General features: G+C 41.4%; 2 protein-coding genes and 1 pseudogene across 7 annotated transcripts; 1 reads left to right on the forward strand and 2 right to left on the reverse strand.

Annotated features, from left to right (window-relative positions):
• The first annotated feature begins 19,672 nt into the window (after positions 1-19,672).
• CREB5 (cAMP responsive element binding protein 5) lies at positions 19,673-435,817 on the forward strand. 5 transcript variants are annotated; one of them, XM_082633031.1, is made up of 12 exons: positions 19,673-19,719; positions 95,571-95,642; positions 101,089-101,182; positions 114,104-114,225; positions 181,082-181,254; positions 323,261-323,387; positions 329,959-330,069; positions 415,389-415,712; positions 420,023-420,253; positions 428,727-428,835; positions 429,377-429,405; positions 429,708-429,798. In XM_082633031.1, exons 2-11 carry the CDS (start codon positions 95,589-95,591, stop codon positions 429,379-429,381), a joined length of 1,350 nt encoding a protein of 449 aa, XP_082489157.1. In that variant the 5' UTR covers positions 19,673-19,719; positions 95,571-95,588; the 3' UTR covers positions 429,382-429,405; positions 429,708-429,798. The 5 variants fall into 5 exon arrangements, with proteins under 5 accessions (XP_082489157.1, XP_082489154.1, XP_082489155.1 ...); XM_082633028.1 differs by lacking the exon at positions 429,377-429,405 and having other exon boundaries at positions 429,708-435,817; XM_082633029.1 differs by lacking the exon at positions 429,377-429,405 and having other exon boundaries at positions 420,026-420,253; positions 429,708-435,817.
• On the reverse strand, positions 394,772-414,748 carry LOC309810757 (large ribosomal subunit protein uL16-like; annotated as a pseudogene). Its single transcript has 3 exons — positions 414,680-414,748; positions 405,882-405,951; positions 394,772-395,530 (listed from the first exon to the last, which is right to left on the reverse strand). The product of its transcript is annotated as a large ribosomal subunit protein uL16-like (transcript).
• Positions 435,818-540,599: 104,782 nt separating the features above from the next.
• On the reverse strand, positions 540,600-543,032 carry TRIL (TLR4 interactor with leucine rich repeats; the record flags this gene model as incomplete). The annotated part of the gene is made up of 1 exon (XM_082632783.1): positions 540,600-543,032. One exon carries the CDS (start codon positions 543,030-543,032, stop codon positions 540,600-540,602), a length of 2,433 nt encoding a protein of 810 aa, XP_082488909.1.
• Between the last annotated feature and the right edge of the window lie 21,015 nt (positions 543,033-564,047).

The following is a 564,047-nucleotide window of genomic DNA, read 5'->3' on the forward strand; positions in this document are numbered from 1 at the left end:
GAGGGTGAGTCCCTCAGAGGGAATCTGTGTTTATCTCTGCCAGGCCCTGCACGTCACTACTCATCTGGGTCCACACTGGGTTAACTTTTTTTTTTTTTTTTTGCGGTAGGCGGGCCTCTCATTGTTGTGGCCTCTTCCGTTGCGGAGCACAGGCTCCGGATGCGCAGGCTCAGCGGCCATGGCTCACGGGCCCAGCCGCTCCGCGGCATGTGGGATCTTCCCGGACTGGGGCACGAACCCGTGTCCCCTGCATCGGCAGGCGGACTCTCAACCACTGCGCCACCAGGGAAGCCCCTGGGTTAACTTCTTGACCTGAGGTTTCCTGGACTGCACAGGTAGTATCAATTTAACCCCTTCAACAGGCTTGTGGTTATAAATTTTCAGGGAAGATGTAATATTCCAACCCAGAGCCTAGGCTGAGACAGAAGACTTCCTTGTTGTTTCCCTTCACGTGGTTTAATTTGGAAGGTGCATCATTTCATTATTCTGGCTTTATATGAGGGCTCAGTTCCAATTCCCCATCTTGCTTTGGCCCCGGTGTGGCCATTAAAATCTAAGCCTCTTGGTTATAAAGATTGGCAGGATAGGCTCAGATTCAGCTAACACCTGTTTTGCAGCTCTCTTCAGTTCAACTATTTGTTTACCCTTCCTTACTTAATAGCTCAACTATTAAAAAGATGTTTATGATATTTCATCCAGCATTGCTAGGTACCCAGTTCTAAATATTTCTCCAAACAGGAGTTTCTCATTTTTTCTGATGAAGAAACTAAGGCCCAGAAAAGTTAATTGACGTTAAAAAGGCACAGCCAAGTGGAAACTAAAACTGAGCCTCTGAACTCCTTGTTCATGTCTTCATGGATCACACAAAATAATAATGCTTCCACTCTTAGAGCTGGCGTTTGTTGTGTCACTCCTAGTAACTCCTGAGATAACTCTGAAATCAGAAGTCAATTTCCCCTAAATTGTGATAACTTGCTAAAATAAGGTGAGATTAAATCACTGTCACAAGGTCATTCGATGTATTACAGCTGTGAGATAAGAAGCCTGTGTTTCTGACTTCCAAGGCTGTAGTGACATGAGTAGAAAATTTAGTTGTAATGATTTCTTAAAGCAGGTCCTGGCATCTGAATCTGGATTTGAAACCACTGATCATGGAAAGGAACAATCCATAGTTATGAAACAGACACATTTTTAGGATTCATAGAGGCATATCTTATCAGCATCAGGACTTTCTCACATGCAAAAGCTCCAAGTTAAGCATCTTTACTACATATTAGGAAAATATGCATAATTTGAAATACATGTGTATTAATTATTCATTCTAAAAAAGTAAACACTATTAAAAGGAATCAGTAATACTGTACAATACTGCAACTAGCAAATCTTAGAATAGGGAAAGCAAATATGTTTTTGAGGTTTCAATATAAAGAAAAAAAAGACATTTGGAATTTCAGTGATCCTGTCTCAAATGACTGCATGTTAACAAACCACCACCACCACCACCACCAAAAAAAGAAAAAAATATATATATACACACACACACCAATATAAAATGACCTAGGGCTATCAGTTGTGGTTTTGTTTTGCTTCATTCCAAATTCCTAAATCTCCATTTGTCATCCGAATTTCACATTTTTTTCAATTTTATCAATTTTATTCAATTTTCATCTTGTTCTCAGACGGTGTTCACCTTACTTATTAGCATTTTTTCAAAAAAAATTTTAAGAAAACCGAAGTTGTGGGTTTGAAACTTCCTGTAGAGGGCGCTATTGATATTGTCAACTATACTAAACATTAAAAAAAATACATGGTTCATAAACTATAGTCTCTGCTTAGAAGTCATTAGGTTGATATTTGGGAGAGTTGCATGAAACCAAAACTCTAAGCAGACTAATAACTCTTAAGCTGTTTAAAACTTGTGAAACCAGCGTTCCTCTCCTGCAGGCTTTTTAACGCTAGAGTCTGAACGTTCTCTCCCCTCCCCCTTTATTATTTAATGGACAATTCCTCTTCTGGTCTGTATTAACAATGGTGCTTGGAACTCGGCATCGATAACACACTGTATGCCCTGTTGTGCTCCATGTTGAATGATTTGTGTGTCTTTGAGAAAGTCCAGCTTCTCTTCTTAATCTGGTATCCTGGAGGCTCTGTAATTTACTCCCACGGTTCCCTGCCATAACGTATTTCACGTCAAGTGGAAGGTTCTCTTTTTTTTTTTTAACTCTTAATAGAGATATTTTGAAACAAAGAGGGCAAAGAGGATCTTCTTAGGATATTCAATGAGAACATAACCATAGCTTATTTTTCTTTTGTATTATGAGGCAATTGATGATTGCCTGGGGCTTTGTGGATGAATCAGACTTTTAATAAGTTTCAGTGAGAACAGTGTTCACGAAGATAAGTTAATTAATTGCTCTGCTGTGTGAAAGCTCATGTAGATAGTGTTTTATTCTACTGTGTAGACTGTTCATAAAAAGGCACACAATTCTTTACTACACGAATGCTTATTGGCCTACCTTCACAGAAAATATTACTTTGCTTTTTTTTAAAAAAAGAAATTGTTAATAACCTTATTAAACCAGAAATGAAATACGTTACTGATCATTCTCCAAAAGTGGCACTGAAAAGAAATCTTTTCTTTCGGAGGATCTGATGTCTTGCATCTATTGTTTACAAAACTCTTCTGGATGCTGACAGACACCTCTCTCCTTATTACTTTTAACCTTGGAATTTTGGCAAAGTCCTTCTTTTTCCTCTACATTACTTGGGTGATTTCAAACCAGAAAAATTCTGTCCAATCTTTACCCTGTCTCTGTGGCAGCGTTGTAAGGGACTGTAAGAAAATGACTTCGAAAGCGTCACTTGTTAATACAGAGGGTTTTTCTCCTGATGGCTACAATTTACATGCCAGGGGCCCTATAAGCCCTCCAGCATTTTCTTGATGCTATGAAGGGAAAGAAAAAAAAAAATCAAAGTTTCTTAGAGTCTGGAATGCTTTCCCTGGCAATTCACAACAGAGTTCAAGTCAAGTTTATGATTTGGACTCAAACTTAAACTTTCTTTATGCATTTTTAACTCTTTGAAAGAGGGGTTGAAGATAATATAGTATGCGTTACATGTCTCGTGCTATATTTGTTTTATTATTGATTGAATTTTTTAAAGTCTTTGCTGATAACTTTGTTTTTTAGATTTTTTTAAAATAGAGAAAACAATCCACTTAGAGTCTCATCCGTCACATTAATGTGTCTGCTGTTAATTTTTTTCAGTTAAAAATTATTTACAGGATAAAACTATATTTGTATCATCACTTGGTTTTCTGTTCTAATTTGGTGTTCTGTTCAAATTTAGTATTATATCATAATTTTATCAAAACTTTTTTTATATGTGTCACCGTGGTCTTCAGACTTCTTATAGATTTCCGTAAGTGCAATTTACTTGTGGCCTCAGGAATAATGCATTGTTCTCACGTGTAAGAAGAGAGTAATCACGTCTCTCTCAAAGGGCAATGTGAGGATTAAATGACCTCATCTGAATAGCCTAGCACAGTGCCTGGCACATAAGCACTCAGTAATGTTTCTCCTTTTTCTCCCTCTTCTTTCCCTGATCTTCATTGGCTTTCATTTGTCACCACTAATATGCCATTACATGTTGCAGAATGAATCTTTTGGAACATAATTACATGAGCAAATAAAACTGATTTAAACTATTTTCATGCTTTCCAATATAATTATAACATGAAATGAATAAAATCAGATCAACTGGCCTAGAGAAAACCCTGTGCCACGAGGAGTTTTGCTGTGCTGTAAGGTCTACTCCAATTCCAGTTGGCAATCAGTTGGTGGCCTGCAGTGCCCCCTTTGGTGACAGCTGCCTATCAGACACTCTTAATTCACCAAGTATTTCTGTGGCTTCAGGAGTGATTGGATGTGGTTCTTCTCATTAAATATCAGAACAACAAATGACTCTCCCATCTCTTTCTCCTTTTTTTCACTTATGTTTTTCTACTCTAGGGTTGTTAGCTCTTCACCTTTCCTTTTCTAAGGAGAAATTTTATTTTCTGTGTTTTGGGGTGTGTTTCTCAGTAACCTTTGCATTTCTAGCCAGGGTCCATCCAGAAATCATCCTTCCTCTCCTAAAGAGGCTGTTTTAGGAATATCCAAAGAACCCTCTGATTCTCCCCATTCTCCATCAGAGGGGCTGCACTCAGCTTCAGAAGATTCTGGTTTCTGGGACTCCATGCCATGGTTGCCTCTTCTTTGATTCTTGAGTAGAGGGTTTATTCTACACACCATGCCCTTGCTTTTGGGCAGCCCAGTATTATATGTGACTATTTTGTGGGTTATACAATATTTCTCTTGTAGGGTTTCACCCTTGGGTCTTTTTTAATTCACTCTTGCCCTTTACCAATGATAGATCAATTTTTCCATTGTGCATCTAACCCTTCATAGAATCTTAGAATTTCAGTACAGAGCAAGCTTACAGTTTATCTAGTCACATCCTCATTTTCATAGGTGCAGGAAAGGAGGCTGGCAGTGCCGAAGGGATTTTCTAGGTACAGGTGACACCTTAGTCCCGTAACTCAGACTTTGTCTGTCTCATGACACTGTTTCAGCTTTAGTGAGTTCACACTTAATGCTGTTTTTTTGTTTACTCATTTGTTCTTTTTAAGTATAGCAATCTTCCCCAACCCACAAAGTAGTGATGCCTTTTAGCCAAAGAAACATCAAACATTTCTATTGGATCTGACTCTCTTCTCAGAAACCTTGTTTCCTCAGACTCTGCATTTCATAAAGAAAGCAACAAACTTAAAGTTTTAGATTTTCAAACATCTCTCCTCCTATCCCTTCTCTCTGCTACATTTCTGCCCATCTCCCCACTTGTTTCAACTTTTCTTGGTTACTTTGATATTCTGATGATTGATTATGGATTCTGGTCTCATTACTATTTCTGTTAGATCTTAATTACCCTTTCTCTGCTTTCTCCTAGTCTTGTAAATGTGATGTAAATTAACGTCAACTTCTGGCTTCCAGTCCAGTATGTAAAGAGCTTGGAAGTCATCAATCCCATCCTCACAATTGAAAATTAACAACCATCTAACAGAAAATGGTTTGTTCAATATAATAATAGCAACAATATATTGGGTAATTATAGTTTATGGATAAGAGAAAGGAAGGCAAATTTGTAAGGAGGAATTGGGAATTCTCTGTTATAATGTGCCTGGGCTACTCATGAGGTGGTATAGTGTTAACATGGACTTGAATTAAGATGTAAACAAATGTATATTGCAAATTCTAGGGAAACCACTAAAATTTTGTTTTAAAAGTATAATTGATACATTAAAGAAAAAAGAGAAAATGGAATCATATAAAATGCTCAATTAAAAGCAGAGAAAGCAGGAAAAGAGTGGCAGACCAAAAAAGGAAAAAAGAACAAGCAACAAATATAAAGCAGTTGCAAATATGGTAGATATAATTCCAGCTACATCAATAATCACTTTAAATGTGAATAGTCTAAACACATTAATTAAAAGAGAGCGACTGTGAGAGTAGATAAAAGAGACAAGACCTAACTATATGTTGTCTGGGAGAAATGCACTTTAAATATAAAGACATATATAGATTAAAAGTAAAGGGATGGGGAAAGATATATCATGCTAACACTAGCCAAAAAAAAAAGAGCTGGAATAGCTATATTAATTTCAGATTAATTACTCCTTAACATAAGTAATGTAGTCTTATGGAGAGTAAGATATGATTTAGAAGTCTTTGCTTTCTTCTCATAAATTCCATATGAAGAGAGAGTCCCCCATCTTTCAACATTCGGCACAGGCGTCACCTGCACTTGACTATGCCCCCGGTAATTCAGTGATATGCCGTGTCTGTTGAGTGTTCAGGTCTGATTTGGTTTCACCATGGATCAAGCATTATTGCTCAAAATTTGGTCAGGAATAGAAGCCTGTTTGGATGTTCATCTTCTAACCCTTGCATTTTTATTTGTTTACATAGAGGAAGTACAAAAGAATTATCATACATTCCTGTTTTGTTTTGTTGGTTTTACACCTTTTTTTACTTGGAGTGACTTTTATGTATTTGGAAATGTTCACCAAAGTTATCTTCCTTCCTACTTTGAAAGGATAGGGCTTCTCTCTCTTCTCTGAAAGAGTAAAAGGACTGAAATTACTTCCCTGGGGGCATTTAAGAGGAAACTATTTGGAGGCTTTTAGGTGAAATTCACCATGTACCTGGGAACATTGTCTAAATTTTCCTTGGCAAAGGGCCTATATCAGGCTCTTCTCCTGGAAGATAAACACAAACCCTTTTAAATGATGTCTGCTGATCTCATCATAATCTCAGATTCCAAGACTCAACTAGCTTGGGGTACTCACCTACTCTCCAGGGGAACAAGCCCACTCTGAAGCAGGATACAGCCATTTCCATTAGCGGTCAAGGGCAGTTTCTCTCCGCACTGGCTTTGCAGTATGAACTTCCCTTTTATATAGTCTTCATTGAAGTGACATGATTTAGAGTGGGTGAAGATGAACATTTGTTAGGAACAAAGTAAAGGAAGAAGGAGAGGCCCTGCCTTCTTACTGACCTTCCTGGTGTTTCTGTTTTCAATTTTCCTTCATGCTACAGCCTTGGTACATGTCAGGACAAGGTTGGTGTTAACCAAGGTTCCCCGGACTCTTTTCTTTTTCCACTGGCTCTGTAGGGTAGCAGATATCTGACTTGCACTCCAGGTTGCAACAGGTTGGTCTGCATTGTGTACTACATGCAGTAGGATGTGCTCCAATTACAAAGAACATCCTAAACAGCCCTTAATTTCAATAAAGACATAAAACCCTTTTTCCTTACTGGGGCCAAGAGTGTCAGACCAAAGGAGGTATTCTATGAAATGGTCTGTAACATAGGGCAAGGAGTTCCTTTTCCATTTTTTCTTTTTTCCTGTAACAACTCTAGGCAAATTCCTCAGAAATCAGATTGGCAAAGGCAAACAAGGGGTGGGCTGGAACTCTGGAATTTGGGCTTGCTGAATGCATGCCATTCCCTTGCCACGCAGCACAAATTGATGCCAACTGCAGAAAATAAAGATCTAAGTCAGAAGAGCAATGCAGGCACAAGGTAATCATCAGCTCAATTAAACTGGTTATTCCACAAATAACCTGGAAACAGCAGGATTGCCAAACAATCTCCAGCCCCTGAAACATTTGCAAATGAGCATGACAACTGAGATTTTTCTTTCTTTGTAGCCATACACTGTCACATGTTAATGATGGATTATAGACATGGGCTTTTGGCAGCAGACTGTAGCAAACATGATTCTACACTTATTTTCTTCTAATCAGAAGATACAAAGGCTTATACATATATATGGCACTGTGCCCCAGAAACAGTTAGATAAAGCTCTAGAAAGAGAAATGTGGGATGATGGGAATGTACATACACTTTCCCTTCTTTTTGAATGCAGGGCAGATATGCTTTTATTGTCATAAGATACCTTATCTTTTATTTTACATGGTATTTTTGCACCTGTTGGGGATGTTTATAATAAAATATAAAACTAACTGGTATAGCATATGTATCTAATTCTATAATATATGCTAATCTATATCTGTCATTTAAAAATGGCAAATTAAACATATTTTTCATAAACTAGTAGTATAATCTCTCAATGTCATAAATATGAAAGTAACATGTTATTTCAATAGTCATGATGTCAGGAAGATATTATTTAGGAACTTAATGGGATCAGAGACTTACTGCACAGAAAAAATATATTTTTTTCTATATGTTTGCTGTGTCTGTTCTACTTAGTTCAATCATTTTAATTGCGATTTCTTTTTATTTTTAAAACAGGACCATAACTCTTGGATGCTATTATTTCTTTCTATTTTTGGCAAGTTGAAGAATAGCAGGTAAGACTGTAAGAATGAAGCCACAACTTCTGTATTCTTCTGTTTTGTCCCTGTCTTGATCTATCTTTGTCTCCTTTTCCCTTCTCCTCCTCTCTATATTCTGGATTTACCTTTATTCATTTCACTGGGCTGTGAGTATAAAAAGAGGAAAAAATCTGGGTCTCTTTTTATGAAGACAGATTACCTTATGATACATTTTAAATGCCACGAGGATATACATTTTCTTGAAGTGTTTTCTTGTTCAGGACGCTACCTTGGACTGGAGGGATAAATAATGTATGGAAAATGATTTCCCAAAAAGAACTTATTCTTAAACAGCAATGTAATAAGTCAAAAATACAGATAAAAAATGTGGATCGGAAAAAAAGTCCATAGCTTTGGTTTAGGTCCCATATGTGTGGATGTGTGACATCCATCAGTGGGATAAACAGTGCCTGGTGGCTGATTTACAGAGTGGGATTCCTCTCCAAAAAGGCAGCCATTTACCCCTTGACAATGCAATGAGTGATGGCTGCTGTATTCCAGAAGGATCTATTAGGGAAGCAAAATTTAGGATAGGGTAGGACCAACACAAAGAGATGGGGAGACGTAAGGACCCCATCTGCCTGGATCTCTTGGGTTGGAGCCAGCCTCTTGAGGATACAGTGGCTCCCTCTCCTTCCAGTTTGTGGGATATTGAGGATTTACACTAAGGAGACCCATACCTGCCATAGCTGCCCCTTGGTCAGTTTATTTGGATTAGTGAATCAGGATAGAAATGGTTCCTCTTTTTTTTTTTTTAACTGATTCATCAGCCTAACATAAGACCTTGGTCTTCATGTTTAGCAATTAGAATGACCACGGATGAGTTCAGTAATGGTAAGTCGGCAATGCTGAGGCTTGATTTGTGCCCTCACAATCCTACCTTTGCCACAAAGCCTCCCATTATTCTGGAAATATTCCATGGCTGCTATTCCTTTACCACACAAGAACCTACTCACAAAAAGAAAACACTAAAATCTGAGTTTAATTCAAGTGCACAATGAAGGAGAAAATGGTAGAACCAGTCAAAGCAGTTAGACTCTGGTATTTAAGCCTTGGGCTTTAACCTCAGGTTTCACGTGTTCAAATCCCAGTTCCAGGGGGAGAGGAAGTGAGGAATTACTGTCTAGTATGTACAGAGTTTCCATTTGGAATGATGAAAAAATTCTGGAAATAGATAAACAGTGGTGATAATTACACAACAGTGTGGATGTAGTTAATGCCACCAAATTGCATACTTAAAAAGGTAAGTAATTTTATGTTCTTTCTATTTACCACAAATAAATGTTGGTGAGGATGTGGAGAAAAGGGAACCCTCCTACATTGTTAGTAGGAATGTAAATAGTGCAGCCACTACGGAAAACAGTATGGAGACTTCCCAAAAAACTGAACACAGAACTACCATATGATCCAGCAATTCCACTCCTAGGTGTTTATCCAGAAAAAAACAAAACAAAACAAACACTAATTCAAAAAGATACATGACCCCAACATTCATAGCAGCAAATTATTTACAATTGTCAAGATATGGAAGCAATCTAAGTGTCCATCAACAGATGAAAGGATAAAGAAGATGTGATACACACACACACACACACACACACACATATATACACACAATGGAATACTACTCAGCCATAAAAAAGAATGAAATTTTGCCATTTGCAATGATATGGATGGACTTGGAGGGTATTATGCTAAGTGAAATATGTCAGACAGAGAAAGACAAACACTGTAGGCTATCACTTATATGTGGAATCAAAAAAATAAACTAGTGAATATAACAAAACAGAAACAGGCTCACAGATACAGAGAACAAACTAGTGGTTACCAGTGGGGAGAGGGGAGCAGGAAGGGGCAAGACAGGGTAGGGGATTAAAACGTATGAACTACTAGGTATAAAATAAATAAGTTACAAGGATATATAGTATAATACACGGAATATAGCCAATATTTTATAACTATAAATGGAACATAACCTTCAAAAATTGTGAATCCGTGTTTTGTACACCTGAAACTTATATAATATTATACATTGACTATATCTTAATTTAAAAAATGCAGGAAAAAAATCCCAGTTTCACCTCTTGTCAGCCATTTAGGCAAGTTGCTGTACCTCTCTATAATTCAGTTTCCTCAAGAATGGAAGAGGATGATAATAATAGTGATATTAGCTTCACAAGGTTATCCTAATTGAATGAGATGTGTGGGACAGACTTATACTGATTCCTAGCAATCAGAGTTAGCTGTTGTTTGATGATTTATGAGTGTGAATTCTGTCATTAAAATCTCTTGCATTTGCAGTAGGATTCTTTGTGGAAACCATCAGTTTCAGTTCTGCTTATAAGGCAGACCTACATCTGTTTGAGATCTCATGTAAGACTTTAATTACTCTTAAAAGATGCCCCTATTGATAAGAGTGTGGGGGCAGGGGGCCCTCTTGCTCCTTGTAGGCTGGACAGTAATTGATGCTACCATTCTGAAAGGCTATCAAGCAATATGGCAATATGGAACAACATTCAAAACATGCATAGCCGGTGAACCTGCAACACCATTTCTATGAAAAGTAGTCACATATGGGTGTTCAAGTAACAGGTATCCACTGTAGCACTGATTATAATAGCAACAAACTGGAAACTATACGATTATCTATTCATAGTGAATTGATTAACTAAACCCAAACAATGGAATCCTATATAACCATGAAAAAGGATGATGCCATATTATAATATTCCTATAGATAGATGTCACAATAAATTGTAAAATTTAATACCAATTTATGGGAAAAGGCAGTTTGAGAACAGAGTATGTAGTCTGACCACATTCATGGAATTTATGCTTACATGTATGATACGATTTCTGAAAGGACAGTCATCAAGCTTTTATAGTGGTTATCTCCAGATGGATTATAGGGAGAAATTTACTTTGTTTTAAACACTTCTGTATTACTTGAGGTTTTTACAAGCATGTATTACTTTCATAATGTGCAGAAATAATAAAAATATTTCCATTAAAAAAAGGGGCTTCCCTGGTGGCGCAGTGGTTGAGAGTCCGCCTGCCGATGCAGGGGACACGGGTTCGTGCCCCGGTCCGGGAAGATCCCACGTGCCGCGGAGCGGCTGGGCCCGTGAGCCATGGCCGCTGAGCCTGTGCGTCCAGAGCCTGTGCTCTGCAACGGGAGAGGCCACAGCAGTGACAGGCCCGCGTACCGCACAAAAAAAATAAAAAATAAATAAAAATAAAAAATAAAAAATAATAAAAGAGAGACCATAAGGGACCTCTTCGGCTATGGAGAGAAAGAACAAGCCCTTGTATTTCTCAAGGTGTTATTCTAATTTAGACCTTTTATTTTTATGTAGCATCCCCCAGATCTGAGTCCATAAAAGGAAATGGATGAACAACTCAGTGACAGCAATAAATAGGGTCCCAGCAATCTTAATTATCTTTGCATCTGTCTTCCTCTGGCAAATTCAGTCAGTGTTTTGAGTATCCTTCCAGTATCCACACCAGTGACCTCCACCTTCTTTGCCTTTGCTGATTTGTCTCCTTAGTGGAGCTAAGGTCAAAGCCTTATTCAGCAGCCCACTCTCATAATAAATGCTCAAGGCAGCCATTGGCTCTCTTGCCTACAGTCCCCCCAGGACATATGGGACTTGGATATGCCTGGATCACCCATAATGGCCAGGGTCTTACTATGCAGGGCCCTCTGTTCTTCATCAAACAGGTCTATTGCTCCCCCACAAACACAGGATTCAGCCTATGAAAGGATATGACTCCCACACAATGATCAGTGAGAGGCACAGCGGCTTTCAACCTGTGTATATATGTGTGGGTGGGTTGCTCAACAAAACAAAATAATGTTATGCAGGAGAGTGAAAGGAGAGACAAAGCATCTGGAAATAAAGGCCATTGCAGCAGGATGTGATGGACAATGGGGATTCTGGAATCAGACTAGGTTCAAAACCCAGCTGCCTCACTTATTAGCTGTGTGACCTTGGTCAAATTACTTAGCCTCTCTGAGTTTTAATACGCCCATCAATAAAATAGGAGTAATAACATCTTTCATCCAGAGTTGTCAGGATTCACTGAGATAAAATATATCATGGGCTTGAACCACAGTTAGTGCTCACAAATAATAGTGTTCTTTCCTTCCCCTCAGACTTTGGCATAGCATTAAATAGCCATAGCAGTCTTGAAAATAGATGATTTTTCTAAAGAGCACCATGTTCCAGTGTACTGTTTGTACATGTTCTCTTTAAGTGTCAAGTAAGGGCAGTGTTGTGAAAGCTATAGACAGAATATTTTAAAACCAGGGTGGGGGATTGGGGAGAAATGGGGAAGCCTTATACTTTCTAACTCCTTTAGTGGGCAATTTTCATGATTCAGATGAGGTTGAGAATAACTTTGCAGGTTTTAAATATTCTGTATCATGTAAGAATGAGGAGGAATCACAGATCAATTAGGTTTAAAAGCTACTGAAATTTTTGAGAATCATTTAAATAAAGTACTTATAAATGACCCTAAAGAGATGAGAGTAACCTTCCACGTCAGCAGTACATGAGTTAGACATGTGGGTAACGATGATATAAAAAGAGGTGGTATGTGAAATATCAGTTCATATGAGGTGACACTCAGTATTAATTTATGTGATATCAATACTGTTTTAGTCTAAATGAACCTTCCCTATATATAAAACACTCCTCTAATTATTGTAAAACCGTTACTTTCCGCTTACCATTGATCTTTCAGGAAATTACTAAAAGTTTTGGAGTGTGCTGACACAGCACTATTATTTCGGGTCATTATTCAGAGCAGGTGTCAATCTCTTTTACTTAATACTAAGGCAGGGAAAAAAAAAGAAGAGTAGTTTTTCATTTAATCAAGTCTCTCTTTTAAAAAATAAAAGAGGAACACATTAAGATAAGTGTAACTTTTATAGGGATGTTAACACTCTAATACTCTTTGGGATAGGTGAAGCTTTTGATTTTCAGACCAGTTCAAGAGAAAACATTACATTTTATAATGTGGGGAATACGATAATTCCTTAAAGGAATAGGTCAAGCCATCAGCAACTGATGGCCTTCCAGACAAGGTCTCCCAAGCTTGAGCCAAGTGACCAGGTTGTCCCTTGTTAAACAACATTTCAGAGTTGACATGCACCCCGACCTCCAGTGCAAGAGTATAGCATTTTAGAGCTCTACCTGTTAGGATTTTAAGAAGTAACTGCAGTAAATCTAAACCACACAAGAGTTAATAATTACACAACTGCTGGTGTAAAAAGGCATTTGTATGTCAAGACTGGAAGGGAAAATTGTGATGGTTTCAATTAGAACATCAGCCTGTGTAAAACTGCTGTTGCCCACAAACTCAGGGCAGATTTGTTAATCTAACTGTGCTTCAAATACAAGTGGCTTATATGAAGGCTCTTAATTTGAGGACAAATGGGATTGATTCCTTTATTCTAATCCACAGAACTGCAATATTACAGCTTACATGCAATTTTATATAATGAACATTTGCTGAACACATTCTAAACGACATGCCTGGTGCTAAGCAGTTGACATGGATTATTTTATGAAATTCTCTCCAAAACCTTATTAAGGCATAACAGTATCTAACATTTCTTCCAGTAATTATTATGTGCCAGGCATTGTTTTATGTACTTTACATATATTAACTTATTGAATCCTTGCAATATCCTGGGAGGTAGATGCTAACATTAGCTCCATTTTACAGACGAAGAATCTGAAGTTCAGAGAGGTTAAGAACTGGCCAGGGTCACACACTTAGTAAGTGACAAAGCTGAGGCTGTTAGACCTCCTGCTCTGCTTGCCGTTACTCTGAGTATGGTGAGCGTGGATCTGGGGACGTGGCGGATCTCATCAATCATGTGGCTGTACTTAGGGCTGGCTGCATAATTCCTGGACCCAGCGCTAACTAAAAATGCAGGGCACCTTGTTCAAAAGTCTGGGGAAAAGTGCCATTAAAGATATTAAGTAGAAAGGTTTTCCTCTCTCTCACAGTCAATCTCTCAACTTGTCACAGTGTTTTAAATTTACTATTTATTTTTTTGGCTGCGTCTGGTCTTAGTTGCGGCACTCATGATCTTAGTTGCGGTATGTGGGATTTTTCCTTACGTTGCCAGGCTTCTCTCTAGTTGTGGCGTGTGGGTTTTCTCTTCTCTACTTGCGCTTCTGGGCTCCAGAGTGCGTAGGCTCTGTAGTTTGCAGTTCATGGGCTATCTAGTTGAGGCGTACGAGCTCAGCAGTTGTGGCGCGTGGGCTTACGCCACATGTGGGAATCTTAGGATCCCTGACCAGGGATAGAACCCACGTCCCCTGCATTGGAAAACAGATTCTTTAACACTGGACCACCAGGGTAGTCCCTAAATTTACTATTTAATGTTGTTCAAAGTAACAAAACATTAAAATATTAAATTATTAGCACTCATTTTACCATTCGTCTTTATATTGTGCAATGACAGTTTTGAATGTAAATACGTTAACTTCTATATGGAATCACTGAATTCACACAATTTGTATTTCACTGCTCCTATGTGCATATGTATTCTGTTCTTACCTGCACAGTGCAAATGCTGCGCAAAATGAACTCAGCTGTATTTCACTTCTTGAAGTGCACACATTCCACCAACATTCTGCCTTCTGTTTACTTCTAAGGAAAGACTGAGAGGAAAAGCAGTAAGGGCAGCTCTATCCTTCCTTTTCCACCTGTGTCATCTTGTTCAGTTTAAGTGGTTAGTTGCCCAACACAGGGACTAACAAGAGTAAGATAGGATTCCTAAGTCTTTTGGGTATCTTAGAGCACCTCTGCCTTTTTTCTGAGTTCCAGGAAGGTTCTGGTTTGCAAGGTAAGCATGGTCTGTCAGGGCTTTCCGCATCCGCCTCACCGCCATCCCACTCACCACAGAGGAAAAAGGCTTACCTTTTAGCTGCTTCGCGTCTCACAGACTCCAGTGCATCACCGGTCCAATAGAATTTTGTGCGTCAGGAAGCGCCTGGAGCGCTACATGCAAATTAGGTGGGAGGGAACAGTGGACGTGCTTACTGCACGAAGCGCGCCTGTGCTCCCGCGCGCGCATGCTCTGTGTTCCATAGGACATGGCGCCGGTACTGGCTCTAGTGGTTTGGTACTTTCTCCTCCCTCCGCCTTGGCCCAGCTGTGCGATCTTGGGCAAGCTGCTCACTGCTCTAAGACTTGATCTCCTCACTGCAAATGAGAATGGGTCCAACCACCTCATAGGATTATTGTGAGTAACTGAAAGAACACACATAAAGGTCTTAGTACAAGCCTTGGCACAGAGTCAATGCTTGGGAAGTGTTAGCCAGCCGTGCTGTGGTTGTTGCTGTCTTTGGATGAGTTTTGCGGTTCCATTTATTTGAAAATATTTATCCCTTCAAATAAGACAATGAAGAAAGCAGGGTAAGATTTATCTTAGAAGAGATGGAAACTTCCCAGTGGTCCCATAGCAATGGGTTTAATCACAAACCCAGTGACATTCTTCCTATTACCACTGTTAACTCGGTTAAGAAAAGTCTTGAGTGAAAAATAAATGGGAAAGGTCCCTCTAAGTCGTGTATGTATAAGGGACGAGGGAAAGACTTCTCTAGGGGTATATGTGTCTTTATGGGAAGCAGCTAGAGGATTGATCTTAAGCATATGAGCCTGGGGTCATTTTTTCTTTCTTTCTTTCTTTAAAATTTTTTTTCTTAGTGTTGCAGGCAGCAGACTCTTCCTGTTCCCTCCCCGGCATCCCAGGTCACTGCCCATCTATGAATTCACTAGACCAGAGTTACTCGAAGTGGGGTCCCCAGACACTTGCCTCAGAATCACAAATGCAGAATCCTGGGCCCAATGCCAGATCCTTGAACAGAAATCCCTGGGGAAGTCAGGGATTTAACAGGTTACCTAAGTGCTTCTTATGCCACTAAGTTTGAGAACTTCTGCAGGAGCCTAGGAGCTGGGAAGGAGACCCTTTTTTTTTTATCCCTCCCCAGTACTGGGCAGACCTGTCAACCTTTGTTGAATGTTGGAGAAATTACTCAATCCAAAGCATGAGGCAAAAGGATTTCTCCCCATCTGAGGACGCTTGGGTTGGTTCTCCTCAGGCCTCATATTTAGTGGGTAAGCACTGGTAAGGCTGTAAACTTGTTAAAATATTAAAATTCTTCCTTAGGGTTAGTATATACCCACTGCTCTGACCTCTTGGCTACCCCACTGGCCCAGCTGCCCCGGCCTCTTCCTTGGACTGCCCCATGATCCAGCAACTAAAGGGTTAACCTCTGGTCTAACAGGGGTCTCACCTATTCTCATTGGTCAGTGTAGGTACAAGCCAGCTCTTCATAGGTCCAATGAATGTGGTACCTTATGGGCAGGCTTGTGCCCTGCCTGTGCCCCTACCCTGTGGAGGTAGGTAGGGTGGGGGTGGGGAGGACCCTGGATGGTGGTACCCCAGCTAGTTTACCTTGACTCTAGTGTAAGGGTCTCTGTCTCCACATATCCCCCAGGCCATAATGGGTGGAATCCCAGTGGGTGAGGTGGCATTCTTGGAGGTGGTGCTGGCACCCCAGCAGGCAAATGCCCTAGGTTATGGCTGCCACCAGCTGAGGTACCCCTAGAGATGCTGCTGCATGGCTGCTTCTGGAAACTGCAGCCTCCATGGGACTTTGGCTCTGACAGATCGTGAAAGAGATGGGGTGAGCACGAGGCATGCAAAAATTCAAGTCCACAAATACGAGGGCTCTGTTGGCGTGGTTTGACAGGCAAGAGCCTGCTTGGTACAGATGATGCATGCGGGGATTAGTGTGGGGCTGGGAGAAGTATAGGGAAACAGGTTGTCTTTTCATCTATTTGGTCAAGTTTGCTAAAATCACTGAATATCCTCCTGTCATGGTATTAGCCACATTATTTTCATTGATAAAATGAGGGCAAGTGCTTATGTAGTATTTGTCCTGTGCCAAGCACAATTCTTAACTTTGAATTAGTATAATTATCACCACCAGTCCCATTACAAAGATGAGGAAACTAAGACTGAGAGTTTATTTAAAACTGAAGTAGTAGAGCCATGATTTGAACTCTGCCAGCCTGACATTGGAGTCCACACTTATAAACACCACCTCTCTCCTTCAGTTTACATTCACAAAAATTGTGTGTGTGGGGGGGACTTAGCTGGTAACAGAGATCTGGAATATATAGAAAACTGTAATACAATGGCTTAGAAACATTGTGAATGAAATTGCTGTCAGTTCTGCAGAAGCTGACAGATGAGTCAGCACCATGAACAATATTGCTGATGTGGAGAGATTATCTGCTCATTGAGACTCCAAGTAACCTAATGATTATCAAGTTATTGAGGAGATCACTGGAAAAGTTCCATGTGTGTTCCTTTGTCAACCATGGCTCGGACAGGGGCACTGTTTACCTGGTGACAGCATGTCAAACAAATGATCAGCAACAGTTGTTAAAGACCAACAACTGATGTGGATAGTATTAGAAACTGGTGAACTACTTGCATTAAAACTCATATATATGTGCTTCTGTTTAGAGAATACTGGGAATTAAATATTTTCAATTTATATGGTGATTAATTACATACAGGTTTTTAAATATTTTGATTACCACCTCAGCTTTGCTTATTCAATTCTCCATTCTATTGCTTTGGTCCACACCTATTAGCTGGGAAAAAAGATAAGCTCTCAGACTTAGCACTACTACATCAAGCTGCATTCCTTTTCTGCCTCAAGCTTGCTCCTGGTCTGGCTCACACTTTTTCTTTGAGGGAGAAGGAGGTAGATTCCTGCTTTACTGGAAAAGGATGTCCTGATAATTGAGTGGGAATGTGGGCAAGGAGGCTGTTGCTTCCTTCCGTCAACCCAAGTAATTGAGCTGTCATATTTAACGTTTTATTGGTTAAGATTCAAGTTAGGACTGGAGCCCTTCTTCTGCAATTCCTTCAGGGCCACATGTGGAAGACAGCAAATAACAAACTCAGTGATGAGTTCTGAATAAGGCTGTGTGAAATGAACAGTCGGCAGTCCCTCTGGTATCAAGAAACACTAAAGGGAAGAGAGTTGTTTAAACACTTAGGAAGGAAACACAAAGCTCTTCCATTTAGTATGTCAAAACCAGCTCAGAAGTATGTGACAATCCAGGCAAAGCATTACAATTTCTAGCCAGTCCAGTCATGATTCTCTGGCAAACTGCACAGTCATGGTTGTGATGCATTGGGATGAGAGGTGCTATATAAATGTCAGATGTTACATAAATGTCAGGAATGATTATTGTTTGTTAATGGGAGCTAAACTGTTCCTAAGCAAAGCCCCGACATCCTTAGCAAAGGTTCTAACCCATGAGAAGGTGAAGCTCAGCCCTGGTTCTAGAAAAGAGCCCAGTTGGTATTTGAGGTTTGAAAACAGGGGTTGGGGTGGTGCCGGTGCCACCACTTGATCAAGTGGCTTCAGGCCAGCCTCTTAACCTGGGGTTTGCCTTAGCTCACCTGTAAAATGAGGATAATTATAACACCTGCCCTATTTCTCCTCCTTGTGCTAGGCTGTTGTGAGAATCAAGGGAGTTAGTTCCACGTGGGTGCGAGTGCTTTGTAAAGTGTGAGCTGCCGCGAGGATGACAGTGGTCGTCTGGGATGTCTGGGATATGCTGGAATTTAGCCTATGCCTTCCCTTTGAGTCCGACTCACAGAGAGAACATCTGAATGGAAGTTAAGCTGAGGATGGTGATGGTGACTTGGCTGATGATGAAATCGCCAGACTCCTTCTCTCACGGAATTGTAGGGAAGATACTGCAGACCAGGGGCCCGGATCCTGCATTCTGGCTCTGGCTCTGCCACTTGCCAGCCTGTGAGCTTGGGCGAGTTACAGACGAGGCTCTGGAAGTGATCGCCAAGGGCCCTTCCGGCTCTGACGCTGAGTCTAAATCAGTCTCATCACTTGGCTCTAGCTGTGATTCACCTCCCCCCCCCACCCCCCAGGAGCAACTCTCCTTCCAGCTTCTCAGACGCGAGAAGCAGGGGTCTTGGAAAGGGTGGGGGCAGTGTATTCCAAGTGAGTGTGCACAATAAAGAAGTTATTCCTTTGGAAGTGAGGTGGAGGGGGCGGGTGCGGGGCGGGCGGTGAATAGGGGTGTCGAATGAGTGCTCTGAGAAGCCAGGATGCAGGGAACACTGTAATGAGGTCACGACTGTCGCAGGCAAAAAGGAGCTGGACATCTGCTGGTGGGGGAAGGGGGAGCGTCCTGCATTTCTGTTTGGAGAAAGTCTCTTCCGGCATTCTTCAGCACCCCCTCCCCACCTCTCCCCATCCCCACACCTTTCAAACGCTACCAGGCCCCCGTCACGGGACAGCCCGTGTCCCTGCCTCTCCTCCGTGGTCCTGTCTGAAACCATGAGGATTGTTTCCAAGCTGACTCACACCACTAATGTCAGGGAGCCGTGTCACACGGCGCTGGGCTCTGCAAGCTGTTGCTTGCGCGGTCGCCACTGCCGCCGCCACCGCTCCCCCGCGGGTGCACCAGGGTCCGCTCTTGGGGCGGGGGAGGGGCGGGGCCGGGGCGGGGCCCGCCCCCTCGGCGCGCCGGCCCCGCCCCTCCCTCCCTCCCCCACGGACCGCAATGATTTAGAAGTTCAGGAATCCCACGTGACGTCACCGGGGGGGTGATGTAATGCACTCTAAATAGAATGTATTGTAATCTTTGCTCAGTCCAACGTGGTCCCTTCACCCGGGCTCCGCTCTTGCCTTCTCCACACTTGTTTGGTAAGTTCCTAAAAATACGGCTCGGCCACATCTGGGGCTTTTGCATTTAGACACTTTTGTTGCACTTGCCGCGGGAGCCATCTCGGGAGCGTACTTGTTTGCAGGGGTTGGTTCTCGGCAGCAGCCGCGAGGTTACTTGGTCCAGTGGGCAGGTCGCAGGGCAAGGAGTAGGGAAGATGCGATGCATTTTTTTTGGAGGGTGATCTGTGTTTGTAAACACTTTGGCGGACCAGAGGGAAGTCCGGCCTCAAATGCTGGTGGACTGTGGAATCGGCTGTGTCCTGAGGCTATCCCAGAGACCCCACGCCGTGTCCGTCCCGGAGCGCGTCTTGGTGGCCGCCGCGCCGTGCGACTGGAGGGATGCTAACGTGGAACGAGCGCTGTGTCCGCCCCGGCGTGCGTGCGTGTGTGGGAGCGCGCGTGCGTTTCCCTGACACGGGGAACAGTTATGAATCGGGGGTGTGTGTTTGCCTCCAGAGACCTGGCAAGGTGCGGAACCCTCCAGAAGTGCGGTCAAGCGGCGGCAGCGGCGGCGGCAGCGGAGACGGCGAGCCAGGAACCTTCCCCCGCGTCCCCAACTTCCCGGTGATGCGGCGGAACCCCCGGAGAAAGTTTGCAAACTTCCAGCGGGCGCGGCGAGGACGCCGGGTCACCTAGGGGGCGGACGGGCGGGCGGGCGCACGGGGGGCTAGCTCCCTCCCGGGTGCCGAGCCTGCTGCTGCCACCTCTTCCGCAGAGCTGCCCACCGCAGGTGGTGGGCGCGCGCGCCGGGGGAGGGGACATCGTCCTTGGAGGGCACTTGGCTTTCACTCCAGGCGCGGAAGGCTCGAGCGTGGCGAGGCTCTCCTCGCCGGCACTCCTCCAGCCGCCTCTTGCCTCTGTCCGGTTCTCGCTGGCATCATTACCTCTTCCCCGCCGCTGCCCCAAATGACAGCTCCCGCTTTTGCCGCGGCGGCGCGGTGGCAGTTCTCAGGACCCGGCGGCAGAGTCTTCCTCTCCAGCAGATTCTCCACGGAATCGCTTAAAACTTTTCAAGACGTTCTTAGAGGGGCAAGACGCACAAAGGAACCAAGGAGATGTTTCCTTCCGGCGGCTGCATCCCGCTTTTCCTTTGCCATAGATTTATTTCGAGGAGGTAGTGGGGAGGTATCTGGTAGATAAAGCCTCTGATCTAGTCCACCCCAACTTTCCCTGAACGAGTGCAGCCTCCACTTGAGGCTTGTTCAAGGCCAGGAACTGAAGTGGGCTGCTTGTAGATTTCGTTGTCAGAGTCCGCTGAGTGTTTGATTTTTATTTTTCCCTCCCTCTCTGACATGTGTCAAGGAATAAAGGCTGAATACAGGTCCATTACGTCATTCTGCAGGCCAGTAAGTGTTTGATTAACAGCTTCAGATACTCAAGGGTTGGGGGGCTTAGAAGTGCTGACAAAGCAACAATGCTTTCCGCCCCCAGCCCCCAACGTACTAGTACAATCGCCGGTTCCCTGGGCATCTTTATTGCCCTCTCCTCCCGGACCCCTCCTTCTCCACCCCCTCTCCCGCCCACACTGTTATCACTCTGGCCCTGCCTCCGCCTTTTACTGCTTTCCCTGGGGAGATCACAGTCCCCGGAGTGAGGGTAAGAGCTTCTGGTGGCTGAGGGGAGCGCAGTGCCTGCTCAGCTCACACACAATCTGCCCTTTTCTATTATTTAAGAAAGGCACCAGCGATCTCGCTTCTCCAGGGCAAAAATGCTCAACTCTGATAGAAAAGGCATCTCAGGAAATGTTTAGAGACATTATGATAATACTGTGTCCCTGTGGTGACTTAGGAAAACAACACACTCGCTGCAAGCAAAGTACTTAATTTTACATAGCGCCTTCCTCAGACCGGTTATCCGAAGAGGGATGACTGAGGATGCTGACTAAACCAAATTTAGCCAAAGGCTCAAGACTAAACGTTTCATTTCCAAAGTGAGGGAATGTGAGTCGTCGAACCCAAAGTACCATACAATAAATTGGTGTGTGTTTTAACCTTACGTTTCTATATTTAAAGAGGAAGTTAAATACCTAAGTCATTGAATGGAGTCAGAATCCACGTATCTGGCAGTTGAAATAAAAATACTGTGTGTGACATGTTTAAGGGATAAAAGTAAAAAGAACTCGGGGATGGGGGCGCTGCAGTGTGCAGCAGAAATCAAACAAGAGATTTCCTAACAGGCTTTTGGATGGGGGGTGGTGGGTGCAGAAGATTTGAGTGCTCTCTGATTTGGAGTTGGTGAAAGCTAAATAAAGGAAAATTTATATTCTGAGTATGTGGGAATTTCTTGAAGAACACATGTTTTGTTATAATCAGATCTACTTTCTTCAGTGTGAAAGCCATGCTGTAGAGTAGGCATTTGTAAAACTCCTGTCTGGGTTCTAATTGACATCCTTCCCCAAGTTTGTGGCAGTATTTATTATTTATTCACATCTAGAGATGAAATAGTATAACCTCCACACAATACATGTGCATCTAAAATGTTAAACTTCTTGTTTGTGATGCATACATAGACCTAAAGGGGAAAATGGCCCGGGTCACCAGCACTGGAGAGTGTGATTAATGATCAGTGATTTAGTGATCAGTGATTAGTGGTTTTATTCAAACTGTTACCTCTGACCAGAAGCACACATCAGAGGATTAACAGGCTCTTTAGATAAATGCTCATTAGTGGAAGGGGAAAAGCAAAGATAATAGGCATGCACCCAGGGACAACTTTCGAAGAAAATCATTCCCCGTCTTCAGAATAATAAGCTCTATTAACAGAAAGCCCTTTTAATTTAAAACTTGCTTTTATCTTGTAAATCAAAGTTAGATGTAAAAGTTTGTAGTGCCATTATAACCTAAATTTTCCCATATCCACTAGATGTGGATTATCTCAGTAGCGATATTTTTTTTATTTAAATAAACAATTGGACCTTTAGAGCAGCTGAACTCTGACAAGTCCTTAAGTCCCAGGGTTTGAAGGTGTCCCCCCTTCTAGAATGGAGAGTGCAGCTTGCTAACTAGATGGCGCAGTGTTATTTGGTGTTCTGTGCTGTGTCGTGCAGGAGTCTAAAGGAGCAAGTAGCTGCTTGCGAGGTGTTCTTCAACACTTACAACAAAGTTGATTCTGTGTAAGGTTGGAGGCTAGACAGTTCTACAAGTTTTTAGTCACATTTTCCATGTCAGTTAAATCTGGGGAGTTCAAGGCTACTGGAAAAATTAGTCTCATTACTAAAAGAAATTTAGAGCCAGGAAGGAGAGGAGGTACGGGAGTCCAGGAGGTACCTCTGGGCTGCAGAAGTGATTGTAAAATACCAGACCTGTTCTTTTTTTTTTTTTTTTTTTTTTTTTTTTTTTACTGAGAGCTGGTTTCACAGTCTTGAGGTCTGAACTACTGAGGCAATACTCAAAGCTTTATTTTCTTCCTAATCTTGCTGGGGAAAAAGAAGTTACTAGAAAGAAAGGAAGAAAAATTTTGATTTGGTGTCTGCAGGAAGCAACACGTTGCTGATTTTATTCTACAGATAATGGTAAGGTGATGTTTATTACTCTTATTAAGCAGAAAGGGAACTTTGTAGTTGGTTCCAGGAGAATGATCTTGTAGTTTCATAGGTGAGATTCACAAATGGAATTCTTACTTTACACTAACTTTTAATGTTGCTTTTGTAGTTTCCTGGGACTTGATAGCATTTTGTTGGAAGGTTTTGTGTGTGCTTGTGTGTGTGTGTGTGTGTGAATAAGACCATTATTTCCTGGATAAAATAATGTTCATGAGCATGAGAAGTACAGTGGGGAAGCTACAAAGCATGTGAAATAATGTGCCAGGTAAGAATTCTCTTTTCCACAAGCTTTCCTGAGATTTTTATTTTTCAACTTTACTCAGACTAAACTTGTTTACTCAGCTGATATCTTCCAGCCAACTGGTTTTGAATGTAAATTGCTGATATCCATAAATTGCTTGTCAATCAGAAGTCAGTTGTGACCTTATATAGTTTATATACGAGCAGAGAGCTAATTAGAACATTCCCACAAAAAAGTGGAAACAGTGCCTTTATTTTTATATCTTTGTGATGTCGCAGCTTTTGTTTGAATAAGGGGTTAAGTGAATAGTAGTTTGTTAGAGAGGTTTTCCCTGTATAGCTTTTCAATTACAGTAAGTTGAAGATTTTTGTTACGATTATTTGTCGTTATTATTTCCCACACCTGTGGATTCAAAAACCAATCAGTTGTAGACTTTCCGTGGCTGTTCATACTAATGTCAGGTTCCTGCTCTCCTGATTTCTTACTATAATTTGCTGTTTAGCAATGATGCACCACAATCTTATAGTGTTTCCTTAGCATTTCTTTGCTTCTGATTAAGGTGAAAATTATTTTGTGGGGGGGTGTGATGTTCACTGGATCACCAAGATGCGAATTTTGTGTCACATTTTGTAGTTGGTTTTCTTCTGGTTATGTTGTTAGATTAAAATTGGGGATTTGAGTGGACTTATTATTTTAGTCATCTTTTTTTCTTCTTCTTCACTTCAAAGCAGTGCTGTTAGCCACAAAATTAATGTGGTCATGGCTGGTGTTTCCCATCTATATGCTTCTTTTGCTTCTTCCAAATTGGATTTCTACAGCAATTTAAGATCTTTTTTTAGAGACAGCTTTCTTGGATGAAGATGGAACAATGATCTCAGTCAATTCATTATCTTGTCCAGTTTGACTACCAGCTGTATTATGGGAATCAACCAATGCTTTTATAAATTAGTGTTTAAAAATGTAAATCTAGGACTATTTCTCTGAATCCTATTTAAGAAAATTATACAGTTGAGATAAGGTAATAAACTGGGGTGGGGTGGGGACCGGCTCCAAATATTTAAATGTGAGAAAGAAGCACTTTTAGATATGCTAAACAGACTTAAAGAACCTTTTTGTGTTGCTATTTGTAAACTAAATAAGCTATCTACTTTATGGCATTGTTTTACATAGAAACTCTGGCACTTTAAAAATGACATCATGTTTAATGTTTTCACTAAAGAGTTCTTACATTTTGTAATTAGGGAAAAAAATGGACAATTAGTGTTTTTTGAGGATCCATTAGTATTCCATTGTTGGGAATCACAAATCATGGATTTAATGTAAGAAAAGAGAAGAGAGAGAGAAGGCTTTTACAAGTTTCCAGGTAATACTGGTAGAAACAAAAGTAAAATTTTGTTTCTGTTGCAGAAACAAAAGTAAAATTTTTTCAAGCTCTTACTGAGACTCTGGTACCTTCAAAATAAAACGTTAAAAGTTTAGGGTAAATTCCTGAATGTATAAGATGTTACAGTGACCTTTCCATATTTCTTTCCTCCAAGCTCACTCTGTTGCCCATTTATCTTTTCCGAGAAATAGATCAGAATCAACTTAACACTTTAAAAGCACATATTTTAGCCGCTTCCTTCTACTTCCTCAAGGTTCATATTTGTAATCTGTACCCTAAGATTAACAAGGATTGAAAACTACCAGGTTGGCATTTGGCTTGAACTAATCTTAGTAAGAGTTCCTCTTGGCTTAGGGGTTCTGATGTGAAGTAGGCTTGTGTGATAGCATTAAACAGAGCTGGAACTGGAGGGAGTCTTCTTATTGACAGACCAACCTCGTCACTTTGCAGAGGAGGACCTCGGGCCTGGTGGTTCTCCTGGCTCATCTAAGGCCGAGAGCTGGAGAGTGCCAAACGGAGCCTAGAAGCTGGGTCCCTGCCTCCAGGTTGGGTGGTCTTTCCATGTGTCGGGCCGTAAATGCCCTTGTCCTGAAGGAAGCATAACCATGGCTTTGGATGCTTTGCTCTTTTCAAGCCTTTTGATCACTACCTTTCAATGACAAATTTTTATCAGATCTTTTGAATGAATACGCTGATCATATAAACTATAGTTTCTTTTTTTTATATAAATTTATTTTTATTTACTTATTTTTGGCTGTCTGGGGTCTTTGTTGCTGCGCGCGGGCTTTCTCTAGTTGTAGCGAGCAGGGGCTACTCTTCATTGCGGTGCGTGGGCTTCTCATTGCCGTGGCTTCTCTTGTTGCAGAGCACGGGCTCTAGGCGCGTGGGCTTCAGTAGTTGTGGCACATGAGCTCTAGAGCGCAGGCTCAGTAGCTGTGGCGCACGGGGCATGTGGGATCTTCCCAGACCAGGGCTTGAGCCTGTGTCGCCTATGTTGGCAGGCGGATTCTTAACCACTGCGCCACCAGGGAAGCCCAAACTATAGTTTCTATTCTGGTTATTTTTATATATCTGCAATGTTAATTTTTCTAATATTGGCCTCCTTATTTGAAGGCCACTCTTCTTCTTTACCAGTATGATTAGACATGCCCTGTAAAACTACACCATTCAGATTTCATTTGAGACTAAAAGCCAGGCAAAACAAAAAATGGTCTATAGGACTGTCTCAGAATAAGGCAGTAACTTCCTTTACTTCCTGTCTTTTCTTTTTCATCTCTGAGGAAGGGATCCAAAAACTTCTTAAAGTTAAAATAAATAATCTTTCTTTTTGTTGAATAGAGTAACAAGTGCTGTTTTCACTCTGGCAGATGCGCTTTTGCCTAGGATCCGTCTGTAATACATTATCTTTCCAGGCTGGTGTATATGAGAGTGTTTAGAGGTGAGTAAGGAATGAGTTGAGTCTGGAAGTATGCTGTTCGAGGTTTGACTGGCAAAACTTGACTAATCATAACTAATAGAATTCATGCATGCCACATAGGGGGCTCCAGAGCACCAAACATTTGATTTAAGATGATGTTTAGGTTTTGCTGTATTTAGGATGGAGCACAAGAATATCTCAACAGAAATCTTGAATGCATCTACTGTATGTGTTGTTTGGCCTGACCCACAGTTTTCCTTTCCAGCTCTTTGCATGAACACTTTAATATCAGAATTTAGGTCTCTTTTATTCTTTGATTACACTGAGGAGCCCCTGTGTTGCATGATTTCTCAAATATAACACATTACAGCCAGTTTTATGCAGTTCTCTCTCTGCTGGCTTCCCAAGGGGGGAAAACCACACGAAACAAAAAACATCTTTGTTTTTGTTTGAATTAGCTGATTATTAGAAGAAATACATTTTATCTCTGTTTGCCAGATCTGGTGGGACCATTTTACTTTGTCAAAACAAGATTTTCTTCTTTAAGTCAACTATAATGCTGTTTGGCTTCTGAATGACCAGGTACTAATCCATGCACCAGAGGTAGAAGGCTTGGAGGGTAAAGACCACTTCTAGCAGGGTACCTAGGTATGACGAGGTGTGCCATTATGAAGAGCTGATTTGCCTCACTGCAATGACAGCATTGTCAAGAAAAACATTGCCTTCTGGAAGGAAAGAAATATTATAGGCTCAGACTTCTGAATTTTGAGCAGGGGCTGATGCTGTGCTGAAGATGACCCTCAGAATGTTGAGGGTCTCCATGGTGACTTATTAAACTGCAGCAGGATAAAATATTCACAGGCTAGAACTTGACCATCTACATCTTAAAAACCTTAATAGTCCTCTTCACTTATTCTCTGCATTTTCCTTATGCTAATGTTTTTCTAGATTTATTTTTTAACATCCATTCTAGTTACTGTGCTTCCATGAGTAACCCTGCAATAACAAATCACAAGTGTGTGCACAGCAGAGAGGGGATATTTTGCCATAAGCAAAATAGATTTCAATATCAAACTTTAGAAGAAACAATTAGCAAGACAAAAGAAAGAAAGGTTTGAAATCCGATTGGTGGCATGCCAGGCTCTGCCATTCCTAGCTCTGCAACAGTGTGGTTTAAGGCAACAGGAAGAGCCTGAGAGGCCAGAAGAGGGTATCCCCAAAGTGCTGCCTTGAACTCATTATGCTTCCCTGCCTCAGTTTCTTCATTTGTGATAAAGGAGTGTTGGTCTTGACCATCACTTTCCAACAGTGGGAACCACAAATGCAAACCGCATATGTAATTTTAAATGTTCCAGTAGCCACATTAAAAATAGTTTTAAAAAATCAAACAGGTGATGTTAATTTTAATAATTTTATTTAACCTAATATATCTGAAATATTATCATTTCAACATATAATCAATATAAAAATGTTGATGAGATACTTTATGATTTGGAGCAGGAGGAACTAAGTCTTTGAAGTCTGGTGTGTGTTTATAATTACCCCACATTTCAGTTCGGACTAGTCACATTTCAAGTGCTCAATAGCCACATGTACCAGTGACTATGGTGTCAGGCAATGTAAATCTATAGGCTGTATCAATGGTTCTAATCCAGGCAGCCCAATAGAACCACCTGTGGAGTTTATTAAAAAAATACTAATACCTTCCCTGTCCTGTCCATTTTGACTTACTTGGTTTGGGGTGGGGGCTTGGGCCTCTATATTTTTTAAAAGCTCCAGAAATGCTTCTAAAGTTTAGCCAGGGTTGAGAATTGCAATTCTAACTGATCACTAAGGAATCTTCTACTCTAATATTCCATGATTCTATTTAAGGAAAGGGATTGCAGTAAAGCATTCAGAGTTCAAAGGGCAGCAAGCAGTTATTATTAGTGTGCTGCACTCCACAAAACATGTTTAAGAAAATGTAATTAATACAAATTAAAACGTGCAGATTAAACATTTTAGAAGATAATTCTTTGTACCACAGAGGAGCTCGGTTTTGTGTAAGTTTCAGATATGGATTGTTTGCTTCCTGAGAAATCTTAACTTAGGATTTGGTTTGCACGCAGACTCTTAGAAACCCTCCGTTTTGGAAAAGGTCAAGATCACCACATTTCAGTTATTTTGCTAGCTTACTTCTTTGCCCCAGATACTACTTGCCTTTAGCTGGTTTTGGAGGGATGCTTTTACTCTATTTGAGACATCTGGATCCCCTTGTGTTTCTTCCCTCTAAGCTTTTAAAAAGCTTCGTGTCAGACCAAACTTGCTCTCTGCTCATGTCAAGATGTTAGTTGTAACCCCCCAGACTTAAAGTGTTCCTTCTATTTGTCATCCTTTAAATACTAGAGAATCAATATTTCTCAGTACACACCAGAATGTTTTCCTTTAATAATTTTTTGAACAATATACCAGCTTGCGCATTCAGTAAATGATGCGAAGAACCCCAAAATAAAAAATAATAATTTCCGAACTCCTCACCCATCTTCTTTTGAAGTCAACAAACAGCATTGTTTGTGGAGGAGAGGAGAGACCTCGGGGACGGTCCCTTGTGACTTCATGCTGCCGAGAGCCTCTGCATTCCCACATTCATGAGTCATTTCACCCTGAACCTCTCTCCTTATCCCCTGCATAGCAGTCTGGTTCCAAGTACATGTCTCTCTAACCATGTGCTTTTTAAACGTGACTTGAAACCTTTTTTAGGTACAAAGCTACACGTTTCTCTACATTTTGTGGTTGTAATATTTGTGTTTTCTGTAATACCATTCATCGGGAGAATTTTAACCCCCATTCATTAACACACAGCTTTTTTTTTAATAAGTATTTTTTTTAATTTAATTAATTAATTTATTTATTTATTTATTTTTGGCTGTGTCGGGTCTTCGTTTCTGTGCAAGGGCTTTCTCTAGTTGCGGCAAGCGGGGGCCACTCTTCATCATGGTGCGCGGGCCTCTCATTGTCGTGTCCTCTCTTGTTGTGGAGCACAGGCTCCAGACGCGCAGGCTCAGTAGTTGTGGCTCACGGGCCTAGTTGCTCCGCGGGCATGTGGGATCTTCTGGGACCAGGGCTCGAACCCGTGTCCACGGCATTGGCAGGCAGATTCTCAACCACTGTGCCACCAGGGAAGCCCAACACACAGCTTTAATTCCCATTTTATAGATGGAGAAACTGAGAGACTGACACTGTGTTTGTTAATTAGAAGGGTGGTCAGTGTGAGCTAAAAGCTCGTGTTTATTAGTGCTGAAATATAAGCACTGCTCTGGATGGCTTCCAGGTGGGGAGTTCCCAACTGTGTATATTATTGCATTTGTCTTTGAATTTATAAATAATGTTCTTTCTGATACTTTTCCATGCATTATTTTTACATCAATGATTTCTCTGCTAACTCTTACTTCCCAGTTTCAGGCTACATGTACAGACCTGGACTGATTAACAAATACATATGGGTATATCAACCTCTTAACATGGGATCTGTTTTAAAAGTTGCTGGAGACATCTGTTACAAACCTGTGTTTTTGGTGGTATCTAGGGAAACTTTCTTCAGGCTAGTTTGTGATTGACTGTTAGAGGACTTTGTGGAGAGACTATGAGATTAAAGATGTAAACTGTTAAACCCTTTTGGGTATTGAAAGGAAAGGGTTTTAGGTATTCATTTAGTGAGCAAAATAGACTTTAGCCCTGGCTCTTGAATTGTCTTTAATAAAACATTTTAACTCTCGTTTTACCAGTGTCCTGTCTTCATACTTGACCTCGAGCCATGTGCTTTGGAGTATTTGGTTTTTGTTTTCTCCTAATAATGACTAGGGTTGGACTTAGTCATTTGCAGTCTCTGTCTACACCTCTGTATTGTCAGTGGATGAGATACAAGCTGGGATTAATAGTGTGATCTGTGACCAGTGCCAGGGAGGGGCCACTTTGGGTCCCTTTCTAAGCATTATACTTAATTTATACTAAAGTTAAAGTAATTTTAATGTCCACACATATATGTGGTTATTGTGGTTAAACTTGTATATAAACAAAACCTTAGCCAGTGAAGACCAGAATGTTACTGGTATATATACTTGTAAATGTGATTATCATCTTTTTTAGGATGCCCATGGATAAATTTTTCCTCCTTTTGAGCAATTGATTTAGATACACATATTGGTGATTAAAAGATATTGCTAGATTAAAAAAATTGAAGCCATCTTTTAAGACACTCTTCTTTTCTAATAAGGCCTGTCTAAGCTCACATTGTTTACAATTTCATCTTCCAGCTTTGTGAAGCCAGATGACTAACAACCACCATTCTTGTGCTGTGTTGGTGGATGTCATCAAAGATGATGGTGCACAGTGTTTTGGCACCACGAAGCAGCGTGTAATTTGAAATTGTACTTTTTGCTAAATACCCATGCTAATCTTCAAACCATTCAAAACATTAAAAAACAAAACAAAACAAAACAGTGATCTCTTCCCATTGGATGGAGGTAGTTCTGGCAGAGAAGCACAATTATTTTTTTCATGTGCCTCAGAAGCACTCAGAAAAATCAGGGAAGAAAGAAATTACACATAATTGCTTGATATGCCCTTTTGGGAGGGACATTCTTAAGACAGGCAGGTTAACCCTTTAACTCAAGATTCATTTTTACCCTTTCCAGGAAGTATGCTTTTTTTTTTCTTTTAAACCTGAAGCAAAATAACTGTAGTATCTTTAAAAGGAAGGCTGTAAATGGATGCTTAATCTTTACTTAACATTTAGCAGATATTTTAGGAGGTATATTTAGGAACTCTTATATTCCTTTACATAGTTCTTGTTATTTAACGTTTGTTTAAAAAATAGAGGATTCTGGAGATTGGTTCCACAACAATGTGAATATACTGAACACTACTGAACTGTGTACTTGAAAATTGTTAACACAGTAAATTTTGCTATGTGTATTTTACCATGATTTAAACAAAAAGGGGGGATAAGATTTGCTTGTACCCGTTCCCAGGATAGAGAAATAGAAGGCATAGACCACTTGTTCAAAGTTAGGTATAGCAGCTTTAGTGTCTTAATGGGAGGAACAAAAATCTAAAGAGGACTTTTGTACTTCAGGCCAATGCAGAGAGGTGACAGATGTGTGATATGATTCTGACATATTGGATAATCCAGAGAGGACAACAATTGGGCACATGGCTCAGATTGTCTCTTTTCTGGAGACTGGCTCAGATCTGGATGCATCCTGTATATAGAAAGCTGTATCATTTAGTTTGAAAATCACACACCATTTGGCATTATTTAAATATCTCCATTTGTATTGACTTGATTGCTTTCTCAGTGCAAGGATATGTTCAACTAAGAGCTATGAAAAAACAGAGCCTTTGGTTTCTGTAAGGGAATATAAACCCACACCTCTCCTCCCCTTCCCCCCTTTCCTTCCTTCCTGCCTTTATCAGCTATTTACTGAGCATTTGTTATGTGCCAGGTACTAGGGATACATGATCAAAACCCAACACAGTCCCTCTCCTCCCAGATCTTACCAGTACGAGAGACACCAAATAGGTCCTTGCAACAGAATGTTGTGAGAGGGTGAGGGGGTGCAGGTCTGGAGGCAGAAAGCCCAGTGAGGGTGCTAGTGTGGTTGTCCAGACAAGAGGTGATAGTGGCTTGGGCTGGGATGGTGCCAGATTCAAAAGCCATTTAAGAAATAGGATCAATATGACTGGAGAATTGATTAACTACTCGATAAGGGAAAGGAGAGGGGTTTATTCATTCTAAGGGAAGAGGGAACCAGGCAGGAGAAGCCTGACCCAGTAATGAAGTCTGGATTGTCCTTTGTGGTGGTAGAGGAGGGGAGGGTTTCTGGCCCAGTGCCCCATGGGCTTGTGTCAGAGTCCTTGGAAGAGAACAAAAAATAACTGTGAACAAAAACTCAAAGAGCCACTATAACTAAAAGCTGTAGTGCAGGTGTTGGGTTGCAAGGCAGTGCAGCTTTGGCGTTTTGTGTCAGAGAGAGGGGCCTTACCCCTCAAGAGAGCCACAGTTCTGGCACTCGGGGGGTCCAGTGCATGGCCAGGTATATTAGTTTGCTAGGCCTGCTGTAACAAAGTACCATAAACTGGGTGGCTTAAACGATAGAAATGTATTCTCTCACAGTTCTGGAGGCTAGAAGTCCAAAATCAAGATGTCAGCAGGATTGGTTCCTTCGGAGGGCTGTGTGAGAAAATTGTTCCAAGTCTCTCTCTTCGGCTTGTAGATGGCTGTCTTCGTGTCCAAATTTCCCCTTTTCATAAAGATGCCTATCATATTGGAGTAGGGCCCACCCTGAAGACCTCACTTTACTTTGACTACCTCTGTAAAGACTTTATCTCCTATTAAAGTCACATTCTAGGGTACTGGAGATTTGGGGGACACAATTCAGCCCATAACAGTAAGTATGCCCATCAAGAAGGCAGCACCCAGGGCAAGTAGTACTGGGACCCTAAGGGAGCTGGCAGGTTGGGAGTTGTGGGAATCATAAGCAGACATTTTTTTAGCACATGTTTAAAATAGATTTCTGATGGACCCCCAGAAAAACTTAGAACAAGTCTTCAGAGATGGGGGTCTATACATTACCAGGAATGGACAAAGCCAACAAAACAAGTCCATACTTTAAAATAGATGCATATATATTACACTGATGAATGAATTTGCTGATGTGGTCATTGTCCTTGGTTTGGCCTTGAATTTGTCTTCAGAGTTTGTGAAAGAGCAATGCCAAAAGGGCAGCACCAACTTTTAACCTTGAGAACAAAGAATGAAATACAACTGTAGTTTGTCACCCTGCCAGACTTAACAACCGTTGTTTTGATGTGTTAATATTTACTGACAAGGACAAAAGCCACCAGTTCCCATAAGCAACAGACACATCAAGTTGAACATAGGTGTTTCAATGCAGGAAGAGAAGTAATTCTGCTTTTCTAATTGTTGATGGACAATTTATGCCTATGCGCTACCTCTGTTTTACACAATGAAAGCACAGAAGACAAAATTTCGTGTTTTAAAAACATATCATCATAAAAAGACAAATAACCAATTTAAAAATGGGCAAAGGATCTGAATAGACAGTTCTACAAAGAAGATATACAAGTGGCCAGTAAGCACATGAAAAGATGTTCAACATCACTAGCTATCAGGGAAATGCAAACCAAAACCACAGTGAGGGCTTCCCTGGTGGCACAGTGGTTGAGAGTCCGCCTGCCGATGCAGGGGACACGGGTTCGTGCCCCGGTCCGGGAAGATCTCACATGCCGCGGAGCGGCTGGGCCCGTGAGCCATGGCCGCTGAGCCTGCGTGTCCGGAGCCTGTGCTCCACAACGGGAGAGGCCACAACAGTGAGAGGCCCGAGTACCGCAAAAAACAAACAAACAAACAAACAAACAAAAAAAACCACAGTGAGATTACCACTTCACACCTACTAGGATGACTATAATAAAAAAGACAGACAATAGCAAGTGTTGATGAGGATGTGGAGAACTGGGAGCCCTCATACGTTGCTGGTGGGATTGTCAGATGGTACAGTCACTTTGAAAAACAGTCTGGCAATTCCTCAAAAAATTAAACATAAACCTTATGATCTACCAATTCCACTCCTTGGTATACACCCAAGAGAAATGAAAACATATGTCCACACCAAAACTGGTACATAAATGTTCAGAGCAGTGTTATTCATAATAGCCAAAACATGGAAATAACCCAAAGTCCATCAACTGATGAGTAGATAAACAAAATGTGGTATATCTATGTGTTGGAAAATTATTTGGTCATAAAAAGAAATGAAGTAATGCTATGTACTACAACATGAATGAATCTTGAAAACATTGTGCTGAGAAACAGAAGCCAGACACAAAGGACTCCATATTGTATGACTCATTTATATGAAAGGTCCAGAATAGCCAAATCTATGGAGACAGAAGGTAGATTAGTGGTTGCCCCGGGCTGAGGGTGGGGCTGGGTACTTGGGGGTGACTACTGAGGGAAGTGTGTTTTCTTCTTTTTCTTTTTTATACATTTATTTATTTTGTTTATTTATTTTTGGCTGCGTTGGGCCTTCGTTGCTGCGGGCAGGCTTTCTCTAGTTGCAGTGAACAGGGGCTACTCTTCGTTGAGGTGCGTGGGCTTCTCACTGTGGTGGCTTCTCGTTGTAGAACACGGGCTCTAAGTGTGTGGGCTTCAGTAGTTGTGGTGCGTGTGCTCAGTAGTTGTGGCTCACGGGCTCAGTAGTTATGGCTCACAGACTCTAGAGTGCAGGCTCAGTAGTTGTGGCGCATGGGCTTAGTGGCTCTGCGGCATGTGGGATCTTCCCGGACCAAGGCTCAAACCCGTGTCCCCTGCGTTGGCAGGTGGATTCTTAACCACTGTGCCACCAGGGAAGCCCTGTTTTCTTCTTAAGATGATGAAAATGTTCTAAAATTGATTGTGGTGATGGTTGCACAAACCTTTGAATATTCCAAGGCCATTGAATTGTAAACTTTAAGTGGATGAATTGTATGATAATGTGAATTATGTATCTCTAGAAGCTGTTAAAAAGAGATAACACATCATGGAGAAAAATACAGGATGCTAAAGTTAGTTAGACTATATGCCAACTAGGGTATTTTGATCCAACAATTTCTCTGCATATTTGGGATATATAAAGATGAGCTGTGGAGAAAGGTAGGTAAGAGCATTACAGACCTTGGTAATAGGAACAGTCAACTACTAAAAATCTTACAGCATATGCCATGTGTCTCCAGCCCATGCCTCTCTCCCGGGCCATGAATCCTGACTTCTAGCTTCACCTTGGCCATTTTTTCCTAGATGGGCTGCTGCTGTTCCTTAATTTTCAAATTGTTCAAACATGATCTAATCCTCATACCATTTCTCCTTCTGACATACCCCTTTCAGTGGGGGCCAAAATCATCCCCTGAGCTCCCAGCTTGAACCTCATGACAGTTGCTGACTTTGCCTTTTCCCTTGGCCATCATGAACATGTCACTGCCCATTCTTCTAGATCCCACATGCACCGTGTCCTGTGATCTTTACCCTTCTGCCCTGTCTTTCTTCTCCACCAGTTCCTTCTCTGAACTGAGAATTAAGGGGAACAGAATGATTTATTGAGTCTTTACTGAACCTACTCTTTTGATCTACCATGTCATCCTTCCTAACAAACCTACCTAGGAGCTGGAGTTATCCTTTTTATAGATAAGGAAAGCGAGGCCCAGAGGTTAACTGACAAACCAGTTAATGTGACAAAACCAGTAAATGGAGGAGTTGGAGTTTGGAACCATTTTGTTTGGTCCCTGAGCTCAGACTCTTTCCATTCTGGCTACTAAATGAATTTTTCTACTTTATGGCTCTGAACTTCTCATTTCCCTGCTCAAGAGCCTTTACAAGCATTTGCTTTAAGACCTCTAGGCTAACGCCAGCCACCATCCCGGTAGGTATATGCCATATTCAAGCCAGACCCATAATTAACTCTTATTTGTGTTGAGTGCGTTTCTGCCATGTTCAGACTCTCATCTTCCCTGGAACACCTGTTCTTGTCCCCTAACCCCTCACTTGTGGAAACACTCATCTCCAGATCTCTCAAACCAAAAACTGAATGCAAAATTAATTAATTCCTTAGTGCTTTGTTAATATTTTTCTTGGGACTAAAAAAAGTCTTATATTGTGGTTATTTTGGGGTTTGTCATAAATTCCTTCTCCTGGATCGTCAGCTCCATCACAGCAGGAATTGCCTTTTGCTCAGTTTTGATTTCCCTCACAGAACCTAACATATAGTCCCTTACACAGAGTCGCTGTTTAATTAACCCTGAGTGAATTGATTATCGGGATACTCAAACATTGTTCTTTGTCATGAATTTCCTGTTACCAGCATGACATGTTTGATGTCTGGCTGAGTGTTCCTGGGAGGACCAGCCTAGGGAGATTCTTTAAGTGTATTGATGGATGTTCCCGTAGCTTAAAAACTATTGTAATAGCATTTTAGAACTCCAAAAATGGGGCGAGATGAGTAAATCACATTGGTTTTCACAACCCTAGGGAATAACTGATTTTTTCATTTGTCCAGAGATGAACGTAATTTTTAAACAGTTTCAATCAGAACATAGACACATTTTAAAATTCTGCTTCCTTCACTTAAAATTATACCACAGACATTTTTTTTCATGTTGCTTCATAGTTTTCAAAACTATGATTATGCATCATATTCCATTGAGTTGCTATATCATAATTTCCTAACCATCCCCTATTGTTTGACATTTAAGTTTGCTGTGGAATTTTTTTTTTATCATTATAAAAAACACATGACCAATCTTTTGGCAAGAGAAATATGTACTCTGAAGAAGACCTTACTCTCCTTCCCCTTATGCTGGTTGAAAAATCTTCCTTTAGAGTTGAGCCTAGGCAAGATTATGACTGAGTCAAGGTTTGTCTTGGGCACCCTCACATTCTTTTTATTCCTTTTATTTCTGCCCCCCTTCCTCTCAGCACATTCTGTTCCACCACAGTGCCTGTCACAGAACCTCAGGGCTATCTTCCTCCCCCAGACCCTGACCTGTCTACCATAAACCCTACCCTTCTTCTCCCTCCTCCTGACCAGTCTTCTCTCTCCTTCTCTTGTTTCTCCAGAACCTCGATCTTAGTAGATATTAGACATAATCAGTTTCCTAGGAGTTTGTAATTTTATGTGATCTGGAGATGGCCATGTGGTAGCCCAAAAAAGTACATCATTAAATGTGTACCTTTGCCCTCTTTTGCTAGAACTCTCCCAGGTTCTATGGGTATGGCAGGGCATCAACAGACAACATCTCTATACAAATAGAGAGGCATCATACAGTAGTTAAGTGCCAAAAAGAAAGATGAAGCCAGGTAAGTGGATACAGTGTGCTCTTTCATCTTTCCAGATGGAGTAGTCAGGGGATGCCTTTCTGAGAAGGTGACTTATAAGTAGAGAGCTTTCGAAATGTGGGAGCAATTCCTGTGGAGATCTGGAGAAAGAGCTTTCAGGCAAAGGGAGCTGCTCATACTAAGGCCCTGGCGTGAAAGCAGGGATGGAGACAGTAGGAGCTGGGTGGCCAGATCATGTAGGGGCTTTCAGACCATGCTATGAACATTGGATATTAATCTCAGCAATAAAGGAAGCCATTGGAGAGTTTTGAGAAGAGAATTCATCGCTTCTAAAGACCTCCATTGTTATGGTTGAAGAACAGACTGTATAGGGGGTAGAGGGGCAACGGGGAGACCTGTTAGGAGGAAGAGACCATGGCGGCTTGGAGTAGATGATTTTGAGAAGGAGTTTGGCTAATTTTGAAGGTAAAGGCTGAAATGATTTGCTGACAGATTGGGTGTGGGGATAAGCAAGAAGTCAGGGAGGGTGCTAAGGTTTTCGACCTGAGACACTGGGAGGATAGAGTTGCCATCAACTGAGATGGGATGTGGAAGGTTTGGTGGGAAAGACAAAGAACTTGATTTTGGGTATGTTATATGTGAGGAGGTTTCCAGTAGACAGTGAGATGCTGCCACTCAGGGAAGGGTTTTGGGCTACAGAGGCAAGATCACAGTCTTTGGCATCATCTGGGCCAGCCTCATCTCACAACACACAGCCCCAGTCAGAGTGGAATTTCAGGTGCTTGAAAGCACCAAGCCTTTGTCAGCTGCAGGGTCTTTGCATATGCTGTGCCCTCTGCCTAGACCATTACAGCCTGGATAACTGCTACTTTCCCCTGGTTCCCTACTCTAAATTCGGTCCCCCTACTAAATTCTCAAGCTACCCTGAACTTTTCCTTCTTTCATTTACTGTTTTCAAATGTATATTCCTTTAAGCGATTTTTAATTTTTAAAACTTTAAAATCCATATGTCCCAGTAGAATCTAAATTCTGAAATGTCAGGGGTCATGCATGATTGGTTCATCACCATTTTTCCAACATCTAGTGCTGGTACATTGCAGATACTTCTTCAATATTTGCTAAATGAGTGTATGACTGTTATTAATTTATTACCTTATATGTGATATGTTGCAGTTCCTCAGTTTTGTAATCATATAGTATAGTTCCAAGGGTAATCGTACCTAATGATTTGCTTATCTTCTTAAAACATAGACTAATTTATTATTTCATGGCTCCATGTGTTTCTTGTGAACAAACACTTTTTTATTAGGTAACAGTGAGTAGAGGCTGGACTGTGGTTGAAGACTGAATGGATCACTTGACTGTGAAACTTTGAAAAGAAAAGGAATTTAAGGCTTATATAAACCTCCCAATCAAAATCCCCCCACCTCCTGTTTCCTTGTCAGCAGTTTTGTTGCATTTCTATGGAATCCTCTATCTGGCATCGCCTGAGATTATTTTATCATGACCTTTGACAAGACCTATTACTTCCTACTCACCATGTTTATCGGGGGACAGAGGCCAGGCATGGCGGGGGAGGGGTGGGAGTGTTGTCGGGGGGTGACGGGGGTCTGGGTCGGCTGATGACCTCCTTTGGTGGCTCTTGGAAAGGTCCGTTGTCTCCAGCCTCATCCTGGAAGATTATAGGAAATGATATAATCATTTGTGAGGGAAGAGGTCTGATTTACCGAGAAAGGGTTGTTTGCTTTGAGTCTCTGTTTTTGGTGGTGTCGAACTGTATGAAAAACAGGATTAAATTAGAGATTTCTCTCTTTACTGTCTTTAAAGCTAGAGTGAGCTTTCAGAGGAGGCTGTGTTGTTTGGGAAACACAGATACTGGTTCCATGAATCGATACTGGTGTGTGACACAGGTATATGTAGAAACTGATTGGTAGATTGATTGATTGATATATGTCAATTGGAGAACTTCATGAAAAAAGTCACCATCTTTATAGAGAACATTGTTGTGGGAGAGACCCACTCAACAAATATATGTTGAGTGCTAGACAATGGGGAAAAGTGGTGAACAAGGTAGAGAAGGTCCTTGCTTTCGTGGAAGTCATGAAATCTACTGAGTCTCAGTCTCCTTATCTGTAAGATAGAGATCATAACTATACCTACTTCATAAACTTTTCAAGAGTAGTAAATGCCCCTGAATTTGAAAACACCAGCTGGATATTAAAATGCTATATACGTTATGAGTGGCTATTATGATTGATGTACCAAATATAGTTATTATTCCCTTTGAGAATAAATCCTGATTAATTATTTCTAGTTCTGAATATCCTCTATCCCCATGCGACCTGATTTTATCCTTATAATTTGGGGAGCTAAACTTCCTTTCATTACAATGCTAATGGTAAGAAAAGAAAATGCCAAGTATATAGTTTGGGTTGTAAACAGTTGTATTAGTTAGCTATTGCTGTGTATCAAGTTAGCCCTCCCCCAACATATATTTATTAAGTCAGAGCTTCTGTGGGTCAGGAATCTGGCTGTGGCTTAGCTGGGTCCTCTGGCTCAGGGTCTCACAAGGCTGTAATCAAAATGTTGGCCAGGTCTGCAGTCATCCTGAGCCTCAACTAAGGGAGGATCTACTTCTAAACTCACATGGCTGTTGCAGGCCTCAGGTTCCACGTGCAAGCTTTTTTGTATGGCTGTTGGCAGTGTAAGAGTAAGCAAGGTTCTAAGAGGGAGAAAGCGAGAGATGGAAGTCACAGTCCTTTTGGTAATTTAACTTCAGAGACACAGTATCCCATTAAATTTGCCATATTCTTTTTTTAAATGTTTATTTATTTATTTATTTTTGGCTGTGCCATGCAGCTTGCGGGATCTTAGTTCCCCGAGCAGGGATTGAACCCAGGCTCCTGGCAGTGAAAGCACTGAGTCCTAACCATTGGACCTCCAGGGAATTCCCACATTTGCCATATTCTGTTTGTTAGAAACAAGTCAGTAGGCCCAGCCGGTATTCAGGGGAGGAGATTACACACATGTATACCATAAGATTGGGATAATTAGGAGGCATCTCCAAGACTGTCCGATATAGCAGTACTTGTAAATAATACTATGAGTTGATGCTGTAGTTATGGCATTAATAATGTTACACTTTTTGAAATGAAAGAAATAAGGGAAATAAGCACCATCACTTCCTTAAGTCACAATGATTAGGACAGACAAGGGAGGTTGATGTTGGAAACTTCTAGATTTTGAATTGTGACCAATAAAGAATCCTGGTTCATTCTTTTGTTTCTGCCTTTGGCTCACGCTTGGACATTTATAACCTCTGTATTTTTCAGGAAAGCATTTGAAAGGTACCTTCTAAATATTGGAGGTAAACAAAGGTCAGTCTTTTCTAAGCAAGAATACCAAATTAAAAATATGTTAATTTTAATTTGCCATTTCACAGGATTGTTAAGTCACGTGTTCACTTGATTACTTTTTAAAAAAATTAATTTTATTGAAATACAGTTGATTTACAATGTTGTGTTAATTTCTGCTATACAGCAAAGTGATTCAGTTACACATATATACATTCTTTTTCATATTTTTTTCATTATGGTTTATCACAGGATATTGAATATTGCTCCCTGTACTGTACAGTAGGACCTTGCTGTTTATCCATGCTATAAAAATAGTTTGTATCTGCTAGTCCCAGACTCCCAATCCATCCCTCCCCCACTCTCCCTCTCACTTGGCAACCACAAGTCTGTTCTCTATGTCGGTGAGTCTGTTTCCGTTTTGTAGTTAAGTTCATTTGTGTCATACTTTAGAGTCCACATATAAGTGATATCATATAATATTTGTCTTTCTCAGTCTGACTTCCTTCACTTAGTATGATAGTCTCTAGGTCCATCCATGTACCTGCAAATGGCACTATTTCATTCATTTTTTTATGGCTGAATAGTAGTTCATTGTATATATATACCACATCTTCTTTATCCATTCATCTGTTGATGGACATTTAGGTTGTTTCCATTGTTTACTTGATTACTTTTAACCCCGACCTGAAAACAAGCTGGTCTAATCATTTGGAGGTTATAGGAAAGAATATTCTCTTAAGATACAGAGGAGACCTAGTGCTATGGGAATGAGTTTGCCAGGGTTGAGAAAAAGCAAAAAAGACCAGTATATCCAGAGTGTAGTGGGCAAGGGATTAAATGCTACAAGATGACACTGGAGATGAGGTGTATTAAGCCAGGTTAGGAGTTTAGATTTCAATCTAAATGCAGTGGAGAGCCATTGCAGGTTTTGGGGTGACTGCAAGCAGCAATAATTTTTTCTGTGTATGTGATTCTAATTGCATTCGTTATTGCATTGAGCTGTTTTTCAAAGAAAGATTCTGAAATCTATTAACTAAAGCCATGCTTGGGCAAAGATAAAACAAGCACTGAAACTTTATAATAGGATGTTTGAATTAGGCAATTCATTTAACACAGAGGTGAAGTGTTGTGTATTTCGACCAGCCAATGGCAAAAGCAATGTGGTAGATGCATTTGGAATGAGGTCCTCGTATCATAGGGATTCCTAGTATTACATTAGTTTCACGTGACAGGACTTACAAGAAATTCATTCAGAAAAACATCCAGTGTAGGAGTCTTTTTGGCATGTTCTGTGCATATTTTCTCAAACAGGCCACAATCATTTTTCGGTTGTGTCATTTATGGCTGGTGCCTGTATGTAGTCTTGGAGCTCTTTTCTAAGCCGGCAGGCACTGAGGCAGCTTGGCAGTGTCATCTGGGCTTGTAAAATTAGAGCACACCATTTAAAATAGTGGTCTTGGTAAATTCTCTTTCCTCCAAATTCCCTCTGAAGCTGACCTTGTGAGAAAAATACCCCGAAGAGGAACAATAGGGCATCTCTTTTTCCTGCAAGGGTAACTAGGAAAGGAAAGTTCCAAAGTTTTAACACTGGAAATCGGCCAATCCTAATGCTAAAATCTACTTGCTGGTGTATTCCTTTCTGAGTCAAGATGAATTTTAACTGGCTTGAACAAAAATGTGAAAAGATGCCAGCTAAATCTGAAGTTCAAGGATTCTCTTGGCTTTTTTTTTTTTTTTTGAATTTTAGAGATAAATGCACTGTTTTCTGATTTAAGAAAAAAACTCATAGAAAATACAGAAACATGCAAAGAAGAAAATTCTAACCAAAGATAATCACTGTTGGTGATTTTGATGTATATCCTTCACATAATCTATGTCTATCCATCCATATCGTGTAGCTATAATTCCTAGAGTATTTACAGTTTTGTGTTTGGATTTGTTTTCTGTTTAACATTATTTTGTGATCATTTCCACAAGTTCATGATGTATTTTTTGAAAATATGACTTTAATGACTGTATAATCTTCTATTTGTCATAATTTACTTAAGCCATTCTGCTTATTATTAGATGCTTAGTCCATTTTGAATTTTTTTTTGGTAATGAATAATTTTTGATGACCCTTCTTTCACATAACTCTTCATCTACATCTCTCATTTTTTCCAAAGGAATTAATCCAACAAATGGATTTTGATACATTTTATTAAATTGCTTTCAAACAGCCTGTACCAATTGCCTCATCATCATCAAGGCTATGCCCAGTGCCTATCAAACTTGACCTCTAACCAGGATTTAGGTAGTCATTAAAAGAGAGATATTTGCCAATTTGTTAGATCAAAATTGTTTTAATTTGCTTTTATTTGATTAAAAGGAACGTTATATCCATTTATTTACTGGCAGTTTGTCAATTGTCTGTTCATGTCTGTCTATGCCATTTGGCCGTTTTATAAAGTTTTTTTTTCTTTTTTTTGATGTGGACCATTTTTAACGTCTTTATTGAATTTGTTACAATATTGGTTCTGTTTTATGTTTTGATTTTTGGGCTGCGAGGCATGTGGGATCTTAGCTCCCCGACCAGGGATCGAACCCTCACCCCCTGCATTGGAAGGCGAAGTCCTAATGACTGGGCCGTCGGGAAAGTCCCCATTTTTCTTTTAGAGTATTAATGTTTCGCTTATTGAAATTTACATTTTTTAATATGGCAAGGGTATGTACTCTTTATCTTAAAAAATTAGAGGCATAAATATAGCCATAGACTTCTATCATATAAAAAGGTTTAAATTTATTTTTTGTGGTTCTTAGTTCCTGATATAGTGGTTTATATCTGAGCCTGTAAATATATAAACACAGTTTACTTTTAGAATAATGTCACTTCTTGTTATTGGTTCAGTTACATGAATCTTCCTTATATTTTTCTGCCTGTTTCCCTTTTCCTTCTCCTGTAATAAAATTTTTTTCAAGATCCAGACTTATACTTATCTCACTTGATTCAACTACACTTTTAGGTGGCAGCTTGCCAAGGAAACCAAATCTGAAAAGAATCACATGGGAGAACTGAAGGGGGTCAGTAGCTCTAGAGAGAGGAATGGTCAACGAAAGAAAAAAGATAGCTACTTGTTTATGTCATGTAAAGAATGAACTTCCTGATGCCAGCTCAGAGTGGGCAGGCTTAGCTAGGAGGCCGTGGGGCTCAGGAATTTCAGGTATCCGACTGCCCGCTCGCTGCTTTTTCTGCCTGTGGCCAGAGGCAACTGGTTCATCCCGGCTCCATCTCCGTTCCTCGTTTTACAATGGAGATAATAGTACCTCAAAGGTATGCTCTAATTACTTCTTCTTAGAGCCTCTGAAAATATAATTACTAATTATTACAACTCTTAGATCATTAATTCTTCATTCCTTTTATGGAATTTCAATCAAATGCCCCAAATTCAACACCCAGATTCAGTTGTTTGTGGAGACTTGGTTGCCTAGTATTAATAGTTTCTTGGCTTCCTTATGTTTATTTTACCCCATGCTAAGTGAATTCTTTAAAATGTAGAAATTTGAAAGTCTGTTGAAAATATTTAGAAATTTTGAAGTTCCAAGAAGAGGGAATGCCAAAAAAAATATAAAGTTAAAAAAAATTAAATTATAAAGTTTTTTTTTTTTTTTTTTTTTTTTTCTTTTTGCGGTATGCGGGCCTCTCACTGTTGTGGCCTCTCCCGTTGCAGAGCACAGGCTCCGGACGCGCAGGCCCAGCGGCCATGGCTCACGGGCCCAGCCGCTCCGCGGCATATGGGATCCTCCCAGACCGGGGCACGAACCCGTATCCCCTGCATCGGCAGGCGGACTCTCAACCACTGCGCCACCAGGGAGGCCCAAATTATAAAGTTTTATATCTCCACAGATCATTGTAACTCACTAATAAAAATAGCTAAATATTTGAGACTGTTGGTTTTTAAACCACGTTAACTTCTTTTTCCTTCAAGGTGAACCATAAAATCTGGTCATTGGTAAATAATTATACCTAAGACTATTATAGTTTACCTAGATATTCAATAGGAGAGTCATGTGGGCGTAAATAATTTAACAAATGGGACATGTTCTGACCAGTGGCCCTGACTTTTACTGTGCGGTTTTAGGTTGGAAAATGTGTGTTGACTGATTAAGAATCTTTTTGTTAATTCCATAAATTCAGAAAATTAATATGGCTCTGAGTTGAAAAGAGTGAAAAGGGTTTATGCATAGCGTTGGTGATTTTTCTTCAATGGCATTGTTTGATTTAGTGTGTGAGCGTCTTATTTTTCTAATTAGGTCATGTGCACCCTAAGAGTAGAGACCATGTGTTGTAATTCCTCTAAAAGCAGAGGGACTGAATGAATGCTGGAATTATCACTTGGGCCACCTGGCTTTTCTCACCCTGACTCAACCTATAACCAGCTGTGAGTTTTTGGACACTTAGGTAACTGCATGCCGCCTCAGTTTCCCAGTCTCTAAATGGGAAAATGATACCTTCTCTAATTTATGAGGCTGTTGTGAAGTTCAAGTGAAAGGAACTCTATGGTTAAGAGCTTTGTGTGGGCTAGTAAAAATTCAGTGTCATTTTGTAAGGTTGTTTTTTTTTCCAGATGTATGATTGTCAGTGGAGATGTGTGTTTTGACCTCTTCCCCTCCATTTTTGCCTGGGAGATTTTGCATGCTGATAAGAGCTAAGAGTTGATTTAGCATAGTTATTATCAGATGTTTCCGGCTCTCGTGGCCTCTAGCTTCTCCTGGTCTGGCCTTCATATGAACAAGGGCCATACAACCAGCCTCTTAAATATAAGTGTCAGGGGCATCATCTTCATCAGCAGAAACATCTCAAACATTTATTTTCTTTGTGGAAGGCAAGTTTTAGTTGTGGAGTCAGTTTATTTCTGAAACGATCTCATTTACCTGAATGAGGGGCGCATATTTATTTTCAGGGTAAGTGGCGAGGGTATGTAATTCTTGTGTGACAGATGAACTAGACACTCTGCTGTAAATTACATTTGGCTGGAAGAAGATGCTCTGGTATGAAACCACATTTCTGCCTTGCTTACTTTCTCTTCCTGGGTTGGGGCTGAGAGCTGGAAGATTGGTGAGTCTTTGATTTACCTAGGAAATGAAAACTATTCTTTAGAGAAAGCAGAAAGGGGTGAGTAATCCCATCTATACTTATTTATATAAAAAAGAGGATTTGCGGATGTGACCTGGGTCCAGCCTTTCTCTTGCCAGGAGACTAAAAGTGTCGCAGAACATGTCTGAGTGGCTTGTGGCATTACAGTTTATTTTCAAAGGCCTTTTGATAACACAATTAAGCCTTTCCCTTTGTTTTATTTTAAAGTTGCCCTTACTGGCTACATTAGTGTGTCGCAAAGTGGGAATTTTTTTGTTGTTTCTGTGAGCCTTCAGTCTCATAAAAATTAAATGTGTGCATTCCTGTAACCCGATATGCCCTCTCCAGTGAAAATCAATGCTTCGTGCCCTTGCTTCTCAAGCTGCAGAGGTCTTATTTTGTAGCCTGTGTCCGTTGTGTGTGCATTTGCGCATATGGCCTTTCATCACCCATGTTTTCTGATGTTTCTGAAACATATCTGAGACCTCAGCCCCACTACAAACAATCTGTCGGCTTGTGTTTAGCTTCCCTGTGTGTTTGCTAGAGAACAGCAGAGGGTGGTTTTTCGTTTTGTTTTTGTTCTTTCTGTGGCCTGGGGAGTGGGCACAGAACAGCACCAGTTTATTACTCATCTATGTATTATTCCCTTGGTTGTGGGTAGCAAGAACATCTGAAGAAGATGGCTTTCTGGAGGGGCAGCAAAATTGAAAACCATTCAGTTCCCCTTCAGACTTGAATTATATTATCTTAAATATGCCAAGTACAAAGAGTCTGAGACTCCTGATAGCCAATTATTTGCCAGTGCTTAGATGCAATTATCATTTTCCCAACCCAGTGGAGTTTCCATTGCAGGTTTCTTCTAGGAAATAATCAAATGTTGAATTTTAGGATTAGGTTCCAAAGTAGAAGAAAGACTCTGGGATTCTCTCAGATTCTCCTTGAACTAATCATTGCCTCTGATAAATGGGACCAGCCTAGCCTTTTGCAGCATTTGACTGTGAGATTTAAGGATATGTTACCAAGCTGATGGAATCTGGGAGAACGAGCTGCATTTATTCTGCTATATGAAAGTCCCGGAGTGTAATTTCATACTATGCTGGTGAACTGCAAATGATGAACTGTCCCTAATTGTCCTTTCCCCACTTCTAGAAGGACAGCAAGCATCAGAAGGTCTTTGGTTTGGTGCAATTCGGTCATGATTTTGTCTGATGTCACTGATTCAGTGACAGCATCCCTCAGAGGTCTCAGCTCTTATTCACAAGGTGCCACTTGCGTGATCAGTTGAAAGGATCCTTAGGGGCATGGCTAAAGACTGCTTACTACTGTTTGTGATTAATCAATTAATTTGATTAATACCTACTATATGCTAGGCACTGTGCTAAATACTTCACTTACATTGTTTTATTTAGTAGGTATTATTATCTCTCTTCTGATGAGGAAACTGAAGTTCAGAGAGACTGAAAATTTTACCCAAGATCATGTAGCTAATAAGTGGCAGAGCCAGCATTCACTCTCTGTCGTGGGTGCTTCCTTTCCTCATACTGTATACAGTGTTGGGAGCACAAGGAAAGGTCTGTAAAGCTTGCCGAGAGAGACCACCATTCCATCTTATTCAGATAAAGCTTTCTGTATGACGAAAACACCACTGAAGTCTTGAATCCATAGGTCTTCCTTCCACCACCTTCCACCAATGCAAAATGCTTTCTAGTTCTGTCACCAGATATTCTACTGAGTCCCTACAGAATCCTAATTTTAAGTGGTCATTGATTTCAAGAAGTACAATAAAAGCACAGCTTACTTCATGTAACAACGTGAAACTTAAGTTGGTGCTATAATCTAACTAAATGGAATTGCAAGTGCTGTTATTAGTAGTCATAATATCAACAGTTGTGTTTAAAGGTACAATCCTGTTAACTGTAAGCAGTGTAATATCATCCCACTTCTTAAATGCAGTCACTCGATGATTAACATGCGCAGTATTCTTTGTATGATTGTTTTTGGAATTATAGTCCTAAATCTGCTCTGGAACAGAAAAGAGAATATAGACATTTGTGAGATTAGAATCTGGTAACTTTCAGGCTCAGAGTGCATTTACAAACACTGGCATTCATCCCTGTGTGATATTTCCCAGTTATCCAAAAAGGCTTTTATTCAGGAGCCATTTGTGGTTGGGATGCATGGTGATGCATCATTTATACAGTGCCTTAAGTGTTTACTGGGTAAAGTGTGCAAGAGACAAAGCACAAGAATCCTGCCTAAAGCCCTTACTATCTAGAGACACATTTACTGTTATATAATAGAATTTCATCCAAGAGTAGATATTGCTTAACTCATTCATTTCCTGAGAGCTGAAGTTCAGGGTTTCCTTTAACGTTTCGATAGCCCCCAACATGTTGATTTGTATTTTCACCTCCAAAAGACAGTCACACTAAAGAGTATGTTTTGCACTCCAAAAGTGGGAGGGAGGTGGGATGGGAAAGAGGGTGTGGACTCAACCAGCAAGTTATTGTTTAAGGGGGTGTTGGGACAGGGCAGCTGAGGGTAGACTAGAGATCACTGATTCCCAGCTTTACACCATAAAGGCCCTCTTTGTTTTTGCTTACTTTTATATTTGAAAGATTTTTTTCTACTTGGTTAAGTATTAATTAATTCGTTTTCTTTAAAACTGAAGGCATTCATAATTGTAAATCAGAAACTGTGATAATCATGAGCTGACTGATGTTACCACACTGAATCAAAAGGTTTCCAGCCAGAAGTAAAGCTGACATTTTATTTGGCTTGTGAGAGCTTTTTTTGTGAATCATTAAATGTTTAAATATATGTTAAGCTTTTGGAAATACTGAAAAGTGAACTGAACTCTGTTATTACTTTCACAGACTGCTTAGGAATCCAGAGACCCCCAAGTGGGGAGCAATTGGATTTAGCAATTGCCATAAATTCCCTTCTACTTCTAACACTCTGTGATTTGTGAACACCATTAAAACTAATAAAACTGACGTGTTGCCAGTGTACTCCCAACAGCAAGTTTTGAAATCCAGGTCTGACATTTTGTGGGGTGAGGGAAGAAGCAAATTTAGATACCCCCAAAATTTGGAGAGCAGGGTAAGTATGTGGGAATAGCTGTGCTTTGGGTGTGTCCCACAGTTTTCCTTGGTAAGCAGCCAAAGAGAGCAATGTCTCCTTTGTCACCCTTGACCACGGACAGTTCTACTTGTGATAAAAACAAACAAACAAACAAACAAACAAAACCAGACCCTTTATATGATGCTTTGTCTCCACATCACATGTGGACCATATGCACACAACCCTTTAGCCCAGGCCCCACATTGCAGGCAGAATGATCTGCAACACCAAAGCCAACTCTAGGGCTTCCCTGGTGGCACAGTGGTTGAGAGTCCGCCTGCCGATGCAGGGGACGCGGGTTCGTGCCCCGGTCTGGGAAGATCCCACATGCCGCGGAGCGGCTGGGCCCGTGAGCCATGGCCGCTGGGCCTGCGCATCCGGAGCCTGTGCTCCGCAACGGGAGAGGCCACAGCAGTGGGAGGCCCGCGTACCGCAAAAAAAAAAAAAAAAAAAAAAGCCAACTCTATCAAACCCCTGTTGGGTCTCAACTGCCCATGGGAATAAAATCTAACCTCTTTGGCTTTGTGTATAAAGTCATGGACAATATGACCCTAATCTATACCTGATTCATCCCACACATACATTAGGAACCTGCTACACTGAATTTTTCATCATACTTGCAACTACCCGACCTTTCCTTAACCATTGCCTTTACACATGTTATTCTGCTAACTGTAATATTTTTTCTGCTCAATCTTCGTTGAATAAGTTCCTATAATAATCTGGCTAAGATAACAGCACTTATTATGTACCAGGCACTCATTTAAGCTTTACAGTGAGGTGGTTGCCATTATGAGGATCATTTTGCAGAGGAGGAACCTGGCCCAGAGAGGTTAAGTAAACTTCCCAAAGTCACATAGCCAATAAGTGGTGGAGCCAGGATTTGAACCTGTACAGCCCATCATTTCTGGACCTATACTCTCAACCCCCGTGCCATACTGCCCCTCCTCTAAGATGCACATACATAGTTGAAGGTGTTCTTACACTTAACTCAAATGGAGTAACCTCTTTCATTCTTAGGATTCGCAGAGTGCTTTCTAAAGCAGACTAGTAATAGAATTTAGCAAGTTGCATTATTATTTTGGTCTTCCTGAGCCTTTGTGATTTGTGAGTAATTTGAGTATCATTCAGTTTTGTGGGCCCATGGCCTGGCAACTTGCCTGCCATCAGGTAAACACGTAGTAGATTTATTTCTTCAATGAGAGAATGAATGAGTGAAGGAACAAACACGGAAGCACTTGTCTGTACTCAGATGGGTCAGATCCTCTTTCCTTCTATGACATATTTCTGGGATATCAGTTGAAAAACACTTCCTTCCAGTAGACTTTACCTGTCTCAGGGGTGTAGAACATTCCAGCAGGAAAACTTAGAGCTTTCAGCTGTCATCTTCACGTGACAGTAAATCATTTCCAAATCCTGCAAAGATGCCCATGAATTCTGCTGAGTAGCCCTGTAGCACTAGAGTCTGACAACATTGATTTATTTAAGTATAGGTTTGGTGCTCTGTGAGAGCTCACCATCTGCTTAAGTTGTGTTTACTTTAAGTACCAGTCAGCGTTTTCCTGACGAGTTATAGAAAAATGGTAGTTCGACTTAATTTTTAAGCGAAGTCTGTTTAAGAATAATTTGTTAATTACTAGTTGGTTGATCTCATTTCCTTAAATTAAGGGCTTCAGTTAATATCACATGCTTATTGCCAGCTTGCTAGAAGCCGCTGCAGTGGTGCCCATAGTTGCATGATACACTGTAGTCCTATTCCTCTGTGCCAGCCTCTGCCCTGGCTTTTAAATTCATCTTTAGCTAATTTTACGAGCCTGGAGAGTAACCTGATGGTTTACTAACTTTAGGATTGCAGGTTGGAAGCTTAATTTAATAGCCACTTATAAAACCGTTTATGCGGAAATTGGTATAATAAGGCCTTCAATACGATGGGCGCACAGAGCCATTTCATCAGGGCTGATAATTCAAAATACAGGAGAATTAGAATTCACACCGTTTGGGCTGAAGGTGTTTCATCAACCGCACACAAGACGGGATCCAAACCTTGCTGTGGGGTGGTTTGGAGTCCAGTGCTTTTTGGCAAGAAAGGAAATATTTGGCAGCCTGTTATTGGGGAGGTCTAAGGAGGCTGGCCTGGGCCATTAAAAAGAACACAGTGAGGTTGGGTGAATCTGGATGTGTAATGGTTTTGTAAATGTTTTGGTTTCAATAAAATCCCAAACATATTTTATCAATGCATTTTCCCTCGTAATTTTCAGACCTTTGTGTATTTCAAGGGAAATTTCGTCCATATGTTTTTGATTCATTTATACTTAACTCATCAAAATGTTGTATTCTACGAGTTTATTTGATGTTCAAGAAGACTTTAGAGCTTGATTTAAATACCTTCTAGTGTTCTTTCCCTTTCCTTTTTAAAAATAGAAAGCCATCTACTCTTGGCAAAACCTAAACGCACACACACCAAAAGTTTGCATTTGGTTGAAAGCTCTAAGCCCATAAAGCTGTTAAGCTGGGCCAAATGCATTCTTCAACTCCTGGTAAAGTGTGAGCTCTGTTCCTCAACAGTATAGAGAGATCTTTACCTTTTGATAATCTCTGGTGGCTGTGCACATTGAAAGAAACTCTAAAAAATGAAAATGCCTGCCATCTGCTAGATCTTTGATCTTGGGAAAGGCACTTTACCTCCCTTCGCTTCAGTTTTCCCATCTATAAAGTCAGGCCATCTTTGTCTTGTCTACCTCCCAGAATTACTGAGAGGATTAAAAGAGCTCATATGAAAATACTTTGGAAAACACAAATAGCTCCACAAATAGAATCACATCTCTTTTCTTGATGTTATTATTCTTTGAATAAAATAATAGATACTCAGCCTTTAGCCAATGTTTATCATGTGCCACGTGCTATGTTAGACATCTTACAAATTACTATCTTGTTTAATCCTCATATTATTTGGTAAAGAGTAGATACTTTAAATTTCTACATTTTGGAATGTAAAACTCCTCTACGTTATTTACCCAAGGTCTTCTAGTTTGCGGGAGAGCTAGAATGTAAATCTAGCCCTTTATGAGTTTTAACCATTAAGTTGTATAGTATATGGTTGAAGCCATATTAATCACTGTCATGTTGACTCAATATCAAAGTTTATCTTGAGTTATAACTAAGTCTCTCCATGTGGTTAAGATCACTTACATTTTCTATCACATTCTCTTATTGAATAGAGTGAATGCATATATAATATTATGCTGTTTGATTATGTACATATTAAAAGATCATTCATTACATTGATAGCAGAGAAGCTAATTTTAATTGAATACCTACTTTGGACCAGACACTACAGAGCTCATTAACTGCTCATTGCCTTTAATCCTCACAACAACTCTATGAGGTAGAGACTGTTATTGTCAAGCGCTGTGAAGTTCTGGGATTTTACCCTACTTGCAAGCTAGCAAACTAGCCTGCCAGTTTCATGGATGCTGGAAAAAGTTATGAAACTCCTGGGCCAGAAATAAAGTTATTATTGACAGCCAGCAAGCAGCATCACTTTCATCTTTGCATCAGTTTCCCTTGGCCCCCAGGTCCTACCAGGGTGATGTGCACTGGCCTATGTGGGTTTATGTCATGGCTGAGGAGCTAACCCCAAGCTTAGAGATCCATCTCTTTTAATACTGTGGTAAGAAACCTTGCCTGACCTTTGCTCCAGAAACAGACATTATCTTTATTATACTGGACGGTAAGCAAACCTGCCCTGTGCTCCAGATGGACACACTACATCTATCTTACTGTTCGCTATACAAACATATTGGAAAAGTACCAGCCATGAGTGCCTCTCCTTCTAAGACATACATAATGGCAAGAGACTTACGGAGAGTTGTCTCCCAACAATTATCTCCATTTTACAGACAAGGAATCTGGGCTTAGAGAGGTTTAGTCATTCATTCATTCATACCAGAAGTATTTATTGAGCACCTGTATGTGTTAAGGTCACACCGCCAAACAGTAGAGGAGGGGGCAGCCAACATAGGCTCTAAGCCATTAGCTTGTTCCCTCACCCATTTACCCCTCACCTCCTCAGTCATTATCCATCGTGCCTCCCTACCTAATGACCAATGATATAAAACAGTAATTAACTTAAGATGATAATGACCCTTTGGGACACATGCTTCTCCTGCCATCAGGTTCTCCCTCTGCAGCTTGACCCAGCCCTAGATACCCAGATGCAGCAGGGTTGCCTGAGACGGGGGCATGGTATTGGCAGCGCCTGAGAGAAGTCAGAGATCATATTTAACAGCACATGGAAGACAGCGGTGCTAGGTGATTAGAAAGTTAAATGTGAATAATTTTGTTATGGAAAATTTAGTTTTGGAACTTGGAATAATTTGGTCTCTGTACAAAATTCAGAAGGTTCTTTTCCCCCTGTTGCTCCCTCCCCCGGTTAATCAGCGTTATTTTATATTTGTATAATGATGCCATGAAATGAAGTCAAGGTTTTGGTAGTGCCCGTGCTAGCTTGTGGGATTCCTCTTGTCATGTGCCTGAATCAATCTATGGGGAAATATTAAGTGATTATGAAGTTGGAATCTGGGGAGAAGAAAAAAGTCTTGGCAATGATCTGACCAGAAGCATCCTTTGCAAACAAAGATGTCTCCTCCACCCCATGGGAAGGTGTCCCAGGCTGTAATTTCTCTCCTCTGTCAGCACAGGCTCCCCTGAGAGAGCGAGTTTGCCAGTTTTCCTAGGAAAAGAATAACGGTGGACACAGATTAATGAAGAGGGCTGGTATCTAGCTTTGCACTGTGGTGAAGAAACAAAGCGAAACTGAACTGGTCAACCTTTGCCCCTTTCAACCAAGAGACTTCACGGGAGACATTCTTCCCCTGGCATCTCTCCATCAGAGGGGAAACTGTACCTTAAGAAAAAATGAGAGAAAGAAGCCTGCCTTGATGCTCATTTAGGCCCGCCACTGTGTTCATGGATTAGCATAACACAGTGAGGAATCCTCTCCTGCTGGTCTGCTTCTCAGCACCTGAAGCTATTGGCCCTGTTTCCTGAGCTTGTTTCACTCCCTTTGATGCCAGAGAAAATCTAATTAGTGAAGAATTTGAAGGAAGGAATTTTGGAGAGACCTCTGCCACCCCAAAATCTCAGCAGAATGGGGCCATGACTCTTCCTTGTGAGGCCCTCACTGTCAAGGGTTGCTTCCTAATCTTAAAAGTTAAGAAAGAAAATTTATACACAAACTCTCTGTGATGGAGCCAGGCCTCCTTCAGAGCAGATGATTCTAGAGCCACTTATCTTGCAAATGGATTCTCTCTTCGGACAGCCTCTGTATATCTGTAGACTAGGCTTGCAGAAAGAGGAAATTACTTTGTGCACCTCAGCAGCAAAGTCAAGTGGAAGAAGAAAATAAGAGTCTTTGGAACCAAGTTTTACTTAAGAATGAAAGTGGGCCTCAGGAGCTAAATTTTTCTGAATATACTTGGTGGGGTGAGGAGGAAATGTTTGCTGCTTTGCTCCGAATCCGAGGTCTGTTCATGGCAGTTGCAAAACAACCTCAACAAACAAAACCAGACAAAAACCCAACAATGTGTGATGTGTTACTTTCCTAATTACTTGGTTCTGCTCCTTCCCCACCCCTCCCCCCAGGAAGCCCTTAGAGCAGCCAGAGTGCCTTTCCTTGAGGGAACCATGCAAGATGCCCCTGAACACATGTGGCTCCAAAGGAACCTTCAGTGCAGACCCTCTCCCCCTCCCCCTTTGTTCCCTTTTGATGGTTCCACCCCCAGTTTCCTTGTTGTTGTTTTTGGTTGATCTGTTTGTTTTGGGTCCCCTACCCCACCCCCCAGCTCCAGGAAGCTGTACACACACTGGAGCATTTGGGGCTGACTTGGCAGGATAATGTGACTGCTGGCAGCTTCCAAAATATGACACCAGTGAAAATATGAACCAAATGTTCCTTGTATGCTAGGGTGTGAAGTCTTCATCACGCCTCTCTCTGAGAGCAGAGAGCACGAAAGCACTAGACAGTTTTGGGTCTTGGTCCCGGCTCTGTCTCTTAATTGCTGGGTGATATCTCTGAACACAGTTCTTTATTATAAAATAGCAGTCGTCTTACCCACTTCATAAAGGCGCCATTGGGTTCAAACAGAGTCATTTACTGAGTGCCTACTACGTGCCAGAGAGTGTGCTGAAGTAGCTCCTCTGCTGAAGCATGAGCTCCTCAAAGGCAAGGTCATTTCATACTCCCACTGGGCTGGACAAGTAGAGTCTGACGGACTGGGCTTGAGTCTTGTCTCTGTCCCTTGTTAGCTCTGTGACTTAGGGCAAGTTACTAACCTCTCACCTGGAAGGTGGCGCTCATGACAGCACCTGCATCAGAGAGCTCTTGTGAGAACTAAATAGGCTGTCACACGTAGCCCAGGGCTTGGAAGGTGCCCCGTGAATGTCAACAATCGTTACTTATAAGCCCAGTGCCAGGCACGTAGGCACTTATCTGTCTTTTGAAATATAGTAAATAGTAAGTGCTCAACAAATGCTAGTTCCTTTTTCCATAATCCTCCTTCAACAAGTCTTCCCTTTCATATCTGACAGGTTACCGTGGTGTGGTTTCACTGGGGACAATCCCAAGAAAGGAAGATAAGGTTTTTCCAGAGGGAGTTTAACTCTGAAGGTTCTCTTCATATGTGTTTGTTCTTTCAGTCACTACAAATCTACAAAGGGAGAAATGTGGACCAACCAACTCCTTGTCTTAGGGTGTTTGTCCCTTCATGTAGTCATTTGCTTCAGTTGAGTACAAGCTCAGTGATCCTTAGCCATGTTGGTGGTGGTGAGAAAGTAGTACCAGAGATTGTTCCCTCAGCATGTCACTGGGACGTGGACCCCACACATACACCTGCTGGGGGAAGGGAGTGGGTGGTTGTGCATGTCTGTAGCAGAGGTGGAGGTGGTCAGTGGCTTCACAGCTGGGAGAGCTAGATAGAGAAGTCGATGACTCAAGGGTCTTTTAGTTTCCCCAGCATTTCCAAAGGGTGGCTTCTGATTACATAACTGTCCCAGATTTCTTGCCAACCTCAGGTACACCTCAGGCCTTCTCTTCTTCCCATTGGCTTCTTCTTTTGACTTGGAGCAATGTTTATGAAGATCAGAATCTACTAAAGAAAGAGACAAGAGGCAGGAAGAAACCACTTCAGTGACTGAATGTTTTGGGGCGGGTAGGGGATGTGTATGTGTGGTTTCATTTATATTGCTTCCATTTTTTTTTTTAGATCTTAATTTACTGTTGGACACGTCAGAGTTCATTTGGCTCTGACAAAGTCCCTGACCCCAAGGACCTTCATTCTCTAAACTCCACTTCCCTCTGGACTCAGGAACCCTCAGTGTTAGTGATATGGAGCTGGTGGGTTTAGCTGTGGGATTTTGCCACCATCTTCGTGTGTCCCCTGGGGGACTTTTCAGATATTGAAGTGGGCCTTTAACCTGCTAAATTCTTTGGATGGCTTGACTGGTCTCTGACTGTGACTTCCAGAACATGCAAGCCCTGAATCCTTTAGGGCCTGAGGGGTTGACAGATCTGAAGTGGGGTTTGTGGGGGGGAGGGGCAGGATTGGTAAACTGGTAGGGCTTATCACTGCATTTATACTCAAATCGAAAACAAAAACCAAACAAAACCCAACTACCAACATGTGAAGTGCTACTTTCATAATTATTTGGTTCTATTTTCAGGATTTGAATGCAAACCCAGTTACATGGGCCCTGTGAGCAGGCAGCATTCGGGATGATTCAGTCTAACCTTTCCATTTTACAGACGTGGGAAACTGAGGCCCGGGACGGTGGGGGGCTCAAATAACTTGCTTCTGGTCACAGTGCTAGGAGCAGAGCCATGGCTGGGACTCAGGCCTTGTGATTCCTTCTTCAGGGTTCCTTCTGTTCTCCGCTCACACACCTATCCTTGACTGAGGTAGAAGCGAAACTCTGGCTTCTTAACCAATTCTTAAGCATTTGGCAAACACTCTTACCTTTTTAAAAATGGAGTTTTCCTGCTGTTCCTCTTGGCTAAGTTCCTGCTCCTTCTCTCGCTTGTCATATGTGCATACGGAAGCAAAGTAAGTCACCTGCAAAAAAACTCAAGTTGAAAAACCATCCTTTCCCCTGGCCACTCACCAGAGATGACTTTTTCTACCTGGTTCTGTTTTTGTTTTTTCTGGAAGTGACTGCCAAACTCTAAATAATACACTTACATCTATGTTTCTTTCTTTATCATATTTTTACAGCATCTTTTGTTTGAAAATGGGGATTTAGCTCCGTTGCCCTGCTTCTCTACCCGCTGCCTTCTGTCAGTGTTCCATTACTACTTCTACTCCTCTTGGTCAACTGTACCTTTAAATTGTAACTTGCACCTTCACTTTGTGTTCTGTCAACTTTCAGCCAGTTTCCTACAATGGAGCTCTGAGCCCTTTGAGGACTCATTCCTTACCCCACTCCCTTCCACACTCCACCTTTTGTCAGCTCCAAGTTATTTTCACCTTGCTCAGGTGATTTTCCATTCCATTCTGTCTTGCAACAACAGTCGTGGCTTCTGTGCTTTGGTTAACTCTAAAAGTTGAAAACCAACAGAGAGCATTTACATATTGAGACTATGCAATTTCTGTTTGTTGCTTGACCAAATAATGTATTACGATTTCCTCTAGGGAACTTAATGTCGTAACTTGAGGGCCTGTCAAAGAGGAATATTCCTGACATCAAGGTCATGATTGGCTTTTTTTTAATGTTTCATTGGTTGTTGAAAATCATTTGACCAGGGTTGATAACAGTCAGTTTCTCCTGAGAAGCTCCCTGTCAGGCTTTCCTCCAGTTTTTTCCCTACTTCTTTCTTCTAGCTCCATCCCACACTTCACTTCACAGTGAAATAGAGTCAAATACTGTTGAGTTTTCTTAGACTTAGAAACTCAGAATTTGAAGATGTGCTCTATGAGGTGTGCTCAGTCAATGATCAGATTGATTCTTTGGCCTTCTTTTGGACAACTAGAATGAAATCATACATGCCCTATAATAATAAGAGAAGTTATTTTGGAGAATCAATTGATATTGTTGATGAGTTTAATTTTCTTTGTCTGTTTATTTATTTTTGGCCTTTTCTTCCCAAAGGAGGATGTCAGTATAATAAATGCTGTTTGTTTGATGGATCCTGTTGTGATTGATAATAATGATTCTGATGCTTTCTGTTGGACCAAGATAATAGAAAGCCCAAGGGTATTTATAATATGCCTAAACTGGGTTTTAAATCAATTAGTGGGTATTTGAGGGCTTTATACAATACATCACTAGAAGCAGCTACTTAAGGAAGAGCCTGGAAAATCTCAAAAATTTTCCCAGTTTGAAAGTGTGATACCTGCTGTTCTAAATTACCATTCTGATACTTGATTTGTATATTATGTGGAATATTGAAATAGATAATTTACCAGGCATGCAATTTCTCATGCTGAAGAAAATATACAATTAGGAAACAGTCAACATAGATTTAGAAAAAAGTATTTGCAGCAACTCAAATGGTTGATGTTAAACCATAATTTTCCCCAGATAATGGATTGCCACAGGAGCTGAATCTGCTTGGCCAGATGCTTCACCTCATCCTGGCTTTGTATCCCGTTCTCTCTCTCTATGGATCTTGAATGGGAGAAGACAATGTGGGGTAGCAGGAGATGAAAACTGGCTCTCTAGATTTGTCTCAAGTCTTGGCAAAATGTTGAAGATGGGTTATAAATATGTTCTCTGCAGTTCATAAGTCCTTTTTCCCCCACTCTAAATAGTTCTTTTAAAATGATTTTTAATTTTTTATTGAAGTATAGTTGATTTATAATGCATTAGTTTCAGGTGTACAGCAAAGAGATTCAGCTTTATATATATATATATATATATATATATATATATATATATATATATATATATTCTTTTTTCAGATTCTTTTCCATTGTAGATTATTGCAAGATATTAAATATAGTTCCCTGTGCTATACAGTAAGTCCTATATATAGTAGTGTGTATCTATTAATCCCAAACTTCTAATTTATCCCTCCCCCCCTTTTCCCTTTGGTAATCATAAGTGTGTTTTCTATGTCTGTGAGTCTGTTTCTGTTTTGTAAATAAGTTCATTTGTTCATTTTTTTAGATTCCACGTATAAGTGATAGCGTATATTTGTCTTTCTCTGTCTGACTTACTTCACTTGGTATGATAATCTGTAGGTCCATCCATGTTGCTGCATATGGCATTATTTCATTCTTTTTTACAGCTGAGTAATATTCCATTGTATATATACACCACATCTCCTTTATCCATTCATCTGTCAATGGGCGTATAGGTTGCTTCCTTGTAAGTCCTTTTGAAACAGTAATTTTCTTTTTGATGTGATGGGGTGTTAGAAGTTGCTGATGATGAAGTAGTGATTTGGGCCAAAAAAAACTTCTAATATGCTTCACAAGTACCCTAGCACTAGTTATAATCTAGAAAACTGTAGGGGTCTGTGGTGTGTGTGTGTGGAGTGGGTGTGGGAGAGCAGAAATAAGAGTATGATTGGGAGGGTCCCTGATAGGGAATCCCTATCCCAAGGGAAATATCATTATTGGAAAGAAGCTAATCTATATTGTTGCTGACATCTAACATTCCTCAGAACTAAAGTTAACACCATCTGTATTTGGCTTTCTGTAAGCCTTTCTGTGGTTTGGGCATAACAAGCAGGGCCCAGGCTGTTCTGGTCTTTTACAGTTGATCTAGATTCCAGCCACTTTCCTGGGATGCCATTCTGTCCTTTTGCCGTCTGTGTGTGTGTGTGCGTGTGTGTGTGTGTATCCCCCCCTCCCGCCCCCCCGGAAAATTAGTCTTAGGTGAAGCTGGTTGTGAGGCTATAGCTTACAAGAAGTGTATCTGAATCTACCTAAAGGTGGCATGATGTCTATGTGTATGTGTGTGTGCTGTGGATATACAGTGAGGTGGGACAAGGAAGATGAAGGTTGTGTGTGCACAGAAGTATGGCATTCCTACAGGAGCATCCCTATTCGGGTACCACTTTCTGGAGAGTGTTGCTAACCTGGTCTTTCTATCCTGGGTCCTGGGAACTTGAATGTAAATATGGGTTGGGTTTATATACAGTACAGTTGGCTTACTTTTAAAAACGCTGATGGGTTTTGTGAGGATCCCTGAGCTCACATTCTTGACTAACTTCCATAGGGTTTCCCAAACAGATCATGTGTTTTAAAGTGTATACATATAGAACAGATATACATTTATAGCAACTGCAAGTTGTGTGCAGGTGTCACTGCTGCATGTTCTGGCATTAGCTGCCAGCTCCTCTTGGCAAGGAAAGAGGTCCCTACTCTTCCCCTCTGCTTTTCCTGCCTCATCTGTCAGTCCATCTCTGAGCCACTCCAGCCCATCATGGACTGGTGATTTCTTTCTATCATGGATGTTAACATCACTCCACAACCTCAGCTCTTTGCCTGCAGTTACTCAAAGTTATGTTTCCCCATTTCCATGTCCTCATCATCTCTAGCCTCATCAGATAAAATGATCCCTCTTTATGACAGATATTTTATAATAAACTGTTATAATCTTGCAGTGAATCTTACAGTTAAAAAACCTACCCAGACACATGATTACCCACAATGCCCTAAATATAATATAATAGAGAAATAAAAGAAAGGTAATTTTAATAAAATAGTATGTATTTATATCAATCAAGATCCTGACAGGAAAGAACACAATTAAACAAGAGCTTTTTTTAAACTGAAAAGACTTGAATGAATGTGAGGTTTGGGGTTAAGGGAACCAACTGAAGAGAGTAAGGGACCCAGAGACCAGGGACAGCTGGAAGCTCTTTCCACCCCTAGGCCTGCAGGAGCCCCACTAGAGCTGGAGCTGGAAGGTGGGAGGCAGCCATACCCTCACCCTTAGGGTTAGGAAGGAGGGAGGTGGGGAGTGAATACCCCAGTCTCTTCCACCTCTCACCCTGGGATCTCCTGCCGCTGCCTCTCATTGGCTGAATGAGAGAAGCCAGAGGGTCAGGGAGCCTGGGGGATGCAGTCCCCAGGGCTCATCCTCCTGATGCAGAAAGGACAGAGAAAGGCAGAGAATGGATCAAGGTGGGGTGGGGCAAATGGAGAAATCAGCACAGTATTTCAGTAGGCACCTGCCAGGTGCCATGCCACTGGAGGGCTTAATGAAGGGTCAAGTCCTCGCACCTTGTTGTAGGATTTCCCTGGGAATACGGGAACGCAACTAATGTATTGCCTTGTGTTGGCAACTCTGATGTTCTCAAATGGCAAACAACTTTCATTAAAGTTCCGAATTAAACCGAATACAATTTTCTCTTTCCAGGTTGCCTTTCTAAAAAAAAAACTTCAGCATATATTAAAATCAAGTAAAAATACGTTTTGTTTATACATAGAAAATTGAGTGAGTTTCTCAGATAATTTTAAGTATATTTTTCTTCTACATGAATGGCATTTGTGCTCTGGGGGAGGGGGGTGCAGGGCAAGTATCTGTTCAGCAGGAGTGTCTTGTCTATTACAGGATGATTGGTATCCCTGACCCCTACCCACTAAATAAATGCTCATAGCACCCTTCCAGTCACAGTAAAAAACAAAATGAAGCACCCAACAATTTCCAGAATAACCTCAGGCTAGGGCCTGTCCTGCTACCAGCCACTGCTCTAGCTATTCCTGGTGCCATTTAGTAGGTCATCACCCACGAAATTGCTAGAAGTACAAGTTCCCTCCAGTGCAGTTGGCGTAAAACAAAAGAAAATCTCTGTAAATTAAAATGCTGCCTGCTTCACCTTGCAGGGACGAGGGAGGTTTTGTAAAGCTTTTTGTTGGGAGAAGATGCAGTCCAGGCTAGTTGTTATCCAATTCTTACTCCTGTGAAGGTTCCCTCATCACTTTTCTCCTAAGCTGTGTATTTGTAGCTAAAGTGGCCCAGCCACTGCTTTCTGGGACATCAGATCAGCCTGAATGTAGGCTCCTGAGGCACCTGTGATGACAGGTGCCAGCATCTGAGTCCCCGCCTCTCTGCCATCTATCAGCAGTTCTCAGTCTTCTCCCAGGACTTCTGTCTTCCAGTTTCCCTCCTCATCTGTGTTGGCTGTGCTACCTCCCACTGCCACCTCACAACATCTGTGCATACCACACCACCACCTGAGCTTAGTAAGCTGGGCCACTTTATGTCATGGTCCGTCTGATTGGTCTACCTGTGGCTCCACCCTCCCCTTATTACTATGACGCTTGCTTCTCTGTGTCTGTGTCTCAGGCCCCCGAATCCCACTGGAGTGAACATTATTCCTGTGGTATGCTATTAAGCACCTAAAATTCCTTTCTAAAGGACTGAGATGCCAGTATGCCAGTGTTGTTTTGCAATGTAAAGGAGCTGGTATGCTATCTCAACTGTATCTTCATCATGTGGAAGGTTTGGCTAATTGTAATGGAATGTGTTTTAACATAGGGCTGGTCAGCCATGGAGGGTTGTGTATACTGGTACCCACCTCCACATCCCTTTCTGTAGTGGATGCTGAAGGGATGACCTTATAGTGGCTTCTGCATACCACCTCACTTGTCCTCAAATGGGGCTGCCTTATAATTGTGCAGTGTCATCTGATCACCACCACCCCCAATGTATTGGGATGGCCAGAAAGTTCGTTCGGGTTTTTCTGTAACATGGAAAAAACCTGAACGAACTTTTTGGCCAACCCAATACATTAAGACAGTACTTCTTTCACCTTCAGTTCTCTTAATCAGATGATGAACAGAAGCTTTAAACATAGCCTTTGGCAGAAGAAGTGGGGGGAGGTAAAGTTGCATATGAAGCCTGTTCAAGTCACCAGTTACATGTGTTGAGGCATTAAAATTGTGCACTTATTAGTAGGCATATGTCAATGCCCAGGCATATTTTGCAATGCATACGATGTGGAACACTCTAGGCTGAACTCCACGGAGCTACAGAGATGGACAAGATTGAGGGTGCTTACTGTCTGGGGGGTATTAGGCAAGCAGACAGACCAGTTCAGTATGATTTGGGAGTAAACCAAGGGGACGAAGGGAGTAGAAATTTTTTTATGGGGACATTTGAACCAAGTACAAGAAGGTAGTACAAATTTTAATAAACAAAGAAGGGAGAAAGGGTGCAGCTGACTTAGCATGAGAAAAATGCTATTTGTAAATTAGTTGCTAAAATTCTGTGGTTGGCCTGGGTAGTGGCAAGAGATTCAAGATGGCAGATATGTAGGATTTATGCAGCTCTGAACCTGGCAGGGGATAAAAGTTGGAGATGGACGGTAAAGCGCCTTGATCAACCGACTAAGGAGCATAGATTGCACTTTGGGGCTTTGATGCTTCAGATGGGCATTGAGGAGGGGCCAATCACAGTAAAACCAGGATTCTAAGAATATCGCTCTGGGGGCAGTGTGAAGGAGGGATTAGAGAGTTAAGAAAGCAGGAAAGAGATGGTGAATGGGCTACTTAATAGCTCTGGCCAAGAAGATGTGGGCAAAAGGTCTGCATGTGCTTGTGGCAGATACAGGTGGAGAACTGCACTCATTTTACGTCTCAGTAATGTTGGAGGAATGACTGATACCTTTATTTCTTTTCTTACTATGTGAGAAGTGTTACTGACCTGGTCGGCTTTTAACCTCTCAGTCTCACCGAGGCGGAGATCGGAGATCACATTTTTTTTCTGTGCTTTCACTGGTGCTGGGAAGAGAATGTGATATAATCTGTTAGTGTGAAATCATAAATGGAACTCAGATTATTCTTAGGCAGGCTGCTGACTTAATGTTTCTAAGCAATAGCTAGAGTTTACATCCTCCTCTTGAGAGGAAAAAAAAGTTCCCTCTGAAGCATGCACTAAAGAGAAAGGCTGAGAGGATTGATTTTTTTTTTCCCCAAAGAATCCATAAATATTTACATAAGTGCAAGTTACAAATCTGTGGCTTGGAGATTATTGAATTTCACTGCTTTTACACTCACAGCATATAAATTTCCAGCAGGCATTTGCTGGTTGTGAATGTTCAGTCTTTGGAGAATTGTCTCCTAGTTTGTTTCCTTTGCTCTTGGAAAACAAATCTCTCATGTGCTGTTTTTAATGCTCTCACTTATGGGTATGGATTGGGCCCTGGCAGCCATGTGACAACGGTCCTTAGCTGAGGGGGCTTCACTGTGATGGACTGCCTGCTGATGGGGGCACTGCACCCCGAGCCAGATGCGGCTTTTAAAGACCCTTTTGGTAACACAATCATTCTCTCCAGAAGAGAGCCCTAGATAGTGGTGTAGTTCCAAAGTCTCTGTGGACTTCTTAAGTAAATGAAAAAACCTCTAAAGATCGTGTCCCTTTAGCAGAGAGATATGTCAGCAGGTCTTTCCTAAATATGGGTGTTGCATCTGCCATCTTGCCCGTGGGCAGACCTCAGCTATTTTATTCTTGGCCTCTCTTTATAGAACTGGGCCAGGGGCGCACTCTCTTCTCGTTTGGCCGGTCAGAACAGTTGCTGCCCAGTAAAGCTTTTCACTAAGACTCTGAATTTTATGATTGCTAGATTTTGGACTAGCCTACTAATCTCAGGGATCTAAATCTGTATATGCTGAAGAGTACATTTCTTCAGTATGCAAGGGACAAAGTCCTCCCCTGTGTCTTGCCTGTGACAGGCAGTTAATACACATTTGTGGAAATGGAGAGTAGTTGACCTGAAAGTAGTTCCCATCTGTCTTCTTTCAAAATAATTTTAACGTTTGTTTTTAAATTTGAGAAGGTGCTACACAAAAAGTCAACAAAATGAATTTAAAATTCCTGCCAGTGGACCGTGCCAGAGTGCCAGAAAAACTTAAGTTTGAAGAAGATGGGCTTTCAAACAGAGAAACAGAGGGGCCATTTCTGTCTTGTGTTGGGACTCAGCTGGGTACACCCTGGTCACTTGCAAAAGTGAGATTGGTGGTAGGTGGGCTTAGAACTGGGTTTACCCCCAGCCTCAGAACAGAATCTCAGGCCAGCCTTCCTGAGCGAAGGTTTAGCCTAGTGTCCATGGCTGTAACTGGTGCGGTCCTGATGAGAGATTTGTGATGGGAACCCAACCTGGGGGCGGGTGAGGTTTCTCACCAAGCAGACAGACTGAGACCATAGAATGAATGGTGATTTTCCATCAGATTCTGTACCATTGGACAGGACTCCAGGTCTGGAAGGGGGACTTGGAAGAGCCTGGCAGGACCCTTGCCTCTAGTTACCTGACTGGAACAGGGAGCCAATATGGAACCCTTGAGAAGAAACCTAGAGTTGGGAGTCTTGCTCTCTGGGCATGTAGAAGCCCAGGTTTTTTAACTGGAATAGAAGATTAGGACACACTAGCCATGAGGCAAATGATTCAGGCCTCAGATTCAGGCAATAGCTCCTTTAAGAACCCCTACCTGAGGTCAGGCTTAGTTTTGGGTCTTGGGGGAAGGCCTGAGACTGTGTCTTATTTATTGTATATCTTCTTGTGTCAAGCAAGATGCCTGACAGTGTAGTACTCATTAAGTAATGGATTGCAATGTGAGTGGCATGGGTGGTGTTTCAAGAATGTAAAAAAGCAATGAAAGCCTGTGTAAGGTTGCATTTAAGTTTACAGCAACATTTAAAGAAAGACTTTTACTAATATTGAGGTTATATAATCCCCAAAATAGGCAGGCAAGAAAGGGCTGTGTCAAGAGAGGAATCATGAACTTACTCTGGAAGCTGTGTATTCTGGTGAAAAAAGAAAAAACAAAACAGAACAAAACATGGGCTGTGGTTTCAGGCAGATCTGGGTTTGAATCTCAACTTTGCTAAATACTAATTATGTGATCATGGCTAATAACTTCACCTCTCTGAGCCCAACTTAGTCACCAGTAAAATATGGATATTTTTGCATTCCTGGAAGGGGTGTTGCAGGAATAAAATGTTTTAACATAAGTTAAATACTTAGGAGGTGCCTGAGACCTAGTGGGCCTTGGGAATGCAATTCCCATAAAGAGTCCTGAAAGAACGGACTGTGAAGGAGAGAGGCAAGAGGCTTTTAATGCCTTGCTGTGGGATTTGATGACCCCAATGGGCCTCGTCCTCACACTCCCTGAGAGATGCAATTCTTGCTGATGTAATGGGCTGAGTCGACATCGTGCAGATCTGATGACAGGACACCTACACCCTGTCACCCTCCCTGCCAAGGCGGACCGTACTCATTGGCGCTGACCCCTCCCCATGCACTGGGCTTTATTCACATCCTCCTGGAAAATTCAGCCTGGTTGCTTTGCAGTGGGTATGTTCTTAGTGAGGGACTGCCTCTCAGTTACCTCTGCAAACCCCAGCCTTCTCATCCTTCATGCAGCCATCCAGGTTTCCTGTTTTATCAGGCAGAATTTGAGTTTGCATCTTGACTGTCCTTTCTTCTGATTTGGAGGAGTGGGAGAGCACAGAAAATAAGAATCAGGAAAAAAGGCTTTTTTTTTTTTTCTTTCCTTCTGCCAGGACCCTCAGAAAAGTGAGACTAGCTGTTAGATCTGAGTCATGTAGCTCTGATGTTTTTCATTAGGTCACCCATAAAGGCAAGGCCCATGGGGCAGTTTTAGGTTCTGGAATCATGTCATCATGGGATGCATTAAATCCCCTCTTCTACACCTCTGCCCCCACCCCATCCCCCTCTTTTTCTTCTAGGTGAAGCAGAGGGCAGGCAGGATACACATTTATGGACCTATTCGTTCTACTGAAAACATGACCAGGCTCTGTGCATGTGGAAGGGTGGGCTGACACGGTAGAAAGTGTGTAGTCCAACTTGGGTTTGTGCCGCCCTTGCCTTTGACTGGCAGTGACCTTGCCCTTGTCAAGTACGGTTGTCACTGTCTAATATTTACTAAGTGTTTACTATGTTCCTAGCACTGAACAGGTGCTTCATATATGTTACCTTGTTTAACCCTCACTTATACAAATAATTATACAAGTAATATAAGATTATACAAATCTTATAAGGTATGTGTCATTATCCTCATCTTATACATGAATAAATAAGGCTTAGAGAAGTAGATGAGGAGAATAGAACTTTGAAACTAATGATTTTTCTCCAGCTGCAGTTCCTGCCACTGCTGATGTGTCTTCTATTGCTCACGCTCTTACCAAACCTCACTATCTGCCCCTTACAACTGCCCCACTGCTTTCGTGTGATGAAGACATTTGATGTCTCTATAAAATAATTTGTCCTGCCTACTTCACAGAATTGCTTTGAGGAAAAAGAATTTTGCAAAGGACTAAATCTTTTACAACTGTAAGGAAACTTACTAATATGCAGTTTTATATAAAGGAAATGAAAGTTGGCAGGAATAGCAGAGATAAATAAAAATTGGTAAAAGAGAGAAGGTAAAAAGGAAAACGTGCTTACCATATCTAATTGCTTCACATGTGTTATTTTATTTAAACTTCATAACAAGTCAATGAGGTCCATACTAGTACAATTATTACCCCTAATTTACAGATGAGCAAACTGAGGCACCAAGACATTAAGTACATTGCACAAGATCACATACCTGGTAAGCAGCAGACCTGGTCAGCAAGAGTCTGACTCAGGAGCCTGGAGTTTTAACTCTGATGATTTGATGTTCCGCCATCCAATGGCTTTCCCAAGGGTAAGGGCAAGGGGCTAGGAAACCCATGAAAGGGTCTCCTAACTAATTTTTTAGAAACTTTTTTTTAAATTTTTTATTTATTTGTTTATTTATTATTTATGGCTGTGTTGGGTCTTCGTTTCTGTGCGAGGGCTTTCTCTAGTTGTGGCAAGCGGGGGCCACTCTTCATCGCAGTGCACGGGCCTCTCACTATCGCGGCCTCTCTTGTTGCGGAGCACAGGCTCCAGACACGCAGGCTCAGTAATTGTGGCTCACGGGCCCAGTTGCTCGGGGGCATGTGGGATCCTCCCAGACCAGGGCTCGAACCCGTGTCCCCTGCATTGGCAGGCAGACTCTCAACCACTGCGCCACCAGGGAAGCCCCCTAACTAATTTTTTAGATATGGTGTCTGTCATGGAGGTGGTGACAGCTAAGGTGATTTCTAAAGGACTCTTGGGAATTGACAGTAAGTAAGGCAGGAGGGTTAAGGAAGAACAGCATCAGGCAGAACCTTATGAAGGAGTCTACACTTTACCCTAGAGGACAGTGAAGGGTTGTATGCAGGGGAGGACGATGCTTAGCTTTGAGTTTTAGAAATATCACCCAGACAGCCACATTGACCATACGGCAGGGCTGGGGGAAGGGTGGTATGATGGGTGAGAATGAAAGCCATGGAGTGCAACAGACTCAACTGTTAATACCTGTCTGAGTCTTGATTTTCTCATTTTAAAAACAAAGAGTAATGACAACACTTACTTAGGAAGGTTACCCTGAGGATGAAATGAGAGCTGTTTTGCACAGTAAGTGCTTCATAAAGGCCAGCTGTTCATACTGTGAGTTGTTACAAGAAAGCAGTTAAGGATGAAGATGGTTTTATCTGGGATGGTGGCAGTGGGAATGGAAAGTGGACAGGTTTAAGAGATGTAGAATTGAGAGCATTTGACCGTTAATCAGATGTGGGTGGTAAGAGAGGAGAGAAAGAGAGAGCTGTGAGTGGTAGAAAAAGGAGAAGAAAGCACAGAAAGGGAAGGAGAGGAGGAAGGGGTATCAAAGAAATGTAGAGCCTATAAAAATACCCAGTGTTAGCAAAGACATAATCATGGGAGGAGATAGACAGAGGAAATACACCAAAGAGAAAGAACACTTGTGGTTTGATGAGGGAAAAATCTACGTATTCATTAAACCATTGTTTATGGAGCACCTATTATATTAGACATCAATCAGCAACGCAAGATGTTCTGGTTACTGCATATTTTGGATGTATATTTGTTTTAGCGTTTGTGCTCATTAAATGTTCGTACTCTGAGTTTAGAGTAGAAAATGAGTGATACTTTCCTGCATAAATGCCTTTTGGTAGTCACAATTTTCCATGAACTCATCATGATTAGAGTCTAGAAATTAGTTGGTGTTTTTTGAGTAGTGAAGTATGTGTATTTCATGTGGACTGATGGCTGACATATGAGGCCATACTAGGATTTTCTGTGACAGCTCCATTTCCGTGTCATTGTAACACTTTCCCCACGGATGATTTGTAAAATGGCTCTTCTTTTTTCTTTAAGCATTTTAAAAATTTTAATTGAAATATAGTTAATTTACAATATTGTGTTAGTTTCAGGTATACAGCAAAGTGATTCAGTTTTACATATATATATCCTTTTTCAGATTCTTTTCCATTATAGGTTATTACAAGATATTGAATATAGTTCCCTGTGCTGTGCAGTAGGTCCTTGTTGTTTATCTATTTTTTTTTTTTTTTTTCTTTTTGCGGTATGCGGGCCTCTCACTGTTGTGGCCTCTCCCGTTGCGGAGCACAGGCTCCGCGGATGCGCAGGCCCAGCGGCCATGGCTCACGGGCCCAGCCGCTCCGCGGCATATGGGATCCTCCCAGACCGGGGCACGAACCCGTATCCCCTGCATCGGCAGGCGGACTCTCAACCACTGCGCCACCAGGGAGGCCCTGTTTATCTATTTTATATTTAGTAGTGTGTATGTTAATCCCACACTCCTAATTTATCCTCCCCCACCCCCTATCCTCCTTGATGACCTTAAGTTTGTTTTCTATGTCTGTGAATCTATTTCTATTTTGTAAATAAGTTCAGTGTGATTGAATGTGTAGACCTTTTCATTTAAATAAATTAAAAAGCAGAAATCTCTTGCGTCAGAATGTGTCCTGATTTTGTTTCAGAAGATATTGGCCTTGTAGCCTTAGGGAGCTTAACTTGTAAATACATTGCCATTTTTCAAACTGAAAAACTGGGGTAAAATGTAGTGAACCCACTTGTTGACTTTAAAGTATATGTGAAACAAGCTTTATTGAGATATAATTCACATACTTTAAAACTCCCCCTTTAAAGAATACAGTTTAGTGTTTTTAAAAATATACTCACAGAATTGTATAACCATCACACTATCTAATTTTAGAACATTTTCATCACTCCTAAAAGAAAACCTGTATCCACTGGCAGTCACTGCATGTTTTTCCTTCCCCCCCAGTCTCTGGCAATCATGAATCTACTTTCTGTCAGTATGGATTTGCCTATTCAGGATATTTCATGTAAATGGAATCATACAACATGTGGCCTTTTGTGGGTTCTTTCACGTAGTATAATGTTTTTAAGGTTCATCCATGTTGTAGCATGTATCAGTACTTTCTTCCTTTTTCTGGCCCAATACTATTTAAACATGAGGATAGACTACGTTTTGTTTATCCAATCATTAGCTGATGGAAATTTGGATAGTTTCCACTTTTTGACTATTACAAATAATGCTGCTATGAACATTCAAGTACAAGTGTACAAGTTTTTGTGTGGACTTATGTTTTCATTTCTCTTAGGTGTAGACCCAGGAGTGGAATTGCTAGATCACGTGGGAACTCTATGTTAAACATTTTGAAGAACTACCAAACTGTTTTCCAAAGTAGCTGCCTCATTTCACAGTCCCACCAGCAATATATGAGGGAATGTGATTTCTCCACCTTACCAATACGTATTATGTGTCTTTTTTATTTTAGCTGTACTAGTGGGTATGTCATGCTTTTGATTTGCATTTCCCTAGTGACAAATAATGTTGAACATTTTTTCATGTGTTTCTGGGCCAGTTGGATATCTTCTTTAGAGAAATGTGTATTCAAATCATTTGTCCTCTTTCTAATTGGTCTATTTGTCTTTTTATTGTTGAGTTGTAAGAGTTTTTTATGTATTCTGGATACTAGATCCTTATTGAGGCTATGACTTGCAAATGTTTTCTCCCACTGTATGGGTTGTCTTCATTTTCTTTATTGTGTCCATTGAAGCACAAAAGTTTTACATTTTGATGAAGTCCAATTTACTCATTTTCTCTTTTGTTGCTTGTACTTTTGGTGTCATATTTAAAAATCTATTGCCAAATCCAAGGTCATGAAGATTTATGCCCATGTTTTCTTTGAGTTTTATAGTTCTGGTTCTTACATTTAGTTTTATAGTCCATTTTGAGATAATTTTTGTATATGGTGTGAAGCTAGGGTTCCAGCCTTATTCTTTTGCACCTGAATATCCAGTTGTCCCTGTACCATTTGTTGAAAAGACTGTTTTTTCTCCATTGAATGGTTTTGGTATCCTTCTTGAAAATCAACTGACCATAAATGTAAGGGTTTATTTCTAGACTCTTAACTCTATTCCATTGATCTGTGTGTCTTGGTTACTACTGCTTTGTAGTAAGTTTTGAAATTAGGATGTGTGAATCCTTCAACTTCTTCTTTTTCCAGATTGTTTTGGCTATTCTGGGTCTCTTGCATTTCCATATGGATTTTAGGGTCAGCTTGTCAATATCTGCAAAAAAGGCATCTGGGATCATGACTGGGACTGCATTGACTCTGAAGATGAACTTGCCATTTAACAAAATTAATGCTTGCAATTCACAAACTTGAAATGTCTTTCCATATATTTAGTTATCCTTTAATTTCTTTCAATGATATTTTGATGTTTTCAGTATACTAGTCTTGTACCTCTTTTGTTAAATTTATTACTAAGTATTTTATTATTTTGATGCTATTGTAAGTGAAATTGTTTTCTTAATTTTATTTTCTGATCATAGTATAGAAATACAGATGAGTTTTGTATATTGACTTGTATCCAACAACCTTGTTTAACATGTTTATTAGTTCTAATTGTTTTTTTTTTAATTGCTAGGTTCCTTAGTATTTTCTACATACAAGATTATGTCGGGCCTCCCTGGTGGCGCAGTGGTTGAGAGTCCGCCTGCCGATGCAGGGGATATGGGTTCGTGCCCCGGTCTGGGAGGATCCCATATGCCGCGGAGTGGCTGGGCCCGTGAGCCATGGCCGCTGGGCCTGCGCGTCCGGAGCCTGTGCTCCGCAACGGGAGAGGCCACAACAGTGAGAGGCCCGCATATCGCAAAAAGAAAAAAAAAAAAAAAAAAAAAAAGATTATGTCATCTGTGGTTAGAGATCATTTTATTTATTTATTTCTAATCTGGATGACTTTTATTTTGCTTTCTTGCCTAAATGTCTTGTCTAGACCTCTAGTGAAATAGAAGTGATAAGATCTGATATCCTTCTCTTGTTCCTTATCCTAGGGGTAAAGCATTCAGTCTTTCACCATCACATATGATATTAGCTATGGGGTTTTTTGGGTAAATTTCCTTTATCAGGTTTAGGAAGTTCACCTCTTTTCCTAGGTTTTTGAGTGTTTTATCATGGAAGGGTGTTGAATTTTGTCAAATGCCTTTTCTGTGTCTACGGAGATAATCGTGGTTTTGTTTTCCATTTATTCTATTAACTTAGTGTGTTATTGTGATTGATTTTCAGAAGATAAACCAACCTTGCATTCCTTGGATAAATTCCACTTGGTCATGGTGTATAATCCCTTTTATATGTTGTTAGATTTGGTTGGCTTGTATTTTGTTGAGGATTTTTGCATCTATGTAAGAATTATGGGTGCATATTATTTTTTCCTTCTTGTGATGTCCTTGTCTGGTTTTGGTATCAGGGTAATGATAGCTTCATAGAATAAGTTGGAGAATGCCCCCTTTTCTTTATTTTTTGGAAGATTTTGGGAAGGGTTGGTGTTAGTTCTTTAAGCATTTGTAGAATTCACCACTGAATCCATTCAGGCCTGAGCTTTTCTTTGTGGGAATTTTTTTTTTTAATTACTAATTTAGTCTCTTCATTTGTTATAGGTTTAATCAGATTTTCTATTGATATTTTCTCTTGAGTCATTTTTGGTAGTTTGCATCTTTCTAGGAATTTGTCCATTTCATCTAGATTATCAAACTTGTTTACATAGAGTTTTTCATAACACATGTACTTTTGTTTCAAGTTATTACAAAAAAACATTCTTTTTGAAAATAAAATCTTCTGCAAGACATAGCTATGTAGCCTTAGAGTACAGGCCTGTGATTATAACTATTACAGAGTGCTTACTATGTGCTGGATATTTTGCTAACTACCTTACATGTGTAGTTTCATGTGCTACAATAACAGTTTGAGGTAGGTACTATGTTATCTGGAAACAGGGGTTCACAATGGTTATGCAATTGGTATGTGGTGGGACTAGTAACTGCACCCAGATAACCTGGACACTTACAGTAGAATCCTTTGGGAATAGGTACTGAGTTCCATCCTGTCCAAGTCTTGGGAGAGGAGGAATTCCAAAGTCACCTCCTTATATAGAATGTCAGGGGGTCCCGAGGACAGGATGTTGAGTGGAGAGATGTCAGGACTCCCACAGCTTCAGGAGAGTTCCAGGAACCATGAGACTGTAGTACGTACTGCAGAGGTAGAGAGTAGGACAGGAGTATATTTTGAATTTACCCAAATTATTCTCTGGAGGATGCCTTAAGCTTAGGTCTAGGGGGGTATGCTAGGGGCTTGGAGTGGGGATACAGCACAGAAGGTTTTTCAGCTTGATCCAGGGCAGAGGGTGCTAGAAATGTGCTCAATGTAGTTTCTCCAGCTTCCAAGGTAAGAGGACAACTTGTACTCCATCTTTGGAAACACCCCCTAGGGCCTAGAGCTTTCTAGAGCAGTACTTGTGTATTTGTATCATAAATGTATTTTCAGGACTCACTGGCACGTAGATTGATCCCCCCCAGGGGCAGAAACACTGGCAAATTGGTTGTTCTGCTCTGTTCTAAGAATATCCTAGTATTCAGGTTCAGAGGACCCAAATTCAAGTCCTAGCTTTGCTTTTTACTTGTGGTGTGACCTCAGTCATATTACTTTCCCTGTCTAAATCTCAGATTCACCATCTGCAAAATGAGAAAAAAAAACACCCCTCTCATTAATCATTCTAAGTTCCAAATTAAATTAATGTATGGAAAATGGCTTTGTAAACTGTTAAACCCTACAAAGCTTAATGAATGGCTCTTTTTTTCCCACATATGGAAAAAGCCACTGAATGAACGATCTCTTGCTTGAGTGTCCATTTATGTCAGCCCGCTGAAGTCATATGGTGTGGCTTTGAAGTGGAGAAAGTGTGACTGTCAGGTTTTAAAAAGGAAGCAGAGAGACTATTTCTCTTGCCTCTCTGCAAGGTAGCAAGCACAGCTGTAAAGGCAATGACTTCACAGAACCTGCAGCACCTTCCTTGGGCAGAAACAGTCAAAATAAGGACAACTGAGAACCCAGACTTGGGCAAGTTGGAGAAATGAAATAAAAACAGACCTGGAGGGCATAAACGTCATTTTCATTTATAAAAAGCGTTATTAAAATAAATAGGTTCTTATGTTTCTTTTGTGGTCTTTCTAGAAATTTCCATCTAGTTATTACCTGATCACTTTTATCCTAAGTATATGACTGAAAAACAAAAGCTCTGAAGTTTTTAGCTTGGTACTTCATGAAAATTGAGAATGATAATATTTCTCCAGATAATGTCATATCTATTATTGGGTATAGTTACTAGGGTTCACTGATGATTTGGGGAAAGGTTCAATCAGGCTTGAAAGAAAAAAGCGGTTAGGGTGGGGGAAAGACAGCAGGCATCGGGGTTGGCAGATATGTATGTGTTTGGTTCCTGGCTCCCCTTTTTTCTAGGTGGGTCCTTGGGGAAGTTATTTACCTCAGAAATTCTCATCTGTAAATTAGAAGAAAATACCTTTTCTGTAAGGTTGTGGTGAAGACTACATAAACAGCAATAAATCTTTATAGCCTTCCCTGCCTTCCTTTTTTTTTTTTTTTTTTTTTTTTTTTCTTTTTGCGGTATGCGGGCCTCTCACTGTTGTGGCCTCTCCCGTTGCGGAGCACAGGCTCCGGACGCGCAGGCCCAGCGGCCATGGCTCACGGGCCCAGCCGCTCCGCGGCATATGGGATCCTCCCAGACCGGGGCACGAACCCGTATCCCCTGCATCGGCAGGCGGACTCTCAACCACTGCGCCACCAGGGAGGCCCCCTGCCTTCCTTTTGATTTAGCTTTTCATATTGTAAGACCAACATCACTTAATCAGAAAACATTTCCAAACAAGTTTTTCTCCCTCATTCCAAATACGCCCTTAATGGTCTGACTTTTCTTTGTCCAGGATTCTGAGAGCTACCCTAACAGGATGGTTGGATGACGTGTATCTGGTCCATTGACTCCTCCAGAGAATTCTGAAATCGTCTGAGTCCCTAGGTCAAGGCCTTGTAAATCTGGGCTGTGATCTAGGAGAATTAGTGGTCACGGTGGTTCTAGGCATATGAACATGATTAAACATTCCTTGGACATAGACCACTGTATCTGTTACGGTCCCCACAGGAATAGATGGCACTCTCCCAGGGATAATGAAAGGAAGTGTAGTGAAGGGACTACTTCAGAACTGTGGGCAGGCTAACAGGAGACCTGGAAGGGCGAGGGGGCCAAGGGAAGAACCCACTGGGGAGGGCTTGGCTGTGGGAAAGGGGCTGCCTACCATATGTGGAGACACAATCACTGCCACCCGAACCCCAGCAGAGAGGCAGTACCAGGAGTGGACCCTTGACCTCTCTCCCTTTCCTCCCTCCAGTTAAGGAGATTTGGGGGCAGTTGGTAAGGGGCAGCCTACTAGGACATGGGATGGGGGTACAGACAATGGATCTGGAGGGGCAGAGGAAAACCACCCAGAAGAGCTGTCTTCTCAGTGAGGGAGGGTCCTTAGGACTGTCTCTGGCATTATGCAGACTGACTCCAGTCCTGGAACCACAGGGCAAGGGCAGCAACACACAAATACAACCTTTTATTCCCCCCTTTTGTTTTTTTCTGTCCTTTCACACATCTGGAAAGGAAAAGATTTAATACTACCCAGGTTTGGTTCTGAGAAGTCCTGTCTACTGCTTGCTTGCTTGTATTCTTGGCCACAACTCTGGCAATACGTACTTCAGATATAGCGCCTGTTTGCAAGATCTCTTTGAGGATTTATGAAAATGGGTTACTGCTCCTGGTGATGCTTGCAATTCTTTATTTTCCTTCTGTAGACAGATGAGGAATTGCTCTTGTGGGGTGGTATGAAGTGTATAGAAGTCACCTTAGATCACATCAACAGCCTACCCATTAGCCAGAATTTTCCAACATGCTGATTTCTTGGGGCTACTGTCTTGAAGCTACTGCAAATGTTCCCTAGGATCAATGGCAGAGAAAAGCCATCATCAGCTTAATGCCCATGTCAAGTTGGCCAGGGCTGCATCCTAGGAAAGAGGTTGGATTAATGAAAGGACATCTCAAGGGCAGCAGCAGAAGCAACTTGGAGATATCTGGTCCCTTCAAGAAAAGTAGGGAGTGCCAGGCAATTTTGATTGGCCTGAGGATACTTGAAATTCTGCCACATTAAAAAAAGATTATACTTCTGGATGGCCCCTAGGATCAGATGAGCCCAATGACTGCAAGTTACAGGGCGATGGGGTTTAGTTCCCTATGAGGAGGAATTTCTTAAACAATGAGAGCACATGAAGATGGGCAGGTGGCCTTACAAAGTCATGACATGCTTCTGCATGGAGCCGTTGAATTCAAAGGTCAGAGCTCAAGAAGCTGTGGCAGAGAGTAGATCTGGGCACACAGCCTGGGAACAGAGTGAGGCAGTGCTCAGTGCCCTGGACAGAAGTCATGAGTTTCTGAGCAGCACAGCTTACCTGCAGAACAGACACGGAGTCCCGAATTGCTGTGGCAGACAAGCCATGGCCATGCCGTGCTGAGCTCATTTCTGGGATGGAGTTTATCTGTCTCAGGCTGCTTCAAAGGCCTGAGCCGAGACCTAGCTGCTGATGCTGCCCAACATCTTAAAGATGGTGTCTAGTCTCTCACGGGGACAAGGTCACCATCACTGCAGGTCCTGCAGCTGCATCTGGTTGGTGAGTTCTTTGGGATGTTGAACAGACCCAAGCATCACATGTGTAGTTGGACAAGATAACCTTGACCTTCCAATTGGATGAGGATGAGAGTAAGCTTTGATTGGGTCTGGGGCTAGAGACAAGGAGAATGGGATCTTATCTGTCTTAGACAAGGGCAGATATGCCCAACCAAGGATCATGGTCAATGTGTTGGGAAAGCACTAGAAGGGGGAATAGAAGGTGCTAAGAATAATAGTTTAATTCCATTTTCCTGAGTCCTGACTCCTATGGGTAGATTGTCACTCCTGCTTCTGTGCTCTCAGAGTCTTCCTTGAAACTCGATCTAACTTTTCACATAGACATGTAGTTATCAGCTGCTGTCTGCTTCCCTTGAAGACCACATAACAATAGTTAACATTTATTGAGAGCTTACCATGTGCTAAATGAATTACAGGCAGCTTTTCTTTCAGGCTTCGCAACAAGCCAATGAGGTAGTAGCAGTAGTTGTCGTTTTTATTATTATTCCTATTTTGTAGATGAGGATACTCCTATTTTGAGCAGAGGGATAGGGAGAGGATGAAACTCATTTCTGTGTTCTTCTGAATCTTGACCGCTATGTTATCTCTTGGGGACTTTGTTTTTTTTCCTCTAGAACTCCCCAATACCTAGGGTTCCAGGCAAGTTAGGCTTCCAGTAAAAATTGTTTGTGATAAATAAGTGGACAACCCGACTCCCCTCTGTGCTTGCCACACTGTGTGATTACATACTCTAACAAATATGCATGCAGATTTACTGAATTTCTGTTCTATGCTGGTGGAAAAACGTAAAGACAGAATAATGCAGAGAAAATGCTCATTGGAGAAATTAGCTCAGGCAATTAAGTTTTCTGGGTAGTCCTCAAATTATAGCTTGTGTTTAATACATGGAATCAAATAAAAAATTAGGACCTTGATTTTTTTCCTTGTCGTATAAACATAACAAGTTTATACATGAATAAAAATTAATGTCTCTGCCAATGAATGATACTAAAATGCCATACTATCCTTGCTTGTTATTTTTGTCACCATAAAATAAACCATATTTACATGATTATGTAACCATATGCTTTTCAGAAGTTTTAGATTTAGATTTCATAATAGTAATAAGAACTGGCAGTTACATAGCATTTACCATGTGCTGGGCACTGTTCCAAATTGTTTACATATGTTAACTCCTTTAATCCTCATATACTCTTATATCCATGTGAGGTAAGTGCCATTTTAATAAAATATGAGGAAACTGAGGCACAGAGAGGTTAAGTGACTTGTCTAAGGTCACACAGGTAATTAAGGAAAGAAAGAAGATTTGAACCCAGGTGCTCTTAAAGACTACAGAGTACTGTGGAGCTGTGATTTATTGAGTAGTCACTGTATGCCTCATTCAATCTTTACCACAACGCTGTGTGGAAAAGAATTATTTTGTCCATTTAACAAATAAAGACACACTAAAATTTAGGGAGGCTTAGAAATTTGCCGAAGATGGAACAGATAGCTGCAAAGGTCAAGGCAGGTTCACAGACACTTACAGCATCCTTGCCATCATCACACGCTTTTGGATGTATTCCTTTTATCTTACCCTGAGTCTTTGATTTATTTTGTACACAATCAATGTTCATGGTAGAAAGAAAAAGAATATATAGATATGCAAAAAATGCATCATCTCATTGCCTAGCTGCAACCACTGTAAACCTGTTAATGTTTTGGTATATATCCCTCAAAATTTCCTATGTGTATAAAATCACAACTTTAGATAAAAGCATGATTTGTCGATTACCAAAGTTTCTTCACTAACTTTCAATGGAAAAACTGTCTTTACATTTAAAATAATTACTCAGCTCTGTAAAAACCAAAGCAAAACAAATCTAGTCTATTGAGAAATAAAAACTGTATTTGATGCACTTTCTCCACCCAAATAAAATGTTCTTTTTTTAAAAAAATATTTTTTATTGAGGTAATATTTGTTTATAACACTACATAAATTTCATGTGTACAGTATTATATTTTTACTTTTATATACACTATAGCGTGCTCACCATTAAATTTTTGGTTTCCATCTGTCACCGCAGAGTTGACCCTCTTTACCCATTTTGCCCTCCCCCTGCCCCTTCCCCTCTGGTAACCACTACTCCATTCTCAGTATCTGTGTGTTTGTTTTTGTTGGTTTGGTTTGTTCACTTATTTATTTATTTATTTATTTATTTATTTATTTTTATTTATTTATTTTTTTGCGGGACGTGGGCCTCTCACCGTTGCGGCCTCTCCCGTTGCGGAGCACAGGCTCCGGACGCGCAGGCTCAGCGGCCATAGCTCACGGGCCCAGCCGCTCCGCGGCATGTGGGATCTTCCCGGACCGGGGCGTGAACTCGTGTCCCCTGCATCGGCAGGCGGACTCTTAACCACTGTGCCACCAGGGAAGCCTATTTATTTATTTTTAATATTCCACATACAAGTGAAATCATATGGTATTTGTCTTTCCACACCTGACTTATTCCGCTTAGCATTAATACCCTCAAGGTCCATCCATGTTGTTGCAAATGGCAAGATTTCATCTTTTTTACGACTGAGTAGTATTTACGACTGTGTGTGTTTATGTATGGATGTATGTATCTATGTGTGTATATATATATATATATATATGTTTGCATATGTATATATCAGTGTGTATGTGTATGTATACATCTATATATCTATATCTATCGACCTGTCTGTATCTATCTATATATATCTCACATCTTTATCCATATATCCATTGACACTTAGCTTGTTTCCATATGTTAGCTATTGTAAGTAATGCTGCAATGAGCATAGGCGTGCATATATATTTTTGAATTAGTGTTTTCATATTCTTTGGGTAAATACCCAGAAGTGGAGCTTTTGGATCATATGGTAGTTCTATTCTTAAGTTTTTGTTTTCCATGGTGGCTGCACCAATTTATGTTCCCACCAACAGTGTCTAAGGGTTCCCTTTTCTCCACATACTTGCCAACACTTGTATTTCTTGCCTTTTCGATAATAGTCATTCTAACAGGTATGAGGCGGTATCTCATTGTGGTTTTGATTTGCATTTCCCTAATAATTAGTGGTGTTAAACATCTTTTCATGTGCCTGTTGGCCATTTGTATGTCTTCTTTGGAAAAATATCTATTCAACACTGACAGTTTTTTAATTGGGTTGTTTTTTTGTTGTTGAGTTGTATGATGTTGTAATATGTTTTGAATATTAACCCCGTATCAGATATATGATTTTCAAATATCTTCTCCCATTCAGTAGGTTCTCTTTTCATTTTGTTGATAGTGTCCTTTGCTGTGCAGATGCTTTTTAGTTTGATGTAGCCCCATTTGTTTATTTTTGCTTCAAAAATATTCTTTTAACTACTAAATCCAAAATATGGTATTTAACAGTCAAAGCAAAAAAAAAAAAAATAGTACTTGATATTGTCCTAAATTTGGTTATATGAGATTGAAAAGGCTTCAGTGTCTTGTTTGAAAGGCAAATCAGTGTCTCTTCTGATAGAAAGAAGTATTATTACTATATCTAATAAGTATTGTATATTCACTATACACCAGAAATTGTTCTCTCTCTATTCTGTATACAGGTTCTCTCCATATATAATAAAAATATTATATATTTATATTATATATATAAATAAATCTTCAAAATAAGCCTAGGAAGTAGTTTTATCTCCATTTATAGATGAGAAAACATGCCCAGAGAAGTTGAGTTACCTCCCAAGGTCACACAGCCATGGTTTGAAACCAGGCAGTGTGACTTTAAGCTAGAGCTAAAGTGGTGACTGAGGGAATTAATCCCAAGGTCAGTGTTTAGACTCTCATACTGTCGGCCTGTGTTAGTTATGTCACAGGGATTGTTTCTTACTTTGGGGGAAGTCTAAATACTTATTTATGCATGAGATAGGCTGTGTTGTTTAATTCATGAGAAGTTGAGCATCTGCCTTGTGTTCCAGCCTCTGTCCTAATCCTGGAATGTCTTTAACCCTCACAACAACCCCAAAGTAAAGTTATTATGATCCTCGTGTTTTATATGAGGACCGAGGAACAGAAAAGTTAACTGCTCCAAGTCCCTTTCTCTCCAGCCTGGAGTTCTTTAGTGCTTTTCTTTACTCAGAATAAATCCTCCTCTTGGATGATTTGAGGCCTGCCTGCTTCTCAGTGACCCTTGACCCCTTTCTCTCTTGCCCACCACACTGCAGTCTCACCAGTCCCCTTTTAGTCCCTCAGACACCCCAGCTCTTTGCTTCTGGGGTCCTCTGTGCCTGGAACACCCTCTCTTGTTCATTTGCATAGTTCAGCTCATTTGCACATTTCAAACAGCTCATTTGCCTAGTTCAGGCCTCAGCCAACCTCTCCCTTAAATACATTCCCTTGTCCACCTTTTTCTCTATCACATTGCCCTATTTATATCTTGCAATGGACTTTCCAAAATGTGCAGTTGTTTTTCTTGGTCACTTACTTGATTTGTGTGCCGGTGGTTTTTGCTTACTTTCTTTTTTGTTCTCCGTGAGAACAGGGACCTTATCTGTCTCCTTCCCTGCTCTCACCTAACGAGGTCCTCCAGAGACATTTGCTGGAAGACTGACAAGTCTTCTGGAGGCAGACAGGGGAAATGAGGGAAGAGAGTGACTCTTCAACCACCTTAAAACCTGAACCCTGCACTGGGCTTGGGTGAGTGAAGATCTGTGCTGGAAGCAGCCAGCCCTGGGACAGGAATCTGGGGTCATCCGATGAGTGAAGACAGAGGCCACTGTCCACCATCTGGGAAGGCCCTGTGCCCGGCTTATTTGTCCAGATGTTCTTGGGAGTGTCTCATTGTCACCTTTGGGTCCATGACCCTGGCCTGTGGCAGGGGAGCCTCACTCGTACTTTGAAGATTTCTGATGAGTGCTGTGGGGTGTGCCTTGAAGTGGCTTGTGTGCACTGTGGAATTTGGCTCCCGACAGCCTCATTTTTTAAGGGACTATCTGAAGCCTGGTTTTGTTGTTTGTTTTGCTTTCCTTTTCTTACCTTAGCTCACTGAATCGCCTGGTTCAGGGGACACGTAGACACCAGGTTGACTCACTGTCCAGCGCTGACACTGAGCAATTTCTCTCATTCTGAGAAGTCCGCAGGACGTTGGGCGGCTGGGGGATGAGGCTCCGTGGAGAGAAGCTCTCTCTTATGCTACTCCTTTTTGAGCTTTCTTAGAGTGTTATTAGCAGGAGAAGTCTTGCGGTGATGGTTTGGATGTGAGTACGGGTCTATGTAGGAAAGCTTGAGAATCCATGAGCTTGGACTTCAGGGTGCATATTGGCGAATCCTGACCTCAGTTTCCACGGGCGTTGACGGGTAACTGTTGGTTTCCAGTGAGAGAGGGGAGCCGTAATCTCACCATGTGTGGGATGTGCCCCGTGGGGCTGTGTTTTGTAGGCAGTGAAGTTAAGGCTTGCCCAGAAAAATAACATGTTTTCCTTGCCTGGTGCTTGAGCTGTTTGCCCAGTGACTGGCTGATTAGCGGTTTGGGAAGAAAGGAGACATTGGTTAACTTGGGTGTCCGGAGGATTTTTGCGTGTGTGTGTTTGTGTAAGTGGTTGTTTCTGTTTCTTTGGAAATAGTAGAGGACAGATGAAGAAATAACAATGATATTACTACTTTCAACTTGTGTTCAATTCCTTGAAGCATCTTACAAACATTAGCTTGATGTCATTATTTAAATAATCCCATCACGTCAAGAGTACCAGAAATCCTTTAATGTGGGTATCACAAAGATGGATAGGAAAACTGAAGGTTTTGGAAATTACTGAGAATTTTGCCATCCTAACTCATATTTGAATGGCTTTATCGGGCTGTGTTCCCTACCGAGGCACTTAGTGGAGAAGATAAATCAAAGCTGTATCTAATCAAGGCTTTCTTTCAGCCTTGACGGAAAATGCTTTTCTGAGATTAAAAATGGCTGACACATAGGATGTGGTGGTACATGGAAGAGATAGTTTCACCAAATAAAATTTTCACTACTCCCAAGCATTAAAAAAACCCTCAAAATTTGCCAGGCTTTCCATACATACAGACCTTTCTGCATTGGGAGGGTGATCTGCTTTGAGGCACAGAGGTCTTTGGCTAATCATCTTGAATAACCCAGTGTCCTGGGTTAGGAAATGTTGCTGTTATTGAGATGTGAGCTCCCCATTTGCCCAAGTGGTCTTATTGACCAGATCTTTGATTTGTGCTGTGACTTCCTTTTTTCACAGCTAACTCTTACTGCCTTATTCAAAGTATTTTTATTAAATACCACATGTGATACTTTGGGAATGAAAAGGAGAGGGAAGAAAAGAAAAAAATAGGGAAGAGCAAGAACAAGAATAAGCAGTAAGATGATAAAGGATAATATAACTTGCTAAAGAAAATTTAATAACAAAAGGAAGATTCAGTTTCTTTTTTGGTAGCCCAAGTGGAGAGTGGATGTAAACAAATGTCATAATCTGTATTAGTCTTATTTCTTTTTTTCAGACTTTATTTTATCACATATATAAACATATATATTGATATATTGATATATACATAAAATATTTTAAATATGATCAAAATTTCTCTGTTTTACATCAACTGCATTTTTTTAACCTTTTGACCCCCCTTTACCTGTTAGTCTTATATTAGTCTTATTAATCTGTATTAGTCTTATTTCTAATGACTCCAGGTGAGCCCAGAAGTACCCACTAATAAGAAGGCACTGAGTTTCTCAATTTATCCCAGGTGCCTCCCAAACTCCACTTTTTTCCTACCATCAGTGCGACTGGAGTCTGGATGGTAAGGACAGCGTGGCCAAGCTGTCAGGGTGGACTTGCCTAGCAAAGAGCTTTCCCTTCATTTCTGTGGTTGGAAGCAGTGTTCCAGGAAGGTAAACAAATTCATGTGCCTTTCCAGCTCTGGCTCCTCCAAGCCCAGGGCGAGGTGTCTGATGCTCCCTGGCTTGCTCAGCCAGCAACAGCCAAATTTATCCCAGGGTCAAGTGACCCATTACCCAAGCTTATATGTCAGCTGGTATGTCACAGAGCTAGGGTTTGAACACAGACCAGACTCCAAAGCATTTCTTGACATCACATCTCAATTAGAAGACAAAAAAAAAAATAATTCTACTTAGGATCCTATGAGTAAAAAGCTGGTAAATAAGGTTTGGCTTGGTAATTGCTAGATTATCAGAGAAGCCTAGAAGATCAGGATCTCTTTAAAGATCATCCTCTCCAACATCTTTCAGAATCTTTAATCTCTCTGCACATGCTGTGAAATGTAGACATAACTCTTTGCACTATCCAGTACTTCAGCAATTCTATGTGCTTACTACAAGGTGACTGATAAAAACAGTAACCAACATTTCACAGCACTTTACAGTTTATGTAGTGCTTTTTAAAGCACATTTGTTCACCCAGTACGCCCAGAGGCAGATGATGCCAATATTGTCTGTGGTCTCTTTTTATAGTGAGAAAAGTAATGTTCAAAGAAGTTAAGTAATTTGCCCAAGATCACACACTAGTAAGCAAGGGAGCTGAGATGCAATTATTGATTTTCTAACATAAAATCTGGTCCCCTGGCCACAGCGTTAAGCTTGTTGCAAATAATGTAGTCTTATTTATCAGAATTAAAAGTAAAATAAAGCCTAAATTAAAACAAACATTAAAACTCTACTTCTAGTACAATTAAAAGATCGCTTCAAGGTGTGTGTGTGTTTGTTCCTTGAATTGATAGCTGATTGTGAGAAATGTTTAGCTGTGAAAGGAGATTATGTGGTATTTGATGTAGTTAATAAAACAGGCTTGCTTTCTCATGGCCCCTGATCTCTCATAGCACTTTGCTAAAACTATTTTATGGCCTTTACAATTCTACCTTCCACCATAGACATCTGTACATGCCTCACCTCCCTACTGGATGGTCACTGCTCACAGGGCAGGGGCTATTTTTTTTGAGCCTTCCTGTTCCTAGCATGGAGCTTAATGCTTGGTAGGTGCCCGGTGACTGTGTGAGGAAGGAATGAATAAATGAAACCAGTGTCCTTGGTTTCTGATCCTGTCCCAGTGCATGCCGAGGTTGAATCGCTTTGGAACAAGTTCTGGGTGACAGGTAATCAATCACTGTCCACAGGTCACTCTCCCTGAAGCTGCCCCTGAACAGTGCCCTATGAAGATCCTAGAATTGGCTCGTTGAACAGCTGTAATTCACCCACGTGGGCTTGGGGGCTCTTCGCTTCCCCTTTACCCAGCCTTTCAATGGAAATGTCTGACCGGCCTCCTTCCAAATCCACTCTGGGTGCTTCGTGCCCCTGCCTGCTTTCACTTTTCCTCTCGGAAGAGTTCAGGTTCAGGGTATTTCCTAGGGCCTGACCTCCACCTCCTGAGTAGAGAGACCACAGTCAAGCTGAGGGAAAGGTCCTAGGTTTGGGGGAGCAGGGGCATTCAAAATAGTCCCTTTCCCTTTCTGTGCTGATTGGGAGTGTTGACTGAAAAATGGAGCTGTTGTCTGGGGGCCGAGCCCTGGGGAGAGAAGGAGCTGGCCCCTCGTTTGTTTGTTAATAGCTAGGACCTTTTGATGAATTGGAGTCTGGTACAGTGTAACCTCTCGTGGGTGGTGGTTCAAGGAAAAGGCCTTTTCTTTCTGTGTCCTTTTTTCCAGTATGTTTCAGTGGGTTTATAGGCTTTAGTGAGTGTCTCTTTTGTTTAATAGGAAGTTGAGAAAAACATGAAGGACTTTTCTAGTCTGTGGAAACGACTTAGTGATTCTCAGAAATACATCTGATTTCTGCACTTTTAAAATACAAGCTTAATGATCCTTAACTGTGGTGAACTTGGGCTGCGAGGCAGACCCGGGTTTTCCTCTTATACCTCCTTGGAGCTCAGTAGCCTCCTCTGGGTTACGTTTAGGACTAGGCATCAGTTTTGAGGCTTGAGCTAGTTTATGGAGATGAAATAATCTCTGTAATGTGTGTTAATGTGTGTCACACATACACACCACAACCTATCAATAAGAAAACTTAGGCCGAAAGGGAAAAAAAATTAAATGTGTATATATATATATATATATATATATGTGTGTGTGTGTGTATGTATGTGTATTTATATATGTATGTATTTGTGTGTGTGTGTGTGTGTGTATATGTATGCCTATTAGTAAGTTTTTGCCCTGTTAATAAGTTTTGAAGTTGGTTAGGGTTAGGGGGCCAGTGTTCCCCTAATAAGTATTCTATGAGCTGATGACTGATGATACCAGGAACATAAAAACAATTTGGGGCTTCCCTGGTGGCGCAGTGGTTGAGAGTCCGCCTGCCGATGCAGGGGACACGGGTTCGTGCCCCGGTCCGGGAGGATCCCACATGCCGCGGAGTGGCTGGGCCTGTGAACCATGGCTGCTGAGCCTGCGCGTCCGGAGCCTGTGCTCCGCAGTGGGAGAGGCCACAGCAGTGAGAGGCCTGCGTACCGCAAAAAACAAACAAACAAACAAAAAAACAACTTGAAATCTTGTGACATTCTCCGCTTAAATTTTAAAAGGAAAAGAAAACCAAAATCAAACAAAGCATGGTCCTTTTGGTGGCGCTGTCCTCAGCAAGAATATAAAATTAACAAGGCAATTATCAAGAGTGAAAGGGCATCTGAACAAGAGCCGTTTCCACCTTGGGCCAAGGCTTTCTTTCGCTACCGTTGCGTCAACACCGCTTAGAATGTTGTGGTAAGTGAACTGGAGAGTGGGGCTGTAGGTAGCCAAACGAGGTAATTCACTTAAAAAAGTCTACTCTAGTTTACTCATCTGTCTCCGCTATGGATTGAAGGCGTATGCTTATGCTTAGTTAAATTTTGGCAACAGTCCCCAGCCCTCCTTCACATTGAAAGGGAATGATAATTTCACATACTTTTTTGAATATTCATAAAGTTTTTATTGGCATTGAATCTAGCCTCATCCTAGGCTTAACTTTGCCTGCATTTTCCAGAGCTGTGTGCAAAGTATAAAGAGGTGGGTATGTGTTTAGTCTCTTATTTTCATTTCCTCTGCTGTATGCTGACTTTGTTTTCATTGTCTCACTCTTACTATTTTCTTACCCTTATCTGCTTTTTACCTCTAAACCAGTGGGCAGTGGGACTAATACTATGATTATTCTTGCAAAATCTGCACTATTAGCTGTTGGGTCGGGAAACTTTGGTGTTGCACAGGGCTGCCCATTCTGCACGTCACAGAATATTTCGTACCCCTGACCCCACCTATTAAATGACAGTGGTGACTCCCAGAAACAGTGGCAACTAAAAACTGGTTTCACATATTTCCAAATCCTCTTGCTGGGCCATGCAAGGAAATTGTGCCTTCTCTAGGAAAGCCGATAAAAATGTGCCTTTTGCTAGTATTTAAGATATATATACATATATATATTTTTTGGGGGGGGTGCTGCGTTGGGGCTTTGTTGCTGCGTGCGGGCTTTCTCTAGTTGTGGCGAGAGGGGTCTACTCTTCATTGCGGTGCATGGGCTTCTCTTGCGGTGGCTTCTCTTGCTGCGGAGCATGGCCTCTAGGTGCGCGGGCTTCAGTAGTTGTGGCGCGTGGGCTCTAGAGCGCAGGCTCAGTAGTTGTGGCTCGCAGATTCTAGAGCACAGGCTCAGTAGTTGTGGTGCATGGGCTTAGTTGCTCCGTGGCATGTGGGATCATCCCGGACCAGGGCTCAAACCTGTGTCCCCTGCATTGGCAGGCGGATTCTTAACCACTGTGCCACCAGGGGAGTCCCTGCTAGTATTTAGAGGGAACTTTATTAGAATGATGACAGACTCTTCAGATGACTTAAGATTTTTACCTTAACATGGCCTTTAAGTGCCTGCTAGTACTGTCAAATGTTCACATGCTTGACATTTGACGCGTAGTGCGGCAGGAACCTGAATCAAGTCTTTGAATGTATTTTTACCCTTGTATTCAACTGACACGGTGAGATGGGGCAAGTTCTGAACACAACTGCTGGCTACTTTAGATAGGACTTGAGAATGCCTAGCTTTCTTCTGGAGTAAAAGATAAAAAACACTCAGTTTGATACCATCATTCTCAAAAGTCTTTTACTAGTAAGTCAGTAATGGTAATCATAAGATTTAATACTAAGATGAAATAGCCTCTTACCAGGCCTTGCAGAGAGCAGAGAGGTCTGGCATGATCACCACTGTGTTTCATACACAGTGTCACATTTTGTAGCTCTGATTCACGCACAAGAAGGAAACGTCTCAGATGTTTTGTTAAAGATTACTTCAGCCCATACATCAAATGGACCAAACATATATTGTTGCTGGAGATGCAAGGATACTTACATAGATTAAAGATACCAAGAAAACAGTTCTAGCCAATAAAAATCATTTGAATGTGTGAAAAGCAAACCAAGACTAGAAAGTTGTAATTTTTCAGAATATTCAAAAATATTCTTTTTACATGAAAACAGTTTAAAAACCAAATGCACTCAAAATGTCTTAAAAAGTATCCAGAGGCAAAGTAGTTCCATTTGGGAGTGCGTTACAATTTTAAAGTCAAATTTTACTATAGTAGAGCAAAGAAGCAAAAGAAAGAACTTTTTCTTTCTTCTGCTAAGTTATTCTTCAATTTCTAAAGGCAAGCTGCTTTTGACCAGAATGAAGAATATACCTGGTTTTGCATTTAATTTCTTTGCTATCATAGTTTTTCCTCTCAGGGTTTCACGGGGCAATTATTTTAAATTGCAGTGGAAGACTTTCTGGAAAGGTACAGATGACAAGGTCAACTGAACCCCTGGTCACCTCTTATTCCAATTTTATTTTTTCTTTTCTCATCAGTTTGTTCGTATTGGGAGTAGGTAAAAGGAAGAGTTTGCTTTTCAGCCTGTCTTCTGAGGTTGGGTTCAGTCTCATTAGAAACAAGCCAAGTAATTTTGTTACATTCAATATTTCCTTCAAAACCTGAGAATCTCTAAGCTAGTGTTTTGTTAACCACATGCATGTCAAATAAACTTTTCATTGAAATGAGGTGTGTCCTGCCAAAAACGTATTGTGCAAGGTGGGAACAGGAAGAGGAACACAGACTTAGACATATGGCCTTGGGCACAGACACACACCCTGCAGAGACTAATAGGCTGCACCTCTAAGGTCCAGCACTGTTGCTTAACACGTATGTTCTGAACTTCTGAACCCATAGGTAGGAAAGCTGTGAGACAGTATTGCGTGAAACATAAGTAGAAATTAGCCAGTAACTTTGAAAAGAGGGCTCATATCCAAAGAAACATATGGAAAACTTAATACAAAAACAAAAACAAAAAAAAGAGAGAAGACAGAGGAATCTAACTTATGAAAACCCAATCCCACTGGAATGTTTTTTCATACACACTATGAACGCCACATAAATATAACCACAAACCTCTGCTAAAGTACACGAGAGGACGTGAGCCCCCAGCACTCTCTCCTGTGAGGGCCGGGAAGTAAGGCCCCGTGAGTTTCCAGAGACAAAAGCTCTTTGGAAATCCTTCCTCCTGGGAACCATGGGCCTGGTTCGAAGGGACATTTGGACAGTCCCTTAAGCGTGATGCAGCCTGTGAAACAACCCTAAAGAGGTCTGTGATTCAGGCTGTGGGACTCTGAACTTTGGGGATACCAGTGAATGGTGGACATCTTTTAAGGACAATGATATTCTGGTTTGAACGGGATGGCAATGTTTAGCTGCAAGTGGTCTGGGTAAAGCTGAGGACTCCCGGGAAAGAGTTCTGGCTGTAAACTGCCCAGCAAGACACCCCCATTTTCGCCAAGTTCTGTTGAAATTTTCGCTGAGAAGGTAGAGTCCCACTCTTGGTCTTGTTCCCTGTATAAATCTCTAGTTTGAAAACTTTGCAGCATTCAAGGCGTTTCAAGCTTGAGGGCTGAAATGTCACTTTAAAAGCAGGGTTAAAAAGGTCACACAGCTGCAAATAATAATAGCCCAATGAAATTCAGATTCTAGCTGCAGCCCACTTCAAGAATAACACTGAAACAGGAAACAAGCCTACTAGATCTTTTTACCAGTAAAGCTAGTAAGAGCACATCTGATAAAATGAGTGTGTGTATGTGTGTGTGCGTGTGTGAGAGAGAGACAGACAGACAAAGAGAGACAAAGACATACATAACAAGACAAAGACACAGAGAAACAGACATATAAAAAGAGAGACATAGAGTTTTCAAGAGAGAAGATACACACAGAAAAACAAAGCACAGAGAGACACAGATGCAGAGATGGACACTAAGACCCACTCACAAAATAATTGATTTTCTTGGACTGAGATTCAAGGGTGTTTATTTTTCTGTTTGAAGTTACGATATTAAAATAATATTAAAGAATTTTAAAATAATTTAAAAATTATTTTTAAAATAATGCCTCTGTAAATGGTCCTATTTACAATATTTTACTAAAATGGTTCTGTATCACACATGAGCAAATAAAATAGTGAAAGGTACCATATCCTTCAGATTAAATATATAATTCCTTTCCAATAGCTAGCCACGTGTTGGGAGAATGACCCTGCACCCTGGCTTTTAAAGTAGAATCAGGCATCTTAGAATAAAATACTTTAATGTGTGCTTTTGCTGAATTTGTGTTGGGTTATTACTGAGTGTGGCTCTTTGCCTTTTTGACCAAGACATTGAGAGAAATATTTGTTTTTTTTTTTTTGTTTTTTTTTTAGAAACATGAAGTACAAATTGGCTATACCCTTAACTAATTTACTAATAAACAACCTTTGCTTCCAGAAACAAAGTAAGACTGATCTGGAATCTCACACAGTGTGATGAACTCAAGATGTTTGTCGGCTAACCTTGGCATTTTAGGAAGGACCTGTTTCCTCTTCTAGAACCCTTTCTGCAGTCTAGTAAGCTCAAAAGGGTAGCGAAGATCTGCTTCACAGGAGTCCTGCCAAGAAGACTCATTCCACGCTCATTGTAGGGCGGTAAAGGCAGACAGAGGTTGTTAACATCGCTATTAAAATGCAAGCCCCCTTTCAGATCTCTAATGCATTCATGTCCAGATTAACAATACCAGAGCTGATGAGGATATCAATATTATTATTTGTGCTCATTTATATATACAGTTGTGGCTTTGAAGTTCCCAGAACTTTTGGTGTTGATAAAAGTGCACGCCAGATTTTCAGATTAAAACAACATTTTTAGTGTCTTACTATTCCAAATCCCATATCACTGTATGAATGTATTTGCTGTTGTGGGGGAAATTTGGGCCATTACACTGAGATTGGAGTTCGCTGTTAACTAAGAATCGGTAATGGCTTACTATGATTTAGATGGGGAAGCATCACTCTTGGCTGATTCTAGCAAAGCAGATGATGTAGGTTTTTTTTTTCCCTTTGGGCTTAGTTGTTGCTCTTAAGTTTAAAATACATATTTACAGTATTTTGTGTAGACTATCCAAGTTTTTTGTAGCATTTGTTTTTTGCAGTGTTTGCCCTTCACGAAGTAGTAATTCCAAGTATATCCCTAAATGCCTGGCAAAACATTTGAATGGATTGCATCAGCCATTGTGGAAGATTTCCCATTTTAGACCAGGAGGAATTTGTAGGGTCAAACGCTAAACAATGAAAGAGATTCTTGCTCATTGAGAGGCCAGCTGAATCCAGTGGCAGTTTAGTTTGAATTGTAAATCAAACCTGTCATCTCCTTGTCGACTACGAAAAACCTCTACTCGCTTTATACACCATTAGGGTTTGTTATTAGGGTTTTGTATTGTTTTCCAAAAATCTGAAGGGAAATTAGACTCTTGAGGCATTTGTTCTAAGTGAACATTGAAGCTAAACTTTGGAAAAGGAGGAACAAAAAATGATACTATTTGTAAAGAAACTCTTAAATGATTAGACAGCTGCCTCCACAATTATTACTGTATCTAACCAAAGATATGGGGTCACTGGGTGTTACTCAAAGGGCCCTCTCTGGGTGCCATAAACTGGGTGCCATAAACAGTCCACACGTGGTTAATAGACTGGACTCCAGTGGTTTCAGCATCTATGACAATATTAACAGACTGAATTCGTAATGAATTAATACATTTACATGTGAAATTTAATGAAAACTAGACTGTTGTTTTCACCAAAAGCAACTTTGACTTTTTTCCATTAAACCTGGTGAGATTTCTTCTCTGGTCATAACTGGGAACAGGTGAATTATTGGCCTGCACAACCTCTTGCCTTGCTGAAAACTTGGCTGTGGGCCAAAAAGTTTGAGGACCAGTACCTTAGGAGTAGGAAAAAAGCAAGCTGTCTGAGATGGTTTATTGTGGTGATTCAGGATTCATTATCCATCCCACAAATATTTATTGAACGCCTACTATGGCAGCTCTGTGCAGTGCAGCCTGGGGTATGGCGGTTGCCAAGCAAAACCTGGTTCATTAAAACATCCCAGCTAGTAAAACAACTGAATGGGAAATGAGAAGATGAGGCCTGACCTCTGAGGACCAAATGTAGAACAGCCTGGCTAAAATCATGTCTGAGTAATTTGCCCCCCATGTGATGGATGATAAAAGAATATACACAGGGCTTTAGTAGAAGTCTGTTGGAGGGAATAATTATTACAATATGTGCTAGAAAAGAACCATAATAATAGACCATAAAAAGAGATCATGGCTCTTGACTAATACATCAGACCAGATCATACTGGTTGATAAAAGGAATGAAGCCTGCGTGGTAGAGTGGTACTATTTAGTAAAACTATCTCCAACACCCACACAGGAGGAATGAGCAAGGGTGTGCTGTTTATAGAGGGCTAAATGTGGGAACGCGAGCATCAAAATAAAGCAGTTGAGGTTCACACATATATATACACCCACTCAGACCTTACTAATCACTTAAAACGTATTTTATTTTAGCAACTGCCATTTTACCTTAGGACACTTATTCCAATAGTATGTTGCCAAAACATTTGGTCCATGGGATTCATAGCATGCAATAAATTGATACAGATTCATATATGTTTTAATAATAAAATAATACAGTGACTGGTAACTCAGTTGAACATAGTGAACTGAACTCTAAATTATTTGAAGGCAGACTCAGTAGTTGTCTAATTGATCCTATTCCTCTAAGTGTGGCATCCAGACTATGAAGGCTTAATAAGACAGTGTAAATCTATATGACTGAAATTTTTTTTCTGACTGAAGGTTGTTCAGTCTCCTATCACTAGCATCGTATAATTCCATGATATTTGCTGCAGTTCATATGCAAATTATAACCAGTAATTAAGATAAGGTAGCTCATGTTGATATTAAGCAGAATTGATAAACTATTACCATTAAGGGCCTGAATTTATGGGAAAAGTCAGCATTTTGGTGGACTCAGGTTTGGGATAGAGTTGTGACTATGGTAGAAAGATACTTCCTCCTCATACTGATGTGGCAAGGCTTGGTCAGTCTCTTTCTTCACTTTGGCTTATTAATGAATCCCCTTTAACCTGCAGCAGTAGCACTTCCAATCTTGACCACCTCTATTGGTTGGACATTAATTATCATCACAAATTACTTCTTTCAGATGTAGACCATACGTGTATTTACATGGAATTTTCTTGGAACTTTCTCATTTTACCATCATGTAATCTTAATATTGGTTAATAATATGACTAATATTGGCATTCTTTGGTTACTTTAGCAACCAAAATTGTTAAATGATGTCCAAGAAAGATTTACTTTATAGCAACTTCTCTATTATACATGAGGAATAGTTAATATTAGAGTGAGGTTCCAGTAACACTTGTCCACAAAACCTCCCCCCACCTCCAAACACACACACTTAAATACCTTTAAGACCTTCCTCCATAATTTGGAAATGGCTCCCTAACTGATTGGTGTCATACAGGAATGAAGGAGTTGAAGATTGATATTCATACCCCCATTTAAAGGAGGGGAAATTGAGGCATGAAGCAGTTTAGTGACCTGGTAATGGTCAGGCAGATCATGGACACAGAGACAGAAAAGTTCCAGGAAAGTGTTTTAAAAAGTTTACTAGAAAAACAAGGCATATTTAATATTAATGAATAACCCAGTTACGGTGCTGTTTGTTCTATCTTGGATCAAAATCATTTTCTCAGCTTTAAAGTCACCCTTTATTTGGAGGCTTAGAAGTAAGTCGTCCGCATTCACAGCGGGGAGGAGGGATGCTCTCTGATAAGTGATGGCAAAATCACATGAATAACGAGATGTGAGAAGTCATTTTAGTTGCTCATGACTTTCCTCAGACAAGGGCAAGTGGAAAGCTTCTGAAGATATTTGTATTTTTTTCCTTCTTCTTCTAAATATAATAGAGTAAAAAAGTTTAACCAATATGCCTAATACAGGAAAACTGTAAAATTATTCTACATTACTGCCTTGATAGGTGACTAGTCATTCCAAATGGAGAGTGAAAAGGGCATTACTTAGTGAAAATTGAGGAATAGTGATGTGAAGAGAGTTTACATTTTAAAATTTGTTTTTAATATCTGACTAGGAGTGTTATCTAAGGCAAGTGTTTTCATTTTGTGTTTCAGAAAAGTGAAAGTATGCCTCTATTTCCCAAAGAATATATGTGGATATCTTAGTGTTTGGGGGGAGGCTGTAATGACGTACAAATTAGAATTGGTTTGTTTTTTTGTTTTTTTGTTTTTGCAAGATGATAAAGTTTTCTTGGATGAAGGGTAACTATTCCATGAGTGAAGCAGAGTTTCCTCTTTCAAGGGTGAAGGTGACTTAAGACTCCTTTGGAATAACCTACACGTAGAATTTTAAGGAAGCACAGCACTTCCTTTCTTCAGAGACAAAACAGTAGGTTTTAGTTCTATAATGAAGCCGTGTCCCACCAGCAGCAAGCACATGGAGCTTATTTAAACTCAGTTCCAAAACTGGCAAAAAGAAAAGTATGATTTAGAAGACTATTTAAATTGTGGAACTTCAATTGTATAGTACTTCTTATGATATTAAAAAAAATTTTATGTTACTGTATAGATTGGTAACTACACAATTATATATATTGTACTTTTATCGGTTTGGGGGAAGATTTGCAAAGATATTTGATTACGCTCAATTTTTGCCTCATGAACTTACCTTAGAACCTAACCCCTGCATAAGAAAAGACCATACTATAGTTTAACATATGTCTGAGATCACAACATAAGGTTTCTCCCTGCAAAGCTACCTTATTCCAGACAATTTATCTAGATCAGAGGGGCAGTCGCCTTAATCTGATTTTAATTTCAAATCAGCCTGTAAAACCAAATTAATGAAATATTTAAGGTAATGCTTTTTGCATTTGCTGATTTCTCGTCACCTCTGCACAACTTGGATAGCTTTTGTTGAGGCATCATCAAATGCCTGAGATGAAAGAGAATTTAAGACCGTGGCTCACTGCCAGTGTCATTTGCTAAGCTGGCTGTAGGGCTACCTTGCGTCCCTTGCTCATACTGAAGCTCAGTGGGGTGATCATGGGAGAATCATTTGACCTGATGCTCAGGGTTGGTCCTCACACTGATGATTGCCCAGTAACTACCCTTCTCTTGCTCTTTGCCTTGCACAGGTGGGGTTTTACCTGATAATAACACCCACCAGGCAGAATTTCTGCTGCAATAGACATTGTTTTTGGTTGCATTTTGTTGGCATTTTTTCTTCAAAGTGCAGTAAATATGCACTCAAGAAAACACAGTGGGAACTTGGACCGCAGGGAGCCTAATAAACTTCAGCAAGGCAGGACCTGTTGTTCATGTTTATGTTTTTCTCATCTAATTTGGGAATTGGCATAGGAGGGGGCTCCGAGCCATTGCCTTTCTCAGGTAGAAGCAGGAGATATTCATGAATCTCTGTTTTCCTTCCTCTCTCCCCCTGACCCTTCAGATTTATGAGGAATCCAAGATGAATTTGGAGCAGGAGAGGCCGTTTGTCTGCAGTGCCCCAGGCTGCTCCCAGGTGAGTGTAGGGGGGTCCTCCACTCTGGCCTGCAGGGGATGCAGTACCTTCCCACAGTGAGGCAACTCTCACTTGGCAGTCATGCCTGCTGTTGGCTTTTCTTCTTCACCAAGATATTCTCAAAGTCCCCCTCACCATCATCATCACCATCATCACCATCATCATCATCATCACCATCATCATCATCATCATTTTCCACTTTGACTAGTTTGAACTACTTCCCTCACAGCCTCTGAAATACATCAGTGTTGGCCATTTCCATCCATAACTTTCCCCTGGAAGTAAGCCAGCCGCATCCTGCCCACCAGATGTTCAGGATTGTTGTTTCAGACAGGGGGAAAGAGGGTGCTCTCTTTGACAATAGCCACTTGAATTCTGGGCCTTTGGATTACTGGTGAAATAGCTCACCATCAGAGACTGAATTCGATTTTGTTTTGTTTTCCCGTTTGAGTAAAATAAACCCCCTGTGACTCTTCTAGAACCCACAGTTTTTCCATTTATCTAAACTTTGAGAGAGGAAGTTGGCCTGCTATGCTGGGTTAACCCTCTTTTAGCTTCTGATGGCTGCCATCAAGTGGATTAGATGTGAGGCTTACATGAGGTACTGTGTGCGGAGTGTTTAGTAAAGGACCTGCACATTGTGCTCAATTGACGCCCACTGTTGCTATGGTGACTGCTGCTACTATTGTACTAGAACCCATCTCTTTGAAAGAAACTGGAAACATCCATCATCTAAAATCAGAATTTGACATTTTTCCTTTGGAACAGGGTGGTGACTTTTTCTACACTTGACCCTTTGGATATCTCCAAGTTCCGGTCACTGGAAAATGACCACACATGGTGCTCTCATGCCAAGATCTTCATTTTATGGGATAAAGGACAAGCTTAGAACTCAGAGCACAGGCATGTGGGTAGTTATGCTCTCTTTCTCTGAAGTGCCCAGTAGTTTCAGGTGGAATCAAGCCCCACTCTCTTGCCTGTTTATGTTGTGGGGTTGGCAGCACAGCGTAGAGCCATGTCTGGGAGTCAGTGAGAGGTGATGTCCATTAAGGACCCTTTTCACTGTTTCTCCCCAGAGAGTTTGAGGAGGGTTCTGGAAGCTTGCTGGAGGGAATACGCCATGGAAGCATGAAATGTTATTGCCTCGCGATGCCGCTGTTGACATCAGCCACCAGCTGAGAAACCAGCCTCCTTTGCTTGCGTTCTGGCAGATTCTGCAGGGGCTTTTATTTGAATGTTGGTTTTTACCTAATAAATAAGGAAAGCAGTAGAGAAAATTATTTTGAATTTCAACTATATTTTGGCAAGCTTGTCTTGGAGGTCCTTTTGAAATAGGAAACACTGGGAAGACACAGATAGGTTGAAGTACTGGGAAAAGTTCTGCTAGACCAGGACTCTCCATTGTGAATGCAGAAAATTGCCTTATCTAAGTTAAAACTGATTTCCACTTAGTTTCCTTAAGGAGGAGTCTCAATAGCTAGAAAGAATCCAATAACTTGAGCAGTTTGCTTTGCTGTGGCTGTAAAAATGTGACATTAAGTTTTATTCAATTTGAGTCACTCAGCACATTTTTGAGGGTCCTGCTCTGTGCATAAAACACATGTATCCCTGCCTTCATGGAACTTCTAGCCTAGGCATTACATTTGGAACCACATAAGCAATTCATCAATTAATTAATGAATTGCAATTTTCCATGAAGGAAGAGCACAGGCCACCCTGAAGACTATCATAGGGGGATTTACTTTACTTGGGGAAGATAATGGGGGTGTCTCTGTGGAAGGGGCATTTAAGGGAAAGGGATCCTCAAGAGACTTAGCAAAGGCCAGAGAGGGTTCATGGCAAGTTAGGGTTCCAGGTGAGTCCAGGATTGTGAATGATGGTAGAGGAGAGCCTTTAAGAAAGAGGTATTTAGCCACATCCAGCATTTGGATAAGTCAGAGAGAAAAGAAGTGTACAGAGGACATTGGACTATGTGGCAGAATTTCCCAAGCTTGGCACTACCAATATTTGGGGCTGAATAATTCTTTGTTGTGTATGTGTGGGGGGCTTCCCTGTGCATTATAGGATGCTTAGCAGCATCCCTGACCTCTATCTGTCAGATCCCAGTAGCGCTCCCCAGTTGTGAAAACCAGAAATGTTTCCAGGCATTACTAAATGTCCCCTTGGGGGCCAAATTGCCTCCGGTTGAGAGTGACTGCCCAGTGACTTGCATTTTGGCTTTAGCCTTGTTTCTTTTTGGATCCCTTCCCTTTTGGGAATTGCCTACTTCTAAGTGATGCTCCCCCATTCTATTTTCGGTATTGCTATAAGCCATCTTTTCTCCTTTTTGGAATCAGGCAGGGTATAAATAAATAAATGCTACAGACGTGTGGTCACTGGTGTCAGACACTGCTAGAGCTGGCACAGCAAGAGGCCTGAGCAGGGGCTGTTGGGTTAGGCAGTTGGCTGTTTGCCGGCGACCTATGAGAGAGGAGTTGGGGTGGGGGCCAGATTGAGTGAGTGGGTGGTGAGGAAGTGGAGGTGGCCAGCATAGAGGAGCCTTTCAAGAGTGCTAGGGAGTGACGGGAAGCAGAGTGATATAATGGTAGCCTGAGAAGGAAGCAGCTTGAGAAAAGGTTTTTTTTTTTTTTTTTTTTTTAACATCTTTATTGGAGTATCATTGCTTTACAGTGGTGTGTTAGTTTCTGCTTTATAACAAAGTGAATCAGCTATACGTATACATATATCAAGTCAAGGCTCGCCAGGCTGGATTTAGTCAAGGGCAAGGAGGAGTGAGCATACTGGCTTGAAGGACCACAGCTGGAGTGCCCTTCCCCAGACTGTAGGGGTGTAGAGGATCCTGTGGAGGTGGGGGGGGGGGGGCGATGCTCATTCCTCAGAGACAGGAGGGAATGGAAATAGGACCTATGAAATTAATGTAAATTCTGAGATGGAGGTGATAATAAATGTTGAAGGGGTGCATTTCAAATGACCTTGAACTTCAGTGAAGGAGCAGGTCATTTCCTTGAGAAGGCTGGGTGAACTGAGGAAAGGTTTGGAGAAACATGAAACTTGAGAATTTACATAGTTTCTTGGTTTTAAGGTAAAATTCCAAGCCTCTTCCTTCAACCCCCACTAAATTTAAATGTAAAGATATATCTAAAACTTGATGTCTCTATTTAATGTGGAAGTGTTCCTTTTTCTTGATAAGCTATTATAAAAATATGAGCATCTTTCAATTGAAGAGATATTAGAATTGAGAAAATATGGTGGTTGGCCAGTGATTCCAAGGGTCTGCTGGTGGGGTGTTAGGGAATCAGTCCATCATGGCATTTACTTGAGCGATGTTCCATAGCCTGGGACCTGCATGGAGAAGAAAGGATGTCTGGGAATTGGAAAGGGGAGTAAATATGAATTATGAGTGCTTGCAGTGTGTTGGAGGTGATGGATGGATTCCCCTCCCACCCCCTTTTCCCCTCATTGGAAAGAACCTTGGCTCTATTAGGAATGGCCTATAATACCTGGGAGGGGTGTGTGTGTGTGTGTGTGTGTGTGTGTGTGTGTGTGTGTGTGTGTGTGTGTGTGTGTGTGTGTGTGTGTGTGTGTGTGTGTGTGTGTGTGTGTGTGTGTGTGTGTGTGTGTGTGTGTGTGTGTGTGTGTTACGGCTCCTTATAAGTTAGCTTTGTCCCAAAAGTGAGGAGAAACAAGCTTCTCTTGCTCTTTCTGATCTCACAAAGTCCAATGTTAATTTCACTGTTCCTTTGTCCTCTGCATTTACCTTGTTTTAAGTTCCAGTGGTCTCTCTCAGCTCTGTATCTATTGCAGACTGTACATTTTGGTTATTTACAATTTTCTATTTTCCTACCAAATTAAAAAAAAATCACAGATATCCTATATTGTCTTATTTGGAAGGTAATTATAATTAATATGAGATATCATGGAGATTATTAGTAGTATATAATAAGTATTCTTCTTTATATTCTATTTTAGGTCATTATTTTATGGAGCCAAAAATGGTTAACAAAATGGCTGCAAATGAAGGATATTCCCATGTTGTTTTTTGGTATATATTACAGAAAAGAATTATAATAAGGCTTTTGACAGAAAGACTAAGAAATTTAACCTATGTGTCTAAGCCACACATGGTAGTGTCACTTATTTGATGCAGTCATTCTACTATAGTGTTATAGAGGACCAGATGATCCTGCAGGAAAAACCTACATGTCATGAAGACTTCTGTGTATTCAGAAATCTGGCATTATCACCATGTGTTGCAACTTCTGTACTCTCCAATTTATGTTATACAAATGACAAAGAAATAAGTGATATTTATTTGAAGAACTACTTTTAGAATATTCCAAAGGATTTAGCCCAGTGAATCCCCTCATTCTCGTGAATACAAATTATACTGTTTGCAGAAAAGATTTCTACCTTAATATACAATGGTAATTGAAATTTATAATGGCTATCCTGAGGAGCTGGGACGCTCTGAGAGATTTTCTAGATTGTCAAAGATTCGGAAATATTCAGCAGTCTTCATTGTCTTTTGTTGAATTTTCATTTGACTTTGATAAAGCAGATACCCTGTTAAGTTCAGTTATTAAAACATACCAGTCTGAGTCAGGATAGGCTAGGATCTGCTACAATAACAAATTAGTTCAAAGCTTCAATGACTTAACACAACAAAGGCTTATTTCAGTTTCCCAAGCATACATTTCAGTTATAGATTGGCAGGATATTTTTCATAATCCTTCAGAATTCAGAGATGCTCTTCATAATTCTTCAGAGATTTAGGATGATTGAGGGGCCACTATTTCTTGTATTGTGAACCTCTTTGCTAAAAGGGAGAGGGTCTTGCCCCAAGAAATAGATGCTCACATCTGGGTGACATGTCACTTCCATTCATGACTCAATGGGTAGAACTACTCACATGGCCCCACCCAATCACAAGAGAGGCAGGAAATCCAATTCCACCATATGACCAGAAGCCAGACAGCTGAAAATATTTGGCCGCAGCATTTTTGACAACCATAATATCATTCCCTGAAAATTAAAAATAAAGTGGTGGTTTACTACACTACATGGAGTATAGAACACTAAAAATAATTTGCTGTGTTACTATAAATCATATGTATAATTATAATTAATAAGATAATCAGTGTGCAAGGTCTTCATAAACAGAAACATACTATGCAAATGTCATGGGGTACATCTTTAGATATATATGGCAAATAATTAAGCGTGACATGTAGTTCTTTTCCAAAGTTTGACATGAATGCATATGTGCTTGCATCAAATAATTTGTCATTTTACTTACCATGATTTCACACTTTTTCAGAATGAATTTTTTGTTTTCCTTGTCACATTTGCAGTGCTGAATGAATCTTTTTCTCTATGATGGTAAAATACATATTACAAAACTGAATGGCTCCTCTCCCCTCTCCCTTTTTTTCTATTTGTCTGACAGCGCTTCCCAACAGAGGACCATCTGATGATTCATAGGCACAAGCATGAAATGACTTTGAAGTTTCCCTCAATAAAAACAGACAATATGTTATCAGGTAAGGAGCCATCAGGCAAAGACGCTTTGGGTGATCAGATCAGCCTCATGTGAGATACTTGTTCTACAGAATAGGATGATTTCCACTGGCAAATTCTACACCTTGAAAATTTATATTTCTAAAGTATAGCTGAGGCTTAAAATAATGGTAAGCAGGAATGTAATCCACTAATGTAGTGTTCACTCAAATAATTGGAGAGCTATGACTTCTTGTTTTCTGGAATGTGAAATATTTATTACTATGAAACTTGGCTCCATATAAGGATTTTTTAACATCACATACCTGTAATTACTCAAGCAACAGATATTAATTGAGCATCTGTAATGCACACTGCACTGTTCTGAGTGCCGTGGAGGTGTGAAGATTGATATGATTACTGTTTTCGAGGACATCACAATGTGTGTGTGAAAACTTAGCTAAAATAGAAGACTGTCCATGATATATATCAACTGAGCATTGTAAGGAAAAATGCTGTGTGACTTTAGCAGAAGGAGCTCTCTTTCTGGACTGAGCTGGTCAGTGAAGGTTTCCTTAAGAAACAGTACCGGCTTCATAATTGGGAAATTAAATAAGATAATGTGTGGAAATACAAGTGCTCAGCGAATGTGATCATAAATAAATAATAATGATAATCCATCCATTAATTTCCATTCTGTCCCATCTTGAGAGGTAGTGTGGTCAATTAGAAAGAGTGCAAGGAGTGAGGAAACTTGAACTCTAGCCTGGCCAGATGACCTTGAGCAAGTTGGTAAACACTTCTGGGCTTCAGTTTCTTTTTCCATTAAATGGGAATGATTTTATCTGCCCAGTCTATTTCACAGGCTTATTGTGATCCAATGAAAGCATGTAAGTGCAAGAGTTTCATAAACCCTAGCAGGGCAATTGAAGCATTTCCTGTTGCCCTTCTCAGGCTAGAAATATTTCACTCAAGCCACTGTCTCCCTGGCATCGTGAAAGAAATAATACGCCCATGAACATGTTTTAAATGACATCACAAGAGAAACTGACTGCACAGGCAAAACTGACTCGTATAATTGAGGATTTCTATGGCACTTAAATTTTACAAGTATTTTATTATCACTCTTATTAGTAAATACCCTAAGAGTTTTTTCAGACAGGTTATTATTACAACCCACATTTTACAGATAGAGATGGAGGGGCATGGGAGAGGGAGCAGCTTTCCTAAACTCACCAACAGGGCAAAAAAATAGGGCCCTTGATCCTGCAGTCCTAACCCTCTGACTTGCACCAGCTACTGCTTTGTCAGGCTTCATCAGTTTATATATATGATCAAATACTCCCAGTGACGGGACTGTCCACACGTCTTCACTGTCTGGCCTGTGACTTGTTAATGGTGCAGATGGGCTGTGATTTGCAAGACTCTCGTGTTCAAAGGCAGCTTCTTCCCTTCCTTCCTCTACCACCTCTCTCTCAGCCTGTTTGTTTTTATTGAACTAGATGGCTCTTCAGAAATAACTTTATCTTTCCTTAAGTCTAGAAACAGAGATGCAGAAACTCAAATTTCTAAGAATTATGAAAGCCTAGAAGGGTTAGGAAGGGTGTTCTGTTCTTTTGTTTTTATCATTTATTATGTTCTATAGAGTCACATGTGGTGTAACCTTATAGTTTAACAATGAACATGTATAGGAAAGTAGCAAGACTCTAGACTTTGGAATTCCCAATATTTCAAGTAATAAGTTCACCCTTTATTTCTCCCAAACAGGATCCCTAAAATAAGGTGCCTGGGGGTAGGGGAGTGGGAGGTGAGTGTGAAGGAGTGGTGATTATGTGACGATATTATCACTATAGAGGTAAGTACCAGCGTAGTATCTCTCAGGTAGACTGCTGGGATGGCCCTACAGGGAGCCCCATCCAAAGGTCTGAAGAAAAGTAGCTAAAGATGTGGGAACATTTCTATAGATTTCCTATAGGTTTTTGATGAAACTCTTGAAACTTTTCAGTAGTTCTTACCAGATTCTTATTAATTTGTTATGTCAAACTCAGAATAAGAAAATGAAGGGAGAAATAAATGAGGAAAAACAGCATGAATAATATAAGGGCATATTTTCTTTTGCTTTCTCAGGTTTTATATTGAAGCTGGTATGAGGCCATTTCATACTCCCAATGAAACTAAGTGCTAAATTTTTTAAACCATTTTTTAATTGAAGGATAGTTGATTAACAGTGTTGTGCTAATTTCTGCTGTGCAGCAGAGGGACCCAGTTATACACAGATATACATTCTTTTTTAAAAAATATTCTTTTCCATTATGGTTTATCCCAGGAGATTGGATATAGTTCCCTGTGCTAAATTTTTAAACTTGCTACGCACTCTGCATGTTTGTAGTCTCGTAGAAATTTCTTGCTGGAACAGAATACAGAGCTATGCAGTCCAGCTCCAGGGGCTGAGGTGTCAACTACATGTCATATGCCAATGTTGTCTACACTGAATTGTAATATGCTATTTACTGAGTATTTGTGCTTTGCATTTTTTTTCCAGGAAAGTCTTTAGAATATATTTATCTCAAACATCATTTCAGTTTTAGCATATTAGATTGTGATTGTCAATATGACTGAAGTTTTATTTGTCTGTATTTTTTTTGTATTTTTTGTTTGTCTGTATTTGTCTGTATAATTTACTCAGATTTGAACTTACCAAAAGCTTCAGAATCTGCTTTTATTAAAAATATGTTCATTAGAATTTTATTTCTTAATGTACCTCAAACCTATTTTGTGGCCTCTCATGAAGATGAATAATTTTGTACAGCTCGAAATATAGTAACAATAAAAATAAAAATAGTATAAATCAAATCTTAAATCAGCAAGCCTCATCAGGGCAAAAATGTTCAAGGCTATTTCTTTTTCAAGCAATATTTTTTTTAAGCAATATTCAATTACCCAAAATTTCATTTCAGATGAATTGGAGTTCAACATATATTAAGGAGATAAAGTATAGTAGGTATGTTTATTACTAATTTCAGGGTATCTAGCTAACCTTAATTTTGGAAAATCACTTCATCCTTCTTTAATTGCAAATATTATAGTTAGGGAAGTTATTAATATATCACACATATACATTTGAAGGGTAAATGTCTAAAGAGTTGTAAGATCTGAAATAATTTTATAGCTTTGCCATAAAGTCCATTTTATTTAAGCCAGGTAGAATTTATTATTCAAAATGACTGTAAATAATCTTTGACGTGCCACAAAGCAGGATAATAAAAGTGACGGTCATGGTGTTTTATTAACATGAGTCTGCTCTTACTGATAGACAGTAAACATAAAACCTCTCCTTCTAAAGGGACAGTACATGTCCCTAGTAAGGACATGAATAGGGGTGGTGGTGTTGGATTCTGAGGGCAAAGACTTCCATTCCCTCCCACCTTGGTCCTTCCATCCTTATTTGGGCTATGTGGTACATTTCCAGTGTCCTGATGTGACGAGGGGCATGAACCTTTCCCTTCAACTGTTCTCCATCTGATAGAAAATAATTTCATGGTGAGGGAAGTTGTGATAGCAAAGGTTTTTAGGTGCCAGGTTTGAAATGAGAATCCATTGAAGACAGTATACTTCCACATACAGGTTGCAAAATTACCAGCTACCACATGACACCAGATCTGTTTGGCTTGCAAATTATGATCAAATTTCAGTATTAGAGACAAAGAGGATGGTGTTTGGGTCTATTTTAATGGTATTATGTCTAGGTATCCAGAACTTCCTAAATCTTACCCTATCAAATATCCCCACCCCCACTTCTTTACAGGGTTCCCAGGGTCTGTACAGGGAAAAAAAAAAAAAAAACAGAATAGGAATCAAAGTACAACTTTGTAGTTGAACAAATAATAAGCAAATAATATGCTAAATGAGAACTCTGTGAGTGTATGTTGTGTGTTGGGGGAATATGGTAGAAATATTGACCTAGAAGATGACTGATTTTGCTTCATGAAAGGGAAGATGAAGTTCAATAGTACTGCAAACCTTTCCCAAAAGATAAAACCTGATCCACACTCAGGTGGGAAACCTGAGAAAGAGACAGGGGACCGTGCCTTTAAATGCCTAGTCAGTTCCCTCACCAGACATCACAGCCCGATTAATGCTGCAGGCAACTGGGCTGTGCTTGGAGAGAAGTTAGGACAGGCACCAGCTGAGGTGTGGGAAGAGGGTCTGAAGTTGCCCCTTCATCACCATTCATTTAGTCAACAAACATTTAATGAGTGCCTGCAGGGATCCTATTGTGCTGAGTGCTGGGGATGTGGCATTGAACCAGACAGATGAGGTCCCTCTTCTATGGAACTGATTATATGTTGTTGGGGGTAGGGAGGAAGAGAGATAATAGACAAAAAACCAAAAACCAAACAAAACCAAAAATCCCCAGATAAATAAACAAGAAAGTATCAGTTAGGGAGAAGTGTTCTGATGAAGATAAAACATGATAATGTGACATCAGCGGCCAGCAGGCTGCCCAAGGGAGGTCAGGAAAGGCCTCTTCTAGATGAATGGCATTTCAGAGACCTGATGTTCAGCACTCCAGGCTCAGGGGTTCTTTCTCCCTGACCTCTGAATATGGTGGGGCTGGAAGTGGTAAAACCCCAAGACCAGATGCGGTGCAGCTGACGGCATCTTGCGCTGACACAAGGAAGAGAGGCAAGAGAGACTGGCTTCCTCATCCCATCTTCCTTATCACCGTCTGATACAGACCATCTAATATACATGACAATACAGTCCTTCAGAGCCCAACTGAGACCTGGATTAGGTCTAGAAGTAGGGCCTATCTCTAGTTCCACACTCTAAACCTAATACTTACTGTGGAGAAAGCAAAATGTTTTCAATGAAGTAGAACTTTTGTCTCCAAGAGATTGTTGGTGATCAACCAGAGAATCTCAGAACCCGAATCCATTGCTCATGGCTCTTTGCTATAAACCCTACTTAATAATCCAAGAGCATTTTTTTTTTTTTTTTTTTTTTTTTTTGCGGTGCGCGGGCCTCTCACTGTTGTGGCCTCTCCCATTGCGGAGCACAGGCTCCGGATGCGCAGTTTCAGCGGCCATGGTTCACGGGCCCAGCCGCTCCGCGGCATGTGGGATCCTCCCAGACCAGGACACGAACCCGTGTCCCCTGCATCGGCAGGCGGACTCTCAACCACTGCGCCACCAGGGAAGCCCCTCCAAGAGCATTTTAAGGGAGGAGCCAGAGGAAAGGTGACATATCTCACTCCAGATTCTTTTTGGAATGAACTGGGATATAAAAAGTAAATAAATCTCTGTCTCTGTCTCTCTGTCTCTCTCTTGCACACACACACACACACATACACATGTGCGTCCCATACTTAGCTTCTTTCTCTTCCATTGATGGTAAAGTTACATAGTGACTTCTCACTTTGGAAATTAATTAGATCTTTATGGAACAGAGGGTGGTGGAGATGGTTTGCACCAGAGGGCAGCATGATAATAGCAATAGCTACCATTTATTGCCTTATCTTATGCCTGTAATGTGCCCCCTGCTTTATATATATTGTCATTTAATCCTGGCTACTTTTTTTTCATATGAGTAAACAAGATCAAGAGGGTAAGCAATTTGTCCAAAGTCCCTATCTGTCTATAATTTTCTCACTGTACACATAGATTTGGTGAGGTACACATATTAGTAGTTTTGGCCTTAGATTTATGTTTGGATATAAATCTATGAACTGCTTCTTCTTATATTATTGACTTATCCCTTCAATAGTCATCAACTGGAGAGACTAGTCAAACATTTTTAGGAGATTGTAGCAACACATACGAACCTTCAAGTTGCGAACTTTCAAAGATGCAAACGTTCGTTAGCGTGTCCAGTCACATAAGTTAGTTCACGTTGTCATGTGAGTGCATGTGGTTGTGCTTTTGTGTAGTTTACTGTACTGTGTTTGTTTGTTTTTATGTATTATTTGTATGAAAAGTATTATAAACCTATTACGGTACAGTACGATATATCTGACTGTGTTAGTTGGGTACCTAGGCTAATTCTGTTGGACTTATACGAACGCACTTTTGGCACAGAACTCTTTTGTATGTAGGGACTTACTGCATTGGCATTTGGACATGTCAGCTTCTCATTCATGTTTTTAGTTGGTCAAGCAAAATAGAATTTTGAAAATTCACCTGAATACGTCAAAGGCCTTGATCTACAGTCTTCCTTTATATATGAAAAACTGGCTTCCAGTCTGTTTAATCTGGAAACCAATCCCTTTTGACAAAGAGTATAGTAGAACTCAGGCAATGAGTGACTAAGTGGAAACATTAAGCTTTAGCTTCCACTATTCAGGGCCAATTTTGATCCCTTTGTTCACGTGGCCAGCAGAGACATGGTTTCACAGTGTTAATAACCCTTTTTACCAGCTCAGCTCCTCTAAAGTGAAATAAAGTTGTGGCTTAATTGCTGTTGGAACACTTAGGGGTAAGCCATGGCTGATAGTGAGTATGTAGGTGTGGAAAGTATACTTGAATTATTTAAATCTATATCTATGTCTTCTGGAGCCATGTGTTGTAAGAGATGCCTTTATCGGAGCATTTTCTAGTTGACTCACAGCCTCTCTAAGGGTATCTAGTCTACCAGCTCTCCACCTTGAAATAAGTGGATTCCAGCATGTGATTCAAGAGTGTGAGAGTGTGTCTCACTGACCTGGATCACCCCAGTCCGGGTCAATTTTTAAGCATCCCACAGCTATTGTTTAAAAACCAGAGTTACCTTGGTTTGTCCCATGGTAGCACTGCCTCTTGGGACAGATGTAGGGAAATAGTTATGTCAGTGTTACTGAAAGGACCCTAGTGCTCCTATTGTATATTCACACTCAATAAAAGGCACATTTATTGCAAAGAAGCCTGTCTAGAATTCCTCGGAATTCTGTCAGTTGTTACTGATTATTACTCTTATAAAGGATTATGCATTTTAAAATTCATTTAATGTAAACTCAATTAGGACTTTATTAAAATTCAGATAAGGTATAAGAATATTTTAAAGAAAGCATTTGCTGAAAAATTCATGGGATAAATATGACTATAAAAAGAATATTAAAAGTCTCGAAGAGGGGCTTCCATGGTGGCGCAGTGGTTGAGAGTCTGCCTGCCGATGCAGGGGACACGGGTTCGTGCCCCGGTCCGGGAAGATCCCACATGCCGCGGGGCGGCTGGGCCCGTGAGCCATGGCCGCTGAGCCTGCGCATCCGGAGCCTGTGCTCCGCAACGGGAGAGGCCACAACAGTGAGAGGCCCGCGTACAGGAAAAAAAAAAAAAAAAAAAAAAGACTCGAAGAGAAATGCCTTTTTTGAGAACCCCAACTCTTACTAAAATAGATAGGCTAATTCCAATACTTTTCTCTACTGATTTGAAAAGCGTTCTTGAGGAATTCCATTAAGCTACATTTTGTTGGCTGAAATTGAGTCATGTAAACAATAAAAATGCATTGACTTTTAAAAAATACCCTATAGGGCTTCCCTGGTGGCGTCGTGGTTGAGAGTCCGCCTGCCGATGCAGGGGACACGGAAGATCCCACATGCCGCGGAGCGGCTGGGCCCGTGAGCCATGGCTGCTGAGCCTGCGCGTCCAGAGCCTGTGCTCCGCAACAGCAGAGGCCACAACAGTGAGAGGCCTGCGTACCGCCAAAAAAAAAAAAAAAATACCCTATAGTTAGAATGGTCACTAATTCAAACTGATCTTTCTTATAACTGGTCTGAATTAGTGAGGCTTTTATAGTATCAATTTAATACAAAATGATGTAAAATTACTTGATAGAGTCTTTTAGTAATACTGTAGCTGAGACTATCAGACCAATAGGAAAAAAATTTTGCTTAGGGGACTCATATTTTTCTCCTCTGGTATAAGATGGGAAGTCTGCTTTTCCTTTTTTTTTTTTTAATTGATGGCTTGTCACCTTGCCTTTTTTTTTTTCCCCATTGAGGAAAATGAAATATAGACAAACATATAACTCAAACACAGCTCTGAAACCGAATAAGGTAGCAACCTATTATTAAATGTAGAACAGACTAAACACTTTTTAACAGAAGAATCAGGTTTCATGCTTTAGCTTTGTGCTTGTCATTTAGGCTTTGGAATAATCATACTTGCTGGGACTGAAGCACTTGATGGTAGACAGACTATGAACTGATTGGAAAACTTAGTGAGATGCTTTTTTTCCTAGTAGTCCTAACCATATACTTGTGGTCCTTCCCAGATGTAATGTGATACAGGATTTCCTATCATAGAAATGATGGGTGAATTCCTAACTCATAATGCCAAGTTTGTGCCACTCTTCTGGGCAGATATGCAAGTAGAGCCTCTGCATGGCACATGTCCTCTACCTAGCTATTTACAGAGGCAGTGATTTTATGAAAAGATGCTCCTGTTTTCAAGAAACAGGCTCATCATTTCAGGAAGGGAACAAGATGTTGAAATATGACCAACTTTTCAAAATATGACCAACTTTTCAAAAGGTATTTTATCCCTTTTGGTGCAAATCTTTCATGTCCGATTGGTAAAGAAATCCCCAACAACGCTTGAGAGGAGTACAGGCGGGTAAGATTTATCACTTGCACTGGCCCTGGGTGTCTAGGTCTCCTGAGAACCTGGTGTGCTCTTTGCAGACTGTGAGAAGGTAGCATGCAGGCATTTCTGCAGCGCCAGTGCAGATTTACAAAGGTAACAAAAAAATACTTTCAACTCGGGTAAAGTTCAGACTCAAAAGCTATTAACTTTTTGTTTAGTTTGAGATTTGGGGTTATCTTCTCTCATTCAGATGGACCTCACTGGAGTGGAAGCACTAAAAGAAAGGGGAGCAGAAGTCCTTAAACAGTCATCTCAGCTCTGAGTTCCCACTGGAACCAGTTCCTGTAAGGCCTTGGAGTGTGGCCTGTCACTACGGAACACACCTTAGATATTATCCCCTCGTAGAGCATCGGCCACTGTTATTCAGGACATAGAAATTGCTGCTGCTGTAGCTAACTGGTGCATGCTCTTGGTTCTAAATAAGGTGTAGATTACAAGAATTTTAACTTATGACCATGGATATTACCCACTTACTTCTGGTCTAATTTCAGCTGGAATAGTTATTTGACAAGGCATTCATGTGGCTGAGAAACTCTGCCTCTTTTATTTAAGCAGCTGATAGATTTAGCTGTCCCCCTTTTGAAGATTTGCACATTTCCTGGCTTACTTGGAACTTGTACCATGTGGGATCAAAGATGACTAGAGACCCTGTATTAATTCTAATAAATGTTAAAACAAAAGTTAAGCTCCATTTTCTGGTTCCTGTTGTAACTGGAAAGAATAGCTCATTCACAAGAAGAAAATGAATTAAATATTAGGACAGTGTGCTTTATCTATTCCAAATGTGGATACAGATTACAGTTTTGCTTTTCCCTCACTCTTTTTTTTTTTTTTTTTTTCTTTTTTTGCGGTACGCGGGCCTCTCACTGTTGTGGCCTCTCCCGTTGCAGAGCACAGGCTCTGGATGCACAGGCTCAGCGGCCATGGCTCACAGGCCCAGCCGCTCTGCGGCATGTGGGATCCTCCCGGACCGGGGCACGAACCCGTGTCCCCTGCGTCGGCAGGCGGACTCTCAACCACTGCACCACCAGGGAAGCCCCTTCCCTCACTCTTATACAGCAAAGAAAGTCACGTTTGGTAACAACTCTGGGGCCTTCCTCTGAGTCTTTGTCTCTGGGGATAGGAGGGAACCAGCTGTCTTTACTGCCCATAGCTCCCCTTGTTCCATAGCTTTGTTTCCCTATTGCTGCAGAGAGGCTCAGCATGATGGATGGTGCCATTACTGTCCTGTGCCATGCTCCTTCAGCCTCCCTTTGCTGATGTATGTAGGTGCATGCTGGTATCTGGGAATAATTTTGCGTTAGAGGAGACAGAAAACAGCTCTCAACTTTGCTTGGGGCTTGGGCCCCCAAATGCCAACCTGAATTCAATTTCATGGGGCATCTCATGAACATGTCTCAGAGTTCAGGAGTCTTATGGAGCCTCTAGGATTGCTATTCTCTCTACCTGGAATCATGGTCCTCAACTTGTAAATCTCCAACAAAGAAGCACAGAGGAATAAAAGGAAAATTAAAACCTGGCAAACTAAATTCCCATTGATGACAAGTGGTCTAATATTTCAGTTCTGTTATGTGATACTTTCTCAGGTTTTTTAGGCACAGAAATGTTCCTCTCAGATAGTGAAGAGTCTGTAGGCTTGTAATGCAGTTCTATTGTGTGAGGGATATAAATGATTCCAAGATATTTCAGAAGAACCAAGGATTGTTAGGAATGTCAATTACTTATACAATTAAGCAACTCCATTACTAAATGGGGCCAAAGGCGAGTTTCAGTTTCCTCATAAGTAAAATGGAGGAAATAATTTTTACCTAATGTGGTTGGTGTGAAAATTAATGAGATGATGCATACAAAGCACTTAGCACTATGCCTGGCATGGACTAAGCATCCAATAAACGTATACACACGCACGCACACACACACACACACCCTTAACACACACACACACACACACACCACACCCTTATATTTCCACTCTCATGTTTTGTCTATTTATACCTTCTGTTCATAAATCTCCTTTATCTATATATCTAGCCGTTACCTCTGGCCTAATTTCCAGTGTCTAACCAGTTGTTACTGATGTTCCTGTTCAACTGTCCTTTACGTGGTCATATTTTCTTTGATCTACTAACAGTGACTTTTGAAGCAAACCTAGTTGTGGTGGTGATTTTAGGATTCACAGAATCATGTAACTTTAGAACTTTATTTGAAAGATGATGAACTTGAAGTCCAGAGAATGTAGGTAATTTCCCCGAAACCACATGATTTTCTAATCTGGATTTCTGGGTTGTCAGTGTTGTCTTTTACACATGCACCAAAGACCTTTGGACCTGGGAGGAGAGTCTAGGCAAAGCATGGGATTTCGACTGAGAAGCGATTATGTCTGAAAGTAAGAGAGGACTTAATAGTGATAAGATGGTTACAAATTGTGTGACCCTGTGCAAGGTACTTATTTCTCCTGTCCTAAAATAATATGCACCCTGCTTACCACATAGGATCTTGTGAGATCTATTAATAGATTCTAGACGATGTGGGAAAAAATGTAAACTGCAAAATGCTGCATAAATACTAATTTTATATTTTATAAGCCACAACACGTAACTACTATAGGTATATATTGGATACGTAGGCATATATGTGTATCTTAATAAATTAATTAATTTTCTAATAAAACTATTTTCGGTGAAACCCAATCCTTCGCATATCTTTTATCTGTAATGTCCAATTTATGATCGTCTGTTGTAGGCTCTCTATGTACTGCAAAGAGAGCTCAGAATCTTGGGAGATTGGGCTAAGAATGGGAAAGAATGCAGATGGTATTTTGTTGACTGGAATCCAAATCAACCATTTGGGTACTTCTCAGGCAGTAAAGCTCTGTGCCCATAGGGTATCGGGAGACATTGCCTTGGAAGGGCTGATTAAATGGAGATATCAAACCATTTCAGCTTCATGGGCATTAAGATATTCTTTGAATCTCAGTAGATAATTTACTGGAATTAATTACTCTTTTTATGACTTAGAAAAGTAAATAGGATTCTAGTTTCTTGCCATATAGGAATTTATAAAGAGAGTGCAGAAATTGCAAATTCATATCAACTTGAGGGCATTCTTCATTTGACTGGTGGTGATGGCTTAGAGGACTGTGCAGAAAGAGATTTGAGACTGAGTGTAGGTCAAGCTGGACAAGGGCCATAATCAATCTAGCAGTGTCTGCCACAGGCTCAGGTGGGAATAATGCATGTATATATATAATGGAAATAGCACCAAGCCCTTGGTTATAATCCTAATGTTGCCACACCTACCTGGGAGACCTTGGACAAGACCCTTAATCACTCAGGCCTTCCATTTTCTTCGCTTGTAAAATGATTGGTGTGGCCAGACTTCCCCACTGGGAAGTGGTTTTCTCTGGTTCTTTTATCTTCTGTTTCTGTGAAAAAGGCAGTTTACACAGTTTTATTCATGTCCACTCGAGAGCACCTTTACAAGGAAGATGACTGTCCTTAATAATTACAAAGGTGTGATTCTACTCTGCTTACCTTATAGGATCTTGTGAGATCTAGATTCTAGAGAATGTGTGTGAAAATATTTCATAAACTGCAAATGCTGCATAAATATTAAGCCACAAATAGTGGTTTCAGATCCTCCAGTTTTTAAGTAGTAAGCTCTCCAGACCATCAAGAATATGAAAGAAATTCTATTCCTTTTAGAGAGTCTTCTCAAAACATTCTTCTGGCTACAGCAAAAGGAAAATAAAGTTAATAATTATATTTTTAAGGGATGGAAGCTGAATGTGTTTGACTTGGAACCTTTCATCATCCTCTGTGACTCTGAAAATGAGAGAAAGAATTGCTAATTTTTATTCTCCATTAAGAAAAAGGAATTGAATGCTTGTTTCTCTCTTTGTGTTTGATACAAACATTTATAATTTTTTTGTCCTCCCAGCCCCCTAAAATCAGGCTTAACATGGACTCTGTAGATATTTTTGGCCTTATTTTAGCTAAATCATTTTTTCCAGTTAAAAGAGAGTTATTCCACACCTTGCAATGTGTATTCAAACGATATGAACTCCAGAAAGTCAACTGTGGGATCTCCTCGCCTGAAGTTGTCCAGAGGGAGGCTTGGGAAGCCCTCCCATGCCACAGCCTTCTACACATCGTATTGCTCCTCTGGGCTTTATGGTTTTATTTTCTTCCATATTCTCATTTTATTTAAAGGGCTGGAAGATTATGGGTGGCCACTCGGCATCGTCATTAAGGCGAGGGGAGGGGATTAGTGAATTTATTAGCTCGTACTTGCCACTGACTTTTGAGGAAAAGGTCCCATTTATGATCACTCGGTCTCTGTTTTCAGATCAGACTCCAACACCAACGAGATTCCTGAAGAACTGCGAGGAGGTGGGGCTCTTCAATGAGCTGGACTGTTCCCTCGAGCATGAGTTCAGGAAGGCTCAGGAGGAAGAGAGCAGCAAGCGGGTAGGTTTGCTTGGACGGACACCTGGGCAGGTGTCTCCTCTGGCACCTGCTAGAAACATGTGCATGGGAACCAGGTGGCACCGCAGATTGTGCTGATGATGCTCTAAAACAGCACTTATCCATTTGCAAGTGTTTGATGGTTTTTTTTTTGAAAATGGATGAATCCCTGGTTGTGGTAGAATCCAAGGCTAGAAAAATCATGGGAAAAGCAGATTATCTGAAATATGAAATTGAAGCCAAAATAAAGTTACCTGATTCTTGACCTGAGTCAGAAAAACTCACATAATTGTTCTATTCAAAAGTTGTTGTTTTACTGTGCTAAATAATAGCAAGCTTTACATGGGTGGTGAGTGCAAAAGACAAGGGTCAAGGGGTAAGATGACAAGCGAAGGATTGTAGCAGTAGGAAAGTGGATTTCATCTGATTTTGGCCCAGGTTGTAACTGTCTGATTTCCATAATCTTCCTGGTATCTCTCCACCACGTTCATAATTCCTCCCTGGTCATATTATTGAACATCTGTTGTTGTTGGAACAAATAGGTTCACTGTAAGTGTGGATTATTTGTCCTTACAAATGTAGAAAAGTCACTTTACGAATCCCTCCAGAATATAGTCAGTTTTTATTGTAATGGTGTGTAAAGTGATTTAAAAATCACTTTACCAGATTAAGGAAAAGAAATAGAGTCACAACTAAATATGATAATGAAGCTTTTTGGTGTTTTTAAACTTTTTTGATAGACCATTGTTGAATGCCCACAATGTACTAAACAAAAAATTAGATACATCTCATGAACAGAGACTTAGACTGTGAAAGTTGGTTGAAAGGAAGCGCCGGCTACATCGTAATGGATTCTGAACTTCCAGCTGTTCCATCTGGAGAAGAAATTTTAAAAGGTTCTGATATTTCTCTAAGTGTTTCAAAACCTTTGAATCCTCCTCTATGTGAAATTATAATAATCCCCCTCCACCAGATTTTTCATGTCACATTCTCATATCAAAATAGCCATTCAGTCTGTACTGCTTTAGGAAAAATCCTGAAAATAGGTTACAAGAGGGGTTTAAAATCTCAGTCAACTCATTTGATTTATAATTAGTCATTCATACTTGACACGCCCCTACACCCACCCAGTGAAGCGTCTTTTTTCTTTTTCAAAACAAACACTTATTTAGCACTTATTTGCCAGACACTGTTCTGAGCACTTGAAATTTTTAACTAAATAAAAAAGAAGGCATGCATTCTATATTTCATTGCAATAGAAATAGATTTTTTTAAAAACATAAAAATAGCAAGGGACAGAGGAACCACAAAGTCTAGTAAATTTCCTCCAGTTGAGTAATAAATTTAGCTTTGCTGATGGACGTGGCATATGTAGATGACTGAGGGATTAAGTTCATTCATTCCTTGAGATAGTCAAGGTTGGCTTCTTCCAAACTATAAGAAAGGTGTGTACTTGGTCTGTATCGTCTTCATTTCTGATAGAAGGGTTTTAATCGAAGTGTATACCCTTAATTTTCCCAAAGACATTTTCCGAGATTTAATAGCTTTCGGAAGCCCATGGTAGGGGGGCGGATTTAGATCTTCTCCTTTGCATAGTACTCATGATCTCCTATATGAAGCCCCATGGGAGGAAATTCTTGCAGATCTGAATTCCAGGAAATAGTTTGCTTCCCCTGAGGAACTGAAATATTTTCTCCTGGTGGACATGAGAATCCTGTAACCAGTTCTGTTTCTCTTTTTGCTTTGACTGCTTGTTAACGTGAAGCCAAGTTGACTGCTTAACTTTGAGAACTTTTTAGAACACGGTAATGAGCATTTTACTTCCCCCACGGACTTGATTTTCAGTTCCAGTTTATATTTCCTCTGGTCCCGATTTTTAATTTAAAAAAGCATTTTCATGCTACACATTTTCTGTGTGTGTGAGTTGCTTTTGATTCTTTGTGGGTTGAGTACAAATAATTAAATGTTAAAAATTAAAATAATTAGGCAAGCAAAGTTGAGGAGGACTATTGTCATTGTAGAAATAGTCTTTTTCTCTTTCACATGTTGCTCTTAGCAACACTAGTCATGTGATGACTTTGAGATGGGTATGTGGGTGGGGGACCCTGCAGCGAGCTTCTCCCCATGGTTTTGGGGTGGGCCCCTCAGGAAACCAGTGTCTCACACCCCAAGTTCACTTGCACACACTAGAAGTTGGACAGCATTCAGACTGTTGAGGTATCCTCTTCCATTGCCTCATTCAAACCAGAGGACCATATCCAGCCTAGGTGACCATGACTACACAAGAGGACACCTTCTTGAGGCCTAATTCAGGATGACTCATCCAGTGGCCAAATAGGCTGTGTTGGTGGCTTCTGCCCTAGCATTTCCTTGGAAGCCACAGGATGGGGAAATGAGGAGTAGGAGATGCTCTCCAATCTGCCAACATACTTTTATACATCCCTTTGACCACATTACTCCAGCTCCAAACATCCCTGGCACACTACTACCCCCAGCTCCTACTTCATTTGTTTGTTCCTGCTTGAAATGTAGGAATACAGGTTCTTTTTTCAATGCATACCTTGTCATCATTAAGTTTTGTCTTCTTCTTCCCTTTTGCTCCACATTCAGATAACTATTCCTTTTTAATTCTAAGCTCCAACTCTCTTCTAATTTATTTTTCTCTGAGATTTTTAACAGAAGACTTGCATGAGTTCCCTCAGCAAGTTTTAGTAAAGTGGGAGATGGATTCGTTTATCGGGAGAATTTGGTTAAAAAAGGTTTTTGCTTGAACTTTCTAAGTACTTTATACAGAAATGTTAGAAAGACTGGACTGGTCCTTCCCTCCACCTTTAAAATTCTAGCTGAAGTTTGGTCTAGAAAATTCTATCAAAGAGCAAATAGAGAATTGATCCTTGTTTAGCCCGTGTGGCTGTCTGTTGGGGAAAATTCTGTTCTACAGACTATATTTAATCCTGACACCCTTTTTCAAAAGCATCCCAATGTGTGTATAGAATGAGGACAGGCTAGAGGCAGGTAATGACCAATAGAAAAAGCCCCAATGTCTGTATCCATAGCATATATTTTATAGCAGATGACACATTCCGTAATTGCCTCAGTCTTCCACCTTAGTATAAACCCATAGCTTCAAAACTCTCTAATGAGAGATATTTTTTTTTCCCTTGGAAAAGCATCCTTCACTAGCAGTATCACAAATCTCAACTTGCCTGTGGCTTAGAAGTCAGGCTAGTCCTGAAACAGATGAGAAACTTTTGTTCATCATTTATTCACGCAGTAAATATTTTTGAGGGCCCACCATGTGCCAGGCACTGTCCGAGGCATTGGTGACTATACCATGGACTAAAGCTGATTTTGAAACAAACAAACAAACAAAAAATCCCACCCTTCAGGTAGCTTACTTCTCATGGGCAAGACAAACAGTAAGCAAGTAAAAACAATAAAATGTATAATATGTCCAAAGGTGATAAGTACTATAGAGAAAAATATATAGCAGGGAAGAGGCACAGGGAGTGCTGGGGGTGGTCTGGGTGGGCATCACTGGTAAGCGGACATGCAGCCAAGACCTGAAGGAGGAGAAGGCTGACCCAGGTGCATACTGGGGAGGAGAGTGGGGAGAGCAGCGGGTGCAAAGCCCTGAGGCTGGAGGGCACTCTGTGGGCTGGAGGAACTGCAGAGAGCAAGGTACGTAGTGATGGAGAGAGTGGGCTGAGGGGGCCCGTCCAGGAAGGCTGTGTAGGCTTCGGCTTTTATTCTGAGTGAGATGGAGAACTGTAGGACAGCTGTAAGCAGAGGTGTGATAGGATCTGACTTATATAGTAGAAAGTTTACTTGGCTGCCTAGTTGGAAGTAAACTGTTGGAGGGGAGTGGCAAAGTGAGACCAGGTAGGACGGTATTCAAACAATCTAGATTAAAAATGATGGCAGGTTGGTCCAAGGTACAGATGGAGGGGGTGGTTAGTTTCTGGATCTAATTTGAAGACAGAGCCAACAGGAATTGCTGATGGATTACATCTGGGGAGTAAGAGGTGAACTTCAGGATGAACCCAGGTTTTTGACCTCTGCAACTGAAAGGATGGAGCTGTCTGTGGGAGGAACAGGTTTGAGGGGAAAATTGAGGAGATTTTTGCAGACTTGTTAAGTGGAAACATCTAATGGGCAAATGATATATAGGTATGTAATACAGGACCTGTCTGAAGATGTAAACTGGGGGGTCATTGGCATGTAGGTGGTGTTTAAATACATGAGACTCAATGAAATGACCTGGGCCAGGAGTGAATGGAAATGAGGTAGAGAAGAGGTCTGAGCAGGGAACGTGACAGAGTCCTCCAGCCTAAGACAGAGGCTTCAAGTCTCCTCAGTGGGCAGAGGTGATACAGAAGACCACGAGGCATAAAGAGTCAAGTCAAGTATGGGAACCCTAGCAGTAATACTGAATGGACTCCAGTAACTGGCAATCGACATGCCGATTTTGTGTTCCACGTTAGAGGAAGAAACAAAAACAAAAGATTTTTTTTAAAAAGGGTGAATTGACCTCTCACATTTGATTTCTTTTTTAGAAAAGAGATCCAACAGGACATATCTAGGAGGTGGGAGATAGCTTCATCATATGAGAGCAGTTGTGTGGGAGGGTGTGTGTCTGTATGTACAAGAAAGGAAGGGCAGTTGAAAGGACTAGAAATGAACTCCTTTGTCTTGCTGAGAGAACTATAACATTACAGCCTAACGTGGTGAAGGACCCTGAAGATGAAAAGCGCGGTGTATAAGTGTTAAGTGTTGTTATTCTCCCCTAGGACCTAAATCTGACTCATTATGCTGATGCAGCAATAGCAAATTAGGGCATTTCCATGCTCTAGAATTCCTACCCAAATGATGAAAAGTGCAGTCTATTCCCAGAGGGTGTTGACTGTTTAACACATGGGAACAGGGGACAAGCTACAATCTTAAGATCTTGGATCCCAGCTCAACAGGAGTCATGGAACAGGGCATGGCCAGGTCAGCCTCAGCTCAGAAAAGTCGGCTGCTCAATCTGATTAAATTCTGTACCTGGAAATCATGTCACCGGACACCACCAGTTACTTGAGGAGAGAGGGCGCAGAAAGGGAGGCGCTTTGCGTTCGTTACAGTCTTGCTCTATCAGCTACTATCAGGCATGGCTGCTCTCTGGGGAAGATGTGAGTGGCATTGTGTGAGTGGCTGCTGGGTGGAAAATAAAAGATACCAAGTTGAGCGAAATTGCAACAGCTGATGTTTCCGGTTACGTTAACATGTTGCTTCTATGATATTTGTGTAATACGATCCCCGGCCCCAGAAGTCTGGAGAAAAAGAAACATTCTGAAACCTAAACTTGGTTTTACTGAGGTTTTGAAAATGTCACCGTGTTTGCTAAATCCTAGTAGATGAGACTGTTTTTTATCTTTTTGGCTTTTTTTTTTTTTTTTTCAATCAGCATGACTGAAAGGAAACACCCATTGGCAACGTTATTGAGAGATGACAACCTGTTTCTTCCCCTACCCCAATAACTGGAAAATCTAACCCTTATATCATAAGGATTCTCTTGTCCTCCCCCTCCATTTCAGCACACTACAAATGTAAAGCACTTTCAGCTCTCTCCTTATAGGTTTAAGTTGTGCTCTCAACCTAGATGGAATTTGATGCTGGAAGAGAAGCTGGCTTGGTCTTTGCATCCCACTCAGTGGAATGACTAAACCAGTGGATAAACTGGAAGCTATTTCATGAGTTTTAGTTCCCTGGGATTTAGGATTAATGAGTACAATCTTAACAGAGATTATTAAGAGTTGGTATCCACTTCCACATATGTCAGTGAATCATGATGTGATCTCAGGCGTGGGTTCAATTTTAAAATGGAATGGGAAAGAAAAACAACTCATAGAGTTGGTTTCTTTTATTTGTTTTTTGGTGGAAAGTCAGGGTATCCTCAGAGTTGCAAAATGCATCGTCTGTTGCCCTGCAAAGAGTGAGCACATAAAATCAAGTATCTTTGACGTGGATGATGAGGGAGGGAAGGCCCACGGCTCTGAGGAAAACTGACCCAGATGGGTACTGGGTATTTGCTCATATCCTCCCTTGGACAGTTTGTATATTTGGCTAATTTGGACCTTAATGGATGAGTCTTCACAATCTAACTTTCACATTAAAGAGAAAATCTCTCTTGAGGCCGAGGGTTTACTTTCTAATGCTAAATCATCTGGCAGTTCATGACCCTGCCCTCAGCCAGTGTTAGGAGCCAAATTAAAAGGGGGTGGTCACTGGTAATGGCAGGTGAATGGCAGATGAATGGCCTGTGAGTGGCAGGTTTTATTGTTGTTCAGTGTTTTTTTTGGTGTAGGTTTTATTTATATTTGCTGTCACATGACATTTGTTCTGACAAGACTGAGGTCTCTGCCTGAGGTCTTTTTGAGAACCGATTATAAGGTTTTCAGAGGCTGAAGTGTGAATTAGAAAGTTTTGCATTCATCCCATGCAGTGGTGGGTGTTCTCCTGTGAGATACTGATGTTTCCATTGGAAGCTGTGGAGTAGAAGAGATTTGGAGGACCGGATCCTAAGATACAACATGAAGATTGCTAGAGGAAGCTTGGCATTGATTCTGGGGACGTCTATTTGTGTTGGAAATACTGCAGAATAAAATAGTATTTTCTTGCACCAGTATTTCCTATTCGGTTGTGACTGGGTATGGTAATAATCAAAGTATTTCTATAGTCAGGAAGCATATCTGACACATGGGACATTTTGAACATGTTATTAATGATAATTTGATTTTGGTCCCTCTAGTTAACAAGGAATAATTATAGGTGGTTATGGCAGTACTATGTTCCCCATTTTAAATACAGAAGAATAAACTATCGAGAGAGACAAAAAGAGTTGATAGGTGTCCACTAAGGGGGACCAGTGACGGGGGCGCATATTCTGGCTTTTCTCCTACCTCTCTGACTGCGCTCCCTCTGCCTCCTTGTCTTTTGCTGTATCCACTTTCGGGTGGTTTCTGTTTACACCTTCTCTTCAGAAAACTTGTACATTCTCATAACCTAGCAATCAACTCCACCCAACAATTCCTTTATCTGTGCATCTAGTCCTCACCGTGAATATTCATCTCTACTCTCCAGCTGTTACCAGCATTCCCACTTGAAGATGCCGCTGCTGTTTGTAATGCACTGTGCCCAGAACTGTGCTCAAGGCTTTCCTGCACAAACTCATTGCCATGTCTAACCACCCCCCCCACACCTGCCTCTGAGTCTGTCAGAGACATAGTTCATCCACCTCAGGAGGCACCTTTGCCTTCCCTCCCTCCTTTGCCCCCCATCAGCTTCCTTAGGCCAGAATCCCATCTCTTCTCTTTATTTTCCATTTCTATCACCTCAAGTCTAGACCATCATCACTTATCGCTGCACATTCCAAGAAAATGTTTTGACCTCTAACCCAACTTTAAAGAAATACCTAGAATTAAGTATTATCGCAAAATTGAATGTATTTTTTAATAAGTGAAAACAAACCGAAATATTTAGATGTAAAAAAAAAATTGTTCTTGAAAGCGTTTACCTCTCACTTGTGGTTAAGTTGAAAGTTCCTCCAAGTACTGTCATTGTTAAAAGGTAAAGGGGTTGGTGTGGGATGTCATCAGTATAAAAGTGAGTGCTCTGGGAGCTGTTAAACTGCAGTCTTGATTCTAGGAGATTCTATGCATGGAATTCATCTAAAAGGACCAAAGCAGGGATGGGGGTGGGAGGGGGAGGGGCACTTAAAAACTGAGTCATGGGCTTCCCTGGTGGCGCAGTTGTTGAGAGTCCCCCTGCCGATGCAGGGGACGTGGGTTCGTGCCCCGGTCCGGGAAGATCCCACATGCCGCGGAGCAGCTGGGCCCGTGAGCCATGGCCTCTGAGCCTGCGTGTCCGGAGCCGGTGCTCCGCAACGGGAGAGGCCACAACAGTGAGAGGCCCGCGTACTGCAAAACAAACAAACAAACAAAAAAAACTGAGTCACTCTGCTGTACAGCAGAGGTTGGCACAGCATTGTAAATCAACTAGATTTCAATAAAAAAAAATTGTTTTAAAGACGAAGAAAAGGAACTAAAAATGGCCCAAAACACAATGGAGCCCTGAAGCTCTTCAGGCACCATCATCAACCCAGACTCAGGTTGTGAAGATCGCTTGTTTGGCCTGCCTTCCCGTCAGGCGGGCTTGACTGTAGCTGAAAATTAGTCCAATTGAATTATTTGGCTGGGAGGCTCCTCACTAAAATAATTACGAAGCTCAGCTTTAAGAGCCGAAAAAAGGGCAGCTTTTCCCAACTGGAGACTTTCTCATCAGGGTGCTTTCTCTGGGGTTGGGTTGGGATCTCAGCTGGTTAAAATCACTCTTTACCTGTCCTGAGGCAGGCAAGCCAGGCTGGGATTTCAAGGTATTAACCCAAATGGAATCACAATGGCGAATGGACGTTGTCCTCCGAAGGAATCCATTTCCAGCTGTGAGTAATTCAGGACTTGCAACCCACCAGACTCCGGGCAGCAGTGGGTGTGTACCTAGGGCCAGGAGGCTTTTGCATCTGCCCAGGGAGCATGTCCTGTCCTCCGCGAGGCCCTGCATTCATGCTCCCGAAAGCAAGCAGGAAAACAGATCGGTTTTCTGGGCCGGATTAAAACAAAATGACTAAAAGATGAAGCTTCCGTTCGGGGCAAAAAAAACAACACTCACATTTAGAAAATTGGACCACATGTTAGCCGCACTGAGCATCTGCAGCTAAGAATCACTTACCTGGGCCCCTCACAGAGACGTGAGAAAAAAATTGACACCAGGAAAAGAGGAAAGGAAAAGAATATAATAGTTGCAAGAGTCTCTGCTTCCATCATCTCATAAATCCAGGTGAACATTAAGTATGATTAAGAGCAGGTATGGGAGTGATTTACTCTGGGAACCCTGCTTTAGCATTTGCGTGCTGTTAAGTTATTTCCATATTGATAAGGCTGAGGCCAGGAACTAGGATTCCACACATTCCTCCTGTCCATGTTTCCAGCATGTTGGCTGTCGACTCAAACCTGGGGTGCAGTGTCTGATTCTAGTACCAGAACCCTGGAGGGACAGTTTCCTTGTCCTTAACCCAACTTCCACCAAAACCTAAAAGCCTAGGTAAGTTGATAAAACGGTGGATTTCCCCCCCGTACCACATTCCTACACTTTGGGGAACTGGCCCTTCTGCTGACCCACAGAAGCTGGTTGGATTGGAGAGGAGGTCAGGCCATTCCCTGGGGTGGCCAGGCACAGTCACCTGCTGGCTCCTCCCTCTTGAGCTGGGATGCTCCTCATATGCTAGGAATATTGGCTGCAGACTTCTCCAGAGCATAGCTGGGCTTCCCTTTGTTCCTTGCTTTCTGGGATATGAAAGCCTATTTTTAGCCTATTCGAACCTGGGGCTCTTCTGTATGATGGGGCCAGTTTCTCCTTTGGCTCTAGAGGGAAATGGAATGCCAAAAGGGCTTTACGCTCAGCATCTCCTCTAAGTGCATATTTTCTAATAAAACTCACGAGCGTTGGCAGAATCAGGCTGTTGTGTATGTAGATGATATTTTGACTTTTTGACCTGACGGCGAATGTGAGCTGTTTTACTGGACAGCTTTGGAGCTAGAAGGACGGATTGCCCCACCTGCAAGCTCTCCCTTCATTGTCCTGCATGCTGGGGGCTTCCCCAGTCTTCTCCGTGAAGTGGGGCAAACCCCGCATTTTGGGTTCAGCGTGGCTGCAGTCCAGGCATCCCTGGGATCTGAGTTACAGGCAGAGCACACCATCTGTTATATGAAAACTTTGAAAGTTGATCACAGTGCTGACCGATCCTGCCTGAGTCGGTGCCGGGCGCCGCCTTTCTCTGTGGCTTTATGTTTGGGTGGGGGCTTGTTTGGGCTCTGCAAACAGTCATGTCCCCAAAGAAGAAAAGCAGTCGTGTTTTGTGTGCCTGTCGGGTTGATTGACTACAGATGATGCAGTGCCAAGCATTCTGAATCACAGCCGCTCTCAAAGAAGTCGTCCCCTTTCTGGCTTCTCCCGGTATGGTTTATTATGCACAGAGCTTAGGAACTTTCCCAGAGGATTTACAAACGTGAAGCTATTGCTGGATTCACGGGCACAGTTGGTCCAGGCATTCCTGTGCTTTCCAGGGCAATGTAGAGCACATGTGAGCGCCACCCTTCCAGCCCCATTTGGTTGGTCCCCAAGTGACCAGAAGGGAACAAGATGGTCCAGAATTCTGGCAGCCCCTTTTGTGGTGTGGCGTGCCAAAGTGCGACATACACCGTGATACCTCTGTGCCGCTAATCACAACAGCTCCGGTGTGGATTGTGAAGTAAGGCGGAGTGTTGTCGGAATTCAGGACGAGAGCAAGAAAACCAGACTCCATCCCTCATTCTCTAAAAGTCATGCATGACTTCATTTTCTCACCGGTAAACCGGGCCTTTTAACTACCTTGGAGTTAAAAACATACATAGTTCAAATATATTGAGAACTGGAGCATAGAAAATAAAGCCGATTCCTAGGTACATGGTGTTAGATTCACATATTACTGCAACATCTCACCTCGTACATTCTCTCAGGTGACTGAAAGAAGTGTCCTAAAAGGGGTCCTGGGAACAGAATTCCAAATCCACTTTCACAGAGACAGTAAGGCAGTTGTGACATTGCTGCCTGAAAGAACGTCTCTCCCCTGCATAGCAGGAGGAGGGTAAGAGTTCCTTGTTCCAGATTTCTGCTAGATGTCTTTCTTTATTTGTATCATAATAATGCACACATACACAAGTACATGTCTTGGGCAAAGTGGGCCATCAGGCTTTGTGAATAATTCCTCGCTTTTCTGACCATTACCTAGTATTGCCTACCATGTGCAGTTCAACCCCAGCTTTAATGACATTTGATGTACAAGTACAGCTGCCTGCTGCCCTCTGATTGTGAAGGTGGCATGCCTGATTTGCCCATCAGCTGGGTGTGAACTTAGGAGTGATTTCCCATTAGTGGTGATGGATTTGAACGGATCCAAACACACACGCCCGCCCATGGACCCCCTTTTGTGACCAGAAGCACATATTGCCAGACAGCTGGCCAGGGCCAGGGGTGCAGTCTGTGATCACAGGAGGGAGGAGCTGCTTTGACCTCATTGGTGCCGTTCTTCTAATTGAGGGTCTAACATTCACAGACTACAACTACCCGTGCCTCACTCCTAATACAACGGACTGGTGTATTTTACAGAAAACAATCTGTTAACAATACTGATGGAGTAGTCCAAGCACTGTTTTCTCTTATGAGATTTTTAAATTTGCCCTTCCTAACGTCTACTGCCTTTTAACAAAATCTCACAATACCTCAGCAAACTTGCCTAAATCGTGAAACAGTGGTTGGTTGCTGTGAAAGAACTCTGAGATCGCACACTTCTGTTTCAGTCAAACTGAAAGTGTAGAGAAAAGCTTGAGAAGCTCCTGTAGAACGGGGGACATCCTATATGTCTCTGATCTTAGCGTTCGGGTGGGTGTTAGAAGGTAGAATGTGAATGGGGCTTTGTGTGTATGTTAGGAATGGCTTGAAAGTTAAGTTCGCCACTAAAATACTTTCCTTGGATGCTTTGTGGGATTTATTCAGCTCATCCTCCTGGACTCACTGGCTTTTAATCAAAGAGTAAATAACCACTCCAACAGAGCCATGCCCTGTACACATGAAATGTTTGACTCGGTACAGTTTTCAAACATCCGTTTACGGCTTACTGTGCTCATAACTCTTTCACCCAGTTCCTCCTCCTTCATTTGGAAGTCCTAGCCCTGACTTCCTCATCCCCTGCCCGGGATATTTGTGAAGCCCCTTTAATCTGTGCCGCTGAGACCATCTGACATATTAGCCAGCCAGAGAATGAGGTCCCGACCAAGATGACTAATATTTGCATTCATCTTTCCGTTCTGTAGAAAAGAAGAAAGATACCAATTCTGATTCTTAAAGTGGTCCTCATTTTCCATAACCCCTGGCAGAGGTAACCTGTCCTCGTGCCAGATGCCTTTCCCAACAGCTGTTTGGTGATTCTGTGTCACCGGGCTCACTGTAAAATCAGGCATATCCTTTTAATTACCTGTTCATATTTCAGCCATGCCGAACTCCATGGCACAGAGAGAGGGGAGAAACCTTCATTGTAATGGATTTTTAGTAAGACTATCTCGGAGATAAGAGTCCTAAATCTTGGCAGGCTCTTTAGAGCACACACTTTGTGATTGCACACAAATTCTTGGCTCCCTAGAGCTGTGTTGTAAGTGAAGTGCACTGCACGGGGCTGGGTAATAAGATACTGCAGATACATTTGAGAGCAAGGTACACTTTTGCTTTATTTATGAAGATAGACATGCTGGTTGAGGGCTTAATCACAGCTGATAAATCATTTTAAGAAAGCCTATTAGAACCATATGCTGATTTTTTTGCATTAATATAGTGTGTCTGTTTCCAGTCTAATAAGACAGGGTTTTCTCTCATGCTCTCTGTGTTTCTCCAGTGTGGACTATTTATCTGTTTAAGTGGTATCACTCGTGTGGGAGCATTTATCTCTTTAAGAGGTACCATTAATGAAAGAAGGTGAAAGGAAAGGGGGAAGGAAACATGAGTGAAAGGGCCCATTGCACAATGCCTCTGTGTGTGTGTGTGCGTGTGTGTGTGTGCGTGTGTGTGTGTGTGTTTATGGTATTACAAAGGAAAGAGTCAAAAAGCTGAGAACAGGAAACATCTCAATTAGAGTTTCGGAAAACCGTGGATTGGTCTTCACTCGGCATGAGGTAGTCATTTCAGCCCAGGTGGTTATAATACTATAGTAAAAGATTATCTGAATATGGGTGGGGGGGTGGAGTGTGCACTGACATTTTGGTTACCTCACTTCTCCCCAAGCTAGCAGAGGTCTGCCCCAGGAACAGGTCCCAAGGCTCTTTAATGAGAGCCATATTGGGGCTCCAACTCGGAGCCAAGTTCTGTTTTTCGCTAATTGCAGGGGTGCCTTGCAGATCTTTTCTATTATTTCCTGATTATACCCCTGCTCTTTTTATTATCTTGCCAAAATTCAAACAGTAATAATTGCATGATTTATTGTTTATTTATAACCCCTTCTACTGTGTCAATCACTGTATTAAATAGATTTTTAAAACAGCAACGGCTTTTACCAAATGACTGGATTTCTTTTACCTTCCACAGAGAAGCCATGTATTGGTGAATCTCACTTGGTATTCTTCAGAGGGCTTCCAAGGCCCTCCCTCTCCAGAATCCTGTCTTTCTGACCGTATAAATAAGGGCTGGTTCTGGTGCACAGAGAGAGCTTGTGTGCCAGGAAGATGTTTAGGAAAGGATATTAATTTATCGTTTAGTAGTATATCCAGGTTGGGTTATATGACTCCTAAGTTTCTTTCCAACTCACAGTTTCCACGATTCTCTGAAAACCGAGTTTAGAGATAAGGATACGTGAAAAGTGCATTTTATACAAATTTAGACATAGTGGGGAAACCTGACACCAAATTATTAGAAGTTGAGATTATGAACTAGTAATCATAAAATTCACTACCATTCACTTAGGGGTCCCTACTGTTTGTCAGGCATGGTGTAGAAGTTTTGTTTACATTATTCCCTGATTGTTGCAACAATCTTATGAGATAGTTGTTTTTACCTTCATTTAACGTAATAAGAAGTTAAAGCTTAAGAGTTTAAATAATTTGCTGAAAGCCACAAAGCTCGGAAGTTACAGATCCAGTATTTGTACGTAGGACTGTCTGCTGGAAAATTCCTGTGCTTCCCACTACTTCAGCCTCTTCCTATCTTTATTTCCTTATGGTACCTGGATATTTTAATATACATGCTAACTTACTTTAAAAAAATGTTCAGTGGAAGCTTTGCAAAACATCAAGCTCTGCTTGATCTCCACAAACACATGAAAAAACCTTGACTGCACCCACTCTATCCTGGTCTTTAAAAATTCTTCTGTAGGCCTCCAGTCTCAGCCCCAAATTCTTCCGTGTTCTGTAGCTGCGGCTGCAGCAGCACAGCTGGCCCTGAAACCTCAGGAAAAAGGCAACTTCTCTTCATAATGCATTTTTCAATGTCACGGAGGGCATGCAGTCCACCACCACCTCCCTACTCACCAAAATACATAATTCCCGGTCCAAACCAGACCTGGGCCCATCTCTAGTGTTGTGCAACATCCTCCTATGAGATATTTCCTTCCTTGCTTGCTCCTAGTGACCACTGCTTTCCTGGAGTAACATGAACATTTGCCGAGTGGAGCTGTATTTGGAGCTTACATTAAATTCTAATAGAGTAATTCCTGCTTGAATGCCCCCGAGAAGAGCACACTTAGGAGAATGCTGCTATGGTATCTTAGGACATTGCCTTGAATTGGAGGGGACAGTGGTTGCTACACCATTATTTCTGGGTGTCATAGGAATTTGGGCAGTAGGATAGAGTAATTTCTAATACGTTATATATTTAAACGTTTGATTTTAAAGGACAGCTTTGCCGTGCACCTTCCCTCCACCCCCAACTTCACCCCTGGAAATGTTTCTATTATGTCCTCCCAATTCAAGCCAACAAACTTTTATTGAGGGCTTAAGATGTCCCAGGTGCTGTGCTAGGGCGACCAGCTGCCAAGGCTACGTTCTGTAGGGGAGCTGCTAGTCTGAGGGTACAGGGGGACGTTTGGCTTTCTTGATGGGTCCTAAGCTCCTCTGGAATCACAGGTACAATAGAAATGGCAATGACTGTGGCTACTCAGTTTAGCTGCATATTCCTCATGACCTGACCCTGACTTAATTTGCCAGTTTTCTCTTTTGTGTTATTTTCTCTCTTGTGTCTTTTCTGTTCCAGGAAAATGGAATAAGACTCCCTTCCCTAAACCTATTTGTGTCTTCCGCACCTCACTGTGCTCTTGCCCACAACAGTTATCTCTACCTGGAAGGTGTTCCCCTCCCCTTATCTTTGACCAAATCGAACCCATTTGTGAAAGCCTAGGTCAGATGCTACCCCCATGAAGCCTTCTCTGATTCCCCCTCACCTGATGTAACCTGGGCCTCCCCAAATTCCCACATTGCTCTTCAAGCACTTCTTGTGGCATGTCTACCTGCCTATGTCATGTTCTCGTATTCGCTGCATTCTCTTCTCTCCCCTCGACTGTAAGCCGTGTTGTTGCGAGGCACTGCCTAGCCCCTTCTGTCACTCCCAGCACCATTGCCTCACACGTGGAAGAAGCTCCATGAAGAATTATTGGAATGGGTGAATGAATGAACATAAATGCATGAATGAATGTCCTTACACAGCAAGATTACTTTACCTGGTTTATCCGAGGCAAGGAGAACTGAAGTGCCTTCTTTGGCACTTTGCGAGGTCTCTTAAAGCGTTTCAGTATCTATTTTCTTTTCAAGAAATTTGCTAATTCATGAAGGAGCTAGGATGACTGAGGATGAAAAATACCCAGCAACATAGTTATTGGTTAATAGTATACTGTGTAGAGAATCTTGAATTGAAAGCAAGAAGGCTTGGAATGAGAAATTCATCTTTTCATTCAGCAGTGTTTTATATGTGTCAGTCATTGGGATACAATAAGATATCACTTAAAATGCCAGCACTTATAATAAAGTGTGACAAGTGTTTCATGCCATAATAGTAAAATAGGGCTAAACTGAGGATTTCCTAACGCAGTAGTTGTGTGTGTGTGTGTGTGTGTGTGTGTGTGTGTGTGTGAGATGGGGGGAGAGTGGTAAGTTAGGTAGGTTAAGTAATGTAACATTATGAGCCTTGGTCTTCTTATCTGTAAAATGGTGATAATAATTATTTATCTCATAAGGTGTTGCTGATGGCAAACGAAGCCCCCTATGTAAAGCACTGTAGTGTATATGCAGTGGTGCTCAATAATTCTTGTTTTCTTCCCCTTCACTATATGTATACCCAAGGCTGCTGAGACTTTAGTGCCAAATCTGTGGTGGGAAACTAAGCAAATACTCTATGCCCATAATTTTTCCTGGATTTTAGGTGGTAGTTGTGACTCAGAAGTCCCTTTCATCACTGCAATGGGCCAAGAGACTAAAACCTTCCAAAGCCTTTAGTCAAAACTCAGAGGTGGGTTTGGTGTCTATGATCCATACCCAGCAGGAGACAGTCTTCTGTTGTTACAGGTGATTCTTATATAAATCCAAAGTCTTAGGACTTCCCCAACATTTTCTTTCACAACCCAGGTAGTGAGTGTACCCACTATTTATTTTTAGGAAGGTTTGGCAGATGTTGGCTAGGCTGATTTCCAGGTCAGAAAAAATGTTCAAGGATGCTTTCTTCTGAGCAATGTAGTAGAAGTTCCCATGGGACAGATTGAAATGAAACCGTAACATCTTTAGAACACACTCACCTATTCCTCAGTTACTTATCTGCAAAATTGCTGATCCTGCGGATACCATCTCATTTTGTCTTTTTTGGCATTTGAATAGCTTCCTGGAATGATGTGCTTCTTCCAGTGTCTGGGTGTTGAGGACCACCAGAGTTTTGGTTACTACAGAACATTGTTGGTAAAGAAAAATAAAAATAAACCCTCTTTGGGGCAGGTTGAGTTCATGGTTTAGGCAAGTTTGGCCTGATTGGAGAAAACAGTCTGCATGGCCAAGTGGACTGGCCATGCTGGCCATTTCAGGGCCAGCTATACACAGAAGAGGTGCTGCTTGCCTGCCACTCCTGGTCCTTCTGGGGTGGGTAGGAGAGAACATGGGTATGTGCCTGGGTCCACACCAGCTTGGAGCAAAGGCCCTGAATCATACAGTTCACTCCTTCTTGCTTTCTTTTTTGTCACAAATATTACAGATGCAGTGAGGCCCTCAATTCTCTACTGAGGTATCTGATTTATCCATACCTTATTACACCCCTTACCAAGAATGGGAAAACTGGGAAATATTAAATCCATGGTGGGGGCAGAATGTTGACTCTTTCACCTTGTATCAAAGGAGGGCAACCCATCAGGGAGTTAGAGCTGAGACATGACACATACCCTGGCCAGTTGCAGTGAGAAATGCCAAAATGGGCTTTTCCAGTTTCCAAGAACTAGTTTGGGACCATCACAACCACAATTACTATTATCCCTTCCTAAGTAAGAGCTGAAAGACCAACTCTCTGCCCCAGTAAAAGCCTGTCCTCCTGTCTTTCCTCTTGCTACCAGAACCAAATAGCCAAAGGTCAGTGCCACACAAGTACTTCTATTTCAGGGTTTACCAAAATGCCTTCCCTGGAAAACTACTCCTGAGAAATATGCTGCATCGGAATCCCAGCATCAGCAGCATCGCCTGGGAACTTGCTAAAAAGACAGATTCCGGGACCCCACTCCAGACCGCTTTGCTAAGTCTGGGTGCGGCAAGTCCCAAAGCAATGCTGATGCTGCTGGTCTGGTACTTTGAAAATCACTGTTCTAAGGAAATGCTGCTCTAAGGATTCCTTTGTCAAGAGGTTCACTGTTCATTTAATCATACTCTTCTCTTGGGGATTCACAACGTACATTGGCATTTTAAAGGCTTGAAGAGCTCCTGCGTGAAAGAAACCTTGCTCAACCCGCCATTTTTCTAACTTACTATTTGACCACAGAACCCTTGTCTTTCTGTGGAATAGCCCTTAACATTCCATGGAGCCATAATCCTTTGGAACCAACTTTGCATGACTGCAATGGAAAAAGCTTGAGACAGCTTGACTTATTGGTTTTGTGGCCTTACCAAGTCACCTAACATTTCTGAGCCTTCATTTCTGTCTGCCTTGTAAAGTTATGGTGGGGTTTAGGCATAATTATATGTAAAGGGCCTAGCAAGTTGCCTTGCTTGCATGTAGAATATACTTAATAAATGGAAAGTATGTTTTGTCTAGTTTATGTCAGAGCTATGTTGACATTTGTTCAACCCCTACTCTCTTTGAATGTACTGTCACTTCAGGACATTTTGAACGTGTCCAAAGATTTCTTGAAACTTGGGCCCATAGTTTCTGTCTTCAAGTGAGTAGATCTTCTTGATATGGGCTCTAATTGAGTCAGCACCAACTGTTCTGTAATTGTCAAGGAGAATATTTTCATGATGAAGAAAAATAGCCAGCAGGATAGTTTTTGAGGATGCTTTGACATCAAGAGCACATAGAATTTTGATTCTAAATTATGTGAAAGTAGTGTATATGCTTTAATGTGCTATAAAAATGAGTGATTGTGGGCCTCCCTGGTGGCGCAGTGGTTGAGAGTCCGCCTGCCGATGCAGGGGATACGGGTTCGTGCCCCGGTCTGGGAGGATCCCATATGCCGCGGAGCGGCTGGGCCCGCGAGCCATGGCCGCTGAGCCTGTGCGTCCGGAGCCTGTGCTCCGCAACGGGAGAGGCCACAACAGTGAGAGGCCCGCGTACAGCAAAAAAAAAAAAAAAAAAAAAAAGAGTGATTGTGATTATAATTATTATTACCTTAGCAAACATTTTAGGTTAAAAAAAAAAAAAAAGCTTGCCATTGCAGAATTGGTGTGTTTCTCTGGAAAGGAAAAATATGATATTTCTTCCCCTTCTTTGACCATCCTCTGACCATTATCCATCTCTTTGGGCGGACCTCTACAACTGTATGGGTTATATATGGGCCTGTCACTTCAAGGCTGGAACTCAGAGAGGCAATGAGAGGGTAGAACATCGAGTGACTTTTCAATAAGTCCTCACAACCCAAGGACACGCCCCAGTACTTCTGACGCAACAAACTTGGAGACAGGGGAATATGATTTATGAGGAAAGGCAGCAGATTTTTGGTTCTTCTGTGGGAGCAACTGGAAAGCTCTGGTCTGGAGCATGCAACTGGTTTCCATAACTTAATTGTGTGACCAGCTGGCCCCCTGGAAAGAGATGGGCTCCAGTATTCCCAGAATACAGGGAAGAGGTTGATGGACTGTGAGGCCCAGCAAAGCCTGAGGCCCAGGGAGTAGATGCTGAGGCTGGGAAGGGAGCCTTCTCAGCATGGCTCCCTGCAGGGAGGCCTGTTGGCAGGCAGAAGAGGGTGTATCAGGAAAGTAGGAAAGGAGTGAGGCAAGGGGAAAAAAAAATCACGGATGTCCCAAGTTTCCACAATTTTATCAAAAAATTTTCCATGACTCATCTTGTGACTTTCCCCCAAATTTAATATGATAAAACCACTGCCCCAAGTACAATTAAACTGCAGTTACCCAAGACCAAGAGGGTGGTGCATTTTAATCAACCTCTTCATTCCCTCCACCACCCAATCCAAGGTGGGAAAAATAAAGAACACAAATTGTCTCTCTTCCTTCTTCCATCCTGATTCCCTTGCTCTATGGCCTTCTCAAAGGGGGAGCAAAACAGAAGGCATTCCAGAATAATTTCCTCCCACTCAAAAGTAGTGAAATAAAGTAAAAGCCATATAGAGGGTGCTGGAGGACTATGGCTTTTGCTTGTTTGTTAACTCAGCCCAATTTCAGGATATTTTCGGCTCCAACGCACTTTGCATTACATTTCCATATGGTAATCTGCCTTGAAGGAGGGGGTGTTTGGGACACTTGATCATAGCACAAGCTACTTCTTGCTTAGCACCTACTATCTGCCAGGTGTCTTACAAACATTGTCTCTTATCCCGATAAGAAGTCCATAAGGCAGGTTTTATCACTTACAATTTTACGGATGAGAAAGGAAGCTCAGAAATTCAGTTACTTGTTCTTAGTCACCCAGTGGCAGAGCAGGGATTTAAAAAGTCCCAAGACAGTCCAATTCCAAAAGTCCCGTCTGATCCTGGGAAGGAGCAGTGATGAACGGAACAGGAACAAAAGCAATTCAGAGCTGCTGTTCTTGCTTTTGAATGCCTCCAGACTGTTTGTCACAGGCTCCAATCCACCCGACCCTTGTTTTTCTCACTATGACCGGATAAGAAGGGTCATGCTTGACCTGGAAGGTGTTGAAAGGCCTGCCGCTGAGTGCAGCTCATCGAAGGGGACCATGTTCGCCATTGCTGTGATCTGGGAAGGTGCTGTGGTCCAGCTGGACCCCTCTCCAGCTGCTCTGAGGTGGCTTGGGCTGCTGTCCAGAGTGCACTAAGCCACAGCCAATGTCAAGGACTCCTAACGTCCAAGCAGGAAACTGTGACTGAAAAGCTGAAAAAACATATGATCCCATAAAAAGCTGCCTCTGGGGAAAGAAGCCATTAGTCAGCCTTATTTATTTATTTTTTCTTCTTGCTGCAAAGTTCAATACAGACGAAGGGACTGTGATTATCATATAAAAGGCTATGCAAAATTGCCCTCCCTGTACAATGCTGGAGAAAACCTCATCCTGGCCCTTCCTTTATCCTGGCCCTTTGCCACAGTTAGCTTTGTTTATGTTCTTCAGATTCCTAATGCTTTGACCACAATTGTGATGGCCCACGTCGGAGCACAAGTGTGTCTCAAAATAAACAAGCAGAGTTGGAACTCTCCAGAGCCCCCTCTCATCTCCACTTCAGCCTTTTATCCTGCCTGATGACGGAGGCTGGAAGAATGGGGTGTCGGGGGCCTTATTAAGACAAGATCTTGTACAGGAAAAATGTGCTTAATGAGCTTAGGAAATACCTTGTGGTCATGAAAGAGTAATAAAATATCCGTTTTCTTGGGTGAGATCAGGAAACCTTGACTGTCCACTCTGAGTTTTTGCCAGTTTTACTTGGGAATGTGCTTTTGGAAGGGCAAATGGGTTTTTTTTTTTTTAATGGATGGCAGGAAAAAGACACAATATAATCTTTTGAGGAAAGCCCCATGGTCAACCCATGGATGCAAGTGAACCTCACTTCTTGTCCTTTAGCGATCTTTTGGTACTAGAGATGTGAAGTTTTGTTTTGTTTTTTCCTTACCATCTGTATTAGTTTCCTAGGGCTTCTGTAACAAAGTACCATAAACTAGGTGGCTTAGAACAACAGAAATATATTGTCTCACAGTTCTGAAGACTGAAAGTCCAAGATTAAGATGTCAACAGGGTTGATTCCATCTGAGAGCTGTGAAGGAGACTTGGTTCCATGCCCTTCTCCTAGGTTCTGGTGGTTTGTTCCAATCTTGGGGTGTTCCTTGGCCTGTAGATGCATCACCCTGATGTCCACCTTCATATTCATCTGGTGTACTCCATGTGGGTGTGTCTCTGTCCAAATTTCCCCTTTTTATAAGGACACTAATCATATTGGATCAGGGGCCCACCCTACTCTATCTTAACTAATTACATCTGCAACAACCCTATTTCTGAATAAAGTCACATACTGAGATACTAGGGCTTAGAACTTCAACAAATGAATCTGGGTACAATTCAACACAATAACACCATCTGACAGACTTATCCAAGTTCTGTTTTACATAGGAATTCTGAAAATCAGCCAATACAGAGGGGTATGGAGACCCCAACTAAAAACCAAGGTTGAAATTTTATCAATGGAAAATTATTCATTACATTTGAGACTTTAAAGTTTGGTCTTGAAGCAGGATTTTGTAGGGCTTGAGGGAAGCCAGTGCCATGTCATGAGGACACTCCAAAAACCCTATAGAGAGGTCCATGTGGCGAGGAAATAAGACCTCCTGTCAAGACAGCGGTATAAGTGACCCATCTTGGAAACAGACCTTCCAGCCCCAGTCAAACCTTTAGATGAACATAGCGCCAGTTAATGTCTTAACTGTAATCTCATGAGAAAACCTGAACCAGAACCACTCAGCTAAACTGCTACTGAATTCCTGACCTAGAGAAACTGTGAGATTCTAAATGTTTATTGTTTTCAGAAACTGAGTTTGGGGTAATTTGTTATGTAGCAATAGAGATCTTATATGGCACTCCTGCTGCCCCAACCTTGGGAAAGCAAATCTGTATCTATTATACTTTGTGAACAGTATTATCCTGACAACATCAAGGGGGAAAGAGTCCCAGACCAACAGTGACACAGGCCTTAGGGGTAGGAAATATTTCTGGTTTTATTTGTTTGCTTTTGTTTTTTAAAGAAATGGAGGAAATGAACTTCCAAAGCAATTGAAAATAGATATATTTTATCAACTACAAGCAATTTTGGCCAAATTGGCAATTTTGTTCACTTGAGCAGCAGGATAGTATAATGGGAAGAGCACAGAGTTTTGAGCCAAGCTGTCTGTGCTCAGATACCAGCTTTTACCAGCTGTGCGATCCTGGGGAAATTGCTTTACCTCTCAGCCTTAGTTTTCTCATCTGTAAAATGGAATAATAATAATAGTACCCACCTTATACAAAACAGTTAATAAAGGCAATAACTTAGGAGCGTGTTTGGCACACAGTAAGATTAAGTTCCTACTTTTGAGAATACAGGGGTGGGAAGATAACATGAAGTGTCCCATAGTTGAACTACGACACATGTTGAAAGATGCAGCCTCTCAGGAAATGGGAACTCAGAACTTGTATGACAAAAGTAAGACTGCACTTTCATAACCTACCTTCCTGAACCTTTAGACATACATGAACATAATAAACTTCAGGAGGAAAGGTAACTGTTGCTAGCTACAGAAGGGACACTAAGAGCAGATGACTTGTTCAGGGCCACATGACTCATGGAAACTATGATCGCCACATCACTTCCAGCAGCGCTGCTGTCCTCTTTCCTTTCATTTACACCTACATTTTACATGGAGACGGTGACCTAAGTCATATTGTCAAGAAATCGTATCAGAAAGTGCCACAAGGATTTCCTGAAGTACACAGTGTTTTCAACTCTATTTGATAAATACATAAAGTCTAAAAGACTAAAGGACATGTTAATAGGATTTTGGGCTCTGCATTTTACATGACATTTTCTAAGAAGCCTTCAATGGACTTAGTCCTGTATTAGGCAGAGATGGCCTCCTCTTCTGTTCTAAAGGAGCTTGAAATTCCTGTGCCTATTTTTACTTCCTGGTACAATAACCAAACATGAGCATATTGTGGGGCACCCATCCTGAGCCAAAGCCCTGAGAGGTTGGTCCTTGTCCTCCTCCTCCCCTTCCTCCCCTCCCTCTCCTCTTTCTCCCCCCTTGTTTCCCTATCCACGCTCTTTCTCCTAAATGATGCTACATAGGCTGAGTCAATCTCTTTTTAAAATAAAAAACAAGTGCCAACATTTATGAATCACAGTGACAGGTCAAATTTGAGACTCCAACATTTGCTTTTGTCACGGGGTTTTTCAGTTACATTCTGGGGACCCAGATCCTGTCACTCGACCCTGGAAAAGCAAATCTGTATTATCCTGACAACTTCTGGTGAAAAGAATCCCAGACCAGCAGTGCCTCGGGCCTCGGGGATAGGAATTTCTAGAAGGAAAAAAAAAAAAAAAAAAAAGCATTTTTTTTTCTAACATCTTTATTGGAGTATAATTGCTTTACAATGTTGTGTTAGTTTCTGCTGTATAACAAAGTGAATCAGCTTTGATCCAGTTGCCCTTCGTATTGTTGTCTCCCTGTCCAATTTGCTAGAAAATTTCCCACTGGCTCTTGGCTCACTCTCAAATTGGAGTGCAGTCTTTCAGAGATTACTCTGTATGCTTAGAGACAAGGAACTCTTTATTACACAGAATGGGGAGGCCCTGGCTTCTAGGAAGGGCAGATGGAGGCTCTGGACACTGTGTCTTAGGCCCGCCCCTCCCTCCAGGGCACTCTCGGGCTCCTCCCTCTCCCAGTGGAGGGGGAAGGACCATGGGGACCCCTTTACTTAGGCTGGAGGGAGAATGTGATTTAAACTAAGTAACAATTAAGGCAACCCTTCCCCTGACTGGGGGGCCCCCCTCACACAGCTATCCCTGCAGCAAGATAACACTTCTAGAGGGGAATTCCAGTGGGAGGTGGGGATCCTCCTTCTTTACCCACTTCTCTCAAAATATGAGAATTTTCAAACAAGGGAAGAAGTCTCAGATAATATTTTCTTCTCTTCCTGTCCGCTTCATCTTTCATTTATCTTGCTTCCCTGCACTTACGCTCGCTGAAAAGACCTAGATTTGCAGACACCACCTTCAATGTTATCACAACAAACATTTATGTAGTGCTTCCATATTAATCCATTTAGACCTCACGACGATGCTATGAGGCAGGTACTACTGTGTTCCCCATCTTAGAGATCTGAAAACTGAGGCACAGAGAGATGAAGTGACTTTCCCAGGGTCACAAAGCCCAGAGTTGACCCCAATGGGTCAGACTGCAGAACCTGAGTTCTCAAACCCCTGGTGACCCACATCACTTCCCTCTTGTTATTTATTTCTCTTTAGAAATACATTCTTCCCTAAAATTTGTTTTTGACAGGTGGGCTTATGTGCTGCAGCTCCCATTTCAGTTTCCTCCTAGTCCTGGGTGAATTATTCAGTGAAATAAGGCGAAGCCCTTGCCAACAGCCTGATCCCTCCAATCTATACCTTCTCCTTAGATAAGGCCCAACCCAGTCACGCAGGGGCAGTCCTGCTAAGAATGCTAGATCAAGCCTGATTTGATCGCAGATTCACAATTTCTGCAGGAATACAGCCCTTCCTCAGTATCTGCAGGGGACTGGTTCCAGAACCCCCGAGGATACCCAAATCTAAGGATGCTCAAGTCCCTTGTATAGATTGTATTTGCCTATAACCTAAGCACATCCTCCATATTCTTTAAATCATCTTGAGATTAATACTTAATTAACACTTAATACGATGTAAATGTGGTATAAATTGTTGTAAGTACAGTGTAAAATAGTTAGCAGTATGTGGCAAATCCAAGGTCCAAGGTTTTGCTTTTTGGAACTTTTTGGTATCCGCCCCCCCCTCAGTTTCTATCTACAGTTGATTGAATCCACGGATGTGAACCTCAGATATGGAAGTGGAGGCTTTGTCTCCTGCTGGCTGCAAATAGTAAAGTCTTCCAGGGTTAAGCTATTTTCTTTAGGAAAAGTGGGCGGAGGGAGGGAGAGAGGAAAGAAGGATGGAAGGGAGGGAGGGAGGGAGGGAGGGAGGAAGGATGGAAGGGACGGAGGGGGAAAGGAAGGAGAAAAGAAGGGAAGAATGATGGAAGGAAGGAAGAATAGAAGGAAAGAAAGGAGGAAGAGACAAGAGAGAGGAAGGGAAAAAGGAAGGAAGGGAGGGAGGGAGAGAGAGAGAAGAGAGAGAGGAAGAAAAAAGGGAGGGAACTAATGGAAAGGAGGGAAGATAGCAGAAAAGCATATTCACTGGCATGGTGACCATGAATTTCTCAGGGAAGATATTCTTTCAGGCCTCCTAAACCTGACCATTTCTGCAGCAGGCTTCTTTTTCCCCTTGATTGGGTCATGCTAACTTTCGTCGCACTGAGACTTTACGTTTGGAAGCCTGGTTATGTTCTTTGGGTTTCCTCTCTAAAAAGAAGGAATGGGGAAAACATGTAGCAATTTAATTAAAACACATCAGATCAAATCAAGGTTCTGAGCCCAGAGCTGTAAAGGGGTCCCTCAGAGGCCCTGAGACTTTCTTGGGGCTGCCAAAGTGTTTAGCGTCAGAAGTCACTCCTCACGGAGTGTCTGATTTCCCCATCGGGTAACACGCAGCCTGCCTGAGACACAGCAGGACAGTGCTCGAAAAGCACCTGGACCTGGAGGGCACACAAGGGGGCCTCTTTCTAGCTTCCTCTATTGCAAAGACAGAATCATTTCAAGAGAACAGTGGGGAACACGCGCCTTTCGAGTTTGCAGAGGTCCTACGACATGGCGTCTGTCTTTCTCCATCCTCTCTTGGGGTCCGTTTCTCCTTTTTGCTTCTTCTCTTCTCCATCGCAAGGTGCATCTCCCTGGAATGTTGTCTTTGCTGCCTGCCTGCCAGGTAGTGAATTCCCTTCCAGCCCTGAAACTCAGTGATTCTCCCAGTGATGGGAACTCTGTCTCTGCTGTTTCCAGGCTCTGATCCAGCTCAGATCTCGAGTCCCTTGCTGTACGATTTGACACCTTCAGGAGGTAGCAGGGGATGGCCTGACCAGACTAGGGTTTGTGGAATCACTTACTGAATAAGGCTCAGTTCCAGCATTCCAGTCCGGAGACAGTCATCAGTCTTAAATTATTCACATTATTTATAGCTTCAGTACCATTACAAATAATATGTACCACTGGTTACTGAATATTCATCAGATGCTGAGTACATACTAATTGCTTGTGAGTATTCCTTGTTGCCCATTCAATAGTATTTATGCATACAATCTTATTTAGTTTCACTTAATCCTCATACAACCCTAAAAAGTAGCTATTTAATGCCCATTTTACAGATGAGGAGACTGAAGCCCAGGGCGGTTAAGTAACTTGCTTAAGATCACTCTACCAATATGTGGAGGTATCTGAAGTCTAACTAACCCTGGTTTGTTTTCATCTGTAATCATACCTCCAACAGAACTAGCTACCAAGCATTACACACATCCTATAACTGTGCTGGAAGTTTAAGGTGTGTAGTTTGATTTAGTCCTCATAATCATCTTGCAAGATGGGAGGGTTGACTCCATTTTTCAGGTAAGGAAACTGAGGGTTAGAGAGGTTGAAAATGACCACTCTGGTATATCCGCTGAAGTCCAATAAATGTTTAGAACAGCCCTGAACTTCATCGCCAAAACACAAAAGAAGTTTCTATAACATGCATTTAAAGACTTTTTGTTTTTCAACATAGCAGAGCATCTGCATTTATTTTGAGCACATGGTTGTTTAAAATTACCCCCTGAGACAGCGCACCTGATGTGGATGCCTGGGAATGGACTTGGAGAAGGTGCAGACCAGACTGCTGGGATTATTGGAGAGAGTGGAAACCGTCTATTTTGATGAATACAGGAGGAGCTAACTGAGGCATAAATGGGGGGCTGCTTTTGACGTTCCTGTGAGTGAAAAAGAGGGGAAGATTCTCAAGAAGAACATGAACTCCCAACAAGACTTCAAGACTTGTTTTCAAATCTTGCAAATTTACAGCTGATTTTTTGGAGGACCAAAATAAGGTCAGTAGTCTGTCATGAGAAAGGAGAACTGAATCTCAGTTTCAAGCCCTCCGCCTCATACTTGATATATGCACATCCTTCTTTTTCTCATTCAATCTTGGTTTTATATTAAGCAGTTTTGGGTGCAGTTTGGGTTTCTAACCACGCATCTATTGGTCATTCCCTACCTTGAAGTACCCTTCACTAATAAATCTCTGTAAATGGATATGACCAAGTTCAAGTGAAATATTTTAAAATGTCACTCACAAAAATAGTGGGGGGAAAATCTGTATGTTGCCTCCATGGTTTCTTAACTCATTTCAACTAGGCACATGGACCCAGTCCTGCAATGAAGTCTCCCACATTGCCATTTCCTGAAAGTGTTTGTAGTAGAGCTAACATGATTTGCTCAGCTGTAAATCCTCTATTCTGGGCACTATGTAAGTATTCAGAGGGACATTTTGGTTCAAATGCCAATGTTTTGCTTTAAAGAACAGTGAGCAAAAATAGACTTTGGTTTTTAAAATTTAAAGCCAAGGTAAAGTTAGACGTGATGATGGGCTGGAAGAAGAAAGGTATATCTTGTTTTATTGAGAACTTAACCGTGTGCCAGTTATTGTTTTAAGTGCTTTTGTGTTTCTTCTCATTCAGAAAAAAAAGACCAAAAACAAACAGCAGAGAACACCTATAAGACAGGTGCTATTGTCATTCCCATTTTACAGATAAGAAAACTGAGAAAGAGAAAGATTACGCAGCATGCTCAAATTCATATAACTGGCTAATGATAGAACTGGGATTTGAACCCAGGTGACCCTAATTCCAGACTAGACACTGTCTTTATGTTATACTGCGCTATGAAGGAATAAGACCCCTGTATCATTCTGGGGCACCGCTCACTGAAGAAAATTTTAGTTTGTAGAAACCCATAGAAAAAACCAGTCCTGAGGGCCAGCTTCCCACAGCCCCAGCTGACAGATGGCTATGCTTGCACCAACACTCTAAGAGACTTTGTGCCTACTATGAATAGGTTGAAAATTCATAGAATAACCTGGCTGCATTTTGGCTCCTCTAGCAATGTGTCAGAGAATTGGAAAGAGCACTGAATCTGGGGTCTGAAGGTTTGTGTTCCAGTTCTAGCTCCATCCATCAATGGCCACTGGAACCCCAGATAAATCACTTACACTGTTAAGTATCAGTAAAATAGGCGACAGTAACACTTCTGTCTACTTAAACAAACTCTAAAAACTCTTCTATGATCTACAGAGATTGAGAGAAAAGAGTAAAGTCCAACATCATCATAATTTTGAGACCTTATAAACTTTAGATTAAAGGGATGTAGATGCCATGTCTTTCCCGGACATCTGAGGAGTGAAATTAAAATGATTTTAGACTTACTGGAACTAAGGAGAAAACTTGGCTTTGGATTTTAATTTCTTTTTAAGTAAAATCCTAGTATTCAAAGCTAGGTGATTTTGCCATAGGCAGTGGCATTGGAAGTGTTCTTACCTGCCTGAAAATGCTTGCAGCTACTTCAAATACGACTCTATAATAATATTTTAACAGTGGTCAAGATATATTACAGCCTTCCTTTGCAGAACAGCATCTTAAAACACTGGGGAAGAATATATCTTCTGTTTACATCTATCAAGATCTTCTATTTCTTTTGGTGTCATTTTTATAAATTGAGCTTGTCTAGAAACTTATCCTTTTAAGTAAAATTCCAAATTTATTGGCATAAAGTTTAGAAAATATCCTCTATCTTTTTGTTTTCCATGGCATATATAGCAGTAGGCCTTTTTCATTCCTGATGTAATGTATGCCTCCTTTCTTTTTTTTTCCTTGATTAGTCTTGGTGGGGGTCGATCAATTTTATCAGTGTTTCCAAAGAATCAAGCTTTGGCTTTGTCAGTCTTCTTGATTGTATGTGTGTTTCTTACTTCCTTGATTTCTACTTTTATTTTTCATAATTTTCTTCTACTTTCTTTGGGTACCCTTCTTTTTGTAACTTCTTGAGGTGGATACTTAGATCAATTGAGATTTCAGCCATTCTTCCTTTCTAACATACACAGTTAAAGCTATACATTTACTTCTTTTTTAAAAAAAATGGATTTATTTATTTTATTTTTGGCTGCGTTGGGTCTTCGTTGCTGCATGTGTGGGTTGTCTCTAGTTGTGGTGAGTGGGGGCTACTCTTCGTTGCAGTGCGTGGGCTTCTCATTGTGGTGACATCTCTTGTTGCAGAGCACAGGCTCTAGGCACACGGGCTTCACTAGTTGTGGCTTGTGGGCTTAGTTGCTCCACTGCATGTGGGATCTTCGCAGACCAGGGCTCGAACCCATGTTCCCTGCTTTGGCAGGTGGATTTTTAACCACTGTGCCACCAGGGAAGTCCCTGTACATTTACTTCTAAACACAGCTTTAACTATATTCCACAAGTTTGTGTATATTAAATTTTTATTATCATTCAATGAAAAATATTTTCCAATTTTCACTGTGATTTCACCTTTAACCCATGAGTTATTTGGAAGCATATTGTTTCAATTCCAAACATTTGGGAATTTTCTAGTCATCCTTCTGTTGCTGATTCTAGCTTAATTTCATTGTGCACAGAGAACATATTCAGTATGATTTGAATTCTTTGAAACTTGCTGAGACTTGATTGTGTGCAACACTGGCAAGTTGCTTAACCTCTCTGTGCCTCAATTTCCTTGTCTATAAAATGGAGATAATAATAATGTCTTCATCAAAGAAGTCTTGTGAGCATTAAGTTTGGTAATATATTAAAAAACAGTACCTGCCACATAGTAAGTACTCAGCACCATCAGTAAATGTTAGCTATTATTAATTATTAATTAATTTTGTTACTGGTTATTGTGTTGGATCTAATATAAGCATCCATTACCTGTCGCTAGCCCACCTTGCCTGTCTGCTCTCATTTGCTGTTAAACTGTAAGGCATGTGTCTTAAATATCACATAAGTCTCACGGCATTCCCGAGAGATAGGCACTATTAATATCTGTGTCCTACCAACATGGGGATTAAGGTACAAACTAGGTAAGAAACTTGAATGGAAGACTCTGTTTCTCAAGATATTAGCAACTGTCCTCAGTTCATATTTATATTCCTAGCTCATATTTCATTCCATACAAATAAAGTAAGTAATAATTTTGGAATCAAGTGGTTTTGTGGTTGACATTTTTGTTGGGTGCTCCCTGTGGATATCTACATCTTTCAGACCAACCTGTTCCCCAATCGGTAGGTTAGCCTCACCTCAGCCACTCAGTTTCAGTCTGAAAAAAGGCAGAGTCCTGGAGAGCTGAAAATATGTCCAGGTTCCCAGCCCTTAACACCCTCCAAAGACAAAATCCATCGTCGTCACCTTGTGGGAACTCAACAAATAGTGGCTGATAGACTGTCATGGTATCAGTTCTGAAAATAAGCACAGACATTTTTGGTTACCAGCCCACCGTCACCCAAGTCGTAAAGTGAGTGAAATCAACATTCTTTTCCATTCATTGGGCATAAATTGTTATGACTGTTTCCAAGGATGCATGGTACACGTGTAACGTGGGGGTCTTTCAGGAAAATTTGACATCAAGCCTAGAGTCTTGAGAGACCAGTTTGTATTTTCAAAGAACATTGAAGACTTTACCATATTTCATAAATGGCATTTCCAAAACCATATTGGCACTAGTTTCTCAACCTATTTTACAACATGCAACACCTGGTCTCTTGCTTAGTGTGATTTCAAAGGGGCTGGTATGATTCTTCTGAGTATCCTAAATCTCCCTGGATGTCCTGTAATTGCACAGTTTTATTCCCTTATTCCTTTAACATGTCACCTCCTACTTTGTTTATTGGTTCTAGTATACAATCCCTTGGGAAAGATAACATTAAATTTCATTAATTGTTCGTACTGTGGATGAGTGAGTTTATTAGATAGGCTCCGAAGAGCTTGTTTAGGTTCAGACTGAGGAGGGGCAGGGGAGAGTAAGGAGGATATAGGTAAAATGGGCATCTGGCTTTGGGCGTGCTGGGTGAAAGAGCCCTGTCTTCTGAGGCTTGGCGTGTGATAGCCAAGGAAGCCTCATGTTTTGCCTGAGGCTGCCTCTGCCCACATCCTCCAACTGCACGCACATCCATATGCCAGTCAATTAGATAATTGTTGTAAACCTTTAGCAGTAACACTGTTACTGTTATGTCAAAATGTTCTATGTTTATATTAAAAATTGCTCTTTTTCTGGTTCTTTGGTGCACAATTTGTATTCGTCCCTGGTCTTAGAGAGCTTTTGGGGTTGTATCTAGTGTTGATGACAAAGAAGAGTTGAGAACAGGGAAGTGAGGGGATTTTAAGAATGTCAGAACTGTCACTGTGGGAGACACCTAGGGCTCATTCAGCTCCATTGCCTCTTTCTGCCATGATACTCGGGAACACGTGGCAGAACTTCTTTTCATGGACCTGCCCTGCACCCACCTGGCAGATTACCTGATGCTCTTCATTCTGTCGGTAAAACAAAGCTGCTGATGCCCTTGACACCTTGAATGCTCTTAACTGCCAGTTCTTTAGTGGTTACCAATTGGCAGTTGTATTTATTTCTAAACTGTCAATGCTGGTTATACCTATTGTTGTAATTCCATAACTTAATTAAATAATGTGTACATGAATGAAATATGAGCATGAAAGGCAAGACCTAATTTGAATGCTGGCAAAGACTTACTAGGAGAATCTCTTAGAAATGCTATCAAATTAAGTATGGGCAAGAATTATCAAAGATTGGGAAGGTATTAATATTTGTGGAAATACAGACAAGGTCTGCCCTCAGATTGCTTTTCTGTGATCTTTTAAGTTCTTGCTCTGCTGTTAAAGATCTAAAGCTAGAAGCCATTGACTATACATTTAGGGTGTGGCCAGAAAGAACATGCAGAGCTCAGTCAGCAGACCCACACTCAGAAAAGGCATTGGTCCTCCATCAGAAGATCTGCAGTGCACTTACTTTTATATATTTTAAGTTAACAAGATGCTTAAAGTATATACCTATGATGTTTATGCTCCTCCCTTTATTCAGCTTTTTAGTTAATCAACTAACTACTTTGTCTCAATGGCTTCTACTGTAGTTAAAAAGGTGTCTGTTGGGCTTCCCTGGTGGCGCAGTGGTTGAGAATCCACCTGCCGATGCACGGGACACGGGTTCGTGCCCCGGTCCGGGAAGATCCCACATGCCGTGGAGCGGCTGGGCCCATGAGCCATGGACGCTGAGCCTGCACGTCCGGAGCCTGTGCTCCGCAACGGGAGAGGCCACAACAGTGAGAGGCCCGCACACTGCAAAAAAAAAAAAAAAAAAAAAAAAAGGTGTCTGTTCTTCTTCTTTATGTGGAACTCAAAGGGCTTACTTTGTATCTAGACTCTGTCTAATTAACCAGTATTATCTCACTCAATCCTCACAACAACCAAAGGAGTAGGCTTCATTACTATCTTCATTTTATAGGCAGTAGAGACAGAGAAAGGGAAAGTATGTTGCCCAAAGTAACACAGTAGATGGTAGAGCCAGATTCTAAAGATTGACCCAGTGCTCATAACCATTGTGCTATTTATTTTTAAATATCTTAAGTCATTTTTATGGCTTATTATGTGTATGGCTTCTTTTGGAGGACAGAGATGCTGGGGAGCAAAATTGACTGCCTGCCAATATTCCTTTATGTCCAGAAGGTGATAAAACACTAGTCGTTTCAGACACCTTGCTGAGGACAATTCTGTTAAATCTTGTGAAAGAGACAGTGTGGAATATGCCGGACTTTGCACCTCAGACCAATAATCATTAATGTAGATAAACACAGACATGAGTGTACATGTATGTGTGTGCGTGTGTGTGTGTATATGCATGGGCGCACATGTGTCCTCGTTCCCTGTGGCTCACTGATGAGGAACTGGTATTTTAGTGCCCTTTTGTGCCACTGTGCTTTTAACTGCTGTTAAGATAAGGAGTAATGTCCCTCCAGCTGTACATAATAGTGTTGTAATTCCATCAAGGGGCTTTGATAACTTCATAAACCCTGACAGAAAAGCTTTAGTGGATTTTCATGTCACCATAACACCAAGATGGAATTACAGCCTTAATTTACTGGGTATACATTTTGGGGGGTACATGACTTAATGTTAAATCCTGTTAAAAACAGATCAGCTGATGCCATCTGGCTCTATTTTGTAGTGGCATCCTAGCCTCCCCACAATTTTTGATCTTTGATTATTATTTTCTTCAGTGTCCTAATTACCCTGTTCATCATCATGGTGAATATCTTGTATCCATCATACCTTCCTTTTTTTAGTTTACAGAGTGCTTTCTCTTCCCATTCATGATCCTGTTAGCCTCATAAGAACCTCAATACTTGCTTTTTTCTCTCCCCTGGAACATCTGAAATTTAGTTATTTGTGTTATGTGGAACATATGTACATCGGTCATTTTTTAAGAATAAAAGCAATGTGTGCCCTCTGAAAATTTTCAGACAGGGCAGGAAGGCATAAGATGAAAAGTAAAGTTTCCTTTCCTTCTGCCTTCCCATAGTGCCTCTCCCCACGGGTGATCCCTGTTAACAGTTTCTTTTATATCATTCCAAAAAAATTATTCATATACCATAATTTATAGCATCCCAGAAAAAGTAGTATACATTTCTTTGCCTGTCTGTTCATTTATCTGTCCATCTCTCCTTTTCTGTTTATCCAAATGAGAAATGATCTGCCCCACGTCATTTTAAAATACTTAATTATATATCCTTGGCATCTTTCCATGTCATTATAAGTAGTTTTCCATCATTTTTGTAGCCACCACATAACAATGTCAGTCATTTAAAAGTCTGTTTTCCAGATATTATTTTAGATTTTTAAATGTGTGAGTCAAGGGTACCTCAGGTTGAAGAGATAGGCTTATAGTAGCCAGATCTTGTCAGGACATATCTCAATCCAATCCACCAGAGAAAAAAGGAAATTGCTTTTTTATTTTGTAAATGATTTCCTATATTCTGTGTTTAATATAAAAATAGAACCTCCTGAAAATGTCATGCAATGCCACATTCCTGCGTGACTGGGAGTAGTTGAGACAGGGAGTAGGCAAGATGTTCAGGGAGGCGTTCTGGACCAGGTGCCTGGAGACCAGCCATATAACCTTGAGCCTTTCTGGGCCTCTGTTTCATTTTTTGGGGGTGTGGGAGGGTACATTTATCTAGACCTCAGTTTCTCCATCTGCAAAAGAGGGCAATTCAATAGATCTAACAGAGGCTGAATGAAGGTTAGAAGCATGGGCTCATTTTGAATTCCAGCTCCAGCGCTGATTCACCATGTTGGGCAAGTTACTTAACCCCTCTGAGCTCAGTTTTCTCACCTGTAAAATGGGTTTAATCATATCTGCCTCATATGAATGCTGTGGTCATTAAAAGAGATGCTTATTTTTGCCTTGATAAATGGCTTAATGAGTATTCTAAGGCTGCTTCACAGTTTATAGTTGATGAAGTAGCTTTCCTTAGAGGAAACTGAATTTTTCAGCTTTCAGGAAAGCTGTTGTCTTTCCATAACTTAGCATCTCTTATTGTCCCATAGATGACAAACTTCTAATGCAATGAAATTGATTTTGAAATGGACTTACAAGAGTTGGTCTCATTGCCTTATAGTTACATTATTGTTATTTTCTTTCTCACAGCCTGGCACATGGTGGTTGCTTTGTAATCCTGGTTGATCCAGAGATTTGTGAACTTTGGATGTTGCACTGGGACGCTAGCTATAGAGGCTTTTCATGGATTCCTGACTTTGGGAGAAAAGTCTGCCCTCTTAGATGTGTGTTCCAGCCCACTTTCCGAAACTCTAATCCCTTCTCTTTTTAACAGAGAAGAACAACAGTCTAATTTGGATTTCCTAGTGTGCATGACTTTTTAATTTAACTTTTGCTCTGATAGACTTCCTGCGAGCTGATGTGTAATCCATAAAACACGGAATTAGCAGGCTGACACACTTGCCTGGTACTTTGCATTATGTGAAAAAAAAGGCGGCAATATATTTTCTTAGGAAAACAAGTTTCTCTGGAGGACAGGTCTCCTAAGATAAACAGTGAGTTCTGGAGAGACATAGGGGATAATGCCTAGGCTCACCCCTGCACAGCCCTGACCCTGCAGAGCTGTCATTTGGAAAGTACACTGTTGTCTCCTAAAGATATTGCTGTGCATCCCAAGCTGGAAGCAGAGAAGGGAGTGTGGGGCAGGGCGGAGAGATCCATTAACCCTGTTGGTGAGCAGAGGCAGCCAGAGACAATATAAATCTGGGAACTGCTCTGCGCGGTGAACGCCCCTGCAGAAGTTAGAGTAACAGACAAATTAGCATAATGTAATTGGCTGGCGGGGTCAGCCCCTGTCTGTGAGCACAAGCCAGTTGGGAAGGTCGGGAGAGGCAGATAAAGGATTGTGGGGGGCAGCATTTTGTCTGTCACTGTGAAGAAGTTTTCATCTCACCACTGCATAGATCAGTATTACAGCCCTGGAGACAGCCCTCTCCAAGTTAGTAAAGTTTCCATTTTTGAAAAATTCTTTCCTTGAAAACAAAATCTCAAAAATCCACTTCACTTCCCCTGGCCCCCAAACCCAAAGCAAACAAAATAAAACAATATAAGTAAAAAAGAATAGAAGGAGGTTTTCTTTTTTCTCTACTCAGCTACTTAACTCTCTCCACCGACTTTTGGAAGCTCCTTCTGGAACTTTGAAAACTGCGCATTATCTTTTGACTAGTGAGTCTGTGGGTGATTAATTTGTCTAAATGACTTCACTCATCGCCTACTTGTTGTGCAAGCACTACCTAATCCTTTCTGTGGGCAAGCTTAGATATATGTCTTTTCTTCTGGCCTAGGAGCTACACTTGCCTGTACAGAAAAGGATGCAGAGACACTCCCCTGCTGGGACAGAGGTGTTTTCCCTGCGCTGTTTTGTTGCTCACGTTATTTTCAGAAACTTAGGAGAGGACCATCCACTGCGGCTGCTGTATATTTTTTAAAGTTTCATTTGCTTTCTTTACCTTCCCTAAATTTTCTTTCAAACTTCAGGAGCTGAGTTGAGCTAATCAACATTGTTAACTAACTTCTCTGGTCAAGTTGATTGTCATCATTGTCTGGGACAATCCCCACTCTCGCTGTATCTATATTCTCCGCTCTGTCTTCAGGTCCCATTCCCCTTTCCTTCCATAGTCACCCACTGCAGTGTACTCATTATATTCTTAAGTCTCCACGTATCCTTATAAAAATACAGTTGTGTGTATCTGTGTGTGTTGAGTGGCAATGTGTTATAAATCTTCTGCTGTTACTTTTTTCATGCAACAGTTTTAAAGATTCATCCTTGTTGCATACTTCTTCATTGTTTCTAACTGCTATATAGCATTTTATGGTATGAATCCACCCATTTTATTTATCTATTACCACAAACAATTTTACAACATTTTCATCACCCCAGAAAGAAACCTCATACCTATTAGGCATCACTTCCCATCCTCCATCCCTCCAGTCCTAGGCAACCATAATCTACTTTCTGTCTCTATGGATTTGTCTATTCTGGATATTTCATATAAATGGAGTCATATAATACATGGACTTTTGTGACTGACTTCTTTTATTTACCATAATGTTTTCAAGGTTCATCTATTTTGTATCATGTATCAGTACTTTTATGGCCACATACTTGTCCATTGTATGGATATACCATGTTTTGTTTATCAGTTCATCAGATGATGGACATTTGTGGTGTTTCCACTTTTCAGCTATTATGAATAATGCTGGTATGAACATTTGGGCACACATTTTTTTGTGGACATAAGTTTTTTGTATGGCTTGGGAATATACCTAACAGTGGAATTGCTGGGTCCTATGGTAGCTCTATGTTTAACTTTTTGATGAACTGCCAGACTGTTCTCCAAAGTGGCTGCACCATTTTACAATCCTAACAGTTTGAGGATTCCAATTAGGGTTCTTTCTTGCAAGGACAGACTGCCCTGGCCTGACAGGTGGTCAAGACCTTATTGAGGGGAATGGGAGGATGTGCATGGAGCTTATATGTTATATGTAGGCTGCAGTCTCTTTATCTCCAATAGGAGATATTTATCTATCTATCTCTATAGAGAGAGAGGAGAGAAGAGAGAGAGAGAGAGAGAGAGAGGACTAGGAAATCTGAAGCTTATAGAGCAGATCAGCAGCCTGGAAATTTGGGTAAGAGTCGATGAGTCCAAAATCTGTAGGCTGGAAAGTCAGGCAGAGTTTCCATACCACAGTCTTGAGGCAGAATTGCTTCCTTTTTGGGAAACCTCAGTCTTTGTTCTTAAGGCCTTCAACTGATTGCATGAGGCCCACCTGCATTATGGAGGGTAATCTGCTTTACTCAGTCTACTAATATTAATGTTAATCACATTTAAAAAGTACATTCAGGGCTTCCCTGGTGGCGCAGTGGTTGAGAGTCCGCCTGCCAATGCAGGGGACACGGGTTCGTGCCCCCGTCCAGGAAAATCCCACATGCCACGAAGCGGCTGGGCCCGTGAGCCATGGCCGCTGAGCCTGTGCATCCGGAGCCTGTGCTCTGCAGCGGGAGAGGCCACAACAGTGAGAGGCCCACGTATGGCAAAAAAAAAAAAAAAAAGTACATTCACAGCAACATCTAGACTGGTGTTTGACCAAACAACTGATGACCAAAGCCTAGCATAATTGACACATAAAGTTTACCATCACACCTCTGGACTCTTGAACCACTCACTTGGCCTGTAATCATATGCAGGCTAATGACCTCTGGCGTTGTCTTTTTCTGACATTTAACTTCATAAGTATATAAGGTTTATCTTGCCAACTTCTTGAAGACAGGCATCATATCTTATACTTCCAGTGGGTTCCCCAAAATGCCTAGTGGGGTAATCCACATGTCATGCTTAATAAACTATTGTCCAAAAGTGAATGCACAAAAGAATTGGCGTTTTAAAAATAACATCAGTGTAAATCTTTGGGGTGAAGAATTGATCTTTGGTATTTTGCATCCCATTCTCTTTATCCCCCAGTTACAAACCAAAAGACTTGAACAAATTCTCCAGACAATTTTTGATTTGAATTTTAGTAGCATTTTTGGCCAGACAAGCATTTCATTTCTCTTCTCAGGTATCAACTTGTGTTTAAACTCTGAAACTGACCTATAAATTTGATGCTTTTCTGGTCATTTTCACACCTGAAACACCTGGCTATTGGTGGGACATTCTGTGTCTTGAAAGTTCCTTTTGATTCTTGCAGCCCCATCTTTCCTAGACCTTTTTAGCTTCCTATGCCATACCCTAGACAATTAAATGAATGATGCCCCAATATATTTTGGGGTTTTGGATCCCAACTTTGGTGAAATGCAGTGGACCGAGTGAGCTCTGTGGTTTTCCCAGTCACTGGCAAAATGTTCCTATGATGTATTAAACTGTCTCAAGCTTACACAATAGAATGACTGTTGTCAGTGACAGATGACATTCATGGTACCACCCTAAAAGCAAAGAATAATTGCAGCCAGATAATTGAGCACCAGGGCATTGGTGGGGTTGAATGGAGTTAAAGAGAGCTAAGCATACAGAAACGTCCAACTCTAGGTCTTACATGTGTTGGGAACGTTCCAAAATTCAGAGCATAGAAATCCCCACCCATGATGCTAGCTAGCTCAGTAAAGTTTCCAGAACATCTGAATCTTTATTGCCCTTTGAAAAACATAGCAGATTCTTCTTTTACCCACATGGCCAACTGTCCTGAGGGCTAATTAACCAAAATCATATTTTTTCCTAATTACTTCTTTGTTAAATACTACCACACATTATTTTCTTTATCAGTTTTCCCTAAGCCAGAGACATCCAAACTTTCTCAGGTCCAGGCACTCTTAGTATTTCAATAATTTTTTCATGGCACGCCTTGGCCAAAAGAAATACCATATCATTCTGCTTATTAAGTAGTTAGGTCCAAACATCTTCATAAGTATACAAACATCTCAGTAGCTATTTGAAATAAATAATACATAGATATTGAAAGAAAAAAATTATTTCATTCTTAAATAATTATAATTACTTAATGGGGTATTTGTACCTGTTGGACATCCCACAAGTTCTCAAACCTTAGAGTCAGATTGGACACCACCACCCTTGTTTTCTGTTCCACATTTATTTTCGTGTGATACTTGCTTTTTATCATGGTGATCAACCAAAATCCAGCTTTGCAAAGATGTGATATAATCAAAGGAATGTAGCATGATCTAATGTTGAAACACTGATGGCCTCAAGTTTGCACAGTGTCCAGCAGATTGCCATGTTTCCCTCAAACTCTACAAGATCCTGCTGCAACCCTGTGAGTTCAGTGTGGCACCCTGGGGCATCTCGGTGCACAGTTTTGGAAATGCAACTCAAGGCATTAAATGTGAATTATTAGATCAAACATCAAATCTGTTAAATCTAGGAGGAATGGGACTTTCTGACTTGTCCTTAAGACTAAAATTTCTCTTCAAGCAGTCATATTCTGAGATTTACACCTATACACCTAGCTGTTCTTCATTTTCATAGGAAACTATATATTTATGTTCAGGGTAGCATTTCTCCCCCTCTTCCTTTTCATTCTCTATTTTTTGAAATATGTGCAACTTGCTATTTCCCACTCCTATTTCTTGTCAACAATCATATGAGCCAGAACAGCCTGGTGAGCAATGCTGTTTACTTTATTGGTTGCCTGTTATTTTTGCACTGTCAACTTTCTGTTTTATTTTGGTTAGTAATTATTATTAAGCATCCTAAGCATGAGAAACCTAGTACATAAACTACATATGGGGAAAGAGAAAATGCTGTTTTCTCACAGAGGTTACACACTGTGATACTTGTAATTTCTGATGCTTTGCTTCATACCCTTAGCTGTTTGTGAACCAGCAGATGTCACATGAACTAAGACCCCAGAGAGCATCAGCCACTTGCTTGGTTTCATGAGCCTGGGCTCTAGTGTCTGCAGTGGATTTTAATGCCATGGCCTTTGGCTCCTTTTCTGAAGAAGTCTCATGACATCACTGAGCTTCAGGCTCAATGCTATTTTAGCCTTACTTTATGTCTCTTTTTATTCTAATAAAGATTCTGCTCCTGCTGCTTCTGCTGTTGTCGCTGCTGCTCTTGTTTCTCCTCCTCCTCCTCTTCCCCCTTTTCTACCACCACCTCCTCCTTCCCCTCATTTTTCTTATGAAGGTGTCCACCATTTCTCTTGCAATATCTGAGCCCCAAGGGGCTAAACACCAAGCCCACTGGATGAGTGGCTACAGCAGCTGGAGGTCCATGGTGTCTCCCAGGTCCCCGGATCCAGAACATCTTTCCAACGGACGGGGAGACTGGGAATAGGAACACTGCCCAGTTGTGGAGGTGGCTTAAGTCAAAGTTGGAATGAAAATGGCCATCGTTGGCAATTTGTTTCACTTTACAACCAAATAAATGACTCCCTCAGATGCTGACCCTGCTCTCCTCTGTCCCGTCTGCATTTTCTAACTCCTCTCCCCCAGTTTCGTCCCCCCTTCCATCTCTCTCATCCGTCCTTTACCGCCTCAAGTTCTCCACTCAAATTTGGCATTCCACCTTTGACTCCAGCCTGTAAAATGTTCTCGCTGCTGCCCCCCGTCAGGTGGAGGCTGCCATAACTCCTGTGTGATATCAATAACCCACACTGGCAAAGCCAATGAGGTAATTTCCCCTGAAGCTCTAAATATAATTTAACAAGTTAAACACTGTAGCATTGTGGTAGATGCGCTATTAAGGGACTGTAAATTGCTTACATAGCATCAATAAACACAGTGCCCTAAAGCGAGGGGCTGTTAAGACTTTATAATCTAAAGCAGCACTAGGAGTATCACCCCAAGGCTTTAACTTCACGTCAGATAAAAACAAAGTGGCTGAAGTCTTTAGTTGATGCCAAATGTACTCAAGAACACAACAAGCTTCAGGGGGTAATTACTTTCTGAGTGCCTGATGTGGATTTGCTGAGAAACACATCTGTTATCATATTTGCCAATGATTAATTTGATTCTTCCATTTCCACAGAAAATGGGGGAAGTTGATGGTTACGAGTGCCAAGCCAATTGGTATATGGCCCCCAGAGAATAATGTATCATTTTCTTGGGATAAGAACAAAAGTTTTAGTATAATCTACTCTCACACTTTGGATTATACCCCATAGAATTATGTGTGTAGAAAAAGATTTGGGGTAATTAAATTATCTTTGGTGTTGTTGAAAGGGTGCGGAGTTTTAAAAGTTAATGGCCTCTTTTGGAAGTGAAATAATTCATGTTTCAGGTTTTGTAATCCCTAAAGCTTCTCTCCCCTTCTTTTCCCTTCCCCTGTTGTGCACCCAACCCTAGTCAAATCCTTGCACAAAACACACTCCTTCTGCAGTTCCTTCCCAGGTTCACATCCTCAGCCAACTGGTGACTAACCCTTTTTGTGTTTTAACTATTATCCAGAGTATTTGGTCTAAAGTATTCGCATTTGAGTTCTGGAAAGCTCTTAGCATTTTACAAATGTTACCTCATTAATCACCACAACCATCAGACTGACAGTGTTTGCCTTATATTAAAAGCGGCGGAAAAAAGAACGCTCAGAGTGGCCTGGGGACCTGACCCAAGGTTGCTTGGTGAGTCAGGGTGGGGAGAGGGAGAGGACTTGCCATTTCAGGCACCATTCCATCCCCCAGACTTTGCACCTTCTCACCGAGGAACACCCCTAAAACCCTGTGGGGTAGGGCCTTCAGGTCTGCAGGATCTCAGGGTCACCTTTGTGATTTCTGAATATTTTGTTCTTTGTTTCTAACTAGCTAGCTGAGGTACAGTTAAGCCCGAACAAAAGCTCCTGAATAAGATTTAAAAGTTTCCTTTGTTTTGTTACAATCAGAACCATCTTAAGATGATGGGGACTTTTCACTTTGTTCCTCTAGGCTCTAGTATAAGATACCAATCCCTGGATGACAAGCAATAACTGTGAAAGAAGGATGCATCACTGGGGTTCAGAAGAACAGGCAAGATGCCTTCTGCTTATTTACCACCAGCAATAGCAACTCACCTTTCAACTGGGTGGTCCTGAGATTGCCCCTCTGCCTTTTCAGCCCCATCCTTTGGGCTGCATGTTGTGTTGCTTTGGGACTTTGCTCATCGGGGTGCATCAGAATTCCGGCTAACTGGGTTCACAGCAGAAAGATGGTTGAAGGAGGGAGATGACAGCATTATTTGACCTGGACCTAGCAGTCCACTTGGAATGGCATTGGTTCTGGGGCTGCGTTGAAACGCATTATCTGTTGTGAGGGTAGGCAAGATCTGGGAGATATTGATACTTTTTACATATAGATGAGTAAAACTGCTTCCAGCTGGTCCAGGCATCTCTGCTGGGAAATAGGCCACACTCCAGGAGATGTTTCCATTGATACCAGTATGCCAGGCTCACCACGCATCTATCACTAAGCATGGGGGCAGAGGGTGATTCAGTTTTCTCTCCCGGCTTTCTTCATGCCAAGAAGATACACACTCAAAGTGCGCTACTTTTTGATGATAAATTATAAAAATCCTAAGATCAAAAAATTTTCTAAATAAGAACAACTTCATCTGAATTCTGAGATGCTTTAGTTAATTTCCAAATTCTGTGGCACTGCAGGATTCCCCCTCTTCTCACCCATTCCTAATTCATTTCTTCAAACACAATCTAAATATATCATGGGAGATGCACCATTACTTTCCCTTCTTTCAAGTGATGCATTTTTGTGTAAACATGTTGTTTATGACAGAATGTTTTTTTTTAATTAATTAATTTTATTTATTTATTTTTGGCTGCATTGGGTCTTCGTTGCTGTGCGTGAGCTTTCTCTAGTTGCAGTGAGCGGGGGCTACTCTTCGTTGCAGTATGCGGGCTTCTCCTTGCAGTGGCTTGCTGCACAGCATGGGCTCTAGGCACACGGGCTTCAGTAGTTGTGGTGCGCAGGCTCAGTTGTTGTGGCTCACGAGCTCTAGAGTGCAGGCTCAGTAGTTGCGGCGCATGGACTTGGTTGCTCTGCGGCATGTGGGATCTTCCTGGACCAGGGATCAAACCCATGTCCCCTGCATTGGCAGGCGGATTCTCAACCACTGAGCCACCAGGGAAGCCCCTATGACAGAATCTTTTACGGATGCTTTGTGTTGCCTTTGCTCAAGAAAATACATTTTAAGAGAATTCTCCTCAGCCTGGCGTGTAATGTTTCATTAGCCAACATAACCTTGTTTATTTGCTTTTTAAAATTTTATTTGGGAAAGGAAATCAATTTGCACCCCTGACACGCTGCCAGGTTCCTGTTTATAAGCACACAATAGGCAGCTTGGAGGGAGCAAAAGTAGATAGTTTATGATTTCAGCATTAAGTATGACACAATCTGTATATGAAACCATAGAGGCAACAGTGTTTTCCTGTCCCTGCAGTCACGCTCTGCAGTTTAAGCTTTTTTGTCAGTGCATTATCCAAGTATGCACGAAATAAGTCATACTAATTGTGCCGGGCACTTTAAGTGTGAGGAAGAATTGTCAGAACAAAAAGAGCTCTTAGCTGGGGGTTTTTTTTTGTTTGTTTTTGTTGCTTTTTTAGAAAACACTTTAAGCAACTGGCTGGGACTCAGCCCTATAACTGTGCTGTGCTCTGGGGAAAGCGTCCCTGCAACATAATTCAGAGTGTCCTCAGACCCTCTGCTGTCAGAGATTCTGATGGGCTGGGGGGAGATGGGCAGGACCTGAAGGCCAGTGTGCCCAGCATCGAAGAGAATCCCTTCCCCCTCACTCTAGACCCCTAACGGTGATGTGAGGAGATGGTCATCCTCTGGACTTGACCCTCACTCCTGCCTTCTTTGAGTGTCCGTCTGCTTTTCTCTTGTACAAGATGAAATCATTACATTATTGGTCCAACGTATTCAGGTCCAAAGGTGACCCTGAGATAAAGTTACTCTCTCCGCTTCACAGAAATTAAACTCTCTACAATCATCCATTATAGCAGAAAGAGCACTGAATTAGGAAGCAAGAGATCTAGATTCTAGTCCTGTTTCTGCCTTCATTTAGATGTGGGCCACTGGTGTGGTTGCTTCTCCTTCTCTGGCCTCCATTTTCTTCTCTGTAAAATCAAGGAGTTGGATTACAGGGTCTCTGTGGTATCTTTCAACTCGCAAGGTCTGAGAGCAGCTACATATCAGCATCATAGAAATCTTCTCCTGGAACTCAGAGTTTCTTCTTTCTTGTCTTCCCAGCCTGCATCCAAGCTGGATCTCCTGTGTTGGGTTTTTCCATCTGTGGTCCTGTTTCTATTCCTGATGAGGTGGAGATAACTTCATCCCTCCTTTTCACTGCCCCAGTTTCCACTGTTTCAGTAATTATTTTAACCTCCATGAATCTGCTTTTTCTTTGATCCTTTTCATGGTTCTAAATTGCCATTGAAACCTAATGCTTAAATCCTGCATAGTTCTGCTGACCAACAGAGTTAGTGTCTCTTGGCTTAGAGACCCTGTGCCTGGAGGCAGGACAGGGTCCCTTTCCATCCCACCCTGCCATTTGCAGTCAGTCTGTAGCCACAGCTTCTTATTGAATCCCTGAAGTTCTTTTCCAGTTTCTTAAAGTGACTATTTCGCTGAGCTTGTAACAAGCTCTAGGTATGCTCTGGATGTGAATTTAGAATGTTCACATGGATGAGTCAAGGAGGGAAGCCAACTTGGGGTGGGGGAAGCTTGACTACAAGGGGAATCTTTCATTATTCATCTCTGCTAGTGATTGGAGGGCACTATTGGATAGATATAATTGGATCATAGCCCAGAAATCAAGATAAAAGACCATAAATAAGCATTTCACCCTCCTCCTTCCAACACTGGCTAAGCAACCCCCTACCCACACTCCACAGTCTCCGCTTGAATTTTGTTCAGTCTGTGCTAAGGCTCAGTGAACTAGAGTTATCTTAGAAAGAGTAAGCACCACTCTGTGTGCATGGTGTGTGTGTGTGCACAGAAAGCTTCCCCAAAGCTTGCACGTGCTAGAAAGATAGGTTTTCTGAATTCCCTCTCTGCAAAGATAAAAACTCAGTGTCAATTAGGTATTTTCCCTCAGCTGCCATTGGAACAGCACTAAAGACCTTTCAGAAGAGTTCTTGACGGTTCTAATCCCAGTAAGTGAAAGGGAAGAGAGAAAAGGGAAAGCGGTACCGTTTAACCTTGTCAACACTTCTTCAGATACTGGAGCCTAAACTTCTATCAAATGTGGAGATGTGAAAAGATGTTTGAATGAATGGAGCAACATCCAGGACAAGGCTTGGGGGAGTGGTCTTTTCTTCTGCCAGCAGATGATTAGATTTGATGCCTAAACACTGTCATCGTGCCATTAAAAAGGGGATGTAGAATTAGTTAGCTATCCAGAGAAACCCAGTATTATGTATAAATGCAGAACTTACTTGTAGGCTAAGCTACTTAACCAGGGTGAAGATAATATAAGCAGTTCAAATACTTTGTCCTTCATCTTTTGCCTTTTACTAATGATTATAAACCTATTTAAAATGGCTTTTCATGCTGAGATTCTGTTTAAGTTTCTAAATTCATCTGTAGGGGTTTGAAACTATCTCATAAAGTGACTAGTAAACAATATAGGTATGAAAAGACATACAAAGAGTATTTTTTAATACATAGGCCTACAATTGGGTTTCTTTAAAAGTAACCAGACAACAGATACATATATGTGTATGTATACACACACACACACACACACATCATCAGCTTAAGGACATGAGCATCAATGCAGAGGAAAAGATGTAGGCCTTTTGTCCAAGGACTCACTTACTAAAAGCTTCTACAATTTGGGTGTGTTTCTTTTCTTTTTCTTTCTTATTTTCTGCATGGCATGGGCTGAGAATTGAATCTGACTTCCCACATGGCAGGTAAGAATTCTGCCACTGAACCACCCATGTACCAGGGTGTGTTTCTTACGTGGGTCCCTAACTCCCCTGAGATCTCATCTTTGTTTTAGGTTTATAAATATTGTTTCTTAGCCTATCAACTAATCAGTAAATTTGTTCCACCTTAAATTTGTCAGTGGAGAAGCGTCACAATGGGGTGAAAATGAACTCAAGATGGCAAATTATAGAATGTTCAAGTTGCCGAACACCAGGACCCTATAGATTTGGTGTCTGACCACAAGAGTGAAAGGTTGCCGTGGGAGATCACCTAAATACAAATATCTCATTGGCCTTAGTGCTTACTTAGCAAGCCAACCCGTAAGTCCTGACTGTCTAGGGTAGAAAATGCAGTTTCTAAATGGATGCACTCTCCTCCCATCCAGTAGCTGGCAGAAAGGAGAGCTGAGCTCAGCACAGTACTGGCGTTATGGTACATAGACACCAGGGGCCAAATTCTTCCCTCTGTGATTCCCATGTATGAAACCGTGCTTATGCCAAGCCCAATTGTTTCACCAGGAGGAAGGTAGACAAAGCAGAAGCTGTGGCCTAAAAGTAAGACCTTGTTTTCAGGGTGTGTAATTGGGTTCAGAGGAGCCATGCCTGTCCTGGCTCATCTTTGTGGGGTGGAGCTGGCACACGTGGGATGGGTGTGTCTTAGCTCTGCCTTCTGTTGTTTTTATCAACCCAATCATGGTTTGTTAGGTACATGGGTAAATACAGAGCTAGTTCAGTTAGCGAAGTCCTGCTCTTAGATGGTTCAAATGAAAGGAAAGGAAATAAAGGTACAGATAACAATTTTTTTTTTTTTTTTTTAGTTATTGTAGGTGGGGTGGAGTGAAAAATGTCACTGGGTCCCAAACTGGGGTTTCTTATCTTTTATCATAATGTATATATAAATATACATTATAAATAATATATATAGAGTGTATATATACACACACTATTTGTGTGTGTGTGTGTGTGTGTGTGTGTGTGTGTGCTTTCAGAGGAACTATCTGAAGAGATATAGTAAAAGATTAATTTTTTCTGCATGTTAGGATGATAGGTAATTTTGTTCCCACTTATTTTTTTCTCGTATAAATTTTCTCCATGAACAAGTATATTACAGATACATAGCTTGTAAAGTAAAATAATGCAAGTTTAATTGGAACATAGTTGTACTGCATATTTTCTGATTGTCCATGCAGGCCCATTTCCCCCTTTTCTGCTCCGCTGTCTGCCCTGCAAGGCTGACCCATTTACACCACATGAATGAGCACCTTTAACCTGTGTTTTCCAAATGGATCTGGGCCAGTGACCACAGGGGCACCACAACAGGTTCCAGAGAGGGAAGAAGGGGAGGCTGAGGGTCTGTTCTTACAGCTCCTTCAGTTAGGCACCTGCTTTGACTAAGGGTCACAGTTCTGGCCAGGTGCCCTCTCCACACAGCTCTCTCCTCCCCGGGTCCTGCTAACCTCTTCTCTCCCCTGAGTCCTGGTAACCTCTCCTTTCTCTCACTCCTGGAAGCCTAGGGATGCTAACAGCTCCCTGCTGAAACTGGGCCCACTATGGCTTGTGCTTCCCTGCACTCTGCCCACAACTTCGCAGCTAGCTCCTCTGCTAATCACTGCTCAAATTACCCATTTTGAGCATGCAGTCTGTTTCCTACTGGGACCCCAAGTGATACAGTAGTCAAACACTCTGAAATTGTGCATTTACCTGTAGTAATTCTGCTAGATTAACTAAAGCATCAGTTTTCTTCTGTAACTAGAATTTTATCAGCATTATGAAAGAGTAGGTCTGATGGTATGATGGAGTGAAATGAGATTTTAGAAATCAAGGAATGTGAAACCTTCAAAAGACAAATTGTATAGAAAAATGAATTCATGACTCTTAAGGAAGTGTTTTAAAAACATGAGATCCAAGGGAGGAAAGTCCTAAAAGAGATCCTTGGTGGTCAAAAAAAAAAAAAAAAATAGCCATTGGATTTTTGTGTTTATTTAACATCTTTATTGGACTATAGCAGCTTTATGATAGTGTGTTAGTTTCTGCTTTATAACAAAGTGAATCAGCTATACATATACACATATCCCCATATCTCTTTCCTCTTGCATTTCCCTCCCTCCCACCCTCCCTATCCCACCCCTCTACGTGGTCACAAAGCAGCGAGCTGATCTCCCTGTGCTATGCGGCTGCTTCCCACTAGCTATTGGTTTTACATTTGGTAGTGTATATATGTCCATGCCACTCTCTCAGTTTGTCCCAGCTTACCCTTCCCCCTCCCCATGTCCTGAAGTCCATTCTCTACATCAACGTCTTTATTCCTGTCCTGCCCCTAGGTTCTTCAGAACCAATTTTTTTTTTTAGACTCCATATATATGTGTTAGCATATGATATTTGTTTTCCTCTTTCTGACTTACTTCACTCTGTATGACAGACTCTTGGTCCATCCACCTCACTACAAATTACTCAATTTTGTTTCTTTTTTATGGCTGAGTAATATTCCATTGTACATATGTGCCACATCTTCTTTATCCATTCATCTGTCGATGGACACTTAGGTTGTGTCCATGTCCTGGCTGTTGTAAATAGAGCTGCAAGGAACATTGTGGTACATGACTCTTTTTGAATTATGGTTTTCTCAGGGTATATGCCCAGTAGTGGGATTGCTGGGTCGTATAGGAGTTCCATTTTTAGTTTTTTAAGGAACCTCCATACTGTTCTCCATAGTGGCTGTAACAATTTACATTCCTACCAACAGTGCAAGAGGGTTCCCTTTTCTCCACACACTCTCCAGCAATTATTGTTGGTAGATTTTTTGATGATGGCCATTCTGACTGGTGTGAGGTGATACCTCATAGTTTTGATTTGCATTTCTCTAATGATTAGTGATGTTGAGCATCCTTTCATGTGTTTGTTGGCAATCTGTGTATCTTATTTGGAGAAATGTCTATTTAGGTCTTCTGCCCATTTTTGGATTGGGTTGTTTGTCTTTTTGATATTGAGCTGCATGAGCTGCTTGTAAATTTTGGAGATTAATCCTTTGTCAGTTGCTTCATTTGCAAATATTTTCTCCCATTCTGAGGGTTGTCTTTTCGTCTTGTTTATGGTTTCCTTTGCTGTGCAAAAGCTTTTAAGTTTCATTAGGTCCGATTTGTTTATCTTTGTTTTTATTTCCATTTCTTTAGGAGGTGGGTCAAAAAGGATCTTGCTGTGATTTATGTCATAGAGTGTTCTGCCTATGTTTTCCTCTAAGAGTTTGATAGTGTCTGGCCTTACATTTAGGTCTTTAATCCATTTTGAGGGTTTTTTTTGTGTGTATGGTGTTAGGGAGTGTTCTAATTTCATTCTTTCACGTGAGGCTGTCCAGTTTTCCCAGCACCACTTATTGAAGAGGCTGTCTTTTCTCCATTGTATATATTCTTGCCTCCTTTATCAAAAATAAGGTGACCATATGTTCATGGGTTTATCTCTGGGCTTTCTGTTCCATTGATCTATATTTCTATTTTTGTGCCAGTACCATACTCTCTTGATTACTGTAGCTTCGTAGTATAGTCTGAAGTCCGGGAGCCTGATTCCTCCAGTTCCATTTTTCTTTCTCAAGATTGCTTTGGCTATTCGGGGTCTTTTGTGTTTCCATACAAATTGTGAAATTTTTGTTCTAGTTCTGTGAAAAATGCCGTTGGTAGTTTGATAGGGATTGCATTGAATCTGTAGATTGCTTTGGGTAGTATAGTCATTTTCACAATGTTGATTCTTCCAATCCAAGAACATGGTATATCTCTCCATCTATTTGTATCATCTTTAGTTTGTTTCATCAGTGTCTTATAGTTTTCTGCATACACGTCTTTTGTCTCCTTAGGTAGGTTTATTCCTAGGTCTTTTATTCTTTTTGTTGCAGTGGTAAATGGGAGTGTTTCCTTAATTTCACATTCAGATTTTTCATCGTTAGTGTATAGGAATGCAAGAGATTTCTGTGCATTAATTTTGTATCCTGCTACTTTACCAGATTCATTGATTAGCTCTCGTAGTTTTCTGGTAGCATCTTTAGGATTTTCTATGTATAGCATCATGTCATCTGAAAACAGTGACAGCTTTACTTCTTCTTTTCTGATTTGGATTCCTTTTATTTCTTTTTCTTCTCTGATTGCTGTGGCTAAAACTTCCAAAACTCTGTTGAATAATAGTGGTGAGAGTGGGCAACCTTGCCTTGTTCCTGATCTTAGTGGAAATGGTTTCAGTTTTTCAGCATTGAGGATGATGTTGGCTGTGGGTTTGTCATATATGGCCTTTATTATGTTGAGGTAAGTTCCCTCTATGCCTACTTTCTGGAGGGTTTTTGTCATAAATGGGTGTTGAATTTTGTTGAAAGCTTTCTCTGCATCTATTGAGATGATCAAATGGTTTTTATTCTTCAATTTGTTAATATGGTGTATCACATTGATTGATTTGCATATATCGAAGAATCCTTGCATTCCTGGGATAAACCCCACTTGATCATGGTTTATGATCCTTTTAATGTGCTGTTGGATTCTGTTTGCTAGTATTTTGTTGAGGATTTTTGCATCTATGTTCATCAGTGATATTGGCCTGTAGTTTTCTTTCTTTGTGACATCTTTGTCTAGTTTTGGCATCAGGGTGATGGTGGCCTTGTAGAATGAGTTTGGGAGTGTTCCTCCCTCTGCCCTGTTTTGGAAGGGTTTGAGAAGGATAGGTGTTAGCTCTTCTCTAAATGTTTGATGGAATTTGCCTGTGAAGCCATCTGGTCCTGGGCTTTTGTTTGTTGGAAGATATTTAATCACAGTTTCAATTTCAGAGATTGTGATTGGTCTGTTTATATTTTCTATTTCTTCCTGGTTCAGTCTTGGAAGGTTGTGCTTTTCTAAGAATTGGTCTATTTCTTCCAGGTTTTCCATTTTATTGGCATATAGTTACTTGCAGTAATCTCTCATGATCCTTTGTATTTCAGCAGTGTCAGTTGTTACTTCTCCGTTTTCCTTTCTAATTCTGTTGATTTGAGTCTTCTCCCTTTTTTTCTTGATGAGTCTGGCTAATAGTTTATCATTTTTTTTATCTTCTCAAAGAACCAGCTTTTAGTTTTATTGATCTTTGCTATTGTTTCCTTCATTTTTTTTCCATTTATTTCTGATCTGATCTTTATGATTTCTTTCCTTCTGCTAACTTTGGGGGTTTTTTGTTCTTCTTTCTCTAATTACTTTAGGTGTAAGGTTAGGTTGTTTATTTGAGATGTTTTTTGTTTCTTAAGTTTGGATTGTATTGCTATAAACTTCCCTCTTAGGACTGCTTTTGCTGCATCCGATAGATTTGGGTCATTGTGTTTTCATTGTCATTTGTTTCTAAGTATTTTTTGATTTCCTTTTTGATCTCTTAAGTGATCTCTTGGTTATTAAGTAGTGTATTGTTTAGCCTCCATGTGTTTGTATTTTTTACAGAGTTTTCCTGTAATTGATATCTGGTCTCATAGCATTGTGGTCAGAAAAGATACTTGATACTATTTCAGTTTTCTTAAATTTACCAAGGCTTGATTTGTGACCCAAGATATGATCTATCATGGAGAATGTTCCATGAGCACTTGAGAAGAAAATGTATTCTGTTGTTTTTGGATGGAATGTCCTATAAATATCAATTAAGTCCATCTTGTTTAATGTATCATTTAAAGCTTGTGTTTCCTTATTTATTTTCATTTTGGATGATCTGTCCATTGGTGAAAGTGGGGTGTTACAGTCCCCTACTATGATTGTGTTACCGTCGATTTCCCCTTTTATGGCTGTTAGCAATTGCCTTCTGTATTGAGGTGCCCCTTCTTGGGTGCATAAATATTTACCATTGTTATATCTTCTTCTTGGATCGATCCCTTGATCATTATGTAGTGTCCTTCTTTGTCTCTTGTAATAGTCTTTGTTTTAAAGTCTATTTTGTCTGATATGAGAATTGCTACTCCAGCTTTCTTTTGATTTCCATTTGCATGGAATATCTTTTTCCATCCTGTCACTTTCAGTCTGTATGTGTCCCTACGTCTGAAGTGGGTTTCTTGTAGACAGCATATGTACGGGTCTTGTTTTTGTATCAATTCAGCCAGTCTGTGTCTTTTGGTTGGAGCATTTAATCCATTTACATTTAAGGTAATTATCGATATGTATGTTCCTATTACCATTTTCTTAATTTTGGGGGGGGGTTTATTGTAGATCTTTTCCTTCTCTTGTGTTTCCTGCCTAGAGAAGTTAATTTAGCATTTGTTGTAAAGCTGGTTTGGTGGTGCTGAAGTCTCTTAGCTTTTGCTTATCTGTAAAGGTTTTAATTTCTCTGTCGAATCTGAATGAGATCCTTGCTGGGTAGAATAATAGGTTTCTCCCTTTCATCACTTTAAATATGTCCTGCCACTCCCTTCTGGATTGCAGAGTTTCTGCTGAAAGATAAGCTGTTAACCTTATGGGGATTCCCTTGTATGTTATTTGTTGTTTTTCCCTTTCTGCTTTTAATATTTTTTCTTTGTATTTAATTTTTGATAGTTTGATTAATATGTGTCTTGGCGTGTTTCTCCTTGGATTTATCCTGTATGGGACTCTCTGCGTTTCCTGGACTTGATTAACTTTTCCTTTCCCACATTAGGGAAGTTTTCAACTATAATCTCTTCAAATATTTTCTCAGTCCCTTTCTTTTTCTCTTCTCCTTCTGGGACCCCTATTATTCGAATGTTGGTGTGTTTAATGTTGTCCCAAAAGTCTCAGAGACGGTCCTCAACTCTTTTCATTCTTTTTTCTTTCTTCTGCTCTGCAGTAGTTATTTCCACTATTTTATCTTCCAGGTCACTTATCTGTTCTTCTGCCTCAGTTATTCTGCTGTTGATTCCTTCTAGAGAATTTTTATTTATTGTGTTGTTCATCATTGTTTGTTTGCTCTTTAGTTCTTCTAGGTCTCTGTTAAATGTTTCTTGTATTTTCTCCATTCTATTTCCAAGATTTTGGATCATCTTTAGTATCATTACTCTGAATTCTTTTTCAGGTAGACTGCTTTTTTCCTCTTCATTTGTTTGGTCTGGTGGGTTTTTACCTTGCTCCTTCATCTGCTATGTGTTTCTCTGTCTTCTCATTTTGCTTAACTTACTGAGTTTGAGGTCTCTTTTCACAGGCTGCAGGTTCGTATTTCCTGTTGGTTTTGGTGTCTGCCCCCAGTGGCTAAGGTTGGTTCAGTGGGTTGTGTAGGCTTCCTGGTAGAGGGGACTAGTGCCTGTGTTCTGGTGGATCAGGTTGGATCTTCTCTTTCTGATGGGCAGGTCCTCGTATGGTGGTGTGTTTTGGGGTGTCTGTGACCTTACTGTGATTTTAGGCAGCTTCTCTTCTAATGGGTGGGGTTGTGTTCCTGTCTTGCTAGTTGTTTGGCATAGGGTTTCCAGCACTGTAGCTTTCTCGTTGTTGAGTGGACCTGGGTCTTGGCGTTGAGATGGAGATCTCTGGGAGATTTTTGCTGTTTGATATTACGTGGAGCTGGGAGGTGTCTGGTGGACCAATGTCTTGAACTCGGCTCTCCCACCTCAGAGGCACAGGCCTGATGCCCGGCTGGAGCACCAAGACCTTGTCATCCACACGGCTCAGAATAAAAGGGAGAAAAAAAGAAAGAAAGAAGGAAAAAAATAAAATAATTAAAATAAAAATAATTATTAAAAAATTAATTTAAAAAGTAACAAAAAAAAAGAAAGAAGAGAGCAACCAAACCAAAAAACAAATCCACCAATGATAACAAGCGCTAAAAACTATACCAAAAAGAAAAAAAAACAAAAATAAGTGGACAGACAGAACCCTAGGACAAATGGTAAAAGCAAAGATATACAGACAAAATCACACACAGAAGCATGCACATACACACTGACAAAAAGAGAAGAAGGGAAAAAAATATATATATCGTTGCTCCCAAAGTCCACTGCCTCAATTTCGGATGATTCATTGTGTATTCAGGTATTCCACAGATGCAGGGTACATCAAGTTGATTGTGGAGCTTTAATCTGCTGCACCTGAGGCTGCTGGGAGAGATTTCCCTTTCTCTTCTTTGTTCGCAACAGCTCCTGAGGTTCAGCTTTGGATTTGGCTCCACCTCTGCGTCTAGGTCGCCTGAGGGTGTCTGTTCTTTGCTCAGACAGGACGGGGTTAAAGGAGCCGCTGATTCGGGGGGCTCTGGCTCACTCAGGCCGGGGGGAGGGAGGGGCACGGAGTGCGGGGCGAGCCTGCGCGGCAGAGGCCGGCGTGACGTTGCACCAGCCTGAGGGCGCCGTGCGTTCTCCTGGGGAAGTTGAACCTGGATCACGGGACCCTGGCCGTGGCGGGCTGCACAGGCTCCCAGGAGGGGAGGTGTGGAGAGTGACCTGTGCTTGCACACAGACTTCTTGGTGGCGGCAGCAGCAGCCTTAGCGTCTCATGCCCGCCTCTGGGGTCCGCGCTGATAGCCGCGGCTCGCGCCCGTCTCCGGAACTCCTTTAAGCGGCGCTCTTAATCCCCTCTCCTCGCGCACCAGGAAACAAAGTGGCAAGAAGAAGTCTCTTGCCTCTTCGGCAGCTCCATACTTTTTCCCGGACTCCCTCCCGGCTAGCCGTGGCGCACTAACCCCTTCAGGCTGTGTTCACACAGCCAACCCCAGTCCTCTCCCTGGGATCCGACCTCCGAAGCCTGAGCCTCAGCTCCCAGCCCCCGCCCGCCCGTGCGGTGAGCAGACAAGCCTCTCGGGCTGGTGAGTACCGGTCAGCACCGATCCTCTGTGCGGGAATCTCTCCGCTTTGCCCTCCGCACCCCTGTTGCTGCGCTCTCCTCCGCGGCTCGGAAGCTTCCGCCCTCCGCCACCCACAGTCTCCGCCCGGTAAGGGGCTTCCTAGTGTGTGGAAACCTTTCCTCCTTCACGGCTCCCTCCCACTGGTGCAGGTCCCGTCCCTATTCTTTTGTCTCTGTTTTTCCTTTGCCCTACCCAGGTACGTGAGGAGTTTTTTGCCTTTTGGGAGGTCTGAGGTCTTCTGCCAGCGTTCAGTAGGTGTTCTGTAGGAGCTGTTCCACATGTAGATGTATTTCTGATGTATTTGTGGGGAGGAAGGTGATCTCCGCATCTTACTCTTCCGCCATCTTGAAGCTCCTCCAGCTATTGGATTTTTTGTGTATTTTTCTTTTCTTGAATTCTTGTTTTAAGAATAAGGATCAGAAATGGTCTGGTGCTTTTGCAGTGAAACGAGTTAGGGAGGAATGGACGCTATGAATGGGAACGGATGGATGAAGTAAGGGAAATGTGGACTCACAGAGGCAGAGTTGTGATAGCAAACAGAGTGGCCAGGCTTCAGACATAGGCCTCACTGGGAGGTAATGTTTGAGCAAACTTTTGGAAAAAGTGAGGGAGGTAGCATGAGGATAATGCGAAGAAGCCTTCCAGCCTGTGGGAGCAGTGGCACCAAGGCTCCTATGTGTTAGCGGAACCTCAGGGAGGTCAGTGCAAGTCTGGAGCAGAGTGAATAAGATGAGAGGGTGGTAGGAAATGAGGTCACAGTGATGGGTGATATCTCATGGGTTGGGGGATGTACCTTGCAGGCACTGTAAACATGGAAACCATCTCATTGACCCCCATTGCACTTCTCTGGACACCTAAGGATCCAGAGAACCCAGGTTCCCAAAATTTTTATAAGTGGGCTCTTAATATTCAGACAGGATTTCCAGAAGCTTCTTTGGGGATTGTCATCTCCAGTTGTGGCCAGTTACCCTGTTCTACATAAGTGCTGTTTGGTTCGCTGTGGTCAAGAGAAAAATGTTACCTCTTTATATCAGGATTTCATCGAATAAGACAGACTGAATTGCTCACCAATCACCTCTGTTGCATTATGCATTTGGGTTTTGCTCTAAGATTTAAACACCAGTAGCTATGATTTAGTTTCCTTGGAAGCAGTGGCAGTTCAAGGGTACTTATCCAACAGCCAGTTTTCCAGGATAGAAATATGCTGCTTAATTAATATCAATCATTAGAACAACCTCGTAGGAACTTAGGTTTGTGAAGTACTAAACAATTTACAAAGCAAGGCCACTCATGGAGAGCCACCTGACGGGTTCCACCACAGCACAATGAAGTGCAAGCCTCTTCATTCGCTATTGTTTCAGAGGAGGAAGTCTATCTTGTTGCACATTTTCCTTCCCACTGAGGATCACATTTCTATTTTATGTTCAGAGAGCATAATGTTGCCAAATATTCAGGAATGCAGATGCCCAACCAGTGCTCCAGGCAGGGGAGTTTTGAAGCAAATTTATTTTAGTGGGCCAGCCCTACCTTCCAGCTCTTTTGGCCAGGAGAGAAGAGCTGAGGAATGGGGGCCTGGGAAAGGCAAGGGAGAGTCTCTCCTCAGACCTGTGCTGTATCATTAGCAGCTTTCAAGAGAGTGCTCCGTTTATACTTCTGGACATTAAGCAACTACTTGATTTTCTTTGAAATGGTGAAGAAATGGACCTCAGCATCCCTGTGGCAGTTTTACATGCGCTCTTATTTTTAGTACTTTTACATTTCCTGGTAAGGAAGGGAGAGAAATTTGTTTAGTGATTCTAGAATGGACCACTCGCCTCCTGCACAGCCGTACCAGGTGCTCAGTGTGACTTCTCAGCATTTCTCTGTGTGCTCAGTGCTGCTTTCATGATATTAAAGCCCCTTTTCTTCCTTATGCCGTGCAGAAGCGCCAGCATGGCAATGCCATTGGTGCCATCTGCTTACCTTTCCTGTACCTGTCTCAGGACCCCAGTGTTTTGCTTGTTTCTAATCACTTCACTTTGGCTTTTTTGGATCTGTTTTCTAGTTGCTAAGGAAGGCCCGTCTTGCCTCGCTTCAACCAGGGCTTGAGTTGAGCAGACACCTGGCGGTTTGAGGAGACTGCTGAGCTGTGTTCTGGCCTCTGTGTGTTGATAGGACGTATGAGGACTCAAACCCACAAATGTTCCCTCTTTATATCTTTGGCTTAAGATGACCGTGTGCCCAACTTAGACAAGAGGAAATTGTAGACTGATGGCTCTTTACTTCCATATCATTACCTCGGAAATCATAATTCATGTATCCATTCAATCATTGGTCATCTATTTCTGTGCAAGGCACAGAGCTTAGGCACTAGCGATAGAAGAGAAAACAAGGCAGGCACTGTCCCTGCCTTCCTGGAATTTATAATATGGTGAACTGGAAATAGGAAGTTACTGTGTGATCAGGATAAGAGGTGATAAAGCTCTGGAACTTGTGGGAAAGCAAGGAAAACAGCTATGGGAATCGTTATGGAGGTAGAATCAACAGACTGAAGAAGTTAAGAAAGATCATGTGCTTAATGGTGGATCAGATGCAAACCCAGACCTGTTGACTAGCCCTTTGCCCTCCAGACTGTGGTCTAATCAGCTCTAGATGATGCGTCTTTCCCTGTTTCTAGTGTGTGTGTGAGAAGGTATTTTTCTGACTCATTTGTTTTGCATCCCCTTCTTTCCCTGGATTTCCATATTCCCTCTAAACTGTAGGTCCTCTAAGAGAGTGCCTACTTTTCCTTTTTTGTCTGTCCACAGTATTAGTTACACTTACTATATATTCACTCAGCAAACATCTGTGTGACAGGTGACAGGCATTGTATTAGGCCCTGAGGACAATGATATGAAATCACACCCTGTCCCTGTAACCAAAGTGTTCACAGCTAGAAGGGGAAAACTGACCTGAAGTATATAAGTAAATGCACCCATGTGTTATAGGAGGTTTGAAAGAAGTATGTATGGGATAAGATGGAGGACAGAGGAGTGGTTAATTAATTATAATATGGTGACGTGGAAATAATGATGACAATTACACATTGTGATGTGCTATAAAGGCAAGGATTGGGGTGCTGAGGTAGAAAATAACAGGGGGATGGATATCTCTAGCTAGGGAGGTAGTATTAGCATTGGTAGTAATCATGATAATAATAATTATAATAATGGCTTCTAACACTTATTGGACATTTAATGTGTCCAACGTTGCACTCAGCTCTGTATTTATATTACTTAAATTAATCTTTATAAAAATCTTACAAGGTAGGGTTGTTCCTATGTGACAAATGAGAAAAATAAAGAAAAGAGAAGCTATAAACTTGCTCAAGATCACACATCATTCATTTCTTCACCAAATAATGGAATTTATTGCACATCTACGAAGTGCATGACACTGGCTGTTCTGAGATGAGCATGGACTCTTCCGTCCTCCAAGTTTCCTGGAGGAAGCATTTGTGAAGATAAGTCAGGCTTTCTAATGGAGGTGTGGACGAGGCACTGTGGGAGAGCAGAGCAGGGAACTAACGGGGCCAGAAGGAGTGGGGGAAGGCTTCATAGAGGAGGGCGCGTCGGAGCCGGATCTTGATGAATGAATTGACTGCAGAGAGGAAGTGCTATGTGCAAAGGTGAGAAAGAGACATGAAATGGTACGGGATAGTCAAGAAGCATTGAGGTCTGTGTGTGTGAGTGGTAGGGGAGGGGATGGGGAGGATGGGTTGCCAGGAGGTGATGTGGGAAAGATTGATGGGGACCAGTTTGTAAAAGGCTGAAGTCAGTGGCAAGGTACACGTAGGAGGTCATGGGTGGCCAGCAGAAGTGTTTAAGTAGGCTGGTGCCATGAAGGAATGCACAGCTTTCTTGAAGACGATTCTTGAGAAATGAGGAACCTTACCAGTTAGCAGTACAATGTACAGTATCATTTTCAGTGGCGTTAAATGAATTTCTAACTTCCAGGATATCTGTATATACAGCAGCCCCAGAAATTTGCTCCACTGTCATTCTAGTAACCTGAATGAAGTCCTAGTGCCGTTTCATTCATTCTATCCCATAAGATGATATTTAGCAGAAGCAACCAAGACGGTAACGTGGGAGATAAGAGCAGAGACACGGACAGTCCAAGGCACGGAGAATCTGAACAGGAAGGAGCAGGATCTTTGAGAGACACCCCAAAACTCTTTCTCACAGTCAAGGGTGGCAACTGAGAAGGCATTTACTGTCTTGAGCATTTCACTGCAGTACTAACTGAATAGCTGTAAAATGCTTACGGGGACGCTTCAGGGCTCTGCTGCCTCACCAGTATTAGAACGGATGACAGAGGTCTGGCATTGGAGGAGAGCAGGGACCAGTCAGACGGATCTTGCTGCTCTGTATCCTGCAGACTGACATCTAGAGCCCCAGTCAGGGGGACTGCCTGCTTCCTGGAAATGTGTGAGTGGGCTAAGGCCACTGAGGGTTACGTCAGTGTGCGAGCTGCCTTTCTACCCATTGCAAGGGAAGTTGCCTTAGAAGTTGAACTTGATCCAGACGTCAGAGAAATGGTCTCTTTCTTAGGCTTTCCCTGAGCTCTTGGAACTCTTGAGGAAGGTGAACTAACATCAAAGAGTGAGCTAGTGACGGTTGCTTGTTTGTTTTGGTAATTTGATAAAAGTATTGATCAACACTTTTTGAACTACAGCCTTCCCTCCCTAATCCTAATCTGCACTATTCATTGTAAATCAGTTTAGAAGTGCCTAGGCAGCCAACATGACCTTGAGACAAGGGTCGCTAATCAGTCACTTTGAAATGAATTAATGGTGTATTCCCAGCCTTTGCTAGGTGTGAAGACAGTGGTGATGACATTGATCCAAATTAATGGTATGATAGATAGACTGTAGTTCTCAGGATCACATACCAGCATCAGTTAATAACTTCTTTTAATGTCCATAGAAAGGATATCAGGTATACTTCATTTTTTGCCGTGTCACTTTCCGCTAGAAAATATTTTTAGAGAGACTCTAGAGGCAGTGTGGCTTAGTAGGTAACAGCCTGGATTCTGAAACCAAACTGCCTAGTTCCGAGCTTCTCCACTTATTGGTTGTGTGACTTTGAGGACACTTAACCTCTCTGTGCCTCAGTTTCCTCATCTTTAAAATGGGGATAATAATCATACCAAACTCCTAGGCTGATGATAAGGATTAAATGAGTTTTCTGACATATGGTCATGCTGTGTAAGTGTTAGCCATTATTTATAATATTTCCATTAATATCAGTCATAGGGAGTAGCCACCCAGAATGAACCATTACTCTCTGAGCTTCACATTCTGAACTTTACTAAAAGGAAAGAAGTACACATTTGCTGTCAGGCACTATGAGGGAACATTTGTTATCTCATGTGAAACTCTACAATCCGGTCCATTAGGTGATTATCTCCATTTTAAAGATGAGGAAGGTATGGCTCAGAGAACTTAAATAACATGCCCCAGATGATATAGAGCTGAAGTGAACTTGAGCCCAGTTGCAGTTCTCATGTTTTCCTTCTGTACTTTTGTTCCTTTTAGAGTTCTCCGGGGATAAGTAGCAACCTCTGAAAAAGCAGAATTAAAAGTGCATGTCAAAGCTGGCATTTTCACAGTACCCTGTGCTCTCTTCTCCCTCCTCTCCTGCAGAGGTTGCCTGAGATGGTGTCTTATCTTATGTGGTCCATCTTGCACTGTGTGACTATGCCAAGGAGAGAGAGGCAGCCTGCGTGTCCCCTGGTCTCCCCCAGCCCCCTGCCTTGCCTCCTCTAATACCTCACTGGTTCCTCTGTCATGGAGCAGCCCACCCTCTCAGTAAGATTCAAAACACTCCTACTGTTGCAGCTCCTGAGAGCACCAGAAAGGAGTCAACGCCCTCTAGAATCCCTCCTACACCTCCAGAGAGCCTAGTGCCTTCCAGAAGGTTAGAACCTTTGTTATTCTGTGAAAATCTCAGACATCTTTTGGATGCAGTTCCTCGATGTTTACATCTGGGAAGTTCTGAAAGTCTTCATAACTGCCCGGGCATCATTAAGATGCAGACAATTCTAAGATTGCACAACTCAGCCTGTAAACACATGTCGGGATGACCCTGGCTCTTTGTAGAGAAACTTATAAAGTTTCTACACCTTGGCAGTTGGAAAGAATATAGATTTGAAGATAACATTTTGGTACTTCATGGGAATCAACATCATTTTGCCTCTATGCTCCAACCTTCACTTTCATTTGTGGTCCACCTCCCTTCATCATTCATTACCACACCCTAAAATTATAGTTGTTTGTAAGAGCATGGACTTACATTCATATACATCAGGTTGTTTTTTGCATATTGTATTCCAAGCCCATGCATGCAGGACAATTACCACTCTACCTCCAGCTCACTGACTATGCAATCAAGACTCATTATTACCCTGGTTCTCATCCCATCCACGCCCCTTGTGTCTCAGAACAACAGTGAATGGAGAGCAAGGTATATTGCAGGGCATGAAGGGAGTAAGAAGGCCAAGGACATGGGGATAAATTTGAACTAAGGAGGGGAAAATTTAGGTGAAGATGGTTTGTCTGAGGAGCTTTATCATCTTTGATGTTTGAGAAATTTTACTTTTTGTTAGCTGGTTCTTGAATCATGATCCTTGGGTCTGGTGGAAAAACTATAATTTTTGGAAGGCTTATTTCTGCAAAAGCTTATGGTTATGGAGAAAAATCAATGTTTGTAGGCCCATGAATCAGAATCTAAGGAGTCTGTTTGGATATTTAGTGTCTCATAAAATGTAACGTAGAAAAGGCTTGTGGAGCATCAGAGCTATAAAAGATCATGGAGGCCATGTGGTCCTCACCCCTCCTTCTAGTGATGAGGCTGTGAAGCCAAGGGAAGCTGAATGATTTATGCAGGTTACATGGCTACAAGGAGGTTTAGAGAGACTGAAGTAGAAGAGACTTCCTAACTCCTAAACCAGTATATTTTCAACATTATCACACGTTACTAATCATTTGGAAGCATTTGAACCAAAGTATGAACCGCGTATTATGAGAGAATCTTAGCAAGAAGAGACCTCGGAGGTCATCTAGTGCCATCTCCCTCCTGATGCAAGAATCCTCTTGGTGACATTAACAGATGGCACTACTCCCTACTGATGCTCGGAAGCTTAGTACTTTATAAGGCAACTTATTTTATCTTTGCCTATCCCTACATATTGGTAAATTTACCCCAACAAAAGGTCAAATTTATTTATTTATTTATTTATTTTTTGCGGTACGCGGGCCTCTCACTGTTGTGGCCTCTCCCGTTGCGGAGCACAGGCTCCGGACGTGCAGGCTCAGCGGCCATGGCCCATGGGCCCAGCCGCTCCGCGGCATGTGGGAACTTCCCGGACCGGGGCACAAACCCGTGTCCCCTGCATCGGCAGGCAGACTCTCAACCACTGCGCCACCAGGGAAGCCCCGAATTTCTATTTTTAAAGCCTCAGTCCAGAAGGAGTGAGTGTGGCCAAAGGGGAATGGAATGGTATTAGTGATGGTGTAGAGTTTTACTCTTAAAATAAGGATAATAATGCCTATCTTGTAGGGTCAGTTTGAGGATCAGAGGTGCAGTTTATAAAGCATCTACCGTAATAGCTGCTTCAATAGGTACTCAAATTTTAGTTATTGTTGGCTTTTGTCATCATGATCCCATTTTTTGAAATTATGCCCTCTGGAGCAACATAGACTATGTCTAATCCCGCAAATATTTGGAAGGCAGTTAGCATGACCTCTAAGCCTTCTTTTCTTCAGACTAAATATTCCCTGATTCTTCTACCGTTCTTCCTGTGATGCATTTTGGATGCCTCCATTGCTTTCATTCCCTCCCATCTGTCAGTTTCCCCCTTAAACTGTGGTGGCCAAATGTGGTCAGTCCGATGTGCTTGACAGTGGAATAATTACATCCCTTGATCTGGACATCGCACTTCTCCTACAACAACCTAGATTTATGTTAGCATTTTTGGAGGCCAGATCACACAGTTGGCTCAAGTAAAACCTTGTTCTACTATCCAGAATGTTAGCGACGTCTCCCAACATTGTGTCAACCACAGATTTGACAAGCATGATTTTTACATCTTCATCCAAGCAGTTGATAAAAATGTTGAACAAGAAAAGGCCAAAGGCTGAGCCTCCAGGAACACCGCAGATCCTTCCTGCATATTGACATCCAACTGCTGTTTGGTAATGTTGTTTCACCAGCTCCAAGTCTACTCACCTATGCTAACAAAAATAACTCAGCAAGATATAGTCATTCTTTATGTTTTTGAAATTGGATATTTACTTTATTTAAAGATAAAATGCCATTCTTTTATCAAGGAAGACAGGTTTTGAACCCATAATTGGGAAAATGTGAACTCAGAAGTAATTTCATGTTTGAGTTACTATGTAATGCTGAAAGAAAAAAAAAACCAACTTCTCTTTTTTTTTTTTTTTTTCTGTACGCGGGCCTCTCACTGCTGTGGCCTCTCCCGTTGCGGAGCACAGGCTCCGGACACACAGGCTCCGCGGCCATGGCTCGCGGGCCCAGCCGCTCCGCGGCATGTGGGATCTTCCGGGATCGGGGCACGAACCCGTGTCCCCTGCATCGGCAGGCGGACTCTCAACCACTGCGCCACCAGGGAAGCCCCACCAACTTCTCTTAATGTGAAATGATAATGCTCACTTAAATTTGTTTATTTTTCCAAAATGTTTCGAAATTATTCTCTGGGTCTGGGGGAAGGAGGCTGGAGAATTTGCAGATTTCTTGTGTTGGGGAAAAGGAGATTTTTGAAATATTAGGATATAACTTTCAAGAGCTTTTTCCATCTCTGGTGGAGATCACAGAGACAAAGAGATCTCTTAAAAATGTTGGTGGGGGAGGGTGTGAATTATATCCTAGATAGTCTTTTTTATTCTTTTTAATGGTTCTCAGAGAAGATTCTTAAACTTTTTGAGGGGAGAGTTTTTTCTTTCTCTCATTTAACATGCTTTATGCTGAAGAAATCAAACCAGTGTCTTTGCACCAGGTTTCAAAATTTTTGAACCAAGTTTTTCTTGGTTTCCATGGTGGAGATTAAGAATGGTTATGGACATACCATTTGAGCCAAAGTGCTCAAAGACTTGAAGCTCATTTCTTGGTATCTTCCTTGAAGGGCTCGTTTAATGTTTTCTCAAAGGCTTTACTTTCTAATCTACATTCCACGTTTGTGGCTTTCTTCTTAATTCTGATCCTCTCTATTTCTCTACCCCATAATCAAACAAGTATGTTAACATCTAACACATCTTAACATCTTTTATTGTGATCATGCTTTGAAATTTCAAGGTAAATAGACAAAAGAGTTAGCATTCTCAAAAATCGCCCAGGGAATAAAAGATAAGATTTCATTATACTGAATATTCTAGGAATGTCATTTTATAATGTACTCATTCTCTCACTATTTACTGCATGCCTACTGTGCCAGGCACTGATCTGGGCCACAGAGACTCAATGGGGAGTAAAGTCGGACTTAGTCCCTTCTCTCATTGTGCTTATATTCTAGAGGGAGAAACAGATATTGATCAAATAATAGAAGACAATTGTAAACTTGTGAAAAGTGCTGTGAAGGACGGGGAGATGGTGCCCCTCATTGGAGAGGTCAGGGAAGGCTTTCTCATATGATGCTTGGTTTGTGATTTGAAGGTGGAGTCTGGGGAAGAGTACAGGTAGCAGAAAACAGCATATTCAGCTCTGTGCTGAAATGGAGCATCTTCAGTATGAGAGCAGGAAAATTCATGCAGGTGGAATGAATCGCAGAGAGCCAGAGGAAAGGTGGTGTGAGTTGAGCAGGGGAGGTAGAAAGGGTGTCATACAGGCCTTGGAGGTCACACTGAGAGTGCTCTCGGGGTCTTCTGAACCATGAGAAGCCACCTAAGAAGCATGGAGAGGGTGGGCCATGTAGCTGGATTTGTGTGTGATGAGATCAGTTTTGCCTTTTGAAAGGATGACTGTGGCTGTATTATGGGAAAGAGGAGGAAGGGAAATCAAGTGAATGACAAGGGACCAGTTAGGAGAGCACTTGTTTAATCCAGGAAAGAAGATGGTGGTTGGGTGGAAGTTGGTGGGAAAAGAGACAGAAAGAGAAGGATGCTTCCACTGAATTTATGGTACTTGGGGACTACATGTGGGGGTGATAGAAAAGGGTGCCAAAGGAGGGTTCAGACTTTTTATATTATTGTTTGTGAACTTAAAGAGAATATTATTTTTAAAATTGTATAGCTCTATTGATAACTTTCACTAGCACAGCACAACAGGAATAATAAAAAGAGAGTCAGAAATCCTTCTGTGCCTCAGATCTATTATTGACAAAGTAGGTGACTGTGAACAGGATGAAAAATTTCAAATATCTTTAAGGATCTAAACACTGGAAAAATAATACTTACAATGTTTACTTCATCACAACCTCACTAAGACCTAGAGAAATAAGTTTGTGAAGGTTCACTTTCGAAAGAAATAACGATTATCTTTATTTTCGCTATTCCTTTTAGTTTGATTCTCTACGCCTCTAGATCCTATAAAAAGAACTCAAGCGTATCCCTGTGCTGCCATCCCAATACAAATCACCATTTCCTTTCATCTCACTTTAAGCAGCCACAATATTTTCCCACATCAGAAAAACCTTCCAGTATATAAGGGGAGCCTTTGGATCATGTGTGTGTGTCTAAGCCTGTTCATGCCTTTGGGATCTCAAGACAACAGTCGGCTTACAGTCTAAGCCAGGTGCCCAGTTGCCATCTGGGCTCCTGACAAGCTGTGTGGTCAGGGTATAGAAATCAGAAACCTGGGAAAGGTGCAGTGTGATGGACACAAGTACCCCCAATACCGTATATGTTATCACCGTCATTTAAAACACAGTGCAGGAAATCCTGTTCTTTACAGAAGAACTTCAAAGAACCACTACTAGTAGTCCTGGGTAGCATTTTTTTTTCTTTGCCAAAGCGCAGACAGATAGATATTGTTCCTCTAGTAAATTGCTAGTGACACTCCATTTCTTTCCTGTCATCCTCAACCCATTGTCCAACTGACCTCTCAGATTTCCCTACCCTTCAAGGCTGAAGGGCCGTACCTCGCTGTTTCCAGAGGCCCACTGACTTATGCTGCTTTGCCCTGAACTTTCTTTTTCTCTTCTAGGTTCTGAATTTCTCACATGTCAGCCCCACCATGTTGATCAGCCCTCTTCTGCCTCAGTGTGAATCCTCTCTTGTTGTCCCATTGACATTCTTTTCTAGGAAGAGCTGTCTTTTAAGCCAGCTTTATCATGCATATTTTACCTTACTTTTGAATTTTAAACAAAGAAACCTTCATTCAAGTTATCGGAAAGAAATACATGATATTAGGTCTCTCAAGTGACTCAGTTGTGTCATTATTTTCTTCACTACTTTCATGCAGTGTTTGTTTACTAACTGCCTACTGTGCTCTAAGCACCATGGATAGAATAATGAACACAAACATTCTATATTCTTGAGGAAAAGACAATGAACAAGTAAACAGATGAGAAATCATTGTCAGTATTCCATTATTCCACCAAATTGTTAGAGATTGATTTTATGGAAATACAGCAGAGTTGTAACTCTCACTCCTGTCATTGGATCCCAGACACCCTGTTGTCTTTTCCAGTCGTTCATCCTCAGTCCCCAGGTTGTTGAGCTTGGGCCATGAGTACCCAGATTATGATTTGGAAAAGTAGTTTCCTGGAAAAAAAGAAGAGGTGGTTAGTCTTATAGGACTGAAAAAGAAAAAATAACAAGTGTGCTTGTCATTCAAAGCAGGGTGCTGAATGGCTCTTCGCTAAATCATAGTATTATGCACTTACCACAGAAATCATTTTCAAATGCAATATATATCACACCAAGTCAGAGCAGATATGCACTAAACATCCCTGATGTAAACCTCCCATTGGGATGGCGGCAGGGTGATTAGCGAACTTCCAGGTATTTTCTTATGTGCTTTCCTCTTAAGGTGAATAGTTATTTTTCATCTCATCGTAGCTGTAAGTTGTAACAAAGATAAATGGACCCATGGCTTGCCAGAAGCCATAACTCTGTATTTAGTTGACGTGACCAGATTCCCCATTTTGGCCTTTGAGAGCTTGAGAGTAGACTGAAGCATTCACCTCTTCTGACCCTTTTCCCTCTGTCTTCTGTCTTCTCTGGGCAGAATATCTCGATGCATAACACCGTTGGTGGGGCCATGGTGGGGCCTGGAGCTCACCAGCTTGGCAGCACCCGGATGCCCAACCATGACACCAGCGTTGTGATTCAGCAAGCCATGCCGTCACCCCAGTCCAGCTCTGTCATCACACAGGCACCTTCCACCAACCGCCAGATCGGGTAAGGAGACCTCCTCGGCTGTCTCTGGGTCCTGGCTGGAGCTCGGGGAATGTTCTAGACTTTCTCCTAGTTTCTAGTCCTCAGGTTGGATAAGACAGAAGTTGGTTTTCCTGGCTGGTGTGATATTGCCTAGAGCTCAGAGTGATGTTTTTGATGGGAGAAGGGAAGAGGGAGTCTCTGTTTGGTGGAAGCTCTTTGACTCTGACTTTGGGGAGAAAAGCAAGTCATTTGTGTCATTGTTTCTTCAAACATCTTGAACTTCAAGATGACCATGGGGAAACCCCATGGATGTTGAGAGCAGAGCATAGTTCTCAGGACAAATGCTTGAGGATGGTGGAGGGAAGTGTCACCTGCCCAGCCTCCTCCCTAACAGAGTATGTCCCTCCATTCCTAAGATCTAAGCCCATCACCTGTGTCTTTGGTGTATTTCCATGGTCCTCCTTCCCTCTGATCATTTCTTCTGTGCTTCTCTTCCTTTTTAATACCTTCTCATTAGCTCTCCTCTCTCTCTGCATTGGTCCATATTCATTCCTGGAGTAGACAAAACAAAGAAAGCAGGCCCTATCCCTCTCATTTATGTAAAAAAAGACAACACTGAGGCATTGAGAAAAATAGGTAGAATGCTCCCAGACACTGTGTATTATAGGATGGAAAGAGAGCTCACTTCTGAGTATCAGGTGATAGCTCTCAGCCCTTGTTACTCAGAGTGTGGTCTGAGGACCGGCAGCCTGGGTATTACCCAGGCGCTTCTTAGAAGTGCAGAAACTCTAGCCCAGCTTTCTTCTCTCCAGAATGAGGATGGTACCTCTTCTTTCCACCCTCACAAGAGTAAAGTGAAAAGGAAATAAAAGATTTAAGAGTGCTTGGGATCTTAGAAAGAAAAGGTAGTAACTTAAGCCAAAGAGCTGTGATAAATTTATGTTGCTGGATGCTGAGAACTGCTTGCTCTCTGTTCCCAGAATTCTCTGTTTAAAATAGGAAAGGGAGCTTGCTGTGTTTGGTATATGCATCAGAATTTAGTTTGAATATTCCATTGAATAATAGATACGGTGATTTTAAGAAAAATATTAGAAGCTGTCCCACTATTTGTCAGTCTGTCTTTTCCCTTCCTTGTTTTAAATGCTTGTAAGAATTCCACACCAACAGGGAGCGCTAGGGACAATGGCTTATCCCTCCTTAGAATGCTCTAGAAAGGGTACCTTGTCTCTCACATTTCTCAACTCATCAGGATGGGTGGTGACATATGAAGATGAATCTTAACAAATGAAAGTTGTGGATGATGACTATTCTGTGCGTTTGCCATGGGTACATTTGGTTTCCCATTCAAGAAACAGAAAATTAATCTGGCCATTTGACTGCTTGGCTTTGTTGAAAGAAGCCAATGCTAAATTCGCAAGTGTCTCTGCTAAAGATTTCTTTTCTTCTCAAGTGACTATGGGAGCAAATGTTGCACCACCTAAAGCAAGAACCTATATTAAGAGGGTGGGGGTCGTTAAAGACAGCATCTCAATCTCAAGGGACTCCTTCGCCCAGGGGCTTGGCTTTGGGCAAACAATTCACAGTTAGGCAAGCTAATTGTAATTATTTTATTTTTCTTTCAAGGGAAGAAAAACATAAAATGTGCTAGAGTTTACTAGCAGTTTTACAGCATTCCTTCTCCCCTGGAGTTCTGCTTCCTGCCCCCCGACTACCCTCTTGCAGGACCTTAGTATCTGACCATTGTTAGTACAATGCTGGTTTTTGTGAAACAATCATTTAAGGGTTAGCACTAAATTCTAAGGTGGGTATTGACTCTGTACAGCTGTACAGTTGGATGACATTCCTAGGCTGTGTCACTGCCCTGACAGGTGTGGGTGTTTCTCTGTTACGTGTGACCTCCCGACCCACTCTGTCTTCTCGTTTATTCCCAATCCTGGGGTGTTGTGTGTCTCTCCTGGTGTGTTCTAGGAGATAATTGTCACTTTTAGGACTCTATCTTGTTGCCGAGCTTGAAGGAAGCTGTTTCTTTGCTTCACATCCTTCCCTGTTGTGCTTACCATGTTGATTCCAAACCCTACTTCCTGTCATTTCCATTTTCTCCACGTGACCCATCTAAAACCTTGCCCGGATGATCATGGGGGCTCAGCAGTTAACAACCCAACCCATCTCACCAGTGGATTCAGAATGAAACTCTAGGTGGTAACATTTGGGGATGGTTGACTCTTTTAGTTCTCTCAGCAAAGAGGAAATGAGTACTTATTTTAAAACATGAGTTCCCTCTGGAGACTGTGTCTTTAAATGAGCATTTGAAATTGCAGATAGTTTTCTTTTTTTTTCCTCTGAGGCTGCACAGAACCATATTGTAGTAATATTCTGATTTTTATCACAACCTCAAATATTTAAGTGTCAAAATCTGGCCAAGCCACCTGCAAATGTTTGCCATGGCTACTGGCCAACAAAAACAGCAAACAGCAATGAAAGTCTTCATTCAGGCTCAGCACTTAAGCTGCATCCAGCCAGAGAGGCTGGGACCCACCTGTGCCCACGCACAGGGCTCTTTTGCTGCGGCCAGTGGGTGTGTTCGCGACTAGAACTTTGCGGGAGAGGGAGGGGGCTGCCTGTCTCCTATTCCCCCCTTTTCTTCCCTTCAACTGGTGCTTGGCTTCTGTTGCCAATCCCACTTTTGTTCTCCTTTCTGCCACTACCCTGCTTCATGTTGTATTTAAATTTAGCGGTTTGAATGGATTGGGAGTGATATTGACATGAAGGACGGGGAAATGAAAGCAGTGCCTGTTCTCAGGGAAGATTTGGAGGACAAAGTTTATGCATCCTTGTGTGCACATTTGATTTTCATACTTTTGGAGCAGGCCTTGAGCCGAAGTAGAACAAAATGAGTGTGTATGCAAAAATCTGAAGAAATAAGGTTATAAAAGTAGGTAGACAAACCACATGGGCAACTTTCAGTGCATCCCACGTCACCCCCCACCATGCCGATGCCCAGTTCTGTCCAAGTAGCACTTTTATCCCAATAGAAACTGGAGGTAAGTATAAATATCCCAAATTGCACTCGTGTGGTTAGGCAGCCTAGAAAATCACACAGCGCTAGAGAGTGTAGGAGGCATCCCCAAACTAGTGACTGCTTGTGCTTAGTCAAACGGGCAGACGGTCTGTCGGAAAGAGTGTCTTTGGCTGATTGATGGTAGCATTTTAGGAGATAAGTTTTCCAGGTGGAAAAAAAAAAAAAAAAAAGAGTGAGCCATGGGCTGTGGGAGAGACAGAAAACAAGCATGTGTTAAATATAGATGAAATCGATTCAGGCTTGGACCAAATATGTGGCAGATTCCAAGCAGTATCTCTACTCCAGTCATTTTTATTAGATATCATGTAACAGGCTCATTAATTCAGGACCAAGTCTGCAAAACCCGGGAAAATGGTGGATGAGCAGGTAACAGTAATGGAAATTCTGTTTCTTCTTCTGTCTTTTTCTCTCTTTATCTCTCTCTCTCTCCTCATATGAGACATTTTTGTAGGAGTCAATAATCAGTTGAGTAGGTGGCTATAATCTTAATACATCCCAGCTTTCCTAAAGAAGCCGATTTCTCTTTATGGAGTCAACGTTATTAGATAATTCATGCTCAGTAATTCTTCAGGAGAACTGTGAAGATAATATAGAGCGTAGAGGTCTACAAAAATGGATATCAGTACAGAGTTCTGAAAGGTTATGGGAGGCACTGCCAAAATATTCCACAAAATTTCTTCCTGTTTTCAAAATGTTCCATAGATTTAGTTCTCTGTATGGAATTGGGCAAATACATAAGCTCTTTAGATTACTGGTGAAAATTGTTTGACAGTAATTGTTTACAATGGAGGTGTGATACATCTAACATCAGAATATACAAGTGTTCCTACCAAGGCTGATATTTGCACAGAAGGTATCTGGTCCATTGTGGAATATTCTAGTTAAGATATCAGGAAACTAGAAAATATGTTCAACAGCATGTGTATATGAAACCTCTCCCAGATTATATGCCAGTTTTAGTCCTGGCAAATATATGTTTGTGTGATGTGCAGCTCTATTAGCTGTTTGGTCATAAGCTCTATTTGCATGAAGCTGTACTTAGGCAATGTAGACCTAAAACTGAGCCAGAAATTTGTATAAAATATCGTAGAAGCAAATCTTGTTTTATGTAAAAATAAAAGGGAACTGATACTCATCATAAATTGTATTTCTCACACCTTTTATGTGATTCTTTAATAATAATACTAATAAAAAGTAGAGCTTATCACATCTCAGAACTTGTTGGCATAAAAAGCAACACCACCTTGCCTATCGGGGAGAGTCATGTGGCTTTGTTGTATGAGTTGTCGTTGCTGCTTGAGGTGTCCATCGAGATGGGAATGTTAATTGATTCAAAGGTTTTTGTGTTATTGTTGCTCGGAAAAAAAAAAAAAAAGGAGAGTGGTCAATAAATGATGCCATCACAGAAAGGCACCAATTAAAGAAGCCTTAGAAGGGGACACGGGTTCGTGCCCCGGTCTGGGAAGATCCCACATGGCGCGGAGCGCCTGGGCCTGTGGGCCGTGGCCGCTGAGCCTGCGCATCCAGAACCTGCGCTCCGCAACGGGAGAGGCCACAGCAGTGAGAGGCCCGCGTACAGCAAAAAAAAAAAAAAAGAAGAAGAAGCCTTAGATAACAAAGCAGGTTACAGTTTAAGAATGTGCTTGCTCCGTAAGTGCATAGGTGTATAAATCCATTATTAAGAGTTTTCTTAAACTCCACAAACCAACGGAGCATGATTAAGACTGTCACTGCCCACAACCGGGCAGTGCTAGCGGCGACCAGGCCAGCCTCTTCCTGCTAGAGGCAGCAGCCAGCAGGCCCCGGCTTATCACTGCCCGCCCCTGCCCCCTACCCTTCTCCAGGACAGCCTGAAGCCTCCTTTGAGTAATTTAGAACAGAAGCCATTATTTCCTGCTTTGTGTTTTGCTGAATATCACGGCTATGAACATTGCTTTATTGTTAGAAAGTTGCTGGATCTTTCACAGCGCCGAGAACATTTACGAGGGCCCTTCAAGGGGATGCTTTCTGGGAGGGTTGACGGACTTAACCATATGGCTCCCGTTAAATCCCATACAGAGCCTTGAGAAATTACCTCTGACAAGGGGGCCAGCAGCCTTCCACTCACAGAGTTTTATGTGTGGAATGAAACATTAAGTACTGATACTTGAGGAAATATAAGGTTTCTTAACATTCAAAAGTTGTAATACCACATGGTATTGTGGCCAGATGAAGGGGGCAGAGCCAGAACACCAGAGCACATGGCTGCATATTCCAAGAAGCAGAAAAACACCCCTGCTCTCCTCTCTGAATCTGGTTCTTGCCTGTGATCCCTCAGGCCAGTCTTGTATGTCTTGGTGTCTCAGCTTCTCACCCAGAACACAGCAAGTCTGGTATCTTAGCTCGGACTGCTATAGAAAAATACCACAGACCCGGTGGCTTAAACAATAGGCATTTATTTCTCACAGTTCTGGAGGCTGGAAAGTTCAAGGTCAAGGTGCTGGCAGATTTGGTTCTTGGTGAGGGCTCTCTTCCTGCCTCGCAGATGGCCGTCATCTCACTGTGTGATCACCTGACCTCTTCTTTGTGCATGCAGAGTGAGAGAGAGACAGACAGGCAGATTGACAGAGAGACAGAGAGAGAGGAGAAAGAGACAGAGAGATGGCGTCTCTTCCTCTTCTTAGGACACTAATCCCATTATGACCTGTTTAAACCTAATTATCCACAAAGGCCCCACCTCCTACTACCATCACATGGGGATTAAGTCTTCAACATATGAATTTGGAGGAAGACACATTCAGTCCATAACAGCTAGTCTTCTTGGGAAAGAAAATTGAAAGTCACTCTTCAATGGCTTAAGCTATTTGTTAGAAAAGCCCGGGATTAGCAGACTGATACTAAAGAGAAGAAAGGAAGCTAACGTTTATCCAACATCTACTATGTGCCAGGAACTGATCTAGCTTTGCATGTTGTTTTCTATCACTTTCTGAGAGCCCAGAGGGGTAGACATTAGTTGCTCTGCTTTTTTTTTTTTTTTTTTCCTCTAGTAAGAGAAGTAACTTGTCCAAAGTCATTCAGCCAGTGAGGTGAGCAGATTTTTGAACGTGGCTCTATTGGACTTCAAAGCACATGTTTTCCCTGTGCTCCTGCCCATAGCAATCCCAGTGCTGTGGAAGACACATGAGCATGTCTGACCATTTGGGAGAGTCATCTAACCACAAGAGTTGGCTGATGCTTAGTCTCTGGTTACAGTGTAAAGAGCTTCTGTGCTTTCACACACCTGCAGGGCGGTCAAGGGCAGAGGTGGACACACTGAATTGCCAGCAGCTGCTTCAGTCCTTCAGTAGAAATATACAGGAGTTCCCTGGGCCTCAAGGAAGGGGGATTGGGGGCTGTTTGAGCACATGGATACAGAGAGGGCCTGTACCTGGGAGATCAGGCTAAATACCCTTATTTGTAAGAAAACCAAAGTCAGCACTGAGAGTGCTGCCCTTTCTCCAGCCATTTGGTTGCTGTACAGTTGGCTTTGTGGTTTGCAGGAAGACCCTATCCCCCTCCCAGATGAAGTGTGACTTCCAGCCTATTCTGATTCCTGTGTGGATAGGTGACTTTGCCTGTGACATCCTCTTGGGGGAGGATTTCATTTCTGAATCTTACAAACAGAAGCCCTGCTCACAAAGTTCCAGAACCTTCCATATAAGTGTCTCTGTGTGTTTTGACCTTCTCTTTCCGCCCCCCACCCCCCATTTCTAGACTAGATAGGCACAGGTTAGGGTCTGCTTCTAGAGCAAATAGCCTAGGATCATTCAGTCTGTGTCTGTTGTAAATTTGGACACTTGTTCTTTTGTGCAGCGTGTTGAAAAGATATGCCTGGAAGAGAAGAACTTGCTCAGAGCCAAACCATGTCAGGTCAGAGGGGAGTCTTGGAAAAGCATTGGCCTTGGGTTCAGAGGTCATGGGTTTAGGCTCTGCCACTCAAAAAGGTTTATAACCTTGGCCAAGTGCACAACAGCCCTCGGCCTCAGTTCCTTCATCTATACATGAAAAGTTTAACCAGCTGATTACAAGTCACTCTCAGCAACACAATCCTCATTCAGTGCTTCTTTTCTGTCTCAAATTTATTTTCTCTTTCGGTTTGTTTTCCTCCAGGAGCTGAGTTTGGTAGGGGCTCTAGATTATCTGAGTTCCAGGATGAGTTCATGTGCCCACAGGGGTAAGAACAGGATAGGACTTGGGAATGCTTGGGAAGAGGAGACCAGTACAGTCAAGAGAAGGGTCCTAACGTATGAAGCCAGAGAGACCTGACTTCCAGGCTCAAGTCCTAGGTGAATCACAACAAATTTGTAATTCTATCACATGGGAATGAACACACCCATTTTACAGCTGAGTAAAGTGAGGTTCAGAGATTATATGACTTGCCCCAGGTCATACTGATGATGGCAAGAGGCAGAACTGGAAGCCAGGCCACCTACACCTCACTGTCCCAAGGGTCCGGATGAACTTGACTTCTCCAAGTTTTGACTTCCTCACATGTAAAATGAGGAAGCATCACTAGAAAATTCTCAAAGTCTCATCCAGCACTAAAAAGCTGATGATTTTCATAACAAATTTAATTTTGAAAACTACTTGGAAGGTAAGTTGTTTGGGGGCTCAGTGCTATACGCAAGACTATGTAGTTTCCTCCATTGCACTAATCTTTTTTTTTTTTTTTTTTTTTTTTTTTTTTTGTGGTATGCGGGCCTCTCACTGTTGTGGCCTCTCCCGTTGCGGAGCACAGGCTCCGGACGCGCAGGCCCAGCAGCCATGGCTCACGGGCCCAGCCGCTCCGCGGCATATGGGATCCTCCCAGACCGGGGCACGAACCCGCATTCCCTGCATCGGCAGGCGGACTCTCAACCACTGCGCCACCAGGGAGGCCCCATTGCACTAATCTTATCAACAAACTGTTCTTTTATTCTCGTTTTGCTAAAAGTGGCTTATTGCTGAAGATCTGACTAGAAAAACACCTAAACAGTAGAACAGTCTTTTAGTGAAAGACATAAAACAAGTGTAATGCAAGAAATTAGGACAATTATCTTGCCAGACACAGCTCTATGGGAAAATGCAGTCCACTGTCTTCTGTTTTGGACTTAACTGTTTTTGGGATTACTTTATAGATGGCCTGAAACATAAGGCTTTAGCTTATATCAATATTTAGTGTTTTCCTAGGGGTAAGCCTTGGATAAGATGCCAAATAACTAAATACTGGGAGTTGAGGATATATATTTCCCATAATATAAAATGAAATGATTAACTGCACCTTTCTGTACTTGTCAGAGTTCCTACATGGGGATTGGCTCAGTATTTTCTGTTTTCAGGGCCAGAAGCACGAAAGCCTAGCTGGCTCACCGCTGTAGGTTTACGTGAGTCCCAGTGTTGTGTTTAGAAAGAGTCCCAGAGCTAAGCATAATTATTCCTTGAAGAACACCAAAAGGTTTAGTAACATGGGAAAATGACTGGTGTGTGCAACGCTCTCCAAGGTGAGCATGTTAGGAGAAATAAACCTGATAAAGCAGAGCTGGTCCTTTGCAACTGGGAGTACACTTTGCTTTTTTGAAGACTGAGCATGTGCTTGTAACATGGCAGTGTCCCAGGGAGCATTTCTGATTATTTGTAACTTTCACATTCTTACAGACTGTATGTCTCAAAGTATAAATAACTCTTGTCTGAACTGATTGACAAGTAGTCTCTGAGTTAAAAGAGAAGAACTGCAGATAACCTGTGGTGCCCATTGCAATACTATGTATTCACATAATTGAACATTTTAGGATTTAAAAGATAAAGGATTCAATGGGTTCTCTCATATGTGTTTTTCAGTAATATTAGTCCAAATGGATTTTCTTTACCATTATTTTTTATAGCCTTTTTATGGAGGATTTAGTTAAAGATGATGCAAACTCTGTGGACCTTTATACCTTTGGTTGGATGAGAATATCACATAAATACCCAATTTGGTCTTGGATTTTGGATATAAAGGGAATCCTTACGTTAAGTTTCAGTTACATACAAATGGAATCCTATTTCAGTGAGACAGTGCAATGCCATTGCTAGAGATTGAGAGCCTGGCTGGTGGTTCTGACTCCACCACTCACAACCCCTTGACCTCTCTGGGCCCTACTTTTCCATCTTATAAAATGAAAGAATGAAACTAGATTGTCTAACAAGTGCCCTTTTCTAGCTCTTAGGAACATGTTTGTTTCCTTATCATGACTAACACTCTGCCACAGCACTGTTTGGCTGGTAGAGATTATGGAAGAAAAAATTTCATAAAGCAGATACGCCACATTTAGCAGACAATCTAGTAATCTATTTACCGAGTATGTTGTGCTTTTGGTAAATATCAACTGTAAAATTTCTATAGAGTAATAAACATTCTTAATGGTACCAGACACATTTAAAAGAACTTGGAGTTTTATAGTTTCCCCTGCTTTGGCAAAGTGCATTTTGGCTGGTGAATAGACCGGTAAAGTCTGTAAAATGATAGGACCCTGGTGAGTGTGGGGTACAGACATGCTGGAATGTGCTTGGGTTGCTTTTTACAGAGTTGCAGGTCTTTTCAGAGAACAGATGGCCCCAGACATCTTTGAAATGCTAGAAATGACTTCCTGAGTATACTCGTCATATATTGGTTCCGAATGGTAATTCATAAGCCAAATACACAGCACTTTACAGCTGACCTCCGATCTATTATTTTCAGTCCATAAAACCAATAAACATTTCTACACAAACAATCATAATGACGACTGCCACAACAAACACCCATCCCCAAGTCACCAAGCCACTGAACACTTGTCAAATGCACAATGGCATTCTCAGCATCTGTAAGGGCTGGCGGCCAAGCGTTTGGCAGATTCTTAGGGATCACTGCTTAGTGTGACATTTCTTCTCACTTTTCCCAGAGTTTTGCTCAAATTGAATACTTGAAGAGATAAGCAGTAAAGTGCTAGATTGAAGAGAACTGGAGACTGCTTCCACTTCAGTATTATTTGGGTAGTATGAGTGACGCCATTTGATGAGCCTGCAAACTCAGTGAAACCAAAGTCTACCCCTGAAGCTTTCTAGAACCCTATATTGAGTCAGGGTGTATTTTTAATGACAAAATTAGACAAAAATGCAACTTTATAGTTACATGTTTCAAATCACAGCCTCTCTAAAACATAGAAAGAATGAATTTAAAAATAATCTGAACTAAATTGTATATTATTAAAGGAGACTGGGGAATTTTGTGTGTGCGTGTGTGTGGTACACGGGCCTCTCACTGCTGTGACCTCTCCCGTTGCGGAGCACAGGCTCCGGACGCGCAGGCTCAGCGGCCACGGCTCACGGGCCCAGCCGCTCCGCGGCATGTGGGATCTTCCCGGACCGGGGCACGAACCCGTGTCCCCTGCATCGGCAGGCGGACTCTCAACCACTTGCGCCACCAGGGAAGCCCGAGACTGGAGAATTTTAATCTCCAGTTGCATCCAAATGAAAATTGTGTGTGTGTGCCTGGTGTATATGTGTACACACATTTCATAATACTTTTCTTTACTGGAACATCATTTAGGCCATTTGACATGTATATAACCTTATTCAAAACTCTTGAAGAAATTTTCCAGGGGTATTCCACAAAGCATGGTTTTTCATAATGCCCTGCATGTCCTTTATAACCCCCCTCTTACATGACAATAAACTACGCCAGCACCTTGGAGCCACTTTTAAAGAATAGTCACAGAGACTAACAAGCATAATAAGATTAAAAAAGAAAAAAACTCATGTAGCTTTGCGTTAGGCCCTTAATCTAGTTTTCAGAAAACTGAAACAATTCCTCATTATCTAGAAAATGACCATTTGGTTGATGAATTATGTTTTCAGGAGTAGCCACTTTTTATTTCTCTGACACCTTGACATCACTGGCGTGTGGGGTGAGATACTTAAGTGCTAATGTGGAGGTCCCTGGAGGGTGGTGACAGCCAGATTCTAGAGTCGGGGAGAGAGAACGCCACCTCAGGGGGTGGCTCCCTCCCTGTGCGGAACAGGGTGAATATCTCATAGAAAACTGGCTGTGGCACTAACCATGGGCTTGGGGCTTCACCAAAGAGGGATTTGATCTACTGGGAGATTCTGATTCATAACTGAAGTGAAATGGGGGTGGCAGGGCACTCATCTAGAACCCTGACTTTCTCTTCTTCCTGTTTCCCTCTTTCCTCCCTCTTTTCTTCCTGTCTCCCCTAGAAAGAAAGGAGGAATACCTCAAATTATTCATGTCTGCCATTTGGCCATGGCTCTGGCTAAAAGTCTGGAATTGGAGAAAGCTTAAAACTTTTAACAAAAAGGAAAATAAGAGATTTTCCTTTTAGATTGTGTGTGTGTGTGTGTGTGTGTGTGTGTGTGGTGTCAATTACTCAAAGTGTCCCAATCCCCCCTCATTGTGTGGATAGCTGCTATTTATTTAATTTAGCTATGTAGTCAAGCACTTAGCAGGAAACCAGAGGAGTGACTTTGTCCAGATCTCTTTTGAAAAATGCGTATGTATGTTTGTGTGTGTGTGTGTGTGTGTGTGTGTGTGAGAGAGAGAGAGAGAGAGAGAGAGAGAGAGAGAGAGAGAGAGAGTGGGGGGGGAGAGGTTGATTTTTATAAAAAGAGTGTGTGAAACTTTGGCTGCCCCACTGAAGCCACAGACAGCCAACCTTATATTGGGTCCACTGCGTTCCATAATTATTATTGCCATTAGGAATAATTATTATTTGCCTCATTGAGTTGGCAATTTGGAGCCTGCCTGAGACTGAGGGCTTCTCACAGGAGCCGAAGCACACAAAGGCTGAGTATTCACCCACAAGTGCTTCAACATGTTTGGACGACATCCTTTGCTTGGTTCACTTCATTGTATTTCAGACACATCGAGCTTCAAATTGAATGAAAAGTTTATCAGATACAAAACCAGCGTGAATGAGTGCCTGCACTCAGACAGCTTTTTTGATTGGATGCCAGAATTCTTGGCTTTTCTCAAGTCTGGAGATGAGCATTCTTTTCATGCCACTCTCTTCCTTTAATTAAAAATAGAAAAATAAGTAATAAGATGGGCCTTCAGTTAGAGGCTGGGCTTGAAATGGTACAAGAGGGAAAAGCAGAAGAATGGCAGGAACACCCAATGGCAAGGCAGCAAGCTCATTTAGGAGGCAGAATAGTTACAATCTTAACTTGATTTTTTCCTGATTTGTTTCGCCTCCTTGCCCACGGACTCTCCAGATTCCAGATTCTGTACTGTTTCCTCGTCCTTTTGCCTTATCATTTTGAAATAGCTGTGCCACGGGTATCCCCTCCGCCCTCCTTAGGGACCTCAGATAGAATGTGATCAGGTACTTTGAACCATGGAGCCCTCACAACAGAAGCTGTTCTCGGCGGAAAGGTTCACTGAGTCATTAAAGAAAAAAGAGCATGACAAGATGTTCTTCCAGACGTTGTTTTTCCTATAAGACTTTGTGGGTTTCTTGCCAAAGTCTATACCAGTCACAGGCCGGCGAGCACTTAAAGAGAAGAGCCCACACCTTCCCGCGTGGGGGTCTGTCCCCTCCCCTTAACCTATTCCTTCCAGAGTGGAAGTTTGTAGCAATAGCTGCTGAATCAGACCCCTCAAGAGCCTCCTCAAAACTGCTGAATCAGAAGAAGGAAAAAAACCCAATAGCTTCCATTCGATGTGTCAGACCCAACACAATTGAGTGAATGTTGACTTTGTCTCCAGACACCCAAATGGTCTGTCCTCCATCCCAAAACCACCTGTGATTCCTAGACAGGGTCAGGGAAGACCAGGGCAGCCCTGCTGGGCACTAGGCCAGGCACCATGTCTTCCAAATAAATATTCCTCAATCGGTCGGGAATGGAGGCAACTGGGTACCCGCCTTCTCCCAGATGTGGTGCCTGTATGGGGTGAGTGACAAGAACCTCTCCCCTGTCCTAGGCATTGAAAAGAGATTTCTTTTGTTATTACACTCCATTAAATGGGTTCCTTGGGTGAATACCTCTGTACAAATGAGAAACAAGTGAAAGTTCCACTGTAGTGATTTCCAGGGATTTGTGGTCTTGGATAATATATGTATGAAAACTGTTCAGCGGGGAAAATATTACAAAGGAGCATTCCTGTCTGAGTTTTCGTAAAAGATGGCAAAATGGTGCTGTAGAGAAAAAGAAATCCAGCACTTTCTCAGTAGTAGTAAAGCTCATCTTCAGGTAAGATTTCCTGTGAGTGTAGAATTGCCGCTTTTTCATTTGTTCTAGGAATTTAGGGGTAGAGAAAGGCCAGGGAAATTGGCCTCCACCTGCATGGAGTTTAATAAAGATGGACCCTTATCCTGTTCATTTTCAATGGTAACCTTCGCAAGGAACCTCTTTTTTTTTTTTTTTTCGGTACGCGGGCCTCTCACTGTTGTGGCCTCTCCCGTTGCGGAGCACAGGCTCCGGACGCGCAGGCCCAGCGGCCATGGCTCACGGGCCCAGCCGCTCCGCGGCATATGGGATCCTCCCAGACCGGGGCACGAACCCGTATCCCCTGCATCGGCAGGCGGACTCTCAACCACTGCGCCACCAGGGAGGCCCAGGAACCTCTTTTTTACAAAGCCCTGTGGAGTATATTATTTATATCGGTCCTAATACACCTCATTGTTACTTTTTTATTCAAAGATCCTGTTGTACCAAGTCCTTTTTAGTCTTACGATAGAAAGTGCTTGTTTTCAGTGTATTTCTTTCTATAGAAAGCATTTGATCCTTCATAATGAATTTCTCTGGAGTTTTACAAAATCTAATTGTTGTTACATTAGTTTCTATACTGATGGGTCTGATGTTTCTTCTACTAAATGTTGTCTCTCCGTTAATTGACTTAATTTTGAGTCCTTTTCTACAGTCAAGCAATGAAAAGAGCTTGAAAATTTTGTTAATTGTTCCGAATGAGGTGTGTGGTGAGTTTTGGGGAGCTTCCAAACAGAACTGTGTACTGTCAGAGACAAAAGTCACATTAGATGGCAGACCCCAAGGGAGAAGAGGTGACATCACAGTCTGCCATATGACAACACCAGGGAAATAGTTGTTTTCTCAGCTGCGCAGAGATTTCTCCTTTTTTTTTTTAAAGGGAATTCCTTTATTTTTATTTTTTATTTGTTTATTTATTTATGGCAGTGTTGGGTCTTCATTTCTGTGTAAGGGCTTTCTCTAGTTGCGGCAAGCGGGGGCCACTCTTCATCGCGGTGCGTGGGCCTCTCACTATCGTGGCCTCTCTTGTTGCGGAGCACAGGCTCCAGACGCGCAGGCTCAGTAGTTGTGGCTCACAGGTCTAGTTGCTCCGCGGCATGTGGGATCTTCCTAGACCAGGACTTGAACCCGTGTCCCCTGCGTTGGCAGGCAGATTCTCAACCACTGCGCCACCAGGGAAGCCCCCTTTTTTTTTTTTTTAAATGACTGCCTGGTATAAAAGATGAGCAGGTAGATCCCAGCACATTATCATGTGATGTCTATGTGCCATGTTATAAAGATGAATTATTAGAATACTAGAATCCACTCAACCATTCAGGGGCTGCCAAAGGCGAGGGTTGTGGCGATTGGCCAGGTGGGCAGGGCACCCCATCTCCCAGGTACCCCCTCACCCAGAGCAGTTCTGCATTTATTCACTTAGTTGAGTTTCTACATAAACATTTCTCTTGATAAAGAGTTCTATAGCAAGAAAACAGTTTGAAAACTACAGGCTTAGGAGATTCTTTTCTGTATATGTACTAGGAGAGAAAAAGTGAATTCTTGGATGTGCTAATGCAGGCACCATCTTGAAAACCACTTCCCCAGAGAAGTAGTGATACGTTCGCCATTGTAGAGGTAAATGAGATTGGAGAAACAAGCTGTGGTTTCTGAAGTGAGGGGGTGGTGAGGGGAATAAGCCATGAAAGAACTTTTAGCAACTGGATGGGAGGGAAGAAAATTGTCAAAAGGAAAACATAAAGACTTCATGGAAATCTATCCATTTGAATCTCTCAGCAAAAGGTAGAACAACCACAGAGGAAATTGTACTGTTTCAGTTCACTCTTTTAGGCAGATGCAGTAACACTTGGGATCACAAGGTCTGAGGCTCTGAGACCCAGGAGGGCCAGAGAGGTAGCACCAATGGACCGAGGACCCCAGAGGCCCTTGCGTCGCCCGTCCACCTTCAGTCTGCAGATCTCCTCTCTTTGCCTAATTCAGTTTAGCTCTCTAGGACTTTACTAGTATTTTTTCTCTCTTCACAATTTCACCCCTCCCACAGTCCAGCCTGATCTCTGCCCCTCAGCATACCTAGAGTAGTATAAAGGCAACTTCCTTGGAAGCCTCCGCCCCTAGGATAATCCCTTACTTCTTCCTCCTTCGCAGGCCCAGCATGGCCTGTCTCATAGGCAAGCCTCGGTTATTTCCACCTTTAACCATGGTACGTGTGTTTCTGTGAGTCGAATTGCATCCCCCCAAAAGATCTGTTGAAGTCCTAACCCCGGCTGCATCAGAATGTGACCTTATTTGCAAATAGGATCTTTGCAGATGTAATCAAGTTAAGATGAGGTTATACTGGCTTCTGGGGGGCCCTAAACCTGATGATTGGTGTCCTTATGAGAGGGCCACGTGGAGACACCAGGAGGATGCCATGGGATGGCACAGGCAGAGACTGCAGTGATGCAGCCGCAAGCCAAGGAAAGATAAGGTTTGTCAGCAGCTGCAGCAGCTGGGAGAGATCCGGGGAGCAGATCCTCCCTCAGAGCCTCCAGAAGGAACCAACCCTGTGACACCTTGACTTCCGACGTCTAACCTCCAGAACTGTGAGAGAATCAATTTCTGTTGTTTTTAAGCCACCCAGTCTGTGGTAATTTGTTATGACAGCCCTAGGAAACTAATACATGTGTCTTCGTGTAATTATGGACCTGTTTGTTTTGCCAACAGAATTGTGGTAAAAAAAAAAAAATCTCTTACTCCATTCTCCTTTTATTCAACTGTAACAGATGTATGGATAAAAACATTAAGAGAAAAAAGCTAACTAGGAATAAAAATAAAACTACTCACTGGAGTAGTGGTATCTTGGAGTCGGGACCTGTTTGGTGGGACACCCCCAAATCTCCATTTGTACAGAAAGGGAATAAAGAGGACTGCTCTCCATCAAACAGACCCCCCGTTAATATATTCCAATGAAAGATATTATTAGAGATGCATTTTACCTGGGCTTCAAACCTGTACTGCCATAAAATCCACTTTGAGGGGAACAGGGGAGAGTTTTCTTTAGCCATGCATTCTCTGCTCAGTGGTATCTGCCGGATTCTGAAGTCTACACTTTTTGTTAATTAAGCTGTCTACTCTGTAGTTTGCAACGGAGGGAAGATCAACAATGCACGTAGCTATAGGGGCTTTTACACTCAGCCTTCCAGAAGTTTCTAGCAGCTAATGACATTCCCTGAACATTGAAGGCAAGGTCACCCATGACTGGTCTGAGGAAGGACAGTCCAGGGTGATGGGTTTTTTGGTTTTGTTTTCCTGTGTGTAGTGTGTGTGTGTGTGTGCGCGCGCGTTTCTTTAGACAGTGAGCTTAATCACCAAGAGATTTCTTTTAGGTGGTACCTAATTCCTTTCAGCCCTTCAGCCCGCGGGCTGGTGCTCATTTTCATGACTGATGAGGGTTTTAGCTGCTGTTCTCCTAATACATGTTTTTGAAAAAGGAAGTAGCTTATGTGGCAGCACTGTTCTTTTGATCTGTTAACTTTTCTTAATTCTTTTTGAAGCATCCTTCTGCCTCCATCTCTGGCTCTGAGTGATTTAAAGGAAAAATCCTGGAGTTTATATGCTCCAAGAAACCTAATGCTCTGAGAAATCCAATAAAGCCCACCGCCAGAATTGTGTCGGGAGGCGAGGGGGTATGAGATGACCACCCAGAGCGAGAGCCCGGATGGGAGGGCGTTAAAACCAAGTAGACAGATATCTGTGTGAGTCCATCACTGGGCAGGGTTTGCCAGCTATAGATCCTGTGAAGGTGGGACTAGACTGACACTGACTCAGCATTAGCAAATTTCTTGTTTGCAATCAGGGAAGTTTATTCACTCCTCAGTGTAAAGAAACGAGGGCTCTTCTTGCCCTTCACATCCCCCCCCCTTACTTAGCAGCTTTGTTTGAATTTTCACACCTTAGGAACTTTGCGTTTTTTTAGATCTAGAGTGATTCTGGGTTTTCTTTCTCTTCATGGGCTCATCAAATCACTATGTCACCTCGATTCCTTTTTTTTCTGTTTTTTTGCCGTACGCGGGCCTCTCCCGTTGCAGAGCACAGGCTCCGGATGCGCAGGCTCAGCGGCCATGGCTCATGGGCCCAGCTGCTCCGCGGCATGTGGGATCTTCCCGGACCGGGGCACGAACCCGTGTCCCCTGCATCGGCAGACGGATTCTCAACCACTGTGCCACCAGGGAAGCCCGATTCCTTAATATTTTTAATAAACCTGAAAACTGAAGCAGTTCCCCTGGCCAAACCACTGTGGTGACGTGTTGTGACACCTCCTCAAGCTCATGCTTTTTGTGATCTTCATCCTTATTGGTCAGAACTCTGGTTGGGTGTTTTCCAAACGTGGGTTCCTCTCCCGGTCCTGGTGAAAGCCCCATAGATGAGCGCGGTGGCCGTTATGGCAGGAGGAGAGGGGAGGAAGCAGAGAGTTCCCTGGAGCTGCTCAGACCTCTGGGAGGGATCCAAGATGTTCTGATAATTTTCGTCAAATAATAACTGTGAAGAAACTTCCCGCAGTTCAGACCAGTAAAAGCAATGGGATAATTGTTCCTGTCAGCCCTCTGACAACTCCTGCCTCTCCCCAGCTGAGACATAACAATGGAACTCTTCGTGTGGCTTATTCTATCCTTTTGTGCTTTATAACTTCCATCAGAAGTAGAGAATGATTAGGGTGAAGAACAGGGTCAGGATAATTTGATCACTTTCACCAGCAAGCATTTTTCTCTGGCATGAAAAAGAGAAGCAGGAAGGCATCATGAATCGCAGACTTTGAAATGATTAAAAAAGTCCAACCTCAATACAAAATAAGTTTTCATTTACTAAGTCTTCTAAAAACTGATTTGTAAGCAAACCAGTAATAATCACATTCTGGCTGGTGGCAACAAGTGGGAAAGAATGGGACAGCCCAGCATGGCCTCAGGGCATGTTTTGTCCATCCCACAAAACTACCTCTGGTCTGGCATCACTTTTCTCACCTTTCAACTGCCTGGCTGGGAAGGGCTGCAGTCTGGAGTGTCCTGGCAGCACCCCACAGGGCATTTCTGATGGCAGAAAACCAGACCCAAAGTGGAGAGAGTGGTCCAGCCCTGGCTTCTGGCAGTGGGCCTCTTACTATGTGACCAGTCATACATAAGATCAGCTCAAATGTTATTGTAAAAGGTGGATTATTAAATCCATAGGATTCTAAATAGTTCAGTTATTTATCTACACTTGACTTTATTCCAAAAAAGGACTTACAGAGACTTACAGAAAGCACAGTACAACAGTATTAAAAACAAACAAACACAAAATCTGTGGAAGAAAGGAAAGCAGTGTGAGAAAATTCTCAATGAGATGGAAAGACACTGAAATAGTTTGCTGCTAATGACTCTTGTCATGATTGCTATCATCTTTTAAGTAAAATCAGTGTCTGAGTCTGCCAGCATGGAGCACTTCTGTAGGAGAGCACTTCTATAGGAGTCATCAACTTTTAGGAGAGAAATGAAGCTTATTTTTGGCTCTGCAGTGGATTTTTTTAGGTATACGTTCAACTTCATCTAATCATTGGTACTGTATATCATCAGCATACTGTTTTGGAACATGTGTTTATGAGCACTGAAAGAGTAGGCCAAAGGTAGCAGGATTCTTTGGGAATTAAAAAAAAAAATAAGTTTTGTAAAACTAAGCAGGCCATTGTGGAGGTGGACTGAGGGGGTGGGAGGGAGGGCAGGCTCATTAACATCCTGATATAAAGTTCTAAGCAGCGAATAAGAGGCTTAAATACATAAAGAGCGAGGCTAAATTTGGGCCAATTTCCTGTGAAATCTCTTGTGTAATATTTTCAATTTGTGCTTGTTTAATGTGGTTTATTTTCCTAAGGTTCACGGTATAGGTTTTAAATTCAGCCTTGACTACACACATGTGTCGAGAGGTTATAAAACGAGAACCAGCTCCGACCAGTCTCCAACTGGATGCCCTTAGGTGGAAAACATTACCTCCTTCTCAATACCTAAAATTTCTTCATGGGCACTGACTTAGTCTTTTTCCTATCCAGTTCCTGACTACTTTTCCATCACCTGGTTTCACCAGCACCTGTCCAGTGACATTGATTAGTGCACCTAAGGATGCTACAAGGCCTCTTTACTCCAGATCAGGACTCCAAGGCTATTTTGGGCAGGGCTGGCCCCTCTGTGAAATCTCAAGTTCTTGACACAAAGGGATAATTCCACCCTTTCCAATTAAAAATAGAAAAAACACCTCAGGCCCTCCAGAGGGCTGATTTGCAGTACCAAGTTCTAATTTTGGCCTCTGATGTCTTGGATCACATCTACTCTAGGATGGGGCCATTTCCTATATATAGCAGTAGTGTTTCGGTGACTTGAATACGGTATGCAGGACCTATATTGTAAGTCAGACCTTAATTAAACTAGAAAGGACCTCTCTGTTGTTTGTGGCATTTACTATATCAGACCTTGTCTTATAGTTACCTGGTGTTTGTCTCTCCCTCTAGGCTGTAAGTTCTTAAAACAAAGATTGTCGTGTATCTCCTGCAACACCCAACATGCTACATAATATAGAAGACTATATACCACTGAAAGTGTGCTTATACATGTGGGTATAAAGTTGTCGAAAAGAGACATCATGTATATGCCAAGTTTCTTAATTTAAACAGTAAGAGGTCAATAGGAGAGAGAATAAGTTGCCCGAGTGTTTTTATCTTCTTCATTACATTACCATTCAACAAAATATTCATCATTCATTCATTCAGCTAACTCTTATCAGGGACCTTTTTTTTTTTTCTGAAGGTACACAAGCCTTCTAAGTCTAGGTTGTAAAACCAAAAAATACCGTTTACAGTTCTAGTTTCATTTCCAGCTGTACCTGTGGTACAGGGTGCAGTGATGTTGAAATCTGGCATCTTCTCTTTGCCTCCACTGTATTTTCTTACCTATTCTTTTGAGTTTTGTTTTCTCTTGGCATGAGTCTTTCTCAAGACTGTGGATCTGGTCTACAAATGGTCGAGTTATTCTCCAAGCCACTGTTTTCCCTGGAAGGGACAACCTAATTCTTAGCTGCTGCTGGCTTTCTTACTGGGGATGTAGTCTCTCTCTTCTCACCTGCCCACCCAGCTTTCTAAATAACTCAAGTGTGGTGTCAGGAAACTAGCAGCCTAGAAATGTGAGCCTTACTTTATGGTCACTTTCCCCCTGACATTCTATTATGAGAATTTTCAAACATAAGAAGCTTCAAGAATTATTTATTTACCACCTAGATTCTACAATAACCATTTCACTATACTTGCTTTATCATATATTTGTAGATTTATCTGTCTCTCTATCCATCCATAAGTCGTTCTTATTTTTTTGATGCCTTTCAAAGTAAGTTGCAGACTCAGTCATTTTACCCCTAACCACTTCAGCATCTGTATCACTAAATAGAATTCCTTATTTAGTTATGGTTCTTTTTCTGTCGTTGAAGTTTATAAAGAGTAAACTGCACAGATCCTAAGTATGTTAATGGCCACATTTAATGTAGGATATCATTTTCTTTTCTAGTTTTTCTCATTATCAGTAACTAATCATGAAGATTAAAAAAAAGATTCTGTAATATCCAAGATTAGCATATTTAGGTGGTGAGTATTCCCATAAGTTTTTCTTACCTGGCAATATCTGTTCTAGTCTGAAAGGGGCAGGAAGAGAAAAGGAGTGTGTGAGGCTTACATATTAAAGGCCTCGCTTTGTAGACAGACTAACAGCTCCTTCTACCACCTCTGTATTCACTAACTTTTTCTTTGGTCCCTTGTTGCTGCAACAATAGGAGAGGTTGTATATGTGGTGGTAAGGGACACAAGTTTTGGCATCATAGAGCCTAAATTCAAACTCAAGTCACACTGACCTTGGACAAGTTATATTTAAGCATTGCTCAGTGCATCTGTTCCCTCTTCTGTTAAAATGAGGATAATATTACCATCTGAGGTTGTGATAATTCAATAAGATAATGGATGAAAGTTATCTGGCACATAGTACATGCTCAATGATATTAATTCATATCATTATTACCACCTAAATACCAGCTCACTGTGTGGTTAGAGGTAAGGGCATAGGTGTGTAGTTAATTCAGAAAGACTTTAATTTGGTAATCTTCAGTTTTCAGATTACCAAAGTGAATCTTTTGTGTGATCAAGGAATTTTTGAGGAAATACTGAAAATGTATTTTCCTCACTGTTTTAACGGAAATGAGCACGATTTAGTGTCATCTGAGATGTCTACTTTTGTGTCAGACAGGATAACCATTGGCTTTTCCTCACAGTGTCTCCATCTTGTGTCCCCGGGGTCATGCCTTACCTAGGAAGGGAAGAGCAAGAGCCAAAGGATATCATGTTTCCTCCACACGGTTCCCAGGCCTTTCTTTGCAGCCTGAAGTCACAAGGTGGTTTCTTTTGTGCTCAACCACAATACCATTCCTTCAAGCAGCCAGGCTTAAAACCCAGTAGCCCCCTTAGCTTCTCCGCTCCACTGCCCCCCATCTTAGATCAGCTGCACATTCATTTGAATTTGCTCCCTACTTCCCTCCCAAGCCTCATGTGTTGTGGGGGCTTGTATGGTAACACTCAGAAAATATCTGTTGATCGCTTAGGTCATGTGGCTATTTCTCAGAAACCTACATGGGGCAAGTTCAGCTCTTCCTAGGAACTAAACCACAGTTACTTGCTGCTTCTACCTGCCTTCAGAGGTGATAAGGGGAGACCAGTTTAGGAAAAGTTAGAAGCTGTGAAAGCTGTTCCAGAAGGTGGACACCGTCCAAGGAAGACTGGCCACAAAGTGGCATCAAAAGACCCACAGTGGGACAATCTGAGCCTAAAGCCTTCTTATCGAGTCAGAAAAGGACAGATGATGGGCATCACTGGCCGTGGGGAGTAGAGGAAAGTAGCGATTCTGACATGTGGCTGATGCTACATTAGCAATTTCCCAACTCTTCGTGTGTGGAACCTGTGTGCTCTGGGTGTGCCAGACACTTGCTAGCACAACAAGTGAAGATGCCCTGAGGGAGTATGCAGGGATTTCCAACCTTGCTGAGTTTAGAGAGTCATAAATGGGATGGAGCTGTAGTGTGGTCAGTGTGGGTTCTGAAACTAGAGTTGAGGCAATTCGGATCCTTCAGCCCCTTTAAGTTAGTCTTATCGGATCAGGCCATCACGGAGCAAATAGACAGGTAAGTCTCAGAGACCTCTGAACCCAATTAAAGTTATACCACAAAGAAATCAAACTCATGTGGTTTGCATTTCAGAAAGCTACATTTGGTGGGCTGTTCCTGTTTTAATTCGGTAACCTAATGCAGACCATGTGAACATTTGAAACGCTTTTAACAGTTAAACCAGCTCAAATAACACAAAACCAGAGCAGCAATAAAGAATGAATTAAAGCTGATTGCAACTGTGGCCAACATAATTTTTTTTTCCCTTGCAAAGAACCTGGGGGGAATAGAATGCAGGACCAGTGGGGGAAGAGACTGGTATCTCCATTTTCAACTTGGAGTAAAGCAGCAGGCACTTTGACTTCTTTTATTTCTTAAGCAAATGTTTGAAACAGATCAACTTAGAAGGTATATTTAAACCTTGAAGGGATTTGCGATGAGGGAGCAAAGGGGATTGACATCCTTTAGAACTGATAGCTTGGTAGTTAGTAGCCCTGCATCCCCCCTGCTAAGACGGGCAGTGGGCAAGGGCATGGTGCTAAGCCTACAGAGGTCAAGAGTTCAATCCTGCATGGGTCACTTAGCCTCATACTGGAGGAGGCGGGGAAGCGAAACTTGTTGGAGTGCCGTAGCCGTTACTTCCAAGTGTCTACAAAGGGTTGCCCAGGAAAGAGAAGCTGAGATAACGATAGTGATCAGTCAGTGTGTTCCATGTACCAGGCACTATTCTAGGTGCATTCAAGGCCACCTACCTAACCTGGCTACTGAATTCATCTGTGCCTCAGTTTTCTTACCTGTAAAATGGAGATACAATCATTATTCTTGTTTTACAGATGAGGAGAGAGGCACAGAGAAGTTTAATTACTTTCCTAAGGTTGCATAGATAATAAATGGCCGTAGCAGGATTCAGACACTGGTAGTCTGGTATACATAGCTTCAGCACCACCACAATATACCACTCTAGCAAGTTAAGGAACTCGAAGACAAATCCAGTTGCGAATAATGGGAGCAAATGACATAAGCCTCATCCTAAGTTATTAGCCTCTGGCCCAAAGAGGATTGACTGCACTGATAACCACACCCAGACCTCACAGTGTGCTGTGCGTGCTTCACAGTAATTGCTCCATTTATGTTGGTTGAACTGAATTTTTTTTTTTTTTTTTTTTCTTTTTGCGGTACGCGGGCCTCTCACTGTTGTGGCCTCTCCCGTTGCGGAGCACAGGCTCCGGACGCGCAGGCCCAGCGGCCATGGCTCATGGGCCCAGCCGCTCCGCGGCATATGGGATCCCCCCAGACCGGGACACGAACCCGCATCCCCTGCATCGGCAGGCGGACTCTCAACCACTGCGCCACCAGGGAGGCCCGGTTGAACTGAATTTTATACACACCTGGAGGACGCCTCCCAAAAAATGGTTGGCGTGCTCCATCCATGAATGGAGAAATTTCTGTGAATAAAATCTAAAAGAGATGGTGAGTGTCCACTGAATTTATTTCCATGTAATTCCAGGCACTTGATGGGAGAGCCATGGGGTGTGAGGATGGCAGCTTGGGCCCAGCCCTGTGACCTGTGCCGTAGGTGATAACTAACTCACCGCCTGCCCCGTTCCCCAGAGTGTGCTGACTTTGTCAGAGATGCAAGGGAGTAAGGGAGAAAGGACCCATTAATTTCAGATCCATTAGCGACAGAAAGCCTGCCAAGTGGGAAAGAGTGAAACTACAGGAAGAAATTTTATTTGCAAACTCCTGAGAGGTTCTCACCAGCAGCAGGGAGCCAAGGAATCACTGGTGGGCAAAGGGGCTCCACTGAACCCCTGAATCTGAGTTCCTTCCGGAGCAGTGGGAAGCCAGCCATCAATCTCTCATGCAGGCAATGCTAAGTTCATCTGCCTGACTTTCACAAGCACTCCTCCCCAGAGGATGAGAAATCTACCTCCTTTCTCCTTATAAAATGAAAACTGATGTCCACGTTGCCGGCTAGACCCCCTGAACAAAACAGAATTATGAAGTATAAATAAAAAGGTAAAGCTTACCACTGGTTTCTTTTTCTTAACCTCGTAGATAAAGTCAAATGGTTAATTATAGTATCTTAGACTAGGTAACTGTTTTCACCGCCCCTGCTCTATTATTAGTGGGAGGAGTGGATTCAGATACTTGATGAATATGATGTCTGTTTGACTTGAAGGTAAAGGAAATCTAGTTTACCTCCTTCTACAACTCTGGTTTCAAGGATTACAGCCCACTTAACTCTCATTAAGGCCTGGATAAACATAGGCTGCCTATCTCCTAAACATTCCTCAGGTTATTGGTCTAGTTACAATTAGCTTTCTGGAGAAGTTTTCAAGTCCCCCCGATTCCCCCAGGCCGACCCTGCCATCTTCCTGTGGCTCACCTGTGTGACTTTTAGCATGTCACTTACCCAGCTGGACTGGGCATGTCATGTGCCTGGAGCTCTGTAGATGATGATTAAATAATCAGTGAAGAGTACATCGTGATTGGAGTAGGCAGAATAGGACCTTGATTAACGTTAGGGATAAAAATCTGTTTTCTCTCTAAGGAAGATTTTTCATATCAAACTTTATCTCAGCACCTGCTTCCAGAGAACCCAACCTGTGACAGGCTCCTTCATACCTATGTGGCCCAGATAACCAAATCCCTTGACTTCCAAACAGTTTTAAATTAATTCTTCCTCCTCATTCAGTCTTCTCTGCTAGAATTTAAATTTTCTGTTCAGCAGCCCCTGCAAGCTACTCTAGCTATATGAGGACACAACATTCTCTGAAACTTCATATGGTTCAGGAACACGAGTTGTCAGAAGATCTTCTTACATCCCACTTGGGTCCTTGAACATCCTTAAGTTATTCTAACTCTAGTCTTTCAGTAAATACTTCTTGAGCATCCCCACCTTCCAACCCCCACTATCCAATGTCTGTGTTCTCCTCTATGAAAAAATATAGTTTACATATTATGCATATATATTTTTCATATATATTTTATATATACAGATGACCCTTGAACAGTGCAGGGGGTAGGGATGCCAACCCCCCTTCCCCCCGCACAGTCAAAAATCTGTGTATAACTTTTGACATGACAAAAGCCTAACTACTAATAGCCTACTGTTGACCAGAAGCCTTGTTGATAATATAAAAGTCAATTGACTCGTATTTTGTATGCTCTGTGTCTCTCTACCTATATTTTATCCATTCATGACATACCTAACTTTTTATTGATTTTTTTCCATATTTCTAGGCTAGGTGGTTTGTCTGCAGGTTTTTTTGAATGGGGGCAAATCTCAAGAAAATTTTCCAGTATACTTATTGAAAAATATCTGCATATAAGTGGACCTGTGCAGTTCAAACCTGTGTTGTCCAAGGGTCAATTGTATAAATAAATAATAAAATAAATAATATATACTTTATATATTTTAACATATATTTTTATATTTGTATCATATTATGTGCCAGGTACTGTGCTGGGCTCTGTGAAAATAATGGAGAGAAAAATAAACAGACATGATCATGGAACACATGGTCTATTGAGGGTGATGGACATTAATTAAAGCTTTATACAAATACCTATAAATTGTAACCCTTAAAGTACAAATGCACGTTGCTATGAAAACATCTAGTAGAAGAGCTTGACTTTGTTAGGAAGGTCAGGGAAGATTTTTCTGAGAAGTTTCAAAAGTTGAAAGACTTTCAATTCTTAAAGCTTCAAACTTTAAGAATAGTGATGGAGATATATATATATATATGATATATATATATATAACATATATATATATGTTGTATATATACACACATATATACGTGTGTGTGTGTATATATATGTGTGTGTGTGTGTGTGTATATATATATATATATATATATATATATATATATATACATGGCCAATCAATTATCTAATTTGAAATAGTTTTAATAGTTCAGCATTTCTTTCTGCTTCTACCTCAAGTCCCACAGTATGCCCACTTTCTTTGGTGGGTTCTATGTATGTCTTCCATTTTATACAGCAAGCACCCAGCTGTGCAGAAGAGGATAAATCACTTTTAACTTTAGCCAAAGGTTGGACAAAAAGAGGCCTCCTCTTTCTACTTCTCAACCCTTCCCACCAACATGGTCTTAATTTCAAAGCTGGTGATGAAGATTGAACGTGCAAAAGGGTCTGGCTTATGGCTCTTTCTTTTGGCAGCAGCAACCTTGGGAATAATTGAGAGATCACATTTCAGACCCATTTTGCACACCATCAAAGCAAAGGGGATAGGACTGATGCTTTTGAAATTGGAGGGGCCAGGCCAGTTTTCATGTTACTCCAGTTGAAGTTCTCTGGCGTCACAAGTTCAGCAGATGGATATCATACACCTACCTCTGGTATGGTGTTCTGGGTTCCTTGGGAAATCTGATCCTTGGCCTCACTTTCATCATGCCTACCACAGCGCTTTAGGCCAAGACCTCCTAAATCACGTCATTCAACCCCCCTCCACCCAGTGGACCTAAATGTCAGGGGATTTCCCTGACCTCTCCCAAAGGGACCACCTTTCTGACTGGAAGATTCTTCTCAGAGACGATATGGTGCAATTTTTATGAGACTTTGGGGTATGTGGCAGCTACATAGCTATGATGAGTGAATATTCCCCCAAATCAAACATGATGAGTGAGAACTCCCCAGAATTGCTTTTACTAAATATCTGGGCAGCCAGGCCAGTGGGGGACCAAGATAAAGGTGGTCACTTCAAGGTTAGAGATGCTTTAAATAAAACAAACTGAAATTTTACTCTTCCCAAGGGGCAAAAAGGAGCCAACTATGCTGAATATCTCAGAACTGAATTTCTTGCATTGCATATATTAGAAGAAAAGTATGATCTACACTGCAACTTATTTCCATAGCAGCACTCTGGTATCCAAAAGAAGTGAGCCACAGATGCTTAGAAGCATCTCAGTTGCCCACTTTGAACAGTTCATATTAAACTGTGGAAAGGAGGATGCACTAGAATTTTCTTTTCCTATTTTTCTATGCAAATAAAACACGTTGGTTTTTTTGGTTTTTTTTTTTTTTTTTTTGCCAGATGTGAAGCCTTTTGAATGGGTTAAGAACATAAACTTGTAGCTAGATAGACCTGGGTCCATGTCCTGGTCCGACCAGTTAACAGCTCTGTGACCTTGGACATGCTCATCTTCTCCCCGCCTTGGTTACATCATCCCTAAAGTGTGTATATTAGCAATCAGCTCACATAGCTGTCATCAGACATAAATGTATGCATCAGATAATGCATACACAGAGTATTTAGCATTGTGTTCATTTTAAGGACACAAAAGTATTCGCTATTATTATTGTTGCTGTTGTTATTAGCATGTGATAGTGATTTTCAATAGTGAAGAGGATCCCAGTTTGCTTAATGACTTGGGAGCCTTGGAGCTAGGATAGGGCCACATTGATGCTGTTCCCAGCACACCCGGTGCTTAACTTTGCACTGGGACCAAGCCCATAATTTAGTATGAAACATAAAATGTGTGATGTTCCAGCCTGAACTCAAGAATGTGGTTAATGGATAGTTAAACTTTCCTGAGGCAAACTCAGAAATTACTGGATCCATTATCTCCTTGGCAGGATAAGCAGTACAGCTCTTTTCCTTTCCCAGCTACAAAATGCCTGTTGACAGGACAATCTGGAACCCAAGGGTTGGATAAGTATGGGCCGCATGAGGCCTTGCATTTTGATTCTCTGTTATTGCTTTCTGATGAAGTGTAGACATTTGGCCACCAGGAGCAGATGTTCTTTCATGAGCAATACAGAAGAGCATGCCTCTTTGTAAGTGGAAAGCTCATCTCTTGGTCCTGCTTACTGTACCACAAGGGTTTTCAGATGTCCACTGGGGATGCTGAATGATACGTCCTTTCCAGTGTACTCTCCACCAATAAAGTGTGATAACAGTACCCTTGGGAATGTTTAGAGAGACGTGATTCCAGATCAGGAAAGTTAAACAGTGGACCTGGAGAGTCTGGCCTAGATGCAAGTCATACTTCATGCAAATAATTCTTGGCTGGATCCAACTTAGGTTTGGATGTTTCTTTTAATTTGCTGTTGGACCAGATTAAAGGGAGTAAATAACCTGTCCTCATTCCCATCCTAGGACCACATCAACCCCTACCTCAACTCTAGACCCTCCTCGTTCTCCTGACTTTGGGACCCTCATGAGCCACAGCTTAGCTGAGTCTTGCTGGTTCTACTTGGCAAAGCATGGGAGAGCAAAACAGGAAGTAAAGGACAGGTTACCTCATTGGACTGCCTTCCATCAGAGGGAAAAGAGATAATACTTGTTCACTACATTTGAGTTCTAAGAAGGTGGGAAAATGGACCTAGAATTATGCTTCTTTGGCAAACTGATGTTGATTTCCCTCTGAAGGAAAAGGCAGGAAAGGGAGCTAAAACTAAGATTTATTTATTTATGAACCTGGCATTTCAGTGAGTTATCTCATGTAAGAGAAGGTGTGTGAAAATGGTGGGTAACCATTCGGAGGGCTAGAAGGATCTTTTGTGTTTGGTGGAATGTTTTAAAGCTACCCTTGAGCATCATCAGACACTTGGTCTGTGAATTATTTCTCTGATCATTAGACTTAAGAATTGTAACAACTTCTCGTGATGCATTTGGCCATTCCTTGTGTCCCAGGTTAATTAGCACTGCCAAGTCCATTAAGCCAGTGTAATATCACTCACCCCTCACCCAGAACTAGTGATTGAGCATCTCGAGGGCCACACGCCTTCTTTACCTCACTCTATCCATCATTACTTTATCTGAATCCTGCTCCCTCTGTTAAATTGGCCTTGCTCAATTTACATTCCGTGCAGTGACCTGATAGTGTGAAAAAGCTCAACGTAGGTACAACCGGGGAGTTTTCCCTACAGAGTTTAAAGGGGATCTTGATTTAAAGTAGGGTGGAATTATTTTTATGCTCTATAGTATATTTTAGTGGAAAGAAGTTTCATTTGTTTTTGATAAGTGAGGGGAAACTCACTTTTTTTGAGTATCTGAAGTGACTTAGAAAAGGCAAAATAAGACTCATAGCTTTTGACAGTGTGTTCTCATACACAGCCCCAACCTTTCTCCTGTTTTGTTGACAGATTTCAAAGAGAATTTTCTGTAAGATAAAGATGGTTGTTTTTTGTACATTAAATTACAAGAGATTAGAAACATTCCCTTTTCTTCAAATTGTGTTGGCAATTTGATCTGTAGGAGGTGATTGAAGCTTCAGCTTTGAACTAATTACTATAGCTTAAGTTTCTGTCTGAAAGTTTCATTTTAAGTTCATTTGAAGTATATACAGGAAAGATGAGAGAGAGAGGGAAGGATTGTAATAAATATGGTGTATTAGCTCAGATTGTATTTGGAATTTTCTTCCTCAAATAATACTAATTATAAAAGATGTGAAAATAAGTCCATAACTATGTTTTCTTGGTTTTTTTTTCTTTCCTACTAATTAAAATTGAATCCATGAGAATGTCTGGAAATATAAAAGTAATTTTAGAAGATGATATTTGCAAGCATTTTGGTCTGTTATTAATATGAGACTGTACTTGTGGGGGGATGTGTGAGAAGGTCTTTCACAGATACTTCATCCAGCCAAAGTTGATACCCCATTTCACAGCACAGCCTCTGTCAATGATGAGTCCCTAAGTGTATAATGACAAATGTCCCCAGCTCCATACTATTGCCAATTAGTAAAATTCTAAAATCGATTTCTATCTTACAAATAAGGAACTTTGGTTCTTAAAGTTCCAGGGCAAGCCCAGTTTTTGTTGATTGTTTTAGCTAAGACTTCATTCTTTGATCATCATATTGTCCTTGTCCGTCTAACAGGTCAGGAATATTTAGTCAATGCCTGGTTGTGAGAATTGTTCTGTGATGATCTTTAAGATACCTATTGTCCATCCTTTTGTGATGTGCCTGTGTCGATAGAAATGCCGTCTGTGATTTGATTTCTGCTTCTCGTGAAGTTCAAGGGGGATGAATGGAGTTATTAAAAGGAGCCATGCCATGTTGAGAGGGTGGGGAGCGAGGTGTGTCTGGTAGGAGTTGGTGTGTGGGGGTGGAGGCTTAGGGAGGGCTCTAGGTCCGTCGTAGCACATTGTAATGACTCCTGCCTCTTCCCAATCCTCTCTCCCCACCTCCAGTTCCATACCCCGACCTTTATATCCCTGGCTCCCTAGACCTGCCTTGTATCCTCCCTTCCTTAACACCCACCTCTCCCTGAGTTCCCTAATGTGCCTTGGTGTTTTGGAAAGAAAATGCTATTTGAATCCAGGAGTTGCTGAACGGCGGGTAGAGGAGCAGGGCAGACGCTCTCTGTCCATTTCCTCGGCGTGGCCCAGCCAAGCACCAGGCACAAGGCTTAACATTAATCAGAGCAGCTGCATGAAGATCAGACAGCGGGCCTCATGAGTAATTTCATACACGCAAAGTTTTTTAGCGTGGTTTTCCCGAGAATCCCTTTTGTGATAAAACTCACTGTAGCAGGCAAATGCCTGTGGTGGTTTAATTTAGTGACATGAGAAGCAAGGATGGTAGGAAGGAGATGGAGAAGAGAAGGAGTTAGCTAGTACACAATTTATGTGAGAGAAACATTTTGCAGGCTAGACAGTCCTCCGAAGATTTTGTTTGCTTTAAGATTTGGTGTGAGGCAAAGGCAAATTTTTCAGATTATTCCTATTCTACTACAAATAACGGGTAAAATGTGAAAGAATTGTACCACTGGCACTGTCCCTGTTGTATAAAAGCCAAAGGTGTGAGGGACAGGAATGGGAGTTATCCAAAAAATACTTTCAATACATATTCTAGGGTTTTTAAGTATGTGTTCTCCTCTAGAGGAGTTGTGGGACTCAGAAACCACACAGGTAAATAAACAGCTCAACCCAAGTTAACACATTTCAGCTAAGAGTTATAACAGCCTCTTTGCCTCCCCTATCCCACCCCACCCTCCTAGAGCTTCCGTAAAGGGTCATTTCAACCAACATGAGTTTCATGTTCTTTCCTTTTTCTGCGTCTACCTTCTGGTTGGGTATATACAACCAAAATGAGAGAATCAAATGAGCAAAGGAAAGGAACATGTAACATTCCCAAGAATGGGTTATCTCCCTTCAAATAATCGCCATGTTGGTCTTCATCTTGGGGGATCCTTAGACCTTCTTTTATCCCTATTGTTGGGAGGGAGGGGAGGTGATGCCTGGTTCTACGTAATAAACTTTAGTAGACACTGTCTATTTTAGTGTATGGAGGGTGGGGTAAAATAGGAATTGTTCTAGAGACATAGAAGATAACAACAATAAAAAAACACAAAAGTAGGAACCATGTGAAACAGATATAGGAGGAGTGGGGAAATGAAAAGGGTATTAGGCAAACTGGACAAGCAGGGATGCAGTCTTTGAAGGTGGGAAAGTAGTGGGGGGCATTAAAGACACAGGTGCTAGAACTAGACCCCTGGGTTTGAAACCTGAGAACTCCATTTGCTAAATGTGTGACTGGGAGAAATGTACCTCAATCCCTCTGAGCCTCAGTTTTCTCATCTGTGAAATGGAAATAATAATAGAGACCATTTGAAAGGGTATTTGTAATGTATAGAGGAGCCAGCCCACGAGCACTGGGCCCATGGAAAGTGCTCATCATGTGTTTGCTTAAATTATGGATGGGGTCTTAATAGCTTTAAGTGACAGAATAGGAAAGAGAGCTCTACACTTGGAGCTTCTAGTTGCATTGGGAATATTTCAGTACATGAAATGGCTGAAAAGTTAAGCAAGATAGATCAAAGCCACTCAGAAATCTTGGAGATTGTTAATTCAATTCTTCGGTCTGGAAAAAATAGATATCTCTTAAAATTGTTTGCTGTAGAGGCCATTGAAGCATTACTGTAAAGATCTAGGACAAAAAAGGTATGTTTTGGGCAGAAAGTTTTTGCTAGAGGCTTTTTTAAGCACCATAAAATTGGGACACATTATTGAGAACTTCTTATGGTCACCAAAAGGTAAAAGCCATAAAGTGAATGTATAATATTCATGTGTAATCAATTTGTGAATAGATTATTCCATAGCATATTTTCATCCAGTCAGGACAGATCTTTTCTCTTTATACAACTAATCTGATCTGTGTCAGAATTCACAAATTTGGACTATTTTAAAATAAGAACCTGTTTCCAAGTGTCCTTCAATGGGGAAACGGTTAACCAAACACTGGTACATCCATACCATGGAATATTACTCAGCAATAAAAAGTAACAAACTATTGACACATGCAATAACTTGGGTGGATCTCAGGGGAATTACAGTTAATGGAAAAGCTAACCTCAAAAAAGTACATACTGTATGTTTCCATTAATGTAACATTCTTGATATGACAAAATTATAGAGATGGAGAGCCCATTAGTGGTTGCCAAGAGTTAGGGTTGGTGGAGGGGCTGGAAGTGGCTATAAAGAGGTATTGTGAGTAATCCTTCTGGTGATGGAATAGTCTGTATCTTGATTGCGGTGGTGACCACACAAATGTACATATATGTTAAACTTTAGAGAACTAAACACATACACACAATGAGTGCCTATAAAACTGGTGAAATAAACTCTGTGGATTGTACCAGTGTCAGTTTCTTGATTTGATGTTGCATTATAACTATGAAAGATGTTACCTTTGGAGGAAACTGAGTGAAGAGTACGAAGGACCTCCTTGTGCAACTTTATGCAAACTTTTGTGAATCTATAATTATTCCTCCCCCCCAGATTGAAAAATCAAAGATATGTTTAATTTCTAATTTGATTTTAAGTTAGTCAATTTCCACAATCCTACCCTGACAAGATAAGGTTCTCCCCTTTCAGGCACCCATGATAATCACTGCAAAGATCGACTGACTGACTGCTTTTTGAATGTGAGCATCTTAGGGTCAACAACTGCATACTACCCCGAAATTCATAAATTCACTGGATGCCATGGCTACCAGATGAAGATTCAATGACAGAAACCTTTATGTGCAATTAGGTGAACTCTAAAAAGCATGAAGAATGACTTGTCCACAGCCTTTAAGAACTTAGCCAGTACGACCCCAGATGTTTTGTTTTGATCACAGCTTATCTGTTGAGGTCTTCTGATCACATTGAAAGAGGAATTGGGCAGTCACTGATCTGAATCCTTGTTCCAAGTAGTACCAGCTCCCTTATCACTATCCCTGTAACCTTTCTATCTCAACCAGATGGCAAAACAGGGAGGAGAGGCATTTGGCTGCAGTAGACTGTTCAGAACTGGGGCGCCCCAACCAGGTGGAAGTTGTCTCAAAGAAGGTCTTTGTTGCCTATGGCCACCACTGAACAGTGACTACAGTCTGAATGTGTGTGACATCCTGCTGTGGGAGTTTGTATTTAGCTTGTAGATCTTCCAAGGAGTGTGATGTTTTTGAGGAATAATAACTGATTTGTCTGGGCCCTTTTCTGCCCATATTTTGAATTTAGATTTTTTTTTTTCCATTCCAGTTTAAACCTGGTAAGCTTACTGAACATGCTGCTTTCTGCCCCTATGTTTTAGTTAGTTGGTTAGTCAGTGAGTTAGCTGGTAAGTTACAGCCAGTTGTGCTTTTAGTTTAGAAAACAGAGTGTGGAAGATTTTGCTGTAGATTTAGGGGGTCTTAAGGTAATTTGTAAATGTGCATTGCTGATGTAAGAAGGAATGTGTCCTCAGGAGATCTGTGGCCAGAGCTGGATTGTTTCACAAATTTAAAGGTAGTGCTTACATAGGAATATGTGTAGCATACAGTATTTAGAGAGATGGTATGCATAAAAGAGTGGTAATCCTCTGCATTTGTGTGACGCTTAAAAAGTTTTCAAACCAGATCACATGCATCTTTTTGTTATCTCACTCCAGGTAGAGCAGGAATGTAGGACAATTTCCAACTACATTTTTTTTTTAAACAAATAAAGAACCAAAGGAGACTAGAAGGGCCATGACTTATTCAAGGTCCCTACTACAGGAAGCGGGGAATCAAAGACGAATTATAAAATTTATATTTTGGTGCTCTTTTCCCTGGAACCCACTGCCTCTACACACACCCTTGATACCAAAGAAATATGACAAATTCTATTTCTCCTTTACACTGGCTTTAGATATTGGAAAGAATCTATGTTTATGGTGAGATCTGGGTTTATTTTCTGCCATCAGAGGCTCACATGGGTGAGAGATTGACCTTGAGAAGTGTCAGTGAAAGGATCATTTTAATGGCCATTGATCTTTTGAATATATGGTTAACAGAGTTTATAAACCCTTTTTTCCCCTATAGAACTAGATAACGTAAGACAAGACTGCCTACTAAGTAGTGCCTGATGTTGACTTACTATTCAGAAGAATTAAAACTTTTTTCATTTGAATATTCATTCTATTTTAGTGGTTTGATTAACCTTCTCTTTAGTGGTTTGATTAACCTTCTTATTGGTCAGATAATCTATCTGATGAAGGAAGTATTGCTCTGTCTAGGGCAAGAATCCAACATAATTTCTCACTAAATGATAAAATAATAAATATTAAATAAGTAATAAAATAATAAAACAGTCATGAGCACAGCCCTCTCTGTAATTCTTCTCAGTATACATCATCTTAGTTGTCTCCTGTTTTTACCTTAGTTTTTGTCATCTATTACAATACCATAGATTAAAATAATCTTATCATTGGAATCAAAATTGTTTCAGTTGAAGTAGAAAGGTTCTTAATGACAAGCACTACTCTTAAATAAATCATTTTAACTAATTTATCCCTTTGCTTTATTTAAAAAAAATTATGTAAGTTGATTTATTGCTTGCATTATACCCCAGAGCCCGGGAAGAATTAATATTTTCTCTTCCATCGTTATGTGACAGCAGCTTGAGGACAAATAGAACCCAGGAGCTGATGTTTATGTAAAGACTGAGGACACAGAACAATTCATGCCTTTTCTTATTTGAAAAAAAAGTTGAGTCACACAGGAAGGTCGTAGAGGACATCAGGAAACAGAATAGCCTAATAATTTTGATAATTAGGATTCTTCTGACACTGGGATGGCTTATATAGAGCGTATCAGGTCCATAGACAACTGTATGTCTCACACAACCAAAAATATCCTTGCTTGGTCCTAACAGGAAGAAAGTATTGGTGTTTGGTGTTAAGTGGTGGTAAGTGAAAACTTCTAATTTATAAACCCAGGAAAATTCTACTTTAGGTGAGAAGAATATCAGTAGGTTCAGAAATAAGTAATCCATAATTGCTTTGTACTTTAGTATTTTCCCAAATTCTTCTAGATATTGTGAGAAAACCCATCTCTTTCTTCTCTCTCTGATGTCATCATCAAGCATTTATCTTGCATCTGTTTGGTGAAAGACCTAACCTTTAAGGCGTGTGTGGGAAAGAGTATGGAAAGGGTCTTCTTCTTTTCTACTTTTAGCCTTCAGGCTTGGAATCCCCTTGTTCCAAAAATATCTTCTTGGGGAAACCCAAACAATGTGCTAAAATTAATACCCCCAAAGGAAATGAACTGGAGTTGACCTTTGCAACTTCCCACTCCTTGTTTCCTGCTATTCTAGTGACTTTCTCAAAAATGGCACTTGTCCATCCCTGGTCTGGTTATCAGAGTTGAAGCTGATTTCCTGACCATGAGATGCAGGAGTGAGGGGCACAGGACTTTGAGCAAAATGGTAGGTTTGGCAAATCAAGATTAGAGATGACAGACACAAAAGAATGCATTCGTTATGATTCTGTTTCCACGAAATGCTAGAATAGGCAAAATGCCCCGTAGGAACAGAGAGCACGTCAGTGGTGGCCCAGGAGGGGACCGGCAGCAAAAGGACATGAGATAAATTTTTGGGTGACAAAACTGTCTTATTTCTTGATTATGTTGGTGGTGACACAGGTGTAGGCACTTGCCAATACTCAATGACTTTCCACATGAAATGGATAAATTTTATCATATGTAATTTATATCTCAATAAAGTTGATTTTAAAAAATTGTGATCAGAATACAATTTGAAAGTCATTACTGCCATCTCCTTGCTTGTTCTTTAATCTTGTCTTCAGGACAGAGGAAATGACAATATTTGGGGACAATATTTTGATAGCAAGCACCACTGTTTATGTTTTATAAGATTAAAATGTCCATGTAATTACCACTGAAAGATAATTTATCTCATGAAGCAGGATTGTTCTGCTTAATTTGAGACATTGACATTCTGTTCTTCAAATTATCCTATGCCTGCAGGTAGAAATATTCGTTTGACTTTAAAATATTTACATATTAATTTCATTGTTGCCCTGCTAAGAGTGTGAATAATCACCCAACGAGTTACTCTCACGTCTTCTTGATTCAAATCACACAACTTTTATTTATTTATTTATTTTTGGCTGTGTTGGGTCTTCGTTTCTATGCGAGGGCTTTCTCTAGTTGTGGCGAGCGGGGGCCACTCTTCATCGCGGTGCGCAGGCCTCTCACTATCGTGGCCTCTGTTGTTGCGGAGCACAGGCTCCAGACGCACAGGCTCAGTAGTTGTGGCTCATGGGCCTAGTTGCTCCGTGGCATGTGGGACCTTCCCGGACCAGGGATTGAACCCGTGTCCCCTGCATTGGCAGGCAGATTCTCAACCACTGCGCCACCAGGGAAGCCCTCAAATCACACACCTTTGTATGGCTTTCCTGGCAGATACCTTTGGTGTCCCTGCCCAGCTTTGGTATGAGAACAGCCACTCACCCTGGAAAAGAATCCTCAGCAAGCAGAAATGACTCATATTCATTTGCCCTCTGCTTCTTGATTACAAAATGTTCCTAATCAGAACTGGCTCCTGTTAAGCCTTTGCAAACTTTGTTAGATGCAGCATGGCGTTTCCTTGTCTGTACATGCTTTTTTCTTTTTTCTTTTTAATTGTCTCGGGAATACCGCCTTACATTACACATATAAGGTCGTCAGAAATAAATAGGAGATTTATCTGCTGACAAATATAATGATCCCTTTGAAAAACTAGATTTTGGTTGCTATAGTTAGGCTTTAGAGGCAAATATAAAAGTTGTGATTTTCCAGTTATTTTGCAGGACTCATTTCAAAGAGATTCTAGGTGAGTGGCAGTCCTTTAACTAGTATTTAAAATGTGAACTTTGAAAAGATATACGTACCCCCATATTCATTGCAACACTATTTACAATAGCCAAGACATGGAAACAACCTAATTGTCCATCAACAGATGAATGGGTAAAGAAGATGTGGCATGTGTGTGTGTATGTATGTGTATATATATATATATATATATATATATATACACAGTTGAGTTCTGAACAACATGGGTTTGAACTGCATGGGTCCACTCATACACAGATTTTTTTTTTATAGTAAATACTACTGTACTACATGAGCCACAGTTGGTTGAATCCACGGATGCAGAACCTTGGGTATGAAGGAACCATGGATACGGAGGGCCAACTAAAAGTTGTAGCAGATTTCCGACTGCATAGAGGGTCAATGCCCCCAACTCCCACGTTGTTTCAGAGTCGACTGTACCATGGAGTATTATTCAGCCATAACAAAGAAGGAGATCCTGCCTTTTGTAACAACATGGATAGACTTAAAACACTAACCCATAGATACAGAGAACGGACTGGTGGTGGCCAGAGGTGAGGGTAGGGGTTGGGGAGGGGAGGGGAGCACATGAGTGAAGGTGGTCAAAAAATACCCAAAATGTATATGTATTGGAGCTGGAGGATAAAACTACTCCAGAAATGTGTAAAAAGTGGGACCACAAGACTGAATGTAAGGGGAAATAGGGAGAAGAAAGAGAAGAAAAGAGAAGAAAGAAGAAAGAGAAGAGAAGAAAAGAAAGAAAGACGTACATAGTATGTCCTCTGAGTGGGAGCGAAACAGTGTGTACATACATGTGCTGGGGGCATGTGAGGCCTTCCAGGGGCTGGAAAGTGCAAATTCGTCTAGCACATTCGTTGCCAGGAGGACCCAATCCATAATAACAGGCTGCCTGCCATATGAGAAAATTGTACCATATTTCAACTGCTGCCTAATGGATCTGTAAAACCTTAAACCAGGTGGATCTCTGAGTTTTAATGAAGTACACAACTCTGTGTTAGTTATGGGACCAAACTCTGGAAGTATGATACATTGGAAGGGAAGTGGTTTTATGGCTTTCTTCTTTGTTAAAACGAAATGATAAAGACCACTGACTTACCCAAAGGAAGACCAGTGCCCATAGATTTTTTTTTATCATGTGCATACTTGAAAAGATTTTCTCCTAACAAAATAAAAGAGGCAGACTTGGGATTTGGCTTGCTTTTAGAGCTCACAGCAGTACAGTTAAACTGAATTTCTCTTCCTCCCTCTGGCTTCCTTTGTTTTTCTCCAGACTTAGCGCTTTGAAACAAACACTGAACAGTACGGGACATGGTATTTCCTGGGTAATGTCATTGACTGTGAGCTTTGTTTATTAAGCATGACATTAGGGCACTGAGAGATCTTATATGGCTTCCTCTTGTACCATACAGATCACACACACACACACACACACACACACACACACACACAGAGGCTCCTTTTGCCCTTCATTTTGGTTGTCTTTCCTCACTCTTTAGGAGAAAGCAGGGCAAGGAGTGTTTTCCCCCTTATGTGTGTTCACAAATTTCATACTTTTCCATTTTCTTTTCTCTTTTCTTTCAGTTGTGATTTTTTTAGTAGTGGAGGGGTGGGGGAGGTCGAGGAGTGTAGGTGGAAGGATAGGACTTTAGCAGTAAAATGCCAGAAAGACCCTTTTGGCAGTAACATAAGAAATTATGTTTTATTATGTTTTAAAACATGAATGGGGGGAGGGAAATGTTAAAGGGGAAATACTATGTAATTGAAGCTGCTAACTAGTCTATGGTCAGAGCCAGGCAGAATTTGGTTGGCAAGGGCGCTGCTCTAAGATGTCATTTGATATCAATCCCAGTCTCCCTGCCTCCCTGGCCCCTGTCTTTCCTCCTTCCCCACAGTACATGAGCAGGTTAAAATCCAGGATGTAAGGACTTGTATCATTGACCCTAAAACTGTTTTAGAAAATCAGATTCCATTGTTCACTCCTTCAGAAGTCATTACTGCTTTTCTTAAAACAGGTCTCTGAAATTCCTGAGGGCATGGGGCAACTTGATGGTTGACATGTGTTGATACATGAGTAATCTTTAGGTCAATAAAAGTTAATGATAGGGACTGGTTGGTTATATGTAAGTTTAAGTATTGCCTGGCTCAAATATGAGAAGAATAAGGTCTCTACATTTCTTCTTAAATTACCTTAATTTAAAAGAGAAGATTTTTAAATTATTGGCATAAAAATTGATCAGTTGTAATTATTCATCTGTGTTCATTCATAATCTATGACCTACTTGTATATCATGCTATCTCTGTGGTTATAATAGGAAAGTCAAATAACTCCTCCTGGAGCTTACCATTTTAAGCAAGATGTCAGAGGCGTAACCTTATTTTTAGTTATTTATTTTGTTAACGTCTTTATTGCAGTATAATTGCTTTACAATGGTATGTTAGTTTCTGCTGTACAACAAAGTGAATCAGCTATACATATACATATATCCCCATATCTCCTCCCTCTTGCGTCTCCCTCCCACAGAGGTGTAACTTTAAATAGCCGTGCAGATACATCCTTCTACAAAGTTAGACCTGAGGTAGTTACGTAACCACGGTCAGCAGGAAGCAGTGATAATTTGAATTAGTACGGTAGTTCTTGAGTAGTGGGTTGTGTGTTTACCTTTTGAGAAATGTGTGCTTTTCTGACTCGTGCATTTTAGACATAGCTTTCTTTTAGGTCCTAGGTCTATGGGACAGTTTGTCCTTTGCTTTGAAGCCATTTGTGCTGGACTGCCTATAGTTTCCATCTTGATGAATTTCTAGGCCCTGAGCTCACCTGCTCCTAGGCTCCTTAGCTCTGGCAGCACATTTTTTGCAGAATTTGCTCTAGGATGGTGGTTGAGTCCAAAGTGCTTTTTCTATCCTTTACGTGGCATATGGGATGGGCTTATGCACCCAAAGAGCCTGGGTACTATTGTTACATTTGAGTGCCCATTTAGAATATTTGTTGAATGAGCGCAGTGTCTGGGAAGGATAGGAAATATTGAGCTATCCCTTAGCCTAATGAAAAAGGTAGTTTTTATTTTTATTTATTTGTTTTAAAAGGTAGTTTTTAAGTAGAATAATCCTCTTATGTGTATTTTGATTTTGATTTGATTTTGTCTTTAGGCTAGAGAGAGTTGTATGGCAGGATTTTTTCTTTCCTCCTGCCATGACTCTGTGCAATGAGCTGGTTTTCTCCTTTTGTTTCAGATCTGTCAGGGACCAAGGCCACCTGGTTGAGTTGGAAACACTAGGGTATGTGGTCTTCACTGGGTCTCCTGCAGTCGGCAGTAGCGGTGGCTGAGTGGGAAGGCTTCATGCTCGTTGTGGTCAGAGCCCACAGCTTTTGAACCCAGCCTGGTGACTGGGCTCTGCCACCAGTGCCGGGGAGGGAGGTGGCAGAGAGATGAGCTTGTGGGGTCAGAGGGGGCAGGAGGAAAAATCCGCTAATGGACCATCGATCACCCAAGGTTACCGTTGTGAGGGGGACCTTGGGGGGCCCGGAATCTGTGCCCTAGTGTCAGATAATGTTGATTCAAGGGGCCAAAGCTTAGTGTTGTTCTCAACCAAGAGTTGCAAGCTCTCCAAGGGCGTCTTTGAGGGCCTTTGTCGTTTTCCTTTTCTTGAGCAGCTTCTCCCTCACCGGCCTCCCAAGCATTGCAACTCACGCCGTCAGGTCTTCAGTTCTGTCCTTTCAGGCGCTGGAGTCCATCTTTTCTGGTACATGTTTAAAGGCTGTAGCAGTGTCTACTGTTTATTCATCTTGGGCTTCTTTCTGTGTCCCACTATGCCAGCTGGGTGAACAGGGGGAGCTGGCAGCAAGGGAAGGGGCCAGAGGTAAGGTGGTGAAAGGCGTGCTCAGAGGTATCTGGCTTTGGTTTTTCCAGAGTTTGATAGCATTCGGCTTAGTGACCACAATTCAATTATAAGCACCACACAGCCATCCTGAGTGACTATATTCTTGCCAAAAACTGCTGTGTAAAGGCGGCTGCATTTTTGTTATCCTTGCCTGATGGATTTTTAAGTATATTAACCACATACATTCACACAAAGGGGAAAATTTACTACCTAAACAGGGGGACCTAAATCCCCCAGGCTAAATAAACCCAAATGAAAACACAAGAACTGCATTTACAGGCCTCCCAAAGATAAGAATTCAACCTTTAAAAAGGTTCCTTCAAATGAAAAATGGGTGGTAGAGCTGCTAATGGCCCAGTAACCTAGGAATGTAACTCTTCCCTAATGTGCAAGGCCCTCGGATCTGTTCCAGCTTCTTGGGATAGAGGATTTTCACCCCAGGCTTCTGCACAGGTCTGGGCTTAGAAGGTCCCGTTGTGGCCTTCAAGATTTTACAACCACCTTGGAGGACAGACCATCTTGGCAGTTTCTGTGTTGCCTCTATTTCGTGTGCATGTGCATGTGCGTGTGTGTGTATGTGTAAAAGAGAGAGAGAGCTTCCTGTGTGTGTCAGTCTATGGGGAGAGAGGCAAGGCCCAAGGTAGGGGAGAGTGTGTATATCTCCAGCTTTTTCCAGTTAGGATTTGGTTGAGGTGGGAGACTGAAGGGAACTTAGTCTTCTGAAACAGTGGGAGATGTAAGTCTTAAGCTTAGAGGAAGAGTTAGGAAGCTAAGAAGTTACCTAGTAGAATCACTCCTGCATGTGTTTCTCTGCAGAAACAGGTTATCCATTAGGGCAAATGCAAGGCAGTAGATCTCGCCCAGCACGTTCTCAGACTGCTGGTGGTATGGAGTGTCTCTGAATCTCGCTACCAGTAAATCCTGCCACTGTATTAAGGACAACTCACAACATGCAGGTGAATTCATGTCTCCGTTGTAAATCATTTGAATATTATTTTTAAGTAAATATGGTGGGTGGGGAAAGGGGTTAATTACAAAGGGGGTGAGGGAGTTTTTTGAGGCGATGGAACTCTTCTATATCTTGGTTGTGGTAGTAGTTGCGTGACTCTATGCATTTGTCAAATTTCATAGAACTGCAATATTAAAAATAGTGAATGTTACCATCTGTAAATTGTAATTCAGCAAACCTGACCTCCCTAAACTTACAAATGAATAAATAAATAATGAATGAATGAATATTTCTTTCACTTGTCTCCTTGCTGCTTTGCCAGCCAACCAGCCCTTTAGACGATGCCTCCTTTTCAAAGGAAGGACACCACGTGGTCAGCTCCAGCCTAAGAGCTCATGATGTCAGTAAAGCTGTTCCAGACAAACCAAAGATGGTGTGCATTTCCTTCTGGGGCAGATGACCTAATCCTCCAGGTAGCAATGCCCTTGTATGGTTAGCACAGGTAGGGAAATACTTAGCTTCATGCTGACTCACCAGGTAAAGAATCATCTCTCTGAATGAGTCAGAATCACAAATGTGTTCTGTACAGTCTCATGTGTCCTGCATTGTGAAAGACTCAAAGCACCAATGAGGGCAGACGCTTGTAGGTCTCACTGGCCCTATATGGATAACAGCCGCAATCTGCAGCTCCCCCATTTCCTGGCATGGTCCTGTTGAATTCAAGCCCTCTAGCTCAGTCAGTCACATACCCAGTTAGGTACAGGAGAAACTTATTTAAATTTATGCTCTACTAATGTTGTTTATTCAGTTCTAGGTAAGCCTAATAATTGTAGAATAAAATGTTTCAATGTTAAGTATATTTCTGGACGTATTTCTGGAAAGGAGGTGTGTGTGTGTGTGTGTGTGTGTGTGTGTGTGTAAGGATCCAGAGTTAAAATAGGTTCGGGTAATGTAAAATACCACAGAAAGTAGGGGTTTCCAAGGAAAACATGGGGAAACACTGTAGGAGAATCTAATGTATGCTATAGCTTTTAAAAGGAAACATTAATAGTGAAACATGCCCTCAAAGGGCAAGTCAGTAATAAATGTCGTGTCAGAAATTACCTGTCAGTAGGATTATGTTAAATAATGTTGAATTGTTATTAGTTGGAAGGGAAAGAGGAGAGTAACTTTCTCAAAAGTGTTCAAAGAGTGTCATGTTTCACACAGAAATCCCATTATTGTTTAACAGGACTTTTGTGCTTAACCCCTCTCCAAGATGTATTGAAAATTTTGACCATTTTAGTTCATTCTCCAAATGCAGTCATTAAGGAAAAGAAGCCAAAGTTTCTATGCAGGAATTTGGAATTACCCAGAGGACTAGTGTATCTGATTAGACATCCATTGTAGAGTGTCCTGATTGATAAATGTATGCCTGCTTGCTGGAACCACAAAGAAAAATATCTTCACTTCTTTGCCTCAGCAAAGCAGTAATGAAATAGTGGGGGCCTCACCATTTCAACATTTTGAGCATTTTGCTTGTTTTGGCCAAATAACTAAAAATATATTTTCCACTTGAAGAAAGTCTCATTGCAAATGTGTGAATTTTTAAGGTTCACTGCAATATATTTGGTCTGAAACTGAGTCCACTCATTGAGCCAGGGCCCAGAACCCCACCCTAGATTCAAAGAAGATGGGGACTACCGGGAACAGAGCGGGAAACATAGCTGAGGCTTACATGTGAGCTAACACATTGTCATGGGGCTTTTTACAAGGGCTGCTTATGACTCATAGGTGTCAAATCATCAAGCCATTACTCCTAGAATAAAAGATCACTTCAACTTTTGTGAACGGAATGAAGGGTAATTGCTCCATTGGATTTGGGTTTTTGAAGGACAAAGTTAGAGGTAAGCTTTGGGATCCCTCCAGGTACTTTGATTTGACCCCTTAATTACTGATCATTACCTACCTTGGGTCCCTTTTGGAAACTGTCATATTTGATGACATATTTGACTTCATGACATTCAGACAAGATCTTGCCAGTGAGTGACTGCCTGACTGCATTAGGCATTTGTGGAAATCTTTATTTCTTCAGGTCAGCAAATCTCAATATTTGTAAATTACCCCCAGCAGTAATTTACAAATGGTCTTGGAGTGGTTTAGAGTCATAGATAAACTTTCCAATGTGCAAGCCACTGCATCCTTTGGGGGCAACTTAGAATCCGGGGAGGCTTCTTGCCAGCCTGGAGCATTCTGATCTGCTTCAGGAATGCTGTCTTGAGGGTGAATACCCTGGCATTTCAAACTTTGTTCAGATGGCAGTCATTTGTGCTAGCCATTTGGGACTTAATCTTGCAGTTATGGGAAGATCTTTTAATTACATTGCAAAATATATAATTTCATAATGTCCTGTTATGATTAGTTACAACATACAGAGGCTAGGCTGCTGCTGTAACTCATAATATACTTGGTGAGACCAAGACCAGGTCAGTGAGACCATGCCTTTTTCATGAGATACCACCCTCACCACCAGCAGGTTTCCTGTCCTGATCTAGTCTTGCTTCAATTGAAAAGGGTTGGATACCCTTGTTATCACTTCCGAGAGATTCCTCATGCTCCAGTCATAATGAGGGACACCTGCATTTCCAAAAGCTTCTTACCTTCATGTGAAATCCCTTCCTGGCTTTTAACATTTTTTCAAACAATTAAGCAAAACTATCTTATGTTATAATTGTGAACAAAACTTCTTAAATATTTTAATTATAGAAATTTCAAATATTATGTAAGTACAAAGATCAGGATAATGACCCAGCATGAACTTACCACCCAACTTAAACAATTATCAGCTCACAACTGGTCATGTTTCATCGGTGTCTCTACCCACTTCCAGCCTCTCCCAAGGTTATTTGAAGCATATCCCAGATATCATAGCATTTTATTCATAAGTATTTCAGCATGTAAGTATGAAAGATAAGTATTCTTTAAAGAAAAGTAACCATGATACCATATTTTCACCTAAGAAGTTACCCATAGTTTCTTAATATTTTAAAATATCCTTCAAATTTCCTTGTTTGTTTCATAGGATTTTTGCCCTTTATTTTTTAAATTAATTAATTCACTTTATATTTCTTATATAAAAATGCTACAGTGGTGGCCATAGATGGAGCCTGGGCTCTCTACAGGGAGACTCTGGTGTGAGTCTGTAGGAGATGTCTCTGGATTCCTGATAGGGAGACTTGGTGAACATGGTCTCTTTTCAGAGGTCAGGGTGAGAGAGCTGTAAGTCTTGGAGATGGCATCATAGTTGCCCAGGTTGGCAGTGCAGCCCCTGGCCAAGGTGTGACAGTCATCCATACTGGCCATCAGCAGCAACTTCTTGAGTGCAGAGGCCAAGATGATGCCAGTGCCTCTGGGGGTAGGAAGAGGCACTCAGCATGGAGGCTGGTGCCTTGCAGGGACAGTGTGGGACCTGCCTGTCTTCTTCTCCCAGTAGCATTGCCGCACGGGGACTATGGAGAGCTTGACCAGGATGATGGCCCCTAGGATGGCCCTGGCAACCTCCTTGGAGCACTTAATACTCAGACCGACATGGCCATTGTAGTCCCAGATGGCAACAGAACCTGGTCCACTGGCTAGCGTAGGTCTGCTTTTGCATGGACATAATCTTCAAAACCTCATCCTTGAGGCACATCCCCAGGAGAAAGTCAGTGATTTCAGATTCCTTGATGGGAAAGGAGAAGAGAGAAATCTCCTCCAGGGATTTGGTCTCCCTGTCCTTGATCAGGTGGCCCAGCTCGGCCTTGCTTCCTTGAACTCTGTGATGTGGGCTGGGCTGCTGCTGCAGCCAGGAGTACCCCAGGAGTACGGGTATACCTCTGCCATTTGGTGCTTTCCCAGATAAGTGCCCTTTATTTTAATCGGGACTGAAATAAGGTCTGTACATTAAAATTGGTTGACATGTCTTCTTACACGCTTTTAAATCACAGATCTGTTCCCCCCCTTTTTTTGTTTTGGCTTGAAATTTATTTGTTGAAGAGTTTGTAGAGTTTTGTACAAAGTGAATATTGTTGATTCCATTTTCATGGTGTCAGTTTAACAAGTTCCTTTGTTTCTTGTATTTCTCATAAATTGGTAATTCGGGCTTTCTAGACTTCATTTAACATCAAGTTCAATTTTTTGGCAAGAGTACTTCATAGACAATGTGGGATACTTCTGTCAGGAGGCACCAAAATCTGCTCGTCTCTCTTTGGGATGCTGGCAGTCATTGACAATCCTCACCTAGATCCATTTCATCTTTGGGGATTGCAAAATGGTGAAGTATATTTCTGTCATTCCTTCTTCACTTATTAGCTGGAATACTTCTGTATTCCAGACTATGTGACTACCTGGAAGTCCAGTTCAAAACTTCCTACAGTCTGTGGCTCATTTATTTTAATGACAGAGAGATGTCCTTTTACCCAGTAAGTACCCAGAAACAACCCTTCACCAGTAAAAGACTGTAACATGCAGCAGGAAAAACCAAGCCAGGACCTCAGGAGTCGTGGCTCTGCCTCTGAGATCTGTATGATGTTGGACAAGCTATGTAATTTCTTAGAGCTGGCAGGTTCCAGGCCCCTACCTACACTTCAACCAGAGAAGCAGTTTTTTCTTAATTTCATTTGAACAAATCAAGCCATGACTTTTTTTAAAAAAATTATTTTATTGAAGTATAGTTGATTTACAATGTCATGTTAATTTCTACTGTACAACAAAGTGATTCAGATATATATATATTATTTTTCATATTCTTTTCCATTATGGTTTATCACAGGATATTGAATGTAGTTCCCTGTGCTATACAGTAGGACATTGTTGTTTATCCATTCTACATATAATAGTCTGCATCTACTAACCCCAAATTCCCAGTCCATCCCTCCTCTAACCCCCCTTCCCTTTGGCAACCACAAGTTTGTTCTCTATGTCTATGAGTCTGTTTCTGTTTCATAGAAAAGTTCATTAGTGAGGCCATGGCTTTTAAAAATCGTATATAGTCTATCGCTAAGGTCTCTTTCAGCTAAGACATTTTATGATTTTCATTTAGGATAAAAAATATATAAGTCCCCATCAAGATATTTAGGATCCAGTGACCATGAAGAGCTAAGTGTTATTTCTAAGAATGTGTTATTTCATTTATTCATCCATCAGTTCGGTAGTTCATTTATATTTTTATTCTTTAAACAAAGGTTTATGCTATCTAAGTCGCTATAAAGTCTAAAGCTTGGGAGTGGGCATTGTGGGCAATAACCTTTAGGGGATCTCCTGGGGGTACCATTCTTGAAGCCTCAGCCTGAAGTTCAGAGAGTTGAGGAAAGGATGCTGGAATTCTTGGAAGTCTTTATTGACATCATCCATCAGAATGATTCCATGTACTTGAGAACTGTATTTGGAATTTTACCCATGGAAAGCCTCCACAGGGGAGCCAGTGTAGGGGATGCTTAACAATATCCCTGAGAGGGAAAAGCAATTCAAAAGAACATCTGAAGAACTCTCGTTAATTGTTTACATGACAAAGTTAATCTCAAATTGTACAGGAAAAATACAATAACCGATCCTACTTTGAAACTCCCTGTCCACCTGTCCCTCAGTTCTCTGTGCAGAGAACTCTCATCCATACAACTAATGAGTGAGTACAGGTTAGAAGCACAAAATCTAGTTTTAGCACAGTCCCAGGTTCCAAATAGGAAATGTGGACTCTGCTTTCTCATTAGCGCGCCTGAAATTCCTCTCTAGGTACGTGTATTCAGAGTGGCTCAAGTCAAGGGGGTGAGTAGAAGGAGGAAAGCAGAAAACACAATTCCGAAATCCACCATTGGAATCACGCTGGCTTGTGACAGAAGGAGCACAAAAATAAAGTCGACAGTTCTCACCTCTGAAACTAGGAGCAAATGGGGGCTTCCCTTCATCACAGTTTCACTCAGTACTTAGTCACAGAAGGTGCTGCTGCACCCCTGGCACTTAATTTAATAATGGGAGCAGTTCCTGGCAGGAGATGTTATGAAACAACCTTAAGCATAAGAGAGGGAAACAAGAGCAGTGCTTCATTTAACAAATTCGGAGCCTTTCTTGGAGGCCATGAAGTTCTCAGTTCAAGTTAAGTATTGTCAACAAATATTTATTTATTCACTTGATGAATATTTATTGAGTGGCTCTTTTGAGCAGCATGTGGTGTAGGTGTCACCCTGACACAGAGATGACAAGAGGCAGTCCCTTATAAGCAAAAGGCAGAGACAGTTTGCACAACTCATTATGAAACTAGGCAAATTTTGATAGCTCTGCATGAAAGGGGTCCAAATGAAAGTTTTATGAGGACACTGTAGGAAGAAGTTAGTTCTAGGTGGAGATTGAGAGGCAGCCTAGTAAAGGAGATGGCATTGAAACTGTACTTGGAAAACTGGGTAGAACTCCACTAGGAGAAGCCTGCAGGCATTCAGGATGGAACATCCACAGTGAACCAGGAAAGGGCGTGGGGAACAGCTGTCCCCACTTGGCATCCATGTCTTCCTAAAGACATTAGAGCTTGGAGTCTGTGTGTATGCCGCTGGGTGAGAGCGTGATGCTGTAGGAAAAGGAGGAGATTTTTTTTATGTTTCCTTCATTTGTATCAACTGCACTCCTACCGATCTTGTGAGAAATCACTTGTCATCTCAAACTCTGAAAAAATTCATTTCATTCTGTTTTTTTTTACCCTGCATCAACACATCTGCTTCTCTGTCAGATGCAACTCTGATTTCAGAACTGGTGAAAGGACTCTAGGCTCCCCTGAGTAGCCACCCACATTTAGCCGTTGTCCCACTTTTCAAGGCTCCAGGCGGCCTGTGGCTTTGCCCAGGTAATCCTGCAGGACCGGTAGGACTCTCAGATTCTAGATCTATACACAGATACAGCCACACGCAGCTGGGCCAGGCCTCCCATCCCAGTGAGCACAGTCTCCATGAGCCTCCCCTGAGACGTGGAGACTCACCAAGCCTTGGGTAAACACCCCCCCTTGCTAGACACTAACTTCAACCATTTGATTCCTGCCTAACAAGCTACCAATGGGGTTAGGCTAGGGATCATAATATAAATCACTTTCTTTCTCAGTTTGAGGAGAAAGGGTAAATTCCTCACAATAGGAAGGCAGGTATAATTCAGACATTGCAGCTTTCTCTTCAGCACAACAGCAGTTATTCTCTAGATGCACAGAGCATTTTATGATTTATAAGGAACTTTCAAAGACTTAATATAATTTGATTCTTGTTACAGGTTTGTCATTATTCCCACTTGATATATAAAGAAATGGAAAGGCTCATTCATTAAGATAATAAAAATAATGGCTCTCATCAGGCAAATTGCCAAGTCTTGTCCTAAGTACTTTACATTTAACTCATGGAAGCCCCTAAATTGTCCTGCAAGGTAGATGGTTGTTGACCTCATTTTGCTGCCAAAGGAAACAGGCACAGAGGGGTTATATAACTTGCTCGAAGGACCACAGCTAGTAAGTGGGAGAGGTGGGATTTGATCTCAGCCAGCGTGGCTCCAAGGTTGCACTAGGTGGCCCATAGCCTGGTTCTGGAAGAGAATGGTTATCCAAATCTACCACTCACCTAGCCAAGAGGATTCCTGGATATCCCAGGGAATGCTCCCCAACGGCAAATGTTTCTTCTGGACAAATGCCTTCTCTCTCTTTGGCCTACTCTAACTTGGGTAGATTTTGAGAGAGCTATTAAGGAGAAAATTGTTTGGTGCCTGCTTATTTTTCCCTGTCATTCGACATTGAGATAGACACTATCCTTTTCAGTAAGGAAACCACACATCTAAACCTGCCCCTGTTTCTCCAGGATGACAATGTAGAAGACCTTGGGAACGAGAAGGTGTTTCCATGTTTTGTGGGGAACAGAGGCTCATAGGGAAACAGCACTAGAAAACCTGGATTGTGGTCATGGGCTAAAGCTGTGACCTTGGGCTAGTGGTTGTACCTCTCTGAGCCTCAGCTGTATCAAATAGTAACTCTTTTTGCCTGTCTCACGTTAAAAAAAGATTACAAAATTACTGTGAAACTAGCATACCATACAAATGTAGTGTGTTACTATTGTCCTTTACAGTTTCCAGCCAGTATTTTTCTCCTCAAAGCATATCCTTGTACTTCAATGCAAGACTTTTTAAAAAAGGAGATTTGCAAACAGTTTGTAAGCTTCTGCATAATTTAGGCATTATTATAATAAAATGGACTTGATTTAGTGAAGATTTTCAAAACAATAACTTTTAAGATGGTACAGTAATTCATCCCGTATGGTTTGAACCACGGATATATTTAATCTATATAGATAAGAGAAACAACTTTTGCAATCTTCTCATAGATTCTTCTAGAAAATTCAGAATAAGTCAAACTTTTAAGATTTGAAAAGATTTTAGATTTGAAAAGATTTACTTTCAAGGAAATTAAATCTTGACAAATGGAAACAATATCGTGAGGTAGTGAAGAGTGTGTGGGCTTCAGAGAAAAGCAGAACTTATCTGTAATCAGAAGAGTTGGGCTTGAGTGCTGGTTCCACCACTTACTGTCCTGAGACCTTAGGCATATTATTGAGCTGCTCTTGGCCTCACTTCCGCACCTGAAAAAATGGGTACATAATTATAATTAACTATATAGGTGTTTATGAGGATTAAACGAAATAATGCAAGTGAGCATTTAGCATAGTAAATGCTCAAAAATTGTTAGCTTTTTCTAAAAAAAATTGCATATTATAGAATTCCCTTCTTTCAGCCTGAATACACCATATTTTCTTTATCCATTTATCTGTCCACGGACATTTAGGTTGTTTCCACATCATGGGTATTGTTAACAATGCTGCAGTGTACATGGAGTGCTAAAATCTCTTTGAAATTTTGATTTCCATTCATTTGAATAAATACTCAGCAGTGGGATTCCAGGATCATATGGTAGTTCTTTTTTTTTTTTTTTGAACTTCTGTACTGTTTTCTTTTTAACATCTTTATTAGAGTATAATTGCTTCACAATGATGTGTTAGTTTCTGCTTTATAACAAAGTGAATCAGCTATACATATGCATAATCCCCATATCTCCTCCCTCTTGCATCTCCCTCCCATCTTCCCTATCCCACCCCTCTAGGAGGTCACAAAGCACTGAGCTCATCTCCCTGTGCTAGGCGGCTGCTTCCCACTAGCTATCTATTTTACATTTGGTAGTGTATATATGTCCATACCATTCTCTCACTTCATCCCAGCTTACCCTTCCCCCTCCCCGTGTCCTCAAGTCCATTCTCTACGTCGACATCTTTATTCCTGTCCTGCCCCTATGTTCTTCTGAACCAATTCCTTTTTTTTTTTTTTTAGATTCCATATATATGTGTTAGCATACGATATTTGTTTTTCTCTATCTGACTTACCTCACTCTGTATAACAGACTCTAGGTCCATCCACCTCACTACAAATAACTCAATTTCATTTCTTTTTATGGCTGAGTAATATTCCATTGTATATATGTGCCACATCTTCTTTATCCATTCATCTGTCGATGGACACTTAGGTTACATCCATGTCCTGGCTACTGTAAATAGAGCTGAAAGGAACACTGTGGTACATGACTCTTTTTTTTTTTTTTTTGCTGTATGTGGGCCTCTCACTGTTGTGGCCTCTCCCGTTGCAGAACACAGGCTCCGGACACGCAGGCTCAGCGGCCATGGCTCACTGGCCCAGCCGCTCCGCGGCATATGGGATCTTCCCAGACCAGGGCACGAACCCGCATCCCCTGCATCGGCAGGCGGACTCTCAACCACTGCGCCACCAGGGAAGCCCCACATGACTCTTTTTGAATTATGGTTTTCTCAGGGTATATGCCCAGTAGTGGGATTTCTGGGTCATATAGGAGTTCCATTTTTAGTTTTTTAAGGAGCCTCCATATTGTTCTCCATAGTGGTTGTATCAGTTTACATTCCCACCAACAGTGCAAGAGGGTTTCCTTTTCTCCACACCCTCTCCAGCATTTATTGTTTGTAGATTTTTTGATGATGGTCATTCTGACCGATGTGAGGTGATACCTCATTGTAGTTTTGATTTGCATTTCTCTAATGATTAGTGATGTTGAGCATCCTTTCATGTGTTTGTTGGCAATCTGTATATCTTCTTTGGAGAAATGTCTATTTAGATCTTCTGCCCATTTTGGGATTGGGTTGTTTGTTTTTTTGCTATTGAGCTGCATGAGCTGCTTGTAAATTTTGAAGATTAATCCTTTGTCAGTTGCTTCATTTGCAAATATTTTCTCCCATTCTGAGGGCTGTATTTTCATCTTGTTTATGGTTTCCTTTGCTGTGCAAAAGCTTTTAAGTTTCATTAGGTCCCATTTGTTTATTTTTGTTTTTAATTCCATTTCTTTAGGAGGTGGGTCAAAAAGGATCTTGCTGTGATTTATGTCATAGAGTGTTCTGCCTATGTTTTCCTCTAAGAGTTTGATAGTGTCTGGCCTTACATTTAGGTCTTTAATTCATTTTGAGTTTATTTTTGTGTATGATGTTAGGAAATGTTCTTATTTCATTCTTTCACATGTAGCTGTCCAGTTTTCCCAGCACCACTTATTGAAGAGGCTGTCTTTTCTCCATTGTATATTCCTGCCTCCTTTATCAAAAATAAGTTGACCATCTGTGCGTGGGTTTATCTCTGGGCTTTCTATCCTGTTCCATTGATCTATATTTCTGTTTTTGTGCCAGTACCATACTGTCTTGATACTGTAGCTTTGTAGTATAGTCTGAAGTCAGGGAGCCTGATTCCTCCAGCTCCGTTTTTCTTTCTCAAGATTGCTTTGGCTATTCGGGGTCTTTTGTGTTTCCATACAAATTGTGAAATTTTTTGTTCCAGTTCTGTGAAAAATGCCGTTGGTAGTTTGATAGGGATTGCATTGAATCTGTAGATTGCTTTGGGTAGTACAGTCATTTTCACAATGTTGATTCTTCCAATCCAAGAACATGTTATATCTCTCCAACTGTTTGTATCATCTTTAATTTCTTTCATCAGTGTCTTAGAGTTTTCTGCATACAGGTCTTTTATCTCCTTAGGTAGGTTTATTCCTAGGTATTTTATTTATTAATTTTTTTGTTACAATGGTAAATGGGAGTGTTTCCTTAATTTCTCTTACAGATTTTTCATCATTAGTGTATAGGAATGCAAGAGATTTCTGTGCATTAATTTTGTATCCTGCTATTTTACCAATTCATTGATTAGCTCCACTGGTTTTCTAGTAGCATCTTTAGGATTCTCTATGTGTAGTATCATGTCATCTGCAAACAGTGACAGCTTTACTTCTTCTTTTCTGATTTGGATTCCTTTTATTTCTTTTTCTTCTCTGATTGCTGTGGCTAAAACTTCCAAAACTCTGTTGAATAATAGTGGTGAGAGTGGAAAACCTTGTCTTGTTCCTGATCTTAGAGGAAATGGTTTCAGTTTTTCACCACTGAGAGTGATGTTGGCTGTAGGTTTGTCACATATGGCCTTTATTATGTTGAGGTAAGTGGAACTTCTGTACTGTTTTCTATCAAGCTGCACCATTCTATATTCCCACCAACAATGTGCAGGGTTTCCAACTTCTCCACAGCCGTGCCAACACTTGTCTTTGGTTTTTTTGATAATAGCTGCCATGACAGGTGTGAGGTGTTAATCTCATTGTGGTTCTGATTTGCATTTCCCTGATGATTAGTGAGTGACATTGAGCATTTTTTCACATATATGTTGGCCGAGAAGTTATTATGTTAAGTGAAATGAGCCAGTCACAGAAAGACAAATACAGCAGGATTCTGTTTATGGGAGGTATCAAAAATAGTTGAATTCATAGAATCAGAGAGTGGAATGGTGGTTACCAGGGGCTCAGAGAAAGTGGAAGTAGGGAGTTCCTAATCAACCAGCATGAAGTGTCAGTCAAGCAAGATGAGTAAGCTCTAGAGACCTGCTGTACAACATTGTACTAATAGTCAACAACAATGTATAATAAAGTGTAATAATAATAATATGTAATAATGTGTAATAAAATGTAATAATATACTTTAAAATTTGTTAAGCGGTTATATCTTATGTTAAGTGTTCTTACAACAATAAAGTAAAATTTTTTAAATTTTAAAGTAAAAATAGCCCTGAAAATTGAGAAGATCTGACCCTGATTCTAAATATAGGAAAAAATATGAATATGGCTATTCAGATCATCCTCACAGAACTGGTCATTTCTTAAGATTGATATGGTATAAGCCTAATAATACATTTTTGAATTAGATATAACACTGGCTAGTGACCTTTTGATAATGCTTAAATAAGAGATTCATCAATACGGAATAATTGGATAGGAGGAAGAAAGGGTATTAACATGGTAAATTATTTTGCACAGATCTATTAATAACAGGACCCTGGTGCCTTACTAGGTAAGCACCCAGTCTTCTGACATCATATCTAGAATAGGATGGTCTCACTAAACCCCAGATTTGGATCTCCAGGAAGCTTCCATCTTAAATTAAATCCTACTCAATAGTAAATAGATTTTGATTTAATATCCTTGAACTGATGAGTTTGCTTAGATTACTGTATGATTTAAACAGTAAATAAAAGTTGTCTCCATCAAACATATAGTTGGAACTGAATCAGTGAACGACTTAAAATTAATAGATCAGTGGAGCAGTCAATGCCAAGTCTCTGATTTATTCTCTGTTATTGAGGTAGCAGAAATAGAAGGAACCTACTCTTTGGAAATGCCAAAAATCACTATTCCTGAACCCTTTATGCTAATATTGTTGAAGTCTTTGTTTTGGAGCCATCTGATGAGAAAAGCTACCTTGGAGGGAATTCCTTTAATTTCTTCAGTAACTAAATCCACTTGGAAGAGGTGGTTCCATTTATATCAGGTGTCTTAGTGAACAGTGCTACTAAAGAATTCTACTATTAAAGGGAACATTCTAGAGCCCACTTTCCCTATGAAATCACACCCACCAAGGTCATGTCTTGGTATCACCAGATCTTCACACAGGCCTGGTACCTAATAAAGATCATTATTGTCTCCAGAAGGAATCTTCTTTAAGTGATGAAGGTGTTCATAGGGTAACAGTTTCTAACTACAATTTATATTTGGCATTATGGAGATACTAGGAACCATATATCCAGGAAATGCCTATACCATTCACTTTTCCATACCTGGCCCCAGGCTCCCCCCTTATTGTCATCCAGAGCCATCATGGTGAAGAGGAAAGAGGCCACAGATAAACCTGCATTTAATAATATGCTTATCCAGCCAGCCACTTTAGAGTCAAGAGATGTCTGTGAAGATTGCTGTGTCCTCTGCTATAGAAATGCCATTAACCAAAGAGACAATCAAATGAAAAAGAGAGAATTAAATGAAAATCTATGATCCAGTTACTATTGAAGATGAAGGAATGCTTGCTGGCATTAACATTTTACAAAACCAATGAGGAGTCCCTGAATTAATTTCACCTAAAGCCTAGCCCCAAATTTGGAATTGAAGGCTAATCAAAAAAGTTATATTAAATCTCTATTTCCAAAAGAATTTCAGAATGGTGTGGACATTTCCACATGCCTAATATGGCAACATCTCCTGAGGGCCCTCAGAACTGAGTGGCCTTGGAATTGTGCAGTGAGACTAGGGCAGCCCCTAGAGATGTCCAGACTAGGATTAGTCAGAAAGTCCAATCTAGTCTTGGCTGGCCCTGGAGATTCAGAGGGGTCACAGGGAATCCTGCGTCTCTGGTAGAATAATGTTTGCCTTGTCAGGCAGTGTGTAAAAAACTATTGGCATGCAGGGTTACTGAAAAATGCCGAGAGCCAGAAAGTTTGGGTTATGATAGTTATGAACAAAGGAAAGTATTTACAATATCCCCTTGCCCCAAAATAGATTTTAAACACTATACAAACACAATGGAATGTGTCCATTCATTTCTAAATGGGTCGTCTCCTACCCCCATGTTTAGGTCATAGCTATTTCTAGGCTTTCATGTGACAAGACCTTCACAGACCAAATTCAGTAGTGTCACTTCTGAACCAAGTGGCTGCATGCTTTGTGGTTTTCCCTTGTTTATTTTGTCTTGTTTTATTTTACACAGCTGGTATCACTAGCCTCCCAATCAAGGTCAGTAGATTGAATTCAACCCCATTCGTTTAAAAGAGCGATAAATTCATGCCAGCACCATGATCTCACCCCCCTGAGTAGCAGAATGTGGCTGTGCTGTGCTGTGAAGTCAGCCTTCCAGATGCAAGTGTTCAGTGTGACCCTGAAACCACACCTGAAAGACAGGATGGTGTCATCATACCAGCACGTGTTCTGACTTCAGTTTCATTTGTTAAGGGCAACGTGTATCCGGAGGTGAAAGAAAAACCTGAAATGGTTGATGTATTGTTATAATTGAGGAAGTGCCTGTAATCTAAATAAACGATATCAATGGAGAAGACTCATCCAAATACCAGCATGGAATTTCCTAATACTTGCTGCCAATTTGCTATCGAGGAGATGGTTAGGAAGTCTCAGGTGGATGCTAACTGCACAAGGGCCAAAAAGGATCTTATTACCAGGGTGGAGGTCAGTGATGAACATTGTGATATGAAGTCATATTCCTTGCAATGCAGCTCTTTGCAGTGTGCGAGGTTGGAGATCTGTGTGCAGGCAATGTCGAATGTTTCCTGTGGGTGAAACTCAGGTGAGGAGAGTGGCAAGTTTCTCTTGTCGCCAGGTGAATTCTTATACACATACACGCATTCGTTCTCTCTCTCTCTCTCTTTCTCTTTCTCTCTCTCTCTCTCTCACGCACGCACACACACACACACACACACGCACACAACACCCTTCCTCCCTCTGATCATATATCCTCTTAAAGATCTTCATTACATCAGCCATGCAGGAAGGGAAAGAAAACCCTTACCAACTTGTAGTCATCACAGTTTCCCGTGAGGCAGCTATTACAAGACTATGAAGATGTACTCTAGCAATGAAGGGGCACCCAAAGAGGAGGGAGACTGCACCATCCTATGACAGCTGGGGCTGAAGAGAGCAGAATTACAGCTAGCATTTCTTAAACTTGTATTATGTGTACTGAGTGTTTTATATACATTTTCTTAGTTAATCTTCACATCAACGTCTTGAGGTAGGGACTGTACTTATTTCCATTTTATAGATGAAGAAATTGAGGCTCAGGGATGTTAAATGATTTATTTATGGTCACACAGATCCACTCTAAACCACTGTACAATGCAAGCCAAAATACTCCCATCTGCTTCTTTATATGAGAATGTATAGAATGACAGCTTGTTGTTCTGCACCAAATATAGTCTCTACTTACATATGTATGAATACGGATGGCTAATAATATGTTTGGGCCTGAGTGTGTCCAAGATTTCATAGATGGACATTTGCACACTCTTATACTGGTAACATTTCGTCCTGTTAACAAATGTTTTGACCTTGTGGTAGCCTCTGGTCATATTCTAATATTTTTAGCCAAAGTTATAATAAAAGAATCTTTCTGTTTCAAAATAGCCTTGCAGATCAAGCTCTGTATAATCTGAAATGCCACTTCTCTGTTTGGGGAGGGTTAAATGGTTGTCTCAGGCGAGTGTTTAGTTCACATTCTATAAATGGCTCTTACTCCTTGATCTGACTCACTGTATGTATTACAGCAAAGTCACTTACAGATCAATTTATTTTTAGAATCTTAAAGAAACAGATTCAACAGGGAGTGTTTGTCAGACCACAGGCTAATGTGAGGGAAAACATACCTTGGTGAGGAACTTTCTGTTTGATTCCTCTGCCCACAGCTCTCTGTTAGTGATAGGCCTTTGCATGTTGTGTTAAATGTTTTGAATTATTTAAATAGCAGAGTGGCAGAATTTTATGCCAACATCTTACATAATAGAGGAGTTTTTGTGGTGTGCAAGTGGGAGAGCCTTTTGCATTTTAAGTAAAATAATGTCAGGAAATAATCAGCACAATTAATCTTCATAAAGAAGAGAAAGATTATATACCCATCGCCTACCTTGCAGCTCTGTAATGGAAATTTTCTTTAAGATCAAAACCCAGGGGCTTCCCTGGTGGCGCAGTGGTTGAGAGTCTGCCTGCCGATGCAGGGGACATGGGTTCATGCCCTGGTCCGGGAAGATCCCACATGCCATGCAGCGGCTGGGCCCGTGAGCCATGGCCGCTGAGCCTGCGCGTCTGGAGCCTGTGCTCTGCAACGGGAGAGGCCACAACAGTGAGAGGCCCGCGTACCGCAAAAAAAAAAAAAAAAAAAAAAGATCAAAACCCAGGAATATGATAAGAACAGTGGTGATAATGATAATGGTGATGATGATGGTGATGATGATGAGAGCGGTGATGGTGATGGTGATGATGATGATAACCACCGCCACCATTAGGAGAGATTCTGTATCCGTCCGTTAAATAAATACGGCATGCTGCCCTCTACAGGTATTCAATCTAAACCGGATAGTATCAAATTCATACAAATAGATGAAGCATCCTCAAACACACAGACCAATATATAAATGCAAATTGAATATTGAAGCCAGTTAAATAAGTAAAACCTTTATACTCTACAGGTCTCATTTGTGTGAATTCTGAAGCCAAAGAAGGAGCAAGCATTTAGTAATATTTATTCTAAATTTCTCTTCTGAATTTTTGAGTATGTATATTTGAGGCTAGTGTCAGAAGCTGGGAAGACCAGCTGGGAGTTTGTGGACTAGTTTTCTGTTGACACTAGAAAAAGCTAATTGTTCTTTGGTTTGCCTAAGGCCTGTTGTTTATGGATAACAGGTGTTTAATGAACAATTAATAAATAACAACAGGTCTGGAAATCTCAAATTTGTTTGCTTTTCAAAAAGGTTGGATTTTATACCACATTCAACTAACATTTTTAGAAACTAAACTAACAGGCTTTGGAAAAAAAAAAGAGGGTCCACCTGGCTCCTTCTTCACCCTTCTACTTCTGCCTTACGCCAGTCGATCATTGTTATTTTAGTATCTGGGTTGAACGTTTTTCTCAATTTACTCTGTGCTCTTCCTTGCTGGGGATATGAACCAACAGAGGAAACACTGCTGGGGAAAGAGTCTTTAGAATTGATTTCTTGTACCCGCCTTCTACCCTTGAGTTTAGTTTACGTTAGTTCAGCTTAATCACTGCACTGTTCTTCATGTTATTCCTTCACTCTAAAAGGAAGGGCTGGTCAGTGGAGCTGAGAATCCCCTAGTCCTAACGTGCTGGGATTTTGCCATATGGGCCAATGAGAGCATAAAGCAGTAGTGATGAGCACCAGCTTTAGAGAAATCCTGGGCTTGTGTCCAGCTCCCTCCACTTACCTGCTGGGTGGGCAAGTTATAGAATGCCTCTGAGCCTCAGTTTCCCATCAGCAAAATGAGTACAATAGCATCTACCTCATAGGAGTTTTGGGAGGATTTTAAAACACACTACAAGATAAAGCATTTTATAAGTGCCATCTTGTTTCGTTCCCATGACTACCTTGTAAGGAAGAGACTACTCTCTCCCCAACTTACAGAATGAAGAAGTGAAGCTTAAGGAGGTTAAGCAAATGAATCCAAGTTACAGGGCTGGCAGGTGTGGAGCTGGATTCAAGCCCAGGCTGAGGCCATGCTTTTGACCTCTGTGTCATTCAGTCAGATATCTGTATCCATTTTCCCCCACACATGTTACTAGGATGCTAAAAAGAATGTTTCACTTCACTCTCGAAGTCCTCCCTCTCCCCCATCATTCCGATTTCTTGCCAGACTCTGGTTCCTCCAACTGCAAGACAGTACAGATGACAAGAGAGTCAGGCTCTGCCACCTACACTCTCAGTGCTTGGTAGACATGGAGGAAGCTACCAAAAAAATTCACCCTACCCCGTGGCTCTCAGAGTTGACTTATATAGTCAAAAAGAAGGGGATCCTTGTTAGTGGCTAATGTTAAAATCCCAAAGCGCAGTCAGCCAAAACCTCATCCAGATGCAAGTGTGTGGTCACTGGTCATGCATTTCTGTTTGCTGAATTCCATACAGCCAAGGCAACTGCCTTGCCTCGCTGAAGATCCACAGGGGAAAAAAGTTATGTGCACTAGTACGAAAAAACATGCAAGCAGAGTTCTCCCTTGTCATCAGGAATGTTTGATACAGCCGTGTTTATTCCGTGGCCTCCGTCCATGGTAAATGTGCCATCATTTCTCATGTGGGGAAAACTGACCCAGAGCTTCCTTATTGGCTGCTCATTTTGTTAAGATGACATAACATCGTAGAGGATAATCTATTGCAATCAAAACAATTTTGTGGAATTATAAAAGTGTATGCATTTTAGTGAAATAACTACTGCTAGAGTCTTTTTGGCTGTTGTCAGACTGAAAACGTGTATAAGTTGTCCTTAAGTACCATATGCTCCTTTTCTTCACCTAATTTCTTACATCCTCTGGGGAGAGTTTACGATAGTGATATTCTAACAAATCATTGTCTTTCCTTATTAGGTACACACATTTTATTAGTTCATTCTTTGCGAGTGTGTTTTTGTATATCTAAAATATGTAGTAGCCATTTTATGATAGTACAGATTCATTATTTTCTGTATATTCTTATCATAGATTGCTAGAATATGTGACCTTTGCTGTGTATGAAGAATGACACTCAGTTCTACCTTTAAATATCACTTTTTGTCAAAGGCTCCACTGGCTTTACCATATCTGAATTGGATGATTTTTAATATAAAGTACTTGGAATTGTTGAAGTATGGAAGAATTCAAATCTAAAATTAAAATTTCCTGGTGATCTTTTTGATACAAGCACTAGCTAATATTCATTGACTGCTTACTATACCCCAGGCTTTGTTCCAAGCTTTATCTGTATTAACCCCTCAATTCTCATAACCATCCTACAAGGTGCCCATTTTACAAACAGGAAAATCGAGGTGTGAGAGGTTAAGTAACCTGACCTTGGTGACACAGCTACTAAGTGCTGTTTCTGGAACTCAGACCCAAGGGGGTTGGGCCCAGCATCTGCTTTCTTAACCCCTCCCCTTTAATGCAACTTCGACAGTGGGGGTGATAGAATCCATTTTATTGCTTTTAAGGGACATTTACATACTCTTTTAAATGAATACAAATAGACTGTTATCTTTAGCCATAGAGAGAAGGAAGAGTCTATTTAAGAAGGGATCTAAACAATAAGCCATAATTTATTTTTTCTCATGCTCTATCGAAAGGCCTGGTGAAGGAGGCCTATTATGTCTTACTCCCCCTGGTGTTCAGAAAGGGTGCCTATGGGGGCCCTTAATCAGATGTAGGGAAAGGAGCCCTGGGAAGGCTTCATTTCCTTTCTGTTCCTGAGCTTGAGAAACAAAAAGCAGCTAGAATGTGATACAAGAGTTCCTTTTCTCATCTGTTTTTCCTCTCAAGGCTTGCAATAAGTTCAGCATCCATTGCAACCCTTGACGGCCAAAGTTATTAAAATTTCTAATTTCCTAAAATTTCTCCTGTCCTCCGCCCCTATCCGTTCTGCCACACCCTTGGCCTTCTGCCAGGGCATCTGGTTTTCCATAATTAGCATGGTGGTTCTGATAATCTTTCCCTGTCTTCAGCCCTGGCTGCTGGGCATATTTTCCCCCAAATCTCCATCACAGTTTTCCTTGTTATTGTTTGCTTGGAGTTTCTGATAGCCAATATTCCATGGAGAAAAATGTAAGATCACCTTGAATTTTCAAGTCAACTGAACTTCAGTTGTTTGTATTAGATAAAACGGCGCTGGGACCCTTAATTTAAAGAGTGGCTCAGCCCTGGCTACCTGTGGCTCTCACTTAGGGAGCGTTAAAAAATACCAGTGCTTGGGCTCCACCCCCAGAAAGTTTGAATCATTTCTTCTGGGGTGGAGCCCAGGCATCAGCGTTTTTATTCTTTTTTTTTTTTTTTTTAATATGAGGTCATGGTTGAGAAACACTGGACTAAATTGGCTTAAGTTTGAATACCAAGACCCTGAAAGGCCTTGGTTCAGAAATATATTAAATTCATTTAAATGGACAGTTGTAGTTCCTGTCTGTTTTAACCTGTTTGTTAAAATGTGAAAAGGAGTTTTTGCTATACAGCCTGTTCATCCCCAAATTAAAGGGAAAAGATGAAGTGCATGGCACTTTTGAAGTACCCTCTGCCCCGGGCATCTCTGGCCACATCCTTTGCAAGAGGCCAAAGTGTTCTGTAGCTGAGATGTTTCAGCTTATCTTCAGCCCTGAGGCAAATCAGGACAGTCACCAGGAATCATTTTCATGTCAGTGCCTGGTGCATACTGGGTGTTCAAGAAATCAAAATTTGTATGTGGCTTAGTACAAAATGCAGGGGCTACTGTTACTGTGTGATTTTGGAGATGAGTCTGGTTCCTCATCTGTACAATAGATTTAATAGTGCTTGCCTTACAGGATTGTATACAAATTGAATTACATAATTTATACAAAAGCTGCTGATCTACCTGCTACCACGCAGCAGTCACTCCTCCCCAAAGATCTGGAAACTCTTCCCAGTTCAGAGGAGGGAATTTCTCTCATACTGTCATTACTATGATATTGGCTGACATCATCAATTTTATTTTTCAAGGAAGTCAACGAGTCCTGTCATATCTCCCATCTGTAAGACCCTAAAGACAGACAGCGACCAGGGGCTTTTGTGGTTTGTGCTTACAGCACATACAATAAGGCCACGTAGGTTTCCTGGACTTCCCTCTGTTGATTTACTGAAACCTGTTACTGCCAGGGCTGCCACAGCATCCCCACACGCCTGCCTATTGTCCATAGCCTGTCTGGTCACCTCCCCTGGTTCTGAGTCCTTCCAGCAGGCTTACCATCTGTCAATCTACTTTGCCCTCAAATCCTTCTTGAAGAGGTTTCAGCACCCAAGGGAAGTTAACAGGCTCCTCCAGAGCCCAGGGGACTTGGCCAGGAAATCTGCATTTCAAGGGGTAAGAGAAGAAGGAGATGACTAGAGAAAACCAGCAACTTCTATGTAAGCATCCAGAGGGGGCAGAAGTGGAGAGAGAACAGTGTGAACTCAGAGAATATCACGTCCTGTAGGAGGACGGACGTGGTGGTCAAGGAATAGACTTATGAAGTCAAACAGTAGCCCCTGAGACATTAGAGAGGCTCTGCTGCCTGTTAGTGCTCTTTGTGTAATATTTCTCTGACTTTGCTAGGAAAATCCTTCTTAGACATGTCCTCTGCTGTGTTCATTCACTCAGCAAACCGTGATGAAGTGCCTAGCATTGGCTAAGCAGAAAGGACAGCCTGACTCAGGGAGTACAGTCTGGTGTGTGCGTGGTGGGGGAGGATATGAAGCAGCCATTGAACACTGATAGATTTAACTAGGTTAAAAACAGTCAAATTAAAAACAAACAAAAAACGTAAGCCGAACTTCCAATGCCTTTCGTCCCTCATGTTCCCTTTTCCCCACTTAACTAGTGGATAGTGGTTAAGAGCCCAGACTTCTAAGTGAGGTTATCTGTTTAAATGGTGGATTCACCACTACCCGTGTGATTTTGGGCTAAATGATACCTCACTTTACGTCTCTGAAAACTGACATCATAAAAATGCTTACAGATTGTTACGGAGATTAAATGAGATAATACACGCAAAATCCTTAGAAAAGTGTTAAGCACATAGTAATCACTCAACAAAGGTGAGGTTATTAGTATTAATCCACCAGACTATGTTAAGACAGAGAGTCTGAGGATGGACACACAGAGGCAGGCCCTGTAGGGAAATCCAAATGACTAATTTATTGTCCCATTCTCCTTTCACCCTTCCCTCAGAGAGTTGTTCTGGAATCACGCACCCGGTGTACAGGTCAGCCAAACTTTTCGGCTGCTGCTGGTTCCTGAACTCTTCTTTCTGGCCTCAATTGACAGAGCTGAGAGGCTCTGGGCAGCCAACAAACAACTCTGTATTTGCAGTCGAGCAGGCAGCTGGCAATTGGGGAGTTTCGTTGCTCCAAAAGAGAAGCAGGACAGTCAGGGGCTGAATGGTTTCTGCTGCTTTCAGAAAACTCACTGGCCTTCCAGAGTTAGTCAGGACCCTGGACACATAGGGCTACAACATTCTCCTCCTGAGGTAGCCTTTACTTCTTAGGAGTCTCAAGTCTTCCCAAAGCTCTGACCCTCCCTGATTCAGATATTCTGAACAGCTGTCTCAGCTTTGTATAAGGGATGGTATCTAATAAATTTCAAAAGTTAATCTTTGTTTATCAAAGATGTCATTGACATATAAAGGCTCTTTGCCAAGTTGAGTTTCTGCCATCAGAGAAGCATAGGTATTGATTACGTTTCTATAAACATCGAACTTTTGACCAATGATGGACCAAGGAGCACAGATTTGGAAGGACGGACTTCTACATCGCATTCAGAAAACATGGACTTCCAAGGCTGACGGGATCCTCAGAGGTCTCCCAGTCCAAGCTGTCCATCCAATGGATAACTTCCAAACAGCCCTAAGAGGTGGCTGCCCAGCTTCTGCCCAAACCATTCTGTGATGCCCTGTGCTCACCAGCTCCTACAGCACCCTGCTCCTGTGATGCCTACTTGGACAGCTTAAAATTGTTAGAAAGTACCACTTCTATGGAGTCAGTTATGTTTTTCTGGATTTCTACCCGTAAGACTTAGCACTACTCATTTGACTTAACACTAAATCCATGTATCCCTTCTCCAAAATGTTGGTCACTTCTCATACCAGCTAATTAATTACCTATTCCTAATAGCAACTTCGGGAACAATTAGAGATCTACATTTCAGTATAGTCTGTTTGAAATTCTTATTCTCAAATCTGTGTTTTTTGGAAACCCAAGAATACTTGAAACCAAGTGCTGAAAAAACATGTGTTTTTCATTTTCACCTGACATACTGCATCTTAAGGCATCATTCTGGGTGTGCAGCAGCTGAAAAAGTTTGAAAAAATGTAACTGCTCAAAACTAGAGTGATACGGGGACACATGGTGAAGCAAAATGGTCAGTGCATAAAGCAGTTTGGTGTATGGCTTGGGGGTTGGAATCATTCCGATTGCATAGATCACCATATAAGAGGACAATAGCATGGTTAAGTCTCAAAAGTTTCCAAATACATTCTTAACCATTTTTCACCTTGATTACTACCCTACTAGCTAAGAGAGTGACTTTTTGTACACAGAAGACGTATGTCGATAGGTTCCTTCAGTATTAATTCAACATTTATTTATTAAGTACCTTCCTTGTATTCCAGGCAGAGAATCAACACTAGAAGGTATGCGTGACTATCTTCCCCATGTTACAGAAGAGAAAACTAGGTACAAACATTAGTAACTTACCCAAAGTTATGCAACTAGTAAGTGGTTGCACTGGGGTTAGAACCAGCGATCTGGCCACAGAATGCATGGTCTCAGCTGCCACCCAGCACCAACAGTGGGACACACAGTCATGTGGAAACCTTTCAGCCCTGAGCTGCTGAGTGTATCTTGAGCAGGACCATTTGTTCTTTTTCTCTGTGGGAAGGATTTCAGGATGCTGACTCCAAAGCATCATCGGCTTTAATCTGTCTCTAAAAATTCTTCACTCCAACTCCAGTGTGTGGGGTTTCCCCCCAAGTCATTCAAAGCAATTCTCTAACACCAGCTGGGTGTCCTACAATTGAACACAATTCTGGCACCATCTATCCAGGGATAGCATCAGATCGCACATGTTAATGGTTCAGTCCCACAAAACTGCCCTCCACCCCACTTCAGACACCTGTTGCCAGTCTAGGTTGTCACCTGTGCTTCTGACCAGGACCAGCTATAGATCAGAGATCTCCATGATCCCTTCCTTGGGTTCAGTTAATTAGCTGGAGCAACTTACAGAACTCAGAGCAACATTTTAGTTACTAGATTACTGGTTTATTATAAAAGGATATAACTCTGGAACAGCCAGATGGAAGAGATACATAGGGCAAGGCATGTGGGAAGGGGCACGGAACCTCCATGCTCTCTCCTGGTGCCACTCTCTCCAAATCTCCAACCCCAAAGCTCTCTGAAACCTGTCCTTTTGGGTTTTTCTGGAAGCTTTGTTACGTAGGCATGGTTGATTAAGTCATTGGCCGTTGGGGATTGATTCAACCTTCAGCTCCTCTCTCCTCTTGGAGGTCTGGGGGTGGGACTGAAAGTTCCAACCCTCTAATCACGTGGTTGGTTGTCCTGGCAACCAGCCCTATCCCTAGGTTGGTGTGTCCAAAAGTCACCCCACTGACATAACAAAAGACACCTTAGGAAATTCCAAGGATTTTAAAAGCTCTGTGCCAGAATCGGGGATGAAGACTAAATAAATAATTCTTTTGGAAGTCACAGTATCACAGCCTCCCAGTGGGGTAACCTAACCCCCATGTCTCCCTTTCGTGCCCTGACAGTCATTTTGGAGTTGCTTTCTGTGTGGTGTGTAGTAGAAAGAACCCTAAGACTGAACATTGGAATTCCTGAGTTAGAGTACCAGCTCCATCAGATAAGAGCTGTGTGACCCTGGGCAAGGCACTCCATCCCTTGAGATTCAGTTTCTTCCTTTGTAAAAATACCCATCTCCCAGGTTCGTGGTAAGGATTCTTTGCTTTCTAACAAATGTTGACCACCTCGGACGTGCCAAGCACTTGGTGAAGTTTTGGGTATGCACTGGTAGATAAAATAGACGTGGGTGCTGCCTTTTTATAGAGCCTGCAGTCACGTGGGGAAGGTAGACAAGAAGTAAGCAAACACATGGATAATTGCAAATGGAAATGAGGGTTCCGAAGGAAATGAAAGAGCTCAGCATTAGGAAATGGAGTGGGTGGGAGCACCTGCTTAGGTAAGGCGGCCAAGGATGGTTTCCCTGGGAAAATGTGTCCAAAAGATGAGGACATACCTGCCAAGTGAAGAGTAGGGAGAATTTCAGGCCTAGGAATGGCATCTTTACAGGCTCTGAGCTGGGAAATATGATTAAAGAACATTTATCATATATGTGTATGAGGGCCCTTTGTAAACCAAAATAGGATAAACCCATGTAAAAAACTTCAACTGCAAACAAAAAAATAGCATGGGCCACATGCAAAGTCCACCTCAGACCATGTTCTTCCCATAAGAGTCAAGACTAACATTCTAACCCAGGGAAGTGTGTTCCATTTCCACAAGATAACAGCCTTTATCCTTCACACCAACATTTTAGGTGCGTGGACTGAACAAACACAAGCAGTAATGTTTTCCTTGATTTCCATCATCTACCAAGGAACAGAACTTCCTCCCTCTCTCACTTTTCCACTTCCTCTACCTCCTGTCCTTGCAGATTGGGCAACAATTTCTAAAAATTTCCTGCAAATGACTGATGACAGGACATGGGTGTCTGGAGTCCAAACTGCCTGACTAGAGCTAGGACAAGATGTTGAAAAAGAAGCAAGGAGGGTCCCTGTCTGATTCTCTGCTGACGCCTGGATTTGGGGGTGACTGTCAGCAGGGCTGAGCTCCTACTTTTCTCTTCAAATGTTTTGGTGTTTAAATCGTTTTGTCCAGCATCCTTAAATATGTCTATAGTACGTAAGGAACACTGGTAATGCTAAGTCAGGAAAGACTTATTGTAAGGGGATCCTTGGAGAAGGTAGAATGCTGCCGCTTACTTCTACTTAGTGTTCCTTACACAGAAGATGTAACTGAAGTATCAGCAACAGTGTCACCAAGAGAAGATTTTTCAGCCCACCCTCTTGAAGGTTAGCCAGCCCCTGACCCTAGTCATCCTCTATGACATCACCCATTGTCACTTTCTTCACAGCATTTATCATTCTCTGAAATATCATATATTTATTTTTTGTTTATTATCCACCTTCCCCAATACAACGTAAGCACCCTAAGTTCAAGGAACTCACCATCCTGTTCACCCTGTGTACCCAGTTTTCAAAATAGTGTCTATAGTTTAATGGTTACTCAGTGGCTGAATGATGAATGTATCCATAGATCAAACTATAGTAATGACAGTGATCACTTCCATAGCTCTCATCAAGTTCTAGGCACTCCTCCAAGTGCTTTAAACATCTAATTCACTTAATCCTTTGGATAAACACATGAGGTAGGCATTAGTATTGTTCCTATTTGTAGATGAGTAAACTAGGGCACAGAGAAATGGAGTATTTTGCCCAAGCTCACACAATACGTGCCAGAACTCAGATTCAGACTCAGACCGTCTGGCTCTAGAATCTACACTTTCATCCACTACACTGATATTCCATAGAACATGTTGTTGTTCCAAAAGAAATATCCATGATACCAAAACAAAACAAACAAAACTCTTTGACCACAAAATTATTTTCCTCAAATGAGACTCTTAATCAGTTTAACTAAAGGAAGATTCAAGTGTGTTTGTGTATTTGTGTGTGTTTGTGTGTGTGTGTGTGTAAAGAAAAGAGAGGTAGAAAATTTGGTATTGTGAATGTTCTTTTAGCCTGAATTCTTGGACTATCCAGAATTACTTTCGCTTCTGCCTACATCTCACACGTAGAAAAATACTTTTGAGAACACCTGAAGAGAAAGTAAAGAAAGTGTCCCTTCTATAACAATTAGTGTGTAATTTCTACCCTGTGCAGGGCGCTCACACAGTAGTCAGGCCAGGCTGAGAATGGTGAGTCAGGAACCTTCCCTGGCATCCTTTTGATTTGCTGGTCACGTGGTGTATGGATCTAACAGCAATGGTGGCGACGGTGGGGACTCAGGGTAGAGGGGGTTGGGAAGGAGGATTATGAATGTATGGGCGTCATAAGTTTGTCCAAAGAAATAAATACAGAGGCAGTGGCACTGCATCTCTCTTTGAGTCTCCTTGGTCTTGCATCTTCAAATCTAAAAGATAATAATCTAGCCTGTCTCCAGTTATTGGACAGCACAAATTCCATGCTGCCTATAAAGTGAGACCAAATCTCTAAATCATTGTTATCTGAAGCCAGGAGTCTGGCTCTTAAACAAAAGAGTGAAAAGAAAATCGATGAGTCTGAAACCTAAGCCTGTCTTCTTGGCTATCTGATCAGTTAAGATTCCCAGAATAAAATGTAAAATGAAGGTAATTGATAACAATTTTGAGCCTCATCTTTTTCTCAAAGGTTGGCAGTGTTTTGTTGAGTGTGATCTTGGTTTTTCCCATTATAGCCTTATGAAATGGTGTACAAATTTCCACATGAGTTTCATTTGAACTTTAATCTATGCATCCAACCTGTCTCTGAACAGCCACTGGAATCTTTTGGCTCTGAAGGAGTTTGTTTTTATCTTCACCCAAAGCTTTAATCATGCCATTTCCCTTTCAGACCAGTTGAACAAATAAATGCATACTCAGGAATTAAAACTAGTATTTTAAAATAGGACGGGCAAAAAAATCCAAATCTCCTCATTATATGCTTTACTCTCTCCTTAAGGGAAAATATTTAATATTCTACATCGTTTGATGATTATAATTTTAAAATTATTATGAGCTATGCATCACAGAACTTTTTCATTGTACCATTCACTGCTTAAAAAATGTAGATGGCCTGATGTCTAAGGACCTTGCAAGCCCTCCTGTGTGTTTCTTGCCTTATTTCCTCAGTTGTCACACTGGTTCTCCTCAGTGACTCATGCATAGAGCTTCAATTATGTAGTTCTTTTTTTCTATAAAACAAAATCCTACTACCTATCCTTCAAGTTCTGCCTTCTTCCCTCACTTTCTAGCTCTGGTCCACCTTACTTTCTGAACTCTTAGAGGAATTTAATCTGTATCTCTAGTCTCCTCCTTTAATTTTATATTTGCATTTTTAAAAAATGTTTTCTACTATTACAATTGCCTTTTCAAGGAGATATAAGCAGCTTAAGGGTAGAGCACTATATCAGTTAGGAATGCATTTACCTGCAAGTAAGAAAAAACATACAAAAAAGACGCGTATTGTTCTCATGGAACAAGAAACACTTAACCCCCAAATAGCCAAAGCGATCTTGAGAAAAAAGAACAAAGCTGAAAGTATCACGCTCCCTGATTTCCGACTATACTACAGTAATCAACACAGCATGATACTGGCACAAAAACAGACACATAGTTCAACAGAACAGAATAGAAAACCCAGAAATAAACCCAGGCACAAAGATCAATTAATCTATGACAAAGGAGGCAAGAAAGTACGAGGAGAAAAGACAGTCTCTTTAATAAGTGATGCTGGGGAAACTGGACAGCTACATGTAAAAGAATGAAATTAGAACATTCTCTCATACCATATACAAAAATAAACTCAACATGGATTAAAGATCTAAATGTAGACCAAAACCCATAAAACTCCTAGAAGAAAACATAGGTAGACACTCTTTTTTATATATTTATTTATTTTTAGCTGCGTTGGGTCTTCATTGCTGTGTGTGGGCTTTCTCTAGCTGCAGTGAGCGGGGGCTACTCTTCATTGTGGTCCGTGGGCTTCTTATTGCAATGGCTTCTCTTGTTGCGGAGCACGGGCTCTAGGGACGCAGGCTTCAGTAGTTGTGGCACACGGACTCTAGAGTGAAGGCTCAGTAGTTGTGGTATGTGGGCTTAGTTGCTCCAAGGCATGTAGGATCTTCCTGGACCAGGGATTGAACCCATGTCACCTGCATTGGCAGGCGGATTCTTAACCACTGTGCAACCAGGGAAGTCCTAGGCAGAACACTCCTTGTCATAATCATAGTGATATTTTTGGGGATCTGTCTTCTAAGGCAAAGGAAATAAGAGCAAAAATAAACAAATTGGACTTAATTTAACTTAAAAGTTTTTGCACAGCAAAGGAAACCATTGACAAAACAAAAAAACAACCTACTGAATGGGAGAAAATATTTGCAAATGATATGACAGATAAGGGGTTAATATAAAAAATATACAAACAGGTCATACAGCTCAATATCAAAAAAACAACTCAATTAAAAATGGGCAGAAGACCTGAATAGACATTTCTCCAAAGAAGATATACAGATGGCCAACACGCACATGAAAAGATGCTCAACATCGCTAATCATCAGAGAAATGCCACGCAAAACCACAATGAGATATTACCTCACACCTGTCAGCATGGTTATCATCGAAAAGTCCACAAATAACAAACGTTGGCAAGGACATGGAGAAAAGGGAACCCTGTACACTGTTGGTAGGGATGTAAATTGTTGCGCCCCGTATGGAAAACAGTATGGAGACTTCCCAAAAAACTAAAACGGAACTACCGTATGATCCAGAATTCTACTCTTGGGTATATATCCAATGAAAACAAAAATACTAATTCAAAAAGATACATGCACCCCGATGTTCATAGCAGCATTAATTACAATGGCTGAAATATGGGAGCAACCTAAGTGTCCATCAACAGGTGAATGGACAGAGAAGATGGGTATATATATATATATATATATATATATATATATATATATATATATATATTACAGATGAATACTACTCAGCCATAAAAAGAATGAAATTCTGCAACAACATGGATGGACCTAGAGAGTATTATGCTTAGTGAAATAAGTCAGACAAAGAAAGGCAAATACTGTATGTTATTATTTATATGTAGAACAAAAAAATAAAACAAATGAATATGACAAAACAGAAACAGGCTCACAGATATAGAGAACAAATTAGTGGTTATCGGTGGTGAGAGGGAAGGAGGAAGGGCAAAATAGAGGTAGTGGATTAAGAGGCACAAACTACTATGTATATAATAAATAAGCTATAAGGATATATTGCACAGCATGGGGAATATAGCCAATATTTTATAATAATTTTAAATGGAGTATAATCTATAAAAATATTGAATACTGTGTTGTACACCTGAAACTAATAAAATATTTAAATCAGCTATACTTCAATTAAAAAAATTAAATAACAAAAAAGAAACACCTAATGTACTTAAATCAGTAGACCAATCTTGACAGATTTTTCAGTCTTTTTATCATCATGAAAGGGTTATTAGAATGTTTGACTCAGCTGACAAGCTGCCGATGCAAGAGATATTAGCCGTTTTAAAACCATAAACTCCCCAATTTAGTCAACAGTATTCTAACTTTATATTTCTTCTGTGCTCTATTTGTCCCCTCTCCTAGACTGTAAACTCCACGATGACTGGTATTATGCCTGCCTGTTATATCCCTAATGATTTGTGGAATGAATAAATCACCATAGTCACCCAAAACTCTTCTACATAACCTACAACTTGGTAGTTTGTGTTCTATATATTATTTAGTGACTCTGAAAGTCTCTGTCGTCTATGTATATTTATTTTGGTTTAGGGTTGCTAATTTTTGGACCAACAAATTTCAGTTTTCTGCTTTACAGTGTCTCTGTTGATTCTTTTATTCACTCATGCATATTGTTTTCTGGGTCCAGTCACATTCCAGAAAGGCACGTGCAGTTAACATGGTGCATCCCAAACTCTTGGCAGCCCACCTGAAAATTCTCAGTTGCTCCCAAGTCGTGCCATTGTTGCATGTAGCTCAGATCTGTGCGCCAAGATTGCTGAAGAGATGAACAAAAGCATGTCCAGCCACCAGTCAACTGAGCATGCCAAAGAAATCAAATAAAATCAACAAATAGTTATTGAGCAACAAAAACACAGGATTGCAGACTTGGATGAAACCTGAGAGATCATCTGTTCCAATTTCCTCCTTTCTAAAAAAAAGTTTAATGTGCTGGTTTTTTCTTTTCATATTTTAATCTTCTTTTTAAAATAAGCAAATAAATTCACACAATACCCCTCATTTAACAAAAGAGGAAAATGAAGCGCAAGATGACACAGATAGTGAGTGGCCAGAAGCCATATTTGTGCTTCTGGTTTCTGCCCTATACTTCTTAGAGGGACCATGTCTGGGGTTCTCTGCTGGGGAGATGAAGGACACAGAGGAGTAATAGTAACAGCCTTCATCTGTGGGATGTGTTTAGAGCTTTTGCACGTGATCATCACATTTGAAAGGACTGGCAAGGATTACTAATACCACATTACTGATGAATTTATCATCTTCTTCCTCCTCTGGATTTGCTCTTCCTTCTGCATTTCCTGACTCAGTGAGGGCCATACCATACACCTGGTCACCTTCTTTCTGTGTAGCTTTTCAGGTATGATAAAATAATTTATATATAATGATTTGTTTTAAGCCTCCTCTCCTAGGCTATAAACTCCATGATAACAGGTATCATGCCTGCCTGTTAAATTGCCAATTATTTGTGGAATGAATAAATCACCGTAGTCATCTAAAACTCTCCTACATAACCTACAATCTGGTAGTTTTTGTTCTATGTAGTATTTACTGATTTTGAAAGTCTCACGTTTGTTCTTTTGTCTTCATTGCTACCATAACTGCCTTAGTTCCGCCCCTCATCTCCCTTTCTCTAGTCTCCTAAGTGGTCTCTCTTATCCAGCCTCCACACTCTTCAGCTGGAGTTACTTTTCTCAAACACAAACTTGATCACATGATGCTTCTGAGCTTAGAAAATCTCCAGCTTCAGTGGGGCCCTATAATTTTCATTCATTCATTCATTCACTCACCCCAGAAATGGTTTTTGAGAGGCTATAATTTGGTAGGCACTGTATGAGAGGCTTCCTATGTAGAGGTTAATATAATAGTTTGCTCTCAAGGAGCTTGTAGACTGATGATAAACAAGTATAAAGTAGTTAAATATCTAATTACCATTTGTGATGACACTCAGTACAAAGGAAACAGAGTGGTAAAAAGGAGACTAATGGAAGAGGGCAAAGGACAAGGGAGAGAGAGATTTAGATGGGTTATGCAGGAAACGCTTATCTGAAAAGTGACGTTTCACACGAGACCCCAAGGATCAGAAAGAGCTGTCCACGTGAAGATGCAGAGGGAGAAGGATTTTCACAGAAGGAACAAGGGATGAAGGCCCTTTGGTGGGGAAGAAGTTGCATTCTCCGGTCTGTGAATTGAGGATGTTGCTGAATCCTTCTAGTTCCACAAGTCAATTAAGAACTTATGTTTAAATGTAAAGTATTTGGTGATTTACAATTTTTAATTTTATTTTTTACTGTATCACTGTGTTTTTCCAAAAACACTTGGTAAATAGTTAGACCAAGGAAGATTAGTAGATCCTAGGTCTGGAAGTTAAGAATTCAGATAGCTCAGTGCTTCAGACTGTATGGTCTTATCAATTTACAGCTTGACACATCTTCTTTGGAAAATTAGTATGTGTCTTTCGGAATCTTCGTTATTATAGTCATTAGCCACAGGACTTCCTTCCCTTGGTATAAACATTGACTTAAGATATTTAATTAATGGTTTTTGCTATATTTTTCCAATGTTTATCAAATTTCTGGGCTTCTGTGTGCTGATGCAAGGGTTCTTGTGAGGTATATCAGCAAAGATACGGACTAAACACCTATAATATGTAACAATCCCTATAGTGTTGGTCAAGAAAATCTTGGCCCAGACTTCATTCAACTTACTATCTTAAAGAAAGAGATCAGACATATATGTATCATATACAACATATATATAACACATAAATGCAGAACTGGTTGCCACGAGGATATACAGGTCCTTTCTCTCTAAATCTTAAAGAGAATATGTCAATGTAATTGCTACTATTACAACTTATATCAATAAAAATTACTCCACATAGCCTTTAGAAATTAGTCCATTTTGTAGATGAATAACTGAGACTGATCATCTACCAATGATTTTTTTCAACTCACATAGCAAATTAGTGAACCAAATCTGGACATTTTGTCTTCTTTGAACAGGAGGTTAGATCATAAGTAGGGAATACTTTGTGCACTCCTTCCCAAACTTCAGAGAAATAAAATGTTTACAGTCATCTTTTTTATCCTGATTTTTATGTATTGCATGAAAGGAAATCTTATGTATTGCATGAAAGGAAAATTAGCACCTCTACTTATTTGAAATACATTCTGGCTTCACTTTTTGAAAAAAAAATTAATGGAATATATTGGACTGAGAATGTGTAACGCCCTAGCCAAGTAGCCTCCCTGCTGTACTTCACGAATGCTTCATAGCATTTGTTTCTCTGGACCGACTAAATAGTAATGACTCAGCATAATGATTTCAATTTCTCCTGATACTCAACTAGGGTCTGATAAGTTTCTTGGCCTAGTCTTATCTTTGTTTGGCCTTGAGCATTTTCTAGAATAAGTCCAACATTCTGATGCAAGCATAGGTCTCTTCTTAAGTCAGAATACAACAAAACAAAATCCCTTAAAACAAATGTGCTGCGCTAAAATGTTAGCAGACATTTACTCTAGAAAAGGGAGTAAGCATTTCAGTAGGTTTAATTTTTATGTCCCAAGAGATATGAACTAAGAAACAGAAATATGGACTTCTGTGGCATTTATTACATTCTTCCTGAACTGTATACCTTTTATTTCTGAAAAGTGAGCAGTGAACATACATCTATATTTAATAAAAGGAATCTATATTTCAATTTTTTAGTATGTGAGAAAATTCAAAACAAAGTATCCATCATTCCTTGCTGTTGAATAATGCAGCTGGGAACTTGACTAATGCAGCTGGGCATTAAACATGGACTCGAAGACCACACAAAGCCTTATCTGAAACTCACCAAGAGCAGATGGCAGGAATCCTGATGTCCTGTCTTATCTACTATGTAAGAGAACCCAGTTCTCCACCAAGTTTAAACTACGACAGGCAAGAGCTAGTTATAAAGGAGATTTATTTGACACTTAAAAGAATTTCAGGGCTTCCCTGGTGGCACAGTGGTTAAGAATCCGCCTGACAATGCAGGGAACACGGGTTTGAGCCCTGGTCCCAGAAGATCTCACATGCCGCAGAGCAGCTAAGCCCGTGCGCCACAACTACTGAGTCTGCGCTCTAGAGCTTGCAAGCCACAACTACTGAAGCACACGAGCCACAACTACTGAAGCCTGCGCACCTAGAGCCCGTGCTCTGCAACAAGAGAAGCCACCACGATGAGAGACCCACTCACAGCAAAGAAGAGTAGTCCCCACTCACCGCAAGAGAAAGCCCACATGCAGCAATGAAGACCCAATGCAGCCAAAAATAAATAAAATAAAATAAATTAATTAAATTTAAAAAAAAAGAATTTAAACCCTGAGGCCAGCAGTGGTGCTGTGGAGTCAAAACAGATGTCTCTCAATCCTTCAGGAGACCACAAGAACTCACAACTGGTCCTGTTTGTAGTCTTCCATGCACCCACAGCTGCAAAAACTTGAGAGCTCTCTGTCTCTCTGTCTCTCTGTCTCTCTCTCTCTCTGTCTCTCTCTCTCTCTCTCTCACACACACACACACACACACACACACACACACACAAGCAGATGGACATAAAAGAGGAATATAATCCCTCTGTATCCACTGCATACAGGATAAAAACCTGGCCTCACAATCTCAGATCTGGGAAGAATTTGGTTGAAAATGCTAACCTCAGTGATTACCTGCACTAGAGCATCGGAGGCAAATGAACAGGGTGCCCTGTTCTGTCAGCTCAGTGCTGAACTGTGAAGTTCTAGGTAATGAATCAAGAGCCTGAGCCACAGAGTCTAGTTCTCCACCAGGCTGCTCACACCAAAAAAAAAAAAAAAAATGTGATGAGCAACCTTCACCTCGCTGATACTACTTAGATGTTTCCATTTCTACCACATGAACTCAACGACAACGCTTCTGGGGTATGTTGACTGTGATCACATATGGAGTAAAAGAATGCCAAAACACTGTGATGTTGGTAAAAAGTTGATCAAACATCTTTCAAAGCAACAACAACCATGCAAAAATAACAATTTCAACAACTACTACCCCAAACTATAGATACTTGGCAGTTCATATCACCATTTGAAGAAAAATGCTTCTTTTATATTATTCCTATCAGATGATTTCTTATGAAAATTGGATTAAGGAAATTAGATTGAGAGCATTTTTTTAAAAAATTTACAGTGGGGGCTTCCCTGGTGGCGCAGTGGTTAAGAATCCGCCTGCCAGTGCAGGGGACACGGGTTCGTGCCCCGGTCCGGGAGGATCCCACATGCCGTGGAGCGGCTGGGCCCGTGAGCCACAACTACTGAGCCTGTACTGCACGTCTGGAGCCTGTGCTCCGCAATGGGAGAGGCTGCGACAGTGAGAGGCCCGCGCACCGCGATGAAGAGTGGCCCCCGCTCCGCAACTGGAGAAAGCCCACACACAGAAGTGAAGACCCAATACAGCCAAAAATAAATAAATAAATAAATAAATTTATTAAAAAAAAAAAAATTTACAGTGATCTTAGGAAGAACTTATGGAAGTTTCTTTCATACGGTGAGCTCCATAATTAAAAGGAATTACAAAATATGAGCCGGCCACATGCCGAAAGAAAATGAGCCTTGACATTGAGAATGTGACAGGACAGCATTTTAAAATTACATACCTCTTGTAAAGGCATGAAACTCATGTCTCCCCTTCTTCAAGCTGGTAATTCCTACCTAGCTCCCCAGAGCAAGACCCCCTTCCCCAGTGTACTGAGGGAAAATTTTTTCCTCACCTTCACTTCACTGGTCATTGTAGCAGCATGGCCCTGAGAAGGAGTTTTAATATCTAGTTCCGTTTTTCCTCAGAGCTTCATTGACAGTGCTTTAAAATCCATTCTCAAACACGTTTTGCTGCTTGTTCCAATTCTAAATCTTTGGCACAGCTGGGTTTCCTTTCGGAATGTTGGTTTTCTCCAAATGGTTGATGAGTGTTGTACTGAAAGACATCACCCAAAACTACTCCTCACCTTCACCTCAAGTCAGGGACCAGAATTTCATTATTAGAAGAGGCTCATTCTGGCCTCTAAGAATCCCTAATGGAAACACAGTGTTCCTGGGAGCTAAGAACCTCGGGTCAGTGCTAGTTAATACCCTGGAGGAGATTATTTGTCCCAGGCTACTCCCATGCAACTCAGGACCTGATGGTTAATAAGTTCTAAGGGAACAAGCCAGAAGCTGGATTTGAAGGGCCATGACAAATGAGCCCCCATCAGGTGATGGCTGGAGGGACCATTTTTGACTTATGGAAGATGGGGCTAAATTTTCAGAGGAAAGCATGGAATCAGGAACTGTTGGACCCAGACAAGTCCCTTGGAAAGGTCATTGTTCAGGTAAAGAAACTGAGACTCAAAAGAGTTTGGTGATTTGCCAGAATCAACGTAGCAACTTTGTGCTGGGCCAGAACCAGCACGTGGATCTCTTGACTTCCAATCCATACTCTTTCCACTCTGCCAGAAGGGACTTATCCTCAGGCGTGGCAAGGGTAGAGGAGTATAGACATTTATTTCTGGAAAAATTTGTGCTTTGGGTCTCCTGCATTCCTAGTAACATAATTTTCTCTAGGGGAAAGGAAATGATGAGTTAGACTAAAACAAGAAAAGATTTTATAAATACAGCTTAGTGAGGAGTATTGTCACCTTCTTGTTCTTGTCCCAGACAAAATATCCCAAGTCCTTCAGGATTTCTCTTTTGTTCTTTACCTTCTGCTTCTCTGGCCTCCAGTCCCTATCCCATTAGTTTTTAGGGATGGATCATGGAGACCGGAAATACACACACAGCAGATACATCTGTCCATTGGGTAAAAAGAAAAGCATGTGTGCACATGAGTAAGTCTGTGTTCATGTGTGTGCAGGCCATGATGTGTAGAAAGTTCAAGAAAAGCACCAAAATTAATGAGTCCTCCACAAATAGCTGGGTGCAAGATGGCCTGCATTCAACCCAGCAATTGTGCTGGAACCCCAAATTAGAGTCTGCATTGTTCTTTGTTGCCTTTGTTTCAAGCTCAACACCAACCTTTTTTTTTTTTTGCTATAAAAAAATAAATCTGAAAACAATAAGTCTTGTTCATTGACATAAACCGGCTGTCCGTTCCTTGTGGGACCCATGCTGATAAAAACCAGGGGAAAACTATTTTATTTGCAATGTAAAGAATTTTAGCCTGTGGAGGTTTTTTTTTTTTTTAGTTCAACAGCAGTAAAGGTAGGGACAGCAACCAAATAAGCTATTAAAATCTGTATCCCCCGCCTTCACCCTTCTCCCAGTCCCAAGAGACATAATTAAAACTCCAGAAAGTGAGAAGCTGTTACTAATACTAACATAACTATTTACTGCAACAGAATCATGCATTTGCCAACTTCTTTTTTTAAAAATGGTTCAAGCTGAACTTTATTTTGCTATTTCACATACAAAGGCCTTTTCTCCGTGTAAGTGCTTTCATATGATTTGCCAGTCAGCCTATGAATAGTTGTCAAGGAGAAGACATGTTGGCCAGCCGTGGGGTCATACTTCTTAGGGCCACTATGTACTCTTCAGATGTGCACTTCACTCCTGCTGAAAATGGTCTAATTGGTGGCTCATATATTAGCCTCATTCCAGTTCTGTTTAGAAAGAGACTTGCAGTTCTAGCTGACTAAACTGTCCTCTGTAAGTTTTTGTATGCAATCAGAATAGACATTGGAGCAGATGGAAATGTGCGTATATAATAAGTAGTGTTTTTGTTAAGTTGGATGAAGGCATGCATGCCTAAACTTCGGCCCAGAATTTTATATATACACCTTGTTCAAAATTTGCAGAAAGAGACCGGAAGCGGAATAGATTTTAACTCTGTGGAGTAGATTTTAACCCTGTTTTTCATGTTGGGGCACTACTGTTGAGGGGTTGACTTCGTCCTTCACACACACACACACACACACACACACACACACACACCAGGTCTGGCTGGCTTCCAAAGTTCCCGACACCTTATGAGGAAGCTTTTCTCAAGATTAAATTCTCAATTGTCAGATTCTGAAGGTATTCAACAGCAACTGCGTTATACTTGTAGATTTTATGAACTTCTCCTCTCAGTCAATTGATGTAATAATGTGAGTTTATCTAAGAATCCAGCAGAGTCCTAGATCTGCCCCTGGAACCAGCTGTCCTGGGAATTTCTAAAAACACTTTCAAATTCCCAAAGGGAATCTTCTAGCTAATTTTAGGGCATATTCATACAAGGTCACTGAAAGGGCTGGAGCGTATGGGTCGAATTTCTAGGTGGCTTTGTGTATTTGGCACTTCTTTTTTTTTTTTTTAACATCCTTATTGGAGTATAATTGCTTTACATTGTTGTGTTAGTTTCTGCTGCATAACAAAGTGAATCAGCTATACCTATACTTATATCCCCATATCCCCTCCCTCTTGCGTCTCCTTCCCTATTCCATTCCACACTGGCTAGAGCGGAACTTTTCATTCTCCATTCACTTGTGGTGCACACCCTGTTCCCATGGAGACCTTTGGCCACTCCCTCCCCAACATACATGCAGAATCTCAGACACACATCCTCTCTAAATTGAATGGAACTGTAATGACCTTAGGAAGGTTAAGTCCTCTCTGTGTCTGTTTATCTATAATGGGAGATAATATAAGTATCTGCTTCAACAGGTATTGTGAGACTAAATGAGATAATATGTGTAATGAGTCTGGAAAGTGCCTAGTACATAGGAAGAGTCAACGCGTCGGGTTTTACCATCATTAACATCACTTTGAGCTTGAGACACCAAAACACCTTCCTTCAATCTAGGACAGTGATTGATAAACTAGGGCTCCTTGGCCAAATTCAGCCTGCCACCTGCTTTTATATGGCTCATGAACTTAGAATTGTTTTTACATTTTTAAATGATTAGAAAAATCAAAAGAATGATATTTCCTGATATGTAAAACTTACATGAAAGTCAAACTTCAGGTCTACAAATAAAGTTTTATTGGAACACATCCAGGCCCATTCATCGGCATAGTGTCTACTGCTGCAGGATAGAAGGGTTGCAATAGGGAACGTATGGCCATGTGGCTGGCGAAGATGGCACTTTACAGAAAAATTTTGCCAAACCCTGACCTTGGAGATGGCATAAAGTGTAGGTCATCCTCCAGACCACCAGAGAGTATTCGACCCACTTGGAAGGTATTTGACTCAGGATCAGAAAAGATAGTTTTGCCTTTTCATTTGAGACTTTTTTTCCACAATCCTCCCACTAAACTAATAATAATGTTTTTTAGGAATAGACCGTGTCTTATTATATCTTATGTCCTTTGTAGTGCCTTACAAATAGAAGGTAATCGTTATTTGATGAATGAGTGATTAAATGAATGAAGGAATGAATGAATACATAGAGATAAATAGATGATAGATACATACATACATACAAACATATATACATAGTGTTTTGGAACAAATTACTTACCTTTTTATTATTGCCACATGTGAAATATCAGAATTATTATAGTCCTGAAGTAATGCTCTAATAAGCCATCTAATTACTAGAAAACACTTAGGATAATATCAAGAACAGTAAAGTGTAACAGAAGAAGCTCTCTGAATTGAAAGTCATCTAACCATTCACTTTGAAAATGTGCTGACTGATGGCCATGTCCCACAAAATGTGCAAAATCAGTAGGTAACTCTTTGAGCCCCATTTACACCTGTTTCCATCATTTAAGTTGTGTACATACCAATAATCCACAATAACTGCTTTTGGCGGTTGTACTTGATACTGAAAATGCGTAATCAATTAAATACTTGAAACATCCTGTGACCAGATTAAAGTGGGGAAAAGTAATATTTAAATACCTTCTCTGAGCCAGGTGCTGAGTTGGGCATTTCACATAAACCTGGAAATCCAGATTCTCTGAAGCAAGGTTTTCTGTCCACATTCTTTGTCAATTGTATCTACTTATAGCCATTGAATGGGACCATAGCCTAGCAGATGTGCTCATTTTTTGCTCTCTTCATAAGCAGTATTGATTGCCCTGGCCAAGTCAATTGTGTGGCTATTTCCATTTACACATCATTTAGCTGCCTGAATTGATTGCTTCTGCCAGGCCACAGTTATGCTGTTTCAATCATGTAGATCCAGGTAGTCTCAAACCTTTCACGTGGAGCACTAAAACATCAAAACACCAGGCTCTGAAGAATCAGCCTAGCATTTTTAATTCCGTAGGAAATTAATGTTAAGATTAATAGGAAACAAATTATCAGAATTTTATGTTGTTCAATAGTAAAAAATAGATTAGAAATTTCTGGAATACATATTTCATAATAACAAAGGAAAAGAATATCACCAATTGCTTTCCAAACAAAGTATGCATTCACCAAGACTGGTAAATACCTTTGGTAGCAGATGGCTCTTTAGATCTTTTTTTAAAAAAGAGGAAACAAATGGTGATTTTAATCATCTTTGATTATTGGATGTTGGCATATTGAATTGAAGTTTTCTGATGTGTTTACTTAGTTCACATAAAGATAGCAAGGGTCGGTGACCTGGGAAAGCAAAGTACCGTGCTGAATGGGAACAAAGCCCCCTTTACAGGCTACCTGCAGTGGTGGCAGCAATCCAGCTCTGACACTGGTGGTAAAAGAAGGAATGGGAATATAAAGACAGCTTATTGCTCGAGGGCATGATTTTGCTTCCATTGGTTTTTTTTTTTTTCAATTAGTAGGAAAAGCAGGTTTGCACCTCCTGGCAAAATAGCCTGTAAAACAAATATATGCTTTAACAAACAGACTTTAGCATGGGCCAGGTAAATTCCATTGAAAATCACAGTAGTGACTAAAGGTATATTTACTGTTGCCGTCTTTTTAGACTGTCGTGGAGACTATGCTAAAAATAACACAAAAGGCTATAACTGCATTCTTGGGGAGAAAGCGTGTTTCCCCATCTATAAAATGGGAATAATAATATCTTGGAGCAATGTTGTAAAGGTTAGAGGGAATGCATGCAAGATGCTTTATACACAGATAGATGCTCGATAAACTATTATTACATAACTATCCCCACACACATCCACCTGGGAATGACCTCTCTTAGGTGCCCCTTGCTAATGGGATGATCATGATGGATTCCTGTGACACTACTCAAACATGTAGTTTCATTGCAGGCTGTCATGTAAGTTCAGGGAAAATCTGAGTCAATAAAAGATGATTGGTGTCCAGCTGCCTTTGCACACATGCCCCAAAAGTGAAAAATGTGGTGACAGATATTCCAAATTCAATCTTGTTTCTTCTATCTATGACAGTCTTTTTCAGTGAGACTTGGTATGACATTGAGCCTACCCCCAGACATGAGTGAAACAAAAATTAGGAAAAAACTGAAATTAAGAAAATAAGTAACCCAGTGTGTTTGATTTGGCAGAGAGTTGGAGTAATTACCCTGGACAATTTCCACGCAAAATGTTAATATCTAATAGAAAATATTTCTTTTATTAAAACATGTGAAGGTACCGCTTTGACAGTGACTTTTATCCTGGAAGAGCCATCCATAAATCATTAGAGTTACCATTTGAAAAGTAGAACTGGGCATTTTCACTAAACATCTATGAACCTTTTCCCTTTGAGGCACTTTGGGTTGATAGGATATTGAGGTGCCAGTAATTTTCTTGGGAACAGAAGTAATTCTGTACCCTGTCAGTGTGTTGACAGGGCATGCCCTTTCCAATTTCCAGCATGAAGGCAAGTAGTGTTTTATTGAGCCCGACTGGACGTGGGTGAAAACATTCATTATACATTTATTTTATTTCTTTAGAAGTAGCTATTTCCATGATCGCCATTTCCTGATTTAAACTTTGGGAAAATATGAGTTTTCCACTCATCCAGGAGAACATGGGAGACATCACCTCACATTATTTACCAGTCAGGTACAAAGAGGTTTTCCCATAACTATCTGTGAATGAATCCATAGACTGTTCAAAAGACTCATTTCAGAATCCAGTAAAAATTAGGTTCAAGTGCAAATTCCACCTCCCAAAAGACGTGTAGAAGCAGTGGTATGCTGGTAAACCAGCTTCCTGCAGGGGATAGTCCTGATTTGTAGGGTTTACCAATTTTTGTGCTCCTAGTGGTATGACCATTTCAACATAACAACAGTTTAAGAAGCGCTTACAGGATTCCTGAATATTTAACAATTGGCTCCCCCAAAGCTGGTGCAACTGGCTTTAGCACATCACAGCCTTTAGAGTGAACTTTAAAATCTGACGCCCTGACCATTGAAATTTTTTTGGCTCCAAAGGCATTTTAAAGAAGCTGGCAGGTGCCTGTTTCTTGAGGCTGCAATATAAGAACACATGGATTTGCCTCATGCACTTGCCTTTCCTGCATGGGTTAAAGCAGTCTTTCTTTTCCAGTAGCCAGTATACGTTACACTTCTGAAGTTTCTGACACAACAGACCTCTAATGAAAACACTGATTTTTGCAAATAAGATTCTTTCTCTATCCAAGCAATTAAAAATTTAAGATACACTAGTGCATATTTCCTCAGCAATTAGCCAAGGTTTGCTGCTTACAGGAGGCAGTGCAACTCACTCCTCTCCTGGTTCTCAGCTTGCCTTGGAGTTTTGCTGACACCCCTCTGCTAGCCAGGTACTGCCTGCCTTTCGGTGGCTGGCAAAGTGATTTGATTCCTTTATGTATGTAATACAGTAAAGCGCTTCGAGGCTTGCAAATGACACTTTAAATCAATACATAATGATTTATCACATATCGTGGAGCGCTTATAAATATATTATGAAGCACTAGAGCACAACAGCATCATAAGCTAGTGGGAGACATGGGTGGGAGGCCTCCATGCTGTTTTCTTCTTCACTCTGCTACTGAGATATCATGTGACCCTGGATAATTCATTTACCTTTGCTGTACTTCGTTTTGTATGTCTGGAAAATAGGGTCACCAGTGTTGAGATTACAGATGGTTTGGAGACATGGAGTGGCATATGGGCAATATTCTTGCAAATTTAAAAATTACTATATTTTAATATCTCCCATAGAACCAAGCCTCACAGTGGATACCAACTAGGTATCCTGGCTGAAAAGTGAGAGGTTCAAAATACACACATTTGTAGTAAAAGTATAAAGGTAGACATAGGATGCTAATAGCCAAATTCACGACCCCATGACCACTATAGCTGGGAGAGGGGAGTGACTAGGGCCCGGGAGGGGGTTATGGGTGAAAATCCAATCCTATTTCTAACATTTTATTTCTCATTTTCAGTGGTGGGTACTGAGGTTTTTGTTGTATACTTTTTAAACTTTTGCTGTCTGAAAATTTATACCAGAAAGTCCTTAAATAAAATAAAAACTTAAAGGTTTCTGTTAATCATGATATGGGTGAGCTTAGCTGTTATAATGGTGTCATATTTACCAATGAATGAATAGGAGTTTTTGCTTGTGTCTTTGTTTTACACAACCATGCAGTTGGGTGAGCTCTAAATGTCCTCAGTCAACTGAGCATTGTGCAAAGACCATAAAAGGAATAACAGCCAGGGTTTAATTAATCCCCATCAAAGCCAACAGTTCATTAACATATTTCATTAAAATGTTCATTAAAACATTTTTGAAATGTAGGAAATTGAGCCTATTGAATAACATTTCTATTGATTAAGGAGAGAAAAGAAATAGAGATCTATTTGGGAACTTGTCTAAAATGCAGCCCAGCTATGCCCCTCTGTGCCCTGGTCACATAACAGTATCATTACAATTACTCATAACAATAACCAGTAAGGCACTTTTGACAAAAACTGGACTCTAATTGGACATAAGTTAAGTTAGCTCAGCTGAAAATGGAAACAACAGAGAAAATATTTTGTGAAGAGGAGGATAGGGAGAGAGTTTTATTGAGATACTCTTTATTTTTTTTATTTCTTAAAAATTAAATGTACCCACATTGGCATAGCCTTCCTCATTCCCAGAATCAATATGGTAATGTGGTTTAGGCTCTTGGATGAAATCACTGAGTGCAACATTCTTATGAACTAAAAAGAAGTCACTCTCATTTATTTGCACCTAATAATTTCTTCCTTTGCTATAAGAAAAGCAATATTCTGAGTTAAAATCTGATGATTTTGACAGCAGCATGATGTATAAATGATCTGAACTCTGGATTCAAAGTCTAAAATGGGGAATACCAATGTCCCAACCAGGCTCATTGGAATTTGCACCACAAAAAGGTTGTCAGGGGCTTTCCTGGTGGCGCAGTGGTTGAGAGTCCGCCTGCTGATGCAGGGGACACGGGTTCGTGCCCCGGTCCGGGAGGATCCCACATGCCGTGGAGCGGCTGGGCCCGTGAGCCATGGCCGCTGGGCCTGTGTGTCCAGAGCCTGTGCTCCGCAACAGGAGAGGCCACAACAGTGAGAGGCCCACATACCACAAAAAAAAAAAAAAAAAAAAAAAAAAGTTGTCAGTACAAGCTCCTCATCTTCTCTCCTGGACAAGGGGCCCAGGGAGTGAACGAACAGGAGAGACCTAAGAAAGTACATCTCTGCTCTGTCAGCACTTCCACTTGTCCTGGGTTTTAAAGAGGGAAGTTATTGCCATTTCATTCCAGAGCACTTTATTTGTAATACATTCCTCCTTGATTATACCAAACCAGTTTTCATACATTGTACATTTGCATATAAGAAGATTTTAACTCCTCTTTTAGTATCCTTTTTTGAAAAATATTGCAAGATAGCCAGCTCATGGGACAACCCATGAGACTATGTAGAGGAAAGAAAAGTAGACGAAAAGGCACTTTTCTAGAGTATTTCAAATCCTGGGATGCATGGGATATGTTTCCAGGCATAATGATCCCAAACACACATAATCCCTTCTGAAAACACGCCTGTCCCATCTGTAAGGCACCAACCTTATCACCCGCATCTGCCATACTGACAAAGGGTCTTAAGGGTATAGTGGATGTGGCTGTATAAAAGAATTTTCACGCCATGTATTGGAGAAGTAGGTGACCAATTCAAAGTTCCAAGGAGAGGTCTCTGGACAATTGGTTTCCAAATATAACCTTTCAGATCAGGAGGAATTCAGGACTAAGCCTGAGTCTGCTTTGACAGCTCTCTCTCGTGGCATGAGAGCTAAGTTGATCCTCAGTCCCCTTGGTCTCTGCAATTCTACTCCTCATCACTGCCCCCACCCCCAGCCCCACCCCCACCCCTTGGCGACACTTAAAAAAATCGCTCCAAAGCTCTCTATTCCAGTCATTGTGTCTCCTTTGTGAAGTAGTGGAACCAATCAGCTATCCTAAGCCAGCTGCTTAGATATATGCTGACATGGCTCATTAGAGTGCAGTCATAAACTCATTCATAGAAACATTCTGAAGGATGTTTTTATTGCTTTATTGTGTGTGTAAATCTCTTTGTTTACACACAGAGAACACTGATTGTACAAATGATGAAGTGCTGGTTCCATTTCTTGTCTGCTCACTGAGCAGGCACATTATAGTCTATCTTAGGTTACTCTTGCGTAAACAATGTTAGTGACCATGAGCATCCTTCACTCCACACCTTTATCCTCCTTAATACAGAGGATGCAGTATGAATAAAAGCACTGATAAGGGTGGAGCATGGCTTGCACACCAGGGATAATTATGGCTGCAGATAAATGATAGGATGAGTTTTTAATTGCTTTTTGGAGCCATTTCTCCTGTGCATGCCCCAGACTTTTATTTTCCAATGAATAGGGTAGACTGTCCAAAGTCAAGGAGTAAAAATTCATTTCATGATCAACCCTATGGTTGCCTGAACCCAGAAAGAAACAGAATTGGGGTCAAAACCATCCCTCCTCTATACCTCTGCCCATGAACGGATTGGAGTGTTTGTTTTGTTTTAAAGGCTTCTTTTGTTAGATTGACTCTCATTTGGGGTGTCACACAAGCTAGAGATGCTTCACATTGGTGGTGGAGGCAAGAGTCTCTGTTCTGTGCAAACAGCAATTATCTTCACTGCAGGAGAAGTCAGTCATTGCAGCTGCACTGGGAGCTCAGGCATCCTTGAATAAAGCACATCTGCACTCACGCATAGAGAAACGTGAGAGACGCTATCGTATAGACAGCTCGCTGAGGTCTGGCCAAGTGGCCCACCAGCAGTTCCTGGCGCTCCCCGGAGGATGCAGCCTGGCTTTCTCAGACTCCGAGCTGATTAAAGCAAGGGGTGATAGGAAGGCCATGCTGAGTCTCTAGTTTGGGGAGGGGGCTAAGAAAAGGGCTGACAGCTGCTGCACAACTGGAGACAAACATGGGTAGAGATAGCAGCCTCCTGTCATAAGAGAAAAACAGCACAAAGATATGCTCTAGGCTATTTGCCATGAATGAGTGCTTCCTCAATAGTCCCTCGATTGACCAGGTCTCTCTCACCTTTAAGTCTCACTGTGTACTAAATACACATAAATAGGCACTAAGTATGATATATACGTCATAATTTATAGTAAGTCTTCAGGTGGAGAGATCTCCAAAATGAGACTGAGTGTTTTATTTGGTCCTCTGCCTCAGGACGCTGCCTTCTTGGCTCATCCCGTTCACAAATGTGCAAGAGAGTCTGTTTTAAACAGCCTACTCAGTAAGTGTGCCAGGCGGATGGGATTTTTCCTGTTTATTAGGCACCCGTGAGGAAAGCCTTTGCAGGCGATTATTTAATATCTGGAAAGTCCCTCAGCAGCTGGAATCGGTTCCTGTGGCATTTTAGAAGATGGAAATGGTGTTCAGAGTTAAATGCCTGATAGGATGTCAGATATTTTAAGCAAAGGAGGGCAACCCAGGCTCCAAAAGAGGCAACAAGGCACTTTTTTTTCACTGGAGAGGAAGTATAAGGTATCAGCTGCACACTCTTCCTAAACCCATTTCAGCAGTTTTTTATTCTTCTTTCTGTAGCCCGTGACACTGTCCTGCAGCCAGATATGCCTTGTGTACAAACAGCCCAAAGCCTTTGACCAACATTTTATTATTAATCCTCATGGTATCCTTTGGCAGAAGGAACTGGAAACAAAGCTATAGAAATACACATCATTTTGTGACAACACATTTTACAATTATTTTTCGTTGTTAAGCTGCTTCCTAATTTACACACGCAAGAAAATCTATTTCAGTATGGATTGGATTAAATCACACTAAATTTCAGTATGATTTGGTATCTCTAATAAGTGATGAGTTTAAAAAACAAAAATGGAATACAAATACAGTGGTTCAAAATGGAAAACCAAATGCATATACCTACCTCTCCTTGAAACAAGAAAAAAAAAGAAATATATATATAGTTATATATATATATATATACACACTATAATCATACTGCAAAAAGACAGAGAGTACCATTATTGGATCAGAAAATTTGAGGATTTTCTAGAAGAATGATCAGAACAGAGGGAAAAAAGTCACATTGTCTTCTTCAGTGCTATATTCCCTGTCTGAATGCCTTTCAACACCCACTCACCTAGTACCAACTGAGCTTTTGCTATAGGCTGAACTTAGTTGGAAGGGTGGGGTTGAGGTGTGGAGGATGGAAATATGGCCCTTTCTTCAAGGATCTTAATTGACTCCTGCTTCTGGTATTGTTCTCCCTGGCTTCCAAACCCCAGTTCAGATGTTGTTGCCTCCCCAGTAGAGCTTTCTTTAAATGCTTCATTTCCTCAACCCCCATTCCCAGTGGTCTTTCTCCTGACACATCTACTGTGCTCCCATAGCATTTATTGCATCATACTTGTTTATGACTTAAATATATCACTTTTGCTAGACGCTTAATGTTTCTTAAATTAATATACTGAATGGGAATAAAGATTTTCCCCTAAATATTCTCTCTTTTCCCCACCCCTCTCCCCCTAACTTCCACGGAACCCAGTCTCCATGTCATTAGAAACTGCTTCTCCCCCTATCTGCATGAAAGAAAAGTTTTCTCAACTCCTTATCTGGCTGTTTGCATATCTGTCAGCATAAGTTACTTGCTAGGTTTAGAGAGACTGAACTTCATAAAGAAAACTCCCTGTCTTTATTGAAACAGTCAAAGAATTCATTAAAGCTCTGATACTTTCTGAATTTTATTTCTCTGTTAAGTAAGCCACAGTTGATTGATTTTCTTCAAGTTAATTCTGATTCTTCTGGCTTTAAGGCACACTCATTCATTCACCTGTCCTTATCAGGGGCAGGGGGGATCCTGCTTGGGTCACTACCCTTCTCTTGCATTTACAGAAAATTTGAGAACCAATTACATTATTTTTAAGGGGAGGATAATGAGGATTTAATATGAAAGTTGCAGAGAAATATAAAATTTATAAACGAGCACTGCTTTTCCTGTCATAACAGGCAAACATGCCAGCTGTGAAGGAAACTGACCTGCTGTACTTGGGCAGAAACATCATGTCACAGGGAAAACACAGTTCTTTGTTTGGATCCATTTCCTATGAGTGCATGTCACATTAGGTCTGTGCATGCCAACCCCCGGGACAACATGATTGCCCCTTAGTAAACAGCAGGAAAATAAGCTGCTCTTTCGGCTGGCTGCACAGTCCTCCTGATCACCTAGAGAACATAGTTACATCATGATGAGGAAGCTGAAGGAAGCAAGCAGAAGAAAAGTCTGGTCATTCCTCTGATGGTCTAGGGAGTTAAAAAGGCTGCCTTATGGCTCTGATCAGCCCCTAACCTTGATTAAAAAGGTGAGAAGAAAACCCAAGATGATATTCCAGGGGCTTGGACTTTTATGAAGCAGAGACCCCCTGAGTACCTACAAAGCTCCAATGGTGGGTGACTTCACCATTGTGGCTTCATCGCAGCTCAGGATTTTACACCACCACCGAGAGGCATTCCAAACACGATGTGGGTAAGCGCACTCTCGTGCTGGCCTCGGCAGGAAACGGTGGTTAAACTTGGCCCGCTAAAACCTGCACAGCGCTGGGTTGTTGATTTTTGCTCCCCACAGCAAGTCTTTGGGGGCCAAACCATAAAACTGACTTGTCATCTCTCTCTAAAGTTTTATATAAACACTTGCCCCCTCCACACACATATATACATGCAACACACACACACACACAACCCTGATGAGCTGACCCATGAATATGCTGTGAGATGTGTGAGGAAGCTTCTCTGGAGCCTTCAGCTCTGGACAAGCTCTGTCTCTGTTTCTCTCAAGGAGGATAATGAAGGGATGAGAGAGTCTTTGGTTTATGAGTTAACAATTGTCTGCCCATTTGATTTCAGTATCAGGTTTACTAGTTAATACTCATTGCTATGGAGGAAGATATATGTGAGGGCATCAGTATAGTTGAAAGATCACAGTTTCCTCTGTTAGTAAAATCCACTTCTTATGTGTGTCAGTATGTGGATAGGATATCACCTGGAGGAATATCTCCCCCCTGCTGTGTGAAGCCTCAAGGAGTCCCTAAGGCAAGATGGAACCATAAATCTCTGGTTTAAGATTCCATATTTATATTTTCCAGTTGGAACAATCTCTGGTTTCTAGACCAAGGTATCAGAGACTGAAAGCCTGTTCTCATATGGTGATTTGATTTCTCTCCCCATATATTTCTGGTGTTTATTTTTCTTCTAGGAATTTAATGATTCTAATCTTCCCTATTTATGTATGTGTGTGTGCTCATTTTTTCTACCCTCTTCTCTCCTTTGCTCATAAGAAATGTGTTCTTTTTTTCCCCTTTTTAAATTGAAGTATAGTTGATTTACAGTGTTGTGCTAATTTCTGCTGTACAGCAAAGTGACTCAGTTATACACATATATACATTCTTTTTTTATATTCTTTTCTACTGTAGTTTATCCCAGGAGATTGGATATAGTTCCCTGTGCTATACATTAGGACCTTGTTTTTATCCATTCTAAATGTAATAGTTTGCGTCTACTAACCACAGACTCCCAGGCCATCCCTCTCCCTCCCCTCCTCCCCCTTGGAGAAATGTGTTCTTCTACACCTTGTCATGTATTCTTTCTTGTGCTTTAGTACTCCTACTATTTTATCAAACGAGGGATTGATCATTGCTATTCCTTCCCAAGTGCAGGCTGAAATCTTTGGTGGGAAGGGTGTTTACAGTGCCTCTCAAACAGCCCACAGAAAAATTACCTGGAAGGCAATTACTCAGATTCCTAGGCCTCACCCTCAGAGATTCTGACTTGTGGGTATGGACTGGGGCCCAGAATTTGCATTTCTAACAATTTCCCAGGTGATGCTGATGCTGCTGGTCCCAGGACCTCAATTAAGAGCTGTACGGCCCTAGAAACCCATCATACAGGACTTTTCTGCTTACTTACTTTCTAATATCTTTCCATTGGAGAGCTATCAGCCTTGTCATGAAAAACAAGCTGAACCAGTCATCTTGTTGATGGAGGTGGAATTAACATCCTTGTCTTCCAGCTATGTGTCAAATCAAGGAGCAATGAACTAATTCAGCCCTTCAAGTACAAATTGATATTTCAGATTCCACATCTTTTCCAGTTTCAATTCCTTATAGAAGTTTAAAAATAGTTTTGTCTGTGGAAAGAGAAAAATATTATAAGTCGCTTTTTTCTTTCCTCCCCACCTCCTTTTTTCCTCCCTCCCTCCCTCCCTCCCTTCCTCCCTTCCTTCCTTTCTTCCTCTGAAGGTAAGGGTTTAAATAAATGATATTTCCTATTTCATTCTTCTGATTCCTCTTGTGCCTGCCATTTTTCCATCGTTCTCCTTCCTGTGTTCCTAGGCAAAGAGTAGCAACTGAGTTGGAAAACATGAAACCTGTATATTTAACATTTTCTCAAATGTGATAATTGGTGATTTTCCTGAGGCTTGCCACAGAAGCTATTTCAGCATGCAGTTTGTTTTTATATCCTAAAGATTCACCAAAAGGCATAAAAGATTAGAAACAGAACTCTTTTCGTCTACATTAATGTTTTTCCATAGCAAAATGGGCAGGTTTTTTTCGGGTAGGGAGATGGAGGTGATTAATAGTGGAAGAGCAAGAAGGAAAGAAGAGAGTTTTAGAAATAGTATATTCTCCCCAGAAGTCACAGAACATGTACAAATAATGAGAGTTCTGAAAGAAAGACAGACCTGGCTAAGTATGGTGTCGGGAAAGTCTGTGATCTCAAGCTATTAAATATTACCCAGCTCTTTTTTGCTGTCATAATTCAAAACCACAGTGACACTGCGGTAGCTGTAAGTGGTAATCTTGCTGTTGCCCAAAAGACTATGAAGAAGACAAAAGCTAGGAAAGATCAGAGAGCATATTGGGTTGAGATAAGGAGGTTACCTCATTTTTCTATGGAAGCTTCATGAAATACCCACTTTGACCTCTGCTCTGGGATAATTAATTTCAGTAATGCGAAATAGGGGAGGAGTGAAAGGTATGGGTTGGGGGTTGGGGGGTGGAAGAGAACGGGAGCCAGTGCTCAACATTTCCGGGATCTCCTGTAGCCCATCTAAAAGGACCAGGCAGGGTTGCATTAAACCTGATTGGAAAACTCTGCTTAATACATTAAAGAAACAGCTTGCAGAAACATCTACCTTCCTTCCTTCCTTCCTCCCCCAAACAGTAATGAGTCCAAATTGCTAATAAAACATAAAAACTCAAAGATGTTGTGCATGGGCCATTTTTCTGAGCTGGTTGTTTTTTAATGTTAGTTTTCCCACAGCTGTGAGCATGCTGTAACTATCAACTTACCAAATGCCCCAGTTTAAATGAAACTTGAAAGAATGTATTTAGGAACTTTATAAAGAAGGTAGAGGGAAAAAACAGACAAGCAAGCGCTATCAATTTTTTTTCTTTTGATAAGAAAGAGGAATTTGGGAAGGATGTGGTGGGGGGATGGCTTGAACCGATAAAGTCTCAGCAAACAGTGGTTGAAAGAAAAGATAGATTTATTCCTCTCCTTGCAAAGCCAGTATTCAAAGATTGCATTCAACCTGAATGGAGAGCAAGACAGAGGTATGTGATAGAATTTCACGCACGTTACTGTGGACATGATCTAACTTCTGAGGTTAACTTACCCAAGTAGAATTAAGAGGCAGTTCTAAAGCACAAGGAAGGACAAAGGATGTTTCTTACAGCTTAAACATATACGAAATCCCAAGTAAAGGACATTCCACCCAGGATAGATCAAATGGTCTGAACTGTCTAAGGAAATGTACTTAGTGCTCTCTTTTTCATTTCCACCTCTCAAAAAATAGTAAACATTCTTATTTGGAAATGTGTGAACACTGTTACAAGGGGCAGTTTGCCAAAAGTTTAGGTCAGAAACAAGAGACGAGTGTGATGAAGATTAGGCATGCACTTTAGACCCAGAATTAGAAGTTGAGCTCCATCATTCTGTGGCTCAGCAGCATCATTCCAGCTGCAAAACACCTTAGGGATATTTAATGTTCTGTGCCCACCCTTTCTAAATGTATATGACTCAATATCCCCAATGAGTAATGTGGCTGGCAGCCATACCACCTTCAGCTAAGCTCTCGTAAGCTGAACAGGGCTGGGCTAGGTCGATGTTCTTATGGGAGACCTCCAAAGAAACCCTGGAGACCTCCAAAGAAACCCTGTCAGCGATGATTCAGTGGGTAGTTCCCTGCCTTGAGTCAGTCCCAAATCACTTTCCTTTCCTGGCATTAACAGGTCCTTTATATATGCAGGTGCAGCTTTTTCGAGAATCGGTCCAAAGCCTCTTTTTTTGCTTTAAAACATTTTTTTTTTTGGTAATTTAAAGTAAAAGGCAGTGTGGGAGTGGCCCAGAGAAAGGGAGGAGGAAAAGGAAGGGAGCAGCAGAAGGTGGAGAGAAGTGATCCATTGCAGGCCAGATCCCATTTCAAGAAACTCACAAAGATGCCCCTAATTATTTGACTGTATACTGGGGCCTGGTTGCCATCAATTTTGCTTAGATCGAGTGGGTCACCAGCAACAAGATTTGGAGATCTCCTTTGATGTGGAGAGTGAAACAAGGATTGATGCTCTTGGGATCTTGTAGAAAGTTCTGACTTGCCCCTCAAAGATCCATTCTAGACAAACCCAGACGATTTGCACAGCCACATCGAAAAGTTCTCAGATGTCTGCTGTCACTGGGCGGACCTGATCAGTACCAGGGTGACCACTGCAATGCCAGCCAGAGCCATCAAGGATACTAGTCCTTAGTGTGTGTTCTTGTAAGCACTTTCCCTGCCCTTCTAGTTGCTTGAAACTACCATCAAGCTTCGTTGTTGGCAGTTAAAATACTACTGTGTTACTGTCTAGAAGCTGCTGTTTTGAGGATGTTTAAATTCTTAAAGATATAGAATGTTTTGACCTTTTTGGAGTATAAAGCACTTGTTAATATGTAAGAGGAACTGTGGCAATATTTCCTTTCTTCAATGAAATATGCTTAGGCTGCTTCTATCCACATTAAACCAAGGATATGAATAAATCTGCCTAAATATTTTCTTTGGGATAGGAATCATTTTCTAAGTAAATCCCATTGGATGATATAAAAAATAATAAAGAAAAGAAAAAAGATGAAACAGTGAAAAAAAACCTTCTCAGTGCTACATAAGAGAAGAATTTGTTATGTTTATTTGTAAACTTGCAAAATATTTCTAAGTTTGCAAATAAAATAAACATTTTTCTATACAGTTGTTTTTGAAGTCACATCCAGCCTGTCTCCCTAAGATGACAAAGCCCAGGAAACAAAAACAAATATCTGTTCAATGGAGTTGAAATTAGTCCATGTTTATACTTTTATTTGAAGGATGTGTTAGACTTTTAAAAAACTACAAGTGGTAAATATTCAATTATTATTAATAGATTTTTCTAAACTTTTGCTTTGCCTTTAAAAAGAAGAAGTTACCGTGAATAAGATAATTAAAGGTTCAAAAACTGCATGTCTGCCTTTTAGTCACATTTAAGTTAATTATATGTCTTCTTGCATAATTTCCCCAGCCTTGAATATTGCATAGTCATATAAAAAAATAAAACTTTTTCATAAAATGCTCTACAGTCAGGTTATACCATATTTTAACCTTTATTAAACTCTGTTTGTTTCAGAGTTCATTGTGAGGGTATGTAAAGAAAATTCATGAAGTTTCCCTTCCTAGGTCTAATGCGTGATCTCACTTTATACTGTTCAGTTTTTATTAAATTTCTTTGCTAACTTAATGCTAAAAGATATATAAGAAAACTAATAAAAAGCATATCACATCTTTTCATTTGCAGAAAAAAAAATCAACATTCTGCATTACAATATGAGGGGTCACGTCATACATTCCTTTCCATTTTCTGGGTTTTGAAAACATCTCTGGATATGTCAAACTTTATTTATTTTTTAGTAATCATGTTTATTATATATTGTTACTATACAAAATTTTATTGTAATTATGCAAATCTGAATTATGGAGGTATGAAACAATTGCTATAGTCAGTAATACTTATATGTTTTCCCCTAAAGCATGGCTACAAAAGAAAAAATTACTTATTACAATCTTTAATATCATAAGGAAAGGACTAAATGCAAAAATTGGAACAAAAATGTTTACAAAGAGTTAGGTTTTCCTCTAAACAGAGTTTGGGTGAAAACAGGCTTTATTCCAGTTAGAGTAATGGAATGTAGGAAATAACTTGCTCTTTTTATATTATTTTTATGATATGATTTCAGTCTATATTGGAACCACATTCTATTGGTATGCCTCAAGCATTCGAAGGCATTGGGTTTTACCAGTGGGTGAGCATGTGAAGTTTTTTTCCCAAATTCACAGCAATACTTACATCCAGGGATTCCTGTTACCTCCCTCTTCCAGGGGTCAGGGTCTCCTTTCTTACTGACCTCAGCTGCCCAGGCCTTGCCCTTCCACCCTGCCCTGCTCTGATGTCCCATTTGGTGGGACCCTTCCCAGTGTGTAGCACAAGAAATGCACCAATTCCACCCACCAGAGATCCTTAGGCCAGAAAGAACACATCTGACATGAGGCACCAGGAATGCTTTCTTGAAGTAGAAAGCATGTGATTTGAGCCTTAAAGAAGGGATAGAACCATGAGTCTTGGAAAATGTTTCAAGGAGAAGGAACAGTGTGAGCAAAGTCGTAGATGTAGGAAAGATCAGGAGAGACTGTGTTGAGAGAAAGCAAACATGTCCAGTTTGGCTCTAAACAAACCTTATAGAATATATGCTGGTGAATAGTGGCAGATGATTCTAAAAATATAGGATGCAACCAAATAACTGAAGAACAGTTTACTTCAATTAACAATTGAAAGCTTGTTTTTGAGCAAAGAAATAAAATTATGAAAGCCCCATTATGATGGCTTCCTGGAAAAGAAGAAAAATTAGTGAAAAAAGTGATGAAGTCTGTAGTTAATAGTATCAAACCAGTGTTAGTTTCTTAGTTTTGATAAATGTGCCAGGGTTAAATAAGATGTGAATATTAGGGAAAGCTCCATGAAGAATGTACGGAAAGGCTCTGTATTATCTTTGTGACTCTTCTGAAAATTGGAAATTATTTCAAAATAAAAAGAAACAACAATAAAACACTATGGGACTTTATCTCCAACCCAGGACCCTCACATCTGGGCCATCAGGGGATGGTTTTGTTGTGGCTCCTAGAACAGAAGTAAAGCATTTGTTGTTTTGCTGTAAGCTCTGGAAGTCTGTTTCCTGTGTCAAGAACCTTTGTTTCTGTAATTTCACCTGCTCCTGGGGTCTGCTTCTTCCTGTGCCCGCCATAAGGATGTACCTCTCAGCTGGAAGCTAAGGGCGGCTCTGGGGACTCAGGCATCAGATCACGATGGACTCCCAGCTCCTGGGGGCTTCTTTTCTTGCTTTCTGTACCAGTTGTCCCGCCATCCCCTTCCCTTGATGTCACTCTGAATATTCTTGCTGCATGTGATAGAAAGTAAAACGTTTTTAAGACCAGTTAGCACAGAATTTGAAAAAGCCTTATTTGAGTTCACTGCCTTTTAATAGGTGATTTTAAGTGTACCTCTCCATTAAGACCATGTACCTGAGTTTGGGATTCTAGGGGCTACTGTGTTTCTGTCACTGGAAATATTTTTATAGTCATTAATGCAGACTAAGAGAAGCTGACAGTTTATCCAAGCATAATATAAACATATTTCATCCACGAATACTTGTATCCAGAGTAGCTTATATGAGGTAATTGTCCAAAGTTTGTTTTTAATTCTGCCTATTTCCCATCTGCCATCTCAAAAGCATGAGGGTACAGATCAATACAAGTCAAGACAACAGAAGTTTGCTAATATAGAAATATACAGGTGTGTGCATATCTATATGGTGTGCATGTATGTTTTCCATCCATCTATAGCAGCCTGCTTTGTTGATGAAGTTATAATTACATTTCCTACAACAATCTCTTATCCCAAAGTGTGTACTAGATTGCTTGAGTTATTTAGTGACATTTATTGCAAAATGAATACAGACACTTCCTATTTAGAAATATGTTTCCTGCTTTCCATGATCTCTTCTCAAAAAACTGAGGCTCTCTTACAGTTAGCTTTAGCATAAGCATAGTTTGGGTACCTTAGATGTTGCTAGCTTCAACTAGAAGAGAGCAATCCTAATTTTGCAGATTGTCAGGAGACAAGCAAGAGACTTTTGGTCTTCTTCCCTGTCTCCAATACTTCTTCTTAAATTCTGGTAACACTTGGGTTACTCAGTTGCCAGTCTACATATGAGGGTTCAAACCAGATAATGAAGACAAGAAAGAAGAATTGAGCCTTTCAGTTCTTCTTTGTTTTGTTTAACAGCGACCCCAAAGGAAAAGCAACAAGGTGTGGTGGATTAGAGTGGGAATACATCAATCAAGTGCCTGGGTTTGGGACTTGTCTCTGCCACGTGCCAGCTGTGTGATCTTGGGCAAGTTACTTAACCTCTCTGAACTTTTGTTTATTCATCTGTAAAAGAGGGATGAGAATTGAAGCAAGGTTTGCATTTATTTAGTGAGAAATTGCAGATTAGCTTTTAGCACATTGCTTGGCATGTAGTAAGGATTTACTGATTAGTTTTTATGTTTATAATAATTATTATTACACTCCCCTATTCTTTTCTGCCTCCAAAGTTCAACCATGTACCTCATGCCACTGAAGTGTACATTTTAAAAAGGTTAAAATGGTAAATTCTATGTTATGTCTGTTTTACCACAATTAAAAAAAACAACAACATAATGAATGGGAAAAAACAAGAGTTCTGACCACCCCAGCTAACCAAATACAAAAATCACTTTTCAAAATTAAAAAACACACATCCAGGAGGCCAGACAAGTTATATTATGGAATTATATTATGAAAAATTAATAGTTTTCCAGAAAAATTATATTATGGAAAAAACACCGCACTTAGAGGTCAGAAGACCTGGGATCTAGTTAGTAACTGTGCTCTTGGTCTAGTCCTTATACCTTTCTGACCTCAGCTTTCTCCTTGGGAAAAGTTCTAGGATGATTAAATGAGGTAACAATTACTTTGTAACATATAAATTGGCATGATTGTGGCCAGAGTCCCTATTGCTTTTCATCCACTTCTAAGAACAGAGCCAGGATGTTGTACAGAACTGCAGGAAAAGTGTCCTGTTCATAATGCATTTATTTGGTTACAAAAACATCAGGGCATTTAATAATGCGCTATGAAATAGGCCCTGACAAATTCTGATTGACAGAGACTGTCCGTCTTGACTCAGTTAAGGGGAAATGCCCTGGGCCCCAGCTGTTGAATCAGTGGGCCATTTCCAATGCCCCTCGGCTGACATCTTGTTCAGAGCACAGCCTCCCCTCGCAGGAGCCCAAAGCCAAGAATGAATTAAGGAAGATCACACAATGAGACTGTCTCTCCACAACACAGAGATACCAGGCCTCTCGCCCAGGGTGTAGTAGAAAGAGCTCTGAAATAGGCACAGGGGCCTGGGGTGATTTTGAGCTCATGACCCTTTTCTGTACTTCACTTTTCTCACCTGCAAAATGAGGAAAGTTGGTCTTTAGAATCTTCATGGTCTAACACCTTATGAGGTTGTGGTAACAATACTTTGAAAATTTTAGGATATTTCCCTGCTTTTCTCCCACATTTAAACATTGTAGGCCTTAGACTCACAGCTACCTTGGTTTCCTGCAACCCAAGACCCACCCACCCCCATCCTTCCCCTCCATTGCCCTTTCTAAGTCAATATAGGCCATCTGCAGAGGAGGGACAGATTTATTTAAACCCAATGCCTCTACTGTTTAGGAAAATTTGGATTTACCTGGAACAACATAAGGATTTTCATAAAAACATCCACAATTTAACTTTCCAACTTTAAGATGTATTATTTGGTTTTTGAAATTTGGGGTGGTAAATTTCTCAAGTATCTCCATTTTAAAAAAAAATCCAGGGCCTCCAGGTCTAATAGAATGAATAGTATCACACATTGCAAAGGACCTCCCCATTTTAAAACGTGTCCCAGGATATTTGTTTTCTTTAGAAAACATCTGCTGGAAAGCAGCCTCTTACAACCTGTTGGGCAGCCCACATTCCCAAACTGACCTGGGACCATCTCCAAGTGAGAAATGTCTTAGAGGTTTTACAATCACATACAGTAAAGTTTGTTGTTTAAAAACATGTTTTAGGATTTTCTTTTTAGTCTTGTTCCTTAGCTTTTGAGACAAAAGAATTTCTCCATCTAAAGCTCATGGATAATTTCAATTTTATCATTTCTGCTAAATCTCAAAAATGGTAATGGGTAAAGCAGAAGCCTCTGTTGACAGGAAGTTTATCTCTTGCTAATAAAAACTACACATATTTATCTGAGTGTTAGAGCCATGTTTTAACTCATTCAAGAACAGTGAATTGTAAAGGAGAAAGTACCCAGGCAGAGGGTATCTAAAAGCTTTGGCCCCATGTAGAATTGTTTTAAAGCTCCTTATCTTTTGTTGTTGGCAAATAAAATCTTCAAGTTCTCTGCAATACAGTAATTTCTCTCTTGATGTTTACAAGCCTGGGGAGAAGGGGTAGCATGCTTGCAGGAAGGGGATAGGGCAAAGGAAGCTGAGTCCCTCAGTCAGCTGACTCTGTAGCCTTTTCATCTTTTCCTAGGCAGAGCACAGCCACAGGAGGGACTGGATAGATGATTCTCAGTAAATGTGTACTCCTTGGTCATCTGAAGTAACTATTGTACTTATACTGACTTCAGGACTCTCCCCTGCCTCCTTCCTGGATTTTTCTCCTACCTCACTAACTGATCCTCCTCTGCCCTCCTCTTTCTGCAAGAGCGGCCTGCATGACGCAGTTCTGAGACTTACCCAATCTGTGGCTTTCAAGATAATGCATTGGAATTGATGCCCGATGGATGTCTTCAGCCCTAACTGCCCTGCTGAGCTCAGATGTTCCTACCCCTCTGCCTTCCTGATTTTTCCATCTGTATGTCACTAGACATCTCAGATTTCACTTGTCCAGAGCAAAAGTCTCCCCCCTCTGCAAGTCATTTACAGTCTTCATCAAGGTCATCAAGGTCAATAGCATCAGCATTTACCCACTTGATCGGGTCAAAAATGTGGAGTCCGGGCTTCCCTGGTGGCGCAGTGGTTGAGAGTCCACCTGCTGATGCGGGGGACGCGGGTTTGTGCCGCGGTCCGGGAGGATCCCGCATGCCGCGGAGCGGCTGGTCCCATGGGCCATGGCCGCTGGACCTGCGCGTCCGGGGCCTGTGTTCTGCAACGGGAGAGGTCACAGGGGTGAGAGGCCCGTGTACAGCAAAAAAAAAAAAAAAAAAAAGTGGAGTCCTCCTTGCCTCCTCTTCCTTGCTCCTGTGGCCACTCAGGTGCTGCTGGCTTCAGCTCGGTCTCTCCTGGCTCTGCGGTCTTCTCACCCACGTTTTCTGCTACCAGCCTAGCGCAAGTCCCCATCGCCACTCCTCCAGACTATTGCGAAATCTCTCAACCGATCCCCAAACTTGAATTCTTACCTTCTGACTGTCCATTTTCCATACAGCAATTAATGCAACTTCTTAAAAATACAAATTGGATTAAGGCAGTCCCTTCTGTAGACTTACCAATGGCTTCTCTCTGCCTTAAAATAAAATAGAAACTTTTTGCTATGGTCTGCAAGACCCCTACCTACCTCTCCCAGGTTCTCTCTTTCCCCTCTCCTTCTCTTTCCCTGGTGGCCTTCTTTCTTTCCCTGCAGGGAACACATACAGTCCTTTCCCATCTTAGCACATCAATCCAGTTTGTTCTCTCTGCACACTTTCTCTCCCATATCTATACCTACACCTCTGTGTGTCCTTATTTGATTGTCCTTTTTTTTTTTTTTTTTTTTTTTTTTTTTTTTTTTTTCTTTTTGCGGTATGCGGGCCTCTCACTGTTGTGGCCTCTCCCGTTGCGGAGCACAGGCTCCGGACGCGCCGGCCCAGCGGCCGTGGCTCACGGGCCCAGCCGCTCCGCGGCATATGGGATCCTCCCAGACCGGGGCACGAACCCGCATCCCCTGCATCGGCAGGCGGACTCTCAACCACTGCGCCACCAGGGAGGCCCCTGATTGTCCTTATTTGATTGAGAGGTAAAATGTCATCTCTTTGGAGCAGACTTCCCCGAACACTTTATCTGAAAGACTTCACCACACCCAGTATCCCATCTCATCACCAGGTTTTATTTACTTTGTAGGAGTTCTCACTATCTGTAATTATTTATTTGTTTGTTTGCTAGTTTATCATCTCTTTCCATCCATTAGAATGCTGTCTCCCTGAAGTCTGAGACCTTGTTGGTTTTGCTTTCTGCTGTTTCTCTGAAACCTAGAACCTAAGACTCAGCAGCATCCTTCTACCGATACACTTCCCTCCCATTTTCTGTACTGGTGTCTCCAGTACCATCCTAAGACCTTATGGCTTTGCATTTCCTTGAGTTCTCAGTATCTACTATGCCACAAATTTGCCTTTATCAGCTAAAATCTTTTGTGAGATGACTTGAAACCAGTTAAGAACAAAAAGGCATCAAGAAAGGTAGACAGAGATATTGAAAGAGGAGACGAGAGAGAAACAAAAGGATCTCAATTTTGCTGAGGTTTGGCCAGGCCAAGAGATATCAGGTAACACCAAATAGCCTTTGTTAAAATAACAGAAACTTTTGACAAATTAAAATGAAGCTGCCCCAGACTGAGTTATGGGGCCTTCCAGGCTCAAAACCATCTTACCTTGCAAAATTGTGCTACCCTATGCAACCTTGCATCGAGGATACTGTTTCAGTTTGAAATAAGGTGCACATGCGCTCTCACACACGAAGGCATCTCAGATTTGAGACAGGGAAGACTCTGGGTTGGACTATGAGAAATCAACAAGAAGGATTTTTTTTTCACCAAATGGAAAGCGCAGTTTGCTGGCAATTATAGAGTATTCATTTCTGAAAGTATCCAGAACTTTAAAGAAAATGGCTGCTCCCAAACTATTTCATTCAAAGATTAGAGTTATTAATAATGATCAATATCTCTTCATTCCCCAAATCTTGGAAGCCTTCCTCTTTTGTCAACAGGAAGCTCCTCTGAGTAAATGGATGTAAAAAGCTTCAACAAGTGTCAGAATGAAAGGGGTAGGATGGCCCCTGACTAGAAGGGTAGTAAGTGACCAAAGAAATGCTTGAGAGACCTCTTTGCTTTTGGCATAGCCATCATTATTTTTGATGTTCACTGCCCTTTATCTCTTAGAGCATTACTACCTCTGTTGCAGCATTATTTCTCAGACATTTGGCACCTCCCAAGGTTTTTTCTTTTGTCTGTCCCCTGCTTGGGTGTGTGGTGTCTGTTTCAATAGCTGTTTCAATGGTGCTGTGACCATATTAATATGACAGAGAGTTGGTCCAAAAGAAATTACAAGGACCATCTTGTAATTCAGACACTTAATTCCCACTTAGCAGTAGATGCAGCCCTTGATGACTCACAGGTCATAATCCTCATTCCCCTTTATCGGTCACTCTTGTTTTTGGGTCTGTGGATGGACTGGCACTTTATGAGGTTAAAAATAAAAGATTTCTGAAAAACTTTGATAAGATCCTTTGGAGAAAGAAAAGAACCCCAGAGAAGGGGACCCTGTGCAGAAATCTGTAGCATTCTGTTGTATACCGAACCAGGACCACTGTTGGATGTTCAATTAAAGTTCTAGAAGATAACCAAGTTATGCCAAAGTTGTGGTGGGCTGGCCCATGCAATACACTCGTCAGTTACCACTAATATTTCCTTCCCTTCCCCTCCCCAAGGTACCCTCCTTGTGATTGTCATTAGGAGACTGGGAATATTGCAAAGTAAACATCTGGAAGCATTGATAGTAAACATAGGAGAGAAATGCCTTGCTACACCAGCCACAGGTCAGGAAACCCTAATCTTATCGGGGGTCCTGGAGACCATAATTCCATAGACCGTTTAGATGGCGTTATGTTACTGTGAACACATATGTTTTGTTTCCACCCTTTTTAGGCATCCTGTTTGGGGAAAGCTGGTTTTTAAAGACTTGATCATTTTAGGGCAGATTATTCTGCTTTTTACCTTAAAAAAAAAGGTGAAAGAAAATCACAGCTCCTTTAGAGCCTGAACAGCAGGGAAAAGACACAGTTATTTCTATTTGTTTTCTTTTATTTATTTAGTTTATTTGCTTGTACTATTTCAGGGACCAAGGATGACCACATAGAATTCAGTCTTCTTCAAGTGTGGTCTGTGGATCAATAGCATCAAAATCTGGGGAGTTTTGCTTAAAAATACATATACTTAGGCCCCACCTTTGCTGTTGGAATCTTTGAGGCAGCACCTGGGAATCTGCATTTTAATCTGGTCTCACGTACACCAAATCTGAAAACCACTGAAATAGAAAAACACCCCGGTCTGCTGGTTGGTTATAGTACCTGGCTGGGGGTTAGCCTTCAAAGCATTGAGATTCATCTGTGCATGCCTGCTTTTCTTTCCCTGTAAAAGGGGCATAGCTTAAGTTTAATACAAAGAGAGCAGGCTTCTTTCTTGGGGATTTTTAACCTGGGGTCCATGGTTAAGAGGAGGGTTCCCAGTTTTTATGAGATTCTCAAGGAAGATCATTGCTCCAGAAAAGCATGTTCCAACACCACCTGAAAAGCATGCTTTCCAGTTTGGGTGGGAACATCGGGAACTCAGATTGGCCCAGATGGTGCTTGAATCTCTCATTCTTTCCAATTTCTATTAATGTCAGAGGAATTCTAAAGCTTATGGAGAATGAGAAATTTAGGATCTTTTACCTCCAAACCTAAAGACCCCTTGGACATCATAACATCTACTTTTTCTCTCAGAGGAATGGAGAGGAAAGGCTAAGTTATTTATGAAACGTACGGTGCTACATGTCTAGAAAGACAGGAACACATAGCCGTGCATATGAAAGTGTCACTATGATTGTCGTCTTAAAGGTCTAGATCTGAATTTCAGCATAAGGCAGGATTAACTGCACCTTTCTCTCTGGGATTTCTGGTGTAAATACAGACACCAGAGTCATGTACGAGCCTGAGAGGGAAAGTAGAATGTGGAAGCGGGTTTGGAAACCAAAATATTATGTCAGCAGTTTTCTCTTTCATTTATTCTCTCTTATCAAAACCAACTTTTTAACTCAGGGGCTCTGTTAATAAAAACATAGATAATTTCATTTGGAAGACCCAAGAGCTTCATGTTTGGGGTTAAAAAAAAATTCCTCTCATCCCCTCCAGGGAAAAGCGTTGGAGGGCTCATTCTTCTCTCAGAACCCTCTGAATAAATCAGTGCTGGTGAACTCTCCTCAGAGTAAGGGGAGGTCAGTTATTAAACACAGAACCTATAGCTGGAATCTCTGTGAAAAGAAAAACAACCACAAATACGATTTCCAAGTTTAAGCCTTGCTTTTTATTTCTAGTACCCTCAAAACCCTTCAAATTCATTCTTACTTTTGCATTTGTTTTTTTCATTTTAAAATGTTTAACAATGAAAACAGCGAATAGAGTTTACTCTCAGGGCTATTATCCAAACAAGTTAAGTCTTCTTTTTCAGAAAACCTTTTTGTGCAACTGCAAAGTATTTGGGGGTCACTGTTTACAAAGAAGACACCCAGTGTTTTAATTAAAATTATGCAAAGGGGTAGCATTCCAGATAGGAATTCTCAGCAAATGATGGTCAGGTTCGGGTAGGCACATGTTTTCCTCCCTGTCAAACGAGGAGACCCAGCAAGAAAGAAGGAGCCTCGGAAACCAGCAGCGTGAGGGCTCTAGGAGAGCTGTAGGTATGAACTTTGCAGTGTTGGCTCAGGATGTGGGCCCTGATGAGATTTCAGCGTGTGATGAGGAGGTGGTGAAGACCAGGTGAGGGGTATGAGGCAGGCAGCACCCTCCAGTTACCTGAGAGAGGGGAACTCCATTTCTTACTTTTTGATGTTATGTCATAAAAAGTTTTTCTTTTTTCTCTGCCTCAACTTTGGAAATTCCCCTCCTTTGGAAAATCTCTCTGATCAAAATCATGAAGCTCATAAGACACACATTTCCCATTCTGATGGCTGGGACCCAGACCACTGCTTGCTTCAGGACACACAGGTTAGCCCAGGTCACCAGGAACATCTGGGTTATGGAAGGTGTGAGTACTCTGATATGAAGTACTGAGGTGTCATGGTCACTTCCCTGATTTTGGCATCAGACAACTTTAGGTCAAATCTCAGCTCCACTGTGGACTTCAGGCAAGTTACTAAATCCCCTGATTCAGCTTCTTCATCCATAAATGGGGATAATGAAAGTGCCTACTTCATGGTGTGACAGAAAAGATTAAAAGAATTAACATCTGTGGGACACCTAACACGATGCACAGCACAAAATATGTGCTGAATAATTGTTGGCTAATGGTGACATATATATGTCCACATACACACATATATAGACACATATATATATAGTCAGCTATTGTACATATATGTAAATATATGTGTATATATGTATGTTCATATATGTGTATGTCTGCATATGTGTATATATATATATATGTGACAATGAGATATACGATAGCTACAAAACAAGGAAAAGTATCAATTTCTGCAAATTTTAACAGAGAGGATAGACAAGGCCATAATTTTGGTGTTTCACACAAGCAACAATTATAGTGGGGAAAATAGAATGGCAAGCTGAAAGACATGGAATTGAGAAGAAGGGAAGATTGATGGAAGTGATGCTTCCGAGGAAAAGTCCAGTCCGTGGCAGGCATCACCCACTTCTCCCCAGCTGGCCGGGTAGACCCAGAGCCTCTCCTGATATCATTTGCCTAGCCCTGCTGGTGCTCATGAAGTACACAGAGAGCAGTAAGTCTTCACCAACCAGGGCCTGGACCAAGGAGGCAAGTGGGGCACCCACTCTCAGGGTTGTGCAGTTGCTGCCCTGCCCTTGAATGCCCCTAGGAATGCATGCCTCCTTAAATTTTGCACCCTAGGCATCCCATTTTGCACCCTAGGCATCCCATTTGCTTCACCCTAGAGGAGGCCAGTCACCACACTTTGTCTACAGGGACAGTGGGACTTTGGTAGATAACCTCTCCTAACCAAGGTTATCTACTGAGCCTGCGGTAGAGGCCTCTTTATCCCACGCTATCAGGCGCCCACCTCTCCTGAGCAGAGCAGGATTGTTCCCCAGACGGTCCTGTTCAGCCATGTCCTGGCTCCGCTCAAGACCAAAACATGAATTCAGTGCAGTCTGGCAACACCATTAGCCTCTGATCCTGTATATAATTCTACCCACAGATGTTTGAACCTCCTGTCCTCCACCATGTTCATTGTGTTCTTCCTGTAGTCGTAACCTTGAGTTGTAGGAACTGCTGGTTAGAACAGACACCACACAAGCACTTTACAATATTATGTAAATTAGACCCTCATGCTGTCTTAAACTTACACAGTGATGTATGTCAATTACTTCTCAGTAAAACAATAAAACAGGAAAAAAAGAAAAAAAAAAAAAAAAGAACTGACGCCACCATTCTTTAGGGATGAGTAAGTCTCAGTGGCAATTTCCCTTTCCTTAGGGTGCCCCGGCAACCATATGAGAAGCACCCCAGCCAATAAGAGAATGCCAGTTCCTCTCACCTAGAGTTTCAGTTCCTCTGGATACTTTATATAAGAGATTGGTGGAAATAGTCTAATGTCAGCTGCTCTGATAATAAAAACCTCAGGGTGCTCATACTGGCATCGCTGCCCATGTGGATTTTGGGAAAGGGAAGAAAGAGGAATCTAAGGCCCCCAGAGGAGAAATGACATAGTGCAGGGATGGACAAGGCCAACCAATACATTTTCTAGTATTTATTATTATTATTATTCCAGGTATTCTAGAAGCTCCAGATCTTAAGGAAGCCACAGAAGAGGTGTAAGAGTGGAAAAGGGGAAAAGGACTTTTAGGAGGGAACATATTCAGGGAAGACTGAGCAGCCTGTGCTGCCATCTCTCAGTTCCGTCACATTTCTTGAGGACCTACTGTATGTGAGTCAGGTGCTTGCTAAGTGCTAGGGGAACTGAGATGGATCAGCCCATTCTCTGCCCTGAAGAAGCTAACGACTCCCAAGGAAGACAGGCATGGAATGGGTACTTTCCATAAGTGGCTTATTGCTGCGGTAGAATCTGATCCAGGATGCCCCAGGAGCCCAGAGAAAGGGACACTTCTACCCCAGCCTGGTAGTCCAGCAAGGTGTTCACGGAAAAGGTAATGCCTGAACCGAGGAGTTTATTTATTCATTCACTCATTCATTTATCCAACAAATATTCATTGAGCGTCAACTGCTTTTCAGATACTGTGATGCGTTCGAGTGATACAATGACATTCACATTTTACAGATGGAGAAGTTAGGGGGAAAAATACACTATGAGTAGGCGTAATTGATGATAATATTTTAGGGCTGATCGAAGGTCTCTCATAACCTCCCAATACCTACCCCCAAGGCTTCCCGATGCCTCCATCATTAGAAATTCATTCCTTTGTCTGTCACATTCAACATCGCCACTTCAGAATATCAAAAATAGGTTTGGACACAAGGAAGGCCAGCAAGTTGCCTGAGGGTACTTGGAGCCAGAGCTGGGATGTAGGAATTACGGTAGGTACAAGACAGAAGTAACCAATGGCTGACCACTCTCTTGCTTTCTCCCTGGGAGTGCCAGGAGCTGACGCTAGCAGACCTAGCCATCCAAACCAGCGAATCCTGCTTGCACACAGTTTAGGAAGCATGCTGCACAGGTTGACCTAGGCAGCCCCTCAGCCTCTGTCCACTGTGAAAACACGGGACACCCAAGTTGAAGGGAACGCTGAATGACACCATGTGGGTATGCAGTGGTCTGTGACCGGAAGGTTCGCTGGAAGCAATTTGCAAAGGAGGCCTTAGAAAACCACCTGGATGGTTATTATAAATTAAAAAAGGAAGAGATGCCACTTTTTTTCTGAATAATTTTTAATACTAGGTCTATGGCTGGGTACATGTGATAGTCATTAGAGCTTATTTAACTCTGAAATTATCTGGCCCCTCAAATTCCACTGGGACTGTAGGAATCCTGGGTTAAATTTTAAAAACAATGTCTGAAAGAAGACGATATGCTTTTCGTTGAGGAAAATAAATTCAGACTTAAAAGAAAAAAAAAATCAGCTCTGTCTAGGAAGGATCGTTATCATTTCTTATATTTGCTGTGTGTTTCCGTAATGTGTTGGAGCTAAGAAATTCACCCAGGCACACAAAATTTACTTTAGTTGGCTATTGTGCTCTTCAGTCCTGCAGTCCAAGTTGTGCTTTTCTAGTGGGTTGTTTTGGAGATAGTCCAAATCCGTTCTGAACTCTGAGCTCAGATCTCAGAGGTTTTCACTTCTTCGGAGCCGAACATTTCATCAGGAGCTGCGAGTATGTGAGCTACACCGAACAGCTGCGCAGTACCCACCACCCTCTCCCCAAGGAGGACACGTTCTGAAAGGAGGGTGTCGTAAGCATTCCTGAGCAAGCCAGCTAATCTGGAGGCCTAGCCTGTTGGCCAGGGGCTACTTCTAAGGAGGCTCCCGCTGGAATTACAGCATCTTAAAACCCTGATCCTCAAAGCCCCCCTTCTTCAGAAGAGCAACTAGAACATGGAGGGGGCTAGCGGGGAGAGGCGACGAGAGGGCCAAATGGGTGAAAAAGGAAGCTCTCGAGTCGGAGGGGAATTTCCTTTTGGGAACAGGATATTCTCTATCATTAGCTGCTCACAGGAAGGGAAATAGGAAAGCAGGCTTTCTTTTCAGGTGGGGAGAAGCCCATCAGCCAGTGAGAATGCCTGATTTGGAATGGCAGGGAAGGGGAGGGTACTTATGTTCAGAAGGCAAGTGCAAATGTAGTACTCAGACCCCTTTGAACTCTGAAATTGATTCTGACTCCGGCCAGTGCTCCAAAGAAGTTTTATTAGAGTGTCAGTGTGTCCTGCACATGGTTGGCCCAGTGGCATCATCATCTCATCATCATCAGGTACAGGGCCCTCGGAGTTGGGCTAGAAGCACTGAACCCATTGGTCACGTCACCCCCTGATCAGAGGCACCCTCACTGCCTTGGAACCTTTGGCCTCTTCCTCCTCCCGGCAGGAGCAAAGATGCTGGTGTGTCTCATGAGAGGTCTGTGCCTGGCTTTGGCCAAAACTGCCATCTCCTTTGTTACTTTCCAAGGAAGGCACAAGAAAGGTACCTTTATATAATCTTTACCTACAGCACAGGGCCCCTTTTACTTACTTCAGTGAAAAAAAAAAAAGAAAAAAACAAAAAGCACCATCTAGCAGCTTAACCCAGTCCCTGGGACAGGATCTAAGAAAAATCCAGTAGAGAGCATTTTCCCCTTGTGGTTATAGGAAGATGTCAATTTGGAAAACGGCACCACATATCCATTTTGATATGTCTAAAATAATAACATTTAAATATGAAAAGTAAGGCAAGTTGTAGGGAGTGGAGAAGGAAAAGTGAAAATCCTCAGCTTTATATTAACCAACATGGTCGATGGCTCTTATAAAAAGGAGAAAGTCATTTATATAAAATCTTATCATCCTGCCTTGAAGTGGAAAGGGTGGTAGAAGCGATTGGAGATTTTGTTTTATTTATTCCCTGCATCAGAAGAAAAATCAATAGCTGCTTGGCGAGTCAGACGTAAGTGAGTTATACAGGCCACTGACATGGTGGACCAAACTTTATAACATCCACATTTGCCGCTGTCAGGCCACAGGCTTCAGTGGCGCCAGCTGTAATTACGGCTGATCACCTCTAATTCAGAGCTGCCTGCCTTGATAAAGGTGTCACTGGAGCAACTGTGGCATCAGTGTCAATTGGGGATTTCATGCTCCAGGGCAGACTGCTGGAGAAAGCTCTTCGCCACCCCAGCCTCCAGGGTGGGGAGACTGTTGGGCAAACCTTGCTTTTTAACTCTTCACTCTGAGTTTGGTGATAGTCCCTAAAGCTCTGATTGAAATTCCAAGGGACTCAGATGAACAGCCCTGTCCCCTGGCAGCAGATATCTTTAAGAAGCTAAGAGATTTCTCTGAAAGCAGAGTTTAGAAGTTGGGATCTTTTCTGCTTGACCACGTGTGAAGAGACCAACATTTGTATCACCTGGTCAACTCACTGATCACAAAAAGCGACGAGAGGCAATAGATGATTATTTTTGAAAAAAAAAATAAATTGCAACCCCATGCCTTTCTTCTGCTTTTGTGGCATTAAAAAAAAAAATTCTAGCGAACTTCCCATTTTTTTAAATTACTTTTTCTTTTCTTTCGGAAGGAGACATTAAGGGTGAGGGGACGAGAAAATGGAGAGAAGAAAGAGTTAAAAAGCTGTGCTAACAAAGCGGCCAAGTGTCTGGACAGTTCTAGGTAAAGTCCTGAGCGGGAGAGGTGTGAAGTGAGGGGTAGAATTCTGTCATTTAAAGGGCTTCACTGTCATTTGTGAAGGATAATGTTTGACTCCCCCGCACAACCACCCCAGGCTGTTTTTCCTCCCTCTGTCATTACAGAAGAGACACACATGCTGCCCTCCCTGTATCCTTTAAAACTCACAGACGGCCCCACCCACACCAGTGCTCCCCCAGCCAGTGGGGGGACCCATAGCTTGTCTTCATTTTGAGGGTGAACGGATTCTAACTCCCTCTTCTTCGAATGACTCACCTGAGAGTGGAGTGCTAATCTCAGGAAGACGAGGTCTGTGTTTTGCAACGAGGGTCCTTTTCCCTTCTGCACATAAAAGCGACCAGCAGCGTGGGCCAAGCGAGCAGGGACTGTGATTCCCCCTTCTGGATGGCTCCACACGCAGGCGAGTGTTTGGCCCAGAGCGGGTTTGCCCTTGCTGACAGGGAGGTCAGATGCGACAGATCTCTGGAGGGCTGGTGGTTGGCACTAAGCAACAGAAAATCCCATCCAGCTCCAGGAAAAAACGGGCTGTGGGTCATGGAAACGTGTCACCTGGTTCTGAAGAAAGCCTGCGCTGGTGGCCTGTCCTGGTTTTTCCTGCTTATCCTTCCAACCTGCTCTTCCACCTCTTCGTCTCCACCTCTGCCTGTGTCTCCACTGTTATTTCCCTTTCACCAAATTCAGGGACTTTCTTCTTTTTTTTTTTAACCAGCATTTAAAAAAAAAAAGAAAATTGGAACCAGTGGACCCCTGCCTGTAGAACTCCGGGTCCCCCTCTGAGTCCCAGGCAGCTGCTGGGCCATCCCCAGGCGGTACTGTTTCCCGGCTCTGTTTACTCGTTTCTAAGGGCAATTGCACCACTAAGGCTCCCTGAGTCTGGAACTCGGCCTGGGGCTGTTTTGGTTACATTGAAGTTTCTGCTTCAGTTCTGCCAGATTTAAATGGTGACTTCACCAGCACTGAGCTAAAAAGGAGAAGGGGGAGGAGGGCGAGCCCAGGAGAAAGAGAGCGAGCAAGCCGGAGGGAGAGAGCCAGAGCTGGGCGCAAGAGAAGGGCCAGCACATTACATCATCGCTTGGCCTGGAATCAAGTGGGAAGGATGTGACTCACTCAGGCTAGTTAAGCCTTGGCTCAAATTCTACACACACTCATTCCAGAGCTCTCATGTTCTGCACCTCAGGAGGGAATTCAGCCTCAGTGATGTCCATGAGGTTTGTTTTTAATTTTATTTTCTTTTTTCCGATTTTATAGATTTTTTTTTTTTTGGCCCCTACCGCCTTCTTTTCTTGAGTCTTCGTCGTCCTCCTCCTCCTCCGTCTCTCCCCCTTCTCCCCTTTCTGCCCGTCTTTGTTTCTCCTCTTCTTCCTTCTCCTCTTTCCCCAGCCCCTCCGCTCCTCTGGTCCCGAAGAGGCATTTCTTTTCACTTGGATCAGAGTTTTTGTTCTAGTACAGCGACCTGAATGAGTTGAACCGAGGCTGGGTTGGGCACACACACAAAAAAAAGCAGCGCGAGCCCGAGGGATTGGAGCATAAGGGGCCACAAGTAAAAAGCGAAGCGAGAAAGCAAACTCGGGCGAAGTTTCTTTGCTGCGGTGTCGATCCTAATCGGAGGAGACAGGGAGAGAGTTAAAATGCAGGAACCAATCGCTTGAATGGTGATGTAATGCAAGAACCGCAGGGTAGTTAAGTAATGTGAGAGCAAGGGGGTCAGGGTTGCAAAGCATTTACCTGCTCTCAAGGGGTTTTCAGTTTATTATCAATTGCAGTGACTGTAACTGGCTTCAGACTGCAATCTCTAATTATTCACAGACGCCCCTTTTTTATCTTTTATTATTAAAAGTAAAACTATATTATGGTATTTTTAAAAAACATGATATTATCACAGCTGTGTATTATTTTCCACGAGGATTCTCTCTCTTTCTCTTCTTAAATGGCTCAAAACGGTTGTCTTTTCATAAAAGGTCGAAGTGAAGTGACAGTGGGAGCGGGGGTGACTTTTTGGGTGTAACTGGTGAATTGCAAATGTCTGGAAAACCCTTTGGTTTGTCATGCTGAGTAGGAAGAGTTGTACTGTTGCACTTACTGTGAAGAATATACTGTCGGTTTTTAAAGTAATAGATGATGATCCCCCAAAGCAGCTACAGTCTTTCACCTATTATTTCAGTTAACGTTAACAGCGGTTAATTTTAACTTCCTGCTCTTTCACGTGACAATTAACTTAATCCCGTGCTAACTTTCAAACCTGTATGTTCTTGAATTATTTTCAAGATGAGATTCTCTAGTCGTGGGAGAGATGATGAAAACTTCTGGATTGATTTGTTGAGAAACAGCTAGTTAATATTTGTGAGTAAGGAATTAACATGAAATAAGTGGAGAGAGGGACAGTCGATGGTGTTGTTAATGTTCTAACGATCCAGGGTACCCAGAGAGAGAGAGACTTATACGTTTTGAAAATTATGACCACACTTCTGTGCGTTTCATCAAATATATTTAGTGCTATGATGCTCTGCCTGTGCTGAATGCTTTCTGAAACCATCCAGCATTGTTAGATAGTTCTCAGCCGAAGCCCTCCGCAACTAGAGAGCCAGCCCAATGAGAGATTATCCCCGACTCTTGGCTGCTCCAAAACTTCTCTGGCTCAGTCAGTCTTGACCATCATACAGCTGGTGCGTATTGGGGCATGGGGCACGTACCAGAAAGGTGTTTATGTTTATTTATTTCATGCATGTTTTGAATATAATTAATCATGACTTTTTATGGATCTTCTCCCCTCTCGCCTTTTTTTGGGCAGAGGTGGAAGGGGGAGATAATTTTTGGAAGAAACAGCATGGTGTGGTGGAGGTCAGGAGGCCTGAGTGCTAATCCTGGTGAACCTTGAGCGAGTCCCTTAAAGCATCTGGGCTTCATTTCAAAATGAGGGAGCAGACAAGGTGGGTGACAAGCCCCTCTCCCCACGTGGAACCAATCTTAGGTGATCTCTGAAGTCCCTTCCAGCTCTAAAATTCTGTGTCTGTGTCCGTGTTCTGTAAAAGTTTTGCTAAACGGTATTTGACATAAGTTTTCAGAGAAAAGTACATTTGAATTCGAGATGAATTAGTGCCTTGAAAGAAATGAATGGAGGAGGGTGAAGGGGAACATGTCTTTTCTCACTTTAAAAGTTGGTGTTTGTTTTTTGCTTTATGGCATGAACGTTCCTCTTGTGAAATTCTTAGTTTCCACGTCCAACCTGTAAGGAGTCCTCAGTGAGACATAAAGATGCATAAAATGGTCCTAAAAATGCAGGAGACATTTCTGTTTCGTCCACTCGTATTCATATTCAGAACAGAATTTTTAATTGAATGTATTCCCCCCCCAAAGACTGCACAACTTCTTGATATGTTTCTGTAATTTTAACATAAACTTAAGTTTTTAGATGCAATTGAAAGCTATTTAGAACCTTCGAGAAACTTGAAAGGCAAAACTATATGTGCTTGTTAGAAAGATAATTTTACCAGACAATGTCCCTATTCTTCAGCCAAATTCCAGGGTAGTAGCCTTATTGTAAAGTATGTATTTATGGATCCAGCTTAATTGTGCACAGGGAAAGATCACAACTGTGCCTATTTGGCGGGGAGGAGGCGGGCAGTGTGGGGCTGGGATTACCCAGAGCTGAAACGAAACCACTAGTGAAGGTTATTAGTCATTGTGCAGAGTTTGATGACTGCCAAGTGGGTGCTTGAGACTCTTGAGGAATAAAGAGGGCATGATTTCTTTTTTTAGAGCGTTACAATCTATGTTGACTTGGCTCCAAGGTGTTCACCTATAATCAGAAAGGTCCTGAAATGACTGACAGAGAGGCAAGGCAAGGGGCATGAGGCCAGCTGTGATCCTCGGTCGGACAGAGTCGTACCTCACTTCCTCCCCATGATAACCCAGAGGGATAAGAGTCATTAGCTCTGCTGTTCGGTGTTGTTTTTGTTTTGTTTGGAGTTTTTGTTTTGATTATTGTTGTTTTCTAATTGAAATTTTTATTGAGGTACTTGTAGACTTACATGAATTTGTAAGAAGTAATACAGAGATTCCCACATACCCGTTACCCAGTTTCCCCCATTGGTGACATCTGACAAAACTCTAGTAATATCACAACCAGGATATCGACAGTGCTACAGTTCACTGCTGTTATTCAGTGTTCCTTAGACTTACCTCTACTTGTGTGTGTGTGTGTGTGCGCTGCTTTTATCAATGTGAAAACTAAGGGTCAGACTTGCCACAGTTCACACAAGCTCTAACCCCTTGAGTCCAGTCCACACAAGGTCTAGCTTGCCATCACTGACAAATTTTCCTCCACCGTCAGGACCACCGGGGGCCTCATGGCTATGCTTGTCAATGGGCTATCTTGGTGATTGTCCGTGTTTTACATTCCTTGGGGCATGGTCTTAGTGGTAGCTTTGCCCTCTGTGGAGGGTCCCTGGAGCCATGCCTCACATATTAGCATTAGCAGGTGAAGGGGGAGGTAAGGCTTTGATGGCATAAAAGAAGTAGCACAAGTCTATTCCATCTGTATGCCAGGCACAGAGCAGAGGGTTGCCCACTGTACATGCCTAAGCTTAACCCTAAGTCAGTGCTGAGCTCAGCCTTCTTCCTCTTCCCCTGCCATTTCCCCCCTGGTAGACACATCTATGACATGAAGAAAGGGGAGGACACCAGGAAGTCAGGCAGCTATTGGTCAGAGAAGTGGTGCGGGGTCTTCTGAAAAGAGCATGTGTTTGTGGGTCAAAAGGCCTGGGTTCAAGTCACTCTTCCACTTCCTGGTTGTGTGACTTCGGCAGGCTACTTAACCTCACTGTGCCATAGTTTCTATCTTCTTTGTAAAATGAGGATAACCATACCTACCATGTGGAGTTGTGAGGGGTAGAGACATTCTCTAAGGGCCCTGGCGCACAGTGAGATCACAGGAATCGAGTCTCAGCTGCCCCCATCATGAGGAGGCAGGAAAGGGTCCTCCTGGGAAGTCTCTATGCAGGCAACTGACTGCAGATTCTAACTGGACGTCCTGTTCCCAGCATCACTCAGTCTTCTTCCTTTTCCAGCCTCTCTTCCCTTATGCCTTGTTTTTATTCAGAAGATCATGCAGGGCTGAGATCAAGTCAGGTACTTGAAACGGAACTAAAAGTACCATTCTGATTAAAGTGAGGTGAGGACTACTGCTGATGAAACCTGCCAAATTCCCAGTGACCTGAGTGGGGGGAGAGATGAGAACAATGCAGGTTGGAAGAAAGACCCTTGTGTCCCCATTCATGCTCAGCTATGGCTTTGTGAATGGGAAAATGGAGTGAAATGGAGATGAGTGAATTCAGTCGTGAGAACTGGATTCCACTCCTGGCTTGATTAAGAGAATTTCTATTTGCAATAGTTTATGTGGGTAATGCCTGTCTTTAGTCGGGTGAGGCTCCCTTTTAAGCTTGTTACCTCCTCTCGCATATCTTTTCTGGTGGTAAAAATGATGTTTGGAGAATGAAGAGAAGGGGGTTTCCAAGGTGGCAAGGGTTATGATGGTGAAGTTGGTGGGATTATATAACAGTGATGGGGCCCAAGACTTGTATCAAGGGTTCCATCCTAAGGTTCCCAAGTCTCTGCTGGAAACGAGACCTCAGGCTATCTCAAGCTTCATGATAAAAACCTCTCAGATTTTACTAAATAAGCATTGGTCAGGAAGGCCAGGTCAACATTCAAAGGCAGAAATTAGTGTGAACTTGAGATTGAGCACTGTCGTGGGCCTGATGGAAAGTAGGGTGGGCACACCTGAAACTTCCCATAAAAAAAGAAGAAGCAGTGGATTGAACACGGCCTTCTCCTTTCTGCTCTCTTTTTGTTTGGTCTTCTTGGGCCTCTGAACTTCGAAGGGGACTTTTTTGCATTGGATTTTGGAAAGATGTGTGTGCGAGCATCTGAGCCAGTGGCCATGGTCATAGCGCAGGGATGTGGGGGATAGCCGAGAGGAGGAAGGAACATGGGGGCCAATAAAAATTCTGTGGTTCAAATCTGAAGTTTATAATTTTTAAACAGACTTTGCTAGTCTGATTAAATTGTACAATAAGCCTTGGTGCTTTCAGAGGTGTGTATTTCATGAATTTTGGTTGCAGACCACAGCAGTTCCTTGACTACTTACATCCTTGAAAACTGAAATCTACTTGACTTAGCACTCCAAAGTCCACAGCGTAGTACACAAACGCTTTATAACAAGTCCATACATCTTTTCTTCCTGTGCCTACCCTGGCAGGAGAGCTTATTTAATGATTGATGAAGCAACGCTGTACCCAAGAAGAATTAATCAATGGTTCGCAATCATTATGGAGAGTGCAACAGTAGTTATACAATAGCCAAGACCCATCTAGCTATCAGCAAAGTCTTCCTTTCCACCACATGATACCAGAAATTGAATTCTACCTTATAATTTTTTCCTTGCTGTCTTTTTTTTTTTTTTTTTTTTTTTTTGTTTTTTTTGTTTGTTTGTTTTTTGCTGTATGCGGGCTTCTCACTGTTGTGGCCTCTCCCGCTGCAGAGCACAGGCTCCGGACGCACAGGCTCAGTGGCCATGGCTCACGGGCCCAGCCGCTCCGCGGCATGTGGGATCTTCCCGGACCGGGTCACGAACCCGTGGCCCCTGCATCGGCAGGCAGACTCTCAACCACTGTGCCACCAGGGAAGCCCTCCTTGCTGTCTTTAATGACTAAAATAGAACTGGATGTGTCCAAAACAGCAAAGCCTGGAAAAAAACAATAATAAGGTTTCAAAGGAATGCCAAGGTATCTATTAATACATAGACTCAATCACTCGTCTTAATGGGAGATGGAAAATGGGGCCAAGAGGCTGTGTTCTGTAAGCTGGAATGCCTACTATGAATTACTGTGTTTTAGGAACCTATGAACTTTTAAAATCAAAGATCTTTAAAGGCTGAAGTCACATGGAGCTGGATACATGTGCTGACATGGCAGAGAGGCCATCTAGGCCCCTGTAGCCTTGGGGGCCTGGCTGCCCACTTGGCTCTGCCCCTCTGCCCTCAGTGGGGCCCATATCACTGCTAAGTAAGGGCTGCAAAGCAAGCTCTGCAGAGGTGGAGACTGTTTATTCAAAATCAATACGGCCCATGTGACTGTGCCCCACACAGTCACATGGGCCGTGTGAATCTCTTTGGAGTCAGACAGATCTGTGTTCAGGCTCTGGCTTTGCCACTTGTAGCTGTGTGATTTCTGACAATATGTTGAAAGTTTCTGAGCCTCCATTACTTCATCTATGAAATGGAATCCATGAGATAATGACTAAATGCACTCAGCATGGGAAATGTTCAATAAGTGTTAGTTATTTAATAATGGGACCAGCTGACTTTTCTTGGAAGTGTGAATAATAGTCTGTTTGGGGCATCAATAGTTTAGAGAGAAACACTGTCATTTACCAGTTCCTTCCCAGAAAGGTAAACTGAGTCACAGAATGCCAAGGAGACTGTGGACAGGAGAAGAGGTGAGAAGAGAAGCATATCATTGGCTCTATTGTCTGTGACCATCTCTTCACTGGCCAGAAAATGAGGCTTAAGATCTCACTTGAAAGTTTATTTCAGAGCCAAGAAGAGCTGGGTCTTTTTTTTCTTCCTACACCTTTTAGTAGTACTAAATCTACTACTACCTTTTAGTAGTAGATTTCTTTTTTAGATGGCATAAAGCAATTTTTCTTTTGCACTTGCCTCTTCTTGACCCTCTTATGTATCATAATACTTCAGTCAGCTCAGCAACACTCTGCAATAAGTGGCTGATCTCCTTTAATTCCTCTGGAATTAATCATAATAACGGCAATTATGATAAACCCATTTAGTATAAATGTACATGTAAATTACTCTCACGTTGCATTTTCACCTTTAGTTTTGCTTTCACCAGCATCCACCCTAATATGGTTTACAAAATGAGCTCTCTCTAGCCAAATTATTTTTCTTAATTCAGACCTTGCCCTAGCTCAGGACGAGGCTGCTTTTTGCCATTTCCTTCCACCGAGGGTGAAGAGGAAGCTCCAGTGTACAGGTCACAAGGGATGGCATTTGCTTTGCCTCTCAGCATCCAGAACTTCCTTAGCAATAGAATAATAATCCTCTCATTCTAAATGCATTGATGAGGCGGGAACTTTAGAGATCCTTCAACCCAGTTCATTCATCTTACCGATCAGGAATTGAGGCCACCCCAAAATGTGACTGATTATCTGCTATCATAAAGCTATTTGGTGGCAGGTGCCAAGACCTGGCTCTAATGCAGCGAAGAGAACATTTTCACCCTGCCAGGCTCTTGGGTTTCCTGGAGCCAGGAACCACATCTTCTTGCTCAAGCTGATGCTTCTCAATCCCCTTTTGACTTCTGGCTCCTGGGGATGGTGTGGTAGGAAGAGTGCAAAGAAAGACTCAGAAGTGCAGGGGCACAGAGGAGCCGCTGGCAGGCTTGGAGAAGCTGGGAGTCATTCAGGCACCTGGCTGTGCAAACACTCCACCCTCTGGTCTGGAGGGAGAGGTGGGGAGGCGGACAAGATATTTTGCTTTCTGCTTCCAGCCAAAAGCTCCCTGGTGTCTAGTTAGTGGGTGGGGCGAACTGTCCCTAGTCCATAAGTGAGACGGGGTAAACGTCCAGGAGTCAGCTCTCTCTGCTTCCCACCTCCCTCTCGCTTCCTCCCTCTCCCCACGCCAGCCCTTGATACACTGAGTGCATGGGGATGAGGACAGAGCTTGGAAACCCCCCCGAACCAGCACCCACCCACCTGCAGGATGTGACCTCTGGGCTCTGAAACTCGCTGCTTCCTCCCTCTCGCTCCCCACCTAGGGAACGGTTTTAGACCACAATTCCCAACCCAGCCCCACTTTGCACTTTAATCCCAAAGAGACTCTGGCACTTTGTGACCACAGAAAACTTGTCACTTCATTACGATTCTGAAGAAAAAAAAAAAAAAAGGGAGAGAGCAAAGGGTAATTCATAGTTGTTTTAATGACTTTGCATCCTTTCCCAGGGAGGCAGCTTTCGGCTGTTAGGGACAAAGGACGCCAGCACTGACATCTAAGAGTGCAAAGCGGGCAGCATTTTTCATAATGCTTTATCACGAGATGCTTCACAGCCAGTTCACCCAATTAATCTTCCCACAGTAATTATCCAGGTGCTGTACTATTCAGCGTCCCTGCAGTCTCCAAAGCTCCGTGGTGTGGAGATGAACTATTGTGCCTCCCGACCTTGAAAGGATGTTTCTAACTAATTAATGATTGTTAAGTGCTTGGAAAATGCACTTTGGAAATACGCTGGTGCTAGGATGTCTGGATCTTGCACTGTGCAGCTGCGTGGTACGCGAGTCAGAAATCATTCTTGCCGTTTGTAAATCATACGAAGATGAGTATGACCCCTTCTTTGCTCAACTAGATATCTGTCCCCGCATCCCTCCCCTACCACACATTGGTTCCTTGTTCGTTTCTCCCAGTCTGTATTAAGCTGACTTTGGTGAGACAGTCTGGTGATTCTTAGGATTTCTTCCAGGAAGTGAGAAGGCTCATCATCGTGCTGGGTCTTGCAGCCATGTGGTCTTTAACGAGGCGAATTGAAAACTGCTATTGGCTGAACTGCCAGGAAAAGAAACATGGTTTTCTGTATGGTAAAGGGGGTTCGAAACTTTTTTTTTTTTTTAATTTATTTTTGGCTGCGTTGGGTCTTCGTTGCTGTGCGTGGGCTTTCTCTAGTTGTGGCGAGCGGGGGCTACTCTTCGTTGCCGTGTGTGGGCTTCTCATTGAGGTCGCTTCGCTTGTTGCAGAGCACGGGCTCTAGGTGCGCAGGCTCAGTAGTTGTGGCTCATGGGCTTAGTTGCTCCACGGCACGTGGGATCTTCCCGGACCAGGGTTCAAACCTGTGTCCCCTGCACTGGCAGGCGGATTCTTAACTACTGAGCCACCAGGGAAGCCCTCGAAACTTTTTTGATATGAACAACAGTAAGAAATATATTTTATACCACAGCCCAGTGTACTCACATGTATATGCTTACCTATGTGTGTGTATGTATAGTTTGATGAAACAATTCTTAATCCTAACTGTGTCTAACTTCTTGGATATCACATCCTATAAAACACTAGCCATGTCAGATTAACCTGATTTCACCAATTTCTCACTAACTGATCTACTAATGAACTACAGCCAGAGTTCAAAAAACACTGGCACAGTGGAAATGTCAGTGGAGTACTGGACCAGGGTCAGGAGACCTGGGTTATATTGCCAGCTCTGTCCCAACTCCAAGATTCCATCCCCAGACCTCAGTGTCCTCATATAAAATTAAGGTATTTGTTTTCAAACTGAATTTACTCTTAGAGTACTTTAAAAAAAACAAACAAAAAATTTTATGGGGAAGCACAGTATGGAAAATAGAGCCTCTGATTGGCCCACAGCTCCTACCTCAACTCATGTCCCCACCTCCACCCAGAAGTCCTTGGAACACAATCTGAATATTACTGGACTAGAAATTTCCTAAGTCTCTTCTTGTTCTGGCATTCATTGATAATTTTATTTCCTAGGTAATAGATTTATCTAATGAAACACACCAGGTTTTACTTCCATTGATTCTGAGCTAGGAATTTTCAATTGGTCATCTCCAGAATGAGTGGGAATTTTTGCTGTAGGACCATAGTTCTTTCCTGCTTCAGCTTTATGGCTTGTTCTTAGGCCTTATGGGCTAGGCTTCTTCAGGGAAAGAATGAGTTTGAAAGGCCTTTGGTGGACGTGTGAGCAGGCAGACGTGAAGATGTTTATTTATGTCATTGTGTCTGTTTTCTTGCCTCCTAAATTCAGCAGGTTCTTGACTGTTAACACAGCTCAAATCATTTGGCTTACAGCTGGTAAAATACAATTTTCTGGTTCTCCGAAAGAAAGGTTTTTCAGACTTATCAAAAGAGAAGCTCATAAGACTTCTTGAACATCAAATAGCTCTTACAAAACACCATTTTGATGAGTTAAGTGTAAATGAATCAGAAACATACAGATTAAATTTCCCTTGAAAGACACATGGGTTTAAGAATTAAGGGGGGAAAGTGCTTGGCAAGATGGATTTCAGGTTTTTGCCAAACCTCAAAATGTTTGAAAAATGGTTTGAGACGTTTTTACTGAACACAAAATGCCACGGAGTTCACCCATCCCAGACATAATAGCGAATCTTTTTGACAACAACTTTATGACAAGAAAAAAGGCCTGTGGGGCTTAGCCAATTTCTCAGTTCTCTTTTAATACCGCCCTCCCACCCTACCCACCAAAAAGCCCCACATTTATAGGGCGAGGAGAACTGTCTGATTGACAAACTAAAGTTTCAAGTCAGGCAATTACCAGAAAATAACCCCACCACTCTTAAATTTTTGGATTTTTTTCCTCCCATACTACCCAAAGTCAATTATACCATTTTCTAAGTGGAATAATACACTCTAGGGATATGCAGTATTTGATATATTTTATTCACTGGTGTCTAGAGCAATGCACAGTTATTCTAGTCATTTGTCTGACATTATAGTGCCAGCTTCTTTGGAGACAGAAAAAAAAAGTCCACTAAAAGCAAACGGATTGGAGGGAAATATCCATTGGTTTATTAAAACAGCCGCAGTGTGGAAATGCTATATATTATAGAGGCAGGGCATGGGTTGAGGTTCAAGTTGCTGGGGATGGTCCTAGGAACCTGAATTCTGTTATAGCTTCTTTATTTAATAAGCTATATGAGAACTTCTCCACACTTTAGAATTTTTACTGGCGTGAGGAAAATCAGGAGCAACATAGGAAGGACCCATGGACTGATTATGTTATGAGAGCTGTGCATCTTATGTATTCAGTGCCCTCCCATCCCATTTTTCCTAGGTATTCCTGACAGAAGCCAGCTGACAATCTCATTTTTCACATGCGAAAGCACAGACAGAGTGGGTTTTGGGTCAGCTGCACACAGCGAGTGAGGGAAGGAGCCTGGGTGAGAAGGCTTGGGCCAGGCCATTTGCTCTGTGAAGCTACCTTGTCTTAAGCCCTTGTTTCATTTTCCTGTTTAAGCCAGGATGACCAAGGTTTGCTTGCCTGCTTCCTTCCTTCCTTTCTTTTCCTTTGAAATAAAGGGTGTATTCAGTGACTGCCAATATCGATTTAGAAAGTAGGGGACAACAATGTACTTTTCAAAATGTTTCAAGTCAATGTAGGCCACACACACACAAAAATCTATGCTATCTTTAAATCTATATGTTTTAACTCTATGCTGGAAGTAATGGGAAATCTATTATCTTGTTAGTACAGCATCTGACACCATGTTTTGAGGTAGGACCTTCCTCTCCAGGAACTAAAATTAATTTGTTGCAAAAGGAGCACCCAAAAGGGAGAGTAGAAGTCACAAGAAACACAGAAAACTGTTTTCAGTACCTCCAATGAGAATACTACATGGCAGTGATTGTTAAAATATACAACCCCTCCCCATCTCATGCCTATTTATATTTATTGAGCTCAAAGTGAGAAATAAATGAAAACTAGGAATACTGGAGAGAAAACTCAGTGATACCAGCTTCAGAATCAGAAAAGTGGAACCAAATTCTGGCTCCATTTTTACCTTTTCCAAAGCAGCTTAATATAGGATAATAGGGCCAAGAAGGGCTTCTTTGTTTCTGGAAAATGCTGAGCCCCTGCCCATAGCTCAGTGCCTCCCTGCCACTTACCCTAAATCTCTCTCTCCCTTTTAGTGTACTGCCCTCTAATTCAAAAAGGATCAAATGTGTGCACTACAGTCTGTCAGACGGTTCTTTTAGTTTGTAACTCAGACACCTACGTGAAATGCTAGAAAATTAATTTTAAAAATTCTCAATGTATGTAGTCATCTACAGGGGGATCAGGCTGAATGGACTCACATCAGATAGCATGTATTTCTAGACAGGGCTTGTGATCACTCAAAGAGATTGTTCTCATCTCATGTTAAGCTATGAACAACAGTAATTATTTAATATCTTGTTGGCCTGTGTTGATGTACTTTAACAACCTGCTTTGCACAGATGGTTAACTCAGCTTTGAGCCCCTACTTACCAATATCCCCTCTCCCTCACTCTCACACACACATATGTATGTGAACGCACACACACATGTGCTAACTTCTCATCTTTCCTGGAACAATTCATGTGTCTCCTTCCTAAGTTCCCTCCCCTGAAACCCCCAGGGTATCAGATTATCAGTTGGGGGATTCTCCCTTTACACCTACTCTGACTTCCATGCCTTGTCTGTTTCCCTTACTACATGATGGATTTCTTAAGCGCAGGGATGATCTTTTATTCACTCTGGCCTCCCAGCACAGTTCTTGAAACATAGCAGGAGCTGAGTAAATGTTTAAAAAAATAAACTTAAAAAATAATTTTAGTTGTGTTTCTGTTGGATTGTATTTTTACTGAAGCCACAAAAAGTAGGTGGGACTGAAATTGGCCCTCCTCTGGCCCTCTTGAGTTCTTGGTCCTTGTAGAAAATTCAAGCAGTAAACTACAGTGGAGTTTTTGCTCAGATGATGAGCTCCCTGCTTGATTTCAGCATTCTCCCTCCCCTAACCTATGTTTATCTGCATGGTCTTATTTATATCTATTTCCTTTTGATAAAAATAGAAGCTCAAAAAAGTGAATTTACCACACAAGGGATGATACTTTTGACTCGAGCCTGCGTTCACAGATATAGTTAAGATGCTGCCCTGCATGTGGATGTCCAGCTAGATGCTCATTTTCTGAGTCATCTGACTTCTGAGTTTTCACTTTCTTAAGAGTATAATTAAGATAGGTTCCCAGGGGTTTTAAAAAAAAGTGAGTAAAGCAGACAGTCTATATGTTGAGACCCATATAAGGAGATTTGTGGGCACCTGCCCAAATTGAGAGAAGCATTACAAGCTACTCAAAACCTACTGAAATGTCAACACACTTTTGAAAAGGGTCCATTAGGGATGCAAATTTGTGGTTCCCTGATTATGATAAGCAGTGGAAAGAAAACAGTGAAAACCATTAGGAGGTTTTGAGAACTTGGTTTTGAAGAGTGGGGAAGGTAACTCTAGTTTCTGCTAAGGGCTTCGTTTCTTTTCCTAGCCCTTCCCTGCATTCTGAACCAACAATTCTCATGATTTAAATGATCCTAAAAAATCCTTCGTTTTTGGATAAAGCCAATTAACTCATCTCTAAGTGGGGCAACTTTGAAATTTCATGCATGTCAGATAAAGTTCATTTTAATAAGATTCATTCTGTGGATTACAAAGCTCACATCAGCCTTCTGATGTATTTCGGTTTGTTCTTACAGGGTTTTTTCTTATAAAAGGTTAATAGTAATTTAAAATCTATAATTCTAACTGCGTAGTCTTTTACAAATCAACTCACACCAGGGGTATATTTCTATTTAATAATCATTAAGGGCTTTTCTGTGAAAATAACCGATTCATCTAATCAGAAGGACATCTTTAATTCTGACTGTCCTGAGTTGTTCACACATGACATCAAATGATATCCGTAGTAATGGATAAACTAAATTGGGGCATAATTTTTGTGTAATCACTCTCAATGTAAAAAAAAAAAAATTGATTTCTCCATCTTCCTTGATCTGGAAGGAATTGTATCAATTTCCAGGACGTCATAAAACAAAATATTTAAAGTATGTTTCAAATAATAAAAAAAAGAAATACTTAACTTAATAAAGATGTGGAATTCATTTGTGAAGAAAAACACTGGCTGTGGACCAATAGGCCAAAGAGTTTGCCAGAAGTCTGCAGTAGACAGTCATTCCTGAATGTCCACTCTCTCCATCACTCCGGAGCCCACTCCATATTAAGAAAATGAATTCTCTCAGCCACACTGGACTTTGAAATCACTGATTTTGTTTACACTGTTTTTGAGTAAAAAACCAGAAGATCCTTTTTTCAATTTTCTGCCCACTCCATATTAAGAAAATGAATTCTCTCAGCCACACTGGACTTTGAAATCACTGATTTTGTTTACTTTGTTTTTGAGTAAAAAACCAGAAGATCCTTTTTTCAATTTTCTGCCTTATAAGGAAAGCAATCCATGGCACTTATAACTATAGTTCTTTATGCCCTATTTTAACTAAAGAAGCTTACTTGGCATGTATATTTGATGCTTGGGAACCTTACATAAAAATTATGGTTTTTGACTCTTCTGGAGAGCTTCAACAATTGAAACCATTGGCAAAAAAGGCAAACACTTAACTATCATAAGAACCGTTGAATGCTTCAACATTAACCTAAAGCAAAAATCAGAAGCCCTGGAATGAACATTTCCACTTGGCATTTTTGCTTTTGTGCTTTTCAAAAGAAACAGCCTCAGGCTTCAGAAGGGCAGAAAGGTCTATTACTAAGAAGAGCATGTAGGTGAATACCCTGGTACTCACTTACTTTGGATCAATCATCTTAACTTGTAGAAATCTTTCCAGCTGTATTATGGTATTCTCTGTTCTTCTCCATCCAAATGGAGTGGAATATTCCAGAAAGCAAGCACAGATTTTCTCAATGGTTAAAAGAAATCAGAATGACTTTACCTCTGGCCGTCAAAAGATACATAGCCCCTGCCATCAGGGAGCTATGAGTCTAATGGGAAAGATTGACACTAAATAAATAATCATACCTATAAAAATATCATTAGAAATAGCATGAAGGAAAAGCACATGGAGCTATGCAACCCTCTAAATTAGAGGCACCTGGAATTTGGGGGTCAGAGATAATTTTAAGAAAGTGATATTTAAACTGAGACCTAAAAGGTAAATAAGAGCTGGTCAACAAAAGAGCAGATGGCTAAGCATTCCAGGCAAAGGCGGTAGGATGTATTAAGGTCCTGGGGTAGGAAAGAGCTTGGCACATTCTAGGAAACGAATGAAAGCCAGGATGGGTGAAACATAGCAAGTCAGATTGACAAGTAGTACTACAGGTATCAAAGAGGTAGAACGCTTAAAGGATGATTTTATTAAATTCTAATATGCTGAGCAAAGCCATGGAAGAATGTTGAGGAGGGAAATGTCATGATTAGATCATTCTGGCTGCGATGCAGAGGTTGGATTGGAGAAGAGCAAAACTGGAGGTGGAAACTGTGGGAAGAACCAAGTGAGAAAAGATGGTGTTTTGGACTAGGATCTTGGTAGTGGGGATGGAGCCAAGTGGATTGATTCCAGGCCTATTTTGAGGGTGGAGAGAATATAATTTGGTGAATGATTAGAAGTAGAGGATGAGGGTTGTGAAAGTTAATGCCTGGATTCCACGAATTCACTGCTATCAAATATATTTAAGGAAATATAGGACACTTTCTAGGGAAAAGGTTCTAAAGAGGAGACACTGTATTAGTTAGGGGTCTCCAGAGAAAAAGAACCAATAGACAACAGGCTATGAAGATATATATGACTTATTTTTTAAAAATTGGCTTACACCAATAATGGAGGCCAAGAAGTCCCATGCTCTTATCCCTGCTAGCTGAAGTCCTAGGAAAGCTGGTGGTACAAATTTCAGTCCAAATCCAAAACCCTGAGAATCAGGAACACTGATGGCGTAAGTCCCAGTCCAGGGGCTGGAGAAGGCTGATGTCTCAGGTCAACCAGTCAGACAGAGGGGTAGGGGGGGCGACTATTCAACCTTTCTCCTTTTTATTCTTTTTAGGTCCTCAGCAGGTTGAATGATGCCTACTTACCTTGGGGAGGGCAATCTGCTTTACTTATTCACCAATTCAAGTGCTAATCTCTTCCAGAAACACCTTCACAGACACACCAAGAAATAATGTGCAACTAGATATTTGCACATCCCACGGCCCAGTCAAGTTGACACCTAAAATTAACCATCCCAGGCACCACGACAGGATCATCCATAGGGCTCAACGTAGGCAATTAGGGAATGTTATCTTAGCTCTTTAACAGGTAGGGTCAGATAGCATTTACTCCTCAGTAGTGAAAATGTTTCCTGGCAAGTCACAGACTTGGAGGATTTTTGTCATTCTCAGAATTGTCCAGTTTAGTCCCAGTCCCAAAGGGCCCAGTGGCACCACAAAGAAAAGACAGTAATGGCTTATTTGGTAACCTGCCCTGCCTCTCTCAAAGGATATTATTCTGTTTAATAATAACTGACTAGTTCTAGTATACAGAAGAGTGAAACCTTTATTTCATGCTAATTAAAAGGATCATTTTTCATATGCAAGAAGAAACTACCCCCTCACCTACCCCTCAGGACTTCTGGTTCCTGTCCTGCTCGGCTAAATGGTCCCTGCACCCAGGCATCTTTGGAGCCTGCTTCTTGTTCAAGGAAAGGGAATGTCCAAAAAAGGCTAGTGACGAATTACCCATTTGTCCACAGCTTTGAGGAAAACCCACTCACAACTGACATGCTGCTTCCCTGAAGTAAATAGTTCTGGGCCTCTCCATAAGCCAGGTTACCACTCTTGATCATATAGAGTCAGAATGTCCTTAAAGATTGTTGGCTCAGCCACTTTATTTTATACATGAAGAAACAGAAACTCAGAGATCTTGAGGACACAGCCCGTGATCACCAGGCAAACCAGTAGCTGAGAAAGTGACACGCTTTCTGGGATATTCAGATTCAAAGCCAAGGGCTCAGTTACTTCACTGTATCTTTTTATGATCTTCAGATTGACACATTCTGTTCTGGTGAGCCACTGATTTCCCAGGGCCTGAGGAGAAACCAAGCTGTCGTCACAGATCAGTGAAGGGATTTCTTGGGGAACAGTGAACTCCTATGAGCAAGCATAATGTGGCACGTGTCCTTTAAATGCACTGACAGTCACTTTCTATTTCTATTTCTAGTAGGGGCTTACTGTCGATAGCTAAAATTGACATTTACTGTGACCATAACTCTACCACAAATTAAAATCAGACCCATGTCCCTCTGGGGAAGATGTTTATTAAGCTGTAGGAAGACATCTGAAATGATACCAAATTACATTTAAACTTGAAACCCCAAATACCACACTTGTTTGGGAGTAGGAATAGGACTGTCTGGGGAATAATATGGGAAACTGAGCAAGTCACTCTCTTTGGCAAAACGCAAGGCCACCAGGGAAGGGAAAAGTGCCTTAGAAGAGATGCTTTGTACGTAAACCCCTGTGTGGCTTTTAACTAATCATTTAAGCCTAAACAAAATATCCTTCAGAATGAACTTAAAGGAAAAATAAGCCCTTTAAAACTTCCATGCCTTTAAAGAACAGACACAGATGTTCCAATTGTTTTTATAAATACACTGAGAAGGGGGGTTGAAAGAAATATCACAATAAAACAAGTCTACCAAAACGCAGACCTGCGTTTCAGGGTTTGACCCAGCTAATGCAGACAAAAGCATGCTTGGGACTGAAAGTCTTTATATCACTTTTGCCTTTTAACATGTAGATGTCTGATGTCTGTGGGTGTTTGTGTGTAGTGGGTGTGTTTATGCACATAGTATGGTCACAATCTCAATCTCTGAGCCTAATGATAGAACCAACTCTGTCCAAAGGGAAGCTATAACTCAGTGGCTTCTTTGCTTGTGTGTCCAGCCCATGTGTAGCTTTGAAAATAGCAAAAGCCTCGTTGCAAAGCCCTTTGAGATCCTTGGATGCAAAGTGCAAAGTAAATGCCAAGTGTCATTATTATGAACTTTATTGCTACTATTTTATTAAGTGTTTCAGACTAATATCAATTTAGCTTCATGATAAGTGCTACAAAGTGGGAGAACTTGAAAGGAAGCCCGGGAAAGTTTGCACAAGAAGGACACACGAGTTTCCTAGAAACTCCACCCCTGCCCCAGTCCCCCTTGCTCAAGTCAGTGATAAGTTGACTGTCCCTTCAGGATGGAGTTTCAAGTCATCTGATCTTTAAAATAGAGGCCTGTCATGGATGTGTCATGGGGGTACTGCTGCCAGGAAGTGAAACACCATGTACAGTGAGGTAACCTCATTAAGTCATTCAACAAACCTTTATAAGGCTCCTATTGTGTGCTGAGCTCAGTGCCCTGTGATACTCTCCCTCCAGTCTAAGGGAGACACTGGGACCTGCTATGAGAGCACGTAGCAGAGACTAGCCTGGACTGAAGAAATCAGCAGGTTTCTCCAAAAAGATAATATGCCAGGATACACCAGGACTCCCAGTATTGGAAAAGACATTCAGATCCCTCAGAGAGGCTGGATGTTCTGAGTCTTTTCCCCAAACCACTTCACCCTGACATTTAGGAGAATATAGCTTTAGTCTGTATTTTAAAATGACACTAGCAATGATTTTATGTTCTGAAATAGATGAATCATTTCTTGAATAGAATATACATTGATCATCCTCCAAGGGCCAAGCACACACAGAATATTATCTCATGTATGATTATCAGATCATCCTCCTGCCACACCTATGAAGTGGTGACGATAGCCCTCTTTTTGCCTATGAGAAAACAGAGAAGTTAAATGATTTGTGCAGAGCGCACACTTGTGGTCCGTGGTGGGGCCAGCAGGCGACTCAAAGCCTGTGCCTTGTCAGCAGCACAAGGCTGCTTTATTCGATTTACTGGTTAATGATGGCAGCCAGCATCCTCTCTATCATTTCTGTCAGCCACTCTGACTGGAATAAGTGAAAATAGTAGACCTACTTTAGGACCATGAGAGGGCTTCCAGTTCTTCCACCTCCTCCCTACAAACCCTGCCAGACGGGGACGAATCTATTTTTTAAGAGCCTAATAAGAGGAAATTCCAAAACCTCAGTAAGCCATTTAATTGTTTTACACTATTCATTCTCGGCAAATATTCCGTCTTCTAAGTTAAATCCCATGTGCTGCTGTTTTGTTATTGTTATTACTCTGCTTCAGTTGGGTTTGAAAGTAACTGGTCACCATTCTCTGAATATAGTCATTTGGAAATTTGAAGATTGTATCGTCATCTCCCAGTCTTCTTGTTCCTTTCACTTTTCCATTTAGGTCTTCCCTTCTGGCCTTTTAGTATTTTTCAGTGCTTCTTTGGAACCTTCTCCAAGTCCTCCATACCTTCCCCTTCTGCCTCCCCCTGCCAACCCCTCACACCCCATCCTATGTATTTTGGTTATTTGGTTACAGCTTTGGTTTAGAATTTGCAGCTGTCTGTTAGGATGTAACCTAGTGAGGAGATTACCAAGCCTTAGGAGTGTCTCTTTCCTTGTCTGTGTTTCCCTGGAGAACAAGTTACCCTTGAGCATTTATTTCAGTTACCTTATCATTAAGAACAGAACTTGAGAAATCAGGCTTTTAGCAGGCTAAGGTTGCAGAGTCTGTGCATGTCATCTCAGCTGCCCGAAGCTGCTCCTACATCGTTGACACATCCCCTCTCCTGCCAGTATACCTGTGGAGCTAATCATTCCTATCACCTCCTGCTAAAGAGCTGAAATCATCCTGGGAAGTGGCTGTGTGGGACCTGTCATAAATTTGGTCTCCCGGGAGAGGTATTTGAAAACTGCCTAAGAGACCGTGCCTCTCGATCCAAGAAGAGGTTAGATAAAGACATTAGTGAGGGTGACCTAGTGGGGAGTCTTGCAAAATGCAAGGATGAGTAAAGGTTGCCCAGATGATCCTTTCAAGAGTTCTTCTCTTTTTGCTGGCTGAAGTCTTTTGCAGCTGGGAGCCTCCATCATTCAGCGGCAAAAAAAAAAAAAAAAAAAAAGCAGTCCATTTGGAACATAGGTATTGGGGGATTGTGCTGGGTGTGGATTCCACCACAAATTACCATTCAAATATGGTAACCGACAAGCTGAGAGTCCAGAAGAAATTAAAACCGAATTGCTGACTTAGAGCTGGGGGAAGGGGATGTCTGTAAGTGTGCAGGGAGCTCTCTGCCTCTACAGAATATCCAGGCAAATGTGTTAGTGAAGGTTTTCATGAATTATTCATTTATGGTGAATGAATGCAAGCAGCAGTCACATGTAAATGACAAGGCTCATAATCAGAGTGCTACTTATTTGTCCTTAGGAAGCAAGGAAGAAGCTTATTAACAACTCACAAACAGGAAGACATTTTACTTAGAGATGTGTTTCTATGGAGAAGAAATTTGCCCCTAGCCAGCCAAATAGATATATATCATTTATTTGAGCTTGCATTCAAAATCATCTTTTATTCTATGTCTTTTGAACTGCATTTACTTGCCTTTTCCAAGTGTACTTTATAAATAATTGATACAACTGAGAAGTTATTGGCTAACTGAAAAGCCATCTCTTCATGTCTTTAAGTCTGACCCATGGCTAAAGCCAAACTGTTCAGGCATTTAGGGTCTTTTATAAAGGGTCTTTATAAAGAGGCTTTAGCTCTTTACAAGGAAAAAAAAAACCAGATTTTGAAATTGAATTTTTTTTGACAATAGTGCATCAGAAACCAATCCAAAAGTGTTTTTGGTTAACTTAAGTGAATCAAGCTGACTGTATGACTAATTCAGATTAATGGTGCAGAAGTCAGTCATTAAAGAAGAAAAAAAAGATTGATTTACTAGTCTCAACAGAATGGCCATAAATTCTCATCTCCCCTTCTATTACTACTCTCTCTGTTTAAAACATTTGAAAGCACTAGTAAACATCTTCTCTGCCTGAGTAGATGCAGCATATATGCTATAAAACCCAGCAAAGGCTCCAGCAGGATGCAGCTCTGTTAGCTGTATGACATTTTATTACTACCATTGGCCCTCTTGCAGTCAGGCTTTCATTGAAAGAAAAAGAAGTTACATTTCCAAGATATCAGATATTACATCTATAAGATAAAAGCAGCAGTAATACAAAACTGATTTTTTAAAAAGAGGCCCAAATTTATTTTTCATGGTAAATTTAATTTCTGACATCCCTGGTGATAATGATTACAAAAGTGTTCTTGTTAATATCGGTAAATCAGTGCAAAGCAGATATGTTTAGTTGACCGTGGTGTGGGTGTCACTGGTACCTCTGAGTTCAGAGCTCTGAACATTATGAAGTGCAGCCTTATCGCAGGGCAGGCATCCAATTTTTAAAACATTATATAGATTAGAGAGAGATGAGTGCTCCTGAATTATTCATAGCCTTTTCTTATGAAATGCCCAAAATATAATTTCAAATGGAAATTAATTTAATTCATGCAAAAATAAATGGGTCTAGAACTCATCTGAGAGCTTGAGTTTAATCTAAGGGGCACTGATAAAAAGTACGGATTACCTTGGAGGTAACCAGTTACGCTTTTCAAGAACAGAATTGGGTTATGTTAGGCTGTTAATGTACATTAGTTTCACTTAACGACTTGTAAATCAAGTTCTCGTTAGTTAGGAGAGATAATTTATTGAACACTGTTCTTGCCATGTTCATTGCTAGTCGAAGAGATCCTTGAAAACTATGCTTTCTTAATTCAAGAAGTAATTATTAAACACCTATTAGGGGCTTCTCTGTTGGCTCAGTGGTTAAGAATCTGCCTGCCGATGCAGGGGACACGGGTTCGAGCCCTGGTCCAGGAAGATCCCACGTATCACGGAGCAACTAAGCCTGTGCGCCACAACTACTGAGCCTGCACTCTAGAGCCCATGAGGCACAACTGCTGAGCTCACGTGCCACAGCTACTGAAGCCCGCGTGCCTAGAGCCTGTGCTCCGCAACAAGAGAAGCCACCACAATGAAAAGCCCTCACACCGCAACGAGAAGCCCGTGCACCGCAATGAAGAGTAGCCCCTGCTCACCGCAACCAGAGAAAAGTCTGCGTGCAGAAAGGAAGACCTACTGCAGCCAACAAAATAAATAAAATAAAAATAATAAAATAAATAAATTTATTTAAAAACCCCAACACCTATTAGGTATCATGTGCTTTCTTAAGTTTCAGAAGTATCTGCCTTGGTGAACAAAGCAGACACAATCTCGGACTTATGAAGTGTATTGTCTAGTTGGGAGCAAGGCATTTTTAAAAATCACTCAAAATCATTAATGAATTATAATTGGGAAGCAAAGATGGTAAACTCCAAGAAGCCATGAAACATATCTATTTTGCTTATCATCCTATTGTCACCAGTTGAACATTTGTAAATGAATTATTATGCAAGTGACCTAATTTGCCAAATAGGTTTTCCCCTCTGAAATAAAAGTGTATAGAGCCCAACACGTATTAGGTGCTTCATTGGTTTTTTGATGATTGATTGAATAAATGGTGATAAGTACTACTAGGGAAAAGTACAGGGTGCCTGAGAGCATGCCAAAAAGGGCCCCATCCTGGTGTGATTGCCCAGAGAAGGTTGTAGGATTACTTACGTCAAGGGTCTGTGGCAGGAAGGAAGATGGCGCTTTCATAAAGCTGGAAGAAAGTCATTATGGCAGGTGTGTGTAGCCCAGGGCCGTGAGCTGGGAAGGCAGTGAGGGGCCAGATGGGTCAGGGCCGTGGAGCCATGCTGAGTTCTATCACAAGGATATGGGCTTACTGGTATTGCTGATGAGCTAAAGCATTTGCCATTTTGCATTGGCTATTTTACTAGCTTTTTGGGACCAGATAGGGGCTAGGGGCTGGGTAGAGGATAGGATGCAGATACTAAGGCAAAATTCTCTTCCTGGACACCCAGAGGTCTGTGTCACCAAAGGAAAACTGGAGTGAGGGGTGGACAGTTCTTTCAAGGAGATTCCCGACCTTTATCAGAGGTCCTCCCTTGAGCCTGAGGAAGCTTTGAAAGGGAAAAATACATATTTCAATTGAATTCTGCTGATATTTTTGTGCCTTTTCTCAAGCTATTTCTACTTCATAGTAGAATTTCTACTTTCCAATTCCTCATTTGTTAAAAGAGGAAATACAGTATTTGCCGTTCAACTTCAGGAGCTTGGCCATGAGACCTGGTACAGAGCATGAGCTCATTCTAAAAGATACAAGTAATATGATGTCTTTTAGAATGTGGGCCAGATAGCTTTCTTGTTTTCCCAGTTATTGCTTCAGTTGGATTTTTGTCATTGTTTTCAGGAAAAACAAGAGACTGAGGACTGATCTCTGGGGAACTAGTTTGGTTCCATTTTGAGGAAATATTTTCAAGGATCCTTTCTGAGAAATACTGTGAAGTCATTTTGCAATTCTGTAAAATTGTTGGTGGGAGGAATCCATTTGCCTCCATAGAAAGTTTTGGGATTCTAAAGTTGATGGGTTTTAAAAGAAATATATATGCTAGGAGTTTTGGATTCTTTTATATTTGTTAGATTGTAGTTCTTCAATTAAAGCTAAGGGTTGATGTTCTTTAAGATCCCAGCCTTACTCAGCGCTTTCACTGCCATGGGCCTGGCTTCGATCCCTGGTCGGGGAACTAAGATCCCACAAAAAGAAAAAAAATAAAGATCCCAGCCTTAAGCCACAGTTTCTTTTTTTCTTTTTTTTTTTGCGGTACGCGGGCCTCTCACTGTTGTGGCCTCTCCCGTTGCGGAGCACAGGCTCCGGACACGCAGGCTCAGCGGCCACGGCTCACAGGCCCAGCCGCTCCGCGGCATGTGGGATCTTCCCAGACCGGGACACGAACCCGTGTCCCCTGCATCGGCAGGCGGACTCTCAACCACCGCGCCACCAGGGAAGCCCCACAGTTTCTTGATTGAAGTATAGTAATTAATCTGATGTTTGGTCAATGCTTCAGAATAATAATAACAAAAACAATCACAACTAATTTTATTAAGCATATTCAATATATTTAATATGTGATAGCTCCTAATGCCCTGAGGTAAATCTCTCATCACCTTATTTTACTCTGGAGGAAGCGGAGGCACAGAGAGACCAAGTAACTCTGCCCGAGGTTTCACAGCTAATCAGTGGCAGAGCTGAGATTCCAATTTGGCAGACCAGCTCCTGAGCCCACGTTCTTCACTACCCGACTTTACAATGTAGTTAGTACTACAGGGAAGAAATTAACTATGCTGTCTTTCCATTTCACATTCTGCTTGATTATCCTGGCGATTTGCTTTCTTTACAAAAATAGGAATTTAAAAATCCCACTTAGGAGAAGAAAGAGTAAATAAGCATTTCTCATTACAAACTGCCTCCTCTTAAGACTTAAGAGTTTTGTATTCACCTCTTCAACTCTTCAGTCTCCCCATCCCAGACAGAGACTAGTTTGCTAAATTAGGCCACAACACTTCGTTTAAGAAGGTCCAAAGGAAGCACATCTTTCTTCTCATAAGCAAATACAAAGATAGCAGTCAACAAGGTTTCTCTAGTCTGTGTGTGAGATCATGTTACATTTAAATGAGACTGAAGTGTGGGCCCCGTAGAATGGATTGGGTCCGTTTTTAAGCAATTTCTCTTACTTTTTGGGGACAGCTTCTATTTGGAATTTAAGAACTAGGTGCTGTACCAGCACAATGTCACTTAAGAGAGACACACTGACCCCCTCCTATGTGCCAGGTGCCAGGTTAAGGGCTGTGGACGCACCAGTAAGCAGTAAAGAATACCCTTGTCGGGCTTCCCTGGTGGCGCAGTGGTTGAGAGTCCGACTGCCAATGCAGGGGACGCGGGTTCATGCCCCGGTCTGGGAAGATCCCACATGCCACGGAGCGGCTGGGCCCGTGAGCCATGGCCGCTGAGCCTGCGCGTCCGGAGCCTGTGCTCCGCAACCGGAGACGCCACAACAGTGAGAGGCCCGCGTACCGCAAAAAAAAAAAAAAAAAAAAAAAAAGAATACCCTTGTCATAATGAAACATATAGTCTCACTAGGTTAAGAATATCTCATTTTCAGTTCGAGCCCTAGAATCTGAATTTGAGAGTTTCAAGGGCCTGTAGTCTGATCCATTCACTAAACAGATGATGAGATGGAGAGCCTAAAAGCTAAGGAAGTTTCTTCTCCAGAGTCAGAAACTCTAATAGCAATGGCATCTGGATCCCCTGCTGCTTGCCCACTCTTCCTGCCATTTTCTTGCTTTTCAAGCTTTTTTTCAGTCTGTCCCCTGCCCCCCCCAACACCAAGTTCTTTTGTTGTTATTTTTTTATCTGCTCAATATTTCTTAGATGGCTGTGGTCTGATTTTGATGCTAATATTGATCTTCCAATTTTCCAACCTAATTTTTTTTTCATCATTCGCCTCTTCCCTTTGTCCACATACCTGGCCTATCTGCCTGTCTTTAGAGTTTAATAAGCAATCCCAGGAGGTCACCGATCTGGTGAAGACCTGGGAAAGAAGAGCAATCTGCCATGATCCTCCTGAGATCTTGCAAACAAAAGCACTGGCCCTTGGCTCCTTAAAGATAGTTGGGCTTGCCCAAGGGCAAGGAAGACCAGCAGGCATCTTTACTGACACCCCTAGATTAGATAACATCCTTTGGAGGGAAAAACAAGGACATGAAATCTCTCGCTGTGGTACCTATCATTCTGTTAAGGGCGGTGAAAACACAGTCTGTCATCCCTGACATCGTAATTGAAAGAAAAGCTTACATAGATTTCAGCTGTAAGCAGTATGTTTATACAAGTGTATAAAGAGGAATAATCTGTCAAGTTGGAAAACCCTTAATGCTATGGGACTCAGTTTCATAATTGAACAATCCAATATGAGCTCACACATCTTACCTTGTTCCGTGCCTCAATAATTTTTAGTAGAAATACTTTACCTAGAGGCATATGGTTATTAAAAAGGAGGCTCGGCTCGCTCAAAGTCTGGAATGAACTCATGGCAACAAGCCTGCACTAGAGAGAGACTGTTGGGTCTTTGTTTTCACAACTTTACTGCAATTTGCCATCTTATTTTCAGAGCCTAGCTGATGTGTTGTTTGGGAAGTTTGGTTTTTTTTTTAAAGGAAGAAAACATAATTTCACATGGATCAGTGACTTCTCATGTAGGCAGTATTGCAGAATTTTACGACTTCATTGGAAAGTCCAGGGAGCAGTGTGAATATCAAAGGAAATGGACCGTGGATTTATTTTAGTATAAAAAAATCAATAATAACTTAGTTATGGGAGCCATCAAGTTGGGATGGGGGCAGCCCTATATTGCAAGTTGAGAATAAGTCCTACTTCTTTTCATGACCCATATGACCTTGGGCAAATTTAAATGTCTCTGAATTCAGCTTCCTCCTAAGTAAAATGGGAGTAATAGGACCTACCTACCACATTGCATTGTTTCAAGTCACATGAAGGTGAACATATTTAGAAAAATATGAAGCAATGTATAAGTGCAATATAAAAAATTTTATGCAATGTATTAAATAATTATTATTTCTACATGCACAAAGGGAATTAGACAATTAATGCAAGTATTCCAATACCATTCTTGCTTCAGTGGTCTGAATATTCTGGACAAATGATTATTTCTCAGGCCAAGCTACACAATAACCCCATTCTAGTCCTTTGTCTATCTAGTGATGGGTAGCCATAGATTTTTGTTTTTGCAGTTTTTGTAGTTTTAAGAACCTAAGCAAAAGCCTAGAAAACTCCATTGGTTTTGCAAGTGGAGTTGGGGAAATTATTTACAGAATCTGGGTAAAACAATAATTCAAAATTATTCAGAATTCAAACATACAGCATGCTGTCATAACCATTTTCCCCTCCAAGTATACGTTGCTAATTGGCCTGATTGGTATCATTAATAATTATTATTATAATCCCAAGGGAACCCAGTACCCTGAAAGATTTTCTTAATTAATGAGGGAATACTTGATATTTTAAAATCTAGGAGACCTATGCATGGTGTGGAAATAACTGACCTAATAAGAACATTGAATTAAATGAAACATACTATTCCCCAATTATTCTGTACAACTGGGAGTTTTTCACAGTTTGGGGAAGAATGAAAACTTGTTTTAAATTTAATTACTTTTGCGTCTTCATTTACATCACCATTAAGTTGTTTAATTGATTTCTTTTTTAAAAAATAGCCCATCAATAAAAACTGATAACCAAGGTTATCATTAATATGTTGGGAACAAAATGTAAATGATGATAATGTGTTGCCCTTGTTTATGAGGATGATACCGCACATCAACATAATCAAATATTTTTAGTTGTCTTTCCTATAACAGTATCCATATGCATGCATGTATGTATAGATGTCTGTCTCTGTCTATCTATGTGGATATCTTTAGATGAATGGATGGATGGATAATTAACTATCTGTAGGGTCTCATTATGAAAGTGGGGAGTTCAGATTATTAATCTTGTACTTAGAGGAACTGACCTTTATTAAATATGCTGTACTTTGATATATAGCTATTTTCTTTTCAGCAAAGGTCCCAAACAAAACATTAAGACTAGAGAATACAAAGCAAATGTCTGATGACTGAACAGCATTTTATACCTCTCTGACTGAGCTCTTCACCTCTGAATGACATAGACTTTAAGATCCAGTGACATTACAACTACAGAATTTGGAGCAGTTGAAACCAGCGATTTCCTAGAATTGTAAAAGCTGAAGGGCCTTCAAAAACTTTACTAATCCTTACTGTTTATCCATACTCCAGAGGTCCCAAGGGTACATGCCAAGAAATACCCATAGTACTTCATTTGCTTTTCTGAAAACACTCATTTCATTGTTACAAGCTTCTTACATTAGCCTATCTATGTAACCACTCACACACATTCTATTAATAGAACTGGTTGTAATTTGTGTACATCTCCATAAACTCTGTGTAAAGGTTTTATATTTTTTTAATATTTTCATATATACAACTTCCTAAACATATAAATCTAGGACTAATCTAGGACTCATCCTTCTATGATGTGTGTGACTCTGATAGCAAGCTATGTTTCCAAGGGACCTTTCAGGCGAAAAGAACAGAAAACTTAATCTTCTTTGGAATCGTAACAGCAATGTGAAGGAAGAATATCTTGGCATTCTTTTCCCCAGTTTAGGCTCCATGAGTCACCCATGGGAGGCAAATGAGCTCCAAAGAAGAGGCTCTTCATGCTACCCTTCCCTGAAACACAGGAAGGCGTTGGCCTGCAGAGAACATCTCTCTGCAATCCTTACCCAGTGCTTAGCATGAGGGATTTTTTTTTTTTTAGAAAATACATTAATTTGGGAAGCACAAGTTTCTGTCACGGCATTCAGGATAAGATGGTTTAACATGGAAGATTTACAGGTCCTGAAGGGTGTTTGTTTATTTGTTTGTTTAGTTTTATTTGTTTGTTGTTAAGTCTTTACTTCGATGGTTTGACATTTATACAGCTCCCCAGAGCAAGAGCATCAGGAGATTGAGAATCTAGCCAAGGAGGTCACTTGTTTACCATTTTTAATAAACACAAATAATTCCCTTTTTCCCTCAGTCCCATATTCCCTGGCTCATTAAATCAATTTAAGACCCTTAAATTTTTTTCTGGCAAATTGAAGCAAAAGAACTGTGTACTCCCCCAAGGAATGCTTACCCAAGTCCTGCAGGTCAGGCCGAAATCAGTTTCTGTCAAGCAGCCTAACACCTCGAGCTATTATGAAATGAGGGATTGGTAATTGGGGGCTGGGCTCCAGACTCCCCTTGAGAAAGGCTCGTTGCATTGCTGTGAACCATAATCTAGCTACTTTGGTTTGTGACCTGGCTTTGTTGGGGTTTTTTTTCCACTCAAAGTAGAGAACTGTGAAAAAGTCAAAATGGATTTCTATTGGGAAATTATGAATGAAGTTGGCTCTACAAATCCAGATAGTGAAAGTATATCCAGAGCAAAGCCAGGCAGGCTTCCAGGCAGAGGTGTGAGAGAGTGTGGATAAAACAAATGTACACAGATCTCAGGCTCTAAGGGTCCTCCAGAGGGCAGAGGCTTCAGAGTAAACACACCGGATTTCACCACCAGGTCCCTTTCCTGAGAAGCAAGGGTTGTAGGAGATTTACCGGCTTGTTGTCTATTGAATATCAGTTAGATAACAGAGGTCAGGAAATGAACTGGAATTTGATGTATTAACTAGGAAGTGGCAAAGGAAGCCAGGCTTGTATTTCATTTGTTATTATTTCCCTAATATCCTTAATTATGTGGCTCCCATCAGGGGATCTGATCTGCTGCTCATGTAATGGTGTTGTCCCCGCTGGCTCTGGACATGGGAAACAGGCAGTGAATCCCCTGATCAGGGCATTGAGAATAATGTTTGCTGTTTTTTCTTTTTTTTTTGTTCCCAGGCCTGTCCCAGGCTCTCTATCTTCTCTGCTCCACCTTCACAACAGACAGAGACAGCCCATGCCAGCCTCCATGCCAGGGACCCTGCCCAACCCTACAATGCCAGGCTCTTCTGCCGTCTTGATGCCAGTAAGTGCTTCTGACTTCTGCCGAGGTTGCCCCATTTGAGAGAGTTCAGGAAGAGCTGAGATCTAAGCCGACAGGGAAGAAAGTGGCTTCTTCTGGATGGAGGGTTGAGCTGGGTGCCAGTTTGCTTTGAGTGCCTCGCTGTGCATCCGTAGGCATCTTGCTGGCTTCTCCATCCTACAGTGCTTCCCTAATGAGGCATGGTTCCATCTTCCTGCTGGTGACAAGTGAGCTTGTCATACCCAGGGAATGGAATTTGTCTAGGGACACGGGATTTTATGACTGCTCCAAAGCCTATAGCTTGGGCTACATACAGAGTGTCATTAAATTGTCCATGAGTGGTCTAGCCAGGACTCAGAGTGGTAATTAGAATAATAACAATAATAACGATGGTACATAATAACTGCTAACACGTATCCGTGTGTATCATGTTCTGTTAATCACGTTAGCAGTGTTTATTGAGGGCTTACCATGTGCCAGTCACTCTCTAAGCACTTCATCAACGTGTGAAACAACCCTCTCAGGTAGGTACTAATACTATCCCATTTTTTTGAATGGAGAAAGTAAGGTAAGTAGCTTGCTTGGCTGAGCAGCAGAGTAGCTGAGTTTTGAACCCAGGAATTCTCTCTCAACCACTACATGATCCGTACATTCTCTCCTTTCCCTCTCACAACAAACCTCTGCGGTATGCACTGTCATTACCCTCATTTTGCAGATGAGGAGACTGAGGCACAGGAGGCTAAGGAGCTTGGTTAAGTGACTAAGTCACTAAGAGCTAGTGAGTGACAGAATCAGGATTTAAATCCAGGTGGTCTGGCTCCTGAGTCTACACACGTACATGATATTATACTGCCCCTTCTGAAAACAACAGATTCATGTAGAACGCAGATACAGACTGTTTCAGAGCAAACCTTGCTCCCCTGCCACGGGATCCCCACCCTGTACATCGTCATCCTCCCTGGCATTGTGCTTCGGTGCACATGGCTGGCGTTACGATTTACAGGGCCATAAGGGTTCTGAAAAGCCTTAGAGGTGATATGACAATTCAATTAAAACCCTCCCACAGTAACATCAGGAATGTTTTGCAGAGCATTTTTAGCATTCTAAGGAACTGTCTACATTTGCTGTTTCATTTTGTTCTCACAGCAGTCCTGTGGGAATATGATCACAGTCATTATTGATATACTTATTTTACCAATGAAAAGCTGAAGAGTCAGACACTGAAGGGATTTGTCTAATGTCACACAGCTTGTAAGGGAAGAGTCGTGACTAGGACGCACACTCACCTCATGCTGAACAGCCCAGATCATCCCAGGATGAGCAATTTGCTCATTTATCCAAGTGGAAGCAGGGGGGTGGAGAAAGCCTTGGTGGCCCAATTGTAGAGACGTGGACCTGCCCACTGTAAGTGTCAGGTAGTTCAGGCTAGAAAGATTCTTTGCAAAATTGGGTCAGAAGGACATGTGAGCTGACTGACTTTACCTGCACCACTCGCCTTAAACATCTTTAGGTAAAGGAGAACAGTACCACCAATGCGGTGATCCTGGGTTTCATTCAACCCCACTAATTGCATGCAGACTTCTACCACAAGCCATCTTCATCCAGGCTTTACATCCTTCTTGTCCAAAATAGTTTCCTTTCAGGAATTCTATGCATTGTCCAGAAAAATATCACTACAATGATCTTTTTTCCCCATTTGACTAAACTGTGTTCCATTCCCAGGGGCAAAGGTGGGACATTTAGGCTGAAAAGGCCCAGAGAAAAGCGTGCCTGGCACTGGTTTCTACCACATCACTTCATTGTACAACTTGAAATAATAGAGGAGTTGAACAGAAAAAGAGTCTTTGGGACTTACCTGGTGGTCCAGTGGTTAAGATATCGCCTTCCAACTCAGGGGGTGCGAGTTCGATCTCTGGTCGGGGAGCTAAGACCCCACATGCCTCGTGGCCAAAAAACCAAAACATAAAACAGGAGCAGTGGGCTTCCCTGGTGGCGCAGTGGTTGAGAGTCCGCCTGCCGATGCAGGGGACACGGGTTCGTGCCCCGGTCCGGGAAGATCCCACATGCCGCGGAGCAGCTGGGCCCGTGAGCCATGGCCGCTGAGCCTGTGCGTCCGGAGCCTGTGCTCCGCAACGGGAGAGGCCACAACAGTGAGAGGCCCGCGTACCGCAAAAAAAAAAAATAAATAAATAAATAAAATAAAATAAAATAAAAAAACAGGAGCAGTATTGTAACAAATTCAATAAAGACTTTAAAAAAAAGTGGTCCACATCAAAAAAAAGAAAAAGAGTCTTTAAAGTTTTAACAGAGAAGTCAATACACTTGAAATTTTTAAAAAATGTTTCTGCTTCAGAATAGAAGCAAAGGGTCAGGTGCATGGTAAAGAGCCAGTGTAGATAAAGAGAGTCAGGAGTTCCTAAACCCTTGTCAGCAATGTGTACAGCTGTCATGAAAATAGTGTCAGTCTAGAGCAGTGATTCTCAACTGTGGACAGTTTTGTACCTGAGGGGTTATTTGGCAATATCTGAAGACACTGTTGGTTGTCACAACGTTGGGAAAGTGCTACTGGCACCTAGTGGGTAGAGGCCAGGGATGCTGTTAAACATTCTACAATGCACAGGATAGTTATGATGACAAAGAATTATTTGGCCCCAAATGTCCGTAGTGCCAAGGTTGGGAAATCGTGATTCAGTGTGACACTAATGTAGCTAAAGAAAATTAACACAAGGTATCTAAAAGCATATGCCAAGAGTTCTAGGCCCTAGAAATCTGGGCCTTTTCTTCCTTATTATCAAGTTGCCAGCCCTTGCACTGTAATTTTGGCTTGTCAAGTGTGGTCTTTCTGTAGAGTTCTTGCCCTGAGAAATCATGCTTCCTGTGGCATAAAAGATTAGTTTATGTCTGTAGGTGAAGGTGAGATTCTTAACTGATCTGTAGTGCACGCTGTCAGGCTACATATTTCACAAAGCTCTAGGTCAGAAACAAATGATGAATTCGTTCATTCATTCATTTATTTCATAAAATTTTGTTGAGCACCTGCTATGGAACAAGCTCTGTGCTAGATGCTGGCATGTGGTGAAGAAAAAGGCAGGCGTTGGCTTCTAGCACTTCACTGGGTTGTGATTTCTGATCTTGAAAGTCAAATGCTGAAATAATTTGGGAATACGAACACCCTTTTGTAATTACAAAAGCCCAGTGAACTGCAGACATTTTAGCTCCTGTTTTCCAGTTTGTTTCAAGGGAAAAGAAGAAGCTCAAAAAAAGGTGATATCCTTTACCTGGATGTTTTACCTACAGTGCTCAATGTCGCTTAGTATTTAGCAAAGCCACTCCCATCTTCTGACCTCTTAATTCTAGTCCACTCATTAAAGCCACACTCATGGGCAGAGCGTTATTAGCACAAAGCACCAAATGGTTGTTTTAAAGAGGCTCTTGCTAACCCCCTATAATTACTTAGGTGGAAAAATGCAATTTTTTAAGATAGGAGAATCAGCCTGTTTTCAGTATTCTGTTTGATTTGTCAGTCATAAGATAGAAATGGTCCTAGATTGTAATTTTTCTGAAAAGTGGGAAGCGTGGCTGACTCTGGATCAAGAGGCAGCAAGCAGGCTACACTCACTTCTTTGTAGAACATGATGGCTACAAAGCATGATGGAAAACCCTGGATAATCATGTGTCCTTCTGAACCATCCTCCTTTAGGAAACTGAAAGCAAAAGCTCCTTTGGACTTGATTTCCCTCTAGGAGAAGGTCACTAATTGGAATAAAGTGTTGAATCCTATTCCGACTCTCCTAGCCCCTAGCCTCTGGAAGTGGGAGTTATAAAGTAATAAGCATTTTTTAGCGAAGTCTCCGTGACTTAACAATGAGAGTATACAAATGTACTTTATGACACTGAACTGTACACTTAAAAAGAGTTAAAATGGTAAATTTTATATTATGTATATTTTACCATGATTTTAAAAAATAATTTAAAAAATTAGACTACCCAGGCTGCCTGGAGATTTAGACGAATATGAGAGTGAATACAATTGGCCCTCCGTACTTGTGGGTTCCACATCTGTAGATTCAACCAACCATGGATTGAAAAAAATATATATATATATATATATATATATATTTTTTTTTTTTTTTTTTGCGGTACGCGGGCCTCTCACCGCTGTGGCCTCTCCCGTTGTGGAGCACAGGCTCCGGACGCGCAGGCTCAGTGGCCATGGCTCACGGGCCCAGCCGCTCCATGGCTTGTGGGATCTTCCCGGACCGGGGCACGAACCCGTGTCCCCTGCATTGGCAGGCGGACTCTCAACCACTGCGCCACCAGGGAAGCCCGAAAATATATTTTTTAATACCAGAAAGTTCCAGAAGACATCACTTGAATTTGCCAAGTGCTGGCAACTATTTACATAGTATTTACATTGTATTAGGTATTATAGTAATCTGGAGATGATTTAAAGCACAAGGGAGAATGTGTGTAAGTTTTATGCAGTTACTATGCCATTTTATATATAAGGGACTTGAGCATCCTTGGATTTTGGTATCAGAGGTGGGTCCTGGAACCAATCCCCAGAGGATACTGAGGGACAACTCTGTTTTATTTTGTTGAATTGGTGCTGCAAAAGGTTTTGCTAGAGTGCTCTAGAAAGTTCTCCTTCATTAAGTAGCTCCTTTTGAAACAATTTCACATATTCATACATTGCTAGATCACTGATAAACTAATTCTGGCCAAGGTAAGGCTGATGGTGCTTTGCTGTGACAGGAAATGTGCCCCAGTCATTCATGAGAGGCTTTAGGCAGGCACCTCTGCTAATCCACACATGGGTGTCATAACTATACCCCCCCCCCACCCCTGCCCTTGGGGTGGACACAGCAGGAATTGCAGTGATAGAGTCCCAACAATGGTAAAGGGTCATTTAGTTCAACTGTTACTCTCAACTCTTGTCTGTGAGGTTTCCATCCCCCACACTTTGACAAACTCCAGTGATAAGGAACTCTGTATTTTCTAAGACTACTTAGGCTAACTGAGCAGAAACCTGGTTCCCTAAAATTTCCAACCATTGTTTTCATTTCCATCCTTTGGCAAATGGAAAAACTCTTGCATTGAAGAAACTATTTCCCCCCTGAGGAAAGTCAAATTATTTTCTGTGGGATTTCAGTATTAAGTATTTATTAAGCATTATTCTAGTTCTTCAAAAAGTGCTAATTTTCTACTAAACAGAAAATATGAATCAGACGCACCCTTCCTTGACTGAAATAGAGATTTTTCTGTATTTACTTTTTAACAGGGATGCGCCCCAGAGACAAAAGAAACAAAATTGAGTTATTTGTAGTGAGGTGGATGGACCTAGAGTCTGTCATACAGAGTGAAGTTAAGTCAGAAAGAGAAAAACAAATACCGTATGCTAGCACATATATATGGAATCTAAGGAAAAAAAAAAAAAAGGTCATGAAGAACCTAGGGGTAAGATGGGAATAAAGACACAGACCTACTAGAGAATGGACTTGAGGATATGGGGAGGGGGAAGGGTAAGCTGGGACAAAGTGAGAGAGTGGCATGGACATATATACACTACCAAACGTAAGGTAGATAGCTAGTGGGAAGCAGCCGCATAGCACAGGGAGATCAGCTCGGTGCTTTGTGACCACCTAGAGGGGTGGGATAGGGAGGGTGGGAGGGAGGGAGATGCAAGAGGGAAGAGATATGGTAACATATGTATATGTATAACTGATTCACTTTGTTATACAGCAGAAACTAACACACCATTGTAAAGCAATTATACACCAATAAAGATGTTACAAAAAAAAATGCCAGAACTCAATTCAGATATTTGAATGTTAATTTTAGACACTAGGGCAGGCCAGCAGGACAGTGTAGGGGGGGCATTGATCACGAGTCTTCAGCACCCTGACTGCTTTCTTCATCTTTCCAGAGCCCTAGCCCTGCTGTGAGGCCTAAAACTGTTCCTGTGTAGTCAGACACGGTTAACAGGGAAGAGAAGATGTTCCAGGGGCAGCAGCTCAGATACCTCTGCTGGATCATTTTGATTGTGATCATGAGTTAGAGAGACAGGAAGACACGTCATCTTTAAGAGGGTGGCTTTTTCAATGAATTTTTTCTTTTTGCTAAAATGATTCACGTTTCTGTATAAAATTTAGGGTGACCAAAAAAGCCACAGATAGCCTGAGACAACCATTTGGTATATTCTGTATCCTTCCAGCATTTCTCTATGCATATGTTATTCTGTGTAGCTATAAAAATAAGCATGATGAGTAGTATTTGGAGTGTTCTCGAAAGTGGAAGTATTGCATACTTTTGTTTGGAAATGATCTACCATGACAACACGTAGTTCTCTTTGGCATCGGGCGTATTCTCTAGAAGGCACAGCTTTGGATGATTCTTTGATGTGCTTGAGTTCAGGGCTCAGGAGTATATTGTTTACCCTTCAGCAAACCACAGGCTTTGCCGGGAGTTATTCACAGAAATTCTAAACGATCCATTTGAAAGAGAAATGCAGCTTTGTCTATGACCTAGACTGCCTTTCTCAGACTTCTGATTCTGTTACTTTCCTTTCTCTTAGATGGAGAGACAAATGTCAGTGAACTCCAACCTCCTGGGAATGCAAGGTCCAAATCTCAGCAACCCCTGTGCTTCTCCCCAAGTCCAGCCAATGCATTCAGAAGCCAAAATGGTAAATAACAGTTAAAATCATCCTTTTTTTATTTCATGACTTTTTCTTTCTTTTGATTTCTGCTCTGACTTGCAAACTTCGGTTAAGTCAGGTAGATGGTTCTGTCTTTGTTTCAGTGAATAGGTCTTTCTGTGGAAAAGCTGTGCAGAGCTTGGCTCTCTCTTTGAGGCTATTTGTTACTGAACCTTGGCGTTGGATGCTCATATAACAAACATTGGACCAGCATGTGGCCTTAGTGAAAGGGACTTTTGGAAGTTTGGGGAAATCCATAAGAGTTGAGGAGGGATGCACCCAAATATGTGTATATTTGCTCAGAAAGTGAAATTAGCAAAAACAATCTAGAGTTTCTCTCCTTCGAGGTAGTCACAGTTTCAATGCCACTCTTCCTGTCCCCACGGCCACCAAGACAGACATGTGATTTTTAAGCACATACTACTATGAAAATATTTTTCAGTTTTTGTTATAGTCACCATTTGTGACATTGAGCTGAAAGGACCAGTGCCTTGTTTTCTCACAGGGTAACTGCAGCTTATACTGAAATGTGTGATTTCAGGTGACAACTTCAGTGACTTTTAACGTATGAGACTGATGCGCAGTAAGGTCAGTCCTTGCAACCAAAGTGATAGATTCATCCATTTCTATTCTACCAAATATTAATAAAAGCAATGCATGTCGATCTTGGCCATATAAAGTAAGTTTGCTGGTTATATTTAGTGGAGTTATTTGAAGTAGGTCATTCAGTACAAATTCTGACACCACAGTTAGTAAGGTATCAGATGTCAACAAAATACACTGCAGCAAAGTTTTTAGTATCTGATATTAGATAGACAGCTTTTGCTAGAAGTTGGAGATTTATTTGGTTTGCTGACTGACAACGTTAGGGACCCTGTCTAATGGCTGGGGTGAGGATGTTATTGACATCTCTGAAAATTAGCCATCAATACCCAGTGACTTCGTTTTCAATGGCAGCAAGCTTTTTTGGAGCCTGCTTTGGTCACGTTCTCTTGGAAACTTCACTCGTTTCACTTGCAGCTTCTCAGCCCAAGGAAGCAACTGAACTCCCAGTGTTGGCTACCTTGGGCAAATAAAATCTGTGGTTGGGAGAGTTCTCTTTGCTGTGCCACAGTCCCTGTGACATGCCAAATGGCACCAGCAGCTTCAGCAAAGCTCGTTAAATCTTTTTGGAATCGGCAAATATTTTTTCAACTCAAGCCCTGCTGAGCCAAACCAAATACTTGCTGGCAGAGTAAAGTCCAAACTGGCATCTGTTTTGGAGACCAGAGTAATGCCATTTACATTTTTTTAAAGGAAAATAAAAAATGAATTGTGACGGTACTTAAGAAAAAAATAAAATTATGTTATTCATGTGTATGAATAAGTTCTGGGTCTAAGCATCAGATGCTACTCCCCCAGCTGGATTATTTCTGAACCACCTAGTTTAGTTCAGGGTCTGTATCCCTTTTGAGGGACCTCCCAGACAAACTTGAGGTAGATTCTAAAACATAATTCCAAACCAAATTTCCCTGCAGTTGAGTTTCACTGGACTTTATGCCACCACTTGACTCTGAAGTGTCCTACCCCTCTTCTTGCTGGCAAAGAAGGAAAATGCTTCTAAAGGGAGCACAGATTTATAGTTATTTATATGTATGAAATAAAAACGTATGATATGGCAGATTAATAGTGAATGATATCAGCAGGAGACAAAAGGGAGAATTGTGCTGTACTTATAAAAATAGTGTTACCCTGTAAATGTTCGTTGAGTTAAATGTTGAGCAGGCATACTACTCTGCTGATTCATGTTCTAAGTGAATGAATATTTCCAGATCCATGAAGTCTGGGCAAACCAGCTGTATCATGAAGTAGATACAGCTTTTCCCCCTTCTCCAAACTTCCACGCCTAACCCGGGTATTGCCAATACAAATATGGATTACTGTTAATCCAAAGGGAAAAATTGTAATATTGGCCGCTTATATTTTGGAAGAAGAGCATTTACCTAGTAGCTTGGAAAAGTGTTAAGTGAATGACTTTTAATACATTACTGAGCGTCCCTATTCTGATTTCTGCTTGCTTTATTCACTGGAGAAACCTGTTATTGCCGTCTACTAACTGTACAATATTTTCTAGCAGCTTTGGTTTACTTAGATGAAAAGCTTTTATAAAATACAAAGTAGAGAAGAAAAAAAATCTTCCACAATGTTAATGTCAGCCAGAGCCTCCCCAGGTTTCTCAGAGCTATGGGCTTTGTTGTTCTATGCCTAATTTTCTTCCTGTGTAAGACTAGAATGGATTCCAGATTTCAACTAAGACTCTGGTTTCGCTGTTTTCAAGGACTTTTCCAAAGGTCACACATGGGCTATTGTGATGAAGGCACTGTGTGGGGTGTGTTCTCAGAGCACAAGAGAAAACAGAGAGCTGCCTGGGAGGTGTTGCCTACCTCACAGCGCTGCAGACCTAGTCTCCTGGGAATGGTGCTGTCAGAGTGTCCGCTTTACACTCCCTCTTGGCCACTGACAAAAGCCATCATCCTGAATCTCTGGGGAAACTCAGAGGTCCTCGAGGTGGACAAAAGCTGTAGACAGGATTGCTTTACAGGTACAGTTTTATTAGAAGCTGTCTGACAAGTGATGGCTCAGTAGAAGACATCCATTTTCTTTGCCCCAAATCAGTCACTTCTATTGTGGAAGAGAGCAAAATAGGTGTCCCCAGTAAGCTCCATCTTGCACTAACCTGCAACATCTTAAATCAAAATCATACATGTTCTTCTTTTGATTTAATGTGTATTAGTATCAAGCAGTACACTTCAATGTACTGTAATCACATCTGTCCAAGCTGATTTGATCATAAGTCTGGCAGATAATAATTTAGTTTTATGGATCTTTTTCTGAAGAATTAAGCCAAGAAACATATAACTTCACAATTAGGCAAGTGAATATGTGCATATTGGGTTTCGTTTGGGGGTCAGAGCAGACTCAGAGCTCTGAGAGACTTCCATCTTTCTAACCGCACAGAGAGATAGTCTCTTCCTTCCAGATTCCTGGGATCGGTGGGTGTCTTCCCTGAAAATGGGGTCGGCTAGGAGGAAAGTCACTGGATACCTGATGGACAGTTTTAACACGCAAAGGGGAGAGGGAGAGAAAGAGGAGGAGGAGCAGAGAGAAGTGGAAAAGGGGAGGAAGAAGGAGACAGAGCAGGCAGGAAATGCACACCAGACGGGGACCTGTTTTTCTAGCCTTTGCTGGGTGCGAGTGATTCTGCAGTGATGTGGGTGTGGTGCTCTCAGAGTTACGTAGATTTGTGTTCCTTTCTATCTGTGAGAATTAGACCAATTCTATCTAACTTTGAAAAAGGTGTTCCTTTTCTTCTTTTTAAAGAAGTCAATAATAGGGTTGGAAACTAAATAAGGGGTGGGGAGAACTTGTCCATACACCTGTCTTGAGTCTCTTTAATGATGAGATGACAACTCTCATATTGGAACTGGTGAAAATGAGGATGGCATATAAACAACAATTCATGGAGGCCTCTCTGGCCACTCTGCCCAGATTCCGCCTTCAATTTGGATAGGGGTAGGAAGCCTAGGAAGTATTGATACCAGTGAGAAGGTATGTATAGCTGTGACCTGATTTTATTCTCAGGACAGCCCCATAACAGGGATATTGTCCCCATTTTACAGCTGAGGCAACTGAGGCTCCCAGAGGTTAAAAAACTGGCCCAATGACACATCACTTAGCAAAAGCTAAAGTCTCAGACTCTAATGACAAAGCTTTTCCATCACAACATTGATCCTTTGATAAAAATACACAGCTTCCAGGTATCAGTAACCAGAGGATTAAATCAAATTCTTTTTAGGTGAATTTATATATACATACTAAGGGGAGACAAGGATGGCAAGGATAGTTTAGATCTCCAGATAACTTGGAAAAAATGTGGAGTGGTTGTTTAGTATGGAACTTAACCTCTTGGTTTAACCAGAGCTCTGTGGCTTCACTGACTGCTCCAGCCTCACTGCCTCTTATTCAAACACATTTTAATCATGACATTTCTTGTTTTACATGTGTGTCTCCCCCACTTGATTGATTGGAAGCTCCTTGAAAATAATCCTTGCATTGTGTAAGCTCCGTGTACTGAGAAAGGCCCCATGAATGAGAACTGAATTTAATTGAGTTGAGTTGAATTAAAATTATGAGAAGGAACCAAACCCTAGCCCTGGAAATAAGGGTGAGATGGAGTGAGTAGCGGGTATGGGTGGGGCTAAGAAGGAGAGGATAAAGTGTGTTAAATGTTAAGCTAAGTATTCAGCTTGTAAAGAGTAGCTGACGACATTTGATGTGTTTGAAAGACATCTAGAAACAATATCCGTCATATTTTTTCCTTGAGAGGAAAGCAATATGTCTGTTCCTTAGAAAGCAGAACTTGGAATATCATTGCCCTCCTAGGAATTGAGAGCAATCAATACTAAATGCTGTTTCTTCCACTGTGGTGGATTGATTGTGCTGTATTTTGGTCACCTACTGTCAATACCTCATCCACAGTTAGGTTTGCAGTTTATTCAATGAATACATAAATATATACATTAATGAATGAATGAAAGAAACCAAAAGGATTGAGAGTCAAGACCCTTTAGAGATGGAGGGCACTTAGTGAAGAACTTGCCCAATTCCTCATTTCACAAGCGAGGACACCAAACCTGGTAAAGACTTAGGGAGATCAAGCCATCATTTAAACACAAAGCTGGGCTCCAACAAAGGCCTTCACGCTTCTATCCAGAATTGTGCTTTTTCCACCAGCTGTACTGATAAATTACTAACAGTGCTCCTTTTTTTTTGGCTCATGGTTTCCTCCTGGCAGATTGGCAGACAAGAAAACTGGGGTGGTAGAGTGAGCAATCCATGGTTAAATTCTCTACTTTGTTTTGAATGTCAACCTGGGTGTGTTTGTGTTTGCCTTTCCCCTCCCTAATTATCAAGCTGGATAACTGTTTGCCTACAGTGCCCGTTGGCCACCCACTGTCCAACAGATAAATCACAGAGAAGCCTGGCTCCATATGGAGTTGCCTGGAAAGTTTATACACATGAAAAGACAGTCTCCAGGTAACATCTCTCTGGCACTCTTGAGAAATGCAGTTCTGCGATTTGCCTATTTGCTTTAATCATCCCCAGCTTCACTTCCTAAGTGTCCAGGAATGAAAAAGCAGTGAATAAATAGGCTGTCTGCTTCTCAGAAGCTTCGTGGAGAGGCAGGAAATGCTGTTGACTTGACAGACACTCTCTTCTCATTAACTTTCGAACCATGCCAGCAGCCATGTGTCCCCGTAGCCAGTGATCAAAACGCGATGATGGGCTGAACCAAGATGACCACTCTTCAGAATCATTCTCCCTCAGTGCTGTGAAAAACCACTGTCCAATATGCAGGTGGATAGGAATTAGGTAAGATTCTATGACAATAATCACGAAAATCTAAGCTTTCACTAATAGGTATGATGGATCTTATTTTACGGGCAATTTGCCTTCTTAGAACACCATGGTAGAAAATAGTAATTGTTAACAGTAATTGATCACTTGTGTATGTGGCAGAAATTATGTCAAGCATCTTGCAATATATTATCTCATTTAATTCTCCAAACAATACACTTAGGGAGGCACTGTTCTTAATCTCATTTTATAAATGAACTGAGAGGTTGTGTAACTTGTGAAGAACAGACAAGCTGGTAAAATATGGTGCTGGGATGTGAACCCAGGCATTGGGCCCTTGGTCCTGACCGTAAACCGTAATGTTTTGCCAGCAGTGGGGATGATCGTCCTAGGAGTTCATATTAGTAGAGCACTTTCCAGATTGCAAAGTGCTTCCACGTACATTGTCTCCTCAGAGCCTCATAGCAATTCTCTAAGGTCAACAGGGAATTATTCCTATCCTCATTTTATAGACACAGAGAGGTTCTAAGTGACTTTTCCAGCATGATCCAGTGGCATAACCAGGCCCTGAGCCCAAGTCTTCTTTGATTTTTGTCCTGTTTCTACTATATCATGCTGATCCTGGAGTCCCCATGATAACTTATTCCGAATCAAAGCAAGTTCTTATAAAAGCGAAATTCAGTGGTATTAAAGTATCAATAAGGTGAAGCTCAAATTAATAGCTAGGCCCAGCCACCTAACTATTAGCTTCTCTAGTCCTCTTCATCTAAACGCCAGAGAGAAGGCTGATTCCTATTTCTGCCTGGCCAAGACAACTGCTGAATTAAAGAACGAAAAGCAACAACACAACTCTAAGAGCTAATAGAAGCCCTGACTCCTTTCTCTTGGCTGAAAGTATAAACTTTCACATGCCATTACCACTTCGCCCATTTAAACTGTAGAATGTTTAATTTAGGAATACATTGTGTCGAGTTTTTTGGTACAATGTAAGTGATTAGATTATGAGATCACTGATAAGGGCTAGCAACCATGTATTTATATTTCTACAGAACAGAATAAATTCCTACAGCATTTACATTCCGTGTGCTGATCAGGATCCCAAACGCATGGGATTATACATTTGATTATAGTTGTTTTGAAAACGAGAATTTGAGAGATTAGCAATTGCTTATGAATCACCAAATTGCAAAGCAGGAAAGGATTATATTGGCAAAATTCTTTCCTTAGAGAAACAAAGGTATGAAGTTCAAGTTAACAGCTGGTCTAAGGTCACGTAGCTAATTAGCAAAAGAAGGGGAATTAGAACCCAGATTCCAGGTTTTCAATTTATAGTACTTCACTCTCCATGTGCTAGTCAGGAGTTGACAGAGAAAGTCATCTGCTGATTGCTGTGATAGTGAATTTTCTAAGGGAGTGTTTCCTGAAGCCTGGTCAGTACCTGGGGAGAAGAGGGTCAGTCAGCTTTTCCCTTTTATATCCAATGGGAATTGAAGTTCATCATCAGAATGCCTGAAGGAATGGGTCCAGTTTCTATAATTCTTCCTGAGACTTGGGGGTCTTGACATGAGACCACTAAGCTATTCTGCTTGGTTATCCAAAGCATGGATTCATGATAAATATTGCCTCTCTTGGCACCCAGTACAAACTGACTTGATTTTGCCTGCCACCAGGCAAAAGTAAACTTCCCACTTCTCATTGCTGTGTTTTTTGGGACTGCATGGATCTTACTTGGGCTTTTGGAGATCTGTTTCATGCTGGTGTGAAGTGGGGACCGAGCTCTCTGAGCACCCATCACAAAGCGGTATTGAAATGTCCCTTTCCATCGGCCCTCTCTGGGCTCTCCCCATCTCCACCCTCACCAGCGGCTCCGCACACACACATTCAGATAGTCTCCTAGGACTCACTGTCTTCCCAGTTCTCTCTCTTTCTCTTTCTGCAAGTATCCACCCTGTTTTGGTAACCGTGGCAACAGGTGAAATACAATCCCAATATTTGCTTGCTGCCTCTGTCACCCAGCCTAGCACGCGCATCGCCGGCTCTTGTTTTTGTGTTTGTTTAACGTTCCCAAGCCTGAAGTCAGATGCATCTGGGCAAGGACGCCACGCACGGTCAGTCTGGTTTGGAACACTCCCTCTCACACTGTCTTCAGGAACGTCTTCTTTGTGTGTTTGTATATGTGTGCGCACGCGTGTTTCCTTGTCTGCTTTGGAACGTTGTACAAATAAGTTCAGCTTATGTTAGAATAGCCAAGCGGGAAAAGAAGGAATTTTACACATCTTGTTACAAGGAAGTTCTGCTTTGCAGAGATATATTTTGGTCTTTTTCTTGGAATTTATGTTGCTTACACTTTCCAAGATTTTTGCCAGCACCGCTAATAAGGAAAGTTTGCTTTGCACTTCGGGATGATGGTCTGCCTTGAGTTGGTTTTTTATGTGGCAGGTACAACAGATCTGTCAGAAAACTTGTGCCTTGAGGGGGATGGAAGGGGGGGCATTGGGGAAGATAGAGGAGGCAGAGTTTTCCTAAAAGTGTGGGATTTTTCTTTTGTTAAAAAAATAAAAGGGAGAATCCAATCTTCAAATCCAAAACTAACCAAGAATGTATTTTTCCTGTTGGTATCCTTTCAAATGGTCTTTCTATCCCCTGTTTGTTTGAAAATCTAGCTGTACTATATAGTATTGTATATTTTATATATTTTATTTGCCTTAGTATAAGATGAATCATTAGGTTCTCAGAAGTGGTGAGTCTCAACAGTAAAAATAAATACATCAAGTATTTTTATTTTGAAACGGTATTTGCAATCACCAGACAGAAGATGTGTTTCAGGAGGATGAGATTTTCATCCAACTGCGGCCTTGGATTCTAGAGATTAGAAGTGCAAACAGAGAGGCAAGGCAGTAACCTGATTTCAGTAGAGAGCCAGCATCTGCAGAATAAGAGGGAACAAGAGCACACTTGGGTAGAATTTCAGAGTTGGCAAGTGTTTCACTTGCACCCTTTCCTGGACTGTGCTTCTCCCTTTTGGCACCTCCGCATGGGAATGTGCCCATGTTTCCAAGGTACCAGTCCTGTGTCCCTCCCAGCCTCTCCTGCTTCACTCAGCTCCGTGCACCATGGTCACTCTCTGAAAGCCCCTCCCAGGAGGCTGGCATTTTTCTGAGGGCTTCTGGCTGCCTTGCCTCTCCTATCCTATTTCCCTCGCTTTGCAAACTGAACTCCTCCTTTTTTACAAGACTTAGCTCAAATGCACATCACATTTCCTGCAAAGTCTTCTCAACTTCCTCAGGTAGACAGGAGCCACGCCTTCTGCTGGGGTAGACTCCATTTGCACCTTGTTTATCTATTCCCTGTACAGGCTTTATTACGTGTCATCGTCTGTGTACCTGCCTCACTGCCAGCCTGTGAACTCCTTGAGAACAGAGGCCAATTTGATGCCATGTCCCAGGGCTGGCATCTTTCCTGCACGTTCTAGGTGCCCAGTGAATGTTTGTTGATAGAATGAAGGAAGGAAAGTCATAAACCCATTTAGATGGAGATGGTACTGTGACTTATTATACTGCTCCACGCTTTGGGCTTTTTTTTTTTTTTTTTTTTTAAGTTCCAGGGATAAGGTAGGACTTAACTCAGATGATTGATTCACCAGTGGTAGAATTTCAGGACCCATGACAAGTGGGTGGGAGAGAGATATTTGAGCAGGTGAGAATCCTTCCCACAATTTCCCAAATCCCTGCATCGGTATCTGGGGGCTCTGCCAGCCACAGCCAAGTGCAGCTCTGCAGAGAAGCCCTGCATAAGACTTCTGGTTTATATCCTGCTTTTGAAAACTTTCACATGATACTATGAGCATTTTCCCATATCACTAAATATCTTTTGAAAACATGTTAATAATTGTATAATTTATCCTATGACTATTGCATAAAAATTTTCACTTTATTTCTATTTCTGGGTATTTAGATTTTCTCTACTAGAAATAACATTTTGATTAGAAAAATAAATCAAACAAAAAACTGATCTGAAATTATTTAATTATATCTTTGATTATTTCCTTAGGATAGATTCCTAGAATTAGGATTACCAGGTCAAAGGGAATAAACATCTTAAAGACTTGGTATATATACTGCCAAATTTCTTTAAATTTACACTTATTTTCATTCCTTCCTGTAACATAGGAGGACATCTGTCTTATAGCATTTTCAGAAGTATTAAACATTCTCATTTTAATACAAAATCTTGGCCAGTTTTTGTTTGTATTTTGTACATTATGGTAATGTTACCCATCTTTTTCTATATTTGTTGGCCACTTGATTTTCTTTTTTGGATACATTTCTGTACTTTCATGCAATTTTTCTTCATTGGGGTGAGTATTGGAATACAGGGAACAAATGATAGAGCAGGTTATCCTCCCTCTACTGCATTTTTCAAATTCTTAATAATTAGCTGACTTTATTACCTTACTTTACTAATTATATTTTTGTTTCTAAAACTCAGTGCATGCCTGAAAATATATTTAGTAGTTCTTTGGTGTTTTGTTTTGTTTACATGACTCTTTTGCTTGGATGCACAGTGTTTTGAGAGTTCAAAAAATCTCCTTAAGCTTTCTGATTTTTATAGTTATTCAACTGACTTATTGCAAAAATGTTGGCTTCCCTAGGAATGTGAATGTGGCTCTTCCACATTTTCTGTGTTTATCTAACCAAGCCTTTGTTTATTTAAATATAAATCCAAGTATCTTAAATAAACTGAAGATATGTTTGTGTCTCTCACTCTTATCTGAGGTAGATTATATGGATCCTGCTTTATCCCATTTATGAGAAATCAATCTCTGACCATTTTTATTTCACCAGCCATGATGGAAGTATATGGATTTATATTGATTGAACTTTATCATATTACTCAGTGGTTAAATGTCACTGAATCCATTCTCAAGCAAGAAAGTTAAACTGAAAATATAAAATAGCTTAATTCCCATGGGGTGATATTAATGGAGTATTATTTTAAGGTTGAGTGAGTCTTATGTTAACCAGACTGTAACCTCCTTACTAGTGCCCAGGCCCCCTCAGGGGAGGGATCTGACTACCTAGCACATAGTTGGCACAGAATGTCTCTCCGTCAAATCAGTGCATGTGAGTAACTGTATAATAATAACAAACATGCATTGAGTGCTGATCATGGGCCATGTGACCATGTGATTTTCATGTTATGAAGATTCGGTGAGGAACTGCACATAAAGCACTGAGACTAGGCATTGACATGTATTCTCTTATTCCATCCTCACAACTATCTTATGAGGTAGGTGTCCCTGTTTTTTGTTGTTGTTGTTTGTTTTATTGAAGTATAGTTGATTTATAGTGTCATGTTAGTTTCAGGTGTATAGCACAGTGATTCAGATTAGATAGATAGATAGATAGATAGATAGATAGATCTCCCTGTATTTATAGGCAGATTAGCTGATGTTCAGAGGACAGTGCCCAGGGTCACTCAGCCAGCAAGTAGCAAACTGAAGATTTGAACCCTACTCTGAAATCTGACCCTTCCATGCTGGATCTCTGCTTTGGCAACCCTAAAACAACACGGTGACTGGATTCTAGTAGGGGTAGAAGCAGTGACAATTAATTGGCAAATATTTATTATTAGTGTCAACTATGCACTAGGCTTCCTTTTTTTTCTTCTTCTTCTTTTTTTAAGCAGTAGACCCCTGACATTCCTGAGAGTTTTGCCTGGCATTGCTGTGAATCCCCAAACCCATGCAGGTAGCACATCACATCCCTGTACCCAGGACAATAGGCAGAGAAAGCCACATTGCAGTCCTGACCCTGGATGGAGGGCCAGACTGACAGTATTCCTGCCCAGAACTGTGTAGCAAATGTAGTTTAAATCTGCACCCCAGCAAAAGTTCAAATTACTATAGGTCCTGGAATTTGAGGGTTATTTTTTAGTATTTGAAACCTTGAATGTTGGAAATGTTGAACCTTGGAAAATACCAAGTCTCTGTGCCTTTAACGATAATGTTAATAATGACTGATAGCTCATATTTTAAGATATGTACAACATTTTCCCACCTTTCACACAGATGATCAAGCTAGCCTTTTATGGGAGCCACAGCTCTCAACTAGAATTAAGAATAAGATGAGTTTGCTTTTTGTTTTTCTTTGAGAAGTAGAATGAACCATTGGCTGAGAACAAAGACCCTACAATCAGACTGCCTGGCTTCAAATCCTAGCTGCAGGACCTGATTGCTTAACCTCTCTGTTCCTCGTTTTCTCATCTGTAAAATGGAGATAATGGTAGAGCCTCACTTATAGAGTTATTTTCAGGATTACATGAGGTGATACAGGGAAATCATCTGATACAGTACCTGGGACACAGTCATTTCTCTTTCTCTTTATATATTATTTTCTTTCCTTTCCCCCCTGCTTCAAAGGTTACTTCTCTTTCTTTTATTGGTTTAATTCATGATTTTTAAAACATACTTGTACAAAGTTCTCACTAAGAGAGATGAAGTGCCTTACCTTTGATCATTCAGCAAAGCTGTGGTAAACTCAGGTCTAGAATTCAACTCCCAGTGTTGATCAATGCACTAAATTACTCTGCTCCTTATAGGGACTTAGATATGAAAACCCCTGGGAGTTACACAGCTGCTGCTTTGAATTCACCAATTAATTGAAATATGTAAGAATAAAAATGACTTTAAAAAAAGTTTAAAATAGTTAAAAGCTTATTTTAGAAAGCAGAGCTCAGTGCAGCGTATTTTTGAATCTCAAACACATGTTCTTATTTTATGGTTTGTTAGTTCACAAACATATGAATATGAAAACATTTTATAACATTGAATATTTTAATGTTAAGATATTAGGGCTAAAATTACACAAAAGATGAAAGGCTCACCAAGAAATATATATTAAATTCCACTGCCTAAAATAGGCTTTCACTATGCCTGTGCAAATTACTTGAAATTATACAAATATTTGGAATATGTCTAGCCACGAGACTCAGCTATGTACCCTAAAATGACATGAGTGGTGCCATGCCAACTTTTGGCATTTATTTTTTTTCCACAACACCTAGGATCATTATTGGTTTGAATGAGAACTTCCCTTATGCTCTGCAAGTGGGTTTGGAAGAAATGCTAGTGAAGGAGAACTTCCCAGTCCCTTGGATGGAGGTGGTTGAGTCTCTAGGACATAGTTAAGAAGGCTCTTTGCCAACATACCCTTTGGAACAACCATACCCGTGATAACAGAGTGTGAAGACCTGATTATTTTCAAGTCTGATGAATGAGTCCAGCTGTTCTGTAGACTGGTATGGGGTATGTGAGAACATGGGATCACAGCAAAAGCATGTTTATCTCACTTCATCATTGCAGTGAATTTTATCTCCTGGGAATTTTCTTAAAGAGCAAGTCTGGACAGTCATGGCTTAATGACCAGGAGCTCTGCAAGCTAGTTGTTCCTCAGTTCCAGTTATGCAGAAGACAGGGCCTGCATTTGTAAGGAAAGATAAGCTAAAGAGCTGTGCATGTTCCTTAGACAAAGATAATTTGTCACATCACCACCATTAATCTCTTAGTTCCCAGCTCACTTGGTTCCAAGATATCTGCTTTGTAGATTTATTATATATGTAGAAATGTCTCTACCAGTCCACTGAGCCATCAATTCCTTTTTTCATCCTTTCATTGAAAAAAATATCGAGCCCCTCCAAAATGCCAATATTATACTTGGTCTTTGGGAATAAAACTATGAATAAGACATAACTCAAGCCTATAGGAACTTACAGTCCAATGGAGGAATCAGGTAAATATATAGACAACCAAGTATATTGTGATAAAGGTTATGATAAAGTCAAGTGCAGAGTGTGTGTCAAATCCACCTTCATGGTGATGGCACTGAGACCTCCAGAGTGGCTCTCCAGGAAGACCTCTTGGATGAGTCAAGCTCCTGTGCTCTTCAGCACAGTGGCCACTAGCCACATGTGGCTACTTAAATTTTAAATTCATTAAAATAAAATAAAATGTAAAACTCCAGTTCTGAGTTTCACTAGCTGCATTTGAATGTTCAGTAGCCACATGTGGTCAGTGACTACCATATTGGACAGCACAGATAAGGAACATTTCCATCATCACAGAAATTTCAATCCAACAGCTCTGGTCTAAGCAGATCGGAAGGGTGAGAAGGAAGGGTTTTCCAGGGGGAATAAATAGAGTGACCAGAAGCCTGGAGACACTAGAGAAGAGATAGCATAGGAAGTTAGCTAAAAAAAAAAAAAAATATTTAAAACATGCATGTATGTATAATATGTATGTATGTATGTATTCATTCAAGAAGCATGTATTGTTTATGCTACAGTTATGGATTTTGCAAAGACACAATGCCAGCCTCTAAATAACCTGTATATATTGAGCAAGGTTGGGGGAGGGGTCATAAAAAATTACCAAAAACTGTATTTGAGTTCAAAAGAGAGACTGATTATTGGGGGTCAGGAAGGAGACTTGAAGGGTCAGGCCAGTTCAGTCTTCATGAAGTTACTGCTTTTGATCTGGGTCTTGAAGAGCTGTTAGGATTCAGACAGGGAGGTAGAGTTAAATTCCTTACCTTGGTTAAAAAAACAGTCGAGTTTCTTCCAGCGTTAGGGTTCCAGCAAGCAGCTGAGAAGCTGAGGACTCTCCCCACCGGCATATTCATTAATGTCTTTCTCATAAGACTGCCGTTTGTACAATGGGGAGCTTATTCGGCCGTGCCAACTTACATGGAATAGTCCCCCTTCTAAATGGTGTTAGCATGGATTAGTTTAGGGAAGCTTGAGCCAGATCTTGTTTGCAGTAGGTGGCTGAAAAAAGGACTTGGGGAGGGAGGTATTAAGGATTATGCAAATCACTGGCTGATATGTAGGCTGGCAACTGGAGACTTCTGTAAAAGCAGCTTTTATATGCCACTAGTTGAGGGAACTTGGAAGCAGTTCTAGGCATGTTATGGGCAGATGACTTAGGCAGATCCGATGAAAATAACAGTAAACAACCATGTATGTATATAAATTTTATTCTCTGAATTGTACAATCAGATCTCATAAAACTCACCCCTGGCCACTTATTCCCTAAAGTTAGAGACAGTGAGCACTTCCCTTTTCTGTTTGGTATTTTTCCTCTGCTGGGAGTGTCTACAAAATGCAACTGAGTTCTTGCTTATCGAAAAAGCCACTTGGCCTTCCATTTCTAGGACTGTGATGTACTTTGTTGTTTGGGAAACACTGGTCACAGAAATCTGTTTGAAGGAAGAGATGGATTCAAGGGATCAACAGAGAAAGGTCTCCTTAACAAAAACTATTCTAAAGTGTGCTGAGACTCATGTGGAGATCAGGTCTTTAGAAATTGTGTAAAATGGTGAACAAGATAAAGGGAAAATCAGTTTTGTTGCAGATCCCTATTTAAAATCTCCTTGCTTTTTTATCCTTTTTCAGTAGAAAACCATTTCATACGTCTACCTCTTAAGAAAACAAAAAGGTAATTGCAAAGGTGGCATGAATGATTTGGGAGAAAAGGGGAATTTTTTTTTTCCATTATCACTTGGCAAGTAATTTCTAAAGTTTACTTAAATGTAGTTTGATATTTATTCAAGAAAATGAAACTTAAAAGGACAATATTCTATCTGGGTTTTAGGCTTTGAGCTTCTCAAGACCAAGAACACACTATGAACACATTACCTGGCCACCCAGTAGATTTTCTACACACTTGTTAAATTAACAGATTTCTACTTGACTGAAGGTTGTTGAGTTACCAAAAGTTCTGTGGGGTGGGGCACATTTCAAAAGGTTTGTAGTGCTGGCTTTGGAACTCCAAGGTGGATCTTCTGCAAGCAATTCTTCTGCCTTGAAGGCAGGCCTGACTCTCACACAGGACTGGTGTTCCCCAAGTGTGTTTAAAAGTCAGTCATTCAGAACTCAAAACAATTTTTTTCACAAGAAATGTCAGAGATGGTTACTTTCCCAGGGCTGCCCACAAAAGCCTTTTATTCCATAATGTAGCTAAAAGAGTCTGTCTACACGTGTTGAGAGAAGAATGGAGTAGTATAAATAGGACTCCCCTCCCACCATCACTGGAGACAGTGCTTTTTAGTTGCTCTAGGGGCAGCCACCTGGGTTTTACTGAGAAGGAAAGGAAACACGTTTCTCTCTGAGGGGAGCATATCCCTGGAGTCGTCCCTGGTACGGGCTCTTGTAGAGTGAACCTCTACAAAGTCAAGATGTATTACTTTTTTTAAAAAAGACAACTCAATACCTCCAGAATGAAGTGTGCTTTGAACTTTCTCTTCTTTCATTACTGTGAGCTCCATTGTGGCTATTTCACACCATTACTGGATTTAGAAACCAGAGGAATGATGATCATACACCGTAGAAATCAATGTCCCTAGGATTCGTCATTAGCAAAGACAGGCATCTCCTACTGGCTTAAGATATCGACATTTTCATAGCCCTTAAAAATAGCCACAGTGCCCCGTTCTCACATTCGATTGATATATTGTGACTTTTTGATGTCGGAGCAATTGATTGATTGATTCTTTTTAGCACCAAAACCAAAGACAGGAGTGATGGAGATGACCTAGAGAAAGATTAAGTCTTCCCCTGCCAGGGCTGAATTAATTGAAGCGATTCTATATGCTTTGCCTCATCTCAGACAACAAGCCCTTCATCTTCTCCTCATCGTTAATAGCACTACCATTTTCTAACATTTTTGTCCACCTAGAAATTATATCTATGAGTTCTTAAAACATAAATGACTACCCTGCCAACCGTCATTCACCTAAAATGATACACTTGGAAAATTTTCAACCAGTATCACAGACTATTGCTTTTTTCTTGCTTTGCTTTCACTATCTGAGAGTTGAGACTTGGATGAACGTTGAGACCCTAAAAGGCTATGGCTAGTTGTCCTTAGTGATCAAGGCTATTTTGGAAAGAAAAGAAAAAAAAAGAAAAAAAAACTGGACAGTAGAACACTTAGGAAACAGTTTCTCTATTGGTTTGTTGAGCTGCCATAACAAAGTACCATAGACTGCATAACTTAAACAACAAAAATGTGTTGTCTCTCAGTTCTGGAGGGTAGAAGTCCAGGATCAAGGTGTCAGGAGGGTTGCTTCCTTTGGAGGGATGTGAAAGAAGGCTCTGTTCCAGGCCTTTCTCCTTGGCTTACAGGTGGCCACCTTCTCCCTGTGTCTTCACATGGCTTTCCTCTGTGTGTCCTTGTCCTAATCTCCTCTATTTATAAGGAAGAACATCAGTCATATTAGATTAGAGCCCGCCCATAGGACTTCATTTTACCTTAGTTACCTCTTTAAAGGCCCCATCTCCAAATATAGTCACATTCAGAGGTACTGGGGGTTTGGATTTCAATGTATGTCTTGTCAGGGGGAGCACAATTCAGCCCATATCAGTTTCCAAAAGTAAACTGAAGATTACTTAAATCTTAGACTCTTAAAACCCTGACCAGGACCCTGTGATTGGCCTTTGCAAAATCAAATCTCAATTTCAGCAAACATAGAAGCTTGCAGATTGGTCCACTTCTGAAGCTTAGCTTCAGGGCTGGGTTAGGGTGATGGAACAAGAGAGGTGCCCAGGGTACAAATTTAAGAAAACACTCACTCTTAGGGTTGTACAAATGATGACTTTGCACTGATGCATTTGCACAACCATGAGAGTGAGTATCCCCTTAAGAGCTGTGCCCTGGGTGCCTCTCTTGTTCACCCTAGTCCCGGTGCTTCTTTGGAGGAAGGAGAAAGCTGTCCCTATGTCACATTCACATGGCTCTTTCAACTACATCCTGGCAAACATCTAGTGTTTAAGTGTTCTCAGAAGTAACTGAAAGTGTGATTAACAGAGGTCGGGGGAGGGAATATGGGTCCCGAGTCCTCACCTGGTTGTTAGTGACAGCCACTGAACCAGGGATAGCTTTTGAGGTCCCTGTGCCCGTATCTCTACATTCATGACCCAGTGGCAGACTTGCTCTTGTTTGGCCATATTCTCAGCCACGTACTCAATGGCCTAGAGAACAGCACGGAACTTGGGAAGTGGGTCATTGCCCCTTTGCGTGAGTCTATGCCCAGCTTAGAGTGTGCTGAGATTTGGGGTACTGTATCAGTGCCCTGGCCCCGTCTGAAGTGCCCGGCTGTGTTCTGAGAGCTGAGAAGAAGCAGAGGCACCCTCACCTCTGCCCATGGCTGTTGCCTCTGCCATGAACTTAAGCAACCTATCTGCCATGGCAGAGCAGAGCCCCATGGCCCAGAGCAGATGTGGGCACGTTGGCTTGGAGCTGTCTAGACGGGGGAGACGTTTCCTTCTTGCCCCCTTCAGTGACTGATCTGACCACTGAAGCAATGCAGATGGTCTCCTTCGAGAAGAGGCATGATTAGCAAAGCAGTGAATGCTGCTGTTTTCTAAGAGACCAGCAAGGACAGCTCAGTCCAAGGCTTTCAGGATTAACAGTTTCATGCTACCCAGGACCCTCTGGCTCCCCGCTTTTGCCGAAGAACCTGTACTTCCTTTTAGAGCCTGCGGGAGTACTCCTCTAGAAACCCCAGCTTCGTGCTAGCTCAGTGCCTCGATGTGAACTTGTAGAGCCTGACTAAATATTTCCTTGTTCTGAGAGGAAACTAAAAACTATCTCTACCCTTCCATCTAACTATTAAAAATGCACTGTAGAATTTCCTTTACAAGTTGGTCTCTAAGGAGATGCAAAGCTAGTTTTCCAACAGGCCCCCTCTATTTTAGTGTCACATTAAAGTTTCACCAATTATATGAGTGATAATAAATTCTCCAGCGACATGAAGGGAAGAAGTTTCAGTACGAGGGCAGGTCTGCCTGTAACTTTCTCCTCTGTCCCGCCACGTGGAGCAGCAAGAAGAAGTAGGTTCAACATGGCATCCATCTGTAGCAGACCATTTTAACACCATGAAGCCTACTTGAATTGTGTCTTGGGGCTAAATTATCTTATCTGAGACCTTGCTGCTCAAAGTGGGGTTTCTCAACCTACAGCCTTGGTGCTAGTTGGAGATGCAGGATCTCGGACCCCACCTTGGACTTACTAAATGCAAACCTGCATTTTTAAAAGATGGTCAGGTGGGTCAGAGGCATATATGAAGGTGAGGAGAACTGATTTAGGAACTATTGAACCTGAGGAGATTCTGGCCCAAGACAGGAATATTTTGAAGTATCCACTTCACCCAAAAGCTGCTAATTAACTTGAGCAGTTCTGTTACAGTAGATGGTTTTTTCCTGTCAAGTCCTTTTGTAGTTGGTCCCTGACTTATCCAGTCTTCATAAGGCCCCTTCAGTTTCTAATGAAGCTTAATTGATTAGCTCTATTTGTGAAAAGCTCAGGCCCTAGTAAGTACATGCCCCCACTGGGTACACAACTAAATAGTTTATGAGGTAATTCGTATTTTAATGTCTTTCCTAATGAGTCCTTTCAGTAATGAAATCCCCTGAGAAAATGTTACTGGTTTACAGACATTTCTTAGGATTCTACAGAGGGGAGACTGATGGAGCTAGAAATTTTAGGCTCCAGTGTAGAAAATAGTTTCAGTTCAAAACCAGCCTGATTTTTTTTTTTCTCAAGAAAAAATTTTATACCTTCTTTTTCATACCTTATTTTATAAACTTTTTTATACTTTATTTTCTAAGCTCCTATCTTCTCAATCATTTTCCGTATTAGAAATAAGATTTTCTTTCCTGAGGCAGTTCTGGAATTCCTTACTTCTGCTGTAAGTAAATAATATGAGGGCTGCCAATGTGTATCGTCTTATATGAACAGGAAGGATAGATGGAGAGGAAGAGAAAAAGGGATGCACACACACACACACACACACATGCACATACACAAGTGCACACACATAAGCACCTGGTCGGTGATTTGATGGTCTTTCATTGTATTTTAAATATTCTCAGCAGCATCATTTCTGTAATAGATGGTGAATGCATCAGTCATTACTCATTAAGGCTAAAGCCAAAATGAATCCCATAATGAGAAAGAAGCATTTAGAACTGCAAAGTGGCTGAACAACAAGACAGTTATCTGCAGCGTGGCAGAATTCTATCCAAAGGGAGGTACAGCCAATTCCCTTTAAGTGAGGGAGGCAGCAATGTCATACAGGTTTGCTGGCAGCTGTGTAGAACCTGTCATGGTGAAGGGACTCAACTTCCTGTTTCCATGGCAGAGCAGAGAGAAGGCACACGCACTCTTAAACCCTAACTTGAAGCCAGATACCCAGGCAAAGAGGACCAGTCCCAGCACATTTTTTCCAGTTTCATCCTCTGAGGAAGGTTCAGGCATGTTCTGGGCTAGCCTGCTGACATGACACCTGTGGCCAGTCCTGTAAATGATGGAGAGGCAAAGCTTGGCCCTACTTTACTTGACACAAAGATCAATGCCTCCCAGCCTGTACTGGATGATGAAAAACAGCCTTTGTTTACCAGTTTTGCCCTTTCATTTGTTAATGCCCCCCCCCCTTCCTGAGGGAGCAAGCTTTCTTACCTGGATCCAGGAAATGGAGAAGATCCTGAAAGGTGTGGGGAAGGCCCTTTTATAATCACTGTTCAGGGTGGTGTGTTGATGTCTGTTCCTCTAGGAGAAAAGCCAGCACAAAATGACAGGGTCAGTGGATGTATTCCAATTGGGCCCGTAGCCATGTGGCTGGCTTTGGTTGATGGTTTGTTACCTGATGGCGTTGGATAAGCAGGATAAAAAATAATGACTTAATAGGCCATGTTTTAATAACATGTCTATAGGTCACTTGGAACAGGGACAGTGAAGAGCTGAAGCAGAGTGTTTTGTTTTCCTACAGCCTGGACTGCCTTCATGGTAGTCTAAGCAAGTCCAAGTCTATATAAGCCACATTTAGTGGTAAATCCCTAGAGCTGTGGGTATCTTGGGTTTTTATGAATGAGGCAAGCAAATAGATGTGTAGGACCCCTTTGAAATCCAAGTTATAACTCTGGTTGTCATCATGTGAAAGAACAATGTGCAGGTAGGGGAAATCTCTTTACTTGAAGCCAGAGTTGGTGATTTTAAGGGCAGAGCCTGCATTCTGACCATGACCCTATTGCAACGAGAGAACATGTGTCCTAGCCAAAGAGAATGAGTTACTAGGGCTCAATGTTGTGAAACAAGAAGAATCCCAGAGTTCTGAGAAGACTCTCCAAATGCCCTGAGCAGGCTTTGTGGAGGCTACTTTGTTCTTGAGAAGTGAGACTTCATTATCTATGGAACAAATGAAGCTAGAACTTGGCATTGGAGGATATTGCTGAGCAAGGACGCCTCTATACTTGACTTACTACGCAGGGAGGAAAAGAAGCCTGCCTGTACACTGGCATGCAGTTAGGGTTTTAGAATGGCTTGTAGGTCTTGGTTCTCCAGACAGTGGGCTTGGAGATGCTGTCTGGAAAGGAACAAAATGAAAGAGGGGAAGAAAAGCTCAATGCAGTTTTTCTTCCAGTGACACAGCTGCTTTTGTGCAGAGACAAAGAAAGCAACAAGAGAGCAGGAGGCTATGAGTTAAAAAAAATTTTTTTTTAATTTATTTTTGGTTGCATTGGGTCTTTGTTGCTGTGCGTGGGCTTCTCATTGCAGTGGCTTCTCTTGTGGAGCATGGGCTCGGTTCCTCCACAGCATATGGGATCTTCCCGGACCAGGGCTCGAACCCGTGTCCCCTGCATCGGCAGGCGGATTCTTAACCACTGCGCCACCAAGGAAGCCCTAAAAAATTTTTTTTTAATTTAACCATCAAAGAGGATGTAGTGCTTTTGAAAGTTCATGCTTTTACTAAAGCTACCTTGAGCCAGTTGCCAGTTTCTTTGAGGAAGAAAATAGCAAGGGGGAATTTGTGAACAGAATTCAAGCCTGGCCTTATAAGACACATGCTCTAGCCCCCTATTCTCTAGGTATTTCAGCATCTGTGAGAGCCAAGGCCTCAACACAGAGTGGTAATTTCAGCAACTTCTCTGAACACTGTTCTGGGTGAGTCAAGTCAGCTCCTTCCCGTTTACTTATGAGTTAATTGGCATTTAAACTCAAGTCTCCAGGCCAGTGATTTATTTTAAGAATAAGTTAGCCCCATGGCAGGCCCATGACTTCATGACTGCAGCAGTGGAGAAAGGGCACACCGCCCTGATGGATGTCTCAGTGCTGCATGTGGCTGATTTACAAGGTGCTCCTCTGATCTGAGTCACTCTTGCCTCCTCTGCTTCAAGCCCCATTGGGTGGCACCCAGCTATTGGAGAGTCTACCTGCTTAAAGGGACAGTGAAAAGAAGTGGATTGAATACAAGTAATTGGGAGGAAATTATCCTTGAACAAGAAATCATCGGACACTACAAATTGTGAGGGCAGTTTGTACCCTGGCCAAATCCAATCAGTTTCCATATGTTCATTGTATGTTGCTTTTGTGAAAACAAAAGACCATAGATGCTGGTATTAGCTCAGACTTTAAATTATTGTTTTGAGTTCTATCAAATGTCATCTGCATTTTATAGGTCTCTTTACAACAGTGCCCGTAATGGTGGAATCAGCTGTTTTTTCAAAGCAATCTTTAAGGTTATTTCATGTTTATTAGGTTGCTAGGGGTACCTAATACATCAGTATGAGTAGAAGAAGTGTTTAATGCAGTTGCCAGATTTTTGTGCAAGATAAATAGTTTTACATGTCTCAGAAGTAGAATCCAATTGGCCAAGAAGTTGGCTAAGAACTGAAATTTGACATCATTCTTGGCAACTCACCTTTTTTTTAATGTGTATAATGTAAAAAAGTACACTATATCTTTTCTAGATATAATACTAGACCCAAAATGTAACCTTTAATAATAAACCTATATATGCAAATGATCAAGTATTTTTCCTAATTCTTGGTCATCGTAATAGACAGCATTTCAAATGGAATAAACTTCTCTCTCTTTTCCCTTAGTATTCTTAAAATGAGAGTATATGTAGTACACATGTATATTACAAAGCACAGATGATATAACAAATACCTGTGAATGTACCACCCAGCCCCAGAACTCCATCACCAGTCGTTTCTAACTACCTGTGTGCTCTTCCGCAGCCCATTCTCCTACCTCACCCTAGGGCACCACTATCCTGAGATTTGTGCATATCATTCCTTAGCATCTAAAATGTAGTTTTATCATGCATATGTGAGTTTCTTAGCAATAATATTATGTAATTTTGCTTATCTTTAAGCTTTATATGGAATAGTTCTTGTATGGAGTTATCTGGACTTGCTTTTTCATTTAACATGACAAATTTCTGATAAGAAAACTCATGAATTTCATTTTAAAGAATTGGTTGGGGCTTCCCTGCTGGCGCAGTGGTTGAGAGTCCGCCTGCTGATGCAGGGGACACGGGTTCGTGCCCCAGTCTGGGAAGATCCCACATGCCGCGGAGCAGCTGGGCCCGTGAGCCATGGCCGCTGAGCCTGCGCATCCAGAGCCTGTGCTCCGCAATGGGAGAGGCCACAACAGTGAGAGGCCCGCGTACCGCAAAAAAAAAAAAAAAAAAGAATTTGTTGGCTGTATATTAAGCATTTTAAACTCATATCATAGGCATCTGATATACAAGAAATATAAGAAATACATTTTAAGCCTTAATGTGAGCTATGAAATTCTTCCCTATGAGAGTTAGAGACGCTTACAGTTTCAATACTTATTATATTTTAATTAGTAAAAGATGATTAAAACATATGAATTAAGCCTTATTTTGATGTTTCTGCAATGTGGTAATTAAACACAGAGAAGATATATTTTCCATGATATACTTATACCTAATTAGCATGTAATAATTATCAAATTAAATACTCATTTTAAATATGGAATTGAAATGTCATGAGTTGGAATCTAATTTTTTGGAATGAATTTATCAGGTAACGAAATTTCAGGCTTCCATCAGCTTTCAGGATTGTGCTAAACATAGGCCTAATTATCCCTATGGAATCTTTCAATTATCCATCTGGTTGAATACAGATTCTGAAAAATTTTAAGGGCAGAAATAGAATAGTTGATAATCTCATCAAGAATTAAATGGCACACCCCCGGTTGAAATGTTTTGGTTTAGATTCTCTAGACTCTTCCTAAATATCAAGGCAATTTTTTTCCTTCCGCATTAGCCAACAAAGGAAACCATTTGGCTGCCCACAAGCCTGGGAAGTATCAGGTAGCACAAGCAGACTGCGCATGGGGCAGTGAAGATGGAGTGGAGGGGAGAGATGCTCCTTCTTCTCATATGTGCATTTGTTTACTAAGATGCCGTTCTCAGCATTCTAAGAAAGGCACGACTCTGAAGGGATGGCCACATCCCTTGGTATTAGGTATGTTATAGAACAGCATCTCTTAAAATATTGTCCACTGGAAAACATGTATTTTTCTTAACCTCCTTACTATTTCTGACCAAAAAATGAGATTCCCTTCAGCAACGAATAAAGAATAAATATAACATGTACTCAGGTTTCCGTAAAAATGGGTTAAATTAGCCATTTCAGAACGGAGGGTGATTTTTCTACTCAGTCATGGAGTTACTTATGGTTTGCAAATATCTGGGAGGATCCAGTGCCTTCCAGATAGGACTTGCCTTTTTATGTGAAATTTGTGTGTTATAGGTACATTTTGTTTTTTCTTTTCATTATTAATGTTGTAGTTAAAAAAAAATTTTTTTTACTTTTCATTTTGAAATAATTTTAAACTTACAGAAAATTTGCAAAAATATACAGAGAGTTCCTATATACCCTTCATCAAACTTTCCCGAATGTTAACATCTTCTATAACCATAGAATAATTATCAAAACCAGGAAATTAACATTGGTGCAATGCTGTTAGCTAAACTACAGACTTTATTCATATTTTACCTTACCCCCCCCACAATGTCTTGTTTCTGTTCTGACCCCCAACTGAGGATCTCACACTGCATTTAGTTGTCATGTCTCCTTGGTCTCTCTAATCTGTGAGTTTCTCAGTCGATCCTCAGTCTTTCATGAACTTGATATTTTTAAGAGTCAGTTACTTTATAGAATGTCCCCCAGTGTGTGTTTGTCTGAGGTTTTCTCCTGATTATTGGGGTTAAGTATGTTTTAGAAGAACACCCCAGAGGTGATGCTGTGTCCTTTTCAGTGTATCATGTCAGGGGTACATCATGATAAATCTTATTACTGGTGGTATTAACTTTGATCATTTGGTTAAGGTGGTCTCTGTCAGGTTTCTCCACCACAAAGTTACTGTCTTTCCCTTTGCAATTAATAAGTATCTCAGGAGAATATTTTGAGACTAAGGTACTCCTTGTTTTGAGGAAAATCTTCACATAGAAATCTAAATTTGTGAAATAAATACTGTTGTAATTTCCTGCATTAACAAAGGATTCTACATTTTCCCAAAGGATTCACCCCAAGATTTCATTTTAAATAGCAAACTCAGTTCTAGTACCTTTAAAATATGGCTCATCTAATAAGCGGTGAATTATACAACTCTTTGAGGCAATATCTACTACAGTGTCTTCTTTTACGATAACATATGTCTTCTCCAATAATGCACGAATATATTCTCATCCTCTTATATGATTAGAAAAATAAGTAGAATTTCTCATACCTGGCAGGTCATTGAAAGAAGAAACTAGAGTTTATCTTCCACTCTATGTTTGTTGCTGAAAGGAATCTTTTTTTCTTTATTGTCAGAAATAGTAAGGAGGTTAAGGAAAATACATGTTTTCCAGTGGAAAATGTTTTAAGAGATGCTGCTGTTCTATAACATACCTAATACTAAAGTAGATCGGCTAAGAGGATATCAATTATATGCCACACATAATGATTCTATTCTCTGGAAAACAAATTGACAAGCTGTACCAAGACCTTTGAGGTTTTAGTTAGCCTTGAAGATGTCTGTATACTTCAGTTCCACCTAAAAGAATCAATTCAACAAAATAATTGCAGAACTAGGCAGAGGCTCTTCACTGCAGTGCTGTAGAAATAGTTGGGTAAACAATGAGGAAACAATATAATGCTGTAGAACAACTAAAATCATATTTTCAAAAAACAATGTCAGGAGAAAATGCTCTGGTGATCACAGTAATATACTAGGTGGAAAAATAAAAATCTCCCTCCCTCTCACACTCACTCACTCTCTCTCTCTCTCGCTCTCTCTCTTACACACACACACACACACACACACACAGACACACACACACACACACACACACACCTACCTGGTAGGAATATATCAGAAAGTTATCTTCAGGTGTTAGAATCATGAGTGATATTTATTTTCTTCTTTATGCTTGTTTTTCAACTCTTCTACTCTAGGTTTCTTTTATTAACAAAAAAAATATTTTTGAGAAATTAAAATTAGCAGTAATTCCACAGGTGCCTTTTGGGGAACTGGATTCTTTGAAACCTCTTTCCAAGTCCTCTTTTCAACTCTATGTAGATTACAACTTTGAAAGCAACTAAACGCAGTTTCTGAGCTTATTCTAAATATTTGTTTGTATGCATATGCACACACACACATTCAGATAGTCATAATGAACTTCTTGGTTGAATAAAATGAATAAAAGTTTAAAAATTAGATCTGTATTTCAAGAAAAAGTTTCAATGTCTGTATTTTCTATGGTTGACTTTCTAACAATAAATAGAAAATCTGTGGGATCTAAAGACTGTGATACAAGAAAGGATGAGAGAAGGGTAACCCTACAAGGGAATATAGTTCCCCCCCGCAAAACTGAAGGTGGAGGGGGGTGCTGGATATTTTTTCTATTATTTTTTTTCAAGCTTAGTCTTTAAAATTAAACTTAAAAAAAAAAAAAACACCCTATTTCAACCCCATCAAATTGCAGAAAGCCAAATATCTAGCTTTCATTTTTAATCAAACAGGCTAAATATTCATGTTTATGTGACTAAATGAAACTTTTGTATGCAGTGTTTCACTCCATCTGCATGAATAGTAGCATTGTGGCAGGGTGAGGTCACTGCAGAAGGGAAAGTGAGGTAAGAACACAGCTGAGTCTACAGGCTTTTCTGCTGCAGGGCGCACCAGCTCCTTCTTAAAGCCATAGAACTGCCATTCTCACACCAAAGGCCCTCAGTTTGTTTGCCCTAGGCTGCAGCAGGGCTTGTCTGTGTGCAGGGATGCACTGTGTGTCATGAATAATTCAAGTGTTCCAAGAGAGAACCAGAGGTGCAAGGAGTAGCCTGTGGCCAGAACCGCAGTCATGTATAGTTTCTGTCCTTTGAACATCCATTTTGGCCACCTGCTCTCAAGGGAAAAGATGGTCCCATCCGTTTCCTGCGGCTCACTCACAAGACCCAGGAGGGATCTCTGCTGTAGTTATGCGATCCCACAGTGGTGTGTTGCCCTCCCCAGCAGCGGCAGGCTGACATCTTAGAGCTACGTCACCAAAAGTTTGGTTAAAGATGAGTGTCTGTACATATTTTACCTGCAGTTCCTACTAACTTAGAGGAATAAGTCGGTTGCCAAGAGCATGCTGGCAAATAGCCCTTTGCCAACACCATCTTATTAGAGCTGTGAGAACTTGAAAAAAAAAAAACACTCCTCCCCCCCCCCCCCGCAACAAGCTCTCCAAGATTTTTTACCTCTTGCTTTATAATGGAGAGGAATCCTTTACTCTCCGCTTGGCATCAAGCAGCATCCGATTTAAAAAATAAGATATTTTAAAGATATGGATACCAAGCCTTTGCTTGTATCTGCCTTGGTAGGTGCCATGATATGAAGAATAACAGCTTTTAAAAGCTCTCCAGAAAAACTCTCTCACCTGAGGTCCAACCTCCATCACATAAAAAGGTAGACCACTCTGAACCTAAACTGTAAGAGTGGGTAAGGTTGATTCTTTAAAATTACCACATCCCATAGATTGCATCCAGGATTCAGTATTGAGGATAAATGAAAGCTTAAGGTTAACCAGGTTAAGCAATCTGAGGGTTACATGATCCATGCCCCTGAGAAGATTATAGCCCCACTGAAGTAGGGGAGCAGGAAGTTAAACAATGCAAGGCAGTTTGTGACCAATGTGCCATAGGCATGCGACCAGGAGGAAGTGCTATAGAAATTCAGGAGAGGAAAATGTGCTTCTAGACTTGGTGGACTTCGAGAGGAGACCTGGTCAGGCAATGAACAGGGCACTGAAGGGGGAACAGGCTTAGGCTTTTCCAATTGAGAAAACCAGTATGAAGAGAGGGGTGGTGATGTCTTATTTGTAACAGCTGCTCAAGATAGAATAGATAAACGTATTTGTATAACTGAACCACTTCGCTGTACACCTGAAACTAGCACAACATTGTAAATCAACTATGCCCCAATATAAAATAAAAATTAAATTTAAAAAAAAGATACAAATTCTTGAATAGATGAATCAACTGACAGCTGACCAACTCTGTGTACCAGGATGGGCAGTAAGTAGATCTGTTGAGCTGAGAGGTTGCTCTGTCTGAGAGACATGGGGAGTCCTATTAACAGGGCATGCTGGGCGCTAGCCAGGCCCTGGAGGCTCTGGAATGCCAGCCTCAGGAAATGGTCATTATCTTTTAGGCAGGAATGAGTCACTGAGGATTAAGAGTAGGGAGGAACACGATGAAATCAGCTTTTCTGGAAGATGAATCTGGCAGGGACATGCAAGAAGCACATATCAGCTTATCATAATAAGGAAAACACCGCATTGCGGAATATTACAGGTTCCACGTTGGACAGTGTTAGACCGTGATTAAACGATGAACTCTGCTCATTTCTGGTGGTGGCTGCAGAACATTGATCTGGGCAGCTTCTCACTATGAGAAGAATGAAATGGACACTGCCAGCCAGACACCCAGCTACCACTCAGGTAGCCTCTGAACTGTATACCTCTCAGGAGCAAAAGTGTATTTCCGAAGTGTTTCAGAGATCTTCAAGTCCATTCATTCATTCATTCATTTAGCAAATATTTGTTCAAACCTGCTGTATGCTGGGCACCGTGATAGGCCCTGGGCGTCTAAAGAAAAGCAAAACAAAACAAAAAAGAAAAACAAAGCACATTCTATCTTCTCAAAGAACTTATATCTAATTATTATAGATTTTTAGTGCAGATCATCAGAAAGTACAGAAGCCCAGAATTCACAGCAGATGTGGTCCCAGTGTATGTAAACCCTGTTCCCTTGAATGATTTACCCACCTGCTGGTAAGCACTCACTGGCCGTGCAGAGGGTCAGTTCCTCTGTGGCCCTGCATCTAAGAGAGAGAAGGGAAATGGAGGGCAAGTCACAGCCAGCAGAAGGCCTCCCAGCTCCCTTTCTCGGTCAAAAGCAAATTGTGTCTAAGTAGCCCTTGCATTTCAGTGGGATGGAGACCTGTTTATTTTGCACTTAGGAATCTTTTCCAGAAATTTTAATTGAGAACCCAGACTTCCCGCACCAACATGCCTAACACTGGTGTTCTGCAAAGCGGCCCCTCCTCCCTGGTTATTATTTTCAGCCACAACCGTATACTTTAATATGTATAACTGATGTTCAGAGACATTTGTTGGAAGCTGAGAGCAGTATTCAGAGAGAGAGAGGTCAGTTGGCTACCTTGCATCATGTTTAAATTGCTGGTTACAAGTCAATGGCTTTACAGATAATTGGTTCAGGCACTCACCTTTCTAAGATCGTATGATCAACTGTTAATAAATGAATTTTGACAGTCTGCAATATGTTGTTTACAGGTCCTATGTTAAGCGCAGTTAATGCCTATCACATTACATTATTGCCAGTTATCAATTACGCATGCTAATTTTTTTGAGCATACTGTTAAATGGTGTTTTCTCTGAGCCAGGCACTGTTCTAAATACTTTACAAATATTAGCACCCTGCATCCTTATAACAATCGTATGAGGTATTTACTCACATCATCCTTATTTTATAGAGGAGGAAACTGAAGCACAGGAAGGTTACACAGCTTATTCAAAGTCATGCAGTCATGCAGTGTCACGGTGAATAGCAGAATTGACATTTAAACCCAGGAGTCCCACTGCTAGAGTTTACACCTTTACCCACTATTCTGCCTTAACAATAGGCAGCAACATGAGTAACGAAAGTACAGAGAGTAATAGTACTGACAGTGCTGGTTGGAACAGTCTTGAGCAGTGGTAGCAGTGCAGTGCTGCAGTAGAGTATAGTGGTACTGACAGTGCTGGTTGGAACAGTCTTGTATTGCAGTGGTAGCAGTGCAGTGCTGCAGTAGAGTATAGTGGTACTGACAGTGCTGGTTGGAACAGTCTTGAGCAGTGGTAGCAGTGCAGTGCTGCAGTAGAGTATAGTGGTACTGACAGTGCTGGTTGGAACAGTCTTGTATTGCAGTGGTAGCAGTGCAGTGCTGCAGTAGAGTATAGTGGTACTGACAGTGCTGGTTGGAACAGTCTTGTATTGCAGTGGTAGCAGTGCAGTGCTGTAGTAGAGTATAGTGGTACTGACAGTGCTGGTTGGAACAGTCTTGTATTGCAGTGGTAGCAGTGCAGTGCTGTAGTAGAGTATAGTGGTACTGACAGTGCTGGTTGGAACAGTCTTGTATTGCAGTGGTAGCAGTGCAGTGCTGCAGTAGAGTATAGAGGTACTGACAGTGCTGGTTGGAACAGTCTTGTATTGCAGTGGTAGCAGTGCAGTGCTGCAGTAGAGTATAGTGGTACTGACAGTGCTGGTTGGAACAGTCTTGAGCAGTGGTAGCAGTGCAGTGCTGCAGTAGAGTATAGTGGTACTGACAGTGCTGGTTGGAACAGTCTTGAGCAGTGGTAGCAGTGCAGTGCTGCAGTAGAGTATAGTGGTACTGACAGTGCTGGTTGGAACAGTCTTGAGCAGTGGTAGCAGTGCAGTGCTGCAGTAGAGTATAGTGGTACTGACAGTGCTGGTTGGAACAGTCTTGTATTGCAGTGGTAGCAGTGCAGTGCTGTAGTAGAGTATAGTGGTACTGACAGTGCTGGTTGGAACAGTCTTGAGCAGTGGTAGCAGTGCAGTGCTGTAGTAGAGTATAGTGGTACTGACAGTGCTGGTTGGAACAGTCTTGAGCAGTGGTAGCAGTGCAGTGCTGCAGTAGAGTATAGTGGTACTGACAGTGCTGGTTGGAACAGTCTTGAGCAGTGGTAGCAGTGCAGTGCTGCAGTAGAGTATAGAGGTACTGACAGTGCTGGTTGGAACAGTCTTGTATTGCAGTGGTAGCAGTGCAGTGCTGTAGTAGAGTATAGTGGTACTGACAGTGCTGGTTGGAACAGTCTTGAGCAGTGGTAGCAGTGCAGTGCTGCAGTAGAGTATAGTGGTACTGACAGTGCTGGTTGGAACAGTCTTGTATTGCAGTGGTAGCAGTGCAGTGCTGCAGTAGAGTATAGTGGTACTGACAGTGCTGGTTGGAACAGTCTTGTATTGCAGTGGTAGCAGTGCAGTGCTGCAGTAGAGTATAGTGGTACTGACAGTGCTGGTTGGAACAGTCTTGTATTGCAGTGGTAGCAGTGCAGTGCTGCAGTAGAGTATAGTGGTACTGACAGTGCTGGTTGGAACAGTCTTGAGCAGTGGTAGCAGTGCAGTGCTGCAGTAGAGTATAGTGGTACTGACAGTGCTGGTTGGAACAGTCTTGAGCAGTGGTAGCAGTGCAGTGCTGCAGTAGAGTATAGTGGTACTGACAGTGCTGGTTGGAACAGTCTTGTATTGCAGTGGTAGCAGTGCAGTGCTGCAGTAGAGTATAGTGGTACTGACAGTGCTGGTTGGAACAGTCTTGTATTGCAGTGGTAGCAGTGCAGTGCTGTAGTAGAGTATAGTGGTACTGACAGTGCTGGTTGGAACAGTCTTGAGCAGTGGTAGCAGTGCAGTGCTGCAGTAGAGTATAGTGGTACTGACAGTGCTGGTTGGAACAGTCTTGAGCAGTGGTAGCAGTGCAGTGCTGTAGTAGAGTATAGTGGTACTGACAGTGCTGGTTGGAACAGTCTTGAGCAGTGGTAGCAGTGCAGTGCTGCAGTAGAGTATAGTGGTACTGACAGTGCTGGTTGGAACAGTCTTGAGCAGTGGTAGCAGTGCAGTGCTGCAGTAGAGTATAGTGGTACTGACAGTGCTGGTTGGAACAGTCTTGAGCAGTGGTAGCAGTGCAGTGCTGCAGTAGAGTATAGTGGTACTGACAGTGCTGGTTGGAACAGTCTTGAGCAGTGGTAGCAGTGCAGTGCTGCAGTAGAGTATAGTGGTACTGACAGTGCTGGTTGGAACAGTCTTGAGCAGTGGTAGCAGTGCAGTGCTGCAGTAGAGTATAGTGGTACTGACAGTGCTGGTTGGAACAGTCTTGAGCAGTGGTAGCAGTGCAGTGCTGCAGTAGAGTATAGTGGTACTGACAGTGCTGGTTGGAACAGTCTTGTATTGCAGTGGTAGCAGTGCAGTGCTGCAGTAGAGTATAGTGGTACTGACAGTGCTGGTTGGAACAGTCTTGTATTGCAGTGGTAGCAGTGCAGTGCTGTAGTAGAGTATAGTGGTACTGACAGTGCTGGTTGGAACAGTCTTGTATTGCAGTGGTAGCAGTGCAGTGCTGCAGTAGAGTATAGTGGTACTGACAGTGCTGGTTGGAACAGTCTTGTATTGCAGTGGTAGCAGTGCAGTGCTGCAGTAGAGTATAGTGGTACTGACAGTGCTGGTTGGAACAGTCTTGTATTGCAGTGGTAGCAGTGCAGTGCTGCAGTAGAGTATAGTGGTACTGACAGTGCTGGTTGGAACAGTCTTGTATTGCAGTGGTAGCAGTGCAGTGCTGCAGTAGAGTATAGTGGTACTGACAGTGCTGGTTGGAACAGTCTTGTATTGCAGTGGTAGCAGTGCAGTGCTGCAGTAGAGTATAGTGGTACTGACAGTGCTGGCTGGAACAGTCTTGAGCAGTGGTAGCAGTGCAGTGCTGCAGTAGAGTATAGTGGTACTGACAGTGCTGGTTGGAACAGTCTTGAGCAGTGGTAGCAGTGCAGTGCTGCAGTAGAGTATAGTGGTACTGACAGTGCTGGTTGGAACAGTCTTGTATTGCAGTGGTAGCAGTGCAGTGCTGTAGTAGAGTATAGTGGTACTGACAGTGCTGGTTGGAACAGTCTTGTATTGCAGTGGTAGCAGTGCAGTGCTGCAGTAGAGTATAGTGGTACTGACAGTGCTGGTTGGAACAGTCTTGAGCAGTGGTAGCAGTGCAGTGCTGTAGTAGAGTATAGTGGTACTGACAGTGCTGGTTGGAACAGTCTTGAGCAGTGGTAGCAGTGCAGTGCTGCAGTAGAGTATAGTGGTACTGACAGTGCTGGTTGGAACAGTCTTGTATTGCAGTGGTAGCAGTGCAGTGCTGCAGTAGAGTATAGTGGTACTGACAGTGCTGGTTGGAACAGTCTTGTATTGCAGTGGTAGCAGTGCAGTGCTGCAGTAGAGTATAGAGGTACTGACAGTGCTGGTTGGAACAGTCTTGTATTGCAGTGGTAGCAGTGCAGTGCTGTAGTAGAGTATAGTGGTACTGACAGTGCTGGTTGGAACAGTCTTGAGCAGTGGTAGCAGTGCAGTGCTGCAGTAGAGTATAGTGGTACTGACAGTGCTGGTTGGAACAGTCTTGTATTGCAGTGGTAGCAGTGCAGTGCTGCAGTAGAGTATAGTGGTACTGACAGTGCTGGTTGGAACAGTCTTGTATTGCAGTGGTAGCAGTGCAGTGCTGCAGTAGAGTATAGAGGTACTGACAGTGCTGGTTGGAACAGTCTTGAGCAGTGGTAGCAGTGCAGTGCTGCAGTAGAGTATAGTGGTACTGACAGTGCTGGTTGGAACAGTCTTGTATTGCAGTGGTAGCAGTGCAGTGCTGCAGTAGAGTATAGTGGTACTGACAGTGCTGGTTGGAACAGTCTTGTATTGCAGTGGTAGCAGTGCAGTGCTGTAGTAGAGTATAGTGGTACTGACAGTGCTGGTTGGAACAGTCTTGTATTGCAGTGGTAGCAGTGCAGTGCTGCAGTAGAGTATACTGGTACTGACAGTGCTGGTTGGAACAGTCTTGAGCAGTGGTAGCAGTGCAGTGCTGCAGTAGAGTATAGTGGTACTGACAGTGCTGGTTGGAGCAGTCTTGTATTGCAGTGGTAGCAGTGCAGTGCTGCAGTAGAGTATAGTGGTACTGACAGTGCTGGTTGGAACAGTCTTGAGCAGTGGTAGCAGTGCAGTGCTGCAGTAGAGTATAGTGGTACTGACAGTGCTGGTTGGAACAGTCTTGTATTGCAGTGGTAGCAGTGCAGTGCTGCAGTAGAGTATAGTGGTACTGACAGTGCTGGTTGGAACAGTCTTGAGCAGTGGTAGCAGTGCAGTGCTGCAGTAGAGTATAGTGGTACTGACAGTGCTGGTTGGAACAGTCTTGAGCAGTGGTAGCAGTGCAGTGCTGCAGTAGAGTATAGTGGTACAGTGTAGCAGCGGCAGCACTAACGGTCGTCGTAGCATTGTAGTAATGGTACTGTAGTGTTATGGTACCAGGAGTATTGTAGCAGTAGCAGCTGGTTGTAATAGTAGCAGTAGTGATGGTGGCCGAAGTACTGCAGTAGTACTGCTGTGGTGGTGGTGGTGGCGGTGGTGGTATTGTGGAAGTAGCAGTGTAATGGTTACAGCCATCATGGTCTCTTCCATCCTCGTCACTGTGTTCTCCTTTCAGAGATGATGGTATGGAGGCTTAGAAAGGCCTAATAACTAGCAAGTTGCAGAACAGGGTCTGTGCCCACATGTGCCTGAGTCCTTTGCTACCTCCCAGGATGAACACATGAGAAATAGCTGTTTCTGTAGCCGGTAGAAATCACTGCTCAGGTACACAACAGCCATTGATTTGGTGGTGCTGCCCTAACCTCCGTGGTGCTTGAACGGTTTGTTGTGGTTGTTACCCTTGGTTGAATCTCTTGTCATATTCAAGCTGCCAGTTTGCTGGGGTGTTGCTGGTGAATGTGAGGGCTGGTATGTGAAGGGAAGGGAGTCCCTTGGGAAAAGCCAGCCAGATTAGTTGTGACTGAATTAACTTGTTGATGCAGTGAGACACATCAACCCAGTAGCCTCATGTAGGCACCGCTGGGGTCTGAGCCACCAGCCTGTAGGTCACTGACTCAAGCCCCTGTGAAGTCCCCACCACCACTTAGAGCAGTAAAGACTGATGAGACATGTTTATATATCATTTGAAAATGGTTCTTTCAGGAAACGTGTGGTTCTTTAAAGTCATTTTAAAACCTGAGATTTTACTTTCATTTATTTACATTCTAGCCCCAAAGAGCCCAGAGTTGAGCACAAAGTCCCATGATGTATGGAGTCCTCCAGGAGGATTGTCAGAGCTGTTTTATATATTTTTACTCTATCAATATAGCCTTTCACAGTTCCTAATTAGTTTTGTTAGTAGACTTACAGAAAAGTGTATTTAAAGTGAGACGTCAGTAATTCCACTGAGAGAATGGCATTAATGGAAAGCACACACTGTCAGGAAGCCAATGGGAGAGCAAAGGGTTCCGTCCTGAGCACCCCTAATTTGTACTGGGGGTGATTAACTCAACTGTTTCTCTTGTTAGAACACACTTCAGTAGAAACTTCTCGAGAATATTCAGGCTATGGTTGTATGTGTTTGTATGTGAGTGTATAGGCACACACACACACACACAAACATACTATTTTTTTCTTAAAAGAAGTAGATAAAGATTAATTGAGCTTTTGGAATACCTACCCAGTATACTTCTGTTAACATTTATGTCACAGATATTGTGTTGGAAACTCAGCTGCTTTTGGGCTAAGGTACCTGCATATCTTGCCAAGTAGAAAGGAAATAGCTCCAAAATAAAGAGAAGGAGCAATAAAATATAAATTTACCCAATTCTGACATGTACTTTTGCCAGATATGTGAAATCTGACTTTGGTTATTTATACTTACATGGGATTTCTTAGAATAATGTATTTGAAGAATGCTGTCTCAGAATTTCAATAGCCAGAGCAGATGTGCAGTGTACTTCTGAGGTTTTTACAGTAGGTATGTGTGTGCAGTCTACCAGAAATTAAAGATGCACAATTAGATTTTTACAGTGTACACATTCATGCAGATCAAACCGTGTTCCTTAAGTGAGGACTTACTTTTCTTTATTTCCTCCTGAGTTTACCAAGTGGAGCATTGGCTGCCAGCATTTCTAGCTAAGTAAGTTTGCTGCAAAACCATTTCCATTGATTTGTGCTCAGGCCAGGATGGAGGGTCACTTGCCTTTGTATAGAGGATGCAAAATAGGAGGGTCATGTGTCATCACTCAGTCTTGTCTCTGGTCTGGCAGCCCTGGCAGTGGGAACTGTTGGGAATGTACGTACCACGCAATTTTTCAGAATGCATGACGTGGTCAGTTTATGTTTTTCTGTGGTGTGTCGTGGTTGTTTATTATGTGGAAGAAATGGAAAGCTTGCCAATCCACATCACTAATGCAAGTCTGACTAATGACATCAGCAGTAAACTAGAATTTAGCTTCTAACCACATACAAATAGGTCTCAGGCTGCTGGTTATGCTACGAGGTCAACCCGGTGCCCCCTCCATTAGCCGATGTGCTCTTCAAGGTAGATGCCGAGAGAAAGAATTTGGTTTTGTTTTCCTAAAGCACAAAACATCTTTTGAACAATAGACATACTTCTCTATCATCAGTTTTCTGGCTGGTTGATTTCCCAACTCTGTTAATTACACCCTCTGAGTCTGTATTTCCAGGTCTTTATTAGAACCGACATTACCTACAGGAGAGTTGATTTCTAAATCAGATTGAGTTTCCACCCCCCCACCACACACACACACCTGTCTCTCCTCTCCCCAGAGACTCTGTTGGGTATCTACCTGTGGCAGCAAAACCAGACCAACCAAATTATTCTGTACTTCTGATGCATCCTGACAGGTTAAGACAGTAGCCTAACCAGTGGGGAAAGATGTTTACAAGGTCCTACTGATGATACCACCTTGAAGATCCGAGGGAATGATTCAGACCCGCCAAAGTTTTAGCTTCAGCCAATGCTGCCTCTGCACGTTTGTGTTCATCTGGTGGGCAGCCTTGCCATGACTTATGTGGGGCATATGTTATCATTTGTGGCTGTCTCTTTGCGAATCAGCATTTACCTTGTTGGTAGCCTGTTTTACCACACACAACAAAACTATTTATCAAAAAGGCATTTCACTCCAAAATATAGCAATGACTTATGAATATGTGTCCATTCAGGGCAGATCTGTGTCTAGAAAGAAGAAGAAGTGATAAAAGAATGGAAAATTTTAAAAAGAAGTAGAAAGAAGCAAAACCTACCTGTGACTGGTTTTCACATTAATGCCTGTATAAGCCTACACAGCTATTTTCTTGGCACAGAAACACATACAAATGAAATTGTTGCTGAATATAGAAGAGAGAAATTTAATTAGGTGTAATAATAGCACTTTTCATTTTCAAAGCACTTTACCAATGCTAACTAATTAATCTTCCATGATATTTCTAAGTGGCACAGCTGCCCATTCCTCCACTTCTGCTGAGAATAGCACATATAGGGTGCTCCCCTCCAGGAAGATGCTGGGAGTCTCTGTCTATGCACACTTTCTCCTGCTTCCCACACATTAAACCTAAGAGAATATTGTCAAATGGGGAACTATGACATGGCACAGAACAGACGGACAGGGTTAGAAATAGAGACAAAGGAAGCAGCTTATGATATCCAGAAATTCCAGATAAGTCAGTGTATGCCTGATGATCTCAAGTTCAAGAAGAGAAAAAATTCAGATGGAAAAAAATGTCTTTTTAAAAGTCGTTGTTTGCTGAGGTGTGAAATGTGTTTCTGAGAGCAGGGAAGAGCTTGGAGGAAACCGTAGATGGGGTTCCACGTTCGCAGTTAACCAGCAGTGGGCAAGTTATTAACTGCTCTAGAAGTTTCCTTGCCTATAAAATTGTGGATGTCAGACAAGATCTCTAAGGTCCTTTTTCCCCTCAGATTCATGGGTTTCTGCTCAAGGTAAATGGTGAGTCAACAGGCATTCTTCAGAAGGGTCTTGGCAAGATATTTTCTGAGTGGCTACCTCTTCAGCTGCTGAGCTGGGATGTGGTATAAATCACCAGGCAGTACATTTATCTAATTAAATTTAAACTCAAGCCTCAGTTAAAGATTTCTCTCTCATGGTGCTGTCGCAATATCACAGGTGCAAAGAGGGTTGGGTCTTTTTCAGTTGGAGAAAGTCACGTCGCTAACATTTTATGTGATGGGGAGAGGTCCATATTTTCTCCTATATGTGGTCACTTTAAACTGTAAGATGTAAGTGTATTTATCATTTGTCCTATGGAAATATTTGCCTGTGTGATAAAAATGATAATTTCAGGAAAATAAGCCAATTGTATATGCCAAGAGTTGAGAAGGTTTCAGTGATTCCTTAAGTATTTGTCATTTTTTAAAATTGTGTGATCCTGGTTGTTTTTGGAAGCAGAATCGTTTTTAGAAATGAATTTGTGACATAAATATAAAATAGTGAGAAACATCTGAATGTAAACTATAACATAATTGGTTGAGGATAAAACTGACCTCATTCTCAGACTTCTTGAGGAAGAAAGATGGTGGTGAGGAGAAAGGTCAACTTGCCAGCCCAGACATTTAAATGAAAGCTTTAGAGATTTCCCCAAATAATCCATGCAGCATTACAATGATGCAACCCAAATTTATTTGTTCTATAAACTTGGTTACCATATTTGGCATAAACTAGTGTTTTTTTTTTGTTTTTTTTGTTTTTTTTTCTTTTTGCGGTATGCGGGCCTCTCACTGTTGTGGCCTCTCCCGTTGCGGAGCACAGGCTCCGGATGCGCAGGCCCAGCGGCCATGGCTCACGGGCCCAGCCGCTCCGCGGCATATGGGATCCTCCCAGACCGGGGCACGAACCCGTATCCCCTGCATCGGCAGGCGGACTCTCAACCACTGCGCCACCAGGGAGGCCCTAAACTAGTGTTTTGATTGTCAATTTGGGTCAGTTAACTTAAACACCTCACATTTCAAATAAAATCCTAAGGAAAAAATAAAGAATTATTGTACCAAAAAAAAATTTAGTATGAACAGAATTCTACAGATTTAAATGTCAAAAGGACGTGATCAAATTTTCAGGTCAAATAGATTAAATTACTTTTAATTTTAAAGGAATTTGAAATTTCTTGGTGGTTTGAATTCTCTTGCCAACACTTATTAAAGAACTATCTTTTGTTGTTATTATTCAGTGTTGACAGGGACTTAAAATTGTATATATAGCATTGAATGCAAATATTCTGCTGAAACATGACTAATGCTATGGAACTTAAAGCAGAATAATGCTGTGACATAATTTTAGTGACCAGTTAAAAACTGTCTCTCACTGTGCACTCAGAATTGAGAACCTTCTGTGTCTTGAACCCTCCACCTACTCAACACAAAAGAAAATAAAACAAAAACTTGATAAACCTAAGTAGATTTTTCTTTCCTTCAGCAAAATAGTTATCTATCCTAAATTTAAATTCTTGACTATTTTTTTAGACTCTCAGATGACCTCTAGACAGTATAAAACTGAGAGCACAGTTCTTTTCATTCATTTATTTCCTCATACTACTTTCATGCTTCATTTAGAGCTGAGAGACATAATAAATCAGTTAGAAATTCTTGGCTTTAATCATTAATTCGTATAAATACAGAGTCCCAGAGGATTTTTCATAAAAGCATTCAGCTGAAATGCGGGGCTTGTTTCTTACCTTCGCAGAGTTTACCCAGGGAAGATACAGAGTGCCAGGAGCTGCGAAAAAAGTGGGAATCGTAATGGAGGCCTAACCAGGCTTACAGCATGACTCGAGCACCTTCATCAGCCCCAGAGCTCCTTTTTTTTTTTTTTTTTTTTTAATTTATGGCAGTGTTGGGTCTTCATTGCTGCGAGCGGGCTTTTTCTAGTTGCCGCGAGTGGGCTTCTCATTGCAGTGGCTTTTCTTGTTGCGAAGCATGGGCCCTGGGCATGTAGACTTCAGTCGTTGTGGCATGCGGGCTCAGCAGTTGTGGCGCATGGGCTTCGTTGCTCCGCGGCACGTGGGATCTTCTGGACCAGGGCTTGAACCCATGTGCCCTGCGTTGGTAGGTGGATTCTTAACCAGTGCGCCACCAGCGAAGCCCAGCCCCAGAGCTTCTTGAGTGTGATCAGATCTGAAGTTCCCTTGTTTTTCCTGTGAGCTTTTCCTGATGATCTATTCTCTTTCATATGAAAACATGCTTGCTCTCACAACCAAGAAACTCTTTTCCATGCTCCTCTGAATCCTTAGTACTTTGCCAACAGGTACAGTAACACTCTGCAGTGTGTATCCATTATATAAACATACCTTTCTTTTAGGAGTTCAATAAGTGCTGTTTCAGAGGGAGTCCCCTTCTCTTTCTATAATTTGTTTTTCAAGACAGGCCAAAATTTCTCAGGAGCTTGGGACGGGGAGAAAAGTTTAGTCTTTGGGAATATGAAAATCTTGGGCTTGTTGCTTTAGTATTGTCAAGAAATCTGTGACGTTCCCCTTATAGCTCATTAAACACCCTCCATTCCTAACCCCCGTTATCCTGCCACACTTTAGCCTTTAAAATTGGTCCTGTTGCAAGGCACAACTTTCCTTTCTCCTGTGCTTAGCTACTTTAGAAATAGGCCTGACAATAAGAAGGGCCCTTGAATATATTTTCAGTGGATTCTCAATATTCCTATGAATTATCCTGCTCTTATTCTGGGGGGTTTGGTGATTGATAACAGGCATATTTCTATTAGAAATATTTGTTGACATTTTTCCCCTTATTCATAAGATATGAAAGCATGATATAATGAGAAATGTAGAGATTATTTTATTTGGTTAGGGCAGTATAGAAATACATTCATGGTGCTGGAGATGTGTCCTTCAGTAACTACTCAATGGATATAAAACCCCCTTTTTTTTTTTCTATTGACCTGAATTCACCCCTAAGTTCTCTATCATTTTCTTATGTCACTCATTATTTTAAAAAATTTCAACCAAACTATAAATGATATAATGTTAACATTATAACAAATTACACAGTGTTATAAACAAGCCAGAGCTGAAATTCAGGGACAGTCCCGATTTTCTTTTAAGAAGAGTGACCTAGAAGTTGACACTTTTAGTCTACCACTAGCCATCTGGGCTTTGGATGGCAAACATGACTCTTTGCCAAGCTGTAAAATTCATGATGTTTAAGAGAAAGATCAAAACTAAAACGAGAGGGTTTATATGTACAAATATTTGCTTAGTGCATATTTGGATGGTCTTAGAACATTTGATTCCGGTGGGTTAAAACAAAGTCTGAGCCATAATTTATTTGTTTTCTATTTTCATAGTATGTTTTTCCACTTTCAAAAACTCTTTGCAAATATTACTGATTTCTAAAGCTGTTATCTTCCTGTGAGAAATAAACTCCCTCACCACGCACTGACTATTACATTTTAAAACTCAGGTCAGTTTTACATGTTGTAAAAATAAAAGGTTTTTTTTTTATTCTCTTCCTTAGTGTCTAGATATAAATGTTGGTGGTAATTTCTGTTTCTCTTGTTGTGAAGAATTTATTTCTGAGGATGACAAGATTTAGAAGGGTCACTTACACTCTGTTGATGTCACATAAATCATGTTTAGTCACTTCCATGTCTTATCAGACCAAACAATTTTGCCTTCACTTGGTCTTTCGTAGATGTATACATAATGAAGTTATAGCCAAATTCTCTGCTTATATAGCCATGAAATATCTAAACATTGGTCATCAAAACGGTGACAAAGATGAGCTGATTATCTCACTGTTATTTATGTGAGTGATATTTTTATTATTTTGAATTATGAAATATTTGATAGCAGACTTTATTACAAATTAGCCTTTGAATATTTCACCTATTTTTGTCACTTGTGTCGTGGTAGAAACCGTAAAAAGTGGGGCAATGGTAGACATATTTACATTGCCCATAGTCTGGTCTGATTTTCTCCAATGCAATCTGAGTTTTGGTAAAGGGCAGTAACACAAGAGTCTGTATTTCCTAGATGTTTTACCCTTGTACAAATCTAGCACTTTAAAATGTAAAAATATTCATTCAAGATTCTTTATAAACTTTTCATTCAAAGAACCATGATTGCATTTTAGGTTGCAATTAAATATTTAATCGTTGTTCCTTCCTTTGGCATTCTCTTAGTAGAGAAAATGCCACAAAATCACATTTGCCTTACCCATATCTTTGCATATACATCTATTTTTAATCTATCTTGTGGAGCCATGACTTAAGTGGACAAGAAAGGAGAAAAAAAGAAAGAAAAAAACCCCACAAAAACAACTGAAAAAAGAGAGTCAGCACGAGCGATAAAAAGAGAGAAAAATATTGGTCAAGACATGAATGGCTGAAGAGGAGGAATCTCTTCTTTGCCTGTTGGTATTTACAGCAGAAAATCTGTTTCTCATTCATTGCACCGGATCTCAAACCCAGCAATATTTATGATGGGCACTTACTAACGTGTCATTAGAGAGCAAATGGGGTAACAGAGTGTGTTTCCAAATGTGGTCACCACCCTGCTTCAGGCCCCCTCTCTCTACCCAGTTGGTGGCTGATTGCTGCAGCTAATGCCTACGAGCAGGTCAGTTTGGGAATTAACCCCAAGTCATCATTGACTCTAATGTCAGAAGTTTACTTTGGGTGGTACAACAGGAAAAGCAAGACCTTTAAAATCAGACAAACACGAGTTTAACACCTTGGACAACTGACTTAGACTTGGAGCTACAGTTCTCCAGAGAGTAAACTAGCAGACCTTATACACATCAAATAAAAAAATAAATGTGATAATATTTGTATATTCCTTAGCATCTGCCAAGTGCATAAGAAGAACTCATTAACTATTGTTTACTGCTTTAGCCACTATGTTTATTTTCTTTATGTTATACAGCATCTCTTTAAAGTTACTTAAAAATCATTTGGTTAAATAAATGAGAAATAAAACCCTTTCTAGTGAAAAGAAGGAAATGTGGCACTTCGTGTCCCAGGATTTTTGTTAAATTCTCCACTTGGTTCTTGGTAAGGGATTGAAACAGACTTCTTGAACCCTTCGAAATTGCTGTCTAGCTTCCTCTGGAAAGCACAGGAGAAGGTGAATTGGTTAGAGTATAGCAAACACTTGAGAATCTAGGAGTGGGAATGTCAAGTTTTCAGCTGTAAGATTGAAGATGGTCCATCATCTGTGGCTGCTTGTTGAGATGGAGACCTGGGAATGGGTTTCATGAGTAATTAAGCCTTAAATAACAATTAGGAGGACCCTCCCTCAGTCTCCAGGTCAGCCAGACTTGGTAAACCTTCTAGACTTCTTGGTCCCCTCACCTACTAGTCTCCACTGGAAAGTGTAGGGACAACCATGCCTCCTTAGCAAGGTTTCATTTACAAGATAACTCTTGGGGTCAGGGAGATATCATGCTTTGAACCTCCATAAATATGAATCATGTACAAGTCATTTGTGCACCAATTTAAACACTGAGCCCAAACATTATTTCTATACTGATGACTAGTTGTACCTCTTTTGTGTGTTTCTTTTAACAAAGATTAATACATGCTTGGTTTTAAACTGCATGCCAGGAGAAAAATTCTGGAAGGGGAATCGCTCTGGACCCTATGTTTTGTCTTCACTTCATGATGTAATTTTTTAAAAATCAAAATGACTTCCTTCAAGATTTATGTACCCAGGTAACTTAGCCCATTTTTTCTTTCTGCCCCTCTCTGTGTATGAATTTTAAATTTCTTTTCATTGTGACTGTGTGTACCAGACTCAGCTATAGGCAGTATGTCACTGACAAGTCAGAAAGCATATCTAAGAGAGAGAGAGAAAGAGAGCCAGAGTAGACATTCTGAGATGGGTTAGCCAGGCTCTCTTGCGTTGCTCTATTCACAACATTGTTTTCTTTGGTTGAGCTTTGTTCTGTCCTTTCAGGAATCTTCCTATTAGTAAATATCTTAACAAACCTGGGTTCGTTTTGAAGTTGGCAGGAGTTTTGATTAGAGATGTTGCAAAATAACCATTCAGCCCACCGTGGCTCTAAAGACTCAGAGTTTCCAAGATGAATCAGGACAGACATGGCATAAACTGATGAACATTTTTAACCTTTAACCTGGGAGTGGGAAGAGAAGAGGCACACTGTGAATTGGCAAACACCCTTTCTACCACCCTCAATTTTATTTCTGTGGCTTTTTCCATGTGGCAATTTCTTTCAAGATTATTAAGTTGCAAAGCATCTGTATCTATCCAGCCCCTGCTTCAAAGTTCCCAACTAGGGACAGAAACAGCCCATTTTGCCTGAAGCCTCTTCAACCTAAAGCCATTTCCTATAGATCCATCCATTCCTGAGCCATCTAAAATTCAGCTCCTGTGTAAGGAATTTTGCATTTATTCAGGTGGGCCGCAAATACATTAAAGTTTAATTTCGTTGCAAAAAGAAAAAATTAAAATGTGAAGAAAGGTACTTTAGAAAAACTATCCAAATGTCCTTAAAGTATTTGAAAGTTGGTCAATTGAAAAAGATTCCCATCAGGATAGAAAACAGTACTATCATTTATGAAATCTTTGGATTTTGCACGTATTAGACTCATTTGGTTAAAAATGCAGAATTCAATCTGAGTTGGATGTAGCGTGAGAGAGGGGAGTGCAGGCAGGGAGGGGGAGTCTGAGGGGGCAGGTTCCAGAGTGTGGAGGGGGGCATGAAATACCCATGGTGGAGGCAGGGACGCTTCTTCCCTTTCCTTGGAAAAGATAGTGAAGAAAAAGACTCTTGTGGGAGGTGAGAGGGTATGGAGATGGAGAAGTTTGAAGGAGGTGACCAATAGCAATTGGAGGCTCTTATATCCCATGCACTAGTCTTATGAATGTAGAAGTGAGGTCATTAAGTACATTCAAGTGGGTGCAATTAGGCTTCAAAGTTGACAACTTCATAGGGAGGAGTCGGAGGAGGCTCCTTTGATACCTGACTGAAATGTAATTTTTTGGACCCCCATGGGGACAATCAGAGTAAGACCATGGTCAAAATGAGGTAAACCATCATTTGGAAATCACGAAGGTGGAATCCAGGAAGGTGGGATCAGATTTAAAAGGTGAATAGGATCATTGGAACATCCTTCCAACTGTAAAATCATTACAACAAAAGAGAAGGGCTATTGCCAGTGGGGAATTTAGGCCACTTATTAGCAGTAGGCCTTGTAGCTCTATACAACTATGTCCTGAGTGAGATGCTGCCTGCCAGTGACAGACATGGAACCCAAGCTCAGACTGGAGCAGGCCCCACAACAACTTCTCCCAACAGCCCCATTCTTGCCTCTGACAGAAAATTTTGTATAGGAGGTAAGAGTTGTGAAAAATGAGCTGTGAGGAAGGGGAGGCAGCGGAGGGAAGGGGAGAGAAGAGGTTTCAGGCAAATCTCCATCTATTGTCCTGCCTGCGAGAGCAGAGCTGTGGCCACTTTGAGGCAGAAGCTTGTTGCCAGCTTTCTTAGGTCTCTGCACAAGTCTAGTGTACTGGAGCACCTGCTTCTAATTGCTACCAAGCTTAGTCCCCCCACCAAAGTTGGGAGTAGGGAAGGAGAAACACAACAAAACACAGAGCTTTTATACATTCCCTGCAGTCTTGCCCAAGAACATCTTCAGTAGACAACCTTCCTGAATAAAGTATGGGAAGAAGAAAAGAATTTTTATTGGCTATGCAGGGATACATTTTAGAGTTTTCATCATGATTCATTTTTTTTCATTCATTAGTCTACTTACTATTTGGTTTTCATAACCAGAAAAAAAATAACTAAGAAAAAGGAGAGGACACCCACTTACAGTAAAGACAGTCACATCAATGATGATACAATGAATTGATAATCTACTGACGGCTTTTGCCAGTGAACAAAATGTGGGTGAGCCTTCAATTTTGAGTTGCAATGTCGCTGGTGCTTTTTTCTTTCTTCTACTAATGGGGGAGTTCTCTCATATGTTAAAAAAAAAATTATGCAGTAGTAGCAGAGCCAAAAAGAAGAGCTTTGTCACCAATTAGTTTTCAGTCTTTGACTAAATCACCCTACATCTCTATGCCTCAGGTTCTTTCTTTGTTCTGTGAGAGAGTTTGGATGAACTGAACTCTAAGGCCCCTGTGGTTCTGTAAGCAGAAAGAAAAAAATGCTCTTCCTTTAGGGGAGGAATCCAAGGTTTGAAATTCCATGGTCACAATTCCACGGATTTTTCAAGGGAATGTTTAGTCAGTTAATGTTGCCTTATCATGGTTGCCATCTTAGAATAGGTGGATTCTACTCAAGTGAGCCTGGGCAAGTTCCTTGTTAGGGCCCCCCTTCATCTTCGATAGGAAGGTAATGATACCCACCACAGAGAGTTGTGTGAATGCATGAAATGATTCTTACCAGGCTCCTGGCACATGTTAGGAGCAGGACATCCTTCTCATATCATGCTCTCTCCGTGTGGGCATTTCATCTATAGCTCTACCCCTTCCAGAAACTTCCAAGTGTATTTGTAAGTGGCAAGTGCTTAAAACAAAAAAGGATCTATATTGAGGCCCAGACCTGGCACTTCATGATGTTTAAAGCATCGGCTGCCAATTTGCCATGTCGGTAACATCTGATTTACAGTTCCCTGTGGGTGGGTGGGTGGGTGGGTGAGAGCTTGGGGGCCAGTCTCTCAGGAGAAGACATTTTTCATGCTTACAATTTTTTTCTTTGGTCATTTCAAGAAGGGTTGAGTGACTGTGCTCCGTGGAGTCAGAGCATTCCAGGCCTCTGCATGGCTGGTGTGTGAGCCTCTGTTTTCCCCAGGCAGTACATTTCTCAGAAGGGGTAGGTCACCTCTTTCTTCGTGGCTGGTAGAAACTAGACAGCAAAGGGCAGTTCTCATTTATGAAACTCGCCCACTTTCTTGGGCAGCCACCTACCTTGGCTGCCCAGCCTAGGCTTTAAGGGGCATGGAGTGGTTTCACATATAAAAGTAGTTCCACTTCCTCAGACAGCAGATGCTGGTGGGGTTTCCTGAATTTGGCAGAATCTCTCTTTACAGAGACCCCACTTCAGGCTGCCAGAAACTAGGACCTGTGGGCTCAGGATTAAAAAATGCTCAAGTTAATGGCCAAAAAATGTTGTAGAAAATGCTCAGGTTAATGTCCAAAAAGTGTTGGAAGCTGGTGCAAAAGAGCAACGAGGGCAGCAGTGTGACCTGGGCAGGCTGAAGGGGACAATTGCTTAGAGCAAAACTGAATGGGAAGCAGGGTGTCCATGAGGGCCCCGGGGAATGTGAAGCCAAACCCACCAACAGAGGCTGTGAGGCAGGATCCCCTGAACCCTGACTTCCCAGGAGCAGCAGAAAGTGAAGAGAGGTGGGGGCCAGTGTGTCCACCACAAACTCACCCCCTACATGAAACTACTGATTCATCCAGCCAAATACTTGAGAAAGGAGTAAGAATTGCTATGAACAAAGGAAACACCGGAAGGTAAATTCTCTTTTAGAGACCTTTCCAAACTACATATAGTAAAATTCTCAATTATAGTTTTCATAGGGCAAAGCAGTAATGTCTTTTGTGGAACATGATCACTCATTTTTTTGATATATTAACTGAGAGCCAGAGAGACCAAAAGACTTGTCCAAGCTCACTCGGGTTTAAGACAAGAGAGCTCAGCTTTCCTAAGCAAGTCCTCCTTCTAAGAGTCACTGCCTGGAAGTATGGAAAGCATTTGGATTTGAAAGTGAGCCTTGTGATCTGGGTCTTGTCCACCATTTTGCTAGTCCATGATCACAGGCAGCTTTCTTAACCTCATTGATCTCAAAATGGACCACATACTATCAAATGTATAGGCAGTTGTAAGGATTAAATGAGTTTATTACAAGGCAATGCTTTAGAGAGCTTTAGAAATTGTTACTATTATTTTCAAGCATGTAAATTTCCCCTTTAAGCCCCCATCTAGCATTTCTTTTTCAGTGCTTTATTAATACTTTCTTAAATAGCTTGGTTTCCAAAAAGGAATCATCTTAAGATTGGTTGTGTTAGATTCTACCTACCTCTACTGTCATGCATTCATGCAGAGCAAAAAAAAAAAAAAAAAAAAAAAAAAAAGTTAAGACCTAATTTCAAGTGTTACAGCCTAATTTAATTTAATATATAATTTATATTTACCCTTAATTAGGAAAATACAATAACCAAAAAGAACCCAAGGAAGTAGTTTTTTTGCTCTAAAGCTTAAGCAAAAATACCTAAAGGTGGTGCCCAGCTAGATAGCTGTTCTTACAAATTATTCTTCTAAAAGGTTTTTAACAACTGAAGCTGTTCCAGATAACTGGTAAATTGAAGCAGAGGTGGGCAAACTGTTTCTGAAAAGGGCCAGATAATCAATACTTCGGCTTCGTGGGCCATATGATGTCTGTAACTTCCCAAGTCTACCATTACATCTCAAAAGCAGCCATACATAATACATGAATGAATGGGCATAGCTATGTTCCAATAAAACTTTATTTACAAAATCAGACAGCTAGCAGATTTGGCCCAAGGGCAGTAGCTTGCCAACCCCTATCTTTAAGAAACCCATATCTTTCCCTGTTTAGAGTGGTTTTCATTGACACCCCTGTCCCCGAGCTCACACAATTTCGCCTAGTATGGCTCCATCCCAGTGAGTGGCTTGAGGGACTTAGGGAACACTTAAATTCAGAGCTAATTTTTAATGAGCAAAGTCAGCCTATAAGAGCCTGAGTCACTTAATCTTTTCCTAGCATCTTTCATTTCATTTCCCATGCCAGGGCTTTACAATATAGGGGTGGATGGAGAGTTGTTTTCCAACATGAAGATTTAAGCTGGAATATTGCCCAGGTCATTTCTCTCATATTTCCCTCTACTTTAGAGGTTGTTCATTAACTGATAGAGGGGAGAGTTTTATGCTCTTGACTACTGAGGAATTCTTTCATCTTTCTTTTTTTAATTGAAAGGTCTCCAGTATGAGGGGTTTTTTTGTTTTGTTTTGTTTTCATTTCCATTTCATAGTTGCTGTCAAGACTTGGAGAGTTTTCTGTTTTCTACCAATACGTTGCTTTCATACTTTCAGAATTTTAGCTGATAAATAAAACCAAAGGCTTCTGCAGGTAGTAGTTGAGACTGAGCTGAGATAATCAATAACTTGAGTTTTGTCCCCCACCCTTTTTTTTTGGCATTCATTTTGTCAGGGCCATGTCACTTCACTCACTCAGGCCTTCATTTCCTGGACTATGAAAGTATATCAGAGACCAGACATCATTCATGAAGTTGTCTCTGGGTCCTTTTAAAAGGCAACCTCTTCCTCGGCTTCTTTTCAAAGACCTGGCGTGTTCTTCCCAGAATTCTACATTTATAGTATGGACATTTGTTATTCTGAGACTTACTCTTGCCATAAGGTATTACATAATTATTTTCCCTTTAGGTATAATTACTGAATTGCCAGCCCTGAGACTCTGTTTTGCGTTATTTCACACGTATTTTCGAGTTTTGATTTAGGTCTCTGCGTGGTTTGCCATAAATCAGCAGAGTGGGGGTGGGTAGCGAAAGGACATCAAAACACAGCCCCACTGCTATAGAATGTTACTCAAGTGACACTCCATAATTCAAATCCTACAAACCATGGGGTAGCCAAAGCAGGGCACTGCGACAGTATGAGCTGTTTTTGTTAATAGAGATGAAATTATGGGTGTAACTAGCTGGCAGTCCTCAAACAGACTTCAACAAACTGTTTACTCAGCTGTCCTCAGGCAACAACTTCATACTTGTGGATAAAATTATTCTCCCACCATCTCCCAAGCGGTATATTCCAGGGATCCCAATTTGTTCTCACTAATAAAAAGAAAGAACAAGTTTGTAGTTCTCCAAACACAGTTTGAGATTCTGGTTAGGTGTTGTTTTTAATGTATTCATAAAAATCACCTTGTCCTTTTGTGTTCTGCTGTTCAAAAATCTATAAGAAACTGGAGATCTAAAAGGCTTAAAGAAACCTTGTGGTCCCCTAACACCAAAACCTCGTGATTTTTTTCTTTGCTTTTGCACTATTCCCCTCATCCTCAGTGCCTTCCCTTCCTCCCTCCTCTCACACATCCTTTTTGGTCCAGCTCAGGCTACTCCTCCTAGAAGTCTTCCCTTATCCCCTAGCTTCATCCACTTGAAATTGACCTATGAATTTTCTCTGATCCAGTTTTTAAAAAATTTCATGCACTGTTTTAAGATATACAAGACTATACAACAAATAACACAAGAATCACCAATTTTCCCACCACCCATAGGGTAGAAGCCCCCTGAGTACTAGAAGAACCACTGTCTGATTTTGATATTTATCATTCCCATGGATATCCTCATATAATTACATATTTTACATATTTTATATAATATATAATACATTTATATATGATATATAATTATATGTTCTACATAAAATATTAACAGATATTTGATATTAATGGATATATATAGTATAAATAATATAATATTTTAGTACATTTTAAGCTTTATGTAAATGTTTTTATGCTGTGTGTATTCTTCTAAAACGTGCTTATTAGGAAGGGGGGCTCACATTTAGGTTTATCAGATTTATCATGTTGATTCTCATAGTTCAGTCATTTCTGTTCCTATAAGGTATTTCATCATCAGAAGTTATCACTCTTGTTGGTGCACATTTAAGGTGTTTTCACCTGAGCCCATAAATTTTTTTAAATCACTATTATGACACTACTATTGTATCTTAAGATTGATTATTTACCTATATATTTTTTTACCCTCTATGAAATTAAAGGTTTCTTGAGGGCAGAGACCACTTTTTGTTCATCTTTGTATTTGCTGCAATGCCTGCTACCGTCCCATGAACCCAATTGGTGATCCATGTGTGTTTGTTGTTTTGAATCAGATCCCTACAAGAGAGCCAGGAGGCATCACTTTTTGACAAATGAAACTGACATCATGTAACTGTCCTGTGAGCTTAGAAGTTAGATCCCCTGGTTCCCTTGGCTAGGAAGTTAAGCAGTGCTGTCTTAAAAACCATTTTCATTTACTAGAGAAGATCAGAATTGCTTTTAATCTCTATATTTCTATCAAAATATATTCATAAGACTCTGAAGTTTTTAGTCCAGAACTTGAAACTTCTTTGAAAAAATTTAAAAGTCACATTAGCTCTGCTTTTCATATGGAGGAACTGCATCTCATAATAAAATGTGATTGAATTAAAAACAATTTTTTAACAAAGATATAATTCATATACCATAAAATTTCCCTGTTAAAAATGTACAATTCCCTGGTTTTTAGTGTATATACAGAGTTGTGCATCAATACTATCTAATTTTAGAACATTTTCATCACCCCAAAAAGAAATTCCTTATCCTTCTTCTCTCATCTTCAGCCCCTGGAAATCACTAATCTACTTCTTGTCTCTAAAGATTTGCCTGTTTTGGATGTCTCATATCAATGGAATCATACAGTGTGTGGCCTTTTGTGACTGGCTTCTTTCACCTAGTATAATATAAGGTGTTTTTAAGGTTCATCCATGAACCTTTTCAAGGTTGTATTATGTATCAGCACTTCATTCCTTTATATTGTCAAATGATATTCCATTATATGGCTATACCACATTTTATTCATCCATTCATTAACTGATGGATATTTGGCTTGTTTCTATTTTTTGGCTATTATGAATAATGCTGCCTTGAACCTTCATGTACAAGTTTTTGTGTAGAAGTATGTTTTCAGTTCTCTTGGGTATATACCTATGAGTAGAATTGCTGGGTCATACGGCAACTCTATGTTTAATTTTTTGAAGAGCTGCCAAACTGTTTTCCAAAGCAGCTGTACCATTTTACGTAGTACAATAGATCCTTATAAGGAACTCAACACTCCAAAGACATTCCTAGCTTAATTCTTATCATTGAATGTTCTGAATTTTAAAACAATGTCTGAACTCACTGTATTATTCCCCAATGTCACTACACTTGTATTTCTCTAACTTAATTTTTCTCGTTCTTACCCTTATAGTTGTGAATGAAACAGTCTCATTTCAGGTTGCATTTATATATTAACCTCAATTTGGCCTGGTTTCACTGTAGTGAAAAGTCCTTGTTGTGCTTTCCCTCCCAAGTTTGTTTTATCTAGCAAGCAAATGGCTCTGGTATAAAAGGATTAGCAGAAAAATACCCACCCTGGTTTTAAAATATTGATCTTTTCATGTAACTGCATTACAGTAGCAATGTAGGTGATTCATATTTGAATGAAAATAAGAAAATAAGACAGTGGGAAGTGTAAAGTCCTGCAATCATCACCGCAAAACAATCAGAACAAGAACAAATTAATCTGCTGTCCAGATGTTTGCCCATCAAAAGTTCTGGGACTTGTGACTCATCTCTGTTTTGGAGGCTTTTTTTAATTGCACAAATATAAGCCTTCACACTGTTTCTTTTAAATTTTTTGACGCTTGGTGAATTTTTTAAATTGAATTAATTTTTTTCTGATTGAAAGATATGTGTTAATGCCAAAAACAATTTTTAGGAAATGTAGGAAAAAAGAAAAATAAATAAAAGTAAGTAACCTATAACCCAATTACTCAGAAATGACTACTCTCAACAGAGTATTTTCTTTCAGTCTTTTGTCTATGCATAAATATTCTTTGAAAACATCGTTTCTCTGGTTGAACGACATGTCTTCATATGAATGTACCATGATTTATGGGAACATCCCCCTGATGAAGAACAGTTTATTGATCTTTTCTGTATTGTTTGTTGATGTTTCCATGCTGAATTGTGAATACCTTTAATTCATTTTCACATTATGGTGGGAAAGATGACCCAGGCATACAGAACTTACCTACTCTTCCTGTGGAAAAAATAGGAAACAAGAAAATTTCATAAGAAAATACTGAGAACTTGTAGGTACTAGAAAAACATCTTCATGTAAACAGTTTTCCAGCTGTACTTTATAATTTAATGTGCAATTAATTTAAAAAGTTGCCTGATACTTAGATCTAATAGTGACAAGGCAATAGGTTTTAACTTAAAAGCAGAGGATTATGGTAACCTTGCATAGAAAGAGGCCAAATAACACTTTAAGGACTTTTGGTACATTAAAGATGTAGGGATAGGAAATTATCCCTCCCCTTCCTTTTAAGATTTGGCTATCAGTTATCATTAGAACTGATTATTGTTGTAAATCTGTGATTCTCGATCATGTTGGAGATATAACATTAGTTAAATTTAATAAAAGTCTTCATGCTTTCCTTCATGAAATCCATTTACAGATACAGGGACTATTTCCATGGGCATATAAGTAATAAGGAGTATGAGTATGAAATGAATTCAAATTACATTTATCATTATCATTTTTGGAAACTCCTTAAGGAAATGGAAAGCGTCCTAGTATGCTGCCAAAAACGACAAAAAAATGACTGGGAGTAGAGAATAAAGATCATTTTTATAATTAATTCATATGATCCAGAGTAATAAATATCACTTGGGTAATTAAACAAGACTGAAAAAGAAAGTTAACAAAATAAACTTATTTCAAAATGCTGACTACTTTTTCCCTTCCTTTCTTCCCCATGAGTCAGATATATCAAATATATCTTGACTTTATGTTAGGATTTAATAGCATATTTTTACAGATTTTAAAACTCCTCTCATTCATTCCAAACTGAGGAAGCCAATCATTTTTACCGTTGTTGTGAAATACCAGCCATGCCAAGACAGATTTCTTCCTTCTCAATGCATGTGCAATCTTATAAAGAGCTTCTGGTGACTCAGAAAATCCCATGCATCAATTTTCCAAATTGGATTTTATGTGATTAAAAATAAATTTAAATCAAACAGAGACTTTGGTGTGCTGAGAATTCCCATGTCAGGAGTTGGCAAGTGTCAACCATGTGTAGGTGTATGTGTGCTCACTAATACTGTATGAGCCTTTAGGACCTTATTTGAAAAGTTCTTTCCTGGACGAAGAGTAAAGCGTACCGTTTTGGAATGCAGCCGGCCATATCCAGCTCTGCTTCAGAGGAAAAGAAAGGGGGGTGGGTAGACACAAAAAAACTCCACCGTTTAAAAATCAAAGAAACGGGCTCACCAGATTTGTTGTCCTGGGATATTTATTACCTGGAATTAGTTTCTGCCTAACACTTCTTAGGTGAAGGAGAAAGGAGAAAGATGAGTATTCTTATAGCACAAATAATGCATTTTTCTAGATTATGCTGACTCCCTCATCCAGGCCTGCTTACCATGACTGTCATCAGTTGGTGGCTGTGACTAGGTTTTTCTGTTTATGGATGAAATTGACCAAAGGCATAACCTGCTTTTGGTTAGTGAAAGAGAAGGGTAAACCTACATAGGTAGTCAACATCTGGGCTCCCTTGAGGTAAATAACGAGTGTTGGCAATGAATAGAGGAAGAAAAGGGCGTTTCTTCCAAGAAGGTCATACGGTTGGTTATCTAGATAAGGTCTCTAAGCCTTGTTAGAAACTTGGAACTTGTGCTCCTCAGACTGTCCTGTAAGACCCAGCTGAAAACCGCCTGGCTGTGACTCACCCTCCTGTCACCCCAGATGCTGTCCAGTTCTCTGACGCTCATTTTCTGTCCCTTCCACTAATCTGGCACTTAAGACTGTCAGGATTTGCTATGTATACTTTTTATTCTTCCAACTAGACAGTAAGTTTCTTGAGGGTAGGAGCCAGGTCTTCTGCTTCTCTCCACTTCCTGCTGTCTTTCCCACACTGTCCAGCCTGTTGGATTGGTTTCTGTGTCTCAGGCAAGGAAACTGCAGTCTGCAGTGTAACGCTTCTGCCTATATACTTGGGAGGTGAAGAAGCTGAATGTCAAGTGAACTATCCAGATAATCCCCCCATGAAGTGGCTGTGCTCTACACCACACAAAACACAACTTTCCCATTCTAAACGGAGGAAATAATAGCCTTTAACTGAGTAATAGAAAAGGCATTCCACAATTCAAGGCATGATTAATACTGTATTAAAATTATTCAGAATCAAACCCGTGTAGAGCACCTGTACTTCGGTTCTTAGTGGTTCTTTCCACTGTTGTTCTTTGAAATATACTGAAGCAGATCCCCAACATACAAGACAATGTTCTTTTAGTTCAGCAGTCAGTAGCTACAGCCTACTTTTTCCCCTTTGCCCTGTAGTTCACATTTGTGATGGCAGAGTGGCAACATATATCCAAACTGTCTTAGCCAAAATAGGGCTAGATTCTGAATACATATTAAATTGGAACTTGAGGAATCCATGTATGTTATTTCTGTAACATTGAACTCTGAGGGGAGAAATATTCTTTTCTTCCAGTGCATCGCCAAACGTTTTACATCCTAAAGGAGGGGTGGATTTGCTGTGTTATAGTGTGGGGAAGGCCACGGTGTAGCTGAGTTGACCTTCCTAGGGGCAGATGCCCTAGCGGGGACAGTAATGAATGAAGTCATTTGGAGAGATCAGTGCCCTTTGATTATCCTGCATTCAGCAAAACAGATGGGATACCCATCCTCTAGGGAAAGTATGAAGAGAAATCCTGAAAAATCCCTAATCTGCCTGATTCATATTGAAATTATGCCTTATTTGCACAAAGCCGTTAAATAGGCTGTGATGGGAAGAAGAATTTCTAAAATGTTGGTATGTGGTCTTAACGAATCTACACGAGTGGAACTATCTGGCAGTGTTTCCATTTCCAAAGGAATTGGGCTTGAAATGTAAAATTTGTCTTTAGTCATAAGAACCTTCTGCAAGCAAACTTCAGAAGCCAATCTAAGAAATACCTTTGTGAAAGGTCAAGCAGTGCTCAGGGTAAGTCATCCACAGCCTTTCCTACTCAACCTGAGAAGCCAGACCTTTAGCGCTAAGGTGGCTTCCACACAATATAAAGATATTTCCCTCAATTTTAGGGTATTTCTCTCACCTATATAAAAGTGTAACTTAATCATTTGAAATAAATTGAGAGGTTGGACAAGATAGTTACACAGAGTAGCTATGAATTCTTCCATGAAATTTCCTGTCAATCAAGTAGTTTATTGTTTTATACAATAATTATTTTTCTAGAAATAGTGTATCTAGTGCTTAGACTGTGCCGAGGCAGAGGGTTTGGGCTTTTCTACAATTTTAAAAATTGAAAATGAACTTTAGGAACTGAACTTTTACTAGAGATATTGCTGAACCCAAAAATACGTTAGACTTCAACAGCGTGAAATTTTAAATTGAGCAATTTTTCCTGTACATGAACAAACTTCTCAACCAAAAATAGATGAGTATGCATACTCGTATGTCTGTCTGTTGTTTTGGTGAAAATACAGTAGGAATGTTTTTGACCCAAGACTGCTGAAGAAATTTTTAGAAAGGTTTACATAGCATCTTTTCAGATATAAAAAGTTAAGGTAATGCTAGGATGCTTGTTACGGTGGCCTTGACATCTCCAGATATAAGTGTCACACAAAATTTGTAAAGTCTCATGTTGATACACCATCAGCAGCAGAAACTGGGAACAGCATGCTTAACTGGAAAACTTGAACATGTATGAAAAATAAGAGAATATCCAAAATAGGTAAAATATATCAGTTTTTTAATTGAAGTATAGTTGATTTACAATGTTGTGTTAATTTCTTCTGTACAGCACAGTGATTCAGTTATACATACATATACATTCTTTTTTTAATATTATTTTCCATTATGGTTTATCATAGGATATTGAATATAGTTCTCTGTGCTACACAGTAGGACCTTGAGGCTTAAAAATATATCAGTTTTAAAATTAATCTTTTTAAGTTAAACTGAAAATGAAAAGAAGAAATGAAAGAAACCCTGGTGCCTCGTCACATAAACTTCCCATTTTTGAAAGCAGAAACTCTCAACCAGTAACAACTGAGGAGGCAAAAGATGTTAATAGGAAGATGGGATTTAATTCCACTTGATTTTACCCAACTCAGTAGACATTTTGGGGAAGGGAGTATTGGAAAGTAAGTGTTGAAAATATCAAGAAAAGTTCACATTAAGGATTTGGCATTTCTTGGGGCATTTTATTTTATTTTTTTGTTTAGGTTTGTTTTTATTGATTTTAAAACTATATGTTTTAGTCAAAAACCTTGGAATATTTATTTGTTTATTTAATTTACTTTTTACTGAAGTATAGTTGAATTACAATGCTGTGTTAATTTTTGCTAGACAACAAAGTGACTCAGTTATACATATATATACATTGTTTTTTTCATATTGTTTTCCCTTATGGTTTATCACAGGATATTGAATATGGTTCCCTGTGCTATACAGTAGGACCTTGTTGTTTATCCATTCTATACATACCAGTTTGCATCTGCTAAGCCCAAACTCCCACTCCTACCCTCTTCCACCCCTCTCCCCCTTGGCAACCACCAGTCTATTCTCTATGTCCCTGATTTTGTTTCTGTTTCATAGATAGGTTCATTTGTGTCATATTTTAAATTCCACGTACAAATGACATCATATGGCATTTGTCTTCTCTTTCTGACTTACTTCCCTTAGTATGATAATCTCTAGTTGCATCCATGTTGCTGCAAATGGCATTATTTCATTCTTTTTTATGGCTAAGTAGTATTCCATTGTATATATGTACCACATCTTCTTTATCCATTCATCCGTTGATGAACATTCAGGTTGTTTCCATGTCTTGGCTATCATGAATAGTGCTGCTATGAATGTAGGGGTGCATGTGTTTTTTTGAATTATGGTTTTGTCTGGATATATGCCCAGGACTGGGATTGCTGGTTCATATGGTAACTATTTTTAGTTTTCTGAGGAGCCTCCATACTGTCTTCCACAGTGGTTGCACCAACTTACATTCCCGCCAACAGTGTAGGAGGGTTCCCTTTTCTCCACACTCTCTCCAGCATTTGTTATTTGTAGACTTTTTAATGATGGGCATTTTTGAAGTGAGCAAGTTGTCGAGGGAGAAATAAGGTTCAATGAGCCAGAGACTGAGTTAGCCAGTGGTGAGGGGAGGGGACACCACAGGCTCTTCCACAGGCTGTATGGAGCAGAGGAGACACCGGGGTGACAGTGACACTGCTATGAGGTCTTGCAGACAAATCCACCTGTGCACCTGAGGTTTTGTTTTACTTGGCACTTCTTGCATGAGAGAAGGAAGGAAGGAAGAAAGGGAGGGAGGAAAAAAAAAGAAAAGATAAGGACGATTTGACATTTCCAGAAGTTGCCCCCATGAAATTAGTGATTGATACGAACAATGAAGAGGTTCTAAGTCTTAGCATGAGACAGAGAAGCTAGCATAATAGATCTCCAGAATACTAACCCTCAGGGGAATCCTTAGGTGTCTCCCTCATCTCATGCTTAAGCCCAGCCCTGATATATAAGCTCACAGATCACATTTCCCCTTAATATGTAATGTCCCCCCTAAAGGCTGACTCAGTCTTATCATTGGCACCATCTTCATGTCACATTTACTGCTTGATTAACTGGCTGATGAACTAGAATTATTTATCACATTCTTATATTATGGTTCCTCTCCTCTATTTTTTATCCAAAATATCACTTGTTCCAAAATACATGTGAAAATTAGTAGACTTATATATTGGTCCCAAAGTCATCTTCCTTCAAGTTTATAAAACACTTTATTTGTAAGGCTAATGAGGGAAATCATTATATTCTGAATAAAAACAAAATCAAATGTATACCATATAACCATTTGTTATGATTAGGTTATTTTGAAATAAAACAAGAAAATTGTAGACATCTCTTCCTTTTTCCTCCTTCTTTTCTACTTGCCACCAGCAGGATCAGCAGAAAATGTACCCTCTGGGTCACCAAGTAGACATTTGGCTTAGACTGGCCAAGAACAGGGTCAAGAGTGTGGACAGCTGCAATGAAATGAGGGGGGCATTTAGGGACACCTGGTTTCAGAGCCTTGAGGGAAACCTTGGGTGAATCAATTAAAATCTCTGCCTTAGCTGGCTCATGGTTAAATGGGCACAAATCTTATCCACCACATGAGGATCCAATATAACCAGTAACTCTAGTGCAAGCACCACAAACAGAGCTTGGCACAAAGCAGCAGTTAATAAACCTTGCTTGGGTTTTCTTTAATAAGCCACTTCCTGAATGAATGATTCCTCTGATCCTGGGCAATGCTGGTCTGGGCAAACTGCTGATACACTGGCAGCCTTAGGTATAAATATCCACCAAGGAATGAGAAAACGACAAAAGCAACCACCCAAATGAGTATGGGAAGGACGCCATATTATCTCTGAACATGGCCCCTGAACGAGTGATAAACACTAATGACTGTCATCACTCAGATGACTTTGTCCTGTTCTGAGCATCTTCCCACCCTCATATTTCATTACAATTGATGGGTTTTCTGGTCGCGCATGAAGCATTCAGGGTAAACACGGCTAGTGCGACACTCCAAGTCTTGCAGGGGTAAGAATGCGTGTCTCCACTTGGCTGCAGGGCCTGCAAAAGACAGCTTGACACGGGCATCCTTTGGCCTTCTCACCGCCCCTGCTAACCCAGCCCTGATAAATAAGCCAGCTAATTGAATTAATAAACAACTCTTTCTTTTTTTTTTTTTAAACAGCCAGCTGGCGTGCAATCAAAATGTGTGATAAATTATCTGTCACTGCTTTAACCACAGTGGGAGGGGAGTGGAAAAATTAGCCACTTCAACCCTTTCTCACTGCTCCCAGTTTTCCTGCTCTGTTCGCTCAGCTATAGGATTTTCCCCGCACCCTGGTGTTCTCACTCTGGCTGAGGTCCAGGACTGAGTCGCTATGGGTGGAGAAACGTATTTGGCTGCCCTTGATGATGGATCCTTAAGCCCAGGCATTGTGGGGGGAGGCAAAAATGCCGAGCCAGCCTGTGGGAAAGCGAGATTTGTCTGCTGCCCTGGCAGGGAGGGTTCGGTTATGAGCCTGTGGTTTGAGCCCACAAGATTCTCGTTAAGGGAGGGGAGTGGATGTGGTTCACAAGCAAAGTATTGTGATGTCTGCTTTTTCTTGCCCACCTCTAAAGCCAAACAGCTTTGGGGACTTTCTGGAATGAGTGCGAAGGGCTCGCCAGAGTCTTCGGGAATATAAGTGGCAACCACTTTCCACCCATTCTTGCACCTTAGCAGTTTTCTTCGGTATCTCCTTCCACTCTCTTTTCTTTGTACCCTAAGACCTGATTTCAAGTCACTCCTGTTAAAGGTATTGACGTTCAGAAGCTGGTCTTCAGGATTAAAGATTCTGTACAATTTAAGGGGACTTTTCCGTATTCATTTTTTGGCTGATCCCCAGTGCAGTTTCTCAAAGTCAAAAAAATAAACAGTCCCCTTCAGGCTAAATCCATGTGGAGCCGTCATTAGGCTTTTCTGTGTCGTCTCATTTTGTCGGGGGTGGAGACCTCCTGGGGTTCACCCGAGTTGGGAAGCATCTGGATTGTATATTCACTTTAACACCGTAATTCTCTTAGAGGTGCTTTCATTTTAGGATGTTGCCTTGTGTAATAATATACAAGTCATCCACAGGGAATGATCTGGAACTGGCAACAGATGGAGACTGGGTGAATGCAGGGGTTCTTGATCTGTTTGATTCATGGGCTTCCAAACACTTACACTTCCAAGGCACTTTTCCCAGAGGATATGTGCTTTATTGTTTATATAGAGCAAAACCGTAATCCACTACCCTTAAATGGGGCTGTGTGAAGCCAGGATAAAGTGATGACTTTTTTTTTTTTTCATCCTTCAGGAAAACAAAACTTTTTGGGTAAACTTATTGTAATTGCTAAAGTCAGACCTTGATTATCATCAGGCAAAAAATGGGCAAAAACTTGATTATATTCTTATACTAGAATGTTTACTACAGGTCTCTTTCCTGCTTTCATTGGTATTTTCATCCCTGGCTGTGCTAGGCTTCTCTGCAGATCCAACAGCTTCTTAATGGGGCTGGGATGGTGGAAAGGAGAATTAAAGTAGTTCTGAACCGACAATGTGAAGTATTGTGCTTGGGAAACTCCAGGACATTAACACCTCTGTGGAACAGTAACTGGCTGCCCTGAAGAATGCACTTGAACTCCATGGGACAGAATCCAAAAATTCCAACAAGGATCCTGTTTAAAGGGCCATAGGAAAATCTCTGGGCAGACTTAGGCATTATTTCTGGGACCTGGTCGTGTGCCATTGTACCTTCCCCCTCCCCTTTCCCCCTTCTTCATCCTATACACACGTGCACACAGACACACACACCCACATACACTGACCCCATGTTTTGTTCCATTTCCTTGGTCATGAGGCAGATTCAGATGGTGTTGAGAGAGAGATGGTGATAGTTCCAAGAAGGATATTAGTGGTCACGTCAAAAGGCTGAAGGAGGAGACAGCCAACTTGCATGAAGCTTCATGACATGCCTCGTGAAGGATTTTACAGGCCTTGTCCCCAGCGCTTTCAAAGAAAACATGAGACAGAAAATTCAAGCTTCCATTTTGCTATGACATACTCTGTTTTTAGTTTACAGAAGATCTGAGAGGAGAAAAGTAGTAAGGGGAAGTTATGCAGATTTCCATATTTCCAGGCTCCCCTCTTAAAATTCTTTATAGATGGAAGGTAGGGTGCGGGTGGGAGGGAAGTCCTCCTCCCACCCTTATTGACTAAATAAAAGTAGACTCTGTATACTAAAAAGGTTTATGAGAATGTTTATTGGCATCTCTGGATTTTGGTTAATTATTTGAAAGTAGAAGTATTAAATTCACTGTTGAATTCAGAACCCACTATGATTAGTTTTCTGCAGACAAATAGGGTATATACCTCTTCTCCCACTACACAGGCCCAATTCCATGTGCAAACCTAAGAAGTTACTGAGAAGAGAATGTCAGGGCTGAAACTTTACATACTTCCCTTTAAAGACCTTTACGAGGTTGGAATTATTTGAAAGATAACAGAATACAATGCAGTAACCATTTTAGGAGCCAGAGGGAGAAAACTGGGAGAAGTGCCCCAGCTGCCATTGGGAAACGAGGTTAGGCCCTTACTGACACTGCCCGATAGGTCTTGGGATCTGCCCTTGCCTCCTAGTTTGGCAGATCCTACCAGGAGCACCCGCCTCCAGCTGAGGAGACGCAGATGCCTGCCAGTTTAACAAACTCTACTCCTAGCTTACCCCCAAGCACAGTGGCTGACACTGTCGCTGTGGCTCCTGACAAGAAGTAGCCCAGCCTCAGAACACATTGCCTCAGTGCCACGGAAAATACACAGCACATGGGCTGTTAGCATTTTCAGATGTCATCTCTGTTTCTTATTTAACTTCAAGATGCAGCTGAGTTCCAGATTAGTCTCCAGGATAGCAGAGGAAGCTTGGATTGGCAGTCGGGAGGCATGGGATCTAACTCACCTTCAACCTTGAACTTGTCATGGGACCACGATAGCCTTTTAATCTTGCCGAGCCTCCTTTTTTTTAATCTGTGAAAGATATCTTGAAATATAAATAAAATGTAATCTGTGTTTTGCTCCAGGTGGGCCCCCAAACTCTTCCAGTTATTAGAGCCCATGGTTATAGAAAATAATTCTCAGTGTCGTTTATGATCACTGCCACTTGTGAGACAGAGTGAGTTGATGTCCATTAAGGACAGAGAGGAAATGTCACACAGAAGATATTTTGTTATTAAGTTGGATTTTGATACCAGCCCATTTTAATACCCACATCACAACGGTCTTGTGGAGTCTCCTTCAAAATAATAAAATAAATAACTGATTGGTAAATGGCATTGACTCCTGATTTAGTTAACCTGGCAGTCGGATTAAGGCAGGGTTTCTCGATCTCGGCATTATTGACATTTTGGCTAGAGAATTCTTTGTTGTGAGGGACTGTCCCATGCATTATTAAATGTTCAGCAGTATCTCTAGGCTGTACCCACTAGATGCCAGTAGCACCTCCCCTCCAAGTTGTGACAATCAAAAATGTCTCCAGGGCTTCCCTGGTGGCGCAGTGGTTGAGAGTCCGCCTGCCGATGCAGGGGACACGGGTTCGTGCCCCAGTCTGGGAAGATCCCACATGCCGCGGAGAGGCTGGGCCCGTGAGCCATGGCCGCTGAGCATGCGCGTCCGGAGCCTGTGCTCCACAACGGGAGAGGCCACAACAGTGAGAGGCCCGTATACCGCAAAAAAAAAAAAAAAAGTCTCCAGATATTGCCAAGTGTCCCCCAGGGGGCAAAATCACCCTCAGTTGAGGGTGATTTAGTCGTGACTAAAAGTCCCGAGTTTAGGTCAGGTTTAACTACATATATTTGATATGCTGCAATCTGAAAATGCTAGTTAGCCCCAGAACACCAGCAGTATCTATTAGGTTCAGGTTAGAACAATCTAACCTTGATCGGAAATAACACTAGAAATAACCCATTTAATCTACAATGTCCCAGGACCTCAGAATAATGGAATCTACTAGATTTCAATCTTTTTGGAAATGGGCAGAATTGTCTTTGTATAATATATCTTACTGTGCACAGAATAAATGCTCATTAAATGTATGTTGAAAGAATGAACAACTTCCCCCAAAACACCAGGGGAGCACAGAAGGAGGAGCTGCCATGCACAGCCAGTCATTCTGGGTGATCTTTATTCTACAGGAGAAAATGAAGCAAGTGTTGGCCAGTTGGAAGGGAAGAAAGAATCTTTGGGAGGGAGGCTGCCATTACCCTAGCTGAAATGGAGCCAGGTTAAAACTCTCTTCTGATTAAATAAAAAATGTCATGGAACGTTTAATGACCAACCACAGTGCATCAGAGCCCAAGCTATATGTCATCACCCATGCTCCCCAAGAGCATGTAAGAGTGAAAGATTCAGTTACTTTAAGTCTTCTGTATTCCTAAATTGGCATATATTTTAGTGGTGTGGGATGTGGAAATCTCATATGTGCATCTGACATGTTAATCTCCCTAAAATGGTGGCCTCACTGTTTTTCCTAATGCACTTCAAGAGTATGACCTTAAATTGCATTTGAAATGTCCCACTCAGTTGTCCTGACAACTTTCTTTTCTCAGAATAAACAGAATCCACCTGTATCTCTCACCAGAGACATGAGTACTGTATTGAGTTTGTTTTCATGTTTGATGTTTTATAGGTATTCTTTGAACCAACCTTCAAATTCAGAACAATATTAAATCTAAATTCACGAATCATCAGGTCTGATTCATGAGATTTGTAGATTTTGGCTGATATTATTTTGTAACCATTAAGTTCTGAAATGATCAAAACTGACTTAATATGAGAAGCTTTGCCTCTTACCTGGGTAATTATTGTCATTTAGAAGGAAATCAACCAGGCTGGTGATCTTCCAGCCCCATCTCCACACTTCACTGTGGGTGTCTGTTTTAAAATTTGAATGGCAAGTGCTTTGGGGAAACATTACTTAATTAGCCCTGGGTGAGAAATTCTCTTCTGTGGTGTCCTTTTTTTCCTGCGGTACGCGGGCCTCTCACTGCTGTGGCCTCTCCCGTTGCGGAGCACAGGCTCCGGACGCACAGGCTCAGCAGCCATGGCTCACAGGCCCAGCCGCTCTGCGGCATGTGGCATCTTCCCAGACCGGGGCACGAACCCGTGTCCCCTGCATCGGCAGGCGGACTCCCAACCACTGCGCCACCAGGGAAGCCCTGTGGTGTCCTTTTGATAATAGACTTAATTGACAACTGATGTTACCGAGATCTGAATTTTATCTGAGATCAAAACTAAGCAAAGAGCAGGAGAGAGTGCTTTCGGAGGGCTTACCATCTCTGCACACGAAGAGTGTGCAAAATTAGGATTCAGAAAGAAGTGTAACTGTTATTTCAGAAGGTAGATTAATATAGTATTAAGTACCAATGTGCTCAGCATGAATCTTGAATACACACTCCTAGAGTCCCTGATTTTTATCCTGTGATACACACTCTATCTTTAAGTGAAAAATGGAGACTAGTTTAAAAATTTTAAACCTGGGATGATAAAAGAAAGACTTAGAAGAATGAGTATATGCTTCTTTCCATTCATTTTCCCTGTATATATTTCCCCAGTCTTCCAAGAACACCAAGGGAGGCAATACTGTGTAGCCAGATTGAGTAACTTAGATGTATTTTTTCTTGTTGGAATCTGATTTAAAGATTCCCCACCCTCACCCCTGGGAAAATAGTTGGGGTTGGTTGCAAAATAGTATAATATTTATTTCTTTGTTTGTTTAAAAATTGAGTTTTTAGTACATATCCCTCCTATTTCCAGCAAGGATTCTTTTTGTTTTTTTGACAAGAAAGTAGGATTTGTTGGTGGGCATGCGTAAAGAGGGAACAGCAACAAGGTTTTCATTAGTGCAGGGCCCGCCGTTTGTCCAGAGGGCCACAATTAGGGCTGTATTTGACCCCATAGCCATCCGGGATAAGCCGCTTTTCTGCCACCATGTTTTCAAATTCGTCAGAGTTAAACTTAGTAAATCCCCACTTCTTGGATATGTGGATCTTCTGGCGTCCAGGGAACTTGAACTTGGCCCTGCGGAGGGCCTCAGTCACATGCTCCTTGTTCTGCAGCTTGGTGCGGATGGACATTATGACTTGGCCAATGTGGATCCTGGCCACTGTGCTCTGGGGCTTCCCAAAGGCCCCGCAGCCTATCAGCTCCATCACAGGACAACATCTTGTTGATGCGGACGACAGTGGAAGAGGTGGCGCTGCACTCGGATGTGAAAACCATCTTTGCCACAGCTTTTCACCATGTACTTGTTGGCACAAATACAGGCAGCCTCCAGGGCTTCAGAGGAGAGCTGCTCATACCCATCCGACACACCATGCAGCCACAGAGTGGGAACTCATCCACCTTTGCCTTCTTCCGCCCCAGGTCAAAGATGCAGATCTTAGCATCAGGGGCACCTCGGCAGAAGCGAGACTTTGGGTATGGCTTGTTCTTACAATACCGGTAACAGCGAGCGGGGCGGCGGCCCACGGTGACACCAGGATCTTCAAAGGCACGCCGAAGGGAAAGAGGCGCTCCCACGCCTGTACATGCCTTATACAGGCAGTCTGTCTTCACACGTAGGAACCATGGAGTCCGGGCGAGGGCGGGTAGACGCCCTCAGGTCGAATTTTACCTGAGATCAAAACTAAGCAAAGGGCAGTGGACTGAAGAGAGTCCTTTTGGAGGGCTTATCTCTCTGCACACATAAAGAGTGTGTAGAATTAAGTCCACTCTTGCAGGAGCAGTAGTCTGTAAATGCAGATGGCCCTTCCCCTGGTCAGCTGGGCTTGCCCCACATGAAGTCTGCAGCCTCCAATATGCTCTTCAAAGCGTGATGCCATTCTGAAAGTCAGGCTGGATGCTGGGTGGAATGTGTCACAGAAACGAAAGAACAACTCCCCATCGCTAGAGCTGCCATCACTATTTCCACTGGGCTTAGCAGTGACACGTTTGGTTAACCATTTTGTTAGCCTCCGGTTAACCACGCATGCTTTGAAAACCTTACAGAAGTGGGAAGATGTCTATATATAATGTTATTCATATAAAAAACAACCCCACAAGATACAGTTCTTTCCTTAGCTGCCACACCAAATCCAGACTCTCTATAACTGGCATTTGGTGAAAGGAAGAAATCACTTGATAAACACCCTTTGGTGATTAATTTATCTGGAAACTAGGGTGGAGTGGGAAATTCTCTAAAAAAGGGAATTGAGCTTGTTTGAGTTTGGAGTCCTTTGACTCAATCTTGTATCCACTTCTCTTTTACAGTGATTCTGCCTTATCATTGTATATGAATAAATACAAATATCAGAGCCCTTGGGTAGAGCATGTTTTCCACCTCCAGTTGAGCTGACTTCCTTTCCTCCTCTGTATCTTTTTCCCTTCCCTCTGGCCTTTTGCCTCTTTCTTCCTTTTTGCCTTTTCCACATGCTTTTTATATTATCTACCATCTTCTTCTAACTAGGCAAACTGTCAGGCTGCACCACAAAGAACGTCAGGTTCCAATCCCTTGTCTACACTGGCTCTCGAGCAGGTGACTTAACATTTATTTCTTCAGAGGAATTTCCTACATCTTCATATCATGGGGGATGATCTTCATCACCTACTTCGAAGGTTTAATATCCGCAAAGAACTTTGCTCGCTCTAGAAGGAAGGCAGTGATTTAGGACAAGCTACTATTATTGTCAGTCCCTGGTGAGTAGTTGCTTAGGAGAAATTTGGAGTCAGAAGAGAAATTGCTTAAGCTGGAAGAGAAGACAGTTCATGAAAATGATACCTTGAGCTTGTTAGAAGATAAATTCTTAGGCCATTTTCAATGAATAAATCAACCAGAAAACTTTCTATTTGGCGTTTTTAGAACTGTACTCAGTTGTGACAATATGATTTAAAGAGGTGGTTCCACATTCCCCACTCCACCACCCCCATTACTTAGGTTGTAGGCAGTGAAACAGTAGAGTTAGATCTCTGGTTTATTGAATTGTACACCATGGAGACAATAGAAATGAAGAGGTAAAAAGATAGCTTAGCAAGAGACTGTAATTTCACTCTTAAAAATGTGCCAAATACTTAATGTATTCTGCTAGTCATACCTCCTGAAACAAGAAAAGCTCTCCAGTTAGAAAAGAGTACAGAAAACTTATTCTTCAACAGCTAAATATTAATGGAATTTTTAAACTGCGTGTGAGAATCCACATGATTTGGATACACATCAGCTCAGAAAAAAAAGTTGTTCCTCATTTTTTGGCTGGAAGTACTCTGCACTATCATCTTCTTGGGCCTAATTCAAAAGTTCTCCTTAAGCATAACTTTTTATAAACACACAAACAACCAGACTCTTCATACATTATAAATGGCTTCTCTTGGAAATGCCTTAAATGTAGATATGCATTATAAAAATTTTTTTTTGCCTTAAATGTAAACATCAACAACAACAAAAAACATCTTTTGGGTTTTGTTTGTTTCCCCATGCACAGCTTTATTCTCCCTGCTGTGTTTTGCCTAAAAACCCAAAGATTGTGCTGTGATAGAAGCTTTTATTAATGATGGTGCTCCTTCATCCCGAGTCTCTCCCAGGTTTCTCCTGGTCCTTCCTGCTCGGTGAGAACAGGCCATTGACAAATGGCATTACTGATTCTCAATGTGCTCAGAGCCCAGGGGCTATTGGTGGATGTGCTGTCTCTGTTGTCTGCGAGCTGCTGCGTTGAGCACCATACAGTCCAGACCACTCACAGGCAGACCGGGAACTCTTTTTTAGGAGGATGGTAGAGCCATCACAGCAAGTTGATTTGGCTATTGGTCCAGTGGCTTTGGACCACGAACACTTACAAAGCACCCCCCAAAAAAACTTAAGCAGCACTTAATGATCAGAGTCTATTACACACTCTTTCTCTTCCCCACCCCCATCCCCAGTCTTCGCCCATATCTTTGTTGACATGCTTGGGGGGACCCAAGCAGGGATCAGATCAGAGGCAAAGGAGAGTGTGGAGAACAGAACGTACCATACCATTTACCAAGAAGAAAAACAGAACTGGACATACGCCACATGTTTGTGAGGTGTGGATATCGATACCGAGGGGCAGAACAACTTATACTTCCATACAATCTACTACCCATAGTTTAAGAGAAACACATGGAGACTTTACCTATAATAAGCTTGAGGCCCCCTTGGCCAGACAACACATGACTCCACAAGGAATGGCACACATCTTGCCATTTCCCAACAAGTGGAATAAAGCTAGAAGACGACAATATGGAACAGCCGTCCTGGAGAAGCCTTGCCAACACCAGGCAGAGGTGTGTCCGGGAAGGTCCTTTTAGTCAGACATTCAGATGCAGAAGTTTGAGCATCTGAGTTACTGAGAGGTGTCCTCTGGGGATGGAGTGGGGGTGGGAGGGCAGTGCCCACTGAATACAGCTGCTCTAGGAAGGGTGTGGGTAAGGATCTGATGGAGGACTGGTGATGGGGTGCCTGGCTGCGCCACCCAAGCAGCACACTGCCAAGTCATGGACCTCCCGCCTCCGACGCTGCAGTGCAGCGGCTCTTCATGATGGTCATCAAGCACACACCCAAGGACTGCTGTGCATTAAAAAGGGAGCAATTGGTATAGTTAATGTTGCCCACTGTCCATCTTTCTTGGGATGATGGGAAGTGTAGCAGTGAGGAGAAATCCTATCCATCACTATTCATTGCATCACTTTTTTGCCCAATAATGAGGTCACCCCACTCAGGAAGGGCCCTGGGATGCACATATTGTGTCAAGTTTGCTGTGGGAACTTGAATCTGAATTTCATGACTTCTGTGCAATTAAAACCCCAAACTTAGTGTTGCATTAACATGGATTTTCCATAGTGAGTTATAAATGCAAAATTCTATGTTTCATATGTCTTTTTCTAACATATGTTACTGCCTGTGTTTCTGATTAAAAGCTCGTCCAAAATAAAATAACAAAGGATTACTTTTTTTCCAATAGAACTTTCTTCTATAAAAGCTAGAAATAAACCCTTACCTAAAATTACCCAGGCTTGCAGGTGCTGGGTTTTGGGGTGTGTGTAGTGTGCACTAGCAAGACAGAGGCCATTATTCTCCCTGCAACCACCACCAGAAGGCATTCTTTCCGTGGAGAAAATTGTAGGCCAACGCTTTAAAAAAATTCCATGGCTAGGCACCACTCCTGGAGACTTGCAGGCAGCAGGCAGGCAGGCAGGCAATCAACAAATATTTATTCTAAGGCCACTGTGTATTCAGCACCTTTAAAATTGCCAGGGAAACCAGCCAGGAGCATATAATACCTGCTAGGGCCAAGTTAGTATCCAAGGTCATTCCGTAGTGCTTAAGGAGCTCAGTAATCTGAAAGGAGCAGGGAACCCTAAAACTGTAAGATGGCAGTATCTCACCTGGGTATGGGTATATTGACAGAATAGGAAAATAAAATCCAAGAAAAGGCTCGTTAACTGAAGCCGATACTTAACAGTTGCACCACCCCCATCTTTTCCTTTTACATCTCCCTTAACAGACACCCAGCTCCCATTCCGTACACACCACACATCACACACACACGCACGCACGCACGCACGCACGTACTACTACTACCATTCACCATCATCATCACCTCTGCCCAGAAACTGAACCCAACTGGATGGATCAAGTTGTCAGGTTTTGTTTTTTTTTTTTAAATAATGAACACATTTTAAAAATAACAAGGCAAATATGCTAAGCTGTGCAAATACAAGGATATTCATCACAGTGTCATTAGAGAGGGAAAGTGGTACCAGCATGTATGGAACGTCAACTGAGAATTGGGATACTCCCCTAGAGACAATCCAACATCTATTAGGCAGGACGTGAGATTTTGTGGGGGGCAGGGATATGGGGACACGGGCTTGTATGGCACACATCCTGGCCTGTGCAGAGGTGAACAGGACTCTCACCCTCTTGCATTAAGTTCTCTAATCTAGTTTTGTTGATGCAGCTGAAAAGTCACATTAGTTGTTTTGACATGTGCGTCACATAGGGGTGCTTTACAAAGTCATACAAAATCCCTGCATCCTCTGTTACATATGTAACTGCCAAGCTACGTCTCCCCTGAGCTTCCATTGTACAGTACTGGTGTTTTTTGGGTTTTCTTTTTGTTTTTGTTAACCAAGCATAAGAGGTTACAGTGTTCCCCATTAAATTTCTCATATTGGATTCCTTGATGCTAGTCTGCCAAGATCTTTTTGGATACTGGTTCATCATCCAGTGTATTTAATACTCTCTACTAGCTTTGTATCACACACAGTTGATGGATGTGGCTTCTGCATTTTCTCTTTAGTTCTAAGCCAGCTAGGAGATGATAGAATTGTAGAAAAAAGAGGGTGCCAATGTCTTGCAGAGGAGTCAAATTCCCTGAGACATACCGAAAACCTGGCTTGGACCTTATCCATTCTAGGGCAAAGTATCTTTTTGGCTTTTATTGTTCACAATACAGTGTTTCACTTAAGGTGGCATCGTAATGAATATTAGTCATTCTCAGATGAAGTCAAGAGTTTCTATTAGCACCCTATTAAAAGTTAAGAGATTCTTATTTTGCTTTATGTGCTTTATTTTTAAAATATTTTTTAATTGACAAAATTCATATAACATAAAATTATCCATTATAAATTGTACCTTTCAGTGGCATTTAGTACATTCAAAATGTTGTGCAACCATCACCTTTATCTAGTTCCAAAATATTTGCATCACCCCCAAAGGAAACCCTGTACCCATTAAGCAGTTACTCCCCATTCTCCCCTCCCCCCAGCCCCTGGCAACCACTAGTCTGTTTTCTGTTTCTGTGCATTTACCTATTCTAGACATTTTGTGTAAATGGATTCATACACTATGTGACCCATTCTGTCTGGCTTTTTCCATTTGATAATGTTTTTTGAGATTCATCTATGTTTCCGCAGGTATCAGAACTTCATTCCCTTTTATGGATGAGTAATATTCCATTGTGCTTTATTTTGAATTTTAAAAATCTAAAGTAAAACAAATATATTTTAATGCTAAGAAAAAGAGGTTAATATCTCCTTTTCTTATTTTTCATCAAAAGCTGGTATTAAAACTCTGCCAACAAAACAACTCCACTCAGTCCGACTAATTATTCAGTATATCCTTATGGCTTATACAGTTTCTTATTCCATTATGTATCCCCATGTCATAGAGGAGGAATTTGAAGCTCAAGGTGACCAGCCAAGGTGGCAGAGCCAGGCTTTTAAACCTAGATTTCTCACTCCAAGTCTTTCGTTCTTCTTCTGAAGTTCTCTGAAACAATGACATTTCTTTCTTTATTTTAGACATTCATACAACTCACTTCTCCAACAGATTCCTATCCCTTAGCAGGCATCAACTCAGACCCTCTCTCTAATGGAATAGGGAGCTCAGGATCCTGCCCTCATTAGTTAGGTAGATTAGGACATGTAGAGTCTAAGGACTTAGTTAAAGCTGTCTTACAGTAGAATGAAGACTAGCTCCTGCTCTCAGAACAGCAGTTGGTTCTGAAATTCACTAAAATGCACAGCCTCTTAAAATGCTCACCAGCCTGCTGAATTATAAATGACAGCCCCTGAGTCAGAGATGCAGGGAAGCAGTATCTGAAATAGAACAATTCTATAAATGTGTGTTCATTAATTTCTTCACTTAAGAATAAATTGAAGGCTCACTCTTGCAGAACTGTAATTACTATACGATTTAGACATTAATATAAAAAGGGTGGCAGGGAAATTGCTTAAGATTTGTCTCTGGGGTTTGTTTGGCTTTTTAACCACCGAAGTTTAACATGTCACCTAGCGCTTAGGTCTGCTTTACCTTACTTTAGAAGTTATACCCGCAAGTGGACAATGAGAGAATGAAATCAAACACTGAATTCTTTTCCTTGCCTACTTTAGAATTGCTGAAGTTCCACTTTTCTGAGGTACCATCCTTATTTGTGAGATTTCCTTGCATCATTTTCCAGTGGACTAGAGTATTGATGTATAATACAATTCCTTTGTGTTTTTTAATAATCACATCATTTCTAATATCTTCAGAGTTACTACTTTTTAATGACAACATGACAAAGAGTATGAATAGTTTTCCTCCCAGACCCTATAGGATCCTCCCCTTTCCCTGGTAATCTCTTCTGCCAACCTGGTAGCCTTATTTGAAATTTTACTACCAAACCAAAATCTAAAGCAGAAGAATACTTAAACTGTGAAACCATCGGAGCTGAGTTACATTATACAAGTTTTGAAAGGAGCATACTTTATTCCAAGTGATTAAGCCGGGCGTGATTTTAATTAATTTTCTTACCAATGATTCTGAAATAAAGGTGGATTTTAAGATCCACTCTGCTATCAGAGTTATATGATCATTTTCAACAGACATCCTGAAGCCAAAATGTGAATCTGGGCATTAAAGCTATTTCTGCCTTGGCTAAGTGAAGTTCAAAGTTTGTGTAACTATCCCATGGCACCCTCTCATCCCTACCTCTCCCCAACTTTAGGAAGCATTTTGGGATCCAACTGGCGACATAGTGTCATAAAATTCAGTGGATAAATATCAGTTATTTTTCGTGAATTCAGAGACTTAATTTCAGAAATCCTTGATACCTAGAGCAAGTCAGTAATCATCGATATTGCAAGCACTCCTCCAGTGAAGGCTTCTGGAGGTGTCACACCATTGACCATTTGGACCATTCAGGAGCCTGTGTTACCACCTCAGCTGATCAACTGTGTTGGGAAGGAGAAAGAAAGAAGAAATTACATTTACAGAAATACCTTGGGGTGGCCACTGATGGCGATTGTTTCGTGTTCAAAAGGAAATATTAAGATGGATTTTATCTTATTTTCATATAGATAGTCTCTTACTTGTGGTCAATCAGCAACACTACATTTTGAGGTTATCACGTTCTTTTCTGGAACAAAACCCAAGAGCCGTTTTTAATTAAAACCTTTCTAGAAAGAATGCTTCAACCATGCCCACCCCCCATCCAACTGAATTTCAAATATTTGTTTAATTCGGTTTGGCTTTCAGAGTCTGTAAAGCATAAGCAATCGGCCGAGCTGAAAATGGAGAAGAAGTGTTTTTACAGTTCCACAAATGTTTCTAACGGACAAGAGTGAGTTGTTAATGGGAGATAAATTGCCTGGGGTGAGTGTGGGTGGGTGTGTCGTGTGTGTGTTCTCACGCAGGCCACATGCGTGCACCCACACGGAGGTAATGACGTTTGCATGTACCTGGGCCTCACAGGACAGGCTGTGATGCAAAACTGTGCTAAGCTGTAGAGTAAAGAGGTGCTGGGACGGGGCCACCATGGCAGCGGTCGTGCATGGTATGGGATGAGGTAGGTAGCTGGTTTCTTACCAGAACTCAGATCCTGGGCAGCAGGCCCATCCTCCCATTGGGAACAGTGAACAAGGAGCTGATAAAATACACAGACCGAATGAAAATGACCCCTATTGACTGAAACCAGCTGTGTCAGGCTTCTCGCTGTCTCTCCTGATTTGCTCTCTCAAATAAATGGATGTGGTAGAGGATGAGAGAAAGTAAACAGGATCATTTTTTCTTTCTTGCAGTCGCACCTCAGTAACAGCCCTGGTTTTTGTAGCTGAAAAATATGTTTATTTGCCCATTAATTTCCCTCTCTCTCCCTTGCCTTTTCTTGGCATTGGGTAGAATGTTATTTAAAATAAGACACAGTTCGGCTTCAAAAAGAAAAATCATTCTGCAAAATACAGCTTGGACTCATTTGCTGGTCATTTATCATCCCTAAGAGAGTGGGGTACAAATATCTTTATTTGGTATGCTTTAATGATTTATAGGGCGATGACTCTTGTTGGCACCAGGATACAGGGAAGCAGCAGTCTCTTTAGGACTTTTAGAAGTGCCCCAAACTGTTTAGAAATGACATGGAGAATATTAAATGTGGCGTATGCACAGCAGCTCGATAATCATTTGTCTTCACTGCCTTCCTTTCAAAGATGATGTAGGTTGGTGCTTTGGGGGTGGACTCAACCCACAAGCCTGAGATTCTCTAAGGTGTGCTTCAAAGTCTTCATTTCCACACTCGGGTGTGTGTGTTTTCTTTCCAGTACTTCAAAAAGGCTTTGGTTTTATGTGTCTCCCATTTCCTTCGGGTAGTGGGCAAATAATAATGTGCCCAACATTAGTGCCCAATAAATATTTGTTGAACGAACAGTTAAATGGAATGTTATAAGGCTTATTAGTATTATTGCCTTGGCATGAAACCTGGAAGAATAGACTTGAGGCAATCAAGTAATTTCCCTTAACAGTACAAGCTAATTATTTGAGAGATGAAGATCTGGTGCATAGTATTTATTTGTCAGGCTCCATTTGCTCCTAAATGAAGGTGGAAAAGTTGTTTGTAGCATTGAAGGGATAACATAGTGACCCACCGCTAAACAGCTTTTCAATTTTCCATGCTACTCTTTCAGGGAAAATGTATCAAGATGAAGTTAACGCGCATTCTTTTTGTTTATTTGTGTTTTCTTTTTTTCTGTTACCATTTTTTTTAGATTTTTATTATTTGTTTATTTATTTATTTTTGCGTGTGTAGTGTCTTAGTTGCAGCACGTGGGATCTTCGTTGAGGCATGCCTTTTGTTGCGGCGTGTGGGCTCCTCGTTGCGGTGCGTGGGCTTCTTTCTAGTTGTGGCGTGCAGGTTTTCTCTTCTCTAGTTGCTGTGCTCAGGCTCCAGAGCACGTGGGCTCTGTAGTTTGCAGCTCGTGGGCTCTAGTTGAGGCGCGCAAGCTCAGTAGTTGTGACATGCGGGCTTAGTTGCCCCACCACACGTGGGATCCTAGTTTGCCGACTAGGAATCGAACCTGCATCCCCTGCATTGTAAGGCAGATTCTTTACCACTGGACCACCAGGGAAGTCCCTTCTGTTATCATTTTTAGAGGGCAAGCAGGGCGTGGAGCGGGGATCTCTTTTGACAGTATTTTTATAGCCCACCTGCCTGTATGACTTCTGAAGTCATTCTGCTAATGTTGGTTGTCTGATAAAATTGTCCTTTCATATGAATACCACCTGCAGTGATCCAAGATGAAAATGCTACATTCGCATCCTAAACCTCAGAAAGTTTCATTCATTCATTCATTCCAGAAATATGAATTCAGTGCCCAATATGTACCAGGCTCCGTGCTAAAGCTTTGAATTTAGTACTGAGCAAAATCCAACATGGTTCCTGCTGTCATGAAGCTTATAATCTGGCATGGTTGGTGGGAATTAACCGAATGATCATACTAAAAATCGTAACTACAAACTGAATTTTAAAAAGAGGAATATGGTTCTACTGGGTCCATGTAACAACAGGAATTGATTTAGACCAGGAGACCAGGGAGAATTTTACTAAGGAGGATCCTGCGGCTGAGAGCTCTAGAATGTCTGAGGAAAAGGAAAGATCATCCCAGGCAAGAAGATGATCAAATGCAAAGCATTGGTGGGAAGGCCGGGCCACACTCCTCAGTGGCTATGCATATACTATATTAAGGGCTTGACCTTCATCCTCTGAACATTGGAAAGACCTAGAATGGTAATATATCTGAAGGTTAGGAAGTAGGGCTAGGGAGAACAGATACCTGGACCTTATCAGATCTGTGTTTGGGGGGGAAATATAAGTACCCATTCTTCATAAATGTAACGAGAGGTGATCGTGCTAAGCTCTGGATGGTCCTTTGCTGCAGTTGAGCTGCCTGGAAATTCTCACCACCCACCCTTCCCTCTATCAAGTTTTGGAACGAGTGTATCTGGGTCTCCACTTGTGTGCTGGACTGTGCAGCAATGGCATCTTGTCATTGTTTTCTGGGCCCTCCTCTTCTTTCTGCCTTTTCTTTTGATGATGGGGAGGTGGTATAACACAGTTTATTCCTGTTTTGGCAAAGTGTGCATGGCAAGCCTTTCAGCCCCTTCTCTGCTGGCGTAGAGAACAGGCTGTGGAGGTAACTCACCTTCACCACTCTCCAGCGGCGAGAGCTTGGGCACGTGGCTTAGTCTCTCTTTGTGCCTTGCAGGGTTGTTCTGAGGATTAGGTGAGTTAATATTTGTGAAACACAGAACGAGGAGTGGCACATAGTGAGTGCTCAATTGATGCCAGCAGTTATTATTAGCTATTTTTACTGATATGGCAAGGTGTCAAAGATATGTATTGTTGGGCTTCCCTGGTGGCGCAGTGGTTGAGAGTCCGCCTGCCGATGCAGGGGATACGGGTTCGTGCCCCGGTCCGGGAAGATCCCACATGCCGCGGAGCGGCTGGGCCCGTGAGCCATGGCCGCTGAGACTGCGCGTCCAGAACCTGTTGCTTCACAACGGGAGAGGCCACAACAGTGAGAGGCCCGCGTACCGCAAAAAAAAAAAAAAAAAAAAGTTTTTGAAGTGAAAAAAAAGCAAGATACAAAACAATATATCATAAGAAGGGCTCTTGCACAAACGTATTCTGATAAACGTTAAGGATATGTCTGTGGATACTTGGTTATATCTGAGGAATGGGGCTTAGAAAGAAGAAGGTAGGCAGGTAGTTTTTACTTTCTCACCACATATTCTTGTAGTAGGTTTTTTTTTTTTTTTTTTACTATGCAGCTGTATATTTTTATAATAATGAAATTATAAAGAATAGTCTAGAAAATCCGTCAATAGTATTTGCTATGTCAATTAAAAAATAATTATCTCAATATATTTTTTCATAATTTTCTTCACTTTTAAGTTTGGAGATGTCACTTAGAAACTGTTCTTGGAGTAAAGAAACGTGTATCTGAAGTCCAGCAATTCATCCAATGTTCACTTCTTTTGTTTATGTTCTATTCAAATAAGAGTTTTTTTAAACCACGTGCTATTATGATCCCATTGTTATAAAATTATTATACTTGTTCTTCCATCTCTACATATGCACAGAGAGAGCTGTCTGGAATACTGTTCACCCACCAAACAAAAAATGCGTTTGGTTCATTGGTTGCTGACTTCATTGTACTTTTAAGAGTTGCTTAAATTTTTTATAATGAGCATTTTTATAAAAACAGTGAAATCATTTCTAAAAATTGGAGATGAGGAGTATCTGTTCACTTTTCTGTTTAGTAATAAACACAATATGAAGCATCTAATCATTCCCAGGGATTCAGGAAGCTTAACTTTTTCAGGATAATCCTGATGCAGGTCAGTAGCTTCTGTGTGGTACATGTTGCTCATGAAAGAGGAGGCAAGTGGGCTCAGTGGTTACTGAATCAGGACACAGGAAATGTATTCAATGATTATCGGATATTAACATATAGTCTGTCAAACTGCCCCCCCTTTTTTTTAACAAGTGGAGGCTGTTTACATTTGACTAAAGATTTTGACGAATTGAACTGGTACTTATCAATAGTTTACTCTGACCAGCTGAGAATCATTAATATTGTACAGGGCTGGCACATGGTTGCTTCTATCATTATTTAAATACAACTCTTACATTTCGCAGTGATTATACACCACCATCATCAATCAGATAAGAATGCAAATCAGGAGAGAACTTTGAGTCCCCTAGTAAATATTTTATGAAGCCAATGTAAGCTTGCCAACTAGAATATCATCTCTGCAGAAGATACATTTCCAAGGGGTAACTGCATTATACAGTACTTAGTACATTGTGCCCCTCAGGATATGATGATAATTGTCTGTGTACAAGAAAAAACAATTTTGAAGAAACTGCGACCAAGTTGATTGCCAACTGATTCTTTTTTTTTTTTTAACATCTTTATTGGAGTATAATTGCTTTACAATGGTGTGTTAGTTTCTGCTGTATAACAAAGTGAATCAGCTATACATATACATATATCCCCATATCTCTTCCCTCTTGCATCTCCTTCCCTCCCACCCTCCCTATCCCACCCCTCTAGGTGGTCACAAAGCACTGATCTGATCTCCCTGTGCTATGCAGCTGCTTCCCACTAGCTATCTATTTTACATTTGGTACTGTATATATGTCCAAGCCACTCTCTCACTTTGTCACAGCTTACTCTTCCCCCTCCCTATATCCTCAAGTTCATTCTCTAGTAGGTCTGTGTCTTTATTCCTGTCTTACCCCTAAGTTCTTCATGACATTTTTTTCTTTTTCTTCAATTCCGTATATATGTGTTAGCATACAGTATTTGTCTTTCTCTTTCTGACTTACTTCACTCTGTATGACAGACTCTAAGTCCATCCACCTCACTACAAATAACTCAATTTCATTTCTTTTTATGGCTGAGTAATATTCCATTGTATATATGTGCCACATCTTCTTTATCCATTCATCTGTCAATGGACACTCAGGTTTCTTCCATGTCCTGGCTATTGTAAACAGAGCTGCAATGAACATTGTGGTACATGTCTCTTTGAATGATGGTTTTCTCAGGGTATATGCCCAGTAGTGGGATTGCTGGGTCATATGGTAGTTCTGTTTTTAGTTTTTTAAGGAATCTCCATACCGTTCTCCATAGTGGCTGTATCAATTTACATTCCCACCAGCAGTGCAAGAGGGTTCCCTTTTCTCCCCACCCTCTCCAGCATTTATTGTTTATAGACTTTTTGATGATGCTCATTCTGACTGGTGTGAGGTGATACCTCATTGTAGTTTTGATTTGCATTTCTCTAATGATTAGTGATGTTAAGCATCCTTTCATGTGTTTGTTGGCAATCTGTATATCTTCTTTGGAGAAATGTCTATTTAGGTTTTCTGCCCATTTGGGGATTGGGTTGTTTGTCTTTTTGATATTGAGCTGCATGAGCTGCTTGTATATTTTGGAGATTAATCCTTTGTCAGTTGCTTTGTTTGAAAATATTTTCTCCCATTCTGAGGGTTGTCTTTTCATTTTATGGTTTACGGTTTCCTTTGCTGTTCAAAAGCTTTTAAGTTCCATTAGGTCCCATTTGTTTATTTTTGGTTTTAGTTCCATTTCTCTAGGAGGTGGATCAGGAAGGATCTTTCTGTGATTTATGTCATAGAGTGTTCTGCCTATCTTTTCCTCTAAGAGTTTTATAGTGTCTGGCCTTATATTTAGGTCTTTACTCCATTTTGAGTTTATTTTTGTGTATGGTGTTAGGGAGTGTTCTAATTTCATTGTTTTACATGTAGCTGTCTGGTTTTCCCAGCACCACTTACTGAAGAGGCTGTCTTTTCTCCATTGTATATTCTTACCTCCTTTATCAAAGATAAGGGGACCATATGTGCATGGGTTTATCTCTGGGCTTTCTATCCTGTTCCACTGATCTATATTTCTGTTTTTGTGCCAGTACCATACTCTCTTGATTACTGTAGCTTTGTAGTATAGTCTGAAGTCAGGGAGCCTGATTCTTCCAACTCCGATTTTCTTTCTCAAGATTTCTTTGGCTATTTGGGGTCTTTTGTGTTTCCATACAAATTGTGAATTTTTTTGCTCTAGTTCTGTGAAAAATGCCGTTGGTAGTTTGATAGGGATTGCATTGAATCTGTAGATTGCTTTGGGTAGTACAGTCATTTTCACAGTGTTGATTCTTCCAATCCAAGAACATGGTATATCTCTGCATCTGTTTTTTTGTTTTTTTTTTTTTTTTTTTTTTTTGCTGTACGCGGGCCTCTCACTGCTGTGGCCTCTCCCGTTGTGGAGCACAGGCTCCGGACACACAGGCTCCGCGGCCATGGCTCGCGGGCCCAGCCGCTCCGCGGCATGTGGGATCTTCCGGGATCGGGGCACGAACCCGTGTCCCCTGCATCGGCAGGCGGACTCTCAACCACTGCGCCACCAGGGAAGCCCCTGCATCTGTTTTTATCTCTTTAATTTCTTTTATCAGTGTCATAGTTTTCTGCATACACGTCTTTTGTCTCCTTAGGTAGGCTTATTCCTAGGTATTTTATTCTTTTTGTTGCAGTGGTAAATGGGAGTGTTTCCTTAGTTTCTCTTTCAGATTTTTCATCATTAGTGTATACGAATGCAAGAGATTTCTGTGCATTAATTTTGTATCCTGCTACATTACCAAATTCATTGATTAGCTCTCGTAGTTTTCTGGTGGCATCTTTAGGATACTCTAGGTATAGTATCATGTCATCTACAAACAGTGACAGTTTTACTTCTTTTCCTATTTGGATTCCTTTTATTTCTTTTTCTTCTCTGATTGCTGTGGCTAAAAGTTTCAAAACTATGTTGAATAATAGTGGTGAGAGTGGGCAACCTTGTCCTGTTCTGATCTTAGTGGAAATGATTTCAGTTTTTCACTATTGAGAACGATGTTGGCTGTGGGTTTGTCATATATGGCCTTTATTATGTTCAGGTAAGTTCCCTCTATGCCTACTTTCTGGAGAGTTTCTATCATAAATGGGTGTTGAATTTTTTCGAAAGCTTTTTCTGCATCTATTGAGATGATCATATGTTTTTTCTCCTTCAATTTGTTAATATGGTATATCACATTGATTGATTTGCATATATTGAAGAATCCTTGCATTCCTGGAATAAACCCCACTTGATCATGGTGTATGATCCTTTTAATGTGCTGCTGGATTCTGTTTGCTAGTATTTTGTTGAGGATTTTTGCATCTATGTTCATCAGTGTTATTGGCCTGTAGTTTTCTTTCTTTGTGACATCTTTGTCTCGTTTTGGTATCAGGGTGATGGTGGCCTCATAGAATGAGTTTGGGAGTGTGCCTCCCTCTGCTATATTTTGGAAGAGTTTGAGAAGGATAGGTGTTAGCTCTTCTTTAAATGTCTGATAGAATTTGCCTGTGAAGCCATCTGGTCCTGGGCTTTTGTTTGTTGGAAGATTTTTAATCAAAGTTTCAATTTCAGTGCTTGTGATTGGTCTGTTTATATTTTCTATTTCTTCCTGGTTCAGTCTCGGAAGGTTGTGCTTTTCTAAGAATTTGTCCATTTCTTCCAGATTGTCCATTTTATTGGCATATAGTTGCTTGTAGTAATCTCTCATGATCCTTTGTATTTCTGTAGGGTCACTTGTTACTTCTTTTTCATTTCTAATTCTATTGATTTGAGTCTTTTCCCTTTTTTTCTTGATGAGTCTGGCAAATGGTTTATCAATTTTGTTTATCTTCTCAAAGAACCACCTTTTAGTTTCATTGATCTTTGCTATCATTTCCCTCATTTCTTTTTCATTTATTTCTGATCTGATCTTTATGATTTCTTTCCTTCTGCTAACTTTGGGGTTTTTTTGTTCTTCTTTCTCTAATTGCTTTAGGTGTAAGTTTAGGCTGTTTGAGATGTTTCTTGTTTCTTGAGGTAGGATTGTATTGGTATAAACTTCCCTCTTAGAACTGCTTTTGCTGCATCCCATAGGTTTTGGGTTGTCATATTTTCATTTATTTCCTCTTTGATTTCTTCAGTGATCTCTTGGTTATTTAGTAATGTATTGTTTAGCCTCCATGTGTTTGTATTCTTTACAGTTTTTTTCCTGTAATTGATATCTAGTCTTATAGCATTGTGGTTGGAAAAGATACTTGATACAATTTCAATTTTCTTAAATTTACCAAGGCTTGATTTGTGACCCAAGATATGATCCTGGAGAATGTTTCATGAGCACTTGAGAAGAAAGTGTATTCTGTTGTTTTTGGATGGAATGTCCTATAAATATCAGTTAGGCCCATCTTGTTTAATGTATCATTTAAAGCTTGTGTTTCCTTATTTATTTTCATTTTGGTTGATCTGTCCATTGGTTAAAGTTCCCCACTATTATTGTGTTACTGTCGATTTCCCCTTTTATGGCTGTTAGTATTTGCCTTATGTATTGAGGTGCTCCTATGTTGGGTGCATAATTACAATTGTTATACCTTCCTGGATTGATCCCTTGATCATTATGTAGTGTCCTTCTTTGTCTCTTGTAATAGTCTTTATTTTAAAGTCTATTTTGTCTGACATGAGAATTCCTACTCCCGCTTTCTTTTGATTTCCATTTGCATGGAATATCTTCTTCCATCCCCTCACTTTCATTCTGTATGTATCCCTAGGTCTGAAGTGGGTCTCTTGTAGACAGCATACATATGGGTCTTGTTTTTGTATCCATTCAGCCAGTCTATGTCTTTTGGTTGGATTGTTTAATCCATTTACATTTAAGGTAATTATTGATATGTATGTTCCTATTATCATTTTTTTAATTGTTTTGGGTTTGTTATTGTAGGTCTTTTCCTTCTGTTTTTTGCCTAGAGAAGTTTCTTTAACATTTGTTGTAGAACTGGTTTGGTGGGCTGAATTCTCTTAGCTTTTGCTTATCTGTAAAGGTTTTAATTTCTCCATCGAATCTGAATGAGATCCTTGCTGGGTAGAGTAATCTTGGTTTTAGGTTTTTCCCTTTCATCCCTTTAAATATATCCTGCCACTCCCTTCTGGACTGCAGAGTTTCTGCTGAAAAATAACAGTTAATAAGCTGTTAACCTCATGGGGATTCCCTTGTATGTTATTTGTTGCTTTTCCCTTGCTGTTTTTAATATTTTTTCTTTGTATTTAATTTTTAATAGTTTGATTAATATGTGTCTTGGTATGTTTCTCCTTGGATTTATCCTGTATGGGACTCTGTGTGCTTCCTGGACTTGATTGACTATTTCCTTTCCCATATTAGAGAAGTTTTCAACTATAATCTCTTCAAATATTTTCTCAGTCCCTTTCTTTTTCTCTTCTTCTTCTGGGACCCTTATAATTCGAATGTTGGTGCATTTAATGTTGTCCCAGAGGTCTCTGAGACTGTCCTCAATTCTTTTCATTCTTTTTTCTTTATTCTGCTTTGAGGCAGTTATTTCCACTATTTTATCTTCCAGGTCACTTATCCATTCTTCTGCCTCAGTTATTCTGCCATTGATTCCTTCTAGAAGTTTTAAAATTTCATTTATTATGTTGTTCATCGTTTGTTTGCTCTTTAGTTCTTCGAGGTCCTTGTTAAACGTTTCTTGTATTTTCTCCATTCTATTTCCAAGATTTTGGATCACCTTTACTCTCATTACTCTGAATTCTGTTTCAGGTAGACTGCTTATTTCCTCTTCACTTGTTTGTTCTGGTGGGTTTTTACCTTGCTCCTTCATCTTCTGTGTATTTCTCTATCTTCTCATTTTGTTTAACTTACTGTGTTTGGGGTCTCCTTTTCACAGGCTGCAGGTTCGTAGTTCCCATTGTTTTGGTGTCTGCCCCCAGTGAGTAAGGTTGGTTCAGTGTGTTGTGTAGGCTTCCTGGTGGAGGGGACTGGTGCCTGTGTTCTGGTGGATGAGGTGGGATCTTGTCTTTCTGGTGGGCAGGACCATGTCCAGTGGTGTGTTTTGGGGTGTCTGTGAACTTATTATGATTTTAGGCAGCTTCTCTGCTAATGGGTGGGGTTTTGTTCCTGTCTTGCTAGTTGTTTGGCATGGGGTGTCTAGCACTGGAGCTTGTTGGTCATTGAATGGAGCTGGGTCTTAGCGTTGAGACAGAGATCTCTGGGAGAGCTCTCGTCGATTGATATTACGAGGGGCTGGGAGGTCTCTGGTGGACCAATGTCCTGTACTCAGCTCTCCCACCTCAGAGGCTCAGGCCTGACATCTGGCCAGAGCACCAAGACCCTGTCAGCCACACGGCTCAGAAGAAAAGGGAGAAAAGAAAAAAAAAAAAAAGAAAGAAAGAAAAATAAAATAAAGTTATTAAAATAAAAAATAAATTATTAAAATTAAAAAATAAAAAAGTAACTAAAAAAAGGAAGAGAGCAACCAAACCAATAAACAAATCCACCAATGATAACAAGCACTAAAAACTATACAAAAAAAAAAAAATGGACAGACAGAACCCTAGGACAAATGGTAAAAGCAAAGCTATACAAACAAAACACACAAAGAAGCATACAGATACACACTCACAAAAAGAGAAAAAGGGGAAAAAATATATATATATATAAAGGAAGAGAGCAACCAAATTAATAAGCAAATCTACCAATGATAATAAGTTCTAAATACTAAACTAAGATAAACATAAAGCTAGAAACAAATTAGATGCAGAAAGGAAACCCCAACTCTACAGTTGCTCCCAAAGTCCACTGCCTCAGTTTTGGGATGAATCATTGTCTATTCAGATATTCCAGAGATGCAGCGTACATCAAGTTGATGGTGGAGATTTAATCTGCTGCTCCTGAGTCTGCTGGGAGAGATTTCCCTTTCTCTTCTTTGTTCGCACAGCTCCTGGGGTTCAGCTTTGGATTTGGCCCCGCCTCTGCGTGTAGGTTGCCCTCTGGCGTCTGTTATTTTGGGGGGTCTGAGGTCTTCTGCCAGCATTCAGTAGGTGTTCTGTAAGAGCTGTTCCACATGTAGATGTATTTTTGATGTATTTGTGGGGAGGAAGGTGATCTCCACGTCTTACTCCTCTGCCATCTTGAAGGTGCTCCCCGCCAACTGATTCTTTAAATCTGGCCCACACTCTTTAAATCTGGCCCACTGCCTAATTTTGCACAGCACAGGAGCTAAAAATGGTTTTTACATTTTAAAATGATGGGAAAATATCAAAAGTAGAATAACATTTCATGTCATGTGAAAGTTATATGAAATTCAGATATCCTGTCCCTAAGTAAAGTTGTATTGGAACACAGCATAGTCATTTGTTTACATACTGTATACAGCTGTTTTTGTGCTAAAAGGGCTGAGTTGAGTAGTTGTGAGAGACCTTAAGGCATACAATGAAGAAAATATTTACTATCTGACTTTTTATAGAAAAGCTTGCTGAGTCCTGCTTAGAGATCAGATTCAGGGAGAAGTTATTTGTGTGCATGTCTGTTTGCTTATTGATGGATGATGCTTTTGTGTTGGACGTACCTGGCCTGTGATGTGGTCGTCAAAGAAGCTATAGGAGTGCAGTGGTCCATATTCTTCTACTTTCCTCATTTCCTTCCCAAAGTCAGAAGAATGTTATTATGTGAGAAAATTAGATTATAAAGGGACTGTGAGAAGTATCATAGTAACAAATGTTAAGATCTACATATTGACTCAAAAAGTTATGGATTTCTAATCTAATTTGAAGACTTAACATTAGTTCTGTTCCTATATTCCAAAATTTGAAGTTATTTCTCCTCTTTGGGTCTGAGAAATCTTTTGAGAGGCAAAAATCTTTTATTTTTATGACTCATCATAAAACACAGTGCCATATCAGATGGGCCCTTTGTTCAGTGGTATTATCACATTGAATGGTTCCATTGGGTTTATACTTGCATTTGGCTGTCAGTAGGATATGATTAACAACTGGATAGTAGGAAATACCTTTTAGCAGAATATCTAGGGTACCCTGCTCATTTCCCGTGACAGTTGAATTAATTAACATTCATGGCTGACATTGATACTTCTACCTACCATAATATATATGAAAATTTGAAATTAATATAAAAGTCATACTGCTACCAGTAAAAAAAATGTTAACAATAGTACCATAAAATATTATAAAATTGAAAATATGAGCCATTTTGATTCAAAATCCCTATTGTGTACACGACTGACCTCAGTTGTCCCCTCTTGTTTTGTTCTGTTTCAGAGGTTGAAGGCTGCGTTGACTCACCACCCTGCTGCCATGTCAAATGGGAATATGAACACCATGGGACACATGATGGAAATGATGGGGTCCCGTCAGGACCAGACGCCACACCATCACATGCACTCACACCCACATCAGCATCAGACACTGCCAGCCCATCACCCCTACCCACACCAGCACCAGCACCCAGCACACCATCCTCATCCTCAGCCCCATCACCAGCAGAACCACCCACATCATCACTCCCACTCCCACCTTCATGCACACCCGGCACATCACCAGACCTCGCCACACCCACCCCTGCACTCCGGCAACCAAGCACAGGTAGACCTTTTTCATCATCTCTTTCTCCCTTCTCGTTAACAGTACAAGCTCAAATATGGGGCTCATTGGCAGCAACCTTGTTTGACAAGCCCAGGTGTTCTATCTGACACTCTGGGGGACTCTGTTCATTTCCTAAGAGGTAATGGTTACCCATAAGACCCTACCAGATCATAGTGTCTATAACTAATAAGGTAAATATCAGGTTTAGTTTCTAGGGGCAAACGTAAGCTTCAAGTTCTCCAAAATCTATTTTTGCAGTGTGTTATAAAGTTAACCCTAAAAAAGTAACACCAATGGAGGATTAAGAATTTAAGCTTTAAAGAAAGATGTGAATGAAGGATGAGAAAAATAAGTTAATTCTAACCATGGGTCTATCTGCAGTACTTTATAACATCATAGAGACTCAATTTTGTCACCTGTAAAATGGAAGTTAAATACAATGGGCAATCTTCTGAGTGAGTAACAGTAAATGTTAAAAATATAAAGGGTAACAATTTCAGGCAGACAAAGAGGCCTGGTAATGGACGTTAGGGTGTAAGGTGCTGTGTAAATGGTAAAGAAAGGTGACTCATCCCACCCAGTGAGAAATGTGTTGGAGGGAGAAGGCAGAGAGCCAGGCTCTGTAGATGATCAGTTCAAGAGGAAGGCCAAATCCCAGTGGTGGAAAGTCACTAGGAGTGGCTAGAAAGAAAGCCAGCATTAGACACAACTGGAAGAGGGTCGGGGGATCTGGCAGACGTTACACCACCCAGCCCAAGAAGAGAGGCGGGTCCATGTACCCGAGTGAGTTTTAGTAAGTGGTTGAAGGGCCTGTCTAGGAGCATAGCTAGTCCTAGACATTTTGGACCTTCAAGTGGGATGACCTTTGTCAGTTGCCTCCACCCAGTCAAACTGCCAGGTGGGTCAGAATGGTGTCAGAAGCTTGGGATCACACTTATTCATTGTCTGCCTCTGTACCTCTCACCAGGCAGCTTTTAGAGATCTTGCACCAACCCCTCCAACACACACCAAACCTGGACAGCCATCCACAAAATGTGTTATCCATAAGCAACTCTCCATTCAGTAGATAAGCTTATTTATTAGCCAAGCTTACTTTTGCAAAGTTCTTAGAGGTATTCTATATAGCAAATAAGAGTGTAGGCTTTGGAGTGAGAAAACTTTCATTCTATTCCCACCTTACTTGTTGTATGACTGTGGTCAGTAGATGAACCTCTCTAAGCCTCAGTTTTCCCATCTGTAAAATGGGGTGATAATAGACCAAGCTCATAGACCCTTAGGAGTATTAAATAAGAGAATGTTTTGCCCTTGGCACAGTTTTCAATACATGATAGCCATTATTAATTCCAAACCGAATAATGTGATAGAAGCTTAGCAAGTAGTTTAGCAATAAAATGCTATCCAAAGCACCTTTTTAGTCATGTGCCATAGTAGGACATACATTTAGAAGGGAAAAAGAAAACTATAATACAAGGTCAAAGATAGGCAGATAGATTCACATGTATACTTTTTTTTTTTTTAATGGATAGCATCAAGTTTTGGTTGCATTTGTGAGCGAGTTACTTCACAGACAAGCTTAACAGTTCATTAAATATAAAATCCATTCATTAGCTAATTACGAATTAGCCAATTGCCCTCCATCTCGAGTCAGTAAGTGGCCAATTGTATATGCAGTCAGTTAATTGCCTTTATAATTGGCTGTACAAAGTTGCTTTTTTATCCTGTGCTACTAAAAAGAAAGAGTCCAGGTTGGTCTTGTTGAAATTTGAACAACATCATTTAGACCATATTCAAAATGCCACTGTTAACTGTATTAACTTGGTTGATATTGAGATTCTTGTCATGTGGCCTAATTGTATGATTGTCAGAACAATAGAAGTTATTAAGGTCATCCAACTCTGAGATTCTAAGATGACTTGGAATAAATTCTGTCATTTTGAAATTGCAATTAATTATTTTTGATCAAAATTTTCAGAGCATCTGTGTCAACATGATGCCATTCTATTTATTTTACTGAACTATAGTTGGTTTATAATATTGTGTTAGTTTCAGGTGTACAGCAAAGTGATTTGCTTATGCATATATATGTATATATCTATATTCTTTTTTATTCTTTTCCATTATAGTTTATTACAAGAACTATGAATATAGTTCCCTGCGCTAAACAGTAAATCCTTCTTGTTTATCTATTTTATGTGTGGTAGTGTGCCTCTGTTAATCCCATACTCCCGATTTATCCCTCCCACCCCACCCTGACAGAATGCTATTTTAAAAAGATAATGATAGGTAACAATAATTATCAGAGACACAAATTCTGGTCTTAGGGTTGCATTTTCAATTTCTCCTGGCTTCTTGTGATTCTTTTGCATATAAGGATGTGACTTCAGAGTCCTGGTATCACTCCTTGGCCACCAGGAATTTCTCTTAACCAAACCACACCTTGACCCTGAACCTGGACTGCACCTGAAACCACCATGTAACTTACCCCTTTGGGTAAAGGCAGAGGAGAAGCATCAGGGGATAAAGGTTTGTTAACGTTAGTGTGGTAGAATACAGTATTGAAAGAGAGGTCCCTGCAGTGGAGATTAAAACCCCATTTTGCCTACTTGAGAGTCTTGTCTGGGGCTGGCAGTGAGAGATCACTAATTCATACAAAGAAATGAATGAATTTATTTCATTCATTTTTTTGCCTGTTAAGCCCATACTCCCAGTTTATCCCTCCCACCCCACCCCGACAGAATGCAAAAATAGCCAGGTTAGCACCTTCTTTCCTAGTGCTTTGCTTTGCAGTGGTTAGCTCAGAAGTTACTGCATCTGAAATGACTAGTGCTAAACGTTTGCCAATAAGGAATACATCTTCATCAGCCGCTCTGGTGAGTAAGATCTTAGACAGTTTATTTTGTTATTCCTCTGTGATTCGGAGGAAAGGAATTGCCAATAAACAGTTTTAGAAAATGTCTTTGCTTTAAACAAAATTACTGAGATGCAATCTAACCTCAGTCCTGAGACTGATTCTTTTCAGTTAGTCACGTTCGGTTTGGTAGAGTTTAGGATTAAAATATATCGTCAACCAGGAGTCATTGTTAGTGCAATTACAGTCGTTCTGATTGATTTCAATCATAGGGTTGGAATGTGGTAGAAAAGGTGGCTGGGTTTCATTTTTTAAACTTTTTGCCTGTTATTTCTGCGGGTTAAATGCCTCTTGTAAAACAACTTTATAGGTATTACAGCCACAAGCCTGAGTGAGCAATGAGAGGGAGGAAAAAAAAAACCACCACCACCCTTTACTGAGAATGAAGGGAAGGAGTGAAGTGCATTAGGGAAGCATTGGGTGTCCAGACTCATAAACAATCAGTCATAGAAATTTCACTAGGTGCTGAGTGTCTGCTGTATGAAGGGAAATAAAGCTATATGTGTGGGAGTCCCTAAAACCTTAGATGTTTTTGAGCCCCATGCAGACCTTACAAGGAATCTATGAGCATAGTAAAACTTTTTAATAAAGTGCTTTGCCACTCCTAGGATTTCCTTATAATGTAAGTATATACAACCACCCCTCCCTGTCAACAGACACGGTGTATTAACAGGGCTCAGTGCTGCATCAGGATGAACTTTCAAAGGCCCCACTTCCCAATCACCTAGAAATTCACCCACTCACCATATCCTGTAACTCCCTCTGCCTTGGTCAAGCTCTGAGGAGGAGACAGGCCCATTTGGAGTTCGCAGGTCCAGCTAGGCATTTGCAGTAAGAACTGTGAAATTGTGACAAAAGGATTTCAGCTGCTTTCCAGGCTTCTTTTGATAGGAGTCACAATGGCAGTGCTGTCCCAGAGGTGTGTTCTAGGAACATGGTTTTGACACCATTAGTATGAAAGTCATTCGCAACCTGCCCAGAAGGAGTTTTCTGCAGATGACAGAAGACTCATCAGTAGGGTGACAGTCACCCTGACCTCTGTTTTCACCCGTTGCCATACATTGGCACTTTCAGATTTTACAAGGCACCTTAAATAAAACATTTTTAACATCTGAGGGGGAAAAAATGTTTCTTCTATCATGATTCAGCCAAATGCCAGTCAGGGGAAAAAAATCTACTTGACTCTCTTTTCGCAGATCATCCCTGTATCTTACCAAAATATCATAGAAGATAGCGGGGTGATGCTTTTCCTCTTCATGACTGTGATTTCATTGTTGACGTCATTCTTAGAAAACAAGTGTAATGTGCTAACTAAAACAAGCGACTCCCTGTGTTTTGCATTTCAACACCTTACCCAGCCGTTCCTCCTCTCTCCCCGTCACCCACTCCCTCTCTTTCCCAGCAGGTTTCACCAGCGACACAACAGATGCAGGCCACCCAGACAATACAGCCGCCTCAGCCCACAGGGGGGCGCCGGCGAAGGGTGGTGGATGAGGATCCTGACGAGAGGCGGCGGAAATTTCTGGAACGGAACCGGGCAGCCGCCACCCGCTGCAGACAGAAGAGGAAGGTCTGGGTGATGTCACTGGAAAAGAAAGCAGAAGAACTCACCCAGACAAACATGCAACTTCAGGTGCAGGCCACTGTCTCTCTCCCCAGGACTCAAAGGCCCTGTGTAACATTGGCATTTCCTGCCCCGGCAGGCACTTGTTGACCTAAGCGCTAACACCACCCCTTAGCCCACAGAGCAACTGCAGGCTTATTCCTCAAGGTTTATTAGTTCCGAGACACTCTACAAAACAAAACAACCATTCAGTTTTACATCAGTCTGCTCTGAGGAGGGAAACCCTGCCCAATTAAGTTATAGGGCTGGGAGCAGAAGCTTGGTCAGACAGAGGTTCAAACTCTTGTTCCGTACCTACTTGCTGGGTTTAACCTCTCTGGCTCTCAGTTTCCTCATCTATAAAATGGGAATAATAACCTCATAAAGTTGTTGGGAGGAATAAATGAACTAATGTCTACAGAGCCGTTTGTACATAGTAAATCTTCACCCGAAAGGCCGCTCTTTATGTCCACTGGGTGAGGGGGTTGCTTCAGTTTACACTAGATTATCTATATTTTTGTTCAAGGGAAAAAAGGGAGGTTTGTGTTTATTATTTTGCTCCATAAGAAAAGGCATGTTTCCATCTCATTTTTAAACTTGACAAGATTTGAATCTTGCATGATTTTTGCTTTCCGTGGGTGGCTCAGTGGGGGGACATTTTATAACAAGGCCACTTCTAGGAGTTTTTGAGAACCTCCAGCACCTAGAGCTTCTCCAGCGGACTTCATGCTATACACATGACGCAGTTCAGGGCATTTGTTCTAACACGAAAAGGAGTGCACTGTTCACCAGCAGAAGAAAAAGCAAGTATTATATAAGTGACAAGCAGTCAGGTATAGCAGTAAAAATCGTGGATTATAGCGCTGGATTATATACAGTGCTTCCAGGAGCAGAGATAATGGCTAAAGAGTGGAGGGAAGAGGGGAAAGAATGCCTAAAATAGGGAGAATCTGCTCCTCAGTAGTTCATAGGTCACGTTCACCCCCCATCCTCTGTGCATCCTCAGAAAGGAGCAATTAGGGTGCCAAACCCCCCTTTGCATATTTAATTCCATTAAGTGGAAATGGTCTTGGGTCGTCCAGTGTACAAATTGAAATTATACAAAGAAAGTTTGGGTTATACATGGACCCACTGTTTGGGTTATACAGGGACTGACTGTCATCATTTATGGATGTTCACTCTCCCCCGCCAAGTTCATCATTCTTTTAATGATAGACATGAGAAAGAAACTGGGGAACGTATATAGCAGATATGGGGGAAGTAAGATAATAAATCCTCCCACTAGCTTGTACGAAGCTTGTGTGAAGTTGGAGACTCTGTTTTGTTACCCTCTCCCCCGACCACTTACCCCCTTTTCTAATGTCGGGTCTAGCATGGAGAGTTCCTGAGTGTCTGTACTCAGTATCTGTTGAATAAATGAATGAGCTCCCCGTCTCTGGAGTTTCCAAGAACTAGCTGCCTGACCACTTGGCAAAGATGTGATTTAAGGGAATCAAGCCGCAGAGTTTGGCTGGACTCAAACACCGCCGAAACCACTCTAACTTGAAAGTCTATAATTCTAGAATCTGGCAGGCATAGTAGTATGTGAGAAGCTTTTAGGTGGACATGGGTATGCATTTTTAATATTAATAATAATCATATTTTAATTTTTATGTGTACTGAAAAATGTAATCAGAACATCAAACCTTCAGTTTCACAGATATTTTTGGTAAGGACCAGGCTAAATCATTAAAAAATGAGTTAATTTGTACAAACATGTTAAGTAAATAAAAGTTCTGGTGTATGTGACCTAGCAAATATCACAGCAGTGGTTTTGTAATGACTGAAATGTGAGAACCCCTGGAATTTGCTACCAGTTCTGAGATCTGCAAGAGGACCATGAACAGGTACAGGTTTTCTCAATCTCAGCACTATTACCTTGGGGCTCAGTAATTCTTTGTTGTCTCCTGTGCAGTGTAGATACTTAGCAGTATCGACCTCTACCCTCTAGGTATCAGTAGCACCCTCTACCCCACCCCAAGTTGTGACAACTGAAAAATGTTCAGACAACAACAAATGTCCCCCGCGGGGGGCAAAATTACCCCTGAGTGAGACCCACTGACCTAGATGAAGGAGTCTTGAGTAGTCAGCTGACATGTAATCAGATGCGGACAAGTTTTTAAATCAGTTTTAACTAAAATGAGTCCTGGCAGAATGACCCCAGGGTATTGACCATCATTCTAGAGCCTGAAGACATGGAGGGGGTCATAGCAGAGAGCCAGGAAAAGTGAGGATACTGGTTTACTTTGATGTCAGATGTGTTCATGACTTGACATATGCATATATGTTATAGCTTTCACTTAACATATAAGGTACTTAACATATAAGGTATATCCTTTATGAGAACCTAATCTACTTTTTTAAAAGAGTATATTTTAAAACATGCTTATTGCCAGAAGAGAGACTTTTTATTTTTTATTTATCTATCTATCTATCTATTTATTTATTTTTGGCTGCATTGGGTCTTAGTGGTGGCACATGGGATCTTTTGTTGCAGCTCGCAGGCTTCTCTCTAGTTGTGGCACTCGGGCTCAGTAGTTGCGGTCCGGGCTTAGTTGTCCTGCAGCATGTGGGATCTTAGTGCCCCAACCAGGGCTCGAACCTGCATCCACTGCATTGGAAGGCGGATTCTTAACCACTGGAGTACCAGGGAAGTCCCAAACCTAATCTATTAATTTTCACATTTTTAGAACCAAAATGGGTAAGGATAAGAGATACTAGAATTCTAGCCCCTGAAAACCAGAAAAAAAAGTCCTATTGGGGCCACTCAACAGGCACCAATATTTTTGGTTGTTAAAGCAGTGCCTGAGGAAGGGACGGTCTCTGAAAAGACTACGTTGTTGGTATTTTCCAACCACTGCTTTGCTTCACAGGGACAGAAACCACAAGGGCTCCATGTTTTCTGTGATGCCGAGTGCTTTGCATCATGCCACGTGATGCTGGAGAGGATATGCAGATTCTGCTACCTTTGAATGACCCTTTCCCTCTCACTGGACCTTTGTCAAAAGAAAAAGTTGTCTCTCTCGAGGCTGGTCCAGTGAGCCAAACTTTAAGTAAACAGAAATGGAAGGTGCTACACAAACAAACTCCCGCCAAAAGGAATATCCAAGGTCTGGATGGCCAGCTGCCACTTTTGAGTTGTTTTCCAGCATAAATCTTCTAGTTAGGCTGCAGAGCTTCAGATTGGAAAAATCAGACCCGAGAAAACAAAATCAAACTCCCAGACTTCATTTCCTCATCTCACAACAAATCTCTACCCAAGAGTTCAACACAGGTATAGGAATTGGGGGAAATATTAGAAACCACCCAATCTGACATTTTATTTGGGAGAAACTGAGTCTCGGGGGACATGAGAAGTCTTCCTGAAAGTCACGCAACCAGCAAGTAGTAGGATGAAAACCCAAGCGAGTCTTCTCTTGACCTAACCCACTGCTCTGTGATCTTTCATTCTAGAAAGTTCTTCAACTATGAAGGAATCCCGATTCTTTTCTCTGACAGAGTGGCTGACATCAGCTCTAAATTCATCAACTGCTAATGTGGTGCTCAGTGGATTGTGTTCAATAGATGATACGGAAATCGTCTGGTCGCCCACGGAAATAATTGCTTTTCTTTTTCAGTGCAAAGACACATGGCCTAAGTCGCTGCTGAAATTTTAGACACACGAGCTCAGGTTTAGGACTTGGCAAGAGAATAGGCCAGATGGGAACTGTTGCTGTACAAATTGAAAGTCCTTTGTTTTAGAATGAACCAAACCTGGCCTCAGTTAATCTACAAGGAAAAAAAAAAAATAGGGGAGGGCTATGTGGCAGGGCTCATTTTGATAATTATTTTTTTGGCATGGACTACTGCTTGCATCAAAAAGCATTTGGAGTTTATCATATTAACAAAATGACATCCCCCAAAGCCAAAAACTGAAAACGTAGCTATTAGGAACTTCTTGGAGTTCTTGTTTAAAGTATGTTATTACAGTGTTGAATGTCTATATAAGGGTGCTACTTCATCCCAAGGCAACTTTATGGGTTTAAGAACAGATTAATCTAACTACATCTATACTCTTACAGTCCCTATTTAAATGGCTAAACTTTTAGGAGTAGCAAACCCAAACTAGTTGAGAAAAAAGAAAAGAATGAAGAGCTGATTTCAGCAAGAGAATCAATACTTATTATTAATACTTTGTTTTTGCAAAGTGCTTCTATATGAAGACCTATAGTTATTATTACAACCTACACAAGGGAATAAAAAAAAATTGGTGATTTGCATCGATTCATAATGCAAGGTAATTCAGAGTAAGAAAATGTCTCCAGAAGTCCTGGTGTTTATTTCCCTACTAGAACTGCATGCCACTTTTGATTTCTTTCATGCATTTTGAAACATTTGCTGTCTGGTTCTTCTCTTCCAAAATGTATTCAAGGTGATTTCTATTAATGTTATCTTGAAAAGGATTTTTATTTAAAATATAGTCTAGTATTTGTGCATTTCCTACATCAGTCGGTCTATCAATATGGAATGATGTCTATCAGTATCTATCAATATGGAATGTTTATGCATGTGCACAGCACACATGATTCACTCCGCTTCCTCTAGGGCAGAGATTCTCGACTGTTTTTAACCCAAATGCTCCCTTATGGAATCTGATGAAGGCTCTGTAGACTCTCACAATATGGACATGTACATGGACTTGAAATTTTGCACAAAAGTGAAACTGTAAATGTTGCTTTGGAATCTGCCCTGTTAAGATGTGGAAGTACAGGAGGTGCTAGGACTGGCTCCCTTAGGAAATATAAGACGATATATAAGCCCATTTGAGAATACCAAAAGCCATTAACTAGTGAATAAAAAATCAAGATGGAGACCTTCATTAGATTATTAAGTAATTAGCATTCTCAATAGAAGGCAATTCATAGAGTAAAAAACTATCTTGCAGGAAGTAACTAGAAAACTAGTCCAACCACCTTGTTTTACACTAGGTTGGTGTGGCAATTTGGGGAGCCAAACCCGATTATTCTCAACTCTCATTTGAGAGTTCCTTTTTCTGCTGGAAGCTGCCCCATGAATTTCTGTTGCTTCTGTGGCCCTTAGACTTTTATTTAGTCCTTATCAGTATCGTACTTATGTGTGCATGATCTAAGCAAGAGGGAGGCTGATTGTTCTTGTCTATGGAGAATATTAACTGGCATTCATTTTCCAACCCTAACATAGTTAAATAACATAATTACTAATATATTACATTAAGAAATATGTCCATATTCACATATATCTTTAAATGATGGTTAGTTGTTACAGTGCTCTCCAGGTTCCTACATTTTTACAGACCCTCAGAACTCCCAGGTCCTCAGTTTCTATACTTACAATGTATTGGTTTATTAATAAAGTGCTTTGCTGTCCATAGACCAAAACATGCCACTAAAATCACCTGTTTTCTATGGGGCTTTGGTTATAGACCAGGACACCACATACACTGTTTTGTTGTGGTGATTGGTGCTGTTTTATTGTGGCCTCTCATGAAAGCAACAGGTTTATCCTGAAATGGCTTGGGATATGCCAAGTATTGTAGGCAGTTAGCTCCTTGCAATTGTAGGAACCCGAAGAACGGAATTCAAAGTGTTTTTTTAAGGAAGGGGCAATGTACACTTCGAGTTTGGGGGATGGAAGACTGCCTAGAAAAGGTGTGACTTCCGAGGACTCAGAGGAGGAAGAAACGGAGACTAAAGTCATCCCCTCCAAGGCAGCCGCCAAGTGACATTTTTCTTTTCTTCCAGAAGTATAAGAAAGCAACAGAATCCTGTTCTGTTTTATTTTAAATACTTTCCTCATTTGTTTCCTAGATCACGGAAGAAAAGTATGGCTGGATTCACTAAGGACTGGAGCTTGACTCCACTTTCTTAGAACCATTGTCTACATTATCTGCAACTGACAGTTTCCCCTTAGGGTCCAGGTGTCTAGCAGTTGTGATTTCAGAAAAGTGTTATCTCTATAGTCCAAATACAAATCATGTCACATTTCATTTTGAGGCCAAATATGCATACATCCAAACATCTTAGTCTTCTTTTTCTCCTTTTCCTGTTCTGTTTTTGTCTGTTTTGTTTTTAACCAGGGGCTGCCTTCTATTTAATGGTCTAAAAGTAACTTTCTTTTACACAGGCTATTTTAAGCAGAGGGGGAGCTGGGAAAAGGAAGGATGGCTATCTGAATTTAAATGGGCACAAAATTAGAGAAAAATAATAGTGTTTAAGGCTAAAATAAATTGTCCTATAAATAAACTTTTCCCACTGACCCCCAAATTGACAAGGGTCACTTTCAGCTTTGATAGGGCCCCTTATCAACCACATTCATTTGGAGGTGGGAGGTACAATTCACCTTCCTGAATGTTCTCAAATTTAAGAGCACTTTTCCTGTGAAATTAAGTGATTTATTCATCATTAGTGCTAATTTCTCAGGCATTTAAAAACATTTTTATTGGAGTATAGCTGATTTACAATGTTGTGTTAGTTTCAGGTGTACAGCAAAGTGAATCAGTTATACATATACACATACCCATTCTTTATTAGATTCTTTTCCCATATAGGTTATTTCAGAATATTGAGTAGAGTTCCCTGTGCTATACAGTAGGTCCTTATTAGTTATCTATTTTATATATAGTAGTGCTTATATGTTAATCCTAGTCTCCTAACTTATCCCTCCTCCCTTTCATCAGATAGGCATAAAAGCCTTGTAGATGAGATTTTTATTATTTTTTTATTCATGCTACTCAACATTTGATTGCTTATAATGTATTTTGCAAATGAATTTGGAATTAGGAGGTATTCTTGGAAACAATTTTCCCCAAAAAAATTTTAATTAACTTCAGAATCCCAAACTTACTTTTTAGGTGATAAATACATGCCTCAAAAGCCAAGTTCATACTGAAGGTGTGGATACAACTTAATGACAGAAATGTTAAAACACCTTTTTCTGTGTACATGCTTTTGAAAAGTCTCCTCCATGTGGAGTATAATTGCATGGCAGCCACAAAGGAACATTGGCCAGAGAGAGGTATTATTTATCACAACTGTAAAATGGCTTATTTGAGGTAGTGCTCCGTTTACAGTTTACTTTTATCAAGTGGCAGCGCCTTGGAACCATCTGTTCCACATTTATACAGTTGTCCCTCAATATCAGCGGGGATTGGTTCCAAGACTGGCCTCAGATCCCATAATCCGCTTATGCTCAAATCCCATCCTCGGCCCTCTGTATCCGTGGTTCCACATCCTCAGATTCAGTCAACTGCTAGTCATGTAGTATTGTTATCTATTGAAAAAATCTGCACAGAAGTGGACCCGCACAGTTCAGACCCATGTTGTTCAAGGGTCAACTGTATTTGTAGACGATGGTGCCAAGTACAGTATTCCACAAACTATGAACCTATCTTTGTGAATTACTACATAAATTGGAGATTTGTGGCACTTACCTAAGTAAATCCGCAACACCCTGATATTGAGGAGGGAAAAAGTTTATAGACTGAAATTAGCCAAACTAGTTAATGAACCAATCAAATTAACACAGTCATGGCCCTAAACTTTATTGCCCTTGGCCTCCCTGGGCTGACCTGAGGACCGACATTTGCTCCGTATGCTTCCATGCTTCCTCCTAAGTGGTGTCAGGCAGAAGGACATGCTCTGTTGAACTGCAGCCCATGAAGAACTTCTTTTGGGAAATCGGCTCATTCTGAGGGCGTTTCAGTTTGAAGCCGCTCACCCTGCCACACAGTCCCTCCCCGTGCCTCACGTTCACCTTATATTCGTGGTCAATGTCAAACCTGAGCCTGTAAGATAGCATGGGGACTTCCCTGGCGGTCCAGTGGTTAAGACTCTGCCTTCCATTGCAGGGGGTGTGGGTTCGATCCCTGGTCGGGGAGCTAAGATCCCACATGCCTCGCAGCCCAAAAAACCAAAAAAAAAAAACCAGAAGCAGTATTGTAACAAATTTCAATAAAGACCTTAAAAAAACATGGTCCTTGTCAAAAAAGACAGAGTGAAGAGAATTATTATGAGCTAAATTTATTGAGCGCTTCGTACGTGCTAGGTATTGTTCTGTGTGTTTTGCGTCTGTTACCTCACTTAATCCTCACAACAACTCAAAGAACTTTGTACTATTTTCATTCCCATCCAAGGTTGCTGGAGCCTAGCTGGGTTATGTTACCTGCCTAGAGTCACCCAGTCAGTGTAAAATGGAGGGTCCCACCTAAGTAACTTTTAATAGGATTAAGCTCTTGCGTTAAAACCTAGTCTCTTCAGAAAGCTCCTGGTAAACCTGAGGGCCAAATCAAAGGCAAGCTACACATTTTCAGGTGAATACCGTTAAATAATATTATTAATGTCAGTCAGACATAACAGAAAAGAAGTGTGCCAGTTACATTGTTGAAAGTGCACGGGGCCTTGGGTTTGTATTCTCTGGTCTTCTTAACATGACTTGGATCTCTTTCCAGAATGAAGTGTCCATGTTGAAAAACGAGGTGGCACAGCTGAAACAGCTGTTGTTAACGCATAAAGACTGCCCCATAACAGCCATGCAGAAAGAATCACAAGGATATCTAAGTAAGTCATTGACTTTTTTGCTTTTTTTAGTGTCCAGTTTTCTGCCACCAATTTCTCATTGGATTTATTGAAAGAACAAAAGTAAAGCATAGACTGCACACCCAGGTGGATATCATGCTAGAATTCTTGAGTGGCTGCCAGACTGCTGCACCAGAGGGAACCCTTCTTTTCTGACCCCATTCATCACCATGACCGCCACCTCCTAATAATTTCTGGCATTTCACATTGTAAAATCCCACCAAATTCCAATTCTGCAGCCAGTAGGAGCCCAATTACTGGTGGGCTAGCAGTCTTTTATGGGCTGGGAAACAGGCTTTGGGTGAATTATATCCAATGCCTCAGGATATGCTACATGTTATTCACCGGGCTGAAAAGCTAGTGACCTTGTCTCAGTTTACCAATATGTAAAGTGGATCTGTTTTTCTAGATCCCAATATCTGCACCTGGAATGTCAATAGGTTCAATGCTAATTGAGTAGGGGATGGCGGAAGAAGCGGGGATTCATGGCTGAAGGTCAATTTCTTTTCAAATAATTTTTTAGATTGAGCAACACAGATTCTCCCACCACATGTGAGTATTTTTCCACATTTGATATATGGATGGCTCTTTGAAAAGACAAGATGGGGACTTCACATGCCACGACTTAAACATATCAACTCATGTTGCTGATTTAGAAAGCATGGCTTTGCTTGTAGCTATAAACTGGGAAGGCATAGCTTTGTGACTTTAAAGTTTTGAAATTAACCTCCAGGAGAAAATGTGTGAAACGCTCCTATTTCTAGCAAGCATCTAGTAATATTTTTTGAGTAGTCTCCAAGTCCACCCAGAAAAGAGCTATATTGGTGTGTGTGTGTGTGTGTGCTTTTTCCTAGGTCCAGAGAGTAGCCCTCCTGCAAGCCCCGTCCCCACGTGCTCTCAGCAGCAGGTCATCCAGCATAACACCATCACCACTTCCTCGGCCGTCAGCGAGGTGGTAGGAAGCTCCACCCTCAGTCAGCTCACCACTCACAGAACAGACCTGAATCCGATTCTCTAAAATCCGAGGGTCAGACCTTGCCTCCAAGGAGAGCTGTCGCATATCCTGCGTCCTTTCTTTCAAGGGCATTTTTAGAATTAACTCAGACCTGGAAGACTCCTCAGCCCTTCAAAGACTGGCTTTCATTTTTATAGTTACTATGGAAATGTTGTCTTTTATACTTAGTTATATAAGCAAAAAAAGGGAGTTATGCAATTAATAATCTATCAGCTTGGGAAATGCTTTGGTGCTTTTCTCCAATTTTCTGGTACCAGTTACTTGTTTATAAACTGAACTCTTTCTGTATATAGTCATGGTTTCATTCTTATCAGTCCAACCCTTTGCCTGAAACATTGAATCTTGTTAAGCCACAGCTTTTAGCCAAAATGAGGCGTACCTAGCTGTCCAGTACACAGACTGCAAGGCAACTGGGGGAGAAGTCTGATGATGTCATGGCTTATGTTGAGTTGGCGCTATGATGTCACCAGAATCCCAGATAAATGGAGAGCCTTTTCCACAACCCTGTTTCTCTTACTATAAAAAAAGTATAAGCTCCATTGATGTCCAAATAAAATCAGCAAGCATCTCACCACCTCTCCTCCTACTCTTGGTCCACTTCCTTGAATGCCCAATTTTCCTTTCCATTTCCACTTTTACCTGGGCTCCCTATTGACTCTTTATTTTTACTTTCTTCTGTTTTATTTTTTCCCCTTTAGCGTTGCATGTAAAGAAGAAAATAATGTTTAAAGGAAAAAAAAAATGCCAATGTGGACCTAGCCATGGCTTCCCTTGCCCCTGACCCATTCAACTCTTGCTTTTTACAAAAGAGTAACCGGGAGATGTTTAATGCGCCTGGTTTAATGTTTTTAATAATCAGAGCAAATAAAAGGTGGCTTAGCCGTAGGCGAAGCACTGTTGAATGCCAGCTGTGGAGACACTAGGGAAGGGAGCTTTATAAGCCTCAATTGTGAAAGTCCAAATTATGATGCAGGGCTAGAATATCATACCCTCGAATTACAACTGGTTTTATATGGCCTGTCTATAATGTTGAAAATCCATGTACTATATAATAATTCAGAAGGGCTCTATTCACTACACAGATTACGTTGTTCAATCATTAGCTGCTAATAGCCTAAGATATATTATTATTTTTTTCTTAAGCCTATGGAACCGTCTTTGCTGTTCTGGTGAGTGAAAGTAGACGAACTACTGGAGGAACAGAGAGAGAAAGAAAACCTGATGTTTCCATGGAGGTGCTTTCAGCCCTCCCACAGCAGTTAAAGCACTCTGGCTGCTCAAAGTATCCCCTGGATATGGCTGCTCCACTCTTCTGAATAATTATGATTTATACTTTCAGCAACTTTCCTGGACTTGCTCATTATAAAAAGCAGATAGTCCAAACCACAGTTGTGCCTCCTTGAAACAAGCCATTCTACTGTGCTAAGGGTTTACTATCACATCTCACAAATAACTGGGGCTGATGTTCTTCTCTAGTGGTCTAAGCAGGTGCTGGTGTTTCATCTCCATTTGAATGCTTGACCTCCAAACATGAGTGTGTGTGTGTGTGTGTGTGTGTGAGAGAGAGAGAGAGAGAGAGAGAGAGATAATGGGATATAAAAAAATAGTATTTTACAAAAGGTGTAGCTTTTATAAGAGTTTGGAAAAGGGAAGGATGTGTTTTTTTTTCTCTCAGTATAGTGTAAGAATCTATTTTGGAGAAAAAAAGAAAATATAAGGGTCATGAAGCATGGTTTTTATAATTAGTTTCAGTTTTATCTAACAACTTACTTTTTAAATCAATATTTATCAACAATCTTTTCATGTATGCAGTGCTTTCAAAAAGAAAGTTTTGAGTTTCCAGGGAAACGCATAACTTGGATATATGATCTAAAAAATCAAAACAAAAGAAAAGCAAAAAAAAAAAAAGAAAAAAAGTGCAAACAAGAAGAGGATTTTCTATTATATTTTAGACAAACATATCATTTTTAAGTATTTTAAATACTGAATTCAGTTGTTTTGTTTTGTTTTGAATCCCAGCTGTAATAGCTGAATGGTTTAACCTAACTGGCTTCCTAAGAAGTTTAAGATTTAGCTAAAAAAGCAGTTAATTCTTGTCTCTATTTTGAAATCAAAAATGATTTTTTCTAAACTCCTTCCTAGGACCATTTATGTGTCCCCCTAAAAAGGAGAAAGAGCTCATTGAAATATTTGTTCGGGTTTTTTAATTTTTAAATTTTTTTAAAATTTTTGTTTTGCTTTAAGTGAAAAATATTTTCTTTCTTTACTGCATGCATAGCACTTAATGAAATGGATTTTTTAAAAATCCACTGGTGATATCAGAATGTCCAAGGAGTGGGCTGTTACTAAAATTATGGTTTACTTTACTTCTGTTCCACCTCTTAATTGAAATATTTAGTTGTTAAACCGAAAGCCTCTGCAGTTAAGAACTTGCCTGAGTTTTAATTCAGCAGCTTGATGGTTTGACTGATGTGCATTATATATAGCTCAATTATGTCTGTTTTTTATGCTAAGAAGGCAAACCACCACACACAGGTTAGCAAACGGGCCTCAACGTATAATTAGAATAAACTGTCTTCTTATTATACTCAGGGCCTTTAGGTATGTTCATTAGCAGTGTGGAAATACAGTGAATGGAGGATGCCAGCAAGTTGTCAGAGCTTCTTGAAATCCTGAACAGAAAGGCTCATTGGTCAAATCCAACACTCGACTTATCAATATTAAATATTTCACTTGAAGGCCTAGCTTTCACCAGACTGTAGAATAATCTGTCTGCCTGAAAATCTCTCCATCTTGTCCCACACTTTTTGCCAAACTGGGGAAACATTCTGCCCCGTTCTCCTCTCCCACCCAGCTACTGGGTCATCCATCCATACGGTCACAGATCAGCTGCTCTGACCTTCAGAGCACCCATCCTGAGGAGGGAGGGCCCTCAGCGCAGCACTGCCTCTCCTCCTTCACAGGTGGGTTTTTATCAGCAGGATCTGCTTCTAAAGTCACTGCCAACCTGCCTGGAAACTTCCGCAGCGCCTCCCCTGCCTCCTGTGACAGGAATTAGCAGCCAGGATAGGGACACCTGATAGCGTTTCTACCAGGTCAGTCCTTACCTACACTGAGGCATTTCCATCGTAATTGTTTCTCCTTAAGACATTTCTGAACATATGCCAGGACAGGTAGAGTGAAAATCCTCCCTGTGCATGGACTCGTTTTAACGCCTGGCATGAGGTCGGATGTTTTCCCTTTTCCCTTCCCCTCAGCCCTCTCCTATCTCCACATCAGTGTTTGCCAGTCACAGTCTTAACACGGCCCATGGGGATGAGCAATTTGTGTACTGTCACTGCATGCCTTCTTATCATTAGGGTGACTTACTTGGAGCAGTTGCTCTTTGGAGCCTGTAAGGTCCAAGAAATCAAATGCCGTGCATGTTCCGAATAGAGGGGCATCCGTGGTGAATGTGCAGGTGGCTGTGGTCTGTTAGTTCAGAAAATTGTCGTGTGTTAGTTGAGCTTGTCATTAAAATCAACCAGCTGCCATAAAAGACCAGCCTTTGGCTGGGGGTTTTTAAGCATCTGTAACTGCTATAAACCTAGCCGTCCAGTTAGGATAGAATGTGCTTCTTTCTGGTTAATAAAAAAACATCTAAGAAAATATGTATGTATGTATGTATGTGTGTATACAGTGGAATTCAAGGACCAAAGCAAAATTTGAACAGGAATCTATTAATTTAGAATTTTATAAGATATTTATTAATAAATGTTATTTTTAAACATTCCATTTGAACAATATTCTTCTGTAGGATCTACTTGTTTTTAAAGGATTAGTTCATAATAAACTACTCTAGTTGTGTGTATCTTCATTTTACAGGGTTTCAAATGGCTAGTCTCCATCATTTGGTGGAAATGTTTGTTTAGACCTCTGTGCATAGAAATTTCAAGGATTTGTATTGCTGTGAGTTATTTTTTAATCTATGTTCGGGACAGTTTTAAATCATCTATTTCTTTTTTCATTTTTAAAGTAAGCTCTTTCCTTTAGGAAGCAGAGTTCAGCTAAAGGGAATCAGTAACTATAACTGGAACAGCTCTCTCGTAAAAGTGTAAAAACAGCTTCATCTCTGCTTCTCCCCACCGCACCCCAACTTCCCAGAATGCCTTGCACTATTCAGCTTCCTTAGCGCTCTTCTCGGCCCTTCCCAAACCGTGCGCAGTAGCTTTAAGCCATTCAAGTTCCATTATGCAGTATATCTGAGAAGGGAAAGTAAATAACCCATTTAAATTGGAATCAAATCGTGCCTATGCGAACAGTAGCAATTTAGAATCACTCTTCTGCTTTTAAAATAATTTATATTTTAAAATTGCACTTTAGCATTTGTAATCCCCGTCAGTTTCTCTCGTTCTGTTTCAGACCTCCTCCCTGCCCTTAAACTTGCCTTCACCCTCCCCTTCCCAACTCCCCCATGCTTCCTCTAAGGCTCTGAGCTGCATCATTTAAAATACTTCACGGAATATTTGCACCAGGTACATTTGCGTGCGTTCACCAGTAGCATAGCCAAGACGCGTTGCTCACATCAACCTAGATGAAGCCTGCTACGAGAATGCCAAGGAGAAGGGCCAGTTTATACTTTCTCCCTTTATTCATAGCATGTTTTTAAAAAAATGTTATATTATGCAACAGATGTGAGGGAGCAGCTATGCTACACTTAGGAATTTTCTAACTTATCCTCCAACCAAAGTGTGCTGAATGAGCCAGGAGACATTCTTTTGTGCATCACCATGCATATCAGACTGTCATCCTCGCCATTGTCTCTCTGGGCTGCTGAAAAAAACCGGTGACCCTAACTATTTCATTCCTAGGTCTCAAAACTAAAATGTTGCCTTGTACTATAATTAGGGACAGCACCTCTATTTTACAATTATAATCTAAGAAAGGACAAGAAGACACTGAAGCAATAAACTTACAAGTAAGATCCAATACCAAAACAAAGAAAACAAAAAAAACCCCAGCTCATCATGTTGTGAAAATGAAAAAGTGTATGTCCGTTCAAAATATTTTACTATTTCTTGTGGAGTTTTTCAGTGATGTAATGCTTATAGCCAAATTGCTTAAAGAGTGTTTATATATTTTTTTCCTTATAAATTGTCTATTTTTTAAAAAAGCTATTTAACCACAAGTTGAAGAGGCGGGGTAAGGCCAAATTGCCAGCATTTCTTAAAAGATTAATATTCTTAAGTGGCACTCTGATACCTTTCCAAGCTTATCATGAGAGGGGGGATCAATAATTATCAGCTGTTATATTTAGACCAACTTACAATATCTAGCTCATTAGAAGCCAGGATTTAGAAAGCTCTTCTTAAGCCATTGAAGATTTTCTTGCATTGTGTTTCATCTTATAGAACTTTATAGGATTTTTTTTTTTAACAGAATCATTTTAGCCTCAGGACTGAGAATGTGGAACCTGAATAAATTAGCTTTAAATACACCATTAAAATCTTATGCACAATAAGCTCATTAGAGTCTAGTTTGCTCCTTTAGAATACCAAGGCTATAGACGCTACGGGACATGATGAAAGGTATCAGCCATGCTGAAGTGGAGGGGGTTTCAGAGAAAGGACCCTTCCCCACCAGCCAGCCAGTAGAACAGAACTGCTCGCCCTCTTTCCTTCTATGTTCTGCTAAATCACACCTGCCTCATAGAGAGAGGGGTTCTGCCTTTGAGGTTTGTCTTGGAGAAAAGATAAGCTTGAAATGTTCTCCCTGGAGAGGACATGGGATTTGGGATCTTCCGAAAAGGCCCAGAAAAAAATGGCTCAGTTCAAACACAGTGTTCTAGGACAATTGGAATATAAATATTGTCCAAAAGAGAGAACTAAGAGAAAAAAGGTTAACGTTGTGCAAAGTGAGTGTTAACTAAGGAAGTCCTCAGAAAAGGTGCTGTCACTTTAAGTTCTGGACTCCGTGGGGTGGGGGCGGGGGGGGGTTGTTTGTAATTGTAAACAGCGAAGCGTTTGTGTGTGTTTGTCTGTTTGTAAAGCAACCACCTTCCTTACTGGAAGGAGAAAAAACTGGGGGTACATACATGTAAATACTTGCAGCAGCATTTAATATGTTTAATTTTATGTTAAGCTTTTTGTTGCATCGTGAACACATTTATTGTTACCAACGGACAATGAGTTCATTAAGACTGTTGAACTAGGTCAGATTTTTACATCTCTTTCTAGCAAGAAGAGACAAGATGTTGTGCATTTGTACAAATGTTAATAATATCACTGCAATTCCAATATAATAAAGCACTCAAATGCAAATAATATATGTACCCTCTGTATGATGAAATTTGGGTTGGGGGTAATGACATCTACTCTGCACAAGATCTTATTCGTGCCTCATAAACCAAGGCTTAGGCTTTCAGGGTCACTATCATCTAGGGACAAAAGCAGGTGAGATTTTCTCCTTCCCAGACCATCACTACTCTCCCACTGCCTCTTCCATCCAACTTCCCAACTGAGGCCACGAGTCTAACACATTCACAGTGGGTTTGGCCACATGACTTTGGGATCAGCAGATTTTAACAGTCAAGAAACACAGCCAGTGTAAATTCATGTTTAAGTTGTGTCTGTGAACGAAGAATCACACGCTGGCTAGTCTGACAGTCAAATCCTGGTGTTCTTTGTTTGACCTCCAGAGAAGTCCTAAGGACAGGCTTAGCCCAGTATGCATGCACTCTTATAAACATTAACCCCCACCTTCCTCTTCTTCCTGCCTTCCTTCCTCTTCCTTATTATTTTTCTAGTCATGTTTCTCTTTTTCTTACACTCAATCTGATCCATCAGCATGGCCAGAATCCAACCATCCTTTATCACCAATTTTACTGTTGCAGTTCGGTCCAAGCTACCAGCATCTCTTATCTGGATTAGTGCAGTGCTTTTCTAACTGGCAGCCACAGGGAGCGTTTGAAAATGGAAGTCAGACTGTATTCCTCTACTACTTAAAACCGTGCAAGGACTTCTCCACTCATTCAGAGCAAAAGCCAAATACCTTACTATCAAGTTCTATAAAGATCCCACCTGACCTCACCCTGTTCATTCTGAGTTCATCTCTTACCATTTTCCTTCCCCGCTCACACCTCTCCAGCTCCATTAATATCTTTGAGGTTCCTCAAACATCCTCTCACTATCCACCGGAGAACCTTTTCACACACTGTTCATTCCCTCTATCCAAAATATTCTTCCCCCAGATGTCAGCCTAGCTCCCTTTCTCATCTGTCTCCCTCTCAGTAAAGCCTTTCTATCCTACATAAAATTATATCACTCTCACTCTTCCTTCTCATCTGCCTTGCCCAGACTATACTTTCTATAGAATTTACCTCCATCTAACATAATTTATATTTAGTTGTTTTTTTTTGTCAGTCTCCCCCAAGTAGAATGTAAGCTCCACAAGAGAAAGGGCATTTTCAATTTTCTTCACCCTTGCAACCCAAGATCTAGAACAGTGGATACACAATGGGCACACAGTAAACATCTGCCAAGATGGTGATCTGTTATTTCCTTTCTGCCTTCTCCTTTATTATCAGAATGCTCCAACCCATCCACCTGGTTCTGTGGCCAAAGCAGTCCGATTTTAAAACCAAGTACCAGGGCGTGTCATCTGACACCTAGCCTGACCTTGGGACAGGATATTTGAAATTGGGACAGAAACAACAATTTGGGGTATGGGGTGATGATTGCTGTTCTAATGGCAATCCCATCTGTTACATTTGCATTAGGACCACAAAGTACACATATGGTTCCCAAGAGAGGCTTTGTAATACCCATCCCACACTCATTTGCAATTTTAAAGCCATTACTATTGGTTGAAAAAATTGTTATGATCCCACATTTATACTTTGAGGATAGACGACTCTAATCTCTACCCTTCCTTTCATCCCTGTGTGTCCCTGGGGCTTCATAATGTCCTTTTATCTCACATTTGCTATTGTGGTTGATTATTCGTTGGTTACTGGATCACATTTTAATTTTGCATTCCATATCTTCTTATCCAAGAAAAATAGTTTTTTAGCAGACAACCTGCCTTGTGGTTTGGGACCTAAGTATCTTCATTATGAGATCATAAAATTCTGGAGCACAATGGGCCCCCTTTTTAAAGTAATTGAAAGCAAGACGTTTTGTGAGACCTGTTCCCATGGCAGTAACATCAACTTTAGCAGAACAAGCATGAAAATTTCAGCTGCAAAAGAGAAAAAATGCTAATTTTAAAAATATAAAGACAGAGTCTGGGTTTAGATTTGTCCACTTCAGAAGCTACTTCGTTTTAGCAACTGTAGGTGTTTTTCAAAATGGCTGAAAGGATGGATAAATGATAACATCTGAAAAATAGTCTTTTATCTGGTAAACCTAGCAAAACTATTATGGTTAATATTGTTATTGTTGTTATTGAAAATGGTTATATTTATACCTGAGACTAATACAATGTTGTAAATCAACTATACCCCAATAAAAATTTTAAGAAAAAGAAAATGGTTATATTTAAACCTGAAAATTAAGTCAAAAACTTTTAGTAACTACTAAGTTTCATCTTATATGTTGTCAGATCCTGTGTCTCTGCTCACATCATAATTCCTTATATCAACTGGAGGCTGAATTGCAGCAATTATCAGTAATCTTCCATAAATTTCTTGAGACCGGTATTACTACAACATAGATGCAATGGGCTATAAAAAGTTCTCCCATAAGTCACTTGCACTTTCTCAGAAACAGATCTGCCTACATGTTCCCTTAAATGAATAAAAAAAGGAAGATCCTACATTCACAATACATTCTAATTCCTCAATACCCTTACAGCAAGAAAATTGTTCTGAGTAAACATGATTGCTTGTATTGCATTTACACAGGATAAGTCCTTGATCTACTAATATTATATTCGAGTTACCTTAAATGGAGCACTCTCTATATAAATTAGCTCACTGGGGGCTTCCCTGGTGGCGCAGTGGTTGAGAGTCTGCCTGCTAATGCAGGGGACACAGGTTCGAGCCCTGGTCTGGAAGGATCCCACATGCCGCAGAGCAACTAGGCCCGTGAGCCACAACTACTGAGCCTGTGCGTCTGGAGCCTGTGCTCCGCAACAAGAGAGGCCGCGATAGTGAGAGGCCCGCGCACTGCGATGAAGAGTGGCCCCCGCTTGCCACAACTAGAGAAAGCCCTTGCACAGAAACAAAGACCCAATACAGCAAAAATAAATTAATTAATAAACTCCTACCCCCAACATCTTAAAAAAAAAAATCTCCATCACATACTCCAATATACCATTATCATAAAAAAATTAGAAAATAAAAATAAATGAATTAGCTCACTGACTTTGACCTTCATCAACTCATCCCTTAGTCAGAGGGGATTTGCTTAAAGAAAGAAAAACCCTGTCAAGTATGCTTGAGTGAAGGTGAATTTCTTAGGATGTATGAGGTAGGTCATGGAGCCCAACTAGGTATGGTGGCAACTATGACAATGACTCTGGAAAGTCATTAAATAGCTAATCTCTCTGGTTTGTCTTGGCCTCTGATGCCAGGTGTTTTCTCATCCTGCTCCATGTCTGCTTCTCTTTCTCTCTTTCTCTCTCTCTTTCTCTCTCTGCAAACTGGTTTGTATACTCACTTAATTGCTTCTCTGTGGGCCCATCATTTCTGCTCCAAAATAACAGCCTCAGCCTCCAGCATATCTATGGTCTTTTAGTTCTAACACCCAACACCAACTCAGTTTCTGTCTTTCTGTTCCAATTTCTCAGGAGAAAGAATCCGATTGACCATATGGGGTCAGGTTTTTATCCCTGGTACAATCAACTATGTCTAGGGAAGCAGGGTTACGTAGAATTATAGCTCCTACTTCTGGGAGCGGAGCAGGATTTCCAAAAAGGGAGCGAGGAGAAAATGACTGCTAAGAGAGATAGTTGTTACTTCTAAAACCACTGCATAGAAACACTTAAAACATACCAAGAGGAAAAAGTGCAGTGAGGAGACAGCATAAAGCTGGGCACAGAGCAGATGTTAACAAACGTTTGTTGAACGAATGAATGGTTAATAAATTCTTATGTTACTGGAAGCTTGGAACTGAAACAAATTGAATACTCATTAAACATTAAAAACTAATTTTACAAAGCAAATAAATTTTCTAGATATTACGGCTCAGCTTGTAAGGCCATAATATCCAAAATACAAAAATTAACCAACAAGAGTGAGAAAGATTTTGCTTGTCATGTTTTACAACTTCCTACTCTCTTGCTTTAAACTGATTACACTTACAGTTTCCAAGAAAGATCATTGCTATATTTTTCTCATATTCTCCATAAGTGATTCCAGTGTGTTTGTGTAAGGATGTTGGCATAATGTCTCCAGGATGAGGTTAGGAAACACTCTTGTCCCCAAACTCCCTCCAGGTACTACAGTAACTTTCTAAAGAAGGCTTTGTGACAAGGAAATAGGGCAGCTCTTAGCAACAAGCCTCCAAGAAAGCAATGAGAACTGCTACCAAGAAGGCTAGAATAAGTGAACCTAACAGCCTAGAGTAAGAATGAATAGCTCTTCATTTTCATTCTAAATTGTCTATTGATTTCCTACATGACCTTAAACCAACACAGCTGTCTTCTCCTTACTTGTATCCTTTGTCAGTATAAATATACCCAGAGTGAAGTGGGAATTATTTCTGAGTTGGCTACATAAGGAACTCTGCCCAATACTGCTACCATACCCTTCTCTGGAAATTTCTCTTCCCCTTACTCCGTCCACCTGGCTCTGGCAGGAGACTGATGGCCCAGCCCTCTGGCCATAGCTTCTCAGTCCAATACTCTGCCCCTGGCTTCCACTGAACAAGGAGCCCCAGTAACTGGATATAGGGGCAGGGGACCTAGAGAATCAGCCTGTCTCTCTCTGTTAGCTGAATCTAAAAGATGTAAACTTGGGAGCTACCAGGAGCTAAGTTCCCGCCCGGTAAGGGAACTATTCTGTAGCAAGAGAGAGAAATAAAGCCAAAACAGCAAAAACAGAAGCAAGAGGCAGAAAGAGAACTCTGGTAATGGTCACTTCCTGTTGACGTAGTCCTTAACGGCTCACTGCAACCATGTCCCTCCCCATCGCATGGTTTTACCATAAAATAGCCCAAGGGCCTTTGGATAAATCTCTCCTTTCACTTAAGCTAGGTGAGTTTCTTGGAGGCAAGAGAGGTCTAGTAAATGCTCTCTCCGCAACGTTGCCATGGGAAACCACTTGAAGGGCTTCTCCAGCCCTTGAAGACTCTGACGCACCAACACAGGAAAGGAAATGCAACGTTCCCTGCCCTTGCAAGCAGACGCAGCTTATTCTCGCTCCACACACCAGGGCATTGCCACACTTGAACATGTGTTTGAAGTGGCTCCCTACACCTACAAGCCGCAGGTACCGAAGGATATCCACACCATCTATTTCACAGATGACATGTCAAGTTTAAGTTCTTCTTCTAAAGGAATGTTTGCAAAACTTGCCGAGAATGGAATTGTTTTCAATATTTTGTTGAATGGATAAAGAACGCTAATGTCCTTCATTCTCTATGGGTCCTTATATGCACATGTGAGTAACATTTTTCACTACAAGTACCAGACAACTCAACTTCCAGTAGCTTCAATAAATAGGGATTTTTTTTTTCTGATATAATAGGAAATCTGAAGATTGGGCTCTCGGCATTAATCTGGTAACTGCATGAGGTCAGCACCAGCAGCTCTGCAGTACTTCTGGCCTCTCTGATCCCTCTCTCACTTCTTAGTCACAAGATGGCTGCTGAAGCTCTGAGCACATCCCCAATCCAGGGGGAAAGGACTGGGGGAGGATCAGTACCAGACACATTCGTTTTTGTTCTCTTTTACTTGGAAAACAAAACCTGTCCCTGATCTACTCCTATCCCTGGTCAACCCAGTTGTGTCTCATGGACCAGAACTAGGTCATTTAGCCTCTCTTAGCTTCCAAAGAGGCTGCAACAGTGGGGAACCAGATCATCATGCTTGCTTGGACCCAAGCTTCCCAACTAGTGCACTGTGTCGAATAAGGCCTATGGGTTACAGTGAAGCCACATAAAGCTGTTCCCCTCATTTCTTGGTATAGCAGAAGCCTTCTGGCTGGCTGTCTTTGGCTATTAGCATGGTCTTCCAGAACTCCTTGCAGGGTGGGCTGAGAAGGGTGGTGTCCAACGACACACTCTGTTGTACCTGCAGGTGGTGAGCACAGGGAGCAATATCTAGCACTTGCGGACAACAGGTGAGCACGACTGCAAAGGTGCTGCCCCCAGGCACGTACTGGAGAAGCCAGCTGCAGAGTCTGCAATGGTGCACGGGGACAAGAGGCCTGTGGGCTGCTGGAGGAGTTTCAAAGGGACAAGGGGTTTCTAAGAGACACCTATATCAGGCATCTAAGGAGGAGTTTGCATAGCCCAAGGTGTGGTCATTAGGGGTTGGGGATCGATCAGGGAGGTCAAATAGGGGCTTCTGGTAGGCCCCACTCTGGTTGGCTACCCCCAGTCTCAGCCTTTACCTCTATCAGGAACTTCTGTCCCTGGGCAATTGATGTACCATTTTAGTAACATCCAACCTACCAGCAGGCTGACTACACATTCTGAAGATTAGAACTTCATCATGATCTTTAGATACTTGATATGAAAAGTTTTACTGAATTTGAAATACATTCACATCATCACATAAAATTTTAATACTTGTCAAAGAAACATTAGACTTGAAAAAAAACCTTTTCAACTATTACAATTTTGAATGGTTGTAAACATGGTTCTGATTTTTTTTTAGTCACCAATTTTGTGTGAGCAAAAATTGTGATGACGATCAAGAACTTGAAAAGAAAAATTTGGAAGAGAAATGGCAGAATGTTTAATTAACCATTTCAAGCCTAAAATCTGATTTTTAAATTTTAGGTTTGTGGAAACACGATTGAGTTTCTTATTTTAAAAAATTAGGAAATATCTTATTTGGAAATATCATCCAAATTTAACAATCTGTCTCTTTCTAAATATTTGTATGTCATTTTTCTTACCATAATTATATAGTATGGAAAGAATATAATAGATTTGTTTTTCTCCAAGCCCCATATTGATGCCTACAAATTCCCTCCAGGTTAGCACAACATATTGTGAAAATTTAATCATTTTCTATGTGTCGAGTCATGAAAAAATGTTTGGAAGCACTGGGTGAGATCAGCTACCATCCATCCCCAGAGGTGGGCATGCCACCATCCCAAACACACTGAGGTCCTTTTCACAAAGAAGACTGTGTGAAAGAATGGTAGCTGGGCAGCCTGACAGCACCTGCCACGATGGGTTATAAGTTTCCACTGTATTGAATTCAGAGCATTGAGTAGCTGTGTATGCTTATTTCCTTAGCTCTCATTTAAAGGTAAGCTAAGACTTGGCCCCTTCCTTGTACAAAGCAATTAAATGAAGTCCATCTGTGCATAGCTCTTTCCTCCAGGTATGTCTTGGAGTATGGTCCAATTACCTTAATAGCAACATTACAAAATAACTCCATTTTGAATAGACTATATTTCCAGCCATAAGCCAAGCTTTCTGACTGAACTGGGATGGCTACACTGTTTCTTATTCCTTTGCCATCTTCCAGCCTCTGAGAACAAAGAGTTTCAAGAGAACAATGTCTTCTGCAAAGCCATTTTGTCTGCATCTCACGGCGGGTGCTGAGTCTGCCTTGATCACCTTAAATCTTGTATCCACGGCTCTCCCTTACCCTCACTTTTCTACCTTTTCCTACTTTTCAAATGAATCTTATTCAGTACGCAAAACCCATGAGTCAGTACAGTGGACTTGAAGTCAGCATTTCCAGGCCTGAATGCTGGCTCTGCCATTGGCTGTTTTACCTGGCAAATTAACCTCTCAAGGCCTCAGTTACTGCATCTGTAAAATCAGGACAACAATATATATCTCATGAGGTGTCCATGAGACATTGCATGAAGACCAGCATAGCAATTAGGAAATGAAAGCCTTCAGACTAAGAAACTTGAACTCCCCCTGGGCTAGCTACAAAACAATCACTGAATATGTTGACTGTAGGAAAAGTTTATGAAAGTTGCAAATCCCATGGAAGTAGCCAGATCTATTTTGCCTAATATGGATACTGAAAACTGGCGAGTTGGGGGGATTCTGAAAAGATCAAGAGGAAGAATCCTGATTCTTGCAAGGCCATTGTCATTATACCAGCACTGGGTCCTTACTTGCTGGTTCCCTGCTCAGTAGAACACACTCTTTCACGCTTCACCTAACGTAATTCCCCTTCCATCCAAGTTTTTCTCCTGGCCCGCGTGCCACAACAAAAGATCCTGCATGCCTCAACGAAGATCCTGAGTGCGGCAACTAAGACCCAATGCAGACGAAATAAATAAAATAAACAAATAAACAATAAACATAATTGAAATAGGTTTGACTTATAACATTGTATAAATTTAAGGTATACACCGTGTTGATGTGGAACGATTATATATGATAATATGATTGCCACCGTAGTGGTTGTGAGCTCTGCTGACACATCACATTTCTTTTTTGTGGTGGGAATAATTAAGATCTAGTCTCTTAGCAAGTTTGATGATTATGCTACAGTATTGTTGTATTTGTATTGTTGTATTTATTTATAACCACACTGAGAACGTAGACTGGTATCTCATCAGTACTTCCAATAAATAAGGTGCTCAATAAAAATGTACTAAACAGTCCTGATGTCTGGATACACATCAGGCACTGAAAAGGATTGCAACTGTGCAAATGAAGAAAGCTGGCGTGTCGTGTGAAGACAATTATCAGATATCATCCATTTTTTAGGCTGGGGGCTACTGGTGATTCAAAGACAGCCATGGGGTTCACCACCTGCTTTGTCCTGTTTCACCTTTGTGGTCCAGATTCAAGGGGAAGTTTCAGAAAACTAGAGTTGACTTCAAAACCCAGAATAATAAGATTCATTTGAAAAATGAACTCCGACTAACAATTTAGCACAATAAAATGGTGCAGGTCTTAGAGAGAGTTGAAAAATAGCGAAGGGAAGCATTTCCTAAGCCACCTCAAGATACAAAGTAGGCAGTATCACGATCACTTAAACAAAGGGAGAGAAAGATAACTCTGCTGGCTTAGTACGTGGCAGCAGTTATGCAAGCCAACTAAACATTTGATGGCAGGGCTGTAAGGTAAGAGGATAAATCAGAAGAAAGTAATGTGATGCTTTAAGGCTTCACCTGAAATGAAGGGATGCACTGCATGAATGCACTGATGCATCCCGTGATCAGGGACCAGCCACATTGGAATCATCTGGGAGCTGGTTAGAAATGCAGAATGTCAGCCCTCACCCCAGACCTAATGAACCAGAATCTTCATTTTGATAAGAACCTCAGGTCTTTGACGAGCCGTTAGAGTTTTAAAAGCATTCCTTTAGGTAGACCTATTCCATCTGGTGGCCTTGATTTGGAGACCTTGGTCATGAAAGAAAGTAACAGGAAAGGAACCAAAGGGCCTCAGAAGACCACATATACTCCCTGGTGCTGACACAGGTTTCGTTCACTGGTAAACACACAGCCTCCACTGCTTATTTCCAATTCAGCTTTCTTCTGTTCCTTTTTTGCTCTCCACTCCAACACTTGCCTCAGACTTGCCTTTCATACAATAACACCATTTAGTTCTAACTTAGGCCTCCAGTCTATATCAAGGGGAAATATTATCAATATTGATTGCTGACTTTAAAGTTTTTTGTAAAGCAGAAACTCATTCTGCTGATAAAGCTCACAAGAAGTTCAACAGTTGATTAGCCCTGTTCTTGGGAACAGAATCCAACATTTAAGGTTATAGCACTCTACCACTTTTTTTTTACTTTAAAAATATTTATTTATTTATTTATAATTGAAGGGACTTCCCTGGTGGCCCAGTGGTAAAGAATCTGCCTTACAATGCAGGGGACACGGGTTCGATCCCTGGTCAGGGAACTAAGGTCCCACATGCTGTGGGGCAACTAAGCCCACGCACCACAACTACTGAGCTGGCGTGCCTCAACCGGAGAGCCTGTGCACCGCAACGAATGAGCCCATGCGCCCTGGAGACTGCGCGCCACAACTAGAGAGAGAAAACCCACAAGCCACAACTAGAGAGAAACCCGCATGCCACAAAAGATCCTGCATGCCTCAATGAAGATCCTGCGTGCGGCAACTAAGACCCAATGCAGACGAAATAAATAAATAAAATAAACAAATAAACAATAAACATAATTGAAATAGGTTTGACTTATAACATTGTATGAATTTAAGGTATACACCGTGTTGATGTGGAACGATTATATATGATAATATGATTGCCACCGTAGTGGTTGTGAGCTCTGCTGACACACCACATTTCTTTTTTGTGGCGGGAATAATTAAGATCTAGTCTCTTAGCAAGTTTGATGATTATGCTACAGTATTGTTGTCTCTAATCACTACACTGTGCATTAGATCTGAGGGAATTTTTTTATCTACTAGTTGTAAGTTTGTACCCTTAAACCGCGTCTCTCCTTTTCTCCACCCCCCAGTCCATGTTAACCATCATTTTACTCTCTGTCTTTACGAGTCTGATTTATTTAGATTTCACCTATAAGTGACATCATATGGAATTTGCCTTTCTCTGCTTGATTTATCTCACTGAGCATAATGCCCTCAAGATCTATCCATGTTGCCACAAATACTCTACCACAGGGCTTCCCTTGTGGCGCAGTGGTTGAGAGCCCGCCTGCCGAGGCAGGGAACACGGGTTCGTGCCCCGGTCTGGGAAGATCCCACATGCCGCAGAGCGGCTAGGCCTGTGAGCCACGGCCGCTGAGCCTGCGTGTCCGGAGCCTGTGCTCCGCAACGGGAGAGGCCACAACAGTGAGAGGCCCGCGTACCACAAGCAAAACAAACAAACAAACAAACAAAAACTCTACCACTTACTCTACACAAATGCACTTGTAAAAAATCTGCTTTCTAGTAGAGATCAGATAGTTTTCTGATTAATAGGAAATCAGGACAGATTTCATTATTTTGAATTAATCAGTTATCATGACAGAAAAGCCTCCATTAAGCTCATCGCATCGTTCAGAGCTACTAAGAGATCTTAGAAAACACCAAATTCAGTTGTTCTCAAAGTGTGGTCCTGGCACCAGCCCAGAAGCATCACCTGGGAACCTGTAAGAAACACAAAGTCTCAGACCCACCTTAGACTTTTTAAACCAGAAACTCTGGGAGTGAGGTCCAGTAATCTGTCTTTAAAAGCCCTCCAGGGCTTTCCTGGTGGCGCAGTGGTTGAGAGTCCGCCTGCCGATGCAGGGGACGCGAGTTTGTGCCCCGGTCCGGGAGGATCCCACAGGCCGCAGAGCCGGCTGGGCCCGTGAGCCATGGCCGCTGAGCCTGCGCGTCTGGAGCCTGTGCTCCGCAACAGGAGACGCCACAACAGTGAGAGGCCGGCGTACCACACAAAAAAAACAAAAAACAAAAAACTCTACCACTTACTCTACACAAATGCACTTGTAAAAAATCTGCTTTCTAGTAGAGATCAGATAGTTTTCTGATTAATAGGAAATCAGGACAGATTTCATTATTTTGAATTAATCAGTTATCATGACAGAAAAGCCTCCATTGAGTTCATCGCATCGTTCAGAACTACTAAGAGATCTTAGAAAACACCAAATTCAGTTGTTCTCAAAGTGTGGTCCTGGCACCAGCCCAGAAGCATCACCTGGGAACCTGTAAGAAACACAAAGTCTCAGACCCACCTTAGACTTTTTAAACCAGAAACTCTGGGAGTGAGGTCCAGTAATCTGTCTTTAAAAGCCCTCCAGGGCTTTCCTGGTGGCACAGTGGTTGAGAGTCCGCCTGCCGAGGCAGGGAACACGGGTTTGTGACCCGGTCCGGGAGGATCCCACAGGCCGCGGAGCGGCTGGGCCCGTGAGCCATGGCCGCTGAGCCTGGGCGTCCGGAGCCTGTGCTCCGCAACCGGAGACGCCACAACAGTGAGAGGCCCGCGTACCGCAAAAACAAAAGCTCTCCAGGTGATTCTGACGCCCACTCAAAGTTTTAAATTACCGGTATAATTTAAGAACAGATAAATCCATCAGAAAGACAGGTCAGGCCAAAGGAAACAAGGAGCTTTCATAGAAAAAAACTAAAACATACTCACAGCAAGTATTTCCAACCAGGATCATGACTCCCATCCTCAGAGCCAGCTTAGTCAAAGGCAAAACACGTGGGATTCCGTTATTTAAAGAGTCAAGTAGAAATACCTGTGTCCTAGGGTGATTTTAATTGGTAGCAAACAGTCAAATACTCGTTTATATGAGGGTGTTTTTCAAAGAAGACACTGTTTCATAATCAGCTAGCAGCCTAGAAAAGATCGAAAGGGATCCTGGCAATTTCGCTGGTGGTGTTGCTTCTCTGCTTTTAAGGTTTATAAAAAGTCTGCTCCTGGGTCACGTCATTTTACTCTTGTTAACTTACACTTTCAGATTACAAAACACTTAATAATCGGAGTGGCTCTTCTGTATCCTATAGTGCATTCAGGCCTTTCGGCTAATGGATAAATTTCCACCCCCCCCTTTCGAGTGTTCACTTATCATAAGAAGCATTTCAACTCCATTTTGGTATGCAAACAGCCGGATCCTGCAATTAGTCCATGCTCAGTTCTCCCAAACCAGGGGCAGCTGAGACACAGGTCAGGACTACATGATTTTTATGTTCAGGAGTTGATTACACTAGCTAAGGGAGAGGCACTTAAGTAAAGTGCACTATGCTTTAGTAGCTGTCTTCACAGTACAGTGAAAACCAACATCTTAATACCTGCAGTCTTTTTATCAAGTTAATCAAATTTTAATATCAGAATGTGTATTAAAGTTAGGTCACTTAGTACAAGCTAAGACCCTTCTTCCTCCCTCCTTGTCTGTTCTGCAGGCCACACAATGCCATGTTATGAAAACTGCCCTTTAAACCTGATAAAATATTTAAGACATGTGTCCTGGTAGTGTTATGTAAGCATATACTAAGAAAAGTCCAACCATGAGTGAGCCTGATCAGGCTCGTCTCCAAGGGCCGGGAAAACAATCCAGCAATGGCTGCAGAGCTGACCTGCACAGAGACATTCCAAGGTGTAGGTGCCTACAAGCTCAGAGACCAAACACCCCAGACCCTTCTTGAAAAGTGATTCTCTACTTTGTCTCTTGTTACTTTAGTTAGGTTTAAGCAGTGCTGAACCTCGGTAACTTTACTTAAGAAAGATTAAATATTTGTGCCTATAGCATTGAAATCATAGGAAAAAACAAAGAACGGGTGATCTTGAATGATGGGCAAAGATTATATATATATATATATATATATATATATATATATGTATGTTTTTTTTCTCAGCAAAAGAACTACAAGTCACACCAAATGAAATTTGAGGATTGGAGGATCAGATAATTTTATGAGACCTTTTTCCCACTGGTGAACTTTCTCCTTGATTCAGCACCCTGGTTTCACAGATCGCTTTTAGAAGGATAACTCCCAAGTCTATAACACAGAAACCTAATTACTGTCATGATTTCTTGACCCCAATTCCCAGTGCCGTTGGAGCTCCACAGCTGTCTTAGTCCACCGTATCCCAGTCCCCACTCAGTGCCTGCAGGCGCTCAATAACAATTTGCCTTGTGCATTAATAAATGGATACATGGACATGCAAAGTGGTTCCTTTTTCTCCTTCCCCATCCCAAGCCAGCCTGGTGCCCTAGAACCCCTGTATCTATTTTGTACACCTTCACCATCATCTGTAACCCTCAGTTCTAATTATTTGGCAAACCCTGGCTACTTGGCCTTCATAATAAAACCCGAATCTACCTCTTCACCATGCCCTCGTCTTTCCCATAGACTGCGTTGTTTCTGAGCTGGGTCACTGCAATCCCCTGCTAACAGGCCTCCCTGCTTCCATTCATGTCCTTGCATTGCCCCAACTGCCAACCCACTTCCTTTTTTTTTTTTTTTTTTTTTTTTTTTGCTGTAGGCGGGCCTCTCCCTATCGTGGCCTCTCCCGTTGAGGAGCACGGGCTTCGGACACGCAGGCTCAGCGGCCATGGCTCACGGGCCCAGCTGCTCCGCGGCATGTGGGATCTTCCCGGACCGGGGCACGAACCCGTGTCCCCTGCATCAGCAGGCGGACTCCCAACCACTGCGCCACCAGGGAAGCCCCCCACTTCCTTTTTAAGGCACAGATTGCCTCTCCCTCCCTCCCTCCTCCTCCTCTCCTGCTCTCCCTCCCTCCTGCATGCAGATACACGTGCGCACACACACACTCACTCACACACACACTCCTGCCCCAACTCATACATCTTCAATGGCTCTTCACTGGGAAACAAGCCAAGTCCAGATTTAGTAACTGGATGCATTGATAGGATTCCACAGTATCACTTCAGACTACCCTCTCCTTCGATCTTGCCACATCCTCTGTATCCTCCTCCCCACTCCACACTCTGCCCCCACCATCCCAGTGACGCCTTTCCCCACACAAGGCCTGAACCTTCTCCTGGGTGACTGTTCCTCAGGAAGCCTTCCACTGACCCCTCCACCCCGAGTGAGCCTGCCCAGCTCACTCATCCTCTGAGCCGCTGCCGCTACCCATTCTTCCACAAAGCTTTTCCAAGATATTGCCAACTAAAATGCATCTATCCCACTACCCTCCTCTCACAGTGCTCTGATCTTATTTTTATCATAGCACACTGTGCTTCATATCAATATTTATATGTGTTGTCTCTCCCACTAGACGATGGTATCTACTGGATCAGTGTTGTATTTTACTCATTTCTATAATCCCATATGGCTTGGCACTCAGTTTACTTAGCACTGAGAAAGAGCTCAGCAGAGCTTGAATATATGCCATGACTTCTATAATAGTGTCAGAGATATACACATTCTCTGTCTCCTGCTTCTTCTCTCTCTCTCTCTTTCACACACACACACATAATCAGCCCCAACCCGAAATAAAGATTTTACCTAAGGACTCTGATATCCACACACAAGAATATTTTGTCCAGTGATGTCCAGCCTAAGGCCTTCACTTTTCTCATGTGACCTCCTCAGGCAATTAGTGAAATCATCCGTCATATGAAGAACATGTAACTTGCAAGCCCCCTTAAAAGCACATGTAGATGGAAACACACGGCACAGCTCCCGGCCATCTCTCTGGTGATGGGCATTGGCTCTGCATTGGAAGAGCCATTCCTGGAGCCCAGCAGAGCTCTCCCCTCCCACTCCACCCTGAGGTGCTCCTTCAGGCCATCGGACCGGGCTCACTGGTTTGCATTCTGCACTAAGAGTGCCTTCATCCCTTTGACTCAGTGAGTCACTTTCTCCCAAATCAGCCACTTTCTGATTCTGACCCAAGAGTTGCCTCAGGCTAACAACCTTTGCCAGATAAGCACGTGAATTGTTGTTGAAGCTGGGAGGGACTTCCTAAGTCTCCGCTTGGGTCGGACCCTCTCGTGATCCCCCAGACGTGGCTGCAGGGTACTGCTTAGAGCAGACTGACCACGTGCCCTTGTGATCTGGGCATCCCAATCTGTTTACCAACTAGCAAGCACAAACATTTGTCTACATTTTCCTCAATTTAGCAAATACACTCTTCATTCTAGACACTGGGCAAACCTCAAAGGTGATAAACTACAGAAATGGATTAAAACATCCCCAGAATTACATTAAAATCCTCTGAGTAAACATGACATTCAATCGAAAGAAAGAAATAGACACTGGAGACCTGAGTATGGAATTTAAAAATTACTAAATATAAGACCAAAAATATCTGTTTTCATATTTTTCTTACTCCTATTTTTGAGGTGGAGAAAATTATTTTTCTTCCAGATCATTTCCTCTGTAGAGCTTGTGCTTGGCACCCAGAGCAGTTCTAATCCTTTGATTGGTAAGAGCTGTTGAAGAGAATGTGTCTAATTAAATCCTATATTCTACAAATAAATAGGCTAGTTAGATGCTATTCGCAGCTCTTCAACTTCTCTCATCAGTGGTGTTAGCAGTTGAGGAAGGTGTGGACTTGGTTAACCCCAGATTCCAAGGAGGAAGAAGTCTTCCTGGCCTTGTCCTCAGGTTTTTCTTTTACGGGTTCTTTAGTGAACCTACGAGGCCAAGTTCCTGGAATCAGGGTGACATTTATTCATTTATTAAGTCAATCAACATAATTCAACTGAGCTAAAATTAAAAAAATAAACACTCAGTTAAAAATCATAGAAATAAATAAAATACAGCTCTTGCCTCAATTCACAGACCATCAATGAGGATGGACAGGTAGCAGGAGAACAGGCTGACGGGTGATGTAACAGAGGTGAGCCCAGCGCTGGAGCCCTGGAAGAGGCATGACAATCTGCCTGGTGTGCTTCACAGAGGAGGGGATGCTTGAGAAGGGGTGACCTGCATGGAGATTCCCAGTGGGCACAGATTCCAAAGCAGTAAGATTTATGACAGAAATTCAACCCTGGATATCGGAATGGAAAATGAAGACTTTATAGGTTATGTCTTAACAACAACAAACCTTTCTCAAGCATAGCCTTTAGACATTTATTTTTCACTGTGACAGATTATAGTTTCTAAACGTGACAACAGTATCCCCCATCCCCCATACCCCTCTGCAACATGATCTTGGCCGTCTCCCTTTAAAAGGAGGAACCTGTATCCATACTCCTTGAACGTGACTAAGCCCTGGGACTGCTTTCACCAGTAGAATTGCATTGAAGTAACACTGAGGTTGTCCCAGGCATAGGCCTTCACTGGCTTGGCTTCTTTCACTTCTTACCTCTTGAAAGCCAGCCCCCATGTAAGAAGCATGCCTCCCCAGAAGCCCACTGTGCTGTGAAAAGGCCAAGGCACATCCACATAGAGAGGCCCTGGGGGATGAGATGCCTTAGGAAGAGAAGAGAGAGATTGAGAGAGAGAGAGAGAGAAGAAGAAGAAGAAGGAGGAGGAGGAGGAGGAGGAGGAGAGAGGCCCAGGGTTTTCCAGACACACGAATGAAGACGCCGTCTTGGAAAAGATCCTCCAGCCCCAGGAGTCCCAGCTGACTTCATGCAGATCAGAGATGAACTGCCCAACCAATGCTTTCCGGAATGCCTGACCCACAAAACTGTGAGCAAAATAAAACGGTTGGTTTAAGCCACTAGGTTTGGGGATAGTTATTTTGTGTGTGCAGTGAAGCACTTACTGAAATACACAGCTTCTAAGGTAGGTACATGATGCTTAGGGAAACAGAATCCTAACATGACGTAGGTTGTCATCTTGTTATCCCATAAATATCGAGATGAAAGAGAAACCCAAGTCCCTTTGTGTTCTCTGCTGTTTCATGTGTACTTCCATTCCACTTCTGGGACTGATCTTCTCCCTTTATGTAGGTCAAAGGCAAACAATACAGCAATTCATAATATTCCTAATGTGTAAAAGACCTTTTGTGGAAGCTACCTGGGTGTTGTCTTCCCCGTGCCCAACCTCCAAGTAAAGGAGCTGTTTAAGTGTTAGCCTGTCAAATAATGGAGAAAACACTTTCCAACCATTTTTCATCTTTGCTATAAATTCTAAAGGTATACTTGCACACAGATTAATAAAGTCTTGGGTATTCATCACTCATGTGACCCCAGAGGCATGATTACCTGCTTTGAAGGCTTTTAAAATCTCCCAGTGGGGCTTCCCTGGTGGCGCAGTGGTTGAAAGTCTGCCTGCCAATGCAGGGGACGCGGGTTCGTGCCCCGGTCCGGGAAGATCCCACATGCCGCGGAGCAGCTGGGCCCGTGAGCCATGGCCACTGAGCCTGTGCGTCTGGAGCCTGTGCTCCGCAACGGGAGAGGCCACGATAGTGAGAGGACCACGTACCGCAAAAAAAAAAAAAAAAAAAAAAAAAAAAATCTCCCATTGAATACTATAATACTTCACTGCACTGTAGGGAAAGAGTCACTCAAGTTTTTATGCATGGTTAATATGAAAGAGGGAGAAAAATCAACTAAGGGTATTGAGTTTTTTTGGTTTTGTTTTGTTTTGTTTTTGCGGTACGCAAGACTAGTTTAGTCTTAGAGATAGCAGCGTAGGTTAGAATCACTTGCTATGTGACTATAAGTCCACATCTCCCACCAAACACTGAGGTGCCCCATAGAGCTTTCCAAAATGAAATGAACTCACCCAATACATTAGGAAGGCGGGAAAATAGACTCAATAGCTCAGCTTTCTGTCTTCTTTTCCTGCCCTCATCCAGCCCCAGCCCCAACTTTGAGTCCTGGATTCATGGACTCTGATTTCATTCACTCCACTTGGAAATTAGCAAATGGCAACACTGACCAAAAAACTTGTCATCAGGCAGGACCTTTGTGAAATGGTTCTCTAATTAGCCATTTCATATTTTTGTTATTTCTTTTGCGATTCATGTTAAAAATATGTTCCACGGATGCCAGCCCGCTAGGACGCAAGGAGCCCTTGTCACTCAGCAGTAATTCAGTGAAATAATAAATAACCGCGTCGGCAGCTCTGCCGCCCACATCAGCTCTTCCTCATACGCTCCCAGGCCAGGGGCCCGGGCTCCCCACACCAGTCTCCATGCTCTCCGCGGGGCACAAGTGGTCGCCACAAACAAGGAGGGGATCCTGTCCTCCCAGGAGCCTGCTCTTGGCAAAGAGAGAAGGATTGTGGGTATGTCTCCTGTGTCGGAGGTCACCCAAGGACTCATGTAAAACGCTGTCTTCTCTGACACCCTGTTATCACAAGCAGCATATCTCTTGAGTGAAATTTCAGGAATGGAGGTTCCTAAGGGAAAGGCGTCATTTCATCTACTAAAGCCAGATCAGCTGGAACTGGGAGACGACGGCTTACATCTGCAGAAGAGCTTAGACCAGGACCTTGTGTTCTGTCAGCTTCTAGGTGGGATCCCCTCGCAGGCTCTCGCCAAGATTTCAGCCAGGTCCGCACCCTACCCTGGTCCATATTCGACCTCCCTGAGTATCTCAGGAAAGAAACAGTAACTTCCCCTCAGAGGCTCACCCTTCCTCATCTGCGTTAGAAAAACAGTAGGGAACTATCAAAATATGACAGAGAAAGATGTTATTTAGACAACCCTGGGCTACAGTCATCATGCTCACGATGGCAAGCCAAATGTGGCCTGACATACCAGGCAGTATGTCAGTGGAGATGACGGAGAGAGAAAGCAGCGAGGCAGAGAGAACTCAGCCTCCGTCCCCAGCCCACAGAAGGTTGGATTCTCATTGAGGGCCAAGGGTTTTAATCCAGCCTATCGCTGGATGTCAAAGAAATAAGAAAATTCCATAGAGGCGTTAGAATTTATGTTCACTCAGGGACCCTCAGAAACACTCCTGTTCTTTTTAGAACCTTCTGTACACAATGAACAGAGTTCTGATGAGAGATTCTCACTTCCCTTATTTTTTGTACCCTTATTGGCACACCATCCCCAGGGAGTGGGTCTTGGATGCCTTTTACTCCATAGATTTCTAGGTAATGTCAATCTTCTGATCTAGCAGCCATAGGTGAAGGACGATGGAGACCACCACTGAAAAATCACATCTCCTGTGACAGGAAATGAGCAGAAAGGGTAGAGCAGTTCTGTTATTCTTCCAAGGCCCTGTAGGATGAGATAAAGAATAAAGGCAGTTAGTGAAATGTTCCAGCCATTCATTTTTCTTTTTGCTCTCTTGGTTTTTTTTAGCAATCACTGTGTGATTTGGACACCCTCAAAACATTAATTCTTTTGAAAAGTCCCTTATATCCATCATGTGTCATTTCTAAGTAAAGAATAGGTTTTTCTTCACTTCTCTTAAACTTCATCAGTGCTGCCTGCATAAAAGGTAATTGATTTTAGAAATAGATTTTTTCGTATAGTAATCTGAGGTTTCGCTGAAATCTCAAATTGTCCGTATTTTCTGATCGTTTGGTGTAAGTTTGCTTAGTGCTATGTTTTCTGTACAGGCAGATTGTCTTAATCCAAGATTCATGAGGAATGCAAGCAGAACCCATGTGTTCCATGATTTCTTTTCTCGACACTCCAAACATTAAAGAAATTGAATTTACTTTAGAACTATACACCTTCGGAAGATCCTTGGAACAATCTAGGAAAACAGAACAATGATGTGGCCACAAATGGCCTCTTGATTGTTTGCATGGAGTTTTTTAAACTGGTCCTTTCTGGGGAGAGATGAGGCACAAAGTCACTGTGTTAAAATTGCATTTCATACCAAAAAAAAAAAAAAAAACCTTGAAAGCAACATAAATGGCTAACTTTGGAAAGTCAGTTGAATTAATTTTGATATATTTATATGGTGTAATGCTCGGAAGCTTTTAAAAATGGCGATGACTTCTGTATTTATCCATAGCAAAAGACGCTCATGATACATTAAGTGAAAAAGTAGATTAGACTGTATAGTATAATGCATATTTTGGGTTTTTTAAAGGTGCATGTAGATCCACAGAAAAATATCTGGACAAACGTATGTCAAAATAGTGTATGTGTCAAAATGGAACAGTGCTTATGCCTGAGTTTTGGGTGGAATTATGAGGGATATTTATTTTCTTCTTTACACTTTTATTTATGGTGTGACTTTATTTTAATTCAGAATATCTATTACTTTGTACTAAAAATAATGAGATTTTCAATTATACTATTTTTCCTTAAAATATGGATTCTTAGCACATTTCTAAACTGTGTTATCTCATTCTGTCATTCAACACTGAAGATTCTGGGATGGCTAGGAAGGTGTCTGCCCTCAAAGACACTTTCACAGGGGAAGACAGTGCAAAAAAATCTAGAGGTGATAAAGAGATATTCAAGATATAAGGCTGGCAATAAAGAATGACTAGACCACATATCCAGGGTGTTTTTAAATTCTCAACCTAAACAGTTTTTGGAAATGTTATAGAAACATTTTATTAATTCAAATCCCACAACTTCAGAACTTGTAAAATGTCTTTAGGAGCTGAATGGAAGTTATCTTTGGAAAGTTATTTATTAAGAAAGACCTATTAAACAAGTAATTCTTTAACTTTCGTAAAAGAGCCACTTGGATTGTGTCTTCTAGGGGGACAAACTGCATCCTTCTTAATTCTTGTGTAAGCCCACTCTGTGCAGTGCAAGACATCATAGGTGCTCGACAAAAGGGTTGTTATTATTATTGCTACATTTCATATTACTTTACTATAATGCACTTACAGTTCATTCCTTACATGCAAATAAGGCTATTTCTTACAAATGAAAGTTATCAATAGTCATTCTGTCAAATTCACTTGGAAGTAACACTGTGAAAAAGGTTCCTTTTATACCAAAAAGCATTGATAATACAACTGCATTCTAGTCAGGCATTGAACTAAATTTCTTCTGCTGATTAACCTACAAGATTAACAGGTCATATAACTTCAGATTTAATTAACAAAATTTAAACTGGTAGTAGAACGTCAAACGAATAGTAATCAAATACATTTCATCTGAAAATTGAGATTCTTTTACATATTTTGCTTCTCTTGACTGCTTACTATTTGATTAGATTATACTAACATTTTTCTTTTCATCTTAATGAAATCAAATAATTCTAATAAGAAATGTCATTTTCCTGCAAAGTATTCTTATGGTGTAACATTCTTTTCACGCACAGCATTGTAATTGGTATTGTTTGCTGCTCATTGAATTACATTAATTATATAGAGGTATCAAATTTGCAAATAAAGAACATTGGGATGCAACAAAGAATAAGATGTTATTCACAATTTCATTGTCAGCCAACAGTGATGATATTCAAAGAGAAAGAAAAGTTGTGTGTGTGTGTATCATGCACACAGTATAAGCCATAGAACAGAAACATTACATCTAAACAATAATGAAACAGAATAGTCTTCTATAACTGTAACCAATTTTGAAAAAGAAAGGAGGTATTCACTTCGTTAAATAACATCCTTCTTTAAATTCACTGTGAATAAGATAGTAGAAAAGAACATGTAATATTCTTATCCCAAAGCAGAGGCTTTCTGCCTCCCATTCTTTTTCTTCCTTTCCCCCCTGTTGCTCTGTCTTCTTTGCCCCCCTTCCCAACTCACACTTACACACACACACACACACACACACACACACACAGCATTAAGTAGCTAGGAATTTACCAAAACATAGCAATACTAAAAAAAAAAAAAAAAAAAAATTTTGAAGATATTTATGCACTCAACTCTAAGAATAGTCTGAAATGACGTACCAGGGAAGTCTAGATTTAGACCTCTGGCCATGGCACGTGGGGTTTTTGCAGGCTTCATTGTGTGAAGTCAGAGGTCTGTCATCTATGAAACACTAACACTGACTTGTTACTTAGAAAATAGCCAGTGTTATAACTATTCCCATCTTGATTCCAGATTTAGACAAACAACTGAAGAGAAATGCAGTCCTTCTTGAATTGGAGAATCATAAATGGGACAGGGGCACCAAAAATGCCCCTTCAAACCTGAGTCTTATTTCTATTTTTGTTGTTAACAAATGAAGTCCAAATTGCTATTTAAATATCAAAGGAAGATTAATCCAAAATTCTGGTAATTGAACCTATTTTACATTTTAATTTTGTTTAAAAGTATGAAATTTTCTTTCTTTTATTTAAAAAATTTTAGCATCATCAAGTCAAGGAATTCCAGCATAAACTCTCATCTTCCCCAAACGTTTCATGAGGGTAAAACACCCTTTCTTTGTATTTGAGTTCATTTGGGGGGCAGGGGGATGGAGGAAGAAAGGGCGAGATTCTGACATAAGAGAATGGCAGTGCTTCCCAGATGCTTTCTGCCATGCTTGAGGGCAGCTTACTTTAAAATGTACGTGGGAGAGGTTTCTAGACTCTGCCTTTCCACACCTAATAACTCACCCTTCAAGACTTCATGCCCGTACTTATCAGGGTTGGGAACAATTTTTTTTATTATTATTTAAAAGTCTTCCTTGTAGTTACTTCCTCTGCAACAGACCACCTCTTTCATTAGGAATATTTACGGGAAATAATATATTTGTACAGTTGAAAGCATCACCTGTTTTGCTAAGTCAATTCGTGTCTGAATGCAAATAGACTGTTAGAGGGTTTACTCAACAACATTTGCTAATGGAAAGTACTAATCAAAACTTTTCTACAGCAGTAAATTTTTATATTTTTTAACCACTGGATTCTAATTAAATGTATTCAATAGAGCAAGCTTTGATTAAAAAAATTTTTTTAAGAGATTATGTATACAGCACTGTGGAAAACAAGGCAGGCTAGGTATGCAGGCACTTGTACATTCTTAATAGAAATCTTTACCTGAAGGTAAAACCCAATAAAGTGTACACTATAATGTGCTGTGGACTCTTATGTTGATTTACCTGAGTTACCCTGTCAGCAGAAATCAACTTTACCAGGTACACACTATGCTTATATATTTAGTGCATATAAAAGTGCATATAAAAGATCCTTTTTTCTTTTTATAAAGAAGTACTGAATTTCATTAGGGCACTTTTTTTCTTTAAAAAGTTCTTTGTTAACCATGGGATATACTGATTGCAAATAAAGGAAGTTATGGCGCTGTGCTGATGTTTTTAAAGGGAGGGAAAATCCTTAATATGAGCCTACAATTTCAACGGAAAAAAAAAGCATAAATACAAGGTTTGGCCTTACTCGAATATATATTAGCAACATCTCTCAAAGAATCTCCTTGATTTCACTGATATATAAATATTTTCCTAAATGACTCAAAAAGATGTTATTTTATTTAATTGAAGTCTGTGAGGAGAGGACTGGGAATAGATGGCTGAAAATCATTTGGGTTTTGGGGGGGGTGGAATCCCAATTTTTTTCTCATCTGAGGATATTTAAACACAACATCTTTGCACATTTCCTGTAAAAATTTCACAGACCTTTCATATGTAGGATTCTTACCCCTATATTTAAGTTTCAGGATTAGTTGCAGTCTTAAAAAAATATTTAATTCTCTTTGCTCTGTGACATGGCTTAATGAATCTAGGTTGAGTTTCTTTAGGAAACATAAGAAGCTTCTTGACAACTGAGAAGTCTCCCAGACACTCATTCCTGTCAGAGTTTTCCAAAACCACACATAAGCTGAGGCCACGAGGTTCCTACATCAGACAAGAAAAGAAGACCGCGGCTTCCCTCCCTGACCTCGGTTATGATTGAGTGAGAAATGTGTTTATTGCTCAGGCTCGCTGAGTGTTTAAATGTCCCTATTGTGCGAATTATGAGTGCTTTGAGTGCAAATTATGAGCAGAGCAGCCACTCTTTATAATTTCCAACTGTCTGATCTACTCTATTTGTCCTTGCTCACCATCCACCCTTGAGAATTGCAAAATCCCAGGCCCGTTATTATTTTTAATAATGCCGTTGCATTAAAACCTTGGTTGAAGTCCTCTAGTGATTTTTCTTTCCCTCAAAATCTATATTGCTTTTAAAAGCATTTCATTAAGACTGCGTTTTTAAGGAGGAAAGAGAAAGGAGAGATGGGTGACATTAGTCAGCTGCGGCAGACATCCTTTTTAATCCTAAGATTAAAGACAAAACCCCCCAAACTACAGAAAAGAACTGCCTCTTTGCCTTGGGCCCCTGACTTTTAAGGGGGTAGCACTGCTGGTGAGAGGGGCAGTTACGTAGGAGAGAGATGTAGAACGGGCTGCAACTCTGCAGCGGCTGGGCTGCGCGCTGTGCGTGGCCACCTGGCCTGCGCCCAGGTGTCCTTGCGCACCCATGGGAAGGGAGTGGAAGCCAGGTGCCTTCCTCTCGGGACAGGGGGCCTTCCGACGCCCCGAGCACTGAGACACTCTGCCCTCGGGTTTCAGAAGTAGGAGGTAGGGGCTGACAGTTTGACAAATGAGGCAGGAGATACCTCCGGTCTCTCCTCGGTTGTCCTGGGCCCGCCGCCTCCCTCCACAGCAAGCGCCCCTTCCCATCCCTTACAAAGGAAAGCGAATCTATTAGCTCTTCGCTCCCAGGAGTCCCGTCTGCCCCTCCCCTCCATGCACATAAAGGGTGGCAGCCTTGATAGGGGTCCTGGGGAAGGAGAGGTATGAGTGCCAGGGGCTCCGGGTCACCGCCCCAGATTCGCCGGCGTCGCAGCACCGGCTTCTTGGCCCCTCCTGGAGCCCCGCGGCGTTTTCCTCTGCTCGCGCGCCCTCTGGCTGCGCTATGGAGAGATTCACCCGGCGCGGGGAGCCTTGGGGGAAAAACACAGAGCAGCTGCGTGCCTTTGGCCAGGAAGAAAGCAAGGTGGGCGTGGATCTGGTGGCCCGCCACCTACCTAATACACTGGACTGGGCTCTTCCCCCGTGTGTCAAGGTGATGGAAGCTGAGGTCATGGCTTCCCTGAGCTATATGTTAGTCACCAATGCACCCCAAACAGACTTTCCTAAGACCCCAGATTTAGAAAGGAGAGCAAGGAGGTCCCACCATTTCTGGAACCCACCTCCCCGCCCCCCAGCTACACACACACACACACACACACACACACACACACACACACACACACACACACACACACACACACACACACACACACACCAACCACCTATTTTCTTTACTCATCCACAGCATCTCCAACACATTCTTAAACCCATGTGATGGCTTTTTTGATGTCGGCTTGGCTAAGCTAAAGTACCCAGTTATTCCATCAGACACTAATCTAGATGTACTGTGAAGGACGTTTGCAGATGTCATTAAAGTCACTAATCGGTTGGCTTTAAGTAAGAGACAATCTGGGTGGGCCTGACTTAATCAGTTGGAAGCCCTTAAAAGCAGGGCCAAGACTCCCGAGAGAGAGAGAGAGAGAGAGAGAGAGAGAGAGAGAGAGAGCGAGCGCGAGCGAGCGCTGGAGAAGAATTCCGCCTGTGGACAACAGCTTCAGCCATGCCTACACAGCCCCACTCTGCTTGTGATCTTCTCTTCCTGATTGCCTGCCCTACAAATTTTGGACTTGCTCCGCCGGCTCCCACAATAGTATAAGCGGGTTCCTTGTAATAAATCTCAACATATAAATGTATTGATTCTGTGTCTGGTTGAACCTAGATGATACAATTCATATGGCCCAAATCAGAAGAAAGTACTAAGGAAATTCACAGTGCCAGAAGATTCCACCCAGTTCCTCCCAACTGTCAGCCAATAGATAGTTTCTGGATGTCTATTGGTGGCAGGAACAAGGCACTGTACTCTGGAGATGCAACCGAGAGCTGACAGGGTTTCTTCCCTTGGGAAGCTCTCATACACACACACCCAGCTCCGTATGGCAACTTTGGTCTTTTCAAACCTGGACCAGAAGCTAGCTTTAATTAATGGTTTGTTGTGGGTACCAGTGGCATGCTTGGAGCTATACAAAAATCTAGGAGGAGGAGGATGCCAATGAGGAGAACCAGAGAGCAGTCTTTGCCTTAAGGGCTCTCCATCTATCAGCAGGAAAGGTGAAATGCTCGTTTATCCCATTGCCAAACATTCTGAGTCATCAGCCCCCGCGGTGTTTTCTTTGCCCTTACTGTTTCTATATATGGCAAAGGGGTGACACTTACTGATAATGGATCAGAGCTGTAGAATGTTGGCAAAAGCAAACTCAACTCAGGCTGGCAAAAGGGCGGCTCCTCTCTAGATTCATCAGCAGAACCCCTGGTCCTAAGCCAAACTGAGAAGCCCAATAAAAGACCTCATTCCTTCTCCAGCATCTCCTACCCCTGCCTCAAGGCTCAGGGCCTGTCCCATGATGGCAGGAACCCAGTGCATTTCAATCCAACAGATGTTTAATGAGTACCTTCCGTGCTACAAGTTTACCTTCTACGATCTCATGTCCTGAAATAGCTTTTGTAATCACCATTGGCCTGCACATGAATTGCTATATTGAGTGATAATTTCATGGGTATCCTATTGACTTCTCCATGTTGTCGTTGCTCCTTAACCTTTTATTTTCTCCTTGATATTGACACCTTCACTTGGGTTGGGTCAGAACTCTTTCCTGATTTTACCTTCTGTTAGTCTGTTTTGCTTCCTCTCAGCCCCATCTGGGAGGATTTTCTTCTCACCCCAGTCCTCACGATTATAAAGCAGGTGTGTTCAAGGGCTCTGTACTGGTCACTCTGTTGTCTGAATCTGCTCCCTCGCCTCAAGAGATGAACTGTACACTGAAGGCCCCATATCTATACTCTGGATGGACCTCTCTCCTGAGCCATATATTCTATTGCTGTGGACACTTGGGTGCAGCACAAGCGCCAGTTCCCCCAAAAGAACTCAGCATCTTCTCTCCTTCATTTCTAATCTGTTGCTCATTCTAAAATCCATAGCTGAGTTAATGGTGTTGAGAACTGTGTCTACCCAAAAGCCCACTCCAAGAACTCATGAAGCATTCCTGCTTTCCTCTTCCTTACCTTGTGCATTCAATTGGTACCTGAGTTTTATCAATCTGTTGCAGAATGTCTCTGGTCTCTGATCCTCCTTCCAAGACCCACTGGAAGTGCCTGAGTCTAGGCCTTACAAAGTTCACATCAGGAGCAAATGGTCTTCTAATGATATCCCTGCTTGCATGTCTCCACCCTCTCCCCCATTCATCTTTCTAAAATGCAAATCCTCTTGTGACACCTTCCCATGTCAGAAGTGTCAGTGGCTTCCTGAAAGCTTTCCATGACCTTCTGCCTTCCCTCCCCGTGCCCACTCTGAGCTAGCTGATGGGTGGCCCTCTCTTTGTTCCCACTGCATCCCAATCTCACCCCTATCACAGCACTTAGCACAATGTAGCATTTTCTTCTTTAAATATTTCAGACAGAGAAAAGTGCAAAAAAAATAACATAACAACTACCAACATACTCACCACCCAAAGTGAACAAAACTTTGAGGTACTGAGTTCAGTGCTTCTTTTTAAAATAAATTAGCCATGATAAAAATAGTTGAGATCCCTTTGTGACTCATCTATCATCGAAGCCACCGCTGTTCAAGTTTGGGGTTGATTTGTTGCTGAGCTCTTACACTTGATTATATCAACTCCCAATAATGGTTTCCCTCTCTTGTTCATCTATGAATCCCCGGGACTTGCCAGACGGAAATAAATAAAGGGAATGAGTAAACATTCGTTAAACGATTGTATGAATGGGTAGGTCCACACCCACGACTCCTGTGGATCAATCCTCATCACACCGAAATGCTATCTCTTAAACTTTTGCCTAATTAATGTACAATACTTTTAGAGGTATTTGACCCTAACACGTTATCCCTGTTTTCCAGAGGTGTTACCCTTAACTAGCAGCTCTCCACGTTGACTGCACGTTGGAATCCACTGGGGAGATATTAGAGGGCTGATATCTGGATTCTGCCCCCAGCAATTCCCATTTAATGGATGAGATGCCTCCTAGGCAGTGGGTTGTTAAAAGCTCCCAGTGCTCATGATATACAGACAAGGCTGAGAACCTCCATTACCTCCTGAGCCCTCATTATCATTAGCGTCATCACTAGCACCAGCACTGGCAATTGGTGAGTATTAACTTTATGCTATTTATGTACATTATCTTGTTTATTTCTCACCACAGCCTAAGTATTTTTATTATCCTCATTTTACAAAGGAAGAAAGAAAGCAACACTCAGAAGGGTTAAGTAACTTGCCCAGAGTCAAATAGCCCCTGGGCCCTGCTGTTCTCACTGCATCTCCAGCTTCCACCATGACCGTAGTCCCATCCCTTAGCTTGCCTATGGCTCTTACAAAGCCCAGGATTCACAGAATCTCAAATACCCCTAAAGAAAGTCGTTGAAGCCTGGCATCACCAGTGCTCTCTAAAACCCGGGGCTTTCATTGTAAGCCTGCTTCTTTCTTGAGTCATTTCCTGAAGTTGGCCATAAACTCCTTGCCTGAGCAGCTGCCAGAGACTCAAAAAGGTGGAGTCCCTTCAGCCTCAGCCCACCACACCCTCTTTGACTACAGGAAGATTCCTCTCAATTACACTCTTTAACGCTCTGTTCCTCCCTCCCTTGTCGTGCTGGATCGCTTTTTCCATTGCTCTCTGTCTCTTGTTCTTCCTTTACTGTAGTGACACGATACCATTACACCAACAATACACAAGACTTACAGCTCGAGATCACACTACTTCCTCTTTATTCTCCTGCTCTGCCTTTGTAAGGCAAGTGTAGGAGGAAAATACACATCAGTATTTACTCTGTATACTGATTTCTTTATAAGTGTAATGCATGTGCTTTCAATAGTGTTCACTAGTGTTTTTCAATAATGTTCCAGCAACAGGATTTTACTGTAGGAGAGACCAAGGTACATCATCTTGGAGTCTTGGAACCTTACAGAGTGAAAGGATCTGGGAGATCACCTAGTCTGAGTGCGGCCATAACAAAAGAACTCAAAATGGAAATTTGTGGCACCGCCTCAATGGTTAAGCGGTGGACAGTGAGGAAACAAATGTCAGATTTGGGGGAAATGCTCCTCCTTGTTATGCAGTCTATTGGCTGCAAGAATGTAGGAGACCAAAATGCAGGCGATCACAGGGTAGTAAGCCTACCACTCCTGGGGAAGATGTTGCTGTTGACTCTGTGTGGCAAAGTGTAAGAAGAAAGAGATGAGCTTAAGAAAGAACTGACTGTTTTACAAGCAGAAAAGAAAGGAAATACATTCCAAAAATTTGAGGCCTGATAAAGTTGGTCAAGGGACCACTTCCTGATTCCTAAGAGTACTGAGAAAACATTCAAGCAACAAAGATTCAGAGCAACTGAGGGAAAAAAATCAGACTAATGGTATGGTGCTCAATGAAACCTTTCCGTTGGATAAAAAGACTCCGGGTAAAAGCCTATGAGAGGAGTAGCTTTCCCACCAAAGCAGAAAAGCACCATGAAGTTGTGACATGGAGGGCCACGGAGGTAAGGAAGCAAGGAAATAAAGATTGGATGATTTCTCTAAAAGAACGATGGGTGTGGTTTCTGGCTCATAGAATTGACTGGAAGCAGATAGATGAGAAAACTGCTATTGGTTTGAAAGAATCTATTTGAGATTTAATATTTTGCAAGCAGGAAATGGGCTGAGAAAGCCATTCATCTCTCTAAAAGGACGTGTCCCCTAACACCCACTTCATATTTGACCAAGGAAAATAATGAAAAAGGAAGAAACTTCAACAGGTGGAGTCACACGCTGTGAAGAATCTTGAACCCTGTTATTTTTTTAATAGATCTTTATTGGAGTATAATTGCTTCACGATACTGTGTTAGTTTCTGTTGCACTACAAAGTAAAAATCAGCCATATGCACACACATGTCCCCATATCCCCTCCCTCTTGAGCCTCCTTCCCATCCTCTATATCCCATCCCTCTAGGTCATCGCAAAGCATCGAGCCAATCTCCATGTGCTATGCGGCTGCTTCCCACCAGCCAGCTATTTTACATTCAGTAGTGTGTATATGTCGCTGCTACTCTCACTTCGCCCCAGCTTCGCCCTCCCAAACCATGTCCTCAAGTCCATTCTCTGTGCTTACCTCTGTATTCCTTCCCTGCAACTAGGCTCATCAGTACCTTTTTTAAATTTTTTAGATTCCATATATATGCGTTACCCTACGGTATTTGTTTTCCTCTTTCTGACTTGCTTCACTCTGTATGACAGACTCTAGGTCCATCCACCTCAATACAAATAACTCAATTTTGTTTCTTTTTATGGCTGAGTAATATTGCATTGTATATATGTGCCACATCTTCTTTATCCATTCATCTGTCGATGGGCATTTAGGTTGCTTCCATGTCCTGGCTATTGTAAATAGAGCTGCAATGAACATTGTGGTACATGACTCTTTTTGAATTATGGTTTTCTCAGGGTATATGCCCAGTAGTGGGATTGCTGGGTCGTAGGGTAGTTGCATTTTTAGTTTTTTAAGGAACCTCCATACTGTTTTCCATAGTGGCTGTAGCAATTTACACTCCCACCGACAGTGCAGGAGGTTGAACCCTGTTATTGACCAGATACTGCGTTATGTCGTACAATCTTATTTTTTCCAAAAGGGAGCATGCTTTGTGGTTGCCCCATCCCTGTACCAGGGATGGGGGGGGGAGGGGGCAGATAATTTGTCATTTTAGTTCACAGGTCTGGACCATCATGAGCTTTATCCTGACCCAGTAGAGATGCTACATATAGCACATCCCCTGCAGATCCAGGACTGAGAGCTGGATGCAGTGACTAGGGGACTTCAGATAATCTCCCTTGGACAGGTGTGAGTTGTTTTATGTGTGTTCAAGGGTGGACTGTTGTAGAGACATTTTCCTCACCAAACAGTCATTCACTCCTCCATATTGCAAGCCCCCTTGCAATTAGGCAGAGTCTTGTGCACAGCTCTGGCTAATGGTCTGTGATCAGAAAGAGTGTTTGTTCATTTTATAATCCCCTTTAACCTGGCAAAGATGTTCACCCTTTTCCCATGTCCAGTTATAAGAACAGAATGGTAAATAGCTAATAAATTAGAATTAGGTTTATAATTTTATATCCAGAAAATTACCGGGTTTTAATATGCATTTTAGCTTATCTGTAAATAACCTAAAAGTGATGTTAAGATCTAACCAGGTAAATCCCTTCTGTCATATTCAAGTATAAGCTGGTGGGTGCTGTGTGATCAATGACCACGATGTTCCTAAAACACACAACATAATGTATCATATATTTTAAATGTTCAGTAAATATCCACTATTATCCTTTCTTTAAAAACAAGAAAGAAAGAAAGAAAAAGAGTTTCTTGCTTCTGGGCCAAAGCATTTAGAAGCTGGTGTGTGAACTGCCAGCTCTCTCTTTGCCTGCTAGGAGACCAGGGAGCCGTGTATTATGATGGCAGCATGATAATGTCAAAACAGTCTAGATAGTGGAAATGCCTCATGGAGAAGAGGTGCCCTAGAGAGTGGCCCAGCCTGCAATGGCGTTTGTGTGAGTCAAAACCTTTTGTTGTGTTCAGCCACTGAGGCTTCCAGGGTATTTGTTACTGCAGCCGCACCTCACCTAGCCTATCTAACACAATGGCTACGACTTCTGGTGTGTCATTCTGTTACCTCCATGACTGTGAGGCCCAGAGAGAGAGACACACACAATAATGGGCTGACCCTGAATGCCACTCAGAAAATCATTAATCAGGCAATAGGAATGGATTTACTGAAAGCCCAACACATAAATGTTGGTGTGTGAGCCCTCTCTGATTCATTCACTCAATGGTGTTTATTGAGGTTCTACCATGTACCAAACATTTATAGGCGCTGGAGATACGGTGCCCAAAAGAGGGAAGGTCTCTGGTCTCAAGTAGCTGACATCCCTGTTGGAGATAACCAAGGGAACAAAAAGAACAAACAAGATCATTTCAGGGAGTGGATAGATAACTGCTACAGAGAGAATAATTGGGGCAATGTGGTAGAAAGTGAGTGGGCGGTCAGGGAAGGTCTCGGTGAGAAGGTGACAGCTAAGCTGAGACCCTAATACCAGGAACCAGCCATGCAAAGTTCTGGAGGTGCAACTTCCAGACAGAGGGAACAGCAGCTGCCAAAGCCCTGAAGTGGATGAGTTCTTATTTGGTGGGTTTGAGTTTTCAGTTTGACAGAAGTCTGATTTGGCTGGAAAGGTGTGAATCAAGAGTACAGAGAATGAAATCAGAGAAGTAGATAGGGGATCGTCTAGGACCCTTAAAGACATCTTGAGGTGGTTGGGTTTTATTTTAAGGACAGTGGGAAGCTGTTAGATGATTCAAAAGAGGGAAGTTACAAGGTCTGATTGGAGACTGATTAGCAGTAGTGGCAGGAGCCCAGGTAAGAGAAGATGAGGCTTCCGAGGAGGTGGATGATCGTGGATGCATGTTGGAGAAAAACAGCCCTTGCAGATGGTTTGGCTGCTGCAAATGAGAACAAGAGAGAAAGGAAGCAAGGATGACTTGTAGGTTTTCAGCTCGAGTAATGAATAGCAGTGGTGCCATATACAGAGCTGTGAAGACGTGGCGAAGCCTGGACTGGGCATCGGAGAGCATGCAAAATTCTCACTTTGAGATGCCGTGAGACATTCCCATGACTATGGGAGGGAAGCAGGTGGAGTTTCAGGGCAAGGTTTGGCCTGGAGATATAAATTTGGGGCCAATCAATTTATAAATGTTATTTAAAGCCAAGGAACTGAATGAGATCACTTAGAGAGAGTGTGTAAATACACAAGAGGTCCCAAGACTGGGGTCTAGGATCCAACATCTATCTCGAGGTCAGAGAGAGGAGGAGTCGTTCTTCCAGAATACTGAGACCTTTTCCACTCCAAAGGGCGGTTTGCTTTTTAAAAGATGTTCTAAGACATATAGATTTTTCCACATATCTTAGCAATAAATGTTACATCAGAGTCTCCTGTGAGTTTTAAGTCACACGTGTCACTGTGGGGAAGCAGCTGTGGTATAGTGGGAAGTGCATGCAGCCGAGGGTCAGAAAACCCTGGAAGCTTTCAGCCACTTTGCCACTTACCAGTGATGTGATGAGATAAGTCATAGGTTTGGGTTGTCACCAGAATTAAAGAAAGTAAAGGACGTGAACGTATTTTGTACGTTCTCAGCTGCCCTGTCTCTTACAGTAGCCTCTAGCCACATGTGGCTATTTAAATTGAAATCAAATCAACTTAAATACTCAGTCCTTCACGACTAAGAAGACACGATGAGTGACTGCAATGTGGGATCCTGGATTGGATCCTAGGACAGAAAAACAGACACTAGTAGAAGAAACTGGTGATATCTGGATAAAGCCTGTAGGTGAGTTAGTAGTATTGTATCAAGGTTGATTTCTTCACGTTGACAAGGGTAATGGGTTATGTAAGTTGTTGATGTCAGGAGAAGCTGGGAGAAAGATATAGGGAACTCTCTGTGCTCACACAATAAAAAGTTAAAGAAAACTCAGTTTCTCAGCCACACCAACCACATTTTGAGTGTCCATGAGTCACATCGACATGGACAATTTCCATCATGGCAGAAAGTTCTATTGGACAGTGTTGCCTACAGTCGTAAACGAATGTACAGTTTTACTAAGTAAGGCACTTGACCACAGCACAGTGTCTCACAATGATTTCTGTGGGAGAAAGTCAATGGCTTCAGTGAAAGGATTAAAGTCATGTCTAGGAACGAAAATCCAGTCTGCCCTCTCACACCCAAATTAACTGTTATTTTACACTAGCTTCTGTTTTCTCCACCAAAATGTGACAGGGTTAAAACCAAATGATGTCTGAAGTACCTTTTCCATCTAACATGCCATGGATTGTGAACAAAGAATACTATGAGGAAATAGCTCATTATCTCAGTAACCCATGGAGAAGATGCTTCTGTGGCAAAATTTAAGTCCGCAGGGGTGGGAGGGGAGCAGCAGTTCCCCATCCCACCCCTGATCTGCCCCAGTGCCAGGTCATTCAGCCCTGTTGATGGTGCAGGAAGGATCTTGAAACACACCCCCCTTGACAGAGAGAGGCGGCACACACAGGGTTTTGATGAGTAGACAATAGAGAAGAATAAATAGGAAGTACTTTTCTTAATGTTAGAAGCATCTTACTTTATGCTAATTTTTTTGTTCATGACTCACAGTTTTAAAAAGTGAAATAACTCAGCTTAGGCTACATAGGGATTTAGAAAACACTACTGACCAAGGAAGGTAGTGACTATTGATTTTTTTCTCCTCTTCATAATCCAGTGAGCAGTCAGTAATAGTAATCTGCTGTCCTAATGAAGCACTTTCCATCCAAAGACATTTAAGATGAAACATGAATATTAACCCATTTATTTCCACCATGTTCGTTGACATTAAGATACGGTATCTTAATCATTGACAATAAGACGTGGTCTGAAATTCTGAGCCCTATTTATTTCCTTCCTTTCCTTGTTCTTCATTAAGTATATATCGGTTGGGATTCTTGGCTAAAACTTCTGGCAAATTTAAGCCAAAGGGATTCTTACACCACAGATCTCCTGGGAGACTTGCCCTGAGATTTCATAATTCCTCCAAAGGAAACTGGAGTGCCAATAGGAAAGGGCAGCCAGAATGAGAGAATGCCCACCACAGAGTTCAACCCATTTATATTTTGTGTTTTTTATGCATATTCATTCATTTTATAAATTAATCATAACCTGAATGCATAAATGTGAAACTTTTATTACTTAAGTTACTGTTATACTCCCCACCACCACCAACCCCCTCTCTCTCTCTCTCTCTCTCTCTCTCTGTGTTCGTCAGAGAAAGTACATGTAGTCATCGATACTCATCATTGTCTTGAGTTAAACAGCAAAGAAAGATCCTATTAAGGGCCCTTAATCTCTAAACACTATATTTTCAATAAGACAAATTAGATATATGAACAAAGGAATAGATATCAGTATAATGTATCATTTGCCAAGGCTTAATAAATATTGGTTTGATGAGTTATTAAGTCCTATAATAGAAACTGTTGTTTAAATAACCAACTATTAGGTTGAACAAATAAGTATTAAAAGAAGCACTTTCTATCAATAACTTGATAATTCATGATCACTAACCATGGAATATATACTACAGCTAGGAGAAAGATGACAAGAGAATTCTGCTATCTTTTCAGATGCACTCTTGTACCTTACGTGCAGCTAGAATCCAAGTTCTCACCTGTAATGTTATAGCTGATGCTTATAAACTGGGTCCTGTAATAACCTTTAAGAGTTTAAAAGAATTCTTTCTGTCCTATCCAAGCCTAGAAAAAGGCAATATTATATCTCTTTGTTACAATATTTGAGTTTATTTTCACAGCATGTTAGGGCAATAATAAAGAACAGTGGCTTCATTACTTTCTCCATCTACACCCTTGTTACAATCCTTTCCACCAGCCCTTAGAAATGATTAGTTGTATTCGTTAAAAGCCAAACTACCATGGAACTGCATGTTTTTTTATGTCTTGAGATTAACAGCATCTTCTTAAGAGAAATGCAAACAACTGTTGAATTCCAGAGAAAAGGCAGAAAGCAGCCAGTGAGATTCCAGATTGTCACTGAGCATTAAGGTATATTTCTAAGGGAGGGGTGGCACTGTTTGTTTCCACACCCTCTTCTATAGACGGATCATCCAGAACAGACATAGGGAGCCATTGGTGGCCTTGAATTCCATCTCCTGGGAGAGAGAGGACTGTCAATGACATTGCTAGACAAGTTCAATGTTCTAATAATGTAGAGACTGTATCAGGGATGTGACTTAAGCATGCTAAGCAGAGACAACCCCCTCCCTCGCATTGCAATATCTTCTGCACCCTTTTAAGAAGCATGCCTTTGGGTTTGGAAATTACTCAGATATTTTTGACAGTGATGTTTTCTCTGGAGGACTAACACTAAGAGTCTATCAGGTAACACCTTGGCAAGGATTGCTGATGGCTAACCCATGCTGGTTCTGCTCCAGGAACCTAATAAAGTCTGAGGGAGCACCCCTGAGAGGGGGTCTGTGCCGTGGAGAACCAGATTCCAGGTCAGGTCAACCTGGCAGCCATCGGCTGAGTGTCACAGTCAAGAGATGGCAAGGGCACTGCAGGCAGTCAGGTATAAAGGGCAAGATGAGAACAGCCCAGAGAGAAAGGTGGATGGCCAATAAGTCAGAGTTAAGACAAAAGCACAGTTAAGGCAGAAGAGGCTCCCCAAAGCTCCTGGTTGCTAGATCCCTTTCTATAGGAAACTGACATCCCTCATGGCTTAAAGGAGCAGAACCTTCCCCGACCAGGCCCAGGAGAACTTACCCAGAGAAGGCAGGGGAGCACCAGTGGGGGAGCACTAAGACGCAAACCCCACATCTGGGGAAGGCATTTGCATTCCTCTCTAACTGTTCCTCTACCAAGCACGCTGCTGCCTCTGGGCCTTTGAACTTGCTCTTCCTTCAGCCTGGAAGGCTGTTGCTCCAGGATTCACAAGCCTCCTCCCTGGCCTCATTCAGATCACTGCCCCATCAAAGAGGCCTTTCCTGACCACCCTGTCTAAAATAGCATCTCTGTACTGTCTCCCTCTCATCCTCCTTTATTTTTCTACATATTCTAGCACCAGCTTCTACATTAAATATTTTCAAAAATAGAACTCAAGCTCCCCGAGAGCAGGAACTTAGAGTGTTTGGTCCATTGCTGTGCCCCTAACACTGAGCACTGTTCTTGGTAGTTGCTTAAGACATATTTTTTTGAATGAACAAACTGAGAAATTATTCTTGCATCTTTACATGGGTTTGGTTTACATCGTATAATTAATTCTCTTGTACTGGGGATGTAATTATATGATCCTTCTTTGCTTTTGTAAAATACTTAGGTTATACCTTGTAGTCCCTGTCTCTCTTTCTCTCTGCTTTTCCCGTGCTCCCGTCTATTTCTTCTCTCTCCTACCCACCCACTTCTAAACCTGGCCACCCGTAAAATATGTTTGCATCCTGCATTCATGCATCCATTCAACCGGCATTACTGGATGCTCACCGTGTGATAGGCACAGTGCTAGGTGCTGGGGATTTCATGGCAAAGGAGGAAGAAACAAACTCTGCCACCAGGAAAGTTATGGTCTACTGGAGAAGTCAGGAATTAATTTTTAAAAGCTCACAAATAAATGGAAAATCACCCCTTGATGGGGGTGTCCAGGATTGGTGTGTGTGCTAAGTGCCATTTGTGGGGGATGAGCTGGTCAAGGAGCTCAGGGAAGATTCCAGTGAGGATACGGTGAGGCTCTAACATGGGGCTGAGGAGCTTGGGGAAGAAAGGTGAGAGGCCAGTGTGGCTACAGAAGTTGGTAGGAGCAGATCATGCAGGGCTGGGAAAGTGACCCAGAGGACTTTGGCCATTATCCTGAGCTCTGAAGAACCACAGGAATCAATCCACTGACAGGTGTGAGTAAATACGTGGGGCCAGTGAACACCGTGTGGGAGAGAAACACAATCACACTGGGCGGAAATTCAGTTGGGTCCACTCTAGACACTGGGGTTCATTCTTATTAAAAATACAAAGATAAATAATCCCTGCCCTTAAAAGCCTTTAAAGCCAGAAAGCCCCATTGGCTAAATAAAGGAAAACTTACATGGTACAAACAAATGATTCCTGGCCAAAGGCTCCGAAAAATAGTTTATCACAAAGTAGCCTTGTTGAACTATCTTTCCGATGATCCCTGGATAGTCCCAAACCAATCCATTGGACCCTACTATTCTCAAATAATAAGGGAACATTTTCTTCAAAGATTAAAATGTAAGTTTTCTATGATTCTGAGATGGCAGATGGGGAAGAAACTTACCTACCATTGGCCTTTTATAGGATCAGTTGTGCCTGATGAGATTTTTAATGAAAGGCTCTGGGTTTGTTTGATCTGGACAAACCCCCTGGCCAAGTTCATTGCTAGCATTAACTATAATAAAGGAAACTATCAATTTTACTATAGAAGTGCAAGGGCACTTAGCGCCTTCTATGTGAGGGATATTATCCCTCTCTGAAGTAGCTTGGGAAAATAAAAAATGTTATTTTGTGTCAGACTTATTTAATGTATATTTATTTATTTGAATTTAAAGCTATTTAAGGGATAAAGGGGCTCATCTTTAAGTTTCCTCCAGCATTGGTGGAACGTTACCAAATAAATCTGAAAGACATAATAGGTGTGGAATAAAAGGGAGGCAGAATTAAGGTGTGAAAAGAGGGACATACTGTGCGTGGTACACTTATGACATTTAAAAACTGGTTTCTTTTTTTTTTTTTTTTGCGGTACGCGGGCCTCTCACTGTTGTGGCCTCTCCCGTTGCGGAGCGCACGCTCCAGACGCACAGGGCCAGCGGCCATGGCTCACGGCCCCAGCCGCTCCGTGGCATGTGGGATCTTCCTGGACCGGGGCACGAACCCGTGTCCCCTGCATCGGTAGGCGGACTCTCAACCACTGCGCCACCAGGGAAGCCCTAAAAACTGGTTTCTTAATATGCTCTCAGATGTGCTTATGGTTTATGTGCTTATGATATTATGTCTCCAGAAAAAAAAAAAAAAAGAAATGGGCTGAGTGTGGAGTTGTGGAAGCATGGGTAGGGAGACAATATACACTCTTCTTTCAATGGGGAGTCTCTCTCCGTCACCTGAAGTCTCTTGCGCAAACTAAAGATATAAAGAGCATGGAAACCATAGTCCAACCATCCCCACAGTGATGTGTGTTTTGTGTGATGTTTGATTTTATTTTAGTTACTATTTAATATTTTCTTAGTCTAGGCTGCCTTTTATCTGACATCCTGGAACATTTCCCTGTACTTTCTCTATTATTTCCTTCCCTACTAATGATGTTTCTGGAACTGAAGTATCCACTTGATATGGGTTCTCTTCATTAACAAAGGGAGCACTGGGTTTGATTTATCTGTAAAACCCCTGGGATGAATTTTGTGCTTAGATGTCAAAGAAATTCTCCATCTCCTTCTTGACCATTAATTTTATCATTATGGAAATAGCTTCCATAATTGATAAAACATTGTCAACTGAGTTTGACAGACTATTAAAACACTTCTGAAGATTTGTAATCTCAAGCTCCTGTCTCTTGGGGCTTGCTTAAAACATTCACACCCATATTTATATTCTCTCTTAAATGTCAGTGGAAAAAAATGTTTGTGATAAGGTCATTGTAATGCACACAGACAGTGATCAAGAAACATTTCCCTCCAGTCCTGGCCAAGTCATGTTATTATTAATAAAACAGGGTAAGTCATTCATCTTTTCCCACTAGCTGAGAAAGTTGAAGCTTTGCCATAAAGAGGAAGAGGACCACCCTACTGAAGGCATAGCCTGTTGTGAAGTCTGGAGTATCTATTTTTTAAATTAAACTTTTTTATGTTGAGATAACTGTAGATTCACATGCAGTTCTAAGAAATAATAGAGCTCCCATACGCCCTATACCCAGTTGCCCCTAAAAATAACATCTTGCAAAAACTACAGAACAATATCTCAACAAAATTATTGACATTGATATGATTCAGATTTCCCGTTTCACTTATACTCATTTGTGTGTGCATGTAAGTTCCATGCAATTTTATCATATGTGCATATATTCGTGTATGTACCACCACAGTCAAGTTACTGAGTAGTTTCTATACTACCAGGATCCCTTGTGTTATTCTTTAATAATCACACCCACCTTCCTTCCTCTCCCTTCCCTATATGGTATCTATTGTTCTTTGAGCTTTTTTGAGCTTTTATGCATAATAAAGAGAAATCAAATTATGAAAACTAGTTGCCTTCAATGAAAGCATTTGAGCTTTTTAAGAAAGGTGTCCCCTTGTGATGGATGCGGCCAGAGCTTGATTTCTACACCTGGTTTCAGCCCACACTCACCTACCCGGATGGGCAGCTTTGTAAAGGGTCTAGCCTGCACAAGTGCATGTGTGCTTTGTATTCAAGGTGACAACAGTGATAAGAAATGAGGCATTATGTGTTAGTAGGCTTCATTTTTTGCAAAATGTCATTGATAATATTCCACTGAAATGAGGAATTTTCAGATAAATCAAGGAATTGCTGCCAATCTCAGGGGTTTCTTGGAAAGTTATAAGTGGTAGCATCCAAGGTACACAATTACCTACTAGTTAGGATGAGGATAGTATAACTCTCTGGAATTTATACTTAGATGAACATGGATCATGAGAATTTTCCAAAAAAATTTTTTAAACCAATGTGGAAAGTCAGCTCCAGTTTTTCTCTTTTGTTGCAAACTGAGTTTTGTTTTCTTTTTTAATATGAACTCCCAGGCCAACACTTTGCATCTGCTAATGTAGGCATTTTTGCCCATCTGATATAAAATGCCAGCAAGTAAGTCCTCAAAGCCAGCTCAATGGCTCAATAAAATATGGTCTTCTTGTCACCCTTGGTGCTTAAATCATTTGTTGTCAAACTGGGTGGCTTTCAGAGTTGACATTTACTGCTGTTTGCTGCAAAAGAGATTGTAGCTGCAAGGAGAGGGCCAGAACTGTCATTAAGCACTGCCAACTATGAGAACAAAGGCCTTGGTTAATTTTTTGTGATTCTGTTGCTGTCCTATGGTTCTTAAGACAGATGGTTTTTAAATGATGGATTTTCAACAAGAGACACTCAGGAAGTGTTTACCCAGTGGTCCCAATGGCCTCATGCATATACAGACACTCAAACCCATACAAAGAAACATTATAAGATCTTTTATCTTCCTTCTCCCAAGCCCCCTCCTCTCGCTGTCTTTCACTCAGTTCTTTTTTCAAAGTCTGTAAGTAAGTTAGATCCAACATGGATAGGCCATATACATATAAGGAATTCATATCAGCAGTAGGAATGAATTTAAGAAGCTTTCAAAGGTTCAACAAAGACGTTATCAAGTGCCTTGTATGTTTATGGCACTATGACAGTTGCTTTGGTGGACACCAAAATGAGTTTCATCCTTCAAAATGGAAGAAGCTAATACTTATCAAGCACTCATATGAGCCAAGCCCTTTGTATTTGTCATTTCATGCTACTCTCATGAAGACTCTGTGATACTTTGGTGCTATAATTCTCCACATCGGGAAGCAGGAGCCCAGACAGGTTAAAGGACTGGCCTAAGGTCACAGCTAGTAAGAGGCGGAGCTGAGATTCAAGTCAGGTGTATTGGAAATCCATGCTCTGTTCATACTGTGTCCTTTAACTTGCAAAGAAGGGGATAATATAGGTCTGGAAATGCAAGTATACACAAAACTGTAAAACAAAGCAGATTACAGTAAATTGTGTAAGAAATGTCAAATCAAAGAGTTACAAAGAGGGACCTTCCTGGTGGTGCAGTGGTTAAGAATCCGCTGGCCAATGCAGGGGACACGGGTTCGATCCCTGGTCCTGGAGGATCCCACATGCCACGGAGCAACTAAGCCCTTGCACCACAACTACTGAGCCTGCGCTCTAGAGCCCCTGAGCCACAACTACTGCCCACATGCCTAGAGCCTGTGTTCCACAACAAGATAAGCCACCGCAATGAGAAGCATGAGCACCATAAGGAAGAATAGCCCCCGCTCGCCGCAACTAGAGAAAGCCCATGCGCAGCAGCAAAGACCCAATGCAGCCAAAAATAAAAATAAATAAATTGCTAAAAAAAAAAAAGAGTTATAAAGAAACTCAACATAAGGTTGATGTGGTGGACATTTCCATGATTACCTTTCAATGACAGACTCATTGTCTCAGCTGCTGGGAGTGCTGATGACATACAACCATTCAGCTGACAGCCCCTTCAGGGACTGTCCCATCTGCAGAGAGCTACCTTGTCTAAAGTCATACCTTTTCCCAAGAAGCCACATCTATTGATTGTTTGACATGGAAGCAAAAGCTTGGACATCTTGGCTCGACTCAGTATACCTCTTAAGGATCATTCTAGCTCCAGAGCTCCCCACGTGTTGGCTGCATCTGTTGTTGATCCTTCACTAGAGCTCCTGCTTTCATCCCCTCCCTTCCACAGGGGTTGACCCCAAGGACACTCCTTAATAAACATCCTACACGCTAAGCTCTAACTCACAGATTACTTCCCAAAGAAACCAACACATGACAGTTGGATAGATTTGAAAATTCTTCACAGGAAACAGCATATGAAGTAGGTTTTGGATGACAAGTATGATTCCAACAGGACAACCATGTAGTTATTGTTGGAAAGGCAATTGTGACTCTGCTACAGAAGGTCTTGAAAACTAGATAAGGAGTTTGTACCTAGCTGAGAAATAGAGCGCCTTTGAAGCCTTTGAGCAGAGAAGTGATGTGAAGCAGGTTATAACTTAGAAAATGGTGTGGTCATTTATGATGACAAATGTTGAAGATGGAGACAGAAGATTGGGAGTTCACAGAGGAGCTGGTGGCCCAGATAACTCCCATCGGCAGAATATTAGATAATTTGGCAGAAGACTTAGGTTTGAATCCTGGCTCTGCCACTTACTATCTGTGGGACTTTTGGAGTCCCTTTATCCCTCCAAACTCAATTTCTTCTTCTGCCAACTAAGACAATACTTGCAGTGTGGAATGGCTGTGAGCTTGCAAAATGTTACACACACACACACACATACACACCAATCTATAAATCCCTAAACAAATGCAGGTTTTAGCTGCGAAGATAAAGAAAGCTAGCCTAGAGCAGGAGCTAGCAAATAACCCACCATATTCAGTCAGCCTGTCTGGAACACAGCCATGCCCATGCATTTAGATATTGTCTGTGGCTGCTTTCAGGTTACAATGGCAGAGATGAAGAGTTGCTATATGACTCTGCAAAACCTAAAATATCTACTATCTGGCCCTTTACATTAAAAGTTTGCTACCCCTGACCCTGAGCATAGAAAGAAAAAGGAGGTGACTGATGTAAAAGACAGGACAGAGGTCATATCTACAAGACCAGTAAATGCCTGGGCTTAGGGAAATAAAGTAAGAGAAAGGACCAATAACCTTGAGGTTTCTAGCCCAGGTCCCAGCAAGATGGCATTGTCATTAACTACACTGAAGACATCGGAAGAACAGTTTCACTTAATTGTTGGTTTCATTCTGGACATTCTGAGTTTCAAGTGCTGGTAAGAATGTTCAGCAGAATGACGAAGACGTGAACCTGGCCCTCGGGCAAGGGTTCAGAGGTGAGGTTTCGGCTTTTGGAACAGTGTGCATTGACATGAAAAAAAAAGATGAAGGAAAACTGGTGATTCTGTAGGCAGTATAATTTTGACTTTAATCTTCCACTTTTCAATGGATTGAGCTCTATCTCATACTTGAAAAGTTATCCAAAAGACTTAGTGCTTAAATTGGATAGTTAAAGCAAGGCTTTCCAATCACTATTATATTAAGCAGAAAATGAGACAAAGACATTAAGGTTCTGTGGTTGCTAGAAAGGAAATATTTTAGAACCAGGCAAAGGCTCCTCTGCATGGAGGGCATCTGACCACCTTACTGGCCACTAAGCAACACCTGAAAACCAGTTCTCATGTCCCAACTGATGTGGGTCCTGGGAGATATTTAATGGTTTTCTACAAATAAAAGGATTTCATGGTTAAACAACTTTGGATAAAACCAGATGAAAGAAAGTTAAAGCTTTCTTTATTAAAGAACTCAGAGCTTTCATTGTGTTAAGAGGCACTGGAATCCCCAAGAGGTAGACAAAGTAAGTAGATAAGAAAACTGGGGTTTAACACAGTAACTTGCCCAGGATTACAGAGCTATTAAGAAGCAGAACTAGGGGCCTCCCTGGTGGCGCAGTGGTTGAGAGTCCGCCTGCCGATGCAGGGGATACGGGTTCGTGCCCCGGTCTGGGAGGATCCCTTATGCCGCGGAGCGGCTGGGCCCGTGAGCCATGGCCGCTGGGCCTGCGCGTCCGGAGCCTGTGCTCCGCAACGGGGGAGGCCACAACAGTGAGAGGCCCGCATACCGCAAAAAAAAAAAAAAAGAAGCAGAACTAGGAATCAAGCTCAGAAACTGCTTCAGTGCTCACAGCAACTACTCCTTCCTAATAATGATGATAAAGGGATGATGATGGTGGTGGTGGTGAGAAGTGTGATTACTGCCAAGTGGTTCCTGTGGTACTTGCTGTCCCTTGGAAAGCTGTGGTAATCCTTAGACCAGTGTATCAGTCACCTGGTGACAAAGGAATGTCATATCAACCACTTGAAACTCAGTAACATACAATAGTAAGCATTTATTCTATTGCGTGCGTCTGCAGGTTGGCTGGGCAGTTTTGTTGATCTCATTTGGGTTTGGCTCCAGTCTGTGGGTTCAGATCAGGTCTGCCATATGGAGCTCTCATCTGTCTCAGATGAGCAGGCTGCCACTGGCAGAGTCCCCTCACGGTGGAGGCAGAAAGCCTCCTTTTGCATCACAAAGTCACATGCCTGCACCCTAGTCAAGGGGCAGGGATTTCCCCTCCATCTCTAGGGAGAACTGCAAAGTCAAATGGCAAAAGGGGTAGACACCAGGAAGAATGAAGAAATGGAACCAATTATTCAATCTCCCATGACCCATGTGTAAAATTCAGCTTGGGACCATACAATAAAATATTTAATCTGTCTATTTAAATAATTCACAGAACCCTGGCATCATGAATTCAAGTTCAGTCAATGCAGTATGTAACAATAAATTTTTTTTTACTCTTATCCCTGCTTCTTTAGAATCTGCCCAAGCCTGGGCTAAATAAAGTATACACTCTTGAAACAGCTCTAAGGGTTTACTAAATATATTAACAAATGGTCTACAAGTCCCTTTGTGTTCCTTTGCCCAGGGTTATTAGAACTGTTCACATGGCCTGTCTGCTGATGCTTCTCTGGGTCCTGCCACGCTTGGGGTCTGCTATCCAACTGCCTCTCCCCAGCCGGTGAGACTAGAGGCTCAAACTGAGGCTGAGGTTTTCGGGGAACTGAGTAGGGCCAGCTTGAGTGTTTTTGAGTGTCCCTGAGCCTGCGAGGATTGCCTGGGCCAGGAGTCCAAGGAGGGGGGGCGGTCAGAGAGAAGGGTGAACAGCAGAAAACTTGCCAAAAGGAAGGAGATCTGAAGGTGGAGCAGCTGAAAAAAAGTATGGAAGGAGGGTGAGGTTTTTGTGAGAGTCTTGTGGCCTAATTCTCAAAAAGGAGCGAAGCTGGAGACTGTATCTCTGAAAACTGTAAGATTCTTTGATGACAGTGATGATGAAATATCTGATACATGAAAGAGAAGATATATAATATATATTAACTTAGAAATATAAAATGATACCTGTCACCTCACTGCTCACCTTAGAAACCAGTATATTACAGCATCCACCTGTATGCTCCACCTCTTTCCTGAGGGAAACCACTCTTAGAATGTTGTGTTGATAATTCTCTTGCTTTAAAAAAAATTGTCATATCCTGTATGTACATTCTTGAACATGCAGGAGACAAGGTATTTGAGTTTTATAAATATGGCATCACATTACATGTAATCTCCTGCACCTTGTCATTATTATGTCCCTGAAATTCTTCATGGTTTGGAGTCACTATGTTTTATTCATTTTCACTGCTCCACAATATACTTTATTAGAAATATACCAGTTTATTCATTCTCCTGTTTGTAAATATTTTAAGCTGTTTCATTTTTGCTGTTATGAACAATTTCATAATTTGGATGTGTTTCCAGATACACGTACCCAAGAGTTTCTCTGGGATATGTAATTCAGAGTGGAATTTCTGGTTTAAAAGCTTTTACACTGTTGTTTGCAATTTTATTCCAAAGTGATTCTTTCAGTTTGTAAGTCACTAGCAGGGTATGAGAGTTCTTGTAGAATCACATTCTCAGCAACACTGTGTATTGTCAGACTTCTAAGTTTTTGCCAATCAAGCAGGTAGAAAACAAATCCCGTTGTAGTTTAAACTTGTATTTTTTGATTACTGATGCGGTTGAGCATCTTTTCATGATTTAATTCACCATGTCTCTTTTTCAGTGAAATACTCATTTCTTTCTTTTGCTTATTTTCTTATTTCTACTAGGTTTTTTCTTATTGATTTATTGTACTTCATTATAAATACTAGATACTAATCTCTTGCCAATTACATATAGTGCAAACATCTTTTCCCATTGTGTGGCTTGTCTTTTCATTCGTTTTATGGTGTCTTTTGACAAACAGAAATTTTCAGCTTTGAGGTAGTCAAAGTACCTCAAACTTTTCATTGTGTTTTCTTAGAGATATATCCCTGCTCCAAGTTCATAAAGATATACTCTTCATTTGTCTCCTAAAAGTCTTAAAGTTCTGTTTCGAACATTTAAGCTTTTAATTTATTTGGGATTTTGGGGGGAGGGGTGAAGCTATGGTGTGAGGTAGGGATCTGAATGAATTTTTTTCCATGTGGATAACCCGTTATCTCAACATATTTAATGATAGTGACTCTCCCACCCATCCACCTCATTAGTCATCTGCAAGGACACCTCTTCCAGGTAGCAAGGCTGCCTCATGTACAGGGGATGTTGCATTGATCAATATGTCTTCTCCTGTACCCAAACCATACCATCTCAATTACTCTGGCTTTACAATAAATCTTGATACCTGGTAGGACCTCCTGGTAACTAGGTTACAGTTTGACTTTGAGGCAAAGAATGAGGCTCAAACATTCTAACAAAGAGGATAAGAGAAAAGATGTTAAAGAGTTTAGCCCATTGTTTGCTTAAAAATAATATCTGTTATTCTCTTCTGTTCCTTAAGGCTAGACTAAGATTGCTTTCATTAGAAATGCATGTTAGTGATTCTAGCTGATATACAAAATTCAGACTCCCCGGTGATCCAGATGAAAGTGGTGAAATTTGACTTTTCTCTTTTTGCTTCAAGGCATCAGCTGAGATATGTTGCAAAAATGATCGGCCCTTTATGACCCTTAGAAAATAAGGCCACATTAAAAATGTTACTATTGTGCTTATTCTCAAGTATCTCTAATGCTGTGACATGTCTTTGCATTTCTTCAAGGTTATTTATACAGGGCTTCATGTTTATAGAGCTAAGATAACTGGATGAACTTGAAGTTTCCTCGGGGCTCGGGTTGTGGGGGGAGTCTTAGGGACTCTGCTATAAACTCTCTGCTCTCTATGGACCACACATTTTATAACTCATTCTGTATAAACAGCCCAAATCTTTTGAGCATTTTCCATCCAGTGAATGTTGAATAAATTCCTTTTAGTGGTGACATTGACTTTTTAGGCTGTTTATTTGGACTTCCTCATTGGAGATATAGTCATACAAATGGAAGAATCTTTTAAACGTGATGCCCAGGATGCACTGTAAGTTATGTTTATAAATGGGGTTTAATATTCTCCATGAAGGTGCAGCAAGAGAGGCAATATATAGTATACACAGTACTCACTATTCAGTCCAATACATGGTAGAGCACATAAAAAGTAGCTCTGGGGTTGGTAAGTGTGTATCTATATAAATGTATATTTTAAAGAACTTTGAAAATTGGCTTGCAAAGAATTAGCAATATACATTTAAGTATCACCTACTAGAGAACATACTCATGGTTGAAGAGCAGGAATCAATAGTTTAGAAAGAAGAAAGCCAGCCTTCTGGGTTCCCTTTCATTCCACTCCAAGCCCTGATACCCTTGTCTTCCCTTTGCTCACCCGCAGGTAGCAGCATTAGCTTTCTTAAACATGCTCATTGAGCCCTTTCTGTCTCTTTCATTTCTCCTCTCATGTTCCACCTCACTGTGGACCCCAGGCCTGTTCTTCCATTAGAAAGGTCTTTGTATATCCTGGTCCACCTCCTGCTTTCCTTGATGGACTAAGAAGCAAACTTCCTGTGGGAGTCCTTAGCTCTCCCAAGGTTTAACCATCATGAGTATAAATGGTGACATGGCTGGTGTACCACTGGAAAATATAAAATCCCCAAAGAAGTTAGACCTTGGAGCAAAGATGCTTCTCTGTTGCCTCTGGCTTTTTCCTACTTGTACAAGGGAGGTGCCTGCTTAAGTGTAAAGTTCACAAAAAGCCTTGCCAGAAGCTGGAAGGGCTTTGAGATGAGGTGTGATTCTTGCGTCATTTAACTCCCACACTGGACTTCCTTTGGGCGTGTCACACATCTGCAGAGGGAGGCCCCACAGGAAAGTTTTACAACCTCTAAGGGAGGAACATGAACTAACCTATCTATACAGTTTATGAAGCTTAGTTTTTACTTTTCTCCATATATTCCCTTTCCTTCCTTTTTCCCTCCCTTCCTTCCTTCTTTCCTTCCTTCCTATCTTTTTTCTTGTTCTCATCCTTTCATTCTCAACCTGTTTTTTTTTTTTTCTTTTTCCCCTGACTTAAACCTCTTTAGCTTTTCAAACCAGTCCCCACCTTGGCTCATAGCACCTATAGGATAAACATGATTTTTCCCTTGGACAGTTTTCATATTCTGAAACTTCAGTATTTAAACATTCCTCTGGAGTCTATTCTCCCTTCTCCAGGCTGATGTGGTTCTCATTATCTTCTGGCCAGGTGTCGTCCCACTTTTATTCCTGCTGGGGTGGTTTTCTTCTCCCCTTTGTGCATTCAGAGGACTGAGAAGAATATACTCAGTGTCACTCAGCTGGTTATTTCATTAAGTTCGCAGGGCTTGCTCCATATTACCTGAAGGAAAATATTTTTCATGGCTAAATTGAAAGCTAGTATAAATTATGGTATATTGGTTGCATAAATGAAGTTTACAATGGGAAGAGATTCTAATTGGGGGTCAGAAAGCATGATGAAAAACGTTTTAATGGTGTCGTTAGCATTGTAATTTATTCATTGATTCTTGGTTTGTTACTTATGCATTCATAAGTACCTGCTTGATCCATAGCCATCCCCTACACTGAGAATTTCATGATGAGAAACTTCAAATTGTCTTCAGAAAAGCATGGATAGCACCAATTTGAAACTGATGGTGTCTTAGTTAGGGTTATTAGTTAGGGTTAGGCTTCTGTAGCAAAGAGACACCCCTCAAATACAATGGCTTAAATAAGATTGGATTTTATTTCTTTCTCACATAAATAGGCAGCGGGGCAGTTCTGCTCAGATTCATTGAGGGGCTCATTTTCATTTAATCTTGCTGTTGCGCCCGCCATCCTTAAAATGTTATCTTTGTCTAAAATGATTGAAACTGGGGTATTGTTTTGTCTGATTTTAAACCCTTGGGAAAGGGAAAGAAAGGAAATAGAAGGCAAACAATTTCCTTTCAGATAAATGAGGTGGAAAATGCTCAGATCATTGAAGCTTAGATTTCATTGGTGAAAAACAGCCACAGAGCTATTCCTAACTACAAAGGAGTCTGGGAAATCTAGTTTCCAGCTGGGAAGCCATATTCCCAGGAAAAAAGGAGGAGGAATTTAAAGAGATAAATAGTAGTCTGTAATAGGTACTCTGAGGTATCAATTTTGGAACCAATTCCAATTATCATCAGTTCTTCAAGGCACTATATAGAATGATGGCCAAATGCTCTAGCTCTGGAGGCAGAAAGCCATGAGTTCTAGTTTGGGCTCTACCACTTACTAGTTGTGTGGCCACAAGCAGGTTACTTAACTTCCTTAAAACCTCAGTTTCCTCAACTGTAAAATGGGAAACATAATAGAACCAGTGTTAAAGATTATATGAAGGACTTCCCTTGTGGTGCAGTGGTTAAGAATCCGCCTGTCAATGCAGGGGACATGGGTTCGAGACCTGGTCCAGGAAGATTCCACATGCTGTGGAGCAGCTAAGCCCGTGCGCCACAATTACTGAGCCTGTGTGCCACAACTACAGAGCCCACGCACCACAACTACTGAAGCCCGCCCGCCTAGAGCCCGTGCTCCGCAACAGGAGAAGCCACTGCAGTGAGAAGACCACGCACCACAACAAAGAGTTGCCCCTGCTTGCTGCAACTAGAGAAAGCCTGTGCAGCAACGAAGACCCAATGCAGCCATAAATAAATACATTAATTAATTAAAGAAAAAAAGATTATATGAAATACACAAGTGCTCATGTGATAAGTGGTCAATAAATGTTTCCTTGACTGAGTTCCCTGAAGGGAGGAATTGACCTCTTGTTAATAATACGACTTCCAGGCCAATGAGAGGTCATCCAATAAAGAGCTTCCTTATTTCAGCAAAATTGATTTAACAAGAGTCTACTTTATAGAGGGCACTGGGATTGTAGCTATTAATTTATGAGCTAGTTCTGCACCTCAAATGACATGGATATAGCAATAGTCCTTTTCTCATTGAATTTAGAGGGATAAACAAGATACGTTTTTCAAGAGCATAACTCCCTCTCTGGCATATAGTAAGTGTTGAATATATGTTAACTCTTAATATTGTATAAGGTAAATGCTAAATATTGTTACAGGCAGTGCTATGGGCATACAAAGGAAGAAACAATTCTGATTTGGAGGAACAGGGAAGGTTTCAAAGAGGAGATAGCACTTTAGCTGGGTTATTAAGGATGAGTAAGATTTCAAAAATTTGAGATTTTAAAGGGATGATTTCATCAGAAAAAACTACATGGGCAAAGTATGTAGGTGAGCTACAGTGTGGCATGTTCAAGGACAGAATGTCTAGATCACAGATGCATGAAATAAGAATGGGAGAAGTTGTGGAAGATAATACAGTGTGAGATCAGATAGTGAATACCACACTTATGAATTTAGACTTCACTCATGAAGCAGTGGAGAGGTTTCTGAGGAAGAGATTTTCATACTCTGAGCTATGGATGAGGTTGTCCACCTCTGATATCAGAAAACAGGTAGATTAGAGGGGAGAAAAATGGATGAAATGAGAGGCTGGGAGTTCAGATGGGTGACCACTGCAGTAATCCAGGAAAAGAAAGATAGGGTCTGAATCTGGGCATTATCATTGATAATGGAAAGTAAAGGATAGAAAAGAGTCATTGAAGAGGTAGAATCAATAGGTCTTTAAGACTGACCAAATAAGAGATGTAAAGGAGAGAAGAGAGTTTAAAACACGTACGATTTCTGAGTACTATAACTCAGGGAATGTATGATAACTTCAAATAGATCTGCTGAAACTAAAATCTACTTGAGCATAGCTATTAAGATTTCCAATATAAATGACCTGAGGCAATGGTATTTCTTGCATGATGGTGCTGTAATAAGTTTGAGTAGAAAAAAAATGCATAAATCCCCAATGTGACTACCCAACTGTATTCAAAATTTAGCCTGACAGGGTCTTCAAATGTCACCAGAGAATAACATTCACTTTAAGAAACATGATATGAAGATGACTTCTGCTTCCAGTTTAATGACATACCTCGTATCAGACTACCCCTCGTGCTGGGAACAACTGTCAAGTTGGAAAAGATACGAAGAAAAAAATCAGCTGTTTGAAGCTATCAGAGAGTATCCAAAGAAAAGAGGACTTGAGATGCTCAGATCCTAGGGAGAGGAAAAGTGCATTGAGGAGAACCCAATACTCTGTACTGGTTGCCCCTCAAGGTATTTGCTGACTCCTGAGATGTATATATGCGAGGTGAAATTTGTGAAACTAAACCCAAAGTACTTACTAGGTAGAGATTTTGACAGTTTCACAGCACAGGGAAGACAAAATTAGAGCTCTGAGTCTATAACAAGGAGTCTCCAGTGATTTTTAGTTGAGAGCCCTGAAAGTGATACACCTTAAAAGTAAGAGCAAATGAGAACTCTACAGTCCTCAACTGGATCAAGGTGATTTTTTAATATGCTATATGCTTGCCAGAAGAAAATTAGTGTCCGGGTTCAGGAAGATAACACAATCCAGATTCTCTACAATTTTTCATATTCAGTGTCCATGATCTTTCATAAAAGATATAACAGGCATTTTCACTAAGATAAGGAACAAGGCAAGGGTGACCACTGTCTCTTCTATTCAACATTGTACTAGAATTATTAGCCAGTGCAATCAGACAACAGAACTCAAAGGTATAAGGAGTAAAATGAAGTAAAATGATCTCTATCTGGAGATGATATAAAAGTATACTAGTAAAGCCACAAGGAATCAATGATGAAACTAACTTAAACAATAAAACAATCCAGTAATGTAGCAGGATATAAAACCGACATTAAAAATCAATAGCTTTCATATATACAAGCAATCTAAAGTTAAAAGCTATAATGGTAGAGGAAACTTCATTTAGCACCAAAAAAGCTAAAATACTTAAGAATAAATTTAATAATAAATGTGTAAAATTTATACATACAAGGAACATTTTAGTAAACTCCTGAAAGACTAAAAAGTAGATCTGAACAAATGGAAAGACATCTTCTTTTCTCGGACAGGATAGCTCAACATTATAAAGATGTGAGTTTTCCCTAAGTTAATTTACATATGCAGTGCAATCCCAATAAAAATACCAACAAGCTATTTTATGGAGTTAAGTTGATACCAAAGTTTATATGGAAAAACAAACATGCAGGAATAGCCAGGAAACATTGAAAATAAATATTTATGAGGGGGAACTAGCAGACACTAAAACATACTATAAAGTCTCTATAATTAAAACAGTGTGGTACTGGCACAAGGCCAGTAGAATAGAATAGAAAATCAAGAAATAAACTCAAAAACATACAAAAATTTAATATATGATAAGGGTGGCATTTGAAACCACTGGAGTAAAGATGGACTCTTAAATAAATGATGTTGGACAACTGAGTGCCCATTTGGAAAAAAGATACAATTAAATCCATATCTCACATTATACATAAGAATAAACTCCAAATGGTCTGGGGATATAAAGCAAAAGAAATGAAACTATAAAGTACTAGAAGTTTATATGGGTCAATTCTTCTTTAGCGTTAATGTAGGAAAGGCTTCCTAACTATGACTCAAAATCCAGAGGTATTACAAGAAGAGACAGAAAATAAACTTGACTAATAATAATTAAAAGGTTTTTGCATGACAAAAACAACAAAATACAATTTTTTAAAAGCCAAAAGACAACTGACAAACTGGGAGAAAGTATTTCCCCAAAATATAAAAAAATACTTAAAATGTGTAAATAAAGGTATTGATATTTCACAATGCATTGCAGATTGAATTCATTAATTCTCACAATGCTTTTAAGGTGGGTGGCCAGTATTATATGTGATACTTTCAGATGGAGAAAAAGGGGCAGAAATATTAGAAAATCAGCCTAAGTCACACAAAAGACTAAAGTATCAGCAGCCCTACTCCCCAGCTAACACTCCTCTCTGTGCATATCCTTCTCATTGGGCATACGCTCTCAAACCCCAAGTCTTTGTTTCTGTTTTCCTTATACCAGGAACAACCTCCCTCTTTCTGATTATTTCACTTCAACTCCTGGCCATGCAACCACGTCCCAGAAATTACAGTTCAAATCCCACCTCCTTTGGAGAGCTCCACAATCCTGACCCTTTTATCAGCCATGACACATTTTTTAAACGTTGTTTGCAAATTGATTTATCTCCTGAGAATCATGTTATGTTGACATGAAGTTTTCATGGCTTTCTTTCCCAACTATACTCCTCCCTGTGGCAGTTTCTATGGGAAGAAAACTGTTTGGAATTAGAAAAACATAAATCTTAGCTGAATAAGTGGTGGTCTTAAAAGCCATACTAGATTGAACAAACCAATCATTTACTTTTGCTCTTGATATGGTAAGGGTGGCATTAAACTACAGCATGTCTGATAATGACAATGTTATATAGTGATCTAAGTTTTCTGAGGGTGACCACACATATTCAGGCTGTGGTGGATAGGGATTGAAGTTTTGCCAGGCTAGGGTTCCCAGATCACCAGCTTAATTTCCTGCCAAGCTCTGCCAGTTCAGAGCTTCCAGACAAGTGGGGCTTAATTTAAGCCTCAGGGCCAGCTGCTGCCCCAGTCTACTCACTGATAGCTCCTGGGATCACAGGACAGTGGTAGGTGGAGAGTAACCAGAAAGACAGCAATCCCCCCACTAACGATGGTCTCTTTAGAAAAAGCTGGGAGGTGCTTCTCTAGCTCCTCCTCTTAATTTGACATCACTCTGCCCGTTGATCAGAGCATCAATTCACATTCCCTGTGAAAGCAAACAGCAGAGAGGAAAGAAATTGTTATGGCTGCTTTGGACTCTGTTAGAGGGTGGAATTTTGAAAACATCCTACAGTGTTAAATAGTGATAAATTCTGTTTTGTTCAACCCAGAACTCAAAATTTCCTTTTGTGTATGTGCATGTGTCATTCTATTAAGTTATTAAGTAATTTAGTAATTTATTAAGTTAAGTAATCTTAAAATTCATTCCCATTATAAATTATTCAAGTAAATAGAAAAATATATACAGAGCAACACATAAAGTTCATCCTGCTAAGTCTTATAAAAACATCTTGATGGAAATTTCATTGGAATTAAACTAAATTTTTAGATTAATTTGGGGATAAGATTGTCATTTTTACAACTGATTTTTTCCTATTCAGGAACATGGTACATTTTTGTTTATTTAAGTCTTTTTAATGTCTTTCAGTAAAATTTTATCATTTTCTTTTTTAAAGTCTTGCATATTTTTGGTTTCATTTGTACTTAGGTATTTATTTTATGTTTCAAGTTGGTATTTTGAATTGGATATATTTTTCCCCAATAAAATAGTGTATAAAAGCACAGTTGATTTTTATATGTTGATCTGGCCACTATCTGGTCACTTATTGACCTTATTTGATTCACTTGCATTTTTTTTTTTTTAAATAATGCTTCCTCTCCACGACCAGAGTTTTTTAAATTTTTTAATAAATTTATTTATTTTTGGCAGTACTGGGTCTTTGTTGCTGCGGCGGGCTTTCTCTAATTGTGGCAAGTGGGGGGCTACTCTTCGTTGCAGTGCGTGGGCTTCTCATTGCAGTGGCTTCTCTTGTTGCGGAGCACAGGCTCTAAGCACGCGGGCTTCAGTAGTTGTGGAACACGGGCTCAGTAGTTGTGGCGCACAGGCTTAGTTGCTCCGCGTCATGTGGGATCTTCTCAGACCAGGGCTCGAACCTGTGTCCCCTGCATTGGCAGGTGGATTCTTAACCACTGCACCACAAGGGAAGTCCTCACTTGCATTTTTAAGTAGATATTTGTATTAGTTTGTTAAGACTGCCATAATAACAACTACCACAGAATGGGTAGCTTAAACAATACAGATTAATTTTCTCACAGTTCTGGAGGCTAGAAGTCTGAGATCAAGATGCTTGACTGGTTTGGTTTTTTTGAGGCCCCTCTCCTTGACTTGCAGATGGCTGCCTTCTCACTGTGTTCTCATATGGTCACACCTTCATCTGCACATGTTTTGGTGTCTTTATGTGTCCAAATTTCTTTCTCTTATAAGCACACCGGTCATATTAGATTAGGGCTCACCCTAAAAAACTCATTTTAACTTACTCAGCTCTCTAAAGACCTTATCTCTAAATATAATTACATTCTGAGGATTAGGACTTCAACATACAAATTTAGTGGGGGAGGAGAGGAATGACAAAAATCCAGTCCATAATAACAATTATATCTGCACATAGTGTCAATTTTATTTCTTCCTCTTGTTCTAGTCATACTTCTAATTTCTTTTTCTTGTCTTACTACATTATCTAACTCTCTAATATAGTGTTGAATTCTATGGTAATAATGGACATCTTTTTCTTTTTTCTAATTTTAATAGGAATACTTCCCAGGTTTCAATGTTCAGTGTGATGTTTGCTCTTGTTCTCTAGTAGATAATCTTTATTAGGTTGAGTAACTTCCTTCTCTTATAGCTTACTAAAGGTTTCGTAGGGCTTTGTTTGGCTGGTTGGTTGCTGTTTCTTTTGTTGTTTTTATTTATTTATTTATTTGTTTGTTTGTTTGTTTGTTTTTGTAGAGCTGCTATTTGGTCGTAGCTGTTTGACCTTTCCCCCCTACCCCACCCTGATTTCAATTAAACATTTAAAAAATTTCAACCACCAGTAAGAGGTACATGGAAGAGAGATTTGGAGTGACATTAAGATCTGTTTTCAATCTCACTATTTTTTTCAGTTTTATCCTCAACAAATAATTATGTTTGTGAATGACATGGGATTTATTCTAAAAATGTATTTTATAAATGCAGTGTTTCATACAACCTGAAAGCTAGACAACAGCTCTGCAAAGAGTGAAGATCAGACCTCAAATATTCTTTAAACCATGAAATAGAAAACATTCCTTTATACTCTCCCTGCCTAAATCTTCACCATGGCCTCCATTCACCTTTGTCTTTTGGCTTCTCTAAAAGACAAATAGAAAGTCTTACAGCTAATATAAGATTATCTTTACACATTGAAGTAGGAAAGCCCAAAGAGAAAACTATGCCGTTCAACCCTTTAGCAGTTGTTACTGAGTACCCAGTGAGAATGCTAAGTTTCCACTCATTGGGTGCCTCTCAGTTCCAGTGTTTTTCAGAGTGCCAGGGAACTAACAATGAGTAAGACACAAAGGGCTTATAGTCCAGTTTTGGAATCAAACTGCTAATGCAGGTTTTTTATATTTTTCCTTAGATTCTGTTTAATTTGTTGGCAGTACTTGGGTAAGGCCAGATAGCACTTAATTGCAAATAATTCTGGAGCTTCTTGGCAATGCAGAGCTCACTGAAATGAGAGAAAAGCAAGTGTACTTATATGATGAATAATATTAGAACCCAGGGGGCATTTAGAAGATGGAAAAAAAGGAGTGGGTTAATTTTGAACCATTTTCAATTTCCATACCAGTCATTACCCACATTAGTGGATTTATTACGTTCTTTTTCTTTCCCTAATAAGAGCCTTGTAAAATTCAGCACATCATCAGGCAACCTAATAATTACCATATTTAGGGGCAAATGTTAGATCTTAGACAGAGACTATTTATTACGTCCCATTCCCTAAAGTTTGACTGAATGGTCATTTTTCTGCTTCCTCATTAATAATCATAATAAGTAAACTGCAAAAAAAGAGGAGGAAAGAACTCAGCAAATCAAAACTTAGAAAACTGGAAAGGTCAGAGCAATAAAGCATCCTGCCATTACTCACAGACTGTGTAAGATATTAGAGTTATGATTCTTAATTTTCATGACCAAAATTCTAAAGGGAATGAAAATGGCACCAAATGAATTCATTCAATTAATGTGGAAGCTCAGATGGAAAAAAGAGCAAAATAAATAATTCCCTGAATCTGCCTTTTACCAACTCAAGTCCAAAATTGTAGCCTCCCTGGAGCCTAAGAATCACAAAACAAAAGCTTAATGTGACTGGTAATTTAAGTGTTTGCTAACCTTTTGTCCTTTAAGCTCCGTGGAACAACCAGAAAAACATTGCGTGATGAAGTTGCGCTGGTTGAATGTGCACTGGGTAATGGCATCAATCTTCGAATATTCCCGATCCAGGATTTGAAATACAGAAACAACTCCACCCCGAAGATTTTTTTTAGAAAGCTCTTTTGTTTCTTTGGATTACACTCAAAGATTTTCTTGCTGATTTCCAAAAGCGCATTATTCATTTAGTAAACTTACCCCTTGCTTCATCACAAAAGATGTTACAGATACCTAAACTCTAACTCAATACAATTACACGTCAAGGAAATATTTTGGAGCTACCACATAATTTTTTGGTTACCCATTGTTTGGCTTTCAATTTGAAAATGCCTTTTGCAACAGACAAACATAAAAGTCTGCTCTGGAAGATTTTGCATTTTTTTCCCTGCCTTTCTATTTTCTTATCCAAATGTGAAACCAATAGCTTTGTTCCCATTACAGTTTTCTTTCCTCCTCCTAAAATCTGGGCATTTTTGAGTGGGTGTTTAAAGACACCTTCTTCAAGTATTCCCTAAGGCTAAAGCAACAAGAACTCACTCTCTGTTTTTGAAAAGTTAGAACAGTTGGAAATTTTGAACAACTACTTAGTGCCAACACTGCCCTTGATCTTCTTTTTACAGTACATGGGGTTTACACTTTGTGAGCCAGATTCAATCCCAGCGGACCTCTGCTGGAGAACACAGGAAGAAATCTCCCCGCATGTCCGCAGGGAGTATTTTCCGGCCAGAATGCATAAACCATTGAGAATATCTTCCATAGAGTCTGCAGAGAGGAAGATAATCCATTACCCTCCAGGCATTTGGCTGGGGTAAGGGGGTGGGGGGGGAGCCCCGCCTCCAGTGATACTAATGGGAGTTACATTTGAAAATCTCTCAAAAGCCAGATCCTGGAATACAGTTCTTTCTCCCCACAGGTTTTGCATTTCTCTGAAAGCAACATTAGGAGAGCTAGGGAGCCAGAAAGTAAATCATAAGCTTTAAGAAAATATATAAATCAAAAGAATGGATAAATATATTCTATTTGCATAGCCGCTCTGAAGAGTTGCATTAGCTAGATCAAGACACACCTTCGTGCCCCGGTTTCAAAAGTCCTTTCCACATTGACCAAATAAAATCAGCCTCTCCTAAAATCAGCCTCTCCTAAAATCAGCCTCTCCTAAAATCAGCCTCAACTTTAACACTTCAAAGTGACGCACTGAATTACTTTTATTTTTATCACAGTATTCGACAGCAATCCAGAGAAGGCCAATGAAAACCAGGACCAGAGAGAGTTAAATGCTTTCATGGAAAGAAAATGCCCTTTGCTGACGCTGAGTGCCAGCACATCATTAAAGGAAAGATAGGAGTGAGGCCTTCTTAAGAGCTGACATTAAAAATTGACATCCATTCTGTAAAAGACAAGCCTTGTGTAATTTTTAAAGCCCAAAGCCATAGCAGCTAAAGGGTAATAAAAATTGCATATAAGAACATTATGGTGGTTAGATTGTTCCCAAGAATGCTTGATCCAGGATTTGGTATATATTATATAAATTTGGAATATATCTATATGAAAACTCCACCCAAAGCTAGTGGGACTTTTCAAATTTCAGAGTGGGGAAAACCAACAATCTGATAAAAAAAAAATGGGCAAGTAATCTGAAAGCACGCTGTTCACAGAAAATAAGTAGAATACAAATATTTGAAAAGATACTTGACCATAATTATAATGAAAGAAAATCAAATCAGAAAAAAAAAGTATGTTTTTCACCATGAGATAAGCAATGATGAACTAGTTTGGTGACACACAAGTTAAAGATGTAGGGAAATGGCATGTTTATTCTGAGTTGGCTGTGTATTTGGAGATAGTATGAACGGAAATAGACAATCAGTTTGGCAATAGTTAGCAGAACAAAAAATGTATATATCCTTTGCTCCAGCAACTCTACTTCTAAGGGTTTACAAATAGATATACAGCAAGTTTTTAGTAATAGAAAACAATCTAAATGTTTAGGACTGGCTACATTAAATACAGTGCATCCATTCGTGAAATACTTGGGGCATTGCTAGATGTAACGAGGCAGATCAACAAATAAATACTGACTTGGAAAGAACTTCAAAGTATAGTGTGAACTTTGTGGGGTTTTTTTTTTGTAAGTGTGATAATACTCTCCCCTTTATGTAAAAAAAAAGAAAGAAAAAAGAAACATATATGCAAATGTTTATATACTTGCATATACATGAAAAAATCTGGAAGGATACATAAGAAATCATTAATAATGGTTGCCCCAGGGAATGGGATTGTAATGTGTGTTTGATTGTATGTTTTGTGTAGAGTTGGAAACATTTTATCATATCGTTTTATATATATATATGTGTATATATATATATATATATATATATATATATATATACACACACACACACACAGATATATATAATCAAGAAAAAGTGCAGAGATGCTCAAATTGGGATGAGGTGGAATTGCCCTGGTTCTCTTGCACATTGCCCTGGTTCTCTTGTTTAAGTGGCTGGAAAACAATACGGTACCCGTGATGGACAACTGAGACATGGAGAGAGTGTTGTCCTCTAAGAAGCCACCAAAGGACAAGTTCAATCATGCATGTATTATACTCCTGGATTCTTTCATAGGAGAAATTGTCCTAGACCTCCTTTTTTTAACAAAACTACAGTCACCAACCATGCTGTACATTACATCCCCAGGACTTATTTATCTTATAACTGGAAGTTTGCCCCTTTGACCACCTTTACTCACCCCCTACCCCCTCCTCTGGCAAAACCAATCTGTTCTCTGTATCTATGAGCATGGGTTTTGTTTTGTTTTTTTTAGATGCCACATATAAGTGAGATCATATATTTGTCTTTCTCTGTCTGACCTCACTTTTAATTGATGCCCTGAGCATAAAGAAATGATTTCCATGTTTAGAACTCTGTTTAAAGTGGTTAAGTACATCAATTCAAACAAAGTAAATGTTTTACCAGCTTTTGTTTCTCAATGAAAGTACTCCTTTCGACAGAGACTTTTTCCAAAGAAATGCTTGCTTTTCAGGCAGAATTTCCATGAGTGTCAACAAATATTTGCAAATGCTTGTTGTCTTTAATTAATCAAGTTAAGTTCTATGAATTTAATGTGGAAGTATATGGTGTAAGTGTTAAAAAAGGAAGAGGAATTGACAACTAATAGACAGTGGTGTTACAGACTTTCATTTTTAAGAAAGCATTTGATGAAACACTGGACTATCATTTTCCATTGAAAATCTATTGCCAGTGTTATATGAAGAAATGACCTGTTCATCCAAACACCAGTCATCAGTGAACTTGGCCATCTATCCTACATCAACTTCATTTGGGAATCCTAAAAATGAAATAAAAGGGCTGAAGAACAACAGAGCTATCACAAAACCATGAAAAATGCAAGGTGCATCTCATGTTTGTTCGTTGAACAGAGAAAGGAATGAGAGGTGACAATAAGGGGAGGTTACAGAAGAGCATCAAGAATCTCTTCTAGAGGTCCCTGATTTCATGAAAAGATTCCCAAAGAAGCCAACTCAGATACAGGATGGAAGGGTTGTTTGGCTGCAGATTTGCAACCCCATGGATGGTCAAGGTTGATTCCATGTTTTTCTTTCTTTCCTCTGAGTTTCCAAATTGGAGGACGGTTATTCTTCCATTGTGGATATAAGTAGGGTGGCTCCATGGCCAGGTTTACCAGGGATGGTCCTAGTTCATTCCTATAGTTTCTAATGTCATACCCTCCCCTTTCACTATCAAAACTGTCCTAGTTCAGAGGATAAATTATATAGTCACCCTAATATAAATGGATTAAAGTGGGGAATGAGGAACAGGGCCCCTTGGATTATGACTGCTATGCTGAAAACATTTTTTGACCACCTCCTTAAAAGCTAAGTAATTGATGGGATATTAAAAAAAATATTCTTGGAAATCAACTGAGTTTCTCTGCAGATACCACTCTACATGGCTCAGAAAAGAGAAGGCGATTCTTCTCTGTTATTTGCCTAAAGTATGTTGTCCATAGGGTGGAAACACACCGTAGTATGTGAAATTCCACATCCTAGAATTATTCCCTATATAATCCCCATCGCTTGAGCGTTCTCATAAAATCCCCTCTCCTTGGCTGGACCAAGTGATTTACTTCTAATCAATCGAATATGAGAAAGGTTGTGGTGGAGGGAGGGTCAAAAGATAAGACTTGCCTTTTGTTAGCACACATACTGTTTTGCTGGTTTTGATGAAGAAAACTGCACCTTTAAGAGGCTCCTGCTGCAAAAGATTAGGGGAAGCTTCCAGCCAACAAACAGAAACTGAAGTCCTCAGCCCAACAGCCTCGAGGATCTGGATTCTGCCAAAACTACATAAATGAGCTTGGGGGCTCTTCCCCATGCAAGTGTTCACAAGAGACCCCAGCTCTGGCTGATACCTTGATTGCAGCCTTGTGAGGAGTCCCTGAAGCGGAGGGCCCAGCTAAACAGTGCCAGATTCTGGATGCACAGAAACTGCAAGATAATAAACTGTTTTAGGCTGCTAAATTGGGGGGTAATTTGTAACCTACACCGATAACGATTAGATTCTGTGTGATGTTGGTAAAAACCACTTAACACCTCTAGGCCTCAGTTTTCTCTTCCGCTTTGTGCAGAGTAAGGCCGAATATATAAATATTTGTGGCCTAAATGAATGTGACACAGAAGTGGACTAGTTAATCTCTAAAACTCCGCCTAATGCAAACACTTGACAATATATTGTTTAGAAAGGGACAGCTCTTGCTGACAGATTTTAAAATATGTGTTGTACTACTTTTCCTTTGATGCTACATTTTTCAGTATTTTTATATTGCCTTAAATTTTGATTTGCTTTTAAAAAGAACTTCAAAACAGAGGCTTCTTGTTTGAAAGGTTGCCTCACCAAGTTTTTGTTTTAAAAATATTCTGACCTGTGCATGTCTGCGTAGTTGAGGATCACTGCAAACCTTTGATGTAAATGGTCATGCACCCTGCAACTTTTGAGCAGATACGGGTGTGTTTTATGATCACTGTCTCACCTGGCTCCAGAGCAACACCTGCCTCTCATTTAGGATGCAAGGCGACTGCAGCCTGGCCAGAGTGTTGGACACATTTCATTTCACCTTTCTCTGAATTCATGGTAGAACCTTTCTATAAATTTTCCAGGTCATTTCCAAAAATCTCTGGTACTAAAATATCACAGGTCTGTGCTAACCCTGCTTTCCTGAGGATTAAACTTCGCTTCATTGTGGGTAAAAATGGTGTTTTACAGGCTAGAAACAATGTCTTTGATGTTAAACTCATTCCCATGGTGAACTCCAAAAATCTTTTTGGAGGCGACCCTTTAAAGTCTTTACCAAAATTTATTTGAACATTTAAAAAAAACTATTTATTTTTTAGGAGTTATTTAAACAGTGAAAGAAAAATGCTACCATCCCAGCACCATCTTTCACGTGTAGCCATACACAAGTTCCACATATGCAGCTCCAGACAGCCAAATAGAAAGAGGAAAACCAATTATGCCTCTGTCACAAAGTGCCTGGGCTCAGCGGTATGGAGATAAAATACTCAGGCTTGGGGCTTATTTTATTTGTATATGGATATTCTGGCTTTGTGTGATGACTCACTGATTATTCTTATGATGGTATTCTACAAAAGGGGCTGCTTTTGGTTTAAATAAGTAAACAAAAACACTACATAGAAATGTCTCCTTTCTCGGGTAGAAGAGTAGGAAAAACAATATGAAATTTGTGTACGTGAAAAAGGTTATAGGTTATAACTTCATGTTTTCTAGAATCACTGATGTCTCCTTAATATCCTTTATATTTTCAGAGAATTTAAACGCTTCCTCTTAACCCCCACTGCAGGATCTTACTTGTCCCCAAAGTATGGCTTAATATGTTAACCACACAGTTTCCACAGAGGCCTTGTGAGGTGGCGATTTCAAAAATCTTATAAATAAGTGTACCTAGAGCCGATGCATTAAATCCACCATCCTAACCAGTGAAAAGATGCAGAGCAGGTATATTTTGGGTATGAACAAGCACTTCACTGCCACAGTGCCAGGTGTTTCTGGGCAAAAGTCAGATAAAAGAAGTTGTTAGGAAGGAAAGGTCATTAATTCCAAGAACTGTGATTTCTGCAAGCTGGTTTTGTTTTGTGACTTTTTAGTGTAGTTTAAAAAATAATGACTGTATGACATTTCACATAAGCATGAGATTTCTAGTTGTAAGGCATCTTAGAGATCAGTTTAATTCAGTCACCTCATTGTCGGAATTGAGGAATCCAAGACCCATCAGTAGGTGAGTGAGTGACTTAAACAAGAACATACATCTAGTGGAAGATTCAAGACTCTGGCTCATAAAGGAGGCTATGACAAGGGTGAGTGAATGACACTGAATAATTTATAAGGAATTAGTGAGGATCCAAAGTTGAAAGATGGCCGAAACATGAAACCTCTAAATTTACAGTTTTTGTTACTGTTTAAAAATATATTTGTGGGCTTCCCTGGTGGTACAGTGGTTGAGAGTCCGCCTGCCGATGCATGGGACACAGGTTCATGCCCCGGTCCGGGAAGATCCCACATGCCGCGAAGCGGCTGGGCCCGTGAGCCATGGCCGCTGAGCCTGCGAGTCCGGAGCCTGTGCTCCGTAACAGGAGAGGCCACAACAGTGAGAGGCCCGCGTACCGAAAAAAAAATATATATATATATATATATATATTTGTGAGGAACCACCTTAGAAAGATGTAGTATGTACAATATTGGAGGGAGAGGTTCTGGTGAGGAAATCTCTCTCAATGCTTTATTAGCACCTATCCTACTTAACAGATAATAGGAAATCTCACAGCCATAACCAGGGAAGGTTTTCCATTAACTTATGAAGAGCGTGAAGCTGGACTGAAAACACGAGCTGTTTAAGCCCAGAGAGTTTGCTAGCAACATGGAACCAACCTGCCAGATGAGAAAAAGGCAGGAATAAGCTTTATTTCCTCCCTCGTGGTCTGATTCCTGGCTCAGAGGAAGGGACTAACCAAAACATTCAAAAACTATAATTATGATAGCAAAAATATAGTTAACAGTAAAATGATCAAGAGTAAAAATGTTGCTTTAGGACAACAAATCACTGAGATGAAACAATCCCTTGAAGGATCAGGAGAAAGGGCAAACTGATGAAGGGAGGTGATAGTTATGGAGGCACAGGCAAGCCTCAACCTATAAAGCACAGGGATTCCAACCTACAAAGTGCAGAAAAGCTCAAGGAAAGCTGCAACAGACTTGATACCAAATATATGACTGAAAAGAAGTTAATACTTATGAACTTACTGATTTTAATAGTTATAATTATTTAGCTTTGGGGTGTTTTAGAAATAAGATAAAACAACAAAAAGAAGGTAAACATGAAATAAATAAAAACAGAGACATGAAACTAGGCCAAACATATCAACTATAACAATAACTATAAATAGCTTAGTAAAACCTCTTTTTAAAAGATGGGTTTAGAAAACCTAAATCCAGTTATATGCTGCTAATAAGGGATATGCCTAAACCAAAAAGACACTAAAAAGTTAAATTATAGGCAATTAAGAGAGTGTGCTACTAGCAGAAGGATAAACAAATAGACCAGGGAACAGAATAGAGAATCCAGAAACACACTTATATAGTTGCTTCATTCATGACAATGTGACGCTACAGTGCAGTGGGGGAAGCACAGACTTTTAAATCAATGGTGCTGGGTTAACTGGATAACCATATGGGGGAAAAACCGCATCCATTACCTCACACCATACACCAAGATAATTTCAGATAACTGATAAATGTGTGAAAGATAAAAAAAATTAAGTACTATGGAAAAAAAAAACAACTTTGGAAAATATCTTCATGACCTGGGGGTAGGTAAAGGTTTCTTAAACATGTTACCAAAAAGTACTAACCACAAAGGGACAAATAAGTGTATATCATTAAAATTAAGAATGTCTTCTCATTAGAAGACACCATTATGAGAGTGAAAAGGCAAATCACAGAGTGGGAGAAGATATTTGCAATCTGTATATTTACAAAAGACATATGGAGAATATATAAAGAATTTCTACAAATTAAAAGACGACCCAATAGAAAAATGGGCAAAAGTCTCAAAGAGGCACTTCACATAGAGAATATTCAACTGGCAACTAAGCATAGAAAAAGGTGTTTTATATCATCAGACATCAGGGAAATTCAAGTGGAAACCATAATGAGATACCACGGCGTAACCACTAGAATGACTGAAAGTAAAAAGCCTGACAATACCAAGTGATGCAGAGCAACCAAAGCCCTGATCCACTACTAGTGGGAGTGAAGTTGGCACAGCTACTTTAGAAGATGACTTGGCATTGTCCACCCAGTCAGAACACCAGCATATCCAATCACCCAGCAGGCCCATCCAGTTTTATAGCAAAGTGAAATGCATGTGCACGCACACCAAAGATGGCTACAAGAATGTTCATAGCAGAACGATGCAACTGCCCAAAACTGGAAACAACCCAGATGTACATTACTGTAAAGTGGGTAAATGGTGGTATAGTCATAGAATGGATTCCACTCAGCAATGACAATGATTGTGCTCTTTCTCCATGCCAACAAGTGAATGGATAGCAGAAGCATAATGATGAATGGGAGGAGTCAAACACAAAACAGTACAACTGTATGATTTCATTTATAAAAGGTACAAAAACAGGTGAACCTAATTTTTGCTGTTAGGAGTCAGATTAATGTTTATCTTTGGCGTGGGGTTGGGACAGGGAGGGAGCTTGAAGGAACCTTTTGGGATGCTGGTGATATTCCATTTCTTGATCTGGGAACTGGTTACACCAGGCAGGTCACCATGGCAAATTCACCAAGTTACACATCCCCATTTCTGTAAAAACGCTATACTTTCAACATAAATTTTTTAAGTGTTAAATGCAAATTATAGGCAGGTTTTTTAAGCAAATACAAACTAAAAGTAAGCAGAAGTCACAATCATAATATCAGAAAAGGCCATTTCATGGCATGTAGTATTACATGAATCAAAGAATGTCATTTTCTATCTACCAGATCAATCCACCATCAAGGTAATCAGTTGCAAACCTCTATGCATCAGATGAACTAGAATCAAATCATATTAAGTAAAATCTTTGAAAAAGAAATTTACCAAAACAATATTGTTAGGTATACCACGTAGATTCCCATTTATAAACATGTACATAATAATTAATGATGGCAGAGGCAGGGTCTACAACTTGAACTTCCTCTCACTAAGGCTAATTGCATGATTGTCACCTCCTTGGTCAGAAAACCTGTAACCTAATACGTTCTCTTCCTCGTGAGGACCAACCAGCTACTTGATGTCAGGTCCAAAGTATATGGAGGAAGGGTGGCAATTTGTCCTCACTGTGCACTGTACATCTGGGACAGGAGGTGACACAGAAGAGATGAGGCTGTATCAGGTGGGCCAGAGTGGGACGAGAAAGTTTTAGGGCAACTGGTAGCATTGATTCCTCCCCAAGGCCATCACTGATCTTGGTCCATGTGTGCACACTTTGTAAAGTTTGTTGCTTTTAGACCTTGATCGTGCACTCATGACCAAAAATAACTAGAGGGAACGCTGATCTTCAAGAGAATCTCTGGACTTTGAACTGGCCCATCCATTACCTGGTGTGTGAAACTTGATGGACCCAGTACCACTTTCCTGTCTTATGTATAGGAAAACCCTAGAAGCAAAAAAAAATGTCAGTGCCTACACTTTGGGCGTTTGGCCTAATTTTCTAGTGCTGTCTGGGAAAGGAAATGTGGAGGGTTCCACCTACACCAACTCACAACTTTGTTTATTTTCCTTTCAAGACTCCTTCGGAGGCCAAGACGTTGATGAGATGAATAGTCCATTTATTGCCCTGGGTTAGGACATCACAGTCTGTCATTGCGCCATGTGTTTTTATGTGTGAACTTGGATGCTACATGAACCCTTAAAGTGGGGGAGGAGTAGGGGGGTGACAGCCGGTGGGAATGAATGGACTCGTTTCAAGATGGATTTAAAAGATGATGGGGTCGTAGTAGACCCTACCCTGAATATCAGTGGGCGACGGCTGTAAGAAAATAAACAAGTCTAGAATAAAATATGTGGAAGATAGCACTAGCACGCGTTAAATGAAGCGACACATTTAATCACCCGGGGTTCACTTGTGATCTGCGTGGCCAAAGGAGAATTTGTAAATACTGTGAAAAGTCAGAGGAGATGCTAACCGAGTGAAATGGAACAATTGTTATAAAAAATGAATAATGACACCCATCTGCCCAGCTGCCACTTTAAGAGAACAAAATATAAATGCACATGCCCTAAGTGGGGAGGAGGCGCAACTGTATTACTGATCACTAGAGTAGGAACATGCAAGAATCTTATAGGGCCAATCCACTGAGCACAGTCTGACCCAAAAGAAATGGAGTAAATGTCAGAGCCCTGGAAGCAGAGGGGGAGGTTGGGGTCCAGATCTGGGCAGACAGAAAATGGAGACAACGAAAAACAGATGATGAGAACTTCTGGAGGATTAACTAACAGTAGCTGCCGTGCCTCAAGCCCAGGATAAAGGAGTGTTTCAGCACTTGTACCCTGTCTTCATCTGCAAGGGATGAATAACATCTTAAGTTGATCTAGAAGCCAGTCAAGCAGGGACAATTCTTTCTTGTCTTAGTAGCCCAGAAGCTGTTGTTTCTCCTTCACTACTGATTAGTTTGTGTCTTAAGGACCCGGGACTCCTGGAACTTACCATGTTTCTTCTTTGTTTCAATTGCTAGCAAACTCCAAACTAAACCTATGATTCGCCAAAAGTTTCACGGAACTTCATTTTCCTTAGTGAGCTTTGTGGATTGTCTCCAGTCTGACTCTGTTTTATGTCCCTTTCCTTTTCTCCTTTTTCCTTATGCCTTGTGCCTATTTTTATTTTATGTTATTTTGTATCCTATCTAGATCTCAAAAACCATCTTAAATATTTTGACATGAAGTTCTGGTAAAAATAAATGGCACCAGGGTGACTTTTCGTAATTGTGCTCTATAAAATATTATTTGCCTTAAAAAGGACATTTTTAAACAAGATCAACAAATACGGAAATGGCGAAACTGGAACTTGGGAGAAGGAATCCACATTTCTTGCCTTGCTGGGTCACACTCCCCAGAAGGTAATGAAACTATTTTAGATCTGTGGTCAGATAAGCTCCTCCATTTCACCTTAAGAAGCAAGGAAAATACCAGGGAATTAATACAAATTCTACCAAAACTAATATATATTTTAAAGTTTTAAATAATAAAATAAAATACAAGATTTCCCTAACCTGTTTACCTTATTTTCAGGGCATGTTATGTTTCAGATAGGCATATGTTTCGTTCTTCATTTTTTTAATCTGTATATTTTATTTAAGATTGTTTTATTATGAAAGATATACAAACTTGTGTTAATACATGAATGAATGATAAAGTAAAAGTCTTCATTCTCTTGCCCTCATCTTCGTCTCCAGAGGTTAGGATTATTGACCATTTCATGTCTGTCATTCTTGAATTTCCTATGTGTCCACACACACAAATGCACAGATTTGTGATGTTACTGATACATTACAAAAAGAAGCTTTCCATTGTAAATGGATCAAATTAATATACCACAGTTTGTTTATCCTTTGGGTGATCTATTTAACGTTTTCAATGTTTGCTCTCATTTGATTTAACAGCTAAAATGGGAAAACAGACAGTGGCCATGTCAGCCCATGGTCATTGTAGGCATTCCCCATTGAATCCTAACACATCGGTGGAGCTGAATTCACTTGCTGATGATCTCTTTCGTCTACAGCAGGAACTTAATGAGAACAAACATGGTCGTACTTCACTGGTCACATGTCAGTGGCTTCAGGTTCCCTGGACAGGACTTGGCACTCACCAACAGGCTTCCCGGGTGCTAGAGTTCATTGCTGCCTTAAATTTGTGTTAAATTAGTAAATTCCCAAAATGGCCACCAGAGGGCAACAACCACCCAGAGCATTCAAAGCTCTTGAGCCCCTAGCAACTGCCAGGCCGATGTTTAACTCCTAGCTTGAATGTGTGCTTCTGCTCACATTGGCTAGTTTTTTGTTTTTTGTTTTTTAATTCCCTTATAACATTTTAAAGGGACATGATTGACCTCCCCCTCCCCAATTACTGAATGCAACAATGCAGGTAAACTGCTTTACACAGTGCATTGCTAAATAAACACTTAGTCATTATTTTCTCTCTTATCCCATGGTAAAAAACAGAGAATCATCCCTTGCTGTGATAGTCTCCCTAACAAATATATCCTTGTCATGCTCTTCCATTTAATAGCGGTCAAATGCAGGGTTATTGCGTCATTTCCAAAAGTGCTTCTGCCTTAAACTGCTTGATTAATTCACGTATAGATGAGTGAGTCTAGCTAAGTACACTTTAAAACTTTGTTTTCTTATTTCTTGTTAAAGATGTATTACCTTATGTACTCCCTGCCCAATAAAATATATTTTGTGGAATATACACATCATATGTACTTTTTCATCAGCATATTGGGTGAGATATCCTTTTGAAGGTGCATTTTCTTAGTTACCATCATCACAAAGGCAGAATTGTGGCCGAGATTAAGCTTGTCATCACTCACAAACATTATTCAATCACTTTCATGCCAAGGACAAATGGAAACTTCTTTTCACTAACAAGTGGTTCACAAATGCAGCTGAAGGGGGGTTCCACTGAATTTTTAAAAATTTCCATTACGTCCACATATTTTACATGTAAATACAGGCAAATGTGTTTTAATTTAAACCGAAAATAGACTTTTGATACTTATCTGCCAATATTTATAATTAAAAATTCAAAGATTTAAATGAGTAGTGAAGACAGTAAGCCATGAGACCACACGGTGGTGCTATTTCACAAACTTGAGAAATGCTAGAAACAATCGTGGTGAAAACAGGAAGACCATGACTGTATGCGAATGAATTGCCTTCACAGCATGACCCCAATTAGGAGGAAAGAATCCAGTAGAGTTCAATGTTTTCAATTAATTTCTATAACCTATCTAAACAATAAAGCAGCACCAAAGTGCAAATGTAAGGAGTATGAGGAAATCTCATTGTTGAAAAGTGAGTTAAGAAATTACGCATAACGGCTCCACGATGCTAACTTATACTATTGCTTTTAATAGCAATATTTTATAGCTCTCTCTAGATGTACAAGGAATTTCCACTTGCATTGTTATATTTTGTTCCAGTGAAGCAGGCAAGGGAGCTTTTGTCCCCATTTTACAGCTAAGGAAACTGAAACATTAAGAAGTTAAGTGATAGCTCCTGGTATTCAAAAATTGCAAAACCTTCTGCAGCGCTGAGGAGCATTTGGGGTCCTAACACCTTACTGATGTCTGGGAGGGAGTATAAATTCCACTGGCGCTCCACCTAAGCCACTTGGGCACTCTGGCTCTCAAGTGCTCCCCACGCCCCACCCAGACGGAACTGGTTGTATCCTAAAGCTTCCATCCATTCCCCATTGGCCAGCACAGGCTACGTCCACAGTGCTCGTCATGGAGAAGACCACAGCTTCCACAATCACAGAATTCCCAAGGAGCCTGTCTTCCATCCCAGAAATGAGAAATGATTTATTATCTGCACCCTCCCTTTAGCCATGGAGCAGAAATCTGCATCCTGTGTCTAGTCTCGTGATAGGGGACGGCAGAAAACAAAATACCATCCCCTCATTTCTTATTCATAGAGAAGGCAATGTATAATCTGATTACATACATGATGGATTGGATCCGACAGACAGTATAAAAGGCAAGCCAGAGAACATTAACTAGGGAATGGGTTTTTCACTGATATTCAATGTCTCCTGTAGTCAACAGTGAAGGGAGACAAATGCAAAGAGTGAGGTGAGACAAATGCAAAGAGACACACAAATAACTTTCCGTATCAAACTTTCAAATAAATCCCTCCATCAGGCAAAGGCTGTTTGCTCCATGCCAGGCACTTGGTTGTGTGCTTTATATACTTCATCTCTTTTAATCACCCTTGTTTTACAGACACGAAAAAAGAGGTTCCAAGAAGTGAATGCACAAACAGGACTTGGAACCCATCTTGCCAAGCACACCCAGACCGATATTCTCGACCATGAACTACACTGCCTCTCAGCATGTTTCCGGGACGCACCCTCTGATGCTGTTCAGGACCTTCCTGCATGGCCACAGGCTGCTTTCAGCTGCTGACCACTCCGAGTGATGGCTCCTGAGACTAGATGTGGAATTTGAAGAAGTGAATGAAGCTGAAGCCTCCTGCCTTCTTTAGCTCAGGCCACTGTGAGTTCTAGGAGTCACTGAGGACTCCAGGGCAGCAGAGGAAGCCAGGTTGCAATCAGAAAGCATTTCTAATTAAGCATCTTTGGTACACTGCCTAAAGAGGTCTTCAAGAGAAAGGACCGAAGCCTCCAAGTTTCTAGTAATTTGTTGCGATTTATTTTTTCATTCTCAGTAAATATTCTCTACCATGCCTAATTTTGTACTTGTCATTGTATAGCTTTTTTTGGTTTGTTTTTTTAAAGAGAGAGTTCCCCAAACTGTACAAGCTTCAGGCTTCACAAAGTCAGGATCTGCCCCTGCCTGTGCCTTTGTTAAATATTTTGCCTAAGAGGCTGAAACAATTTCTCACAAATCTTCAGGCTGTCATGGCTCAACAGAGTGCCTGAAACACAGCTGTCCTGGAAAAGGAGAGGGAAGGAAAGAAAAAAGGAATGGAGAGAAGAAGGAAATGGACAGGATTATATGCAGCTGGAAATCGGTTTGATCCATGGAGGGAGAGTCAGCACTGTTAAGATCATTTAAAAAAAAAAAAAAAAAAAAGCAACCTTCTAAATAAACTGGATCTCTGCTCTTCTGATAATTCTAGCACACTTAGGACAGCTTCAATAGACTATCCAATAACAAGCCAAAAGGCTCACTTTATCAGGGCCTCTGTATGGCTAGAGACAAGATCTAGACTTTATTCCTCTGATTTTTTTTTGACATTTTGTTAACAAGAATTACCCAATTATATTAACCACTGGGGATCAATCATGCATTATTTGGCCCCCATCCAGTTGGAGGGTCTTGAAATTCCTTGAACAACTCAACCACTTGTTCTGGAAGTTTGCAGCAGCCCTGTCTCCTTTGTCACACAGTAGCTGCCCCCAGTCATCTTGGGTGCTGTGTTTACAGAGCTTTAACTGTCATTTAGATCCTTGGATCTGAGGATGGGTAATGTAACTGCTATACCAACTTCACTGGCCCAAGCTACCTGGGTTCACCATCTATGCTGATCATACTGACAAGTTCATTGATGATAACCCTTCTTTTATACCTCCATAGATGCCATCTTTTCTTTTAGGTAGTATCTATCTCCAGAGTATTGGGGCTCAGGGTCATGTCAACTTGGGGATGTCAGAGTCATACTAAGTAAAATGACAAGGGAAAGAAGGTTAAACAAGCTTCAGAAATATAAACAAACACATAGGAAATGCTTATTCTTTCCATTTTTTAAGTAACACATCTATGCTTGTTTTATGGTCTTAAAACACAAGCTGCTGCTTAATCAAGTCATTCACATTAAGAGACAAGAAAAGAGAAGGGGAGATTTTTTTCAAATGTGGGGCATTTAAAGGAAGTGGTGGAGTGTCTTCATCTGGTGTATGTTCATATAAAGTAGAAATAAACAAGTGCATGTTTATTCTATTAAGCCTATAAATCTTAAGGAAACCCAGCTGCTGCCCATCCCCAAGACTCCTGCAAATTTCCTGTTCATAATGTCAGACCTTCCAGGGTCTTTGTTATTTGTTGTTCTTTGTTTGTATGGCCTCAACTCAGAACTACATTAATAGCTCTAGTCTACAATTAAACTTCTGGGTCATTTGTTTTACCTAATTGTTAAGAGAAAGTCTAGCTCCCATAGTCTTGAATAAAATTTTATTTTATGGAAATAGAAAACACCCTTTGCAAAAAAAGTAAATATCTATCATGAATTCACCATCCAAGCTTGGGTGGGTTGATGTTTGAGCATTATATTTTGAGACAGGTAAATATATAATTGAAGCCCACATGTAGATGTAAAGTTACTTTTAAAAATATCCTCCTTGAAGACGAGGTTTAACTCTGTAGAGTAGCTGTCTTTGTCTCCATTCTCTTGGTTTTCATCTTTTTTTTTTTAAATAAAGCTACCCTCAAAAGCTTTATAGGATTACTAATTACCCAATGTCACCTACTGACAGAAGAAAGCCATTAGAATGGTCTCTAGTTACCTGAAATTCAAGTCGTCTTGCCAAAGCTCTTAAGATGGCAAATACATGCATTTGTTGGGCTGCTCCTGTCCCACGGGGGTGAACTAAATGGTCTGGAGGTGGGTGAGGATACAGGGGCCCTTGCAAAGCAGCGCTCTCCCCCGGGGAGGAAAGACAAACTGGGGAAGTTTCTGAGGCCCAGCTTAAAAAAAACAAACAACAAATTATCTATATTTTTTCAGCTGAATCATATCTTTTCACGTAGCAGCTCTCTTCAGGGCATTCATAAAACGCTTCTCGTCGGATATTTCTAGCTACAGGATGCTCTTTTTATTTAAAATGGAAGCAGCTTTGAATTCTCTCCGCAAAGAAGAGGCCCAGAACGCCCGCGGGAAGGAGCAAGGGGTCATGGGCTGCTGGGATGCGCAGGAGTGGGGTCGCAGGAAGGCCGGGTGGGGCTCGGGGAGGAACGGGCGCGGCTGGACGAAGTGTGTGTCCACGTATCACAACGAGGCTGAGCCAGAAGCTAGTGTTTTTTGCACCCGCCCACTTCCCCAGTCCCCACCTTGGCTTCATTCTTAAAAGCAATTTCAGGAGCGCCTTTCTTCTGCGCGCTACAAAACGAAGTGGCCGCTAGAGGGCAATATGGTGCAAGACAAGAGCTTGGTCTCACCGCGAGGTGAAATAACAGCCATATAGATAAACAAAATAAAACAGACAGGTATTGTAAAGAAGTGTGCTGAGTATGCTTTCCAATCCTTCTTCTCCATACACTCCGCAAAGTATCAAAAATTAAATGAGTGATAAAGTACTGTGGATGCTAATCCATCATTTTTTCTCCTAGGTTCTGAGAATTAGAAGGAATTTTAGAGAAAATCTCAACTCCTCAACCTCAAAACAGTCTAATTTCTGGAAGCGTTCTCTGCTCATAAACCCAAATTACACGATCAAAGAAGTGGAACTCAACCAGGGGGGTTCTGCTCCTCAAAACGTCGATAGCGCAGAGGTTAAGGAATCCTGGTCCAAGGCGACAGCACAGCTTTTAGATGCATTTCTACCCAGGGATGTAATCTAGTCCCGCAGCATTTTAAACCAGGCACACTCTTCTTGTTGTCTATATGCATCTCCTATGCACTGTGCATCTTTTCCCTAAGTAGACCTGTCAGTCTGACTGAAATGTATTGAGCAGATAAGCTGGTTTTTCAGATCCCTGCCAGCCCCGCGAGACCCCTCCACTGCACTTCACTCCTTCATCTCAGGAGTGATGAAGCGCTCGGGGAGCCCTCCGTGTCCCCAGAAAAGCTGTCACCAGCTGCCCCCTCACCACACCCGGACTCCTGGGTCCTGGACTGACAGCAGTGGATCCCCTGGCCCTGCCCCCGCAGGTGGCCAAGCCAGTGGGCAGGAGATCAACTCTACCCCAAGGCACTCTGGTCTGGGTTTCCACCACTTGTCAGCTGTGTGACCTTAAACAAGTCATTTAGCCTCACCTGTACAATGGGGATGATAACGGCACCAGCCCATAGGGTGCTGTGAGGAGCAGATAAGCTAATATATGGAAAGCCCGGTAGGTCTGTAAACATGACGGGCATTTCCTTTCTCTCCCCCATAGTGCACGATCCACTTTTTGTTTCTTCTCTCCCAGGGCTTTGCCCAAGTGCATGTGCAACTTCTGTCATTGTCTCATCATTTAATTGTTTAAAAAATACTTATTTTATACGTCATTACTATATGTTTCACCTTATTATTAGCGCTTTCAACTATTTTGCCCAGAGACAGTGCAGAGCAGTGATTGCAAACTCTAGCCCCAGATTGCCTGAGACTGAATCTCTCTCTGCCTGTCTCTAGATTTCTGATCTTGAACAAGTTACTTAACCTCCCTATGCCTCAGTTTTCCCATCTCTAAAATGGGTGTGATAACAGTACCCATTGTTATAAGATTAAATTAATATTGTTAAAGTACCTGGGGCAGTGCCTGGCGCATAGTAAGTACTAAATAAGATATATATAAGTGGAAACAACAGTGATGAGGTTAATACTATTTCCCTATTCCCTAAAAACAGAACCCAAATGTGCCAGAATAACAAATGATGGAATGGCTGAGGCTAAACTTAGAGGGCAAGAACTCCAGGGTCATCCATTCTCTGTGGGGGGGCGGGGGCTTGAGGGGAAAGCTTCCTTTCCATCTACGAACATTTGTGTGCAGGAAATGCACGTTTGGTCCAATCCTCTCATTTTACCAAGAAGACAAATTGAGCACAACGTAGTCAGTGCTGCCTTGTTCAGAGAGAGGAAGACCAGGACCTGGGTAGAGCCGCAGCTGGCTGCCCTTCTCCCTTCATTTAGTGAGTTCCATAACTGCAGTATTGATCTGACACTGTTAGGAACCTTCTCCGTGACTTGCAACCCAGCTTCCCCACAGCCTGAAGCGGCGTTACGTTTCTTACCATGTGGCCCTCCGAGGACGTTTGATGTCTCAGGGGCACAAAATTCAAAGTATCTAGAAAATAATAGCTGATTTTCTTTTTCTTTTACCAGTGGCTTTCACCTCAAATAGAATACCATTAATACCACTGAAAGAGAAATTAAAAGGAAATAAAATCAGTAAACACACCACAAGAAGGACATTATGGAATTGTTCCTTAAAACTCTGCTGTCCTGGTGGCGCAGTGGCTGAGAGTCCGCCTGCCGATGCAGGGGACACGGGTTCGTGCCCCGGTCCGGGAAGATCCCACATGCCGCGGAGTGGCTGGGCCCGTGAGCCATGGCCGCTGAGCCTGCGCGTCTGGAGCCTGTGCTCCGCAACGGGAGAGGCCACAACAGTGAGAGGCCCGCGTACCGCAAAAAACAACAACAACAAAAAAACTCTGCTGTCCTTCAAGGGTCACTCTAATAACAACCTGTACTTCCCAAATGCGTTTCGTATACTGCTGGCTTATTTCTCTCTCCAGTCTATGAAATCTAAGGGCAGGGACTGTCACCATGAACTCTGTGCCCATAGCAGCCAGAGCACAGTGTCAAGCACACAGCAAATCTTACAAATATTTGCTGCTGCCTTGGAGGATGATGTGGACCCAGGCCCAGGAGGACAGCATTTCCCAGAGTGTGGCATGTGGACCACGGCTCTCCCTCAGATTTTAAGTAGAAAGAGAGATGATTTTAGATAGGACATGGACAAGGTATTAAACAACATTGAATTATATAATGAGAAAGTTATTCCTCTTTCAATCATCCTTCTATCCTTCTGATTCCTTCAGGGGAAAAGTTTCCATTTGTGCTAATATGTTTTAGGATGTCTTCAACTCTTCTTTCTCTCCCCCCGCACCAACATCTCAGACAAACTAAATAAACCTAAGAATCAGAATGTTTAGCAGGCAAAAATATCTACCAAGAATTTAATACACTGTCCTCATTACATCTGTTTGTGACCGTCTCTTATTCACAGCCAGTGACAACATCAGCTTTCCATTTTCCATCCTCGTGGCAGAAGCAGTTGTGCTCGGCAAATAGCCCACAAAACTCTGCTCTCCTTCCCTCTGCAGTCAGGAGGGACCACGTGACTGATGTTCACCTGTGAGATGCGGGTGGAAACATCTGAGGACGTAGCAGACACTATCCTGCACACTCTGCACACGTGAACTCATTTAATCCTCAGAGCAGACAAATGCAGAAACTGTTATGTTATTATCCCCTTAACACTGATGAGAAAACCAAGACTTAGCTGGAGAGGGTGAGTAACTTCCTAGAAGTTACTAAGTCTCTTGGTCACTAAATGGGGGGCCAGAACTCAAAGTCAAGTGCGTGTGGGCATGGAGCCCGCAGCCACCATGCTTCCTTCCTCCCGGAAAGGACAGGCTGCTAGGGAAGTCAAGGTGTGGGTTGTTATTGACCCCTCGACGTGGTTCTTTGGACTGTCACACAGCCCCAGATTTTTAAACTAAGTCTGGCTTCACAGGGTTAATCTGAATAATCTGAATCTGGCAGGGGTGGACAGGCAGGCGACAGCCAGCACTGCCAGAGTGCACCACGCTACTTAGCAACGGGAAAACAAGGGGCACTCCAGAAGGAAGGGAAATGAGCCTCAGGGGTGGGTGGAGGAAAGACGGCAGGCGGGGAGGGGTTGGATCCTGCCGAATCCGGGAGGTTGTGAGCGGGATGGGCACTGTGGGCTTCGGCCCTTGCAAGCCGAAGGAGAGGATCTTGTGGGGAGGTCACGCCCACTGCCAAGGGCTTTCCTGTAAAGCAAGAAAGGCTCTGCTAGCCTTGGAGGATGGCAAGGCTAGCAGAGCCATCTGTGTTTTTTTGTCTTTTTGATTTTTGGGTTTTTTTTTTTTTTTTTGCGGTATGCGGGCCTGTCACTGTTGTGGCCTCTCCTGTTGCGGAGCACAGGCTCCGGACGCGCAGGCTCAGCGGCCATGGCTCACGGGCCCAGCCGCTCCACGGCATGTGGGATCTTCCCGGACCGGGGCACGAACCCGTGTCCCCTGCATCGGCAGGCGGACTCTCAACCACTGCGCCACCAGGGAAGCCCGAGCCATCTGTTTTGACACCCAGACCCTATGTCTCTTTGGTGCTCTCTCTCTGGCCTTATGGATGGTATAGGTGATAGCGGGATTTGGAACGTTTTAACTTGAATGCTATTCACTTAACTAATCTGAACACTTTCTCCTTATTATTCTCAACTGGTCACTATGCTTCTGAGGTGCCAGGGCCAACAAGGAAGGCAGAAAACGGAAATCCCTGGTCATCTAAGTTCAACTTAACCTCGGCATATAGGTGGCCTGTAGATGGTGAGCAGAGGTGCCAGCCCTCAAAGGGACTAGACTGTGGAAGCATGGCCTGAGGATGGGCCAGAGAGAGAACACAACTCTCCAAAGCCAAAGTCTACCGAGACCCTTGACAGGAGAAAATTCCAGATTAGTAAGAAAGTCCCAAGGAAGGCCCATCCATCCAGGAAAAATGTATGGGCCGTTTCAAACTTCCAACTAAAATGTGTGAGGAGGTAAAATGGATACCCCTATCCCTCCTTAGTGTGGGTTATTTCTGTTATGTTATACAATTAGAGAGATACAGAGAAGCTGCACCTCAAATACCTCCATGAAAATTGTATTATATTTCCAAGGAATTATTTTTAATTTTGTAAAGGGTGATAAAGATACTGTGTTTATGTTTTTCTTTTTAAAAAGAGGCATTTTGAAGTAGGATAAGATGATGTGATGTCTGGGATAAGCTTTAAAATAATTCAACAAAGAATAAAAAAGAAAAAGGAAATGTTGCAAATCATTGATAATTGTTTATCTGAGTAATGAATCTCTGAGGCTTGTACTATTCCTACTATTGTACTATCCTGACTACTTTTATGTGTGTTTGAAATTCGTCATGAAAAATAAAACGTATTCATGGAACAGACACCAAAAAAACTTGCCAGTGTGCCCAGGATATATTCCTTTGGTTTGAGTAACTTCAAAACATCTGAAACAAATTTCAACAAAACCTTCATGCCTAAAATCTCTGTGCTTTAACAGTCACTTTGTGAAAACGGATTAATCAGGTGATATTGTTATTAATGTAGGGAATTAGGAGAATGACAAATCAAGAAAAATGTGTTTTTGAATGAAAAAATAGACGCTGGGTACCAGGAAGCTGGTAAAGGAGGGTGTAAAGTGCAGAAACTACATTGTGGGTTTCAGGAAGTTGGCAGAATGTCTTCTCAAAGGAGTTCTCTGATGGAAATAAAGTACCATGGATGGAGGACCAGCATATCTGGGCACTACTCTGGTCCTTGCCACTAACTTGTTGTCTGTCTTTGGGCATCTCATTTGTGTATTTATTCATCAAACATCTGAAACACCAAGGTGGGGAGAAAGACCCAAATGGCACCATCTAGTCCTGGGTTGCTCAGCATCTCTGGGAGAGGATGCTGACTAACCAAGCCCCATTTAGCATGGTCCAGTGCTGAGTGTGCACTATGGAAGGCACGATGGGGTTGTTGAGGCCCCAGGGGAATGCAGAAGGATGAAGAAGAGAGTGGCATGTGTAAAAAGGGGAGACAGGGTATTACAGGGGGAAGGAACTGCATGAACAAATTTATGGAAGCGTGATACAGATCTTCACGGATCTAACACGGCTGGAACGCAGGGTGTTTTAGGGAGGTGCCAGGGGACACAGCTAGAGAAGTAGGTGAGGCTCAGATCCATATGACAATTCACTCAACACATAACTATTGAGTTCTTACTATGTACCAGGCAGTGTGCCAGGGCTGGGATACAGCAGCGAATAAGTTAGAGAAAAATACCCAACTTGGCAGAAATTACCTTGGTGCAGGTGAAGAAAAAGACCATAAAGGAGGCAAATGAAGATAAGAGTCTATCAACCAACAAGCTGACAAGTGCAGTGTGGTATCGAAACACACCAGTGTGGGGGCGGTGGGGGAATGAGGGGTGGGGAGACAGATAAGGAGTGTCAAGGGTGTTTGGGTTTAGTTTGAATATTTGAAACGTGTTCTGAAGGAAGAGAGGAATGAGCTTTGCTGGTAGCTGGGGGAAAAACATTCTGGAAAGAGCTTTTAGGACCTCACATACTAAGAGGGAAACCTTTGTCCTCACAGCTACGTAAACAATGGATTTTAATCCAAGGATCCAAACCATCAAATTTCAGTCTGTAACGGACCATTTTCATAGTTCTATGCAGCAGGTAGGTAGAAGGAGGCTGGGAGACCAATTGGGAAACAATTCCAGAAAAGACACTCTAAGGGTATAAATTAGAAGGAGTTGGGGAAGGGGGCTGCAGTGCAAGAACATACAGAGAAGAACTCCAGGTTGCTAGGATCTGTGTGACACTGGCTGGGGAGGAGGAGGGAGGAGGATGGAGGTTCTGATGAGCCCTGTTCTGATTCTCACCGAGGGGAGGGCTATGGGGCATGTTTGAGTTGGCCACCTACTAACCTTGCCCGATCCTTGGTCACATGTCTTACCACCAGGGACACAACTCTCACCAGGACAACAAGGGCCAGTCCACACCCAGGGCTGCCAGCAGCCACCCTAGCACACAAAGGGTTACTCTTCCTGCTTGCGGTCAGCTCTCTCCACGTCACACAGCATGGCCTCACTCCCTGGGGAAGGATGCACCCACACCACCAGCTGGAAATCTTGCTTATTTTGAAAGGAACACCCTATCCTAAAAGGCACATTGCAATGAAAATGTCCAAGTAGAGGAGAATGCCACTGTGTCTGTTAACTACCAGAGCCACGTTTTGTTTGCTGGGGCAGGTTGCTGTACGGCCATTTGTATCCGTTCTGCTCCATTAGGCTAACTTGTTTTCAGATATAAATTAAAGCTGATGTTCCGAACCCACTGTACTGCCTCTTCACACAAACACCCCGTTCCGTGGTGAATGAGTTAGCAGGTTTGGTAAATGCAGAAGGTATTCCTTTGATTTAATATTCAAGCTAAACAAGAAACACCGGCCACTGGAGCACAGAAATAATTATGCGGTATAATAGCGAGTGGTCCACGCAAAAGCCACATGCCTGGGGCAGGTCAAAGGTCTAACTGCTTCCTGATGTGGCATTTGCTATTACACTTTCTGCATCAAAAAGCACTTGGCCACTGAGAAGATGCAGCAGGAATCCTCCTGCCCCTGGGCCATATGCAGGAGTGCTCAAAGCGTAGGAATCACCCTGAGAGGCCTGTAGCCATCTGGGCAGGCAGGGCTGGTTAATATAAGCCCCCTCCATGGCTGTAATCGCCTAGGATGGCAGAAAGTTCTCTGTCCCCGACATCTTTCCACACATCTGCTTGGTTACTACCACCACCACCAATGGTGAGTTCATTAAGTTAAGGCAATGGCTCTTGACTAGGGGTCAACAGGACTGGCTACATATTTTGTTGGACCCAGTGCAAAGTGAAAATATGGGGCCCTTTGTCCAAAAGGTAGGGAAAAAGTGCAGTTGAACTAAAATATAATTTTTTTTCCTTCTTCTCTAGTCTCTCCCTCAACTTATGGTATTTTTTTTTTCTTTTTTTCTTTTTTTTTTTTTTTGCAGTACGTGGGCCTCTCACTGCTGTGGCCTCTCTCGTTGCGAAGCACAGGCTCCGGACGTGCAGGCCCAGCGGCCATGGCTCACGGGCCCAGCCGCTCCGTGGCACGTGGGATCCTCCCGGACCGGGGCACGAACCCGTGTCCCCTGCATTGGCAGGCGGACTCTCAACCATTGCGCCACCAGGGAAGCCCAACTTATGGTATTTTTAACTTGCTATTCAATGTCATGCTAAGTAAAGAAAACTTTAAAATTTAAAGTGTTCATGTGAATTTCACTGTTCATCTTTACACAGTGCAATGCTAGTTTTAAAGGCAAATAGAAGTGCATTTAACTCATACACGAAACCATCAAAATTACACAGCTTCCGTTTCATAGCTCATGCATGCATACGTATTTCATTCTTACCAGAATGGTGGAAATGTTGCACAAAATGAACTCAAATCGCTTCTTGATCACAGGCCTTCTACCAACGCTCTCTGCCTTTTGCTTACTGAAAATTAAGGAAAGAAAAAGGAACTGCAGGCTGTCCTGTCTTTCCCTTTCCTTCTCTGTTATTGTGTCCAGGGTAAGTGGTAGCCTCATAATAACTGATCAGTGTTACTTTCTTAGTTTTGACAGATGTATCATGGTTGTGTAAGATCATAACATCAGAGGGAAATCAGTTAGAGAACGTATATGGGACCTCTCTCTATTACCTTTGCAACTTATATGTAAATCTAAAATTATTCCAAGATAAAAAGCTTATTAGGGCTTCCCTGGTGGCGCAGTGGTTAAGAGTCTGCCTGCCAATGCAGGGGATGCGGGTTCATGCCCCGGTCCGGGAGGATCCCACATGCCGCGGAGCGGCTGGGCCCGTGAGCCATGGCTGCTGAGCCTGCGCGTCTGGAGCCTGTGCTCCGCAACGGGAGAGGCCACGACAGTGAGAGGCCCGCTTACCGCAAAAAAAAAAAAAAAAAAAAAAAAAAAAAAAAAAAAAAAGCTTATTAAAAAGAGAAAAGACTATTGTAGCACACACCTTGTCAAGAATCACTGGGTTAAAAAGGAAAAAAAAAAGCATTTAAGGCATGACACCAGCATTTATCTAACTTGCCTGATAAGCTTCACCTGGGATGAATTCCTATACCCATTTCTAGAAGATTCTGATTTATTCGATCTGTGGCGGGTCCCAGGATCAGATTTTTTTTTTATTGGAGTATAGTTGATTTACAATGTTGTTACTTTCTGCTGTAGAGCAAGGTGAATCAGTTACACATACATGTATATCAGGATGGGATTTTCAACAAGCCCTCACGCTGAGAAGTCTTAGCAGACAAATTCGGGAAATGTCGCAAGAGAGTGCAGTGGAACTAGTATAGTTTTAAGAGTCAGGCAAACTTGGGGCCACACTCCAGCTTTTCTTACCAGATTTTTTTACTTACCAGCTATGTGACCTTTTAAGCACTGACTTATTAACTTCTTAGAAAATCAGTAGTAATAGAGCCTTACTGTAGTAACATTTAAATGAAGTACCTACAAAAATACTTAGCACAGGGCTTGACACGCCATGTGTTATAACTGGCACAAACACCTTGTATTCGGATTTCTCCTTCTAAGGAGAACGTGAGGTTAATGAACTGTGACCATAGTTCTTTAAACAAGTTACACCAAGACCCATGCCTTTTCTTCAGAAGATAACTAACACCAAGAAAATAGGGGGTATAATCTCTTCTTCAAGTGTCCCTTTATTTAGAGATTGTGCTGGCTCGTTCAGTTTCCGGTAGACAATAGAGAGACAGTTGCCTTTCATCGTGCCAAATGACAAGAGAGTCAGACTGGACATTTCCACAGGCTTTTGCCCTGAGGGAAGGTCGCTTGCACAAGCACAGCTGTGGCAGGAGCAGAACCCTCTGTGTGTCCTCCTTCCCCACCGGCCACCCCAGCGCAGGCCCCAGAACAGCTGGGGCACTGGAGGAAATCCCTCCTTTGACAGTGGCCAAGAAGCAGTGTGGGTAAAATATGAACACTGCTTAGTGCTATATTTCATACGAAATAAAAAGACAGTAAAATCCTTTGGCTGCTTTTTGTCTCCGGATGTCCTGAAACTTCTGGTCTCTTTGTGATGGAAAGAATCGCCCCCTGGGACTTACCTGGTTGGGCAGTGGTTGACAGTCTGCCTGCCGATGCTGGGGACATGGGTTCGTGCCCTGGTCCGGGAAGATCCCACATGCCGCAGAGCGGCTGGGCCCGTGAGCCATGGCCGCTGAGCCTGCGCGTCCGGAGCCTGTGCTCCGCAACGGGAGAGGCCACAGCAGTGAGAAGCCCGCGTACCGCAAAAAAAAAGAATCACCCCCTAATTGAGACAAGCCCTAAGAGAGTGTGCCACAAAATGCTGGTTCTCTCACCCCTGATAAGATAATACATTAAATTTTTATCATGTCTGCACATCTTAGAAAAAAATCTTTCATGGTGCTGAGAAGAGGGAAATGTCACAGGCATTGGCCAAGAAGCAAATGAGATGAAGCGGTAATGAAGATTTGAAGCTTAAGAGGTAACATCCATAAACAACAAGGTCCTACTATATAGCACAGCGACTATATTCAATATCCTGAGATAAACCACAATGTAAAGGAATATTAAATATATATATATATATATATATCTGAATCACTTTGCTGTACAGCAGAAATTAATACAACATTGTAAATCAACTAGACTTCAATAAAAAAGTTTTTAAAATAAAAAGTGTTTTTTAAAAAAGAGGCAGCACCTGGCACAAGGTCTTATAGAGAGGACACGTGCAAGATCTGGGGGGAGACCAAAAGGGAAATGGAGGGTCACCCTTTAGAGAAGGTTTCCCCTTCTACAGTAAGACCGCCCTCAATGCCAGGGCTATTCTAACCATCCTTTTGACACATACGTGATGGGGCCTACCTACCATATTACAAGTCTCATGATAGATAGCCATTCATGACACTGTTCTCAGATGCCATCCAAGCCCAAGGAAATGTTAGATGGTAATGTTGTAGTTACACACACACACACACACACACACACACACACACACACTAACCTATTGAGAGCAGCCAAAGCAAAAAGGGAGACTTTACTGGGAGACGCTAAGGGTTCCCAATGAAGGGCAATCAGGCTTCACAAGGGTCTGAAAACAGGAAGTGGATAGTCACTCCGAATCAAGGAAGTGACCTGCCTGGCTCTCCAGGGATGGGCATTCTCTGGTATCTGCTTCCCTCACCGTCTCTGATTCACGGCAAAATTCCTCCACCCCCTCACTTTCTACCTCTCTGGACACATGGCTGAAAATGGTGGCCCCAAACTCCAGAGCTCTGCCTTCTCCAATCTCCAGCTCAACCAAACAACCAGCCCACTTTCCAGTTCCTGGAGTAAGAGTCTACTGTGCCCAGCTTGGGGCATGAGTTGACCAGCCTTGTGGGGTCTCATAAATTAAGCATGATCCACACTCACAGTCCTTCATGTGGTATGGGAGGTCAGGACCAACTCTCCAAGAAAGCGGCTTGGTCTCAGCAGATACCTCAAAAGACATTTACTGCAGGTGAAAATGATGTGCTGCTAAATCAGAAATTTTTTCTAGCACCTTTGCCCTCTTTTTCATATCTCCTCTGTTCATCAGTTCTGTGTTGCACACTAGGATGTTGGGATCTGGATGAGAAAGGAAATAAAGTGAAGGAAGATAGCAATGACAAACCATTTTCACTTTAAGATTATCTGCGAAACAGAGATATCCAGACTGCCTGCAATGTTTTTTCTCACTTCACGCGCTTGAAATTCATATTGAAGCAGAAACATCAGTCAATTCTGCAAGTTCCACTTATGGCATGGAGGAGGGTAAAGGTGCCTTTTCCCCAGGAGTGGCCTTCCAGGCCACAACTCACAGGCGGAAGGCACTAACACGGGAGGCTATAAACTGCTCACAAAGGAAGAAAGACAGAGTGGAAAGGATAGGAGTGAAAAAGGATCTGAGGGCAGGAAAGCTGGTTCAAATTAATGAGACAATGCGAGCCTTGACATTCTTGATGGATGTCAGTGGTTAAGTGCTAGCCGGACCTTCTGAGGTTACAACCTCCATTCAAACCCCAGCCCAGGATGGCAACCTGAAACCCAAGGCCATGGGCAGCGAGCATCTGTGAGCCCGGCATGGATTAGTGCCGTGGCCTTGGGAGGCCCCTCCAGGCGGCTGCTTCCTCCCTGTGTACCAATTACCCCGCAAGCCAGGTGTGCTCTGGGGGGCGACAATAATACCAAGTAATTAAGACAAAATGTTCTTGGCTGTGTCTCAGGCATATTCCTTGCGACAAGAACAAAGGGTTAGTTGATGAACTAATTTTTGGTGGGGGAAGCAGCAGCATCTATTATTAAATGAATGCTTAGGATTTTTGTTTGTTTGTTTTTCAATAGCCTCATTATAATTTCAGTTCAGATACTGCAAAGCTCATGTTTCCTAATTTATTATCGCTTGCTACAGTCCTCTGGGATCCAGTAATTGAATTTTACTGGCGTCATTACCATATCCACAAACAAGCGAGTCTTCCTGAACTAAATCAGTCAAAGCCTGTTGGCTGGCCCACAGGAGATGTGTCCAGAGTGGGAGCTGATCTCAGCATAGAAAGGCGTGTATGTTTCTCTGGCCAGGGAGACTGGTTACTGCTGGGTGCCAGGGAGGCTGCATGTGGTCAGCTCTGAACATCTGCGGGAGAAGTAGGAGCAGAAGAAAAGAAAAATAGGAAAGGCTCCAAAGACCAGACCCCACAAATAACCAGGTTATTATCCCACTGCAGTCCAAAATAGATGAGCTTCTGAGAGGCGGGATCTACATACTTGGTTGAGAACCAGGAAATTCCACAAGGAGATGTTGAAATTCCATCTTAAAAAAAAAAAAGCAGATCGACAGCCTACATCCTCTCCTTTTTACATCCAAAACAGGAAAATAAAAATCATAACTTTAGATGCATTTTAGGGCTACATGGACACATGGTGACCATCTAAATAAATCCAGTCTCCTCATTTTACACAGGATGCTCAAAGGAAGAAAAAAAAAGAATTCTTATCTCAATGTGATATTTAAGATTTGTTTTTAAAAAACCCACGTCTTTCAAAGATTTACCTTCAAAAACTTAGGGCAGGACTTCCCTGGCAGCGCAGTGGTTAAGAACCCACCTGCGAATGCAGGGTACATGGGTTTGAACCCTGGTCCAGGAAGATCCCACATGCCATGGAGCAACTAAGCCCATGTGCCACAGCTACTGAGCCCATGTGCCACAACTACTGAAGCCTGGGCGCCCTAGAGCCTTAGAGCCTGTGCTCTGCAGCAAGAGAAGCCACCGCAATGAGAAGCCGGTGCACCAGAACTAGAAAAAGCCCGCGTGCAGCAACGAACACCAACGCAGCCAAAAATAAATAAATAAATTTATAAAAAACAAAAAACAAAAAGTTAGGGCAGCAGGGAGGCGGAGTGCAATGAATACAGACAGAAATCAACTGCTACTTGATGCCTATAAGCCCCTAGGCAAGTCGCTGAACTCTAAGGCTTGACTGCTTCATCTGGAAAATGGGAATAATCATATTATTGGCTTCTCTGAGGACTGACATAATGCATACAAGATATCTCACAAAGCATCCGGTGCTCAGTCTTAGTGAAATGTCATTCTACCTTGGCATTTGTTAAGGAAACAGATCACTTATCTTGAAAACACTGTACTACTAGGAAAATAAGTGGCTGAAAGGATAGGACTGTTTTGATGGACCTGCTCCTTCTCAAATAGTTTCCACTACATTTGAGAGCCCAGGAAAGGAGAAAGGACTCTCAGGTGAGCACCACCAAATTTATGAAGGCAGCAGGCAAAGACTTTGGATAATTTTGTCTGGGTGGCTGAAATACACACCACTGGGAGTTTGCAAAAGCTATGGGGACTTAGGTGCTCTGACCCACAGATCATATTTCAACTCAGATACCGCCTGTGTCTTCAAAAACATGACTATCGGGCTTCCCTGGTGGCGCAGTGGTTCAGAGTCCGCCTGCCGATGCAGGGGTCACGGATTCGTGCCCCGGTCCGGGAAGATCCCATATGCCGCGGAGCGGCTAGGCCCGTGAGCCATGGCCACTGAGCCTGCGCGTCCGGAGCCTGTGCTCTGCAACGGGAGAGGCCACAAGAGTGAGAGGCCCGCGTACCGCAAAAAAAAAAAAAAAAAAAAAAAAATGACTATCCCGATGCACAATTAGGGAATCCTACTACTTCTCCCCACAGGCTTCAGTCTCCCAGGTCCTGATTCTTTGTCAGAAGAAAAAAAGCAACTGCTCCACCATTTCCTCCCCTGTTTCCATGTCCCTTCCCTATATCATTTAAGTAATAATCAAGAAAAATACTCCCAACTAAATCAACCATCAACACGTTGAATTCTGTTAGGGGCTGAGCTGTGTCTCCCCCTTGACCCCAGAATTCAGATGTTGAACTCCTAACCCCCAGTACCTTAGAACGAGACGTCATCTGGAAATTGGGTCATCGCAGTTGTAATTACTGTTAAGATGAGGTCATATGGAAGTAGGGTAGGCTTTTACTTCAATATGACTGGTGTCCTCATAAAAGGGGGAAATTTAGACACAGGCAGAATGTCACACGAAGATTAAGGCAGAGATCAGGCTGATGCATATACAAGCTAAGGAAAACCCAAGATTGCCCAAAAACCATGAGCAGCTAGGAGATAGGTGTGGAGCTGATTTTCCCCACAGCCCTCAGAAGGAATCAACCCTGCTGACACCCTGATCTTGGACTTATAGTCTCCAGAACTATGAGAAAAGACATCTCTGTTGTTTAAGCCAGCCAGTCCATGGTACTTTGTAACAGCAGCCCTAGCAAACCAAAACACATGGCAACCCCTTTGTTCCAGAAATAAAGTCTCTTTTACCTCCTTAACCTTGTTCCAGGACCACTGTGACCTGAGCGCCTAGCGCCCTGCTACCCACACCCCCTTCTCCACAACAGCTTCATGGAACAGGCTTGGTGGTGTCTGTGAACTCAGCTCCCAAAGTGTGCCTCTAAACTCCAGGCCAGGAAGCAGTTAGTACCATGCTGGTGTAGGGGGTTGGGGGGAGACAGCACCAGCATCATCCAAGGTCACATCCCTCACCCCTGGTCTCCCCTCATCAGATGGCTATCCTAGCCTGAGAGATGATAACACAGATTACCCATGTTTTGCAGCCTTATTCAGCTCCCTTATAAGGGAAAACTATGCCCCTAGAACTCTTGCAAACTGGAGTAGCTATTATAAATCTGAGCTTGCAGATGAGAGACTGATGTCATCCTCTCTTTTCAGTAAAAATAGAAAAAAGTTAAAAGAGGGAAGAAAATGTAAGAAACCATCTCTAGCTCCCCACCCTCTCTCTCTTATCAACACACACACAGACACACACACCACCTATACACACAAATTCTTTTCCACTAGCTTGTGTCTCCTTTTATGGATGTGTATTCACAAGAATACAGATACTGGTTTCTGTCTCCTGGGGTAATGATGATAAATATGCCAAGATCAGCAGCTTCATCAGCCATGGAAGCTGCTCACTCTGGCAACTGCAGATAATCATTTACCTGGTGAGACTGGTTGCCTATATGTCAATTCATGCTTCACCATATCGCTGAAATGTCCCTTATCTCACAAAAACACTTGTCTTATTGTGTCTTTCTGGTGCACAAAGAAATTCATACATGATTGTTTTGCTTTGGATTTTTTAAAAAGTCTTAGTCATGATTTTGTGGGGGAAGAAGTTACTAAAAAACGGGGACTAGGTGGAAAAGAACATCAGTGTGTTGACAAAAATATTCTGTTCCACATCCTAGAAAGCAAAAACTCAGGCTTCAGTAGATCCAAAAGTCCTTCGATGGAAAATTCCTCCTAGCCTAACTCTCTTCTAATAGGACTAATGCTTAAAATTAAAAAAAAAAAAATCCACCAGCTTTTATTGAGAAACTACTATGTGAAATGCACCATGTTAGATGATAGGAATACCAACATAAATAAGACAATTCCAGATTTATTCTAAGCAACATGAAATCTGTACATAGTACACAAAAGGGAAGAAATGTATGTTAAATTTCCCAAATGTTCACTTTTTGAGAACTATGTTCCTACATTAAAGGTAGAAAAAGCAGAATCATATGGTACCCCGAGTCAAATATACCATCTTACAGCACCCATCAGTTTTCAACCACTGCTATATAAATGGACATTTGGATGGAATTACAGCTATTAAATGACTTGCCCTGATACACGAGTGTATATGACTTACGTGAACAGTCTGGCATGTGTGTCTCAGTGGGAAAGGTTGAATAGCTGCCTTGCAGCACTCATTAATAAGCAGGTAGCCAGGAACTCTACTTTAAGCTCGCCAGGCTCTGTGGAGACACAAAGAGAAATGCAAGATGGGACTTTTGTCCTAAGGGGGCTCACAAACCAGTGGAAAGAACAAACCTCACAGTATAAGACAGTGACCCACCCATGTCAAGACAGAAGGAAGCGTTTGTGGCTGTGAGATGGACTACATGTCTCTCATTAAATATTGACAGATGAATAATGTAACTCTGGGTATTGTCCTTGACGTATAGTACAGATTAAGAAAAATAGGCACAAATAAAGGCCAAACTACTTACAGATGATTTCTAAAGTGTTGTATTAGGGAAAAAAAGAAATGTTTGTAGTGAACCTTAAGAACAATCCCCTGATGTTGTATCAGTTGACCTGTGTGCATGCAAGGCCCCAGAGTGTCAGGATTGACAGCTAGGACTCGAGCCAGCGTGGCTTCCAATCAAGACTCAAACACCTCCCCACTCAGGGATCTTGGTCTGAATATATACCTTCTCTGTGCCTCCATCTCTTCACCTCTAATGAGAGGATAGTAATGGTACCTACCTCAGAGAGTTAATGTGAGGACTGAATGAATCAGTGTAGGGAAAGCTCTTAAAATAGTGCCTGAAACAAAACTAAATGCCCTCTGTCCCCAAATAGTCAATACTTGAGTCTTACATACTCACTTTATGCAACACTCACTTTATATCTTTACATACAGGAAATAATACAGATATAAAGCCATATAGCACAGGGAGATCAGCTTGGTGCTTTGTGACCACCTAGAGGGGTGGGATAGGGAGGGTGGGAGGGGGACGCAAGAGGGAGGAGGTATGGGGATATATATATATGTATAGCTGATTCACTTTGTTATAAAGCAGAAACTAACACCATTGTAAAGCGATTATACTCCAATAAAGATGTCAGAAAAAAAAAAAAAGGTTCAGACAGGAGAGTCTGGAAGGCAAAAAAAGGAGAGTGCATTGCATCTTAAACCAGACAGTTGTTGGATACTGGAGTTAGCTCTTAGAAAAGAGCTCAGTGAAAATAACTGAAGACGGAAGACTAAGTGCCTTTTGGATCTTGCCTAGTTGCTGTTACTGTGTAGCACTTTGGAAGAAAAATATTGTGAAAATTTACTAAATAGATAAAGCTTTGGCAATGCAAAAAAAAAAAAACAAAGATAAAAATCTCAAAGAGAGCATCTCCCTTCTGTAAGATATTCCACGTTGCCAGTTAATAATAGGCAATATTAAAACTAAGTGTTTTTATTTTCTCTGTGACAATGAGCTATTTTTTGTCTATCTAAAATTTTGAGATCTGGTGATTATTACACAGTATCAGGTTTGCACAATCCTTGCCAGGAGTGGGGCATCTGTGGATTATTCCACTAAACAAGAATCCTACTGTATATAATTCTTTGTGTTCCTCCTCCACCGGTTTGGTTTCAGGTTAAGTATTTGTTTAGAGTTCAATGTGAACAATAGAAAGGCATTGGCTTTTACAAGACAGGGCTTCCTCCTAAGCAAATGAAGTATATAGTAAAATGTCTAATTGAGAATTCATGATACCATGATTGATGATGTTCTCAAGTTGACACTGAAAACCCCAAACATAGGGCTTTAAAAAGTACACAACTCTTCACTCTCCTTCACTTGAACTCTTTCAGATGCTACCTGCATATAATCCAATTCATAGAGCTGTTCATTACAAATGAAATCTCACATTAATCTTATTTGGAAAGGCATCTCCATGCTTTACATAATGTTGGGGGGTTAAGAGTTAAGTAAAAATAAAACATATTCCTGGGTGCTAATTTGCATTATATTAACATAAATTATTACACAAACTTAAGAACATCCAGGTGTATAAAATCTCCAAAAACATGGTCTGTCAAATCAAGGAAATTTCTTATTTACTACACATAATAAATGCTTCTGAAAATAAACAATTTAAAAAATCAAGGTTAAACATGCTGTTTGACAAATAAACCTGCATATGACTGAATAAATTTGAAGTCTGTAGTACACTAATAGCAACAAGAAAATCCAAACTCAGCTCAAGTACTGACTTAGTTGACTCAGTTCCTCACTGGTATAGCCTAACAGAAGAAGAGTTGTATCCACTTCTGGGCATAAATACTATTTGTCTTGGTCTTGCGTATTCTTCTGACACGATGTCTAGCATTCATTTATAAGACTTATAAAGCTCAGAAGAAAAAAGCATGATAAAACAGCCTATTGTTTAAATATAAAGCAATCAATAAAACTAGACTCAGATGCCTAGATGTTGAAACTATTAGACAGACAACTAAGAATTAACATATTAAAAAATCTAGTGGAAAGTTACACAACATGCATGAACAGATATGGAATTACAACAGAGAGGGACATTTTTAAAAAGAAACCAGGGCTTCCCTGGTGGCGCAGTGGTTAAGAATCTGCCTGCCAATGCTGGAGACATGGGTTCGAGCCCTGGTCCGGGAAGATCCCACATGCCATGGAGCAACTAAGCCCATGTGCCACAACTACTGAAGCCCGCATGCCCTAGAGCCTGCACCCTGCAACAAGAGAAGCCACCGCAATGAGAAGTCTGCACACCACAGTGAAGAGTAGCCCCACTTGCCGCAACCAGAGAAAGCCCGTGTGCAGCAATGAAGACCCAGTGCAGACAAAAATACATACATACATACATACATACATACATTAATTAATTAATTTTAAAAAGCATTTATTAAAAAGAAACCAAAAAAAAAATGCTAGGAAAAAAAAAGGTACCAGGGATGAGTAATTCCTTGAAGGGCTAATTAGCAGACTAGAACCAGTTGGAAAAAGATTAGTAAACTTAAGGATAGGCCAATAGAGATTATCTAAACTGAATTACAAAGATTTTAAACGTGTAAAAGAAAAAGGAGTACAGAATATCCAAGAGGTACATAGGATAATAACAAGTGGTCTAACATACACGTAATTAGATTTCCAGGTAAAAGAGAGAAGGAAACCAGAGCAGAAGAAATATTTGAAAAACTATTTCAGATGGCTAAGAATTTCCTAAAACTACTGAAAGACAACCACAGATGCAAGAAGCTCAAAGAGACCTAAGCAGTTTGAACAATGTTTAAAACACATGGACACATCACAAGCACACTGCTGAAAGACAACTTAAAGAGAAAAGTCTTGAATGCAGCTAGAACAAAGACAGACATTATATAGAGAAACCAATGTAATTAGAGCAGACCCCTTGCCAAAAGCTAAGCAAGCTAGAAGACAATAGAGAAACATTTCTAAAGCATCGAAAGAAAAAAAAGTCAATGAAGAAATCTCTACACCCTCAAAGAAATATCTCAGAAAATAAAGACATTTTCTGAAAACAAAAGACAAGATAATTCATTGCCAACAGAACTACAAGAAATGTTAAAGGAAGCTCTTCAGGTAGAAGGAAACTGGGACTTACTCTCATAATTCTAGAGCACCAAAAATGATTTTTTTAAATGAGAATATATGTATGTATTATAACATATATAATGTTATATATAAGTACATATATTATTTTATATAAACATATATATAATTTCCCCCAAAGAAAACTGAACTGGCTATATTTTTAGCAAGGATAAAGAGAGACATTACATAATGCAAAGGGTTTGTTAGATAATAAGATAAAACAATCCAAAATAGAGCTTCAAAATACACAAAAACAATTGAGATAACTGAAAGGAGAAACAGACAAATCCACATCATATTGGAGACTTCAACATTTCTTTCTCAGTAATAGAGCAGATAGACAAAAGAATAAGCAACGAAATAGAAGAGCTGAACAATACTATCAACCAGCCGTATTTACTTTACATTTATTAGATACTTTACATAAAATAGCAGAATATATATTCTTTTCATGTGCACATGGAACGTTTATCAATATAGAAAATATTCTGGGCCATAAAACAAATTTCGACAAGTGTAAAAGAATTGAAATCTCTGACCACAAAGGAATCAAACTAGAAATCAACAACAGAATACCTGGAAAATCTCCAAATATTTGGAAATTAAACAACACACTTCTCAGGAGAAACCATAATGAAAATCAGAAAATATTTTCAGTTGAATCAATATTGAAATACAACATAACAAAATTTGTGGGGAAACTGATAGCCTTTATAGTACTAAATGACTATATTAGTAGAACAAAAAAGGTCACAATGATCTAAAGTTTTTACATTAACAAACTAGAAAAAGAAGAGATCCAAAACAAGGAGAAAGTTGAGAATGATGATGAAGGTAAGAGCATAAATCAATAAAACTGAAAAACAATAGTCAATGACATCAATAAAGTCAATGACATCAAAAGCTGACTCTTTGTAAAGATCAATAAAATTGACAAACCTTTAGCCAAACTGAAAAGAAGAGAGAAGACACAAATTTCCAACATCCAAAATGGAATAGGGGACATCACTATAGATTCTACTGATATTAAACGAATAATAAGAGAATAGTCTAAACAGCTTTATGCCAATAAATTTGATCATTTTGATGAGATGGGCAAATTCCTTGAAAGACAAATTACCAAAGCTTATTCAATAATATTAGATAATTCGTAGTTAAAAACCTTCCCACAGGGCTTCCCTGGTGGTGCAGTGGTTGAGAGTCCGCCTGCCAATGCAGGGGACACGGGTTCGTGCCCTGGTCCGGGAAGATCCCACATGCCGTGGAGCGGCTGGGCCCGTGAGCCATGGCTGCTGAGCCTGCGCGTCCGGAGCCTGTGCTCAGCAACGGGAGAGGCCACAACAGTGAGAAGCCCGCGTACCGCAAAAAACAAAAACAAAAACAAAAACAAAAAAACCTTCCCACAAAGAAAACTTCAGGCTAAGAGTGAACCACCAACATTTAAAGAAGAAATAATGCATATTCTACACAAGCTTTTCCAGAAAATATAAATGGAAGAAACAGTGCTCACTTTATGGAGCTAGCATTGCTCTGGCACCAAAACCAGACATAGACATTACAAGAAAAGAAAACTAGAGACAAATACTCATTATGTACTTAAATGAAAAAATTCTTCACAAAATATGGAGAAGTTGAAACTAGCAATACATAAAAATGATAACATATCATGACTAAGTGGGACTCATCCTAGAAATTTGTGATTGGTTCAACACTCAAATATCAATCAATGTTAATTCACCATATCCACAAACTAAAAAGGAAAATAATATGATCATTTCAATAATGGAGAAAAAGCAACTGACAAAACTCAACATACTTTCATGATAAAAACTCTCAGCAGGGCTTCCCTGGTGGCGCAGTGGTTGAGAGTCCGCCTGCCGATTCAAAGGACACGGGTTCGTGCCCCGGTCCTGGAGGATCCCACGTGCCGCGGAGCGGCTGGGCCCTTGAGCCATGGCCGCTGAGCCTGCGCGTCCGGAGCCTGTGCTCCGCAACGGGAGAGGCCACAGCGGTGAGAGGCCCGCGAACCCCCCCAAAAAAACAAAAAACCTCTCAGCAGGGCTTCCCTGGTGGCGCAGTGGTTGAGAGTCCGCCTGCCGATGCTGGGGACACGGGCTTGTGCCCCGATCCGGGAGGATCCCACGTGCCGCGGAGCGGCTGGGCCCGTGAGCCATGGTTGCTGAGCCTGCGCGTCCGGATCCTGCGTCTCAACGGGAGGGGCCACAGCAGTGAGAGGCCTGCGTATCACAAAAAAAGCAAAAAACAAATAACAAAAAACCTCTCAGGAAACTAACTTTCTCATTCTGATAAAGGGAATGTTAATATATAAAATCTTGAGCTGACATCATACTTAATCTCAACGATTGACTGTTTTCTCCCTAAGATTAGCAATGAGTCAAGAAAACCTTATCTCCCCACCTCTATTCAACATTGGGTTGCTGTTTCTTTTTTTTTTTTTGCGGTACGCGGGCCTCTCACTGATGTGGTCTCTCCCGTTGCTGAGCACAGGCTCTAGACGCGCAAGCTCAGCGGCCATGACTCATGGGCCCAGCCGCTCCACGGCATGTGGGATCTTTCCAGATAGGGGCACGAACCCGTGTCCCCTGTGTCGGCAGGCGGACTCCCAACCACTGCACCACCAGGGAAGTCCCTAGGTTGCTGTTTCTAACCAGCACAATAAGGCAAGAGAAAGTTATAAAAGGCAAAAGTAAAACTATCCTTTATCACAGATAATATGACGACATACATAAAATATCCAAAAGAACCTACTAAAAAGCTATTAGAACTAAGTAAGTTTAGCAAGTTCACAAGATACGTGGTCAATGTTTAAAAACGAAATTTAAAAAAAAATTTTTTTTTTTGCGGTACACAGGCCTCTCACTGCTGTGGCCTCACCCATTGTGGAGCACAGGCTCCGGATATGCAGGCCCAGTGGCTATGGCTCACGGGCCCAGCAGCTCCGTGGCATGTGGGATCCTCCCGGACTGGGGCACGAACCCGTGTCCCCTGCATCGGCAGGCGTACTCTCAACCACTGCGCCACCAGGGAAGCCCTAAAAACCAATTTTATTTCTATATGCTAGAAATGGACACCTGGGAATTGAAGTGCTAGAAATGGACACCTGGGAATTAAAGTTTTTAAAAAGTACCATTTACAAACGTATCAAAAATGTGAAATACTTAGAGATAGAGCTGACAATATAGGTGCAAGGTTTGCAGGCTGAAATTATAAAACATTTGTTAGAGAAATTTAAAAGAACGAAATGAATTGAGAGATATACTGTATTCACAGATCAAGAGTCAGTATTAAGATGTCAATTATCACCAGCTGATCTATAAATTTAAGGCAATCCAAATCAAAATCCCACCAGGCTTTTTAACTTTCATTGGTTGCAATAACAAGCTGATTCTAAAATTTTTATGGAAAATTAAAAAAGCTAAACAGCCAAAATCAGCTTTGATAAAGGAGAAAATTTGGATGATTCACACAACTTGATTTCGAGAAAATTTGGTATTGGCACAAAAACAGACATAGAGATCAACGGATCAGAATAGAGTTTCAAGAAACAGACCCACACATGGGGTCAACAGATTGTTTTCAACAAAGTTGCAGAGATTTTTCAATAGAGAAAGTATTGTTTCTTCAACAAAAGTTGCTGGACCAGTAGATATACCAATGCAAAAAAAAAAAAAAGTTAACTTTGCTGGATTCATACCTCACACCATATAAAAATCAATTTGAAATGGATTATAGTCCTAAATGTAAAGAAAAACACCACTAGGAAAATGAAAAGGTAAACCATAGACTGGGAGAAAATATTTGCATAACATATATTTGACAAGGGACTTGTATCCAACACACACAAAATATTCTTATAACCTCATAAGAATACAAAGAACCCAATAAAAAACAAAAGATTTGAACAAACACTTCACCAAAGATACACAAATGGCAAATACTTACATGAAAAGATTCTCAATATCATCAGTCATTAGGGAAATACAAATTAAACCAAATAAAGTAATACTACACACCTAATAGAATGGCTTTATTGAAACAGGGAAAAACCAAGTGCTGGCAAGTGTGTAAAACAATGTGAAATTTCATATACTGCTGGTGGGAATGCAAAATGGTAGGGCAACTTTGGAAAACAGTTTGGCAGTTTTTTAAAAAGTTAAACACACACTTACCAAACATCCTAGCAATCCCACTCCTAGGAATCTACTAAAGAGAAATGAAACACATTTCCATACAAAGACTTGTATGCAAACGTTTTAGCTGCTTTGTTCATAACAGCACCAAATGAAAACAACTCAAATATCCATTAATTGGCAAATAGATAAACAAAGTGTGGTACATCCACACAATGGAATACTACTCAGCAGCGGAAAGGAATGAACTTGATTCACACAATAAAATGGATGCATCTTAAAGCATTATGATGAAGGGAAAAGGCAGACACAAAATGCAACATACCGTATGGTTGCATATATATGCAATTATAGAACAGGCAAAACTATAGGGACAGAAATCAAATCTGTAATTGCCCATGGCTGGAGTCAGGGGGAAGGGGATTGACTACAAAGGAACTTTTTGTGTTGATGGAAATGCTTTATATCTTAATTGGGGTGGTAGCTATATGACTGTATGCATTTGTGCAAACTAATGGAACTGTACACTCAAAAAGGGTAAATTCAACTCTACGTAAATTACACCTCAATAAACCTTACTTTAAAAAAAGAAAACAAAATTGAAAAATGGAAAGAGAGGGAAAGAAAGAAAAAAAGAGAGAATAACATGACAACTAAGTTCAATGCATGATTCTACATTGATCCAAGGGGATAATAGCTAAGAAGGGCATTATTATGACAATTGACACATTTTGAATATGGAATGTAGACTTTACAATAGCATTTTATTAGTGTTAAATTTTCTGATCTTGATAATTGTACTATGGTTATAATGAGTGACACCAACAAGGTATAAGAAAGAACAGCCTAAGCAGAATTAAGCACAAGGCAAAAACAAACAGAAATTGGTGTGTGTGTGTCCAGCAATCACAATAGAAATAGAAAAAGCATACAACCAAACAAGGTGTGTGAAGGCACTAAGAACACATAAATGAGATCTTCCAAGAAGCAAACTATATTCTTCTCAGAGCAAGTCACCCTTTTCCTTGGTACAAAGAGTGTCAGAAAGTCTTTCAAAAGAGATGGGAAGCAGAGGTCAACATCTTCTGAAAAGTGGTTCCACAGCAGGTGGGGTCAGGGATATACTTAGCCCAGGGATGTACTTAGCCCTTTTTTCTTTGTGGAGCCCTTCCTGAGAATTGGGGAAGTAGTAAGTGTGCAAAGGTGAGAAAAGACACACAAATAGGTACAGTTTAAATGTATGATAAGCAGTCCCAAAGAAGAAATATAGAGATTCTGCACATGTAGCAAGGGAGCAAAACACTTCAGAGAGAATAACTAGAAAATATCAAACTAAAATTGTTTAAAAAGAAACCCTTTCCACTTCCAGTCTCAACACACACACCCAAAGCCACCATCATCAACAATACAACCACATGATGTGATTACCATTTAAAAGACAAAAGATTGCTAAAAATAAAACTACTATAGGATCCAGCTACCCACTTCTGGGTATTTATTCAAAGAAAACAAAAACACTAACTTGAAAAGATACCTGCACCCCCAATATTCATGGCAGCATTATTTACAGTAGCCAAGATATGGGAACAACCTAAGTCTCCATCGACAGATTAATGGATAAAGAAGATGTGGTATATATACATATATATATATATATATATATATATATATATATGTATATATATATATATATATATATACATACACACAATGGAATATTACTTAGCCATAAAAAGAAGGGAATCTTCTTAGTGCCACATCTTTTGCATTTTCCTGCTTTCTGTCGGCGATTTTGCTGTTTAAAAGGGCTCCCAAGCACAGTGAAAAAGTAAAAGTGCTGGCTAGTGTCCCTAGGTGCAGAAAGGCTGTGACGTGTCAGGGGGAAAACACATAAGTTAGATACACTTCCTTCAGGCACAAGTTATGGTGCTGTTGGGCATGAGTTCAATGTTAATAAATTAATGATATATATTAAATAAGGTGTCTCTAAACAGAAACACACATAAAATAAGGGTATATATTTATAGGTTGATGAAAATGTTGTGACCAGAGGCTCATAGGAACCTAACCCTGAATTTCTCCTGGGAGCAATGGTTCAGTATTTGCTAATTCAATGTTTGCTGTGACGTTATACAACATAACTTCTGTGAATATGGAGAACTGACTGTTAGAAGGACACATATCCAACTCACAGTGGTAGTTACTTTAGAAGACAGAGTGTAGGGAAGGAAATCAGGGGATTTGTCAATAAAGACATTTATTAAGGCTGAAAACAAACACTGCAAAATGTTCACTGTCATTGAGTGGTGCTAATATGGGTGTTTGTTATTATTTGCACTCAGTTTAATTTCCTAAAATAAAAATCCTTAGAAAGACACCACAATTGAGAAAGAAAGGAATAAGAGGGTGTTCACCATTAAAAGTATGTCTGCACATGCTACAGTGTACATATACTAAGAGTTAAGTATACAGTCAGCAGTAGGGTAAGCATTACTTCATCAAAAACTGTAACTTGGAAAGGTGAATAATTGCTCCTTGGCTACAGCTGGTCTAAACATACAACAGGGCTGCCTGCCTCAGCATTAACTATGGCGCAGAGCTAGCATTTATAAAACTTTGGTGAGTTTGAAAGAAATGTTATGAAGTTACACAGCCAGGAGATGCTGTTGCTTGCAATGTTGGCACATGACAATTTATCTGTCTAGTGTCCAATGCCAGTTCACAGCCAAATTACAAAGCCACGTTTCTGTGTCCATACGGAATCACATTGCCTGGAGCTTAAAATCTCTCAAACATATGTAATGGGATATTTTGGTAGTCTGCCTCAAGATAAAGCAACCAGGTTTCAGGAAGCTACATTTTTTCCTAATTATTTCAGGAGTCAATATAAGTAAGTATAATCTCCAAATACTTCAGTCTCCCGTGCAAAATGAAAAGAACACTATTTGCCACATGACTGAGAAGGATTAAGTGACCTGAAATCCCTCGGAAAAAAGCACTTGTGTGTGCAAAGTATCCTTCTGAGTAAACTAAGAGTAAAAGGACACTTGGAAATGTTATCACTAAGTTAACAGGAAGAGGGGCCCTATGTAAGCAAGACCATTTACGCAGCCTTAGTTCCGATCTAAAGGATGAATTAACTTACGCCAACAGTTTACTAAACATAGGAAAGTTTGCTTAAGTAGTAGCATATTCACTTCTTTTTTTTAAGTAATGAGAAAGTATTTCAAGAGCTATCCTTCCACACTAAATTATAGAAGAGCCTCAATTAAACAAAACAAGGGGAAGGGAGAGTCACTGTAATCTCATTACATGAATCTTCTAATTGGTTAGGGCAGAATGCCTTGTCCATGAAACTTCTAAAATGTATCATACAACTGTCATGCTACCAATAATACATCTAATATTTATTGAACACTTGTCCTGTAACCGGTACTAACGCTTTTTACCCATTTATTCCTTAAAATTGCACTATGGAGTCAGGACCCAGGATTCCCATTTTACTGCTGCAGAAGCTAAGGCACAAAGAGATTAAGTAAATGGAAAGAATGCAACCTCAGACTACTTAAAATTCTTTCACCACTTTAAAATCATTCTGACTTTTAGTGATGTTATAATTCTCTGAGATGATGAAGATATGAGGCTGGGTAGGAATCTGTCTTCATCCCGGGTCATGGTCTGGAATTTTGAATACATTTCTGGCATAAGAATGCTTCATTATCACTTATCCCCAACTCTCAGAGGCAAAGGGGGGAGTGGTTAAGCACAAACACCAGGTAATCCAGTGTCTATTGTAATAGTTTCTTAATATACAGTAGCTGCCCATGTTACTGTACTTCTGGTGAAAACCAGGTGTTTGGCCAATCAGTGAAGGTGGTCTGATCACACGCTAATTATTACCTGGCAGCATCACAAAATGATCTGCCCTCATGAAAGCAATAATCTTACTGGCTGAGCCGAGGACCCCAACACATTCCAGACTGTGTCAATGGCTCTTTAACTGAACACTCCTACCTCTTACAAAGTTTATTCTATTTTTCTTTAGGAATTTTATTTTTCATGTACTTCGTAATGGCAAAGATGGCCTCCAGTTCAAGGTGATTCCTTCTCATTGACCATGAGAGTCAAAGGGCTTGACTTCTAATTCACTGTCCTTTAAACAGCTGAATCCTGCTGAGACCCATCATTTTGCTGTCACTGGTGTTGTAACAGCATTTTCACACCACAGCTGACCACCTGCTTTTAGAGTCATCTCATTGTTTCTTTGGCTAGAAGGTCACACAGCATTTCTTAAAAATTATGTCCACGCTCTACTGTAGAAATGGAAATTAAATGAGTGAAAGAGGAAAGACTTCCAGCTTATGTTTCATCTTCATTGATGAAAACTGCTGTAGAAAAATGCAGTGTACCATCACAAAGGGTATAAAATATTTGGAAACTCCAACAAGAAAACATCTCCATTAGTAAGTGGGTTTATTGACATAACTGAACATAACAATGTATAACATTTATTCATTTCCCACTGAAAGACTTTCCAGTGAAAGTGTTTTTACATGGATTTAGGCATTAAGCATTTTCAGTGATTTTTGCAGTTGAAAGGGTAGGTGGTGGGAAGAACCAGAGGTCTTTTTCAGACTTTCAACGGGACTCACTTTATTACACTACTGTGTAAAAGCAAGAGCTAAGAAATGCAATTGCTCTCTGAATGAAAAAGCTAGGAGCACAAAAGGGGCAAGATAACCAAAAGGTTGCAAATAAGAGCAAACAACTACACTTCTCCCAAGTACCAATACGCTTGGAATCTGAAGCAAGCCCTGGCAGCAAACTAAGAATAACAGTCTATTTCCTGTGGTTTATTAAGTTTGGACCCCACAGATAAGACTGCCAGAAAAACAGATGTACTTTAAGTGGTCTGGACATTTACTCATCTGAACATAAACAAAGATCAGCTCATTTAAATCCCTGTGTCCCTAGTCAGCTGTTGGGACAACGGCAGGCCTGGCTCAGTGGAGGCCAAACATAAAAGGAATGGAATGGGGTTGAAGGATCCCTGGACTATGATAGATTCCCTGAGTCTTCAGGACCCTCGGGGGCTTAAGGCCCTAAACAGAAGATTCACTGTTAGCCTTAGCACCTTTGCAGTGGCCTCCCCGGCACCCCACTGCCAATGAATCTATAACCACGGTGAATACAACCATCCTGTACATCTTCCAAGTGACTGCGTTTTTTGACCACACACAAAATTATTAATGTAAACCAAAGCACTACATTTAGTGATAAACATCTACTTCATAAATATCAGGGAATGAAAGTATCCCAATAGCTGAAAACAACTGAACAAATAAAGGAGCCTAACCCTAAGTTTAAAACAAAAACATTTAAAAGAAATACTGCAATTATTAACTAAAAGATTTAATAACATGGAAAAAAACACTGGGTAATGGAGGGGTTCATTTGCAAAATATACAATTATTTCACAGTGAGGTTTAAGTACTCATAATCTTCTGGTTTTAGTAGAAACACAACCACCGATGTACATTTTTTCACATTTCCCCCCCTACTCTTTCATATAAAGACAATAACATGATCAAACATTATACTATCAATTGCAAGTCACCTTTTGCTCACTTCCTATTAGGAAATTACCTTGATCACTTAACTGTGCAAGAGAAGTAGGGCACAGTCGACTGCGTGTCACTGATGAAAACGTGAGAAGTACCACATCACATTTATTCCAATCTGGACAGGTTGTCAGAGATGTGGTGAGTGAACTAGAACACTGCCATTCCCTATGGGGTCATCGGTTATGTACACGTTACATTCTTCTATCGAGTCTGGCATTGACATTTCCTTTTCCACATATAGGTTTAAAAAAATAAAATTAAAAGGCCACAGGAGCAACCCTGACAGAGAAGTCTTGCATGCAGCCTTCTCCTGAGAAACTATGTAATCTTAGTTAACCCCAAGGTCAGCCAAAGTTTTTGTGGTGTTAATGTTAAAAGGAAAATAGTTGAACTGCCCGGCTCAACTAAAATAGTCCTTGAGTTTATTGGTCAGTTTGTTAAATGTTAGAGCTCTTCACATTGTTGAAAAAAAAATAGCGTCTCTAATTATTTAAACATTAAGTTTTCCTGAATGTTCTATCAACCAACAAAGAGTTCCTCCGCGAGTGTGTTAAACTTTACCACCTGTTTAGAACATCACCCTTCTTGGCAGAGACCACCAGGCCAGTGGAGTCAGTTGCCAAGCCTCCTTTGTAATGGTAATAAGTTCTTTTTTCCTTAAATAGAAACAAAACTCCTCTGTTTGACACTGAAACAAACACAAAAAAGCATGCATCCAAATCTCTTTCTGGTCACGTAGGGAGCAAGGAGCACCCTTTCTATCCCAAAGGGGGTCAGCCTACTACTGCATTACAATGCCAAAAAAAAAAAAAATCCATTCTCATAGCTGCACCAATGTCTGCACGTTAAGAAGGCCTCCCACCTCTGGGCCCCACCATCCATTTGTCTCCTACTCTTGCTCTTGACCACCAATACCATCCATTTACTTCACGAGTGAGCACTGGGATTGGAAGGTGGTGCAGAATTAGCCATCTGTCCCCTCTGGCGTCTCTGACAAGCGCACAAAAGGGGGAAAAGAGAAGGTCGGATAAAATGAGATCTTCCCCTGAGGTGGGCTGCGGGGGCCCGCGGAGAGGTGGCTCCTCTCCTCAAGGCCAGTGAGATGGTCTCCACACCCCTGGAGGCCCGGATCTACCTAGTCGGCAAATCGCTGCAGGAGATGGTCCTCCCGCCTCAGGCTGCCGCCCGCGCCGCCGCCCCCGCTGTCCATGAAGCGGTCGCACGGGAACTCGATGAGGTCCGCCTCGCTGAGCGCGCACACGGTGGTGCGTGGCCGGTGCGACTGGAAGCCAGAGAAGTCGGCAGACACACCGGTGCCCATGGAGCGCAGGGGCCGTCGGGTAGAGTACATGTGGCGAACGTGGACGGGAGCCCCGCCCTTCCGCCTGGCCCGCAGCTTCTTACGCAGCCAGCGCGACGCCCAGGCCGCCAAGGCCAGGAGTACCAGCAGTGCGTTGACGGCCAGTAGGGCCAAGGTCAGCAGTTGGTAGTCGACGCTGCTCCGGCTCCCAGGCTCCGGCAGGGTGACCAGCCCCGCGCAGTGGTCCCGGGGAGCCACCGGGCAGACCCGGCCGCCTAGCACGCCCTCCACGCACACCAGGTAGGGGGTGTCTCCCCGCAGCTCGCGAAGCGTGGCCGAGTCGCTGCGCTCAGGCAGGTAGACGAAGCGGTGGAATTTAGGCTGCTGGCCAAAGCGGTCGAAGAGTAGGCGGAAGCGCGCGCCGCCCAGCGGCCGGGGACTGCGGTGCTCGCGCACCGCCCAGCGCACCACGGCGCTGTTGGCGCCCACTGCTTCTACGGTCAGGTTGCACAGGATGAACTTGTTGAAGTCACACGGGTCGGATACCAGCGGCGGCAGGCCGACCCCGCCGTCGGACTGGGCGGTGCTCTCCTGTTGCTGCGCAGCCAGGTGCTGCTTCGCCGCGCGCTGCCAGGGGTCGCCGGCTGGCGCAGAGCCCAGCGTGGCCGTCGGGGTGGGCTCCGTGTGGGCACGATCCGACGGAGTCGGACGTCCCCGCTCAGGCTTCTCGAGGAGGTCCAGGGGGTGTGGCGCCGGGCCCGCGGCAGCAGCGGCGTTGGAGCTCGGCTGCTGGAGGCCCGGGCCCCGCCGGCTCAGCCTTAGGGCGCTGCGGTTACTCAAAAGCTCCCTGGCGGCCCCATCCCAGGCCACCCCTGGCAGAAATCGACCCCTTTGCTGTGGCTGTGGCAGCGGCGGCGGCTCCTCCGCGAGGGCACCTGCAGGGGGCGCCACCTCCTCCCCCGGGGCTGTGGGTAGGGCATGCCGCTTGCTCTCGGCAGTCGGGGAAACCGAGGGTGAGGGATCTGTGCAAGACCCGTTCTGCAGTTGCTGGTCATCCAGGTAATCCAGGTACTTGCCCCGCAGGGCCGGAGGGTGGCGACACTGCACGAAGACGGTGAGGAGCCGGCCCTGCGAGTGCCAGTCACCCATCCAGCGCTTCAGGTCCCTCAGCCGGCAGTCGCAGGTCCAGCCGTTGCCGTCTAGATCCAACCGATAGAGGGCTGGGCTGGAGGCGAAGATGTCCCCCGAGAGAGCACTGAGCGCATTGTCGCGCAAGCTGAGCTCGCGCAGCCGGCCCAGGTGGCCAAAGATAGTGGGGTGCAGAGCGGACAGCTCATTGCCGCTCAGGTCCAGCGCCTCCAGGCTGTTCAGAGGCTCCAGCAGCGCCACGGGCAGCTGGCTCAGCCGATTGCCCTCCAGGCGCAGCTCGCGCAAGGCCTCCAACCCCCAAAAAGCCTCGGGCGCGAGGTGCGTGAGCTGGTTGCCCCTGAGCGAGAGTAGGCCAAGGCGCGGCAGGTGCTGGAAGACGCGCGGCCCGAGGTGCTGCAGGCTGTTGGCCGAGAGGATGAGGGTGGAGAGGGAGCGCAGCGGTGCGAAGGTGGCCGCGTGGCGTAGGGAGGGCTGCAGCTCGTTGGCAGAGAGGTTGAGGAAGCGCAGCTTCCCCAGATGGGCGAAGGCGTTCTTGCCCAGAAAACGGATCCGGTTGGACTCCAGATGTAGGTAGAGCAAGTTACCCAAGGGGGCAAAGACGGCGTCCGGCAGCGCCCCCAGGGCGTTCCCGTCCAGCCGCAGCTTGACCAGGCTCTCCAGTCCCTCGAAGGAGCCGCGGCTGAGGCGGCTGATCTCGTTCCCGTTGGCGTAGAAGATGCGCAGCTTGCGCAGCGGCGCCAGCGTGCCCGGGGCGAGCGCCTGCAGGAGGTTGTTGCCCAGGTAGAGCTCCTCCAGCCGCGAGAGCTTCTCGAAGGTCTTGGGGTGCAGAGAACGTATCTGGTTGTACTGCAGGTCCAGCCGTCTGAGCTGACCCAGGCGGTGGAAGTCGAAGGCCGTGATGTTGGTTATGAAGTTGCCGCCGAGGCTGTAGGTGAGCACGTCCTGCGGGCTCGGCAGCGAGCTGGTCTTGGGCACGGCCCGGAGCCCCCTGTTGGTGCACAGGAGGTGCTGGGGGTGCTGGCAGTCGCAGCGCTCCGGACACACCGGCTGGGCCCGCGGCGGGAGCGCAAGGCAGCCGCACACCACGAGCAGGAAGCGCAAGGCGCGGGCAGCCTCCATCGCCGCCCGCCCTGCGTTCTGCGGCCGAATCGTCCTCTTGGCCCGCCGGCTCTGTGTCTCCTCTGCATTCCCCTTGGCCTGGCCAGAGTCGCTAAATGGCCTCTTTCGGACTTAGCAGCGCCGTCCAGCCCCTCCTCCGCCCTTTGTCCGGTGGCTGGCCCGGGGCTCTGCAGGCGGGCTTTGCCTGGCCAAGTCAGGCGGCGCAGGGCGCTCCGCGAGCTCTGGGTGCTACTTGTTGCATTTTTGCAGAACTTTCTCCGGGTGCGCGACGGGGGCGGGGGGGGGCGTGGAGGGAGGGAGCAAGACCTGAGCTTTTTGTTTGCAGCTTGAGTCCGGAGAGCTGGATTCCCTGGCACGGATTCTCCCCGCCAGCGGATTCCCCAGCTGCAGGCGGGAGCCCTTCCAAGAGCTCCTCCGGGCGCGGCTTGGCTGCTGCGCCGGGGCGTCTCGGCCCCCGCAGCCCGCGCCTCCTCGCTCCTAGTCCGGGACCGGTAGCGCGGCCTGGGTGGAACAGCCCCGGCAGGAGCCGGGGGTGTGCAGGCTGAGTCCGGAAGGGACCCAAGTCTGCGAGTGGCGAGCAAACCGGGCGGAAATTCGTTCTTCCCACACTCTGCCCCCCTGGGGATGCAGGCGGGTGGGGGGAGGAGATGGCGGAGGGAGGACAGACCCCGGTAGGGGGAGGAGGAAACACTAAGTGGCTCCGCGTCTGGTCAACCGGAGCCCGGGACGCCAAGTGAGAAAAGTAGGGATTAAAAACAGCTGTACGAGTCGGACACGCCGGGCTGGGGGCGGGGGTGGATTACCGGGCGAGCAAACGGGATTTGCAGACAGAAACCTTTTTATTTTAGACGAGCACACCAGTCGCTTCGAAGCAGTGGGAGCGCGAGTCGTTTTATTCGTTTTTAAGACAGTTGCTCTTCCAGGTGGCCCCCTGTAAGAAGTTGGGGCAGCACGGAACCTGCCAGCGTTCTACGGGAAGTTTCGGGCAGCACAAGGCTGGCTGCCAAGAGCTGTCGGTGGGCTATTGTCAGAAGAGGCTAAGTCAAGCCATTCTGGCTGTTGCGTGCTTGGGTTTTTGACATCGTTGTACTGGTGGCCAATAGCCGAGGAGAGGCACCGCCCCTTCTTAGGGATCTAAACTGAGTAGTTTCTTGGCCCTGCTGTAGGCAAGAGCATGGAGAAAGCTCAGAACTGGTTCTGCCACCGTGAAGGTCTGTCAGATTTAGTCCCATTAATCCTCCTCCAGTCTTAGAGCCCTTGGGGCAGGCTCTGCACGTGTGCATATATATAAAATAACCTTCACAGACCCTCTGGTAACTGCTACCTGCTGGGCCCTCCCCCTTTATGCCTGGGCTTGTGGTGATCTTCAAAAATTTTGCCCACAATTTTTCAGACCTGGTTTAGTTGGGGGAGTCTTAACACTTATTATCAATAGGGAATGGAGCATTTATTAATGGCCCCACTCAGGGCAGCCCCAGCTGAGAAGGAGAATGGGCAAGGAAGAGCTGTTAATTACTGTTTGTTCCTGCAAGCTATCCCCTACCCTCATCCCAGGGTGTTCAGAAAACGTAATTTTAAGGACCTACTGTGTGGAAAATTAAAGGAGAGGGACATATCCTCACCTCAAGAGGCTGACAATCTAGTGGGGAGGGCAAGATAGGAAAGGTCAAATAACAATGTAAGGCTGTAGTACGAGAAGGCTGCTGAGATGCAAATGATTTTGAATAATTCCAATGTTCAATGGTGATTAATTGCCTCCTTCAGCGATTCATATAGGCAAGTGAATTTAAAGAAAAATGAGACTGTTGGCAGAATAGTCAGTGAACACTTATGGATGAGCAGGGACCTTGGGTCCAGGGAGATGGGGCTGGAGAATGGAAGGTAGGTAGGTAGTGAAATGTCCATTCAGGGCACAGTGAGCAGAGCAAGTTTGCTTGTGGTTTGTTTTGAGATTTCTAATAAAGGATGAACTTGGGGAACCAAGTATCTTTCTGAACAAGCTGAAAGATGAAGTTGCCCAGGCAGTTTTGTAGTTTGGGTTTTAGTTCTCCTTGTGAGAAACCTCTGAAATCCTTTAGTTCTTGACTCCAGCCCTCCTTATGAAGGTCTGGCTGCCCTAGAGGGTGAGGCCCAAGCTTGTACCGTGTAGCACAATTTCTGATCTGGGCCCCAGAAGCTGCGAGGAGGACCTCAGTCCTTGGTGGCAACAGAGGTCATTCGATTGTTCAGAGGAAAGAATGCTAAGAAGCTGCTGGCTTTCAAATTGAGCCACTCGATCTACCTGGGATGCAGCCGTAGCAGCATCTGCTTTTGAGGCCCTGGCCTTGGGACGCACAAACGGCCTTCTGAGCGGGAAGGAGGTCGGAAACCGAGAGGTGTCATGTGGAAGAGGAAGAAGCAGAAATCAGACCCTCCTCCTTTGCCTAAGCTTCCTCTTTTCCTGACTCTTCCAAGAAAACTTTCAGAGTAAACGTGGCCGGGAGGGGCATTCCCTCAGAGGTCACTACAGTTCGGACTAATCACTTACTCCACTGAGGATGTTGTTCCTTTGTAGATGCCTCTAAGTAAGATTAACAAAGTTATCAGACCCCTGCAGTTGTTCAGTATTTTTTTTTTAATGTCTTGGGTATTATTGTCCAGTGCTTAATATTTCTTACCAGTAGTCCTGGATTGCAGGTAAAAATAACATCTTCCATGGTTTCATGTCAAAAGACAATTGGTTTTCCATAACGTTCAGTTTTCTTGAAGTAACACATCTGCCCCATGTAGTTAACCTTGCTTAAAATAGATAATAGTATGCCAGATTTCAAATAAGTAGAGACAGTTTCTGATAAGTGTCACTAGCATCCTCAATCTAGTTTCAGTAAGGGTAAAATTTTGAGATCTGCTGGTAAAGGACGTGTGTGTATGGGTGCGTATACGTTCTTTCTGAAAAAGCGTGATTACCATCTTTTTAAGAAATGCTTCCTTTTTTAAAGGCATATAACCTGAGGTCAACTTTACAAATGGATGACATTTAAACACTTCAGAGTACACATATGTGACATCCATATGTGCTCCCAGTGGTCTCCATGTCTGTGGTGCTACTTGTTCAGGTGTTTGATTTATTCTCAGACCATGTCTCTCTTCAGGAGTTAAAATTTTGCTTGAATTCGGTAGTCTTAGAGCCCCTGCTAGTGAAGAGCTATAAAAGTAACTCCGTATTGCTGCTGGTGATCAGGCAAGAAGCATTTAGTGAGAATTTAGCATGTGCCAAATCCCAGGATGAGCCCTGGGAAGGCAGTGCTGATAAGACACAGGGCCTGACCTCAGGGTGCAACAACTTAGTGGGGAGACGGATGGGCGGGGAGCAATTGCCGTGGGAGCCCTGAGGAGGTGCACCTGGCTGGACTGAGAGCTTGAGGAAGGCTTCCAGAGGAGGGAAGTGCTGAGTACCACCTATGTGATGGCGAGCAGGGCAGGAAGAGGGGAAGCCTGGGGACAAGTGCAAGAGACTGACTTAGAAACCTCCAAATCTTCTGTCTGAATCTTTGTTGGTGAGATTCTTTTGACATCTGTGTTTTTTATAGTATCACACAACCTGTTCATACAATGACTTCCAAATAAATAGTCCCTTATTCCCTTTTAAGGCTTTCAGCAGGGAGTTGACATAATCACATTTGCACTGCAACATCAAGAGGTATCTCTGCCTAAATAAAGTAGGTGCCACACAAAGAAAATGTTATCTCTCTAGTTCTTGCCGCCTCGAACCTTGAAATCTCTGACAGATTTGTGTGGGACGTGTGTTGACAGAACATCCAGGCCCAGGTATTCACTTATGTAACATACATGCAGGCATTATATAGATATTATATATACAGTACACTCTTGGACCAGGGCAACCTAGGTCCCTACCCTGGACCCTGCGCTTTAGAGGGCCGTGTTCCAGTCCTCCTTTGGTTGGCCCTCACCATAAGAGCAGGATTTTGATTTCAGGCTTCCAAAGATATGTAACCACCCACTGCCCACATCCCCATTCCTGCTCAGGATTCCTGGGACCCTGGAATTCCTTACTTAATTGCCTAAGTCTGTGCAGGCCTTTTTCCCATCTGTCCTCCTGGAGACCAATCGTATCACAAGTGTATACCCCTAGGGCCAAGAGAAGGCTAAAGGGTAGCTGTCAAAAGAATCTGGAGGTGTGGGTTGGGATTTCAAGTCTAATACCTGGGAGACCTCCAGGAGACTCCTGGTAACACAGGACCCAGAGCTAAGAGGAGGAACCATGGACCAGTGCTCTAACCCCAGGCTTCTCAAACATTGGAGACGTCTGTCCATATGTAGCATTTTAGGAGAAGAAAGTACATGTACTTGGATTAAAGAACAAGGAGAAAAATGACAGGAGTTTGAAGGAAAGCATTTTTTAAAACATAAATTCTACTTCATTATAACATAGCCTATACCTAATTTTCTATAAAAAGCAATAATTTTTAGTAAGAGTATGTTCAGAGTTGTCTCCATTTAAATGCCTATCTCTTAACTATGTAATGTCTTTGTTTATGGATGGATCCCAGCTTGATCAGGTTCCAGGAGAGACAAGTATTGATTATGCTTAAATGTATAATTTGCATAATCACAAGTAGAGAAATCCAGGAAGGAAAGCTGTTCATAAGAGAAACAAGAGCTTTGTCATTGCACTTTTGGCAAGTTTGCTCTTTACATCTCAAGCACTCTGGGGGTAGTTTCAGAGGTCAGAATCACACGCAACTTTGGGCTGGTTCCATGATACATGTATGTGGCATAAAGGTTTTCAGCTATTCTTTCCCAGGCATGGAATCTTGGGCTTGCCAGGGATGTACACACTTTCTTCCCAAGCAACCTGTGGTTCCCTTGATCTTCAGCTATAGAGGCAGGAAGGATTTCAGGCCATGTCTTCAGCAGCCCCTGGAGCTGGCATGAGTTGGCCCAGGCTGCCCTGGTGCAGGACAGGTTAGGCGAGAAGAGCTCAGGCCTAGCTCCCCGCTGCAGGGAGAGGTAGGCCTGCCACTCCCTGCCAGAGCGGCAGGCTTAGCTTACTCAGGGTAGCCTGCAGAGATGGCAGCTGTTTCCTCATCCCTAGTGAGGCAACCCCAGAGAGGCAGTGTGGCCCCTGACACAGATGAAGTAGGAAACCAAGAGTCCCAGTGGTTCCTTGGCATGCTGTCATATGACCCCCAAAACTCTCTTTATCTGAATTGAGCCTCATCTTAGCCCCAGTCTGAGAGGCAAGTTTCTTTGCCTTGGGGATTAGCAATGTGAATGAGAGAATCACTGGTTTACAGTACCTCTGCTGATTCTCCATTTTTGCCCTTAAGGAAATATAGGAATGCAGATTCCTGGATAGGTATTAGCCTTATTAAATCAGAATCTCAGGGGGCAAGGCCCCAGCACCTGCATTTATAAGCCACCAGATGTTTTTTTTTTTGTTTTTTTTTTTGCGGTACGCGGGCCTCTCACTGCTGTGGCCTCTCCCACTGCAGAGCACAGGCTCCAGACGCGCAGGCTCAGTGGCCGTGGCTCACGGGCCCAGCCGCTCCACGGCATGTGGGATCTTCCCAGACTGGGGCACGAACCCGTGTCCCCTGCATCGGCACGCGGACTCTCAACCACTGCGCCACCAGGGAAGCCCGACCAGATGATTTTTATGCACACTTAAGTTTGAGAAAATTAATAGACACTATTTCCAGAACACCTGTTCATGACTGGCTGATCATATTCTAGTAAGAACAGTAGCAATGCTGGCACTGATGTAATGCTGAGTGCCAGGCAGTAGTCTACACTCTACATCAGGTAACTCATTCATTTCCACACCTACCTAGGGAGGTAGGAACTACTGTTATCCCCATTTTACAGAAGAAGAAACCGAAGCGCTTATTAAAAATCCTAGGCCCAGCCACAGAGAATCTGATTCAGAATCTCTGGAACAGGGCCTAGCGATCTTTATTTAGCACATTCCCAGGTATCGTCTTAGGTATTTTGACTGAACGAGACTTCTTACGGTCTTATTCAAACATTTCAATGTCTCCTTTTCTAGGAGCCTAGGGATTGACAGAGTAGACAAGGTCCATGCCTTCTGGGAGCTAAGCATGGCCGGGGAGTTAAATGCATATAAGAATCCAGGAGCATGGTGCCATCATAAACAGGATGAGCATCATTTGCTATGCTCATAGCAATTATCTTTTGGAAAGAAAATAATAAAGAACTAAAACCTTTGTAGAAAGCATCAGTCCACTTAATACTGTATGTGTCTAAGGCCATTTACAAGGTGACTGCTTCCAACAGTTCAAGGAAATTATGTCCAGGGAAAAAAGAGTCCAAGGATTTTATGTCCAAGGAAAATCCTTATCCATCAGTTCACAGATGCCTGATTATTTGAAACTGACGTGTACAAATAGATTGTGTATCTACAGGAACTACAGTGAACTGTGGGCAGTCTAGCAAAAGCTAAAAAAAGGAGAGACGGTTGGTGGCTGAGCGTAACATAGGAAATAAGGCAAATCCACATACTGTTTATGGTTACAGTGTACAGTGTTTTTGTGCACCTGAAATTTTATAGCAGTAATATAATGATGTTCTCCCCTAGAATAGAATTGAGTCAGTCGCCTAAGGAAATGCTTTAGGTATAAAAGTGTCCCTTATTCCTAAATACTGAAATATTTGTCATCTCCAGGGACCAGACCTGTAGCTGAGGATCATGGTACAGCTTTTCAGTACTTTTTCATTTGGATTTCTTCATACTACAGTAATAACATTTATTTAACCATTTTATATCCCCACCAAGCTGGAAGGACATCAATCTTGTTTTTTTGTTTTTTGTTTTTTTTGCAGTACGCGGGCCTCTCACTGTTGTGGCCTCTCCCATTGCGGAGCACAGGCTCCGGACGCGCACGCTCAGCGGCCATGGCTCATGGGCCCAGCCGCTCCGCGGCATGTGGGATCTTCCCGGACCGGGGCACAAACCTGTGTCCCCTGCATCGGCAGGCGGACTCTCAACCACTGCACCACCAGGGAAGCCCCATCAGCCTTGTTTTATTTCATTTTTGTAGTACTCAGCAACTGTTGTTGAACTGTCAAAGGGTTTTCATAAAAACCTAGACAAAAATTTTTGAAATGTTAACAGTTGTTATCTTTACATGGTGAGAAGATGAATAATTGTTTATACCCTATGCTTTGGCATTTTCTAAATGCTATACAATTACTATGGATTTCTTTGAAATTAATAAAAAATTTTAAAACAAGTGCTTTCATATTTAATATCTGATTTCACCTCAACATGTCTCATAAGGCAATTAGGTGAGGAATATTCATATCCCCAATTTGGAGGCAAGGATGCTAAGAATTAAAGGAATTAGCTAACTTCTGGAATGATCCACCACTGTAATGATAGAGTTCAGACCACAATCTAAACTGTTGACTTCTGACCCCAGGATTTTATAGTTAGACCTCGCTGGGCTCCCTGTTGATACAAGCCTATGTGTACAACTAATGAGGCCAGTTCGGGGTGATAGTCAAAATATTTAGCAACTGGTCCAATAAGAGCACCAGCCAACCAGGTTTGCCAACCAGGTTTGGCGCTGCCTGGTCAGGAGAGACAGAGGCCGGGCCAGTGCCCACCAGCTGAGAGTGCACTCGCCTGCACTTGACTAAACTTTTTGAATGGTGCTTTAGGCATCTCTTTTTTCTCTTAATAACTGCATTATTAAAAACAATTTATGTAAGGCTTGGCACAATAATCAGTAACCATGAGAAACAACACACAAAGTTTTCCTGGGTCCACGTTTCTTCCAAACTGCAAATTTGCATGAGGCCTGGTGCGTTGCAGTCACTCAAACTTAACAGCAGGATGTTGGTGAGAGGGCACAGATGATCCACTTTGACAAAATATGAGTTTTGTTTTCAATATTTTAATTCAGAAATTGTCTCCCACTGTCTTTGGTGGACTGACAGATATATTTGAAGGGAATTTCATTAAAAAATACTATTTTTCTCACAACTTGATCTGAATTGTTATAATTAATGGCTTAAAAATATTTGTAGGGGGCTTCCCTGGTGGCACAGTGGTTGAGAGTCCGCCTGCCGATGCAGGGGACACGGGTTCATGCCCCGGTCCGGGAGGATCCCACATGCCGCAGAGCGGCTGGGCCAGTGAGCCATGGCCGCTGGGCCTGCACGTCCGGATCCTGTGCTCCGCAACGGGAGAGGCCACAACAGTGAGAGGCCCACTTACCACCAAAAAAAAAAAAAAAAAATTTGTAGGGAAGACACCTCTTTTGAAGAGTATCAACTTCAAGGATTAGCAACTCATCCTGTAAATATTCAGTGATTTCTTATCAAAATCTGGAATGTACAAGTGGCAAGTACTCCCCAGCCAAGAAACCTCCCCCAGAACTGTAGATGTCTCCTTATTCTAATATCACTGTACGGGGCCAAAATAGTGGAGGCAGTTTCATACCCATGTGGTAATTGGGCACGAAAACCATGACTCTGTTCTGGCAGGAAACACTGTCAATCTTAGTAATGGAAATAATCTTGGACAGTGAAATAATTGACTATATACAGTGTAAAATACCCTCAAACTATTTGCAGATTTCATCAAAAGACCAAATGTTTTTTACTTAAGACCAGGAACATGGCAGGAAAGGAAATCAGAGGAAGGAAGCATCCGTCCCTTTTTCAGTCTCTGTAATTTCTATAAAGATTTGCACTTTGATTATGCTTAGTAGCACCATATGCTGGAGTGGGACTCAAGATCAAAGGTTCCAGCCACAGCACTGGAGCCTTGCTGTAGGCAGGATCAAACATTTCTGTTGGTAGAACGCTAATGTATCTGTAAGGACACTCCTCCAGCTTCTAGGCATCCCTATTTAATTTCCAAAATGTAATTGGTATACCTCAAACTTGAATGCTTTTTTATTGTCTGCTATGATACATTGTAGGTTGAAAAAAAGGTGGTTGTTACCATTTAAAGATATTTAGAACTAAAGAATTTTCAAAAGCTAAATTGTCAAGTTTTATAGTGTGTATGACTTTAAAAATTGGGGGGAGTGAGGGATGGCTGAACCCTGCTTTGCTTTGGTTGATGAGAGAACAGATTTTTTTTTCATTCTACTTTTCTCTGCAATCAAAATTTTCTGCGATGAACATTTTTTAAAAATAAATTTATTCATTTATTTTTTGGCTGAGTTGGGTCTTCATTGCTGCGCATGGGCTTTCTCTAGTTGCAGCGAGCGGGGGCTACTCTTCGTTGCGGTGCATGGGCTTCTCACTGTGGTGGCTTCTCTTGTTGCAGAGCACAGGCTCCAGGCGCACGGGCTTCAGTAGTTGTGGCTCTCGGGCTCTACAGCAAAGGCTCAGTAGTTGTGGCGCACGGGCTTAGTTGCTACGTGGTACATGGGATCTTCCTGGACCAGGGCTTGAACCCGTGTTCCCTGCATTGGCAGGTGGATTCTTAACCGCTGTGCCACCAGGGAAGTCCCTGAACATTTATTTTTGCAGTTAAAAATCTTTGGTAAAAACGTACATGATACCATATTCACTTTTGCTTTCTCCATTGCCCTGCCATGTCTTTCTTCCCTTGTTACAAATTGTTTTTCTTATAAACCTTTTTTTAAAAATCAGTCTTAATGATGTAAATCATCTTGGATACAGTCAAACAATTTACTGTATGCAGTGTAAAAACCCCAAAAGCATTTGCAGTTGTCATCAAAAAGCCAAACATTTGTCATAAACCACCCATGTGATATGTATGGGGTGATCAGAAGATGGAGTCCACTTGCTGGGTCTCTGACCTTGAACCGTGTCACAGTCTCTCTGATCAGTGGTTCATTTTCTCATGTATAAAAAGGGACAAATAGGGCTTCCCTGGTGGCGCAGTGGTTGAGAGTCCGCCTGCCCATGCAGGGGACACGGGTTCGTGCCCCAGTCCAGGAAGATCCCACATGCCGCGGAGCAGCTGGGCCCGTGAGCCATGGGCCACAACAGTGAGAGGCCACAACAGTGAGAGGCCTGCATAGCACAAAAAAAAAAAAAAAAAAAAAAAGGGACAAATAATACTTGCCCAATGTATGAGTTTCGGGAAATATATGTGAAAGCTCTTACAAACTATAAGTGTTAGGAAAATAGGATTGTTGCTAACATTTCAACTTCCTGTGTGCCTTTTCAATGAGAATCTGAGGTCCTCCAGGGCAAGACCAAGTCTTATGCACAGCTTTTTGTCATCCTCTGTAACACGCAACAATATCTTCCTTAAATTGCAGGTCTTTAATAAATGTTAGGCTGAGCAGAAAGGCAAAGAGGAGGAAGGCACATTCTCAGGTGACTGTTTCTTCTCCCTTTCCTTGTAGGTTCTGTTTCCATCTTTTCATTGTTCCTTTGCTCTATTCCAGGCTGCACAGGCCCAGGGCACAAAGTCTTCAGCACACAGGTTCTCTCCAGAGACCTCTACAAACAGGCCTAGATTCTGAGCCAGCTCTGTGATCATTTAGTTCACCAAGTGAATCATTTGGCCGCTCTGGGCATTGTGCTCTAGGAAATGGCTATAATACATCGTTGTTTGCCCGGAGGGTTCTTATCACCAGTCACGGCCCTTGTGAAGTTAAAAAATTATAAGGAGGGGGCCTCCCTGGTGGCGCAGTGGTTGAGAGTCCGCCTGCCGATGCAGGGGATACGGGTTCGTGCCCCGGTCTGGGAGGATCCCATATGCCGCGGAGCGGCTGGGCCCGTGAGCCATGGCCGCTGGGCCTGCGCATCCGGAGCCTGTGCTCCGCAACGGGAGAGGCCACAACAGTGAGAGGCCCGCATACCGCAAAAAAAAAAAAAAAAAAAAAAAAAAAAAAATTATAAGGAGGAGCTTCTGTGGTCAGGATGGGTCATATACCAGGTCTTGGTCTTGGAGAGTCACAGTGTACAAGAGCATGTTCAAGGCTTGGAAAAAAAAAAATCCTTCAGAAAACAAAAGAAAAAAGAAATGGGAGGTGGCAGGTAGGACCATGAATCTAGTCTGAGACACACTGAATTAAAGTGATCACTAAGATCCCTTCCAGCTTTAAACATTAAAGAATCTCTTGCATTTCTTCCGTGGAACATTATTCAATATCACTAGAGTTTGTTAATGATAAAGTTCTTCAAATGTGGTGTTTTATTTGTGCTTGACTGATCTGAACAACTCACAGTATCCGACTGGTTTAATATCAATTCACAGTGAGCAGGATGATATATACTGAAGTTGTCTCCAGTCTCTCATCCTCCTGGAAAACTTGTTTTCTTTGCCCCCAAGTTGTCAAACTAGCAAATTATTAGACTTCTCTTTCTAACAGGTTACAGGTGTTAGAATCCCATAGTGGTAAGTGCCATTTGTTGTATTGATGATTCTGGTCTAAGTCATTGTTGATGCTTCAAAATTATTATTTAGCCACTGTACTGGCACTGGTGGGGTGTTTCCTGGGAACCCAGCCATTTGGGAAAAACTCCCAATAGTGAAACCCTCAGGGTTATTTACTCTAGTCTCCCGTGGGTGCAAGAACCCTATTGATAATCAGTGCATGACTCTCATGATTTTTAGAGGTGACAGATTATAAGTACCAGCTTAACTAATCCAGAGTGATTTTCCATCCGAGACAGGTGACTACAAACACCTGCCAGAAAAATAAACAAAAATGACTAGCATTTACAGAGTGTTTGTCATGTGCCAGGCACGGTTCTAAGCCCTCCACAGGTTTTAAATCATTTAATCCTTCAATACCACCATGAGGAAGGTACAGTTATTAGCTTCATTTTATAGATAATGTAATGGAAGCAAGAAGAGGTTAAATAACTGGCACAAGGTCGCACAGCTAGTAAGTGATAGAGCTGAAACTTGAACTCACATTTTATGAAAATGGTCATTCACACTTTTCACATGAATCTTTGATCACAGTGTCCTTGTCATCACTAGAGTCATTTTTCAGATACATAGCATTTTCCAGAATGTCATCTGCCATTTCATACGTGTTGTTTGAACTATAGGATTTTTTAATATGATTCTGTCAGTGGAAATTTTCCAAGCCACTAATACTTATTCACATATAATTAGGTCACATGTTTTCTTTATTCTTACTATAGGTATATAGCCATGATCTCCAAAATACTACCACTTAATGATATTGTTTCTTCTCCCATCACTATACTTATTTTTCAATGAAGAATAGCCTTTTGTTATTACAGAAGCAGTATATATGCATTGTAGAAAACCAGAAAATACAGAGAGCAACAATAAGAAGATAAATATCATGTTCCCACTGTGGTAGGCTGGATAATGGCCCTTCAAAGATATCTATGTCCTGATCCCCAGAACTTGTGAACATGTTAAGTTACATGGCAAAGGGGAAGTAAGGTTGCAGGTGGAATTTAGGTTGCTAATCAGCTGACCTTGAGATGGGAGAGTATCCTGGATTACCTTCATGGAACCCGATTATCACGAAGGTCCTAAAAAGTGGAAGAGGGATGCAGAAGAGAAGTTCAGGGCGATGCAATACGAGAAGGACTTGACCTGCTGTTGCTGGCTTTGAAGATGGAGAAAGGACCATGAGCCAGGGAATGTGGGCAGCCTCTAGAACCCGGAAAAAGCAAGGAAATGGATTCTCCCCTAGAGCCTCCAGAAAGGAATGCAGCCCTGCACACCTTGATTTAGCTCAGTGAGACCATGTTGGACTTCTAACTTACAGAAGAAATTTAATCCACCAAATTTTTGGTAATTCGTGTGCAATAATAGAAAACTAATACACCCACCAACCAGAAACTGTTAAGTGTTAATATTTTACTATATATATTTCTAGATCTTTTTATACACACATACGTATTTTTTTAAACTAAAACAAGATCATGATGCTGTAAAGAGTTTGTTTTCCTTTAATAATAATCTTTCTCTTTCCCTGTCAATAAATTTTCATAGCATCTAATACTGCAATCATATTCAAATTACCCTAATTGTTCCCCAGCTATTCCCCCAAGCTGGTTTGTCCAAATCAGGATTTAGGTCTGGGCCATGCATTTTTAATGGTTTTATGCCCCTTAGGTATTTTTAATCTAAAACAGTCTGTTTTTTCATCTACTTATTTTCCTTCTCATTGTTTGATTGCTTCCTCATGTGGTCACTTAGCTTGCTTCTCTGTCCCCTGTATTTCCTATAAATTGGAAGTTACATCAAAGAGCTTGGTCAAGTCACGTTAAAAAATTTTGTCTAGAATACATTTTGGGTGCTGTTGTGTGTTTCATACGACACTCCATCAGGAGGTACATGCTATCTGGTTTCCACCATTAGATACTGAAATCAGACTGTCCTCTGGTTATGGGATGGAAGCCCAAGCTTGCTGCTCTAGAGGGATGTTATTCCCCTGTAATCAGAAAGTATTCTGTGTGGATTTACTTTAATACCATACAGATGTGCAGTTTCCCCTCAACTATGCACCTACTGGCCAGCTCCATCTGACAGCCCTTGCCTGAATTACTGTTCATTAGAAATCACAAAATGGTGATTTTTCTAATGCTATCATTTTTTCTACATTAATTAGCTGCCATTTCTTAGTGAAGAGACTCTTTCCCTAATCAACTAGATCTGTTTGGTTACCCTGACAAACATTTTGGATTGGGGAAGCATTTTGGACTGCTGCTTCCTTTAGTCATCAATTCTCAAAGGGAGGAATTTAACAACAACCTCAGTGATGACAACTAATTTTTTTCTGCCTATCTCTTTTTGAGTATCATTATGAGAGCACAGATTTTCACAAAATCAGGGTATTTCTTTCTATAATTCTTCTGTGTGATCATGTTACCAATTTGATATATGTTTAGGTTTTTCAATTCTAGGACTTTTTTAGTTGTAATTTTTTAACAGGTAATGCATTTATGTAATTCAATATCAAAATTATATGGAAAAATATTCACAAAGAATTCTTATTTCTACCCCTGCTCCTTTCCCTCCTACATAACAATATTTTATTAGTTTCTTATTTATATGTCCAGTGTAGTGGGGGGTTTTTGCATATATAAGTGTGTGTGTGTGTGTGTGTGTGTGTGTGTGTGGTGTAGACATACAGCCTTACTTTAACCCCTCTCCAATTCGTATATATACCCCTTGCTTTTTTTCTTCCACTTAATGGTATATTTTGGAGATCTCTCTATATCAGTACACAGAAGCCTGTCTCATTCTCTTTAGAACTTCTTAGAACTTCATTGTGTGATGTCCTGCAGTTTATTCAACCAGTTGCCTGTTACTGAACCCTTGCATTCTTTCTAACCTTATATTATTGCAAAAAAATGCTTCAGTGAATAAATGTGTACATTTATTATCTTGTACGTGAGCAGATATAAAGGTAATAGATTCCTAGACTTTGCATTGCTGGGTCAAAGGGTTATTATATCAGTAATTCTCTTTGTGTTTCTAGATTATCCTGCAAGGACTTAATACTTTTAACTACTATGCTGAATTGCTTCTTGAAGGTCTTGGTGTCATCACACAGATAAGTGCATTAAAAAAAATGGAGCCTTAAAATAAAAAAATATTAACAACACTAAGGTGAGACCATGTAGCAACTATCTATAGAACTCTTGTACAATGCTGGGGGCGGAGCATAAAATGATACAGTCATTCTAGGGCACTGTTCGGCAATTTCTTTCTTAAGTTAAACATGCATCTATCCCATAGCCAAGAAATATCACCTCTAGGTATTTACCCAAGAGAAATGAAAACATGTTTTAAAAAAAGAATTTAAGAAGAATATTCAGAGTAGCCTTATTTCTAATAAATCTAAACTGGAAACAACTCAAATGTCCATCAACAGTAAATGGATAAACAAATAGTGGTATATCTGTAGAATGTCACTCAACCATCAAAAGGAATGACATGTATTGATACATTAATAATGTGGATAAATCCCAAAATAATTATGCTGAGTAGAAGAAGCCAGAACAAAAAAGTACTGTGGGTTCCATTTAGATGAAGTTCTAAAACAGATAATGCTAATTTATGGTGATTGAAATCAGAATGGTGGTGGCCTCTGTGAGTGCTGGGAATTGGCTAGATAGGATCAAGATACTAGGGAACTTTCTGGGGTGATGGCAGTGTTCGATATTTTGATTAAGGTTGATTATGTGAGTGTATACAATGGTCAACAGTCATAACTGAATGCTTAATATCTTTGTAGTCGTTTTATTGTATCATGTAAATTATGCCTTCAATTTTTAAAAATTTGGTCCTCAGCAAGACTCTTTAAGAAGTGACATAGCCTTCTTCCCTCATTACCCCAACCCTGTCTCCTCTCTTGTTCTGGATCTCTTAATACTCTTTACCTCACTGACCCAGTCTTACATTTGACTAGCTTTTACTTTTATAGGCCCCAGTCTTTTTTTTTTTTATTAGTTTCTGCTTTATAACAAAGTGAATCAGTCATACATATACATCTGTTCCCACATCCCTTCCCTCATGCATCTCCCTCCCTCCCACCCTCCCCATCCCACCCCTCCAGGCGGTCACAAAGCACCGAGCTGATCTCCCTGTGCTCTGCGGCTGCTTCCCACTATCTATCTACCTTACGTTTGGTACTGTATATATGTCCATGCCTCTCTTTCGCTTTGTCACAGCTTACCCTTCCCCCTCCCCATATCCTCAAGTCCATTCTCAAGTAGGTCTGTGTCTTTATTCCCGTTTTACCCCTAGGTTCTTCATGACATTTTTTTTTTTAATTCCATATATGTGTGTTAGCATATGGTATTTGTCTTTCTCTTTCTGACTTACTTCACTCTGTATGACAGACTCTAGGTCTATCCACCTCATTACAAATAGCTCAGTTTTGTTTCTTTTTATGGCTGAGTAATATTCCATTGTATATATGTGCCACATCTTCTTTATCCATTCATCCAATGATGGACACTTAGGTTGTTTCCATCTCCTGGCTATTGTAAATAGAGTTGCAATGAATATTTTGGTACATGACTCATTTTGAATTATGGTTTTCTCAAGGTATATGCCCAGTAGTGGGAGTGCTGGGTCATATGGTAGTTCTATTTGTAGTTTTTTAAGGAACCTCCATACTGTTCTCTATAGTGGCTGTACCAATTCACATTCCCACCAGCAGTGCAAGAGTGTTCCCTTTTCTCCACACCCTCTCCAGCATTTATTGTTTCTAGATTTCTTGATGATGGCCATTCTGACTGGTGTGAGATGATATCTCATTGTAGTTTTGATTTGCATTTCTCTAATGATTAATGATGTTGAGCATTCCTTCATGTGTTTGTTGGCAGTCTGTATATCTTCTTTGGAGAAATGCTTATTTAAGTCTTCTGCCCATTTTTGGATTGGGTTGTTTGTTTTTTTGCTATTGAGCTGCATGAGCTGCTTATAAATTTTGGAGATTAATCCTTTGTCAGTGGCTTCATTTGCAAATATTTTCTCCCATTCTGAGGGTTGTCTTTTGGTCTTCTTTATGGTTTCCTTTGCTGTGCAAAAGCTTTGAAGTTTCATTAGGTCCCATGTGTTTATCTTTGTTTTTATTTCCATTTCTCTAGGAGGTGGGTCCAAAAGGATCTTGCTGTGATTTATGTCATAGAGTGTGCTGCCTATGTTTTCCTCTAAGAGTTTGATAGTTTCTGGCCTTACATTTAGGTCTTTAATCCATTTTGAGCTTATTTTTGTGTATGGTGTTAGGGAATGATCTAATCTCATACTTTTACATGTCCCTGTCCAGTTTTCCCAGCACCACTTATTGAAGAGGCTGTCCTTTCTCCACTGTACATTCCTGCCTCCTTTATTAAAGATAAGTTGACCATATGTGCGTGGGTTTATCTCTGGGCTTTCTATCCTGTTCCATTGATCTATCTTTCTGTTTTTGTGCCAGTACCACACTGTCTTGATTACTGTAGCTTTGTAGTATAGTCTGAAGTCAGGGAGCCTGATTCCTCCAGCTCCGTTTTTCGTTCTCAAGATTGCTTTGGCTATTCGGGGTCTTTTGTTTTTCCAAACAAATTTTGAAATTTTTTGTTCTAGTTCTGTGAAAAATGCCAGTGGTAGTTTGATAGGGATTGCATTGAATCTGTAGATTGCTTTGGGTAGTAGAGTCATTTTCGCAATATTGATTTTTCCAATCCAGGAGCATGGTATATCTCTCCATCTATTTGTATCATCTTTAATTTTTTTCATCAGTGTCTTATAATTTTCTAGGCCCAAGGCTTAACTCCCCGAGTAGGTTGTAAGTTTCCTAAAACATGGTTAGGATCATGCCACCTCAATACCCTTTACAGCAGTGGTTGTTAACCTAGGCTGCATATTATTAGAATCACCTGGTGTCTTAGCTCAGCCTGCCATAACAAAATACCAGGGGCTGGGGCTTCCCTGGTGGCGCAGTGGTTGAGAGTCCGCCTGCCAATGCAGGGCACACGGGTTCGTGCCCCGGTCTGGGAGGATCCCATGTGCCGCGGAGCAGCTGGGCCCGTGAGCCATGGCCACTGGGCCTGCGCGTCCGGAGCCTGTGCTCCGCAACGGGAGAGGCCACAGCAGTGAGAGGCCCGCGTACCGCAAAAAAAAAAAAAACAAAAACAAACAAACAAACAAAAAAAACCAGGGGCTGTGTGGCATAAACAACAGAGATTTATTTGCTCACAGTTCTGGAGGCTGGAAGTTCAAGACCAGAATGCCAGCATAGTCAGGTTCTGGTGTGGCCTCTCTTCCTGGCTTTCAGATGGCTGCCTTCTCCCTGTGTCTCACATGGCAGAGAGGGAGAGCAAGCTCTCTGGTGTTTCCTCTTATAAGGACACTAATGCCACCATGAAGGCCCCACCTCATCACTTCATCCAAACCCAATTACCTCCCAAAGGCCCCATCTGCAAATACTATCACACTGGGGTTACAGCTTCAACATATGAATTTGAGGGGGTCACATTCAGTGCACAGCACTTGGGAACATTAAAAAAAAAAAATTAGCAGTGCTTGAATCTCATGCCCAGAGATCCTGATTCTCTTGATCTGAAGTGGGACCTGGACATCTGTATTTCTTTTAGATTCCCCCCATAACATGCAGCTAGGGTTGAGGACTACTCTATACCTTCCTGTTCAAGGTGAGGTCTGTGGACCAACAACATCAGCTTGTTAGAAATGCAGAATCTCTGGTCCCATCCCAGACTGGTGAACCCAAATTTGTATGGTAACAAAATCCCCAGCTGATTCCTTCGCACCATAAAATTTGAAAAATGCTGGTTTACGGCATCTTGCATAGACTCTCATATAAGTATAAGAATACTTCATCAGTCAATTCCTGTTTAAATCCAAATAGATGAACATTTTGTCAGCAAACCAAATTTCAGCTTTTTTTCACCTTGGAAGCCTGGCAGGGTGCAGATCTTGCCTACAAATAATTGCACCTTAGTGTGAAGCTTTTATACATTGCCTGTATATCACTGTCTATTAACAAAAAAGCAGCAAATAGACCCAATGTTGAAAACAAAATCCCAATGTTCTTGAAAATATTTATACTACCATCCCAGCAATTCTATCACAATGAATGATTACTTCCTTAGCTTCAGGTGAGCTTTAAAATTGACAATGAAACAGAATAAGGTACTTGTACTCCAACAGAAAGAGAAGTGGCATTTAGCATGGAGTCTGAATACTGTGTAACTAATAAATAATTCAGTAAACTAGGGAAAGAAAAAACATGCAAGCTTAAACAAACAGCAGAGAATTCCTAATGCTTAAAATATCCTTAAGGTTGGGAAATGAGAAGATTATTATATATGATGCTATTATGTGGCATAGAGTGCTAGGTTTCAAAAGATTTGATTACAATAATTATGCTTAATACTAAAAAAATGGAAAGGAATGCAGTCTTACCTGATGTTTCAGAAGGCACTTCAAGGTCTTGTCATCCATCAAGATCATCAATGGGGTCTTCAATATGAATGTGGCTCCTGAAAGTACTGAAAAAGAGATTCCAGGCTGACATACTAAAAATGATGAAGTGTCGAATGGATAGTTCTTTATTTTTAAGAACTATTAATATGAGAACCTTTGTGTTTAAAATATCCCGAATTCAGTATAAGTGTGTTTGTTTTTTTTGTGGTACGCGGGCCTCTCACTGTTGTGACCTCTGCCGTTGTGGAGCACAGGCTCCGGACGCGCAGGCTCAGCGGCCATGGCCCACGGGACCAGCCGCTCTGCGGCATGTGGGATCCTCCCAGACCGGGGCACGAACCCACATCCCCTGCATCGGCAGGTGGACGCTCAACCACTGCACCAGCAGGGAAGCCCATAAGTGTGTTTTTAAACTCCAACCTCAAGGATAATTTCTGCTACTGCCGATTGGTCACCTTCTCATTTTCCTTTCTGTTCGTAATCGATAACTTCCTCATTATTAATGATATAATTAAATGGTTTGCTAAATTATATCAAAATAACTTTCTGGTTTAGTTCATAGCACCCTTATGTTCTATCCAATAAACTAAAAAGAAAAAGAAAAAAGTGCTAATCTATGTTAAGTACACATACATGTATACACACCTACAAATTCACATTTATTTATTTATTTAAAACCTTACATATTTTTTATGTGCCACAGCTTGTGGGACCTTAGTTCCCTGACTAGGGATTGAACCTGCGCCCCCTGCGGTGGAAGCGTGGAGTCTTAACCACTGGACTGCCAGGGAAGTCCCACAAACTCACCTTTAAAAGAAGGGAGCTTCAATAATGTTTTGTATTTAAATTCCATTTCCCAATGCTTACGGTTGACATTCATCTAATTAGTGATCTGATTCAACCCAAAACGTTTTTATGGGATGCCTATTGTGTGCCCAACAGAAATACACTTTGAAACTAAAAATCTTTTTTTCTTAATTGAATTATAGTTGACTTAAAATATTATATTTGAAACTAAAAATCTTTCATATTGGATAAACATAATGAGAATTTATATTCCGGTATTGCAAATGTTGAGTAAAGACCTTGCTGTTTCAGTAAAAATCAATTTAAAAGGATTTTTTTCCCCATTCCTTCCAAAACACCCTAGAAGATAATGGCATTTCTCCCTTAAACATTATATAAGAAAATCTCCTTTACATTAATAAAGTAATAGAATTTTTTAATTCACTTTTTTCCTTTTAGCAAAGATTTTTTTCTATTTTTATTAAATTTTAATGAAAAATAATAAATACACTTCTTAAAAACAATTGAAACATTAGAAAAGGATATCCAGTGGGAGGTAGGTCCACATCTCTCAGAAGTGTTCCATGCACATACAAACATATGTTTTATATCAATTTATAACTCTATCTTTGCATATCATCTTATTCTCTGCTTTTTTTCACAGGTACCATGTATTCTTCTGTACCCTGATATTTTTCACTTAAGTAATTTTGGAGGTTCTTCCAGAACAGTACATGTAGATCAAGCTCATTTTCAATGCTGCATGGTATTCCAGGTATGGATTTAACCATCCACTATCCATATACATTTAAGTTTTTTTCTAGGCTTTTGATATTATATACAGTGTTTAATAAATAATGTGAAAATGTGTCCTTGCACCTAGATACTAATATCTGCAGAATAGAATCTTGAAAATAAAAATGCTGTGTCCAAGAATATGGGCATCTATAATTTTGATACATAACGCCATATTTCCCTTCAAAATGCTTGACCCAGTATGCAGTATCTCCAGAAGGGTTTGAGGGTGCCTATTTGCCTGTATGGGTGCCCATACATCATTTTAGCAATTCATTCCTCACTCTCTTATATCATCAGTGTCTCCCGCTCTACTGGATCATTCCAGTCGGAATACAAACATGCTGTTGTTTCTTGCATCTTAAAAGAAAAAAACCATTTACTGACCCCACTTGCCCAGTCCATTACAGCCCCATTTATCTGCTTCCCTTTTGTGGCAAAACTACTAGAAAAATGATGTCTACACTTACTGTCTCTAATCCTTCTCTTCCCTGTCTTCTTGAATCTTCTCCAGTTAGGACTTTCAGCCTCACCACTTTACC

Source organism: Mesoplodon mirus (genome assembly GCF_964341445.2).
Source record: "Mesoplodon mirus genome assembly, chromosome: 9".
In the NCBI taxonomy this organism is placed as follows: Eukaryota; Metazoa; Chordata; class Mammalia; order Artiodactyla; family Ziphiidae; genus Mesoplodon; species Mesoplodon mirus.

Excerpts from the sequence above, each read along its gene's own strand:
- CREB5 (XM_082633028.1), top strand. The coding sequence starts at position 95,589 with ATGAATTTGGAGCAGGAGAGGCCGTTTGTCTGCAGTGCCCCAGGCTGC. Across the intron at positions 101,183-114,103 it reads AACAGACAATATGTTATCAG|ATCAGACTCCAACACCAACG; the intron begins GTAAGGAGCCAT and ends CTCTGTTTTCAG. Across the intron at positions 415,713-420,022 it reads ACTCCGGCAACCAAGCACAG|CAGGTTTCACCAGCGACACA; the intron begins GTAGACCTTTTT and ends TCTCTTTCCCAG.